Here is a 404,785-nt window from a genome sequence, read left to right on the forward strand (position 1 = left end):
TTGTTCTCTATATCTGTGATGGCTTTTACTTTTATGTGCATCTCATTTGAATTCTCCCAGTATCAGGAAGTAGTACTATTAGCCCATCTTGTAGATAAGAAAAATGAAGCACAAAGAAGTTAGGGAATATGACCAACCAAGGTTATGCAACAGCTACGCCTGAATAAAAACCTCTGTCTGCAGCTCGAAAGCTCATGTCCTTTCCGCTCTTTTCAGAAAACGGCTCCCAGAATTCCACAGTCTTAATACCACAGCACCATTACTTTGTTTATGCAGAATTTAAGTCGTTGCGTGCCTGCGTTTTCAGCCTCTCTTTGTTCATGTTGCTACAGACTCTCTTCAGAATTGGTAATGGTTACATGAAATTCCACCTAGTGGATTTTCATAGTGTACTTTTACTCTTCCCTCCGTTAGAAGTACCTTTAGGTTGTCCAGTGTTGTTATTTTCCTAATATAAAAACCGAGATGAACACCTTGGGACGTACAGGTCATTTCATATTTTACGGTTTTTTGTTTTTTTTTTTCCTTAGCATAAGTACCCAGGCAGGATTAATAGGCACAAGGAAGGAACCCTTTGTGATTTTCGAATATTGAATATCCAGTGGTTTTCAGAAAGAGTTAAACCAGTTTACACAGTCACTGAAACATTTGGGACTGCCACGTTCTCACCAGCAGAAGGCATTACCATAGGTTTTTAATAGCGTTATCTGTTTTGGTAAAAGTAAACATTTGGAAGGCAACTCAAAAGACAGAGAAAATGTAGAGAGCACAGAAAAAATTACCAGCACTCCTTCATGTTAAACTTTTGGTGAAGAACTCTGTAAACCGCTTTCATTCGTTCATTCATTCAACAAACATTATTGCACAGCTGCAAAGTACCAGGCACAGTTTGAGGCACTGGGAACACAGCAGTGAAGAACACGAAGGCCTTGTCCTCGGGGGAAACTTACATTCTACAGACACTTAGCTTCACTGAAACTCACCTAGATATATATTAATAGGATCATTCTAAACTTGTACCTTATAAACTGCTTTGTTCGCCCCGCCATGTACGGTAGATGTCTTTCCATGCCGGTAAATACGGATTGACATCATCACTTCTAACGACCACACAGGATTCCATTATTTTTATGTACCAACTTTTCCCCTTTCAATCCTTAATTGATATCAATTTGAATCATCTTCATTTTCTCACTCTCGTAAACACCCTAGTATTGACCATCTACATGCATATATTTTCACACTTGAGTAATTATTTCTTACCCCAAATCCCTAGAAGTGTAATTGCTGAATAAGAGGGCTGAACGTTTTATATTTTGACATAGTATATAAGGATTAGATAAATTGTTTTTCTAAAAATTACACACCAACTCACATTGCCACCAACATTAAACAGAAGGCCTGTCTCCCCCTTTGCCAAGACATTTTTATCACCCATTTTAATCTTTGGCAACAGAAACAGTGTTGCTTTCCCATTACATTTATTAGTATGACGCTGAATTTCTTTTCACAACTGTACTGACTATATATTTCCTCTTTGATGAAATGCCTATCTTGCTTTATCAATTCCTCTACGAAATCTTCCTTATTGATCTGTGAGCACTCTTCATATCTTAAGGATACTAACTGGTTGTCAATTGTTGCAAAATTTCCTCTAGTTATTTTTCTACATTTTTATGGCAGTTTTTTCAACATAAAAGTTTACAGTGTTTATGGAGTTAAATTTGTCATTCTTCTCCTTATGGTCTCTGTTCTCATTGTCAAACCTTTCCAACACCATGGATTGAAAAATATTCATCCATGTTTTCCTCTGATATATTTATGCTCTTCTGTCTTTCCTCCCTTCCTTCCTTCCTCCCTTCCTTTGTCTCTCTTTCTCTTTCTTCACTTAAATCTTTGATCCACCTGGAAGGTACATCTAAAGAGAAAGGTATATCATATTTAAAATATTTTTACAATTTACTAGGGAAAAAATATATATATTTATAATATATATTTAAACTATACATATATAAATATATATATTTTTTAATATATATATTACATATATCTATAAAACCGTATTTTCTAGCCCAGAATCTATTACTTGACATAAGATTTGACAGCAAAGAATATTTGCAATTAGCTCTATCTTAGTGACATAAGCCTGTTCCCAAATGCCTACCCTCCTGCTTTTGGGACTCTCAGGAGTGGCAGCTCTGGTGTCATGTGACTCAAAGCTGATCAGATGAGTGAAGCTGAGGGAAACTGATTCATTGGCTGGTTAGCAATTCATGACCAATTTGGCTTGTCTCAACTAGATGAACTGGTTGGGCAGATTCTGTTTTCTTCTGGAGAATCCAAACTAGGAACCTCCCTGACGGTGTTCAGACAGAAGCCATCAGGAGAGCCGCCATCTGAGTAAGAGTTCCAGAAAGAGAGAACAGAGAAAACTAAGAAGAGGGACACTCTAGAGCTGAACGACACCACATTTCTAGTTTGAAAGAATCCACCAAGTACCCAGCAATAGGGATTTTTTTTAAAGTCGCCCCATTGTGAAAACTCAGAACAGTGGGCACAACAAGAAAATTCCAAAGGTTGTTAAAGAGAAGAAAAAACAAAGTCACTTAGAAAGGAATGAGAATCAGAATGACTCATATCTTCTGAAATGGGACACTGGGGACCATGGAACAGGGCCTTCAGAGATCAAGGTAAAATGATTTCCAGCCTAGAATCCCATGCTCAGCCTTTATTGTGGAATGAATATGGGCATTTGAAGACCTACAAAAATCTCAAACATACCTCCCATCTACCCATTCTCAGGAAGGAAGCCGCAGAGGATGAACTCTACCTAGAAAATGGGGAATCCAACCCAAGGGAAGAGGAATCCCTGGGATGGTATAAAGAGAGAGCTCAGGGAATGGACAAACAACAAGGTGCTACACACAGTGAACTGTATTCAGTATCTTCTGATAAACCATAATGGAGAAGAAAATTTTTTAAAATGTATATATATTAATAACTGAATCACTTTGCCGTACAGCAGAAATTGACACATTGTAAATCAACTATATTTCAATTAAAAAAAAAGTCTGGCAAAGCATACATCAAAATGTTACCAGTAGTTATCTTTGGGTGGCAGAATTATGTGCAATTTTACCTTTTTTTTTTTAATGAAGTTTCTGCTTTTTTCCAATGAAGAAAAAAAGAGAGAGATCTCAGGATGACAACCTTGTCGATGACCTCGAAAGCTCCGGAAAGACTGGAGCAGGAAGTGGGTTCCCCGTGATACCTCTTTTTCTTTCTCCCTTTCTCTCCTCTTCACATTCACTTCCCTAGGAAATCATACTCACCGTAACTTCAAAATCTACCCAGAGTCTGGCCGCTTTCCACCATTTCTCCTGCTAACACCTGGTCCAGTCCGCCACTCTCTGCCTCCTGGATCTTGGTCTCCTAACTGGTCTCCCTGCGTCGCCCCTGGTGCTCTTCTTGACAGAGCAATCACCATGGTGTGATCCTTTTCAAGTTCAAGTTCCCCTTTACAGTGGCCCACAAGGCCCTGCGAGAGGCCGCCTCCCAATGTCTCTGTGTTGTCCTCTTTGACCGTTCTCCCCTCACTCATCCGCTGCAGCTCCCGTCTCCTAGCTATGGCCTGAACACATTAGGCACATTCTCACATCAGAGCCTTTGCCATGACCATTCCCTCTGCCTGGAATGCGCTCCCCCCGTGACCCGCTCATCCCTTCGAGGCTGCTCAAATGTCACCTCTCCCAACTCCTCTATTTATAATATCATTAGGCCCCCCCTTCCTGCACTCCCAATCCATCTTGCCAAGCTCACTTTTTTTCCCATACAATGTACCATCATCTAAAATAATATGTTTTATTAGGCTTATTGCTTATTTCCATCTCCTCCAACTCCAATGTAAACTCCAGGAGGGCAAGAATCCTATCTTTCATGCACATTCAGTGCCTAGAAGATGGCCTGGCACCTAGTAGACACCCACAAACACTTCTTGAATCAATGAATGAATGAATAAATAGAGCGGAGGCTTCTAGAAGGGAATCTCCAAGAAGAAGAAACAGATCAAATACATGATGAGTTTGAAACTACTGGGAATGTATTTATACTCCTGCCTGAGAGTCTAGGTCTGAGATAGGAACTTAGAAAACTATGCCCAAAACCACAAGACAATTATTAACCCCAATTGCACCCAGGTTGTACAGGAAAGAAAATATAACTCTGAAATAACTCATGGCTCAATTGTGAATAACACTTACGTCGTTATAACAATGTAAATAGAAGCAAAGCTAGGATAAAAACAGATTGAGAAGATGGAGAGCAGGCGTGGAATTAATGAGAGTAGGATGGGAAGTCCATGGAAATGACAGGCCCAGCAATTCAGAATGGGGCCCAGATCACTGTGCTCTCAATCAGCACAAATTCTTCTGCGTTCATGTCCTACTTTTTTTTTTTTTTTTTCAGCCAGGACTGAAACTTTTTCAGAGGATCTGAGAAAATGTGTGTCTGCATGGAGCTTTACTTTTCATGGTGGGCAGTTAAAAGTTAATATCTAAAACTGGAAAAGAAGCAAAAGCAGCACAAGCCCGTTGTTTAGAAATACAGGGGTCGGGGCTTCCCTGGTGGCGCAGTGGTTGAGAATCTGCCTGCCAATGCAGGGGACACAGGTTCGAGCCCTGGTCTGGGAAGATCCCACATGCCGTGGAGCAACTAGGCCCGTGAGCCACAATTACTGAGCCTGTGCGTCTGGAGCCTGTGCTCCGCAACAAGAGAGGCTGCGACAGTGAGAGGCCCGCGCACCGCGATGAAGAGTGTCCCCCACTTGCCACAACTAGAGAAAGCCCTCGCACAGAAACGAAGACCCAACACAGCCATAAATAAATAAATTAATTAATTAATTAAAAAAAAAAAAGAAATACAGGGGTCAAACGCCCAAGACAAGGTTAAAAGTGGTGGCCTTTGGATGTGGGATACAATTGGGGAAGGTGCTGGAAGCCAGGCACTGTGGTTTTTTCAAAACAAACCTTTAAAAACCATATACTACTTGAATAATTTGAAGAATACATTTAAATATTTGAGAAAAGCAGTCAAGACTCTGCATTTTTGTTTGAAGGCTCTGCTTTTGAATTTATGATTGTGAAGGTTTGGAATCTGCAAATCTCTTTGCCTCCTTAAACAATACTTCTTCCTGGATACATGATGGGTGTTTTTTCTTAAACGTGTTACTCATTGTGGACACTTCTGGAAACCCGTATCTCTGGTGGAGATTTTCCACTTGAGGAATTACTTTAACCCCACAGACAAGAGGGTGAACTCTTGACGGCAATGAGCATTCTTGGATGAAAACAACAGACTGATTACAATGAACGCAGGAGAAATTTTGACTTTTATACTTGGGATGCTTTTAGTTGTCATTTATTCTTTTTTTCACCTCACTTTTCACATTTTTATGTGAAGATAAATCTCCCAGGGAATTATGTGAAAATCCTCACTTCTGTCGTTTGATTTATGATTTCAGGTGAAGCCCAGCTTTAAACAAAATCCAGTATAAATATTAGCCAATGTTTTGAAACTTGGAGCTAAGACATGAAGTATTTCAATTCAAAGAAGGGGGAAGATAAATTCAAGTCCGTCAGCAAAGAACTAAAGAATCCTCCCAACACCCCAAAAATGATCATCAGAGACTCAGATTTTTGATAAGGAGTGGATATATGATCAAAAACTCATTATGAAGTTTAAGGGAAAACCTGTATACATAGTCATTAATGCAGAGAGGGCCGTTTAAATTATATACGACTCGTATTTTCTGGTTTCCAATTCTTCCTACTGTAGATTCATAACCAAACTTCAACTGCAATTGTCCAGAGACCTAAATCACAGGGGATTCTGGGACTTATCGCCAGGTGCCAACGCTCTCTGGGGCCACGTGCCCAGCTCCTGCTGTCAGGCTCTCTGCTCGGCACAGAGGAGACACATTTCTAGTCAGCTCTGTCTTCGTCTTTGCTTTTTAGCACCGTGCCCACTAACTGCAGAGAAATCAATGGAACCCTGAACTGTTGCCGTGATTGGCTTGATCAAAGGAGTTCTTTGCCCCATATTGACAGCTCATTATTGAACAGTAAATTGCCCATTCCATCAACCTCTCCGTAGCCATTAACTCCATTTGACTGGATTAACTAGTTTCACAAAGACCCTGCTAGAGAAGCCTGAAGTCTGGGGTCTTTGTTGCCTCTTGGAGAAAAAATAAACATGTCTCTTCTTTGTAGAATCCAGCCCCCTAGAAATTAAAACGTTGACTTGACATGGGCTATGGTGAGCTCAGGGCAGGGATGTCTTCTTTATCAGCTCTGCTTCTAGGGTTTATTTTAAAATCAGACTTTCTTCATTTATGATGAGTGTTACAAGCTCTTTTCTATTGGAGCCTGGTTTTATTTAGAAACCCGATCAAGCGGGCCCTCCTCCTTCTTCTCAGCCTTTGTACTTTCCCTTTATGTGAGAGCATTTGGCTCTGAAAAGGATGCTCTGTTTCAGGGAACTGGATTCTTTCATTCTGAGCAGAACGTAGTCAGTTTGCTGTACCAGGCCCCGCAGGCTGTTAATGCGGATGACGACCATGCCCACTGCATGAAAAAATGGTCCTCTTAGTGTATAATTAACTTCATCTGCTTGGCTGTGGCGATGCTCACTTTTAATTACACGCACTTTCAGCTTTTTTACTGAATTTCAAAGACTTGATATGAGAGGCCGATTACAGCTTCCCCGCTTACGTCCGAGATGGGTTGAAGCAGGCGCAGTTATCTCTACCACTGCCAGCGTCCTTCCTTGGAGGCAGCTACTGATGACACCTCAGAGGGTGCCGACTTAGACCATCTGCTCCGAACACACCAAGCTCCGGTGTTATGGCAGCATAATGATCGATCCACGTAGCACGCTCATTTCGCCCTCGCTAAAAGATACCTCTGCAAAGAAGCATTTTGGAGGAAGAAGAGTACTTAGAAAATGCTCTTGTTCCTGGATTTGGTTATCGAGCTGGAATAATTGATGTAAACAATATCAGTTTAATTTTTGATTACTAAAAGCCACTTGCACACAGCAGGAAGTGTCAAATGTGTCACACGGTATGACACTTTTCACACAGCCTCACCGTCAGTATATTGATTTGCTGAACAAATATTTATAAGCTCCTACTGTGTGCCGAGCACTGTTCTGGGTGCCGTGGGTATAGGACAGACCGGTAGCCACTAAGTTCGTGGAGCTTATGTTCTGGTGGGGAAGGAATGGGGAAAGGCAAACAAACAACAAACCACTAAGTAAATTATTCAGACAGTGGCCAGAATAGCGAGGTTGTAAACACATTCATGGGATAGAGATGGTAAGGAGAGGCTTTTTTGACGAGGGGACATTTAGGGTAAGATACAAATGATGGATTTGGTCTAGGATCACTTTTTAAGGAAGTTACCTTGTACCAACTTTCTCAGTTCCGTTAGTAATTACCTCCCTCCATATACAAAACAAGTGATGAAACACGTGATACCTTTCCCCACCCCCACCCTTGACAGTTTAAAAACAAGAGCGTGATAGGAAAGACCACGGATTTACAACTGGCCTTGCGCAACCATTGAGAACATAACAGGTAAAGTCATAAGCGGCGCGGCCAAGCTCCCATTTCTGGTGAATTGCTCAATTATATAAATATCAATCCTGTTACCTGCCATAGCTCCAGTGCCACCCATTAGCCCCTCTGGAGAGGCTGCCCTAGGGGGACACATGATACACTGTGTAAGCTGCAGGTGGCCTAGGAGACGCCCTGGCATGACCAGTTCTGTCCCAAAGGGAAGTACGGGGCACGGAGACTCTTACTTATCAGAATCTGAATTAGAAACTGTGGTGAGATTCCCCAGTTAGTAGCGGACATACAAAGCACAGCATGAAATAGGCGGTGCAGTGAGAGCGGCCACGATCAGATCAGAAAGTGAAGCGTGAGCTGAAACCATGGCAAGAAAGAGCAGGAGGAAGGGATGGATGTCACAGAGCCAAGGACGCAGGTGGTGGTGTTAGGAAGAGCAGCCAGTCAAGAGTGGTGTCGCAAACAGGGACAGGCATACCAGAATGGATATTCATCAACCCAGGCTGTGCAGGGACCAAGGTCAGCCTTGCGGCCAGAACCAGCCAAGCCGCAGATCCGTCTCTACGAGCTGAGTCGTGCTACTGTTCCTAATTGTCCCAAGAGGTCTAGTGCACGCCTCCCCCTCCTCGCCAACCAGACTATTTTCCTGAGTCCTCATGAGATGTGACCACAAGGCTAAAATTCCATGTGGTCCTCCCTCCTTCCCTCCCTCCCTCCCTCCTTCCCTCTCTCCCTCTCCCTTTCTTTTCTTCCTCTCTTTCTTTTCTTTGTCTCTCTCTCTCTCCCTCTCTCTCTCTTTCTTTCATCACAAGTATCCTCACAATAAATGCTAGTCACTAACACTCTCAGAGTGAGCCTCTGCCCCTAGTAAGTCTGGTAAAATTGAACAAAACTACATGTGCACTCACCTTTTCATGCAAGAATCCCACTTCTAATCACCTACCCTGAAGATACACCTCCAGTCATACAAAAATACACATGCACATGCTTATTCATGGCAGCATTATGTGAAGTTGTACAATATTAGAAACAATTTACATGCCCAAATATAGGAAAGTGGTCGAATAAACTACAGCACGTAACACACGATGAAGCATTAGGCTGAGCTACAAAAGAATAAAGAAAATCCTTATGAACTGATATGGAGTGATTTCCAGAAATCAAAGGTTATCATTTAACAACAAAAATGATCAAGGGGCGTAAGGCAAAAGGCACTACAAAAGGTATAAATTCAAAGCTAACCACTAGGCCGTAAATATTGAAAGAGGAAAAAAAGGGTGAGTCTCTGATTTTTGTCATCAGGAGTCTAAGACACAACCACAGAGCACTGCTGAACATTGTGTGACCGGTCCAGAACACACGGCACCTACATTCCAATTTCTTCTTAAGATAGACTTGAAAAAACTACACTGGACACATCGAAACGGCACTGTATCCAGCCAATTCAACGAAGCAGAGGCGTGGGAAAGTGAACTTTGGGAAAAAATTAAATAGTGAACATTTAAAGAAGAGCTGTGGTCTAATGGTGGGAAAAATCAGAACTGTGTCAGACTTCCTACTGCTCATGTCTACCACTTAGTAGTGCTTTGATTTTGAACTTTTTTTTTGCAGGGCGCGGGGGGCGGGTGAGGGAGGTTTCGGAGGTACTCACAGGTTCAGCCCCTTTCCTCCGAGAAGCCCAGGTGAAGGGAACGGAGAGCGGTGTTTCGCGCGGTTACCAGCAGAGGGCAGCAGCGCCCACCGAGTCTCTCAGAGTCCAGCCTGTAGAGGAGCCCAGCTCCCGGGGGCCCCAGGTCCGCCTGGCGATCAGGAATTCCAGGGGCGGTGGGCAAGGTGGCGTGCAGCTGGTCCAGGGGTAAGGGTACACCGCACGGAGGCACTTGGTATTAAGCACAGCCAATCTGGGCGTCTTCTAAATTTCCCGGGAGAAAAATCAAAGAAAAACCCTCTCATTTAAAAGCTGAATATGACCTTCAAAACAGTGCCCCTGATTTTAGTTACAAGTGAAGCAAAAGATCCTTAGAAACCCGTATTCCTAATTTCAGACGTGGATAAAGATAATTTATTATTTCCTTCATTTAGTCAACCACATGGTGATTCAGCCCCTACTATGTGCTCAACTCAATATTACACGTTGTAGGCAAAAAAAAACAACAAAAAAAACCCCAAAAAAACAAAAATAAACAAATTTTAAAAAACGTAGACCCCAGACATAGAAACAATCTAAAACTCTATTACAAAGAGTCCAAGTCAATGAATTTTTAAAAGTGAGTTATGATGATACTAATTATGTATTTTAAAATTGACTTTTAACCAAAAAATGAATAATTAGCATTGACGTGGAGGCCAGTATTCTTGGTTAACTCAAACCATTGAGCCGGGTACTTCTTTAACCACTCAACGAATGCTAAATCATTTAATCTGTGTATAACAACCCAGTGAGATAGATACTCTTATGACTCCTTATTACAGAGGTTCATAGAGGTTAAGTAGCTTGACCAAGCCCACACAGCTAGTACATGACAGAGTAGGATTTGAACTCAAGAAGTCTGGATCCAGACTCCAGGCTCCTAGCCATGATATCACACTTACCACTGCCAAGCACTGACCATAGCAGAGTCCTCCACGAGGACTGGTCTTCCACGTAGAATTAATTCACACTCCCTCCCTGAATTGTTACTTTCCATCACTCTAGAGTGATTGATCACCCATCCTTCCTACCTCTTTCCTTTCCTATGAAGTGCCATGTCACATGAACCATGATGTTTAAGATAGAATTCTTTTGTTCTTTAATTTGGGTTTATCCTAAAAGAACATCACACCTCATTCTGACCTTTTCCTTGTAATGTGTTGATAATTTAAGTAACTGTTTTCTTGACTACTTAATAGAATGTCTCATTTAAGTGTAGCTTAAAAATTAATCACCCAAGTTACCCAGACTCAAAACATCTGTTATCCTCCCTCCCCTTATCCCCAAGGTAATTTTGCCAGGTCATGTAGTGGCTTCCTCCTGTATTTTCCCTAAAATGTCTCCTAAATCTTCTTTTCCATTTCAGTAGCAGCTCCTAATGCTCCGTACCCCCAGCCTGGGGCTTTATAACAGCCTCTCAACTGGTCTCCAGACCCCGATCCATTCCACAAACCTCTTCCAGATGAAGCTACGAAAGCTACGTATAGATCAAGTCGTATTTCTTGCTCTGAAACTTTGTATGGCTTCACTTGTCTACCAAATTAAGTACTGAATCCACCAAGAATTAGTCTTTTCTAATTGGGTCATGTGTAGAGATGTGGATGGACCTAGAGACTGTCATACAGAGTGAAGTAAGTCAGAAAGAGAAAAACAAATATCGTATATTAACGCATATATGTGGAATCTAGAAACATGGTACAGATGAACCAGTTTGCAGGGCAGAAAAGGAGACACGGATGTAGAGAACAAACGTATGGACACCAAGGGGGGAAAGCGGGGGCGGTGGTGGTGGTGGAATGAATTGGGAGACTGGGATTGACATATATACACTAATATGTATAAAATAGATAACTAATAAGAACCTGCTGTGTAAAAAAATAAATAAAATTAAAAAAAATAAAAAAAAAAGAATCAGTCTTTTCACCCAAGCTCCAACTTAGTTTTATAGCTCCCTGGTTCACAAAAGTACTTCATTCCATAGGCAAATTCATAAAGACAGAAACTAGAAAAGACGTTACCAAAGACTGGGGGGAGAGGAGAGTTAGGCTTAATGGTTACAAAGTTTCTCTTTGAGGAGATGAAAACATTTTAGAAATCATAGTGAAGGTTATTCAACACTGAATGTAATTCATGCCACAGAATGATACACATAAAAATGGTTACAATGTCAAATTTTATGTTGTATATATTTTCCCACAATAAAAACATTCACAAAAAGTATACTTCATTCTAGCACAACTAGACCAATTGCTTCTTCCGCTCTGAACCACAGTCCCCCGATTAATTTTTACCTTTCCACAAGGCAGAAAAAAAATGGTCTGTCCATATCGTCTATGATTTCTCGAACCTTGTGAGGCTTCCGGCTTCCTCCTTCTGATCAGTGAAATATTAGAATAAAAATTTCAGACTGTCTCTAGTGGCTTTTATTGCTTTTCTGTCCCGTTTATAGGAACATTCTTTTCTTTCTTCTCAGTGAGACCTTCTAATAAATGCCTACAGAAATAGCAAAACAAGTTTATGTCATGGACGCCGCTTTCTAACCAGATAGATGGTCTCTCGTGGAGTACTTTCTCCAAGGAGGTCATGAGTGCTCCGGACCATCACGCCATGCACTGTGGTCTTACCTTTCCCATTTCAAAAGCAAGCTGGCTGGGAGATTTCCTAGACCATATATAACCGCCAAATGCCTGAAAATTTTAACATCCCTCCTTTTTTTTTTTTTTAGTGGAGAACACTGATGCCACACTTTAAGCTTTATTTTAGGGAAAAATAATTGAACGCCTACTTTGTTTAAAAGGATGCTACAGTTACTGAACAGCAGCTTTACTGTCACTGTGGGATGTCTAACATTGAAGAGTTCATACGTCTGCAGGAAGAGTCTTAAGCAAGCTTTACTCCAAGAACCTTGCACTCAAAACAGCAAGGTCCTACTGCAGAGCATGGGGAACTACATTCAATATCCTGGGATAAACCATAATGGAAAAGAATCTGAAAAAGAATAGATAGATATAGGACTGAATCACTTTGCTGTACACCTGAAACTGACACAACATTGTACATCAACTCTACTTCAATTTTTAAACATCAATAAAAAAATCAATCAATCAAAAGAACTCTACACTCAGAGAGGATGAGGAGGGATTCTGGGACTATGGCACCAAGAAAGCAACCTCCTTTGCCTCCATGCTCACCTCCATTGATCTGCTTCTCATGGGGTCCTCTTGCAGAAGCCTAAGGACAGTGGGGTCCAGGTGAGGCCGTCACCTTTGTGGGGTGGAGAAAACCACCAGAAGTATTTTTCCACTTGGGCTGGGGAAGTACCTGGAGCCCAGGCTTGGGAAGACCAAGGATGAGGACAAGTTAGTGGCAGATGCTGGAAAGAGGTGGGCCCGCAGTCACCGGTGATTCTTGTGATGAAAGTTGACATGGATGGTGCCTCTTGGCACTGGGCAAGGTGACAGCCCTGATTGATATTGTTCTCCCAACACCCTCAAACTGCAGCCACCCCCCATCAACACGCACACAGAAAAACTCAGCAGAATAGCCTGAGACTTCTCACCTGCTACTCTGACATAGTGGAGTAGCATCTAAGAGAGAAGGGCTGCAATCTAAGAATCCTACATTCACCCAAAAGCTTCCAACAGTCAGGAAGATATTTGAAGGTAAGCAAATAGCCAGAAACTATGATACTCAAATACCCCTTTCCAAGGAAATAATTAAGATTCAAAACCAACCACAGAGGAACCGGAAGAGAGGTCTCAAGATGGAAGAAGATGAATAGGAGAGGTCCAAACCACTCAGCCCCTCAAGGATATGTAGGGCCTTTTTATAAACACAAAGCTGACTTTTGTTAAAGCAGTATAACAGACACAGCATTTATGCACCAAACTCTACAAGTTAAAAGCACAAAGCAAAAAAGATGACAAATTCAAGAACTATTTGATAAAATTACTATTAGAGTCAGAGTCTTCTAGATATCTTCCTTAGACAGCATATCCAGCAGGAAAAAAATAAGCAAGAACATAGAGGAATTGAAAAATACAATCAATAAGCTTGATATAACTGGTACTTATATATAGAACCTTACATCCATTGAATAGGGAATGTACATTATTTTCAAAGGTCCAAGAATATCTATTAAAAGTTATCATAAAGAAGTGACACAAGTCCACAATTAAAACCTTAAACATTCAAAAGCATTGAGATTTTAAACATCCCAATTTTTCAGTTCATAATCAACTAAAATTAGATACAAGCAACTCACAGACATAGAAAACAAACTTATGGCTACGAAAGGGGGGCAGGGGAGAGGGATAAATTAGGAGTTTGGGATTAAAATATACACGCTACTATATATAAAATAGATAACCAACAAGAACCTACTGCATAACACAGGAAACTATACTCAATATCTTGTAATAACCTATAATGGAAGAGAATGTAAAAAAAAAAGGATATATATATATTTCTATATATGTATAATTGAATCACTTTACTGTACACCTGAAACTAACACAACATTGTAAACTATATTTCAATAAAAATTTTTTAAAAAGATATAAGTAACAAAAATGACCAGAAATCTTATCCATTTGGAAACTAAAAAGGAGCTGTTGATAATCTGTGGATTAAAAAGGAACCCCAGAAGAAAAATTACCAGCTATCTAGAAAGCAACAAAAAGCAGTGCACAGCATACAAAACCTGTAAGACACAGTGAGACCCATCCTCAGAGTTCATGGTCTTGAATGCATCTATGGCTAAAGAAAAAAGACCAAGAGGTGCTAAGAATTCACTTTTATAATTTCCTAAAGAGAACAACAAAAGAAACCCAAAGAAACTAGGAAGACAGATAAAATAAAGATAAAACCCCAAAGTAATAAGGTACCATAAGACGATAGCAGAGGATAAATTAAATCCAAATGTTGCTTTTCTTGGCCAAGACTTATGAACTAGATAAACCCCTTAAGATCCTGATTAAGGGAAGAGACAGCAAGAGAGATAAAGAGAGTGTGAGCAAATATCAGTAAGAGTAGAAAGGAGAAATAACCACAGAGACAGAAGTGATTAAAATAATTTAGGAGAACAGAATAATCAATTCTACAGCAACAGTTTTCACAATTAGAAAGGATGAATTCCTAGCAACATGACAAAGTGTGAAAATCGACTCAGCAAAAAAGTTAAACATTTTGAAATATCAAAGAAAAGCTAGAGATATTGAGAAAAGACCTTCATAAATGTCTTTAAAAGCTATAAATATTTGGGAGGCATTAGAGATATGTGACTACGGACTGTATATTAAATAATATTTGGGATTATCACTAATTTTCATTGCTGTTGCAAGTTAACTATGACAATGCCCTCATTCTTAAAACTTTCATGCTAAGAAATTTAGGGATGAGATTCCATGATGTCATGCACACACACACACAACACACACAAATATGGCACTATCACTGTAAACTACAGTAATCAAAACAGTATAGTATTGGTATAAAGACAGACAAAGTTAATCAGGGGAACAGCCTAGACAGTTCATGAATAAAGCCACACCCATATAGACAACTGATTTTTTTTTTTAACATCTTTATTGGAGTATAATTGCTTTACAATGGTGTGTTAGTTTCTGCTGTATAACAAAGTGAATCAGCTATACATATACATATATCCCCATATCCCCTCCCTCTTGCGTCTGCCTCCCGCCCTCCCTATCCCACCCCTCTAGGTGGTCACGAGCTGATCTCCCTGTGCTATGCGGCTGCTTCCCACTAGCTATCTATTTTACATTTGGTAGTGTATATATGTCCATGCCACTCTCTCACTTCGTGCCAGCTTCCCCTTCCCCCTGCCCATTAGACAACTGATTTTTGACAGAGGCACAAAGGCAACACAACCAATGGTGACTTTTCAACAAATGATGCTGGAAAAGTTGGATTTCCATATGCAAAAAAAGTGAACTTGAATCCCTGCCTCTCGACACAAAACCCAATCCTATAAAACTTCTAGAAGAAAACATTGAAGAAAATCTTGTTGACCTTAGGTTAGACAAAGATTTATTATCCAAATCCATAAAAGAATGAATTTATACGTCAGACTTCATGAAAATGTAAAATCTCTGGCCTTCAGAAGACATTGATAAGAGAATGAAAAGACGAACCACAGATTAGGAGAAACTCACTGGAAAGTGTATATCTGATAGAAGACTTGTATGTAGATTATACCAAGAACTCTCAAAACTCAACAAAAAGAAAGCCAGCCACCCAACGCAAAATGGGCAAAAGATGTTAAACAGATAGTCACCAAAGAAGATATATCTAGAAGGCAAATAAGCATAGGAAGAAATGCTCCACACCATTAATTAAGGAAATGCTAATTAAAACCTCAGGAGAACCCTGTTACAATGGCTACAATTACAAGTGGTGGAAGGATGTAGAGGAACCGGAACTCTAATCCACTGCTGGTAGGGATGTAATATGTTACAATACTGAGGCAAGTAGCTTGGCATGTTCTTAAAAGTTAAACATATTATCTGGCAATTCTACTTTTACATATTTACTGGAGAGAATAGACATGCATTCAAAAACATGGATACAACTATTCATAGAAGCTTTATTTGTAATAGCCCAAAACTGGAAATGGCCCAAATGTTCATCAACAGATGAACAGATGAACAAATTTCGGTATATACATACAATGGAATACAATTCGACAATAAAAAGGAATTTGCATGCAAAAGCATGGATGATTATTCTGAGTGAAAAGAAGCCAATCACAAAAGACCACATATTATACGAGGCCATTTATGTGATATGTCCAGAACATGCAAACCTACAGAAACAAAAAATAGATTAGTGGTGCTTAGGGCTGGGGTGATGGGGAAGTTGGGGGTGATAGCTAAAAGGTATGAGGTTTCTTTTGAGGTGATGAAAATGTTTTAAAATTGACTGTGGTGTTGAGTGCACAACCCTGTGACTATACTAAAAGTGCTTGTATGGTACTTTGAATGTGGGTGAATTGTATAGTATTTGAATTGTATCTCAATAAAACTGTTATGAAAATAACAGCTATTTTCAGGCAATTTCTACTTAAGGTTCTGAGTACAAACCTCTCTGGTCACTGTGTTCATTTCCTAGGGCTGCCATAGCAAAGTACCACAGACTGGGTGTCTTAAGCAACAGAAATTTATTTCCTGATCGTTCTGGAGGCTGGAAGTCTGAGATCAAAGTGTTGGCAAGGTTGATTTCTTCTGAGTCCTTTCTACTTGGCCTGTAGATGGCTTGCCTTCTTTCTGTGTCTTCATATGGTCTTATCTGTGCCTGTGTCCTAATCTCATAAGGACAACAGTCATTGTTTTAGGGTCCACCATATGACCTCATCTTACCTTACGTCTTTAAAGGCCTATCACCAAATACAATCACGTTCTGAAGTACTGGGAGTTAGGATTTCAACATATCAATTTGGCGGGGGGAGGGGGGCAGGGGGTGCCCATCATTCAACCCATAACACAATGGAAACACACAGGGAGAACTTTCTTGGACCAGGGGAGGAAGAGGTATGGTGACAACAACACAAGTTAATATGCCTCAGTGAATTAGCCAGGTATGTTCTGTGATTGGGCCAGCAGTCACCTAACTTGTGAACTCTGCTTCGTCCTTGTTTTGCTTTTCTGCATTAGTAGCTGAGTCAGGGAATGGCAAATGTGTCTGATGTGTTTGATGCTTGTGTGTTGTGAAATCAGAGGAAGGTGGGAGCAGGGGAGTTAAGCCTGGGTTGTGTTACTAACCAACTACAATCTTTATGCCCTAAAGATTCACAGAAACCATTTGCAGGTTGGTTCTAAGCCCCATTCACTTATTCAACCGGGGAACTCGAGTACACTTGGGTTAGGGTCCTGCTTTGTGGAGTTCTGCTTGCATCTGAATCCTGGTTCTGCTGCTTATGGACTGTGTAGCCTTGGGAAAATTTACCTCCTGATGCTTCCGATTTCCTGTCTACAAACTGGGTAATAATAGTACTGTCTGATCCGTAGTGATATCAACATGAAATGTGCTTAGAACAGGGTCTGGTCTATACTAAGTGCCCAAGAAACATCAGCTATTATTTATTATGTGACAGCCAAGAAATTTAAAAATCGTACCTTAAAAATTTATCATCACCTGATGACTTGAGGGAGCTGTTTTATGCTCAAAGTTGATATTAAAAACAGAAATAAATATGTCCGCAGCTCTCTGAATGCCAGATCTGTGAAGACCTAATCCATTTAAAATGACAGCAGTGCTGGGAGCAGCCGAGGGAGAAGTCACAAAGCCTGGGACTTTATAATGCACACTGGTCTGTGGACCATCACTTTGCCCCTAGAGACTCTTCCTTTACATACATTTCTAGCCGCCTTGCCTCTTGGGTTTTCCAGAAGCAGCAAATTAGAAAGTAAAGGAGGAAAATGCTTAGAAGCAGGAGCACTGACAGTATCGAGAAGTGACAGGGGACAGTTTGTCAGCTAAGGAAGCAGCAAGAAAATTAAAAAGCCGACCGAAGTCCCACGTAACTCAATAACCTCCCGAGGGCTTCCCCGCACGCCACAATGACTGATGTTCTTAAGGATGACCCGAAGCCCTGCATTCCTCGCCATGGAAATGGCCTCTCCATCCGCTCTGCTGCCCCAGCTTGAGAAATCAACTCTCTCCTGGCTCCTTCCCTCTACAGCTATCTAGTTGGTCACCAAGTCCTATCAATTCCCTCTTTTTTTTTTTTTTTTTAATTTTTATTTATTTATTTATTTTTAATTTATGGCTGTGTTGGGTCTTCGTTTCTGTGCGAGGGCTTTCTCCAGTTGTGGCAAGTGGGGGCCACTCTTCATCGCTGTGCGCGGGCCTCTCACTATCGCGGCCTCTCTTGTTGCGGAGCACAGGCTCCAGACACGCAGGCTCAGCAATTGTGGCTCACGGGCCCAGCTGCTCCGCGGCATGTGGGATCTTCCCAGACCAGGGCCCGAACCCGTGTCCCCTGCATTAGCAGGCAGACTCTCAACCACTGCGCCACCAGGGAAGCCCCTCAATTCCCTCTTAAATGGATCTTGAGGCTCTGGTGCCTGACAAAAATGGGTGGACATCCTGAAATATTAACCCACGGTTCCCGAAGCGCTACCTTATTATTGTCTGCTGGACATGAGAGACTTCTACCCGGCCTCCCGGCCTCCAGCCTCATTGTCTAAGGACAGTATAATCAGGGTGGGGTGGGGGACACACTCGTAGCTGGTGAGTGCCTATCAGGTGTCAGGCAGCATATGCTCACCATTCTGTTCCAATCAAAAAATGACACCTCTTAACAGAGACACAAAGTTGCTATTTTAAGTTATTTTAGAAAATCTAAGTAGATGTCTTTAGAGTGAATTAGAGAAAGTGAGGTCATCAGCTTGATAATTCAGACCCCAAGCACCACTTTCACTTCAATTATACAGATAATTGAGAGAAAACTGAGAGAGAGTAGGTAGCTTACAGCAGCCCTGAATTCGTCACTGTGAACAGACCAAGGTTTGGTTTTCCTTCTGTTTCCGTATTTCACTTTGTTCTTCTCTTCTTATGCCACCACAAACTTGAGGAAACATTAACGTGGTGGGTTTTCATAATATCTCTAGAGTAGCTCCCTTTTGATCCATCTCAAGTTCTCTGCCACGGCTCTAACGCAGGGCAGGGCCATGTGCCGTGCTGGGTGTTGGCTGCGTGAGCTGCTTTTGCCGGTGACAACAAGCTTAGATGGGACTGGCTTATGTGGCAGCAATTACTGAGTTCTCTGTGCAGGAGGATCCAGTGTCCACACTCACATCTGGGTTATTCTCCACTCACTTTACCCAAGGCTGAACTCCAAAAGACCCATTAACACAAACGCCACAAAGAACTTAAGATTTGTATCTTAAGAAAATTCTCATTATTTTCACTTTAACTCTGAAGTGAATGCAAATGTGCCTGGCGTCTTTAATGCAGGCATTTCTAATAATCAGCGTCCTCCTGATCATTAGGTCGATAAAGTGCTTTCCAATTACGAGTCTTAAATGGAGCATTTTGCCTGCAGTGAAGCAATTTGCTTTTTAGCTTGAAAACCTTTGAATAAGAATATGAGCTGACTTCATTTAGGTATGTACTTGTTCTGGTTGTTCTAGGGAGCGCCCTTTATCAACAACTGCCAGTCACTGACAAAATATGGCTATTCACGCACTGTCATCACCTCTATTGCCTGTACACAGCCTGCTGTCCTGGCTTTTCCTCTCTGGTGTGTGTTGATATGAGAATCTCACCCATCTCGGCAGTGCCACGTCCTTAGATCAACAGCGCTCAGTGCTTTGTTCAGACGAATCTCTCAGTCACCAAGCAGCACCTCGGATGGCCAGGTCACACTGCCTGGAGACAGACTGCCCTTACACTGACATTTTCTCTGCCACATCTCTGAGCTTTGCAGTGCATGTCACGGAATGTCACAAAGTCATGTGAGAGCACTGCTTCCCCACCAAAGCGAAGCAGAGGGTGGGCACAAATCCACAGACAATTCAGCAACCAAGGAGATTTTATTCTTAATATCTACTCACCCACCACCCACTCTCAACCATCCCTTGATTTCCTAGGATAATGCCTATTGAAACTCCAATCTTCTTCTGTTTTATTTCAATCTATGATGTGCTCACATTCTGAGCAAAAGAGAGAAAGAGCACAAGAATGCTTCTGGTTTTGTTCTGTTTTTTAAACATTTTGGGCCAATTTTACATTTTGGGCCAATTTTACATTATATGGAGTAGAAATTGATGCAGATAAAAAATTTGGTTAGAATTGTCGGCATTTGGGTTTTTTTAAAGTGTGGCTTTTGACCTAAGTTGGTCAAATAATTGCATAGATCCAGCTTAAATCACTTTCAAGCTTTTCAGACATTTATAAGACAACCAGTTTTTTCATGACTCCATGAGCAATTCTTTTTTATCCTGTCTCTTCCCTCTTTTTGCTGAGTTTTCTCTTCTGATCCCTTTATAAACAATCTAGAACACATGTAAGTGATGCCAGAGAAATATGCACTCCACCTCCTCCGAATGCCTGGGAGCACAAAGAAAAGTTTTTTTCTATAATTTCTTTAAAAAGATACTTAACAAAATAACATTTAATTTTTCTTCTAATTAGATGTCTTACTATTACCCAAGAGAAGAAAATTTAAATTGTCTGTAGTTCTTCCTTTCAGAGATCATCACTGTTACCATGTTAGTGTGTATGACCACCTAGTCTCTCTTTTATTATTATTATTATTTTTTTTTTGGCTGCATCGGGTCTTAGTTGCGGCACGCGGGATCTTTTGTTGCGGCGCACGGTCTCTTCGTTGTGGTGCGCGGGCTTCTCTCTAGCTGTGGCGTGCGGGTTTTTTCTCTCTCTCTAGTTGTGGCGCACAGGCTCTCTCGTTGAGGCACGCAAGCTCAGTAGTTGTGGCACGTGGGCTTAGTTGCCCCGCGGCATGTGGGGTCTTAGTTCCCCAACCAGGGATCGAACCCACGTCCCCTGCGGTGGAATGCGGATTCTTTACCACTGGACCACCAGGGAAGTCCCAGCCACCTAGTCTCTCATAAACACAGAGAATGTGGTAAAAGCTTTCCACAAATTTTTGAAGTCAAATTTAATGGTAAAAATGAAGTCAAGATTTGGTAGCAAATTGAAATAATTCCAACAGTCAAATAAAAATTACTTTACAATGAACTTATTCCTAAAAAGCTGGGGCCAATTCTGATGGAGCTGTCTGGGAAGATTAGCTAAAATACACAATTCCAAGCTTCTCATAGTGGTATTTATGCTAAGTGTTCTTTAATGAAGGTGGAAAAGCTTAACCCCAAAAGAGTAACAAGCTTAGAAACCTGCAAGAAGACTGGATTTGTGTAACAGCAGCAGAAATTGACATCCTAAGAGAAATGGTCCAATAGGGAATTCTTTTTAAGGATCCTACTTCCATGTATTACCATAATGTAATTTCTTTTATATTTTTGATCAATGCTTTTCTTAAAATTATGATCTCGTATTGGGAAGGGCACATGCACCACCTTTCCACTGGAAAACTAAAGAATGCCAACTTTCCTGTCTTTGTACAATTAAAACAGCGATTTGAAAATATGAACACTTGGCTAAAATTAGATAGGAATAGCTAGTCCTTTTACATTTGAGGGAGCCAAAGTATTGGATATATTCCCTATGACAGGGGGCTTTTCCAAGGATGGACAGAGGTTTCATAAGAGGTTCACTGACGAAAGACCTTACCAGTAGCCCAGTCTGGAAAAGAATGCTGGTATTTTACGTAAATTTTCTATTTCAGATAACATTTCAACCATTAATTTATAGAAACAGAGGCAAGGATATATCATTGCTCTGGTCTTACCCTCCAAAATAATTTGCTCTTTGGGTCGGTCTCTAGGTAAAGATTGTAACTAATGATTGGTTCCATTTGGGAAACCCATACTAATACAAAGAAAATTTTAAGAGGCCTGTGGGCTCTTTTGAACTGCACCCATGCCTAATTATTTCACACATTTATAGACGTCAACGTTGCTGCTTCTGTATAGCAGCTGCTCTCTTACTTGGGGCTGCCGTGTGCTATAGTGAAGCATCACTCACTGTCCCACAGAACAAGAGCAGCCATGGATTTGGGTGTTAACCCAAACGACCAGCCGGAGCAGAATATAACCCGAATACAAGTGGGATCCCACAGCGCTGGGGCTACAGGCCATGCCTACTCAAAAAACAGGAGAAAATGCACATCAAACGCCACTGAAATCTTTACTCAGTCTCACAAGAAAACACTTAATAGACAACATTTTTGTGCAAACCTAATTTCCCTTAAAAAGCCTCTCTTCATGATGCTCCACGTTTAAACTCGTTTACCCTCTAGCCAGTGACTTCTATTAAGACATTGTCTTCTCTCACTCCTCTTCCAAGGGACCTTCTGCCCACATCCAGACCTAAAAGGCTCCTCCACCTCTGCTGTCCCTGTCTTCACTCCCTGCCTTTATTTCTTTATCATCTGGATCCACTTATCCTCTCTTGCTTCTTTGTCTTTTGTTTTTCAGTTCTCCCTAAATAGGAATCCGTACAACAAAGCAGTCTGAAAGCTGACCAAGCAATCCAAAATCAAGAACCCAAGAGACCTTCCCTCTTGATGGAACTAATAGGGACAAAATTGTCAGCTTGTGGAATCACAGGCATGCCTGTTTCCTACAAATGTTTGAAAAGCATTTTCAGAAAGCATCTTTCCACCTGTCTCCTTGCTCCAAAGACTGTCTTCCCCACGAGAAATGCTCTGTGTCTTTGAAGAAGGCCATTGCTTTATATCCATCCAACTTCTTCTATGTTCCATCTAATTTATTCAATAAACATTTCGTGCTGGGTTACCAGGATGAACAATTCCTATGATAAAATGGTAACACATTCAAATGGCCGTGAGAATCTGTACTGTGTTCTTTTATCTTTATACTTGTACTCAGAGAACATGGGTAAAATATTGTGTAAATTACTCAGAGGTGGGAAGGCATCTTGCAAAAGGAGGAATCTGAGTTAGAACAAGTAAAACGTGACCGGGAAAAGTGTTCTGGATAGAAGAAAGAGCATTTGCAAAAAATCTCTCCTCTACAATACAAGGAAGAAAAGCAAAGAGGGGCATGATACTTCTCTTCAGATGTTTGGAGGGTTCCAATGTGGAAGGCAGACCAGGCTTGCTCTGAGTTATTTCAGGGGCTGAGAAATGGTAAAAAGAGGCAGGAGTAAAAGAAGCCAAATGGGGGCTTCCCTGGTGGCGCAGTGGTTAAGAATCTGCCTGCCGATGCAGGGGACACGGGTTCGAGCCCTGGTCTGGGAGGATCCCACATGCCGCGGAGCACCTGGGCCCGTGAGCCACAACTACTGAGCCTGCGCGTCTGGAGCCTGTGCTCCGCAACAAGAGAGGTCGCAACAGTGAGAGGCCCGTGCACAGCGATGAAGAGTGGCCCCCACTTGCCACAACTAGAGAAAGCCCTCGCACAGAAATGAAGACCCAACACAGCCAAAAATAAATAAATAAATAAAAATAAAACAACTTAAAAAAAGAATAGGCATTACTTAGTAATAAATATTTAGAATACAAAAAAAAAAAAAAAAGCCAAATGTACTCAATCTGAAAAAGAACTTTCTAATACATGGAACAACCTGATAATAGTGATAATAATAGAAAATATTTATGCTTGTTATTATAGACCAAGCACTGTTCTTAATGACATATATCCTTTATGGATAAAGAAAAAAATATATCAAATTAATCCTCATGATAACCCTCTACTATCACCATCCCCAATTAATAGATACAGAAATTGAGGCACAGATATGCTAGGGAACATACCTAAGGCGCCACAACCAGTGACTGGTGGTCCCTGGATTTGAACCCAGGCAGTCTGGCTCTAGTATTTGTGTTCTCAAGTAGTCTGCCATACCTGCCAACGCAAGAGCATATTTCCTATCACCGAAGGCTTCCAAGTAAAGGTTGGGTGGCCCTTCCGCTGGAATGCCCTAGAAGAGTTTCCTGCGTTGAATGGGAGGCTGAGCTCTATCACTTCAAAGGCTCCTTTCACCTCTCAACCGGTGAGGCTGGTAACTCATCTCAAATCTTCCTGACAGGTTCATAACTCATCACCACATATCAAAGTCTCCTTTCTTTCCTCCACAATTCAAGAGCCACGGATTCACAAAACCATGAAACTCCCTCAGTCCCAGCGGCGCGATGTTCCCTTCACACTGTCTTCTTATTCTCTCCCAAACTGTGGTTCTGTAGATCGACTCAGCCTTTCTGAAAAAACTCTTTCCACCTTCCCCTCCTGCCTATCGGTTTCATGCATTTGTATGCTCTCCCTGTCCACAACTGCATCACCAAGGTCCAGAAATCAGTCTGGCGAAGACACGGTTTACCTCTGAGATTCTGAGGGAGAAGACAGGAGGGACATGGCTGGTCATGCACAGATTAACAGGGCCCTTTCCAGGGCAGGATCTCTCTGCAGATGTATTACTATTGTGACGAAGAGCTCCTCAGGTTTTGAGGGCAGAGTGAGAGGACAGAGGAAGAGGAAAACGTGAGCTGTGTGTGTCAAGCTTGGCCACTCAGGCCTAGAGAGCTTTCTGCGGAAGGGGCTCTCGGCCTTGGCTTGCAAATGGGGAGTCACCTCCCCATATCCACAGAACCAGAAGAGACTTCAGACATTTCTGTGCGTCTTAGGAACAGCTGGTGGCTCCTAGATGAATCTAATTAAGCATCTTCCTGGATGCAAGCAGTTCTAATTTTAAGATTAAGAACGTTGCCCAAACGACTGGCTTCAGACGTTTTATCCCAGACACGCCATTTTGTGGCACAGGCTAAACTGCATTACAGAAATTACTCCACCCTGAAGCTCAGCCAAGTCAATTATATTGATGGATGAACCCAGGATGTCAACCGTCGGAATACAATGCTTCAGACCAGGCTCACTGTCCTTTAACCCTGTCATATTTGTGGCTAATATCCCTTCCCCTGACAGCCCCTCCTCAAATAATAAATGTCAGAGCAGATGAAAACTGACTGCCTTTGCTTCAGTCAAATGAAGCAAGATGCAGCTGCGTTTCGGAATGGAGTCTAGGCTGGACTCAGGGCTGTCACTGGAACTTGGGCAGGTTTGGTCGGTCCCTTCCGGCTCTCCTTAACAAGCACTTACCGTCTGGTCTGTCTCACTTGCTGAGACCGGCAGCAGGACACATGCAGCAAAAGGGACCTGCCAATAGCAGGATGCCTGATTTGGGGATGCAAAAGCCAGAATCAAAGAAAGACAATTACTGGGACTGAAATTCCAGGGCTCCTGTTGATTCTGCCTTTCTGCTCGAAAATAGATACCTAAATCAAGAGGTCCCTCTAGAACTCCAAATGAGTCCTCATCTCTCCGCTATCATCATCATTAAAGGGTGTCATCAAGTGAGACCCTCTCCCCACCCCCCTAAAAGGGAGCAGACATCAAAGCCAGAGAGGTTGCCACTTACCAACAAGTTTCACTACCTCAAAAAAATAAATAAATAAAATAGTAATCAGGAGCCATATAGTAAAATACAATGTTTTTTCTCCCTAAAAAGAAAGAGATAGAGAAGAAGTTCAATGAAGTCAGAGTGGAAGGCTACACATTAGGGGTCCTCTGTTCATCTAAACAGAATGCTGGGGGGAGGGGTGCGACTAGCACAGAGAAAAGAAAGCAGAATAAGGGCACAGAGCCAGACTACAAGAAAGGGGGAAATAGTAAAAGAGCCTGAAATTCTTCTTTAAGAATTCTTTCTTTTCAGCTGAGTGGAGCCAGGATTTCCTGTAATTATCCAGCCGTGCGCTGGCGTGGATATTAAGTGGGGCTTCTCTTCAGAAAAGGGAGACAGGGACAAGGGTGTTGGGCCCCGGTCGGGTTCTGTCTCAACAGCAACATCAAAGTCACCAGATCTCACTCGGCAGCTCACCGAAGCCACAGGACAGGCTGGCCTCAGAGGCAAAGCTTAGGCATCCTCGACAATCGCCAGAAGACTTTTTGGAGGGCAAAACCATTTTCCAGGACCCTGCTAGCCCATACACCAGAGAGATGACTGTGCAATGCTGAAAAGTCAGCTCTGCCTTCGGTTGACATGGCAACGCAGCCTTGGTTTCCTTCTGTCTTCCAAGTTTCTAGTCTTGTCTGTGAAAAGGAGCCGCCCTCAAAGACAGAAGAAAGTGAAAGACTGAGAAAACCTTTCTTTGGGTATAATGGAAATAGGGTCAAAGAGTAGGAGAGAGATAAACAAAAAGGGGCCAAAGAATGGGAGATCTAAATAAAACCCAGGGCCCAGCAAGGCCACTTCACAAAGAGGAAGAGACACAAACAGTGATAGAAAGGAAGGTGACGACACTGAAAACTAAAGCAAAGAGCAATCATGGAGAGAAATTAGCTGGGGCTGCTGTAATAATCATTCTTGATATTCTGTAATTGACAGTTCGGCACCTTGAAATCGTGGGCCAAACAAACAGGCAAAGTGGTTTACATCCATACTCTCCCTGGGTCTCGTGAGCACACAGAACTCACGTTACAGACCCTTCAACCACAAGTCCCAACATCTCTGTTTCTGTTTCGTTTCCTGCCCAATAAGGGACGTCCCCACCCAACCACATTCCTCCACTTTAATAACAAAGGCTTCTGTCATGCTTTCCCTCATTCTTGCCGCCTCATGACCACCCTGGTGCTTCTCCAAGCGGCCCTGAATGGCATGGTGTGTCCCCTCCTCTTGGGAAGAGCGAGTAACAAACCCTGCTTTCAAAGGCAGTTGTCTGTGTCTGCCATTGTAGCACAACTGATTTTAAAAACCCTGGGTACATTTTAAAACAGCTACAACACATCATTCTGGATCTTCAGGAGCGTGTGCACTTCTAAATTGTGTTAGCATAGCAGTGAGACAGACTTTGTGCTCACAGCCTACGTGATTTTGAAGGAGGCGTTCACAAACCGGCTACTGATGACAAGAGCTAACCCCGTCTGACGACTTACAAACAACGAGTCCTTCTCATGACTAAACTCATTTCATCCTCACCCCAGCTCTACGAGGTAGGTGACATCATCATGCCCATTTCACATATGAAGAAACAGACTCAGAGAGGGTGAGTAAGGAGCTTGTGGTGACTCAGTGGGAGGGCAACAGAACTCAGAGGCAGTCTGGCTCCCGTAGCTGGGTTTTTAATGCTATATTTATGTTTATTCTTACCTCAAATCCACTTGCTACACGCTAGTTCTTTCTCATTGTGACCGTCATAGACCCATGAGCATCAGCAAACATTTAGTGAGGGTCAAAGGCATGCACTGCATTGTCCTAGGCACCAGGAGTACCTGTCTAGGAGAAAAGTGAGCCCTACTCTTAAGGGATTCAATGAAAACATAACAGTCACTAAGTTCTTCTGCTGAGAACTGCCTGATAGACAGCAGGTGCTCTTGAAGATAAAAGGGAAGAGGAACCACAGGCTTCAGGATAGCTGGAAAAAGTGCGTGCCTCTGTGTGTGTGTGTGTGTGAGAGAGAGAGAGAGAGAGAGAGAGAGGGAGAAGGAGAGAGAGAGAGAGAGAGAGGGAGAGAAGGGGCAGGGGGCGATTAACCTGGACCTTAAAGGAAAGAGAGGGGTCACAAAATGGAGAGCCGAGGTAAGGGTATGGAGGGGAGGTGAGGTGAAGAAAGGCAGGAGAGGAAGATTGCACATGGCCTGTCTGCAGTTCAGCTGCAGTGACCCTATTCTGATTTGAGTGAGGGGTTAGGCTGAAATTGAAGAGGTTGGTGCAAGACGATGAAGGGTCTTACATGGCGATGCTAAGGAACCTGGTGCATTGAGGGAGGCCTGTAAGTAGCCAGGAGGAGGGGAGGACACAAAGAGAGGAGTGGGAGGTGGGGGGTCCGGAAGAGAAGACCATGGGGTTCACTGAACGAAGGCCCATGCAGGCAGCAGAGAAGATGGGGGAAGGCTGTGGCGACACAGCCCTTTGTTCCCACTTTGTTCTCTGATCTCTGGGATCAGAGTCCCAGAACAGGTAGAGAATGATCTGCACTTAGATTACTGGGGTGAGAGGAAATGGAATAAAAATGAAGGGCATTCCCTGGGGGTCCAGTGGTTAGGACACTGTGCTTCCATTGCAGGGGGTACGGGTTCGACCCCTGGTCGGGGAACTGAGATCCTCCAGGCCTCACTGCACGGCCAAACAATGACAACAACAACAAAACACAATAATGAAGCTCTTGCCCTCCTTCTCTATTCCAAGTCCCATAGACGCATGTTAAAAGCTGGCATGGAGTGGGTTTTTGATGACTTGGATCACTAACATTATGGGCTAGTGTTGTTTTTGTCAGTAAAGCTTTTGCTTTAAGCAATTTTCTTTCAATTTTTAATGTTTTATTAGATAAATAAAAAGCTATTGAAGAAAATACAAAGTATAGGTATTAAAAAGGAATATTCCAAATGACATATAGTCCTACCAGCTAGAGATAATGACAGTAATTTTTTTTTATTAGCTAACCTTCCAGACATTATGTTTACATACATGTGTGTATATACTTATAAGTGTATTTATATAAGTATACTTATATAAATATACTCATACTGTGTATAGTTCATTCATCAACATACTATTACTGTATTTCTATGCCAATAATTTTTTTTTAAGATTTATTTTATTTTTTATTTTATTTTTTGGCCATGCCATGCGGCATGTGGAATCTTACTTCCCCGACCAGAGATCAAACCAGGGGCCCCTGCAGTGGAAGCGTGGAGTCTTAACCACTGGACCACCAGGGAAGTCCCTCTATGCCAGTAATTTTATACATACAATTTTACAAAATGTTTCTGACTTAATAGTTATATGAATGTACCATGAGTTATTTGTATATTCTACTTGCTTTCTGTTAAGTATTATAAGCAATACAGCAATAAATATTGTTGCACATATTTCTGTTTACTTGTCTGACTATTCAGGTAATTTTCAAAAATGGATGAAAAATGTTACTTCTCAGACTTTTTTTCCTTTGTTGCTTTCAATACGTCCTCTTCATCTCTACACATCTGTCTACCATAATTTTCTCTTTGGTCAATTTTCCTCTGCTTTGCATAGTCTCACTTGTAAAACAACTACATACATCTCCCATGAAGAAGAATTCCAAATGATTTCTGAACCTACTCTGCCTGCGACGAGGGGAGGAGAACTCCCCAGCCCTTAGGTGTGGGCTGTGCACAATGACTTGCCCCCACAGTATGGTATGGAGAGCGGGGGACAGAGGAACTTTATAGTGGAGAAACCTGACCAACTACCCAAGCCAGGGGATCAAGGTCAACACCAGCAGTCACAATCACGCTGACATCATGTCCCCTTCAAAAGAGGGGATGAAATGGCACTTTACCCCCGTGGTCTTCCTCCCAGTAACCCACCACCCCACTCTTAGGATGAGAAACACAGCAGAAACACTCCAATTGTCAGCCATCCTACAAAATACCTGGCCAGACTCTTCTAAACTGTCCAGATCATAAGAAACAAGCAAAGTCTGAGAAACTCTCACAGCCAAGAGGGGCCTAAGGAGACACGGCAACTAAATGTAAGGTGGTATCCTGGGGCGTTAGGTAAAAACTAAGGCCATCTGAATGAAGTATAGACAGTAGGTTTACCAAAAAAGAGGCATCAGGTAAAAACTAAGGCAATTTGAATAAAGTATGGATTTTAATACATTTTAATAATAGTGTCCCTAGGGACTTCCCTGGAGGTCCAGTGGTTAAGATTCCGTGCTTCCACTACAGGGGGCGTGGGTTCGATCCCTGGTCGGGGAACTAAGAGCCCATATGCTGTGAGGGGTGGCCAAAAAATAATAATAATAATAGTAGTGCCTCAACATTGGTTCATTAATTGTCACAAAGGTACCATACTAATGCAAGATGTGAAGAGTAGGGCAACTTGGCACCTAGAATATTAGAACCTTCTGTACTAGCTACTCAATTTATCTGTAAATATAAAGCTATTCTATAAAATAAAGTCTATTAAAAACAAGCATAAGAGCACCTTACTTGTGGTTAGGGACCAATGTTCCCTCCTCAGAGCCGTCTAAACGTGCAAATGCACAGGTGTGGAGGGAGCTTCAGGCCACTGTATGTAGGCCCTCGTCAGGGCCTTCCCTGAGCGGTGGGGTGGGAGGAGGAACAGTGAACAGGGTACTGAGTGTGGTACCTGCTTAGTGAAGAGGAGCCACTGTTACCAATTCTTCTTTCTTACGTCACTTCAGCCATTATTACCCTTTTCTGAGCCCAGATTTCCTTAAGGTTAAAGGTATGTGTTTAACTTCTGAGGTACTAATACAAAACGGTAGAAACACTCCCCACCATGACCATCACCATCTTCAACTACCACTTACCTTGATTTCAAAAGAAGTAGCTCCACCAGCCCACCATCCTCCTTCTTATAGTTCTGAAATTCCCACCCTGCTTGAATATGTGTATCCAGGTTAGAAACTCCACACTCCCTTTCCTGCTGCTACACCAACAAGGAAAAGGAGACTTTTCACAGTAGAGTAAAACTCCACCACCAGGACCACCACCAATAATGACAAAAAGTGACCACAACTGAAACAGCTTTCTCCGCATGGATTTAATTTGCTCTCTGACAAGCTGAAGGCTTTAAGGGGAGAGATATCCACCTGATTGGCTAATTCTTCATGAGAAGACCCTGGGTCGGAGAATGTGGCAGTAGAGGGCCACCAATGAGTCACACTCTCCAATAAGACCAAACCACAGGAATAATGCTATCATGTTGTAAAACACACTAATAACTTAAAAGTTTCTTGTTTGCTGGTGACTCAATTTTTTAAAATATGGGTAATTTGGACTACTTCTAATAAAAATAGCTAACATTTACTGAACACTTACTATGTGCCAGGCTGTTTTCGGACCTACATATTTCTTAACTTATTTAATCATCACCCTACTCTATGAGGTAATTGCTATTATTGGCCCCATTTTACAGACAAGAAAACTGAGATGCAGAGAGGTCAAGTAACTTAAAGTCACATGGCGGGAGAATTCACATCATGACAGTTTGATTCTACAACCCATACTCTTAACCTCTATGCCATAAAAATACACATGTATCCTTGCATACATATATGTGTACCTATGCACATATACATGTAAGTGTATATGTGCGCATATGCTTGTGTGAATACACATAAACACATATCTTTACTATAAAACATTCTAAAATTAATACTGTTTAATTTTTCATGACAAGCTCTGTTTCAACTGAAGCTCAAAATAGAAAATCACTGACTTATTAAAGGCTCATGACAACCTTTGTAGATGACACTGTATACAGATGACACAGCAAAAGTAATGGTTTGGTACTTAAAGATGAATTCTTAAGTAAAATCCAATTTTCAAACCAGTTTTAGCAGACAGAAGACTTTGAAGATTATTTGAATGTTATATAGAAGGAAGAAGCTCTCCCTTAGAACAACTATTACTAGAGATACAATATTTCAGTACAATTGGAAAATTTGAAGTCCCTTTGGAGTTGGAGGGAAGTGGATTTCTCTAATGAATGCTATTTCCAATTCTCCTAAGAAAAATAATAAAGGCCAGATAGATTATCTTTTGGAGTGACTGAGTAGGCACTTCTTAAAACTCCCCACAGGTAGCTGACCTCTGACTTGGTATTTTGAGTCTGTAGGTCACAGACATGTCATTTTCATGAGTGAGTAAGTACATAGATAACCTGAGAAATGAATTCTCCTGGCATTTTGAAGACTGTTTTTTTCAGCTATTTTTAATGATATATAAGTTCAAATATCTTTAAAGCATAGCAGAATTGTTTAAGTTATCTCTGCACCAATGTCACCTAAGTGGGGAAAGGCCCCATTTACAGTAGCCCAAAGACCCTTAGAGGGAAGCTTTTTTCAGCACCAAGGACCAGGATGAGAGCTGGAGAACTGTGGTCCTAGGAGAAGGCTGACTGAAATAGCAGATATGAGAAAGATTAGCAGCAGTCAAACATAAACAGAGCCCATGAAGTTATTTGAGCATCATATGCTGTAATGGTCCATATGATGGCTGAAATCTCCCCACGGCTGTGTATCACAAAACCGCAGGTTTTCTCTGATTAGGAGTACTGCTTCTGCTCATGTTACCATGGTGATACCAAGACCCATTAAAAGGGAGTTCTCTAAAGTATTGTGTTCCATGTCTGTGTATTCCTCTGTGTGTGTAAATGAGGGGTGATGCACACACCCACCAATGCTCACACGCGGGCACACAGGCACACACAAGCCAAATGAACTTCCTGATTCTTATGTTAGGGAGGAATTTGATTCCAGTACCAACTTATTTTCAATCTTCTTATAAGTGGGTCATCAGGTGGAGGTAGGAAGATTCACTGTTACACAGGAATTTTCATTGTAACTATGGGCCTTCCTGAGGCAAAGTTCTCCCTTCTCAAGATCAGTGGTGAAATATAGGGTAGAGAGAGGTGCCAGATGAAATGTAAACATGAGGACTGTTTTAAGTCTTTTCTTTCCTTTTTTCGGCAGGGGTGGGTGAAGTCCATTGGAACTTTCTCGGGCAAGTCAGGGGCAGCTTTCATTGTGTATATGGCTGTTATGAATTCCTAAAAGGAGATAAAACAAATTTATCCCCTCTTATTTATTACTTTGGTTAAAGGAGTCACCTGGTTGCCCAAGCTGACATCCTCAGTTACCCCAGCCCTTGCCCTCTCTTCTATCTCCAGCATCACCAGTCACCCAGATGCTCAAATAAGCCTCAGTGGTCCTTGCCTTCTATCCTTGCCCACCACATTCACTCTGTCTCCAAATCCAGTGCAGTTTCTTTTCCCAGCCTCTTAAATCAAAGGTCTTCTCTCAATCCCCACAGTCACAGCATTAATTCAAGCCCTCATCATCTTTACTAGGACTACTGCAGTAGCCTCTTAGTGAACTTTCCTAGTCCTGCTGTCCCCTAAGCCATCACCCACATTGCCAAAGATCTTTCTAAAACAGATACAGTGTTGTCACTGCTTTATTCAACAACACCCTTGACAGAGCATTCAAGACCCTTCACCATCACATTCCCAGGCATTTCTCCCAGTTAAAATCAAGAGGCCAGCATGCCCCTTGAGACTTAGCCCAAAGTTCAGCTTAAGGCCTTATCCTGGGTTCTGAGGAAAATTTACCATTCTCCCCAAGAGTTTTCCTAATTTCTATGGTTTACATTTGTGGGTCTAGATGCTCTAAAGTTGATTTGTGAGATTAATGTACTGTATTGAGGGCTTACTATATAGGAGGCACTATGGTAAATGTTGTACACACGTTATTTCATTTAACATCTCCCAAGTCACAAAGAGGTTACAACCGCTATTCATTCTGCTTTAGGATAAGAGGAAACTGAGGCTTAGGGAGAACCAAGCCCCAAGATACCCAGACAGTGAGTGGAAAGCAAGTGGGCAGTCAGGTGTATCACACTCTACCCTACCTCTATGCTACCACCCTTCCTCCTTCTTCATTTCTTGATCGTTTATTTATTATTCACTATGAACGAGTGCCTCTGGGTGTCAGGTACTGTGCTATGAATGGGGGCAGATAGTGGGAAGAATAAGAAATGATGCCTGCTCCTAAAAGGAAAGTGTTCAGCCGGTCATGATGGCATCTCAAGAGCAAAGGTAAACCTGACCACAAAGTGCTCTGGGCCACCATGACCCTAAGGCTCTTCACTGCTCACCTGGCATCCAAGATCCTCTGTCACTTCCCTCTTCCCTCCACCTTCATCTACCCTTCTATTCCGAGAGACCAGCCTCTGTCCTCTACTCTAGACAGGCCAGTTTTCTCTACAAATATGCCAGATCATTCCCACTTCTCTGGCTGTAATCACTTTGATGTTTCCCTGCCTAGATTATTTTCTGCCCCCCTCAGTCCTGTCTACCCTTCAGCACCCATCTCAAGCCCCACCTCCTCAAAGAAGCATCTCCAGCTGACCCCTGGTGACAATGCTCTCTTCTCTTCAAGTATTTACATAATACATTGTTTTAATCAATTTGGCCCTCTGTCATTTTCTGTTTGATCCCCAATCTGCTTTATTTTGTTTAATTAATTTTTATTGGAGTATAGTTGTTTTACAATGTTCTGTTCATTTCTGCTGTACAGCAAAGTGAATCAGCTATACGTATACATATATGCCCTCCTTTCTGAATTTCCTTCCCATTTAGGTCACCACAGAGCATTGAGTAGAGTTCCCTGCGCTATACAGTAGGTTCTCATTAGTTATCTATTTTATACATAGTAGTGTATATATGTCAATCCCAATCTCCCAATTCATCCCACCCTCCCTCCCCAACCCCCATATCCATACGTCCGTTCTCTACGTCTTTGTTTCTATTTCTCCTTTGCAAATAAGTTCATCTATCGTTTTTCTAGATTCCACATATAAGCAATATTATACCATATTTGTTTTTCTGACTTACTTCACTTTGTATGATGGTCTCTAGGTCTATCCATGTCTCTGCAGATGGCACAATTTTGTTCCTTTTTATGCCCAGTCCATTGCTTTATTATCAAGTCTTTTATGCCTCCTTCGGATCCTTTGCAAAATTTCACACATTTTCAGTAGGAAGGTAGCTCAGCATAGCACTTAACAGTGTAGGCTGTTCAGCTGAACAACCCCTAAAATGAATTCTCTTCCCCCCGTTTGTTAGCTGTGTGCCTTGGGACATTTAGGTACCTTCACTGAGTCTCAGTTTCTTCATCTGTAAAATGTTGATAGGAATAGGGTTTACCTCATAGAATTGTCACGTAGATTCAAGTGTGTTACACTTTAGAAAAAACCAAGAAACACACATACGCCCCCCACACAGAGGCAAGGGGGAGTCCTGTTTTAGATGATATTCACTAGGTATATGTTGTAGATGAACTCATGAAAAAATAAAGTTTAGGTAACATCACAATCTAGAGGGATAGAACTCTGAACACACAAATGCAGGAAAATACATGAGTATGAACAAAACTCCATACTGAGGATTTATAATCATTTGGAAGGCTAAAATGAACTATGCACATAATACAGATGTTAGTTGAGTCATTATGTTTGAACCAGACCTGCTTTTTGATAGAGTTTGAGAAGTCCAATGCCATTCTCAAGATTTCTCTAAATTCCTTGGGGGGTTTAGGTATTTGTGAATCACCATGGCCCTGAGCTCCTAGTTCTGCTGAATTAATCCTCAAGGTTCCCACACCTTGTCAGTTCTTTCTTCTTAATTTCTATTAAATGAATCTCTCACACAACCACAACATCTTACTGAAAGTCTAGGGAAGATTTATGTAGGATTTCTACTGAAGAAATTCAAACCGCTAAAAATCAATGCTATACAGTCCTGTTCTTAAAACACCCATGGTCATTTCCATGGTTGAGTTGCAGCCTCCCTCTTGGTTACCTGGTGTTTTACTTCTTCCCACCACCACTTCCACTGTTATATGGAATTCTTTCTAACACACAGATATGTAACCAACTGTCATCTTTACTCCTGCAAAATCTGTGCTCTTAGGGCCTTCTCTTTTCCCTTAGAAACTCATCAGGTATTTTTCCAGAGACCATTATCTTCCTAAGAGGGACTCTGGCCCCTGCTACTAATTCATTTTTTAAATCCATCATATCTAAATTATGAAAGTTATCCAAGCTGATTGGAACACTGGTGTCCCCGCCACTAAATGTGTCATCTGTGGCACAACTAGGCCACTTTTGACATATCTACAGAATGAGATGATCAAAATTATTGTTACTGTCTACCAAACCATATGTGACAATTGTACAACTAAAAGATGTAAAAATAATTATATCTGTCCAAAAGCAGTTAGGGAACATAGCTCTGCCTCAGGTATATGAACACGAGGGTACACAAATCTTCACAGTAAATCACAACACAAGCCCATGATTTAAACTTGTTACCAATGTGCCCAAGAGGAATGTACTATTATCTAGCCTTCAAGAAGAAGGTGAAGAACTAACTGCTAAGTTATCAACAAGTTATCTAGTCATGAGATCAACAAACATTTTTGATGTCACACCCTTTCTTAGGAAGAGGAGTGGCTGAGCTGGGTAGTTGTAGCTCACAGTCTCTCCTGATGATGCAGCAATCTGTTGGTTGGGACTACACTCATCTGAAGGCTTGACTGGGGCTGGATCTATTGGTAATAGATCTCAGTCCTTTGCAGGCTCTTGGGAGAAGTTCCTCACCACACAGGCTTCTCCACAGGACTGCTTGAGCAGCCTCACAATGTGGCTATTGGCTTCTCTGAGACTAAAGTGATGAGGAGAGAGAGAACCATGACTTTTATGACTTAGTTTCAGAAGTCTCACGCTGTCACTTCTGCCATATTTTATTAGTTAGGAGTGAGTCATTAAGTCCAACCCACACTCAAGGGAGTGGGAATTAGGCTCCATTTTTTAAAGCAAACGTCAGAGAGTGTGGGCATATTTAAAACCACGGTGAGAACACCTTTAATCTCATAAGACCACCTATAGGTGAACTTCAGGTGAAAACTAAATCAAATATTGCAAAATTTAGGGAGGACTCACTTTCTCCTCCCCTCACTCACAGTCCTTGCGGAAATCCTGTCCCTGTTCTACAGGGAAAATCGGACAGAGATGGATAAGAGACAGGATGGAGGGGAAGAACATGAATGTGGGGCATGCCAATTTTTAATATTCTACGCCATCCAGAATTATGTCAGAAGCAGAGTAAGATTAATTGGGGAATTAAATTTCCTCTTTTCTTATTCTACTCCTTCCCCTCCCAAACTCTTATTCTTAGCCATGGAGGTTATCAAACGACACGCAGGGTTTTTTCCTTCATTATTCTTAGCTCTAAGGACCCATTAAGCAGCATCGATGCTTCCAAGGATCAAACAATCAATCACTTCTTTCTCTGAAACGGTGCCAGAGTGATCACACATTTTGCTCTGCTTGATACAGGCTACGGCCGAGGAGCTAGCACACACATGATAAAAATACTTTCCAACTGATATGCAGCTATTATTAGAGCTGGTATTTACTCAAATGGTTTATGTCACCATATTGCATTTACTGTACTGTGTCAAAGAAGGAATGTTGAGCTCCATAAACAGATTTCTTTCTTTGATGCTGGTAAGCTGCTCTGATTTACATATATAGTTTACAGTCACTATTTCCTCCTTCTAGAAAAAGCACCACTCCCTATTTAAAAAAAAAATAAAAGTTTTCTTTAAAGCAAAGAATTCTGGTTTTAAGTTAAGTCCTAATTCGGAACTCTTTATATGTATTTAAAAAATGATCTGGCATAATATTAATTCTTAGGTTTGCCAAAGACCTTTCCTGTGAGTCTTTAATGAAACAAGGTCTCAAATTAGATGCAGCTGGCCAAAGGAATTTTTTTTAAAGCAAGGATGGCGATACAAGATTCAGTCACAGTTTCAACGATGAACAAAGAGATAGATGAGTCAGAATCAGGAAGGTAAGGCTGACGTTCCTAGGTGAATTCCTTCTTCAGGTTTCCCTCTCTCACCTCCAGCCTCCTGCGTTTGATACCCTTTTAAAATGGAGTTGAGGGTGGCTTGCTAAGTCAAAGGATCATCATGTTGTCCCAGATGTGAAATCTCATTCATAGTAATCGGGACTGACCCCATAAAAACAGCTCCAGCTGTGAAGCATATTGAAAAAAAGAAAGAAAAAAAATATGGACCCCTTTGATGAAACGTGGCCCCTGAGACAAGCGTCTGGAAGGGAGATGGGGGCTGACTAGGGTCCCAGGGTTCTCCAAGGAAAGGAGATCATCTGAGGATGAGAACTTGCTTCAAATAGCAACATCATGATATGATATCTGGCACAGAGTGGAGGCTCATTATATATTTTGTAAGTGAAATAACTTAAATCAGTTTGGGAGGAATGAGGGCATTTTTGAGCTAGATCTTGAAAGACGGATACATTATTCCCTGAGTATAAATTAGGTATCTTGGAGAAATCTCAACTATTCCAGGAATGAGGGGGATATGTCATTACTATAGGAATAATAATAACATTTTGGAGTTTAATAGAATTAGCCCCCCCCCATCAAATTTCCACTCTTTAAAAACATCTATTTTTTAAGGTTAAAAATTCTGTTCAACTCCTTAGAGAGAATATGAAAAATACATAAACATATAAAGACAAAAAACAACCATAATGCCTTTGCCTAGGAACAGACACTATAAACATTTTCGCCATTTCTCCCCAGTAATTATTTTTAATTATTTTATTGAAGTATAGTTGATTTCCCCAGTAATTTAAGCACATTGTTACATACCAAGGATAATACTGTAAGTAAAGCTTTGCGTCCTGCTTTTCAGAATCTAAAAAATAACGTTTAGTCTGACTAAAAGCAAGTACATGTCTCTGTAGAAAATCTGAGACAAACTAGAAAGTATAAAGAAGAAATGAAAAATTGCTAGTAATCTTGTTGCTTCACATAAGCATTGTTAATATTTGGTGACCTCCCCTTCTAGGTTTTTTTTTTTTTCTGGTCCTTAACAAAACTGTAAATTCACTCGAGAGAGTTAGGGGCCATTCCTTAATTTTCCAATTACCATTTAACCAAAATTTGAGTTAAACACCCCTGGAAAATCAAGTCGTTTAATAAAAATCTAGTGGATTTCTTTTCCCAGTTGACATTTTTAAATTGTGACCTTGGTTGTGGAGGGGAAGTACAGTATTATCTGGAAACAAAAATGCTTCTGGAGTTGTAACCTATCTACTCCTCCTGGGTGGGAGCCCGCATGTCTCCACTTTGAGAGAAGGGCTGGACCAAAGTAAGGACAACGGGAGACAGCAGACAATGATGTATGAAGGAACATTTTGGGGCTAAGAGGTAGCTTGAAATGCCATGAGGGCTGCAGTCACCAACTCTCACCCAAAATGACTCTGCTACCCAGATTTCTATCCAGCTCATACAATTTATATCGAACGACAGCAAAAATTACATTAACCAATGGTCCCTGTTTTCCTCCCAGGGGACTGCCCTCATTTCTCTAAACTAAGATTGTGACGATTACTGCAAAGAAAAATTAAACTAAAAGCTCTCGCAAAAGGAGAAATAGAAACCAAATGATAATCATTCTGGATCTTAAGTTTCACCTAAATACAATTGTATTAAGCTAGTTTCCAGGAGGCAGTGTGGCATAGAAAAGGTACAAATGCAGCTCTGCCACATATTGTACGGGATCATGGGCAAGTCACTTACTCCTTCTGAGTTCTGGATTTATCATCTGTAGAACCAGGGCTAATTATGCCTTCTCTGTATAGATAGTGAAAGGCTCAAACTGGCTGACAAGGGGAAAGGGCCCTGCACATACAAAGGAGTCAATGTTTGTTCCTTTCTTGTTTTAAATTCATGGACTGCCTCTCACAAGGTGGGGCAGTGGTCACGTGCGTCTGTGTCACTGTGGATTAATTTTACCATGGAGGGTAAATATATTCTTTTTGCTTATTGCAGGTCTGCAGAATTGGAAATAGAGGGGGGAAAGAGATTTAATGGAGGGAGAATGTTTCAGTCATTTATCTTTAGTAAAAGGAAACTTGATTATAAATGTAATATATCTTTGTCATTAAACACTCAAACAATACATAAGTACATTAAATAGCTAAGGCACCTCCGCCATCACATGCACCTTCACAGAAGTGACTGCTGTTACCAGTTGTGTGAGCATGCTTCCAGAACTCTTTCTATTCATCACACATATATAAATACACACACTTGTATTTTCACAGTATGTTGTGGCTAATCCCCTGTGTTAGTGCACCATGGTGGCATCTCATTTTGGTAAACAGCTGCAATAACGTTCCATAAATTGGATGAACAATAATGCAACTGACCAATCTGAGAATAGAGAGTTGTAAATGCTAGTTCTTCACATTGTATTGGAGCAACTTCCAGCAAACAGTAAATATATCAAGTTCTTGTAAAGCTTAATACCTTATCTGTAAAATGGGCGAAACAATACCAGCACCCCCCCCGGCATTGCATTATTGTGAAGATCCAGTGAGTGTTACAAACTGTGAAGCAAAACATGGTGCTGCCTTTTCCCTAGCCCTGTATGAGGCAGACAGACAGACCAGAGACGAAGCTGGGCAGGCACATTTTAAACTGTTTATGTGCCACATGTTAATCTTGAATGCCAAAGCTCGGGGCAATTCATCAATGAAAAAATCATGACACACTGGTCAGAATGGCCGTCATCAAAATGTCTACAAACAATAAGTGCTGGAGAGGGTGTGTTGAAAAGGGAACCCTCCCACACTGTTGGTGAGAATGTAAATTGGTACAACCACTATGGAGACCAGTATGGAGATTCCTTAAAAAACTAAGTATAGAACTACCATATGATCCAGCAATCCCACTCCTGCCCATATATCTGGAGAAAACCATAATTCGAAAAGATACATGCACCCTAATGTTCAATGCAGCACTATTTACAATAGCCAAGACACGGAAGCAACCTAAATGTCCATCAACAGAGATGGCATAAAGAAGATGTGGTACATATACACAATGGAATACTACTCATCCTTAAAAAAAGAACAAAATAATGCCATTTGCACCAACATGGATGGACCTGGAGATTATGCTAAGTGAATTAAGACAGACAGAGAAACACAAATATCATATGATATCACTAATATGTGGAATCTAATAAAAATTGATAAAAATGAACTTATTTACAAAACAGAAAGAGACTCAGATCTTGAAATCAAAGGGGAAATATGGGGGGGAGGGATAAATTAGGAGTTTGGGATTAACATGTACATACTACTATATATAAAATAGATAAACAACAAGGTCCTACTGTATAGCACAGGGAACTGTACTCAATATTCTGTAATAACCTATATGGGAAAAGAATCTGAAAAAGAATGGACATATATATATGTATAACTGATTCACTTTGCTGTACACCTGAAACTAACACAACATTGTAAATCAACTGTACTCCAATAAAAAATTTTGAATATAATAAATAATGCAATGATAAAAAAAATGACAACATGTTTTATACCAAAGCTAACTGCTTTAGTTATTTCAATTTTAGTCAGTTCTGTATTGACAGAACTCCAAAGAGCCTTGCTCTCCTCTTGTATAGGGTGGTCCTTGTTCACGTAGACTGAAACCACTGGATCTTCTTTACTAATCAAGATGAAATGGCAAAAGGCTATTTTCCTGTCTGCCCTAGAAGATAAAACAGAAATGAAGCTGGGGTCTTTTCCAGTGCCCTTCAGAGAAGTGGGCTGGCAGTGCATCTGGATGAAATAATAAATGGTTCACACCAGTGAGATGTGGAAGATAAGAGCCTGAAGGGACAGTCACAAAGAGGTCAGATTAATAAGGGCCCTTTCTGTTCCCTCTCTCTCTCTCTCTCTCTCTCTCTCGCTCTCTCGCTCTCTCGCTCTCTCGCTCTCTCGCAAGCGATACTGTGGCATCTCATTTCTTATTAGGCCTGCAGAATGGCCTGCAGCTCTGTCTCCAGGTCATTGGCTCATTTGCACATGACATCAGCCAACGTTTCCTTCATCTTTATTCTTGAATTTGGCATAAAAAAGACCATGACCAAAATCAAGGCCTTTGGGTTTTAGGAGGGAGGAAAGGAAGTAGGGTGGCTCTATTCTTCCAAGTTCCTAAGGAAATATATCCCACATCCCACCAGACTGTTGAAGTTCCAATGTTACAAAAAGCAATATTTACTGCGGCTGAGCTGGATACACTGTAAGACTATAGAATCACAGGATCCACAGCCACCCTCCAGGGACCTCAAATGCAGGCCAAACTCAGGTCACGTTCAAGTGCACCTTGAGCTGAGCAGAGGAAATTGGTCATCAGACAGATTTCTGGTCAATGAGATCAGCTAATTAAGAATTAATTAAGAATTCTTTCAACTTCTTTGATTCTACCCTGGGTTATCAATCTCATCATATAATAATTTATTGGCTTTTAATCAAAATACTACAGATCATCAAAATTGCTGAAGTGAAGACCCAAACTTGAAGCCCCTTTTTTTTTCTCCACTCTGGATGGCTAATGAGTATTTCTACTTCTTACCAATTGCTGAGACTCGTGAAATACTTTGACAAATATAGTTTTGGGGCTTTCCATTGGGAAAATGTTTCTATGAGCAAAAGGCAGACCTTCCTCTTTTGTCAGGAACAAAAATCCATGCCCCAGAGTATTCTGCTGGCAGTGATGATATTCTCCTGTTGCCTGTGGGCCTGGCTCTATTCCACGCTATATTTTTTTAGACCGGGAAAGTTTTCCTTAACTGCAGAAGTACACTCCTATCACGGATTTCAAGACACTCCTCTGCTTTCACTCTCAGGTATGGTATTGTTTGTGCTGCTGGCTCGGAAGTGACTTTCAAACCCATTGTTCAAGTGTCCCCAGAATGAAGAAGACAAAGCATCCCATCAACAGAACAATAATTTCCACTTAGGGGAAAAAATACATCTTGCCAATTTCAGTTCACATTGTCCCCAACACATCTGCAAAACTCTCTGCCCTGAATAATCTGTGATGCATAAAGTAAAAACCCCTCACATGGAATGACTAATAAAGGCAAAGGCGAAACAGCTAACAATGAAAGCAAACACAAAAATAAAACAGCATGTGTCAAGGGCCTTGTCAATCATAAGAGAATGGTTTTCACATCTAATCAGCAAAGATTAAAGGCTGGATATTTAAGGAATGGAAAAGAGGGTGCCCTTTAACAAACAATTTATGTAAGGTGAGAAGGCAGTGCAATAGGTATGAGAAAAAAGAAGTTTGGAGTCAGACTTGCGTTCAAGTACCATCTCCTCTACTATGAGTTAATTGGGCCTGAGGAGGTCACCTAACTAGCTTCTCAGCCTCATTTCCTTTTTTTTTTTTTAAATTAATTTATTCATTTATTTTTGGCTGCACTGGGTCTTTGCTGCTGCACACGGCCTTTCTCTAGTTGCGGCGAGTGGGGGCTACTCTTCGTTGCGTTGTGCGGGCTTCTCATTGCGGTGGTTTCTCTTGTTGCCGAGCACAGGCTCTAGGCGCGCGGGTTTCAGTAGTTGCAGCATGCGGGCTCAGTAGTTGTGGCTCACGGGCTTAGCTGCTCCGCGGCATGTGGGATCTTCCTGGACCAGGGCTTGAACCCGTGTCCCCTGCATTGGCAGGCAGATTCTTTTCTTTTTTTTTTTTTTTTTTTTGTTTATTTATTTTTGGCTGTGTTGGCTCTTCGTTTCTGTGCGAGGGCTTTCACTAGTTGCAGCGAGTGGGGGCCACTCTTCATCGCGGTGCGCGGGCCTCTCACTGTCGCGGCCTCTCTTGTTGCGGAGCACAGGCACCAGACGTGCAGGCTCAGTAGTTGTGGCTCACGGGCCCAGTTGCTCTGCGGCATGTGGGATCTTCCCAGACCAGGGCTCGAACCCGTGTCCCCTGCATTGGCAGGCAGATTCTTAACCACTGCGCCACCAGGGAAGTCCCAGCTACTGATATTTTGAGCTGGGGGATTTTTTGCTGCGGGGTGTCTATCCTGTGCATTGTAGGATGTTGGCAGCACTCCTGGCCTCTACTCACTAGATACCAGTAGCGCCCCCTCTCTGCCCCCAGCTTTGAGGACCAAAAATGTCTCCAGACATTGCCAAATATCCCCTGGGGACCTATATTACACCTGACTGAGAATCACTGATTTCAGGGAAAGTAAAGAAAGGTTGGAATTCTTGAGTTTGTGGACACAGATTCTTATGAGCGACATGTACCTACATCAACTCTATTCATCATGCTGCCAGAGGCCAACAAGACATTGAGCTTCTCCCAGAATTGCCTCCCTGACAAATGTTTTGCTTGGGCTAATTATTAAACATTAGCTTTCATTCTCTGAACAACCTGTCAACAAGCGGATAACATCCAGAAATGGAAGGACATGCATCTTAATCATACCTACGGTGGTTAATGGGTCAGTGAGGCGTTCGGAGTACTCTGATCCCTTACTGACCTTTCCCAAGTTGGGGCCTGTCAGCTCTGTGGCTGTGCCAGACAGCAGCGGATGCCAGTTCTGGAAACCCCGGCTGCCCTTCAGGGCCTTTTCATTTCACACTAATAAGCCTGATTTAGGTTTTGCATTACAGAGCAGCAACCAAATGTTATTGCCAGCAAGGGCAAATTGCTGATGTCCAAGGTCTTTTCCAGACAAGCAAATGAATGGGATGCTTTCTCCACCTCCTCTCTTCTCACTGAGGAGATGATTCTTGGAGATAATCCACTTGGTTATCTACGGAGGCGAACATAATTTGGAGACAGCAGTCATGCCAGATGGCCAGCTGAAGCTGGGAGCCCTGAGTGGATTTCTGAGCCAAATTTTTCACTCCCTGGAGGAGCAGAGGAGAGGGTGTGTATGGATGGGGAAGGCTAAGCTTTGCATTTCTGAAAGGGAGGGAAGACTGGGAGAGGCTGGCATGAATGGCCACTGTCCTTGCCAAATATGCACAGCATGACTTAGGTGAGCGGTTGAGAAAAATCTCCTGAGTGCTGGTGTGGACACATCCTGGAAACAGGATGCCTAGGGCAACTGTGGAATGCCTTTCCCTGGAGGCTGGGGCTGCCTGGGTGGTTCTGACTCTCCTGCCTGACTCAGCCAGCCCAGACGTTCAGGGTGATCTCTCAAGGTGTGTCCTAACTCAGTGACCCTTAGATCTGTGTGGGGTCTGGGGGGCGAGGGCGGGATGGGCGTGACAGGAGACCAGTAAAGTCCAGCTATGGTGGGTTGATAGCTTCAATGAGCACACGAGGAACTCTGGCGAAACTCAGCTATTTGAACGTGCATCAGAGCTCACTGGAAGAAAAGCCCTAGACTGAGAAGGAAAGAGAAGCAAAGAGGGAGTGGGAGGAAAAGGGAACCAAACGAGTGGGAGAATATTTAGAAAGAAATCAAACAAAAGACAAATGAAAGGCCATCAAGACTTGGACAGTGACATTTAGATTTAACATAATGGAAAGGAAGAAAATGAGGTTTCAGGATGATGAAATATGCCTATTTCATCATATCAATTTTTAAAATACATATTTCTTTTTGATTGCTAATTCATTACTGAAATACATCAGATTGTCATCTTTTGTCTTGCAAACTACGTCCTGGGGGGGGGGGGAAATCCTCTTGGCTTTGGTTTTAAGAGTCATGGTTCTGACACTTAGTATGTGACTTTGGGCAAGTCTTATTTTCTCTTTGAGCCTCAGTTTTCTGATATTTAAAATTAATATAGACAATACCTGACTCCTGAAGTGTTATGAAAGCCAAATGAAAAAAAATGTGTGTACAAACTCATAAACTATATACAAACTGGTAATTATACTTGTTTACAACAAAACTACAGTCTTTTCCAATTCATTCTTCACCCAGCTTTCAAAGCAAAAGTCTGAAAACATACCTGGTTTAAGGAATTCATGTCTAAAATGTTCCTTGGTTCCCCATGGTTTTCCAGGAAATGTTCACACCTCACAGCTTAGCTCACACAGCCTCCCCAGTCTGGCTTCTGTGTACCCTCCTGCCCTCATCTCTCACCGGTCCAAGCCCAAACTCAACAAGGTAGCATCCTAATTTATCTGCGTTGCATTCTCCTAATGCAATTAACACTTGGTTTCCACCACTTGCCTTCAGAGAGTCTCAGTCTAGGGAGCCTTGCATGGGTCTTGCTGGCAGGGAGCCTTGGTCCAGGCCTGCAGACTGAAGTACCCACTGGGCCAAGCAGGGAACATCAGCAGTGAGTGAGTCAAGAGACATAGTAAGTTACTACTTGGACTCAGTTAACTGTCTTGCTTTGCAGAAACAGGGTGCCAATCTTGTTAGCTCTTCAAGAGAATCCCCTCAAATCCAGATTTTTACATGAAATCTCCTAAATTTTAAAGCTTGACAAGAAATTTTAAAAACTTGAAACCAAGTGCTGTTCAAATAGAATATGTCACAGGGCTGCATATGACCATGAGCTACCATTTTCAACCCCTGGCCTTATCTTTCATGTATACTGAAATGACAACAAAACTAAACATACAAAAACAACAGGAAATGTTAATTGCTGCCCTGATGTTTCTTTACTTGATCAAATCATTCTGGTCCTCCAAAATGCTGTATAATCATCACCTCTTATGGGAAGCCTTTCACTTCCCACTCCCCCATCACTCCATCCCCTCTGCCACCTCCTTGGGCCAACTCTGATTACTGCATAATCCAAGATGGCTGCTGAAGCTCCAGCCATCACATCTGTACCCCAGGCAGGAGGATGGGGGAAGGAGGTGAAGTGCCAAAGGGCCTTCTCCCAGATGAATCAGGCCCTCTCAAAGGATTTTCAGAAGCCTTACCCCAAAATTTCACTTTCATCTCATTGTCCAGTCCTAGCTGCAAGGGGTTAGGGAGATGTAGTGTTATTACCAACTAGAATAAAATCAGGATTTTTTTTAAAAAAGGAAAAATGATTATTAACTGAGCAATTAGCACTCTCTTCCATACTTACTGACTTGTTTCCCTGTTTCTACTATTGTCGCTACAATTTATTCTCCAAACAACCATTGATCCTAAATTGGATTAGAACATCCTCCCCGATTTAAGCAATTTTAAGAGCTTCCATTGTTCTTATGACAAGAACATAAGCTTCAGTAAGGCTCGAAATACCTGTGGGACTGGCATTGCCCACCTCTTCCCTCACTCCAGGTTTCATCCTCTACCCTCTGACTCTCATTCTCTGCTCCACCTGTACTTGCACTATTTCAGTTCCTTGAATGTGCCAGGCTCTTTCCCACCTTTGCACAAGATGTTGTCCCTGCCTTGAACTCTCTGCCTCCAACTGATGGATGCCTCCAAGAATCAACCAAAATGTCACAGCCTCAGGGAGGCCATCCTCACCACCTCAGTCAGTGCGGCTCCCCATCCCCATTCTTCTTGGGTCTACATTCTCACTCTTGACCTCCCCGCGGTTCAGGACACCGTGCTGATGTCTGTGCTCATCTCTGATGGCCAGTCTTCCTGACGAGACTCTACCTGTAGTCAGGACAAGGGAACATGTTGGGCCTGCTCCCTTCTGCATGCCTTCCAGTGCCTGATAGATTAGAGGCGCTCGGTAAATATTTATTTGCCTGAATACGAACATAAATCAGTGTGTTTGTTTGGCCCTACTGGACTTACATAGGTAAAAGGTATGTGAGACTCAGCCAGATGTTTACAAGTCACCCTGTCTCCCCAAACCTGTCTCATCACAAAAAGTGATGAATCTAGGATGATCTCAGACCTTGCCCAAGTAGCCACTTAATGCTCAAAGCACGCACCCCCCTTTTCCTTCCTTCTTATACAGAATAGCCTTTCGAAGCTTTCCCAGCTCAGTTGTTCTATGGGTGATGAATGTCAAGTGGCTGCTCCCACATCCCCAATTCAGTGAAATGTATTCATCAGACACCAGGAATTAAGCATTTGCAGGGAGAAGATACCCATTTGTTTACATTTCGGGAAACCAGCTCGAATTGCTTCAACCTAAAACAAAAACTAACCCTCAAAATAAACAAACACAACTTCATGAAACTATTTTCCTTTAAAGCTGTGCCTCATAAAGGAACAGAACAAAACAAAAACTAGGAAGGAATTCTCAAGAAATGTATCATGCAACATTATCTGAGGGTGCAAACCGAAGGTGAATGGGGGATACATAAACCAAAGAGCTGGCAGCTGAGGCAGGGAGAGGCCTATCAATTATTGATACTTTTCCTTCTATAGACACGTGTGATGCATTCCATACTGGCTCTAACGTATACAGAGGGAAAGAGGAGAGAAGACTTAAGATTCTCTTACTGGCCCAGAGTGCTGACATTTCTTTTTTGCTCCAGTTGCAGGGGGACCTTGAGAGTTTAGGGTGATGCCCTCTGACCAGATGAACTTTGGCAAAGCGCTGGAGGATGGGAAGCCCAGCAGATGTCAACACTAGGATGGTCCAAATGAATGCAAGTTTATGCCTTTCCTTCTCCACGGGAGACCCTGGGAGATAGTATCTCACAGCCTCATACCAGATGCTAATCAGATTATATCCAGATGCTCTATGAACATGTGTCAGCAGTTGAAAAGACCTATTCTAATTGGGACAAAATTACTTTTTCCAATGCTGTAGGTAAAATGCACAAGTAAAAACATAACTCTGGGGTTATTTAAATATACCCTAAGGTGCTTTATTTTTCTTTAGTACAAAGAAAGTCCAGGTTGAGCACATAGTGTATGTGCTTGCAATAAGTCTATGTGAAGGAAAAGAGGAGAGAAAGGAATTGGGCAGCTTCTCTAGCTCCCTTTGCTTACAGATGATACTTCTCATGGGTTTAAGATTCCGTCCCCTGATTTGAAGGCTATCTAGGTTTTAGTAAATCCTCTTTCTTTCTGGTTGACTGGGGGGCTCCTAACGTTAACAAGCATAACCGAGTTTCATACGAAGAATAACCCGAAGTATTTTCTTGTCCATTTAGTGCAGAATTTATGTTTTTCAGCAGATGCTTCAACCTCTGTTTGTTGAGTGCCTACCTTATGCACGGGGCAGCGGGGAGACATCAGGGAACAGTGGCGTAGACAGCTGTGACCTTCTAAGGAACTCAGAGTGTGGTAGCAGAGACAGACAAACAGGAAATTACAACACATGTGGAAACACTGTGATAGAGGGAGATTAAGATGCTAGGGTCCTCCAGCTTCAGCCTGGCGAGGGGGATGGTCTGAGAAAGTCTCCAGGGTGAAGCCATGGGGTGAAGGAGCCGGGGAAAGTAGAGGTGAGAGAACGGTGTCCTTCAGGTAGAGGAAACATGCCCTGTACTATGTCGGTAGCTGTAAATCACACAAATTCCGATTAGGAGATAAATCACTAAAACTGGGTAAAAGTAGACTGGGCTTGGCCAGAAAGCAGCAAGTTCCATACAATTAGACATATGCAGAGACTGGATTAAAATTTCAGGGAATTATAAAAAGAGATTTCTAGACTAGATAGGAGACTGTACTGGGTCTATGGCCCCAACCCCAGAGCCAACCCAAATACCCAAAGGTAGAGTTCAGGAATGTGGATCTGTTTGAAAGCTCCCTAGTTAGGCTTTAGGCAAATAAATCAAAACCACAGTAAGATACCATTTCACATGCATTAGGTATACGAAGCCATTAGGATGTGGAAGTCATGGAATGTTCTGTATTGTAGGTAAGAAAAATGATACAGCTGCTGTGGAAAACTGCATGATGCTCCCTGAACAGTTAAACATACACTTACTATATGATCCAGCAATTATACTTCGAGGTATATACCCAAAGAAAGTGAAAGCAGAGACTCAAACAGACATTTGTACACCCTTGTTCCTAGCAGCATTATTCACAATAGCCAAAAGGTGGCATCAACACACGAATGGATTAACAAAATGTGGTATATACATACAGTGGAATATTATTCAGCCGAAAAAGGGAATGCAGTTCTGACACAAGCCACAACATGAATCAACCCTGAAGACATTATCCTCAGTGAAATGAACCAGACACAAAAGGACAAATAATATATGATTCCACTTAGATGAAATATTTAGACTGGACAACAGAAATCAGACCAGAAGTTACCAGGGGCCAGGAATGGGGAAGTATTGCTTAATGGTTACAGAGTTTCTGTTTGGGGTCAGGAAAAATGTTTGGAAATAGTAGTGATGGTTGTACAACAGTGTGAATGTACTTTAAGGTCACCGAATTGTGAAATTAAAAATGGTTAAAATGGTAAATTTTATGTCATTTATATGTTACTGCGATTGAAAAATAAAAAGCTTCCTTGCTGATTTTGAAAAAGGCCGTCCATAGAGCAGTTTTGGAGAACCACTGGACTAGCTTATCATACAGGTCTAGGAGTTTCAGAGGCTAAAAAAGCCAAAGCATTTGCACTGCATTAAACTAGAACAAACTGTAGGGTCTTCCTATGGGATATAGCTAGCTTGTGAGCACAGATGAACTCCAAGCCTTTTTGGGATCTGCCCGGGCCAATAATGGGCCTCCCTCTGATGAAAACAGTCAATGAAATCCAAGGTCTTTCTCCAGGGAGGGTAGAAGGTTGGAGGTAGTTCACCTTTTTTGCCCACTTCCATGAATCACCCATGGGGAAATCCCATTTCTTTGTGTCAAAGCTACCCAATAGAAGCCAACAAACATCCACCTTCCCTTCAGCAGACACCCCAAATTTCATATGCACACACACACTTTGAGTCTTTGAACTTGCATCAATCTCCAAAAGGTGGGAAAGGAAGAAGGAGGGTATAGGTAAGTGTCTTAGCCTGGGTTCCCTAAAAAGCAGAACCTGAGCCAAAGGCTTGAGTGCAGGTAGGTTTCTTTGGGAAATGGTCCCAGGGAGCAGGAGTGAAGGATGGAGGGTTAACACAGAAGAAATGAAAAGTCTATATTGAGAATTGTTATTTAGTTGGACACCTATATGGGCAAGAAATAATCCCACAGGACACTTTGAGAAGCCATGTGAAAGAGAAGCCAGGACTGTCCACCTAGGAATTGAAAAAGGGAAATGTTTATCCATTGACTCAGTTCCTTAGCATCAAGAACGACCTCATGAGCACTAACTTCTTGCACTATGCACGTTGGGTTGCGTGTGCAAGGAATGAGAGAAGACCCAGGGCAGGAAGCAAGAGGCAAGTGGCCCAGAACAAGGACCCAAGGAGAGGCAGTGGCAGGCTGTGTCTGCATGAAGTTGTTGACGCCTGGGTTGACCTCACTGGCAGAGCAGCAGGTGCAGTAAGAGGCTGGACCAAGAGGGGTGAAGTGGTGTACAAGACGGGTCCAGTGTAATACAAAATCACCCTGCAGTTCTAACCAAGTTTACGACTGCTGCATGGATTCATGATCTCTCCAGGGACTTCAAATGGGTTGCCTACTAAGCACCAGATCAGTCCGTAGACTCATCTACACTCGGAGGAAGACAGCAAAGATCGACTGGGAAAAGAGGCAATATTGCTCATAACAGAATAGCTTTTGTTTCTTTGATTTATAACTTTGAGCCACTGTAAACCACAGGAAATAAAAAAAACCACATTTTATTCTTTCCATCATTCTTCCCAAGTGGGATGCTTTCCCCTAAATTCCCACTAGTTTCTAAATTTAGAAGCACTCCCTTGCAGAGTCACGGGGGTGGGAGCTGGGGAGTGGCGTGTAACTTTAACTCAGTGGTTCTCAAAGTGGGGTTCCAAACTAGCAGCAGCAGCACTTGGCAACTTGTCAGCAATTCAAATCCTTAGGCCCCATCCCAGACTGCCTGGATCAGAACCCCTGGGGTGGGGCCCAGCAATCCATTTTAATGGTCCTTCCAGGGCATTCTGATGTGCGTTCAAGTTTAAGAACTGTTGCCTCGGGCTTCCCTGGTGGCGCAGTGGTTAAGAATCCGCCTGCCAGTGCAGGGGACATGGGTTCGAGCCCTGGTCCGGGAAGATCCCACATGCCGCGGAGCAACTAAGCCCATGTACCACAACTACTGAGCCTGCGCTCTAGAGCCCGCGAGCCACAACTACTGAGCCCATATGCCACAACTACTGAAGCCCACGCGCCTAGAGCCCGTGCTCCGCAACAGCAGAAGCCACCGCAATGAGAAACCCAAGCACCGCAACAAAGAGGAGCCCACGCTCGCCACAACTAGAGAAAGCCTGCACGCAGCAACAAGAACCCAACACAGACAAAAATGAATAAATAAAATAAATAAATTAAAAAAAAAAAGTGTTACCCTTGTAGCTCTATTACACTAGGAAAGAACTCAAACATATCAACTGCATAAGACAAGTGTTAGGGCCCACAATCCAAAACTTACAAAACTGTCTGCAGTGTATAGCACAGTTTTAGAATTAAAAAAACAAACAAACAACTGTTGCCTCAGAACAGCACTTAATGAATCCGTCACATGCTTTAGACCAGGTTTTGAGAATCTCCCTTTAACGAAAGGGGCATGAAATTATGACTGAGTTTTCACTTGATACCAGCAAACACTGAATATGCTTTTGCATTAGTTTCCTGGGGCCACCGTGACAAATCACAACAAAGCAAGCAAATGAGAACATCAGAAAGTTTCCCTCTCACAGTCTGGAGGCCAGATGCCCCAAATCAAGGTGCTGGCAGGGCCATCCTCCCTCTGGAGCCTCTAAAGGAGGATCCTTCCTTACCTCTTCCAGCTGCTGGCGGCTCCTGGCGTTCCTTGCCTTGTGGCCACCTTATTCCAGTCTCTGCCTCATCTTCATAGGGCTTTCTCCATCTGTGTGTCTCAGTGTGTGTGTGTCTCTCTCCTTTCTGCTGTCAGAATACCAGTCACCGGATTTAGGGCTTGTCCTAAATCTCAGGTGATGTCATCTGGAGATCCTCAATTATATCTGCAAAGACCTCTGTTGAGAAGGTCACATTTACAGGTACTGGAGGTAAGACTTGGGCAGATCTTTTTGGGGGGTCAAAATTCAACCCACTACAATTTCCAACAAACTAGAATTTACCATCTTCATAAAGCTCACCAGTTGTTTTTTTTTTTTTAAAGAACAGTTAAACACATCTAAAATCCACACCCGGGACCTCCCTGGTGGTGCAGTGGATAAGACTCTGCACTCCCAATGCAAGGGGCCTGGGTTCGATCCCTGGTCAGGGAACTAGATCCCACAATGCATGCCGCAACTAAGAGTTCGCATGCCACAACTAAGGAGCCCATCTGCCGCAACTAAGACCCCATGCAACCAAATAAGTAAACAAATACTGAAAAAAAAAAAAAAAAATAAAATAAAATCCACGACCATTTGATCACCTTTTCCTTCCACAGGCAACGAGCCAACAGAATCACATGTAACTGGGACGTCCATTCCCCATTGTGTGCAAATGTTATCACCCCACACAGATGCTCCAAAATACAATCATGCCTTGCACCTGGCTGATCATCTAAGCCCGTCTCCCTCCTTCACCCCAGATGTCCAGGAAGCACGTTAATTAATCACAGTCAGATGCCTGGTTGCTCACAGGTGATTACTGTCCTATGAAGCTGAAGGACACAATTACTGCCCCAAACACTCATTGCCCAGGAATCCTCCTGTCACCTCTGCTCCAAACAAGAGCTCGCTACGTGCTGACCGTGTATCCCATGGGCCACTCCTGCTGCTGGCCCCAGTGCCCTGCTCTCTGTCTTTCCCCCAGTCTGACCACAGCAATAGGAGAAAGATGGTTTCTTCTCTACCACATCACCCCAAGCATGGTTACAGGCCTCTTGACTTAGGCACAAACCCAAGCCCATCCCAGGCCTCCTGCTGAGCCAGTTCCTATCTCTGTCTGGCATGGGACCATCTTGTTGCACATTTCTCCAGGGCACAATTCACATTCTATTCCTTAAGAATGGTGCCCTCATGGGCCATGCACGATCACTGCCCTGACACAGCCAGACGGCACATCCACTCCTGGGACCTCTCCATGCCTCAGAATCTTGGCCCAGGTCCCCTCCAGCCTGACTGTGAAGGAAGTCCTCTCTTCCCCACAAAGTCACTGGCAATGGAGTCATCCATTCTCTCCAGGGGAGGTACCTCCCCAGCCTCACCCTCAGGGATGTGGTCTGACCCCACGGCCCAGGAAGATACTTCCCCAAAGCTCTGACATTCTAACAGGTCCCCAACTAGATGCAACTTCAATCATACCCATGCTATCCTCGTTACAAGTGTAATTATTAAAAGACATTAAAGGCATTAGACATTATCGCAACAGAAACACAGATTTTAAGAAAGGAAAGTAAACTTTCTCATATACTTGCCAAGGATCAGTCAAAAGCTCCCATTCTGGAAATGGTGTAAATATGGTCTGGCCCCCAGCACTAGCTAACTTTGAAACTCTCTGCGGCTCACAGATGGGATGCCATATGGATCAGATCCAAAGGCTTGATTACTTACTTGGTCCTCGTCCTTTCCTAGATCAGCCCTGTTGGAAAAGAATGAGGGGAAGCAATGTGGTGTTCCACTGGGAGAGTAAATGGAGCCGTGTTCTGTCTGGAGTTCAACCAGCATGTCAAAGGGACCTCCTGTTCTCAGTTGACGTCTCATAACTTTCCCCAGCAGAGCTGGCTCCTAGGCTTGGAAGCTGCGTGATGAATTTTACCTGAAAAAGAAGGATCTTGATGGGGGTGAGGCAGGAAGGAGAAGTAATCAGAGTCAACCAAGTTGAGCCATTTCATCTCTTTTCTTGGCTTCCCCTACTTGGGGTTCATTTGTTCATTTATATACTTGGGTTTCATTTCACCTCTTAGCAAAGGAGAACTTCTCTTTGCCTCTCACATGTTGTATCTTTTTTTTCTATCTGGGACATAGAGAGAGCAACACACATGCCCAAGGGCACACAGCTGGCAAAGCGCAGAGCCAAGATATAAAATGTGAGCAGTCTGAACCTGCGCCTGGTTCCCTTTTAAAGGATCCCAGGTCCCCAGAGGCACCTGAATAGTACCAGTCAAATACTTTATCTTCTGGTTGGTTCCAGATAGATTTTCCTACTGTCTTTTTCTGTCTGACTTATTTCACTAAGCATAATACCCTCCAGCTCCATCCATGTTGTTGCAAATGGCAAAATTTCATTCTTTAATGGCTGAGTAATATTCCATTGTGTGTGTGTGTTTGTGTACGTATATATATACACACACACATCCAAACCACATCTTTTTTTTTTTTATCTGTTCATATGTTGATGGACACTTAGGTTGCCTCTATATCTTGGCTACTGTAAATAATGCTGCTATGAACGTTAGCGTTGGCCTCAGTCTTTAAAAAACAAAAACAAAAAAGATTCATTTACAGGACTGTGTGAGTGGCATCACTTTGCAAGGGCAAAGAACTGGGAGGAGGAGGAGGAGGACTGCCCTAATGATGTGAGAGAGACTCCTTTCAGGGGAACATGTGTTTCTGGGTATCATTTATCTTATGTGTGACGTTGGATCTACTCAAAATACTGGCCTAGCAGTTGAGAGGCTACAGAAGGTAGAAAGGCAGGACTGGATGCCGGAGAAGTTCCCCCCATCCCAGACCCTTGAGGGTGGTCAGCTATGTATTTACAGCTGTTTGGTGATGGGTCGGGGCAAGGGGTAAGGGGGTGGGAAGCAGTGGCAGGAGATGGGGTCATTAGCAGCTGTGCAGTGGCGCTGCTGCCCTTCTGAGCCCAGAGCACTGCTCAGATTCTACTCTGTGTGGTCCCAGGAGATACTCTGAGGACCAGATGGAGGAAGCAAACTTTTTTCTTGAGTCATTGGGCCAGTTCAGTGCAGACTTCAGTTTAGACACTTGGGAGCATTTCTCTGGAGATTCAGTGACCCTTTTGAAAGCACTCATAGCTCTGACCTTGGCTGGAGATATTTAACACGGGGAAGGCTAGCAAGCCATCCCTAAAACCACTGGTAAAAAACCGGTAAAAACAAAAAGTGCAGGATGCTGACCCAGGAGGAGATCAAGAGAAAACTCATAAAATGAAACAGCTTTTCTGAAGAATGAGATTGGGCAAGGGAGGAAGGTAAGGGTCATCTCCTCAGTTCAAGTTAAGAAATAGGAAGGTGGGAATCTCCAGGTGAAGCCCCAGAAATGATGGTGAAGCAAGGCAGACTGGTTAGTAGTCAAGGGCTCCAGGGAAGTGAAGGTTGCAGAGTTAACATATTGGGGGTTACTTGAGCCTTCTGCCGTGCCTTACACTTTACACTAGATAACTCAGATAACTAGATAATTGGAAAGTTTTCTTTTTGCAGGCCAAACTTTGGCTTGAAAAGAGAGACATAAGAAAAGCAAAGTAGAGCTTCATGAGAGCAGGAAGGCTGTCTGACTTATTCATTGTTTTATCCCCAATCCTAGAATAATGCACACAGTAGGTACTCAATAAATAACTGAGGAATGAGTATGTTGTCCAGTGAATTCAGCTCAGTGGTTTTCTTCCACAGCCTCTGCCTCTGTATGAAGGGGGAGGTCTCTTCCAGTTTTTCGAGGGCAGCATTTTGGGTGATGGGGTGCTTCATGCAACCTGGATAATCTTTGCGTGAGTCTTAAATTGTTAAATTAGTTCTTTTATTCTTTTCGTTCAGTAGATCTCTGGGGGGCACTTACTCTGTGCAGGCACTGAGCTTAGCACGTGTGAAGACAATGGTGAGCAAAACAGTTGTGCACTGGCTTGGAGCTCACCGTCTCATAGACTGTAGCTCTCCAAGGCCATTGTCGTGGATGGAGGCTTTAACTAACCAAACAATGTAACCAAACCAAAACAAGCAAGTCAAAAAAGAAGCTACATCCAAAGCACTGGCCCTATGGCCTTCAGAACTTCTCATGGCCGTCGAATAACTCACATGACTAGATGGTCTAGGCAAGGAGGAACCTTGAGAGGTTTAGATTGGTCCCCATGTATTAGTCACAGGAGGCTGAGTTATGCTGTAGCAACAAATTAGCACTGAAATCTCTACAGTTTAATACAACAAAGGTGTTCAGCTGACCCTTGAACAACACGGGTTTGGACTGTGAGGATACACTTACATGTGGATTTTTTTCCACAGTAAATACTACAGTACTACAGCATCCGAGGTTGAATCTATGGATGCGGAATCTCAGATACAAAAAAGCTTGGATATGGAGAAACCATGCATTCCGGGGCCAACTATAAATTATATTCAGATTTTCAACTGGGTGAAAGGTTGGAGCCCTGAGTTGTTCAAGGGCCAACTATATTCCTTATTGAAACAAAGCTTGTTATGGATGACTTCTTCCATGCAGTGACTCAGGGATCTGGTCTGCTTCCATCCAATGATTCAGCATCCCAGTCTGTGCATCCTGGTCACCAGGGCTTGGGATGGGAGACTGCAGACAAAGGCCTAGGGTTGACACCTCACTTTCCCTCAGTTCTTTGGCCAGTACCAGTCACATGACCCCACCCACCGCAGAGGGGCAGGGAAGTGGGAGGGAACACATGGATATTCAGCGAGCATTACATGTCTCAACCACACCCATTCTTTACACAAAACGCCCCCTGAATCATCATTCTGCAGAACTGAAAAACAACTTTGAAACAGTTGATAGATGAAATTTAGAGGATAGATTTTGCAAATAAATGAGCCAATGTCTTTCCTGGACTCTTTATCTGGGAATACTTTGGAAGTGAAAGGAATATAGTTAGTCCCCCCTGTTTCTAGGTCAGAGGAATTCATTAGTGACTTCCATGGATATTCCTAGCCCTTTGCTCTCTCTTACAGGCCAGGAAAATTTCCTCTTCACCTCCATATTTTCAGGTGGGAAGGTCTGTTCTTCCACCCTGGTAAAGAGAGATGAGGGAAAACCCTAGATTGTAGATAAGTAAATTGGTTGCAATACCTCTAAAAATTTTAGGGCAGTAGCATTACCTACCTTTTAAATGTATGTCTTTGCAAACCTTTGTCCACTGGGCTCCTGTTTACAATAAGCATAGTTGATTGTACCTGAAAAATTAGAATAACATTTGCTTTTGCTAGATTCACTTTTTGCTACTGGATAGAAAGCATCAACTTCCTTCTTTGTGTTTCTTCTGCCACTGGGGCTTTTATTAAGGACTGTACCATCTCATTTATTTCTAATCCGGTTGCAGATTTCTATTACCTACTAAATGTGCCCCGGTTCTGTCCTGGCTTGTTCAGGCATATTTTCTAATAAATAACAGCCATGTATTTAGCACTAGACCCATGAAAGAAGAATAATGAGATATGATAATTTATTCCATTTGCTAATATAAGCTTATTCCTGGGTAATGCTTTCCAGATCAACATGGATTTGCCTATTCTTAAACCTTCACTTCCTAGTGATGGTTCTTTCATTAGATCATAAATTATCTGATTATAATTCAGTGGTGTGAACTCTTGACTTTGGTTTTTGCATTTAGAGCTGATAGCACTTGAAAAGCTGGTAGCTGAGGGACTTCCCTGGTGGCACAGTGGTTAAGAATCCGCCTGCCAAAGCAGAGTGCACGGGTTCAATCCCTGGTCAGGGAAACTGCAAGTTGCAGGATGCAGCCAAAAAAAAAAAAAAAAAAAAAGTTAATAAAAGTTGGTAGCTTCATTATGGAGTCCAAGGGCACTATTACTCCTTGAAATTGGAAAACACTATGCTTAGCTAGAGTTAAAAAAACAAAAACAATTTGGGGGAAATTCAGTAATGCAAACCTGATCATAGCCACAGGCACTAATAGGAAGCTCTGAGTGAAATTTTGCCCTGCAGCAACTCGGCATCCAGAAGAAAAAAGCCTTAGTCTCGGAAGGAACATGGAGCATTGGAGGGAATGCAAACATTCAAGGTGTAGAAGGCTGAGCTCGTGCTTTCCCTTTGCCCTTTTAATTTACTGAACCAGGATTTTTAGGACATTCCTTCAAAATATGTTTTGAGGCTCTACTATGTGTTAGGCCCCAGAGGAACAGGCTGAAAAGACAGCCAGCAGGCCTGTGCCCTTGAGGAGTACAGGCTGTAATGGGGGAGAAGCTAAACTCACAAGTACATCATGGAGATCGGGGATATGCAGAGTCCCCTGGAAGCCTGAGGCAGAGGTATCTATTTCCAAGGGGCTTGGACCATCCTGGAGGAAGCAGATCTAAGCTGAGCCCTGAAGAATGAGGAGTAGTCTGTCAGGGGAAGGATAGATAGAAGAGGGAAGGTAGGGATGTGAGGGTTTTCAGTGGATGGAACAGCAGGTACAAAAGGCTGGGTGCAAGGCACAGACCACGAGGAGACCTGGAAAGATCAGTTTGGTTGGACTTTCACGCTGTTTTTTCATCATATGCACGTCATGCAGTGCTTTCCAGCACCGGTGGCTTGTGTGTTCACGTCTGGACACCTCTCTGAGGCAGAATGAGCTGAAAACAGAGAGAAGGTGCCAGACATGAGACCCTGCCTGACCATAAGGGTTTCCTAGGTTATGGGTCTTGACCATGAGAACAGATACAACAACTTTCACAGAGTCATCCTCTTACCTGGCTTGAGGCCTCCAGCCGGATGGAATTCACATAGCCGATGAAGTTAGACAAAAAGACCTCTGTGGTTCCTGAAGTTTTGGAGAAAAAAAATTCAACTAGTATCAGAAACTGCATAGCATGGAGGGAGTCTGGGTATTGAGTAAAACAGAGGGAAAAAACGATATAGGACAGAGTGGCTGATTGATTTACATAATAAAGAGCAGGTGAGGGAGAAGGGAACATGGGATGGAAAAAAGATCTGTGCACAGGGTATGTTTCAGGGTGGAAGAGAGAATCTGGGGGGAAAGCTGGCATCCATGTACAGAATAGTAAGAGGAGCAGCGATGCAGAGAGAGAATTTTAAGATGCTTGCTATGCTTTAAGAATTCACCTCTCCTTTGGCATTTCCCTGACAGTATAGATTTGAAATAATGAGTAGAGATTTATAATATTTTTTGATTCCTGAATTGCACTTCTTTGAATGCAACACGTGGCTGAGACTGGGCCAGTTGGAGTCACAGGGTTTGGAGGATTGTAGAAACTTTCCCTTGAGATGGTAGCTCCAACTCAATAAGTACAGTGCACACGACTGTTTGGAAATACATCCAATAGGTGATAATCCTGGTTCTTCCCGTTGGGATAGTTGTTACAGGAGGTACATTTTGGTGTGTCTGCCCAGCCCATGACTTTCTCTATCTGAAAACTCTTTCCTCACCCCCAAGAACTAGCACCCCACCAGCATGCTGGCACCTAGGGATCACCCCCTCTCCTCCAACAGGTGATTAGACCAGGAATGAGCACCTGACCCAAGTTGGGCCAATCAGAGTTTCTTTCCTGAGCATAAGGGGTTAAATGTGGGAGCTGTGGAGAGCCACCTATGTCCATGAGCTCCCCAAAGCTGCCAAAGCAGATCAACAAAGGGAGATTAAGCAGACAGCTGAAGGGAAACAGAGATTTAAAAACTGGGATAGAATTTTTCTGAGCTCTTGGTGGTTTTCTTCTTCCTGGTTCCAAGTTCTCATGAACGGGCTGTCCTTTGATTCTTGCAAGATACATAGTCTCCTTCAAACAAATTCTCTCTCTCTTTTTTCCTTTATGCTCAAGTTTGTTTGAAGTATGTTTTAACCACCTAAAATCCAAAGAATGTGGCCTGAGACAGTTGCCTTTTATGGCCCAAATTCCTCAAGTTATTGGGCTCACTTTCTGGTACTTCTGGTCTCATGTGTTTGCTAACTAGTGTGTTAATGGTACAAAGCTCCCCAACAACCCACATGATCTGTTTTATCTCTAGGATCAGCCCGCCTATCAGGGAAACCAGTATCTGCTAGTATTTTGCTGAGAAAGCTGTTCTCCTGCTGGGTACAATTGTGTCATTTAATGTCTTGACCATTTCCCACTAAACTTCAGCCTGTGTTTGTCTTCGATTATTTACCTATTGCATCTTCTGGTAAGGTTTCCTTCTTGGAGTCTTGTCTGGACATCTCTCTCGGACAAAACTAGCTGTAGTTAGAAGTGACACGGGCATTGGTTTTCCAAAGAGGTTGATGTTTCTCATTCTGGGTCACTAGGAAACCAGTGTACTTTACACATATGGTAGACGAACACTTGAGAAGCAGACCCTTCCAGACTGAAGCTCTATAACACAAGCTGGATGCATTTAGCACATAAGGGCTCCTAGAATATGAAGGATTTCCCATGATGAGAGAGGCTCAGAGCGGTTTTTTCCCAAAGGGTCTTCTCAGATCCCAAGATGTTTATGAAAAATGCAGTTTACCAGGTTTTGCCGAATCAGACTTTCTAGGGATGGGGCCAGGGACTCTGGATTTTAAATAATCTACCTAGGTAATTCTGACGTGTGAAATCCATTGGCTACACGCACCAAAAGTAGCAATTCTCAAATTCACACGTAATTGTTAGACTGTATTTCACAATAAGCTTGAAATGGAGCAGGACCCTAAGGTCCTTCTCCATCCCTCTCCCCGCCCCCATGTCCTCCGCCTGCCTTTTGTCTGTAGACAAACTTTAGTCAAAGAATACATTTAATTAGAGAAGTGAGGAAATGCAGAAACAAAGGAAAACAGTCAAACAAGACAAAATAATAATAGTTTAGTGATTAAGCAAAGTCAAGGACCTTTAGTTCCTCCTCAATGGCTACAGATAAGATTCTGAGCCATATCCTTTGAGCTGGTTTGTAGATACAGAAACACCCCCCCCCCAAGGTGGAAGAAGTTAACTACATGATGACCAGACTGTAGCCATGACAGAAGCTGCCACAATTCCGAGAACAGGCCTCAAAGAAATGGGAACAAACTGACCCTGGAAATGAAGATTAACTGTACTTGAAACAATCAAGATGACGTGGATCAGAGCACCGCATGACCAATTTCAAGATGACTCTCAGAGTGACTGTGCCGTTTCTGCATGTAACCCTCTCCCTCCACCTATACACCCGTGAAACTCCCCTTTAAGGCTCCTGCCCACTGATTGTCAGTGGGGGAAGTCAGCCTTTGGACACGAGTCTGCCCTCTCCCGCCGGTTGCCAGCCTCTGAAATGACCAAACTTTCCTTTCCGCCAACCTAGGGTCTCGAGTGTTGGCTTTCGAGCGGCGGGCAGCCAGACCCCACTTTCAGCAACAAGCTCACCTTCTTCCTCCATGCTATGCTTCTCTTCTACGTATCTCTTTAATATACAGTGATACGTATCTCTCAGAAAAATTAAAGTCAGTTACATTTCTTTTTTTGAAGACTGTCACTTCTAGGCGAGTGTGAATATACCTGAGATCCTCCAAAGTTGGATTATGAACCCCAGGCTCGTCTCTCTCCATCCTGACCAGAGGGCTTGTTATCAGCTTCTCCAGAAATGGGTGGGGCTGGAAGACCTGTTTTTTGTTTGTTTTGCCCAGATACTTGGAAGAAAACAAACAAATGCTGAGGCAGAATTTCTTAACGTGTGGTCCTCAAACCAGCTAGATCAGACTGACATGGAGAGCCTTGTTAAAAACACAGATACTGGGGTTCTACCCCAGATGCACTGAATTAGAACCTCTGTGGGAGATGTGCATCATTTAATTAGCTCTGCAGGCATTTTTAAAATATGGTAAAGATTCAGGCCTTTCTGGGATGTCTCAAAATCCTATTTAATGCTTACATTAGAAGAAAAGACAATGAATACTCTCAGACAAGATACTAACGGTATCTAGTTCCTGCCACCCTTTCTCTTTGGGTGGGATAGTAGTAGTAATAACATCGACATCAACAACAACTAACGTATTTTAAGCTCTTACAATGGCAGACTCAGTGCTAAGAACCTCATGTTCGTTATTCCAGTAAATACAAACAACAATGCCACTATACTCACATTTGTTAGCTAAGAACCGAGACTCAGAGAAGATGTGGACATTTCCCAAGATGACACAACTAGCAAGTGGTTGAGACGGAATTTGAAATGCTACAGGGGAGTGGGGCAAAATAAAAGGTGTGGAAACTGGCGTTCAGAATTCATCCTTCATGTCTGAATCAGGGTTGCAATGAACACTTCAGTGTGACTAGGAGCTTGTGTAGATATGTAATGAAACGATACATAACACAACAGGGAGGGACCAAAGTCTTACAGTAATCCTGGAGGAGCATCTCCAAGGCAGGAACTGGAATCTGTGTGGAGGTGAGGGAGTCATGGGGACCAGCTCCGCTGGGTACGTCACATCTCTGTGCTCACATCCATCTTTGCTCTTGGACGCGCTCTCAGCCCGAGCTTCTGCTTTCCCAGCCTTCATCTTATCATGATGCTGTGGGCCTGACTCCACCCGCCAGCTCTCCCTATACATCCTCTTAGCTTTAACTTCCACTGTCTCATTCTCTCGGAATTTTTTTTTTAAATTTATTTTACTGAAGTATAGTTGATTTACAATGTTGTGTTAGTTTCTGCTGTACAGCAAAGTGATTCAGTTATACATATATCAATACATTCTTTTTCATATTCCTTTTCCATTATGGTTTATTACAGGGTACTGAATATACTTCCCTGTTCTTTACAGTAGGACCTTCTTAGTTATTCATTCTATATATAATAGTTTTCACCTGCTAATCGCAAACTCCCATCCCACCCCTCCCCCCGCCCCTCCCACTGGCAACCACAAGTCTGTTCTCTGTGTCTGTGAGTCTGTTTCGTAGATAAATTCATTTGTGCCATATTTTAGATTCCACATGTAAGTGATATTATATGGTATTTGTCTTTCTCTTTCTGACTTACTTCACTTACAATGATAATCTCTAGGTCCATCCATGTTGCTGCAAATGGCATTATTTCACTCTCTTTTAATGGCTGAGTAATATTCCATTGTACATATGTACCGCATCTTCTTTATCCATTCATCTGCTGATGGACATTTAGGTTGCTTTCATGTCCTGGCTATTGTAAATAGTGCTGCAGTGAACACTGGGGTGCATGTATCTTTTCAAATTATAATTTTCTCCAGATATATGCCCAGGAGTGGGATTGCAGGATCATATGGCAACTCTATTTTTAGTTTTTTTTGAGAAACCTCCATACTGTTCTCCATAGTGGCTGCACCAATTTACACGGACTTTCTTAATTTACATTCTTAAGAGAGATAATCTGATTGGTCCACTTTATCATGTCTTGCCAGGTCACTTACAGATTACTGGTTTGCTGCTGTTCTTGACCCCAATCATTTTGCAGAGGAGGAGGAAGAGGGGGGGTCATGGAGTGAAACCATGGCTACCTGACGGCCATGCTCCCCAGGAGGGTCTGTGAGCAGAACCGGCACAGTCATTGCCATTTCTAAAAGCTTCATCCAAAGGCTCTCAGAGGGCTTAGAATGAAATAACTCTCACCTGCAACTTGCAAGTCCTCAGGCTTAAGGGCGGGTGAGGCTGTTCCAGACTTCTCGCCTAGCAGAAAGTCAAATTGGCAAACTCCTTTAGGGTAGGGGTTTTTGTTGTTTGTTTTGTATACTGCTGTATTCCAAGCACCTAGAACAGTGCCTGGCACAGAGCAGGCTCTCAATAACCGTTTGTTGAATGAATGAATAAACGATATTGCAGTATCCAACAGGTCCCAAATGCTGTGGATCAGACACGGGGAAATCTAATTTACATGCTGCTTTGGTCTTGGCTCCCAGACAACACTAATACCATCCTAACCAGAACACAGCCATGCGTATAAAGTGCCACACAACCCACTTATTATCTGCTTAAAAGCAAATACAAATATTTTGGGTCCTCTGCTGGTTTCAATTCTTGCTAATAAGTGAAAATTAACCGTATGGCCCGGGGTAGGAGTCAGCTTCGAGAACCCTCAAGGAACGGAGATGCCAAGAAGGCAAAAGCATTTTAACTGGTGGCTCTCAACCGGCAGTGATTTTGTCCTCAGGGGACACTCAGCTAAGGAGGCATTTTAAGAAATTCTGGTAAAATAAAGGTAACACAAAATTTGCATTTTTAAGTGTACAGTTCAGTAGTTAAGTACATCTACATTGTTGTGCAACAGATCTCCAGAATTCTCATCTTGAAACACAAACTCTATATTAAACAACATCCCACTCGCTCTCTCCCCAGCCCCAGGCACCACGCTTCCACTTTGTGTCTGTGAATTTGACTACCCTAGGTAGCTCATATAAGTAGAATTATACAACATTTGTCTTTTTGTGACTGACTTATTTCACTCAGCAATGTCCTCAAGTGTCATTCACGTTGCAGCGTGTGTCATAATTTCCTTCCTTTTAAAGGATGAATAATAGCTCATTGTATGTCTGGATGACATTTTGCTTATCCACTCATCCATCAACGGATATTTCGCTTGCTTCTGCCTTTTAGCTACTGTGAATAATGCTATCAATACGGCTGTACAAATATCTCTTTGAGGCCCGGCTTTCAATTCTTTTGGGTATATACCCAGAAGTAGAATTGCTGGATCATATGGTAGTTCTATTTTTAATTTTTTGAGGAACTGCCGTACTGTTTTCCACAGAGGATGCACCATTTTACATTCCCACCAATAGCGCACAAGTTTTCCAATTTCTCCACATCCACGCTCACTTGTTATTTTCCTTTTTTTTTTTTTTTTTAATAGTAGCTATCCTAATGTGACAACATTTTTGGTTGTCACATCTCAGGGGGAGGGGTGCTACTGGCAATGGGTAGAGGTCAGCAGTACTGTTAAACATCCTACAATGCCCAGGACGGTCCTCTGCCACAAAGAATGGACTGGAACAAAATGTGGATAGTGCCCAGGTTGAGAAATCCTGAGTTAAACAATCAGGTTCATCTTTCGTAGCAAATTTCACCCCCCTGACACGTGCAGCCTCTCTCTTCTTTTGCTGAGATCCTCAAAGTCAAAGATTTCCAAAAACCTGGAGAGCAAGGGAAGACTGAGAAGAATGGCAACATTTCTTTTATTCAAATTTTATTGGAAGTTTACAAATGTATTACAGACATCAGTAAAACATCATATCCATTTTACAGGGCACGGATCTCAAGCAAAGTGTTCACGACAGTCTCTGGCAGAGCCCACACCAAAGGTCTACTGCAGACCTTCTTAACAAATAGCTTGACACCCGACACACAACACAGACTCTGGCGTGCCTTACCTTCTCAGGCCCTTTGAGGTTTTGTTTACGTACTCGGAATTAAAGCAGGAGATGGACAAAGTGATCCTGTACAGGAAAGAATGTGTTTAGGAGCGGGAAAACTGCCAAAGTCTTAATTTACTATGGAATAAGGAGGACCCATAGGTCTTAGAATGTGAAGTCAGGGTCCATGATAGAACCAAAATGCTTTATGGAAAAACATGGGACATTAACTAGAGAGGTTTGAGTAACTCTCTCTGAAAAATTTAGAAAAGCTTGGTCAGCGACCTATGGCACATCAATGGCCAAATACTCAGTAGGGTGAGGGATGTCTCAGAAAACTCTCAGGCTAGAACAAGGCTTTTTTTTTTTTTCTTCTACAGAGTCATCGTATCTAAATCACAGAAATGTTTTCTAACACTACGTGACTTCCCCCCCGCCTCTTTATTCCTGTTGGGGAAAGCTAGTTTTGTCAGCAGGAAGTAGGCTTATAAAACAGTATAGCTCCCAACAGTACATTATATTTTATGGGAGGCTTGGGTTGAAGGGGCTCCTACTATGAGAAAATGGAAAAAGATTGAAATCCTTTTTTGATCCTAACCTTGATGACTGCTTCCGAGGGGTCAGACGAACAGGCTCTGGTGTCTGCTGAGGCCCCAGAGGGACCGGCCACTGGAGGCTAGGCAAAACTCTCTTCATTTCCACTTCTCTTGCGCTTTAAGAAACGCACCTCAAAAGGCGGCCATCTGGAACTGCCTTCCAAATATGCAGAGGAGACTTGGCTGTGTCCTGTACCTGGAATGCTGTCGCAGAGCCCTTTTCAAAGCCCTGAAGGTGCTAAACAGTGCTAATAGCAGCCCTTCTGGCATGAAATCCTCAGATGACTGATGCCATCGTTCACGTTCCTTTGTCATAGATTCTCCTTCTTATGCATTAGCATCTGGTTTCTGTTAGAGAGAAATACGCAAAGAGCACTTCTCCTTGGAATTTAAATTTTTGTGTTCTTTCTTGTTAGAAGGTGGGATTAGACAAAGAATAGGATGAACTCTTATCTGACCTCTGATAGGACCAAGAACAGGAGAATGGAAAAGGAGGCCAAAGAGAGTTGTCTTCATTTAGCCTAAAGAAGTCAGCCTCCTTTAGCATCTGCAATACGGGGGCATAGAAACTGGAGTCTCACAATTATTTATGGATGATGCTTCCTAAATGGCTGGTGTACTGTTTTGGGCCAATGGCAAAAGAGCCCAAGGTAGAAAGACAAATAAGAATCAGTTCACAAATCAGATTTGTTATCAGACAAATAAAATCAGTTCTGATCAACTAGTCCTGGATGGTTGGAGTGTTGCAAAGATTTCTGAGGCTGCATCCATGCTCTCTGGGAAAGCATACAGTGGTACCTTGGTTATATCTGCCCACGTTGCAGGGATGGCAGAACACATGCTACATATGTGGTATTACTGGCCCCAGCTGAACTCAACAATGGCTGGTGGTACCCAAGGAGCAGAGAGCTGCCGCAGGAGAGAGAAAATTGAAGAAACATCCTACAGAGTGGGAAAGGAGGATGAGAAAGAGCTGTCCTCAGGTCGCATATGAGAAACGCAAAATTGCTTGTTCACGGGGCTGGCTGAGGGTGGAAAGGAAGGACTAGAGAACAGAAGGTGAATATGAAAAGAGGGGGTCAAACAACCAACACTAAATAATTTCCCCCCTTGAACACTTGCAAAACGGGAAGTACGGTTCTGGTTTCCCTGACCTCATTTACCATCACACTTGGTAGAAATTCCAGAACTCTATGACAGATGGAAGAGTACCTGAATGCCACCAGCCTGCTAAGAAACTTGCTCATAATATCAAGGGTGATAAGCATTGGCAGGGCCGTTCAGGAAACTGTCACTGACTTCTGCTTGGGAAAGGGCCAGTTCTGTTGCCACTGAATTGAGCAGCAACAGGAAATGAACACTAAAGTGGGGTTTTATCCAAAAGATAAGAAGATCAATATGAGGAGAGGTAGGAAAACAAAACAAAACAAAACAAAACAAAACCCAAGGCATTAGAAAAGAAAATAAACTGTTTTACTTTTCTAAAAACAGCCTATTAAAGATGAAATGATGATCTAAGAAGAGGTGAGTGCGAGTCTTACCCACAGGTGAAACTTGACCAAGAAGAGCTCCTGGTGATGATCAGGTAAGGAACCTCAGATCGTGCCTCGGAAACGAAATGCACTGAATTCTGGGGAATGGGATTCTGGGATGTTACGTGTAAGTTATCACGAACAGATGGAACTCCCAATACAATGATATCCTGCTCTCTCTAAGGCATATACTTGGGAGGTTCCATCCTTATTGTGAGGATTTACCTGTCCTCCATCGGCATTCTCCATGAAGTGTGGGGTGGGGAGGAGACATTGGCAGTGATGGGACTAGATGGAGGTGATCTTGCCTCTAGACCGTGTGACCCTGAGGCTTGCATCTCAACACACCTCCAGCTCTGACCGGTTCAGCTGATGGATGCTCCCTGGGCAGCTAGATCTGAAACTGCTTATTCCTCTCCCCCTTTGGGTACTAATTAGCTGTCAGTTTCTAGGCCACCTTCTTCTTTCTGCTGACGGTGGTTAAAGCCTCATCTGGGAAATGTAAGAGGTACTCTAAAAAGGAAAGAGTTAGAAAGCAACATTCACTAGGAGAATTTCTTTCCTTGGATTCCAGGCCACAGAGGACAGACATTATTTTCAGTTATTTACTAAGTTAAAGGATCTACTTTTTTCTCTCTCTTCTTTTTCCAAAATGCCTTTCTACTCTCGTCAATCCAGCAACTTAGAACTCCAAATTGGACTCGCCCAATTTCTACCAGAAACCTGCCACGTTGGTAGCGTGGTGGTGTACATTATTTCTTAATCAGTTTGCCAAGCAGTTTACAAACTCACTATACAAACGTAATAGAGTTAATTCTCCAGAGGCTTGGATAATTAATGAAGCATTTAGATATGAAGAAAGCATGCGGAAAACAGCCACAACCAACATTTGCATTGCTTTTTTTAAAACATCAGTGACAATGACAAATGTCTTATTAATACCTGAAAAGCAAATTATTTTAATACATCCTGAATGGAGTGCCACTTCCACGTCCTTTACAGCCTTCCTTCCCCCAGACCCATCTGGGATGGTGTCTAAAAAGCCACTTTTCACATTCTCTCCATAAAAAAATACTAGAAAATATTAACTACTATACTGAAGAGAGACCACACTCGCCTCACCATGGGAGATGGCCACTGAGATACACTGTGTACTACATCGACAGTACACCTCACTAAAGGCGGGGCTTCCTATGGATTATTTCAACTGCCACAATCCACGAAGGGGACGAGGAGAATGGAAGTAAAAGCAAGCGCTTCACTTTTAACTGAAGCAAGATAGGAGGTTTTATTTTACTATAAACAACACAACCGTTAAATGTCTTCTTTAAGCAAACTCACTTTTGAGCCCATCTTCTATCTGACTGACGGTCCCCAAAGTTCAAAATGGAAACCCCCCTTTCAGCAACATTTATTTCTCGAAACCATAACACGGAAATCTCCTGAGCAGCTCAATCTTTCTGGGTAACCCAGATACTCTGGTTACGGAGCACATTAAACTGGATTTTTTTCCCACAAGCACTGGGGGCTATTCAAGGTGGTTGTCAACTCTCCTCTACTTCATTTCGAGAAGTTCTTCTTTGCTCTGACCTTCCTTCATATTCCCCTTCAGTCTCTACCCTTGACCTGTTCCTTCTCCACGTATGACCTACGACCTAGAACACACCATCACTCCCAGAGTCCCTCGGAACCTTTCTGGCCCAAAATTCCCAAAGCTGAAGTTCATTTGCGCTGAGGACAACCGGTTGTCAGGCTAAGGCAGCTGTCTGCCTTGGTAAAGGAAAGCGGATAATACGATCCAGGAAACGAGCACCAGGAAATAATGCCACATTCAAAACAATGTCATGCTGACATCACACAGACCGCACCACTCACAGTCACTTTATTTTCCCCAAGGGATAGATCAATGGTAAGCAACTTCAATGTTCCCAGCCGGGATGGCGTTTCTCACGGAACCTGACTGACACTGGTTGGTTTTTCTAATTGGCAAAAGTTACGCTGGCAATTATAAATAAAAAAAAGTTACTATCACTTTGTAGAGAAGAGATTCTACTGAGGGTGGGAGCGGACTTAAGGATGGCTCCAGTAAGACAGATGGAGCATCAAATGCTTTGGGGGTAACAGGTAATTTTTTTGTTCAGCCACAAAAAGCCAAATTGAATAAACTCCTTTGAAAAAGGTCTCACTGACATGTAACAAATTTGTATAGAAAAAAGAAAAAAAAATAAAGTGGTCCTGGACCACCTCGGAGTACTACTCAAAGACAACGCTGGACGTGCATGCAAGGCTCCACTGAGTCCTACGATATAGAAATTCCTTTGATATTACAAAATACAAAAATATTTTATCAGAACTCTCATTTACATCGCATTTACAATGGACATGTAAATAACTTAGTCTTGGGTCCTGGCTAATAAACAAATTACGTACTGGAAAAAGGGTCCTAAAAGGAAGAGAACCAGAGAGGCTATATATATAAGCGAGCGGGAAACGATTTTGCCATCTTGCCAGTGGCAGCTCAACACAGACGGACGGGAAGGAGGTGACCAACCCTGGCCTCCGTAGAGTCTATAGCGTTTCCAAAGTGAAATGTGCAAATAATATTCAACATGCCAAGAACTGTGACTACCTATCGAGTCAGTCGGTGACCTTGCCGCCATCAACACAGAGCTCTTCTCATCTCTCCCTGGAACCACCAAAGCAAAGAGCTTTAAAATTTTAAACAGTGCAAGTTTCTGAATTGACATTCTTACCTCCCCATCTTCCCCTATCCCCTGACCCCCATCGGATTAGGAAATGATACAGTTTTTGCTCTTTTGTCTTTTCCTGCTGTGCAACTGTCCCCTGCCACCTAGCGTGGAAGACTTGGGGAGGCCGTACGAGCTGTATTTGTGCAGTAACTCATCACTCGTGACGTATCGCAGGTGGGCGGGCTGGGGGATGGGTTCTCCTAGGAAATAGCCCTCGTTGTCAGACTCCGAGGAGGAGGAGCAGGTGGAACACCAATCGTACTCGGTGAAGTAGGGTCCCCATCGCTCCCCAAAGGCGTTCTGCAGAGCCAGGTCCGACACAGTCCGGGGGCACCGGCCGTACAGGTCCCTCCGGGACCCCTGGCCCAGGCTCTCCTGGAAGCTCCGCTGGCGCATGAACTGATCATAATCCTCCCTGGCTCTCAGGGGGGGCCTTTCTTTTAACTGAGAGATGGCCTCGCGCTCGCTGGCCAGGTGGAGGGCGTTGTCTGAGCGAGAGCGTCGGGATCGCCGGGACCGGTGAGGTCGGAAGCGGCGGTTGTCTTCGCGGGAAGTGGCTCTCCGCCGCGTGCGCTCGCTCATGGGCTGCATCCTCACGCCCTCCGGCCCCGGCAGCTTGCTGCCCGCCATCCCCCCATCGAAATCAAAGCTCTGATGCATCCTTCCGTGGGCCTGCAGGTCTCTGTACCTGATGGGGTTGCTGAGAGGGTGGAGGTTTCCCTCCATCTCCTGGTACTGCTGGGCGGAGAGCAGGCTGCGAACGGACTCGGCGCTGCGGAATTGCATGGACGAGTTCAGCGTGCCCATGTTGCTCAGCTTCTCGGACACGTTCATCCCAGAGTCTTTGCTGAGATCGGGCATGGAAAACCGGGAGAGGTGCTCCTGGCGCTTGGCACCACCATCCGCAGAGAGGCCTGGGGGAGAGAGAGGAAAGGTTCACAGAGGTTAATGCAAACGTGCAGCCATGGGAGTCCCGTCGCTGTGGTTCACCTGAACCGTTATCTATCCAGGGTCGCTGCATACAGTTGCACAGTTGTACACTGCACAAAGGCTTGCTCAGAAAGTATGCAGCAGGGCTCTCCCCATTCCACAGTGGGCCAGTGTCCGCTTAGAGGGGACACCTGGTTAAAACGCATCCACGAGATGTTTTTTTAATAGTCATGAATTCCTCCAAAGGTTCAACAAAATTACTTAAGAGCCCATCATGTGTCTTATAAGTGATGTTTCTTCTGTTCAGAATTTCACTTTAAAAAGTGCTCAATCACCTCTCTGGTTCTAATGATGAACTATAAGATCCACAGGAGAGATATTTTGGACCAAGAACCTTCAAGTTATAGAGGCCAGGCCACACCCAAGCAGTTCCTAGCAACACTGAGCCTAGAGTCTAGTCCCATGATACTGAACCAGTTCACTTCCATGTTTACCTCCAGCAATTTCCTGCTCTGCCTGCTGTCCCTCGGCCTCTATCCCAGAGGTCTTGAAAACTAAGTGGCTCCCTGGGTGTCGACAGAAGGATATTTACTCTCTCAGGGTGTTTAGTAAATGACTGTTCCAGGGTTCCAAATGGGCCCCTAGCAGTCAGAAGATGTGAGTGGGACTCTGGGGGGCATTCCTCCTTCTCCTGGGGAGACACTTTTTAAAACAAAGCAGTGACCCGAATGCTCTCTAACAGCAGGAGCCCCTAGCAATGAGCCTGCATTCCCTACATGCTGTCACTGCCATCACTGAGATGAAAACCATGTTGAAGGTAGCAGGAGATTCTTGACTTCAGAAACTTCCATTTTGCCCATCTTAAAGCAGCACTCTCTAAAACAGCAGTTTAAGAATGGACCAGGTGGCAAAATCTCAGCATTTCCCACTCATCATCAATGGAAAAGATGAGCAACTTTGCCATTTCTGGTCACAGACAACATGTCTTTGGACTGCACTGGCCCATTAGAACACCTGCCACCGATTACCCCACCTAATGGGGCCAACGACTTTCGCTCCCCTCACAAAACTGTTATGAGCACTTTGAAACACTACTTAGCAATACCCACTAAAGCTAAATATACATATATATGTGTGTGTGTATATATATATGTGTGTGTGTGTATGTGTATATATATGTATGTGTGTGTGTATATATATACATACATGAATTATGAACAAAGTTGCTTTGAATACCTGTGTTCACTTTTTTGGTGGACTTAATGTACTCATTTCTGTTGGGTATATAACCAGAGTGGAGATCCTGTGTCCTTCTTTTTATTTATTTATGTATGTATGCATGTATGTTATTTTTTAAATTGTAATACAGTTGATTTACAATGATTCAGGTATGCAGCAAAGTGATTCAGTTTACATATATATACAGATATAAATTCTTTCTATATATACACACTATATATAAATTCTTTCTACATATATATAAATATATATATATTTTTTCTTTTTCAGATTCTTTTCCAATATAGGTTACTACAAGATACTGAATATAATTCCCTGTGCTATACAGTAGTCCTTGTTGTTCTGTTCTGTGACTTTCCATTGCCACTCTTAGTTATATACCCAACAGAAATCAGTTTATGGATCCAAAATATGTACAAGGGTATTCAGAGAAGCTTTCTTTATAATAGTCCAGAACGAGAAACAATTCAAATGTCAATTAACAGGAGAAAGGATAAATAAATTGTGGTATTTTCTAGCATTCCCCATTAAAAGGAATCAGGCAAGACTTTTTGGAGAAATGGCTAATTCCAGGATAGGAGGAGGGAAGGTAAAAGATGAGCCTGGAACATCTTGTTATGCCAAAAAGTAAGGAAGTGTTAAAAATAAAAAACGAAGTGGGGCTTGTGAGAACACCAGAATCACAACTACCCGCTGGACAATCATCGACAGAAAGACACTGGAACTCACCAAAAAAGATACCCCACATCCAAAGACAAAGGAGAAGCCACAATTAGATGGTAGGAGGGGCGCAATCACAGTAAAATCAAATCCCATAACTGCTGGTTGGGTGACGCACAGACTGAAGAACACTTATACCACAGAAGTCCACCCACTGGAGTGAAGGTTCTGAGCCCTACGTCAGGCTTCCCAACCTGGGGGTCTGGCAATGTGAGGAGGAATTCCTAGAGAATCAGACTTTGAAGGCTAGTGGGATTTGATTGCAGGACTTCGACAGGACTGGGGGAAACAGAGACTCCACCCTTGGAGGACACACACAAAGTAGTGTGTGCATAGGGACCCAGGAGAAGGAGCAGTGACCCCAGGGGAGACTGAACCAGACCTACCTGCTAGTGTTGGAGGGTCTCCTGCAGAGGCAGGGGTGGCTGTGGCTCACCATGGGGACAAGGACACTGGCAGCAGAAGTTCTGGGAAGTATTTCTTGCCATGAGCCCTCCCAGAGTCTGCCATCTGCCCCACCAAACAGCCCAGGTAGGCTCCAGTGTTGGGTTGCCTCAGGCAAAACAACCAAGAGGGAGGGAACCCAGCCCCACCCATCAGCAGACAAGCGGATTAAAGTTTTACTGAGCTCTGCCCACCACAGCAACAGTCAGCTCTACCCACCACAAGTGCCTCCCATCAGGAGACTTGCACAAGCCTCTTAGATAGCCTCATCCACTAGAGGGCAGACAGCAGAAGCAAGAAGAACTACAATCCTGCAGCCTGTGGAACAAAAACCACATTCACAGAAAGATAGACAAGATAAAAAGGCAGAGGGCTATGTACCAGATGAAGGAACAAAATAAAACCCCAGAAAAACAACTAAATGAAGCGGAGATAGGCAACCTTCCAGAAAAAGAATTCAGAATAATGATAGTGAAGATGATCCAGGACCTTGGAAAAAGAATGGAGGCAAAGATCAAGAATATGCAAGAAATGTTTAACAAAGACTTAGAAGAATTAAAGAACAAACAAACAGAGATGAACAATACAATTACTGAAATGAAAACTACACTAGAAGGAATCAATAGCAGAATAACTGAGGCAGAAGAACGGATAAGTGACCTGGAAGACAGAATGGTGGAATTCACTGCTGCGGAACAGAATAAAGAAAAAAGAATGAAAAGAAATGAAGACAGCCTAAGAGACCTCTGGGACAACATTAAACGCAACAACATTCGCATTATAGGGGTCCCAGAAGGAGAAGAGAGAGAGAAAGGACCAGAGAAAGTATTTGAAGAGATTATAATTGAAAACTTCCCTAACATGGGAAAGGAAGTAGCCACCCAAGTCCAGGAAGCGCAGAGAGTTCCATGCAGGATAAACCCAAGGAGAAGCATGCCGAGACACATAGTAATCAAACTGGCAAAAATTAAAGACAAAGAAAAATTATTGAAAGCAGCAAGGGAAAAATGACAACATACAAGGGAACTCCCATAAGGTTAACAGCTGATTTCTCAGCAGAAACTCTACAAGCCAGAAGGGAGTGGCATGATATACTTAAAGTGATGAAAGGGAAGAACCTACAACCAAGATTACTCTACCCAGCAAGGATCTCATTCAGATTCGATGGAGAAATCAAAAGCTTTACAGACAAGCAAAAGTTAAGAGAATTCAGCACCACAAAACCAGATCTACAACAAATGCTAAAGGAACTTCTCTAAGTGGGAAACACAAGAGAAGAAAAGGACCTACAAAAACAAACCCAAAACAATTAAGAAAATGGTCATAGGAACATACATATTGATAATTACCTTAAACGTGAATGGATTAAATGCTCCAACCAAAAGACACAGGCCTGCTGAATAGATACAAAAACAAGACCCATATATATATGCTGTCTACAAGAGACCCGCTTCAGACCTAGGGACACATACAGACTGAAAGTGAGGGGATAGAAAAAGATATTCCATGCAAATGAAAACCAAAAGAAAGCTGGAGTAGCAATACCCTCGGACAAAACAGACTTTAAAATAAAGAATGTTACAAGAGACAAGGAAGGACACTACATAATGATCAAGGGATCAATCCAAGAAGAAGATATAACAATTATAAATATATATGCACTCAACATAGGAGCACCTCAATACATAAGGCAACTGCTAACAGCTATAAAAGAGGAAATCGACAGTAACACAATAATAGTGGGGGACTTTAACACCTCACTTACACCAATGGACAGATCATCCAAAATGAAAATAAATAAGGAAACACAAGCTTTAAATGACACAATAGACCAGATAGATTTAATTGATATTTATGGGACATTCCATCCAAAAACAGCAGATGACACTTTCTTCTCAAGTGTGCACGGAACATTCTCCAGGATAGATCACATCTTGGGTCACAAATCAAGCCTCAGTAAATTTAAGAAAATTGAAATCATATCAAGCATCTTTTCTGACCACAACGCTATGAGATTAGAAATGAATTACAGGGAAAAAAACGTAAAAACACAAACACATGGAGGATAAACAACACGTTACTAAATAACCAAGAGATCACTGAAGAAATCAAAGAGGAAATCAGAAAATACCTAGAGACAAATGACAATGAAAACACGATGATCCAAAACCTATGGGATGCAGCAAAAGCACTTCTAAGAGGGAAGTTTATAGCTATACAAGCCTACCTCAAGAAACAAGAAAAATCTCAAATAAACAATCTAACCTTACAACTAAAGGAATTAGAGAAAGAAAAACAAACAAAACCCGAAGTTAGCAGAAGGAAAGAAATCATAAAGATCAGAGCGGAAATAAATGAAATAGAAACAAAGAAAACAATAGCAAAGAACAATAAAACTAAAAGCTGGTTCTTTGAGAAGATAAACAAAATTGATAAGCCATTAGCCAGACTCATCAAGAAAAAGAGGGAGAGGACTCAAATCAATAAAATTAGAAATGAAAAAGGAGAAGTTACAACAGACACCACAGAAATACAAAGCATCCTAAGAGACTACTACAAGCAACTGTATGCCAATAAAATGGACAACCTGGAAGAAATGGACAAATTCTTACAAAGGTATAACCTTCCAAGACTGAACCAGGAAGAAATAGAAAATATGAACAGACCAATCACAAGTTAATGAAATTGAAACTGTGATTAAAAATCTTCCAACAAACAAAAGTCCAGGACCAGATGGCTTCACAGGTGAATTCTATCAAACATTTAGAGAAGGGCTAACATCCATCCTTCTCAAACTCTTCCAAAAAATTGCAGAGGAAGGAACACTCCCAAACTCATTCTATGAGACCACCATCACCCTGATACCAAAACCAGACAAAGACACTACAAAAAAAGAAAATTACAGACCAACATCACTGATGAATATAGATGCAAAAATCCTCAACAAAATACTAGCAAACAGAATCCAACAACACATTAAAAGGATCATACACCATGATCAAGTGGGATTTATCCCAGGGATGCAAGGATTCTTCAATATACACAAATCAATTAATGTGATATACCATATTAACAAATTGAAGAATAAAAACCATATGATCATCTCAATAGATGCAGAAAAAGGTTTTGACAAAATTCAACACCCATTTATGATAAAAACTCTCCAGAAAGTGGGCATAGAGGGAACCTACCTCAACATAATAAAGGCCATATACAACAAACCCACAGCAAACATCATTCTCAATGGTGAAAAACTGAAAGCATTTCCTCTAAGATCAGGAACAAGAGAAGGATGTCCACTCTCACCACTATTATTCAACATAGTTTTGGAAGTCCTAGCCACGGCAATCAGAGAAGAAAAAGAAATAAAAGGAATACAAATTGGAAAAGAAGAAATAAAACTGTCACTGTTTGCAGATGACATGATACTATACATAGAGAACCCTAAAGATGTCACCAGAAAACTACTAGAGCTGATCAATGAATTTGGTAAAGTTGCAGGATACAAAATTAATGCACAGAAATCTCTTGCATTCCTACACACTAATGATGAAAAATCTGAAAGAGAAATTAAGGAAACACTTCCATTTACCACTGCAACAAAAAGAATAAAATACCTAGGAATAAATCTTATCAAGGAGACAAAAGATCTGTATGCAGAAAACTATAAGACACTGATGAAAGATGATATCAACAGATGGAGAGAGACACCATGTTCTTGGATTAGAAGAATCAATATTGTGAAAATGACTATACTACCCAAAGCAATCTACAGATTCAACGCAATCCCTATCAAATTACCAATGGCATTTTTTACGGAACTAGAACAAAAAGTCTTAAAATTTGTATGGAGACACAAAAGACCCCGAATAGCCAAAGAAGTCTTGAGGGGAAAAAACGGAGCTGGAGGAATCAGACTCCCTGACTTCAGACTATACTACAAAGCTACAGTAATCAAGACAATATGGTACTGGCACAAAAACAGAAACATAGATCAATGGAACAAGATAGAAAGCCCAGAGATAAACCCATGCACCTATGGTCAACTAATCTATGACAAAGGAGGCAAGGATATACAATGGAGAAAAGACAGCCTCTTCAATAAGTGGTGCTGGGAAAACTGGACAGCTACATGTAAAAGAATGAAATTAGAACACTCCCTAACACCATACACAAAAATAAACTCAAAATGGATTCGAGACCTAAATGTAAGACTGGACACTATAAAACTCTTAGAGGAAAACATAGGAAGAACACTCTTTGACATAAATCACAGCAAGATCTTTTTTGATCCACCTCCTAGAGTAATGGAAATAAAAACAAAAATAAACAAATGGGATCTAATGAAACTTCAAAGCTTTTGCACCACAAAAGAAACCATAAACAAGACGAAAAGACAACCCTCAGAATGGGAGAAAATATTTGCAAATGAATCAACGGACAAAGGATTAATCTCCAAAATATATAAACAGCTCATGCAGCTCAATATTAAAGAAACAAACAACCCAATCCAAAAATGGGCAGGAGACCTAAATAGACATTTCTCCAAAGAAGACATACAGATGGCCAAGAAGTACGTGAAAAGCTGCTCAACATTACTAATTATTAGAGAAATGCAAATCAAACTACAATGAGGTATCACCTCACACCAGTTACAATAGGCATCATCAGAAAATCTACAAATAACAAATGCTGGAGAAGGTGTGGAGAAAAGGGAACCCTCTTGCACTGTTGGTGGGAATGTAAATTGATACAGCCACTATGGAGAACATTATGGAGGCTCCTGAAAAAACTAAAAATAGAATTACCATATGACCCAGCAATTCCACTACTGGGCATATACCCAGAGAAAAACCATAATTCAAAAAGACACATGCACCGCCCCCAATGTTCATTGCTGCACTCTTTACAATAGCCAGGTCATGGAAGCAACCTAAATGCCCATCGACAGACGAATGGATAAAGAAGATGTGGTACACATATACAATGGAATATTACTCAGCCATAAAAAGGAACGATATTGGGTCATTTGTTGAGACGTGGATGGATCTAGAGACTGTCATACAGAGTGAAGTAAGTCAGAAAGAGAAAAACAAATATCGTATATTATCGCATATATGTGGAATCTAGAAAAATGGTACAGATGAACCGGTGTGCAGGGCAGAAATAGAGACACAGATGTAGAGAACAAACATATGGACATCAAGGGGGGAAAGCGGCGGGGGGTGGGGGCTGGTGGTGGGATGAAATGGGCAATTGCGATTGACATGTATACACTGATGTGTATAAAACTGATGACTAATAAGAATCTGCTGTATAAAAAAATTAAATAAAATACAAAAAAAAAGATGTTAAAAAAATAATAAATTAATAAATAAATGCCCCTGGTAACAATTAAAAACAAAACAAAAACAAAAACGAAGGGGGGTTGGTTTTCAGAAGAATACAGGACCCAACTTCAAAGGCATCCCACCAGCAAAAGCTGAGCAATTTGAGCATTCAAACAGTAATGATTTATAAGCCACTGTGAAAATCAGAATTCATGAATCCATACTGATAACAGATAAAAATACCAATAAATAAATGTGGGGGAAGAGTGGGCTCTTGTACATAATAGGCTGGAGTGTGCATGCAGAAGGAGCGCTGGATTTGGAAGATCATCATCTTGTAACCATTGTAGGTAAAGACTGGCTCATGCAAGACACGAAATATGCTAAATTTAGGGGGTAAAATTCGATTGGGGAGCAAGATATCTGCATGGTGTTAAGCGTTTCCCCACATATCGCTTATTATCTGTAAGAGAAAATTTAGTAACTATACAGTGGAGAAATCAGACAACACTCGGACCACCTCCGTCACTGATGAGGTGCCACTGACAGCATGTCCCTCCAGATGGGATGCCCTAAGCAGGAGACACTACCACTTACGGAGTCCTTCAGTCAAAAACACATACCCTGAATGGATTCAGGAGGAAAGACTAGACGAACCCCAAATGAGGAATATTTTATTAAGAAGAAAAGGGATTGTATTTTTAAAAAGAAATTCAGTATCATAAAAGACAAAGACTGAGGAAATGTTCTAGACTAAAGGATATTAAGGAACCACAGCAACTATATACAATACCTGATCCTGGACTGGAATCTGCACTGTAATGAAAATAAATGCTACGAAGGATAATTTTTCCTCAAATGCAAAAATTGGGACATGGGCTAACTCATAAATGTATTATGCTAAATTTACTGCGGTTAACTGATAGTTAGGATAATGTTAGAGAAGATCCTTATTCTTGGGAAATACACACGGAAGTATATGGTAGTAAATGGCCAAGATGGACGCAACTCGCTCTCAAATGGTTCAGAAGTACACTGCGCGCACGTGTGTGTGCGTGCGTGCGTGTGCGCACAAGAGAGAGCAAATGATAAACCAAACGGGTAAAATGTTAACAATAGGTGAATCTAGGTAAATACTTTATGGGTATTGTTTGTTCCATTTCTGCAACTTTTCAATAAGTTTGAAGTTTTTTTCCAAATAAAAAGTTTCTTAAAAATTGTAGTATAGTTATGTGATGCAATGGTTTTCAATTCCAGGGGAAATTACTGGGGGTAATTCCAACTAGTAGTTAGTAGATTAGTAGATTCTAACTACTAGTGTCTAGTGTGTAGAGACCAGAGAGATGCTGCTGAACACGCTATAATGCACAGGACAGTCCCCACAACAAAGCATTATCCAGCCCCAAATGTCAATAATACCCCAGTTGAGAAACCATGCTCTACTGGAATACTACACAACGAGAATGAATAACTACACGGACAACATGGATGAATCTCACAGAAAACGCTGAGAGACACAAAAGAGTACAGGCAGTACGATTCCATTTATATGAAGTTCAAGAACGGGCTAAGGCTGTCTGTGGTGACAGAGATCAGAAGGGTGGGAGGGGCACAGGGAAATGTCCAGGGCGCAGGAAATGTTCTCTACCTAGAGCTGGGTGATGATTATAAAAGGATGCACATGTAAAAATCCCTTGAGGTGCAGTTTAACTATTTGTTTGCTTTACCTCATGTAGGTTGTAACTCAATAAAACGGTGTAAAAATAATGCAGTGTTCTCATTAAAGAGCCCAATTTAAACGTTGGATGTGCCTACAAAGAAACTATTCTGCCAAACATCATACTTTCCAGTCACTTCTTCTTTTTTTAAAATTTCATTACTGGGATAACTGGCAGGGTAAGAGGAGTGGAGTTCTCCGACTCCTGCTTTCCGAGCTGCCTATCTGTGACATACACATCATAAAAGCTGATTTACAACAGCTAATCACTTCCAGAACCTCCCCAAGCTGAAGGCAGAGCGGAGAGGACAGCAACGCAAGATGATGAACGACTAGCCTGAGCAGATAAACTCTAGTAAGGAAGGACAAAAAATCCTTCAAAAATCACACCGAGAAACAAGCCACACGGGTGGGCGCGATGATCTTTGCGGGGCTTCTGGAATTAGGGTCGGGGTAAGTAATCTAGCAAATACTGTACATTCCCAAACATGCTGTTTTCCTGAACCTGTCTTTTATAAGCCCCAAAGTCATGCATTTCTGAGAATGTCCTGTGTGTGAATACATTCATATTCAACGAGGAAGTGAACGTGAGGAAGGATAGCTTCCACTCTTCTGGGAGGTGATGATGCCCTATTGAACTGTACTTCTGCCTCCTGGGAAACCTCAGGATACCCTTAAGCGTCTCCAATCCCCACAAAAGAAAAGTCCTCTGGCAAGAACTAGAGAGCCCTGTTGCTCGATCTAAGAGTCCACTATCCACTAAGTTTTACTTAAACGTAAGCTGGGAGATGTGTGGGTGGGATTGGAAATGCCACCAGCTCACTCCAGACAGAAGAAATGTGTATGTTCTCATTTATTAACTCAGATTCCTCTTTAGGGGCTTCTTACACGCAGGGCATGCACAAAATGGCCAGTGCTGCCCAGCGATGAGCAATAATTGTGTGCCTGCCTCTAAACAGAGCGGCTCTGTGGTTAATTTCACTACTGGTCAAATCCAGAAACCTTATGCAGATGTCAAAGTCTCTCCAAGATCGTGGACTAAATGCTCCTCCCTGGCTGACTCTGCTTTAGTCGCGCTTACACACACCAGCAAGCTCATATCAGCCCCTTATGGAAAACTCTCCCCTTTGCATGGCTGCCTTCTTTTGATCACTAAGGCCCTCATGTAAATATCACCTCTTCCGTGGTGCCTGCCCTGATTGTTCTTTCTCAAGGAGTAAAGTTGTCCCCCACCCCCAAACAGTCACTCTGTAGCACTTGACCCTTGTTTCAAGTCCCCACTCTGACTTAAAATTTTCTTAAATTTATGTTTAAGTTGGTAGCCAAATGGATGCCCTCTGGGAGCAGGGAACTTGCCCCCGCTGTTTACCACACTGGAACTAGCAGTGCCGGGCATCCTGCTGGTGGAGTTAAGGTAAATGAATCCTCACGCTGCCCACAGCTAGGAAAAAGCAACCACCCTCTGACCTGGAGCAGGCCAGGACTTAAAGATTAACCGATTGTAATTTGGATGAGTGGCATGCCAACCATCAGGAACCAAAAAACCCACGGTCACACGAATCAATCTCATTGTCTCTGGCGTTTCATTACACGGCCCACCATCTGGGGCTTCTCCAATATTAGAGGAACGTGTGGTTTATAGTCAGCCCCTCAAACTGCAAAAATATTTTGTCTTATTGATCACACTGCTGGAGATCTGTTTAAATCAGCAGCTTCCATGTCCCCAAGATGGACCTGTACTATCCCAGCTCACACCTCACCCTGAGAAACACTCCTTCCCTCTCTAACTCACTCTGAGCAGAACTGAAAGGTGACTTGGGGCAACTTCTGAACCTCTTGAGAGATGCATGTGTAAAATGGGCCTAACAACAGTACCTGAGTTCAAAAGCCTTAGTGATGATTGGGTGAGAAAATACATACCTTTCGTTTTTATTTCATTTATTATTTTGGCCGTGCTGCGCGGCATGCAGGATCTTAGTTCCCTGAGCAGGGACCGAACCTGTGCCCCTTGCAGTGGAAGCACAGAGTCTTAACCACTGGACCGCCAGGGAAGTCCCACCTTACGTTTTTAAGCCTCATCAAAACTACCATAAATCTGTGTCGTTTTGATTTCCTCTCCATCTCCTTGGCGAGCCTATAAGCTCCAAGAGGGCAGGGGCTGGCTCCTGTTTGCTAGCCCTGATCTCAGTAGCTGGTATTCGATACATGGGAAGAAAGTAAGCAAGGCCTAAGAGTCCCCAATGAAAGAGCGCATGCTCCAAGAAATTTACACCCAGCCAACTGTAAAGACAAACAAATACTTGCTGAAGGCGTGATTATATGAATGAACGAACCCGAGACGACCCACACAGGACCAGACACATCATGATGTTCACTGAAGATGAGCCACTAAAATGATAATAAAAATGATTTGTGCCTCCAAACTGCAGCTGGGGCTGACTTCTCTACTCAGAGGAAATGTAACTCTCTGTTCCACTTGTCTGTGCAGCATGAGACTCAGTGTCAAAACACTGCAAATCAATACAGTCCAACCAAATGGGGTTCTCAACGCCACTCTGCTCTTCTGCAATGAATGAACTTTACTTTTCTTGCTGCCCAAGCCATAACTCTGTGTGTGTGTGAACGAGCACAGCTGTGGTATGGGAGGTGGAAACTGCACACTTAGTTCTCCAGAGAGCTCTGGCGGAAGCCCATCGTCTGACCCCGCACTTAACGCTGGCATCTTCAGGGCCCCAACACATTCTGGAGAGCCTGGCAGAAGATCCCACCGGGCAGCACGAGACACAGACGCCAGGTCGCTTTCCTCTCCAGTGACACTCCGTCTTATTAATAGACAGAGAGGGTTTTCTCCTCTTCTAATAAAGCAGGCTTTGTGAGAGGCACTGGATGGTGACCGTGGAGTTAAATGCCTTGATTTATCCTTATCCCTGGGGTCAGCGTGGCCAGGAGCAACAGAAATGTCCACACGCCGCAGGGGCTGGGGGTTTCCCTCAGGTGCCACAGGACGTGCCCCAACAAGGAGACGTCAGTATCGAATTTCGCCTGCGGTTCCCTGTGGTTAAACTGTCAACCCGAAAATGCAGCCAGGGCGCTTTAAACAACACTCAAGCGTTTCTGTCCAAGCAATGCCTCCTCACTGCAAATCGGAGGTCTCAACAGAAGCCAGTGACAGTGAGAAAAATCACTGCCTTCAAAGAACGCTCTGGGTCTGATGGAAGAGAAGGGCAATCTTTGCGGTGCTCCCTCCCTCTATTTATTCTAAGAGCAGGAGGTATTCGCTCAAGCCAGAGAGAAGAAAATGCAGACTCAAATGTACTGGCAGTTCTTTTGGTACCTCTTTCTGTTCCTCCTTTATTGCCCTTTCTAGCCCTACTCCACCCCTGTGAAAACAAACAAACAAAAACAAACCAAAACAAAAAAAACACAACTACAGAGAACTGTGTTTCTGCCAACTTGAAAGATGCAATTCAGTAAAAGAAAGACTATCTACTCACTTTTTGCCCTCTATACATTTACAACCCATACTGATGATTTAGTAAGGTTTTCCCGATATTTTTTTTTCTGAAGCAGAGACATGAAGGAAAAGGAATTGTTTAGAATAAGGGTTTGCAAACTATGGCCCATGGGCCGAATCCAGCTCACTATGTACTTGTTTTTGTAAATAAAGTTTTATTGGAACACAACTACATCTATTTGTATGCTGTCTATGGCTGCTTCCTTGCTATAATGGGAGAAGTGAGTCACTGTGACACAGACTGCATGACTCGCAAAGCGTATAATATTTACTATCTGGCACTTTTTAGAGACAGTTTCAACCTCTGGTTTAGAACGTGAATGTGAATGTGAAGCTGTGTCAAGTCTGAGCATCACCAAAGTCAAGGGCTCTACCCAGGCTAACTGTCTGAGACCATAAAAAATATCTTCGGGGTACCAGCTGACTTAAGTGCATGTGGGTAGTCTGCTCAGGTCCCTTGGGATCTTTTTTCCCCCCAACTAAGTCGACTGATTTCATCAACACCCTGAACTTCAAGTTGGCAACAGCTGCAGAGAACCTGTCATCTAGGCAGTGGAGTTTAACCACCACCACATGTTCCCTGGTGACAGGGCACAGACTGGTTCGCACAGAGTACAACAGGGAAGGCTGGGGGAGTGGGGATGGAGAGAAGGGGAGAGGGAGAAGGAAAGGAGGGGGGAGATTATGAACAAACTCAATCCCTTGCTCTTCAAAGCGTGACCTGTGGACCAGGGGCGACGGCAGCCGATCCGGACTTGCAGAATCTGAATCTGCATTGGCACAAGATCCTCCGGTGATTCACGCATGCTCGAGGATTAGAGGAACCCTGCCTGACTTGTGACAGAGCTTCAAGGGCAACCTTCTTTGCAACTAAAGGTGCTTGCACTCCAGGAAAGCCCGTACCCTCAGAGACACTAATCCAGGGTCTTCAACCTTGGTAGCATCTGCATCTTGGGCAGGATAATTCTTTGTGCTGGCAGCTGTCCTGTGCATTGCAGGAGGTTAAGCGTCATCCCTGGCCTCTCCCCACTAGATGCCAGCAACACCCTCCCCCTCCCATTTGTGACAACTCAAACCGCCTGCAGACACCGCCAAACATCCCCTGGGGGACAAAGTCAGCCTGATGGAGAACCACTGCTCTAACAGTTTCAATCCTGGAGCTGCTGTTGACCGTAGACTAAGGAGAACTTGTTCCTGACCCTCCAAGGGCAACAGTGGTTAAGCCTACCCCTAGCCAGGGCAGACGCACCCTCTTCCTAGAGAAGAATGAATGTGTTCCCCTAGGCCGGGTGTGGCAAGTCTCCCAAATCGGGGGAACTGCAAAGTTGTTTTCTCTCTAAACACTTCTCAACAAACCCGCTCCCGACACCCTGTCCTTCCTTCAGTGGGTTTCAGAAGTTCCCTGGGCTTAAGTCTTTTGCTGTCTTACTTCCCTCCCCCATTTGAAGCTTCTGAGATCTCGAGCCCTTGATGCATCTTTCTTCCTTCCTTCCTCTGGTCACCAGCCTGTCTAGTGCGTCCCAAGTGACCAGCAGGTCGTAAGTGCTCGCAGGCACGCGTCTGCCACCTGCTCCTGTGGTACCAGGGAGAGTGGTGCCAGACGCGTGAAACAATTTCCTTCATCAGCTGCTATGGGGGAGGGGAGGTGGGAGCGGGCACTTCTGACTACCCCCTTAACCCCACCTCGGCCTGCCAGCCCCCTTCAGGGAAGGGCCACTTCCTCATCCCTGACACACCGTGAGACTGGCCCAAATTGAAGACCAGCTGGTTGCAGAGAGGGCCACGACTGATTCTGGTTTCCCCGACGGCAGAGGTTTTGTTTTTTTCACAGCACTGTCGTAGGAAGGTGTCTCTGAACCGGTGTGGTTGGGAAGTGACAAGCATTACAACAGGACTAAAGGTGCATCGCTGACAAACCTCACAGACTTGGTACAGTCACAAGAACGAGCCTGATCAAGATCAAAACTCGTGTTCGGACTGGAGGTCTCTTACCTTCTACCTGCTGACTTGCTCATTAACTTCCTGATAAACTTACCCCAGTAAGAGATGGATGTGTAAAAGGTAGCAAAGAAGGAAACCAGGAAGCAGCATTTTTGGAAACACGTGGGGTCAGTTTTCACTATGCCTCAGCTCCCTGGGGGATTGTGGCTGTGTTATCACCAAGCCCATTGCTAACTGAAAGGACACGCAAAAAATTCAAACCGCCTGAAGACGATTTGCTGGCGTCTGCTCTGCGCTCACACTGACCCTGAGCTGCTTTCCAGGACCTGTTAGCCCAGGTCAACAAGCAGATCACACTGGAGTATTTGCTCAGGAAACACTTGATTCCATGGGACGGAAGTGAAACGGCTCCCCCATGGTAGAGAGCGGGCACCCAGGGACCAGAGACCCACTTGGTTTCTTCAAAAGGGCTTTTGATGAAGCCCTGCCATTGCCAGGCACTGTGAGTACAAGTGTGACCAAGGCCCTGTCAGGCAGTGCCTCACAAGGATATTCCACCGTACAGGGAGAACAGATGACTGACTCACACCATGACAGCTATTATACAGTCATCAGGAGGCAGGGAAGAAACACGATGCTAAGATGGAGACTACAGTAAGTCCCTTACGTACGAACCTTCAAGTTGCGAACTTTCAAAGATGCGAACGTGCACTCACATGTCCAACCGTGTGAGTTAGTTCACGTGTCTGGCGTACGTGGTCATGTGCGTGCACCCTCTACAAGTGGTTGTGCTTTTGTGTACTTTACTGTACAGTACTGTATAGAGTACAGTAGTACAGTATCTTTATTTCAAGCCCAGGATGTCCAGAAGCAAGCGTAAAAGCAGCGGTATATGCCCCATTGTGTTACTTGGGTACCGAGGCTAACTTTGTTGGACTTATGGACAGACTCGACTTACAAACGCGCCCTCAGAACTGAACTCGTTCGTATGTAGGGGACATACTGTAAAAAAGACTGGCGCTCCCTAGACAGACAGAGTGTTGGCGAAGAACCCTGTTTTGGTGACAATTAGGCTGAGACACAGAGGATGCGAAGGAGCCAGTCAAGCCAAGAGGGTGGGGAGGAAGTATTCTTCTAGGCAGAGGGAATGAGAACATTTTGTACCAGAGAACGTTCCAGGTGCTCTAAGAAGTGACAGAGGTGCAGTGTGACTGGAGCACAGTGAGCAAGAGGAGAGCAGCAGGGGTGAGGCCAGGGAGTGAACAGAGGAGCCAGAGGGAGCTTCATCTAGGTCCACAGGGGTTTGAGGCCATCCTGCCCGTGCTTGTAGGCAGCACTGATAAAGCACCTGCGAGGACCACAGGGCAGCGGAGGAGAGCACTGGCTTTCGCCATCACCTTCCAGTTCTACCCCTTACAGCTGTGCCTCCTCAGGAGAGACCTTGGACAGCTCTGTGCCTCAGTTCCCTCAGCTGTAAAATGGGAATGATAGTAGAATCTACCTCCTTAGTGCGAAGGTGAGTATTAAGTGTGTTAATACACAAAGCACTTAGAACAGTGCTGGTGCAGAGAAATCAGATGGTATGTTTTCATTGTCTTCCACCCCATATTTGTCACTTTTAAAGCATTTTTCTGCGTATTGTCATAGAGCAAGTTGCTAAGAATTGTTATGCAATTTTTTAAGTGGGTAACAGAGAGATGGAATGATTTGCCTACGATCAGAGAGCAGCTACTTCAGAACTCTTCTCCGACCTCTTGCCTTTTATTTCTGTGAGTAAAAGGAATATGTCAGGAGTGTTCTTAGACATAGGAGGGACACGGGCACAGAGAAGTAAAGATCCATCGACACATCCAAACTTTGAACCAGCAGCAGCAATTCAAAGAAATCCTTTTCATTAATGGGTAGTTTTCTACAGTATAAATATGAATTACTGCTACTTGCAACGGCACGGATGGATCTCATAAAGTAAAAGATGCCAGACCCAAAAGAATACACATAGTATGATTCCATTTATAGAAAATTAAAAACTATCCCAAACTCACCCAAGCTGCTGTTAAGTCAGGACAGTGCTTACTTTGGAGAGGAGGGAGGGGTGGCGGGTGGGAGGAGGCTAAGGGAGTTTCTGCGGCATTGGTCATGGGCTGTAGCTTGACCCGGGAAGTTGTGCCCTGAGTGTGATGATTCACTGAGCTGCAACTGATGATGTATGCACATTTCTGTTTGTTACACATCTATTAAAAATTTATCAAAGAGTACCACCAAGAGAGGCAAGCATGTACTCAAGACAATTTAAAAGGTGAATACGTGTAATTCATCCCCTTCATCACGAGCCTGTCTAGTACACTAGACTTATATGGCTAGTACACATGGGTCAAACTGGTGGCTAATACTAGGCTTTGTTGGGTCTGAAGGGTTAAATTTTCTTCTTTCTTTTTTATTTTCCCTTTTTAACTGGAAGGCACAGGGAACTTCAACACCTTCATCCCTAGGCAAACGCACACATTTATGAAACCTGCCTATTCACAATCCTCTCTTCCCCGCTAAGCATATGCATTTCCCACCAGTGTTGGCCAGCTTGATAAGGGAGTGTAGGAGTTTGGATGAAAGTGGTTTATAGATTTAAGAGACAGTATACAATGTACCCTTTTAAACTTGGCATTCTTGCTTCTCAAGTCCCCTAGCTGGGGGTTGATAAAGTACCATTCTTGGCAAAGAAGTTCATGATACCATGTATGACACAGCCAATTACTGAACTGACTGCTAGGTGGATGAAAGGATACAATGAAGAACAGGTAGATGGGGTGGCTTTTAAATGGATGGGCAGATGGTATGAAGGATGGATAAAAGCGTGGGGATGGAAAAATGGATGAATAAATCAATGAATGGATGCAAAATGACGCATGTATAGAAAAAGAGACATGGTTTTGGGTTCTTAAAATCCAAGGTCTTATAAATTCATGCTAAAGAATAAAGTTCTTAGGTAAGAATTAACAAGTAATTATTATTGCTCCATTAATAATTTCGATTTAAGTCAGTTTCCATTGGCACCTTCATCTTTAGAGAGGAAGGCAATGGTACCTGAAGATGAGGAACTGAAAACGGAAAAAAAGATGAGCAACTTGCCCAAAGTCGGGGATAACGATGGGAGTTAGTGATGAAGGCAGGGACTGAATGAGGTCTCCAGACATTCAAAGGCGGCTTCTTCTCAAACTTTAGCAGGCATGCAAGCCACCCAGGGATCATCTTAAAATGAAAATTTGGATCTACTGCATTTGGAGTTACGTCCAAGATTCTGAATGTCTAACAAGGAGATGCTGATGTGGTTGGTCCACAGAACACTCTTGGAACAGCAAAGGTCTGGGGTGCTTTCTATCATCTCATGATTTTAGAAAGAAAGCCTGGCATCCCTTGTTTCTCATTAACACATCCAGGAAGGTTTGTGTCAAACAGACCTGTATCTGAGCACGTAAGGCCCCCAGAGCTCTGGCCAGGGAGCCAGGGGACCCATAGAAAGAGGGAGAGGAAGCACGCCTTGCTCTATCTGGTCCCTCCTTCTCTTCTCATCAACAAAAACAAAGCTGGCACCAATCTATTGCCCTGATTCTTAGAAGTGAGCCACTAAAGCCAGGAGTGGGTTGGAAAGCATAAAGACATTGAACCCGGCCATGGGTACTTCCTTTCTTGTTCTGCATCTCCAATTCCTGTCTCAGCCAGTCTGTGCCCTTCACCCGACTTCCTGAGGGAACTTGGGCTGGACCTGGCTCGCCCTCCACACAGATGGAAAAAGTAGCTGTTTACCTGGGAGGAGCTGAGAATCCAGACTCCTCCCAGGCCCTCAAATCTCTCCCCTCCCACCTTGCCGACCTGACACGGAGCCATCCTGAGAATCAAGGAAGTTTTTCCAAAGTATCCTCTCTGGATTATGCTGAAGAATATTCTGTGGGCAAATAAACTTGGGAATTTCTGAAGGTCTTCTCAAAACCTTTAACTGGCTTAAGTGCAGTAGGAATTTTCAGAAAGAAGATGGAAAAATGCATTGTTTTCCATACTTAGACAATAGAACACCTTGCCAACCTGGCTCCACCCTGACTCAAAAGGACACGTTCTGGGAAATACTGGCTTACCAACACTGATTCCTGTGAAAATCCAAACATATCTGCTTAAAATTTCTACTCCTGCACTGAACAGTGCCATGCCCAGCAAAACTGGAGCCTGAGGCAAAAGGAAAAAGTCAGTAAAACTGACCTTATCTTTATTTACAAATTTTATATTTTGTTAATCATGAATCTTTGCATGAATTTTGATTCTTAAAATACTGCACTAGGGCTTCCCTGGTGGCGCAGTGGTTGAGAATCTGCCTGCCAATGCGGGAGACACGGGTTCGGGCCCTGGTCTGGGAAGATCCCACATGCCGCGGAGCAACTAAGCCCGTGAGCCACTATTACTGATAAATAAATTAAAAAAAAAAAAAAAAAAACTGCACTAAAATATTGCTTATCTTGATTACTGAGCTTTTAGCACTCCTTCTGATTTGCCTCACCCGAGTCTTGGCCCTGCAGACAGGCCACTCTCCTTTCACCTTTCAGTCAAATCTTTAATTTTCATTTGTGAAATTCCATGGATTGTATATTTATTATGAACTGTGTTTACTAGGGCAAAGGAAAAAGTCACTCTGGAAAGCAAAGGAACTGGAGTCCAGTCCCAACTCTGCTGCAAAGACCAGAAGGATCCTGAATAAATCCCTTCTCCTCTCGGAACCTCAGCTCTTCTTCTGAACCTCCACCAGAGATTCACCAAGCTTCTCCCAGCTGAGACTCTGTGATTTATTTTCTGAGCTGGTTCAAAAGGTTGTTTTTTTTTTAATTGAGACACAATTGCCAGGGATCGTTAGTTTCAGGTGTACAACATAATGGTTCAATATTTGTGTACATTGCGAAATGATCACCACAATAAGTCTAGTTAACATTCATCATCATACATAGTAACTTTCTTTTTCCTTGTGATGAGAACTCTTAAGATCTACTCTCTTAGCAACTTGCAAATACACAATACAGTGTTATTAACTAGAGTCACCATGCTGTACATTACAACCCCATCACTTATTTTCTTTCTAACTGGAAGTTTGTACCTTTTGATCCCCTTCACCCATTTCTGTGAGAGTCTGTGATTTTGATTCCATGATCCGAGAGAGATACTGCCCATGATCAGATCAGTACGGATTATTGGATAGGTGCCACAGCAGCACCGGATCCCCAAGGGAATGGTGCCTAGGAGAGGTAAGTTCTGAACAAGAGGGTAAAAGGGAAGCAAGAAGAGTTATTGGGGTGCTGCCAGAGAGGTAAGAATTGAAAATACTTAGGTGGTTCCTAAACAGTCAGGAAACATTTAGGGGTGTAGCTTTTTGGTAGAAAGAAAAGAAAATGAGAGAAAGAGAAACCTAAATCTAAGATTTGTGTATTTTGTCATCTTTCATTAGTCTAAACCTACTACCAGTCCTCAAATGGATCATGTGGTACCTGTTAGCCTGGCCCTGCCCCCAGAAAGTCCTAACTGAGCAGACAAGGCTCCCTTTAAAATAGAGTGTGGGCCTGGCACCACCTGCGTAAGAATCATCCGGGGGGCTTCTCCCAGATCTACTGCATCAGAACTTCTAAGAGCGAGGCTCAAGAATCTGCATTTTCAACAAGTTCTTCAGTTAATTTGGATGCCTTTAAAATTAAAAAAAAAACACCGTTCTGAAGTCATGTGAGTGTGAATAAATAAACAACAGGTCCCCAGCACCAGCTCCCCTCACTTGCCAGCAACCTTGGAATTCAGAGTCTGAAAAGCTGCCTGTTACGTCACTCTGCCTCACCAGCACCAAGCAAGGTGCAAGGATTCTCTGATCCGCCAAGCCCTGGGCCACTGTCAGATGCAGAATTTCCAGGACAAGTTGTGTTACCTTTCCCGCCAGATCTTGGCTGCTGGTGACTGATGACTTAATTCCCCAACCCTTGACACTAAGTGCGGTCCTTGTGCCAACCCAGCCAGGGTAGATGGCAACTCAGCTCCCCTGGAAACTGTTCAGATGGCTGGTACCCGAGAAACCCATCAGGATGCTGGAGACTGGTAGAGAGGGAGGGATTTTACTTGGTCTGACTCCAACTCTTGGGCCATCAAAGCAGTTCTCTGTTCTCTGAGCACTGAAAACCTGCAAGTATCAGAGCAAGTGGGTGACCACACTGGGCATGATGTACAGCCCCTGTCCTCACTCATGCAGGATTTGGTCCTACCAAGTGACCATCTCAGAGCCCCTAGTCCTTTGATGGAAGTGCAAAGTTATACAACCGAAAGAGGGCAATTTGGTAGCATCCACAGAACTTGCAATGTGCATATTCCTCGATCCAGAAATCCCACTTCTGGGAATTTATGCTCTGGGAAAACTTGAACAAGCACACGAATGTAAGTAAAAAGATATTCACCAGAACACAAATTGTAACAATAAAAAAAACTGTGAAAAATCCAAGTGTCCAGCAATAGGGGATGTGTTAAAAGGATGATGGTATAATCATACAATGAAATATTATATAGGTTCAGATGAGTTAGAGCTACAAAGACCAACAGGGAAAGATGAACAAGGTATACTGTTAGGTAAAACAACAACAACAAATTGCAAAACAGTACGATGACTTTTTTGTTTGTAATTAAATATCTGTCAGTGTATGCCCAGAGATAAATACCAAAGGAGTATTCACCTAATGGTGGTGGGGAGTAGAACTTACGGGACAATTTCAACTTATATCATGCACATTTCTGTAGTTTTATAGTTTTGAAAAAACGACTTTTGTTTGTAATTAGAGAAGCTAATAAAATTACATGGAAAAAACTTGGAAGCCTACCCCCTTTCACCTTAGCCTACCTCCCAGGACAGCTAGAAGCCAGGCTCTTTCTCTGGGGCTGAAACAAAGCTGGGGACAAGGATATTACACACAAGCCTATCATTTCTGGGACACTGTGAGAAGTGACAAGAAAATAAGTTCCTCCCCGAATCTTGGGCTAAGTTATTCACAGCTGTTTGCAACTGAAAATATCTGGAGCTCATAAGTGAGGCATGAGAAACCAGGGTCGGTGGTTTCAGATGTCCAACCATCCCATCTCCACCCACACCTCGACCTCAAAGTTCTGAACCCAAGCAAAGGACGTTCTGCCTTTGTAGCTGGTTTTAGGTATGAGCCCCAAGGACACTTACCTGTGGTCATCGCTACTGGCCAAACAATGCTGGATGAGGCAGGCTGCTCACAAAGGCTGTGGACTCTGGCTGCCTCTCATGAGCCACGGGATCTTGGGGAAATCTCTTAATCTCTCTAAGCCTCTGTTTTCTCATCTGTAAAATGGAAGCTCATTCATGCAGCATCGTATTTCACGAACGCCTACTGTGGGTCAGATTTACCAAATGCCTGCTGTGTCAGACGCTGCTTCAGCTGCTGAGGCAACAGCAGCAAAACCAAACCATATGAAGTCTCCGCCTTCATGCAGCTTCCATTTCACTAGCGGAGGATGACAGTGAACAAACTAAGCAATAAAATATATACTATGTCAAATGGTGCTACGTGCTACAGAGAAAAACAAGGCAGGGGAGAGGGGAGAGGAGCGCTTTTGTGGAGGACGCACCAGGGAATAAGAACAGACCCTGCCCTTACACAGTGAGTTAACGCATATGATGCTCTAGGCATAGCCCTCGTTTCACAGAAACTACTCAATGATTAATGCCATTACTACCACCGCTACTATTCCCACCACCACTGTCCACATGACCTCCCTGCCCCACCTCTGTGGCCTGTCCTCCGTCAGTTTTTCTCCATTGAGTATTTCACATGAGGTGCCCTTCTGGATATGCACCATGAGCAAGGCATGGTGCTCCGCAACTGTACGTAGCCAAGCTCATTCATTTCTCATCAACCCCCTAAGAGTGCGTATGGTTATTTTCATTCTTCAGAAGAGGAATCTGAGGCTCACAGAAGTTGGCGGGGGCCGGGCTCAGTCACCCAGAGCACACAGGGAGCACTCAAACCCGGGTTAGCCTGACTGAAGGCTTAAGCTCTCAACCGCGGATGTCTTCTGCTTCCCAATCCCGAAAGCCAGATCCTACCTGCCCAGCTCAGCACAGGCAATGCCCTCCCTTCCTGAGGCCCTGGCAGCAGTGCCCACGTGCCCTGTGGTGCTGTCCGAGTCACATCAAGGCCAGGATGCTGAAGATAACCAGACACTGCAAACCTGGAATCCTGACCTGCTTTCTCTCTCTCTTGGTCCCGTTTCGTGCTTTGGGGTCTCCCAATCAGACTCAGAATGAGGGCCGCAGACACCATTTGAAATGGAACCTCAACAAAGAAGAGAGGTGTTGGTGGTGGAAGATGATGAGGAGACACAAGAGAAAGGGGAGCAGGAAGGGCTGGCGTGGTCTGAGACCACCCACCTGCTCTCTCCACGTCTGGAGCCACTGAGTTCCTGAAGCTGGTCCAGCACATAGACGAACTCCTCCACAGGCGAAAAGAGACTTAGGAAGACAGATGCAAACCTCTGCTGCTAACATGGTGAAGTGATTTTGACAAAGTCAGACCCGGGGATTATCAAGGTGGGGAGCGGAGGGGCTGTGCTTTCCCCAACCAGGGGAGAGTTAGAGGGTGAGGGAGGGGCATGGGCGCTTTAAAAAGCATATTCAATATTCTAACACCAGATTAACCATTATTTTCATAGGACAAACTAAGGAGAGGTAGCTTAGCAGTTCAGGGCTACGGCAGAGATTCTCAACCTTGGCGCTTCTGACACTGGGGGTCAGGGGATTCTCTCCTGCGGGGGTGAGGCTGTGCCCTGTGGCATGTTTAGCAGCAATCCCACCCTCTCCTCTGACAACTCAAAACGGGTCCAGACACTGACAAATGTCCCCGCCGAGAACCATGGGATTATGGTTCAAAGTACAGGACGCAAGTGTCGGGACCCTGGTTCAAGCCACTTGCTGCTTTATGGTCCTGAACACGTGACTCCACACGTGCGAGTCTTGGATTCCTTATCTGTGACACAGAGATGACACGACACGTATGCTTCACAGCGTTATCACAAAGATTAACCAAGAAACGTCTAAATGAGTAGTTAACATAGTGTCCCCACCTAAAAGGCTTCCCAGATGTTAGCTCTATTTATGACAGTAGATCTTGGTTGCCTTGGGGATGTACAGAGGATAGTCTCTGAACGAGAGAGAAGGAGTGCAAAGAATCAGAAACCGGGGTGAGGTGGGGTGTAAAAGTCTCACGTTTATTTTGTTAAAAAGAGGGCATGCCTCATTTAAAACAAAACATGAGATACACTGGTCTGAACCACTGTTACTGAAAGCAAGTTGCAGAGGACTGTGGTTCTACCACAGCAAAGAGAAGCAGTGAGCAGGAAGAAGAGGGGGGACCCACCCGGCTCAGCTGGTCACCCTGATCTTGCAACAGCAGCTGCCGAGGTTGTTTGGGCTGAGCCAGGGCTGGCGCCCTGGCTGCGGTGAGGTAGCATATGGGCTAGATAGCTGTGAGGAAGGGAAGCAAACGATGAAAGGGCAAGGAAGATGATTTTTCGAGGTGCCTGTGGCAATCGGGGGACCCTGCCCACTGGCTGATGTCTCTCTGGAGAACCCTTCCCATCAGAGAAAAACCTGAGCTTTGGGTCAACTCCCTTTTCTCAGCCAAGATTAAGGGCTGATGTCAGTCACCATGAGTCCCCTCTTCTTTCTAGAGCTTTTATTTTATGGAGAGAAATATATGAAATGGTGGTGAAAAGTATAGCCTGGGAAACCTGCTCTAATCCCCACTCATCTAGTCACTGGCAATGTGACCTTGAACTCTCTGATCTTTAGCTTCCTCATCTCCAAGACCGGGATCATAGCTAGAATTGTTGTTGTTGTTTATCGGGGTTCACTTGGCTTTCCCAGGTCAGTCCTTAGCTATTACAGAGTCAAAATGCACAAGTCCTGGGAATCTTTCACATCTCTGCTGATGAAAACCACAAACATTTTTGAGTGTTTACTATGATCTAGGAAGTGTACTAAGGGCTTTTTCATTTAATCCTCTGAAAGGGTTGTTATAGGTGAGGAAATTCAGACTCAAAGAGTTTAGGTAATTTGTCCAAGGTTACAGAACTTTTAACAGTCCAAGCTGAGAACTCAATAGGGGCCTATCTGACCCTTGAGACCATCACCTAATGGCAATTTCTAGATGCTTTTGGGTTAGATTTGGCAGAGCAAAGATGTTACCAGAGAGCATTCTGTACGCTCAGAAATGAGCGCGCTCTCCCTTAGGATGTGCGCTACTTCACAGACAGAGAGAAAACAGACCAGACGGGGGCGCTAGAAGCAGAACCACCCATAAATCATCCCAGAAGCTGGAAATATACGCACCTGCTGAAAAATGTGGATTTGCCTTAATACACTGCTTCTCAAGCTTGTCTGCCTGATAGAATTACAGGGAGTCTTAAAACATCCCCTCGCCCAGGGCAAACCCCAGACCAGTTAAACTGACATCTTGTGGTGGGGCCAGGCATCTGTATTCCTTTATATTCCCCAGACGATTTCCTGTGTGGTGAAGATTGAGAACAAGTGTCCGAGGAGTTTCGTGTCTACTGTGAAATAAAATTCATATTTTATGGCCAGACAAGTAAAATCTGAACATAAATAATTTTTCTCTGCTAGTTGGCCTCCTCTCCCCTCCACGGTGCATCGTGTATCTGCATTAGGCATCGACCACACCTCCCCCACTGGCCAAAATACCTCCCCAACCATACAGAGCATCGTTCTCCTACCACCAAGACAGCTCCTTAAAAGGTAGCATTCCTTCTTAATATTGTAAGGAGTCATGATGGCCCACTGCTTTGTACTTACAGATCTGGATTGTGCAAACTGTCAATAATATGTCATTAAATGTACAGCCCTCTGTCTCAAAAACTTGTAATAACTGTGCTTTGACCTCTGATGGGCGCAACAGTTCTTGGAGCTTTCTGAGAGGCTGTGCCCAGGTTATAATCCTCAACTTGGCTCAAATAAAATTTTCCATTTCTTTCTTAGATCGCTGATTACTTTTTTGTTGACACTACCTTACATCTTTCCAATAGGTGCCCAACTAAACTCTCTCTTAAAAGAGATGGAGAAGACACGGTGACCATTCTCTTTAGAATAAGTGTTAAGTATTCACTTTATACCTTTTGAGTTTGAGGTAGGAATTCCCATGAGATATTGGCTCCCTTTTCGTTGTTAACAAGAACCACGCTAATGGCCGCCAAGGACCTCACACATGTGATGGCTCTTGAGATTTGTGAGGATGAGCCTTGGTCACCAGTCACTGAATTTGTCCTAAACTGTGAACCCACTTGGTCTCATCTCTTGTCTTACCACAATGCTGAGATTCTACAAGGACAATGTCACATGATGATTTCCCCCCAACAATGTAAAATCTTGTTGAACTCTTGCACCTTCACTTTAGGAAGGAATTTTGAGGAAAGGTGGAAGGATTCAGATCCTTGAAGGCTGGGTGAAAGCCTTCTGTAACTATGGCAAGAGCCACCCAGGAAACATCTACCTTTCTTCTTGAGGACCAATGGATCTGTCCCAAGAGCCCTGGAGTCTGTTTGCTATGGCCCAAACTGGCTAAATTGTGCAATAAAAAAAGGAAGGAGATTTGTGAATCATATGTTTAGCCATATGTTTTCAGGGCTTACTGTTTACTTAAGGAAAGGCTTTGCTTTAATCAGATTTATATATTAGTGGCTTGGCTAAATAAGCTAGGATACCCGGGGTGAAATTCAAGTGTACCATGTATGTGAAATCCAGGAGACGACCAACCAGAAATCAGCACTGAAAGGAAAAAGAAAAAGCTATAGCAACACAAAGATCAACAGAAAGGGTTCACAGATTTTTTTTTTCCAAAAAACAGTTTTGTTTTCAAATAAGTTCTCCCCCCACACTCCCCAACACACATGATATTTCTGACCTAGTGTTTCTGTGTACTCTTGCCTTTGCTTTCCCAACCTACTCTGCAAGTCACCTTTTTCTACTTTAAGACACCCCACTAAAAAGGGACCAGGACAGTGTCCTCAGAGGGATGCCAGGAGGCTGACTCTGAGTCAGCAACAAAATGTGAGTGCTTCACAGCTCTAAGTATAGCTCTCCCCCTTGACAACTACACTCTTAGCACACTGGCCTGTTTTCAGTTACTATTAGAACTGTAAAGTTCTCTCTTGCCTCAGGGCCTTTGCATATGCTATTCCTTAAGCTTTTAATCTTCTTCCTCTCCTCCTCCCTTCCTTTGCAAGTCAAGTCCTTATCTAATTCTTAGCTTAAACATCACTTCAGACAGCTTCCTTGACCATCCTTTTAATGTTGTTAATCCTCAATACTCTCTCATGTCTTTACCTTGCTCATGTTTTTCATATCACATACCATAATCTGTCCTTAGTGTGTGCTTGTATATCCCCCGCTACAGTTATAACCATCTCCACCCTGTTCTCCCAGAAAGCTGCACCAATGGCTGGCTCTCTTACCCTTGGGCTTCTGGTTAGGGTTGACTCCCAGGAGGAAACCAGAGGGCAGAAAGTGAGAGGGGTCAGGGTGTTTATGGCCTGGCTCCCTCCCTCAGGCTGCAGGTTGGCTGAGGTTCTCTGCCTAAGGCCTCAGTTACTACCCACTGGCCTCCTTCATTAGGCTTCCTTTAATTACCCTTTCCTGTGCCATCTGTTTCCTGCTGGGGCTCTGATGCACACAGGGATTGGGTGTGATTTATTCACCAACGTATACGTGGCAATGAGCAGAGTGCCTGGCACATGGGAGACGCCCAATAAATATTTGTTGAATAAATGAATATAAAACAACTCAGAACCAAGATGTTTTAAATGCCTTTCTCTTCCCCATTCTTTTTGTTTCAAAAAAAAAAAAAATCTTGTATCAAACTCTGGTATAGAAGATAAAACAGGATTGTTGGGATTGTGAGTGGGTGAGGGAGACACACGAGCATGGCTCCCTTTTAAATGGCAACTCTAAAAAATATATAAATTTTTTTTAAATAAATAAAAAAAATGGCAAGTCTAGAAACCCAGCACCTTAGAGATGTATTTTGGGGGGATACCATAAAGGATGATGGGGCATCTTATGCAGTTTTTGCCACTGCGGTTCACAATATTAGGGGCTGGGTTGCAAGTGAATGATATTTACATCTCAATGCTCCCAGGAGGGCTTTGGGTTCAGCTGCTGGATGACGGGGGAAGGGGGGATGGCACTTCTGAAAACCCACTAAGAATGCTTACAATTCTCCTTTTGCAGCAGTCCTGGGGCTCAGAGAAGAGCTAGAATAAAAATGTCCTCCAATCTGCTGTGTTCCATCCAATATTGCCAGATAAAGGTGTGCCACCCACATGCCCTGACTACAAAGTCCCCAAAATAAACAGCTTCAGAGGGCAGAAGAAGACAGAGGAAGCTATCTGCTTCCCGGACTGCCCTCATCCTGAGCAGGAAGAGCCACAAAGGACAATGCTCAGGTGACAGAAAGCCCACTCATCCACGGTTGACTCAAGAACGGTGAGATCTGGGAACCATATTTAATATCCTGTGATAAACCACAATGGAAAAGAATATGAAAAAGAATATATATAACTGAATCACTCTGCTGTACAGCAGAAATGAACACAACACTGTAAATCAACTGTACTTCAATTCAAAAAAAAAAAAAAATGGTGAGATCTGGGTTGCTTTCGGGAGACCTTTATGAGCACCTCAGGCCAGGCTGGAATTCCTCTCCCTGCCGAGGGGCCTGAACTTGAAACAGATCTGCAGATAACAGCCGGGCCTGTCTCTGAGACTGATAATGATCTCAGTGGAAAATTTCCATTGTTGGACACCCCCCCACTGTCTTCCTAGCTCATGGCCCAGAACTGGGCCTGTTTCTCATCCACAGATTCCAAGAACAAATTAACTCCTCTAAGCTGTGGCAAATGGGAATTGTCTGAGAAGTTAATTGACACTGGAGGGAGGGGATCAGCAGAAGAGAGGCTGTGGTCTGGGAGGTGACATCCTGGCTTCCTTACATGGGGAGGCCGGGCTCCCTCAGTGCTAATAGGTGTTACGTTAGCGCTAATAGGTGTTATGCGGGCATAATTAGGCCACAGATTCTGGTAGCCTCTTTCAGCTCAGACAAGGTGGGAAATTGAGACTCAGGGAGAAAGGGGCTCATCTTTCCAGTTGCAAACATTCCTGAAAATCCAAGCCATAAAGCTCCCCAGCTGTGGGCGCCAGCATGGTCTGGGCCTGTGACATCTACAGAACCGCCAGACCTCAGGCTCCTCTATTGATCCTGGCCCTCTCCTTCCATCTCTGTCTATGATAATGATGTCTGAGTTCCATTCAATCCCCCTTCTCCCTGGCAAATGAGCAATGGGCTGAGACAGAATTAAAAGGAAAGAGACAGGAGGTCAGTGCGCTGGGGCACCTAATAATAAGAGTAATAATAACCCTCAAATATTGAGTTTGCCAAGTGCCGGGCATGCAGTTAAGTGCTTTCTGCATATTACCTCCTGTTCCATGACAGCCCCGTGTGGCAGAAATTTGAGGGACTGAGAGATTTAAGCCACTTGTCCGAGGTCACGCAGCTAGAGTGGTGATGGGATTTCAACCAGGCTGGTTTGATCCTTGAACCGTAAGACTCACTGTGCGCTGTGGCTGGGGTCAGACCAAGAAGCAGAAAAGGGTTCTTTCAGCTGCAGAGAGGGCTTCTGAAATGCCAGGCCAGGCAGACCCACCCCTTCATGTGACATCGCGACCTCCTCAGATGTGGTTCTCAGTGGCTTTGATGGGGGCTGATGCTTTCTAATCGAATTCCCTGTGTCTAGACCAGGCTTTCTCAACTCGGGCTCCACTGGCTCATGAGGCAGGATAATTCTGTGCCGGGAGGGAAGGCGCTGTTCTATGCAGTGGAAGATGTTTCGCAGTGCCTTCCCGGACCTCTACCCACTAGAAGCCAGGGGCACCCCCTGCACCCCAAGCTGTGACAACCCAAAACGTCTCCAAACACTGCCAAATGTCCCCGGGGTGGCAAAATCCCCACCCTCCCCGCCTCCACCCGCCCCTACTGAGAGTCACTCATCCGGACCATCACGCTCACCCTGGGGCAGTGTCTGTACCTGAATGTGCATCTCAGGCAAAGGGAATTTCCCCCTGATCTTTTCACCCAGGACCCAGTACCCAAAGAAATACAAAGGACGAGTTATTCTAGGCTGTTCTCTCCTCCTCTCACTGCCCTTTCAGCTCTGAGCTCAATCTGCTCCCAAGGAAAAGACACATGTAAAGCCTGGAACGGACTTTTCTGCCCTTTTAAATCAGCAAGTCCGTTTTGAAAGGCGGCCATCGGAAGTCTGCTCCAGCCGGGATGAGAAACCCTGGCGAGGTCCAGACTGCTTGCTGCTGGGAAGTTATAGAATCCTTGCTGTGGATGCTCTCACAATGTCAGAATCGAAAGTACGTCCCCACAGGTGTCCTTGGACTGAACACTCTCAGGGACGCAGACGTGACTGGGCAGGACGGTTGAGCCCAAGAAACAAGCATCCCTCAGACCCGGCACAGCTGAGAGTCAAGGATCTGCTCCAAGGAAAGGTCCAGAGAATGGAAATGCACAGAAGGACGGTTTCTACTCCTCTGTGCAAGGAGCAAAATGAGCTCGTTTTTTTGCCTCCACTCCTTGTACATGGGGAACAAAACAGAGAAAGGAGAAGACGGGGGCTGGATGGTCTGCAAACTGGAACGCCAAAACCCTGGGTAGCTGAGAGTTGAGAAACATGATTTTCCAGAACAGAGGGAAAAAAAAAAAAAAAAAGGAAGAAATATGCCCTAAATCTTTAGCTAAGTGGATGGGTAATTCAGCATGACGTTTTTAAGCTGTTAAAAGTTTTTGTACCAAAGAAAACACTAGGTTTTTTCTTAGTAATTTTGTGTTGGGACACAGAGACTTTATCTTCTAGACGGTGCCCCGCCTGTTTGCTCAGCCTGATTTGTGACAGCTGCCTTGCAGAAACATGTCAGGGTCTGGTTTTGATTTGGGAAGGGCAGGCTGGAGGAGCCGCCTAGCAGAACAGAGCTCAGAAAAAACACACACACACATACACACACGCACATACACGCACACAGACAGCTACCTGGGTGCTCTCAAGATGATGCTGGTAAAAAACTGGAGGGCTGGTGAAAGTTATTCTTATGAAACTTTGGTTTCACGGCCTTTTCATTTTCACATTGATTTAGAACTGAAGCTGGCCCTATTTGAAGAGTGTTTTATTGTCCACTTTTTCTGCTGTATCCTGTGAAAATAACAAAACCACTTGGCAAGTATTACCTTCTTTCCTATTTAATCCATACTATGTAATCAAGGAATATCCCACCCATATGTTTCAGATCATGTGCTCTTAACTCATTAGAATGCTACTTACTGGACCAAGAGCGATTTGTTATCAGGGACATCTTCAGAGCTTTTCAGAACAAGCATGATCTACTTTTTCTTTTGTTTACACAGGAGGCTGGACTCAGGGCTAAGAGGAGATGCAAAGGGCACTGTAGGATAGATGAACGTTCCAGCCATAGACGAGATGGTAAGTACGGTTGATCACTCAGGTGATGAGGTGAGGAATCTGGGTATCTCTAGCTCAGTGGTCCTTCCTCAAACTTAGTGGGCCTGAGAGTCCTCCGGGAGCACGTGTTAGAAAACCCTGAGTCCAGGGTTGAGCCCTGAGAGATTCTGTTTGTGAGTCTGCGGTGGGGTCCAAGAATTTGCGTTATTGGCAAGCATCCCAAAGGAATATAATGTAGGTGGTCCCTGGATGGCTCTAATTGATGGAGTGGATGGTTGACTTTACATGGAGAAATATATTCCTAAAAGCTGGCTCCCTATGGCTCATACTAGCAAGTGGGGTTTCAATCACCTTAATTTTCCAGTGCTCTGGGACACACTTCATGTATGGGTTGAAGAGGGTTAAGACAGGTGATGGTCGGCACAGTATTGCTGATAGACCTCATGCTGCCACCAGAAAACTCTGTGGAGGAGATGCTAAAATGCTTTCCCAAGTGGCCAAGCTGAGAAGGTCAAGGATCTGGTGAGCCACTGAGCCAAAATATTTAGGTTTATGTTGATAAGAAAAGGGAAGGTCAAAAAAGTACATTTTGTTGATGGAAATCAAAGGAAATCAAGATTTGAATAAAAATCAGTTTGGAAACTGCCTAAGTGTCCAATTCCAGAGACGTAGCAACAGTCATTCTACTGAATATTAATGCAGTTATCAAAAATGATGGTTTACAAAAGCTCTGAACATAAGCTGATAATAGAATGCAAATGAAGAAATTGAGGACACAAAATATTCAGTATGCCTACAACTCAGAAGAAAATGATATACCGGTATACAGGGAAAAACTGGAAAATTTACCAAAATATTAGCACTAGTCAAGTGGTAGGCACCGGGATATTTTTTTCCCTATTTCTATCATTTTTCTCAATTTTTCTCTTTTACGTTTTCCTGTCAATATTTAAAAAAATAAATCCTAAAGATCTGCATTTCAAAGCCATTTTTCAAGTGGACAAGAGCTAGCTCATTGCCCAGGTGAGATTCCCAAATTCAAAGGTTCCAAGAGTAATGTATGCTCATTCTTTAAAAATCCACTCTGTAAAATCCTGTACCAGTCGGAAAAGCCCATCACCCCCTGGCCTCCACCCTAGACCCATTTTTCCAGCGTTGCATTTTCAGTAATAAAATGAATAAAATCAGCCATCTTTTCTCTCCTGTCAGCAACCATGGTTCCTTACTCTCAGCATAGCTGACTACTCACGCCCAAGGAGGTTATAAATAAGCCTCCTGAATGGTTATTAAAAACCAGGACACTGGGGACTTCCCTGGTGGCACAGTGGTTAAGAATCCGCCTGCCAATGCAGCGGACACGGGTTCGAGCCCTGGTCCGGGAAGATCCCACATGCCGCGGAGCAACTAAGCCCATGTGCCACAACTACTGAAGCCCACGTGCCCAGAGCCTGTGCTCTGCAACAAGAGAAGCCACCGCAATGAGAAGCCCGCGCACCGCAATGAAGAATAGCCCCCGCTCGCCACAACTAGAGAAAGCCCACGGGCAGCAATGAAGACCCAAAGCAGCCATAAATAAATAAATAAATTATAAAAAAAATAAAAAACAACCAGGACACTGGAAAAGTTTCTCTGGACCCAGAAAATGTCAGTGAGACCACGACAGGGAGCAGGGGGGCACCAGCCACCGTGGACTGGGCTCTGCCCCGTCTGTCCATTGCTCCCCATCTGTCTCTCCTGGCTCTGACAATGTCCTCTATTTCCCCACACACCAAAACACTGACTCAGAAAGAACTAGAGAACAAAAAGACTCTCCTATGACATTCACTCTGCTGGTTTTCATCTGGTCCCTGGTCTGTGAGCCTGGTTCAGAGCTCAGAAATGCCAACAAGAGGGCATGGCTTCCTCGAGAAGCACAGACGCAGTCACTCCATGAGACCAGTCAGAAAGCATTCCTGAATCACATCCTCAACACGGAGCGAGAGGGTACCATCCAACCCGTCCCTCAAACCATCTGGAACCTCCACATTAAAGTCACCACAGGGACATGCCCCAAAGAGCAGAGCTGTGTCTCCACAAAAACATGGCTGACATACGTAATGGACGTTTGATGTCAAGTTTAAATGGTGGCGCTTTTGGAGGAAGGAACCAGATCAAGGGGTGGGGGTGGGGTGTGGCCAGCCCCAGATGGGTGGGATACTTGTGGTCTAGAAGTAGACACCTGTGGCTTTTACCTTCTTGCAGCACAATCCCTCTTCCTTTGAAAAGGCTACTTGGATTTCCCTTGGGGAAGCTCCCCATTTCCATTCTCAATCCCTACAGCTCTGATGACCTTGACCCCATTGCCTAGTTCCTGGGATAGACATGTGACTCGGGCTTGGCCAAAAAGCATTCATTCCACCACCACCCCCGCCCCGAGGGTGGCCCAAGTTAGGCAAATGCGACTCATTTCTGGGACTTTCAGTGACACTATTAAAACAGATCAGTTCCCATTCCCCTTGACCTGATGTTAACGGACGTTAGCCTAGAGCTGCTGAGAGCTCTGCTTGCTGCCCCTGGGAAGAGCTGCCTGAGAATAAAGCCAGTGTGGAGGAAACAAGAACTGAGAGAGGAAAGAGGCTGAGTCCTGATGACATCATTTGTGCACATGGATCCAGCTGTACCTGGAACAAAAATCTGGGAACTTTGTAGTTACTTGATTAAAAACAAAACCTTATTCTTTACACCCTTTCGAGTTGGGATTCTGATTCTTGCAAACAAAAGAGTTCTCTAATTCCAGTGAACAAAGACAATCCCTATGCATTTCCCAAGTAGATCCTGGGCTGGCTCTGGGGCCAACTGACAGAATTCAAGGTGAGTTCTAGGTTTTCAAATCTGTAATTCCAGACCGGGCTGCACATCTTCCCCAATGGAAGAAATGATCAGGAAGATCTGGGCCGTGTGATTTATGAGCACGTCTGAGGGGAAGCCCTCAAGTAATGGGTGCCAGCTGGTTAGGAGGTTTTACCCAACAATTTTAATAGAGAAATCGGGTTAGAGGATGGATATCTAAGTTATGCAGAAGAACGGGAGAAACGTTCCTGCCTCAAATTAAATATAAAAATGTTTCGCATTACAAGGATTTAAAAACATCGCAGACATTCTTGGTAAGGTGGGCTGTTCCAGTTGTTACTTCAGAGCCTCACACTGATGTTTTCTCCTCCTTTTCCGGTTGGCCAGAAATGCTGAAAAATTACCCCATTACCCCCTAGCAATCAATACGCCCCGGTATTATGCAACCAAGCTTCCCTTGTCAAGGTACGTAGGTGATGCATGTTAAAGGCATGGACACATACTATGTATAAAACAGGTAAGCAAAAAGGGTGTGTAGTACAGCACAGGGAAATATAGCCATTATTTTCTATAATAACTTTAAATGGGGCATCGTTTAGAAAAATACTGAATCACTATGTTGTACACCTGAACTAATGTAATACTGTAAATCAACTATATTTCAATTTAAAAAAATAATAAGGGTGTGGACATGCCACAACAGTGCAACACTGATCAACGACAGCAGGAAGCCTCTCTGCTCCTACTGTGTGTCTGCATATCCAGGCCAGTGACACGTGTACTTTCTGCTGATGCTGGCCTGGGTCAAAAATCACAGAGCTGGCAAACTTTGATCCATTTTTATGCTTTCAAATCGATCCTCTTCTGTCTCCTGAGACCGTTCCCCCAGGGCACTGAAAGCTCTGCCAGTGTCCTCTCCTAGGTCACCATCACTTGCATCCTCTTATTTCAGTCTTTGCTCTGTCTACACCTTGGGGGCTGCCACCTTTACCTCCTCTCCTGGCTGCACGGTCCTGGATGGCCTCCTAATGGGTCTCACTGTATCAGCACTTGCCCTCCTCCAATCAATTCCCCACACAGCAGCTGGAGCCATCTTTTCAAAATGCAAATCTGATCATGTCACTTCCCCTCTCTGTTGGCCTGAAACTTCAAGGGCTTTCCATTGTCCTTAGTGGAAAGGCCCAAACCCTTAAAATATCTGAAATGGTTCTGCACCATCCCCCTGTGCCTTCTTTGCCAGCCTTACTACTCTCTGTGCTTCACCCAGCCACAGGGCCTTCTTTCAGCTCTTTATACTTGCCATACACTCCTACCACAGGACCGCTGCACATGCTGTTCCTGCTACCCGGAATGCTCCTTCCCCTTTACCCCTTAAGCATCACTTTTTCCGGATGCCCTCTCTGACCTCCCTAACTTAGCTATAGCCCTCGTTATATACCCTCCTAGCCCCACATTTACCACTGATGCAAATTTATATGGTACAATTAGATGGCTACTATGTATTAAACACCATTAGACTGTGATGTGCAGGAGGGGAAGGCCCATGTCCACTTTAGCTCAGCACTGCATCCCCGGCACCTTGAACAGGCCATGGCACCTACTAAGAATAATCTCTAATAGTAACTTAGAGGGTGTCAGGCATTGTCCTAAATTCTTTGTAGGAATTAACTCATTTAATTCCCACAACAACTCTACAAGGCACTGTTGGCATTCCATTTTAAAGATGAGGACAGTGAGGGAGTTCCCTGGTGGTCTAGTGCTTAGGATTTGGCACTTTCACTGCTGTGGCCTGCAGTTCAATCGCCGGTTGGGGAACTGCGATTCCGCAAGCTGCGCAGCGCGGCCAAAAAAAAAAAAAAAGATGAGGACGGTGCAGCACAGAAGAGATAAGCCAGTTCTGCCTACAGGGTAACATAGATATTGAACCACAAAGTCCAATTTCCAACTGGCCAACTGGTCTACAGCCCATGCTCTCCTTCATTCTGCTGTAACTCACAGAGGTAGGCACTCAAGTCACATTTGCAGGCTGAATGAATGAATGAATGAACAGAAACCACATTTCCCTTTCCCTCACTCCCATCCACATCTGCAGTTCCTTCCTACAGGTTCCAGTTCTCTCTGACCCAACCACTCCTTATAGAATCTGGTTGATCCTCAAGAAATAGCCCTATTCGCAGCCTCACTGCTGTCCATAGGGCCCGTTTTTGGGGACAAGCTGACAGTCTCCAGCTGTCCTCTGGTGTGCCCTCTGCCTGAGGCAACCACTCTCAATTCCACCTCTATTCACCTGCCCCAGTGTGACCTGAACCCAGACCCCAACCTGCACTAGAGCCGCGGTCTCCTCCCCATCAGTGCCTCCTGCCCAGATGCCAACCTCCAGATGGTCTGCACTGGTCTCCTTTGTCTTTCCTGCGTCTGACCCAGGCACGTCACCTCGGACAGCCACCTTTGCCTCTGCTGTTCAGCTCTCATTTGAGAGCTTCCCTCTAGCCCTGCCCGAGCCTCACAGACATATCAACAAACTGGCTGCAACAGGGAAAGGAATCCTTGCCCCTTCAGCGAAGAGTCGCCGTGCCAACCTCCTGACTGTGAAGACGACCCTTCCTGTGAGGACGCAGATCAGAGAGGTTAAGAGCAAGGACTTTGCAGACTATCACACCCGGGTTCAAGGTCCTGGCCATCAGTGGTGACTGTAGGGAGGTCATGACATCTATGAACTTTAGTGTACTCAACTGTAAAATGGGTATAATCATCAGACTTATCTCACAGAACTGTCATGAAGATTTGAAGAGTTGTTGTAGATGAAGTCTTTACCATGTCACATCATAGTCAGTGGTCTATTACGATCATCACCACTGACCATCAACATCACCATCATCCACTTCTGCCATGGCACAGTGGTCAAGGGCACAGGCTCTGGAGCTAGGATGCCCAAATTTGAATCCTGCTCCTCCAGTTTCAAGCTGTGTGGCCTTGGGCTACTTAGCCTCTCTGTGTCTCACTTAATGGAAATAACTGTATCTACCTCGCAGGGATGTTGTGAGTTAGTTCCTGCAAAGTGCTTAGAACTGTACCTAGTACATGATAAACCCCTGGCAATGTTAGTTGTTGTTGATTTTGTTATTCCTATTTCTAATACTATGATCACCCAGGTTGCAAGCGGCTTCAGAGGCATGTTTAGGCAATGTCAGGGTTAAAGAGCTTCTGCAAGACTCCACGTGGTGGGGATGCAAACGGTGACCGTGCCCGCCTGATGCACTCTGTGTGAGCAGAATGGATGGACTGTGTTTGCCAAGGAGGAGGGAGGGACAGTACACTCCCACTTCTAAACCAAACCGGAGGTGTCAAAGGCCAGATCTGAGGCTGGCCAGCCACTGGGGCTACCTGTTTTTCTAGGATCTGTTCTAAGGAAAAATGCTGCCCACAAAAAGATCATGCTTCGTGCCAGATTACACACTGCAGACTTAGTTAATAACAAGTTACTGGCCATAAAAGAGAAAAAAAATCCATTATTCTGAAATCTAGCTTTCGCTGCCGAATCAAGGTGTTTTGACTAAGACTTCTGTGACACGTACCTCCACTCACAGACTGGGATTCTAGGGTTTGAAGATACACAGATAGTTCAGAACACTGCCTTCTCAAAAGACTACTGAATTTTCTAGCAAACTTTGAGTGCAACAGTGAGGGTCAGCAGCAAAAGGACCGATTACCAAGCCTAGTCAACACCACGTCCTTGGTGATGTGTGTCCGGCATAGGATGTGAAAGGCTATTTAGGGTGTGCTCCAGTGATGAACAATGAAGCACTGCTACGAATATTAGCTACTATCTCCCTTCCACACTGATGCGTCTGACAGATCCACGGAAACACAGGGGCACAAAATGGCTTTCTTTAGTCCCATTTCTCATGCTCTTGTCAGGCTGGTTAGGAAAAAGAGGACCCACGGGAGCAGTTTCAAACCTAAAAATGCGAACCTGCACAGCTGCTGGATGCTGGGAGGTACCAGACTCCAAAACATTCCTAGAGGCCAAAACCATGCACCAGTATGTTTGGGATGAGAGAGAAATAATAATAATAAAAAGTAGCAGATAACCATTAGAGAGAGTCATGTGTGTCAAAGATTATATTCACGAGTTTAAGTGTATTATCATTTCCTTCTACAAAAACCCTACAAAGGAAGTACTATCATTCACCAGATTCCATAGATGAGGACACTGAACCTTACGGAATTTAAGCAACTTGCTCAAGGCCACACAGCTCCTACATGATGAGGGCTAGATGTGAACCTAGGGAGTGTAACTCCAGAATTGGTACTCCAAACCGTTAGGTTAGAATTTGAAAAACCAGAGCTCATGAGAGAACTTCCAAAGAGACTAATAATGGGGTTGAAATTGTGCCCGTCCTAACAGCTCACTTCCTTCATCTGTGCTGTCCATAGGGTAGCCTCTAGCTTAGCTACACGTGGCTATTGAAAGTGAAATGGATTAAAATGAAAATAAATTTAAAATTCAGTTCATGGCTAGTGACCACTTGAAATGTGGCTCGTGCAGCTGAGGGCCTAAAAATTTTCATTTTCTTTCATTTCAATTAACTCAAATTTCAATAGTCACATGTGGCTTGTGGCTACCGTATCAGACAGTGCTGATCTGAGCAACTTTTCTCAGCTCTATCAGACAGGGTTCAGGGCTGCTTTCCAAAAACCTCAGTGACAGAGGGGCATTTGTTGCTTTGCCCAAGGATCTGTAGAAAATCTCAAGGATAAACAACCCGGCCTCTTCCTTAGGATCGGAGACTGCGTGTTCTTCAAACGTACCCGTGTAGCCTTTCCAACATTCTCCAAGCCCTAGATCTCCTCCTAAGTTACAGCGTGAGGACAATAAAATCAGAACAAACCCAGGAACAACTGCTCTCAGACAGTGGTCGCACCAGCACCAGCAGGGAGCTGGTAAAAATGCAGGTTCCTGGACCCCACCTCTATTGGGTCTGATACACCGGGCCTGGGGAGGAGGCCCTGGAGTCCATGTTTCAATCAAGCAGCCAATGATTCTCAGGCAGGTGGTCTAGCTTTGAGAAACTCTGCTTCAACGTCTGAGCTACACATTTATCCCTTGGCCTCTTAAATAATTATAGAATATAAATCTTCCGAGAATAGCACAAACTGGGCTGGAAGCCAGGTGGTCGTCACTCTGCACTAAGTGCTCACTTCTATGACAGCAGGCAAAGTGCTTAGTCACCAAGGCCTCATTTTTGTCATCTGAAACATGGGGGTAAGGATATCTGCTATCTGTCCTCCAGGACAAAAGAGAACCCAGCTGTGAAAGCATCGGAGGGGGATGAAAATTAAAAACGCACCGCATAGATATCCTACAACTCAGAGACACGTTTTGCTTGTCCAGCAGAGAGTTCCAATAGGTTTCACATTTTAAAAAAATCCACATTTTTAAGTTCTTTGGAAAAACTGGAAGATTTGACAGCATGGGGCTCAGGTTAGGTTGGTACCCTGGTGTGATTAAGAGCACTGCTCTGGGGTCACATGCAGAAGTTCAAATCCCTGTTTAAAAGCTGGGTGACTTAGGGCAAGTCCTTCAACCTCTCTGTGCCTCAGTTTCTTCAACTCTGAAGTGAGAATTTTAAGAGTACCTTTCAAAGGGTTGTGATGATTTAATTAAGTGAGTGAATATTTATCAAGTGCTTGGAACAATGTTTGGCACGTGGCAAGAGCTCTATCACTCTTAGTTGAATAAATAAACATCCCTGCAAATGGCAACAACCAGCTGGAGCTGAGTGGTGGCCGTCCCTCCATCCAGGGCTGATGTGCATCAGGTTGTCACAATCTCCACTCAGACAGACACATTAGACTCTGGGAATCTCTACTGTAAGGGAAAGAAGTGCATCTCCCTCCTCGGTGTCCTGCCAACAAGGGGCAGAGACACTTAGTGCATCTTAGAGCAGCATTTCCCAAGCTATCTGTAGTGAAGGACCAGTTTTTTAATTTTCAGTCCATTGTGGCGGCCTGATATGTGACCCACCTGAGCAGGACTGATACCCAGCACTTGCCACAGACAACTCGCCTGTGGGTCTGCAACACCCTGAGTGGTCTGCACCTGGACCCATAAGACGAGCCCACTGGATGTGAACTTGGATGTCACAGCAATGTCAGACTGCTCTAAGAGTTTCTAAACACTCTCAACTTCAGTACGTATCTCGGGGTGCACTGCGGACAGCCCTGATCCTCAGATTACACTCTGAGTAGTGCCATCTTAGAGGACACTGACATTGTCTTCACATGTACGGAAAACAGCTGGAAAATTTGGTTGGCCAGAACAGTCAATGGAGTGTCTGTTTGTCTGTCTCTCCCAACACTTCTGTCCTTCTCAGTCTGCCTGCCTTCTCCTTGTCCATCCCCACTTCTTTCATCTTTATCTACACATTAAAACCAGCTACCTAATGAGATACTGGGGTTCAGAACAGCCGTGGAAGCTGTCATGGATGCTTTGATGACCCAGGCAGCACCCCGTTTCATGAGTACCCCCTCCAGCTCACAGCCACCCCTTCTCCTCAATGTTGCCTTTGGCTGACGGGAGCTGTCTTGCCCCCATGCCCACATCCACATCCTTATCTCCAGGTCACTCTCCAGCAGCCCAGGGCCAATGACTGACACGGTGATGCAAAACGTCAGCCCCTTTGTCCCAAGAAGGAACCAACCGTATGGTACAACTCATCCTCCAGAGCCCCCTGTGGGCTCAGGCTGAAGCTAGACTCCAGCCCAGACATCATTCTTCACTTGGCTCCTCTCCCCGCCCTACCCTGTTTCCCTCACTCCCCTTCCTTGGGAGCATGTCCTCAACACATCACAGGCACCCTAATCCCTGCCTCAGGCTCTGCTTAAAGGGAATCCAGTCAAAGACAGAAGCCATCGACACTTGGGTTCACCTGCCTCAACGACCCGGCGGATGAGAGCACATGGCGGGCACAACGCGAAAATCTTGAGGACTGGCATCAGGTCACCCCGAGAGTCCGCTCGCCGTGTTCCAGGTAAACAGAACTTACCTGTTGTGTTAGACAGGGCCAGCGATTCCATGGAGCCCCGCGGGGTCTGCTCTGTGGGCGTCATGTCCTCGGTATACTTCAGTGAACTGATCGGATGACGGGTCCGACACTGCTGAGTGGACATGCCCCCTTCCTCTTCCTCCTCCTCCTCATATTTGGGGACTTGGACGCTGCCTCGGGTTTCGCTGAAGCTCTGGCTGGACATGTCACTGTAGCTCTCCTGGGACCTCAGCCTCCCCGGGTAGTAGTCTTCTCGGCATTCCTTGATGAAGCTGCCACCGTGCCCCTTCATGGCCAGCGACGAGCTCCTTTTGGGGTTGCTGAAGTGCTTGGCCCACATGTCGGGCTGGGCCCCGGCCCCTTGCCCTCCCGGACTGTAGGAAGTTCTGATGTTGCACTGGCTGAGGAGCTGCAAGGGGCTCTGCGACTGGCTCTGCTCCATCTTGTTCCCGTAATGGTACGGCTCGTCCCGGCTCCTCCAGATGGGGTCCCGGTTGAGGCTGGGTGTCTGGCTGGACAGGCTGAGCAGGTCCATCTGCAGCGACAGGGGGTCCACGTCAGCCGACAGCCGGTTGGAACTCACCTGCAGCTGGCTGTGCTGGTTCAGCATGGGCTCTTCTGTCTTGCCCTTGTTCTTGCCGATTTTGGCGCTGCGCCGGGACTCCTTGGCCCGGGCGTTCTGGAAGGCTGAATCAGAAGAGTCAGAGCCATTGGGGTCCTCCCCGGCACTGCAGGCCCGTGAGCAGAAGATCTGGCCTTGCTTGGGGAGGAATGGCCGCCCCAGGAGGGACTTCTTGCAGTGAGCACAGCAGAAACAGGTCTCAGTGGCATGCCAGTGTTGGCCGTCATAGGTCATTTGACCTTGGTCGATTCCTGGGGAAAGAAGAGACATGGAAGAGGCTGACGAGCTGCTCAGAGTATTACGTTACGACGTAAAACACACAGCACCTTGGTTTGGCTCAGGCTTCCAGATACAACAGAATAAAATGTCAATAAATCAACAATCAGGCCCCCGTGTAAATAGTAGTCATGTCCTATTATGACAGCCCCCTTGTTCTACCCAGTCAGGTCCTTCTTAACTCATTTGCTCTGAGGGCAGAGAAACTAAATCCAAATGGCCTGTCCATGAATCCTTCTGCCTGGGGCACATTCCTCCAGATAAACAGCAATAATGATACTAGGGTATGAGAAGCACTGCTTTAAATGCTTTTGCGTATATGTAAACTCACTTAACCTCTCAACTGTATGAGGTAGGTTTCTAATATTACATCCATTTTTCAGAGGAGAAAACAGAGGCAGAGAAGGTTAAATAACTTGCCTAATGTAAGGAAGCTAGGAATCATAGATGAGATCTATACCCAGGAAGTCTTGTTCCTAACCATGACCTCGATGATCACCTCTTTTGGTCTACTTAGGGGTCTGCTCAAATAGCAGCTCCATGGAGAAGTCTTCCTGTTCACCCTAAAAGCTACCCTCCACCACTCTCCACCCTTACCTGCTGTATTTTCTTCACAGTATGAATACTGCTTGACATTGAGCCACTACATATGTGCATGTGTTAATTACTAAAAGTGAAGTTGTACGATGAAGTTTCTGGGGTATCTCCAGGAACATGGCCTGGTACATCATAGGGGCTCTTCATGTGTGGAATGGATGAATGAATTGAATTCCATCACCAGTGTCTGGCATTCCAAAGGGTAATTACTTTAGCAGTTTAGTGGAAAGGAAAAACGTGGACTTCAGCTCATAGTAAGGAAAAACCTGGATGTAGTCTGTCAAAGACATCACCTCACCATAAGCATGCATATCCTTTGCGTAACTTCTGCCCCGTGCCCGGGCTGTGCCTCGTTTACATAATATTGTTACACCTGCTTCTGGGAACCTCCCATAGCCCCTCTTGTGTCTCAGAGTCTCTTCTGCCCTCCTCTGGTTACAGGACTTAACTTCCCTGTGGGATACCATCTCCCTGCCACCCTTGGGCCACGAGCTTTGGGTGTGGCTAAAGCCACGCCTGGACCAGCACTGGCCAGTAAAAACACCATATCTCCCAGCCCAGTTACTAGTTCAAGGGTGGGCACGTGACCTGCGCCAGGCCAAAGGGAGAGTCACCTGGGACTGTTGCTAAGAGAGCCACACAGGGAGACTCTCTTTTGACAGCAGTTGCTAAACGGGCAGAATGGGAGCCGGGAGCTGTGGGTCCCACCTCCCAACCTCCCGTAGGGAGAGCCTGCTGAAAATGCAGACCCAGCATGACTGTGGGATGGGAAGGGACCTCTGCAAGAACCCTGACGTCTAGCGATCAACGTCTCTCCCGAAAGGCAGTACCAATGTGAACTTTCACCTTTGGTGGCTGAGAGTCCTGAGTCTGAACTTTCCAAGAGTAGCCTCTAGATAATTGTCCGGAGAGGCTGTGAACAAGAAGCAGGGGAGAGGAGAAGGGCAAGAACAAAAGGCAAATGGCACAGCAGCCTCTCCGGGCCGTCCCTGTGTACCCCTCACTTCTCTTTATGTCCCTGGAGCCCAGGGAGAGAGAAGCATAAGGTAAATTCTTCTCCTAGGAGCTCCTCCCTGAAACTAAGGGGTCTCTGTTTATTCAGGAGTCAGGCCCTAGGAGCCAAGAGGGGATTTTTAGCAGGACAGGAGCAACCACAAGGGTCACTCCAAGATCAGAGGGACACTGAATCGACTCCCTTTCAGCACCGCATTCCCAGGAGGAGTGAGAACTGGCAGGGGAGGGGCTAGAGACAGCAGGCCCAAAGCTGGGGCTCCAAAAACATTCCCTCCTCCGTCAGGCTGCCGGGGGAAACAGGGGCAGGCAGCACAGGCAGGCCGAACTCCCTGGCAGTTAAGAGTGAGGCATCAGGACTCAGACAAACGCAGGTTCAAATCGCAGCTCCATGCCATGCCAGCTGGTTGTAAACATGCTGAAGCCCGTCAGCTTGGTTCCAATCTTGGCTGGGCCGCTGTTGGGCTGTGTGACCCTAGGCAAGTGTCTTCATGTCTCTGTGCCTGAGTCTTCTCCACAACAGGGATAATAATAGTACTTACTTCAGAGGGTTGCTTGAGAACTAACTGAGTTAAGATGCAGTGAGTGCTCTGCTACCTCTTCCCAGCCCTCTTCTTGAGTTTTTATTAGGTCTCAATGCCTGGCTCCCTCTCTGCTCTGAGGGCCGCTACCTGGATGCTGTCCAAGAAAGAACTCTGAGGCTGGCTTGGTCCTCCCTCCCCTCTCCCCTGTTCCCTCTCCTCCAGAGAGCTTCCACTGACATCCCAGCTGCCCTGGGTCCTCACTGTGAGCTCCAACTCAGCCCAGCATCCCAAGCAGCTGCAGCCTTATCCACTGCCTGTCAGAGGCGTGCAGCAAGTCCAGTTCCTACGGGCTGTTCCTCCACCAGCTGCCTCTCTGTGCTTCTGCGAGGAAACATACTCAGATGCGGCAGCGGGGGGCCTAGTTCTGGGGATGGGGGCCTCACAGAAGGCCGGGCCGCGGTAGGGAGAGTGGAGGGGGAGGCATGTTCCAAAGCGGCCCAGCAGGCAGTGGAACGTGGTCCCTGATAAACATCAACGATGTCAGATGATGCTCTGAACTGCTCCTGAACTCTAAACATCTGGAAAAGGGCTCGGCCATTCCACATCTAAGCGTTCCTTTTTTATTCCCTCCCTAAGCCCTTTAAGTACTTCTCTGAGGGTGTATGTGTCTACTGCTGCTACAGCCTCGGTATGTTTATAGGACTGTTTACTCTGCTGTGAGCAGGCAAAAGTACCGTTGCCCTGGCAACGGCTTCCTGCTGTAGGGTCCGCACTGAGTGGCTGTATAAATAGGGAATATTTGGATAATACGGTCAGAGCAAAGCACCCAGACACTGCGGTACGTGTGATATACAGAGCATACCCTTTCTCTGTTGCAAGAAAAGTATGCTGTACAGAAAAGTGGATTTAGGAAAAGGAAAATCAGGGACAGCATTTTAACCACAGCAGTGATAATACTCCAGGCCACAGTGGTCCCCTTTTCCGATAAAGCATTGATGCCTTTTTATGGCTTTCAGAGGGAAGGAGAAGGGAATGCCAATCAAAGCTAAAAAGAAGACAGAAACAGAAGAAAACGGGGAACTTCTGAGGTGTACGTGCTGCGGTGACATATTTTCTCTCGTCCAAGCTACTGAGCAAAAATCCTAAGTGGCAGTTTCTGGAGAGGCTTTTAAGCCTCAATGGAAAGGGACAGAAGAAATAGAAATACTAACAAGCAGGGGGTATGGTTGCCACAGGTAAGTTGTCTGTATACTCAGCCTCTCTCAGCTGAGCAGGCACCTCCCTGCAGACCCAGAAGCCACAGTGAGCAGTGCTGGGTCAGCACCTCACACCATTTCCCCTGATCGGGTCCCACCCCTCGCCCTTCCTCACCTGCCCCACCACCTGTCCAAATCAAGCTCATTTCGTAGCGCTTAGGATAAAGGGAAGTATGTCTGTTTAACCTCTTTGACCTTGTGAGAAATGCATCAGAAATGCATTTTCGCAACACCCCAGCCCCCAGAAGGGAACGCTGCTGGACCAAGGTCGGCACAGCAAGGCTCCACCCTGGGCCCGGCAGGGACTCCAGCGCAGAAGGGCTCCGCAGAAGTGGGCCTGAGTCCACGGGGTGGCCTCAACGACAAAGGACCACTAAGCACACAGCAGATGCCTCCAAGCGGGGCACAACAGGCCCTCAAACTGATGATCTCCGTATCTCCCAACTACAGGTAAGAAGTTGGCAGCCTCCGAGCAGATTTCTTGGAACTGCACAAGCCACAGGGCGGTCAGGCTGCTGGTCTCAAAGACATTCACCCGCTGCCAACTTTTTATCTTCTTTCTAAAGGGCAGCTCATTCTCAAGGTGCCAGAACAGGAAAGCCGAGTAAGAAGCTACAGATGCAGCATGATCGGGAAGAGCGTTGAAGGGCTGAACGAATCAGTTACTTGAAAAGGGAAAATGATTTCCACCATCTCAGATCTGCCACTTCTTTGGGGAGTTTATAGCTTCCGAGCTATTTGAGGTTCTCTCACTTTGGTTTTGGCTGGGTCAGCTTTTGCTGATTTTTTTCAAAGACATGCATGCCAGAAACCATTTGGTTTCCTTGACTATCTCTTCCTACCAAGAGGACTGCTTTGTTTCCTCCCTCTGCTGACCCCCGAGGTTTTCCGAGGAGGCTGTGGAAGACATCTGTTTATATTTTCCCCTCATATTTTCCTCTGAGACCTCTCCTCCTCCCTTTGGTAGTGGGACTGTATACCTTGGGGGGTGGGTCTATGATTCAGGCAGACCAACGGGAACTCCCTATTCTTTTCTTTCCAGGGTGGAAGAGATGACCAAATGAGGGGCTACAGCATTCCTATTTGGAGGACCTGACTTGGATATTGGAAAAGACACGATCCCATCCTTTTAGAGAATACCAGTGCTAAGACTAAATATAGCTGGGGGGTCATCTTGGCCACCTTGCGAAGGCAGCTTGCTTCCAAATGATGCCAAGAGAAAGCAAGCTGAGCTGAGACACAGAGGGGGAAAAAAAGAACCAGACTTTGAATCCTTGAACCATCCTTACCTGAAACCAACTTCCTTCTTGGCTTTTCTGGTACTGTGAGCCAAGAAATTTCCTTTGTCACTTAAGGTAGTATCAGTTGGGTTTCTATCACTTGCGACCAAAGGGATTCTAACTATACCAGACACAAAGCAGATCCAGTCAGGGTAGGACCAAGCTGAGCACCAACAGTTGCCTCACCTATGTGCTGGGCACAGGTGTCGCAGTATTCTGCGTACAAGGACTCGAAGCAGTGGCAGCAGTAGGGCCTTCCCTCCTTCATGATGTAGCGCTGGCCGCCCAGCACTGTCTCGCATTCGAAGCAGCAGAAGTGTTTCATGTGCCAGTGTCGCCCCTCAGCTTCTGTGCATTCGTCTGCAAAGATGATCTGGAGATGGAGAAGCCAAATGGTCAGTGGATAAGAGCCAGCCATGAGAATGTACTTGAAAGGAGGAAAGCTATGAGGGCCCCAAACTGGAAGGGTAGGAAAATAGGTCCTGTCCACCAATTATTAAACAGAAAATCTATATGTATATGTTTATTCTCTATCTATATCAGTTCCCACGTGTGGATTTGCCTAAAGCACAATTACACAGTTTCTGGCCTGGCCGGTGATTACTTTAACCACACTGTATAAAGACAAAGAACATTCTACCCTAAAGAATATAAAGCAGGACTAAACACTGACAGCTCATGGGCCCTTTGGCCACATCGATTTAATCTGGCTTATATACAATATTTTTTTAAAATGAGAAATGTCATATAAACACCTGGAATCCTGGTTTCTCTTTTGAAAATACAATGTTTGGCAATGTGTGCTACACATTCTTGCATGGCAACAATAAGAGGGGTTGCTGCTTTCAGATGAGTGATGAGTTCTGTAGCTTGTCATTTTTTTTCACCACTCACTGTTACCTTAAAATGAGTCACCTTCATTTACGATAACTGTCTAGCCCTCAGAAGCATTTGTGTTTTGACCCCTAAGACAGAGTTTTTTACCATTTCAAAGCACAGATTTAAGAGCTTACTGCAGACTACAGTAATCAAGGCAGAAATAAGCTCAAGCATTTATGGCCAGTTGATTACTGACAAGGGTGACAAGGACATTCGATGGAAGAAAGAATAGTCTCTTCAACAAATCTGTCTGGGACCACTGAATAGCCACATGCAAAAGGATGAATTTGAACCCCTACCTCACACCACATATAAAAATTAACTCAAAAGGGATCAAAGACCTAAATGTAAGAGGAAAAAAACTATAAAATGTTTAGAAGAAAACAGAGGTGTAAATTTTCATGAACTTGGATCAGGCAATTAGGCAATGGTTTCTTAGCTATGACTACTAAAAGCATAGACAACAAAAGAAAAAATAGAAGTTGGATTTCACTGAAATAAAAAACTTTCATGCTTCAAAGGACATCATCAAGAAAGTGAAAATATAACTACAGAATGGGAGAAAATACTTGCAATTCACATATCTGATAAGGGACTAGTATCCAGAATATATAAACAACCCTTACAAAGCCACAAGAAAAAGAAAAATCACCCAAGTGAAAAAATAGGCAAAAGATTTGACTAGACATTTCTCCCAAAAAGAAGATATGCAAATAGCCAATAAATACATTTAAAAAAATGCTCAAAGTTATAAGCCATTAAGGAAAAGCCAATCAAAACCACCACATGATGTCACTTCATACCAACTAAGGTGACCATAATGAAAAAGACAGACAAGAATTGAGGAGAATGTGAGAAACTGGAATCTTCATTCATTGATAGTGGGAATGTAAAATGGTGTAGCTCCTCTTGACAACAGTTTAGATTCCCTCAAAAAGTTAAACATAGAACTACCATATGACCCATCAATTCCACTCCTAGGTATATACTCGAGAGAACAGAAAATACATGTCCACACAAAAACCTGTATATCAATATTCATAGCAGCATTGTGCATAATAGTCAAAAAGTGAAAACAATGTAAATGTCTATCAATTAATAAATGGCTAGACAAAATGTGATATATACACACAACTGGTTATTATTTAGGCATGAAAAGCAAAGTATTGATACATGCTAGAACTCGGGTTAACCGCAAAAACACTGAGCTAAGTGAACAAAGCCAGACACAAAAGGTCATATGCTGCATTAATCCACTTATATGAAATGTCCGGGATATGTAAATTCATGGGGACAGAGACTAGATTAGTGGTTGCCAGGGGCTACAGGGAGGGGAAAAGGGGAGTGACTGCTAATGCATCTGGTGTTTCTTTTTCAATGATGAAAATGATCTGGAATCAGGCAGTAGTGATGGTTGTCCAACTCTGTGAATATACTACAAACCACTGAATTGTACACGTTAAAAGGGTAAATCTTATGCTGTATGAATAAGACCTCAATAAGCAAAAATTTCAAAACACTTTAATCATCCTATTCTATTTGCCATTAGATAATATTAAGTATCATGAGCACCCATTTCCAGATGTGGAAACTGAGGCAGACAGGTAAAGGGACTGCCCAGAATCACTAGAACTGGACCAACTACCTGCCCAGAGGGTCTCTTTTGAATATCACTGGTAGCATTAGAATCCAGGTTAGATAAGGCCAATTGACTTCCTCCTAGAAGAGTGAGTCTCTGATCGGCAGCTTTTAAGGAAGACATGCCCATGGTAATAGCGGACTCTGGATGAAAAAGAGTGTTATTTTCAGGGTCCCACATTGCTGGTTATAGGGTCAGAAAGAACCAAAAACCTACTTTATGCAGGAAGAAACCCCCTGTCCAAGATCTTTCCCCTAATTTGTCCCATAAAATCGGTCAGGTTTAGAACATTCTCCTTTCTGCCCCCAACTTTTAAGCTAAACCAGGTTTTCTATCTTTCAGCTCCCAGATCACACCTAGGTGTGCTTCTGCTGGGAGAAAACACCAGGTATGAACCTTGTGTCCGGACCGCTTTCTGACTCGGAAAAGCAAATTCAAGTACCTCTTAGAGTGTGGGGCAGAGGTATCCAGACGGAGTAGCGATCGGCCCCCTGAATCCTCATCAGACCTTTTGTAAATTGTGGGAGAATCAAATCATGCTACCCATTTTCTTGTCTTCTCAAACCAATCTGTCCCATCGAATCTCAGGAAACCCAAGATTTTAAGATAAATGACACACTATTACTGATGATGATTACTTCCTGGGATTTGGGCTGAAATCTCAAGTTGCATAAAGCCTTTTTTTTTTTTTTAGAGTTCTGAACTGACCTAGTGCCCCTGGGAATGTCCTCAGCCCTAGAAACTGTCTTCCCACCTAGCGGCCATGAGACTGTCACAGTCAGTAAAGCAGGTCACAGTCCTGGACATTCCAGCAACGAGGGATGGTGGGGCTTCATTTTTGAAAGGGTTAATATAAGAGGGTGGGGGGGAGTGGCCTATGGTTTTCTTCCATGCAGGAAGCACAGGACAACGTGCTGGCTATGGTGTAACCCAGGGAGCGGAGCGGAGTCTGACCTCGTCGCAGGCTGCGCAGCGCGGCTTCAGGCACTCGGCGTGGTGCCTGCCACAGTATATCTTCCCATCTTGGTAAAAGTAGATCAAATCCACCAGGAGCTCGTTGCAGACAGTGCAGATGAAGCAGGGTGGGTGCCAGCAGACACCGTGGCCGGCGCGCGACGCAAACACAGCAATGTCCCCGCCGTTGATCTGGCCTCCGCACTGCGAGGCGAACAGAAACGTCAGTAGGAGGAACACCGGCGCCCCGTCTCTCAGCGCCACGCGGGAAGGATACACGACCACCGCCGGCATCACCAGCTGGTGACTGAGCACTTACTTTCCAATGAGTTACTGTGCTACCTGCTCTACACACAGGCAGGCAGCGTTTTCTTGTCCTTCCCCCACTGCCCCTCCTGGGGCCAACACGAGGAAGATCCTGTCATTGAGAAAATAAGCAGTCCCAAAGATGGGAGAGAAAGGAAAAGTCTGCCAGCAGGAGGTCTCATTATCTTTTAGATACTGCCAACTCCCTCCAGAGGCCCAGCCAGGACTACTGCTAGAAGTAGACTGTGTGGGGTTTGGGTGATGGGTGAGTGGGGAGGGGGTTTGGAGGGCCCCTGGGAGGACGTGGAGGTCTGCACTTTGGATGGTAGGGGAGTGGGTTCATAAAAATATGCCCATCTTTAACCGTCTTCTCTAGAAGCCTTTCAGGTATGCTTTTGGCCTGCTTCCCCTACCATCTTTTTACATAGTCCTGATTGAAAAGGTACCATTCCTAAAGCCAGACTATGGAAGGGGCTTCTTCTTTCTCCCCTTCCTAAGCTTCTCGCTCATTTCCAAAGTTCCTTCCCCTACCCAGAAAGGAACAAGGCAGAGTCCCTGATGACCCACGCTTCCAGTTGCGCTTGGGATACAATGAATACGGTGCAGCCTTTGAGGGAGGAGTCAAGTGTGAGGCAACAGGTCCAGCGGGAGGCTCTCTGCTGACCACGGTGTTGGCCTGAGGTTCCCAGCCTGAGGGTCCAGCACTACGGCTCCACATGAGTGGCTGAGCTCTGGGGGTAACGTCCAAGGAGGAGAAAAGTGACCTCCAAACCTTTCCCACACCTTGGCCATCAGAAGGGTTGTGATGCTTCATAGAAAATAAAGTCAAGGTCTCATGGAATAGTCTCTGGGGCCTCATTCATGCAAGTGACCAGACATAAGAAAAGACATTACGTTATGGAAAATGCTACCCCTGCCTTTTGTGCTGACGTTGGTAGAGCTGAGGTATGCATACTGCTAAAAGAGAAACGGAGGCACACTCAAGTTTTCTGGTTTATTTGCTCCAACACTGATTCGAATTGGGCTGCAAGCATCAAACTAAAGGTGGTTGGGGGCACTCCAAGGACAGGAACCCGGGGAGAGATTTTTATAGAGAAGACATGGAAGCAAAGTGAGGAAAGTATTTCAGGGACTAGAGATAAAGCAGTCCCCTTATTTGGGAAAGCCTGGTTGGCTGCTTGCGATTGGTTGTTCAGTTTCTTTTTCTTGGATTCCACTACCCTGACTGGTTTAGGTTTTGGTCTGCTGATACAGGCTACTGAAGCATTAGAGCCACCCCAGTCCAATGGCCTCCTTGTCGAATTACTTTAACAACACAGAATCCCATTGAATCCTCACCATGATTCTATGACCTAGGCATTTGTTATCCCCATTTTGCAGCAAAACCATTAGGAAAAGTAACATGGTCACTGCCATCTGGCAGAAACACGAGTCAATCTTATGTCTTTCTGCCTCCAGGCTCTTGTCACTCGTCCATGCCACTCTTGACACCTGCCCATGAAACACCCAACCTTCCCATTGTCTTAGGGAAGTCCACCTGGACTGGTCAAGAATGACCCGAGAGTGGCAGAGGCCCTGAACTGAGCACACAGAATCTCACATCTTAACCTCTGACCACCTGCATCTCAGGGGCAGGTGTCAAGGATGAAGACCCCATCCCACTGCCAAATCTGTGGTCCTTTGGCTCCCCTGATAAGTAGCATCTCCATTCCATCCACCTGCGCCTTCCCACACTATCCCTCTGAAATCCCCAAAAAGGGCCCCCAAATGGTATCCCCTCCGCTCAGGTAGTATCTTGCCTTCTCTTCACCAATCCAGTTCGCATATTTTCAGTACGTGAATGGGTCCCCAAAGCGCTTAAGGAGTTAGATGGGGCCACTCTCTTCGCAGCAGGGCTAAGAGACGTGTCCAAAATATGACCATCAGCACCAGAAGGCTTTTGGAGGTCAAGAGGTGGGGCAGGGTGAACCCAGGCAGGCTGGATTCCCACCCTGCTTTCTTGAAAACCCTCCTCCACCATGCCCAGAGAACTCCACAGGAGAGTCAAAGAAAAAACAAATCCAGACTTCCGACTCAGTGAGGTCCTAGAAAGAATGCAGGGGGCTTCATGCACTGTGCTAAAGAACCCTCAAACCCAAGGAGATGACCATTTACCACCTGTTTAAATGGCACTGGTCCTGGGATGACCCTGGGAAAGAGGCTGACCCATGGTCCAGGCAAATTCCACTTTCTAAAGGACTCATTTTGAGATGTAATTCCATCATGTCATTCCTTTGCTCAAATCCTTCCAGTGGCTCCCTACCTCCTTCCAGTGGCTTACCCAACCCTCTGTGAAACCTGACTTCATCTACTCATTCTCTTCTTTATCCCCTCTGCCCTGCCACACTTGCCAACCTGCTGTTCCTCAAACAGCACAGAAACGGCTCCTGCCGCAGAGCCTTTGAACTTGTTGTTCCCTTAGCCACCCCCGCCCTCATTCCACCATCTGCATGACTCACTCCCCCTCAGTTCCTGCATGTCTTTGTGGGGCCTTCCCAGTCACTTTACTGTGAAAATTGCAACCACTGCACACTCCCAACACTAACCCCCTTCCCCACTGAATTTTTTCTATCTTATTTATGTTACTGTCTGACTTCTGCTCTAGAACGGAACTCCTTACAAGGGCAAGATCAAGCTTTCAAATCTTTTGTTCACGGCTGTATCCCCCAGGCCTACAAAGTAGGTTCTCGGTAAAATAACTGTTGAATGAATGAGTGAAAGGATGCCAGAGCAATCCCCTCGGCACGCCTCGGAATCCACGCTCACCTGTTCACAGATCGCTCCTGTCATGGTGACCGGGAAGGGCCTGACATTGCCACGACCCAGGTTTTCACGTTTCCGCTGGTTGCTGAAGAGCTTCAGCTCCCTCTTCTCTTCCTCATCCAGGGAGTTGCAATAGCGAACCTGGACAGACACAGAGGATGGCATGGAGGGGTCACCCTTGCTCCTGAGGGTTCCTGAAGCCCAGGCCTCAGACTGTGCTCATTAAACACACTCCCATTTGGTTTCACAGTCCTTGTGGGCACTTGAACACCACCAGGCTGGGGGCTATTTAAGTGAGTCTCTACCTGAGATTGCTGACCATCAAAAGAGCTTCCTAGAGGCTCCGAACTCCAGAGCCCCATTCTTGGGCAGGCCAATGGTCTGTAACTGTTCCTCATCCTCTGTCCCACTCTGCTCACCACACTAAGAGCCATACCATCTGGGATAGCTTTGCTGCTAGTCAAGATCTGGGACTTTCTCCTTCTTTCAAAGTGATCTGGATCTTCAAATTGATCGTGATACTTTCACCTCCATGTGCCCATGGAAATGATCCTTGACACCAAAGAATGGCTCCGGGCCAACGAGCCAGAATAGTGGTCAACGTGCTCACAGCTTCTGTTTCCCAAAATGAGATGGGAACCAAAGGCGTGATTCTGAGGAGTTGGTCCAGAGCTATCTGTGTTACTTCACGCAAGTCCCTGCATGTTTATCTGTGTGTAGGAGGGAGAGGACTGCCCGCTGGGTTCTGGTTAATGCATCAACTTGCATAAGATATTTTCCTTCTTGTCCGACACAGAAACTCACAGAATTAAGGGAGGGACATTAAAGATATTCAAATCTGCTATTTCCCATTCTCTCTTTTATTTATGCACACCTTGGGAATTTTGCTATAATCTTGAACTATTGTTTACTTAATACTGTTTTAAAAACTGACTCACTTTTTTTTACTTGAATACATTTACTTGAAAAGAAAGTATATTATGACTAAAAATAGAAAAGCAATATCACTTGTGAAAAACAGAGCGACCATAAAACTAAATACGAGACTGAAAACAAAACCACATTGCTGGATTCTAGCTGGCTACTTTTGCTTGTCGGAGATTCTGAAACGGAGGTTCTTAATGCTGTTACTTAAAAATGGAGACTAGCAGGTGTGAGATACCTGCTCCCCCCAGACTAAAATTCCCCCCTTGACAACTCAGTCACAAGGAATGAAATGCAATTGAAAAGGTAGTGAGTCTCGCATTATGTGGTTCAATATTATTTATTGCCATGGCCATGTACCAACCAAAGTCATGGATCTGCTACACTTCGGGAAACATGGTTCTAATCCCACCCCATCTTACTTTAGAATAAACTGAGCATCAGCAAGTTTAACTGACTTGCCCCGATGATTTGTCCTACAGATGGTTAAAGGGAAACCTTTGAACCAGGACTAGTTTGAAAACCACTGCAGCTGTATACATCAAAATTGTCTAATCTGGGTGAAAAAGAGAATGATCAAATATTTACTTTAGATTCACCCTCTGTCCTTAAAAAGGCCATGTCAAATGGGCAAATCTGTCTACTGGGTCACATGTAAGCAATTCTCACCAACAGGAAGACAAAATGTGAAGGGTCTCTTTTCATGAAACCACAGTTAACCATAAACAGAATTAATCATTAAAAAGCAGAAAAGAACAGATCACTTCCCTCTATCAAGTAAAAAAAGGTTAAAAAAAAAAAAAAGTCTTCATGTGGAGAAAGAACTGCAATGACCTGAACAGCCCAGAATATATGGTTACACCACTGACAATTTATGGACATGCTTTGAAAGAAAGGCACACCCCTCCTGCTTGTAAAAACCCACATTTTCAATTCCAAATTAGTTAACTGGTCATCAGGTTACAATGCTTGCTCTCTTCTTTAAAGGAGAAAGCATTATTTAAATGTGTTTTATGAAACCTGAAATAAACAATAGGAAAGGGAATTGTGACTGTCTTTCTAGGGAGTTGCTTCAGTTTTTAAGAAGCTTTTGCTCTACTTATTCAAATTCACTTTTGAGGCTCTTGATTTATTCCTTTTATTCAAATGTGGGAAGATAAAGACTAAAAAAGTACTCACTCATTTCCTCAGGGACTGAGCTTATGGGTGGGGGCAGTTGGTAAAAAGCTGGGGTCCAGCTCTCTAAAGGGGTTTTAAATTTCTCCTTTCAACTTAAAGTTATGTTTTTCTTTAAATCACAATCAGAGTTAAGCAGACAATGTGATTCTGTAGATCACTATTTTTAAAAACCAGATACTTGAAAATTAATTTCTAGTTTGCAAATCTAAACCTGCCAAGCATGATGATCTTTTAAAAGCGTATTTACAAATTTCCCTTTAGGATCAATTTGAGTTCAAAGACGATGAATGCCTGCTTACACTGCCCTGTGTCTGGGTTCAGAAAAAAGGACAGCCTGAGAGTCATACTTTCAAGAGTATAAAGGGTGGCCTTGGCAAGTTGGATTGGAAACGACAAAAACACAAATGTTCACAGCTGCAAATCTGGACATGTAACTTCTCCTGCAGTGTAAGATGGAAAACTTACATACTCATTTACTAAGAAATGATGCTGAAAATTCAAGAGAGTCTCAAAGTTTGTGCCGGACTTGAACTGCCCAGGGAATCTCAATCATCTTACAGGCTCAGGCAACCAGCATCGTATGTCCTTCAACTAACAAAACCTGGACTTGAACTTTTAAATTTTAGTGCTCCCCAGTTACCTCAAATAGCTAGTAGTGCCAGGCACAGAGGCGAATCCACTCCATAATGAGATTCTGCTTTTCGGTAACCCTCTCCAGAAGGTGTCCGACAGTTCCTTTTAGTTCTAATTAAGGAAGCTAAAACCTAAACTAAACTGCCAGAGTTTTTCGTTGGGGATCTCACTGATTGCAGCATTCTGATTATGAAAAAGGTAACGGTTCACAGAAAGTTCTAAGAAAAGTCTTCCGAAGGCCCCTCTAGCCCCTTACCTCATTGTCATGTGGCGGCAGCTGGTGTAATAGCTGCTTGATTCGAAGTTTCTCTCCAGGACTGTTGACATAGGGCACTTTCTCTTCTGGGAGACAGCTATAGTACTGGTGAACCTGAAGGATGGAAAGCACACAGATACAACTCACCCATTACTCAAACCACCTGCCCACTCCCACGTCCCGGGGAGATGATTCCCACAACAGGACACGTCTGCTTCCCGCTGCCCTCGTCCTTCGTGAAACTCAACCGCACATGAGTTTCTCACTGCAAGCAGAGAAATTCATCCTTGAAGAAAGAGTCCCACAGATCACCCATGTCTTGGGGCTTTTCCTCTCTCTGTAAGGGAAAAATAAAGCTAGCAAACTTTTCCTAGAAAAAGAGATTCTGGCAAACATGCTGGTGAACCCGGAGGGTAGGGCTTTCTCGGCAGGCTCCCCCAAGAGCTGGCTTTACCATTTTCTCTGTGAGTCTCCAGCATGTAACCTGCCTTCCTAGCCAAAGCGATGTGTCAGCGCCTGCCTTGGCGCTGGAGTCAACGCCAGTCTTTGGCGCGCGGAGAACTCTTGGGTCCCTCAGCCTCCACCTACATTAAAAGCCCTCTAGGTTTTAAGCTTTTGGTAAGGACAGGAAGCAGCTCAGATCTGTCAAAAAAAAAAAAAGAGAGTCACTGAATTCGGGATACAGAGCGTGTAATTAAAAATTGTCATTAACGTGACTTTTTTTGTACATCCTAGAATGCTCCTGTTTACAGATGTTAGGACATATTCTTACAATTTCTGAGGCTCATTCAACCCTAACAACTACTTGGGAAAGCACCAAACATCTAATTTTGCCTGAGAAAAGAAAACAGACATCCTAGCATCCAGCTGTATGTAAAACTAGGGGACAAAACTGGCCAAAACAGAAGGTATGCTTTATATAGGAGAGGCCAAAAAAAAAAATCCCACAAGCTGAGATGACATCATGGAAAATACTTTTCAACTGTCTCTCAGCATCATGACCAACTCTTGTGAAACACGGCATTCATTCAACAAAACGGAGAAGACAGAAGACTTGGGGCTCTACATTCAGCATATTGGCTACGCTCCACAAACGTGGTCACATTCCCTTGAGTTTGGGGAGCCTTGGATATGACCACACGTTCTGGGAATGCTGGGGTGAAGAGTTGCGAAAGCTCTGTCTACTTTGATCTCCAGAAACGAAATCATAATGGTTAGAAGAGAGAGGAAGAAGGTTTTGTGATAACAAAGCCTTAAAAAAAGATGGGTAAGCTATCCTTATTTTCATAACAAATGATCGTAACCATTCACCATCACGTGTGTATCATCCTCTTAATCAAATCCCAAAGGTAAACATAAACAGACTTCTTGCTGTAGACTAGCCGGCTTTGGGGACCCAGGGCCCTGCAACCCCTCCCTAGAGGCACCTGGCAGGAAGCCAAGTCTCAGGATGGGAAGCAATGGTTCCGGGTTTTGAAGGCAGCCCACAGGTTACTGGCACTCTCTCTGAGAAGAAACACAAGCCCAGATCATGAGTTAGTTTGGGGTTAGAAGCTGGCGATGAGCCCATCAGAGACTGGCACACCATTATGTGCTCGTTAGATTCGTGCCCCATATGCCTCACCAGGTAAGAGCCAGGTATATAAAGAAGCAGGCCCCGTCCCTGTGTCTTGGGGAATGGGCTTTGCCTCCCAGGTCAAAAAATGACTGGTGGAAAAGCCTTGTGGAAACATCACTTTGTCATTCTCACAGCTCCCATTATGGTTATAGAACATTAGGGACAAATGCTAATATAAAATGAATCGCTATGTGGATAAACAACAAGGTCCTACTGTACAGCACAGGAAACTATATCCTGCGATAAACCATGATGGAAAAGAATGTGAAAAAGAATGGATATATATGTAAAACCGAATCACTGTGCTGTACAGTAGAAATTAACACAACACTGTAAATCAACCGTACTTCAATAAAATAAATTTAAAAAAATAAAATGAATCACTGTGGATGCTTGATCACAAAGAGTCTGATTTGAGCTCCACTGACGTTCCTCTCAATCACCCCTCATCACTCACACACCTCTCTCTTCACTGCCCAGAGCAGTCATCTTCTGAACTGGTACCTTGAACAAGGAAGGTCTCTCTGCTACCGTCCAAGGCTGACCCAGGCTGGAGTTTTCCCTGTACCTTCTCTGCAGCATGGCCAGGTAGATCTGAACCCCCAGTCATGGCTCTGTCCTTTCCCATCCCCGTGTTCCTGAGCAAGTTAACAAAACCTCTCAGAATCCTCATCATATGACTGTGGTAAGTAAACGAGAGTGGAGACAGAGCATTTGGTCCTCAATAACAATAAATAATATGAATACACAGCAATAAGTATATTGTCCAGCCTGGTATACTCCAAATGGAACAATCCAGATCTTCCTGGCCTTCCTTCCATTTTAAGAGGTAGGGTAACACTGTCGGCTTGTAGAGTGAGACCAACCCTGGGGAGCCCCCCACTTATAATTGGTCTAAGAAAGAAGGCTGCAAGGGATAAAATGTGATTTAAGCTAGCTTGGTTTCAGGGGGAAAAAAGGTAAATTATTATAAAGATGTAGTGTTTTCTCAAAAAACCCAGCAGTATGGTAGGGCCTCTTGAGGAAATGGAAACTTCCAATGGAAGGTGATTAGTAACGGATTTCCCATCTCCCTAAGCCTGGTGTCCTTCTACCTTTGCTCTATTCTTTCCTCTCTGCAGATCTGTTCCCCACAGGACTTCAGTTTACACAAGCCCTGTTCAAGAGTCCACCCTAGACTGACTAGCTTTGCTCAATTCCACTTCCTTACAGAAGGCTCCTGCCTACCCCATCTTGGGCAAGGGCCACACCTGGAGATTGGAATGTAGAGGTTCCATGCCATTTTAAGACTGGAGGATAAAGGAGTCCCAACACATGATTGGACTAAGGGGGAGGCAGTGATGGAGAGCTCTAGAGATATTTAGGTGGTAAATAAATACCTCAGTATGCTGACATCCATCTTAAAGACTGAATTCTTAAGTCAACAGAGGCAGTGACTACTCTTGTGGAACACCTTTCCTGGCTGGACATCTTGTGTTGCCTTTTTTTAAAAGAAATTTTTATTTATTTTTATTTATTCATTATTTTTGGCTGCGTTGGGTCTTCGTTGCTGCGCGCAGGCTTTGTCTAGTTGCAGCAAGCGGGGGCTACTCTTTGTTGCGGTGCTCAGGGGCTACTCTTTGTTGCGGTGTGCAGGCTTCTCATTGCGGTGGCTTCTCTAGTTGCGTTGCACGGGCTCTAGGTACGCAGGCTTCAGTAGATGCAGCACGTGGGCTCAGTAGTTGTGGCTCACAGGCTCTAGAGCGCAGGCTCAGGAGTTGTGGCGCACGGGCTTAGGTGCTCCGCGGCATGTGGGATCTTCCCAGACCAGGGCTCAAACCCGTGTCCCCTGCATTGGCAGGCAGATTCTCAACCACTGCGCCACCAGGGAAGTCCCAACATCTTGTGTTGCCTTCTATAATTGCAGCCTACTCATCACCACCACCGAAAACGCATCTTTTCTACCAGTATTCCCATAACTCCTTCAATATAAAATGTGCTAACATAATTTCTCACAAGGCAACCAATAATTTGGCAGATGACTTAAAAACTTACCTGCTAAAATACTCCATTTATCAAACCAAATCAGCTAATTATTAATTAACAACCTACCAAATCACCCCCATATCACATGGTAGGTGATCTGACTTGCTGTGAGGCAGGAGAGTGAGTTGGTCCTTTACCACGTCCAGTTCTCTTTAAAGCCTGTTCAAGTCCAGGAGTAAAAATAACCCCCCTTCATGGTGGCTTCTGTGTCTCCTCCTGGTGTTTAGAAGCTGGACTTTGCAAGCTCTTCATTGAGCAAAGGGGATTAGCAGACAGATGGGAATGAGGGAGAAACGGCTCTCTTTCCCAATCTGTCTCTGGCTGAACATGGAAATGCCACATGCACGGAAATGTTTTGGCATCTTCCATAATAAAACTACTGTATAGCTCAGAACAAACACCAATCATACCAATAGTAAGGGGAAAATATTTAGTATACTTTCTGGCACTACAAAAGTGAAAATTGGCACCACCCATGAAAACCCTGCAGATTGCTCATTTTAGCCCAAACATGTTTCACTTCTTAATTTTTACAAGTAAATAGTCAAATCCAATAGAACTTTGTCAGTGATGATCATTACCCAGCTATTATCCGGCAGGTCGATAACTTGATTTTTCTTCCTGTGTATACTGAGTATATTTCTCCAAACGCAGGTCTGTGGACCGTGCTAGGAACTTCGCTCCATTTACAGATTCCCAGGTAGAGATGCCCTGTGATTGTGCGCTGGGTGTAGCCACAAGAGGTACATCTCCTCCAAACAAAAGCATCCTGAACACAATAAACTGGCTTAGGAAAACAAAATAACTGAAGGCCTTTATTTAAAGTGTTACTCCCAACAGCGAGGTTTGGCAATAACGTCAGTCTGTGTCAGACGGATTGTAAGAGCTTTAGTCAGTGTGCAAATAAAGTCTGCAAAGCAAGACCTCACCCAGCTGGAAAGACTGGGTTTGTCAGAAGGAACTGCACATTTGGCAGCACTTCTGCCTGAGCAGAGATGGAAGCCAGGGAGTCAATGGCTCCTCGTTGGAGAGAAACGTGCTTTACTTAGAGCGGTGGTTCTCAAATGTTAGCTCCCACCAGAACCACCTGGAAGGCTTGTTAAAATACACATTTCTAATTCAGGGGGCCTTGGGGGGCGAGGGCGATCATTTCCATTTCTAACCAATTCTCAGGGGATGCCCCTGCTGTTGGTTCAAGGGAGCCCATTTGAAGAGTTTTAGAGTCACCCAAGTGTTTTCCTTCAACAGCCAACCCATGGGATTGCCAGGCACCCCAGGAGATCCAGAGGAGGCAAAAGAACTTGTTCAATTTCACTCAGTTTTGTACATGTCTCCTTCTACACCTACACATACACTTAAGCAGGGGGATTCCACCAGTTCCTACAACAATGAGAAATCCTAATGGCAAAGTGCTCAGATTTTGGGGTGGTACATTTTCCATATCAAAAGCATTCCTATTTTCTTAGAGCGGGAACCCAACAACGAAGTCAGAATTTTGGGGCTGAATTTAGAACCAACTGTCCTTCACTGTCCAAATGAAGGAAGGGATCAAGGAACGTATTTTTTTATTGAGTTGCTCTTATGCCTGAAGTGTTTTTATATACAGTGTCTTGTGAACCCTCCCCACAGCCTGGAGGTGGTACATTACACTCATCAGATTGAGAGTCACACAGCTAAAACATGGTAGGGCCACTTCTGAACTTGGCTTCCTCATCCTCTCCCTCTGTTTTACATGGATTCTTGGGCTTCTTTATCAAGGGGAAAAAAAAAAAAAAAAAAAAGACTAGCAGATGGATGGAAAAGAAGACAAAAAGATATAGTAAATTCCTAATATGTCTGCATGATTGACCACAGAAACGAAAAACATGTTTTCCTTTGGTGTTCTCCATAACATAACCAACATATGGTTCAAAATGAACTGACAGTAAGTAAAATGATGTGCTCCAAATTAAACAGTCTTTCCACACCACCATGGTACGACGGTGTAAGGGAGTTCTGGCAGAGATGGCTGCCCAATATCATATCCATTTTCTTTTCTTCCTTAATTAGAATACTATCATTTTACTTAGAGCATCAATATGCCCAGCTAAGGACAATATTTCTGTACCTCTGGAGTGGCTACATGTGGCCACCTGAATAAATTCTGGCCGATGACATGTAAAGATGTGACTTCTGGGAGAGCTCTTTTAAAGGAGGCCAAGAGGGTGACAAAGGTCTTTTTGCCCAATTTCCCCTTCCTTCCTGCTTCCTGGCTGCAATGTACACACAACAGCAGGAGGTCCAGCAGCCATCTTATACCATGAAGTAACCTTAAGAATGGGAGTTTCTGAATATACCACAGAGCCATCATACTAGCCCTGGGTTGCCTATCACTGAACTTCTTTAGGCAATAAGAGAAATAAACTAGTTCTTTATTTACATTTCAGTTACTTGGAAGTGAATGCAATTCCTAATGATAGAGCAATAGTTCTCAAATGTTAGCATACTACAGAATCATTTAGGGCCCTTATTGAACATTATTCCTATTTTTATCCCTCTGGGTCTGAAATAGAGCCCAGAATTCTGCATTCTTAATAAAAACCTCACACCCAACCAGGAGAAACACTGCTTTAAGGGGAAAGCAAATGTGAGTTTACAAGGTAAAGGTAAAAACTCCCGGAGTGTAATCACTAATGTGGGCTGACACATTAGGAAGGTTTTTTTTTTTTTTTTTAAATTATTATTTATTTATTTATTTATTTTTGGCTGTGTTGGGTCTTTGTTTCTGTGCGAGGGCTTTCTCCAGTTGCGGCAAGCGGGGGCCACTCTTCATCGCGGTGCGCGGGCCTCTCACTATCGTGGCCTCTCGTTGCGGAGCACAGGCTCCAGACGCGCAGGCTCAGTAGCTGTGGCTCACGGGCCCAGCCGCTCCGCGGCATGTGGGATCTTCCCAGACCAGGGCTCGAACCCGTGTCCCCTGCATTAGCAGGCAGATTTTCAACCACTGCGCCACCCGGGAAGCCCTAGGAAGGTTTTATAAAAGCCCATCTTAACTCAGAGACTAACTAGAAGATTGAGCCTTTATTTCACATTCTGCCTCTCTCACAGAAGCTTGGAACCTTGGTTAATCTACCTCAATCCGGGGAGGCAATATCTAGCATACGCCTGAGGTCTCAGAAGGCAGGTGCTACAGAGAAGGGAGAGATGTTGCGTGAATTGGAGGCACATGGTGGTTTTTATGAAAACTGCACACTAGTTCCCAAATGGGGACCTGGAGAATAATCAGGTAGCATTATACCTATGAGCACGGGGTGACAGGCTGCTTCTGAGGGCCCGTTTGTTCATTTGGCTCCCACCTGCCCGAATTTCATTACCCAAGCAATAGGAGAAAAGTGTTGTTAAGCAGCGTCTAAGAGGTAAATCATACCGAGTTTGGCTCCTTCCCTTTTCTCCTGGAGACGCGCATTATAATTTTAATTGGTTTACTCAGGAAGTAATTTAGGAAATAACAGTCTAAAACCTAATGCGTAACCAATGTCTGCATCGCGCTTAAACTCCCATAGGATTAGGATCAAAAATCAAGAATAAAAGCTCATCTGGGGTATTTTCAAAGAAGAATATTTCAAAGACCCCTTCTTTTCTTTTTTGCTCACAGCCGATGTCTGATTCAACAGCAAACCATGTCAGATTTAGGTTCAAAATATACCCAGAATCCAGTCACTTTCCCCCATCCCCTCACAACCAGTCCAGCCCTGACTAAGTGCTCACTGGAATTATTGCCACGGCTGCTTCTGGACCCTGGCTTTCACCTTTGTGCCCTTTGCAGGTGATTATTCAGCAAGAACAACCCCATGTGAAGATAAACCAGGTCACATCACTCACTGCTCTTCTCAAAACCCTTCATGACTTCCCATCACCCTCTGATTCAAAGCCGAAGCCCTCACTATAGGATCATGATCTGGCTTCCGGAAGAGCTGGCTGATCGTATCACTTGCTACACTCTTCCCGTTCAGTCCTGCTCACAAGGGCCTCCTTGCTGTGCCTCTCACCTCAGTGCCTTTGCACTAGCCATTCTCTGCTGCAAACGTTCTTCCCCCAGAATTTACAGGATGCCTATTCTCACTTCTTCCAGTCTTGGCTCAAAAGTCACCTTAAAAGACAGGTAGGTCTTCCCTGATCCCAATATATCAGTACCTCCCCCTCTTACTCTTTAGACCAACGCTTCTCAACTGGGGCTAATGTTGACCCCCAAGGGATATTCGGCAATGTCTGGAGACATTTTCGGTTGTCACAACTGGGGTGTGTGTGTGTGTGTGCGCGCGTGTGTGCACAGAAAGTGCACAGAAGTGTGACAGAAAGTGGGTCAAGGCCAGGGATGCTGCTAAAGCTCCTACAATGCATAGGGTGGTTTCCACAGTAAAGAATGATCTGGATCAAAATGTCACTAGTGCTGACAATGGTAAACCCTTAACCTGCTTTTCTACAAATAATTTACCAGTTGCTGATACATAATCTACTTGTTCATTGTCTCTCTTTTCCCTCTGGAATGTGAATGCCTGGGGCTTTGTGCACCATCTATCCCCAGAAAAAGGTGTCACACACAGTAGGCGCTCAACAAATGTTTGCTGAATGAATGCGTGCTGTGTTCAGATCTCATCTCTCTGCCTTTCTGGTTTATCAATGGATGTGAACAGGCACAGGCAGCAACAGAACACACAGGTGAGGTTTCAGGAGGAACCAGAGTAAAGCTCACAGAGCTTCCCTTTCACGCCACCCAAGCCCTTGCTTCTTCACCAGAGATCACTGATGTGGGATGCATGATGGAGACGCTAAGAAAAGGATGAATAAAATAACTGTCAATGTACTGTTTCTTTAAGAGGAAGGGACAAAAGCAACACCCCTTTTGATTTGAAGCCAGAGAACTTCTTTCAAGTTGAGTCAACTCTGTTCAAAGAAATTAAAGAAAATAATCACATTACGTCCTAAGCAGGTACTGGGATTCAAAATCAGGTGAGTTGTTCTGCAGCTATGGCTGTCTGCGCTCACATGCTCGCTCCCTTTCCAATCCTTGTCGTTAAAATTGCAGCTCTATTTACAATAGCCAGGACATGGAAGCAACCTAAGTGTCCATCATCGGATGAATGGATAAAGAAGATGTGGCACATATATTCAATGGAATATTACTCCGCCATAAAAACAAACGAAATTGAGTTATTTGTCCATTTGGATGGACCTAGAGTCTGTCGTACAGAGTGAAGTAAGTCAGAAAGAGAAAAACAAATACCGTATGCTAACACATATATATGGAATCTAAGAAAAAAAAAAAAAAAGGTCATAAAGAACCTAGGGGCAAGACGGAAATAAAGACATAGACCTACTAGAGAATGGACTTGAGGATATGGGGAGGGGGAAGGGTAAGCTGTGACAAAGTGAGAGAGTGGCATGGACATATATACACTACCAAACGTAAAACAGATAGCCAGTGGGAAGCAACCGCCTAGCACAGGGAGAGCAGCTCGGTGCTTTGTGACCAGCTAGAGGGGTGGGATAGGAAGGGTGGGAGGGAGGGAGATGCAAGAGGGAAGACATATGGGGATATATGTATATGTATAACTGATTCACTTTGTTATACAGCAGAAACTAACACACCATTGTAAAGCAATTATACTCCAATAAAGATGTTAAAAAAAATTTTTTTTAATTTAGAGTATTAAACTTCAATGTCTAGTTAGAAAATACTTTCCATTTAGTTTGGAGCATTATCTGACAGTTATTTATTTTATCCTGTCTTAAAGAAGAGGTCTTAGAAACGGAAGAACTGGGAATTTCAATACTCTCCCTTTAAGGTGCAATTACAAGACTGCCCCACCTCAATTTTACCAAAACACTTTGCAGAATGTCTACACATTTGCATATATGCTACTAAAAATTCCCCAACAGTTGCTTACTTTTTGGATAACAGTTTCAATATTGCCTTTAGACAAAATACACACGTACATGTGTATGAAAAAGCAGGGTAGCAGTTTCTTAGAGTGGCTAAGTGTTTGGACTCTGGAGTCACACTGTTTGGGTCTGAATAATGGACTGAACACTTCCCATGTGTACACAGTTGGGCAAATTTTTTATCTCTTATAGAGTCAATGTTCCTATCTGTAAAATGGGGATAATAATATTTACTTTGAAATATTGCTATGAGGCTCAAATGTTATACAGGCACACATCATTTTAGTGAGCTTTGCTTTACTGTGCTTTGCAGATATGGTGTTTTCTACAAATTGAAGGTTTGTGGCAATCCTGCGACAGGCAAGTCCATCAGCACCATTTTTCCAATAGCATTCTCTCACTTTGTGCCTCTGTGTCACATTCTCTGGTAATTCTCCCAATATTCCTAACTTTTTCACTGTTATTTTATTAGTTATAATAATCTGTGATCAGTGATTTTTTTTTTCCAAGAAAGCAAATCGAGGATTTATTAAGTGATAGTATGCTCTCAGGGGAGAATGGGCATATTCGGGTGAGTAGCTGCTGTGATCAGTTACTACTGTAATTGCTTTGGGACACCACGAAGCACGCACATTTATCGAACTTAATTGATAAATGTTGTGTGTGTTCTGACTGTTCCACCAACCAACCATTCCCCCATCTCTCCCTTTCTGCTTGGGCTTCCCTATTCCCTGAAACACAACAATATTGTCATTAGGCCAATTAACAATCCTACGATGGCCTCTAAGTGTTCAAGTGAAAGGAAGAGTTGCACATCTCTCACTTTAAATCAGAAGCTAGAAATGATTAAACTTCGTGAAAAAGGCGTGTCGAAAGCTGAGATAGGCTGAAATCTAGGCCCCTTTCTCCGAACAGTTAGCCAAGTTGTGAATGCAAAGAAAAAATTCTTGAAGGAAATTAAAAGTGCTGCTCCAGTGAATACACAAATGATAAGAAAGCAAAACAGCCTTATTGCTGATATGGAGAAAGTGTTAGTGGTCTGGATAGAAGATCAAACCAGCCACAACATTCCCTTAAGCCAAAGCCTAATCCAGAGCAAGATCCTAACTCTCTTCTATTCTGTGAAGGCTGAGAGAGGTGAGGAAGCTACAGAAGAAAAGCTTGAAGCTATCAGAGTTGGTTGATGAGGTTTAAGGAAAGAAGCCTTCTCCATAACATAAAAGTGCAAGGAGAAGCAGCAAGAGGTGATGTAGAAGCTGCAGCAAGTTATCCAGAAGATCTAGCTAAGATGATTCATGAAGGTGGCTATGCTAAACAACAGATTTTCAATGTAGACAAAACAGCCACACATTGGTAGAAGATGCCATCTAGGACTTTCATAGCTACAGAAGAGAAGTCAGTGCCTGGCTTCAAAGCTTCAAAGGACAGGCTGACTCTCTTGTTAGGGGCTAAAGCAGCTGGTGACCTTAAGCTGAAGTCAATGTTCATTTACCATTCCGAAATCCTACGGCCCTTAAGAAGTATGCTAAATCTACTCTGCTTGTGCTCTATAAAGGGAACAACAAAGCCTGGATGTCAGCACATCTGTTTATGACACGGTTTACTGAATATTTTAAGCCACTGTTGAGACCTACTGCTCAGAAAAAAAGATTCCTTTTAAAGTATTACCGCTCACTGACGGTGCACCTGGTCACCCAAGAGCTCTGATGAAGATGTACAATGAGATTCATATTGTTTTCATGCCTGTTAACACAGACCCATTCTGCAGCCCACAGATCAAGGAGCCATTCTGACTTTCAACTCTTATTATTTAAGAAATACATTTCAGAAGGCTATAGCTGGGAAAGAAAGTGATTCCTCTGATGGATCTGGGCAAAGTCAATTGAAAACCTTCTGGGAAGGATTCACCATTCTAGATGCCAGGAAGAACATCCATGATTCATGAGAAGACGTCAAAATATCAACATTCACAGGAGTTTGGAAGAAGTTAATTCCAACCCTCATGGATGACTTTGAGGGGTTCACGACTTCAGTGGCGGAAGTAACTGCACGTGTGGTGGAAATAACAAGGGAACTAGAATTAGGAGTGGAGCCTGAAGATGACAATGATTCGCTGCAATCCCATGATAGAATTTTAACAGATGAGCCCTTGCTTCTTATAGATAAGCAAAGAAAGTGGTTTCTCGAGATATAACCTACTCCTGATGAAGGTGCTGTGAAGACTCTTGACATGACAACAAAGGATTTAGAATAGTACGTAAACTCACTTGATAAAGCACTGGCGGGGTTTGAGAAGACTGACTCCAATTTTCAAAGAAGTTCTGCTGTGGGGAAAATGCCATCAAACAGCATTGCCATGCTAGAGAGAAACTGTTCGTGAAAGGAAGAGTCAATCTGTGCAGCGAACTTCATTGTTGTTTAATTTTAAGAAACTGCCACAGCCGCCCCAACTTCAGGAACGACCACCCTGATCAGTCAGCAGCCTCACTGTCAAGGCAAGACCCTCCAGCAAAAACATTACAGCTTGTTGAGGGCTCAGATGATGGTTAGCATTTTTAAGCAGTAACGTGGTTTTTAATTAAGGTATGTACATTTTTTTTGACATAATGCTGTTGCACACTTAATAGACTACAGCATAGTATAAATATAACTTTTACATGCACTGGGAAACCACAAAATTTGTGACTTTATTGCAATACTTGCTTTACTGTGGTGGTCTGGAACTGATCCTGCAAATCTCTGAGGTCTGCCTGTAATGTAACTAGCAAAAAGACAGGCACACAGTGAAGGATCTATATTTCTTAGCTTCAAAGCAATCTAATCCATAAGTCATAAATGTCTATATTATGGACCGAACTGTGCTGCCCGCCTCCCCATTCACACGCTGAAACCGTAAGCCCTAATGTGATTGTATTTGGAGAAAGAGCCTTTCAGGAGGTATTAAGGTTAAATGAGGTGACAAGATTGGGGCTGTAATCAGAAAGGACTGATATCCTTCTAAGAAGAGGAAGAGACACTAGGAGTGCTCATGCACAGAGAAAAGGCCATGTGAAGACACAGCAAGAAGGCAGCCGAATGCAAGGCAAGAGAGGTCTCACCAGAAGCCAACCCTGCCCGCACCTTGACCTTGGACCTCCAGCCTCCAAAACTGTGAAGAAAAAAATTTCTGTTGTTGAAGCCACCCAGTCTGTGGTATTCTGTTAAGGCAGCCTGAGCAGGCTAACAGTCTACTGCATGCAAGGAACCCTGGAGTACTTGTGTGGAAAGGACACACACACACATAAGAAACTACCCCTGGTTGAAGGAAGTTATATTTCAATAGAGTGTATAAGACAAGTAGGCAAATGACTATAATGCAGAAGCCATTAGAGGCAGAGAAAAACACTTCAGAGTTTCAAAAAACAATAAATCAATCCTACATCTGTAGCATTTGCCCATTTCCATGGTATAAATAATCCTACTAGGGCTGACTTCAAGCTACCAATGTGACATCACTGCATGTGGGATTGGGAAGAGATGCATACAATTATACAATATTTCTACTGTATGGATCTAATAAACGAAATAACCTCAAGAGCACAGATAATAGTAAAATATGGGAAAGTAATCATGAAGTGATGAGGTCTGAGTATTTATTACCTTTGTTTTTAATATAGTTTAATTATAAGTTTATATAATTAAGTTTTAAGAATGGCTGAATTTAACTGGCTTACAAAATACCTGAAAACGGACCAATTGGATCTTGTGATACTGTATAAGCCAGTCCCAGTATATCATTGTTGGAAACTTATAAGTCCGCTTCTTGGGCAAACTCTCTTTAAAAAGGTAAGAAGACAAGAACAGTAGAGAGCTGTAAACATAATTAGTCCACATTCCACCCTCCCCCCACTATTATTACTAAGTATAGATTCACAATGTCATGTGGAGCCATTTTGAAAAAAAGTTTAGAGAGCAGCAACTGAAGATATCCTAGGACAAATTCAACTTTTAAACTAAGAAGTGACGCGTAACGACATGCTGTAATTCCAAGAAAAATTCATTCTTACATAGACTGGAGTTTGCTTTCACAGAACACTGTTGGAAAGCCATTTTAAAATACAGGTGATCTTTGTTTGGAATCAGTTCATTTTAAGGCAGTTTCATTTCTGCACATTAAAATAACAAGGTTGTGAACCCACGGAAAAATATGAAAACTAAGGAGCTCATTTATACATTATGAAGTAGGTATTTCTGACCTCCAAGGCTACTTTCAGCCTCAGTTACGCTGCTTGCCTCATTAAGTTTCAAACGTATCTGTGGATACAATTGTAAGAATTTAGTCTTCCCTGTTCTGAGAAACCAAATGATCAGCGAAGGTAAAACGCTGGCCTACAGGTTCAAGGTTAGATAATGTTCATAAAACTCTAAATGTCCTATATTATGCCATTTTAGAGGAACAGGGAGGAAGGAAAGTTTGGTTAGGATGAGCTAGATATGCCACAGTAACAAACACCACCAAAATATCACTGGCTTTGCGCCAAAGTTGATTTTTAATTAAGAAATTAAAAAATTTTTTTCTTACTGTGGTAAAACATATATAACATAAGATTTGTTATTTTAACCATTTTAAAGTATACAATTCCGTGGCATTAATTATAATCACAAAGTTGTACAACCATTTCCACGATCTATTTTCCAAAACTTTTTCATCATACGAAACAGAAACTCTCTACCTATTTAAACAATAATTCCCCATTTCTCCCTCCTCGCAGCCCCTGGTAGCCTCTAATCTGCTTTCTGTCTCTGTGAATTCACCGAGTCTGGCTATTTCATCCAAGTGGAAGCATACAATGTTTTTCTTTTTGTGTCTGGCTTATTTCACTTAGCAAAAGGTTTTCAAGGTTCATTCATGTGGTAGCATCTATCAGAACTTCATGACATTTTATGGCTAAATAATATTCAAAATTTTTACCCCCCTGAAGGAAACCATCAATTAAACAAAAAAACAACCTACCGAATGGGAGAAAATATTTGCAAATGATGTGACTGGCAAGGGGTTAATATCCAAAACATACAAACTGCCTACACAACTCAATACTGAAAAAACAACCCAATCAAAAAGTTGGCAATAGACCTAAACAGACATTTTCCAAAGAAGACATACAGATGGCCAACAGGTACACGAAAAGATGCTCAACATCACTAATTAACAGGGAAACGCAAATCAAAACCACAATGAGGGATCAACTCACACTGGTCAGAACGTCCATCGTCAAAAAGTCTATAATAATAAATGCTAGAGAGGATGTGGAGAAAAGGGAACCTTCCTACACTCTTGGTGAGAATGTAAATTGGGGCAGCCACTATGGAAAACAGTATAGAGGTTCCTTAAAAAACTAAAAGCAGAGCTACCATGTGATCCAGCAATCCCACTCCTGGGAAAAGATGAAAACTCTACTTCAAAAATGATACATGCACCCCGATGTTCATAGCAGCACTATTTATAATAGCCAAGACATAGAAACAACCCAAATGCCCATCAACAGACAGCTGGCTTGTGTGAAAAGATGTGGTATACCTATACAATAGAACATTACTCAGCCATAAAAAAGAATGAAATATTGCCATCTGCAGCAGTGTGGATGGACCTAGAGAATATTATACTTAGTGAAGTCAGACAGAGAAAGACAAATACTATGTGACATCACTTATATGTGGAATCTAAAAAATAATATAAATGAATCTATATACAAAACAGAAACAGACTCACAGACACAGAAAACAAACTTATGGTTACCAAAGGGGAGAAGAGAAGGGAGGAGGGACAAATTAGGAGTGTGGGATTAACAGATGTACACTATCATACTTGATGAGCAACAAGGATTTACTGTATAGCACAGGGAGTTATTCAATATCTTGTAATAATCTATAATGGAATGTAATCTGAAAAAATATATAACTGAATCACTTCGCTGTACACCTGAAACTAACACAATACTGTAAGTCAACTATACTTCAGCTTAAAAAAATTTTGCCCCCTGCACCTGTCTGGGAATGACTGTGAAAGTGACACGAATATTGATTTTGGCGTTACAAACAAATTTTGAGAGAGAGGTGAATGTGCAGATACCTAATCCATGAATAATGAGGATGGACTAGATTACGACCTATCTGACCTGCTCAGGAGAAAGGGGCTGAGCCAGGATTTAAATTTAGGTCTTACTTCAAAGCTCATTTTCTTTCCGCTTCACCCCACTGTCTCCCTAAACCAGTCACAGGATCACACTCTGCCCTGAGCAACTGATGACTCCATACCCAGTGCAGACACAGTTCATCCTCCAAGCCTGTGGTTCCTGTTAAAACCTAGAATAATAAACAGACTAGAGAGGCTGCTTCATCATGAAAGCCACATGAACCAAGTGGAATTCCAAAGACGATGGAGATCAACAGTGCTATCTGCTAATGTGTCTGCTTTGAATATTATGTGCATAATGTTATGTAGTAAAGGTCATGTGAAGTGACTCAAGCTTGACAAACTTTTTCTCTTTGAGGTCTATGCAAGAGAAATGTTAATATGCCCACGTCCATCCCCGACAAAGGCCTGTGGTCCTTGAAGTGAGTGCTCTGACTCCCCAGACTATATTGTTAAATTTTATTATTTTATTTCATGTATTTATTCATTTTGTGGTAAAATACACATAACACAAAATTTACCACTTTAACCATTTTTAAGTGGCATTAAGTACACTGTTGGGCAACCATTGCCACCAACCATTTCCAGAACGTTTTCATCTTCCCAAACTAAACCTCTGTACCCATTAAGTACTAACTCCCCACTTCCCCTCCCTCAACCACTGGCAACCACCATTCTCCTTTCCATCTCTATGAGTGTGACTAGGGTTCAGAGTGATTTTTATTACATGTTGGTGCCAAATGTTCTTTTGCAGTAACACTTCTCTGATATTATGGTGAAAATCAGTGGGGAAATAAAATGAATCAGGCAATGTATCGACACTTACATTTAAGTCCTTTTATAAGCAACTTTCCTTCTGTTTTTAATAAAACAATTAAAGAGAGCAGGGGAAACTTTGGCCTCACCCATCAGAATCTATAACAAATGAGAGTATCGTACTGTGTTTCCACTGAGAAGACCCATTAAATAAATCACTACTAATACCTGGGGAAGTAATTTCTCCTGAATTTTCAGCCTTGGGACATTGACTCAATATTTTACAGATCACAGAATTCCCATTACACAGCACCTCTTTCTAGCTCATGACAGTCTTCTGATTGCTCTTGGAGCGGCATGAGAAGCAACCAATGCTAGTCAATAATTGCAAGAGAAGAGAACTCAACATCAACTAGGCTTAGACCCAAATAAGCAGTTCCAGCAGGCATTCTTCAGCATTCTGACATCCCTGACACCTGGTCTAAAACAATGCTCATCCACGTGCTATCTTAGTCTCTTCCAAAATAAACAGATATTGTTTTGTGGTTAGCCAATGACAGTGCCCAGTTGTAGAAGCAAACTTCAGTCTTGGTCTCTGTTATAATTATCTCCTTTCCCCCTGTTGCCTATAGGATTCTTTACCGTTGTTTTAGTTATTCTACTGATAGTTCATCTAAACCATTTTTGGAAACAGGAAATGAATCAAAAAGAAAGAAGGCCTAATTTTAAACATCCATTTTTTTTTAGGAAGTAGAGTTTCAGGATCGGTTCTTACCTATGTTAAATGAAAGAAGTAAAGCTGTAAACAACAGACATAAAATGATCTTAAAATTGTTAGTATAAAATTACCAGTATTCAACACCCATTTATGATAAAAATTATCCAGAAAGTGGGCATAGAGGGAACATACCTCAACCTAACAAAGGCCATATATGACAAACCCACAGCTACCTTCATACTCAGTGGTGAAAAGCTAAGCATTTCCTCTAAGATCAGGAACAAGACAAGGATGCCCACTCTCACCACTTTTATTCAACATCGTTTTGGAAGTCCTAGCCACGGCAATCGGAGAAGAAAAAGAAATAAAAAGAATGCAAATTGGAAAGGAAGAAGTAAAACTAACACTGTTTGAAGATGACATGTTATTATACATAGCCCTAAAGATGCCACCAGAAAACTCCTAGAGCTAATCAATGAATGTGGTAAAGTTGCAGGATACTAAATTAATATACAGAAATCTGTTGCATCTCTATACACTAACAACAAAGTACCAGAAAGAGAAACTGAGGAAACCATACCATTTACCACTGCATCAAAAGAATAAAATACCTAGGAATAAACCTACTTAGGGAGGCAAAAGACCTGGACTCCAAAAACTGGAAGACACTGATAAAAGAAACTGAAGACAACACAAACAGATGGAAAGATATACAGTATATACTGTGTACTTGGATTGGAAGAATCAATATTGTCAAAATGACGATACTATCCAAGACAATCTACAGATTCAATGCAATCTCTATCAAAATACTAACAGCATTTTTCACAGAACTAGAACAAATAATTTTAAAATTTGTATGGAAACACAAAAGACTTCAAATAGCCAAAACAATCTTGAGAAAGAAGTACAGAGCTGGAGGAATCATGCTCCCTGACTTCAGACTATACTACAAAACTACAGTAATCAAAATAGTGTGGTACTGGCACAAAAACAGACCCATAGATCAATGGAACAGGAGAGAAAGTCCAGAAATAAACCCACACACTTATGGTCAATTAATCTATGACAAAGGAGGCAAGAACATACAATGGAGCAAAGACAGTCTCTTCAGTAAGTGGTACTGGGGAAACTGGACAGCTACTTGCAAAAAAAAATGAAATTAGAACATTCTCTAACACCATATACAAAAATAAACTCAAATGGCTTAAAGACTTAAATATTTAAGTCTTTAAAGACATGACACCATAAAACTCCTACAAGAGAACATAGGCAAAACATTCTCTGACATAAATTGTATCAATGTTTTCTTAGGTCAGTCTCCCAAGGCAACAGAAATAAAAGCAAAAATAAACAAATGGGACCTAATTAAACTTAAAAGCTTTTGCATAGCAAAGGAAACCATCAACAAAACAAAAAGACAACCTACTGAATGGGAGATGATATTTGCAAATGATATGACTGATAAGTGATTAATATCCAACATATATAAACAGTTCAGACAACTCAACATCAAAAAAACAAACAACCCAATTAAGAAATGGGCAGAAGAACTCAAAAGACATTTTTCCAAGGAGGAAATCCATATGGCCAACAGGCACATGAAAAGATGCTCAGCATTGCTAATCATCAGGGAAATGCAAATCAAAACCACAGTGAACTATCACCTCACATCTGTCAGAATGGCTATCATCAAAAAGAACACAAATAACAAATACTGGCAGGGATGTGAAGAAAAGGGAACCCTTGTACACTGTTGGTGGGAATGTAAATTGGTGGAAAACAGTATGGAGGTTCCTCAAAAAATTAAAAACAGAACTACCATATGACTCAGCAATTCCACTTCTGGGTATATATGCAAAAAAAAAAAATTCCCGAACACTCATTCGAAAAGATATATGCACCCCAATGTTCATAGCAGCATTATTTAAAATTCCCAAGATATGGAAGCAACCTAAGTGTCCATCTACAGATGAATGAATACAGAAGATGTGGTATATATACACAATGCAATACTACTTAGCCATAAAAAGAATGAAATTTTGCCATTTGCAGCAACATGGATGGACTTGGAGGGCATTATGCTAAGTGAAGTAAACCAGACAGAGAAAGACAAATATTGTATGATATCACTTGTATGTGGAATGTGAAAAATACAACAAACTAGTGCATATAACAAAAAAAGAAGCACACTGACAGGTATACAGAGCAAGCTAGTGGTTACCAGTGGGGAGGGGCAATGTAGGGGCTGGGGAGGAGGGAGGTACAAACTACTGGGTGTAAGATAGGCTCAAGGATGTACTGTAAAACAAGGGGAACAGAGCCAATATTTTGTAACAACTGTAAATAGAAAGTAACATTGAAAAACTGTACAAAGAATTTTTTAAAATTTAAAAAAAAAGATTAGTGAAAAATGAAAAAATTACTAGTATTGATATGATTTTGGTTTAAGAGAAACTATCCAAAAATTTCCTTAAGCTTGAGCAAATATGAATTCAAGGTCAGGTAACGTAGCTCTGAAATACACTGAGACACAGGCTACTCATAGGGAAGGAAAAATCTTTCATAAGCAATCTAAGAAATGGTACTAAAATGTACATTATGTAAGGTCCCTGTTAAAGTTAGAAGGAAGTGATAAAGACTGATACTTGTTAAAAATGAATGAAGTGGAATGTGGAGAGGCTGTGGAGAAAAGGGAACCCTCCTACACTGTTGGTGGGAATGTAACTTGGTACAGTCACTATGGAAAACAGTAAGGAGGTTCCTCAGAAAACTAAACTAGAATTACCATATGATCCAGCAATCCCACTCCTAGGAATATACCCTAACAAAACTATAATTCAAAAGATACATGCACTCCTATGTTCATAGCAGCACTGTTCACAATAGCCAAAACACGGAAACAACCTAAATGTCCATGGACAGATGAGTGGATAAAGAAGATGTGGTACATATATATATAATGGAATATTACTCAGCCATAAAAAAGAATGAAATAATGACATTTGCAGCCACATGTATGCAACTAGAGATTATCATACTAAGTGAAGTAAGTCAGAAAGAGAAAGACAAATACCATATGATATCACTTATATGTGGAATCTAAAATATGGCACAAATGAACTTATCTACAAAATAGAAACAGACTCATAGACACAGAGAACAGACTTGTCGTTGCCAAGGGGGACGGGGGGAGAGAGAGGGATGGACTGGTAGTTTGGGGTTGGTAGATGCAAACTATTGATATTACATTTAGAATGGATAAACAACAAGGTCCTAATGTATAGCACAGGGAACTATACTCAATATCCTGTGATCAACCATACTGGAAAAGAATATAAAAAAAGAATGCATACATGTGTATAACTGAGTCACTTTGCTGTACAGCAGAGACTGGCACAACATTGTAAATCAACTATACTTCAATTAAAAAAAAAATGAATGAGGTGGGAAAGCAATGCATTAAATACAGCAAGTGAGAATGCCCTGAGGCTGGAGGAAGCTCAGGGTACTTGAAGACTGGCAAGAGATCCAGTGTGGCTGGGTGTTAAGAAATGGCAAGTGGCCACCAGAAAATAGCAATGTTTTTTTTTTTCACATCTTTATTGGAGTATAATTGCTTTACAATGTTGTGTTAGTTTCTGCTGTACAACAAAGTGAATCAGCTATATGTACACATATGTCCCCATATCCCCTCCCTCTTGTGTCTCCCTCCCACCCTCCCTGTCCCACCCCTCTAGGTGGTCACAAAGCATCGAGTTGATCTCCCTGTGCTATGTGGCTGCTTCCCACTAGCTAGCTGTTTTACATTTGGTAGTGTATATATGTCCATGCCACTCTCTCACTTTGTCCCAGCTTACCCTTCCCCCGCTGTGTCCTCAAATCCATTCTCTACGTCTGTGTCTTTATTCCTGCCCTGCCAGTAGGTTCATCAGTACCGTTTTTTTAGATTCCATATATATATGCATTAGCATACGGTATTTGGTTTTCCCTTACAGATGTATTCTATAATTTTCCAACAAGTAAAGGAAAATGAAGGAAACAGGGAAAATATTAAAAAAATAGAATTCAAGAAAATAGAAAAAAGCAGAGGAAAAACACACAGCAAACAGAAAACAACAAAAAAAAGTGGGAGTAGTAATTATCTCAGTTATCACAATAAATGTAAATATATCCATCAATCAGAAGATTATCAGTTTGGATTAAAAAGAAAAAAACAATATCCATGATATGCTGCCTACTTGAATCCGTAAGAAAAGGTTGAAATAAAAGAATGAAAAAGTACAGTCTTGCAATTATTCCCCTTAAAAAAGCCAGTATGCAATATTAATACTGAAGAAAACTTATATTTAAGTAAGTATAATTAGGATGGATTAAAAGTGATGTTACAATTGATTAATAGCTCCTTGGTCATTTCAAAATTATTAGTGACACAAATTTGTTGATTGAGCTATCACTTCCCTACTTATATTCCTGGAAAATATTATTAATGCATCTGTTCATAAATTTTTTAAGAACCATAAAAATGATTTTCATGTTAAAATAAATTAAATGCAAAAAATTTTTAAGATGTTATAAAATAATAAAAGGAAAAAATCTATAAAAGTTGGAGTGTATTCATAAACTTTTAGGCACCCAAAAATATAGCTTCAAAATATAAGCAAAACAGAAATACAAGAAGAAACAAATCTATAAACAATGCAAGAGATTTTAAAATATGTCTCTTAGCATCGATAGACCAAATAGACAAAAAATTATGAAGGCTATACAGTATATTATAACAACAGTAATTATTGTTCATTAATTCTAACACCTTTCTTCTAACAATTTGGAAACATTATTTTGTTTATTCTTACTCTAGAGTGGGAAGGAAAGATTTCACATCCTTATTTTCCAAATGGGGAACAGAAGTTAGAAGGTGCTAAGAAACTTGGTGAAGGTCACTTAGGTAACCACGGTCTGAAACTGAACTTTTCTGATTCATGACTCTTTCCTGAACTTGAATGCTTCCTTTTCTGTACATCTGCCTGTTCTACGGTCCCTAGGTATTTCTCCCTGGTATTGTAAGGGGAAGAGTGGTGAAATAAATTAACTCAGCTCTCTAAATTCTGGCTCTATATGACAATGTGCAAGTCATATACTTTCTCTGAGATTGTTTTCTTAAATATCACTTACAAGGTTTAGGTTTAATAATCTTTGAAGCCTTATTTCTATGGGTCTTGTCTCCTCCAACCCCGCTCCCTCCAATCTCTGGACAAGAGCTTCAGACTTAGTTCTCAATTTTTTTTCTTCTTCAGATGGGCTTTTCCAAGAAAAGTGTTTTCATACTAATTGGCCTTTCCAATCAGTAATTATATGTGGGTTTCCCTGGTGGCGCAGTGGTTAAGAATCCGCCTGCTAATGCAGGGGACACAGGTTCGAGCCCTGGTCCTGCAAGATCTCACATGCTGTGGAGCAACTAAGCCCGTGTGCCACAACTACTGAGCCTGCGCTCTAGAGCCCGCGAGCCACAACTACTGAGCCCGTGTGCCACAACTACTGAAGCCCGCATGCCTAGAGCCCATGCTCTGCAACAAGAAAAGCCACCATAATGAGAAGCCCGCTCAAGGAACAGTAGCCCCTGCTTGCCGCAGCTAGAGAAAGCCTGCACACAGCAACGAAGACCCAATGCAGCCAAAGAGAAATAAATAAAATAAATAAATTTATTTTTAAAAAAAAGTAATTATATGTAATACTGGGTTCTTGAAATACCAGGTTCTGGAACAGTTTCCCTATAAGGCAGGAACTGTTACTATCTTCATTTTATAGATGAAGAAAAATGACTTCACGAAGTTAAATAACCTGTTCCAATCATAAATACAGCCAGAGAGTAGCAGAGCTGGATCAGGTTCCATAGGTATCTGATACCACAGTCATGGCTTTTAATCACTATGCTTGGGAAAGACCACCCACTGACCATATTTCAGCAGAGCTATTTCTCATGTCATAGTCACCATCCAGATGAATTCTTGATTTCCACACAGCAATGGGGTCCAGGAGAGGATGGGTGCTTCAAAACCATGCACAAGTCCAACCTCAAATTTACTTTTATAGTTTGACTTGACCCTCTCCCTCAAACAATATGAACAGAGTTGCCAAGTGGCTGACAAAATTAGTTGGTTGGCATTTCAGCTCCTTTCTCTACCTGTGTCTCTGTCCAAGGTTATGACGCTTGCAATGATTTGCAAAACGACGGAAGAGGAGGGAGAGAACAAAAAAGGGGTTTAAGTGTTCAAAATCTTAACCATCAAAACTCGGGAAATCATAACCTACCTCCTCCTCTCCACCGAACACTCAATGCCAGTGAACATGAGGATATCACCTCTTATTCCTAATACCCTTTGGCAAGAATCAGAAAGGAGGTTTCCTAGGACCCCAGGATGGCAGGGCAAGAATGAAAAGTCATCACTGAGCTAGGCTAGTTAATGTTTACAGTCCCTCCTAGGTTGCTGCTAGACTTTTTGGTACCTTAATGGAAATTAGAAAAAGACACCCCCCTCCACCCCAACTACAAATGACGAAAAGCAAGCTCCCAGTCTCAGAAGAGAGAGTCCTGTACCACACCCAGGTAAACTGCAAGGTGTCCTAGGTTAAATAAAATGTCCTACTCTGGTTGGTAGTCACCAGAGCTCAGGTGAATATCAACCTTTAATCAACCCTTTGGCCAGGCACCTTTGTGCAGTATACAAACTGTACAACTGTACGCGGCAGCCCTGATCCCCTACCAAGCTGAGAGGTTATGAATTTATCCTTTTGGTTCAGGAAGTATAGGTTCAGAAATTACCTGAATAATTATCTTCCCTCAGCAAGATACGATCACTGAGTTTTTACCAGTCTTTCTAACTGCCATAGCAATAACAACCACCGCTACTTACCGAGTGCCAACTACATGTTAGGCACCATCCTAGAGCATTTACAGAGATGATGAAATAAGCCAGTCTGTGGAACTGATTTTTTAGTGCCATCCATCTAGATGTTGATGAATTTCTGTCCCAAATCTCCGTTTTTACTGCGCATAATTAATATTGAGCAATTCTTTCTGACAGTACTTGGTCAGAGGGCTCAGTTACTTCCTAAGGCAACCATGATACCTTAGGAAGACTCCAGCACTGGCATGCAAAGATGCTTGCCTTTCTGTTTGCTAAAGAGCAACTTCATTCATTCGCTTTACTGAGGTATTTGAAATATAATAAGCTTCACATATTTGAGGTATACAACTTGGTAAGTTTTGACATATACATATACCCACAAAACCATCAGCATAATCAAGATACCGAAATACCTATTACCTTCAAAAGTTTCCTCTGCCCTTCTGTCATTCCTCCCTCCCACTCTCTCCCCATCCACCTCCCTATCCCCAAGTAACCACTGATCTGCTTTCTGTCACTACAGATTAGTTCAAATTTTCTAGTTTTATATAAATAGAATCAAACAGTATGTACTTTTATGGTCTGGCTTCTTTCATTCAGAATAATGATTTTGAGATTCATGAATATTGTTGTATATATCAAGAGTTCATTCCTTTTTATTATAGAGTAGCATTCTACTCTATGATACAACACAATCTGTTTATCCATTCATCTGTTGATGGACATTTGGGTTGTTTCAATTTTGGGCTGTTAAAAAGAAAGCTAAAAGCTGCTATTTTTAAAGCTCCACCGTTAAGGCATGGTCTCATTTAATTCTCACAGCCATGCTACAGTTGCATAATGACATTCTTATTTTTCCGATGATGACATGAAAGCTCATGGAAGTGGATGAACTTGGCCAATGTTTGTGAGCAACAAAGCTAGGATGTGAACACAGAATTAGTCAGTGTCAAAGCTTATACTCTTGAACACTACGAGCTCTGAGGGATAGGTACTTACAAGGTAGAAGCCATGGGACACCAGCACAAAGCCTGAAGTCTGTGTGGGTCTTCCTCAAAGAGGGACTTTCTACACCTGCCTGTGAATAACCGCATGCTACACAAAGCACAACATCAAGACAGGGCCTGGGAAGCTCCAGTTCTACACTGGACCTGGAAAAGAGCCACAGTGAAATCACACCTAGACTAAGGGCTTGCACTTAACGGGCACTTAATAAATAACTGCTGAATGAATCCATGGCTGAATGCCCTAGTGAATGAATGAACGGATGGACAAATAGATGGAGACAGGTGGAGGAAGGTAGTCACTAGTTGCTTTGATGGTAGATTCATCCAACCATCCCATGAAACTGCTCAAAATGTCTCATGAGTCAGAAGGCAGAGGGGATCATCTTGATAGTAAATCAACTGTCGCAGCGGCCCACAGCGTAGGCTGCTCAGTCAGCAGAAAGGGTGTGCAGCTGTGAACGCCTACAGGCTGTCGAAGTCCTGAGGCTCACTCCTCATCTCCAGGATCCCGGAACACATTTACTATAAAGGTCGGAGCCATCTGCCTTGAAAGCTGGGAACTCCAATGGCAGGTCTCCCCTCCCGCGTCTGCAAACGGGCCTTGGCTTCTCCAGGCCTTGCACTCTGCAAACGAGCCTTGACAGGGCCCTGCTGGTGGCACCTGGCCACCCTGCTGCCGACTTCGTCGGGCAGAGGCCCTCCAGTCTACACCCCAATTCTGGTCCCATCTCTGACAGCTCTCTTGCAAACGAGTTCATTAACAGGCAATTTTATTGAAGGCTGCACAGACAGGCACATTTCCCACTGCCATCCGATGACGTCAGTGCATTTCTGGAGCCAAGATCAACAGAGCACCGTTCATGTGACTGGTTTCCTGAGAACTGGAGGAGACCGCGTGCATTCAGGCTTCCTCCTAGCTTCCTTCTCACCTCCCCTCCCCACTCACTCCCCACCCAGCACTGAGAACACGGGGGTGAGTGACAGTGAAAACTAACACAAGAGAGGCAGCTTAGAAGAAATTTAATCCAATCCACTTGGAGAGCCACGTGTCTCACCGCAGCCATGAAACTCCATTTTGAGCTCAGCATGTGCTGATGGAGCAATGAAATGAAGATGACACAGCAAATGGCTGGCGAGTCTAATGATGGTTTTTGTGGAGCTCTTAGAGGGGTTATTAGATTCCCTCCCTATGAACCAAAACGACCCAGCAGGCCTAGAGAGATGGACTACTTCGTCGTTCTTCTCTCCCTGCACCCACACCTGCCAGCCTCTGTCCCTCTTGGTACAAATAGCTTCTTACATAAAAAGAACAAACTGTCAATAGCCTGAAAGTGAATGGTAAAGCTGAGTGCCTGGCACTGCGGCCCCAACCCAGTGGTGAGTCACAGATGTAGAATTCATGATTCTGCAACAGCAGGGACTAGAGCATCTTCTGGGCTAACAGGCCAAGGAGAGAGCTGAAGAAGCAGGACCAGTCAAAGAATTTTAAGAGTATCTTGAATTCTCCTTTAACAAACAGCCTTGTGTTCAGGCCATATTCAGGGTATGTCAGTCAGGGGCAACAAGCTGGGGATGAAAGACGTCTTGCTCACGGGGAAGATGCTGGGGCTCATCCTCTATTACTACCCACAGGCAAATCTGCATCAGTGTCTCGAAGACCCAGCCAGTGAGGCCGGTGATGACTGCAGCTACCATTTTATGAGGACCTACGATGTGTCAGCCTAGATCTCCTAGGCTCTTTAGACAGTTAATTCATTTAGCCTTCATAGCTACTTTAGACTTTGGCATAAAAGTCTCTTCATTTTACAGACAAAACAACTGAAGCTTAGGGCATCCAAGGTTATAGAGCTAATACGTGGTAGAGCCAAGATTTGGCTCCATGTATTTCCAACACTGCTGGTTTTCCGTAACCCACGAGCAGCGGTTCTCAAGCTTTGGCCTATATCAGAAACACCTGAAGGCCCTGTTGAAAGAGAATGCTGGGCCCACCTCCAGAGCTCTGGTTCAGTAGGTCTGGGACAGAGCCTGAGAATCTGTATTTTTTAGTAATTTCCCAGATGATAGATACTCATATTGCAGGCATGGGAACCAGATTTCAAAAACCACTGGAATAGGCTGAATCTGAGTAATCTAACCATCATTCCAAGTAACAACTCAGCTCAGATGTCACTTCCTCAGACAGGCTTTCTTTGCCCCCTGATTCTCCAAATCAGGGACCAGCAAACTACAGCCTGTGGGTCAAATCAGGCCCACTGCCTGTTTTTGTAAATAAAGTTTTATTGTCACATGGCCATGCCCATTCATTATGTGTTGTGTATGACTGCTTCTCCATGACAACGTCAGAGTGGGGTATCTGCGAGAGAGACTGTATGTCCCACAAAGCCTAAAATATTTACTATCTGCCTCTTTACAGTAAAATTTTGCCAACCCTGGCTCTAAATCACATCACCCTTTCTTTACTGCTTTCCCAGCACACATCACTCTCTGAAAGTGTATTGTTCATTCAATGGTCTGTATTCTCCACTAGAGTGTCAGCTCCCTAAGGGCAAGGATACTTGTTTGTTTGTTCATGGCCGTTCCCGCAGTAGCTGGAATATAGTTATCACTTGATAAATATCTGCTCAATGAATATCACTGTTGAGTGCCCAGGTATGTGACACAGTACTAGGAACATGACGGCCACGGGAGGAAGAAGATGAAATGTGGTTGTCACCAAGCGGGTTCCCAGCCAGGATGAGAGATTGAGAAGAGCCAGAGATAAAGAGATTGCTGATGGGGAAACAAGCCTTTGAAAGTAGGACCATGCTACTTCCTGCAGCGATGGGGAAACTGGAGGCGGGGAAAGAGGAATTCCTTAGTCACCAGGGTCAACCAGAGATGAGGAGCCATCTCCCTCCCCTGAGAATGAAAGAGCCTAGTGTGACGCATGCCGCTCCCTCCTCCAACACATGCCAAGTTGGCTTCCTCGGATCTGATATCCTGGGTGGATCACCATGGAAGGCGGGGGCGGGGGGCGGGGTGGGTGTGGAGGAAGAGGAGCCCAAATATGGCTGGTGTGAATCCTGGCTCTGCCCATTACTAGCTGTGACATCCTGGTCAAGCTTGATTTTCTCTGAGCTGCAGGGTATTCAGTGGGAAAGTGGAGGATTTTATACAAGGATTAAATGGGACTGTTTATTCATATAACATCTGTTTATTGAATAATGCATCAGACATTATTTTAGGCACTGAGTATGCAGCGGTGAGCAAGACACTGTCTGCCTCCCTCCAACAGGCTCACATTTTAGAAGGTAGGGCATATGACAAAAGGGGTAGACATAAACGTATGTAAAGTATGCATTATGCACCTGGCATGGGGAAGGTTCCTTGTTCCCTCTCTAGTCAGCTCTGAATGGGGCATCTCTGTTGCCTTACCTCTGCCCGCAGGCAGAAACATCAAGGTGACGGGTGATGGGGGCTCCTTCGATTTCCCAGGGGGAGGGACAGCAGTGGGACTACCCAGCCCTCGTGTCGGTGGCTACCTTGGCAAGAGCTCGACACTGCATGGACCCTATTCATTTCTCCCCAAACAATAAAACAACACTCTCTCCCAATTTTTTGTGCAGATACAAAGTTGGTACGGATTTCGTCTTACTTCTGAGCTTCACGTAAATCCCTGAACTTCTGCAACAAGCCAGATCTTTGCAGGGCGGGCTTCCTTATGTCATTCAGTAGCAGCTCAAACACCACCTCCCCACAGAGTCTGCTCCTGACCGATCAATCTAAATTAGCTAATCCCCGCCGTCCCCAACACTCCGGCCCACAGCCATGATCACAGAGGCTACTGTATTTCCTTCATAGTATACATGAAACGAGACAAAGCACTAGGATAACTCCCAAAGCACCTAGGATAGTGCCTGGCACATGCAAGAGTTCGTTAAACGTTTATAGCACTATTATTAGCATCATTTAAAAAATCACAATGTTGAATTATCTTAGTCACTTGTTTTCTAATGTATAGGTCTCCAACACCTCCACTTAGAGCTACAGTGCAGCAGAAACCTCAGTGATCTTGGTTACTGTTTTACCCCCAGTGCCTAGAACGGTGCCTGACACAGAGTACGTGCACAGGAGATAAGGGAAGGAAGGAACGGAAAGAGCCCCATCGCTATTGCTTTGTCACGACGTTCTCCAGCGTACGCTCTGACTCATTCTTCCACTCTGACTAGGGGGGTACAATGCAGTGGAGGGCTTCCATGAAGCCCACCCATTGGAGATGGCTGCTAAAGAGACTGTGAGAGGCAAAGTAAGAGAGGCAGAGCAAGGAGCTACGCTTCCGGCTGACCTGCAGATCCTCAATATAGGCCATTCTCCTTTGTGGGGAGGTTCTCTTTGCACTCTGAGCAGCCTACAGAAAACGCCCCGGGGACTCACTCACTCCTCCCAGGCCCAGGGACTGTGATGATACAGGTGACCCCAGGCACCGAGGAAGGGGGTGGCAGACCTCATTTCTACAGCAGACAGCCCCCGAAGCCCGCTTGGGACACTGGATTTTTCAGAGTCAGGTGGCTCCGTCTGGTCCCCTGTCCAAGCTGCTCTGGCTCAGTGGAGCCAGAACTTCATTAGAAAGAAGCTGCACCTTTACGACAATCCCACAGCAGAGAACCTGGAGAACAGAAAGGCTCCTGGAGCAGCACAATCAAAATGATTTGATTAAAAGCCTTTGAACAGGCTGAGAAGGAATCCTGGATTCTGGTTAACCCAGAATGTTTAATGTCCCTCTTCCACATGACAGAAGCTTCTTCTGTCCTGGACGGTCTTATGTTCCTTCCCCGCTTCTTCCTGCCTGCTCAGGGCAGTAGTAATCAGCAACACTTACTATAGCTTCACAAGAAGAGTGATAAGGAAACAATCATTTTATTGAGCATCTACGATGTGTACACACTGCCCTGGGAACTTTCTACACACTCCCTCACTCGGGGCCAGATCAGCCCTGGGCTCTTGAGGTCTAAGAGTATCAGCTCCTGGCTCAGGGTATCTGAGATTGAATCCCTCTCTGCTACTCCTTAGCTGTGTGACCTCAGGCAAGTTATTCCACTTCTCTGAGCCTTGCTTTACTCACTTCTAAAACATAGACAGGAATGATAATTACCAAATAAGGTTGTTATAAGAATTAAATACAGTAATGCACACAAAGTTGAAAATGGTGGTGGGCACATAACAAGTGTTCGATGAAAGTTTAAGAATTTTCTTCATATTATCATCATCATCAGGAGGAAACTGAGGCTCCTGGAAGCTGAACAACTTTCCTGAGGTCGGAAAGGGATGGAGCAGTAGTCAGATTTACTGGACTCCGGAAGTGAGGCTCTTTCCCACTGGGCTATGCTGCTTCCCCTTCACCTGTGCCTCCCAATGGGTTCTCCAAATTTTACTGTGACACAAATGGTCCTCTGGTTTGGAAACACAGAGGGCTTCTGCCAGACCCTTGGTTCCTCACACTATGTTCCAGACCCTGAGCCTTGGAGCTGGCAGCGCTGCCACAGGTTTGTGCTGCTGCATAGTCCTTCCCAAGATGTCACCCATCTCCTGCCCCTTTGCAACCTAAGACATCTCTGAAGCAGCTGGGATTATTAGGGGAATGTGCTTAGAATACATACTTTTAAGAGAAATAGAGGGAGCAGGAATAATGGATACAGACTAATTCTTCATGTAGAAAAACATTTAAAAGATCTGTATCTTTTCACTGGGTGATGCAATCCTGAACATCTCTGCTTCTGCAGAGGATTCTGGTGACCTGCCTGCCTCTTAACAAATAGTGGTGGGGTGCCTGCCACATGTCAGGTGCTGTGCTAGGTGCTGGAAAATTCCCGAAGAACAAAGCAGACAAGATCTCTGCCCTCCTGGATCTTAAAGCAAAGTGGGGGAGCCAAATATTAAACAAAAAATTACGCTGCTAAGTAATTACAAGTTTGAGAGGCACTAAAAAGGAAAACTGTGGGGACTGTCAGAAAGCGTGGGACTGGAGACCTAGTCTTGTATTGGGAGAGCGGGGTGGCCAGAGAGACTCCTTGAGGAGACACAGTTAATCTGACATCTGATGGATGAGTAATAGTCATTAAATTAAAATGTAAAGCCAAATAAAGAATTTTAGGTACCCTCAGCAGAGAGATTTTAGAGTTTCACAGGGCTCAAAACCAGCTAATTCACCCCCATCTTTAGGTAGTACTGGAGGGTCTATTTTGCCACATACGGAAGAATGCTTTGAAAGCCCAAAATTGGGCAATTACTTCTAGTATCCACTCTTCATCCTTCCTGCAATAGTTTGAAGTGAACGTTGAGAGTTCCAGACAAATAACCCAATGGCTATTCTTTACGTGCAAAAATACGGTTAAGGTCAAGGTAAAATGACTAACATTTGGTGACATCCACATTTGAGAACTCTCAATGGATACCTGGAGTATCTGAAACATCAATGAAAAGGACACTCAACCCAGGAGAAGCAATCTGATGGTCTCTTCAGATTTTCAAGGATCAGGAGTAGAAGCACTAATAAAAAAAACATATCCTCATGTACCCAATGAAGTCTATCCACCCAGAGGACGCACCGGTTACATTTCTGGAGGGCAGTTTGGCACAATGAATCAAAAGTCTTAAAGAGGTTTACACGTGACCTATCCACCTCTAGGAATCGTCCTGAAGGCGAGGAGCAAGCAAGTGTACAGAAAGGTTGGCTGCTACTGTTTACTTAATATAGAGAAAAGCTACGAAGGATGCACACGTTCAAAAATAGATTTTCAGTTCAGGGTTGTTCAATGGTGGTACTCTTGGCATTTGGGAGGGGTCAATTCTCCTTAGAGCAGGATCGTCTGATACTTTTCAGGCTGTTTAGCATCCCAAGCCCCCACCCACTAAAATACTAGTGGAGTTTCGTAGTCATTTTGACAGTAACTACCCACTTCTGAGATTTTTTTTTTTTTTGATGTGGACCATCTTTAAAGTCTTTATTGAATCTGTTACAATACTGCTTCTGTTTTATGTTTTGGTCTTCTGGCCTCGAGGCATGTGGGATCTTAGCTCCCTGACCAGCGATCGAACCCGCATCCCCTGCACTGGAAGGCGAAGTCTTAACCTCTGGACCGCCAGGGAAGTTCCTCCACCCCCCAACCCCCGCTTCTAAACATACATTTCCAAGCGCCCCCTAGTGGTGGGTGGTGCCACTACAGGTTAGTAACTACCAGTGGAGAACTACACAGCCACTCCCAAAGATAATCTGGCTCTAAATATAGAAAAAATAGAGAAAAAAAGTTCACAATACATGAACTGAAAAAAATTTCAGGATAAATGGATACCATCATCACATTTTTGTCCAAAACAAAACAGAAATGTACCCCATATATATAGATACTTGTTACACACATGCAAAAAAGGTTGGAAAACAATTTTCCTTGGTTGGTAGAATTATGAGTAATTTTTATCTCCTTTCTTTCTTCTTATCTTTCGCTTTTTTTCAATGGGCAAGTCTTCCCATTATAAAAGGAGAAAGCTATTCCTGTTTTGGAGGACAAATGGTGACCCACCTGTCACCTGTTCCTCACACCATTTCACTTCTTGTTTTGACTTATCGGGAGGATGGCAGGATCCACCTCGGAGAGCACTGGCCTCTGCTTGAGCAGCGTGGGATCACCTTTTTCACTCTGCCAAACACTCAGCCTCCTTTCAAGGCAGCAGCTATAACACCAGGGCTAGGACCTGGTAGGTGCTCAAATAAAGGTTTGCTGAATTGAGTCATCCTTTTCTTGTCCTGATTGGGCCAGGCTTGTGCTGACACGTCCTCCAGGTTCTACCATTACTTTTACCCAGTGGTTCTCAACTGGGGTGCCCAGCTCATCCCCCAGGGGCAATGGGCAATATCTGGATACATGTCTGGTCATCCCAATGTTGCGGGGAGAGGGTGGTGAGTGCTACTGACATCTAGTCGGTGGGGGCCAGGGATGCTGCCAATCATCCTACAATGGACAGGACACCAAGAATTATTCAGCTTAAAATGTCAATAGCACTGAGATTGAGAAACCCTGCTCACCGTTTTCCTTTCTTAAAGCTTGTTAAATAATTTCCAAATTCTTCCTAAAGTATTATCTACTGTAAATGTATCACCATAGCATCTCTAGGAGACAGGGCACATACAGTAAATTGCTTAAGCCTGAAGAGAAATTGGAGCCTTACAGATGAATTCAGATGGTCAGTCAGGGAAGACTCCAGTTCTCTGCTCTGCCTACGCAGGGCTCTCTGGATAATACTAAACACCTCATTTGTAGTGAGCAGAGGCAAAGGATCTGGGCAACTTCTCTGATCAGTTTTCAGTCCAGCCATTAAAAAATACAAGATAGAAGCCTTTCTTTTCCAGCATCGACTGTCATATTTATCATTTTCCACACTATTTTAAGGTTGCGTTTTGCAGCTAATGGATTTTTATAAAATTAAGTGCCCGTGTTCAAGAACACCTCCCTAAAACGGAGGTAACTTTCGTTCACATTATATTGAACTGAAGGTATTTCTCAGAAGAAATAGAATAATAAAGAGTGTCACCTGAAGGCATATTACCAACCCCACGACCAGGGAATAAAATGAAAGGTTTCTAACAAGAATGAAAACACATTACTTGGAACCCTAACTGGTCTTGACTATTTCTCCTCCAGCACAAAGCATTTTAATGTTCACTGTAATTTCTCTTGATAGAAAAACGGTTTTTCTCAAACCAGAGACAACTAACATCGTATTAAACATCAGAATTTTTATTAGTAAAAGGCATTTAGGGTCTCAAATTTTTCTAAAAGCTACTAGGCAGCTTTTAAAAAAATCTTTAAACCTATAATCAGTTCCATTAATAATAGACTTTAAAAGATCTCATAATTAAAAAATTTGAAGACCATTTTTTTCATGCAACATGATCCCCTGAAACACCTTTAATACAGATCCATATTTTATTAGGCAAACATAGAGCCCTTCAAATGGCTTAAAGAGACAGTCTCTCTCTGGAGAACAATTTCCTTTCTAATCAATCATCTGTATCATATAGGTTAGAGTAAGTGTAGGGAATAGAGAAAACCATTTAAAGAAAAATACAGTTATAAGAGATGGGAATATCCTGCCACCTGACATAATTCAAACCACTTGTTTAATAGCATTAATCATTTTTTTAAAAATTTATTATTTATTTATTAAAAAATTTTTTTTGGCTGTGTTGGGTCTTCATTGCTGCGCGCGGGCTTTCTCTAGTTGCAGCGAGCAGGGCCTACTCTTCATCGCGGTGCATGGGCTTCTCTTGTTGCGGAGCACAGGCTCTAGAGCGCAGGCTCAGTAGTTGTGGCACATGGGCTTAGTTGCTCCCTGGCATGTGGGATCTTCCCGGACCAGGGATCGAACCCGGGATCGAACCCGTGTCCCCTGCAGTGGCAGGCGGATTCTTAACCACTGCGCCCACAGGGAAGCCCTAGCATTAAACATTTTCTTTCAAAACAAATCAAAGAAAGTCATTTTATGTTTTCCAAAGACGTTCACTTTGGATGAGGCAAGTGGCCTTCAAAAATACATAAGCACTTACTTTTGGAATTGGTGAATGTAACCAAGATCTTTAGCTTCTGCAACTGTCTGTTCTCTTGGGGCAGTAGAAAATGTTCTCTGAATATGAATATCATAGAATGATATTTAATGGCCTTAGAAAAGAATCTACCTAAGCAGGGAACTGAAAATAGCTTAACTTTGGAATTCCAGGGCCCAACTCAGCAGGAAGCAATGTGAATAAAAGAAGGGTGGGTCTCTTAGAAGCTGCTGGAAATGAGGTTAGCAAGAAAACGAAACAAGCTCACAGCTGTATCAAAACAAGTTCACAGCTGTATCGAGGTGTGAAAACTCACTGCTCAAGTACTGCCAGTAGAATCGCGACGTCAAACACAGATATTCAGTCACCCACCACCTCATATGAGTTTCCAGACAAACTCAATCAAATACTCTCATTCTTCTTCAACTTATTCTTTAATAATACAGTCTTTACTGGAACAGAAGAAAATCAAGATATAACCTTAACCTACAAACTAAGAGAGAACACACTTCTTTTTTTCCGCTGATAACCCAACACAGAAGTCCCTTCAATTCTCATGGAGATTATTTTCTGTGAATGTTTCTATTCTAAGACATTTTCTTCCTAGTAAGAATCAGAGTAGAGATCACAAACCGGAAGTGCCTGTAGGGCGTAGGAAGATTAACACAAAAGGATGAAATGGGCTTAGTGGACACTAGGGTGACTTGGAGAGTCATTCCTTCTAAACACTTCCTGGAAAGAAGTACTAGTGCTCAACTCAATGGCCTGCACACAAATAAATCCCTGAACAGTAAGATTTTAAACTTTAAAATTAAAATTTCCTAATTTTTAAGTGTTAGTAATTTTTAAGTATTAGTGACTAATTCAAAATTTAAACAATCCTTTGCTGGCTAAACAAATCCTGCCTGTGTGCTTGATTTCATCTGTTCATTTACAACCTCAGAAGGAAAGAAAGAAGAATAAGAAATGGCTAACGAAAGACGAGATTGGGTGCATTCAGGGTGGTATGACCATAGACAAGAAATGGCTAACCAAAGAGATGTTATCAGGGTCCCATCCTTAAGTTCTTCGTGAATTCTTAGGTCTTCCCTAACCATAAAGAACCTTTTCTAAAAGCATCACCACATCTAAAGTTCCTGACTTCACATTTTAGGGTTTTTAAGCTTCAAAACATTGTCAAGACATAGAGAAGATCTCCAGAGAAAGAAACTTCTTGTGTCAGAGGAAGGGTATAGTGGTCGAACACTTAAGATTCTGATAAACCTGTCTCTCAAAGACGCACTGGGAAGATCATGACAATATCCAGCTTACAGGAGGGGCTTCTAAACCAACATGAGGCTTGTGGAGGAGAAAATTCCAAGGACCAAGAAATGCAAAGCAGAAGCTGTATATCACTGAGAGAAATGCAGTGAAACGAAAGAAACCAAGTTCATCTAACCAAGCTTATAATATTTACAGCCTGTGGGCAGTGCCAAAATATTTCAGGAAATGTCAATGTCGTTCTTTGTAAAGCCAGGCCAAACTTTTGAACACAGCATTAGATCACTGGGAAGAATAAGGTAAGTCCTTATTTCCTTATTCTCCTTTACAAAGAATCTTAACATTAAGATTGATGGCCAATGTAGAACGTCCCTTCCCTCTCCAAAAATGAAGTTTCACTATCTAATGTTTCTAGACGTTTCTAGACAATCTTTTGGTAACAGTTAAAAATGGCAATACTGAATGAATTAGCCATGGCCCACCCAAGGCTCAGTTTCATTTCTCTTCCTGGTTTCCCACTGGGGCCCCAGACATCTTCATCCCATGTAGCCCCACTTGTCTGAATCAGCAAAGTCAACTCTCCCTTCTGAACTGGAATGAGGAAGGACGGCATAAGACAAAGGTAAAAGGCAACCCCATAACTGCCCTCCCGTCAAGAACGGTACCTGTTCAGGCTTCAGCCCCGGCGGGACCCAGGCGTACTCCTCCAAGGCACAGCCTGAGTCGTCATCCGAGGTCGAGTTCCTCTGGAAGTCAAACATGAGTTTGCTGACGGTCTTCTCCATCGCCAGGGGCATCACCGTTACCATGTGCTCCTCTTGAGGGCACTTGCAGTGCAGGCAGATCTTCCTGCAAGCAGCAAAGGCGGGAGGTGAGAAGGAAGGCAAAAGAAACCATTTTTTTCACTTGGCCTGCCACTCACCAGCCCGTGGATCCCAAACCATAAACACGTTCCTTGGCAACCGGCTTCGGGCATCTGAAGGAGAGTTCGATAGCACGCCTGTCTTTGTAGAAGGCGTGGCACTGCGTACCTGGAAACGTCCTGAGCCATCAGAGGCCACCAGGTAAGCACGCCAAGGGTATTTAAACGTGGACCGCAACCTTTTCTTCTAAATCAGTATCCCAAGAGGAATGTCAAAATACTTTTTATTTTACTAGGTAGAACACTAGATATGGACCATGACCACAATTTCCTTGACTGGAATAGTAATTAAATATACACAATACATATGCAGACCAGAAATATTACCAGTAGGTTTAACAAACAGTGACAACATTCCGTTTTTATAAAAGGTTTCTAGACCTTAGGAAAAGGAAGTGGTTATAAAAATAACTGCAGGTGAGATTTTAAGAAGAGCAAAAATATTTTTGCCCATTAAACAACGCTGATCCTAAGATCTCATGGGAAACACATTTTCACCTCCACTAAAGATACTTGTAGGCTTGAAATTCTAATTAGAAACCCCAAATTACCCCACATTGGTAGCTTTTTTTTTAATACACAAGAGGATCATGCATGGGAATTATTTCCAAAGATAGCAGCCAAAGACACAATTCTCTCTCCCAAATAAAACATTTCTCTTTTAAGATTACCATCTGTTCCCTTTTCCATGGCTACAAAAATGATGAAGCAATAAAAATGCTGATGTCAGCAACACAAGAGCATTTCTAGCTTCTACCAGTAAAATAAAAAGAAAGGAAAAAAATAAAGGAGGAAAAAATTTTAAGAAAATAAGCTGTTGTACCTGTACTCTGACCTTCAGAATTAGTTTCAGTAGCACCTTATGAAACTGATGAAACAGCCCAGAATTCTAATCCCCATGTGCCTGAATTTTTTTGACAACAGCTTTGTGAAGATATAATCCACACACCATAAAATTCACCATTTAAAAGTCTACAATTCATTGGTTTTTAGTATATTCTCAGAGATGTGAAAGCATCACCACTAATTTTAGAACATTTTCTTCACCCTCAAAAGAAACTCCATGTGCATTAGCAGTAACTTCCCACCTTCCCCTCCCCGCAGGCCCTGACAACCACTAATCTATTTCCTGTCTCTAAGGTTTTACCTGTACTGGAAATTTCATATAAATGGAATCTTACTATATGCAGTCTTTTGAAACTGGCTTCTTTCACACAGCATGATGTTTTCAAGGTAAATCCATGTTGAAGCATGTGTCAATCTTTCATTTCCTTTAATTGCATTATAATATTCCATTACATGGATATACTAAATTTTGTTTATCCATTTATCAACTGGTAGACATTTGGATTGTTTCCACTTTTTAGTTTTTTTGAATAATGGTGCTTTGTTTATGTACACGTTTTTTGGTATGGATATATGTTTTCAGGTCTCTTGGGTATTTACCTAGGAATGGAATTTCTGGGTCATACAGTAACTTTATGTTTAACATTTTGAGGAACTATCAAACTGTTTTCCAAAATATCTGCTCTTTTTTACATTCCCACCTGTTAATGAACGAGTGCTCCATTTTCTCCACATTCTTGCTACACTTGACCTTGTCTTTCTTTTTGATTGTTGCCTAGTGGGTATGAAGTGGTATCTTACAATGGTTTTGATTTGTACTTCCTTAATGACTAATGATGTTAAGCATCTTTTTATGTGCTTATTATATATCTTCTTTGGAGAAATGGTTATTCAAATCTTTAGTTCATTTAAAACTGTCTTTTTATTGTTGAACTAAAAGCATTCCTTATATACTTTCTGGATACAAGTCCTTATCAGACATATGCTTTGTAAAAATTTTCTCTCATTTGGTGGGCTGTCTTCCCTTTCTTGATGATGTCCTTTGAAACACCTAAGTTTTTGGTTTTGAGGAAGTTCATTTTTTTTGTTGTTCCTTATGCTTTGGGTATCATATTTAAGAAACCGTTGCTTGACCCAAGGTCATTAAGATTTACTCTTGTATTTTCATCTAAGAGGTTTATGGTTTTAGCTCTTATACTTGAGTCTATGACCCATTCTGAGTTGTGTTTTGTATATGGCATGAAGTAGGAGTCCAACTTCATCCTCATGTGGCTATCTAACTGTCCCAGCACCATTCAATTGCATTGACCTTTGTCAAAAATCAATTGATCATAAATGTAAGGGTTTATTCTGGACTGTCAATTCTATTCCATTGATCTACATGTGTATCCTTATGCTAGTACCATACTGTCTTGATTACTGTAGTTTTGTAGTAAGTTTTGAGATTGTGAAGTGTGAGTCCTCCAACTCTGTTCTTCTTTTAAAAAATTATTTTGGCTCTTTTGGGCTGCTGACATCTGAATTATCAATATAAATTTTAGGGTTAGCTTGCCAATTTCTGCAAAAAATCAAGCTAGGATTTTGACAGGGATCGCACTGAATCTTTAATTTGGAGAGTATTGCTATCGTAATAATATTAAGTCTTCCAATCCATGAGCAAAGAACGTCTTTCCATTTATTTCAGTTTACTCGAATTTCTTTCAATGATATTTTGTGGTTTTCAGGTACAAGTTTTGCACTTCTTTTGTTAAGTTCATTCCCAAGTATTTTATTCTTTTTGACATTATTGTAAATGGAATTGTTTGCATAATTACATTTTCAGATTGTAGCGTATAGAAACACAAATGATTTTTGTACCTTGATCTTGTATCTTACAATTTTGCTGAACTGGTTTATTAGTTCAAATAGTGTGAGTGGGTGTTTGTGTGTGTGTGTGTGTGTATTCCTTAGGATTTCCTATATACAAGATCACATCATCTGTGAATAGAGACAGTTGCATTCCTTCCTTTCCAATCTAATGCTGATTTTTTCTTTATCTTGCCTTATTGCCCTGGCTAGGTCCTCCAGTGAACAGAAGTGGCAAGTGTGGAGCTCTCTGTCTTTTTCCTGACCTTAAGGGAAAGTATCCAATCCTTCACCATCAAGTATTATATAATCGTGGGTTTTTGGGTAACTTTCCTTTTTTAAGTTGAAGAAGCTTCCTTCTATGCTAGTCATTGAGTGTTTTTATCAACAAAGGGTGTTGGATTTTGTCAGATGCTTTTTTGCATCTATTGAGATGATCAGTCGGTTTCTGTCCCTATTCTTTTAATGTCTTGGCCTGAATTTTGACACCAAAATGCATTTAAAGAAACAAAATCAGTTTTGTCCAGCCAAGTGAGGCTTGTCAGATTCTCCCACTTCCTGCCTTTCATCCGACTGAAGATATACCCAGACAGAATGCACACTTGGATCTGGTTTGCATCTCCCACCTCAGAGAAGTTTCATCCAAACCCTGGCTATTGCTTTTAAAAATAGTCTGAGCTCATTTTAACAGTAACTCTTTAATTAATTAGCTACTGCAAAGAAGTCAGGGGTCTTGGGAAGCAGTCAGGGTTTTGTTTTGTTTTTTTCCCTCCAAAACTTTTTATGTCAGTTTATTACCTAAGGGAAGAAAAAAGTTTCAGTGTGTTTAAGCAAGTTTAGGAAGCTCTTTGGTGACTAATGGTTTTTTACTAGAAAGTCATACTTTTAGAACAAAATGTAGAGATCTTTTTTCTAAATGCAGTCTCCAGAATATTCATCAATGAAACTCATTTATTCAGCAAGGCAGGGAACAGCACACTTTTTAATGCTGGATGGACATAATCTAATGAACTTCGAAGCTCCAGAAGAAGGAACAAAGACAAGACGAAAGCAAAACACAGAATTAAAGAACCAGATCCATAATGAGTCTCACTGAGTAGAAGCCTGAAGAGAAGGGAGAAAGGGGTGAGGGCTTCGGGCCCTCTTTAGTCATTCAGCAAATAACCACCAAGTACCTACCATCTGCCAGGCACTGCTCTAGGCACTACTGATACCCAACCAAAACAAATAAAGATCCCTCCCCTCATAGAACCTATATTCTCAGAGGGGAAGAAACAAACAATAAGCAGCAAACATAACAAATCATTCGATCATATACAATAGCACATTAAAGATGCTAAGTGCAATGCAAAACAAGAATGGTGAAGCAGGATAAGGGCGAGCACGATTAGCGCGGAGGCACACAGGAGCAGAACGCACAGCACCTGACTTGCTTACACCTGACACGCACGAGCCCAGATTCGCACACCAGTCGTCCGAGAAAGGAAATATCACTCCCACTTTGCAGAGAACAAAGGCTCAGAGAGTTTAAGCAACATGTTCAAAGTACACCTGAAATAGCCAGCAGAACAGAGATTCAGAGTAGGATCAATCTGACCCCCGAACCCTAATAATAACCTACAGAGGGCATACCTGACTCCAACCAGAGAATCGCCTTTCACTCCTGAACAACAAACACATTCAGAAAAATCAAAACCAAAGAGGAAACAAGAAAAAGGAAAAAGAAAAAAAGGTAAATCAAAACCACAAGGACCTTACGTATTTTCCCTGCTAGCTGCCTGCCTTCCATTCCTCATTTATAATTAACAGGTACTTCTGTGGCAAGGCATTATTATTTGCAGAGAATTTTTAACCTTTGAGTGCTTCCATGACAGCCTTTGGAGAGACTAATGTAACAACTTCTGTTTACAAATGAGGAACGCAAGGCCCAGATGCTGAGAAAGGTGTGGAGGGTCAGAGGTAAAGCCAAGAGCATTTCTCTTGGTCCTCACTTCTTTCTCTCCCTCTTGGCAAAATGCACACAGCAACACCCAACAGCTCTCTGTTTCGACACACTGATTAAAGCTTTTCAGGAGTGCGTGGGGAAATATATGATTTGGCTTTTTTTTTTTTTTAAATAGACATTTATGAAAATAGAACCTGCTAGTAAAGCAGGATTTCATTTAAAAACCCAATCATACAAAGCTTGCATTGGTTTCATTCTGTCAGAGGTGACATTCTACCTGTACATAATTGGGTTTGTGAATGACAGGTTTCCAAGGAATAAGGCATGATTCAGAGAGCAGACATCCTGCATCCTCCTTCTCCCCTCCCTCTACCCAGCAACAACCCTTGCCACCCCCCCCCCACCCGAAACCTGCAGCTGTAAATTCATTCGCTTCCGTATTCAGAAGCCACAATTGGCTCTTCCATGAAATACACAATACCGGCAGGTGAAGGCTCTCTTTTGAACCGTCTCAAAGTACTCTGGTCATCTGCACCAGTGACCACACCATTTGCAAAATGACTAACAATTTATACCAATTAACTCACCTACCGTGATTCCGAAGGATTCATTATAAATAGATTGGGGGGCGGTGTGTCTGTTGGGGGGAGTGTCTCATCTTTGAGATGTTGACAGGTTATTTATAACACTGAATCCTGAACCACAATGTCTTGTTTTGTGTGAGAAGCGATAGGATGAAGGCAAGAAAGGAGTCTTCCGTTGTCACACGATGCTGACAGTTCAAGTCATAAACTGCAGGATTCTAGATTGGGATAGGATTGGAAACATCATCAAGTCCTCCCCCTCCCCGCTTTCCTTCTTTCTCTCTTTCATCCCTCTTCTTCTCCTTCTTCTTTTTTTTTTAATGAGAGGAAAATATTTTTTGAACTCCCATGTGGAAACTCAATATATAAAACAGAGCTGCCCAAGTTGATGTGACAGAAGGAGGCCCGGAGCCCAACTTCTCTCAAGCTCAACCTTCTCCCAATATCCAGGCATTTTCATGGTCCTAACCTCCCAAGGGTTCCAAAAACACAAGTCTGGAAACCAGCATACTTCCCAGGACAGTTCAAGGTCATTTCTAGTATTATCAAAATATGAAGTAGGTGCCCAATAATTTGATAGATGGAAGAAAGACAAAAAGAAAAACAGAGGCTATTGATGGCTTTTAAAGAGACACACAATTCCTAATCATCAAACTCTGCAGATAATGATGATTCTAGTCATAGGAAATTGTATACCCGGTTTCTAAGACATTACATGGAGATGACTGGGGAGCGCTGATGTGCCCCAGTGACTTTGATTTGATAGGACTGAGACAGGGCCCCGGAAGTGCATGTCCACCAGCATTCCAGGTGATTCTGACATGCACTTGCAGGACATTTTTCTATAGCCAGCCTCCCAGTTAGAAGGGGAGCACGTGAGTCAGAGTATAGTCTGAAAACTGGCGTGTTCTACCAACATTACCGGATGGTCTCTGGACAATGTACATTTTTAAAACTGTTCCAGGGGATCTATTCCAACCCCTCCTGACTACCATGTATTAAACTCGTATCACTAAGCCCACCTGTCACTCAGCCAGGTACCTCTGGGGCATGTGTGTGAAGAGATGCTGGTGAGAAGCAGGACAACATCAGCCACCAGAACAGTGTCTCTCGTTGCCAGCCTGCTTTCGGTCCTGCCTTCTACCTCCCCTGTGGTATGGGCTTCTGTGTCCCAAGTCCATGGTCAGATCAGGTTCAGGCCACTTTTATGCACAGGGTCAAAGGACAGACTGCTTGAAGAGTGGCTCAGTCCCAACACAAATCAAGTGATAAATGAGGAATGCATAGTTCTGGGCTCAATATGGCAACGCCTCAGGCAGCTGAGATCAGGTGTGGGAAAAGACACTTTTGTTAAAGACAGAGGGCTAAAAGAACCCAAAAGCCTCCATAGCTTTTTGCTAAATAATAGATGTGTCCTAGGTATTTAAATTCTTCCATGACTTGAGTTCACTGAAGGCAAAAGAATTAACTCCTTTTATTCTTAATAAGAGGAAAAGAGGAAGCCTTTTTCTCCTATGGTAATTTAAAGTTACTACCTCCTTATCCTAAAAAGAAAAGCAGTATACAATGTATGTAGAAAAGAATCAGGAATTACAGATAAGCAAGAAGAAGAAAAATAATTCAAACACTCACAATCCCAGAGATAATCACTGTTAAACAGAAACAGCTGCTGGTCCCCTTTTTCCCTCATGTTAAGAAACTAGAGACCAGATTTCATTCTATGTGCACGCCATCAGCGAGGACCAAGGGACGAGACTCTGGCCTGAAACAGAAAGACATGAGCCAGAGCTACCCACACACGTACACACAACATTCTCGGCAAGGAGATGTGCATTCTTCAATGCAGATAAGTCGGTTTGTTCTGATCTGGTGCCCTGTAGCAGGATCAGAGAATTTATTTATGTAGCGTGGAAGACGCCAAAAACGTGGGAATTGCAATAGACACTTACGGGTATCACAGAGTTAAGTTAGGTTCCTCAGATAAAAAAACATCTGAAAACCAGATTTCTACAGCTATCAACTTTCAATTTTCTGTGCAAGTAGGGAGAGATGGGGCATGGATAATTTAAAACCACTAAGCCCTGGCTCTGAATTGTGTCTTTGTACATCGGTCACAGACTCTCAGAGGTGTGATAACGTATGTCACTGCCAACCACCTAAAGGATCTGTCCTGGGCAGGAACCAGCCTTCCCCAGTCTGCTCTGCTGCCCAATTTCCTCAAACTTCCAATGAGAACTTATTGGAAACGTATCACACACATGCAGAGCACCAGCCTAAAATGAGCCAAAAATTATTCTCAGTTTACTGCACTCTGGAATAGCCTTCCCACTTTACCTGTTTTTTTTTTTTTTTTACTAAAAAACAGGTAAATACGTGTTTTGAGTGAAGAGAGATTGTACTGGGCTGCAGGCTGCCTGGATCTAACTGAATAAAGAAACACTGGGTATTCTTAGCCAAAAAAGGCATCACCGTGCTGAGTAAGTGAGCCGGTAAGAATTGGAAGTGGGGTCCCCCTGTTTTAAGATATCGCTGAGATACTCCCGTGAGGAATAAGTCAGAATTGTCAAAACTGAACTATCACAAAGAACACTACCTGTTCCCCTCCAAAATCGCATGCGTCACATGATCACATGACCCAGGCACAGGGCTTCAGCTCCTACCTTCCACATGCCTCACAAAAACACAACCGGAGGATGAGAAGACAGGAAGGCAGGCAGGCGGGATATATACTTGAGGAGGCTGGCTTGAAACGAAATGAGATGAGGATGCTGCAAGAGGCGGAAGTCTGTCCCCAAAGGGTCAGGGACTCCACACCACAGGTCTGAGCCCCAGGGCCCTGACTCCAGTACGTACTTTGCTACTGGAGGATGGCCGGTAAGGGTGAACGCGGCGGCTGTATTTCTAATATTAATATTATTTCTTACATTTACAGAAGGTTTATAATAGTCATTTTGTTTCACAGTTTACCTCCTTTATTCATTCTCAGCAGCCCTATAAAGTTGGCATTTTTATCCATTTCACGCATATGAACTATGTGTTCTACAAACTCATACGCAACTTGAATGAAGTTATACAGATTAGAACCTACGCCGTCTGACTCCAAGACCAATGTTCTTCCCACCACCTTGTTTTAAGGAGAGTGGCCAAATCTTCCTTCTTCTCTTCTGTGCATCTTTCCATCCTTCCCTGCATCTTTCCAACCATCCTTCCATCCACATCCATCCAACCATCCAGGCAGACAACAGTGACTGAGCATGTACTGTGTACTAGGCGCTGTGTGAAGATGCTGGTCATACAGCAGTGATTCAGACAGTATCTCTAACCTCATGGGGCTTCAAGTCAAGTGAGGAAGACAGACAACAGTCAGGTAAACACATAGATAAACTTGCCATTTATAGGCTGTGATCAGTGTCATGATGGAAACAAGCAAGGAGATGAGAGAGGGGCCGAGGGTGGATCAGGACAGGCCTCCCCACTGAAGTGACATGTGAGTTGTGACTAGAAGACGAAGTAGGAAGCAGCTCTGAGAAACACCGGGGAGAGAGTTTTCCCGGCAGAGGGAAAGCAAGCAGAGGCTCTGAGGTGGGGAAGAGCGTGGCATGAGTCATTCTCAGGAGGTGGTGTGTGGCCTCCCCTCCCCCATCACGGTCGGCGTGGATGACAGGGACCGAACTGGCTGAGCCACTGCCTGTCCCAAAGCCCAAGCAGCGATGTGAGATTCAGGGGACGGTGCCATCTTAGTGGGTGTAGGAAAGCTCTTCCTTTCTCCTTAATCCCCTTCCCCTTGGAATTCCTATATTCCTCTGTCTTGATACCCAGACGCTGGCATATCCTGTTATTTGCAGCCTCACTGGCTCCTTAACCCCCTCCCCCCAGCCACAATACTGTGTTTTTCCCCTTTTTTGGCAAACACTCCGTCTGAATGAGGGACCCAGGCATGAACCTTGACACTTGCCATGTCTGGAAGCAAGATTTCTATCTCTGTGAGAAAGGAAAACCGGTTTCCTAAAAAACACAGAAGCTCAAGGGCGGAGACTGTGACAGGGCCAGCTGGGTACGAGGCTGGTGCGAGCACAGAGCCAAAACCCGCTGCCGGGCCCATCCAACTCCCTGCCCTCCGCCCGGGCTCCAGGGGCTCTGGCCATCTGCACCAAGAGGAGGGTGTCTCTCCCAGGCACTGCCAAAGTTGCTATAGGATCATTTTTAGTGGCAGTTGTTTCCTCTCTTAATGTGTCAATTCATATTTCCATGAAGAAACATACACAGTGCCCTACTTCAAACTAATTTATCTTGGAATTTTTAAGCAGTGGAAACACATTTCCTTTAAAAAAAAAAATAAGCCTGTTGGGTGACTTTTCATATTCTGAGTAGCTCTTACCAGACTCTGATTTCCAGGTCTGATGTCTCAGCAATTGAGGAATGATGTCTTGGATTGGGTTTCCCCAGAATCAGATCCTCGGAAGGCATCTGAACATAAAGAAGTTTGGGAGGTGATCCCAAAAAGGCCTGAGAGGGAACTGGAGAAGGGAATCAGGGCAGGGAAGGATGCTAACACAGGGAGAGGTAATGGGCAGCTGAAGCTCTGGGCAACTGAGACTCGTTTCAGTTGAGGAGCTTCGGGAGACGGTCTAGAACATTCCTCAGAGATGTCCCACTGCAGAATCAAGGAGGCAGGAGTACTTATCCCCCAATTCCCAGCAGTCACTGGGTGAAGACCACACCTGGGCCCCCGTGGCCCACCCCACATACGAGACAGGCAGGCTAGAGCAGAGAGTTACAGCTGCTACCGAACGAGGAACCATGGGTCAGGGTACCCTGGAAAGGCGAGTGCCAAGGGGGAAGAGGGTACTACCGCAAGTGTTCACTGCAGGCAACTTCATTTATTAAACAATAATTCGCTGAACATCTACTATGTACTATGCATTCTGGTGGTGGTTGCGAGGGATTAAAACAAAAAACAGTAAGGAGCCCCTGTCTGACTGGGACACAGAGATCTAGGCCACAAGGAGCTAGAGCATAAATTTCAAAGTCAAGAGTACTTGTGGGGTTAGTTAAAAGAGTGTCCTTGTTCCTAGGAGAGAGATGCTGAAATATACACAGGTAAAGGATTATGCTTGTCATTTATTTTCAAAGGGTTGAGCCAAAACAATAATCCATGTGTACGCATCGCGGGCACATGCAAAAAAGAGAGGGAGGAAGGGAACTAGCAGCACCAAAGTGCCAAATGTCAGCCACAGACATTTCTAGAAGGGTGTCTGGGAGTTCATTATGCTATTCTTGTAAACTGTATATAACACTGCAAGTTTTCAAATTAAGTTTTGAAACAAAGAAACAAAGTGAACAGTCCTGTGACTTTGTTGTTAGGTCAGTTATTAGTAGAAAACCTACCAAGGGCTGGGCACTGCATACAACTTGCTGAGTAGGAGGTTGCTAGGTAAAAAGAGAAGGAAGGAGTATTCCTGACAGTTGAATAAAGGCACGAGGTGAGAGAGAACAAGGTGTCATCAAGATACTGAGAGGAGTCTAAGACGGTGACAAGCTAGCAGCTGGAGGACGACACATGCAACCCAGGTGAAGGAGTTTTAACTTTATTGTAAACATGTTCACAGGCTAGTGAGGAATCTGCCTACCAAACACGCAGCTAGCTAATTGAGCATCGTAATGAGTGGAAAGAGTGAGCCCTCAAAGGAAAAGAACTTGGCTACTGATGGTGTCTCCATGGCAACACTGCTACCTCCATCACTGCATCCGTAGGAAAGGCTGTGGGTACCTAGAGAAGCTCTGATTTCCTGAGCTGCTGTCAGACCAACCGCCTCCCTAAGAGGAAACCAAGGTAGATGGAATGGTTATGCCTGGATCAATTCCTCCATTTCTCTTTGTCCATATGTTAACCGTGATTTTATGGCATGTATGCTTTTGCTTCATTGGACGTTGAACAGATCACGTTCCAAGAGCTCCTCCTTTCCAGATGAGTCCTTCAGGGGAACAGTTTCTGAGGAAATGACTGCACACTGAATTCTAACACTCCTCACCTCCCAACTTCAAGAATTGGAAGACTCCACAAAATATCTATTTGTTTGCCTTTCTCTTCCATGCCACCTGCCCAAGTACTTGTTCAGTCTCTACCTCCTGTGTGTAAGAAGTTGGCTAAGCCCATGTAGACCAAATCTGAAGCATTAAATATCCCCTAAGTACTTAAAAACAGTATATAGTGCAGTGGATTAAGATATTAGATCTTGGAGGCACAGTGCCTTGGGTTCAAATCCTAACTGCCACTTCACTGAGCTGCTATTAGGATTAAATAACTGAATATCCACAGCACGCTGAGTATAGTGAAATCTGACTCTGTGCCAGCTTGCTAGGCCCTATGCTCTGGGTAGGGACAAAAAGTAAAACAAGTCAATAAAAATAGTCATGGTTCTGGTTCTCTAGAAGTCAATCTAACCCCTACTAATATATTCTAGTTGGGATGGAAACAGATCAATGGAAAACAGATGGGTGGCAAACAGGTCATTTCTACAAGTCTTTATGAAATACCTAGTATATACTTTAAGGTGTGCTGGACTGAGAAAGGTAATTTGATTATTATCTTTACTGAAGGATTACTTACCCTTTACCATCCTTTTTAATATTTCAAGGTCACAGAAACGACCTTGGTTTCTTACCGAGATACAATAAGGCAGACAGGTTTGGATATTAAATTAATGACCCTGGGACTGATCAAGTACTTCAGAGCTGCCCACGCACTTGCAATTCAGGGAATTCTCTGAATTGCCAAAAATCTCTACAAAGTTAGTCAGAGGAACAGGGGTTATTATTGCCATTTTATAGAAGGAGAAGGGGGAGCTCAAAGAAGCCAAGCGCTGTGGTTGCTACTATTAAATGTGGTGTGTCTAGAACGCCACATCTACTTTTTCTCACCCTGAACCAGGAAAAGTCAAGTCAGTTTGGTTCTACCTCTAGGGTATGCTTTTTCCAACTTTCCTTTCGAAGAAGACATTTTCAGAGTGTACACCGGGCTTCTGTGCTAAACACTTTCCACGCATTCCTTATTTAATCCTCACAGCACAGTTAAGAGATGGAAATTATTAATATCACCCTCATTTTACAGATGGGAAAACCAAGGCTCAAAGTGTTTCTGAAACGTACTCAAGCTCCCACAGCTGGGAAATGATGAAAATGGAAACGCAGACCTAGATCTGCTAGATTCCAGAGCCCTTCACCAAACACCTGAATGCCTTTCTGAGGCCCCGTCAGACTGACTGCACTGGTCCCTTAATCCATGTAAAACAAGTTGTGCTTTTCTCCCTGTTCACATAGAGGCCCCCAAATCACTGGCAAGTCATAGGAAATTCTTAAGTGGCTGCTTATTAATAACATTTTCAGTTTATATTAGGCTGCCTTTCATCCAGGGGAACTCAGCCAGCTCCATACACAGAGAACCACTGAAATCCAGCCATCTCTGGTGTGGATGTGGGCCAGCTGGCGAGAGCATCCCTCAGGGGCTCGGCTTGTGGGGATTCTGGCAATGGTCACACCCTTCAAAACTTGACAGGGGCCCTTTAATACTCGTGCTGAAGGGCTGGAGGTAGAGACTTCCCAGAAATCCATGATCCTCAGTGAATGAGGCCAAGGCTCAAGATGACCCCAGCGGACTGGGGAAACAAGAGTGTCAAGAAACTGGGTGTTTACCAAATACCGAGGCTGGAAGTAAGGCCCCACAATTGAGACTGAGTTAGACACAACAGGGAGAGATGTTATTTTCAGGAGAGACCTGGCTTCAGTCAAGTCCAGGGAAAAACACAAAACCCATTTCTCAAGGTTTCCCAGAGGGGGGTACAGGCAAAAAAGGCAAGATGCTGATTTCCCCGCTTCAAGCCCGATCCATGGAAAGGTTTTTGTGGTTTTGTACTGAGCCACGACTAGTCTCTTCATGCTGCAGCAGTGAGAGGATGGAGGCAAGTACAGAGAAAGAAAATAACGTTTCCTGGTTTCATGTTTTATTGGAAAGAAGCCCTGGATGAATTGAATTCACATGGTCTACAGAAGTGAGACATTGAAAATAGTTAAGAGTTTGTTATATTCAGATTTGACAAGGTGACGGTTGAAGGATGTATGTCCCCTAGATGCACCTCCTACCCCCAAACCTGGGGATGTAGCAAGGCCCACGTGCTTTTGGCTGAGCTGAACAACAGCCCAGACTGTGGACTCCCTTGGTGCATGGGATGAGTGACCTCTACTCACCCTTCTAGTCCAATTCACCATCACCTCCTGCCTGGGCTATGGCAACAGCTTACTTATTCTTCCCTGTATCCACGCATTCCTTTCTAGAATCTATTTTCTACTAACTGTTTTGTTTTTTAAAACAATGGCGATAACACTCAACTCCCCTGCTTAAAAAGCTCCACTGGCTTCCCACTACAATTAGAATAAAGTACACACTCCCTAACCTTGGCCTCCGAGATACAATTTAATCTGGCCCTTTCCTGTCTCTCCAACTTCATTTTGTCCCACTCCCTACCTTCTCTACCATGTTTCGGCCCCAATGACCTTTTTTTTTTTTTTTTTTTTGAGCCCAATGACCTTTTTGTTTGTCCTTTGTGCTTGTGTGTGTGCAAAGGCCATCCCTCTCTTAGGATCTTTGCAGTGGCTGTTTTACTGCTTGGAGCATCCTACCCTGAGCTCTTTATGAGCTGGTCTATTTTTCATTATCCATGTAATCACTCAAAGGCACCTCCACCAAGAACCCTAAAAAAATTGCCCACCTTCCCTTCTCATTCACTCTCCATTCTATTATCCTTTAATTTTTTTCTTAACATTTGTCACTGTCAGAAACTATTTTACCTGTTGCTGTATCTATTAAATGTTTTTCCCACGATAATATAACTTCCAAAAGCTCAAGGAGGTTACCTTGTACCTAGAACAATAAGCATTCAGTAGGTAGTTCTTTAAAATTTTGAATCTCTAATACCCAGCCCAGAATCTAGCTTGGCAGTTCTCAACTAGAGGCTGAACACTTCATGGGCACACAAAGAAGACAGAACAATATGTAAAATTTTCACTTCTTAATATTTATTTTATGGAATTACTAAAAATGTATATTGTTAAAATGATGCCAAATGTACAGTGTGATTTAACTATGTGATCAGTAGTACATCATCAAAACCACACCAAAGAAAGACTGTCGTCTTCCGGGATTAAACAAGACAAAGGAAAGTTAGGACAGAGAAGAATATATTTATGTTGAGAACAACCGAGAACTGTATACCATAACTGCAGTGTAACTTAATTCCACTAAGTGTATTGCAAAATGTCCAATATTTGAAAGAATGCCTTGAATATAGAAAGACTGAAAACCCCCAGTTTAACCTAAAGTAAATGTTCAAAAAAACCTGTTGAACTGTTAAGTGAATAATAAAAAGTATCTGAAACAGAGAAGAAAGAAGTACTCTTGTGGCTTTGGCATCTGAGACTACAGCCCTCAATTTACCCATCTATAAAATGGAAGAGAACCAGGTAATTCTCCTTCCAACTCCACAGAGCTTCATCTTATTTCCTGGGTAGCTTTGCAGAACAGTGATGTATTTCTATAGGGCCAAAGGATAGTGTCTTCCAGTCCCAAGTTAACCTTAGGAGAGTTTCCTGGATGAGTTTACAACCATCTACCATCCAATCTAGCACTTCTTATTAACCTTTCAGGTGACTTTACATGTTTAAGAATCTGATGAAAGGCGGGATCCTCTCCCTTAAAAAGGTGAACATACATACATTCATAGAAAATTCTGCGTTTAATTTCAAAAAGTTCGTCAATCTTTGCTGGTCCTTTGGTGCTTGTGGATCCTGAGTTAAAAATACCTGGTTTAGAGAACTGGCTAAGTGTAAAAGGTCTTCTCTGCTATTCCTCACAGGCCCAGAGACAGTGCCTTATATCTTCCAGATGTTCTATTTCTCACTCTTTGCACTGTTTTCTTTTAAAAATTCAAAATGGCACATGATATCATCACAACCACTTAGGATGCTGAATCTTAGAAATTCAATGATACAGGATTGAAAACAATTTTTAAGCATGGCAAGGGCAAACCACACTGGTGTTTACGCAGCCCAATTGACAAGGTGAACGGAAGGCAGGATTCAAGCTAGTCTGATCAAAATCAAGCCCAGCGATTAGGTTGCTATTTGCCTTTCAGAAGCCATTCAAGCAAGAACTCAAGCTCCTGCTGTTGAGACAGGCACATGTGAATTCTTTGCTCTGCATTTTCACCCTGCTTCCTAATGAGGCAGGTGTTTCGAAGTGGTGGCCCAACCTGCACAGGAAGCAGGGGAGGAGCTTAGGGTAGGGGATTCATTGTCCCAATTGGTGGCAAGCTTCTAGTCCTTACAGGCTCTCCAGGTGACTTCTGAGATGATGACCTCAAATGCAAGTAGGAGACTTAGGCAGTAATTTAAATGAACTCTTGAATCTTGATAGATAAGCTGTCAGGAGAGGGCTTTAGCTGAGGGCATCACGGCTGTGAGCCAAGAGCAGCCACTGCATATGCACTGGCCACCTAGCCAATGGCTGAGCTGCCCAGAGGATGCCTACAGGAAACAGTTCATTGTAAAGCAGGTATTCCTCTGGAAGCATCAGAGCAGGGAAGCTGGATAAAGACCCTACATCGCTGGTAATGAAAAGTGACGGGAACCTTAAGAATGGTCACCATATTAATCAGAACAACAGGATGTAGATCCCAGAGAAAGAAAAAAAAAAATTTGAAAACCTTAACTAAAAATTCGCTAACTAAAACTTTCAAAAAGCTTGCAAGTCATCCACTTTGGGGAGGAAGAATAAATGCAGAGTAAGTGGAAAACAGAATTTCTTTTCAGCATGCCTAAGCAATTAATAGGTGTTTGATATATATTTACTAAATTGAAAGGAGAACAGGACTTCCCTGGCAGTCCAGCGGTTAAGACTCCACGCTTCCACTGAGGGGCGCAGGTCTGATCCCTGGTCGGGGAACGAAGGTCCCGCATGCTGCACAGCATGGCCAAAAAAAAAAGAGAATCAACTTCCAGGGAGTGTCCAAGGGTAGACATGACATGTAAGTCAAATCTCTTAGGGTAACTACAACTGATGCATACAGGCTACCTGGAGTGCTGTGTTGAGTAGGATTCTGAAGTGGTGCTGGAGCTTGACAAAAAGAGTGTGGTGTGTCATCAGTGAGGTCCACAATGTACGAGGGAGATGGGGGCCTGGCGATGCAGGTGCTAGGTATCTGCCATACTCCTACTAAGATTGGGACATTTCTAAGAATGGGGTTCAAGCATGGGTACACATGCAAATAAGAATACTTTTCCCCACTGAAGATTTCCTCTGTCATTCAAATAGAAGCTTCTAGAGGAATAACAAGGAGGGGTGAGGGAAGAAAGCAGACATCTGTTTATCCTGCCAGATCACAGCCTGGGGTCCAGTGAGCGGTGAGATATCAAACTCAGATGATGCTCACAATCAACCCACAATCAATCCACTTGCAGGAAAGTCGTGTTCAGGGTAATAATTTACATGGCTGCCATATCCTCAATCACAAGACACAGTCAGTCGGGTAACTGTGCTTTTCTGTAAGGCAGAAAAGTGATTGCATATATTGTCCAAATTTGCAAAAACAAGATTGAAAACAAAATGGGATTTAATTCTAAACAGCCAGAAATTCAGTTAATCAGAACCTCCCATTCCTCTTAGCTGACACTTTATTTCCTAGCTGAACAACCCAAGACAAGAGCGCAAACACCTGTGCTCTTAGAAACTTCACAAAGCATTTGACTTTAGTTAATACAAATTGGAATATTTTTTTCCCTTAAAAACAATACCATCCCATCTGGGAAACACCAGCTTCTTATAATTTCAGGTGTGCTAAACATTTATAAATAATACATATCATATAAATAAATGCATTTATTTATATGGTATGCTTGTATAACACACATAAGTTCCAAGATTGTTCACATCTATCATTTCTACAAGTTGTGCAAGCTTCAGAGTCAAATGATGTGAATTCAAATTCCAGCTTGGCCATTTACTAGCTGTGCGACCTTGGGCAAGTTGTTCAACCTCTCTGTGTTTAGCTTCTATAGAATGCAGCTGATAAGAGAACCTACCTCATAAGGTTATTATGAGAATTAGTTAAGAGAAAGCACATAAAAAAATAGTGAGCATGGTGCCAGGCACACAGTAAGCAGTCATTAACTGTTAGTTATTAATTACTTTCATTACTCCGCAGAAGGAGAAACTGAGTCACAGAGCAGCTAAGAGATCTATTTGAGGTTTACTCCGATAAGGAATGACACAACTGGGACTCGAACCTGGGCCTTGTGAATTTAGTCAAACTTCCTTCCCTGTGCAGCCCTCAGTGCTTATTACAAGGCTGGCTGAGAAGCAGCTGTACCAGCATCACCAGGGAGCTTGCTAAAATTGCAGAGTCTGCATTTCATCAACACCCCCAGGTGTACACCCATTAAACTGGAGAGGTCTTGGTCTCAGGTGCTCTGCAGGATGCTCGCAAACGTGACACAGCCCGGAGGGCTTCTGAGAGTGAATGAGCGGCACCGACACACTGAGGGATGCAGACACCCGCCTCTGCACTAGTCTGAAATATCCAAAGGTCAGAGGTTTTTGCAGGAAGCTCCGAGTCACTCTCTGGAGGGCTACCGCTTCTCATATTCCAGCGCATATTCACAACACACAGAGGTCAGGTCCAGATATAAAACCTGACCTTTCAGTTCTCCGCCCAAGAGCAGCCGATGGTACAAATCACACGCCTCCACCGACAAGGCTGAATTCCTTCTGAAAGTTCATACTCATCCAGGTCAGTGCTGGAAGAGAACTTACAGACCATCTAATTCAGGACCTACATTTTAGGGAGGAAAGAACTGAGGCTCAGAAAGGGGAAGCACATACCTTCTAGTTAGCGCCTGATGTGCATGCAACGGGCAATCAAAAGCCAAGAAGCCTGGCCCCCTCTCTAGATCCCACTAGCCTCGCAGCAGAATCACCCAGTTCCCTCTAGTCCAGCAAAAGGGCTGCTTCCATTCGCCCGGAGCTTTTACTGCTCATCAGAGTGTGTCTTAACTGACTTTCCAACAAACCTCACACTGCCATTCTAAAAGCCACATTCAAAGCTGGAGGTGAACAAGCTACTCGGTCCTGTTTTGTACCTGATACAGTCTCTTGGCTGTTGCCAATTTTACCAAAAGATCCAGCAAAAGGATTTTAAATCAGTGGCTACATAATGAGGCATTTCTCCCATGAGGGTTCCACAGAGAAGATCTAGAAGGCAAAGAAAAAACATTCAAAATACATTACAGTAAAAAGTGTAAGGAGGCCCAGAATGGTGGACATCATTCAAGCTTTGGAGGATGATTATCCTGGGTTTGAATTCCAGCTTTACTCTTTCTTATCTGTGTAACGTCAGGCAAGTTACTTAACTTCTAGGAGTCTTGGTTTCTCCATTACTAAATAGAGTTAATAATATCTAGCTGTGTAATTGCTATAAGAATTAACAAGGCAGGGGCTTCCCTGGTAGCGCAGTGGTTAAGAATCCGCCTGCCAATGGAGGGCACACGGGTTCGAGCCCTGGTCCGGGAAGTTCCCACATGCCACGGAGCAACTAAGCCCGTGCGCCACAACTACTGAGCCTGCGCTCTAGAGCCTGTGAGCCACAACTACTGAAGCCCGCATGCATAGAGCCCGTGCTCCGCAGCAAGAGACGCCACCGCAATGAGAAGCCCATGCACTGCAACGGAGGGTAGCCCCCGCTCGCTGCAACCAGAGAAAGCCCGCGCCCAGCAACGAAGACCCAACGCAGCCAAAAATAAATAAATAAAATAAATAAATTTATAAAAAATAAAAATAAAAAGAATTAACAAGGCAAGGTATGTCAAGCACCCTTCACATCAACTAGAACATGGTAAGTGTTTAACCTATGCTACTTATTACCTGTTCTACATATTCACACAAGCACTAACACAAAAACTATTTCAGACACATAGATACCCAGAACATACACTGACATATACACTAACAGCTATCCTGAAAAATATCTGACCCTGTGACCACAGAAAGTATAGCTGTTTCTCAGTTGAGTCCTGGAACTTTCATGAACAAGCATCTCTGAGGACTCATACTGATGAATGGATGGCAAGAAAAGAGCTGGAAAAATGGCATCCTGCCCAGCTGAAATGAAATGCTAAGAATTCCCGTCCCAGTTACTTTTAACCCTGGATGGGGCTGGATCCTACGTGTAAGGTTTGATTTTTAAAAACCAAGGAGGGATGGGGGAGCTGAGGCCAACGGTACTCCCAATGTGAGGCAAATGGAGGTAACTCAAGTCACCGTCTATTGTGAGACAGACACAGCGCTGGCCTGTAAAAGGTACCAACCTGGACTCCATCTCTATCCCACATCCCGGGGGAAAAATGGTGCCTGCAATCCCTCCAGCGCCCCAGGATGGTTTATGCACAATTGCCAGGACCAGGAAGAAGGGGGTATCAGAAATCACCATTATTCCTTCTTCCTAAAGGATCACGCTACTGTCCTGAGTGAGCAAGACTCTGGTCACACTTTCTCAAACGAGGCCTGACTCCCTTGATGCTTCCACTTCCAACCAGTGATGCCTCTGGATTCTGTGCTCTCGACAGTGTTGTGTCTCCTCTATGTCAGCTCTCATAAAATTTGAGTCTCCAGTTCGGCCGATTTGATCCTTATGGACTTTACAGCCAAATGCGTGCCAGAAGTGTACCCTACACACCCACCAAGGAAAGGCAGGCTCATACTGTACTTGAAGATGTGCTCTTTTGAATAAATGCATTTTTAAAAATAGGCCATGGTGCTGTGGTGGAAAATTCTTGCTGTGTTTAGCCCCATGTAGGGTTTTAGAATTTAAAATGGCTGCACTATGGGTTCTGTAGGACAGATGGGTAGAGGTATTTCTAGCTGAAGTACAGCCACAGTGCTTGTCTTCTGAGTTGTGACTTCACCCAAAGGGAACTTCAGCTTTGCACTTTCATGGTGGTTTGGAGATTGCTCTGATATTCTCCCAGCTGCTTCCCACCCCCCTCTCCTCCTAACTCCTCCATCCAATCTCTCCGCTTCTCTCTCTCCACATCTCCCCCCTCCACTGCCTCTCCCCCGCATGCCCGCTTCTTTCTGCCTCTGCCTTGTCCCCAGGGAAATAATGGAAGAAGCAGGCCTCTGGATTTCAGACTCTGAACAAAGAACTGCTCAAACAACATGCCAAAAAAAAAAAAAAAGAAAGAAAGAAAGCCAAGTCTCCGAAATCAGTGTCCAGGTCCCCAGTGGAGACTGCGGAGACTCATGATGCTGGAAACTCGGTGTGATCTTATCCAACATTTTCTCCCCTGCTCCATTCAAACACACTCCCTCTACCCACACACATTCCACACACACATGGACAAGATATAAAAACGAGAACATTTCATTAAAAACCTTTTCAGGTTGGGACAAGAGCAAAGTGCCAAGTGTCAGCCCAGAGCATTAATGAGGAAAACAGATTTTGCCAATGCCTAGCCCTCAAGCTTCTTAGCCCGCAATAGTTCATGGTCACCAGCAATGACCCGATTATAAGCACGACAATCAGGGAGGGAGTGAAGAGAGAAAAGTTTTAGTAGATCGTCAAGCACAAAAGAAAAGTCCTCACCCAAATGCCACCCAAAATTCCTGTCTGATGGACAGAGCATTTTGATTCTTGGGTGTTTGAAAACAACAGAGAAGAGAGAAGACCATGCCTTTGGCTTCTGAGGTTTCTGCTAATTCAAGGCGAGCAATACAGAAGGGAGGGGTTAAGAGCCCTGTTCAAACCTGGAGCGTTTGCAATCCATGTGTAGTAGGAGAAGCACTAAACTGGGTACCAGGATTTGTCACCAGCTGTGTCATTTAGGGTGAGTTACGTTCTCTCTTTGGCCTTCAGTTTCCTCTGTTGAATGAATATGAAAACTACTGCCCCCTGTGGTTCACAGGTTGGGATCCAATGGGAAATACCAAAATCATCAGCAGCAGAAGGAAGGAAAGTCCAACACCTAGTACGAGCCAGGAACTGGGCAAGGGCGGTGGAGCCACCATTCCCCAGCAAGCCCATGAGTCCCACAAGTCCAGGGAAATTTATTTCTAATATATTTTAAAATATTTTTTTAAATTTTAGGCTGTGCCATGCGGCAGGTGGGATCTTAGTTCCCCAAGCAGGGATTGAACCCATGTCCCCTGCATTGGGAGTGCAGAGTCTTAACCACTGGACCGTCAGGGAAGTCCCTATTTCTAATATTTATATGGGGAAACCAAAGTTCAGAGAGCTTAGGCTCTAAGGTCACGTATACGATCAGGAGGCAATGCGGGTGGGCTATTATCAAGGGATAATTATGGTTCTCCATGCAAAACACTACTTTACTAAAGACCATGGCAATCTGGAGTGATCAACTCCCAATTCTGAGTTTCTGGAGAAAGAACTTCATGCCAGACTCCTCTGGTTCCTTTAACTCACTTCTAATTTGTCCTTCAGACCTCTGCAGTGGAGTTCCAGTTCGTCTAAATTTAAAATAAAGACGTTGAAAGGAAAGGGATAAACAGCTGTCAAACGGCATGACTGAAGTATGCTCACTGGCAAGAGAGGAAGGGCGAAAGCCTAGCAAGGATGGGTCTTGTCTGTGGACAGAAATCAAGGGCAGAGGGCTGGGTCACAGGCAGGGGAGCAAGGGAGGCCCATTCTTTTCCTTTAACAGCCGATCCATAAGCTAAAGTCACCCATACGGTGGCATAAATGAAGCCTGGGAACTTCCGAGGAGCCATCCAGCAGGTGAAGCCATATTTAAAGGCCTCCGTGAAGGAGAAAATGCTTAGTGTCCACACTGCACAGAAAGTGGAAAGAAAAGGCAGGCCTCTCACACATGCAGCGTTGGATCAGAGGAGAAACGTGTACAGAAATCCAGAAATGCATTGATTCCAATTTGGAGCCCGCAGCTTTCTACAGGAGACTTGTCAGCTGCCAAACAGGAGACCTTCTTTAAGGGTGCCTGAGGGGCTTCCCTGGTGGCGCAGTGGTTAAGAATCTGCCTGCCAATGCAAGGAACACAGGTTCGAGCCCTGGCCCAGGAAGATCCCACATGCCACAGGGCAACTGAGCCCCTGCGCCACAACTACTGAGCCTGTGCTCTAGAGCCCACAAGCCACAACTACTGAGCCCATGTGCTACAACTACTGAAGCCTGCACGTCTAGAGCCTGTGCCCTGCAATGAGAAGCCACGACAAAGAGAAGCCTGTGCACTGCAACGAAGAGTAGCCCCCGCTCACCGCAACTAGAGAAAGCCCATGCGCAGTAACGAAGACCCAACACAGACAAAAATAAAAAATAATAATAATAATAAATAAATTTATTAAAAAAAAAAAAAAAAGGGTGCCTGAACCCCAGCTAATGCTAGATGATTTTCATTCTACCATCCCGACACTTTTAGTTTAGCAAAATACAGTAGCCCGGACAATACACTTTATTCTGTCAACTCAGTCCATAGAGTTGAAATAGTGGAAAGTTCCTTTGAGTGGGAATGGTTTGGGACCTTGCAGTGACTGAAGATGGCACCTTTGCTGCTGGCTAAACCTCTCTGCACACAAACGGATGTGAGGATATTGCCTTTTCAGTGGACTGTCTTATTTTTTAGCAACGACGCTTAGAATAAAGATGATAAAAAGGTAACAATCACAACCACCACCACAGGAATAGTTAACCTCTATGGAACATTTATTATGTGCCTAGCACTGTGCTAGGTGCTTTTTGTATGTCATCTCACCGAATCCTTACACCCTGCCTATTGGTTCTATTGCTCTTCTCATGATATACACAGGAAACAATACCCAGAAAGGCAGCTCGAAGTATTTTCAGCTCTTTCTGAATCCAGAGTCTGAGCCCTTGATGATAAACATCATCCCCTACTGCCTAACCTCTAAATTCCCTGTTTGTTCCTTAAGCTTCCATGAATGCACCTTCCTTCCAATTTTTTTCCCCTACATTGCATGGTGAACCTTTACAAACCTGCCATTTCAAACAATGCTGTTTTACAATTTCTGGCGGTCCCACGATTGTTTACAGACTGTAATGCCTGATGGAGCCAACATGTTTTAATTTTCACATTAAAAAAAGAATTTCCAAGGGGAAAGAGCATTTGATGGAAAGGCAAAACCTTTACAAGCACTCAAGGAGGCATTAAAATCCAAATTTCCAAAATACAGTAATTCCGTTAAAGTTGTGACTTACTCTGGAGCCCAAGGGGACACTCATCCTGACCAATCTGTGAAAGCCATCAGCAGCCAGTAAGCCTTCTGGGAAGCAGGATTAGAGCAGCCAATTCAGCCTCCGGCAAGGAGACCAGGCTGCTTCATTTAGTTTAAGTCTCACTGAGATGGTTTAAAACACTCTCTGGGAAGAGATACTTGAGCAAAGCAAACTGCAGCCTTGCAAGCTGCAGCTCTGGTACCTGACAGTCCCCGTCTACAGCGTCACAGCACACTGGAGCCCTCCCCTGACTGTGGCCATGGATGCAATGAATAGAAGCAGAACTCTCTCGCTGGGGAAATCACATACGTGCCGAAGTTATACAAGAGCCACGCCTGGACCAGCGGACGGCATCACAGCTGGTACAGATCACTTAGCCCAGTGTGATTTGGCCAAGCTCGGATTATTTATGGTTCATAAAACTCCCATGAGACCCCAGCATATTCTAAGACCACATAACAAAAAAATAATGGGATTAAAAATCTGTATTTCATCGCAAGACCTCCATGGCAGATTAGTAATGCTGTGATTGGCTTTGGAGAAACCAAGAGCAAGGAGAGCTAACTGTGAACACTCTTCCAAGAAACCCAATGCAGAGAACGCACTGAGTCATGTGTTTCAGCCAGGCTGTGCAGTCATATTCTGGAGCTCTGTCACCATTTCTAATCTGAAAGCACTGGCTAAAATTCAACCTAAATAATTCCAGCGCCATTTCTTCACCTGGAAGTCTCAGCTAAGTCTTCATTTCCCAGAGCCTCTAATGGTTTCTGACATCCTGAGCCGAAATGCAAGAACACAGCCAGGTGCGTGGTTTGTTTTTAAGCCCTCTCCCCTTTTAGTATGATTATTTTTTAAGGATAGCTACACTTCTTTTAGAGAAAAGCTGCTTCTAAAGCACCAAGACGTAAGTGTTTCTTCAGGACTTCCTAGAGCTGTGAAATGTCACTTTGCAATTGAGCTTTCGAATAAGCATAAAAAGGGAAGAGGTGCCAGAGGGCCATGGAAAACAGCCACCTGGCAAGATAACGGAGCCCCCATGTCCTGCCCCCACCCCATGCAAAGCTTCTAGATCTAGCTGTCTCATCCTTCCTAGAAAATACGCTGTTGTTCTATTTGTGAATTCGAATAAATTTCTCACCTACCTCAAGGGAGGGTGAAGTTCCCAGTCTGGATGGAAGCTTCCGCCAGACCCTCTGAGCTTGTCAATTGCCCCAGTTCACTTTTCCCCTGGGTCTGGCTTCTAAGAATGCAAGCAGGACTGCAGGCAGCCAAAGCATCTTTTTCTGGAAACCCTTCTCCAAATCTGGACCCTTCCTGAAGCCAGCAGCAGCAGGCTCAAGCCAGGGCTGCTCTGCATTCGCTCACGGAAACAACACTGCTGGATCGAGCCCCTCTTGGGATCCACCAGGCAGGGGAAAAAGTGTGACTTCTTCCCTCCCTTCGGATCCGATCGCCTTCCTGAGAACCCCAGTTTTGTCTTAACTCCCCTTCTTCACGACAATCTGCAGGAAGTCACAGAACGAAGCTTCAGCGTCACCAACTGATCCTGAGCCAGACCCCGGGGAGACCAGTCAGCTGGTCGCGGAGCCCAAGATACTGAACCAGGAAACGTGCAGCTCCGCCAAAAAATAATAATAACAGTCGGCGGAGCTGCTGGTGGTGCCGAAGTCGCTGTTGCAGTGCTCGCATCCTCCGCATGCTAATGAAGCCGTGACGTCAGCAAGTCAGTCGAGGCATCTGGATGTCCCGTCCCCTCTGCCCAGCGCTGAGATTTATTTACATGTAAATTAGCCTCACCTTCCAACTCAATAATCCCCAAGCCAGGAAGAGGGGAAGAAAGCCTTTGCTGGATGCAAAGGCCCTAGCGACACAACCTCCAAAGGGGTACAAAAATATCACATAAGAGAAGAGATGCTTTAAAGATACACGCCTTTTTTTTTTCTCTCTTTTAAAGGCTGTGCTCTTATGTGCCAGGGATCAGACCTGGGCACAGTTATAAACCTGAGCACCTGTTTCAGATTATATGCTACACCAACCCAGGCGTGGAATCAGAGCTTTTTTTTTCCCCCCCTCCAAATGCCTCTACTTTCTTTTTCTTTCTTTTCTCTCTCCAACTTTCATTTCAGGGTATTTGCTGGCTTGGGACTATGTTAACCTTGAATTTTTTTGCACCTCTGAGATAAAACACAAATGACTGCTTTCCTCACGTGCTTGGGTGTTGAATTAGCCCCCTCTGTCAACCCCTGACCCCAGCTCCAAGTAAGCATGAGAGATGACAAAGCATAAACCTGCCCAGGGGCTTCTGAGGACCCTTGGACCCTTAGAACATACTGCTTCCATCTCTCCATTTTACAGATTAGGAAACTGAGGTTCTGAGTGGAGAAGAGGCTTTTCCAAGGCCACACAGGGATTTCAGCAACGGTGGGCCAGAACTCACATTTCCTGGACCTCAGTCCATGACTTTGTTAAAGACCTTTGGGTCTCCAATCTCCATCTTTCTGTACCAACAAAGAGGCCTATCCAAGCAATCAGGAAGAAAGAACTCTATAGTATTGGGTAGCCCTGGGTTTGAATCCTGGCTTTGTTGGCTGCTAGAGATGTGACCTTGGACAAGTCACTTTAACACTTGGTGTCTTCAGTTTCTTCATCTGTACCATCCCTTCATTCAATAAATACTTTCTGAGCACCTAACTCTGTGCCATGAGCTGTTCTAGGGACTGCGTATAGGTACAGTGTTTGCTCTGAGCTTTAGTGCAATGAAGTAAAGATACTGAGTGGAACTGCGGTAAGGATGGATACAATACCAGTAACAGTAAATAATAGTTATTTCTGGTATTTTCGATGAAGTCAGAAAAATTCACTAAGGTTTTCCTTCCACTAGGATAGCCATTGTATCTCTCCTCTGAGTGTTTCTGTGGTCATCTTTTATTGTTTAAAATCAACTGTTCTTTCAATGCTGCCTATGCAGTATGCTGGGCCAGGGGAGAGGCAAGAGCAAGCCAATTCTCTGGACTCTGTGCCTGTGATAAGGAAACGCTGTGGGGTCCTCAGGTGGAAGGTGAGTGAAAAGCTGGGGAGGCTGGGAGAGAGGTGTATCCCATCATGTGCAGAAGTGTCCCCGAGGACAAAGCAGCCAGCACGGCTCCGTGCCCATACTCCCCACTTCCCCGCCTGAAGAACCCATCCCATGAGCTCTGCCCTTCCAGCTAGAGCTCCTGAAGCTTCAAATGAATTTCTTTGTTGGGTGTGGGGAAGTTAAATTACGTCCTTTGCTATGCATAATTGTATTAATAATGCTTAATAACTTCTTTCAAACTGCTTCTCTCTGGTTCACAGAAGACCTTTCATGGTGAAAATCACGGGACCTGGAATAACTTTTTACTAATAGAAACTGAATACAAGCGAGTGAGTTATACTCTGCTATACGTCTCCATCACATGGAACTCAGAGCACGTGGGGAAGCAGATGGTTCCCCCGGACCACAGTATCCTTCAATAAGAAGATTACCAAATATACCAGTTTAGGGCCACCAACGGCCAAGGGAAAGCAGTGACACCCTACTCCGGTGTGGCCATGGACAAGTCACTTCAACTTTCTATGCCCCAGTTTCTTCATCTGAAGATGAGCCTCTCTGATGTACTTATTATCGGTGTGATCATACGAGAAGTATGAGAAGCAATTCACAAGTGACGGACAGGGAAGCAATGAAGAGGAAAGCAGAGCAGAGAGTGAAAAGAGATTCATCTTCACCTGGAGTAGATCTGCCACGTGACCGTCCATTTCATAAGAGGGGATGATATGACATGGGGTCTGGAATGGAGTGCCTGCGGTCAGACCTTGGCTCTGACATTTGCTAACTCTCTGATTGGGGGCCTGAGGTTCTTATCTATAACAGGAGGGACAATAATAGGGCCTACACTTGCAGGGCTGTTTTGAGGATCAAATGATCCTCAGTGTGAAGTCCTTAGCACTGAACCCAGAACACAGCAAATTTTAGCCACTGGTAGTGGAAGTGATGACTTTTTACTATTCACTTTGGCACTAACTAGTTAAGGACTAAAGTTCAAAAGTCAGCAGGAAGTGGGTAAACAGAAGACTGCCAAATCTTCCCCATTCCTAGGGCATGACTCAAAAAGTTCACCTAATGTAGGTGAGCTGCTGACACACTCTTTCTCCATGAAGCAACACAGATACTTTTCAATGGCTATGAAACTGGGAAGCAAGAGAAATGACCAAGAAGCCTCAGGGGTCTCTCCTTCTGAATCTGCACAAAAGAGCAAAATAACTGTGTTTCTGGGAAGCATGGGTCCTTCACCCATTCATTCATGTAACCATTTACTCATTAAATGAGCTCCTATGTGTCAGTCAGTGTGTTAGCCCTTAGGGACATCATGGTGACCAAAAAAGACATGGGGCCTGCCTAAAAAAGCTTAGAAATGAGAGGGGAAGAGGGGAAGACAATTACGTAAGCAATTAGAGTGTGATGCATATTATGATAGGTGCACGTGCAGAGTTCTCGAAGGTCTGATTGCAGTCAGGAGGGGGAGGGTGCAAAATCACTTTGCCAACGTCCTTTTGACAGCATGTGCTCTGTGAGTGCAGCTTAGAGGTGGGGGAGCTGGTGATCTGTGCACCACTCTTGCACAAGATGACTGAAATCACAAAATCCAGAGATCGATAATTCCTTGTGACAATTATTTTCATCCTGGAGAATATTCTATTCCAGATTTTTGGAAAATACGCTGTTAGGAATCAGACAAGGTGAGGCAACAACTACTTTGGAAATTTCAGAGATCTGGTAAATAGGGGCAAAGCTCGCCCTGTTTTTACACAACAGAGTGAAATTGCACATTCATGACAGCAAACTTCTTGGGGGTGGGGGAGGGGAGAACAGGCTATGCCTATGAGACCTTCAGAACCTTCTATTGATATAGCACAATACGATATTTACATAAATGACCATAATTGCATACAGTATATAGGAAGAGAGACAAGGAAGACAAGATTGGTTGAGGCTGCAGTGATCAGAAATCAGGAAGAGTGTGATGTGAATCACGTTGAACGTCAAAAAAAATGTGGGGGGGAGGGGAATGTAAAAACAAGGCTATGGGGGGAAGGCCTTACTAAGCATGGCACAAAATCCAGAAGCCGTAAATGAAAAGCGTGCTAAACGTGCCGAGGTCAAATTTTAGCTGGTAGAGAGGGTGCTGCAGACACAGCAGGAAGGGTACAAATATGAGAGAAACATGTTAGCACAAGTGCAGAATTAACAAAACTCCTCTGCACGAGCACAAGATGGCAGAGCAGGACCAACAGGACAGTGGCAGGTAATGACAAAGAGGCCGCTTCATACATGCGAGAAAATCACATCATCTTTCCATTCCAGCCAGCATTAGTCGAAATCTTGTTAGAGGATTATGGGGAAAGGGTAATCGAATCACCGCTGGTTAGCTTACAGAAGAGAAGGGTAAGTGATGACAAGGACTGTGGCCTCCCAAATGAAGGGCTTTAATGAGGACGGTCATAATGAACCATTTTTTATCTCCATCTCCATAGGTGTAAAATAAGAAGGAATGGATTTTCAAGGAGCTAAAGAGGGATTTCACTGGAACCTAAGGAAGACGTTTGAATCCGGAGATGATAAGAAATGGCCTGGGTCACTCAGAGTAGTGGCAGCACCTTTGTTCTTAGGAGCACTTTACGAAGAAAAAGACAGCACCAGTCCTGGCTGGTTTAGACTAGCACCTTCTGGCTCTGCTATTGCGAAATCGTAACTACCATATTACCAAAGTTTCAAACCACTTATCTAATAGTAAGGGGCTTAAGTTCATTTAAGTTTATATTTATTTTAGAAAAGGTAAGGATGTGTAATTAATATATATATACACACACACCATATACTGTAAGTATATATTTTACATATATATATTTTTAAAGAATATATTCTTTAAAACATATAACTTATGTTATAAATATATTATATAACTTATAAACATATTCTAAACTTCTTTATATATATGAACTTATTAGTATGTAATATATATTATATATTTTATATTATATATTATATAGTTTTAAAGAATATATTCTTTAAACTTATAAACTTATGTTATAAATTAATTATCATAAACTTATAAAACATATTATAAAACTTCTTTATATTATGGAACTTTTAGTATGTAATATATATTATATATTTTATATTATATATTACATATTTTTTAAGAATATATTCTTTAAAACTTACAAACTTATGTTATAAATTATTATATAACTTATAAAACATATTATAAAACTTCTTTAGATTATGAACTTTTAGTATGTAATATATATTATATATTTTATATTATATATTATATATTTTTAAAGAATATATTCTTTAAAACTTTATAGTATGTATGTGTGTGTATATATACATATATACATACATACACATGTATATACACACACATATTGATACATAATATAAAGAGAGAGAGAAAGGGAGAGATTGATTTATACAGTTTTAAATAATCTACTCAAGAGTAGTTCTCTGACATTCTGATTTCAAAATCCAGCAAATGTTTCAAAATGAGGGAGAGGAGGCTGACAAAGAACTGTTGTATTAGTTGGGATGGGCTAGGCTATTATGCAGTAACAATCATAGATCTCAGTGATTTAACACAAAGAAAATTGATTTCTCACTCATGCAAAGTTGGCTGGAGGCCCAGAACCTCTCCAGGCACCTCCATTCCAAGCAGTGACTCAGGGATCTAGTCTGCTTCTTTCTTGTGTATCTGTGATCTTAACACATCATTTCCAGGTTACAGCAACAGAAGAAGAGAGAACTGGAGAGGCTTTTAGGTGCCTCAGCTTACAGGTGAGTGACATCACTTCTGTTGGTTAAACTAGTCCCATGGCCTCGCCCAGCTGCAAGGGGGCTGGGAACTGTACACCCAGAAATAAGAGGAAAAACAGATCATGAGGAGCCCTGGTAATGCCTATCACAGCTGCCCATTTTTATTTTTGCCATGTAAATTCATTTGTAAAAAATAACACAATGTTCTAAACCCATAATGTCTTAAAACAAAGGTATGTTTAACATCAAAGAAATGATAATCGTCCTCAATGAATACTAGAGATCAAAGTTGCATCTGTTTTGCCCCAAAAGGAAGTAAACAAAATATTCTCGATTTTTATTAACTTCCAAGCAACAACATCTAATCCATGTAAGCAGAAAATAAATGAAAACTTGTGAAGCTTCTATGCTGCAGGTAAAGATAAACAAGGCACCTGAAGGTGGAGCTGCCTTCATAAGATAGAAGTGCTCAAAACAGATCCTCCTCAAGCGATTCTAACCACTTTTCCAGTTCAAGCCTATAATAATCTGTCTCCTGCAGCAGGCAGGGCATTGTCCTGGAAAGAGCCCAACAAAAAGACCTGCACTGAAATCCAGCTCTATTACCTCCTAGCTGTATGATCTTGCTAATTAACAGCCCATCACCACCTTTTCTAAGCCTCAGTGTCTCTATCTGTAGAATGGAGACATCTATCTACCAAAGTTTAGGCAGGATTAGATGAGTCACTTTCTATACAGTGCTTTGTAGAGTACCTCGCATGTAACAGGATATACACTACAGTAGCATATACTATTACTCCTCACTTGGTTTTCAGAGAAGGGAGCAAGAATGAGAGATGCAACCATAAATGATGAAATTGTTCATGCTAAACATAAGGATGACCCCCTCACCACAGCACCCCCTTCTTTCACATCCATTTATATAAGATTCCATCATCATAAGTGCTTCTCAGACCATGGACACATTTCTCTATCTTGTGAAAAATAAACTGACACACTTTACATCCAAAAAAGAGGCCTTCCTTTTCTTTTTTTCCACCATCTTAGGAATCAGCCACATTTCATACATTTTAATTATTCTTGATCCCAATAATCTAATGCACAAAATTTTAACATAGCCTTTTAATCCTCTTTTAATTACATTAATTCAAAGGAGAAATACAGACAAGCAAGTGTGGGCAAATCAAAATGAAAGACTGCTCCCTTCCCCCAAAAGATTAAAAACTGCATCAATGATTTGAACATGTTTTGAACACATTTCCATGAAAATATTGTTAAAGTGACATGATGTGCTAGCAAACATTACTTTTGTTTTAGGTAAAGAACGCTGCACTTCATTACAGCAGCTTTTTGTAACTACTAATTTTCATTAAACATCAGAATAAAAAGCTGAATTTTCTCTATGTAAAGGACCAGAAGAACAGGCACGGATTGTACAGGGAAGCTTTGGTTTTCCAGCACTTTCTAAATGCAGGCATTCAAGCCCCTGCATGCTTCTTTTGGGAGAGAATGCTGGAAAAAACGGAGGATGCCCTGGAGAAAGACTGAAAAAAAGACTCTGCCTCATAAAATAGCAAACTGGCAACAGAGATCCGTCTCAGGAAAATTATCCTGGAACACAGAGTGTCACAGATGTACCAACTGACATACTATCTTTCTCAAAGACTGGGAAGGACTTATATCCCAGGTGTTTTGCACACTTTATCTCATTTGGTCCTCACCATAATCCCAAACCGTAGCTCTGATTATCCCACACTGATAGATGAGGTTCAAAGGGGATAAAAGAATGACACAAGGACCCACAGCTGAGATTTGGTCCTGGGTCTGATTACCAAGTCCATATTTCTTCCTCGAATTCAAAGGTTCTCAGCCATCCCCACAAAAACCAGGTGTGTCCCAAACAGGATGCGATATGTTGGAATTAACTTATTATTAAAAAACAGAGAAAAAACGCAGAAGGTTCCCTGGTCCCCCAGATTAGATGCATTCCTTTGTACAAAACTCAATAGTACTGCTGTCTTAGATGTGGGTCCTTTCCTTTAGAACTTGTGTCCTGTTTCACGGTTTCTACAACCTTGCTTAGCAGTTCTGCTCCATCCATGTTCAGTGTTAATGATTACCTGATGAACATCTCTCTCTAACCAGACTGTGCATCTCTGAGGGCACGGACATGCCTTTTCTGGCTCACCATTCTATTCCAAGCACCTAGCAGAGTACCCGGTGACCTGACAGCTAATGAATATTTGCTGAATGAATAAAAAGTTTGACAATGACTTTTCCTGCCTGGAAGTTAGAGGGAATTCAGGATTATTCCTGTAAGAACATCTCTCCGCTCACGTGCATTGCAACATGATTGTGTGAGTGGGAAAGGAAAGGACGGAGTAAACCTCTCCGACTTTCTTCGTCTAGCTTCCAGGATGTCACATTCTCCTGGTTTCCCTCCTACCCTCTGGCTGTTCTTCCTCATCCCCCTGACAGCTAAACACTGGAATACCTCAGGGCTCAGTCCTGGAACCTCTACTCTTCCCTCTCTACCTTCACTTCTTTGATCCAGTCCAGGGTCTTAAACACCATGTCCATGGCCAGACTTATTCCATGAACTCAAGGCTTTACAGATCCGTCTGCCTATGTCACGTCTACATCTGGATGTCTGAAAGGCTTCTCAAATTTAACAAGTCCAGACCTCAATTCTTAAAACCCACCCCCCTCCCCCCCAAATGTGCTCCATCTGCAGCATTCACTATCTCAGTTAATGGCAACTCCATCTTTCCTGGTTAAGAACAAACACCTTCGAGTCACCCTTCACTCTATTCTTCCTCTTGCCCTTGACAGCTAATCCAGAAGTTGGCAAACCACATCCGACCAGCCAAATCCAGTCTGCTTCATCTTTTTGCAAATACCATTTGATTGGAACACAATCTTGCCCATTCATTTATTTATCGTCTACAGCTACATTCATGCTTGGACAGAACTGAGTAGTTGCCACAGAGACGGGTATGGCCACAGTTACTATCTGACCCCTTACACTGAGTATTTTGTGACCCTTGACTAGTCCTGTTGGCTCTACCATCAAAATGTACGCAGAATCTAACATCACTCCATCACCTCCCCTATTCTCACCCTGCTCCAAGCCGCCAGCATCTTTCTCCTGGATGGAGATGCAAGCCACCATCAAATCTCGCCTCTACTTTTGCCCCCCTTCAGTCTATTCATAAAACTACAACCATAGTGATTCTCTGAAAACAAACATTAGAGCATGTCACACTTCCCCTCAAAACCTATCAACGCTGCCCATCTCAGAGCAAGGCCCTTGAGATCTAGGCCCCATGATTTCTCTGACAGCATCTCCTGCTACTCTCCACCCTGCTGTCACTCAAACACTGGTCCCCAAACACACCAGGCACATGCCTGCCTCCCGATCTTTACACTTGCTCTTCCCTCTGCCTGAAGTATTCCTCCTGCAGATGGTAGCCTGGCTCACTCTCTGATCTTTTCAAGTCTTAAAAATGTCACCTCCGTGAGGGCTCCCCATCCTATCTGAGACTGTCCTCCCTCCTATCTTCTTAATACTGTCAAACCTTTTCCTTACTTTATGTTTCTCCTTAGCACTTAGCAACCTTAAAATCAAATTTTTATTGAGATAATTCATAAACCACACGGTTCACCCATTCAATAGGTTTTACTATATTCATAGAGTTGTGCAACCCTTATCAGAATCTAATTTTAGAACACTTTCACTAACCCCCAAAAGAAACCCCTTAGCAAGTAGTAATCGTTCCCCATTTGCCCCACTGTTCTAGCACTAGGCAAACACTAGTCTACCTTCTGTCTCTAGAAATTTATTCTGAACATTTCATATGAATGGAATCATATAATATGTGACCTTGTGTAACTGGCTTCTTTGGTTTAGTATAATATTTTCAAGGTTCATCCATGTTGCAGCTTAGACGAGAGCTTCATTCCTTTTCCATGGCTGAATAATATTCCACTGTATGGATATATATTTTATTTATCCATTCATCAACTGATGGACATTTGGGATGTTTCTACTTTTTGACTAGTATCAATAATGCTACCATGAACATTTGTGTCCAAGTTTTTGTGATGTATGTTTTCATTTTTCTTGGGTATATATTTAGGAATGGAATTGCTGGGTCATGTGGTAACTCTGTTTAACACTTTAAGGAACTATCAATGTCTTTGTCAAGACTGCAAAACCAGTCATTAACCCTATTAGGGTTCCCTTATATGCGATTGGTTGTTTTTTCTTACTACTGCTTTCAAGATTTTCTCTTTGCCTTTCAACATTTTTACTATGATGTGTCTCAGTGTGGCTCTCTTTTCATGTATTTACTCGGAGTGCGTTAGCTTATTGGATGTATAGACTAATATCTTGCATCAGATTTGGGAAGTTTTCCACCATTACTTCTTCAAATATTTTTTTCTCTTTTTTCTTTTTTTTTCTTTCCCCTCCTTTAGTTGGTCCCATTATGCATATGTCGTATGCTTAATGGTATCTCACATTTCTCAAAGGTTCTGCTTTTTTTTTCCTCATTCTTTTTTTCTTTTTCTCCCTACTCTTCAGACAGAATAATCTTTTACTGGTTCACCTTCAAGTCTGCAGACTCTTTCTTTCTCCAGATTAAATCTACTAGTAAATTCTTCATTTCAGTTATTATACTCTTTAACTCTAAAATTTCCATTTTTAAATAATTCTTAAAAAGAATAATTTCTCTTTATTGATATCCTCTATTTGATGAGACACTGTTATCATGCTTTCCTTTAGTTCTTTAGATAGTTTCCTATAGTTCTTTGAATATATTTATAATAGCTGCTTCGAAGGCTCTGGTAAATCTGACATTTAGGTCCCCTCACAGACAGTTTCTTTTGCCTACTTTTTTCTCATGTGTATGGATCACACTTTGTTTCTTTGCATGACTCATGATATGTTTTTGAGAACTGAACATTTTAGATAATACACTGTAGCAATTCTGCACACTGCCTCCCTCTTCCCTTTCCCAGGAGTTTGCGGCTGTTTGCTTATTTGCTTCGTGACTGGCTAGTCAAGCTGAGTGAAGTCTGTCTCCCCTGCAGTGTGCAGACTCTGACGTTGCTCCTCAGAGGACAGGAGCACCGTCTCCCTGAGCACCCGGCTGGTCTATTATTTATCGGATTCACACCCAGCTATTAGCCTCCACTAACTGCTAGCTGATTATTCTACTTACTGTTTCCAACCAGACCCTGAAGCATAAATTGCTCCACCGTCTCATCTGACTGAAGTAGGGCTCCTCTGCAGAGGCAGGGTGTTGCCAGTCTTTGAGGTTGTCCCTCCCAGGGGGAAACCATAGCCCTAGACTGAGATCTAGGGAGAGATGGAGCCCCCCCCCTTCTTGGCTGCATACTTCCAGAGTAGAATTTCCATCACACCAATCTGTGTTGGGGGAGAACAGGGGAGATGAGCGGGTCATGGCTCAAATGCCATACCCTCTCTGTTCTTACCAAGATTTAATAGATTTTCTTGAATAGCAGTTTCTCCATTTGTTGCATACACTTGGGACAATTTTTCGAAACCATAAATGCTTGTTTTTTTTTAATAAATAATTTACAGCAGTCAAACAACTGTTTCCCTGGTTAATTTAAAGGGTGTGCCATGCTTCTCACACTGCCATTTTGAAGTTAATGTCCAGCACTTCACACTCTTAAATCACTATATGATTTACTTGTTTATGTTGCTTTATGCTCTGATTCCCTACAGAGCCCTAGAATGTACACCCCATGCCGTGGTGAGCGGGGGGGGGGGCACAGAGTTTTGTCAGTTTCAGTCAGCACCCTAACTAACCTCAAAGTCTGGAACAATGCCTGGTACATAGTAGGTCTTCAATAAATACGGGTTGAACGAATGGAATACCCATGAACAGCAGCCTATCTTATGTAAGCCAAGGCTGACCATAAATCGCCATGGCTGCTGATTCATTCATGAGACAGTTATGGATAACTGCAGTCCTATATTTCCACAGAACATTTTTTTTGCAGTTCCCTCAGAAGCTGATCACAGCCCTGGGAGACTGTCACACCCGTGACTGTTGTCAGGCAGATGACTGATGGAGAAGAAAGAGTGAGAAGTATAGCTATGGCATACATATCCCTCAACCCCTCAACCCTCTGTGCTGGATTCCACCTCTGCTCTTTTTCATCTTAAATATTCTTTAACATCTATAAATAGCTTGCTCTAAAGGGCGTCTAATTTATCCTGGTTTGAAAAAAAGTCCTGCTATAATGGAACTAGTCCTGGAAATGGAATCAGGAAGCCTGTGTCTGATTCTGGGCTCTGGCTCTTGTGGTCTGGGTGCCACTGGGCAAGTTACTTAAACTCTCCATTCTTCAGAAGCCTCCTCTGAAAAACGTGAATAATGGTGAGAACTGATTGTAATATCTTTTCTTGTCGTATGAGGTCAAACAACCTTTGCAAGGCATTTTGCACAGTGTCACACACACCCAGAGCACTCAATAAGTGTTAGGTACTATTATGATTATCTGTAAAACAGAAATCAGAGACCTGCTCAGCCATCACACTGGGGTGATCCGTGAATTTAATGAGAGAGTGGCTAGGAAGGTAGATTGTTCATGTGGATGTATCATGCAAAATTACCTTCTTAGAGCTACAGAACGAAGTCTTTCTGACCTGCTGGGCTGAGAAAAAGCCTCACCAGTGTTTGCTTCTGTTCTAATCCATCACGCTACTCCTCCAGGCCTGTGCTCCCATGACTCAAGCCCCAGGCTCAACGAGGCCCTGGAGGAGAAGTGGAAATCCTGTCTGAAGACCCTCACCTTCCCTCAGGGAGGAAGTTCCTGGAACAAGGCTATCATTTTGAACTCCGTCTTCCAGCCACCATCTTGCTCAACAGAGGACCAGGCGAAGGCAGAGTCCAAACTACAAAAAACATATCTGAACTTGAACTTCCAGACAAAAGGAGCGGTGGAAGAGGTTTACTTATCCACCATAACCTGCTTCCCTTCAGAGAAGCGGGTCGTGTTTGACCTAACATGAGTCTGAACCACCAGGAGAGCCAGTGTCTGGCGGAGACAGAAACGTTTCCAATGGCCAGGGGCCTCTGGGTATCAGGCAGGACGTGTCCAAGGTCAAATCCTGACTCTGCCCCTTATTATTAGCGGTGTGAAATGGGACAAGTCACTTTTTCTCATGAGCCTCATCCAACAATCTCTGCCTCATGGACTTTCTGGACTATATGAAATAATACAGGCAAAGTTACCAAGCACATAGCAGGTTCTTAAAAAGCGTTAATGCAGTCTGAGTGTAAACGTACCACAGTCAGGACGGTGAGGCACCATCCCAAGCCCTCCGACTGGAGCGGCGATCGGCACCCGCGGATCAGTCCCCCGCCCCCCGCCTGTATTCTTCCCTGACTCTGAGGCCTGCGGAGCCCCTGACAGCCGGGGCGGTTTCCCTCTTGCCTTGTTTATGCTGCCTGCTCTCCACGACACCAGTGCAAGCAGGAACCCTGCTGGTGTGTCTTCGGGGTCACCAGGGGACAGGCCCAGATGGATGTCAGAGCAGGCTGCTGTGGTGAATTATTTAGCACCCCTGCTCCGAGGTAGCAGCCCCTGACTCATCAGGCAGGAGCCACATTCCTCTTCCCTTAAATGGCACATGCAGAGCCCTGCTAGGGGGTGGGGCTGGCACAGTCTTCACTGCTCAACTCCTCACAGCTGGGGCGGCTGTGGAAGGAAGGGATGTAGGAGCCCAGCCAAAAAGAAGATACACAGAAGAGGAGGTGCAGCTAGCTCCAAGGAGGAGAGCCACATTACTGGCAACCAGAAACACCAAGAATGAAAGAAGGTCAGGGTCAGCCAGTGACCGGAGACAGCTGCCCCGAGAAAACAGGGATGTTTCTTGGAGGGATCCTTTGGCAGAGATGAGAATCATCAAGTGCTACCCATGGACACTCCAAAGGCCTCTAGTCCTTTGGGAGCTCCAAGGTGACTGCTCTCAGGAGCGCCTAGCCACAGGGACATTAGCGGAGAGAAGATTTATAAGCCAGGTTTGTAAGTAGCATTTACTGTACACACAACATCTCACTGAACCCTCCTGACAACCCTTCAAGGTTATATCAATAGTCCTTTATCACAGATAAAGAAACTGAGATTTGGAGAAGTCAAAATCGCCGTAACTGCAAGCATTCATCTAATTACTGAACCTATTTCCTTTTTCTCCTATTTATGGCTGTTCTTGAAACTTCCATTTAGCCAGCTGAATCTGCCCTTCCCATTCCATCCATCCTAGGTTCGGGTTCATCTGGATATAAGGGACGCTTGAGTGGGGCCAGTTATGGGGGGGTCAAGGAGAGCAGTTGGAAAAACAAGGTACCCCAGGGCTAATGGGCAAGTTCCCGTGCTCGTCATGAATGCCATGAATGCAGGGTTAGGCAGTTACAGCCCCTCTTCATGGAGTTGTGGGACGCGGGAAATACAGGCACACCTTGGCGATACTGCAGGTTCAGGTCCAGACCACCTCAATAAAGTGAATGTCGCAACAAAGTGAGTCACATGAATTTTTTGGTTTCCCAATGCATGTAAAAGTTATGTTTACACTACACTGTAGTCTATTTTTTAAAAATATTTATCTTTTATTTTTGGCTCCGCTGGGTCTCAGCTGCGGCATGCGGGATCTTTCATTGCGGCGCACGGGCTCAGTTGCCCCGTGGCATGTGGGATCTTAGTTCCCCGACCAGGGAACAAACCCGTGTCCCCTGCGTTGGAAGGCGGATTCTTTACCACTGGACCACCAGGGAAGTCCCATGTAGTCTGTTAAGTGTGTATTATCTCTAAAAAAAAAAAATGTACATATCTTAATTTTAAAATACCTGTTGCTAAAAAATGTTCATCATCTGAGCGTTCAGTGAGTCATAATCTTTTTGCAATAGTTTAACACCAAAGATCGCTGATCACAGATCACCATAACAGACGTAATAATAATGAAGAAGTTTGAAATACTGCGAGAATTACCAAAATGTGACACACAGAGACCTGAAGTGAGCAAATGCTCTTGGAAAAATAACACCGACAGACCTGCTGGAGGCAAGGTAGCTACAAAACTTCACTTTGTAAAAAAAACACAATATCTGCAAAGTCCAACAAAGTGAAGTGCAATCAAATGAGGTCTGCCTGTACTGAACACTCTCGATACAGTGAGAGCGTCTTTTCAAGCTAAGGGAGTAGGGCCTGGATGCCCTTCTAATTGAGGAAACAGAGCAGCTCTGTAGGACTCTGAGGATCCAGAGAGTCCTTCACGTCCCTGTGTGGGCCATGCAATGCCTCAGTGAGTCTGTCCTACGGGTTCTATGGACTTCATTCCTCTCCCCTGGCCAACTCAGCCACCTGCCTGATAGAGTGGGTATACTGAGGCCGCCCACACAGCATGGCGCATCTGAGTTCTTGGTTCTCAAAGTGTGACCCCGACTAGCAGTATCAGCTTCCCCAGGGAACCTGTGGACCAGGCAGAGTCTCAGGCTCCGCCCAGACCTACTGAATCTGGAGGTGGAGCTTGGTCATCCCAGTTTTTACAAGCCCTCCAGGGGATTCTGCAAGTAGGCTTAAGTATAAGAGCCAGAGGTCTAAGTAATCACCAGGAACTGCTGTTGGGAGCCAAAAAAGAAGAAGGGATGAACAAGGGCATGAGACAGGAGGGGCTTCTGAGGGTCCCAGATGGCAAGCTGAAGGCCTGGAGACAGAATCTGGCCCACATAAGGGTTTTACTGAGTCTACACCAGAGGTCAGGAAACTGTAAAGGGCCAAGTAATATATATGTTAGGCTTGTGTTCTGTGACTCTGGCACAGCTATTCAACGCTGCTGCTGTAGCCTGAAAGCTAACAACCTGTAAGCAGATGGGCGTGGCTATGTCCCAATAAAACTTTATCAAAACAGGTGCTGGGCTGAATTTGGCCTGCCGGTTGTGGTTAGCCAACCCTACATCTGGAACAACAGCTTCTCTTAAAAAGTAAAAATAAAAACACAAAAGCACTCAGAAGATCTGGCCATTCTGAGCTCAAGTCCCCAAAAGGCAGCAATCAGCTAGAGCTGAATGGGCAGCCCTCTTCCCTGGGGACACTGTCTCTAGTTTTCCACAGTCCCCACAGATCTTCTCCTAAATACCAGGGCAGAGCCAGTTCACATTATTATCCTGCTCGTTTTCTCCTTTATCTACTTATACTGACATAAATGTGCATTTGTACATACACATGTGTATGTACATATGTATGTATGTGTGTGTGTGTGTGTGTGTGTGTGTGTGTGTGTGTATTTTAACACCCACAGGCTTTCAGTGCTTTATTTTTACAGAGACGCCCGTACATCTCAGTTTTTTCCAAGGGCTTTAATACCACAATAGTATGAAGCCTGGTTTAGAATTTGGGGATGGGGGCTCCAGCCCTAGAACTGACCTTGCAGCTATAACTTGAGCCAGACTGTGGCCCGCTCGGAGGATCCTCCTGTGTTCAAGTGCAGAAATCATCCTTCCCTTCCTTCCCTCTCAGGGCTGCTGTGTGAACAAGCCAGCAGTACCACCCGGGAAAGCAGCAAAAAACAGCCTAATGGTCAGCAGTCCGAATCACGCCTTCAGGATTGGCCAAGCAGGGGAATAGATCGTTTTTATTTTTGTTTTGTGTTCCTCCTACATCAGGTATCTAAACACCTCCCTAAATCAAAATGGATAATACTCCACAGCATTGGTCCTCTCATTACTCGCCGCACATCCTATGAATGACAGACCCTGGAAAGAAATCCCTCCACATACGTTATTTTGCTCAGATCAGCTAAAGATTCTTTGGGAAGCTCAGAATAACAGGTGTGCCTTCTACTCCTCTGTTCTCTTTCCTGTAGGCAGTATAAGGGATCAGAGGTCTTATTTGGAACCTTCTACCCTCACTCAGTTTTCCTTCCTCCTCTTCCCATCCTCACACTAACCCCAATAAATAAACAATGTGCACAGGACGATAATGATCTTTTCTCAAAGAAGGAAAAGGGCATATTTAATGTCACCCTCTCAGCAGTCTACCTGGAACCTTGCATTTTAATTTTAACTCAAGTTACATGAACACAGTACTGTGTTCTTCTAACTATGCATTTTCCTCAGGGGCCTTTCCATCAAGGAAATTCCTCCACTTAACCGCCCCTCCCCCTTTCTTCAACTTGTATCCCTTTCCCCACCCTGTCTACTCCAGAAAAGGTCTCTTGAAAGAAAATACATAAATCTTCACCTTATCGGAGTGGAATGTTTGCACAAAGAATCACAGAGATTTCTTTGATTGGTTACACAAGTTAATTTTCCATTTACATTATAGAGCAACAATTTATTCTACAATAAAACTAGCCAACCCTAAGAGTCCACTTCAGTCGACACCTTGGCAGGGGGCCAAGATTCCTGGACTCTTTCCCTCCCACCGCTCCGCCTCCCTCGATCCCACAGGGCCAGGCCACCGCTACTCTACAGCTGCTTCTCTCTTTGGGTGCGTTTCGCCTACTCCATCTCCTGTGTGTTTAAGACAGTGAGCGCCAGTCTGTGAATGACAGTCGGTGGGTCCTGCCAGCATTAACGGTGGAGCCAGGAGCATACCTGGCCATCTGTAAAAGCACTGGTTGACTGAGGTGTTTATAAAAGGCAAGAGACAATGATGAGAGATGGCTGGGATGATTAACCAAGCACTTACTGTGTCCCAGTCATCCCGAGATAGGGAAGGAATATTTCCATTTGAGGGATGAGAAACATGAGGCGTAAGAGTGTAAATGATGGCCCTGAAGAAGAACAGAAAGCGACAGAACAGGGTTTGGAACTTGGGTCTGTCTTGTACCAAAGCCAGTGACTCTTAAATGCAGACATGTATTGAGATGCACTTGTGTACACAACTCTAAAAATAGGGATACCGACCGTTGAGCATAGGCACTTTTTATTTACCTTCTGTGAAAGGTGGGAAAGAGGACGCTCCTAGGCTGGGTCCAGTGTGTTCCAGATAATTCTTTGCTGTGAGGGTCTGTGCTCCATACGGTACAGTGTTTGTCAGCATCCCTGATTTCTATCCACCAGATGCCAGTAGCACTCCTCTTCCCAGTGGTGATAACTAAAAATGCCTCCAGACGTTGCCAAATGTCCTCTGGGGGCCCCTTAGGGAACCACTGGTCTAGTAGTTTAGAGACCCTACCTTGCAACAAGTCACTACTGCCTCTTTGGAGGACATAGAAGGTAGAGCTTAAGAGCACAAATTCAGGTATCAAACATGCCTGAGTCAGAATCTCAGCTCTGCCACTTACTAGTTCTGTGAACTAAGAAGTATTCCACCTGTTTGAACCTTTCCGTGTAAAATGGGGGCAGATACTAGTATTCTGAGGATTAACTGACAAAATGTAGGTGAAGCCCTTAGCTCAGTGCCTGACACAGTAATAGTGCAATGATGTCAGCTGTTAGTATTGCGATTAAGAAAAACAGATGGGGCACACCAGTCAGAATGGCCATCATCAAAAAATCTACAAACAATAAATGCTGGAGAGGGTGTGGAGAAAAGGGAACCCTCCTACACTGTTGGTGGGAATGTAAATAGGTACAACCACTATGGAGAACAGTATGGAGGTTCCTTAAAAAACTAAAAACAAAACTACCATAAGATCCGGCAATCCCACTCCTGGGCATATATCCATAGAAGACCATAATTAGAAAAGATACATGCACCCCAGTGTTCACTGCAGCACTATTTTACAATAGCCAAGATGTGGAAGCAACCTAAATATCCATTGACAGAAGAATGGATAAAGAAGATGTGGTACATATATACAATGGAATATTACTCAGCCATAAAAAAGAATGAAATAATGCCATTTACAGCAGTAATGGATGGATCTAGAGATTATCGTACTAAGTGAAGTCAGACAGAGAAAGACAAATATCATATGATATCACTCGTATGTAGAATCTAATTTTAAACAATGATACAAATGAATGTTTTACAAAATAGAAACAGACTCACAGATCTCGAAATCAAACTTATGGTTACCAAAGGGGAAATGTGAGGGGAAGGGATAAATCAGGAGCTTGGGATGAACGTACACAGACTACTACATATAAAATAGACAACCAACAAGGACCTCCTATATAGCACAGGGAACTCTACTCAATATTCTGTGATAACCTACATGAGAAAACAATCTGAAAAAGAATGAATATATGTATACGTATAACTCACTTTGCTGTACATGTGAAACTAATACAACATTGTAAATCAACTATAATCCAATAAAGTTAAAAAAGAAAAGAAAAACAGATGTCAGAAGGTGTCAAACTGAGTCAGCTCAGCTCATAGGTGAGTAAACTGAGGCTCCAAAATCGGAGGTATTAATTGTGATCAGGACCTAGTCCACTTCTTCAAAAATTACGCATTGTTGGCCATGGCACCGGTTGGGTTGTACCCCACAAGTCTGCAAGCCCTGTGCTGGCTCAGCCTCATGACCGAAGAAAGAGCCTGCAGTAAGCGACAGAGAGATTAATGGTTTAACGGATGGGGGGATCTTACACGTCAGGCCCTAGAGCGACACCCCAGTGTGTGTGGCAGACAGCAGGCAGGACGTGGCAGGAGGTTACCAGTTACAGGGGGAATTGACAAGTATGTGTTAGGATCTGTGATTAAGAGGGAAGGTCAGGCAGCTGAGTAGGGTATAGGTGAGGCAGGGACTGGTAGAGCAGGGGACGTACACAGAGCAAGAGAGCAGCCACCTTGGATGGCCTGATCATACAGCACACAATACCTTTAATCGTTCCTGCCCCATACAATTGTATCTTTGAGCCCCCTAGTACATTCCTTCTGAATTACCCATGTTCTTTCATCTTATAATTGTTAGTATTCCCACTTGTGGCAGCCAAATAATGGAATGGGACGAGTTAAGTCTTTTAGGAAAGTACCTACCATCCATTAGATGGAGCAATCGAAGACAAAAGAAAAACAAACAGGAGAAAAAGAAGTGCTAAATGCATGAAATCCCAACAGTGGCTCACAGAGACCCTTCCAACATTTTGGAAGTTACAGTATCTTGGCCTTGATATTTTGCTGAAATCAACCCCGGTCGTGGAATACCTCATGCTGTTTGATTTTGCTCAGTGAAAATGTTTGTTCCACCACTTGGTAACCACAGCTAGAAACTGTGGGATCTCAGTTCAAGTGGAAAAACACCATCTCAATATGCTCCAATTTGTATACTTATTTGTGCCTTGTCTTTTTAAGGGAAGTTATGAGATGAGCTAGCTGGCAGAGGGAGTCATGTAGTAGGTCAGGCAATAATTAGTCTCTCACTTGAAAAAGTTGGGGAAAATTATCTAGTCATATTTAGAAGGGAGCTTTCTCTGGCCGGGGTTGACATTTAATTACCCTGGATTTAGTGGATCTGTGCTGGACATTTTGATGTTGGCCACTAGGTGATGACGATGAAAGAAAAAACAGTGATAAGCCCAGAGGAAAAAGAGTGAATGGGTGGTGTGTGTGTTTGTGTGTGTGTGTGTGTGTGTGTGTGTGTGTGTGAGAGAGAGAGAGAGAGAGAGAATGAGTATACTCACACATGCCTTCAACAAACCACAATTTCGCATAATCTATGCCTCATTTGGTCACCAGGATTACAGGAAGAATAAGGCACAGTCCTTGACTCAGAGACCACAGATCGATAGATAGAAAATAGAAAGATTTAACTGCATACGTAATACACATATATGAGTACATTGAGGTTGTCCGTAGACCAATGGTTCTCAACTAGTATGTTAGAGCATACAACAGTATACACTGAATCCTTCCAAATTGGGCTGTCAAATTTTGATCAATGAGTATAAATTATTTTTGTACTCAATAATGTATGCTACAACATTGAAATTTAACCTAAAGAATGTGGAATTAAGCTATTTAGCCATTTAGATTCAATGGATGAATTATTACTAATATGGGGTAAGAAGCATAGGACAATTTCAAGCCAAGTTTTCTGAAAGGAAAATTGTGTGTTCACTGGACAGATGACATTGGAAAATTTTCTTTCAATTTTCCAAAGCTCGCTTTAAAAAAAAAAAAAAAGGTTCAATTCTAATCCCTTAAAATGTCCTGCCAAAAATTCTAGTATTTTCAAGTGTTTCATAACAAAAAGGATTAAATGGGTAGATGAGGAAGAACAGCAAAGCTGCCTCTGGGGGTATACGGGGTTTCTCAATCTGGGAAAACTGGGAAATAATGGATCAGAAATCTTTGTAGTCAAGGCTATATAAATGCTAAAGGCTCTCAGGTCTTCCCACCATCTTTCCACTTAAAAAATTTTTTTTTTATTGAAGTATGGTTGATTTACAACTATACTTCAAAAATTTCTGCACAGCAAAGTGATTCAATTACACATATAATTTTTTCACATTATTTTCCATTATGGTTTATTACAGGATATTAAATATAGTTCCCTTTGCTATACAGTAGGATCTTGTTGTTATCCATTCTATACATAATTGTCTGCATCCAAAGTACTCAGTGCATTCAAAGTACTTAGAAACTCAGGTTTTACATGTTGACTGCTGCTTCTGTTTGCAATGAGGGTTCACATTCACAACAACAGAAGATCTTAAAAGAAAACTGAGAACCATGAAGGCGTGCTATGTGTCCAGGTAGACTTCAGGAGGATGCACTGAGCCCTTCCAGGGTTTTCGAGAAGGTCATATAACTGTTCCTTCAACTAGGCCAATCATTTAAATCCAGGGAGGCGTGGAGGAGATCCCTCTTTGGGTTCCAATGGATGATTCCTAAAAAGGTTCAAATTCACTATAACTGACAGCTAAGCATTCTCCAGCCAAAGATTCTATGGTTTGAAATCCAAATGTGGCCTCAGAGAGTTCTCAGGCACAGAAGAAAGCAGGGGTGAAAGGACCAGGTATCTGAATAACCATGTGTTCTCATTTTGCCAATAAACCTGGTACTTCTGCAAAGATGAGTTTCTCTCTTTTAAGTGATAGTTTACTGGGACTTTTCCTATTGGTCTGCGTTCTCCTGAATATCATTAGAGAACAAAATCCCTCCTACATTGTTGGTGGGAATGTAAATTGGTACAGCCGCTAAGGAGAACAGTATGAAGGTTTGTTAAAAAACTAAAAATAGAATTACCATGTGATCCAGCAATCCCACTCCTGGGCATATATCCAGAAAAGACCAATGCTCTAATTAGAAAAGATACACGCACCCCAATGTTCATAGCGGCACTACTGTTAATAGCCAAGATATGGAAGCAACCTAAATGTCCATCAACAGATGAATGGATAACGAAGATGTGGTACACACACACACACACGAATATTACTCAGCCATAAAAAAGATGAAATAATGCCATTTGCAGCAACATGGATGGACCTAAAGATTATCATACTAAGTGAAGTCAGTCAAAGACAAATATTATATCACTTACATGTGGAATCTAAAAAAAAATGATACAAATGAACTCATTTACAAAACAGAAATAGACTCACAGACACAGAAAACAAACTTATGGTTACCAACGGGGAAAAGGAAATTAATTCCTAATTAAATTAGGAATTTGGGATTAACAGATACATACTACTGTATATAAAATAGATAAACAACAAGGACCTACTGTAGAGCACAGGGAACTACATTCAATATCTTTTAATAACCTACAATGGAAAACCATCTGGAAAAGAATATGTATATATAGGTGAATCCCTCTGCTGTACACCTGAAACACCGTAAATCAACTATACTTCAATAAAAAAAAAAAAAAAAAAATCCCTCCTGTGTACACGCCTTTTCCTTGGAAAACCTCATTGCTATAACGGTCATTCTAAAACTTTATCTGAGGGATCTTAGCGATGCTATTAAAAACAGAGCTCTGGTGTTGGACAAGACTTTAGTTATCTCAGGTAACTCTGACCCAACCTACAGCCCCTACACGTCCACCATTTAACGTTAGAATAAAATTCTCTTTTCTCCCTTACTGATCTTCTGGTTTCTCCACTTGATAAGGCCTGTGGTCTGGGTTCAACTTATATCATTGGTTCTAAAATTTTAATGTGCAACAGAATCACCTAGCAGCCTTGTTAAATAGAGACTGCTAGGCCCCCAACCCCAGAGTTTCTGCTTGTCAGTGGGTCTGGGGTAGGCAGAGCCTGAGAATTTGCATTGCTAGGGAGTTCCCAGGTGCCAGTAAAGCTGATACTACTGATCTGGGGACCACACTTTGAGGACCACTCAATTAGATCCTTAAACACGAGAGGCAAAGGCATTCCTAGAGAGTTCAGCCCAGTTCACAGCCAGAGGTCTCAATCTCCCATGCTATGCCCCTGCCTTCATTTCAATAAAGTTCCAGATCGAAAGTGTCTTCATAGACTTCTCAGGTTTCCCTGCCCCTTAAGACAGTGAGGAATTCCAGAGAAGGAGCGGGGAAGATCCGTCCACATGGTTCATTCATAGCTTGTCAATACTTATTCACAGGAAGGTCTTCACGGCTCAATCAGAAGTCCATTTTTTAAAAAAATCATATATTCGAGATCACATATTTGAACTTCTCATTTTGTAGATGAAAATTCTGAAAGCAGATCATGAGACTAGTCTAAAGCCAGAGTGCTAGCTCCTAGTAACTGGCAGAGTTGCACCTAGAATCTAGGATTCTTCATTGGTCAGTTTCCAGTACAGAATCCTTCTCTGGCAGGCCAGGCTCCCCGATTAGATGATATATTTTAATTATCTATATCATATTTTTTTCTCATTTGAACAGAACGCTCCTAAAATACAGTTTAATAATTGCAGCTATTACTATGCATGCATTTTAACGTGCATAAGATACAAGTGAGGTGTTTTTTTTTTGAAGTGGCACCATCCTATTTATATTACCTTGCCATGTGATTTATAGGCTACAGATTACCTTTAAGCATTCTGATTTAAAAAGAGCAACGCTCTAAAATTACTATTATCTTCAGGGAATAAAGACATTTTATTTTACAATCTTTTTGTCTTGCATCGTATATAATCTTCTGTAACTTACTGAGTCAGGCTTTAATTGCAGGTGGATCCTTCTCATTCCATTGTTTAGCTGTGCAAAATTTTGCAGCAATTAGAAGCAAGACACAAAGTTCTTTCCCCTTACTTAATAAGACACCATTTCAGACTTCCCTGGTGGTGCAGTGGTTAAGAATCCGCCTGCCAATGCAGGGGACACGGATTCGAGCCCTGGTCCGGGAAGATCCCACATGCTGTGGAGCAATTAAGCCCGTGAGCCACAACTACTGAACCTGTGCTCTAGAGCCCGCGAACCACAAGTACTGTGGCCTGCATGCCACAACTACTGAAGCCCAAGCGCCTAGAGCCTGTGCTCCGCAACAAGAGAAGCCACTGCAATGAGAAGCCCCTGCTCACCGCAACTAGAGAAAGCCCGAGCACAGCAATGGAGACCCAACGCAGCCAAAAATAAATTAAAAAAAAAAAAAGACACCATTTCAAATTTAAGTTATTTAAATTTAATATATTAAATTTATTTTAATTTAAGTTAAGTTTCACAATTTAAGTTACCTGGGCCATAAGCATGACATAGGATAAAATGAACTACTTTCTCCCTAAACTTCCTTTAGCAATGTATTGAACTACAAAGACTTCACATGAGATAGGCCTTCTGGTGTGGGATACCACTGGGCTGACAACTCCAACTGATTCTTAACGAAGACAATTAATTTGATTAGGAGTTACACCATGGAATTTCATTTTCTAATGGGCCTCAAACACAAGTGGCTGTGTAAAATCATTTTGAGATCAAAGTGACTTTGGGTCTGGACTGGTTTTCACCGGCCTGTCACCAACTGAGAAATCAGCTCCTCGTTCCTTAGTTGGGTCAGGAAAACTGACAGCCTTCCCAGGGTCTGCACACCCCAATCCTTAAAATTTGAAAACCCAACCATCCTCTATAAAACTTATGTAACTGGAACTTTACTCACTGAAAAATTTAGCAACAGAAAGCTATGCACATAATACTTCTTTTTAAAAAAAGGCAGCCCACCCTCTCACCAGATGAAAATTAAAATTCACCTTAGAAATAATTCATGCAACATCAGTTAATTTTCATGAGTCATTCCCACTAACTTCTTGCTAATGATCTGTCCTGGCAGAACACTGTTTCACCTAACTCCTCTTCCATCTTCCTTATTCATTTCAATGAAAGCATTTAATAATAGCCAAATAGCAAATAATAAGGCAAAAAAGAAAAAAAAAACTTGCCAGTCAACTCCAAAGGAAAATTGCCTCTCTTCTCCAATAAGTTTCCAATCAGAAAGGACCAGGAAGATGTTAATTAAACTGCAACCAGCATGGGGGTGTGGGGACACCCACACGTTCAGGCTCATAATTAAAGTCTGCTTCACATAAACAGCAGAAGGTCAGCCTCTCTGGCTGTCAGGCCAGTGGTGACTTGAACCACAGATCAATCACCATTCACATCAAAGGAGCGAGAGGTGAAGCCAATGAGACAAATCCAGCTGGAAAATCTCGTCCCTTCACCGGGATAATGCATCACTCCTTTAAAACAAAAGCAAAAACAAAAACAAAAACAAACATTACCCCCTCCCACTATTCCATACTGCAAAATGTGGCAAATCTTTTATCCTGCTAGGCTCTCTTAACGAAACAGAACCAAACAATAATAGCAGACTCTACAGACACCATGATAACACACGCAAGTTATACAGTAAATGCCTTGAAGACTACACAGCCCTTTCCTTGAACCCCGCAGCTCATCCACTCTGTTCCTCTCCTAGAACAGAGTTGTACAGATCTGAATCCCACCTCCCTCCTTTCGAGGAGATTTTTGCAGTCTTGTACTAAATATATTACTATCACCCAAATTATAATGGATGCTCCTTGAGGGCAGAGACTGTTTTGTGCAGCACTGATGGTAGCAAGCCCCCCTGCACACCACAGGTTCTTTACTAGAATGAACAACTCGTGACATGGAGCTCTGACTTCAACCTTCCCAGCGCCTGGGTGAGATGGGTTTTTCCCTACCTGTTTTCCTGAAGAGAAAACAGAAGCTTAATGACTTACTCAAAGCCCGAAGACTTTTAAAAAGCAAAGGTAGAAAGGAACCCAGGCTTTCAAATGCCAGGGTTCGATTCTGCTTCCCTTCCCTTTGCCACCAAAGCAAACACTGCTTTTACCTCCCAACCATGGTGTCACCAATCATCAAGTACTACGGAAGGCCACAAGAGCCAGACCACTACCGCGTCTGCAATACACTTCGCCTTATGGAACTATATTCTCATGGGGATACTTTGGTTTCTCAACGACTGATATTTTGGGCCGGATAATTCTTTGTCGCGGGGTGGTCCTGTGTCCTGCAGGGTATGTGGCAGTATCCCCGGCATCCACCCATTAGGTGCCAGGGGCATCCCTCCTCCAAACTGTGAAAATCAGAAATGTGTAAGGCTTTGACTAACGTCCCCTGAGTGAGGAAGAGAGTGTCACACTGCTTGAGAATCACTGGGCTATGGAGAGGCCAAGTTTACCTTGTCTGTAGGGGGCATGTGACCTAGACTGACCAACCAGAGCAGCCCACACTGCCCTCCGTCTCTCGATTAGTCCATGAGCATGAATGTCATCAAGCCAAGGGCTAATCAGTATTTTGGCTGTTTTGGCGGGGAGGATGCTGATAGAGACACTGCAGAAGTGAGAAAGCCTCGCTCCTGAGATAACTGCTTTCTTGGTTCTGGAGCTGACAATGGTCATCTCTGGCAGCAGGTAGGAAGAATGAAGCCAATACACAGGAGTGCAGCTATGAAGAGGAGAGAGAGCCACCACAATGCAGTGTGAGAACATTCATCCAGTGGTGCCTGAAACAAGCACCACCCCTCAGAATTCCCAGTTCCATGGGCCAATCAACTCCCTCTTGGCTTGTACTTGAGATTCTGAACTTTGCAACCCAGAGAGGCCTGATTTATCGTAGAGTGTGAGGCCCAATATGGGCTGCCCTTGTAGCACAGAGCGAAAGCCCACGTCCCTTCCCAGGTCAGCGAGGTCTGACATGCTCTGGCATCTCCCCTTCCCTGGCTCATCCACCCCTGCTCCAGCCCCACGGTCCCCCTCCTCCTCCTTGGAGTTCCCTGACACGCCAGGCACACTCTGTGTATGCTGGTCCCTCTGCCTGGGATGCTCCCCCAGTATCAGCATTCCTTACTTCCTCCAAGTCTATATTCAGCACTCCTCCTCTAGCGGGAGAAAAGCAGCCGTAAGATCCCCTTAACATTTCTGTCAAGAGGCAGAGAGTCTGTTTTGCACGCAGGGCAGAATACAAGGAGCCATCAGAGATGGGGACTTGCTTGCATCTCGGTGTCTGTTACCCGTTGCCGCTAATCCTGATTGGCAAGTCTGAAGTTTTCCATTTCCGGGTCTGCATCTGGGCCCCTTCACCCAGGTTAGGCTTTCCTTTGCTGCACAGGAACCCGGTTACATTTGGTGAATTTTTTTTTTTTAATTAATTTTTACTGGAGTATAGTTGCTTTACAATGTTGTGTTCATTTGGTGATTCTAACTAATAACATTTCACATCTGGAAGTCTAGTTTTTCCAACACTCCACAAGTACTTTCTAAGCTCCTAATTCATGCCAGGCTCTGTTCTAGGCTTTGGGGACACACTGCCAAGCACGACAGGCGTACTCCTCTGCCTTGTTGTACTGTCTAAGGATGGGGGTCTCTTGCCACTTTGCACACAGATGTGATTTATTGCCTGTCTGGTCAGACCTTCCTATGGGTGAACTCACATTTTAATAGAACACACTGAAGACATTATAGCAAAGAGTTTAAGAATGCATGAGTCAATCCAAGATGGTCTCAATAATAATAATAACAACAGGCATAGCCTGTACTCAAGCCAACATTCTTCCCTCACTGCCAATATGTGCCTTCCTTTCTTTGGAATCCGGCAGATCTCAATCAGGCCTGGCTCCACCACTGACCCTGTGACCTTGAACAAATTATTAATCACTCTGAGCTTCCACTTCCTCCTCTGTAAAAGGACGGTATCAATAGTTTCCTACCTCATAAGGCTGCTGGGGGGATTAAGTGAAGTGCTTCATGCAGGAAACTTAACAAAATGAAAAATCTAAGGCAATCAGCCTGGGGAGATACTCTGAAACAAAAAAGCCTCCAAAAGTTGCCTCTTCCACCAGCTTTCTCTCCCAGGAAGCTTCATGCCTGGTCACCATCAACTATGCCTCACCCACTTCAACCACAGCCTGGAGGCGTCAGTGGGAAGTACGCCCCCTCCCCACCCACTGGTTGCTTGGTTGGAGAAAACTGAGCATGAGATTGGAACCCCTTCAGCTGATACAGTAACAGAGGGTGGGTGCCATCCTGCATCTTCCTAGTCGATCCTTTACCTCTAAGAAGTTGTTTCCTCCATGACAGAATTGGTCTACTTGCTGGTCATGTGCACTTTTGCAATAGTTTTCAGGTGGCACGAGCTTTTCTCCGTGCTTCGCCTAACCCTTCCATACCAAGCCAGAAGGCAGCCTGCATAATGCAGAGGAGCACTGGCACGGGAGTCAGGGCATTTACTTACATTAGAGAGTTGGCTGTTTATCTCTTTGCCCTCCTCTGGGACTTGGTTTCCTCAGGGGTAACAACCTCAGTGGATTAGATCAGGGGTCAACAACTTTTTAAGGAAAGGGTCAGAGAGAAAATATTTTAGGCTTTGAGGGCCACGTAGTCCACAGAGTCTCTGTCACAACTATTCAACTCTGTCCCTGCAGCGTGACAAGAGCCACAGGCAATACATACATGAATGGGCACGGATGTGTTCCAATAAAACTTTATTTACAAAAAAAGCTGCAGGCTGGATTTGGCCAGAGGGCCATAGTTTGCAAACTCCTGGATTAGATGATCTCTTTTTGGTACCTTCTAGGTCTGAATTTCCATAATTTAATTATTCAAGATTCATCTCCCATCTGGCCTTATAGAAAGTTCAAAGGCTAGGAAGTTCTAGGTTGAAGTTAAAAGTTCAAGAAATAAGAATAACAGCTACCAATTATTAAATGATTGCTATGTACCAAGTATTCTGCTAATGGCTTTATGTGCATCATCTCATTTTGTTCTCCCAGCCATTTGTTGAGGTAGATACTATAATTAATCCACTTTATAGGTAAAGACATTGAGATTTCAGCAGTCTAAGTAACCCACTGAACATCATAAAAATGGGAAGTGGCAGAGCTGGGATCTGAACTGTTGTTTGACTCCAAAGTCCTTGCTTCACACTACTGACTTATGGGATTATCGCAAAGTTATTCAGAGACCCACCCCCACTGGTTGCTTCACCCCCTACCCTAGTTATTCTTCCATGAACCCTCCAGAAGTTCACGGGAGAAATCCTGTCCTTGCATGCCACATAAATTAAAAGACTGGCCTAAAAATAACACAAGAGTTCACAACACTAGATGACAAATTGCTTTTTAATGCATAATAATTGACTCCTTGATCAGCTCAAGACCTCGCGGCAGCGGCGGCTGGAGTACCTACAGCATGCCTTATTTGGAAGGCGATCACAGGGCAAATGCTGGACCTGCTGATGCGGTCTGCAGTCTCTCACCCAGCAGGACACAGCCCTGTTTAAAGAATTCTTTCAACTAAGTAGGAGGAGAGAAGAGAAGCAGCAAGGACCTACATCTTACCATGGTTTATCACAAGTAAACTAACTATACTCAGTATCTTGTAATAACCTAACTGATAAGGGAAAATAATCTGACAAAGAATATATATAGATATATATACGTGTGTATAACTGAATCACTGTGCTGTGCACCTGAAACTAACATGACATTGTAAATCAACTATACTCCAATAAAATAAAAAATAAATAAATAAAAACTCATCATAAACAAAACTCTCAAGAAACAGTGGCCTTGGGAAAAAATCAAAGGGCAACTCAGAATGTGCATCAGTGAGGCTGGCTGGTCTCATGGGAGGCGTTTCAAGGTGGAGCACCTGCTGAACAGCTCCTGGGCTTCTCACTCTCTGCACCTTCAACAGAGTCTCCTTGAGCAACTGACAATTATTAATACCATCTCTTTAGGACCAAGATGGACGGAGGTTCGCGATCACAGGGGTGTAGGCTTTGGTGCGGCCGCCGTTCCCTTCCCTGGCTTGACATTAGACAACTGCACTCTCCAGAGAGTTCTAGTGTCCAAAGCAGCCACGGTGAGAATGTTAATGCAACAATTCAATAAATATTTAATGGTCTCTCCTGAGCTTGCTGATGCGATTAAGCAGGAGCCTCATTACTAAAACCTATTTCCACCTCCTCTTTAATTGATGAGCGGTATTCCTTTACGCTAACACACAGCGGGTTTAGAGACACTGGAGTCATGAATACAGTAGGGACAGGAACAAACCATTCCATACCAGACCATCAAAACTCAGCGCAAGTCATCTTCTGGCGAGAGGCTTTGCCCTAGTCCCCTAGTGTGAGAGACAAGCCTGAAACACAGTGAGACAAGAAGCCACCTCAGGAATATGCATCAGCTATTCCTAGGGTGATGGTAAAATGCAGAGGAAGGTGCACAGGAAGGGCCCTGAATCCATTTCTCACCTCCTAACCAACCACGGCTAGTTATTATTACTGTGGTAGATTATATAGTATCTTTGGCCAACAATAATTTTTCTCAATGGACTTCATCCTTCCCACCCACATGGCCCTAGTCATTCTTTGAACCCAGATCAAATGTCACCACCCGTGGGAAGCTTTCCCTATCCCTCCCAAGTCAAAATGAATCATTCCTTCCCTCGTAATCCCATGTGCTTTGTTGAAAATGCTCTTACAGCGTTTATCTCACCGGATGACTTCAGTATTACAGTCAGGAACAGCACAGTTGAAAGTGAAATCTCAAGTCCAAATGCCTAGGTTACCAGCTGTGTGGTCTTGGGCAAATTACTTAAGCTCTCAACACTGTGTTTACTTATCTTTAAAATGGAGATGATGAAGGTACCCCAAAGGACTACTGTGACATTAGGTGAGAGAAATGATTGGGTACTTGGCAAGCACTCAACTGTTCTCTAATAGCTAGATACCCATATCTGTAACCATATCCATATCTATGCATCACACGTATGTGCATATACACATATTTGCATATGTATACATACACATATATACAGACACAAAAATATGAGGTTTCAGATTCCTTCTACATGTATATGTAGAAATATGTAGTGTAGTTCAAGTAGTATATGGAAAGAATCTGAAACTTCATACCTAGCTTCTCACTCAGCATAAAAGATTGTGAACCTGGTTGGCTAAATTCTAAGCCATAGGAGTGAGGAGGGTCACTTTAAAAGGCCACATACCCAGGCACTGTTTCCTTGCTCCCATGTCCTTCCTTTCTTGCAGTTTGGTAGGTCAGTGAGCTTACGACAAGGCCTGCCCCCTTCCTCTCTGCGTGCGTGCCTGAGCTGGCTGGTCACTGCTCTTGTTACCTGTTCTCTGCAACTGGAGAGAAGGTTTGGTAGCATCTTAAAATATGTACTCAGGTTTAGGGGGAGGTAGGAGGCCCGATTTTGGCTTCAACCACAGCCACGGGCCCTGGTCCAGCCTTCACAGGGCTCTCCACTGAAGGATGATGGGCATAATCCTTCCTTATAGGTACCCTGGGAACATCTTCTGAAGGAACAAGGGTAAAAATTACCCGTCACCTCATTTCTACTATTGTGCACGTGTACCTCCCCACAAGGCTTGAGGGCAGATGCAGGGAGAGGGAGAAGAGACCTTGGGGCTGGGCAGACCCGGTTCATACCCAAGTCTGCTCCCACAAGGCCTTGGGGAAGATGCTCATCTCTCCAATGCTCACTTTCTGCCCTTGTTACATATGGCAGAGAACTCTAGGTACTCATCCCGACCTCTCTCCTGCCCCCTCAGGAGCAGGATTCCAGCTGTTCTCTAAGCACATTAACAGCTGGAAGAGATACTAAATTTCCAAGCCTCTTCTGCAGAGCTGTGTGGTCATGTGACCAAGTTCTGGCCAAGAAGATGGTAGTGGGATTGGGTGGGACTTGGAGAAGTCTCCTTAAAAAAGAGTAGATGGGTAGGGAAGGATAAATTAGGAGTCTGGGATTAACATATACACACTACTATATATAAAATAGATAGCCAGGGCTTCCCTGGTGGCGCAGTGGTTGAGAATCTGCCTGCCAATGCAGGGGACACGGGTTCGAGCCCTGGTCTGGGAAGATCCCACATGCCGCGGAGCGGCTAGGCCCGTGAGCCGCAATTACTGAGCCTGCGCGTCTGGAGCCTGTGCTCTGCAACAAGAGAGGCCACGATAGTGAGAGGCCCGCGCACCGCGATGAAGAGTGGCCCCCGCTTGCCACAACTAGAGAAAGCCCTCGCACAGAAACGAAGACCCAACAGCTAAAAATAAATAAATAAATAAATAAATAAATAAATTTATAAAAAACAAAAAAAAAATAGATAGCCAATAAGGATCTACGGTATAGCCCAGGGAACTATACTCACATCTTGTAATAACCTATGATGGAAAAGAATCTGAAAAAGAATATATATATACACACACACACGTGTGTGTGTGTGTGTGTGTATAACTAAATCACTTTGCTGTACAATTGAAACTAACACATTATAAATTAACTATACTTCCAAAAAAAATCCCCAAAAGATTAAAAAAAAAAAAAAAAGAGATGTGCTCTGCTTCTCCCTTTTTGTCTTGCTGCCTGGAATACAGATGTGGTGGCAACAGCTGGGACCACGCAACAACCCTGAGGAAGGGAAAACTTACCCTGAGGTTGGCAGGGCTGGAAGAAAGAAACCTGGGTCACATATGACTTAGTGAAGCTGCCAGACCAGCCCTATACAGCCACCTCTAAACTTCTTTCACAGGGAGAGAAATAAATGCCCAACTCATTTATGCCACTGGTGAGTTTTTCTCTGTCCTGGGCAGCGCAGCCTATTTGTTACTGATAAATAAAGCTCAGCAATAATGTAAATAAAACCACAGCCTGCAGCCCACCACCTGAGATGACCATTTTTCATCAATGTGATGATAGGAAATGACAGCTCTAAACCCCACCACCTCAAAAAGGAATTCCATTCTTCTCATCAGTAGACCTGTATTATGAAAAAGTTACACTCAATTATTATTATATTTCGAATTTTTTCAATAAAAATGTTGTAGAAATCTGTTTTTTCACTACATCAGTACCTACATACTGTCCTCGATTTTGCCTCGTCTTTTGCAAAATCTAAAATATTTACTGTCTGGCTCTTTACAGAAAACATCTGTTGACCTATGGTATAGAAAAGTCCCAAATACACTGCTAGTCATATAGAAAATGCTCAATAAATGACAGCTACTAGTATAATTAAATCTCCAAAAAAGCTTGGCACTGAAGTTACTCAATTATTTCTTCCTCTTTGCGAGATACTATAATCCTACAGAAAAGTCTGGCTTCATTCTTTGCTGACTTGAACAGATTAAAAAAAAATCTTCCAGTCAACCTCACCCTTCCCAAGCATCTTCACTTTCTTTCCTACTTCTTGGTCACCAGGCAATAAAAAATAAACACGAGAGCCTAACAAAGACACTTACAGTGTACTGTTTCCCATGCCTCCCTCCCCACTCCACCTGTCATAGACACATATCTTTAAGATCACCTAGCCAAAAAAGGGACGAAATGGGTAAGACAAAGCAACAAGTCTAATTTCATTTAGATTCCTCTGGAATGTCTTTGTAACTGGGCCTACTATCCTTCCTACATTTCCCCAGCTAACTCCAGACTTGACAGGTGTAAATTGCCCACCTGACACAAATGAACGGAGCCCTGGGCAAAGCCACATATATGACTCCACCATTCACCACATGGCACTAATGTTTCAGCCATGACCAAACTCAATCTGGGCATCTAGAAAGAGCTTCTCGTGGATGTAACACCAGGAGCAGTAGAAACATGAGTTCCAACCTTCTCCAACAAAAGGAAAATTATATGGTTAAATCGCCAGTTCCCAAGCTTTCTGGGCAACAGTGCCAAGTGTTTGGCTCATGCCCATGTCGCTCTGCCAGTCTGTGCCAGCTCCCTCCTCCATCCTTCTGCCCCCAACCTTCAGTTGGACACACTCTGATCTGTAAAAGAGTTTGGGCTGTTACAAACACCAGGCTTGGGGTTATGAAATGGGGGTGCAGGATGAGTGCAGTGGAGGCCCCCGATGGAGAAAGAAGGGGACTCTTGTGGGCATCAGGTCTCTCCTGAAGGCAGTCAGGGAAGCAACGGCTGCGCCCTGGCACAGGGGCGTGAGTAAATGAATGAGGTGGCACCAAGTGGGACTCTGGGAGGCGGAGCTGTGTCTCTGGCTGGGTGTCGACTCCTTCAGATTACTACATCCGGACTCAGCCCACCAGAAGGCAGGTCAAGGGCAAAGTATTCTGGCAAGTGCAGAGGCTCAAAAGATTTCAACACATCAAGGAAAGGGAGCCTTGGCCAATGGCTTAGGAGGGTGGTGGGTAGGCCAGGGAAGGGATCAGTTCCTTTAGATCAGCCAAGACCCTTGGTTATGAGTTCTTCATGTTGCAAAGAATCTGAAGCAGGCAACTGGGATGGCAGGTGGGGGAGAGAGTTCTTGATTAAAAGTATCATGTATTTTGTCTCAGCGTTAAATGTTCCCCAGGAGGATGTATCAGAATGTCTGTTACAGCATTCTCTGTAATAGCCGCTAACTAAAAACTAACCAAATGCCCACAGAAAATTGAATGGGCACGTTGGGATTTATTTAACAATGGAATACTATACAACAATTAAAATGAATGATCTACAACCGCATACAACAAAATGACTGAACCTCACAAACAGAATGCTGAGTGAAAAAACCCAGGTACAAAAGGAGTATGATTCCATTTATGTCAAGTATAAAAACAGGCAAAACCTATCACGCTAGAAGTAAGGGTAGTGATCAGTGGTAAGGGGGGGCAGAAGGGCCGCTGGGGCACTGGTGACATTTTATTCTTAATCTGTATGCTGGGAACATGTGTGTGTTCACTTTATAAGCATCAGATATGTTCACTTGAAAAGATTCAAAAAATATAACTTGGCCTTTGACAGATGGGGAACCATAGTTTGCCAGTCTTGAAAGGAGCCCTGGATATTCTGGGGTTGAGGCACCGATATAACTTCATTTGACGATAAGGTTCAAAGAGAAGGGACATGATAATAGTGGTAGTAGCTGTAACAATAGTAAAAATATATAATTATAGTAATAAGCTAATATATATTCAGTGCTCACCTGTGGTAAGCACTTTGCAAGTATTATTGCATTTAATTTCTACAATAATCCTATGAAGTATGGGCAATGACATCCCATTTTATAGTTGAGGAAACTGAGGTTCTGAGGGGTAAAGACATGCGCCCTGACCCGATTTAAGCATGTGGCTGGCGTGCTGGTTGGGGAGAGCTCTTGGCAAAGTGAGAACTTGATCCAGGCCTCCTGACTTTTGAGTCAATATGCCTCTGGGTGGTTGAAAAATGTCCCCCTAAAGATATGTCAATGTCTTAAGTCCTGGAACCTGTGAATACTACCTTATTTGGGAAAAGGCTCCTTGCAGATATAATTAAATTAGGATTTTGAAAGGAGAAAATTATCCTGACTTACCCAAGTGGGTCCTAAGTGTCATTGTGTAAGTGTCCTCACTAGAGAAAGGCAGAGAGAGAGAGAGATGTGACACACGCACAGATGAGAAGACAATGTGAAGATGGAGGCAGATATTACAGTGATGTGGCCACAAACCAAGGAACACCAAGGATTGCTGGCGGCCACCAGAAACTGGAAGAGGCAAGGCATGAATTCTCTCTGAGCCTCTGGAGGAAGTATGGCCCTGCCAACACCTTGGTCTTCAAACTTCTGGCCTCCAGAACTGTGAGAGGATAAATTTCTGTTGCTTTAAGCCATCCAGTTTACGGCAATTTGGTAAAGCAGCCACAGGAAACAAATACACTCTCCATCATCTAAACATCGTACAGCATCATGTAAACAATGTTCTACAAGACGGCCACACGAGTGTCCCTGAGAAGCATCCTGGGATCACACAGGTTTGGGAACTAATGTTAGACAGTTTCCTTTACAGTTGGACTTCTCGGAACCTTTTATGTGTTTACTGTGTCTTATGTGTCTTTGAGAAGGCGGTATGGTAACACAGAATTTCCCAAACTTAACTGGAAGATCCCACTGGCCAGTCCAGGGAAGTGCTGCAGTATGCCACGCTGAAAACACTGATGAGACCCAGGAGGGGACAAAGGTCTAAAAATTTAAGAGGTGTTACTTTGCCAAGCTCATGGTTATTTTTTAAAGCCCCCCCCCAAACACAGCAGAGTAGTTATCAGATCAAGAGTTAGACTGGATGATCTCCGTGGGGCCTTTGAAATCTAACAATTTCTAATTCTTTATGTATAACACCAGAGATGGTTCTTGCCCATGGCAGACATTGCTAATCAATCACAGCACAGTCCCCTGAGCTCTGAAAGGGCCCCCTAGTCCTCCTTAACCAGAGCTCCAGGCAAATAAAACCTATGTACTATTCCTGTCCTAGTAACTCAATAGACAGTTCAAATAAATAAACCGTGGCTTGTGGGATTTCAGAAATGCCTGTGTTATTTTCTTCCTGCCCAGGAAGGACAACCTCATCCCCACCAACATTTGTTGATTTTCTTCCCATTTCTAGAACGTACAATCCTTTGCTCTGATTTTTAAAAGAGAACTCCAGCAATGATACTGGATGAGAGCCTTTGGGAGCAGGGAGGGGAGGGTTTGGGGCACTCTACACAGTCTAACCTTTGTTCTCTTGGCAGAATTTTCTCCAACAAATTAAAATATATATGTGTTTACTGCCTTCTGAGCTCCAAAGCCATTCATGGAAGTTGCAGTTGATCTTAAAAATCTTTGCATCCAAAGTCAAATCCCAGAGCAGCAGCTGCATCTGATTAGACTTTCCTGGCAGGAAAGTTCAGAAGCTCAGGGTCTTCAAAGAAAACCATTACTTGGGGGGTGTAATTTTAAAAGGTGAGGAACCATGAATGCCTCACTCCTACTGCAAGAACACCTTCCGCCGAGGGGTGTACAAACCTCTGCAAGGGGCAACTATCACTGACCTTGTTTTATAATTAAAAAAAAACAACTGAAGGTCAGAAACATTAAGTACGTGGATTTAGTGAGGCTATGAAGCATTTCAGTCGTTCCATCCCCCCAAAAGGAAGAGGGAGTTGAGAAAAGGAGGAGAGTAATAAAAATAATTTAAAAATTTATATTAAGTAACAATTTTCTTGCAGTTGCTATGTCAGACACTGAGCTAGGTCACGGTCAGTCAGCTCAGTCAGCCCCTACTAGGTGGCAGGAACTGTACACTGAGGATGGGAGTTGAATAACATAGTTCCTGCCCTTCAGGGACTAGGAGGGAGTGGCAGACACTTGTCACATTGAAAAAAAATATATTTTATATCTTGAGAAATGCTCTGGACAAAAAGTAACATGGTGTGTGGGGAGGGGGGCGGGGCTTGGTGACACAAAGCCGGGCAGGAAGTCCTCTTGGCAGAATGACATTTAAGCTAAGGATATCAATGATGAGAAGCTGCCAGCCGGGCAAAGTTCTAGGAGGAGCGCATTCCAAGCAGAAAGAAGAGCAAGTGCAAAGGCCCAGAGGCAGGCAGGAACTTGGGTGTGAGGGGCCACTGTGGCTGGAGCATGTGGACAAGTGTTTGGGGAAGGAGACGTCCTTGCAGAGCAGACAAGGGGCAGCTCTGTTAAGGTGGCGGGGAGGGGGCCATCCCGCAGTTCATGGTGAAGTGTTTGGATTTTGCTCGTATTCCAATGGGAAGCTGCTGGAAGATATTACATAGGGGAGGGGTATGATCTGATTTAAGCTTTAAAAACACTCGGTACTGGGGAAGGTTACTGAGTAATCAAGGCGAGAAACGATGGTCACACACACTAAAGTTGTGCCTGTAGAGATGACGAGCAGCGCTCCGTTTGGGATAAACCTCTTTTCTATCATATTGTTTACTGAGGTGTAATTTACATACAGCAAAATGCATATCTTATGTGTAGAGCCTGATCAATTTTGACAGATGCCTGTACCCATGAAACCCACACTCTACCGAGAATGTAAAGCATTTTTTGTACCCAGGGAAATGACTTCAAGCCCCTTTCCCGTCAGTCTTCCCTCCCCCTCCCCCATGTTCAGTGTGGGATATATTTTTGAGGTAGAGCTGAAAAGACTCACTTCCATGGGATTGGACATGGCAGTGTGTGGAAAAGAGAAAGATCAAATATGCCAAAAGTCTGTAGCTCAAACAACAGGGTGCCTGGAGGTGCCATTGCCTGATGCGGTAAAGGCTCGGGGAGGAGAATAAATCTCCAGTTGTGCTCTGACACATCAGGTTTGAGAAGCTCAATGAACACCTAAAGAAGACGCTGAGAAAAGAGTTCAGTCTGTAAGTCTGGAGCTCAGGAGCGAGGTCCAGGCTGAAGATGGAAATCTGTTAGTCACCGCGTGAAGCCATGGACTGGATGATGTCAGCAAGGGAGCGAATAAAGATGAAAAGGAGACGGATGAGGAGAAAGAGGACGAGAGCAGTCCAAGGAGAAAGAGCAGCAAAGGAGACTGAGGCAAGAGGAAGGTGCGGCAATGGGATACACCTAAGCCTGCCAAAGCAAGAGTAAAACCACAGCAAGGCGGGAACGATGCACTCACACAAATGTTCCTGGCAGGTGGAAGGCAACCTCCGCATCTCTTAATTTAACCATCCCCCTAACTCTGTAGGGTAGGTCTCATTATCATTCCCATTTCACAGAGAAGGAAATGAGGTTCAGGGAGGTACTGACTTGTCTAAAGGCTAATAAACAGAAGAGCTGACATCTTGACGCGTAGCCACTTTCCCCCAAGCGGGTACTGCAGCACGTCAACAAGTCAGGCTGCAAAAGGGTTCTGGGGTCATATTAGCATGGAAGACGCAAGCTCATAGTTAAACAGGTTTCCCCACTCAAGGGCTCAAAGATTTTAATAGGCTAGTATGAACTGTGATTCCTCCAAAGAGAGATGTAGGGTATCGCATGTTTCAAATATACATGGCACCACGTTTATGCTTTCTTGTTTGGAAGAGCCATTCGCCCAACAGGTGTTTCCTAGAACACCGTAGGGGAACCATTCGTTGCTAGAAGGCAACAGGATCACGTCTTCAAAATGTGTTTGAACAAAGTCCAAAGTGTTTCCACAGACATTATGTCACTTGTACTCAAAGGAGAAAGGGTTGACATGAACATTCCATTTAGCTGATAATGGAGGCAAAGTGCATGAGGTTAAGTGGTTTGTCCTGTATCACAGTCCTGCAGCAATTAAGCAAGAGAAATCAGCCCCGGTTCATAAGCCCAGGGGCAAGAGAAATCAGGTCAGGCCAAGGGGGAATCAAGCCGGAGGCATGAATGAGGCTCCTCCTCGCCTCTGCCCCTTTCTTTACAACTCTCCCTTGGTATTGGCTTTCGGCAGGAATCTACCTGGGGGGAGGGTGTTAGTTTACGCAGAAGATGGAGGAAAAAGATGGGCTCCAGGTGGGCTCAGGTCACAGGCATGAGGAAAAGGCTTCAGCCCTGTTAGGTGTGTGAACTGGGAAGGGTCTTGTGGGAGGAGCCTGAGGGAAGTGTCTGGAGAGGAGGAAAGAGGTGACACTGGGGACTGTGGAAGGACCCACTGAAGGACACAGACCTGCCTTAAGGATTCCAAAAGCTGGGGGACTCAAAAGCGCCTCACAAGTAAATCAATCTGACCTTGAGTCGTCTTGGTTCAGCAGTTAGAGAACTGAAGGCAAATTAGTCAGATGCTTCTCCAGTATGAACATGAACCCCTACACCCCCATGCAGCCCTCCCGCAGCCTGCCACAAGGGGCCCTCGTGGACCGCAGCTGCGTACTGCATGCCAACGTCACAGGGAAGGGTTCAGCAGAGAGAGTTGTGGGGAGGGGTGACTAGGTCCAAACTGTAAAGGGAAGACCACACAACCACCAGGAGCATAAGCGTGAGCTCCACGGATACTGAGGTTGGACAGTCACAGGTTCCAGTCCCCCGCATGGCCACTTAGTAGCTGTGTGACCCAGAAGAGTTACGGAACCTCTCTGAGCCTACCCTTCCTCATCTGTGAAACAGGGGTGATAACAGCACCTACTCCGCAGGATTACTGTGAGGATTTTAAGCGATCAGAAGGGAAAAGCCAAGTGTGTCTCAAGGTAGAGTCCAAGGTCTCACTTGAGATGCTTCTTAAAATGCAGATTTCTAGGTCTTACCACAACATACCCCCTGAAACAGACTCTCTGAAGAATATTCTTATGTGCAGGAAAGTCTAAGAAAGATTGATAAGACACGTAGTCTGTACCTGGCAAAGACTCAGTAAGTTAATAGCTATCATTCTATTTATTGCTATCATGAAGTATAACATGCTAATATGAGACCTTTTCTCCGGGCTAGACAGTCCGACGGCTCAAAATTAGAATTCATCCGAAATCCAGCTCAATAGATATTCACTTATCCTCAAAAGCCTAAACAAAGCCTCAACCACTGGAAAAATTAAAGGTTTTGTAATTACAGCAGCCTAGGTGAATGCAAAGGAATCTTCTGTTAATGTTACCAAGAAATCAAGTAGTCAACTTTTTTTTTTTTTTTTTAAAGAAAAAGTAGTACAAGGCAAACTTTCAAAGACGTGATAAGCCATGTCACGTACACACTCTGATGTTTGGCATCTTGCCTGGGAAGGTGCTTTGGGAGGAGGAAGACCCTCGAGATGGGTACGATGATTTCTATACACAAGCTGGCTGGTAAAAGTCAAACATGAAGCAATTCTCAAAGGCCTCTGGGCTATACTTGCAGGGAAATCATTCATGAGTTTTCCCAGACACTGAGTCCCACAGTACCTGCGTCCGTCTGTTCCCTCCAGCGCCCCTCTATCTTCCATATCTTCTGGAAGACATCCAGATACAATCTTTGCAAAAACGAGTCTTCCTCTGCTTGTCACACAGAGCAGCAGGATATGAAAAAAGAACATCACTCCAAAAAACAAACAAACAAAAAACTGCACAGTAATCAAATGCTAAGTATCCTGGGAAAGAATCCCTTGCCACTTAGTTTCTGAGAAAAAAAATTAAAAAAAAAAAAAAAAAGCAAAGGAACTTTTTTGGAACATTACATTTAAACTCTCCATACAATTTCCATCAAGTTTCATTATATTCAACTAGGATTGCCATTCCGTGTTTTGGTAGCTGAAAAAAAATTATTCCCTCTGCTTCCTCTCACTGACTCGGAATATCACGCTGAGTTTATATGCACCCAGAGCTCTCCTATTTGATTACACAGCTAGGAGGTGCTTCACGTGACCAGGTACCTTTCAGGAAAGATTCAGAAAACTAGCTTGGGGTGCAGAGCGTCTCTAAGATTTGGTTTTCCAAAATTATTAAAAACGGCAGATCTCTGTAAGCACTACACAAAGCAGGGCACTGGACCCCCTGGTTGTCCCTGGCTGCCTTTTAATTGCCCGATCTTCACGTTTGGGGTAAACGCAGCACAGAATCACTCTGCCTTCTCTGCAAACAGTTCTGCAAAGACCATAAATGTCACCACCAAATTGGTGAGTGCTAGTTCAAACCTTTGCCTCTCATTCCTTGATACATCTGTGTCCCTACGGATAACAATCCAGGCTTAAAGGAAATCTTGGGAAAAGGAGCCAAGAGCTTTTCCTGCTAAGGCTAGTGGGAGGAGGCCAATGGGGAAGTGGGCTCGATAAAACTGTCTCAAAAATAAGTTCCATCTTAAAAAGCTCATGAAGGGACTGAGAGAGTTATTTCAGTTTCTCAAATGGAAGCCCAACCCCAAAAATAAAAAAAGAAAAGGCTTGTTGAGGGAGAAGCTTGAAAGGCTGGGAGAGGTTGAGGGTATCACTGCAGAAAGATTGCCTGGTAACAGAGCTTTCTTGTATTACACCCAAAGCTGTGTACCATCTGAGGCTGATTCAGGAAAATACTCAAATCTCCTGGTAATTTCCTGCAGACAAGACATTTAATCATCTCCAAGCCTCCACCGCAAGAGAGAGAAAAAAAGCAAAAAACCTAAACCAAATGATTCACACTCTTAAAAATGAATCTGCCTTCGGAACAAGAACTGTTTTCTGCTCTTGAAAAGCAGCCACGATTTGTTATTCTAACAAAGTGTTCCCTTCCTCCAAGCAGAAATAAAAGTCGCTCAAGGAGGGCCTGTACTGATTTCTGTTCAGCATTTCTTGAAACTTCCATCCAGTCAACAGTTTCTCCTGGCAGGTTCTCAGAAATCCAGGGAGAGCTGGGTAGTCAGTGACTAAGAACACAGGATTATTTTTATAAGCTTTCCCCACACCCCCACTTTTTGGCCCCATGGGAAGATGTTTTATTGTAGGATGAGCAGAATTAGCTGTACATATAAATTCTTCACTGCTCATCTCCCTTGACACCTTTATCTGAATTGCCTAACGGCTGGGAAGATTTGGCAATTGATGATTTGAAAAAGGAAAGGCCCAAATCCTCCCCAAGTGGTATTTGTTCTGTCTGTACATACAGGGCTGTGTCCATCTCTCTAATTACTCAGCTAGCTGCACAGATAAAAACATCTGTTTGCAGAAAGCAGGGAACCCAAAGTATACAAATGAGTCACACAACACCCAAACAACCGCAAATAAAGGTAATCCAGCAAGATGAGGGCTGTTACAAGCCAAAATAATTTAATATGGGCGGAAATGGACTTTGGCAATCCATGCATCAGACTTTGCTCCAATTTTGGAAGGCTTTTCTTCCAGCAGCCCAGCAGCCTCATCTTCAAAAGCAACAACAACAAAACCCAAAGAACAAACAAACAAAAACGACCAACCCGCTGGCCCTCTACATTAGGCTTCCAAGTTCTTCCTTAGGTACACATGAGCAAACAGATTGGGGAGAGGGAGGAAGCTGAAAAGGCATCTTTTAAATAAACCTTACCCCTCCCCCAGCCCAATCCCTATAGATTATTTTGGTTTTAAAATTTCCCAGGATACAGCTGCCTAGGCACTCCAGATTTGCATGATCTCAGGTAAGTCGCCCAACAGCCAAGAGGGTACATTTGCAGTCCTGGGAGAGCAGGGTTCCAATGAACTCCCCCCAACAGCTTTCCCCATCCCACAGACTCTTTTCTCAGAGCTACGAAGGCCAGGAGAGGGGGGCCTCTCCCCTACTTCCACCCCCAATTCAGAGAGAATAAAGGAACACATTTCAGAGCTGCTTAATTACAGATATCCACCAAGGAGAAAAGCAAGGAATTTTTAAAGTTCTAGGATAACGAGCAATGAGGAATGTGGGGAGAAACACATAATCTTTTAAAGTAGACCTTCCTGGAGACATGAAACATTTTTTGAGAGTGTAAGGGAAATAAGTAAGTAGGTCATTAACAATACATACATTTTAAGTACTTGAGGGAAATGAACTGTAAAAGAATAAAGGCTGTTTAAAAAGCAAGTTCAGGGACGTTTAAATGTTTCCCTCGAAGAAGTCCTAATACAGTAACAACATGATCCCTGTCTCGTGATACTGTTACTATTATTGGTTAATCAAGTGCGCAAAAGCTGGGAGACGCTCAGATCAAAAGGACCCCAAGGTCCCCTCCCTATACCTCATGACCTCCCCAGTGTCTGTGTGGCAAGGCGCATCTCTCCCAGAGGTTACTGTCCCAGTTTAAGGCCCCCTTTCCTAGAGAGGGTGGTGAGAACCAGGAGCCCCCGCGCCCCAGTGACCCCTCCGTGCGCCCTGGCCCTGGGGGGCCACTTACCCGGCTCAGCCTTGCATCGCTCGCCGCTGCGGCGCCTCCACCGCCGGGAACTAAGGGGCTGGGGGGAAGGGGCCGCAGACCCAGGGGCAGGGGATGCGGCTGCGGCTAAGAAGACCGGCGGGGCGTCGGCCGCCAACTGCCCGGAGCCAGAGGGGGCCCTGCAGGGGCTCCGCGCAAGGGAGGTGACATTCCCGGGGCGCGGTGGTGGCAGCTGCTTCCCTGCGCAGCTCTGGATCCAGGAAAATCGCTCAGGTCCCCAGGAGGGACGCTTCCAGCTCTCCAGGCTGCCTCCCAGCTGCTTAAAGGGACGCCTCCCCACCTACCGCTGCGCTTATTGGTGAAAATTCCAAGCTCCAGGCCAATCCTAGGCCTGTTCCCAAATTGAGATTTCAATCAAGGGAGCTACTGCTTTAAAATTAGAAAAGGCTGATGGCGGTGGGGGGTGGGGGTGGGGGTGGGGTTCAGCCACCTTTCCTCAGAAGCAGAAGGACACAGGCCCTCTGGCCCTTGCACGTGGAGGTCCCCAGAGCTGGCAGTGGCTGCAAAAGCAAAATTATGGTGTACAGCAGAATACACGAGGAAGGCCGGGAACCCCTTCCATCTGACTCGTCCTTCAAGGCTCATCCAACTTATCACAGATTTGGAGACCCTCTATTGCTGGGAAGAACCCCCCAGCTAGGTGCTTCTAAATTCTCCCCATTATTACCCCCTTCTGGGGCACTCATCACAATTTCACTTGTATTTTTTTTTTTTTTTTTTGCTTTATCTGTCTCTCCCTTTACACTGTAAATTCCACCACAGTTGGGATGTTTCCATTCCTCATCACACTGTTATTACTTCCTGCCTGGAACACTGTGAGCTCTCAGTAAATATTTGTGGATGGAATAAATGAATGAATAAACAAAGGAATGAACAATGATACATCCTATGTTAGCTGTGACAAGTGTTAATTAAAAGGCAGTATTCAAGAGGCCAGGTGTTTCAGTGATAGCCTCCGCCTCTTACTAGTTATGTAACCTGTGCCTTAGTTTCCTTGTCTGTAAAGCATGATCATGAAATCTCCCATCTCACAAGGTTGTTGTAAAGATGGTATTAGCTCATATCTGGACCACATGCTGTGCCCACTCAATAGCTGCAGACTATTGGATAGTCAAGAGCTAGTGTTATTAATGAAATCAAAATACATTTCCTGGGACTTCCCTGGTGGCGCAGTGGTTAAGAATCCGCCTCCCAATTCAGGGGACCCAGGTTCGAGCCCTGCTCTGGGAAAATCCCACATGCCGCGGAGCAACTAAGCCCGTGCGCCACAACTACTGAGCCTGCGCTCTAGAGCCCACGAGCCACAAATACTGAAGCCTGCACGCCTAGAACCTGTGCTCCGCAACAAGAGAAGCCACCACAATGAGAAGCCCTTGCACCGCAACAAAGAGTAGCCCCCGCTCGCCACAACTAGAGAAAGCCCGTGCGCAGCAACAAAGACCCAAGCAGCCAAATTAATTAATTAATTAAATTTAAAAAAATATATTTCCTGGGGGGTTGGGATGGTCTGACTGCTGGTTTGGCTTCTTGGTATTAGTCATTCACGAAACAGATGTGAATTCAGTGCCGACTCCGTGTCAGGTCCCATGCAAGGTGCTGAGGTCACCAACTCCTAGTGAGTGGGAGTGTGCATTAGGGTTTCCCAGAGATACAGAACCAGTAGGATATATAGAGAGATATGTGGAGATTTATTATAGGAATTGGCACCCATGGTTATGGAGATAGAAGAGTCCCATGGTCTGTAGTCTCCAAGTTGGAGAACCAAGAAAGCTGGTGTTATAATGCAGTCTGAGTACAAAGGCCTGAGAACTGCGTGCCAGTGGTGCACGTCCTGGTCCCAGTCCAAAGGCCTGAGAACCAAGAGTGCCAATGTCTGAAGGCAGGAGAATATGGAAGTCACAGCTCAAGCAGAGAGAGCAAATTGATCCTTCCTCTGCCTTTTTGCTCTCTTCACACCCTCAACAGATTGGACGATGCCCACCCACATTGGTCAGGAGGACTCTTCTGTAGGAAGTCCACTGATTCAAATGCTAATCTCTTCTGGACACTCCCTCACAGACACACTCAAAAATAATGTTACCAGGGGCTTCCCTGGTGGCCCAGTGGTTGAGAATCCGCCTGCCAATGCAGGGGCCAGTGGTTCGAGCTCTGGTCTGGGAAGATCCCATGTGCTGCAGAGCAACTAAGCCCATGTGCCACAACTAATGAGCCTGTGCTCTAGAGCCCGCGTGCCACAGCTACTGAGCCTGCATGCTGCAACTACTGAAGCCCACGCACCTAGAGCCCGTGCTCCGCAACAAGAGAAGCCACCGCAATGAGAAGTCCGCACACCACAACTAGAGAAAGCCCACGCGCAGGAACGAAATCCCAATGCAGCCAAAAATGAATAAAATAAATTTAAAAAAATAAAATAAAATAATGTTACCAGCTATCTGGATATCCCCTAGCCCAGTCAAGTTGACACATAAAATTAACCAGGGTGGGGGAGAGGAGAGAGAAAGAGACAAAGAGAATTACATTAAATGATAGTCAGCAAAGACATATGATCAGGAATGTTTATTGTAGGATAGTTTATAATATCACAATAACTGAAGACGATCATCCAATAAAAATAGAGGAAATGGTAAAATTATGGTACATGTATTTCATGGAATACTATACCGTTATGAGAAAAAAGAGGCAGAGTTAAATGCACTAATAAACAATGAACTCCAAAATACATTAGTAAGTACAGTGCAGAAGGTAAAATATATCCCTGCTTGAATAAATAAATCTCCATGTATTGTATATACATATGTATGCTCTATGTGCATAAAATGCTTCTAGAACTATGCCGAAGAAAATGATAAAGGTTATTATACCTGGCAAGGTGGTTTGAGAACTAAGCAGGTCGAAGATGGAAAGGAGAGTAATATTTCATCATATACTCTTGTGTCTTATTTGATTATTTTACTATGAGCTTGTAATAAGCTCCTATTTCTGGCAAGATGGCAAATGATAACAGCCTGAAAATTCCAACCCTTCAAAGACCCTAGATATGCTAGGTAAAATATAACAAAAATTATTTTAAGGGCTTAGAGCTGACTCACAATTAAGAAAGGAGAGAACCCAGGTGGTAGAAATAAAGAGGTAACTACAAACAAGAATGATCAGCATGCAAACTCACGCTGGGGCTATGAGGTAGAAGGGCAGGTGGCTGGCAACAGGGGAATGGTTTGTCTTAGTTCCCTAGGGGCTAGGATTTGAATGCCCAAGCAGGACAGAATAGGAGGCCTTGGAACAAGGAGAAGCAGCAAGTTGTTAGTAGACCCCTACAGAAAACCAGGAACACTCCCAGAGGACTGCACCCTCAGTGAACAAACAGATTAGAAAAACTGTCAACCAACCCAAGGAAACTTGTCTTTCTATCTGTGTTCTGAGCAGGAGGGAAACGTTTAAGTTGAGAATTAGAAACACTAGGCCTATGCCTTTCTTGAGAGTGGAGTATGAATAACCAAAGGCAGAATCAGAAAACTCCAAATGAACAGTTAATATAAAATTTGGTCCTGTTCATGATATGCCAAGAATTCCCCCACAGAAGCAAATGAAAAATTGCCCTGGAGAGTCAGTCCTGTAACCTGGGCTAAAACTGGCCCTGCGAAGCATGAGCTCCCAATAGTAAATTACAAAACACAGAGTCAAAGGTCACAAGTCAACAAGCATGAGGATCAGAGGCTCAAGAGTTAGAGGTCGTAAAACAACATTTTGGAAAAGAACATTAATAAAGTTTAAAATGGTTAAACACAGTAACGCTAGAAATGAAACTCTTAAAAAAAAAAAAAAAAAAGACATGACGCCTCTCTCTCCCCACAGAGTCATTAAAATTTCAAACTCAATGGAGAGGTGAAACACAAGGCTAAATACTGCTGAAGAGAGAAATACAGATCTCAGTACATTACACAAGATGAAACACAAAGGGATAAAGAGGTGAAAACTATGAAAATGAGGTTAAGAGATACGGAGGATAGACTGAGAAGGGCCAACATATGTCTAATAGGTGTCCCGTTGGGAGAGAATAGACATGCAGAAGAGGCATAATGGCTAAGAATTTTCTAGAATTTATAAAACTCATGAATCTTCAGAATCAAGAAGCACAAGGCAGGATAAACATAAGAACATCTGCAAGTATTAATCACTCATAAAAGTACAGTTAATAAAAGACTGAACTGAGGAAAAGTGAAACAGTTTGATATTGCAATGACAGAGTTAAGCAGAAGGCACTTAGTAGTATTAAAGAGAGGCAACTCTGCCATTCCACATTTAGAGGTGGACTATATTTCCCTAGATCTTTTATCCCCAAATATAATGAATTCTGAACTATAGAAGGTTCTTACAGGCCTAGCTGTATATTAATATGGCTCCTATGTACCAAGGTGAAGTGGCAGAGAACTCCTGGGAAAGCTGTATTCATTCAGCCATTAAACAAAAGTGGCAGAAAAAAACAAAAAAACAAACCAACAGAAACACAAAGCCCCTGTCCTCAGGAATCTTACTCTGGTGGTAGAGGAAGCAGATAAACAGATCGAGAGTGTCATCATAAGGGAGCATAAACGACTATAGAAACACAGAGGAAGAACATCTCAACCAGCCTTGCAGAAAAGTGGTACCTGATGGAAGGCTTCCTGGAGGGGGTAACATCTACACTGAGGGAGTTGGTACCCTTCGGAGGAAACACTTTAGAGTTAGGCTTGGCTTTAAATCCCAGTACTGCCACCTATCACCTAGTGACTTTGGCCAAGTTATGTAACTTCTCCAAGCTTCATTCATCTCATCTGTAAAACGGAATTCACAGCACTAGTCCTGGGGTTGTTTTGAGGTTTAGGGATAATAAATGTAAAGCATTTAGCAGAATGCTTGGCCTAAAATTGGTATTTACTAAATGGGTAGCTGGTGTTATTATTAGATGAAATTCAGTGCCTGGGTGGGAAAAAAATGCCTTCTGTTTTAAAAGGTGATTTTCTTCTGAAAGCTGAAGAAGACAGAGGCTTCAGCCTATTTTCATGAAACTATCTTGAAGACCACTGAATATTTACTGAATCTACCCTGCAAAAGTAACATTATCATGCTATCAAAATTTAAAGACTTATCCAATCTGGTCCTTTTAATAAAGAAACTTAAAATATAGTTACCCCAAAATAATTGATGAAGGCTGCATATGTTAAGTGTCAAATATGTGATTCTCTTCTGTGATAAATCCCAAAACCGTGACAGAATTCTTCTCTTTATCATGAAACCTTCAGATTCCCAACCACAAATCAAGTTGAAAGAATTCAGAGTCCAGCAGGGAAAGACTGGACCCTCCTCAGTATTACTCAACAAGTTTATGAATGACCTGGACAATGGATGGAGAGGGAACTTGTAAAGTCCAACCAACGATGCCGAGTTGCTGGGCCCTGCCAGTGCTCGGCAGGTAAGAACACAGAGCGATCTAGCCAAGCTGTAGCAATGGCCTGAATTAAAGTAGAGAAATTCAATAATGGCAAGGGTTGCGCCTGCCCTTTGGAAGAAGCACTGAACTGTGCAGTCTTAGAGAGGGAAGAATTGGCCAAGGCCAAGCTTTCCACCATTCATTTCTTCATGCATCATTTAACAAACATGTATCTAATGTCTACTAAGAGAAAGGGTTTGCCTTATAGGCTGGGTAAACAAGGAAAAACATGAATAAAACACGATGCCTGCCTTCAAAGAGCATAAACGTAGTGAACTGAAATCTTCTTCACTTGAAACTGCCCATGCCCTCCAACATCTTCCTGCTACCATGCAGTGGTGATCTGACATTCATAAACCATCTTAAGTTTGCACTAGAGACTAAACCCCATCATGTTTCACAATGGCAAATAGATTTCATCTCTTGGGCTAACACTGATTGATTAGTAGTGGATTCCTGGAGTGCGATTTGATAAGAAGTCTGAGGCTACATATGGCAGGAAAGCATGCTGTGATTGATTAGTGATGTCTGTCATGTAGATGGAGAAGGAGTGACAGCACTAGTGCTATAAATCTGACATCTCCCATCTAGTCCAACCCCCTCAATTCCACAGATGAGAAAACAGAACAGATCTTTCTTTCTTCCTTTTTAAATTCAGCAACACTAGCAGGGGCAACCGAGGAGAACCTCCATATCTGAAATGTTGCTGAGAGAGAAAAAAAAATCTAGAGCTTGGAATATTTCTGATGAGCTTTTAAGATATGCACTCAAATCCTTTAGCAGCCTTTGTATTCTGCAGCAAACAGACTAAATGGAGAAAGCTACATACTTTGATCTCCTGGTTAGCTACAAAGAGCATCCCTCCCACCCCACTAGACACACAAAGACTACATAAAATATATATACTTTGAGTATGCTTGAGGATTTAAAATGCATTGGGGGACAGAAATGTCTATAAAATGAATATATTTCAGAAATACCAAGTGAATAAATACCGAGAACAGCAATTAACATGTTATTTAAGAAAGAACAAAGATTTTTATCATTTTATTCTGTTAAATGGTACCGATATCATCAGCCAAAGGAAGGAAAAGAAAAGCTCTTATTTATTTTCATAAGACACTTTATATCCTGGGGACTCTGTAACACTAACTAAGGAGATAGGGTCTGTCCCTGTTAAGCATTTCCACACCCAATCTATCAACACTCACAACCATCACCCAGTCCTATCACAAAGAATCCTGGCTCATTCCCTGCGAAGGACAGAATGGTATAAAGGGACAACTGATAAGCAGGAAGCCCAACCCCAGCCTGATTCAGATACAAAGAACAAATTGTAGCATTTGATTAATATGCCAGCTCTTCTGTCATGCTAACTGCAAAGTGAATTCTATGGAAAACCAACTCCTTGAGAAATAGGTCTAATTAATTCAGTTACATAAACTCCAGTGAAATATTTGGGGGAGGAGATGGGGAAGGGGGGAAGGGAGGAAGGGAGGGAGGAAGGGAGAGAGAATATCAGAATGAGAATGAGGAGAAGGACAAGGAGGGCAAGAGGGAGGGAGGAAGGGAAGGAAGGAGGAGGGAGGGAGGGAGGGAGGAAATGAACGAATGAAAATAAATGATTGAGAGAATATGAAGAGAATGCTCTGGAGATCACTGGGTTTACCTGGAGGCCCCCAAAGATATGTTCTGACTTAAGGTGATAGGAAACCTATTTATATTTCAATCAAACACTTTGTTGAAGGTTTGGGTAAGATATTAAAAGATGAACAACTGGGAATTCCCTGGTGGTCCAGTGGTTAGGACTCCACACTCTCACTGCCAAGGGCCCAGGTTCAATCCCTGGTCGGGGAACTAACATCCCACAAGCTGTGCAGAGCAGCCAAAAAAAAAAAAAAAAAAAAAAGATGAACAACCACCAACAACCCTCTAATGCATACGTTGGTCAGATGGTCAGATTAGTTTTTCCCCCCAAGACTCACTCATTTGCATACCACCTTCAGGATTTCTGCTAAATCTGCTTTTACTAAATACCATGTTCATGATTTGTCATATTGAATGTGCCTTATATTATTATTTATATTGAATAAACAAGTTGTGGGACATCCAGACCATGGAATACGACCCAGTGAGTAAAAGGACCAAACATAAGCAACAAGATGGATGAATCACAAACACGCAGTGCTAAGAGAAAGATGGCAGACTGAAAAGGCTGCCTATTGTATGATTCCCTCATGTAACATTCCAGAAGAGGCAAAATTATAGGCACAGAAAGCCAAGGGTTGGAGATGGGAGGTGGGATTGAGAAAAATTTAGAAGGTGATAGAGAACTGGTCTGTATCTTGGATGGGGCACTGGTTACATGACTGGATGTATTTGTAAAAACTCACGAAACGGGCTTCCCTGGTGGCGCAGTGGTTGAGAATCTGCCTGCTAATGCAGGGGACACGGGTTCGAGCCCTGGTCTGGGAAGATCCCACACGCCGCGGAGCGGCTGGGCCCGTGAGCCACAACTACTGAGCATGCGCGTCTGGAGCCTGTGCCCCGCAACGGGAGGGGCCGCGATGGTGAGAGGCCCGCGCACCGCGATGAAGAGCGGTCCCCGCACCGCGATGAACAGTGGTCCCCACTTGCCGCAACTAGAGAAAGCCCTCGCACGAACCGAAGACCCAACACAGCCAAAAATAAATAAATAAATAAAGTAGCTATAAAAAAAAAAAAATTATAAAAAAAAAAAAAAACTCACGAAACGGTAAACCTAAGAGTAAATTTTAATGTATGCAAATCTAAAGAGTGAAAAACAAATACAGACAAAAACCCAAAAGTTAAAAACATCCCTTGTATCACTCTGGCTTTTATTATTCCTGTATTAAGCATTTTCCTATTCTTCTGTTTTTGTAAAGATGTTTAACAAATTACTCAAAAAATAGTTACTGAGGAACTGTGGCATGCCAAAGGCTATGACCACGACGTTGTTCTTTCTCAACTAAAAAGGGAGATGATCAAGTTTTAGAGAAGTGCCAACTCTAGCACCCAAATGAGATCTCCTTGTTGATGTACTTACGAAGTTTAGAACACTGAAAAGAAAACTGTTTTTAACCGTGTAACTCAATGTTAGTTAATTAATGGATTCTGGACCACCCCAAACCATGTCACATTGTGGGAAACAGTGCTAGAGACTGGAAGCTCCATGAGGGAAGGGACTGCATCTGTCTTATTCTGCACAGCGATCCTCAGCACCTAACACAGCAGACACTTGATAACTATTCACAAAATGAATGAAAGAAACCATTCAATTGTATCTCATGCTCCACCCCTGCAGGAGAGAAAACTCCTGAGGCAGTTCAGTTCATCAGTAGACAGCTGGCTCCTGGATTAAGTTCTTGCTTACAGTAAGCTGGCAGCCGATACGCCACCAATGTGGATCCCAGAGAGCCAGGCCAGCCAACCCTTCCACTCAGTGTCTTTCAAAAACCTGAGTCTTTATCGTCTATCAACCTCCTTCTATGCACTGTTCCTCATGGGACACGGCTTCAAACCAACCCTTTTGCATCCCTGCCACTTAAAACTGTGCCACCCCAATTAAATGAGAATGAGGAATTATTGTCAGTGCTGTTCGGTGAGATACAGTCCCGTAAGAAAATATCCATGCTTTTTAGAGAAACCTGTTTAGGTACGTAAGGCTAAAATAACATGATGTCCGAGATTTGCTTTCGAATACTTAGGAAGGAGAATAGTAAAGGAGAGGGGGAAGGAGGGAGGAACCATAAGCAAAAGGAAAAAGGGATCGATGAAGGAAATGTAGCAAAATTTTGATAACTGTTAAATCTATTACATAGGGATTCACTGTACTATCCTTTCTACTTCTGATTATGTTTTAAAATGTTCTTAATAACGAAAAACTTTCAAGCATGATTTGACCAGGGCAGAACAGGGTGGGTTTATGCCCTTCTCGTTCCCGATTCAGTGATTCTAAGATCATATTAATTTGATTCACACTGAGCTGTTGACCAAAACCTGTATAAATGTAGACTGTTTGTTTGTCTTTTCCCTTCATGTGTCTCTCACTAGAATCTATCTACTTTATTCTACACCTGGGTAGCTGGGTTTCTGGCTCCAAGTGCAGGTCTGTTCTTTTTTTATTTTTTAATTCAGCCCGTCATCCCTGTTCATGCCGGAATTTGGGACTCTCAATCTGCTTCCTAATGCCAAGTATCACCAAGTACATTAGTTTCCAAATGCCAGACTATGTGTATGTAAGGACCATCTGCGATTTTGTCAATTCTGCAGATTCCTGGACCCCGACCCTGGAAATTTAAATTCATTATGTTTGGGACAGGGCCCAGAACTTGTATTTTTAAAGCTTTCTTAAAACCAAACTAATATATTCATTACTTCTCCATTATTTCATCAAGTACGTTAGAAAAATTGATGAATGATACCTAAAGATTGAACAGAATCTCTTGATTATTACATTTGGGGGAGGGAAGAAATGGAAATATTTATATTATCTTTGATTACTATTCCTAAATTGAAAAGGCAAACTTTCCAGTTCGCAGGGGAAACTGATGCTTCTCAAGCTCTTAAGAGCATTTCTAACAGAAGTAATCTGTATGGGTATGAGGTCTAGGTATCAGCATTTTCATTTTCTGGGCCTAAATCTTGACATCTCTTTCCTTGGTGGTTATGGGGACATTCTGGCCCTGCATGTTCAGGTATATTACTTTGGAGGTGTATGCCACATTCAGCCCTGCTCACCTGCATCCACTGTTGTTTTTTTTTTGGCGGGGGGGGGGGGGGGGGGGGGGGTCATTCCTTCGGCATTTGGAAAACAAGGAAGCATTATGCAAATGAATACCCCTCCCATTTTCTCCCACTCTCTGACTATAAAGGAACTCTCTCACTGAATCCTTGCAACAGACCTTCGAAACAGCAACTATGAAGATCCCCATTTTTCAAAGGAGGAAACTGAGGCACAGAAAAGTTAAGTGACCTACCTCTAGTATACACAGCTTGTAAGCGGCTGGGATGGGAAACTGAGAACTAACGGCAGTTCACTGCTACGAACTTTTCAGGCGCTCAGACATTTTATCCATCCACCTGTCTACCTTACACTTACTGAGTGCCTACTATACAAAAGCCATTATAGTAATGAGCTCTGAGTACACAGATATAAAAGAACACAACTCACACTCAAGAGGAACTCAGTCTGTGGGAGAGAGACAGATCTGTCATACATACACTGATAAAACAAAGCATGGAGCGATGTACCCTGGGTATGAAAAAGTACTGTGGAGTGAGTGACCTGGACCAACACAAGAAGGTGATGGTAGCAGCAAGTCTCAAAGAATGAGGAGGAATCCTTGAGGTCGAAAAGGGGAGAAACACATTCAGGCAGATGAAATTCAAGAGAAGCACATTCAGGCTTGAAAGAGACCCGAGAGTGGCAGGAAGGAGACACTTTGTAGAGCTGATCAACCTTGGCAGTACTGACACTGGGGGCTGGAAAATTCTTTGTTATGGAGGCTGTCCTGTGCATGTAGGATGTTGAGCAGCAGCCTTGGCCTCTACCCACTAGACGCCACTAGTATCCCTGATAGTTACGATGGCCCCAAATATCTCCAGATACCACCAAATGCCCCTAAGCAGCAGATGTACCCCATGGAGAACCCGGACTCCTGGGAAAGCCTGCCTGTATGCGTGAAAAGAAAGGAGGGCGAGAAAGGAGAGTTTGCCAGTGACTGAAAAAAGGGAGAGGGAGGTAGTTTGGGCCTAGATCATGAAACAAGCCAGCCAATCAGGCCCCTCCAATTCTACATCACCATCTGGCCACTCTGAAGTTCATTTCCTTTAAAAGGGCCTCCTCCCAATTCCAGGCTGTGCGTGCAATCCACATTAGAAGATATAATTTTGATAATTACTTTGGTTTCCAGCTTGGACACTTAATGCCTACTATCTAACCATGGAGGAGGCAGAATTCTGAGATGGCCCCCAAGACTCCTGCCCTGGAGAATACACATGCCTTCTCTCAATTTTTCAAACACTAACCTAGGTGCTGCTGCGAAGGAATTTTGCAACTGTAATTTGAGGTCCCAAATCAGTTGACCTTAAATTAAGGAGATTATCCTCAAGGAGCCTGACCTAATCCTATCACCCCTTGAAAGAGACTGGGATCTTCCTGGACACACAGATTGAAAGGGTGAGGGGCATTTGATGTAACAGAGATTCTTAGTCATTGGCTTTGAAGATGGAGGGGGCCACATGGCAAGGACCTAAAAGTTGCCGTTAAAAGCTCTTGGTAGAGCCACTATGGAGAACAGTACGGAGGTTCCTTAAAAAACTAAAACTAGAACTACCATATGGCCCAGCAATCCCACTCCTACACATATACCTGAAGAAAATCAGATTTCAAAAAGATACATGCACCCCAATGTTGATTGCTGCACTATTTACAATAGCCAGGACATAGAAGCAACCTACATGCCCATCAACAGAGGAATGGATAAAGAAGATGTGGTACATACATACAATGGACTATTACTCAGCCATAAAAAAGAATGAAATAATGCCATTTGCAGCAACATGGATGGACCTAGAGATTGTCATACTGAGTGAAGTAAGTCAGACACAGAAAGACAAATATCATATGATATCGCTTATGTGTGGAATCTAAAAAAGGGTACAAATGAACTTATTTACAAAACAGAAATAGAGTCACAGATGTAGAAAACAAACTTATGGTTGCCAGAGGATAAGGTCGGGGAGGGATAAACTGGGAGATTGGGATTGACATATCCACACTATTATATATAAAATAGGTAACTAATAAGGACCTACTGTACAGCACAGGGAACTCTACCCAATATTCTGTAATGGCCTATATGGGAAAAGAATCTAAAAAAGAGTGGATACATGTATATGTATAACTGAGTCACTTTGCTGTACACCTGAAGCTAACACAACATTGTAAATCAACTATACTCCAATAAAAATTAAAAGGAAAAAAAAAAAGCTCTTCGGTGACGGCTGGGAAAGAGGGACCTCAGTCCCACCGCAAGGAACTGAGTCCTGCCAACAGCTCGATGAGCTCGGAAGATGAGCAGATGAGAATGCAGATGAAAACATCTTGATTTCAGCTTTTTGAGAATCTGAGCCGAGAAGACAACCACACCCTGCCCCACGGCACTGCGAGATAATACATACAGGTATTGTCCGAGGCCACTAAATTAGTGGTAATCCGCTGTGCGGCCACAGAAAATGTGACCTAGATCCCTCAGTCCTCCAAGGTCCCGCTTCAATCCTTGCTTCTCCATGAGGCCTCTCCCCACTCTGCGCTGAGGGCAAGCCAGGCCACTGCAAGTTTCCCCACATCACCACTCTCGTTCTCATGCTGATCCTGCTGCCCCAAACACTTGATGTGACATCTCACATGGATAAACGACTGCTCTGCCTACCACTGAACATGTCCTGAACTGTTGCATGTTGTGTTTGTTTGCCCCTCTCCTTCCCTCCCCTTCCACAGAAATCAGCATTGGGAAGATAGCAGTCCTCTCTTGAAGGATCTTCTGAATTTCTCACATATGCCTATCAGAGCCCATTGCAGACACTTATTAAATCATTACTGATTGATGGTCGGGGTCCCCACCCCTTACCCCACACATAAGGGGATGAGAGGTATTTGTAAACCACTGTCAAATTCACATTATAACTGAACTGACTTGGAGTAATACGTTAGCATTCAAAAGAACCATTTGTATTTCAATAATGACTTAAATGAGATCACTCTCATTGGTGATCATTATTGGCAAGTCAAGGTGACCTCTCATGGGTCACTTAACTCTCAGGGTCAAGCAATTAATCAGTTACTATGGGCTGCCCAAGAAAAAGTCTCAAGGCTCCTTGCATTTTACACTCTCTTGCTGATCATCCCCTCTAGATGTAAGTAAAGCTTGATATTTCTGGTCACTGGGCTTGATGTTTAGTCTCCTTGTTAGAAGACCCAAATTAGGAGTTTTCCAAAGGAAGCCTTCCATTACCACTGGCCACTGAATATCCTACCCTCCTCTGGAGGGGCAACAAGAGCATTTCAAGAATCACCTTTCTCTAGGAAAATGATGAGCACAAAGGAGTATGCAGACATTATTAACTAAAATAAGTTAAATCAGAAGGCATCACTTATCTTTACTGACCCAATCGTTCTTCACCATGGAATTGAAAATTTGAAATAATTGAACGCTTAAAGTCTATTTGTACTATGAAGCTTTCACCTTCAGCTTTCTTTCCAGGATAATTTCAGGAATTAGAGCTCCTGGGACCTCAATTTACCAGCTAACCTATGTGTACATTCTTTTCATTTCTGCAATTATCAGCAGGTCAATTCACATGACTCTGATAATTGCAATACTTGGGGCTGATTATGTCTCAAAATTATGTATGCTAAAGAACTAATAATTATGGACAGAACTGGGAGCTCGAACTTATAAGCTATGGAGTCGCCGCTTCCTTGGGTAGCATAAAAATGATCAGGCTGTAAAAAGTCAACCTTCACTCTGGCCTCATTCAACTCCCCAGTGAGTTATGCTAATGAGACCAAACAGAGGCCCTCAAGTTACCAAGCAGAGTTACCAGGGAATGAGGAAGGCAGGATTTGCATTTGGTAAATGCATAGCGTGAGAGATGAAATATAAGTGTTCCTGGAAAATTATTACTCATAGTAACGGATTCTCTAGAGGAGGGTAGAGAATGTCTGTCAGCTATGTTACTGCCCACGTACAGCTTCCACAGCAAATACCACTAACTGATCACTAAAGCACTCCTTCCAGCTGGGCCTGGAGCCAGCCCCAGACTCTTTCTCAACACAACTCTCCCGGGAAGAAAAAGCTCCTCCCAAATGATCCCAACTGGCCCACAAGATAAAGTCAATTTGCCTCTTGTTGAATTAAATGTACTGATGGTTCTCCCTCTTCACCTAGAGCCATGCTTGCATTTGGCTGATTTTTTTTTTTTTTTTTTTTTAATGCAGGAAAGGAAAAAGAACACACAAAAAAAGAACAAAGAAACTGAAGCACGTCACCTACTCGGCTCTACCCTGCCCACCGTTTCCAGAAATCATCAGGTGCCCAAGAGCCACTCTCTTTAAGTACTTGGAAGTTCTAAACATTTTGCCATTCGAGCTTTGGAGCAAAGTGATCTTCTCCGGTTTCTTTGAAGGCTCCTCCTTCTCTGTGCCTCCTTTTAGTGGAGTCCTTGGAGGTTCTCCCCTGGGCTCTCTTCTTGTACAGCTCTGAAGGTGAGCTGATCAAATCCCCTTCTCTCCAGTGGCACCTGTCACCCTCTGTTGGCTGACTGATGTGTTCAGGGCCGGGCCCTGCTCTAGGTGCTGGGGATGCGGCAGTGAGCAAAACAGACACAGTCACTGTGGAACTTATATTCTATTGCAGTGGAGAAAGACAATCAGCAAATAAGATGAGAAGTGCTAAGGGGCAAAAGAAAGTCAAATGAGGGGAAAGAAGGATGGGCAGAGTGCAGAGGCGCTAGCTTAGAGAGTGCTGATGACCACAGATCTCCTTTTTATCCCAGAGATCTTTCCTAAGGTTCAGACTCACGCATCCTAACTACCTTCTGGGTATCTGTGCCTGGAGGTCCCACAGACACAAAATTCACCACACCTGCCACGGATCACCACCATCTTCCAAGTTTTCTTCCTCAGTAGAACCATCTACCCAGACTCCTAGGTCAGACACCTGATGGCATCCTTAACTCCTCCATTCCCTCTACTTCCAAACAGCTTCTAAATGCCCCTCCACCGCCCATGCCCTGGTCCAGGCACCATTCTCTCTTTCCTGGGCTGCTGCATCAGCCTTACTCATGGCCAGAGATCTTGCCTCTCCTCCCATCCCATCCCAATCCCACTTTACACAGTGTGTCTGGAATGATCTCGTTCAACGATACATCTGAGCACGTCACTCTCTGCTCAAAACTCCTCGGATCAAGGACCCCGACTCACAGAGACCTTCAGGATCTGACCCTGACTTACAGTGCTAAGTTTCTTTATCAAAACTGTCCCCCAACTCTAGCTAAACTGCCCTGTTTGTAGGTACTCTGGTTTCTTGCTCTTACAGCTCTTGCTACCTGAAACCCAGCTCAGTCCTTTCCCCTGAAGTAATACCCACTCATCCTCCACACATCTTTGACCTCTGGAAAGCCTTCCTGGACCTCAGAAGACCCTCTCAGGTGCCCTGCCTGTTGACCAACACAGCAATCAGCATGCTGTCGAACACACAATAGGCACACATTCAATACTCCTTAAATAAATGAGTATGTCAATGTACACATGTACAATGTACAGATCAATTTGCCTAACTGTAACCAAATTCTTACAGGTTTCAGGTATCCTGATTCATGTGTCCTTAGTGATCCAAGCGTCTGAAGGCAGGAATTCCCAGGCTTGGGGCAAGTCATTTATTCTCTCTGAGCCTCAGTTTCTTCACTGATAAAAAGAGAATAATAATTCCTACTCTGGGGAGGTGTCATGATGAGAAAGTGAAACAGTGCCTTAAAAGACCTAGCACGTGACTGGTACAATATGGATTTGCAAATGGTAGCTCTTATTATTGAAAAAAATTTTTTTCTGCCTGCAAGTCGGGCAGAGAACAGAAGTGCTTTCTGAGATGGTGTCATTTCCCGGAGGTTATCAGACCTAGGGGAAAATGATGAGGAAAAACGCATCCTCTTTATCAAACGCCCTCCTTTCCTTTTGAAGATGTCTCCAGCACTTTGGTCTTGCTATTCTGTTTTTATTCAGAGTTCATTTAGCTTTAAGCTCACAGTCTTTATTTTAATACACACTGCATTTTAACAAGTAGGTCAAAGCCATTTTATACTTGCAATATGATTACCATAGTAATCGCTGTATTTTATAACCTGCAAAATGCTCCCAGGGAGACCAGTAGGGACAGCTACAGTTTGTAACAAAAACAATAATTTCAGCCCTGCAGAATAAGCTCCTCTTAAAAACTCTCTTGTTGCAAGTATTAATTTTTGAGGCTCCCACAATATTTGGAAATGGCAAGTGCTAATGACTAACTGAAGATACAGTCAAGAGCTTTTCTTGAGTATGTCTTTACTTTTAGTAGCTTTATGTTGGAGAGTTAATATTAATACGAATAAAAATAGTAATAGTAGCAGCTAATACTTATACAGTGCTTGAAGTAGACTGTCTGCAAAAATGGTCTGAATAATTTCTCTGCCAGTACTCTCCCATACTGGCTATGGGTTTGGTTTGGTTTGGTTATAGGACGTGCTTGGACCAATGAAATATTAGTCAATGTAACTGAAGCAGAGGCTTGAAAAGCAACTGTACATTTGGCCTTTGCTCTTTTGCTGCTGTTGGGAAACCTGTGACCACAACCATGTGAACAAGCCCAGCTCCTGTTGTCACAGATGCCATCACACTAAACACGTAAGTGAAGCATCCAGTAGTCCAATCCAGCCCCAGACAACGAGGCTCAGACCAGAAGACCTACCCAGCTTGCCTGAATTGTAAGAAATAATAAAGAACTGTTGTTCTAATCTACTAAATTTTGGGGTGGTTTGTTATGCAGCATGAGAACACTGATACAATGTTTTACATAAACAAAGTGCTTTACATAATGAATGCTTCAAAATGCTTTCCATAAATAAACTCATTTACTCCCTACAACAACCCTTTGGGGACAGTACTAGTATGTATTTCACAGATGAGGAAGTTAAAGCACACACAGAGATCTGGTAACTACATTAAGTCACATAGCTAGAATACAATGGAGTCAGAATTTGAAACCAGTCCCTCTGGCTCCAGAGTATCTGCTCCTAAACTACACAATACTGATGATAAACTTTTCTAACTTTTCTCCTACAGAAATATTTATTTTATACATTATGAAAAGTATTGTTTAATGTGAACAATTACATCAGTGATCAAGATCACCAAATACTATTGTGCTGTAAGGCAGTACCACAGGAAGACATTTTGGATCCTGAAAGCAGGAGATCAAAAGTACCCCCGGTCATTAATGCACCAAATTCCATTAAAAAAAATCTGACTGATACAATATAACTTTTAGAATGAATTTTGAAAATATAAAGCAAATAATAAACTTCAATCAGACTTTATTATTTTAAATTTTTTAGGTTGTATGCTTCCTTAATTCTTTATACATTTTAGTCTAGTAATTAATCACAAAAGCAAAACAAGCTTTTTAAATATCAAGTATATAAACTAAAAGTGAGTCCCTCCCTCCCTTGCTCTCACCCTCCAAATTCACCTTCTAACGTAACAACTATTAATAATTTAATGTGCCTCTTTTATACTTTTCCTTTAATTATGCAAACATAGTTATTAAAGGCTTAACCAAGTTACTGTTCTTTAAAATTAAAAATAAAAAAATCTGTTGACTATAAAGAGCATATTTTAAAAGCCTCATCATTCAAAGAAATCTTATTAAAGCCTCAGTTCATTATAATCAAGTATCTACAAAAGTGACAACTATTCCTTCACTTTACACAACCAGCAGAAAGGCTAGCTTCTATAACACATATACAGAAAGCCAGTTTTCTGGTCTTTTGGTCTACAATAGAATTCTTATCTGAAAAGCCCTACCACACCTTTCAGAACTGAAGTCAAACTCTCAGAACGGCCATGCTAGATGGCAGGCCAGGAGACCTAAAACAAGTCTTTAAAATCGCACACGCACACCAAAAAAAACCAAAAACAAAAAAACAAAAAAACAAGCCTAGCAAATGCATAAACACAAAAATGAGAGGCCATCCCAGCCTAAAATAAGAGTAAAGCTGAATAGAATAAATTCTCCTGGAAGGTAAGAGTGTCAATATATACTGCAAGTTGTTAAGAACCATGGGAAGTCAGTTTCTATCAAGTGACAGAATCCTAGCAAAGCAATTCACCTTCCATTAAACCCAAAAATGTCTGTGATTTCTTTTTTAAAAATCCAACTTAAAATATTTTATTTGGATCAAAAGCTTTTGTCCCAATGACAAATGACCCTTGTATAGAATATATAAAAAATGAAGAAAAAAAAAATGAACACTAACATAGGAAACATTATCTTTGCATCCACTTTGCCGTGTTTTCCTTCTTCACAATATGCTATTCTAGATAAGATGTGGATGAAGAATGTGATCAGATGGGGGTAGTTAAAATTCACTTTAGGGCTTCCCTGGTGGCAGAGTGGTTGAGAATCTGCCTGCCAGTGCAGGGTACACGGGTTCGAGCCCTGGTCTGGGAAGATCCCACATGCTGCGGAGCAATGACGCCCGTGCGCCACAACTACTGAGCCTGCGCTCTAGAGCCCGTGAGCCACAACTACTGAAGCCCATGGGCCTAGAGCCCGTGCTCCGCAACAAGAGAAGCCACCACAATGAGAAGCCCACTCACCACAACTAGAGAAAGCCCGAGCGCAGCAACAAAGACCCAACGCAGCCACAGATAAATTAACTAACTAATTTTAAAAAAATTCACTTCAGATTTCATAAGGGCAACCTACTGAAATTCTCAGAAAGGGAGGTACTCCTGACGCTTCTACTTGGTAAGATAAACATGAAGGACTGTCCCATTATTTTCATAAAGTAATATATTCTACATATTTAAGGGCACTAAAACCCCACTTAATTCAGAACAGTGCTGGTGAGCACTGTATATATATATACATACATAGTATGTACATTACAGATATTGAAAGCTTTTTCTTTAACTTATAATTAAACCATGAGTCTGTAATTTGGATGCGTAAATAAGGGATGATGATGAGAGGAGCATTACTTAATACAGGAGCCACTACTGAGATCTTTGCTTTTACTTGTTCATCCACTCAAGACATCCTTATTGAGCATCTACATATGCCAGGTCATGGGACAGGTCCCAGGAATGTAAGGGAGAACAAGATGAACAGTGAGATGGAAGATACACCCCAAAGGAGTGGATGAGAAGACGGTAAGCATAAAAAAGATTGTACCGCTGCTAAGTCTTCCTCCTTCTGACAAGTCTAATTAAACCCCCCAAACAGTAAATAAGTTACTATGCAATTTTTTAAACATCTTTATTGGAGTATGCTTTACAATGGTGTGTTAGCTTCTGCTGTATAACAAAGTGAATCAGCTATATGTATACATATATCCCCGTATCTCCTCCCTCTTGTGTCTCCCTCCCACCCTCCCTATCCCACCCCTCTAGGTGGTCACAAAGCACCGAGCTGATCTCCCTGTGCTATGTGGCTGCTTCCCACTAGCTATCTATTTTACATTTGGTAGTGTACATATGTCCATGCCACTCTCTCACTTCATCCCAGCTTACCCGTCCTCGTCCTCGTGTCCTCAAGTCCATTCTCTACGGGTACTATGCAATTTTTTAATAACTGAATTAGGATCAGGAGATTTCACTAATTCATTCATGTGTTGAACGTCCCTATGTGCCAGGCACCCTGACAAGTACTGGAAATATAAAGGGAACAAGACATGGCTCTTGCCTGCATGGTGTTCTTTCATAAACAGGCAAATACCAGTAAGAACAAGGTGGGATGGAGTCACGTAGAAAGAACACCTAACCTGGTTTTAGGGAGGAGGTCTCCCCAGAAAAGTTATATCCAAGTTAATACCTCAAGGATGAGGTTCTCTTTGGGCTTTTAAAATGGAATTCCATTTAAAACATTTAATTTCTAGCCAATAATTCAAAAGCTTCTTCTTGCTTTGAGTGAGTGAGAACCTGCATCAGGCCCCCAACACAATAATTCTCCAATTTTAACGTGCATCCAAATCACCTGGGATCTTGTTTCAATGCCGACTCTGACCAACGGGACTGAGGTGGAGCTGAAATTCTGTATTTCTATCCAGCTCGCAGGAGACGCTGAGGCTGCTCCTTGGGGGACCACACTTGGAGCAGCCAGACCCCGGCATAAAAGGGCCCCTGGCCCACAGATGCGTCGTGTTTGGCTGGTGCAGTGCTCCCGGAAGTCTCCGTTAGCTGGCAACTTGTAAAAATCCGGAGATTTTATATAAAAAGCAGGATCTCCAACTTCTTTTGAAAAGTTTACATCAGACAAAGTTGGCCCTAAATTTCCTCAAGGCGGCAGTCAGCCAGAGGTAGGGAGAGGCCTGGGACCTTGGGTTCTCCACAGTGACCTTGATCCCGCAAGAGCTCTTCCCACCACTGACTGACTCTACATGCCCTCCGCCCCCTTAGGTGTCTAGCAGGTGGAAAGTGTTAACAACCCACCCAACCCATCCAACATTCTTCCGGAAGCAGCCTGCACACCTGGAAGGAAGTGGTGCCTTTAACTGATAATAAGAAAGGACCAAACAGCCTTTTATGGAAACAGCACAGGTTTCTGTTGCCAAATTCATCTGGCTTGGCCAAGTGCCTGATCTGCTCCGAGGTGGCCTTTCAGTTTACCCCATCACGGAGATAACGGGGCATCCACGGGGGGATGTGCATGGACCGGACGACTGCAGGGCTGCCAGGCTTAAATGCCAGTCTGGGGTGCAGCCCAGGAAATACTCAGTTGGCTGAGAATCCTGAGAGCCCACCCTTATCCTTTAAGATGTCAGCACCTGAACGCATCTGGAAACACTTCTCAGACTCAAGCCTTGTCCAGAAGTGGGGGAGGGTCTCCACCTGGAGAGAACGTGCGTGTTGGCAAGCGAGTGAGTGCGGGCAGGCCAACAGACCACAGGTCTTCTCATCATGGAATATTAATCTGCACACTGGCGCTTGGCTATTTTGACGTTTGAATGATGTCTCTTCATTTGGATGAGACAGAGATGTTCCGCTTCGTGGCTCAGGCTCCTAAGATCACGAAAGCCCTCCCGAGACATCCCTGCCATCTATGTATTAACAGACAGAGTGAAAAGGACTGATAAAATCTTTAGTATCAATTGATGAAAACTATACCAGGAATCACTTATTCTCTGGTGCTTCCAATGGCTGGTGTGTCTGTCATTTCCTATGATGAGAAAGATCTATTAATACTGTGGTAGGAGCGGAATTAGGGCTTGTGAAAAATAAAAGTGGCTAAGTCATTTCTGTTTGTGGTTGCCATCATGCATCTTGTTCCTCATTACTCTTCTTTACTAGGGTCATATTTTTGATTTGGACCTATCTTTACCTGTCACTTTGAATTGTTAGACCAAAACTTTGCATTTTCATAGAATCAGTGGTATGAGACGGAGTAGAAATTTAAAATAAAATTATTGACAAGGAATAAATGTTTAAAACAACCGGAGGAAAAAATGGAGCTTAGAGCTCATGCATATTAATGCACACACATGATCATGCCACACACAGTCATATTAATGTTGTGATAGCAATAAGAAGGATCTGGGAGAACCCATATCCTTTTGACACACACATACTGGGGAATATTAGGATGACCCAGTTTTTCTGCTTGTTTGCTTGTAGTATTTAAATCTGAATTTTTAAAGCTTTCCAGATAATGGACTTTGGCATAAATACCAAACACATAAGAAGCTGCTCTAAAAAGCACATTGTCCAACACTACAGGGCAACCTAAGTTGAACTAAGTGGATCCAGAAGTTCCTCTCCAATTACTACCCACAATTCTTAATCATGCAGCCTCTGAGTGAATGACGCTGTGTTAAACACAATGCACAGTTGTATTCACTCACCATGACTGTGACTAAATGATCATATGATCATCTGTTCCATGTTGGTCTTCCATTCAAGAACATAAAAGTACAAGATAGCAAGGCCCACATTTATCCATGATGATAATCCCAGATTCCCATAGCTCTTGGTACACAGTAGGCACTTAAATATTTATTGACTCATTGAATGAACAGAGATTAAATGAGTGAATAAAACTGGACTAGGAAAGTTACTGCCCTTAAGAAAGTTGAACTCAAAATGGGAACTCACTCAGGGAAACACAGACTCCTTATGCCTACTTTTAAGGAAGGCATGGATACACTGACACTTAGCATTGAAAAGAGCTAGGAGCAAACAGATCAGGTAGGATTTTAAGAGAAACTAGTTAATCAGGAAAATTCTTCTAGTCTGGGAGAGAAGAACTAGAGTCAGATTCTAATTATCATCACTGTGCTTTTCAAGCACCAAATGCAAACTTGGGAACTTGAATGATGAACTCAAGTCAAAATGAAGAGGTTGACATTTTTCAAGATTCAGTAAATCATCTCTCTTGTTTTTTCAACTGCACTTCAATAGTTTTTCAAAGCACCCAAAACTACAGAGCATTCAAATATTCTGAGCAGCAATAACTATGACTACATCTGGAATGTTAATGAAAATCTTAAAGGTTGACTTGACTCTCAAGTCCTTCCATAACAACAACAACAACAATGGGGCCCAAGTGAGAGCTCCAGAAGGGAGTGTGCTACTACCAAATGTAAAACAGATAGCTAGTGGGAAGCAGCCGCATAGCACAGGGAGATCAGCTCGGTGCTTTGTGACCACCTAGAGGAGTGGGACAGGGAGGGTGGGAGGGAGATGCAAGAGGGAGGGGATATGGGAATATATGTATATGTATAGCTGATTCACTTTGTTATACAGCAGAAACTAACACACCATTGTAAAGCAACTATACTCCAATAAAGATGTTAAAAAAAAAAGCAATTCAGATGCAAGGTGGATGGGTCCCAGAGAAAGGAGGAAAGTCACGTGTCTCTTGGTGTGCTGTGAAAATTTACAACAGGCACAAAAAAACGGGATGGTTATCAACTCCGCGTATTATCATTTCAAAGAATCTTTCATTGCTCAAGATTATCAAATGTGGGCAAATGTATTTCAAGAAGAGATAAAGAGATTGGCTCAAGCACAACAATTTTAATCCGAATCACGAGCAGGAAGGTAATGTTTAATTTCTTAATGCCTTTCAAGGGCGTAGGATCACATTTAATACCTATAACACCACTGATGGGTTTAACTTCTGGGGCCCCCAAGCATAAATGGCCAAAAATGTTCTTTTACCCTTAACTACAAAATAAAGCCGTATCCAACAGAGAAGGTCGGAGATGCCTGGGTATGAATTCGACACAAAATTCTGCTTGCCTTTAGCTTGCTGAGAATGGCCCTCCTTAGGTGAAAAGTCAGGCAAGATATATCAGAGTACTCTCTTCCTGGAAAATTTTAGCTCCTAAAATTTTATACCTATGAAGGAAACTGTTTTAATAACAAAAAATAAACTTTGCAGTGTGCACCTAAAGTTCAAACCAATCCCAGAAAAGACTGTTCTGGTGGAAGCATCTAAATCAAGTACCCAAAGCAGCCATGTATCAAATGGCCAAAGCTGGATAATAATATCTTTTAAATGAAGGCCTTTCAAATGAATTATGATAATATAATCCAAGACCAACTCACATTTTCAAATAATGAAATGAAGGCAAAAATTAATCGTCTAGAGCCATTTGTCTCATACCAATTATGATAAGCTTCAATGAAAAGTTTGATTATGAAAAGAGGGGGGATGTCGACAGCACTGCTCTCCCAAGCAAGACTCAGCAACCTAGTTTATCTATCATACAGCCAGGTGTATCTCAGGCCTTCTCTGACTGAATCTGAACTTGAATCTTCCCCTTGAACATCTGTCCTTTCTCCTCCTTAAAGTAAAAAGAGTTGGACTACACAATCTAGGCAGCATAACCAACTGTTAACTGTAATATATACCCCTATCATTAGGCTACCCAAAGACACCACATGGAGAATATTTAAGTGTCCTGATCATCTTTAATATCAAAGGGGTTTAATGACTCAGGCCAACCCAACTAGCAGAATGACCTTAGAAGTTGTGACCACATGTCAGTCAAGATGTGCAAAACAAAACAGGTTTTCATTTTAATATCTAGAAAAGTTACGGCCCTATGAGATAGAAAGTTCTTGAAAAGATGCCATTTTCCAACAAGTTCAAGAGTCATCAGAGTTGGCTGGCAAGATATTTACATTCCTCAAGAGACAAAGAAATGCAGTATTCAAGCAGGAGGCTTGGCGCAGCTTGGAAGAGTATTCCACACTTCTGTAACATTTAACTTGCATCTAAGGGCTATGGGCTATCTGACCACTTAGGTATTCATTTATGAAGTCGATGACACAGGAATTATAAACAGGACTCAGGGTCTCCCAGCAGCATTACAAACAAGAATCCAACCCACATCCCACCTGAAATTTCCCATCATCATGCAATCTCAAGGTAACTGACAAGGTTTCCCCACAAATTGTTTAGGATGACAAATGTTTCCTTAGTGGGTAAGCATTAACCCTGGTAAGATTTATAATGACATTCAGAAACATCTAAAAGAACCAAACCTGTAAACTTTATATACTTTATGTTACGGAATCTGCACATATTTGGTACTTAAATCATTTTAACATTTGAAAGAATTTGCCCTATTGAAATAAACAGGTTGCTCTTGTAGCTCCAATTCAAAATGTCAGAGTAATTGATATAGATTTATGATATTAAACTAAAATCTTAATGAAATTTACATAAAGTTTTAGGATACTTAAGTCAACTTAATGTTTACCATAATTATAAGTTTAATTTGTGAGAATTATAAGACTTATTAAAAGGGAAGGGAAAGGGAGTTTTCCTTGGGGAAGAAGGGAGTCAAGTCAGATGACTTAAAAAGAAGCTGAATATTTTCTATTTATGAATGCATTTTAAAATATAAGGAATTTATTTAAGTTTGTAAACAGGGACCAAAGATTTCTAAACATGATAGAAGAGTAAGATCCGAATGCTGAACTTCAAGAATTAGGTTTTTAAATTAATTGAACATTAAGTTTCAAAACCAAAGCATTCTCTCAATAATCATTTCTTCGAAACAAGAGTCACAACAAAACCTGCCAACCGGGGGCTTCAAAAAACGCACGTAAGACCCCTGCCACTAAGGTGATTTCAAGGGTTGATTTGAAGGCCACAGTAGGGACTGTGCCTGACTCCTACGTAACACGCCTCAGGGTGTGCCCATGTATCAGCAGCTAATAAGCACTGAATCCATACTATAGGCCATGCCCTGTGCCAAGCACGTTATAGACACTACCTGTCTGTTGCACAGAGCAGTGATCCAAAGCTTAAGGACATGAGGTACCTGACCAAGATGATGAGGTGATAAATGCTAAGAATGAGACTTGAACCCTATGCTCTGCACCACCAAGCATCCTGCCTCCCACAAGAACAATATCCATGAAGCCAATGAATTTCTAGAACCTTGCTACTCCAAGTACCGGCCATGGACCATCAGGATTGGTATCACTTGGGAGCCTGTTATAAATGCAGATGGTCAGACCTACTGAATCAGAATCTTCAAGTGTGATTCTGAGGTGCATTAGGGTTTCAGAAGCATTCTTCTAGAGCCGGGGGCCGGGTGGGGGGGTTGGCAAACTTTTTTCTGTAAAAGGCCAGATAGAAAGTAACTTGGGCTTTGCCGGCCACACGGTCTCTGTTGCAGTCACTCAACTGTGTCACGGAATCAGCTATAGACAATACACACATGACCAAGCATGGCTGTGTCCCCGAAATCTTTACTTCCCAAAATGGCCATGGGCCACAGCTTACCAAGCCCTGCTCCAGAGTACAGTGGCTACACCACTAAGATGGATCCATTCTCTGATTTGCTGGAAGACAACTGAACCCGTTCTCCATCATGGGAGGGAGACTCCCCACCCATCGGTAGCAAGCAGCAGATTCCTAGTGATACGATTTTCCAACCTCATCAAATACTCCCTTTTTCTTGAGGTCAGATGGTTATGCGTCAACCTCAGCATCATTTTACAGAGGGCCTGGTGCTTAAGAGGCCAGTGGGAAATTTCCCAAAATGCTTTGCCTGCTTGGTACCAAGAAGTCAAATTAAAAGTGTTTAAATGAGTTCTTTGGGGAGTTAGAAAAAATTGGCCTTACTTTCCAGTCAATACGGTTGCGTGAATACAACGGGCTTTTGCACATTAACAGACTAGGATGGCTCAAATTCTGAACAGCTTCTGAGCCGATTACTACATGATGATTAAATGTGTTGGACAGCAGTTCTGCAAGTAGACAATTATGGGCTGGAGACGTGCTCAGTCTCACATTAGGGAGCCCTGGATCTATTGCTCAACTGTGGGTAAAGGCTGAGTGTTCCATTGCCAAATCTCAACTTTTCCATCAGATGTTCCCACAAGAGTCTGAAGACTACAGTGAAAACGACAATGACGGCATTATCTTCTTCACCTTCATTTTTCCTGTCACAAACAAGAAGGAGGCTACTCACACGGGGCAAACTCAGCAAAGGAGGTAGAGGAAGATGCTGTGAAGGTTCTGTGAAGGTGCTGGAGCCAAGCAGTTTTTTGCCTCCTGCTCGTTCAAGAAGATAAAAATCATGTCAACCGGGCAACTGAAGGCAAGGGTGTTTACGATGGGCTTTTGTTGAGTGATTATTGTGTGCAAGACGTGCTCAAATTTTCACCAGGATTATCTCCCTTCATCTCACCACAGGGTTGTGAAGGGAGAACCAAATATTAAGATGAAGAACCTGAAGCACAGTGAGGTCAAATGTCACGCAGCTAGTAGAGTGTGGATTTGAACCCTTGGACACCAGAGCCCACAGTCTTAATTCTTTCACTTAAATTAATTTGAATTAAACAGAACTCAAGGACTGTTCCAGTGGGTTTACACTGCCCTCTCCGAACTTTGCTAAAAGAAGCTTCCACTGTCTCTTCCTCACACAAACAAGGCTGGGTTTCATACGCTGCACTGCCTTAACACCCTGCACTTGACCTCATCACGCTGCTGTATATACTGCACTGCTTGCTCCTCTGTCTTCCCATCTAAAGTATAAATCAGGGTTCTCAACTTCCACAATTTGGGGCCAAAGAGTTCTTTGCTGCAGGGGCCGTCCTGTGAGCTGTGGGATGTTCAGCAGCTTCCCTGGCTGCCAACCACTAGATGCCAGTGGCAAACTCCACCCCTGCCCCAGCCCCTGGGGTGGACGGTGGAGCAAAATTGCTCCTGGTTGAGAACCACTGTTATCAAACCCTCTGAGGACAGGAGTTCCGTCCATGACATTGTTTACCTACTGCCTGACAAACGGCTAGGCACACACTAGGTGTTCAACAAATACTCAAGTCACTGCAGGATGTCTTTCTCCAGCTATATAGCTAAGAACATAGCTACTATTGGCTAGATGGCTCCAGGGCCCCCAGAACGAAATCTGAGTCTAAAACTCCTATGCTCCATTTCATTCAGATGTTTGGCTTATATGACAGCTGGAGTCGTCTCTACGCAGCCATGGTAAGTTGCTGATTTTATCCCCTAAATATTCCTCAGATCTGTCTATCCTCCTCATTCCACTGCCACCATCTGAGCCCAACCAGGCTGCCTCCACTGTTTTTCTGGACTACAGGATGAGTCCCCTGACTGATGTCCCTATACCCTTTCTGGTGACCCTCTCATCTGTTCTGCCCAAGACACCAGAGAGATCTGTTTCAAAACCCAAATCTATTTATTCCACTCTCCTGCTGAAGGCTCTTCAATGGCTTTCCATTGCTTATAAGATAAGACTCCTGAACATGACCTATGGAGTCCTCAGTGGTCTGCCCTGGCCAACTCTGCAGCCACCTCCTCTCACCACCAGGGCTGCAGTTCCAGAAGAAGGCCATGATTCCACCTGCCCCCTGGCCTTCGCATACGCTGTTCCACGTGTGTTCCCCTTGCCTGTCCTCCCTGTAGACCTCAGCCTCAGTGTTACTTTTTCTTTGTCTGGAGCAGGTACCTTCATCAAAGGTCACTGTGGAACCAAATTTTGTTCTTTCCTAGTGTTCATCTGCATGACCATTGATCACAAAAGAGTACAAGCGCCTTGACTACTTTGCTTCACTGTTATAATCCCAGTGCCTGGCCCACGATGGGTGCTGGATGAATGTTTGGTGAATATACTTGCATAATCAATCACTTAATAGACACCTACTCTTTGAAAACACAGAGATTTTGCAGATGAGATGCACTGAAGGAAAGTGGTTAAGTGTATGAATTATGGAGTTAAATTGCCTAGGTTCAAATTCTAGCTCTGCCTCTTAATAGCTATGGGACCTTGGATAAAATACTTAACCTCCCTACACCTCAGTTTCCTCATTTGCAAAGTGGGGAAAAGAGTATCTATCCTCACGGTATCATGGTCTATAAATTATATGAGAATTTAAAGTCTTCAAACAGTGCCTGGGACATAAAAAGTGCTATATAAGAATTTACTACTATCATCATTAGTAGTAGTACTCATAATAGCAGTAGTATTTTTATTTCTGTATGATGGCTGAGGTAATGGGGTGATTTTTTTCTGATCTCAGCACAGGTGACGCCAGCAGTCAGAACTGAATTCTTCAATATCTTGGGTGAAGAGATCTAGTTCTTCATTCTACAGACCCCCACGTCATCCCCAAGGTCCTGTTCAGGTGGGCTGAAAGCAGCTTTGCAAATGGTACCTGGTCAGGTTTCACAGAACCATCCTCCTTCATCAACTCTGCACCTCTGGAGCTGGCCAGAAGATGCTAAGGGGCCACCCTCCTCAGCCAGCGGGCTAATAAAAGACTGGACCTGTTTGCAGTGTAACTAAAATCCAGCCTGCCTGGAAAGCCTACTTCCCTCTGTGGACCTTTTCCTCTCAGAGGCTATAGAAACACAAGCCAAAGTTGTTTCTAGTCTCTTCCTCATTCAACAGGTATTTCCTGAAAGCAATTTAAATGCCAGGCACTGCACTGGGGACAGAGATTGGCAGGATCCAATTGTGATAGGAGCCTGAGCTGTGGATCACATCCTAATGAGCGGCTTCTACTAATCTCCTGTAGACTTAGGAGAATTCATCATGTTATTATAGGGTATCTCTGGTTCGCTGATAGCATACTTCAGGGAGAAGAAAAATGAGGCCCTTTATTCCTTGCATTCGTGTGTAGAATCACCATTCCCAAAGCACAACTCTGATTCCAAACATAACCACAGGTCAAATTCCATTACCAAAAACTCCTAATGCATATTTAGGGCTAGGGTTTTGTTGTCTGCAATGAGCAGGCCACTGTTGGTCTGAGATTTAGAAATCCTGTTGTCATATAAAGATTCTGTTGTGTTGAATTTGTGTTGGGATTTGTTGTAATGGGATCTGGCCTATAACGTAACTGAGATTTAGCAGAGGGCCACTTTCATGTCCTGAATCCTAGTGCCAGTGGGTACTTGCAAAAGAACCAGCTTTCTCCTAATAAGGTAATTAATACCTCAGCGTGGTCTGCCTAAAACACATTTTAATGCTTTGCTCATCAGAAGGTAGGATGAGTAATAAAATGTCAAAAGGCAGCCAGGTAAACAATAAAGGAGTGAAAGGCTGTCAACAGTGATCATTTTCATTCTCCCTTTACGTAATGAAAGAGGACAGATCACAACTCAAGACACTTTTGAAAAAAAAGTGTTATAAACAGCCAGGTTCTTCTTCTACTGCATTACTTTCAATCATGTTCTAATCTCACCCAGCTAGAAGAGCATGTATGTTATAATTTAAGATGCTGAGTCGTTTGGGTAACAAATCCAGAAAGGTGACTCATCCTGCTACAACTCACTTGAAAGAGAAAAATATTCAAAAGGAGCAACTGAAAAACTAGCTTTTCAAATACCAAGAAAGTTTTTAGCCATTCAGGTTGTTTCCAGGTATAGACATTATAAGTCAAGATGAAATAAAACATCTACTTGCCAATCTACAGGGTGTCAAAAAAGTTCACTACCCACTTGCCAATCCACAGGGTGTCAAAAATTTCACTATCCACTCTTCAGATTAACAATTGGCCTCAATGCTTTAAATTTAGAGGTATTTCATCTAAAAAGATGTCAGGAGGGTACAGAAAAATATATTTGAAAATACAGTTAACATATAACTTACAATCATTTACCTTGTTTCCCAATGTTTCAGACATTCTGTACATATTTAGAACTCTTCAAAATACAGGACAAAAAATGAACCATAAAGAAAAAAATACTCCCAATACTAGTGTGAGTAATAAAATATAGACTCTAAAGATTTTTAAATGCATGTTACCCTAGCTGTCAAGATTTTAAACACATATACTTTTTGAGCTAGTAGTTCACTTCGGTGGATTTATCTGGCCAAATGACTTATATACACAAAGGTACGTGCCTGATAATATGCCCTATACCATTATTTGTAGTAGCGAAAGCTTGGGAAAAAAACCTAAACGTTGATCAGCAAAAAATCAGGACACATCCATATACAAGAAACATTATCCAGTCATGAATATTTAACTCACAAAAAATGTTTCTTAAATCATTTGTAGCACATACTGGCTACAAATGTCCTCTTGATGGTCTTGAACTAGTAGGAAGTTAAATCATTCCTTGAGTTTTCCTGCACAAATGACTTACAATCCTATAGACTTCCACTTTCATTCATAACTAGGTCTTCAGAGTGCTTATGAAGGATTTTTTAAAATTTGTGTTCATAAATTAAAACAGGATTGCCTAAAGAAGAAATTCCAGAATGACAGAGTAAGGACCTCCAAAAATCCATTCCTCCATAAAAGCAGTAAGAACACTGACAAAAAATTGTCAAAATAAACTTTTTCAGGACTTTGGAAATTAACCAAAGGTGTGCAACAACCAGAAGAGACTTTATATGAAAAAACAAACAAACGAAAACCTCCCAGCAGAATCTTGGTAAGAACAACAAGCTTTGTAGCATTTTAAATGGTACTCTTCCCATCCTCCTGTCTTCATTTCTGCAGTAGCCCTGAGAACCAGCAGTCTTACAATAATAACAGCTTAAAAAACAGTAACCTGGCAGCCACTGTAGGGGTGGCAAAATGGGCTTGGAGCCCCCAAAATGTCCTATCCCAAGAAACTTGTCACTATTTGGAAAGTCTGGAAAGTTCCCTGCAAAGCCCCCAAGCAGGCCTCATTTTCAGTTGACCTGAATCAAAGCTGGCTTAGTGGTAAAAGCCCTATCCCTGGGTGTGTGCTGAAAATAGTTAGCGGGAATTATTTAACATTGCAGGTGCCTGAAGCAATAATACAACTTGGGGGAAACAAAAGGCTGGCCAAAAATCTTAAAAGGAAAATCTAGATAATTAGATGAATATAGGGGGCTTGGAAAAGCTCCAGCATATTCCTGAGGCTCTAGAAAGTCACAGGCATCCGAAAGACTTTGTACATGTCCACGAAAGACCTAAGAGGGCTCTCTCACCTTTAGTTGACCTTGATGTTTTAAACAAGTGGGAACTGAAAGCTAACATGGAAATATCAGCTGTCAATGTTGATGATGTACACCAACATATACACACAGTCTGCTGGCAAAGGGGAGACTTACTTGTCATATGTATTTAAGAGTATCTTTGTCCAATTATTAGCTGGCTATTAAGGTAACTGAACAGAGACCTCAGTGGGTGGACACACATGACAAAGAATACAGATGTTAAAGAATTCATCCAAGAAAGTTACTAAACAGACAACAACAGTACAGCAACAAACTCTGGGGGTGGGAGGGAGACAGATATGGTTTCCAGAGGTGTAATATATCATTTCAAATGTCCAGATTCCATTTCAAAGTATGAGACATGAAAAGAAACAGGAAAGTATGGCCCATACATAGGAAAAAAAAAGATGTGGCACATATATACAATGGAATATGACTCAGCCATAAAAAGAAACGAAATTGAGTTATCTGTAGTGAGGTGGATGGACCTAGAGTCTGTCATACAGAGTGAAGAAAGTCAGAAAGAGAAAAACAAATACTGTACGCTAACACATATACATGGAATCTAAAAAAAAAAATAGGTTCTGAAGAACCTAGGGGCAAGACAGGAATAAAGACGCAGATGTAGAGAATGGACTTGAGGACACGGGGAGGGGGAAGGGTAAGCTGGGACGAAGTGAGAGAGTGGCATGGACATATATACACTACCAAATGTAAAACAGAGAGCTAGTGGGAAACAGCCGCATAGCACAGGGAGATCAGCTAGGTGTTTTGTGACCACCTAGAGGGGTGGGATAGGGAGGGTGGGAGGGAGACGCAAGAGGGAAGGGATATGGGTATATATGTATACGTATAGCTGATTCACTCTGTTATACAGCAGAAACTAACACAATATTGTAAAGCAATTATACTCCAATAAAGATGTTAAAAAAAAAGAAATTAAAAAAAATACTTTATTGCTAAAAATTGCTAACCATCATTGAGCCTTCAGTGAGTTATGGTAGTATCATCAAAGATCAATGATCGGGCTTCCCTGGTGGCGCAGTGGCTGAGAGTCTGCCTGCCAATGCAGGGGACACGGGTTCGAGCCCTGGTCTGGGAAGATCCCACATGCCGCGGAGCAACTAGGCCCGTGAGCCACAACTACTGAGCCTGCGTGTCTGGAGCCCGTGCTCCGCAACAAGAGAGGCCGCGACCGTGAGAGGTCCGCGCACTGCGATGAAGAGTGGCCCCCACTCGCCGAAACTAGAGAAAGCCCTCGCACAGAAACGAAGACCCAACACAGCCAAAAATAAATAAATAAATAAATAAAAATTTTTTTTAAAAAAAAGATCAATGATCATGTATCACCTTAATAAACATAACAATCATGAAAAAGTCTGAAATACTGTGAGAAATAACCAAAATGTGACAGGGGGGCATGAAGTGGGTAAACGCTGTTGGAAAAATGGCACTGACAGATTTGCTCAATGCAGAATTGCCACAGACTTTCAATTTGTAAAAAATGCACTATCTGTAAAGCACAATAACATGAAGTATGTCTGTAAAGAACTCTTACAACTCAACAATAAAAAGACAAACAATCCAATTTTAAAATGGCCAAGGATTTCAAGAGATATTTCTTCCAAGATGATATACAAATGGCCAATAAACATGTGAAAAAATGCTCAACATCATGAGTTATGAGAAAAATACACACTGAGACATCACTTCACATATACTAGGACGTCTATGATACAAAAAAGACAAGTGTTCTTAGGGGTGTAGAAACAATGGAATCCTCATACATTCTTGATGGGATTATAAAATGGTCCAGCTGCTTTGGAAAACAGCTCGGTAGTTCCTCAGAATGTTAAACACAGAATTGTATGACACAGCAATTCCATTCCTAAGCATATACTCAAGAGACATGAAAATCTATGTACACACAAAAACTTGTACACGAGTACTCAGAGCAGCACATTCATAATAGCCCAAAAGTGGAAGTAACCCAAACATCTATGAGCTGACAAATGGAAGAACAAAATGTGGTAAATTTGTACAATAGAATATTATTCAGCAATAAAAAGAAGCAAAATACTGATTCATGCTACAACATAGCTGAAACTTGAAAACATTAAGCTAAGTGAAAGAAGCCAGTCATTAAAAAGACACAGATTGCATGATTCTATTTACATGAAATGTCCAGAACAGGCAAATCAAGAGGCAGGAAGTAGATTAGTGATTAGCAGGGGCTAGGGGCAGGGGGTAATGAGCAATGACTGCTAATGAGTACTAGATTTTGGGGGTATTTTGGAGTTAGACATTGGTATTGGTTGCACAATTCTGTGATTATAGTAAAACTCACTAAATTGTTAATTTTAAAAAGGAGAATTTTGGATAGACAACAAGGTCCTAGTGTAGAGCACAGGGAACTACAGTCAGTATCTTGTGATAACCCATAATGGAAAAGAATCTGAAAAACAATGTATATATATGTATAACTGAGTCAGTTTGCTGTACAGCAGAAATTAACACATTGCCAATCAACTATACTTCAATAAATTAAATTAAAAAATAAAAAATAAAAAGGAGAGTTTTATGATATGTGAATCATAGTGCAATAAAGCTGGTTTTGTTTTAAGCTGATAGGAATAAAGAAAAAAAATAGATTGCCAGGATTCTGGAGTCAGACTACTAGGTTAAATCTCAGCTCTGACACTTCCTAACTGTGTGACCTTTGCAAATTACTTAATCTCTCTTTGCCCTCAGTATCCACATCTGTAAAATAGGCATAATGATAGTACCTACCTAAAGGGGTTGTTGTGAGGATTAAATGATTTAGCTATTGTTAGTATTTGGTGGGGGGGGGCAGTTTTCAGGCTTTCTCTAACCTTCTGAGGAAGAAAAGAGGGAAAGAGGGATGATGGAGCAGGTATGTCTAGAATTGGAGGAGAATTAAGTTGAAGATATAAACCCATGAGTGGCTTTATTTCTTTGTGCCGAGGGAAGTCGGGGGTGGACGGGAAAAAAGGATCCCTTTGAAGTTACCATGGCAAAGCTAACAAGGAGAAGAGAAGACCAGCTGAAGTAGGAAGCCACACATGTTTAGGGATGTCACCTGCGTGGCTGTAGGGCTTACAAAACCATGGCACCCCAGAATCGATGACAGAAAACGGAATGGAAAACTTTTCCAGGGCTATTGGTTAGGGCTGTGGGCAAAGAAAAATGAAGCGAGGGGAAAGGAGTACGCTCAGCAATGTCACTGAGGAAGTGACGATGGGGTTTCAGTCAAGAAGACAGGACCGATGTGCTCCTAAAAGAGCCAAGAATGAAACAATTCCCTGAAAGTTCTCAAAAGAGATGGTCAGTCTGAAACAAAGTTTACTGCACTGTTGGAAGAAAGGAACTAGAGTTCTTTAACCTAGAAAGAAGACAAATCAATGATGACATGTGTTAATTGTTTCACTGATTTTTATTTCTTTCAACATTTTCTCCTAAACTTTTTCTCCCATACCTTACCACTGCCAGGTTCTCTTGCTGGCAACTGATTTTACTACTCAGGCTCATAAGGTAACGTAAATTTTAGTGGAGGTGACTTGTTTGAAAGAGCACATTGAAGAGAAGTACTTAATAATTAAAAAAAAAAACCACCATGAATTTAGTTAGCACTTTGCTCCAAAACCCCATGTATTTTAACATAATTTATCCTATAAATTCCCTAGGACAGCATTTGCTGCACCATCACGTGTAGGTCTAATATGCCTTGAAAAAAAGCATTCTCTAGTTAAAATGGTTTTTTTTAATTACTACAAACTGTTCCTCTTTTCCATATTTACAATGAATATTAGCATATTAAAGGCTCTGAAAAGTCCTGCAGTGAGGAAAACTATTCTATTTGTAAACCTAAAGTTTCCCAAATTCATTTGATCATAGAATCGTCTTTCCAGAGAAGCTTTTACATCACGACTCAGTGGGATCCTGTGAAGCACACTTTGAGACATATTACTCTGTGAAAAGACAACATTCTCCATAACAAACAGATGGGCAACTACAATCCCAAAGAGGGGAAGCAACTTCTTATGGCTGAGTAAGGAAAAGACTCCGTTGAGACATCCTGTTCTGTTCCCTTTCGTCCTCCCAATTAAGTGAATTTCCCCAGGCACTGCTCATGGGAAATGTATTCCTGACAGCTAACCACCAGACAAGGGATCTACAAAGGCATTTTCCTTGAGGACATCAAAGCAGGCATATGTAACAGATTACCAAGGCATCTGGGCACAGCGAGGTATAAACATGAGATGGCATCACTTTACCAGTCTCAGTGTTCTACAACCTTTTCCTGTTGCGTGGAAGCCTCCCTCAACAAACATCTCAATCCAACTCTGCAATTTTTCAGCAACATTCAATTATTGGAAGTGTCTCATTCTGGTTTCCTAAGACTAAGCCTTGTTCTTTGTAAACCTTTTGTCTTTAGATCAGCATCCTTTCCCTCATCCAAGAACAGGAGCCTCCAAAGCTTGTGGTGGAGAAGAGTATGGACTGACCGCACAAAGATGTCCTCTTTGCTGAGCTTTTTGTTCTGGTCTAAGGGACAAGGAAGATGATAGGAAAGATGAGATGTGCCTCTTTCTTGGCCCCTGTGGCAGATGAAATGATGGTTCAAAAACATTCACCCTCTCCAATATACTGTACCTTCTGAGGGAGAGTATCTTCCTCTGCCTCATTGACGTTGGGCTTGGTCATGTGACTCACTTTGGCCAACAGGATGTTAGCAGGCATGACATAAGTGCTTGCTCTCTTGCATTTCAGTCACTGCCATGAGGAAAAATTTCCCCAGGTAGCTGCTGCCCCTTGAGCGTGGATACCAGATTAAACACGTGGGAGCAGATCTGAGGCCAATCACAGGCTCACAAACATGGTCCAGCTCACACCCTGAAGTATGACACCAACCCATCCTAGAGAAGCTGACATGATCAAGAAGAAATGACTGTTGTTATAGGTCACTTCGGTTAGGGGTGGACTGCTATACAGTACTGCTGTAGGAAAAGCTAACCGATAAGGTTGGATCACACGTAGAACGTGTATGTCTAATCCGGGTCCTTCATGTGTATTTGCTGTGATCTAGGGGCACCAAGCTGCCCTAGTCATTGATGGTCCTCTTGTGAGAATTTAGCCACTCCTCCTGGTTGACTCCCAGTTGGTGGTCTCGGACCCCATTCCTCCTATGTACGTGCCACCTACCCTAAGCAGCGTTGCCCCACGACTCTAAAGCCTCCATCCCATCTACTCTGTCCTCCGACTCCAGCACCTGCAGACACAACGTGGGGGAAAACATCTGTATCTCTGCAGAAGTAGAGGATACCCTGGGCCCATTTGGGCCTAGCCATCCCGGTGGTCACACTTTTCCTGTCTCCACAACCTGCAGACTAGAGATCACCAGGTCCTGACTTGACTGGAGGGTAGAAAGGGGATAACTGGCAGCTAGGACATGTCTAGACTTTACAAACAGCTCTCCTGGAACATCACTCTGTTGACCTTGAGAAGAGGCCATACTATGTGACTGTAATTTATTTTTCATTTATTTATTTTTTAAATTTATTGATTTTATTTATTTTTATTTTTGGCTGTGTTGGGTCTTCGTTGCTGTGCGCGGGCTCTCTCTGGTTGCGGCGAGCAGGGGCTACTCTTCGTTGCGCTGCATGGGCTTCTCTTGTTGTGGAGCACAGGCTCTAGGGACACGGGTTTCAGTAGTTGTGGCTCGCGGGCTCTAGAGCACAGGCTCAGTAGTTGTGCGCCCGGGCTTAGTTGCTCTGCGGAGTGTGGGATCTTCCTGGACCAGGGCTCAAACCCATGTCCCCTGCATTGGCAGGTGGATTCTTAACCACTGTGCCACCAGGGAAGCCTTGTAATTTACTTTAAATTATCTGCATAATCAGGGTGATATCTTATATGTGCCAGGTAGTTTAGCCTTAATTTTAGGGGTTGTCTGTTAACACACTACCGAGAATACACAGACTTGGGGAGACCAGTTACACCGCCCTGGAAAGGGCCGTAATCCATGGCCAGCTACCATATGCACATTTCTTTCAGCTGAGCTTAAGCAACAACCAGCATTTATTAGTCGGCATCAGGGATGCCAAAACAGATTCTTACTGGTGAAACTAAAGACCTGTTAATTAGCATGATGGATGATAGAAACAGGGTCTCACTGATGAAATACAAGGTATCTAAGATGCTTGAAGTGGCCAAAATAGTCTGAACACACTTTCCACCTCTACAGGAACTGGGAATAAGAATCCATTCGGGCCTGTACCCTGCACCCCTTATGATAACACCCCTGACGTAATCCTCAACTGTAGATTCAGCCGTTGATTTAGGAGATTTTCTAATCGAAGAGTCCTAACTAGAGAAGACAGAATCCTGTCTCTGTGCTGTTGCTGGGTTGGTCTCAAATAATTTCATACAGGGTATGGTGGGAGCATCTAAAACACTGGTTCTCGACCTTGGCTGAACTCTGACGTTGCATGGGGAGCTTCTAGAATCCCAAGAGCCAGGGCTCACCCAGGCCAACAGTGTAGGAATCTCTGGAGGGAGGATCAGTATCAGTGCCTTTTTAAAGCTCCCTTGAGGATTCCACCCCGTAGCCAGGGATGAGCATCGCTCTTGTACGCGGCAGCATTCTGGAACAGCACTGGGCTTGCAGAAAGGGTTTATGAGCTGTTTTGAGCCTGCTCTGCTAATGAATATTCATTTAGTAAATGTCTCTTATGTGTGGGAGAATTTGGACTGAGACCTGCTTTCATTAAAACTGGAGCAAGGTTACAGAAGAGTGGCCAACACTCACTAACTCTAACCTCTTTGGCCACTTCCAAAGAATCTACAGGGATCAGATTAGCTTTGGTCAGCTCACAACAAGGGGACAACTCCCCACTTCCCTTAGAGGAAGGGAAGGAAGATAAAGCTTTTGGTAAATACTATTCTCACTAAAAAGACAACCTTTTTTTCCTTTCCATTTTGCCTCTGGGTTGGGGGTAAGGCAGTCAAGGCCTGTCCTAGTGAAATGGAGCCTGTTGGCAAGCCCTGGAGGGCTACAACTTCTGAACTTGGAATATGGGGTACCTGCACCCTCTGTCCCCACTCTGCGTCTCGGCCACAGTTCTGGAATAACGGGATAACATGTACCAGGCCCCAAACATCATTCTACTATAAATACATAAACAAGTGGGCACACACAATTATAGAGTCAGGGGCCAAAGCCAATCATCTCAGAAAATGCCTTGACACGTTTAAATTCCATGGTAAAACGATGGAACAAAGCTGAAAGTGCTACCCCGGGTCTTTACTCCCCAGTCTCCTGACAAGTCTAGATTGCTGAACACAGGGCTAATCTCCACACTAAGCAAACCTCCTCGCTCTGGGAAATCGCCTCTGTTATTACCCCTTCAGAGCTCCATCCACTTTAATAACAGGCATCCATCAGAAGATGGCCCTGAAATAAACAGGCAGTAACAAATAGGACAGGCTACATTCACAGGAAAAGAGAACAAGAAGAGATGAGATTAAATTTTCTGTGCCTTTCATCTTGCATGTCACTCTCACCAGCTGAAATAGTTTACTGTGTCCTTTTTCCACCCACAGTATGCTTGCTGAGTTCTCCTAGCAGAGATCGTGGTCGACAAGAACACCGTGTGAATTAGAAACACAAAGAAGACTTTCATCTTATCCTTCTTGAAAGAAAAACAAAAAACAAAAATGATTGTTATGGACTGAATTGTGTTCCCTCCACCACCTCTAAGTTCATATATTGAAGCCCTACCCCCACTGTATTTGGAGTTACGGCCTACAAGGAAGTAATAAAGGTTAAGTGAGGTTATAAGGGTGGGCCTGAATTCCATAGGACTCATGCCCTTATAAGAAGAGGAAGAGACACCAGAGATCTCTCTCTACATGTACAGAGGAAAGGCCAGGTGGAGTCATAGCAAGAAGGCAGCTGTCAGCAAGCCAAGAAGAGAGGCCTCACCAGAAATGAACCCTGCTGGCACCTTGATCTCAAACTTCCAGCCTCTAGAACTGTGAGAGAATAAATTTGTTTTAAGTCACCCAGTCTGTAGTATTTTGTTATGGCAGCCAAAGCTGACAATATAATGATATTGAATATGCTTCGAAGTTATGAGAAGAAATGGGTCTCCATTTTATCAAGTGGAGTTCTACTAACTAGAGTGGAGAGACTTTTCTCTACCAAAATGGAGGAGCAGGTAGAAACTGCAAAGAAAAACTAATGCCTCACTATGTGCCATCAAAAAGCAAGTTGTGAATGAAAGGGGCAAGCTAGTTTGCTCTTTTCGCTGACCATTCAGGACTCAGAGTGAAAGTGGAGTTCAGGCCAGTGCATGTAGCACAGTTTTAAGCATCAAACCAAAAAACCTGGAGATAAAAGCTTCCAACTGGTCGTAGAAATGCCAATTTCTTCCATTTTTTGCACTGGATCAAGTTAGCATTACAATGCCTGAGCAAGAAATTTCGATCTATGCATGTTTGGATTGGAAACAGGAGCTTTGGAGAAAACAATCCCTAAAAATTTCAAAACAAAATCTTCAAGTGAAGACTAATGCAGAGCGGTTGTTTTTGACTCTCGAAATAAATGTAAAAATATTTGAATTCCTGAAGCTAGGTTAACAGCTAAACAGGCTTCACTAAATACAAGCTACATTTTTCCTTCTCTCTTTAAACAAATGCATCAATCACAGCAGTTAATAACAATGCTCAGTCACAATGTATGAAGTGCTGGAAGTATTTTTTTAAATACCCTTTAGGGACTTCCCTGGTGGCGTGGTGGTTAAGAATTCACCTGCCAATGCAGGGGACACGAGTTTGAGCCCTGGTCTGGGAAGATCCCACATGCCGCGGAGCAACTAAGCCCGCGTGTCACAACTACTGAGGCCCGTGTGCCTAGAGCCCATGCTCCGCAACAAGAGAAACCACCGCAATGAGAAGCCCGTGCACCGCAACGAAGAGTAGTCCCGGCTCACGCAACTAGAGAAAGCCCGCGTGCAGCAACGAAGACCCAACACAGCCAAAAATAAATAAATTTATAAAAAAATAAAATAAAATACCCTTTAAACAGAAATCTTAAGTTGCTAAGTAATATCTTGGGTAAATAAGAGTTTTCTTTTAACTTTGCATTTCTTACAATTTACCTATCTGATCACAAAGTTGAGGCCCTGGTAGTTTATCAGTACATGGACTGTTGAGCTCTCTGATTTCAACAATCAACCACTCACTCTTCTGAATTATACCTCTTTCCAGTGAAAATAACCATCACTCCAAAAAACTGTTTCTCTCTGTCCCTCATCAGGGCACAGGACTGAATAGTTACCTGGATACCCGTGAGGGCAGCAAAATGCTAAGAAAAGGGATGGCGTGCTTCTTAGATTCTACTTGTATATGAAAACTTTGGCCAGAAAGCAAATACCAGCACTGGTGGTGAGGAAAGGAGGAAGGGATCTAGATTTTGTGCAGTCTCTGACTTTCAACTCATATTCTTTCAACTTCAACACACTGTCTCTCAGGAAGAGAGAAAAAGACTTCAGAACGCTTCTGCAGAAGAAAGTCCACAGTGTGTCTATTACCGTATAATATATACCACAAAGATGTTGCTCTGTGCCAAATCTGTGTCTGTTGTGATCCTCTACATAATCCCTTGGCTCACAGACATTTAACCTGTACTAGGATTTCATTTCCATATGCTAATTTGTTGCTTAGTAACTGTTTTTAGAGCATTTTGTGTGTATGTCTGATTTGTCTCCAGGACAGCACTGTAAATTCCTTAAGAGCAGGGCCCAAAGAACATTATGACATGATCACAGCATCCCATAAAAACACCCTGTAGAATGAGAAAAGCGGGGGTGGGGTGGAAATCAAGGAGTTCTATTTGTGATGTAAGCTAAAATGGTATACATGAGAAAAATGGGATCCACTGTAGACATCTTTTGAGTTTTGCCCGCCCAGAATCCCTCAACCCATTTTTCTGGTACAAGCATCCCAGTTCTCATTTGGGAACTACCCCTCCACCAACCTCAGAGGAAGTAACTGAGGCCAACATAGGAGTAGGTGGGTTTGACCCTATTACTCCCTTAGGCTCCAGGGACTGGCACATGGTCCCAGCCCTGGCCAACTGCAGTCCTCCACCTCCTTGGCCCAGGGACTGGTTTCGGGACAGACTCTTGTCCCAAGTGGACCAATGAGAGTCAGCCACAAGACTACTGCTGAAACTTTGGGGAAAGATTCTTTTTTTTTTTGCAGGAGTCGTCAAGCTGATTAGATAAAGCTTAGGTTTGCTAGGATCAAATCCTGCCTGAGACTGCTGCTAACTGAGAGGGAAGCCAAACCCAAGACATGATAAAAGAAAATCCAAAGTCTGATGTTGTTAGCTGAACACCTACATCCAGTTATGCCTGAAGTCCACCTACCACTTGCTTTTGCTGACCATACATTTCCTTTTTTTGGTTGAAACAAGTTTGAATTGGACTTCTGTCACTAACAACCCAGAGTCCTGATTAACACAGGTCCCTCACTCATAGTGGTCTACATTAAAATAAAGTGTGTCAATTACTTACAGGGAAAATGGCAGCATGAGCAAGAGACTTGAGAATCAGATGACACGGGTTCAAATCCTAGGTCTGCTGGTGTCTCTGAGCAAGACTCAATCTTTCAGCCTCACTGTTCTTAACTATAAAATAGATATTTAAAATATTTATCCCTCAGGCCAATTACATGAATTAAATTAGAAACAGTTGGTGAAATTAGGCTGCCAACTGTGCCAGACATCTCTGTATTTCAGTTGGTGGTTCAGAAAGAGCGCCTAATACCTCTTCCCTTCCTTGTTCTAACTAGATCATAAACTTTTTACCTGAAAAGCAGGGAAGGGTAGACAGTAGTTCTCCAAGTGTGGTCTGGAAACTCCCAGGGACCCCCAAAATCTTTCCAGGGGGTCTGGGAGGTAAAAATATTTTCGTGATAACACTAAGATGTTATTTGTCATTTTTGCTCGAGTTCTCTAATGAATGTTAAATGGAGTTTTTGAGAGGCTAAATAATTTGTGACGTCACAACAAATTGAATACAGAAGCAGATATGATTACCCAGCTGTCTTCTGTTAAGTTAGACATTAAGATTTTGAAAAAAAATGCCATTGTGCACACTAATTTTTTTGTTGTTTGGAAAACATGACATTTATGTTAACATATAATAAGTTTTTTATTTTTATATTTTAAATAAATTAGTAAGTGAATATTTTTAAAGTTCCCAGTTTGAATTCTGATTATGGTAAATATTTACAGATATAACCCACATAAACTAAAGCTCTTTTAAGATACTAAAGGGATCTTGAGAACAAAAACTATAAAAACTCATGAAGTTAAAAGCATGGACTTTGGAGCCAGACTAGATGAGTTCATATTTTTGCTACTTACTGACTTAAAGAGGGACTTAAATTCTCTTTATTGGTCTTAGTTTTCTCATTTGTAAAATAGGCATAATTATAGTACCTATGTTCCTAGTGTAAAGCTGAAATGAGTTAATACATGTAAAATGCTTAGCTCAATGCAGTACACAGTGAATGCTCAAAAAAAAAAAAAAACTTAGTTGCTCTAATTATTACTATTAAAGTTGAAAATATAGAATAGGAAAAAAGAATTATACAAAGCTCTACAATATGTACACTGTTTTTGCTGTAGCCATTCCTTTCAGCATATTATTTATGAATACTTATCTAAACTCTGTACATTCAAAAATTAAAATTAATAGATTGTGCCCTTACGGAACTTACAATTTACTAATTGGAAGAATAATTACTTAGCTTATACTTTGTACCAGGCACTGTTCCTTGACTGTTCAATTTAATCCACTGAGATATGTAGTGTTGATTTCAGCATTTTACAGTTGCTGTAACTGAGGCTGACACAGATGTAGGAACTTTCCCCAAATCATACAGTTAGTGAATAGGCATATATCAACTCAAACCTACATGTGCCAGACAATAAAGCCCTTGCTCTTTACCAGGACCCTGCAGAATCCATATTGGAGTGGCCGAATCCTGAGAAGCTTTGAATCAAAGTTTACCTCCAAAGGAAAATGGAAGTACATCCTCACTCCAAAAAGGCCTAGAGAAATCCCAATACACCCACATTTATGGTCCTCCTCTTAATATTGAAGGCTTTAGGGACATGAAGAATGTAATGACTCCTGTTATGGCTTGGGGTACAGAACAGTATTGTAAATCTGAGAAGTAAGGTCTCATTAATCCCATTCTTTAGAAAACACAGAAATGAGTCATATTATACATCTTTACAGAAGGGAGGTACCTGATTATGAGGGGTATTACCTGCTTTCAAGTGATGCCTATGAAGGAAAAAGCTCTTCTCAGACAACAATAGAGAGAAGAACCACCAAATAAGACCCAGAAACGTCGCACACAATTTGTAGCCTAAATTATAAACTGTTCTCCCTTGCTGTACAATCTTTCAGAAAAAAATCAAATGTGCCCCAGGGGAATGAATAATAGCTAAAGACAACCAAAAATATGGTCTTTAGGAAGAGAAGCAATAAAGCATCTATTACTTTTAGTAATTTCTCGTTGTTTGTCTTCGGAGGGTGCTTTTTTCTTTTTTTCCCTTCTTTTTCTCAAAAGATTCATTTTCAGATTAGTCAAAGAGGGCTGGAAAATGCTGGGAAGTTGAAGGTACTTCTGAATCGTTTTCTGGGGCAACGCTGCAAAGCTTTTCAGGGAAAATGATGCCACCCTAGCCTAGGAATCTGTGTGAGCTACAGAGTTTAAACAAGACAGAGAGCAGAGACCTTGGTGTAACTGACCCCTGCCATTTAGTTGAACTTGGAATAGACTTTCTCTGTAATAGAGGAAGGAAAACCTGATATAAATTAAGTTCTATGGGACCATAAATGGATGTAGGAAAATAAAGGAATACATTTTAAAAATAAAGGAAAAAATGTTCATTAGAATATGTTTCAACCGCAGCAGAAAAAAAAAATTAGTCCTTATAAAAGTGGTGAATACAGGTTTACAAATGAGATTATATTATTGTGGTATTATGGATTAAAAGGAGCTCCCTCGGGCTTCCCTGGTGGTGCAGTGGTTGAGAATCTGCCTGCCAATGCAGGGCACACGGGTTCGAGCCCTGGTCTCGGAAGATCCCACATGCCGCGGAGCAACTAGGCCCGTGAGCCACAATTACTGAGCCTGCGCGTCTGGAGCCTGTGCTCCACAACAAGAGAGGCCGCGATAGTGAGAAGCCCGCGCACCGCGATGAAGAGTGGTCCCCGCTCGCCACAACTAGAGAAAGCCCTCGCACAGAAACGAAGACCCAACACAGCCATAAATAAATAAATAAAATTTAAAAAAAAATTCTATATAAAAAGGAGCTCCCTCTCTGCAAAATGGTGCAATTACTGTGGAAAACAGTATGGAGGTTCCTCAAAAAATTAAGCATGGAATTACCATATGATTCAGCCACTCCACTTCTGGGTAAACACCCAAAAGAACGGAAAACAGAGACATTTGTACACCCATGTTCATAGTAGCATTATTTACCACAGCCAAAAGGTAGAAGCAACCCAAGTGTCCACCGGAGGACGAATGGTATATACCTACAAAGGAATATATTAAGCCTTAAAAAGAAAGAAAATTCGGACATATGCTACAGCATGGATGAGCATTGGGGACATTATGCTAAGTAAATTAAGCCAGTCACAAATATTGTACCATTCCATGCAAATGACGTATCTAAATAGGTTACACCTGGAGCAGTCAAATTAATAGAGACAGAAAGTAGAATGGTGGTTATCAGGGGCTGGGGGGAGGAGGAGAGGAACAGGGAATTACTGTTCAGTGAGGACAAAATTTCCGTTTAGGGAGATTAAAAAGGGTCTGGAGATGGATGGTGGTGATGGCCGCACAACAATGTGAATATCTTAATGCCACTGAACGGTTCACTGAATGTTTCAGCAGGGTTAAAATGGTAAACTTTATATACGTTTTGCCACAATAAAAAAAGGAAACTGAAAAAAAAAGCACACAAAGCACAAAAGCAGCCCCCTCCCCCATCTGCTCTTTTTCCGGACAATGTCAGGGTGCTGCTCCTCCGACCAAGAGGCAGAATCTCCTTGCCCAGCCCTGCAGTCTGGGCTGGCTCTGGGACTGGCTCTTACCGCAGAATGCGGTGGAAGTGACATTCTGCGATGTTGGACCTGAGGCCCGGAGAGGCCTAGGAGCTTCCACCGTCCACTCTGGGGACTCAGCCACCACGTAAGGAAGTCCAGACCATCTGGCTGGAGAGAGAAGCCACATGGAGAGAAAGGCCCTGCAAGATGGGAGGCCGGGGGCGGGAAAGAGGCCACATGAGGAAAACGAAGGCATCCCACTCAACCGCCAGCACCCAGTCACGTGAATGAGGCCATCCTGAATTCTCTAGAACCAGCTGAGCTGCCTCAGCCAGCGCCATGAGAAACAGAGACACTCATGCAAGCTGAGCCCTCCCCAAGGCCCTGATCCATAGAATGGTAGCCAATGGGTGGGTTTTCCTACGCCACTGCATTTTGAGGTGGCTTGTTTCACAGCAACAGATAATTGAAACCATCCGGCAAACATATGTTGCACTTTTAGAGAATTTCCTCTTGTGTAATCCTACTTCTACTACTATTTATTATATTCATCCACTCATTCAACAAATATTTGAGTATCTGCTCTGCAGCAAGACTCTTCCCAGCATTTGAGATCTATCGCAGAATGAAACAAAGGCCCCTGCTCTCAGGGAGCTTATGTTTTAAAAGGACGCAATGACAGTCAATAAATGCAATCAATAATAAATTAATGAGTATATTAGAAGGTAAGGTGTGACAGAAAAGGAAAACGTAGAACAGAGTGCTGGGAGTTGGCATCAGAGAGGGTAGGGATATAGGCATTTCTTCTTAGTGGGCCTGCACAAATCTTTTCTGTGAAAAGATAACTCATCTTTTCTATCCTGCGTTTGTTGTTATCTGACCTTTTCTGATGATGCTTAGTTTTAATTATATGTAATCACAGTGCTAATGGAAATAAATACAGGCAACTCAGTTCATCATCTTGATTACAGAAAAAAGTATATGTTCTCTCATACTGCTTTTACTATTAAAAAAAAAATTCATCTGCAGGCAAAACCTTGAGGAAAGACATGGAGATCCAAAAATTGCCAAATTCCCACCCCAAATCTAGAAGGGCACCTGTGGATTTTCTACAGCCTTTATGCCAAACTTGCACACAAGAGTGACAATTCATGATGCTGAATGCTGAATAGTATAGCTTGCTCTGAAAAGGATTTTTACTGCTCACATTCTATCAGCTTCACATAAATTCGTGGTTAAGACAATATGCTTTGGTGCCAGGCACACCTTGGTTCAAATACAAGTTCCACCACTTACAACCTGGTTGACCTGCTCCCTAAACCTCAGTCTCCTGGTCTATAAAATGGGGATAATTATACTGCACCTCACAGAAGGAAGGATTAACGAGACCAAATACAACTTAAAGTATTCAGTCAGTGGCTATAAAATGGTAAGCAATAAATAATGTTATCTATTATCATGTGATTATTTTTAGAAAGTATTCTCAGGTATAAAATACGCAGGAGAAGAATGACAGTCAACGCCTGACTGTATAACCATGGAATGAGTCATCATTGGATCGTTCACAGGTCCTCCACATCTTTTAGAAGCGTGAAGGCCAAAGAGCCCTGGGACTAGATTCAAAGAAAGCTCATGCTTACGGGTGCCTCCCTGCTCTAACCACATTCTGAGGCTAGACATAAGTGACCTTTTAATCATGCGTGACCCTGGTACAGAATCGGTCAGAAGGGGTCAAGTTGAAAGCCAATGTCAAATGGACAGAAAGATACTCTCCTCTATATCTGAATATTGAAGGCCCCATGAACCACCCCTCCTACCTGAATCAACCTGAGACTGAACCCTAGGGCTTCCCCTGCCTTCTTGAAACGGTATTTCTGACTTTGGATCAGCACGTAATGATGAATAGAAGGGATTTTTGTCTTTTGGGGGTAGGAGGTGCAAGGGGACTGTCTGGCGTCTAAACTCCTTACTACGGTTGGAGAATCCCTGCCTTCTAAGTGGAAGATAGAGCCTATCTCTCAGCAGAGAAGGTGAAAAATCCAAACCTCACTCCCGGCTCTCCCGGCAGCTAGGGGAAGGCCTGAGCAGTGTGTGGCCTTGTCCAGAGTCTAAAATCTGGATCTACTGACACAAAGGAGCAGGGATGGGGGGTGATGCTGGTCTGTCAACCAGCTGCAACATGCGCAGAGGCGACAGCACACTAAGGTATGAGCCGTAGCCACCACCGTGTGCTGCAGTGGCAGCCGTGTCCAGGTGGACCCCTCTTGGACATGCTTCTGGTTGTCTGACTCAACAGAGTGCTTCCCTTTGATGTGTCTGTGCTCAGAGCCTGGCTCTCCTGCCTTCCGGGAGGTTTAGTGAACTTCCTGATAACCTCTGAATAACAGTCTTCCTGCTCCAATCAGCCCAAGCTCATGGCTGTAACTTACAACTAAGAAGCCTGATGGATGTAGTAATTCTAAAACATCTACCACTGGGCGAATCTGACCAGGTGCCAGGCATGGGGCTCTGGATATTAAGTATGTTATTATCTCAATTTATTCTCACCACCACACTGCAAAGAAATCACTCTTATCTCCCTATTTGAGATAAGGAAATTGTTAAGTGGTGGAAATGGAATTTGACTTCAGGCCCCTATAATATGAAAACACATTTTAACCATTAGAATATACTTAACTCCTACCCCTTGTTATTTAGATCTTTAATTGAAAAAATGTTATTAAGCACCTACTACATGCCAGGCATTGTTCTAGACACTGAAGAGAGAATAGTGATTAAAATAAGCAAAAATCTGTGCCCTAACAGAATTTACATTCTAGATCTTTGCTACAGACTGAATAGTTGTATATCACTAAAATTCATATGTTGAAACACTAATTCCTAGTGTGATGGTATTACGAGGCGAGGACTTTGGGAGGTGACTTGGTCATGAGGCTAGAGCCCTCAGGGATGGGATTAGCACCCTTATAAAAAAGACTCTAGAATGCCCCCTTGCCCCTTCCATCATGTGAAGACACAGCAAGAAGACAGCTGACTATGAATCAGGAAGCACGCCCTCATCACTGAATCTGCCAGCGCTTTGATCTTGGCCTTCCCAGCCTCCAGAACTGTGACAAGAAATAAATGTTTGCTATTTATAAGCCATCCAGTCTGGGACTTCCCTGGCCGTCCAGTGGTTAAGACTCTGCGCTTTCAATGCAGGGGAGCGGGTTCGATCCCTGATCCAGGAACTAAGATCCCACATGCTGCATGGTGCAACCAAAAAAACCCAAAAAACAAAAAAAGCCATCCAGTCTGTATTTCTGTCATAGCAGCCTGAATGAACTAAGACAGTCTTGTATTCTTGATTCTTATTCTGCTGGCTAGTTTTCTTGAATGATGCTGTGTTCTCTGTTCTGACCCCAGCCTAAAAATTTAACTCCATCTAACCCCACCATTCTATCTAGTTCAGCAGAAAGAGCCCAGATCAGGGATGGCACATGTGCAGCAAACTCTCAGCTGCTGCTAATCCATCACAGAGCCTGCGAGCCGTCTCAGAGCCTCCCCGACACAGCTCTGCAGGCGGACACCGCCCCACGAGCCAGTCCGCCTGGAGAGGGGAATCCTATTTATTCACCATCCGTATGAGGTCGCTATCGCTGCCCTAACAAATCACTGCAGACCTAGCAGCTGAAAACACCACTCTTTCATGACCTCACGGTTCTGGAGGTCAGAAGCCCATGGGGGCTTTATTAGGTTCTCTGCTTTAGGTGTCACAAAGCTACAACCAGGTCTTGGTGACTTAGCCTCTTATCTATATGCTCTGGGCAAAGAATCTGCTTTAAGCTCCTTCAGGTGGGTGGCAGAATTTACTTCTTTTTAGTTGTAAACCCAGATGACCTCCTTTTTGCCTTTTGCCATATAACATAACACAATCATGGGAGTAACATCAGGGGCAAAGGTCGTGGAAGCTGTCTGACAATTTCTGCCTATCACACTGCCCTTAACTGGGTCTCTTGTATAGTTATCATTTCAAACAGTCTGGGCAGTCTCACTGGGAGGGTGACAAGACGGACATCAACAAACAGGCTCCATGGATGTCTTGGGGACCAGCATACCAGGCTCTATAAGTGCAAAGTCCTGAGGAAGGAGCTCAGCTAAGATCAGAGTGGAGACCAGATGGCTGGGGCAGTGTGAGCAAAGTGGAGGGCAGGAGGAGATGAGGTCCTGAAGGGGCTCTGAATCAGATTTTGATGTGAGTAATTACATAGGTTGGAAGCATCCCTCTGGCTATTGTGTTGAGAAGAAAGAGACTGCAGAGAGGCCTGGGCAGCCGAGGGACCAGTTGTGGGGCTGTTGCAATAATCCGGGCAAGATATTCTAGAACAACAACAACAAAAATAGGCAAGTAACAATACCGCCCTCAGAGCGGATGTGAAGATTAAATTATTAATTATTAAATTACATTAATAAATTATTAAATATTAAATTATTAAATTATGCATGTAAAGCATTAGAATCTGCCTATCACATAGTAAGTGCTCAATAAATATTAACTGCTACAAAATAAAATTTAAAAAAATAAAATAAAAAAGTGAATTTATTGTATGTGAAGTATGTGGAGCTCAATAACGCTGACCTAAAAAGTGTAATCATCATCATCATCATCTGGGCAAGAAACGACAGAGGCTCAGATTGGAGGGGCTGGGGGTAACAGAGGGTCTATTTCCTCTGGAGCGGTCAGATTCTACATACATTTTGAAGGTGAAGCCCACAAGATGAGAGAAAGACAAAAATGAAAAAGGCTGGCTTTAGCATTTGCAAGCTGTGTGTCTTTGGGCAAACCCTGGAAAACAACCACGCGTAGTTTATTAGGTAGTAAAATAAAATGGGACAGTTCTCGTATACCTTGCAGGGTTTTTGTGAGAATTAAATATGGTAATGTGTCCTGAAATCTAGCAGGTGCTCAGAAACTGTCAGCTTTGCTTTCCTAATTGCTTGCTATTAAATGCCAGGTTCCTCCTCGTCCCAGTGAGACTTCCTCTTCCTTCTTAGCCCGGCTCTTAAGTAAATACATTAAACCAAACTCAGTTTTCAGTTAAAAATGGGGAGGGAAGGGCCAAAGTCTGTTCCATTCTACAGTTTTGATCAAGGAGTTAAACAAGAGTTTGAGAGGCTTAAAGCAACCCTCAAATAGGAGAAATGGCTAAGAGCTTCTGGCTATGGGTATAAAATGGGATTAAGAAGGTGATTTTCCTAGTGGGGCTCCCCTTTGGGCTAAAAGGGTACTTGTCCAGCATAGGGAAACAACTCAACATACAGTTAAATGAAAATATGTATAAATCAACTATACTCCAGTAAAATTCTTTTTAAAAAAGAAAATATGAATAAATACTTGAAACTCCTATGTGGTGCTTTGGTATGGGGTCCTCCTACCTATGGGATGAAGGACCCCCACTAATATTGCACGAGGCAGGAATATTTGTCAGGCAGCTGTTATTTACATGGCAGAAGTGCTAAGGTTTTTATTCTTATCCTTTCCTTACCACTTCCTAGCTGTGCCTCCCGGGACAATTAACCCAAGCCCCAGTTTTGCCATCTGCATTTCCTCCTTCAGTTACTGACTAGATTCATGATATATGTAACAAGCCCAGTAACAGTGCCTCGTACCTCATAAGTAATCAATAAATGGTTAACTGTTATTATTATCAACTTTCCTATTAATAAAAATAGCTTCTGGGTGTGGGAACCAGGAGCTTCACAGTCAGCCTCGCTCTGATGCACAGTTCTATTTTTTTCCTCCTTTCTCTCTCTCTGACATAGGAAGAGTCAAATTTAGTACACAGATCCAAGAAAGAACTCGAGACGATATTACAGAAGGCCATTTAATACCACTGCTGCCCTCAAGTTTGACTTCTTTCTTTCTGGTGCTAAATATGCAATTCCTTTCTGTCCCTTCTCACCGCCACCCAACAAGCCGACTCTCCATTGACCCATCTGAGTGACTCACACAGTTTGCTGTGATGCATCTGGAGTTTCTCACAATCCTGCTTTCTCCCAAACCTACGCAGATTTGTGTCATCAGCAAATTTCACCAACTTGCCAGTGAGAGAGTTGACATTTACATATCCACAGCTCCGGGCAGCAGTGACCAAGACAGTGAATTTCTAATGAGAAAGGTGCTGGTCCCCGGAAACAAATATTTGACAGTTGGAAATTTCCAGAAGGGAGTTAATCATTTTAACCCATTCTCAGCCATTTTCCTTCTTTGTCTATTTCACTCTTCCTTTCTGCATTCCCCGCCACCCCCCCACCACCCCCCCACCCCCGGCCCACGAGATGTAATTGACTACCAGGATTTCTAGAGGACCACCCAAGGTGAAGGAAGATAAAGGGGCAGGTAATCCTTCAGGTAATCCTTTGTTTGTCTGGATCACCAGACAAAGTTTGCTCTAAGATCAGTGGCTGTATTTGGAGGAAAAATGGCAGAATGCCTTGCTCTCCAAAGTACTGGGCATCACAGATGATTTATAAAGATTCATGGGTGCTGCTTGATCGAGGGCAGTGCTATTTATGTCTGTCCAATCTCTTCTGCCTCTTCTTTGGGGAAAAGCAGCCCAAGTTTCCCTTGGTAACATGCTCCTGCCCTAATTTTGGTGAGAATGTCAATCAAATTCCAGCCCCCCACATCCAGCCCTTACCAGGCACATGACCTCAATCAAGCCCATTTAGTTTCTCTCTAGCATGATTGAGAATTTTCAGCAGAGAGGCACAAGATGGAAGAAGTTGGACCAACAGACATGGGTTCCTGCTGCCTTGATCCTTAGGTCCTATTCTTCTGAGGTCTGCTTTTTCTGCTTTGCCTTAGAACCCGTGAGGCACTCTGTAACCTTCCTTTTCATTGACATTAGCAAAATCAGTTTTTGTTGCTTGCCATCAAAGAATCCAAACTGATACAAGCTCTAAATTTAGCCTTCCCAAGGAAAAAGCACCAGTTCAAAAAAGCAATAAACTGACATGCTTTTATTTACCAGGTGTGCACTGCTATTTATTGCAAACAAGGAGCCGTTTTCAAGACAGCAATAAAATTGGCACTTTTGGCTATCTTAGGGTTAATAATTCCCATTTCTTCTGCCCCCTACTGGGGAAAAGGGGGAGGCGGAAAAGCACGAATGTAACTGATAGACCAGCGCTCTAATGGGATTCATTAAGCAAGGCTAGTGGGTTTCATCAGCATATGAAAAAGAAAAAAGTCTGAAAGGAAAGAGATGTATGTCAAAACTACATAGAGATGGGTTTGCAAGAGTAGGATAATAGAGACTCAGTCAGAGGTTAGGCTCTGAAATCATCATATAAGGCAAAAATGATATAGTCACAATTAACTTATCTCTTGAATTACCAATGAGGTATGATATAACTGATAACCTCACACAGGGAAATTACTAATATAAATTTATTACATAGACTAAAAGATACAGTGTGTAATAAGAGTACCTATGCAAAGTGTAATTTTATGTTGTTAATTACATAAGAAAAAATCTAAACGTGAAATTACGTTTGAGAACGTATGTGTGAGAAGTCCCCACTCAAGAAGCAAGAGAGTTCTGTAAAAGCAGAGGCACATCTCCTGTCTCACTCATGAGCTGGGCACAAACCTTATGAACAGAATGGCAAGCAGAATTGCCTGTAGGATTTTAAGTGTTATTTTTATTTTGGAAGGAGGTTGGTGGCCAAGTACGTAGTCAATGCAAATTAAAAGCGTAACTAATACTATGCCTGTGACCTGAAGAGGCCGTGTACTTTATCAGAGGACCTGGCTGCAATTAGGTAGGTGCTACCACTTCCAACAGCATCGGAAACTTCCTCACGCCTACAGAGATGGATTTCTCCTAGGCCCTGAACACTAAGAGATACAGATTATCCTAAAATGCTTTACTTGTTCTGGCTTCCTTCAATAAAAAACAAATACAAGTCTATAAAAACATTTTAACAAAATACTAAGATAACATGAGCAAATAAATGGAATTTAGAGGCAGAGATAAATATAAAAATGCAGGTACAAGGATGTGCCTTAGAATCTCATAGAATCACAAAATAATTTAGGCCTGAACGAAAACTCAAAGACAGTCTAATTTAATTTTTTAAGCTATGAGGCTTAAAGTGCACAGTAGGAACTCAAAAATACTTGTTGAGAGGACAAACAATTTAATTTTTTAAATTAGGAAATGACAGTGATTAAAATGACTCTCAAGTTCATGGTGATATTTTTGTTTTTAAGAAAAAAAAAAATGAGCGACGGGAGGGAGGGAAATCTTTTAGAAGTATGAGAAAATAAAAGGTAAAGCTCTTTTAGACAGAAGAATTCCAGCTGAAAAATGGTGAATGAATAATAGCATTAAAAAATCAACATCTTGTAACTCCCAGTATAATAACTGACTCAAGCAAGGCTCATCAATGGATGCCACAGTCAGGTGAAAGGCTCTGGGGAACAAGAGATTTACACAGATTAATTATTAACTATAATGGGAAAAGTTACCTTTATAATAGAGAGATCTGGCAGACACCGCCTTGATCAAATGATCAAACTAAGCATCGCCAGTTTCAGGACAAACTGACATCATGTACCTCCAGAAGTGATGCAAGGGAAGGACACAGCATCACCCATGCAATATTCTTCCCCCAAAAAAGTCTATTCTAATTCCAATCTTAAGGGAACAATCAGAAAAATCCAGAATGTGGATCATTCTATAAGATAATTAGCCTGAACTCTTCCAAAAATATCAATGTCACAAAAAACAAAAAAGGGGGAAATTTTTCTAGTATTTAGGGGACAGGACAACCACACATAACAGGTGAACCTTGAATGGACCTTAGACTTGTTTTTTTTTAAGGCAGGGAAGGACATTTGCGGGAATACTGGGGAAATATGAATATGGATTATATATTTGGGATTATTGAATTAATCTGACATTTCTTCGACACGATAAAGGTATGGTGGTTATGTAGGAGCATAACCTGGTTCACAGCCTAAACGTGCTAAAGACCTTTGAGGTGATGGGTCCTTATGTTCGCAAATTACTTTCAAAGGATTCAGCCCCGAAAAATTATACCTGCCCCCCCCACCACCACACATAACACACACAGAAGAAGCAAGCAAATGTGGCAAAAGATTAACACCTGATGAATCTAGCAGAAGGTATAGGGATTTGTCTTGTGCTGTTCTTTCAGTAATTTTGACATTAAAAAAAAAAAAATTGAGAAACCAGGCTGAGAGACAACTTTAAATGACAATGCAAATCACTGGCAATATTATCCATGACAGCTTAGTCTATCCTTTGGTTTTCCCCAGGCTTGAATAAAAGATATTCTCACTAACCCAGAAGCTGTTAAAAGTCAAGGCCTCATAGGAATTCAAGAGCCTACATCAAAAATACTTGTAGCCAGAACATATAGAGAACATTTACAACTCAATAATAATAAAAAAAAAATCCAATTAAAAAACAGGTAAAAGGTATTTCCTCATAGAAGATATACAAATGACCCGTAAGCATATAAAAGGATGCCCAATATCATTAGCCACTAGGGAAATGCCTAACAAAACCACGAGGCACCACTTCCCACCCACTAGAATGACTATAATCAAAAAGACAGACAATAGCAAGTGTTGACAAGGTTATACATTGCTGGTGGGAATGCAAAATGGTGCAGCTGCTCTGGAAAGTTCTTCAAAGTTAAGTATAGAGTTACCCTATGACGCAGCAATTCCACTCCTCTCCTATGTATATACCCAAGAGGAATGAAAATACATATACACACAAAAACTTATACAAATGTTCGTAGCAGGATTATTTACAAAGGTCAAAAAGTGGAAGCAACCCAAATGTCCATCAGCTATGGTATATCCATACAATGGAAGATTATGTGGCAGTAAAAAGGAATGACATGCAACAATATGTATGAAACTTGAAAACATTACGCTAAGTGCAAGAAACCAGTTACAAAAGACTACAGATTGTATGATTCCATTTATATTAAACGTTTAGAATATGCAAATCTGTGGGGTCAGAAAGTAGATTAATGGTTGCCAGGGGCTCAGAGGAAGAGGGGAATGAATAGTGACTGCTAATAGGTATGGGGTTATCTTTCAGGGATGATAAAAATGTTTTAAATTAGATTTTAGTGATGGTTTGACAACCCTGCAAATATGCTTTAAAAAACCTGTGTGCTTTCAATGAGTGAATTGTAAGGTATGTGAATTATATCTTGATAAAGCTGCCTTAAAATATATATACACAATTATGACCAAAAACAAAAAAGTGTTTGCAGGCAGCTTTGCCCCTAATGTTTGATCCTTCTAGCATGAGATTTCTTCCAGTCTGCTACAACTCAGAGATAAGTTCCTAGTATGCATTCTAAAGTCCTTCCCTCAGATCTCTGGCTAATGGACAAAGAAAAGATACAGGAGGCATAACTTGCCTTCTTGCCAGCATCAGTTAGTATTAAGTCACTCTGAGCCATCCTCCCACACCAGGAACATAAGCACTGACTGATCAGCTGGTACCAAATTGTCCCTGGGCGATGATCACACGTACAGAATCAGGCTCAAAACTGCTCTCTGAGGCAGCCTGCTTCTGAAGCATCTGCTTTCTTAGACGAATTGGGAGTTTCAAAATTAGCAAAGTAAGAACCAGGTTTTTAAAGGGATAGAAAGTGATTTAGGCATGCATGAGAATAAAGAGGGAAAGGTGGGCAATGGGACAGGCAGGGAAGAGAAAAGAGCTGTGTGTGTGAGGCTACGTAGTCACGTGATGTTTCAGCCCTTCCAGCAACCTGTCCTCCTCCTTCTGGAAACAACTGATTCCCATGGGGAATCGCTCTTTCTCTGTACTACAGCCCACTTGGTTTGGGTGGTGCCGAAGCTCAGCTCCAGGGTAGGCCTCATGACCTGGTCTAAGCCAACCGGTGCATTCATTCCCATTGCTGCAGTGACTGGTTCAGGGGCGGGCACGTGGCACAGCTGGGCCAATGAGATGCAGGCGTAAGATATGCGCTGAAAGTCCTGAGAAGAAAAAGACTCTGAAGATTTTAAGCCAAGAGCAGGTGGCAGCTATCTAGCCACCACAAGGGGAACCCTTGCATGAGAGTGGGACAAAACGGGGGGAAGGGCCTCATATCATAGGAGACCCTGATCTAGAAGCCAGAACTCCTGGCAGTTTGAGCCACTGAGTCAGTCACACCTACCCACTCCTATTTTTCTTAAACTAGTTTGTATTAAAATGCATTCTGGGGCTTCCCTGGTGGCGCAGTGGTTGAGAATCTGCCTGCCAATCAATGCAGGGGACATGGGTTCGAGCCCTGGTCTGGGAGGATCCCACATGCCGCGGAGCAACTAGGCCCGTGAGCCACAACTACTAAGCCTGCACTCCGCAACTAGAGAGGCCGCGATAGTGAGAGGCCCGTGCACCGCGATGAAGAGTGGCCCCCACTTGCCGCAACTAGAGAAAGCCCTCGCACAGAAACGAAGACCCAACACAGCCATAAATAAATAAATAAATAAATATTTTTTTAAAAAAAATGCATTCTGCCTGTTGCGATACAAAGAACTCTGCTTGACGTGGAAAGAAATCAACAGAGCTCCACCAGTGATTCCCCCAGTGACCACCGGATCACGGGAACACGATCGCGATGGTTAATTTTATGTGTCAAGTTGGCGAGGTTACAGTACCCAGATATTTGGTCAAACATGCTTCTATGTGTTTCTGTAAAGGTATTGTTAAAGGTCAGGTGAACATTTAAATCAGTAAACCGTGAGTGAAGTAGACTGCCCTCCATAATGTAGGTGGGTCTCATCCCATCAGTTCAAGGACTTAGCAGGAAAGCTGACCTTCCTGGAAGAAGAGGGAATTCTGCCAGCAGAGGACCTCTGGATTCTAACTGCAGCTCCTTCCTGGGTCTCCAGCCTGCCAGCCTACCCTGCACACTGTGGACATGGCAGCCTCCACAACTGTGTGAATCAATTCCTTAAAAGAAATCTCTCTCTCCTCACCCTCCACCCCACTTCTCTCCCTCTCTTTCTCCCTCTGTTCTTCCCCTCTTCCCTCTCTCTCTCTGTATACACACATACACACACACAGTTTAACCATGGACAACATGGGGGTGAGGGGCACCGACCCCCAGGTGGTCGAAAATCCACCTATAACTTTACAGCTGGCTCCCATATCCATGGTTCCACATCTGCAGACTCAACCAATCACAGACTGTGCAGTACTGCAGTGCACAGTTACTGAAAAAGTCTGCCTGTCCGTGGACACACAGAGTTCAAACCCATGTTCTTCAAGGGCCAACTGTGTATCCTACTGGTTCTGTTTGCCTGGGGGACCCTAATTTGTACATGATAAAGCGATCCCAGGCCAAAAAGTTGGCGCTCGGAGTTTTAGGTGGGAAGAACATAGTATCAGCACCGCTCACCCAGCACTACCTCCCTCTTCAACAACACCCCCTCCCCCCACCTGCACACCAGGTTCTTGGCGACATCCTTTGTTTGCGTCATCTTACTGAATATGCCACGCCCGTTTCGCAGATGACAAGAGCTTAAAGGACTTGCCCCAGGTCCAAATGCTGGTAATGAGACACCCAGGAATTCACTTCAGATCTCCCGTGATCCATCCCAAAGACCTCAATCACTGGGCAAGCTGCCCATTTTCTAGGAGGAAATTCCAGAGGATGCCCTTTTCTTTCTCAAAGAGTTGGGGGAGCAGATTGAAAGTCACGAGAAGGAGCCAGACCACACCTACGCTCCACACCCCCTCTGCCCTTCCCCCAGCAGTGCTTCTAGGTCAGGATCCCTTTGTCAATTTACACACCTACTTGTGGGTGTCGCTGGTGTCAGGTGAGTCACCAAGTCACACAGCCATGGCCTCTGCCCCTGGAGGGGAGGAGCCCAGCTCCACTTCCCAAAACACTGACGTGGCCCCGCGCCTGAGTTAATAGACTCACACCCTCTCTACCTGTCCTCCGTCAGGGCCTGATTTTCTACCAGGCCGCTGCTGCCAACTAAAGCTTTAGGGTAACGTGGACGGCAAGCTGCCAGAGAGGAGAAAGAAGAAAACGGCCACAGATCCCCTCCGAGGTCCAAGCAGAGGCCTTAAGGATCAGTCTGGGCGGAATGGCAGGCATGGGTGTCCTCCCTCTGCCATACGATAGCAGGAGCAGTTGTTTCCAGGTGCTCGTCATGTATATTCTACTTCCATGACATATGGCGAGTCCATAGACTACCTGTACTATGAGTGATTCAGCATCGTTTATAAAAATGTTTTAAATTTTGTATACAATTTTTAAAGGTTACACTCCATGTACAGTTATTACAAAATACTGGCTATATTCCCCATGTTGTACAATACATCCTTATAGCCTATCTTACACCCAATAGTTTATACCTTTCACTCCCCTACCCCTATATTGCATGGTGTTAACCAGCTCCTCGTTTCATTAAAAATAAATACTTGAAAAGGGAGTTTTATACAGTTATGACATATGAAAACTTTTTACTTGCCATAAATAGAAAATAACTTTTAAAAATAATTATTAAAAGCATACTGAATTTCACTAGACACACTTGTCCATCAAAGGCTCTGTGCCTGTGGATCACTCTCATTTTGTTTAAGAAAAAAGGGGTATTACAAGTAACAGATTACTATTAGCTAGTGACCTTGAATCACTAAGATCAGACTAAATGATATGTCACTTGAAAAGGCAGGGAGGGGCACGAAGCACTTTAGTTCAGCAAACCTTCACAGGACACCTACTTTGGGTCAGAACCTGCACTGATTATCCTTGACAAACCATTTTAGTAAGAGTTCCATCAGAAATGGTTAAATAAAAACATGTGGCATTTAATTCAATTATGTTTCAATATAGACAGAAACACATTTCCAGACACTCCTATTTTTTAAGTGCCAATAAAAGGACAGAATTTCCTTTCTTAATTTGTTGATGCAGGCTTCAAAATACACCTTCAATTAATGCCACTAAAACATATAATCTTAAAGATTATTAAACTGGAATTTCATTTAAAAGTTAACACACCTACTAGCACCAGTTCAGACTTTCCCCTCAGGTTTGTGGAATAATTAGAAATGCATTAACTTTTTCACTATGCACTTTGTTTTTTTAATGCAGAATTTGCACACCAACTAAAACCATCTTCCTCACCACCTAAAAACACCTCAATGCCATACAAAATCATCTGTAAGCTACCGTGGCACGTGACTCATTTTTGAAGAGAAAACAAAACAGACTTTGAAGTTCACTACCTGGCTTGGATTCCTACTCTGCCACTTACCAGCTGTGTGGCTTGAGGCAGATTACTTAACCTCTCTGAATTGTTATTTCTTCATCTAAAAGGTGAGCATAACAATATTGACTTTGTAAGGCTGTTGGGAAATAGAAGAGGCTAAAACAACCCAAGAGCCTAGCTTAGGGCTTGGAACCCAGTAAGGCACACAATAGGTGCATGTTACCACTCTGATGGGAGGGTGTGGGGATCACTGCTGACAATCAGAAGGTTGCTTTATGTCAGAACGACAGCCTGAATGCCCACAGGGGCCAAGCACGTCACATGAAGGAGGGACGCCTGTTGGGTGGTGTCCTACTCAAGCAGAGATCCAGCTAAGGTTGCATCTAAAAGAGGCAGCTGCGTGTTCAGTGTCCGCTGACTACAGCCAAGTTAACAGCCAGTAACATTTCTTAAGCGATGACTCTAAGGGTCTAAGGACTCTGCATATACTAACTCATTTCATCCTTCTAACCCTAGGAGGAAGGTCCTATTATCATCCACATGTTATAAATGAGCAGACTGAGGCACAGTGAGATTAGCTAACTTGTCTAACCCCATCCAGCTAGGGAGTAGCAAAGCCAGACTTTTAAGCCAGGCATTCTGTTGTCAAAGCCAGTCATTCTGTAACCTCTAGGGGCAGTGAGTAGTTCTCATGCTTTACAGTGCAAGGAATCACCTAGAGAGGCTTGTTAAAATAAAAACCGCGAAGTGACTCAGCAGGTCAGGAGACCGGGAAGGATGGAGAATTTGCATTTCTAACAAGTTCCCAGGTGATCCTGGTGCTGCTGATCTGAGGACCACACTTTGAGAACCACTGTTTTAGGCCCTACTTCCTCTCCTAAGGCTGGTCCGGTATTCCAGATCTTCTGGTAGAAGTTCAAGAAAAGCCAGAAATGAGGTCTTCTGCATGAAGGCTCATTGTATTTACACACTGGCCACTAACTCAGTATTTTTAACAATACCGTGCAAACCAACAGGCCAAATTTGGCCTCTGGGCTGTTGGGTTTCTGATTTCTGCTTTCTGTGTCCAAGGCAATTTTTTTTTCTTTTCTTTTTTTTTTTTTTGGCCATGACGCATGGCATGTGGGATCCTAGTTCCCCAACCAGGGATCGAACCCGTGCCCCCTGCAGCGGAAGCACAGAGTCTCAGTCACTGGACCACCAGGGAAGTCCCTGTCCAGGGCATTTTTAACAGTTACACAACCAATGTTTATTGAGCATCTGCTACTCGCTCCCAGCATGGGAGCCAAGCATAGAAAATGAGCAAGATGGATGAGAAGGTCTCTCTTTGTGGAGGTTACAGTTGTGGTGAGGGAGTGGAGGAGACAAAAAAATAACTGAAGAAATCAAAACGATCTTTCCAGCTATGGTAAGTGCTCTGAGGACAAAAACAACAACAAAAAAACAAAGCCAGCAGGGTGATAGGCTAGGTGATTTCCTTGGTGATTTACAACTCTACAAGGAGGAAGGGAAAGTGTAACATGACTCTATCACAGAGGAGAAGTAGACAAAAAATAGTTGGATTATGCGCTGCATCCAACGTCCCCCAGGCCGTGGAGGTCAGCCGAGCAGCACACCACTGCGGGGCTGCCCTGCCAATACCAATCCCATGCCATCACTCCACCTCCCACAGAGTATTTACCTCATCCCGAAGTGTGGAAGGTCAAACCGACGGTATTTTGCAGCCTGCCTCTGCAGGTGAAATTTAGCGTTAATTATCTAATTGCTACTCTGGCAACGGCTGCCACAGATTCATTTGAGAACTCAGGCACAGGTGCGCTCTGTGGCTGATGTTCCATTTTCAAGGACGAAAGGAAGGAATTAGGGAACCTGATGTCTTCTGCTTGAAGAGTTAAGATGAAGTTATTTTCCCCCCCAATCGACTCCTGTTATCTCATTTCAATTTTCCAGAGTGTCTTCTCATCAGAAATTAAACTGGGTTGCCAAATCCCAGAGCAACAGAAATGGAAAGGTAGTTGGGAGGGAGAGGAGAAAAAGTTTTGGAGCTTATTAAAGAAAAATGTTTGTGTCCTTGAAGTACAGGCATTATATAAAGGGGCTGAATGTGATAATAATGAAAATGGCGAGGATGACGATGAAGATAATGATGCTGATGATGATAATAAAATAACAATAATAATGATGATAATAAAATAACAATAATAATGATGATAATAAAATAACAATAATAATGAAGACGCTGCTGCTCACCCTGTCTGGCCCTTACCAAATATTCACTAATTAAAGCCACGGGATTATTCTACTCTGAGGTAGGTAAGCAGCCCTAGGCCTATTTTACATATTAAAAAACAGATTAAAAAAAAAAGTCTAAGTGAATTACTTAAAATAGTTACTGCGTTCTTGATTCCAGCAGTTGATTCAATTTCAACAAGACACCCATTTTTTAAAAAAGCACTTGGAGGACAGATATGCTGACTTTACATGTGCCTTAATTATTTTCAAGTCAGCACTAAGGAGATGAGCCGGGGGTATGTGCTTTTACAAACTTGATGTGTAATGGAAAGAAAAAAGCCAAGGCAGATCAAGTTGACAAAGAGAATGCCAATAAGTAAATTCCAGGGCCCCCTACTACATCACGGCCCATTTCAGAAGCCAGCACGGGTCGCACCTTGTCCCTGGAAACAAAGCATGCAAAGGAATGGGGTGTGAGAGAAGCAATCTATCAAAACTCCCAGGTACACACCTGGCCATTAGTGACCAAGCTTTGTGTTCTCTGATTGTTTCATGGGTAGAAGGAGGCAGCACGAGCAGACTTCAGAGTCTGAGTATTAGTTGCAATGATCAAGTCAGAGGCTCTCAATTTCCTTGCCTGTGGAACGGAGGTGATGATGTAAATCGTAGCTGCCCTATCTACCCTCAGGCTGCCACGAAGATAAAATATAATACTACCGTGGGAACTGTTAAGTGACAATCAAACAAAAGCAAGGGTATTATTATCACTAGCTTCTCCCCAACTGGACTTGTAAGCTACTTGTGTATAAAGAAGACGTCATCTTATATTTCTTTGTGCCTCTTACACATACTCTTTGTACCTCTGTACCTCTACCCACGTTATTACCACATAATAATGTCAAAGGCAGAGCAGAGGCTTTGTGGGAGTTGCCAATTTTCAAAAATCTTTGTCTGTCTACAAAAGGGTTCACCTAAGGTTTTCTTCAGTCAACGCAGTTAATGCATTTGAAATATGACCTGATCGCCCCCAGAATAGAAAAACAGTATGTCAGTTCTAGAATAGAAATCATATCCCTTTTATTAAGTTCTTTGCATTTCTTTTCTCATATAATCTTCCCAAGAGCTCTTCAAAACTGATATAACTAGACTCATTTTTGGATGAGGAAACTGAGACTCAGAGAGTTTAAGTAAATTATCCAATTTCACATAACTAATAAGCAGCAGAGGCAAAAATTGACCTTGGATCTGTCCAATTCCAAAACTCCTGCATTGCCAAGTCGTGCTAAGCTTGGCTGGCAGATGGATATAGCCATGGATCTAAATGCCCACTAAACTTCAAGTAACTTCTCAACATACTTGGATATATTATGAATAACTCAGTACTGTCTACAAATATTTCTTAGGAAAGGATTCCTCTTACCAAAGAGCAACAGTCATTCTTTTGGACCAGTATTCAAAATGGACATATCAATCTTATAAAACCGCTAGAAATCTTTCCCATTTACTATTCAAATTCTAGAACTTTGTGTACAGGGGCAGGCAGGGTGGAAGATTATTGCACAATGGCAGCTTAAGCCAGGACAATGATTCTCCAACTTTAGCTTGCCTTAATGAGCATATAGCAAAGGGAGCTTGTTTAAAATACAGACTGCCAGCCTCCATGTCATCCCATTATAATTCAAAGCACTTAGGGTAGAGCCCAGGAATCTGAGTTTTAATAAACTCCCCAGCTATTCAGATGCAGGTGGGTCTCAGACTATACTGTGCATTATACAGGTCAAGGAAAAGGGCTGGGAAATTGGGGACCAAGACTAGCTCTGAGGCACATTTGGTGAGAGGCCTTCAACAACTCAACCAGCCTCTTTGGGATTCTGTGTCTGGAAATCAACTCTGTCTGTCTTGGGTATCCCTGGCCCTCATCCTTTGTGGGCCGACTGGGTCTTGTTTGCTTCGCTTCAGAACCTCTTGATGGGCAACACTATCCTTTGGTGTTTGATCACCATATCAGCTGTTATCCATTGGGATGTCCGGTAAATGCTTTCGTTTCTAACTGTAGAACAAGCTTCAGAGGGAAGGCTAAGGCTGAACACTGTGAAGAATCCTAGGCCCATTCCAGCATTTGTAGGACTCTACTAAAACCACAGAATCATCCTCAGAGGGCAGAGCCACCAGCAGTGACTTCATGCTCAGATAACTTTCTTCTACTGGTGTTTAAATGTCTACAAGAGGTACCCTCCTTGGCAAATACCGTCACTAACAAGACAGTACAACAGCTGCTTGCCAGAGGGTGTGCCTCAATACCTATACAAAAATGAATGGATGGACGGATGAATAAATATATAAGTAAGTAAATAAATAAAGCAAGCTAGTGTCCTTCAAGACTGGCAGTGGAGGGAAGACCTTCTCCTTGAAGGTATAGTTTCCCACCCTATCTGTGCATTAGAAACAACTGTGGGCTGTAAAACGATATAGGCATTCTTGGGCCCCCATCCAGAAACTTTTATTAAAAGGGTCTCAGGTGGGACCTCCAGCATGGATGCTTTTCAAAGTTCCCCAGGTGAATCTATTAGTGCAGAAAGTCTTGAGGACACTGTCTTCAAGGACCTTGAAGTGCCAATCACCATGCTGGCAGCAGAGAAAACCTGAGCCCTTCCCCCTTCCGAAGGACCCTTCTCGTAGCGGGAGCACAACTCAAGTACAACCAGAATGTTCAGGCTAGTAGTCTCCACAGTGGATCAAGTGACAATATTAGAGTTTATCCTTAAATTGATTTTTACCTAAAATTTAGGGCATTAAACTTATAGATATTTCATGTATGGCTTGACACTGGGACCCTCACTTGATTTTGCTGTCAGATGGTCATGTGATACACTTCCTATGTGGCACTGACAGCACCCTGAGAAAAGGCGGGGAGAGCCACAGTTTGGGACAGTTGACAGTGAGGATACTGATTGCCAGATTAAATGGGTTTATGGGATGTGGATATCTGGTATTACCTGAACTAAAATTTACAATGGACCTAAACAGATTACTACAAAAAAAATCCAGAGTATAATTCTCTAATGCAAGCACAAGAAAATGAGAAAAATGGCAGAGTTAGTGCATGTCCTGCCCTAGTATGGGTTCCTTTGATGCCAAAGTATAAAATAAAAACAATAACAAGGAGAACTAACCATAATCTGGTAAAAAAAATAAAAATGATCAACATGGCTCTTTGAAATACGAATTTTGCATACTATGATTATGAATCTTGATTCATGTATATATCATGATTTGGAAAACAGTCTTTAGTTTGCACAATTCCTTATGCACAAATTTCAGTTACTCCAGTTTTGTCAAAGAGAACTGGCCGGGACTTCCCTGGTGGCGTAGTGGTTAAGAATCCGCCTGCCAATGCAGGGGACACGGGTTCGAGCCCTGGTCCGGGAAGATCCCACATGCCACAGAGCAACTAAGCCCGTGCGCCACAACTACTGAGCCTGCACTCTAGAGCCCATGTGCCACAACTACTGAAGCCCGCCTGCCTAGAGCCCGTGCTCCGCAACAAGAGAAGCCACCGCAATGAGAAGCCCGTGCACCGCAAAGGAGAGTAGCCCCCGCTCGCCCCAACTAGAGAAAGCCCGCGCGCAGCAACGAAGACCCAACGCAGCCAAATACAAATAAATAAAATAAATTTATAAAAAAAAAAAAAAAGAGAACTGTCCTCCCATCATGATTCAAATTTCAGTTTCTATAGTATATTAACTGTGAGTGATTTGCATAAAGCATAAACATCACTGCTTCAGTCCACAAACCACTATGTAAATAACAGGTGTACATTATGATCAGTGACCAATCGTGTTACTCCTTTCAAAGTCTGCCAGTGACTTGTCACTGAGCATCTGTTATTCAGTTCATGCACAGACAGCAACGCATGTAGTTGTGCTGCCTTCTTGTCTCCCAGCGATACCTATGTGATACCAAGGAATTCTGAATATGGAGCCAGAGTAATTTAATGAAGGTGAACTTAACGACATAAAGAAAAATGGTTGTGAAAAAAAAGGATGAAGATGTATGTTCCAGAGGAAGTGACACAGGACAAAAAAGTAAGGAGCTCTCAGTGATATCTCATGAAACCACAAAGCATAAAATGGAAACTGATACAAACTTAGAAAGGAGTATGACAATTTGCCATGTTCTAGAAAAGATGCTTCATCTGTATCATAAGACAAAGACAAGCACTCTTCAAACTACTCTTGATAAGTTTGCCCAAAGAAATAAAGCATTTTAATTCTCAGTGTTTCTAGTGCTTTAAGTTGCAGTGTACTAAACAAATACTAGTTTTATTAGTTTTCTTATTTCCCTATGCACTTATAACCAACAGTAAGAGAGTTTTTATTGTTTTGAAAAAAAATTTTAAAGGTCACAGTACAATTGTAATTTTTCCCATTGCTTATTAAGATCTCTCTGCAAAGTTTCAGCTTGCATGGTTATTTTTACAGTCCCATACCGCCATGCAAAGCAAGCATTGCCTGTTTTAGCTAATCATAGGAGTATGTGTGTGTAATTTATTGGTAAGTAAATACACACAGTTTGGCAGTCTGTGATCAAACATTTTCTAGTGAGAGAGTGTGCAATTAAAAGAGTTTGGATACCTCTGGCTCAGACAATGCTTACCGGAGAATGTGGCATAGCAAAAGGTGAATGACCACAGTTAACAACGAACTAGATAATCCAAGTCTCACAGTGTAGTTTTCTCAGCTTACACTTGATGGAAGCCTTTTCTATTAACCTCTAGTCTGCCCCCAAGTGTCAGAGATGATCTTGAACACCTCTTACCTGGGTGTGCCCTATAGCAGGGGTCCCCAACCCCCGGGTTGTGGACCGGCACTGGTCCGCAGCCTGTTAGGAACCAGGCCACACAGCAGGAGGTGGTTGAGCGAGCAAAGCTTCATCTGCCGCCCCCGTCGCTTGCATTATTGCCTGAACCATCCCCCCCAACCCCCCAGTCCATGGAAAAATTGTCTTCCATGAAACCGGTCCCTGGTGCCAAAAAGGTTGGGGACTACTGCCCTATAGGACCTCGACCACCCTACTCCTCAAAGGGTGGTTCTCAAAGACATCACCCAAGAGTTTGTTAGAAATGCAGGATCTGAGACCCCGCCCCAAAACTACTGAATCAAAATCTGCATTTTAATAGGATCCCCAAGTGATTCTTATACTCTAACGTTTGAGAAGCGCTACTCTAGACTTCACACATGAGCCCAAAAGGCAACTGAAGGGCCACGCAGAGATAGGGATTCCCTATGTCATTTATCGAAGGACTTAAGTCTATATATTACTGAAGTCTATATTTTGTTTAAGGACTCACTGCTTCCCTAGGTGACTGATATCACTCAGGAAGCAATAGCAATAATAGTAACTGCAACAACAGCTAACATTTATCAAGCACTCACTCTACGCCAGACAGTGTGATAAACCACCTATGTATCATCTCACGTGAGACTCATATGATCTGTAAAATGGGAATAATGATACTACTCTCAACACACATACAGTAGCAGAGCTGCACAGGACCTAGGTGATGGTGGAGGTAAATGAGAATTTGGAGTTACCTGTATATGTGAGCCTCAGAAGTGTGTGTGTGTGTGTGTGTGTGTGTGTGTGTGTGTGTGTGTGTGTGTGTGTGTGTGTGTGTGTGTGTGTGTGTGTGTGTGTGTGTGTGTGTGTGTGTGTGTGTGTGTGTGTGTGTTTTAATTGTAGCAGGAAAAGTCAGCTGCTTATCTGGAACGCCCTCCCGCCTCCCCCTATTTTTTAGGCTCTCTCTGTACTACCTCTCTGAGTTACTGCCTACAGCCAGTAAATTGAGGATCCACTCAAATTTGGGGCGTAGTTTAAAATTCCAACTGGCTATTTTGCAGAAATTGACGCATTTCATATGGAAATTCAAGGGATCCAGAATAGCTAAGACAACCTTGAAACAGAAGAGCAAAGTTGGAAGACTCACATTTCCCCATTTCAAAACCTAGTATAAAGTGCAATAATCAAGATAGTCTGGAACTGACATTAAGGATAAACATATAGACTAGTGGAACAGAATGGAGAGCCCAGAAATAAACACAAGTATCTACTGTCAACTGATTTTTGAAAAGGGTGCCAAGACAATTCAATGGGGGAAATAACAGTCTTTTTAACAAACAGTTCTGGACAACTGGATACCCACATGCAAAATAATTTGAACCCCTTCCTCACATCATACACAAAAACTAGCACAAAATGGATCACAGACCTAAATATAAGAGCTACAACTATAAAATTCCTAGAAGGAAAACACGAGAGTAAATCTTCATAACCTTGGGATAGGCAATGGTTTCTTAGATCTGACCCCAATCACAAGTGACAAAAGAAAAATATAGATATCTTGGCTTTTATTATATTAAAGATGTTTGTGCTTCAAGGGATACCACCCAGAAAGTGAAAAGACAATTCACAGAATGAGAAAAAAATCTTTGCAAAGCCTATATCTGATATGGGACTTGTATCTAGAATATAGAAAGAATCCTTAACATTCAACCCTAAAAATATAACTCAATTAAAAGTGGGCAAAATATCTGAACAGACATTTCTCTGAAGAAGATACAATGACCAATAAGCATGTGAAAAGATGCTCAACATTATGAACCATCACAGAAAAAGAACTCAAAACCACAATGAAACACCACTTCACACCCACTGGGATGGTTATAATCAAAAGACAGGAAATAACAAGTATTGGTGAGGATGTGGAGCGATGGTTCCTCTCATACATTGCTGATGGGAATGTAAAATGGTGTATACACTTTGGTACAGTTTGACCATTTCTCAGAATGTTGTTGATGGATTTAATCTCTGACCCAGAAATTCCATTCGTAGGTATAACACCCAAGAGAAAAGAAAACGTATGTCCATGCAAAACCCTGTACATGAATGGTTATAGCAACATTATTCACAGTAGCTACAAAAATGCAAACAACCCAAAAGTCCATCAACATTTGAAAAAAAACAAAATGTGGTATATCCATACAACGGAAGATTATTCAGCAAGAAAAAGATGTGAGGTACTGAGACTTGCTATAACATAGAGGAAACTTGAAAACATTAAGCTAAATCAAAGAAGCCAGTCACAAAAGGCCATATATTGTATGATTCCATTTACATGAAATGTCCAGAATAAACAAATCCATTGACAGAAACTAGATCACGGATGACGAGGGCTGGGGGAGAAGTAGTGATTATGTTAATGGGTATGTTTTTTTTTTTTCCTTCAGATGAAGGAAATGTTTTGGAATTAGACAGTGCTGATAGTTGCACAACTCTGTGAATACGCTAACGATCACCGAATTGTACGGTTTATATAGACGAGTTGTATGGTATGTAAATTATATTTCAATAAACCTGCTGAAAAAATTGGGGGCCTAGAGCCACTCCCATAATTTCCCTACCCTAAGGGCAGCTTTAATGATTCAGGTCAGAGGCTGAAGCTCAGCTACTCCCTTAAACCTGGCTCACGCTTACATGTGGAATCTAAAAAACTGATACAAATGAACTTATTTACAAAACAGAAACAGGGTCACAGATGTAGAAAACAAACTTATGGTTACCAGGGGGAAGGGAGGGATAAACTGGGAGGCTGGGATTGACACTACTATATATAAAATAGGTAACTAATAAGGACCTACTGTATAGCACAGGGAACTCTACTCAATACTCTGTAATGGCCTATGTGGGAAAAGAATCTAAAAGAGAGTAGATATATGCATAACTGATTCACTTTGCTGTATACCTGAAACTAACACAACACTGTTAAACAACTATACTCCAATAAAAATCAAAAAAAAAAAAAAGACCTGGTTCAGTCCTACTTCTATATTTGCCTGCTGTTAAAAAGAGAAAGATTTTTATTCTTGAGGAATAATGAACGTGGTGATGGGTAGCCAGGCAATGAGGTCCCTCCAGGCCCAGGATTATAATGAACACAGTTGCCAACTCACAAGCCAGTCCTCCTTGGCAGTTTTCAATACTCTCCATGGAAGCTTCTAGGTTGGGAGCCCTTTCAGAGGAAACAGGGAGGCCAGCAAGGGAACTGAGTTCAAGTCTTGGTCTCTAAATAAGGATAACAGAGCCAAGGGAAGATGTTTGGGGGGTGTGACCATTAACGTGGTACGAGTGTGATGCTAAAACTCTCTCCTTCTCTTCGACTGATTAGATTTTCATTTTACTTAGGCTGACTCCATGTGTCATCCCTTTTCCAATCCACATACTAGCAGAACAGGAGACTGTACCCCAATCCAAACTTTCTACCCAGCCACATTTGAGCAGCAAAGAATTTAGAGAAGTTGGAATTAGAAAGGGGCTTATTTGTATAATTCATAAGTCAATTAGCAGAGATATTACGGGCAATCTACATGCCAATGATGACATTCCCCCCTGCCTGAGTTAACCCAGGAGAGGAGCACTTCAGAAAAAAACACTCGAAATGACGTTTCCACATACCCCTGAGGTTCCAGGGACATCAACTCACCAGGAAAAGCCAGACAGAAATCGAAATGCATGACTCAAAGTGCTCAGTTCCCATTGGTAGTTACTCATGTTGCTTCAGAGGAAAGAAGACTCTCGAATACCGAGTTTAACATAAATACGTCTGTTCCCTAAGTACTTTCCAAACTTTAAATCCTTCAAGTTCTTTCCAAACTTCTAGTTAAAAGGAAAAAAAAAAAAAGATTAATTGTTCCGACCCCCTAAAAAGACCAGTGCAGACTAGCAAATATGTTCACACGCAAACATGCCCACAAAGAGCACCTCGCTCTAATTTTTTTGAGTAGTTCGTATTTCTCATCAAGAATCTGGCAAGCTCGCCTGCCGGCTCCTGTAGTCATTTCCAACCTCATAGCCTTCCCCTTCTCATACTTTCAGTCCGTATGTAATTTAGACCTACGTGAATTTCAAGTGCAGTGGCCAATTTGTAACTAGCCAGGGCTGGGGAGAGGGTCACTGGTATGAACCCTGGGGACATTTCTCATAAACTCTGAAATAAAGGGCTATCGTTTGTTATACAATATGCTTTCCTTTTTAAAGGGATAGCTCTAACTTCCATGGTCCTTAAGAGGTAAATGTAGTAAAGACCTTAAAATGAGGCCTAAAGGAAAAAGAGGAATACCCTCTCCCTCCTCCAGCTCCAGTTGGAGTTCCGAATCAACTTCCTAAGCCTGCTGTTTCTGGGCTAAGCACCCGCACCCTGCTCTATTCCCTTCCTAAAAACCAACTGCATCTCAGCCTGTTCCCTCTTGGCTCTGCCAGAAGGGAGCCTTCCTGCCTGCCTGGGACCACCCACAGACTCCTGGCTCTGTTTGGACAGGAGGACCCAACTGCAAAAGGGAACATCTTGCCTGTTTCCAAAAGGGGGGTGAGTCACCTTGGTTGAAGCAGTCAGATCGCAGTAACAATTACACCCCCCCCCCCACCTCGACTGCCTAATGTGGCCAGAGCTTGGATGGCATTGAGAATAGCGGTGTCCAAGCAGCAGTTGATGGACCAATGCTTGGTTGGCCAGAACATTACTACATAGAGAGGTTTATAAAATATACAGACTTCCAAGGCCCATCCTCAGAAATTCTGATTTAGTAGGTCCTGGCATAGTAACCGAGGATCTGCACTTTTTTATGCTTCCTAGGTAGTATAGATGGATAGCCAGGTTTGAGAACCTCTGCTCTAGAGCCAGGATACTAAAGATAAGGCCTCTCAAGGAAGTGAGCTGAGGAGGAAATATGGGGAAAAAAGTGTGTTTCTTCATACCAACACCACAGGATTCTTTCTGGCTGCCTTTTGAAAGAGGAACCACCCACATCCTGCTGTCCATGGAGTTGGTTAGAAGAATAGGGTTTAAAAACAAAGTGAAAACTTTGGAAGTTAACAGACTTGGCTTCTGTTAGTGCCACCTCTGAGACTGACAGACACGAGGTCCGGTACCTGTGATTTCCAGGAGCTGGGAAATCTTAGACAACAGAGTCTCAGTTTCCTCAGATGATCAGTGAGGATGGTGAGGCCAAGGATGATAACTAATCACTAACAATTATATTGTGTGCACTTTGCACTGGCCACCATTCTAACATTACAGATGCTAAGTCCCGGGGGGAGCTGTACGATGTAAGACATTTCACATAATGTACTTAGCATACTGCCTTACACGTTGTTAAAGACTGGCTACTCTTAAGGTTTTCTGGCCTTATCTGACCAGAAAGATAACTGCCCTACTGTCTCTTTAAACAGGACCAAAAAAAAGAGAAAAAAGTTCCACTTGCCTCTCTTCAACAACTTCCTGGTCACCACCCCTCCCCCTCCCCACTCTTTCCTCTGTTTCTAATGTTCCCCCATGACATGACCGTTAGGTTCTGGCATGGAAGGCCCTGATTAAAATAAAACTATTCTCATGGAGCAAAACACTTTCCTGTTAGAGACATTCATACTTCTCATGCAATTTACTTTTCAGACTAATTATTTAGCAGGATCCTACAGGGAAAAACAAGTTAAGGGAGTACAGACGTCAAGCCTGTAAATGAGGTAAGATCTGCATATCCTCTCAAGTTAGGGACCTTTATCTTAGGATCACAGACACCTTGGAAAAATTATTATAATCCATGCACTTTCTCTCCAGAAAATCCTATGTGGGCATGCACACACATAAAATATTCTGCACGTTATTCCAGGGCGTTTGTTCCACAGAAGACCATGAATGGACACCCTTGGAAAATTGTGGCCTCTATGTTAAAAATCCATCAAAGGTTGGGAAACTTGTTCTGTAAAGAGCCAGAGAGTCGGTATTTTCAGCTTTGCAGGTCGCGTGGTCTCTGTCACAGTTACTCACCTCTGCCACTGTGGAGGGAAAGCAGCCACAGATGGTAACTAGACAAATCTCATGACTGGGTCTCAATAAAACTTTATTTATATAAACAGGCAATGAGCCAGATGTGGGTTGCAAATTGCCGACCTTTGCTTTAGAGTTCTGCTATGTGACTGTGGGTCAAAACTCACTTGGGGAACGTGTAGCTCTGTAGCCTGCTGTGGAATGCGGTCTGACAGTTGGGCATGCCTTCCACCCTGCAAGTCCCCTCAGTCCTGGCTGAACACCTTCTCAATGCATTAGTCCGTGTTTCTAGGACCACAGCAGTTCCAAGGAGGCGATGCCTACTTCTCATCCAGCTCTGGACCCCAGACCTCAAGCACTACATCCCCTGAGCTGTTGGTATTTAAAATCCCCTTCTAACATACAGATGGCCAAGAGGCACATGAGAAGCTGCTCAACATCACTAATTATTAGAGAAATGCATATCAAAACTACGATGAGGGGTTAGGGCATCATCAGAAAATCTACAAACAATAAATGCTGGAGAGGGTGTGGAGAAAAGGGAACCCTCTTGCACCGTTGGTGGGAATGTAAATTGATACAGCCACTATGGAGAACAGTATGGAGGTTCCTTAAAAAACTAAAAAACAGAATTACCATATGACCCAGCAATCCCACTACTGGGCATATACTCAGAGAAAACCATAATTCAAAAAGACACATGCACCACAATGTTCATTGCAGCACTATTTGCAATAGCCAGGTCAAGGAAGCAACCTAAATGCCCATTGACAGACAAATGGATAAAGAAGATGTGATACATATATACAATGGAATATTACTCAGCTATAAAAAAGGAACGAAATTTGGTCCTTTGTAGAGACGTGGATGGACCTAGAGACTGTCATACAGGGTGAAGTAAGTCAGAAAGAGAAAAACAAATATCGTATATTAACACATATTTGTGGAATCCAGAAAAGTAGTACAGATGAACTGGTTTGCAAGGCAGAAATAGAGACACAGATGTAGAGAACAAATGTATGGACACCAAGGGGGGAAAGCGTGGGTGGGATGAACTGGGAGATTGGAATTAACATATATACACTAATATGTATAAGATAGATAACTAATGAGAACCTGCTGTGTAGCGCAGGGAACTCCACTTTGCTGTACAGTAGAAACTAACACAACATTGTAAAACAACTATACCCCAATAAAAAAAAAATTTTTTTTAATAAAATAAAAACCGACTTCTATGTAAATGAACCTAACTACCCGAACAGTGATCATTTTCATCCCTGGAAAATGCAGCTCCACATACATTGGCAGGATTTGAATTAAAGTGATGAACATAGTGACAAGGTTCATCCCAAGTAGGTCTTAAAGGGGAGAGACCAGTAAGAATAACACAGCCTAAAAACACAGAGCAGGTTTCCCTGGTGGCGCAGTGGTTGAGAATCTGCCTGCCAATGCAGGGGACACGGGTTCGAGCCCTGGTCTGGGAAGATCCCACATGCCGCGGAGCAACTAGGCCCGTGCGCCACAACTACTGAGCCTGCGCGTCTGGAGCCTGTGCTCCACAACAAGAGAGGCCGCGATAGTGAGAGGCCCGCGCACCACGATGAAGAGTGGCCCCCGCTTGCCGCAACTGGAGAAAGCCCTCGCACAGAAATGAAGACCCAACACAGCCAAAAATAAATAAATACATAATAATTTAAAAAAAAACAAAAAACACAGAGCAGGCCTGGGTTGTCCGGAGTAATTACAAGAGTTACTTAAGTGCTGTTGCCACAGGATACAAAATTGCCTTACTAGTTTTGACAAATTTCACCAGAATACATGCATCTTTACGTGCGCCATGATTAAAACATGATCCACAGACAGCAGGAAGAGAAAGCCACTCGATTTTCCCCTGTGGTCATGTTTTTTTTAAAGAGGCTTTTAAATAATATACACGACTGTAATCAGATGCTAGCCAAAGAGAGCTATGACATCGTGAACCACGGAGAAGCGCCTGTTTCTCATCCCTCCTCTACTGGGATTGTCTCATCCAACACGCAGGATATACATCTGGGCTGATCATTAAACAATGTTCAGGGTAGCTTTTCTACTGACTGTGTGGTCGCAGACTATCTTCTGCATCCTGAACTTGGACTTACTCTCAGGTAAGTGTGTAAGGGAGGGAGTGTGGGTGAAGTGACCCCGACAACCAGACAGCAAGGCAAAAAATCACCCAACTCAGGAACCACTTGGAAGTTTGCAGCCCAGCTTCCCATTCCCTTTCTTCATTTCCCAAGAAATCTTTTCTTAATGTAAAATATCTTCCTGCTGACGAGAGTGGGGGGTTGGGATGGGGGGGAACGGGTAGAGGGAAGGCTGGTTTTCACTCAGAGAAAACTGCAAGCTCAAGAACAATACCTTCAAGTAAAGGAATCTGGACCCCCAAACCACGCATCACACCGTGAGTACATTTGGTATCCGTTTAGTCTGCAAGCCTCATGGCTTCATCATAAAAGTTTAAAACCCTGCCCTGATCTAACAACTGTAAATTCTTGAGTTCACTCAATTTAAAAACATTCTAAGGAACATTACCACAGAAAAGCTTCGGAATAAACGAAGGGGTATCTCCATGGTGCTACGCACCCTCACCCCCGGCACGTAGAACGTCAGAGCAATGTATCCTTCGTGGGGTAGGTAATTCAGACCATCATCTACCTCACCAGCTGAGGAGACATATTTGTCTGTTCTCCAAGCACTGACAGTTACTTGCTGACATTGCCAAAAAGAATGTCCGATGAAGCAAGTCTTTTACTAGATAAACATTTGGTTTTGATAAGGGAAGTTCTTTTCTTCTAATGGAAACAAACCAAAAATGCCAGTATTACACTCTTTCACAGGAGGCTAGTCTAAGAGATATACCCCGGTGCTACAGGCTCGGGGACTTAACACAGGGGAAGTCAGGTCCTGCCCTGCACAGGGAAGCCATGTTTGGGTTTGTTCTTAGAGATCTGTCTGAGTTTCCTAATTAGGAAGACGCCTGGAGAACATCAAGAGGTCAAATATTTATTTGTGGAGAAGAGGCCAGACGCGTCTAATGTGCTCTCCCAATGAGGTGAGTCACTTCCAAAGGCAGCCAGGATCACAAGCTGCTGAGTTCATACATGGCTGCCAACCTCAGCAGTGAGGGCCTCCTTCCCTGAACTGTAGCATTCCGGCTCGCCAAGCCGCCTGGGGGCTCCTCATGGCACCACGGCAGGACCCCCAGTCCTTGGGAGGTCAGCTCCAGTCCCTGCCATTTCAGAAAGCCTAGGAATGTTTCTCTTCCCAAGAAATGAGGCATGAGACCAGTTGGCCTGAAAAGGTTATTACCTTGAAGAATAGTGGGAGTCGAGTAGATAGATAGCTGAGCCTCATGATGCTAAACCCTGTTTCCTGGGTGCCAGAATTATATTCCATCACCCACAGTCGGCTCCTTTTCTGCTCTCTGCCTCTCTTCTCCTCTTCCTCCCCACCCCACCCCTACACCTTCGCATCAACCCTCTAAGTGCTTTTGAAGAAAGCAACACCATTTTCCCCTCTTGGTCTTTAATCTGTCACTAATTGGGATCAGTATTTTCCAGTTACATAAAGAGAGCCTATGTGGCTTTATAACATATGCTGACAAATCATTTGGCAAACACTTTCTTTTGTTGCAGCAAACTGCACTATGGAGAACCGTAGCACTGGCAACCAAATATGTACATTCTTAATGAAGCCACGGAGATAAGAAATCCATCTCAGTGCTGACTGCAGGCTCTGGGGAGGCAGAGACCAATGCAAAAGGAAAATAGTGATCTATTATGTAGGATAGATGTTTGCTGGAATGGTTTCCAGATGGATCCAGGAGGCTCCAGAAGAGAGGGTTACTGAAGAATTATGCAAGGTTCATGTAGAGGGTGCCGTTATGTCACAATTTTATTCTGAAGGAATCTGCCCCAGCTTTATCAGTGTAGTTAAGACTTTATAGACGGGCTCCTGAAGTAGGACAGCGCGTCAGATCAAATGACGGTAAGAGATGAGGCGCACTCTGGAGAAGAGACAGTGCTTCATCTGTTAACTCAACAATGATGATGGAGAATCCACAATATGGCAGGCACTGTTCTAGGCCCTTGGGCTTAGAGAATAAAACAAAGATCCTTGCCCTTACATTTGCTGCAGGGTGGGAGGGGGTAGACAGACAAAACATAGGCCAAAAAAAAAAAAAAAAAAAGCATTGTGTTAGAAAGTGGTTAAGTGCTTTGCATAAAAGAAAAACAGTATGCTAGAGAGATGGGGAATCCCAGAGAGGAATGTGCTCATTTGAAATAGATTGTCCAAGGAGACCAAACAAAGACTGGGAAGTAAACGCGTTCCAGGCAAAAGGGACATGCGATGCAAAGGTCCTGAGGCAGGAGCAGACACAGCATGTTCAAGGAAGAGAAACGGCCCAATGTGGCTGGAGGGGTAAGCCTGAGAGTGCAGTGGTTTATGAGACTCGTAAGGACTGAGAGGAACTAACGGCGGGGGCAAAGGGCTGCTGATGACGTGCTGACATGAGGCCACTGAAGAACTTTGGGTTTTAGACTGAGGGTGATGGGACAGCCCACCTGGAAGGTTTTCCAAAGATCCCTGGAGGCTAGGATGGAAGTGACGCTATCACTGGAAGGCAGGCAAGAGCTGAGAGTGGCCAGAATTGGGATGGTGGTGGGAAAAGATCAGAGTCTGCCTACTGTGAAGGCAAGCCTCCAGCACTTCCCTGGTGGGCTGAGTGGGAGAGGTAAGAAAAGAGTCAAAGGTGACTCGAAGCTTTTGGTCTGAGAAGTTGGATGAATGGAACTGGCATCAACGGAGGTGGCAAAAGCTGCAGCTGGAACGGGAAGAAGACCAGAAATTCACCTTTGGACATGTCAACTCAAGACGTCTACTAGTCATCCAAGAAGAGAGAGACATTGAGAGGGTCCCTGAATACACAAGTCTGTGTCCTGGGAGAAGTCTGGACTAGAGACTCAAGGCTCCATGTTTGGGGCAGACTGAGTACATGGAGCCACAGGAAGGGTGAGCTCACCACCATAGCTGCCATGGTACATCCAAAGCCCCCAAGACCCAGAAAGAATTTCTTATTCTCCTCCCTGTCCAGATCTGCGTCAGAACACCCTGTACACAAACACCACAACAGACAGAAGTGGAGAAGCAGCAAGCTCCTGTCCCCCCCCCAAATCACAAATCGGCTGAGAATCAATGAAACAGAGTTAGGAGAAAGCGTGTGTGAACCTTTCAGACAGAACAGGGTGGATGCCTCCTGATTATTTTGCAAATTATATGGTGCTTCTAGAGAAGGAAGATAGTGAGAAAAAACAGCATGAGATCCAGAGCTCCAGTGTGCAGTCAAAACAGGCAAAATAACCAGTTACCTGCATTAAATCCTCCCTTTACTAATCTCAACTGAAGTCACATTTCCTGCGCCTACTAAGTAAGTGTTCAGGTCTCCCCTTGAGAAAGCTCTCAGCCCTCCGCCCCGCTCTCTGGAGCTTACAGAAGTCACCTGGGAAATATCTACCTTTCTAATGCCAGAAGCACTTCATTTATACTTCTCATAAAGCTCTTCTCGTCACATTTTTATAGATTGATGGGTGTCTAATTTGTCTTGTTTCAGGGAGATGTTAAGGCAGCTTATGAGGATACATCAAATACAAGATGACATAAATTAAAAATAGGAGCAAAAGGAAAAGAAAAATGAGGACGGGGACATGAAATGGATCCAAGAATGAGGCGAAACTGCATACCAAGAAGACGTATGGGCCACAAATTTGGCTCTAAATTTGTAGCAGCTGATGTGGAAAAGGAAAAATCATATAATTACACAACTCGCTGTGTCCAAAAAGTAAAATCAGTCCAAGTGCTCTGGAAAAATTAAAACATTCCCATGGGTCCTAGATTACATCCCTCTATCTTCTTCTCTTCAGATACCCAGCTTGTCCTGGCTACAGGAGCTATTCAACACATGTCTGTGGCCATGTGACACAGGCAACTAAAGTCATTCACCCATTCACTCATCATTCATTCATTCTCTCATCCCACCAGTATTTCCTGAGCACCATCTATGTGGTAAGCACTGAACTATACAACCTGTCTCTAGAAAGAGACAGGTTGGTGAATAAAAGAAACACAGTTGCTTCCCCTATGGTTCTTACATTATAGTGAAAGGATGTGAGAAAACACAAGTAAACCAATAAACAAAATGACAGACTGTCTCATGCTAGGAAGAGAACGGACAGGAGGCTGAGATTAAAATAATGGGGAGTAAGTACAGATGTTGAATGGGTGTGGTCAGGTAAAACCTACCTAAAGAGGTGATGATGGCTGAGACGTGAAGTAAGAAGGAGGTAGCTATGTGGAGAGTCGTCAGGAGCTTCAGAAGGAGCCTGTGCAAAGGTCCTGAGGTAGAAAAGAACTCAGCTTTGGCTGTACAACCGAAGTACAGCCAAATGCGGTCAGAGATCACGGTGGCTCAAACACCGTAGACAAGGCAGGAAGTGGCATGAGGCGATGCCTGGTGGATCAGACCAGGCAGGCCGTGTAAAGCGAGGGGAGAAGTTGGTTTTATACTAAATGCGATGAAGGGTTTGAATCCAGGGAAGGATACCCCATGTACATTTGAAAGATCACTCTGGCTGCACCTTAGTGAACAGACAAGAAGGCAGGAAGCAGGAAGGTCAGTGAAGAGTCTGCTTGTTGTCTAGGCAAGGCATGAACTAGAGGAGAAAAACAGAAGAAAGTGGGGAGGGGAAGGTTGCAAACAGCCTTAAGAGGATCTGGACTTATCAGGATTTGGCAAGTAGATAATTAGGAAGGAAATTCACAAAGGGAGGAATCAAAACCGGCCCAAGGTTTCCAGGGCAGAAGTGGTGATGACGACGACGATCACAGTGGCAACGACGTCAGCTAACGGAAACTGAGGCCTCGTCTCTGCTGGGCTCTGTGCTAAGCACTTGGTTTGAATTATCTACGCCATCCTCTCAACAACTCTGCGTGGTCGGCACTATTATTAACCCCACTTTACACATGAGAAGAAACACAGATAATGAAACGCCCAAGATCCAAGGTTCATGCTTTGAAGAATTAAGATCGTGATGAGAATGGTGTGTATGTGTGTTTAACACAGTTGTCTGGCACCCCCCAAACTTCCTGAATTAGAACCCAGAGGTGGGGCCCAAGCATTCGTCTTTTTCAGAAGCTGCAGGGATCACTCAGTCAGTAGTAACTTGGGCACGCTCTGGCTGTTGAAGAACCACAGAACCACGGCATGCTGTCTGCCCAAGTTTCCAGCAGCAAAAAGTTATATTCGAAGTACAGTTAATTGCTGACAAACTGGGACTAATTATTCCTTGTTTTTGTTTTTTGCCTTCATCAAGGTCTTAAGTGCTAAAATTCAGCCAACTGCTTTCTCGAGTTCTTTTAGCTGCGTGGTGAGGGGGGTGGTGGGAAGGAAGGGGCCAGAACCGCGGGGAAGAAAGATGAAACACTCGGCCAATTGTTCCAGAATCTCTCTTAGAAGCTCAGAACAGAAGTGGAGCTTGCAGCATACACAAGGGTAAACTTGCAAGGTGAAGACTGTTTCCCAAATTTAGAAGTCATACTTCAGACGGTTCCAGATCAGTGGCTTTCTAGGTTTCAATAGTCTCCAAGAGAGGCAGTTCTATCACCTGCTCCGGCAATGAACCTCTGTCTGATACCTTTGTCTGACAGTTCCCTGTCATATCTAACTTAAATCCCAAGAGCTGTTATTTAAACTCATTTCCTTTTCAACTGTTAGTGGATATTCAAAAGAGTTGGCCTTGATCTTCTTTGAACAATCCCTCACGTGGAATAAAATTTTTAAAAAAACTTTTCTGGGTTAGTTAGAGTACATAAACTCAGCAAAAAAAAGAAAAAAAGGAAAAGGAAAATAATTACTCTCAACTTTCATTCCCAAGAGTTGTCTTCCAGAGAAATATAAATTGATTTATCACATACATATGTTAGCATCTGGAGGGAAACTAAGAACTATAATTATGATTAGAATTGTTGAATTTTGGAGCTTGGGAAGAAGAGAACAGTCCCCAAAAAAGGCATATATATTAACCATCCACTACAATTTAATTAGGTTTTCTCATTTCAGAGTCCCAGTCATCCTACAGGAAGGGATCAACATGCCCTTCTGCAAACAGACGAGAGAATCAAAGGTGAGAACGTTTTTAAGACATAGTCACAATAACCTACTGAGCAAGTGACAGAACTCAAATTCCAAGACAGATCTAGTGGGAATTTAGAGCCGCAGTTCTCCACCAGGGGGCAATTTTGCTCCCCAGGGACATTAGGAAAAGGGATGTCTGGAGACATTTTTGGTCATGCTACTGGGAAGAGGGGGGGTTGCTGCTGGCTTCTAGAGGGTCATCTATAAACCTGCTAAACATCCCACAATGCACAGGACAGGCTCCACAGCAAAGAACTTTCTGACCCAAAATGTCAACAGGGCTAAGGTTGAGAAACTCAGCCTTGGAGAATTCTCCAGTGAAATCCTTCACTCCTGACAGACTGAAAAATGAAAGCACAAAGATTCAGGTGCAGAAAAATGTTTATACTTCTCAACTTAATAACTCGTTTGATTATCATCTTGAGCTACCCAGAGAGAGCTTACCTTCCTACAAAACAAAAAATCTGATTCAGTTTGTTTGACATTTCATAGATCCAGTGAAAGTTCTTTCTAAAACTGTTCAAAGAATAAGTATGATTCATTTCCTTCCAAGGCCAGAGTGAAACCTTGCTTTGAACGTGCTCAACTATTACTGTCTAGTTCTTAAAGGAACAGGCTAGATTCAATTATGAAAATGTCAAGTGTTGCTACCTGGGAAATTCTTCACCCGGTGCCATTAAGAGCCAGCGGTCCAGAACCAGATGGTCTGCAACTGAATCCCAGCTCCACCATTTATTAATTGCATAACCTTGAGCAACTTACTTTAAACTCCTTGTGCCTCATTTTCCTAGTCTGAAAAATGGGGATGATAAAAGATCGAACTTCATAGGGTTTATTGTGAGGATTAAAGGAGTAAAATGCTTAGTACAATGCCTGGTGTTGAGTATTTGTTGTCATTATTGTGATGATTACTGGTATTATTCTTATTCCCTTGGCGAAAGAAGAGAAGGGCAGGAAGTTTTGAATTTGAGAAAGATTTTACGAATAAACAGAAATTTAAAAAGACATAAATTGTTCCCAAATTCAACTTTGGGTATTACAGGTTCTTAAACTTAGAAAGCAAAAAACCCTCAGATGGATCACAGATACAACAGGCCCTCTGCACCTCCTCCAAGGGCTAAATGTGCCAACAAATGTCTAAATAAACAAATGAACTCCTTGAGCACTTACTGTGCTCCGAGTACCACGCGATGCCTCACATCACGACACCTCAGTTATTGTTTCTAACGCCACGAAGTAGGTGCTTTTTTATATCTTCCTTTTACCAATGGGGAAAGCAAAATTTACCAAGATTAAGGCCCAGGCCCAAGGGGACTCAGCCAGTCTACAGCAGCACCTGGACTTGAATGCAGGTGCATTTGACTCTAATCTGAGTGTTTAACCCTTGAGCCATATCACCTCTGCCTGTCTTTTAACCTGGGAACAAAAGCACAGTGGGACCTGAGGATGCACAACGGTGAATCAGTTTCCCTCTAATGGACTTGAGCAACATACACCATTCTTGAATTTTTTTTTTTTTTTTTTGGCTGCCGCATTTTCTATCTAGGCTGTCCCCTAAGTGCTATAGCTTGAGGAAGCCTAAATAAAGCACATGCATCCAAGGACACCTGCTGAGATGCCTTCTGGAGAGCATTTGGTCTGCCTGGGCCCTGGAGAACAAAGGCACATCCATCTTGGAGGCTCCAGAATAACATCGCTCATACAAACGGTGGCTCCTGGGAGACTGAGGAGGCTGCCTGCACGGGAGTGCTTAGCCCGTGGCCAAGAGAGATGGCTCGGATAACCTGCACCCCTTCTCCCAAGTCCAGGTGTTTCCACCAGTGGGGAATTCTGCTCCCCACAGGAAAGCCCACACCACCACCCCTTTTCAGCTCTCCCGGTGACACCTCTATGGATGAACATCTTTAAAGCCAAGGTTGTAGGGACTTGGCAGTCCTGGCCCGGAATCCTAGAAGGACACTCTTAAAAAGCAGAACTGGCCTTGGGGCACTTTCACAAGTTGGAACTGGTGTGTCTTCCAGCCACTGCTGAGTACACAGGTCACAAAGCATCTGCGAATTCCGTGGGGTTCTAAGAAACTCACAAATTCTAAGTACAATTTCCAAAGCACATAGCTGATGCCAGGCTCAGATGCCAAGACTGAAAAAGTATGGAAAGAACAGGGTATTTCTGTTTCCAGATGGCACATAAAACAGTGGAATGGGGTTTGAAGGAGACATTCTCTGGCACACAACCTTTTCTGTCTTTTCAGCACAACACAGGATGAGGGCTCGAGAGGCCCCAAACATTGTTAAATGGGTTATTGCTCCCTCTATCTTATACTGTATTCTTATTATTTTATTGTTTTGAAATAACTACTCTAATTATATGCTCAATGCCTAAAACTCAAAAAGAAAATACCCAAAGGCACAGATTCATATAACATAAAAATCATGCATAATCCCACCGCCAGGATCACCCCTCTTAATATTTCAGTTTATATTTATTTCTAGTAATTTTTCCAGGAACACATTAAAACAAACAAATGGTTTAAATGACACCTTCTGTAATGTAGGCTTTCCCCATTTAAGGGCACATCACAGACTCTTATTCTTTTTAATATATTGTCATACATATAGTTTCTTTAGGTATTTAAAATAATCCTCTGACCTGCACAGATTAGAACACCGAGACCAAGTAGTAATAAGGCAACCTGGCCAAGCAGCCACAGATAACACTTAAACAAATGGGTGTGGCTCTGCTGGAACAAAACTTTATGGGTACTGAAATTTGACATAATTTTCAGGTGCCACAAAATATTATCCTTGTTTTTATTTTTTCTAGCCATTAACAAACATAAAAACCATCCTTAACTTACAGATGTTACAAAAAGAGGTACTGGGCCAGATTTGGTCCTTAAATCGTTGGTTCTGACCCCTGACCAAGAATACTGATATATCTGTTTTTGTTCCTAAATGCATCTTTCTTTATAATCCTTTTGTTGTTCTTTCTTGAACTATGGAACAAATTGGCCGATGCCAGTGATACTTTCATGTCTTAATGGAATGATAGCAAATGACTGAAGAGAGTTTAAAAAATTAGCCAGATATTGGGGCCAACAACCGAAAAAATAAGAGCTGAGGAGACGTAATTCCACAAGCTAATGCTGGCTGAACATTTACCATGTGCCAGGTGCCAAGCTAAGGGCTAAAGATTTAATCCACATATTAGTAAGGTTAGGAGAGGTCATGCCATGACAATAAATGATCCCAGGAGCTCATTGCTTATGATCCCACAGGTTGAGTAGCCCCTCGTGGTGCATGGTCACTGGCTGTGGCTCTGCCCCATGGTTTCCATTCCTGAATGCAGGCTGATGGAGAAGCTTTTATCAGGAGTATTGCCAGTATTATGGCAAAGGGTAAGGAAAACATGGCAAACCAGGCTGGAAAGTGACACATGTCCTTTAACTCAAAATCCACTAGCTGAAGCACATTAAATGGTCATGCTGGAGATCAATAGGACAGATATATAAATTCCTCTGGGGGTGTAGGGGAGGCAAATACTTGTGAAAATAATAGAGTCTACAACAGTAACTTACTGTATCCTCATAACAATCTCTTGAGACATAAATTATTTCCCCCATATTACAGATGTAGAAGCTGAGACCCAGAGAGTTAAGTTTGCTAAGGTCACATAGCTAATATACAGAACTGGCATGTGACCCCAGATGGTCTAACTTCAGAATTTATACTCAAATCTCTAGACTCGCCTTCTTTCTGCAAACACCAGACAGATGTACTAACGCGAAAGTCATCTACCAATAGCTATTTACCCAGATAGGTAACTATTCCATTGACCAAAATGAGGGGACCATGACCCCAATATGTTAGACATCATGACAAAGGTTATCTAAGCTATGCCTACCAGACACTGAGGAAGATAGGCTCCTTCCTGGAGGTAAAGGTAGTTAACTGACCCAAACAGATAAGACTTGGAATACCATCATTTCATAAACAAAATCAATGAAATAGAACCCAAATGCATCTGGAGTAATTTTGTTTTAAAACAACAATGCCCTAACTTTTACAATGAAAGGACATTGGCATATCCAAAGAAATATATAACAAATTCACTATTTATTGTGATGGCATTTTGGGGAGCTCTGCATGAACCAAATATTGGACAAACGAAGAACAAGGAGCAGAGAGAAACACACCACAGGCCTCCTGCACCTGGGTGATACATGCCTCCATCTATCATAACAAAGAATGCCTGATGATTCGTCATTAGGACCAACACCCCAAACCTTACAGACATCTAATGATCTCATGTGGTCGTACAGGAAACATCTCATTGTTTTTGCACATTTTTGTTTTCAGACATGGCGTTCAGTTACTTCTAAAGTAACTTCTAAAGGGGGAGGCATTTACATCTGTGGCTCTTTGAATTCTATCACTGCTGTGGCTGAACTATAATCATTCAGGAACTGGCTGTCCCGTTTGTGCATTATCCAAAAGGTTGAATTTTTCTCTCAGCCAGAGAGCTAATGTAAGGAAGGGAGGCAGGTCAGACGGGACAAGGAGCGAACCACACAGCAACGCCCCACCTGAAGGGGGCCTCGCTTACTGAGTGACAACCAGCCTCGCAATGCTGTGAGCCCAAAGCAAAACCGCCAATTTGTGAACATTAGCAACTGATCCCATTCTTAAAGAAAACCTATCGAGGCCCACAAACACATCGAGGCAATGCTGTTCATGGCCACCATTTTGTACCATTGTTTTGGGTTACCTGAGGCTTGGGATGTTTTGTGAATTTCACTGATTCTGGTAGTAAAAGAACTGAAAGAACACGCATGAGAGTTAAGAGCACAAATCTTCAAGTCAGCTAGATCTAGACTCTACGCTTGACCCTGACACTTACCAGCTAGGTGACTTTCCACGATCCCTTAGCCTCTCTAGACCTCTGTAAAATGGGTATAATCCGTATCAGCACCTCTCAGGGGAACCATGAGGATTAAGTGTGACAAGGCAGGGCACGTCATAGGACAGACAATTTTATCAATACACTTATTTTCACCTCTAACTATTTATGGAGCTATCAAAACCTCTTCCTACATCTCCGAAAAGATCCTCATGAGGTGACGTGATCAGGTACACAACCACAACTCATGGAAGCCTTAGCTATGGCCAAGAGAAGCATGCTAACCCAAGGGATACCAGCAGAACAAGAATTGGTTCCTTCTCGTTGAAAGTTCAGAAGATCTCCAGATAACTCATAGTGGGCCACAAAATCAATGGAATTAAGGGACTTCGGAGACCACTTTTCTTTGTTTCTTTGTCTTTTGTTGTTTTCTTCCAGTTTTATTGAGGTGTAACTGACATACAGCACTGTATAAGTCTATGGTGTACAGCACAATGATGGGACGTACGTATATCATGAAACGATGATCAGAATAAGTTTGGTGAACATCCACCATCTCATAGAGATACAAAATTAAAGAGGCAGAAAAAAATGTTTTCCTTGTGATGAGAACTCTTACGATTCACTCTCTTAACTTTCATGTGTGACATGCAGCAGGGTTAACTATCTTTATCACGCTGTGCATTACATCTCTAGGACTTACTTATATTATAACTGGAGCTGGGGCTTCCCTGGTGGCGCAGTGGCTGAGAATCTGCCTGCCAATGCAGGGGACACGGGTTCGAGCCCTGGTCTGGGAAGATCCCACATGCTGCGGAGCAAATGGGCCCGTGAGCCACAACTACTGAGCCTGCGCGTCTGGAGCCTGTGCTCTGCAACAAGAGAAGCCGCGACAGTGAGAGGCCCGCACACCGCGATGAAGAGTGGCCCCCGCTTGCTGCAACTAGAGAAAGCCCTCGCACAGACACGAAGACCCAACACACCCAAAAATAAATAAATAAATTTATTAAAAAATAATAATAATAAAATACTTAGAAAATCTGCATAAACTATTAAATTAAAATTAAAAAAAAAAAAGTAACTGGAGCTTTGCACCTTTTGACCCCCTTCGTCGCATTCCCCCTCCTAGCACCCCACCTAACCCCCGCCACTGGGAACCACAAATCTGATCACTGGAGATGATTCTTCAAACCCCTAACTTATGGATGAGGAAACTGAGTGAGGCCCAAGCAGTTGAGGGTCATCCAAGTTAGAGCAAGACCCACAGGCCAGATGAACATTTCACAGTAACAAGCTGTTTTGATCTGACACAACAACTTCCCCTCCGTACTACCAGGTACCACCTAGGTGACATCTACAGTCTGCACTGAGAACTAAAATCACGGACCCACCTAACTCTCGGTTTCAAAACCACACTTGTCCGGCATGTTCAAGACAATCACCTGAAACGAAGGTGTGACACAAAGAGTTCACTGGGACAACTTTCCCTCCCTTCCTTCCTTATTTTAAAAATACATCCCACTCCCAAAATAAAAAAGTCACTCTGTGTAGCTCCTGCATTTTTAATATCCATTGTTTGTAGATTTCCCTTGGCATGTTCATGGCATCTCTAGCACCATTTCATACAGTCCTTTTCAAGGTATCGTGAGTCCATAGTGTTCATGAGACCATGAAATCATGACAGGAGGAGGAGGAGGATTTCTCCATCTTTCTCCTTCTGCTCAGCAAGTTTAAATTGTGGGAAGCACAGCTGGGCTCATGAGTCCTCATTGGTAGAAACTCACACTCCACTGACAGCCCGGAGAAAGCAGCTCTCGATACTGTCATCAACTGATGTATATGTAAAAATAAAAATACTTCTAAGACAAATACAACTGTAGTAAGTCAGTGCTGCTATATAATTGGCACTTAATATTAATTGGTTAAATAAATGCTGAACAGAGCAGAATTAAACAGGCTAAGTATACATAGAAGTTTTGTTTTTTAAAAAAGGTAAAGAAAATCCACTACCCAGACATAATAATCATTAACATTTTGATATAAATCCTTTGTCTTTTTTTCTTACGTGTATGTATTATTTGAAAAAATGAGAAGCAAACTGAACACACAACTTTTACTTATCAATATATCATAAGCATTTCCCATATCATAAAAATCTTAGTAAACATCAGTTTTAAAGGATACTATTTCAACAGAGTAATATTCCAGCCCATTGCTAGAATGTCCCATAACCTTACTACTAGATATTTATTTCCAATTTGCATTTATGAAAATAAACATTGTTATAAATACCCAAGTGATACACTTTCTTCTTTTGTTTTTTTAAAAAAATTATTATTTCCTTAGTAAAAACTCCTGGAATTTCACTGAGTCAAAGGGCATGAATATTTTTCAGGCTTTTCATAATATCTTGCCAGAGATTTTGAACCAAAGTGTATTCCCAAGAGCAGTATATGAAAGTGCCTATCACCCAGCACCCTTCAACATTAAGAACTGGAATCTCAAAAAAAGGCTTTGTTACTTAATTGGTAAAATGCTAACTCATTTTTGTTTTAATTTCTACTGCTTATTGCAGATGAGCTGAACTTCTAAAATCTCCATTCGCCACATGCATTCAGCTTCTCTGCACTTTCTGTTCATATCATTTGCCCATCTGGAAGGTACTTTAAAAGTGAACAGTCATAATCTGTGAAAAATAGAACAGGGTCTGCCCCTGCCCTTTATTTTTTTTTTTTTTTCCTTTACTTCATCTTCTTACTGCTGACCTAACACTAATAAGTGAACATTAATGGCAGAGAATCCATTCCCACCTAGAGAAGAAAGACCTGCTTCTTCCTTCCCAGTGAGGACACAATTACTGCTGGACTGCTTGCCCTCTGCTGTCCTTCCCCTCACCCCTTAGTAACCAGAGTCCACAGATGCCAGTGGAAGGAAGCTACAAGAGCTCCGAGAGGGACGGAAGCTGAATTCCTGCAAGAGGCACCACTAAGAACCACCTCCAATAACAGCTTTCAATTAGAAGAAACATTAGAGATCTGTCAAAACCGATTTCAGCACCCATCACTTCCCCTAATCTGCTTCTCAAGAGGCATGGAAACTGCTGCTGCAAGTTGCTGGCACACACCATGCTGATATGCCCACTGAGCAAGACACCTCAGGAAGCTTCTCATGCAACATGACAGCAACTGAGCGCGGAGAAGGTCGCTGGTGTGAGGAGGAAAGGACCACCCTGCAACAGAGCTGGGCATTAATCTTTGGAAACATTTCTGTTTGGGGGAAATTAACTAGGCACAGAGTGAGTACTTGAGTACTTGAGCTCGGCAAAATCACAGAAACGTGGTGTTCCAGAGGCAGTAGAATAAAGAATCCAAAGTTCAACATGCAAGATTAAATTAGAGACCTGCACTAGCATTTATAAAATCCATCTAGCAACACCCCTCAAAACAAACATCTTCACTGTGAATGATAAACAAGAAGGGACTGTTTTTCGCAGCATGGCTGGGATGAACTGGACAAGCTCTGCAACAACTGAATCTAAGCTAATTTGCCTTGAAGGGTCCACTGTTCTCTGGAGTGAAAATCAGCAGGGACTTTGCTTCACTTTGGTGTGAATGTTATTAACAAAAGCCTATTTATCCTATTTGATTTTTTAAATTCATAAACCTAATACCACAAAACATTAATTGAGCTTACCTTACCTTGCAGGCACTGTGTCATAAAGAGACAGGTAAGTACTGGATAAGGGCCACCAATCACCATGCTGCTACAGTCCCTCTGTACCCAGATGTCACCAGCCAATGTGGTGGGCATTTGGCTGAGAGTGAAATGAAACAGAATTTCCCTTGTACCTTCTGCACTTGGATACTTACAGAGCTGCCCAAAGATCAGCCTTTAGGAGAAGTAATCAAATCCAGTGATCAAGCTAACTGGTATCGGCAGTCAGGCAGACAGGACTGGATTTAATCCCCAGCTCTGTGCTGATGGGTTGTATGACAACAGGCAAGTTACTTATCCACTCTTCGAGCAAATAAGCTGTTAGCAAATGAGTTCAAATTAGACTATCTGAATAGCATCTGGGACATGGAAAGGATTGAATCAATTATTATTATTACATTTTCTCAATTTTATAATAAACACTTAATGTCCATCAACAGATGAATGGATAAAGAAGATGTGCTATATATACACAGGGAATACTACTCAGCCATAAAAAAGAATGAAATAATGCCATTTGCAGCAACATGGATGGACATAGAGATTATTATACTAAGGGAAGTAAGTCAGACAGAGAAAGACAAATATTATATGATATCACTTATATGTGGAATCTAATTCAAAAAATAGTACAAATGAGCTTATTTACAAAACAGAAACAGACTCACATAGAAAACAAACATATGGTTACCGAAGGGGAAGGGGAGGGAGGGATAAATTAGGTGTATGGGATTAACAGATACACACTACCATATATAAAATAAATTAAACAACAAGGATTTACTGTATGGCTCAGGGAACTATATTCAATACCTATAATGGAAAAGAATCGGAAAATAAAGAATACAGATATATACGTATACATGTAGAACTGAATCACTGCTGTACAGTTGAAATTAACACAATATTGTAAATCAGCTATATGTCAATAAGATAAATAAATAAATAAAATAAACACTTATTCAAACTCAAGCTACCCCTTGAAGGTTCAATTGTGAAGATTAAATAAAACTTGTATAACGTTCATCACGGTACCTGGCCAAGAGTAAGTGCTCAATAATGGCAGCTATTACTTTTAATTAATGAAAACCTTCAGAATTAAAAAAAAACTGTATATAGTATTAACTGCATTTCGTATTCTGTAAAGAGAACTGTATATATATTAAAAAGCTTCCGAATTTAAAAAGAACTGGATATAGAACGGTTCTAATCCTGAATTTACTATCACTCACCCTGCGACTTTATTTCAACTTTCATTTGAGAATCTGGCATTTTGTGAGCAAGTGCTCAGGATGTCACACAGGTCATTTAAAACTATGGTGTCAGTTGTTTAAAATAAAGTCAAAACCACATTTTAAAAGAAATAAGAAGGAAAACAAACAACAGAACTGGTAAGGAAACCTACCATATGCTGCGATGGCTACAGCAAAAGTGGCCAGTTCCCAATGAGAAGAGGAGGTTGACACCATTCCATGCATTGTATCAAACCCAGTCTTGGAGAACCATCATCATGATGGCTCCATGACCTTAAACCCATCCCAGGAGAAACATTATCATGGTGGTTTCTTAACCCAAGAACTTAACAATACTCATAAGCCTGAAAGCTCTTTTCAGAGGGCAGGGGATACAAATTCTGCGTTGCAATTATTGCCAAATTGCGCTCTGAAATGGCTGCAGTAAAGTTTTGCATAAGGAGTCTGAATTTCAACTCTTTATCCCCAAGACCCTAGGAGGGAGACACTAATATATTGCCATTTTCTAGATGAAAAAAACAAAAGCACAGGGAGGTCATATAACTTACCTTTCTCACATAAGCAGGAAGTGGTAATACTGTGAAGCAATATTAGGCTGCCTACATGTGTGAAAGCATCTGAATGTGAATGTTTGTGTGCTTTAGGTCAAGTGGAGAGGAGACTACACAAGCTTCTGTGGTCAACAGGAAGCAATAAATGCATGGATTCTTTATGTACAAGAAAACATATACCACACAAGCCACAGGAGCTTCTAGACCAGTGGTTCTCAACCTCTGCTATATACTAGAATCTGTGGAGACCTCTGAAAAATCCCCATGCCCAGGCCACAGTCACACTCTCTGGAGGGAGGTGGGATCCAGGCATCAGTATTTCTTAAAACTCCCTGGGTGATTCCAGTGTGCAGCCAAGTTTCAGAAACACTGAGCATGAAGGTATTATTAATGCATCTGCTATTAAATTTGAAACAACCTAAACATCCAATACCCCCCATAATATGTGGGATATTACGCAGGTATTTAAAATGGTAACTGGTAATACTGGAAGCATGTAGAAATCTTGATGATACAACATCAAGTGAAATGGGCCAGGTTGAATTTTGACTCCAGTGGGCAATCAAAAGCAGAATGTTGTCTTTTCTGTGGGTCCTGCATGACCTCAGAGTTCCGATCTCAATTCTCCAGCCTACTATCAATTCTACAAGTCAGTGATAATGCTTTCAAAAAATTCTTTCCGTGTTCTTTTTTAAAAATGAAGTATTTATCAAATTTTCCATGAACTATTATTATAAGTGGGTAAAAATATGCATGTGAATAGACACAGGAAAAGAAAATGGGAATATATATACTACTATGGCATGTCACCATATAACATGACATCTCAGTAAGAGCACTTAAGAGAATATATTTACTAAATTTTAGTCAAGCTCATTAGGCAAATGCATCCGTAATAATTGTTGCAAGCAAATATCATCAACTGAAGCTAAAATTGGCAGGCAAGAGAACAATGACAAACAGAATACGTGCATCCTCTCAAAGTGTCTCCCCATAAGACATGCATTATTTACAAAGGGAAAAATAGTAACTTTACAGTGGAGAAACCAGGCAGACAGTACCTTAAACAAGTGGTCAAAACTAGCATCAACGATACTAAGACATGTTGATATCATGTACTTCCTGATAAGATGCACTGAAAAGAACGCAGCATCACTTTAGTGGTCTTCTAGTCAAAAAAAGCAGACCTCAATCTAACCATGCAAAAATATCAGACAAACCCAAATTGAGGGATACTCAAATAAATGACCAGTTCCATTCAAATATGTCAAAGTCATGAAATATAAAGACTGACGAATTGTCACAGATTAGGGCTGTAGACAATAAGACATGGAAACCAAATGCAACGTGAGATCGTGGAAAGGATCCAGGACCAGGAAGCAAGGACATTAGTGGGAAAGCTGGTGAATTTTGAATAAGGTCTGTGGTTGAGTTAATAATATTGTGTCAATGTTAATTTCCTGGTTGTGATGATTGTACAATGATTTTTTTAAGGTATTAGCCTTAGGGGAAACTGGGAGAGGGGTACACAAGGACTCTTTGTACTAATTCTGCAACTTTCTATAACTTTAGATTATTTCAAAAGAAAAAGCTTTCAAATATTAGTGAAGTTCAGTTGTTTAAAAATAAATATTATTACGAGTGTTAATATTTTCTTCCCTCCCCCACTCAACCCCCATGTGTGTATACTTCGGAGATTAAAGAATGGTGTCAAGGAAGGCCGAGGAAGATTATTAAGACCCTTCTGGGTAGAGGAGGTGAGCTGAGCCTTGAACCTGGGCAGTTTAATTCTTACGCCTGCCCTGAGAGGCATATAAAGAAATGCAAGGACCCAGGCAGTGTGTCTGCCCCCAGCGGGAGTCAGGGTAGGTGGGCAACACCTGAACCAGCTTTTGTGACCCCAGGGAGAGCTGCAGCCACCCCCTGCCTCCCCAGGGGACCCTCCAAGACCAGCAGAAATAACTAACCAGAGACTCATGGCCCAATAATGTTCTAACCGCAAGCAAGATGTGATGGAAGTTTGGTGCCAATGATCGTGATAATCATCTCCGAAAATAGAAGACTACCCTCTTCCCAGCATGCATCCCCTTCCTCTTTTTCCTGTATTATCTCTGAGCAAAGCCTGGGGAGTCAGGAGTTGGTTCTTAGGGACGTGAGTCCACCTTCTCCCCAGGACTGTCGGCATCCTCAATAAAGCTATCTTTCCTCCTAGTCTCCCCTACCCCCAAAAAAGAAAATGTAAACCTTCAATAACAGAATGACTTCTGGGCAACTAATTATGTGTAGTCAAAACATCCCTGGGTTTTGAGGCAAAGGTATGGACACAAATGCACATGCGTTGGCACCAATACAATATAACTTTGTGATCTTGAGTCAATCACTTACTATCTGTAAAAATGGAGACAAACTTTTTTATTGCACATGATTTTTGGGAGGATAAAGTGAGCAGATGTGCCTGAAAGCATGCAGTAAATAGTAAAGTCCTGTTATAAAATGGTTATTAAAATTACCAAGAGTAACAATAGTATCTACCTAGCCAAGATAATTCTGGCGTTTTCACTCCCAAACCACAACCACAGCATCCTAGCATCTAATGGTACTCATCCCATATGGAAGCAAATCTGTCTTGTCTTCTGCCTGAACTTGGAGACTGGGGCCACCAGTCTTCATGTGTGGTCAGTATTAAGCACCATCTGTCCTGAGTTAATATAACTCCTCCTTAGTTTTAACAATGAACACAGGCTGCACTAGTGAAAGCATAAATAGATACAATATGAAGGAAGACTATGCCATTCTGTTTATTACTTCGGAGGGTGGCATTCACCTCCTAGCTGTTTAGACATCTAAATTGTGTGATAAAATGTCTTTTGAACACTTTTTACAAGCAATTAGATGCAATCAGGTTCTCTTCTTGCTTAATTCTCCTCAGCAAACAAGATACTAAAAAACCAAGAAGAAGCTGGGCTTTGTTTCAAATCTTTTTTTCCTGCTGCACATATATTCCCTGAAGTCACTCTACCCCTTCCCTCCATAAAAAAGCCCTAACAATTGCTATGCTCATTATCTCTGGTGGAGGTCATTTTTCTTATTGCTCATCAGTGTGAGAATATGAGGTGGATAGGAAGCAATTTGTTGTGGGCATCTGGGTTTTAGCCTCCTCCAGATCCATTCCCACTTCTGGTAATAGCACCTAGGTTTTCTTCTGAAGAACCACCCTTCCCCCACTCCCAGTTTATGAGGCTTGAGTAGGCTAGGCAGCTCCCATCCCAGTACCAAGAAGCCAGGATTGGCCAATCAGTAGAGCCCATTGACTTGGCCAGAGTTCAGAGATGGGCATGTGCCCCACCTCAGTACAAGGAAAGCTGATCATGTGACTCTTGCAGGAAGGACTGGAAAAAGAGAACTCCCTTTCCCTGGCGTACTGTTAACAGGATGTACGGCTGGGGCTGCCTGGAGCCCTCCTGCCACCACAAGAACAGGGTTTGCCTGGACAAAAAGGAAAGCAGAGAGAAAGACAGACAGAGTGACTCCCGCTGCAATCATCACACCCCCTCCCCACTTATTAATCAGTTACATGAGCCAATATTCTTCTTTGTCTCACTCACTTTAAGTTAGGTTTCTGTTCACTGCAACCCAGAGTGATGTGATTTTGAGAAAGTGGGAAAATAAACACTGAACACTTCCCCTTGTGAACTAAGATGCTGCCAGCATGGGTCCTCAGTTTTTCAGGGGACAGAGATGCTTGCCGAGGATCAGCCACAACAATCTCACCCACCTCCCCCTGTAGTCATGGGAGGGATCATTTACAAACCAACTTGCAGGTGTCAAGAGGCATCTGCAACAAGAGAATGGAGATTTTCTGTGTAGGGCTAGCTTGTAGCACACACAGCCCCTAAATAACCAGTCCAGCCTCATCTTCTACCTTCTATTTCCCATGTCTCTGACATTCCAGGCACACAGACCAGCTTTCTCTTCCCTAATTCACAGCACGCTGCTTCATGCTGCCACACTAACGCACTCCCACTCCTCCTCTTGTAATAGGAAAGAACAAATGTGACCCCATATTGCATCTGTTTCTTTTACTTTAACCTTTGTATTCCACTGCTTTTGCTTCCAGCGAAGAATGCTGCCTATAGCCCGAAATATACAGGGTAGCCCATTTTCAAGGCTCTGACCTTTCAGGGTATAACACTTTTCCATTTATACAGAGATTCAAAGTTGCAGAACAGAGAAGAACATTTGTCTTGCTGGAGGTTTTTATAGGAACATCATGACCTGACCTACACGGTCAGCTGCAAGAACAAAGGATTCCTACACCAAGAAGTCTGCAACAATCAACCACACCCCTCCCTCACCTTGCCTTTAAAAACGCTTTGCTGAAACCCTTCGAGGAGTCTGGGGTTTTCTGGGCATGAGCCACCCATCTCCTTGCACGGCCCTGCAATGAACTTTTCTCTGCTCTGAACTCCGACATCTCGGTTTGTTTGGCCTCACTCTGCGTTGGGCACATGAGCTTGCATGTGGTTAACACACTCTAAGACCCAGCTCAGAGACCTGCCTTCCAGGCAGCGACTGTGGCCCTAATCGTGCATTCCCATAGTAAGGACACGTTGCAGCAGTAGGTACAGGGTACCACGTGATTTACACTGATGCACACATGTTTTTAGCCTTCCTCCCTCTACGGATGTAGGTTCTGGCTTCCTCAACCTGGTTTTCCATCTCTACCTTATACCCTCCCTGCCCCCCATCTGAGGTCTGGGGTCTGAAGACAGAAGACAGTTTGCGTTATTTCTCCAGGAGACTAATGCAGGCCTTTGTGAAGCTGAATTGAGAGAAAGTGGGGGAAGGAGAAACTGAAAAGATGTAGGGGAGGCGGCCAGGGCAAGAGTGTTTGTGAGGAATTTCTAAGGTGTCTGGAAGAGAAAGATGGAGGGCAAGTAACAACGCATGACGTAAGTGGATGCGTGGGAAAAATAGGTTTTTTAAAGGACTGTTTTCAAGTACCTTTTCACGATGTTTGAGAGAAGCAAGGAAAGAATGGATGCTTTTTTGAAACTACCTTCAGCTGTCAAAGGGTGTTTCTCTGATGACAACACCTCTCCTAAACACATGGGCTCTGCAGGCTCGCACACACACCCTTCACACGTACACATTCACACAGAATTGTGCACAGCCCATTTCAGGTCCATTTCCCTCCTTAGACTGTAAGTTCACCACGATCCGGGAGCACTTCTTGGACTATTACAACGTAGCTCCTAGAGCTCAGCACAGAGCAGCTCCATACACATTCTTTTTCTGGCCAGTGTTTCACCTGCTCCTTGCCACAAGTCTGTGAGGAGAAGGATGTTATAGACGAGGGAAGGACCGTTCCATCAAAGAGAATAAGGACCTGGAAAAGGCCAGAGAGCCAGTAAGTAGCAGAGACTACCTGTAACAAGGAAGAAGAAAGCTGACTCCATATTGGATCTATTCCTTTAGCTCTAACCTTTGGGCTCTGTTGCCTGTGCTTAGTCACGCTGGCTCAGCACCTTTGTGAAAGAATGTTGCCGACAGCCTAAAATATACATTATAGCCCATTATCAAGGCTCTGACCTTTAAAGTATAACACTTACCCATTCATATAAAGATAAAAAGTTGCAGAAAAGAAAATAACAATTGTCTTACTGGAGGTTTATAGGAACACTGTGACCTGACCGCAGACAGCTGCAAGAACAAAGGATTCCGGCACCAAGAAGTCTGCACCAACCAGCCACGCCCCCTCCCTTTTTAGTATAAAGAAAGTCTGAATTCTAACTTGGTTAAGATGGTTCTTTGGGACACCAGTCTCGCTTTCCTAATAAAGTCGCTATCCTAATAAAGCTGCCCCAGCAACTTGATTTTATTGGCCTGTGGTGCGGTGAGCAGTATAAGCTTGGACTCGGTAAAACATACCTACAGTTCTACATCAACTTTCCAGTAAACCAGATGGTGACCTTCTACAAATATTCTAGAACCCAGAGAGTACTAAATACCAACATGTGGACCACTGCTGAGTCTCCATCCAAGACTTTCTCAGGCACCATATCTGGGCAGTCTTTCATAGGTTAACCAAGGACGTGGCTAACAGTTGTTTTCTTCTTTTCCTTTTCTTTTTTTGGTTTCAGAATAGAACCTTGTACCAATTTTCAACTTGAGGATAGGTTCTCTTTATTTGTTCCTTCCTTCAGGCAGCAAGAGTGCAAGCACATTGAAGAGTTCTGACCAACAGGAGCCCCGAAGTCCGACATAATTCCTGGCACACGGTATGTGTTCAGTAAAGCCTGGATCATTCCAATGTGGACCTAAGTTCCCATGTGTTCTGTGTAAGAAGTCTCCACTCTTCCAAGGGTTTTCCCGAGAAATGACTTTCCTGCCCATTCCCACAAACCATGGCAAAAACTGAAACAGGAGAAAAGAGCCATAGCTTCCCCAGCACAAAGATGGAAAACTGAGTTGTGACACTAGTGGGATGAGAACCAGACCTCATCTGGGGACTGGCTGTCATTTTCATGTGGTTTCTGGCCAGCCCTTAATAAAAGTCAGAGCTGCACTTGATCACCACTGGTGTGTCTTCTTTCAAAACACACGCTTGGACTGAAGGCCAAAGAAGGGTGGTTGGGTTTCAGAGAGGCCTCTGTCTTCGCCCATGATTCAGTTGGGTCCTTCACTGCACAAGAAGTGGCCAGTGGGCTGGGCTGCCTTTCTCAGACCACCACCCAGAGTCAGGCTTCGAGGCCTGCCTAGCCACCCACAGTGCACTGGGGCCGACACTGTGCACGGAGCAGATCCAGGACCCTCACGGTTTCTGCCTAACTCCCCCCCGCCCCACCCTAATATATGCCATAACAACCAGGCCCAACAGGGTCGGCCCAGCATACACATGGTTAACAGTGGCACACCTGTGAACGGTAGGCCAGAAAATGATTTCTACAGTGAAAGGACTTAAAAAAATGAAAGCAACCAATATATTTCAATTTACCTTATGTGTCAGTCAGGGGTCTCCAGAGAAGCAGAACCAGTAGAGTATCTATGTATCTAGAGAGAGAGATGTATTTTAAGGAATTGGCTTACACAAATGTAGGGGCTGGCAAGTCTGAAATTCATAGGGCAAGCTGACAATTCAGATGAGGGTCAATATTGCCGTCTTGAGTCTGAAATCTGTAGGGCAGGCCAGGAGCCTGGGCGCTTGGGTGGCTTTCTACGTGGCAGTCTGGACGCATAAATTTTTCCTTCTCAGTCTTTTCTCTTAAGGCCTTCAAATGACTGCATAAGGCCCAGGCACATCAGAGAGGACAATCTGCTTTACTTAAAGTCAAGTGATTGTAAATGTCAATCAGATCTAAAAAATACCATCAGAGCACCATCTACTCTAGTCTTTGACCAAACAACTAGGTAGGCACCAGAGCCTAGCCGAGTTGAAACAATTAAGTTAACCATTACATCTTAATTCAACATGTATAATTTAGTGGCTTTTAATGTTCTTTGGACTATGGGGACCCTTCCCCTTTTTAGGTGTTTGAGGTATATCATAAAATTCATCCGTTTCAGGCATACAAATCAAAGATTTTTAGTAAGTTTATCAAGTTACCATAATCCAGTTTTAGGAGACTTTCATCATTCCAATAAGATCACTCGTATATGGGGGTCCTTTTGAAAATCTGATAACTCTAGCCAGAACAAACATGATCCACAGGTTGTTTATGCCTAGCATCCAAGACTTACCACAGGAAGTATTTTTAATAACAACTTGCCTATATGCACACTTTGGGATAGAATTCCAGGCATCATATATTCCTGGTAAGCTTAATTTAGGTATGTCCAGGTTGAGGCCCCTCAACTAAATAATCTCCAGTCTGGCACTTTCATTCTCAGTCTAACCACTGCAGCATCTAGACCCCCATGACCTAGAAAAATGGATGCTTCTCACTTATAAAACTGCATCCTCCTTCCAACACATCTCTCTGTCTCTGAATGTGTCTACTGCGCAACCATCCTCCAACCCCAGGCCAGAGGAAACTTCTAAAATGCAAACTGGCCGTGCTTAGAGCATTTCCAAGGTTCTCCTCATCACATCTGGTATCAAAATCCAGAGGCTGGTCCTAAGATTCTCAATAATTTATACCCAGCCCTCTCTGCTATGGCTCCTGGCTCTTTTTCTGGCTCTATCTCTGTCTGCTCTGCCTGGTACGTCTCACTTTATCAGCCCAAACTGCACATTCTCCCTGCTCTTCATATGGCTAATTCTATGGAAACACCTGACGCTCAGGTGGGGGTTAGGTAGGTGCAGCTTCCCTCCGTCCTAGATATTCAGCACATTTCTATTATGGAACTTGCCATGTCATATTATAACACCAAGCTTCCATCCCTCTTTACCCAACTGCATTGCTCCTTGGAAGCTGCAGGCAGCCGGCCAGCCAACTAGCATTTACTAATCCAGGAAGCAGAGAATCAGGTTAAACCCTTAATCACAGCAACTATATTCTTTCCAAGTCTGATTGTCTGTGGCCATGGAATTTTCCTGAAATGTCCTTTGTGGTAAGGAGTAAACACCACTCTAGGAATTATCCTAAAGAAATAACAAGTTCAAAAAGACATGAGTACAAACACATCCAGAGCTATGGTTTGGAATCATGAAAGAAGAACCGCAGCAACCTTATTCTTTCATCTGGAAGGGAGGGACCAGTGAGCGTCCAGTTATAGGGATTTGGTTAAATAAATCATGATACACAGGATGCATAGAAGACTATGCTGTTATTAAAATGATTGTAGATATGTACTGATATGGGAAGTTATTACAATTTGCCACTTTTTCAACAAATACTAACACTTACACAGAGGTACACACATTTGTTATTTTATATAAACAGACATACAAATATACACCCATACGAATATGCACACCCACACATAGTTTAGAAAGCAAAAATTCAACAGCGGTTAGTAGACTTATGAGTGGGTAGGTAGCATTATGAGTGATCTACAGGTACATTGTGAAATATCTTTTCTCTTATCCTTGTGTTCTAACTACTTACAATGAACACGTGATGCTTGTGAAGAGAGTGCACAGTGGTTAAGAGACAGGGCCATGTGCGAGCCTAGACTCAGCTACTTCCTAACTACACGACACCGGTAAATAGAATCTCTTCCAGCATCAATTTCCGCAACGGAAGAAAAGGGACCTGCACCCCCAAATCGTGCCTCTCTCAAAGCACTGTGGTGACGTTTATGTGAGGTGCTTCATCCAGATGCTGGTACAGTCAGCTCTCAAGTAAATCTGCACCTTTTAAACATAAGTAGAGTTAAAGAAAGAAATAAATGTGCAAATCATGTTCTTTTGGAAGATGTCACCAGAACGCACATTCAAAGCATTGCTCTTTCGCATGTGAAGTGTGAGACAGCCCTGTTGGGTTGGGTAAATGGGTGGGAATGGGTAGCCAACTGTCAAAACACCCGCCTTCCTGCGTGATTCCAAACAGCACTAAGGTTCTGTTCCGGAGGCTTCTGTAACACTGCAGGTGAGCCTGTGCTCTGACAAGCAGGTAACACAGAAGCCATCACTGTCCTCACTCCCCACCAAGAAGATTTTCTCATTAATGTGCCCCAGCAGCTGGATGTCCAGCAGGTCCAAGGCCCTGTGCGGCTTTAGACCACAAGATGCTCATTCCTACCAGCTAGGGAGGGAGACAGGGAGGGGGAGGGATGCTGGAGCGAGGAGAGAACTGAGCGCCCACTACCAGTCTGAAAAAGACAGAAATCAACTGGGTACTTCAAGAATCGATGCTGTCCCTCTGCCCTGTGCCAGCAATGGAGGGGCAAGGAATCTGGTGTAAGGGCCATCACAGTATCTATTTTTCATGCCAAAATAATGAAACCATATTCATCTTCTCTAATAGATTCATTCATTTATTTTGATCACCCAAACTATAGTTGGTTTCCTGCAATGGTTATCTCTCTTACCAAAACCATATTTTTGCCATATTTTCCTCCACAGTATTTATTACAATAAGCAATTAATAATAAATAAATATATATAATTATTAGGTTACTTCTTTATTGCTATCTCCAATGACCCAGGGAAACTAGAAATAGAACATGTATCCAGGGACATGCATATTCCAGGAAGGATGTTCTTTTTCCTTAAATGACCATGGCATTCAAGGCACCAAATTTTTCATTATAATCCTTCCCACTGTTCCCGTGACACGTCTACTAACTGGTTGAGAAGGGATAACACTGTCCATCCACTTGTCTTCATTCTGCCAAAGGAGAACTATGGTTTCCTATATCCTGGCATGAAACTAATCCTCTGATGGCTTTTTTAAAATGTGTGTTGCATTAAGTCTCTTATTTTATTTTTTTAATTAATTTTTATTGGAGTATAGTTGATTTACAATGTTGTGTTAGTTTCTGCAGTACAGCAAAGTGAATCAGTTATACATATAGCCACTCTTTTTTAGATTTCCTTCCCATTTAGGTCACCACAGAGCATTGAGCAGAGTTCCCTGTGATATAGTAGGTTCTCATTAGTTATCTCTGATGGCCTTTAAACCGGTTCTAGTTGCCTGCATCAATAGCTGTTGTCATCCTGTCTGCCTTCTTCCTCATGACAAGTTGGATCGGGGGACAGCTGGGGGAGAGGTAACACTGAAATTCAGAATACAAGGCTTTTAAAATTGTACGGTAGCCTCTCTAGCATAAGACTTACTCTAAAACTTCATGTCCCACTACTTAGGAAACTCTGAATTTGAACTCCAAGTTGTACACTGAAATTCAACAGATATTTAAGGAGTACTGATTGTGTGCCAGGCACCGAAAGAGGAGGTGGCCATTTGATCTTGGATAAGGCAGATAAGGAGGCTGCCTTCATGGAGCTCACATTCTAGTGGGGGTGATAGACAAGAGACAAGGAGACAAGTAAATGAACAAAACAATTTCACGGGGAGGCAAGTGCAATGATGGAAAGAAACACAGTGAGATGACAGAGCATCTAAAGCAGAGGAGGAGACATTAAGGAGAGACCTGGAAGTTAACAAGGAGTGACCACATGAAGGGCTGGGAGAAAGGCGGGCTGGGCAGGGGGACCACCAAGTACAAAGGCTCTGAGGCAGGACCAAAGTTGATGTGTTCAAGAAACAGAGAAGCGGCCAGTGTGGCAATTAAATGCAATTAGGCCAGATATCAGAGATCATTCTAGATGGGCCCAAAGAGTCAAATTCTCCACTGCCTCCGAAAATGAGGGAAAACAACAACAGTAACAACACCAGTAATGGCAGGTGAGTTCAGTCTGTGCCAAGCACCATGCGAAGCACTGCACATGCACTGTGTCATCTGACCCACAAAAATCCTGCGAGGTAGCTGTTATCGTGCCCATTTTTCAGATGAAGCAACCTAAACCTGGAAGGGTTAATAACTTGTAACTTTCACATAGCTACTGAGTGGTGGTAGAGCTGGGATTAGAACCCAGACAGTCTGAGTCCCGGGTCCTCCTCTCCCCCCATGAGCTCCACCCTAAACGATGCCTTCTCCTTGGACACACACAGAGGCTAGCTTAGGTCTCACAGTAACAGTAACTTGCCTTCACTCATCCATAATCTGGGCAAAAATCAAAACATTTTAGATCAACAAGGCAAAAAGACAAAAGCCATTAGTTCTGATTTTTCTAGCAGCTCTGTGCAAGATTCTGCTCGCCACCCACGTACTCCTTTATTAAGCTATAATAAGCCTCGGATGAACACTGTTGCCATAGGTGAAGCTTACGTTAACATATGGTTGATCCAACCAAAGAAAAACGTGAAAAATGCATTTTAAAAATCCCAATTTACTTGCACAATGGTTTTGTTAAAAAAAACACTGATCGTGTTTCTGGTCTGCTGATGCATTCCACATGTTGGGGTATGGAAACATGTCTAAGGGTCATTTGCTGAACTGACAACAATGGCACTCAGCCCCCACGGAATTTTGCTTTCAGTGTTTGGTTTGATGCAATTTGCAAAAACATAAAGAGGTAACCTGTGGTTTTGTCAACTTGGTTAAGGGCGATGTGTTTCTAACTTGAAAGCTAGCTGGGATGTTTCAGCGGGAGGACGCAGCTACTCAAATACCCTCAAATTGCAGGCTTTTTTCCTCACTCTTAGAGCAGGGGTACTCTTCTAGTAAAGCTTCTCTGCTGGGACAGGCAAAGCAGCAGGGGCAGAGACAAAGTAACAAGGAAGTGATCCAGTTGGGGCAGGGTGAGGGATAGGGAGAACTCAGAGCTTCCTCGTGGCTATGACTGAAATTGACCAGCAATGAACGCCTGCTTAATGAGCGCTTGGTCTGTGTCAGGCAGTGTCAAGTGGTGGGTGCTCTCTGATGACATGGACGTGTGGGCCTCGTGGGCACTTAGGCTCCCTCTGTTCTAGTCCAAAGATGAAGTGTTTCCCTTGACCAGTCTAGTCCAAGGACATCCATCAGCCACGATTCCCAAACGCTGGCCGTATGCATTCCGCTGTGAGGATATCTGCCTATTTCCAGCCCACAACCAACCACCATTGCAATTTTTACCTTTATGTACACACCATTTATTCTATTTAATATTGTTTAAGCTTATTAATTTATTTTAGTAAGTTTACTCTAACAGGAAACTTTATATTTCCATAGGAAAACCAATACACATTGCTGGAAATGTAAGCTAATCATTTCTTTAAAAACATACTGAAATGTCCAGAATAGGCAAACCTGTAGTGATAGGAAATACTTAGATTAGTGGTTGCCAGGGGCTGGAGTGAAGGGGAATTGGGGGGATCATGGCGAAGGGGTATGGGGTTTCCTTTTGAAGTAATAAAAATATCTGAAAATTGACTGTGATGTTGGATGCCCAACTCTGTGAATATACTAAAAGCCACTGAATTATACACTTTATTTTTATTTATTTATCTATTCTTTATTTTTTGGCTGCGTTGGGTGGTAGTTGTGGTGCGCGGGCTTCTCTCTAGTTGCAGCGTGAGGGTTTTCTCTCTCTAGTTGCGGCGCACGGGCTTCTCTCTAGTTGTGGTGCTCAGGGCTCTCTCGTTGAGGTGTGAGAGCTCAGTAGTTGTGGCGCGTAGGCTTAGTTGCCCAGCGGCATGTCGGATCTTAGTTCCCTCACCAGGGATCGAACCCACGTCCCCTGCACTGGAAGGCAGGTTCTTTACCACTGGACCACCAGGGACATCCCCTGAATTATACACTTTAAATGGGTGAATTGTGAGGGATGTAAACTATTTCTCAGTAAAGATGTTTTTTTAAAAAGTCAATATAATGCCCTCACTTTAAAAAAGAAGTAAAAGGAAAGCGGTATGTTATCTAAAAAAAAAAATAAATGTCAAACAAGGTTATGAAATTCTACTTAACCCTGTAGTCTCCCTGCTGACAGCCTTGAGGACCTACATTTTCTGTTAAAAAGGGAAACACAAAAGTGAATTCACTTTTACCCCACTAGGAGGGCTAATAAAAAAGAGTGACAATAATAAGTGTTGACAAGGATGTGGATAAACGGGAATCCTGCTACACTGCTGGTGAGACTGTAAGATAGTGCAGCCGCTTTGGAAAACAGTTTGGTGCTTCCTTAAAATGTTAAGCAATCTTAGGATCCTAGGTGAAATTCTCCTCCTTGGTATATACCCAAGGGAATTGATAACATTTGTCCACACAAAGACTTACATACAAATGTTCATAGCAGCATTATTCATTATAGCTAAAAAGGATAAACAACCACTTTTTTGGGTCCATCAAACACTAAATGAATAAATAAAATGTGTTATATCCATGCAATGCAGTATTATTCAATCATAAAAAGGAATGGAGTACTCATTCATGCTACAACATGAAGAATCTTAAAAAGATCATGCTAAAGTAAAAGAAGTCAGACACAAAAGGCCACATATTGTATGATTCCATTTGTATGATTCCATTTATATGAAATGACAGGGATAGGCAAATCCATAGCAACAAAAAGTAGATTAATGGTTGTCTAGAGCTAGGGGAGGTGAGGGGGGAAGGAGAAGGGAAATGATTGCTAATGTATATGAAGTTTCTTTGGGATTGCTGAAAACATTCTAAAATTGATTGTGGTGATGTTTCCACAACTCTGTGAATATGCTAAAAAATACTGAATTATATAATTTAAATTGCTGAATTGTACACTATGTGAATTGTATCACTGAAAGGAAACCATCCACAAAACAAAAAGACAACCTACTGAATGGGAGAAAGTATCTGCAAATGATATGACTGATAAGAAATTAATATCCAACATATATAAACAGCTCATACAACTCAACATCAAAAAAAAACAAACAATCTGATTTAAAAAATGGGCAGAAGAACTCAAAAGGCATTTTTCCAAACAGGAAATGCAGATGGCCAACAGGCACATGAAAAGATGTCCAACATTCCTAGTAATCAGGGAAATGCAAATCAAAACCACAATGAGATATCACCTCACACCTGTCAGAATGGCTATCATCAAAAAGAACACAAATAACAAATGTTGGCAAGGATGTGGAGAAAAGGGAACTCTACTACACTGTAGGTGGAATGTAAATTGGTACAGCCACTCTCAAAAAACTAAAAATAGAACTATCACATGACCCAGCAATTCCACTCCTGAGTATATTTCCGGAAAAAAAAAAAACAAAAACCCACTAATTCAAAAAGATACATGCACCTCAATGTTCATAGCGGCATTATTTTCAATTGCCAAGATATGGAAGCAACCTAAGTGTCCATCAACAGATGAATGGATAAAGAAGATGTGGTATATATACACAATAGAATAGTACTCAGCCATATAAGTGAATGAAATTTTGCCATTTGCAGAAACATGGATGGACTTGGAGGGCATTATGCTAAGTGAAATAAGTCAAACAGAGTAAGACAAATACTGTATGGTATATTTTATATGTGGAATCTAAAAAATACAACAATCTAGTGAATATAACAAAACAAGAGGCAGACTCACAGATATAGAGAAACTAGTGGTTACCAGTGGGGATGGGGGAGAGGCAATTTAGGGGTGGGGAAGCTGGCGTCACAAACTACTGGGTGTAAGACAGGCTCAAGGATGTACTGCACAACACGGGGAAGAGCCAATATTTTCTAATGACTCTAAATGGAAAGCAACCTTTAAAAGTTGTACTAAAAATAAAAAATAAAATAAAATGAAAAAAATTTAAATTCCATTGCCCCCCCGCAAAAAAGTAAATTCACATTGTGATTCAACAGTAATATCCACAAACCATCTAAAACATCTTGCTTGTCACCAACACCAAGGAACACATAGTCACACAAACATTATATTAGGCCTGCAAGGGTTGGAATTTTGGTTGAGAAATTGCAATGAGTTACAAACTAGAATTTCTTAGAACAAATAAAGTCTTTAGCTTTTCTCACCAGAGTCAAGGGTGTAATTCATCTCCCTAAAGCTCAGTTTCCCCATAAGAGGAAAATATAAGTCTTAAGGTCATATATATATTTTTATACAAGCTTATCATTTGTACATTCCTTCAACCAATATTTATGGTGCCTCTATTATGGGCCAGGCACTGTACTAGACCATGAGTACACAGAGGTGAAATACTCAGAGCTGGTCCCTGTCCTTATGAAGTTGATGTTCTACAGAGGAAAATTCCCTATAGATATAGTGGATTATAACACTTTATAAAAGGATGACAGAGCATTAAGTGCTATGAAGAAAAATACATCAGGTTAATGGGATGGAGGGCAAGTGACAGATGGCGGGGAGGGGTGCTGTTTAATAGAGGATTCTCAGAGGAGTCCTTTCTGAGAAAGTTGAGTCTCCACAGAGCCCTAGATGTATTAAGGGGACAAGACATGCAAAGCCCTGGTGGGGAGCAGGCTGGGGGATTTGGTGTATTCAACGATTCAGAAGAAGGGTGGTGGCTAGAGCAGAGTAAGCACCAAGGAGAAAGGCCAGTGAGAAGGGCATTTGGGGCCTAAATGCTCATAATGTCTTGGATTTTACTTTCCGTGTGAAGGGAAGCCATGAGAAGGTTCTGAGGAGGGAAGGAGTTAGGATTTTAGAGGGCCCCCTGCCTGCAGTGTGAATGCATTGTAAGAGGTAAGAATGAAATCTGGGAGCCCAGGAAGAAGCCTCTGGCAGCAAGGCAGTGAAAGTTGGTAGCAAAGGGGACAGCCAGAGAGGCGAAAGAGAGATGGGTTTTGAAGGTAGAGCTGATCAAAACTTGCCAATAGTTTGATGGCGTGTATGAGAAAAAGGAACAAACAAGGAAGATTTCTAGGTTTCTGGCCTAAACAAGGAAACAGATGTCAGATATAATTGTTTAGAACAGGGTCTGGCACTGAGAAAGTACTCAAAAAATATTAACCTCATCAATCTCGTTATAACCAACATCATTATTACAACTTCCATCATCCCCACCACCATGATCATTACAACTACTACCATCACTACCATCACCACCATCAAGAGCAGGGGGTACATAGCAGGAAGAGCAGAGGAGACCACACAAGAACAAGCACAGGTCAAAGAAACCTGCATCCAAATCAGGACACCCTTTCTGGACACAGGAAACATTTACCTGTCCTGGCGTGTTACCCAAGTTGTAGGGTCTAATGCATTTCTACCACTCTCTCCCCATCCCATCCCATCCACGTATTTATATAAGCTTCTTTTCATGTTACAGCTTCTTCGGGACTCCTGCCTTTACTCTCAGGCTTTCGCCTGGCCCCGTCCTAGTCCAGCCTGTCTGTGGAGCACGCCTCCCCTCCCCCCCATGCCAAATGGCCTGATGTGTCTTCCAAAACTCCTGACATGTGCATATGGGACATTCACTTCTCAAATTAGTATCTCAGTGTCTACAAAATGCAGCAACGTGCTCAACACCAGCACTGACCTACAGCTGGTCCATTCTATAAATGGAATCTAAAAAAAAAAAAAAAAAGCATTAATTGCATTTGCAAATTGCTAACCCCTAAGTAACCTTATGCCCAAAATACATCCAAGACTCTTGGTCTTTAGTGTCACTTAGCTTTCTATCAGCTGACTTTTGAGAGAACACCTCTCTAGGGTCAAGGAAAAGCATCTCCACTTAGGTACATATCAGCATGAAGGTCAGTAAACAGATGGGACAACCAGTTCAAGGAGAGAGAAGCAGGCACGAGAAGCCTCCTCATTCTGTGGGTGAGCCCTGATGGTACCCAAAGGTGTAATGGGAGATACAACTATTTCCATTCTAGCAAACCCGAAATGCATGTTAAACAGATTGTCAGCTCTTGGAAACTCATGGTTTAGCATTTCCTCTCCAAACACTGCAATGTTACATAATGTGATTGATCTCAGAATCCGAACATAAAATCCTAGAACAGGAGAATTCCAGAGCCGGGGTCCACTCTTCTACTTCCAGACAAGAAAGAGTATGCCTACCTCATGGGAGGTGAGGTCAGGAGCATCTTTCTTTGAACTTCACTTGAAAAACACTAATTTGTTACTGCTAAATGCTCATGACCGTTTCCAAAGTAGAATATGAGCTGGCAGATGCTATTTCATCAAGTCTCTGGCCAGTCTTAATTGCTTTCTTTCCTGTGTGAGCTGGTCAGTGCACTAAAACCAGTTTGCTAAAGAGAGCAAATCCTTTCATCCAGGACCAAACCCATGGCAGTATTTTGGGGACCTGTATGAGCGTGGGGAGGAACGAGAAATGATGACTTTTATCCAGTGAACAAAACTCCTTATAATTAGGTTGGTGGTTTCTATGGTAACGAGGAGCTGACTCTTTTTATTTGAAATAAAAAATAGCAACACTCCAGCTGTCCTTGCCGTCCGGACGCTCCAAAGCAAATGAGAGATTTGATTTCACATTTGCAATGACTGCTGAGGACTTTAAACCGTGTATTTTACTTGTTGTTAAGTTTTGGTGAGAAAAAGTCCCATTCCCCTGAGAAAACAGGTGTGAAAAACAAAAGCAAAAAACAACCAAAGCAAAATTATGTTCTCCCTCTGCAACTGACATGCTTTTGTTTCCTTCTTCCCAACTGTCCTAAGAAACCATCAAACCAGTTCCCTGAGGAAAACTGTTGTTGATGGTTCTTCTTGAAAAACCACTGGAGACCTCCAAAATATATTTTCACATTTATAATAACAGCAACCATTATTATTGGGGACTTTATTAGGTGCCAAGCACTGTGCCAAGGGTTTTCCCTACAACATCCCATAAAATGCTCATAGCAACCCTATGAGACAAGTCTTCTCATCATGTCTGTTTTAGTGATAAGGAGGTTTAAGAGGTTAAGTACCTTGCTCATCGCCAACAAGACCTAAAAGTCTATCCCTATGGAGAAAGCCTATGCATCCTTATACTATTCTGCCTTTACTGCCATTTTATAACCTACATCAGGAAACACCATTCACCAGGTGGAGACACTGTTCAAAGTATCCCACAGAGGACTGTCAACCTTAAAGGACTTGCTAGCTCATCTCTGGGAAGGACCTTTTCCTTCCCTCCCACCATTCCATACAGTGCCAGCCTGCCTGGGAATAAAGGAAATCATGACTTCCTCTTTTTAAATTTTATTTATCAAAAAAAATTTTTTTGGAGTATAGTTGATTCACAATCTTGTTAGTTTCAGGTGTACAGCAAAGTGAATCAGTTATACATATACATATATCCACTCTTTTTTAGATTCTTTTCCCACATAGGTCATTACAGAGTATTGAGGAGAGTTCCCTGTGCTATCCAGTAGGTCCCTATTAGTTATTTATTTTACATATACGAGTGTGTATATGTCGTTCCCAATCTCTCAGTTTATCCCCTTTCCTCGCTGGTATTAGGAGGACCAGCCCGTAGTCTACACACGACAGTTAGGAAGGCTGAGAAGATGCTGACAGTCACATCATGAGAGGGTTAGGAGTGTAAGGGGGGCGTGCACTGGGTTCTGGGGGAACCAGGAAGAAAAGAGAGGTATCCACTGAGGCCAAGAGGCTGGGAAGGCCTATCATAGAAGGTAACACTTGAATTAAGTCTTAAAGAGAAAGTAGATAGAGAGAGCCTTTAGGGCAGAGAAAATAACTGCATGGAAAGTTCAAGGTCAGAGAGGACATGGCCCCTGAATTCACGGAGTCTTGGCAGTAGGGCATGACTGGGTTGGGGCACGAAGTGCCAGCAAGGCCCATGACATGAAGGCACTTGCCTGTCTCGGCGGGCTGAGGTCAGTCAGTGGAAGAGGAAAAGAGGGAATGACACATCTTGGCAGGCATGTGCTCCCCCTTCATGATATTCTAGAAATCTGAATTAGTTTGAAATTCCTTTTGGTTGTACACAGCTCTGGGGATGGAACCACATGGACCATGGAATTATAATCATTACCTTTGATTATCTGTTTACACGACTGCCTCTACCAAGAAACCACAGATTCCCCTAGAACAGGAATTGTATTCATTTTTGTCTTTACATTGAGTCTAGTAAAGGACCTAGCATACAGCAAAAATTTAGCAGATGCTGACTGAATGAATAGAAATGGTCAGCAAACACCTGTTCTTTGAAATATACAAATATTAATATTACTATATTAATTACCATGTATCAGCCGTCACTATGTGCCAGCTGCTGTGCAAAAAGCACTTCACATGTATCCTCTCATTTAATCACCACACTGGCTCTGTGTGGAGGGACTATATTAGCCTCATTTTATAAACACAGAAGGTGAGGCCTAGAGGGGCAGGTGACTTGCTAGGCAATGGCAGGGTCAGATTTAGAGCCACGTTGCACCATCGCACAGCCCTCCTGCAGCAGGCTGTGGGATAAAAACCGCTTTGACTGACTACTGCAATAACAGACATTCATTGATGTAAGAGTGCTGGGCACACAGTAGGTGCACCATGAAATTCTATCTACTGGAGCAGTGATTAAACACCTGCTGTGTGCAGCGTGCTGGGGTATTTTCAAAGATCAATATGGAGCGTTCTTTGCCCTGAGGAGCTCCCAGCCTGCTGATGACTTGGGAACTCCTGCAACCATGACTTTGGAAGTGGGGGGAGGGCTGTGGTTTCTGTAGCGAGAGTCAATCTCATCTAGAAAGAGAAAAACTGATTCCTTTGGAGGTTTTTATAGCGGTCCTTTGAGTTATTTTGCCAACTTCACACATCTTTTCCTCTTTTCAGCAATAAATTGACCTTGAATTAGCTTTGGGGTGCCACGCCCTTCTTCTCTCTCTGCTCAAGCACTTTGGGTGAGGCTGACCTTACACCCTGATTCTGGGTATGTGACCCAGATCCGGCAAATCCGGGCATTTCATCTGCATGGCCACAGTTCCAGGGGAGGTACACCTTCCAACCAGAGCCAATCCCAAGAATTTTTCCTGGAGCTACCCAGAGAGCCAGGGTCTTGGGGGAGTGGGGCAGTATGAGAAGTGGTTTAACAATGGACTACCATCTGATCCACAAGGGTGGAGACGGTCGGACAGTAGAGCCAAGTGACAGAGAGACTCGTGTCCTAATAATATTCCTTGAGACTCTACACGCAGCCTTGCCTGGGTATTTCAATATGCTCAACTTACAAATTCTCGGTTTTGTGCATAAACCAAGCGACTGGTCTCTGTCACTTGCAACCCAGAGTCCAGACAAATATAGCTCCACTCTAAGGAAGAGATGGAGAATGGGGAATAGTTACATGTGTTGGATGAAGAGGAGTTGAGGAAAATAGGGAGGGAAAGGTTATGCTCAATTACTCATGAGGGTTCTTTTTATTTGTTGCATCCAGGCACATTCTACAGCACGGCATTAAAACCCCCATTTGAGTCCTCCATATGGAGCGTTTACTTAATTACTGCTTCTGTGCACTCCAGATTCACATCCTAGGTGACCAGGAGGACTTCGTGCAGCTGGAAAGGAAGATGAACAGGACAGAAATTCATTCATTTAATAAATATTTATGGAGCACCATCATCTCTGCACAGCACTGAAGTTGACATTTGCTGAAAAATTATCTCATTTGCTTCAAAGGGGACTTCAGATATCTTTCAAGTTCATTTTCACTGATCCATAAGGCAGTTAAGACAATAAGGGCACTTCCTGCCGTCTATGCACTCGAAAGATTTTTTTTTTTGGATTGCTAAGAGTGGTCAATATCTATTTGGAAGTAAAGTATGTGAAAAGGAAGTGTGTGAAAAGGAAGGAGAAAGGGAAACTGACTGGATGACTGAGGAATGCTTTCTGGAAAGAGCAAAGATATCCTTAAGACAGAGTGGGAGAGAGACCATGTTAATACCCAAGTTAGAATGGAGAGGTGGGGCTGAGGGGGGTTGTTAGAAATAATACAACTGATGTGCTTGGTCCAGAGGAGCTAAACCAGATGCCCCAGGGATTAGCCCCCAGGAATGTGCATCCTCTCCCGGTCACCAGGTGGTTCTTCTGCAAACTAAAGTCTCAGGGCCATGACGTGAGACCCTAGGGCCCAGAGAACCATTCTGCATCCGGACTTTGAGGAAGAGGCAGCAGAGCTCTGAACTTGGCAAACACAGGCAGTCCTATCAATATTCAACGCTGAAATGAACACCTAAGCCCTATTTAGAGTCCGATGAAGTCATCTCAAGGCAGCTGCTCTGAAAGACAGGCCCCGCTGTTTACAAACCTCTTGGAATATAAATTAATGCTACAGCCTAAAGAATTTACATGCCTGCAGAGATGGCAGAGACAAAGGTAAAAAAATTCCTTAACGATCTACAGGCTAAAAGTCTTAAGCTCCTAAAATTTTCTTTCTTTCTTTCTTGGTGAATTTTACTTGCTCCAGCAACAGTAAACAAACGATTTAAAACAAACACACCAACCTCTTGCCTCAAAATGCAACAGCTGAGAGGCAGTATTTCATAGCAGCACTGTGCAACAGAAATAAATTCCAGTCACATATGTGATTTTAAATTTTCTACTAGCCACATTAAAAAATAAAAACAAGAGAAATTAATTTTAACAATATATTTTATTTAAACTAGCAGATCCGGAATATCATTGTCATAGGTAATCAATATAAAAATTATTAATGGGATAGCTTACTTCTGTTGATCACACTGAGTCTTCAAATTCCCACGTGACTTTGCACTGAGAGCACATCTCAATTAATATGAATCACATTTCAAGTGGTCAATAACCATATGTGGTGAGCACTTACCATACTGGTCAACACGGGTCTATGGAATGGGGATGGTAAAATTTCAAGTCAAGATCTAACTTTCCACAGGACTTCCCTGGTGGTCCAGTGGGTAGGACTCCGCACTCCCAATGCAGGGGGCCTGGGTTCGATCCCTGGCCGGGGAACTAGATCCCGTACGCATGCCGCAACTAAGAGTCCAAATGCCGCAACTAACAAGTCCACATGCTGCAACTAAAAAAGGATCCTGCATGCTACAATGAAGATCCTGCCTGCCGCAGCTAAGACCCGTTGCAGCCAAAATAAATAAATAAAAATAAATCTTTAAAAAAATCCCCAAAAACCTAAATTTCCTAACAAGAATTCTGAGATGAATGTATTTGAGGAAAAAGAAAATGAAAGCAATGAAACTACGTAGCAACATCACTGAAGAACCAACTAGTATTCACACAGATATTTTCTATATTACATGTTTTTAAAAGGCTATAAAAATCATGTCCATCGTAAGTGGAAAGAAACTAGACTAACACCCATCTCCCTCTTTCCACGTGTTAACAGAATCAAAGTCTTCCACACACTTTCCTCATATCTTATATTTCAGGTTCCACTTGAATTTGATGCATTATCTCCTGGGCAGAAGTCAAGTCGTCTTGGAAATGGAAATGAAAATGGAAAACTTCAAGTCATTGAACAGGTAAAACAGAATCAAGCCTCATGGAACAGGGTGAAAAATGTTCTGTCCCTCAAACACAGAAGATCAGAAGAGAATCAGAGGCTGACATGGTGGGGCTAGAATCCTGCCTTAGCCTTTTGTGGCTAAGTGATGATTTCAGGCAAGTCACTTAATTTCTTAGTGCCTCAGTTTCCTCACTTCTAGAATCAGGACAATCACTGTACCTACTTCAGGCCGATTTCATGAGTTACTGCTTGTAAACATTTCCAATGATGCACGGGGGTTCACGTGCATGACATCCACATGCCATGAGGCACAGGGTAAGTACTTAATACAGGGTAAATGACATTATCAACATTTCATTAAAAGCGCTCATGGAGAACTTATTACCAGGGCCGGGACCGAGTGAGGCACTCCCTTGGATGCAAAATTTAAGAGGGTACCACAAAACTCGGCGATGCAGAAAAATTATGTTTCAATGCAATGTTTGTAAGAATCACATTTAATGCAAAACAGTGGAGAAGGAACAAAGCACCTACATTTTATTGGGTTGGCCAAAAAGTTCGTTCAGGTTTCCTGAATAAAATAAAAACAAGGTCAGTGGCCCTGATTTGTTTTCCCCTTTTGTCTCAGGCTAAAGCATGGCTCTGCACAGCGCTATTAATGTTCAGTCTTTATTGATAATTAATTGAATTTATCCCAAATTTTGATATTTTCTTCATGGGCCAGGAGGGTGGAGGGAGATCCCCAACCCTGGGTCCTTGAACTCAGGGGGCGAGCCCTTGGTCACCTAGTGCCTCACGTCACCATGGGGCATGACAAGGAGAGCAGAGTCCCAGGACAAGAGTCTATAGAACTGAATCTAGGGTCCAGCTGCCTGGAAACAATAAATGTTGTATATTTCACATGATAAGGACCTTCCTGAAGGCGCATCCATCCATCAACCTCCAAAAAGAGTGAGAGGCACCAGGCAAAGGCTTGAGTGAGCAGTCAAGCCTACCTTGTCATGAGGAATTTTATTTTCTCCCCTTCTTCCCTGGAGGCCTCCTTACACAATAGGCCTGTCTGAAGAGACCTGCCTTCCCTTCCCTTTCCTTTTTTAACAACAGCAGAGATCAGATGCGGCAGAACCTGAATCGCCTCCAGACAGAGACGATTTAAATGCCAAATAAATACAGTATGTGGGAGTAATCAAAATCAGCAAGACGCAAGCCCCACTTCGAGCCCGGATTATTTTAAAGCATGAGCAGAATTGTCAATGAACTGTACAAGAAAGATGGGTGCAAAAAGCAAAGACAAAACCCCACCACCAGCCTGGCATCGTGAGGATGCAAAGATATTTTACATTCTTTCTCACCGGAGCTGAATCTTTGACCGGCAGTGAGACCTTGCCTCCATGGCCCTCGACTCGGTCTTAAGTTTCAGCAACATAACTTTGCTACACTCATGCTTCCGAGGTTGAATGTCATCAGAAAGCTGCTAAATACATACATAAATGTATTGTTTCCACAGATCTGGGCCTTTTACAGTTCATTCCAGAAGGCTGCATTTTCTCTTTCAGTGTTGGGAAAATGTCTTTTTCCTACTGGCTCTACATCTGATACTTCAAAGGAAAATAAAGGCAAATCCACACAACATCCAAGGATGTGTTTCAGCAATATGGTTGCCTCACTCTGTCTGCTGTCTAATTTGGTCCAGGCTCGTTTGACCTACGGAATTCTGGGAGGTGTGATGTTTTCTTCTTTGACTATACAAACTCTCCTTGGTCTAATTACTGCATGCTAGTTGTTTCCCATGTGGGCTTAAGTGTCACCATGAGCCCTACACCCGAAGAACAAAACCACAGTTTGTGAGGACTCCAGCTCAGAATCCAGCTCTTAATCCAAGTAAGGTGACCAGCTTCCATCTGCGGCCTTTCAATGAAGTCAGTACGAGCTCATCAGGATCCGATCATCTCAATCACCTTTTAAACACGCTCATTTCAACTTCCCAAGCATGAAGAAAAACAATTGATTTCAATAGTTTAGATTATTTAACTCTTAGGCACTGAAAGAAAACTCAAATTCCCTCTTGTATGGGGCCACTATTAAAGAATGACATATTAACACTTTTCTGTATGAAATGCCCTTCATATCAGTTTAGTGTCCAGAATGAAATGTTTTAATTTTCATTTAACTATTCACAATAACGTATCTTTGTAACATAGTAGAAGAGACACACACATTCCAAGCTATAGAGGAAAAACTTTGGCGGAGAGAAGTGAAATTTTACCCCGAATTATGAAGAGTTGGGAGTGCAACTAAATAGGGCACCTCGATCGTTTCCCTTCTAGTCATACCTTCTACACTTTCATCCATGCTTCTCGGAAGGGGCTTCATGTATATTTTTTGAGAAGTTAATAGAGGGAAGGGAAGGGGAGGGGAGGGGAGGGAAGGGGAGGGGAGGGGAGGGGAGGGGAGGGGAGGGGAGGGGAGGGGAGGGGAGGGGAGGGGAGGGGAGGGGAGGGGAGGGGAGAAGGGGAAGAGTGGATCTATGGCCAAGTAGGTTTAGCAAAGTGTACTACATCCCCCTCTAGAAAATATGTGACACCTGTTGCTATACTAAAAGTTCTGAGTCTTGCAATAAAAAATTAAAACAAATTGATAAATTCTGACCTCTCTGACATAGTGTAATTCGAGACTGTCCGAGTAGTGGAAGCCTTTCCACTTTCACATTTATGCCATCTCTGTCACATCCCGATTGGAATTTTCCCCCGGAGGTGATCTCAAATAGGCTCCTACAGGTGCGTCGTGTAAAAAGAAAACCATCTACAGCAAGCCCCCTTTCCCAATGGAACAATTACTTCTCACTTTTGAGTCTCTAAGCCTCAGTTTCCTCAACAGGAAAATGAGGATAATCAATTTCTTTCTCCTAAGGATGCTGTGAGGGTTAGAGGGGACAATCCAATCAAAACACTTGGCATGTTATATGGCAGACAGGTGGCCCTCAGTAAAAATTAGCTGCTGGTCACAGGGAACTCTACTCAATATTCTGTAATGACCTATATGGGAAAAGAATCTAAAAAAGAGTGGATATATGTATATGTATAACTGATTTGTTTTTCTGTACACCTGAAACTAACACGACATTGTAAATTAACTACTGCCCAAGAAAAAATTTTTTTTAAATTATCTGCTGTTGCTGCTACTATTACTGCCAAGATATTCTGAACTCTCACCCAGGTTCATCGTAACAACAAAAGCATGTGTCTGGCCGGACGTACACTGTGCTCTGAGCTGTCCCCAGAGATCCAGCCAGGCATAGGACTGGCCCTTGTCTCTCTGTCTACCTTCCCTTCCCTATCAGTCCACCCTCCCTTCTCCACCCTGAGTTGCATCTCCTTTCCTATCCAATACCACTTCCTGTGTACAAACCTCCCAGCGACCCCTATTTCCCTCTGGTCCTCCAAAGCCTTCTGTAGGGACTTTGGAAAGAGAGCTCAAGACATGGCTTAGAACCACATGAGAACAGGAGGAAAGGATCCAGAATGAGCCTCTCCCAGTTTCAAAAGAGGAACAAATTGAGGGATATTATATTTCAAAGGGAGTACTCTCCATTCTGCTCACCAACACTTTCCTTTTTACTGAGGCTTTGATTTGTGACTAAATAATTATCTGTTTAAAAACTCTTCCTGGGCAGAGTTTCAACCCTACAAGTCAATAAAGATCTGATTTGACTAAAATTACCAAGTCTTACAGGCACAAATTTCTCTTCCTCCGTAAGGCAGTTGACAAATTAGGTTTTTTCACCTAAAGCCATGAACAAAGATGACTGAATGCCTTACAACTCAACAAATGTTTGCTACACAGTCCATTTTGCTGTTCTGTTGTCTCAGACACATTTTTCTTTCAAATGCTAATACCTCTTTAGGGGTTATGATTGGGATAAATACCCCTTTTCAGGTTCTTATTTGGGTTGTTGATGATTATCCAGTGGATTCAAAGGCATCCATTTCCACCATGTTGTACTCGAAAGCCATCTTAAAATAAACCAGTGAACAGGAATCAGACACATTTATACATGTATAGCATCCTTTGTGCAAACACAGAGCACTGTGCAAAAACATTCTTACCAAGTTGGAGGTAACAAGAACAGATATCAAAGCAATTATTAGACACACAAAAGCCAGCAGACATCTGAGGCTGCCAGGTTCTCAAGACCAAAAAGTAATTTTGCCAAAGAAAACCAAAGGAAAATCTCAAAAGGTAGCAATTTGGAAAACAAGGATGTCAATCAACCTCAGTAAGCTCTGTGCATGCATGTCCATGACCACAGAATGCCACGTCAGACAAATGTCAGAGGTTTGTCTTGAAACCACAGAAACAAAAATACTAAGCATCAGGGCTGGGAGGAGATTCCCAGAGAGCCAGCCCGGTGTAAGTGATCTGGTTCAAAGGAGAGTGGAACCACCTTTAAAAAGACACCACGTGAGCTTGTAGTTGTATAAAAGCAGAAAGAGCATAACTGGTATTGATGGAGGGAAAAAAACCACTTTATGTTTTGGCTTCAAAACTTATTACATCCTTATTAAATGTGTTTATAAGGTTTGCCTTGGGGTAAATGGATATACTTTTTCTAAAAGCAGTTAGGTCCAACCTGTGTGCCTCTAAAAGTGTTTAATGAGGACACATAATTGACCGGGAGAAAATGGCAAGGTACATGGGGGGAGGGGAGACTTGGCACAGGGCTTAGAATTTGGTGACTTGGGCAGTCTTCTCCTGCCTGGAAAAGGAGGGTCACAAGGACTGACACATAAGGCTGCCTCTGGGTAGTAAGCACGAACCACCATACCTATCGTTAAAATATTGAAATACGTGGCAAAGAGCCACTTCTCCAGCAACTTCCCTGAGGCAGTCCAACCAACAACAAAGGGTTAATTCATAGCACCAGAGCGGGGGGGGGGGGGGGGGGGGGGGGGCGGGGGGGGTGGCCCAAAGGCCCATTGCCAATGCTACGGCCAGTACTGGTTGTGAAGTCTGGCTATCTGTGCCATAGCATTTATTAAATATTGTGAATATCTTTTCTGTTCACATGACATTTCTCTACTTTATTCTACGTGTGAAAAGAAATTAAACCCATCATCTGGGTCCTAAAGGGGTAAATACTGGTTTACAAGATCCCAGGTAAATGAGATAAAGGTCTACTCCCTCTAGAGCAAGATGGAAGGGGAATTCCCTGCCCAGGCTTCTGCTGCCTGATGCTTTGCAGCCAGAGGTGTTTCTACACCCTGGTAGGTCTACAAATGTTAGCGTCTGAAGGGCAAGAACTGCATCTTATTCCTCACTGTGCTTCTAGCCCAGTCCCTGGCCCAGTGGAATTGCTGGGTCTAAGCTAAAGGAAACAGTTCAGGGGTGCTACCCGTCAGGCTTAAAGAAAGGCAAGGATTACGTTGAGTCCCAAGCTAAATGTTCATTGATTATTTTTATTAAGAAGGCTTTTCTACTTTAAATTTGACTCTGCAATGTGCTTATAAAACACTGTTAATGTTTCTGTTTGGCTAATCACATCGTGGTTCTCCAGCAAGGACATGATCGCTGTAACTCTCCACTACCACCCTCCCACCAGGACATCCAGCAATGGGTGGGGGCATTTCTGGTGCCATGTGCATTTAGTAGGTGAAGGGCAAGGATGCTGTATGTGTAATTCAGTCCTACACCATGAAGAATCGACCCAACCCAAGATGCCTAGAGCTCCCAAGTGGAGAAACACAGATTCACTAATGAACCTTATTTTTCTAGAAAGCGGCTATTTGAAGTGACACTGTCCCCAATTCCCTCACTCTGTTACCTGTATCTGTACATCTCTGCCATCTGATCATCACCGTCCTGGTGTTGCCAGTCTCTAAATTATAGTCCTCGTGGACAGGCATTGATAAGTCACCTCCTAATCATTTGTCCTGCAAATCCATGCCTGTAAAGACGGCGTCCAGGAGTGATCATCAAAATATTGAGTCACCAGTACCAGCCAATCGAACTAGAGGTTGGCATGAATTAAGGGGCCAGGCCCTTCTCTTGAGTGCTGGGTATCAGCTCTGTGCATGGTCACCACTTGGTGAAAGGCAAGATGTAAAGTGTGGAGCTACTTGACAGTCGTAGGTGAGGGCTCAGGGAAATAACACGCTCAAAGGAGATTTCTAGAAGGCTTTTACATGGTACATGATGGTAACCATGGGAAGATCCCTCAGCTAAAGAGTGAGGTTGCTGGGCCATACAGTAATGCTGCATCACTTAGAACTTTTGGGTCTAACCTGGTTTATCATTAGGGTCTGAGGGAGGGTGAAAAGAGTCCTTTGTACTTCAGTGGCAGAAGGAATAAAAATTGAATGATGGTGGTCACCATCATTTATTAAGAACCCTTAGCATATTATTACCTTAAGTGACCTTTTCATGAACCTTCTGAAGTAGGAATTATTTTCCCATTTTACAGATGAGAAAATCAAGACCCACAGAAAGACAAAGACAAATACCATATGATATCAATTATATGTGGAATCTAAAATATGTCACAAATGAACTTATCCATGAAACAGACACCGACTCACAGACATAGAGAACAGACTTGTGGTTGCCGCGGGGGAGGGGGAGTGGAGGAGGGATGGGTTGGGAGTTTGGGATTAGCAGATGCAGACTATTATATACAGAATGGATAAACAACAAGATCCTACTGTATAGCACAGGGAACTATAGTCAATATCTTGTGATAAACCATAATGGGCTAGAATAAGAAAAAGAATGTATATATATATGTATAACTGAGTCACTTTACTGTACAGCAGAAATTAACACATTATAAATCAACTCTACTTCAATAAACTAAATTTTAAAAAAAGAAAATCAAGACCCAGAAAGCAACACACCTTTCCTAAAACCACACTATAAATAAGCAGCAGCATCTGAAATTAGAACCCAGACGTGTTCAAATCTACAGTTTATGACCTTTTGTGAAGAAGAAACATGGAAGAAACAAAGGTAGGACTAGGAAGAGACAGCAGGAGAAGGAGCTGAGGATGTCCTCTGCAACACAAGTTATATATTCCAAATATAGGAGTAAAATTTCAACAGGTGCAAGAAATAAAGTAAGGCTTTCTCCTCTATATTCATTCCCAAGTAAATTCCGACCTTTTTTTGTGCAAAGCCCAAAGGAAGGGACACTTTCCTCGCCAACCTCTTCCAGAACCACACACCCAGACATAGGTGTAACTTCTCAGAGTTCCTTAAAGACCCAAAGTCTCTGTCACATAAACTATCACTGTCAACATCTCACCCATCCTTCAAAAGCCACCTTCTCCTAGAGTCCCTCCTTAGATCTTCTCTGCTCTGCCCACGCTGTGCCTTTGTACGGCCCTCAGCCTTTCCCAGCGGCAGCGGTACTCTGGTTAGTTAGCTGTGTCCTTGCCTTGACTTCCACGGGGACTGCAACTTTCTCATAAACTCTCCATTCGAGTATTTTCATACAGATTCTCTTTCGGAGACTCATGTCTGCATGTATAATTTATACTATTAAAGTATAAATTTCAGCATCAGCATTACCACCATCACTCACATACTACTAGCCGGGGACAGTATGCCAGGTGCAGTGCTAAATCCTTTAGGTTTCATCGAATAATTCTCATCCCGAAGCAGGTTGTTGTTTTTTTTTTTTAATTGCCCTCTACACATGTGAAAACTGAAGCCTCCCTCAAAAGATAACATAACTTATCCAGTATCATACATGCCTTCTTTCTCTTTTTGCAGTCTCTGAAGTATAGACGTCCATCAAGGAAAAAATTCAGCACCTTGTAAACACTTCATGGTACACCATTCATGCATTCATTCATTCAATCAATCATTTATTCATTCACTCCTGGGGTCCTACCACATGCCAGACAGTTCATAAACAAAAAGAATAGGGCCCACTTGCTGCCCTCAGAAGAATCACAGGCTGGCGGGAGAACCCCTTTTCCCTCTCAAACAGGCCCCCAGGATATAACGAGGGAAGTGCAATCATGGTGGAAGGTCTGGGTTCCTAAACAGCTCAGGGAAGAGGCATCAGAGGCAGGTGGACCCTGGTGGTCTCGAGTGTCTGCCCCTGCCAGAGTCCCTGGCAATGGAGCCCCAGGAGCACTGCCCCACCAGCCACCACGACCTCTGAGGTCTCGCACAGTGGTGACCTGAGGACTGGGGTCTCATTATTCTGAGTACTTATCAGCAGAGTGTGGCAAGGAAACAAAGTCCCCTTCCCTCCCCCTTCCTCATTTGTACAGATGATTGTTCGTGGCACTTACAAGCAGCTTCAAATGAGTACACAGGTTTTATTTCCCAACAGGCGTTAAAAAACGACATCCTGCCATGAGCTGAAAATCTGGTTGGCACTCCTGAGGACGTGTCAGCTTGCAGCGACATTCTCTTTCTAACATCAAGTCTATTTGGAACATAAAAATTTAAGAAGACAAAAATCCCAACATTTTCCTCATGGAAAAATCGACCACCAGAAAAGAGCGTTTCCTGCCTGCCTGGGTGTATCAGTTATCTACTGGCCTCTCTTCCCCAGGCGTCTGTGGAAGCCAACCTAAACTGGGCTCCCTGGCGCATCTGGGGGGGGGGGCTGATTTAGGACGAGTGTGTCTGGTCGACCCCGCTCTACTTTATGTGCTTCTCCTTCGTTTCCTGGACCAGGCAGCTAAGCAGGTGCATCTTTCTCGGGAAGACGACAGAGCAGAGCAAGAGCAAAAACACGCTTGCACTTTTTTAAGCCTCTGTTTGCCCCAGGGTTGCCGACATCCCATTGGCCACAGCAGTCCCACGGCTGAGCGCAGGGTGTGAGGAGGAGAGCACCACAAACAGCAGGGAGGTAAGACGGAGGCAAGAATTAGAGCCACTGATGTAATCAATGACCACACTGGCCCTGGTCGCTCAGACAGACAGGAGTAACATTTTCTGAGCCCCAAGTGAGAACACATCCTGGGAAGAGTGGCCCAAATGGCAAAAGCTGGACATTTTGCAGACATTTTTGATGGTGTGTTCCAGGTAATTCATGAATCACCTGGGAGACTATTTATAAACTGTTCTGAAAACCAGGAGGGATAGTCACCAACAAATAGAGATACCAAAGCACTCTGAACAAAGGCTGGATGTTTCTGGCAGACCTAGAACCAAGCGTATTATTTACTGCCTAGAACAAACAGTAATTGCAATAATGGCGAACACTCATTCAGCGATTACCATGTCTTGGGCTCTCTGCTAAGCACTTTCTATGAATTATTCTTCTTAATTTTTAAAGTAAACCATGCAATGGATAGTATGAGGATGCCTATTTTACAGATGTGGAAACTGAGGCCAGCAGTTTCACAACTGGGCTAAGAGTCCACAAAGAGTAAAAGGAAAAGCCAGGACTTGATCCCAGGTCTGTGTGGTCCCACAGATCACATTTTTTACCCCTACCGTGTACCATCCCTCTCTTTATTCAGGTGAGCCTCAATGGCCTTGTCATATGCCCGATTTATAAATAACCCTCAGAGCTTCTGAGTCTTCTTTTGTTCCTGACAGGAAGACTATTCTGTCTAAAAACGCCTACATTTTACTCAATGCCTGGCTAGTCTAATTTAGTGTTTCTTCCATTTGTATATTAACTAAGACAGTTTCTAGGGAGAACATAGGATAAGAGACAATATGCAAGGTCTGATTGGCTACTACCAATCTCTGAATCTAGACTGTGCAGGGAGGAAATCAATAAATCTCCAAGGAGCAGAGGGGAAGGGCAAAAAGCCCAGCACTTGGCTTGGTTCCTTTTCTGTAAAGTGAGACTATTCGGTGATTATATTAAAAATACTAAACTTATTCTAAATTGATATAACAATGCACACCGAAATTCCAAACTGCATTTCCTTTTTTTCTCTCCATAACATATGTGTGCATAAAAGTGAACGGCTGGTCAGAAATTGCTAAATAATATAGGCTGTACCATGTACTGTGTTTCAAATTGTTCTAAAATTTTCCAAATCATTTGTTGATTTTCAGGTTCGTTGGCACACTCTTTTGTTCGATGCACTCGCCAGAAGTAAACGATGCCTGCATCTGATCCATCGATGACACAGGGAACCACATTAAGGTCTTTCAAGGACATTCTCATGACAGTAATAGTCATGAGGGCCCCCTGTTGGCTCCCAGCACCTTGTTGTAGCCAGAGGGAGGCCCAGATGCTGCTGGTTCACCTTGGCCAGTGAATGGGTGTCAGCTCTTCCCACATACCCTGGACCTAGAGACCTTGAACTTGGCCTCTGCTGACAATGCCACCAGTACCCACCCCTGCCTCCTTCTGTGAAGCCTGGCCAGTGCTGGAGCAGGTGCCACAAGGGTCCCACCTTGGTCCATTCAGCTGCCCCCAGAACCTGGCACCACTCCTGGCCTCCTTCACCACCATACTGGTTTGGTGCCAATGTCAATCAACAGTGTAACCACAGCCCAGCTATTCTGGTACCTAATGACTAAATTTCGGTCCTGAGAAACACTTGGTTTTGCACCCTCTATGGATTCCTGTGATGTTTAAACGAGCTACTCTATGAGAAGATGGCTTCCAAAACGAAGAGTATATATTGCTTAAAAAATGCCTTAGGGTACCTTTTCCTCCACTGAATGTACACTTGCTAAAGTAAAGTAAGTCCGAATATTAGTCCTTCATTCTCTTGCTTTCTGTTCACTAATTCCAGAAAGCAATCTGTAAGCATGTAGAAGAATCCAAGAAGGCTGCTTGTCAGCAGATTGCTGTGCTGGGCAGAACTCAAATAATTAATACAATGGGGTGAAAACAGCCCTTCCTGGCCAATAGGCATCCTATAACCACCTAATAATGGCAGCGGTCCCAGCATGGGGGTCTGTGTAATAAACCTTCACTGGATGTAGACAGTGCTAAGACCTCCACCCTTGTTCATGCTGTCCCAGAACAAATGGGGATCTCCACAGTACAACAGTCAGATTTCAGCTGGCTAGGCCTTTGAAGTTCATGTGGATAAAGAGACAGATATAGAATGGTGGCAGGGACTTCCCTGGTGGTCCAGTGGGTAAGACTCCATGCTCCCAATGCAGGGGGCCCGGGTTCGATCCCTGGTCAGGGAACTAGATCCCGCATGCATGCTGCAACTAAGAATCTGCAGGCCACAACTGAGAGTCCGCATGCCGCAAGGAAGATGTGGCGCAGCCAAAATAAATAAATAAATATATACTTTTAAAAAGCATTAGAATAGTGGTAAATAGTGGTAACTGTTTTAGAAACAGACCAATAGGCATATATACAGAGAGGTGGGCGGGGGAGAAGGAAAGGTGGGGGAGGGAGGGAGAGAGGGAGAGAGGGAGAGAGGGAGAGAGGGAGAGAGGGAGAGAGGGAGAGAGGGAGAGAGAGGGAGAGGGAGGGGGGAGGGGGGAGGGAGAGAGAGAGAGAGAGAGAGAGAGAGAGAGAGAGAGAGAGAGAGAGAGGGAGAGAGAGGGAGAGAGAGAGATTGATTGACTGATTACAGATTACAGGCATAACTCAGGGATACTGCAGGTTCAGTTCCAGACCACTGCAATAAAGTGAATATCACAACAAAGTGAGTGGCACAGATTTTTTGGTTTCCCAGTGCATAATAAAAGTTATGTTTACACTATCTGTAGTCTATTAAGTGTGCAACAGCATTATGTCTAAAAAAAATGTACGTACCTTAATTAAAGAATATGTAGTTGCTAAGGTGCTAACCATCATGTGAGCCTTCCCCCAGTTATACTCTTTTTGCTGGTGGAGGGTTTGAAATATTCGGAGACTTACCAAAATATGACACACAGACATGAAGTGAGCAAATGCTGTTGGAAAAATGGTCCCAACAGACTTGCTCAACACAGGGTTGCCACAAACCTTCCATTTGTGCAAAATGTAATATCTGAGAAGCACAGTAAAATGAAGTATGCCTATATAAGGAACTGGCTCACACAATTATGGAAGCTGAGAAGTTCAAAATCTGCAGGGTGGACCAGTGGAGCAGGACCCAGGGAGGGCCCATGTTCAGTTTGAAGGTTGCCAGGCAGAAAGAGCTGAGCTGATGTTGCAGATGCAATCCGAAGGTAGTCAGCTGGAGCGTTCTCTCTTACTTAAGGAAGGATTGGTCTTTTTGTTCTCTACAGGCCTTCGGCTGATTAGATGAGGCCCACCCACATTAGGGAGAGCAATCTGCTTTATTCAAGTCTGATTTAAATGTTAATCTCAACCAAAAACATCCTTGCAGAAACACCCAGAATAATGTTTAACCAACTTTCTGGGCACCCCATGGCCCCATCCAGTTGACACATAAGATCAACCATCACAAGTATGTATGCAGTGGAGTTAACCAAATTTCATGCACAGTTTAACAGCCACTGACTCTGTACTGGCCTAGAAGTTCTCAGGTTCCATGAGTCAAGAAAAGTCCAGAAGGTTTGAGAATCCTGGATATTTTCCAGAGATAGATTTTTCTAGCACATGGAAAACTCCACTAAAAGGGGGTAGGGGGTTGTGAGAATAAAGAAAAGCCACAGGGGGAAACCATTAACAGATAATGAATCATCATCTCAGCTTAGCAGCTCCTGCTGTTTCCTCTGACAAAATAGCATCTTGGCCAGGCAAGGTTATTTGGGAGGGGAGAATTCACTTGTAAAAAGCTGGAACCAGGACTTTTAGCAGTGCTTCTGTACATATGTGTGCACGCATGTGTGTGTGTGTTAAACTCTGCTAACAGAATATTTATCTAAGGACACATTTTCCCCTTCTCTAATTCCTTCCCTGACTTCTCTTCCCTTATAAATCCTCTAAACACTGCAAAGCCTCAAGCCTTGGGTAAGCCCTCTGCACTACATCCATTCTCTCCTTAACTGATCTCAATCACAGATTTAAATACCATCAAGATGCTGATAACTCCTGAATTTATTTTTTCCCAGCCCAGACCTTCCCTGCCAGTTTCTTACAGTAAAGCTTAATATATCCACCAATAAAAAGCATCTCACTGGTACCTATAAGTTTTTTCTCCCTTTAAAATGATTCTTTCTAGTCACACGATTTGTAACCACCCCCCCCCCCAGAAAACATTAAATGAATCACCCCTGCCTTTTATAACATGCACAGCCCAGTTCAGATGCAACCAAGGTATACCCACTCTTACTTAAGAACCACTTAGTGTGACTTTTTCTCTCTTATCTCCACCCCACCCCTCCTAAGTAGCACCCAGCATCCAGGGCCTGGTTAGAGGTTAGGTATGAAGCTAACTCAGTTAGAGGTATGAAAGAATATAAAACCATTAGAAGAGACTCAAAGTAAGACTTCTGACAGTTGGCTGATGCTTCAGAGAATGAAACTTCCATCTAAGAAGATCGGCCCCTGAAAGTTCTATCTGTTTCCTTTTTGATAATTTTTTTTAGGAAGAAGGGCAAGTCAGGTTTTTTTTGCTAAATTTTTGTCAGGAAAAAAAAAATGAGAGTCACCTCTTTTGCATAATTCAATATGCTAACACTTTGCTTCTGCATTTCATGGAGGAGCCAAAGCAGATGCTAAGTGGCCAAGCTTTCAGAACCTCTCATGCAGTTCCCATTTTAACATTACCCAGGAACTAAGGCAGGTTATTGCTAAAATTGGACCAGGCTCAGCATTTCAACATTTATGGTTTTTAAACTAAACCGATGCTGGGTTCCCAACGCGCCATAGGCTCAGCTTAGGAAATGTTAAACAAATGGCAAAAGCACAGCCCTAGTTCCTTGTCAATTATAATAACACCCCTGCCCCCGCACAATAAAGATTTCCCACTTTCATGATAAGTCTTGCTTCAGTGCTTTTGATTTGATTTTTGTCTGGAACCTAGAGGAAATAGGGCTCTTGGAAGCTATTTACTCTAATGCCTTTGTTTCAGAGAAGAGCAAGGTAAAGCCCGGAGGAATCCAGTGACTTGCTCAAGGTCACCCAGCAATTCCCTGCATCTCAGCATCTCCATCTCCCTACCCAGAAAATGGCAATAACAAACCTATCTGCCTTATGGGGTTTTGTGACTATTAAATGAAATACTGCATAAGACAGACTCAGCAGAGTGAGTGCCCGGCACATGAAAGAAAAACAGATGTTTGGCATTAATAATCCTCTCCAGGCTAATCCTTTGAACAGGGGGCTGTTAAGATAGTCTGATAAATCAGCAAGGCCGGCTGCACTGTGTTCAAATGTCCCTACCACTTTGTATATTTGATTTAAAAAAAATAATAACAAAACAAAAAAAAATAAACAAAACCCAGAAAGGCTACTCTAAAATTAACCCCCTTCTGTCGTTGAACTTCACAAATCAGACCCAATGCTGTGAGGGGGTGGGGTAAGGGGAAGAGGGAAATCACCCCTTCAAGAAAATCAGCCTTCCTGCACATAAAAGATGGCCTCTAGGAGAACAAGGGATTTTTCTCTCCTTTATGAAGCCAGCCTAATTAAAGAAACTTTTCTATGGGTTTTTCAATTTAATAGACATCACCACAAAGGCAGCCTTGATTATGCATGAGACTGCCCTCTGCTGTGCGTTTTCATTAGTGCACTAATTGTCAGTGTTTTGGAGATCCCGGGTCCGGCAGGGGGGCTGAAGTCCAGCAATCCTGAAGGTCCTGTGAGAGTGGAGGACACTGACTTCTTCAACTTCTGACTCCCCCAAAATGGAAAGAGCAACCTACAGGGCTCTCAGCCAAATGAAGAATTCTAGGGGAGAGGCTGGAATTGGGGGATGGGGAGAGGATGCTGCTACAAAATGATACGCTCACATCCCTGATTACTCAACCTTGGGTCCAGACAGGGCCCAAAATTAAAGGCTAGTTAACTTCGGAAGCATCCCTATGTTTCAGATGGACAGAAAATTATTACAAAATTCCAGATTAGTGAGTTTAAGGAATCAGCGATAGACAGATGGAAGGTAAGTCTGTTCCTCTTTCTATACTTAAAATGCTTGGAAACTCAAGATCACTGTGCTGATTGGATGTCTCCTATCATGACCGGGAAAAGGATTTTACACTGACATAAGGAAGGATGATCCAGTGGTCATACCTGACAATGATGGTGACTTTCCAACTCTGGAGGTAATCCAACAGAGTCTGGATGAGTCCTTAGGGACGGGGAGAAATCTCAAGATTCCAGCTTCAGATGGGCAGTTGGTCCACATCACTCTTTCTCAGAGTCTGAGATTTCACACGCCAGAAAAAAATACCCAAAATAATTCTGGGGAACTACACAGGGTTTAAAGACATTTATAAATACTACTACAGGTTTCCTCAGCTATCTGAGAGTAGAGTTTTCCTATGAAATCTTTCACAAGCTGAAATGGTGTAAGGTGAAGAAGCAATTTTCTTTTTCGTAAATGCAAAAAAAAATCTTTGGATTTCTTTCAGTTAGTGAAAACAGGTACTAATGTAGGTCTTTCATAAAAGCAAAGTGGCATACAGAGAACTATCATGGAGCAGGGGATACCTGTGTTTAATATCACCATGACTTCCTTAAAAGAGGAATCATTTAAAACAAATCTGAAAATCAAAGAGGCAAGAATTCGACTAAACTTTTGAAAAAGAGTTAACACCTATCCTTCTCAAACTATTCCAAAAATTGCAGAGAACAGAACACTTCCGATCTCATTCTATGAGGCCACCATCACCCTGATACCAAAACCAAAGATACCACAAAAAAAGAAAATTAGAGGTCAATATTACTGATGAACATAGATGCAAAATCCTCAACAAAATATCAGCAAAACAATACATTAAAAGGATCATAGACCATTATCAAGTGGGATGTATCCCAGGAATGCAAGGATTCTTCAATATACGCAAATCAATCAGTGTGATACCCACATTAACAAATTGAAGAATAAAAACCATATGATCTCAATAGATGCAAAAAAAGTTTTTGATAAAATTCAACATCCATTTATGATAAAAAAACTTTCCAAAAAGTGGACATAGAGGGAACACACCTCAACATAATAAAGGCCATATATGACAAACCCACAGCTAACATCATACTCAGTGGTGAGAAGCTGAAAGCATTTCCTCTAAGACCAGGAACAAGACAAGGATGTTCACTCTCACCACTTTTATTCAACACAGTTTTAGAAGTCCTAGCCATGGCAATCAGAAGAAAAAGTGGTAAAAGGAAACCAAATTGGAACAGAAAAAGTAAAACCATCACTGTTTGCAGATGACATGATACTATACATAGAAAATCCTAAGGGTGCTACCAGAAAACTACTAGAGCTCATCAAAGAATTTGGTAAAGTTGCAGGATACAAAATTAATACACAGAAAACTCTTGCATTCCTATACACTAACAATGAAAGATCAGAAAGAGAAATTAAGGAAACAATCCCATTTATCATCTCATCAAAAAGAATAAAATACCTAGGAATAAACCTACCCAAGGAGGAAAAAGACGTGTACTCCAGAAACTATAAGACACTGATAAAAGAAATCGAAGATGACACAAACAGATGGCGAGATATACCATGTTCTTGGATTAGAAGAATCAATACTGTCAAAATGACTACACTACCCAAGGCAATCTACAGATTCAATGCAATCCCTATCAACTTAACAATGGCATTTTTCACAGAACTATAATAAAAAATTTAAAAATTTGTATGGAAACACAAGAGACACCGAATAGCCAAAGCAATCTTGAGAAAGAAAAACGGAGCTGGAAGAATCAGGCTCCCTGACTTCAGATGATACTACAAAGCGATAGTAATCAAAACATATGGTACTAGCACAAAAACAGAAATATAGATCAATGGAGCATGACAGAAAGCCCAGAAATAAACCCACGTACCTATGGTCGATTAATCTACAACAAAGGAGGCAAGAATATACAATGGAGAAAAGACAGTCTCTTCAATAAGTGATGCTGGGAAAACTGGACAGCTACATGTAAATGAATGAAATTAGAATACTCACGAACACCACACACAAAAATAAACTCAAAATGGATTAAAGATCTAAATTTAAGACCGGATACTATAAAACCCCTAGAGGAAAACATAGGCAGAACACTCTTTGACATAAATCGCAACAACATATTTTTGGATCCATCTCCTAGAGTAATGGAAATAAAAATAAACAAATGGGACCTAATAAACGTAGAAGTTTTTGCACAGCAAAAGAAACCATAAACAAAAAGACAGCCTACGGATTGGGAGAAAAATATTTGCAAAAATTGCAACTAACATGGGATTAATCTCCAAAATATACAAACAGCTCATACAGCTCAACATAAAAAAAACAAACAACCCAATCAAAAAATGGGCAGAAGATCTAAATAGACATTTGCCCAAAGAAGACATACACAGAGGGCCAAAGGCACAGGAAAAGATGCTTAACATCACTAATTAGTAGAGAAATGCAAATCAAAACTACAATGAGGTATCACCTCACATCTGTCAGAGTGGCCATTATCAAAAATCTACAAATAATAGGGACTTCCCTGGTGGTCCAGTGGTTAAGACTCCATACTTCCACTGCAGGGGGTGTGGGTTTGATCCCTGGTCAGGGAACTAAGATCCCGCATGCCACATGATTCGGCGCAAAAAAAAAAAAAAAAAAAGTCTACAAATAATAAATGCTGGAGAGGGTATGGAGAAAAGAGAGCCCTCTTACACTGTCTGTGGAAATGTAAATTGGTACAGCCACATGGAGAACAGTACAGAGTTTCCTTAAAAAACTAAAAACAGAGTTACCATATGATCCTGCAATCCCACTCCTGGGCATAAGTCTGAAGAAAACCATAATTTGAAAAGATACATGCACCCCAATGTTCATTGCAGCACTATTTACAACAGCCAAGACAACCTAAAATGTCCATCAACAGATGAGTGGATAAAGAAGGTGTGGTATACATATATTGCACAATGGAATATTACTCAGTCATAATAAAGAATGAAATAATGCCATTTGCAGCAGCACGGATGGAACTAGAGATTATCATACTAAGTGAAGCAAGCCAGATAGAGAAAGACAAATATCATATGACATTGCTTACATGTGGAATCTAAAAAAACGCGATACAAATGAACTTATATACAAAACAAAAATAGACCCATAGGCATAGAAAACAAATTTATGGTTATGAAAGGGGAAAGGTGGGGGAGGGATAAATTAGGAGTTTGGGATTAACAGATACACACTACTATACATAAAATAAACAATAAGGTCCTACTGTATAGCACAGGAAACTATGCACAACATTTTGAAATAACCTATAAGGGAAAAGAATCTGAAAAGGAATATATATAAAACTGAATCATTTTGCTGTACACCTGAAACTAACACAACACTGTAAATCAACTAAACTTCAATAAAAATTTAAAAAAATAACACCTTGCTGCAAGTACAAGAAATTTAACTGAGCAAGCACCTCAAAAAACAAAAACAGACAAGAAAATCAAAGTGAAACATCAGAAAAAAAGAGAAATATTCTTTAAACTGATTGAATTTAGTTTAATATACGTCACCCCCCCCCATTCTTCACCTTTTTCTGTGAATTAATGAAAATATTATCATAGAACAACACTTGTTCAGCCATTAGCTTTGGAGAAAATTTTCATAATCAAAAAAGATTGATAAAGCTATTTTAATATAGAAAAACTGAAAAAATACCCTATGTAATACTCAGTGTTTGCATTTATGAACGTTTGAGCATCTGGGACCAGCAGAACAGAAGGTGTTAGAACGGCAGGGGCAGGCACCAAGCTCTCTCACTCCTTTACCTGGAGGAAAGAGGGCACCACCCAGGGCAATGCCTCCCTACACTTACTTATGTGAACTTGGAGCTTGTGATTGAACTTGAGAGATCTCCTGAAAACTGAAAGCCAAATTACGAGTGTATTGGTATTCTCCTGGACAGCATGTTCAGAACTTTTCTTATGTTCAAAAAAGGGCCCATAAATTCAAAAATGTAAAGCCACTGATTTAAAAGGAGCAATTCCAAAACATGTTCTATTGCAACCCGTAGTCAGTTGAAATATCAGCCCCAACTTTCACCTCTCCCTGCATCCACACTTTTGCTCATCATGGAATGTATTTCCCCACTCCTCACCTTTGACTTAGTCACATGACTTGTTTTGGCCAATGGCAAGTGAGTGGAAATGACACTGTGCCAGTTCCAGACTTGAGCCTTAAGACGGCTTGTGTTTTTCAGCTTGTTCTGTTGTACCTCTGCCCCTGCCATGAGCGGAGAATGGCCAGAGCTGGTCACTGGGCCCAGGAAGAGGATGAAAGACAGGAGGAGCAGAGCCACTCCAGCAAACCCAGAAAACTCACAGGTAGGGAAAAAAAGTGCTTAGTGTTGCATGCCACTGAAATTCTGAGGTTATTTGTTACACATCATTACTGTGGCAATAAGCTAACTGATAGAGGACCTAAATTTCGCATTTTCCTACAGTATAAAAGAATAACCTTATGCCATTAGGGCTGAGTGGAAGAGGTAATATGAGGCACAGTACGGCTTTTAATCTCACTTCCACCCAGCTTCCTATCTAAGTTCTGGACCCCTTTCCTTTCCCCTGGTTCTAAAAGAAAGTGGACTCTTCTGCTCAAGCAAAGAAAAATTATCTGGGACCAAGATGGGTCACCGCATTCTGCTACTTTAGCCGCTTAACTTCAATGGACTGCGTATTTTTCAAATATATGCAGATTATCTTTATAGAAGCTCCAACTTTAACAAATTCACTTGCAGCTGTTCCAAATCATTTACTGACTTGCCACCCTTAGCAAGAAGAGCGCAGAGCCCACAGTTTTAACCATTCTATAGAAAAGCAGCCTGGAGCATAGGCTACAGAAATAAAGCTGAACTCTATAACTTAACTTTGGACTTTGCGCCAGACACTTAAGCTCTCTGAGGCTGTTTTCTCATCTGTAAAATCTCCTACTTACTTCAGAGGACTGTAGAGAGGTTTAATTAAGTCATGTATACAGTACATGGCTACGGAAGGTGCTTGGAAAAAAATGCCTGATTCTCCCATGTTGATGCCTTGGTCAGTATAAACTTCAACAAGACTATGCGGAGGCCACCTGGGGCAGAGGCAACGGTCCAGTGTCAGAGTAAGAACTGGATTCTCGTCCTGGCTCTGTCACCCACCAGCTATGTGGAACAAGCCACTTCACCCTTCTGAGTCTTGGTTTCATCACCTGAAAATGGTGATCATAAAAAACAGAAACAATGAAATAATCCCAGGATGCTGGTATCATGAGATAATCTATGCAAAAGGGTTTTTAAAAACTGTAAAGAGCAATGCAAATATAAATTATTCTCATTCATGGACAGAAGCACAGTGATGTTTTCACGGAGCACTCTTGTTTTAATGGCACTTAAGTTGAACTTCACTTAATAATGAATACATAATAGTTAAATACTACTGAAGACTATTTATGAAAAACCACAGGAACTTATATTAAGATCTATTTATTGGGCTTCCCTGGTGGCGCAGTGGTTGAGAATCTGCCTGCCAATGCAGGGGACACGGGTTCGAGCCCTGGTCTGGGAAGATCCCACATGCCGCGGAGCAACTAAGTCCGTGCGCCACAATTACTGAGCCTGCGCGTCTGGAGCCTGTGCCCCGCAACAAGAGAGGCCGCGATAGTGAGAGGCCCGCGCACCGCGATGAAGAGTGGCCCCCACTTGCCGCAACTAGAGAAAGCCCTTGCACAGACACGAAGACCCAACACAGCCAAAAATAAATAAATAAATAAGCCTACACCTTTAAAAAAAAAAAAAATCTATTTATTGAGGACTAGCCAATCAAAAATGAAAATGTGATTTATGGGGTTTCCAAAGAGGGTGGAAAACCGTAGAGTTCTATAAGCTCCAATGTTACGATTAATGGTCCTTTTGGTCTGAGGAGGTGATGCTCACACAACCGTATCCCACAACCTAGAAGAGTGAATGTGGGATTCGAAGCTTCCTCATTTTCTGGGTCACAGAGTGGGAGGACAGTGTGCCATACAGGGAAGCTAGCTTAGTAAATCCACATTCTGAGAAAACAGTGGGGAAAAAAAAAAAAAAAAGGACAAACAACCTACGTGAAGCTTTTATGCGGCTTGTAACCGAACCCGACTTTGGTTCACATACTGCGATACATTAAACATATGGGTCATCTTTCCAAAAGAATGTTCAACTTTATTATGTTTGCATAGTTCCAAGCTGATACTGCAGTCCCTCCAACTGGGCAATGACAGAGGTGGGATTCCAAAACATCTTTACAGCATGGGCTCTGGCGTCCTCGTGCAGGAACTGGGCCCTGGGATGAATGTCACAATTAGTTCCATGTGTGAGGAAGGGTGAGCTCTTTTGCATCTCTGCACTGTTCCTGCAAGATTTCTTGTTATTTTCATTGTCATGTAGTTTTAAATAGAACATTTGTGCCCCTGCTGTGGGACTCAGATTCCCAAGGATAAATGAAGGGGCTAGAAACAAAATATGTTGATATGCTGGGTCTATCATGACACTGGTAAATAAATAGCCTAACATCAGAAGATTCATCTGAATATGGTCACTGGAGACTTCAGGGGGAAAAAAAGGTAACACCCAACTAACACACATCTTTTCCTATTGGTAACAGTAGTTTGATTCAGTCACGCGAAGAGATTAGCCGAGAAAAAAAAAAAAAAGGGAAAATAATTAAGCCGGACATTTTCAATAACGTGTTCATATTACAGGGAAGTTGAGGGGGCCTTCTTTGTTAGCATGGACTCAAGTCCAAAAATAGAAATCAGCTGCTGATCTTAAAGGTAATCATAGTTTTCAGCTATTGCCAAACACTGTGTTAAAGGCTTTCCGTATACTATACATCACTTAATCTTCTCAAGAACTTCATGAAAGAAATATTATGAACTTTTTCATACTGAGGGAGAAATGGGAGCTTCACAAGTTTTAGCGTTTGCTCACAAATTTAGGTGTTGGAAGTGCACCCCGTTGCCTAAATTCAAAACCTCCCCCAAATAACATCCACAAAGAGATTTAAAACACCGATCTTCTGATCTTCTAGAATCAGATGTCTTTAACACAAAATCAGTTTTTGTTAGAGAGACTTTAAAAGGAGGAAGGTCTCATGTAGCCTCCTTACCCCCATACCCCTCCCACCCCCATCTGCCAATCTCCATACAGCAGGGCTTAGCTTGAGAGCAAAAACAAGTTAAGCAACACACACTTATGCAATTAACATGATTATCAGTTATGCATTATCCATTGCAAAATAGAAGTTTTATACTTATAACTAGTAATTTTTAGATAAATACTAGAAAACCATTTTTAAAATTTTCACAGTATTTATAGACCTTACTTTGGAAACCACCACATTAGACCCAGATTCTGGCCTTGGCTCTGCCACCAAATACACTGGCTTAAGAAGAGTCAATTCCTCTCCCTGTCAATCAGTTTTCTCAACTGGGTATACCAGGCACTCTCCGAGAGAGGCTTCCTAGGTCTAAGATTCTACAAGTCAAAGAAACGAAAGGTAGTTTACTCTGAGATTATGTAAGTAAAATTTGTTTATCAAGAATTGAGCAATAGGGTCTTTGAGGAAAAAAGGCTTGCATCTAGAAATTTCTCAAAGTATTCTTGAAAGATGCATGCATACTGAAAAAATTTTCAGTGAGCCAAATCATAGTCTGAAGGACACAGAGGCACTGCACTTGCTATTTAATGCCTAATGACTTTCTAACAGGAAAAACATGTTAATGGGCAGCGTTTGGTAGTAAGTTTCTTAAGCATGGGCACCAGCATCTTAGGTGGTAACCAACCAATCTTGGCAGCCTGAAAGAGGCCACAGCACGCTAGCAAGGTGAGCTGTCAAGTTCTTCGCTCTAGAGACTGTTCTGAGAAAAAGATTGCTTTCAGACTAGCCAGTCTTGACTTCAAGCAAGAGACTCAAGGCACTGTCACCATTCCAGGCCTCTGATTGGATGACAGGCCACTCGCTCCATGTTGACAATATCTCAATATGCCCACCCTCGATGTGATTCAGTCAAACAGACCCAATTGTCTTCTCTTAAGATCACCCTTATAAAAGTTTAATGAGACGAGAACTGACATTTATGGAGCATATACTAGGCCAGCTGCATAGATCATCTTATTTAATTTTTACAAGTGTACTCTAATAAGGCCCATGAATGTCAACGCGAAAACTCTGGAAGGCCAGGCCAGGCCAAGCTCTTGAACAAGGGTAACTCTCTTAAAGTCCTGCATCATGATTGTGACTAACTGATTGCCAGGTCCTGAGTGCCTTGTTTGAAAACATAAACCTCAAAGTCCAACAACAGATGATAAGTCCAGCCCAACAATAGTCGTGATTTCTCTTTATACAGTGAGTTCCGGAGGTAAAAGGAAGCCTCCCTGTTAGGATAAGAATGTTGCATAAAGGAAATCCCCCCTGTTTTCTATCATACATGCTGAGAACTTGGAGAAGTTGCCCTGTTATCTGTGGTGACCCAGGAAAGCTATGAGCATAAAAGTTGCCGGCAGCTGGTTTAACTTATGCAATGCATTTCTCGACATGGTTTTCAAACATTTTGGAAATGAGAATACACATAACGAACTTGCCTGAACTTCGTATTTCCTTTCTCAGCTTTCCTCCTGAGCCTCTCCCAGTGGCCTGGCCAAAGTCCAGAAGCAAACACTATACTCATATGTTCCAGTCTCCTTATTAACTTTTACAGCAATAACTTCTGATTCACTGTCATGCCTTCATTTCATTAAAATCAGTTCATCAAGAGAAACACTGACCCGCCCGTTTCTACCCTGTGCCCACCCACCCAAAAAAAGAGGCACCAGACCAGAGATTCAGCCCAAAACATGCCCTGATTTTTATGAAAGAACTTCTCCAAACGGGAATCATGGGTTTCTGGAAGAATTCTGAGCACCTCTCTGAAGTGACAAAGAGATGGCTTGTTACCAAAAGCCCATGAGAATATAATGGAAGGGAAACTGATGAAAACCACTTTCAAGAGTCTAAGGGAAAAAAAAAAAAGGTTTGCTTGTGATAGCTCTCAGGGAAGATGTAGTTGGTCCTATCATGCTTCCTGGGAGAAAAGAAGCAAGAGGAAGAGAAACTGATCTCATCATCTTAAATCAACATTCCACTTGAGTTCTTCTAGCTTGTGAACAAATGAAGGTATCCTAGCGGCTTCATCTTTTCTCCCTCACCCCCAATAGGCCATCCTTTGATTCTCAAGCTATGATAAGATGTATGTGGAAGTGAAAGGAAGACTCTCATCTACATGGATTTTGACAAAAAGAAGAACACCAAAATGCGAGCCCTCATTTCCAGCCAACCAGTAAATAGAGTGGAGTGGAATATAGGAACGGGAGCTATTTTGAAGGTTTCCCATGGTTACAGCTGCTATGGAAATCATTTTCTTCTCTGGGGTTTTCAGATACGTGAGCCTAGCTTCAATCACAGTCTAACGAAGGACAACAAAGGGAGAAAACGACCAGAAATGGCTTCTTTTATTTAAAGTTTTAAAAGCTTCCAAACTGGGGTGATTGGAGGATGGGTGCCGGCACCAGCGCTCATGGTAACCTCAAAAGATTCCATCAGAGTTGTGCGGCATGGAACAAAATCAACCCCTTATGGTCTGGAGAGAAAACTGTGCTTTCTGGACCTACACAGAGACAGACTGATCTTTTAAAGCACAAATCGAATCTTAACTCCTCCGTGTAAAATCATTCAACAGCTTCCCACCATACTTAAGATAAAATCCTAAATTCCCAAGAAGGTCTGGTCCAGGCATTCTTCCACTTCATCTCTCTGATTCTCTGCCTTATTTTCTGCACATCAACTGTCCTGGTTTTCAGTCCATCAAATGTGTTACATTCCTTCCTGCCTCAGGGCCTCTGCATATGTGGTTCCCTCTGCCCAGGATACTCCTCCCCCCTCCCCCTCCTATCACTTGGTTATCTTTCAGATTGAATGACTAAATCTCACTCTCTTCAGTCCCCGAAGCTTGGTCAGCTCATCCTGTCATTCCCTGTAGAGAACTTGCTGCAATCATATCAAATCTGTAATGTGATGCTTCATAAGCATGAAGGGGTACAGCAGAAGCTTCATGAGGGCAGGAACTACATGTATGCTTTGCCCTGCTGTACACAGGCTTTGGTTCAGTGCCTTGCATGTAGTTGGCACTCAAAATCTAATGGATAAAAGATTTAACGGCACGTTACAGGTAGGTTCTAATTGGCTCTACCCAATGTTAAGGCATGGTATTTCTCTAAGCCCCAAACATCCCATCTCTGGCAGCTTTACAGGAGTTTCATAAACATGAACAGGAAATATTATGTATCAAATGTACCTCAATAAAGCTAGAAAAAAAATGTGGACTGGAGTTACATCTTCGGCAGGGCTTAGGTTTTGAGGTCAGTACACAAGGTCAGATCAAGTAGAACAGGGGTTCTCGACTGGGGGTGATTTGCTCCCAGGGCACACGTGGCAATGTCCAAAGATACTTTTGGTTGTCACATCTAGCATCTAAGAGGTAGACATCAGGATGTTGCTAAATAGCCTATAATGCAGAAGGCAGCCCCACACAAAGAAGAACTATTCAGTCCAAAATGTCAATAGTGCCGAAGTTGAGCAGCACTGATGTAGAGAAACTACTCTTCACAACACATTTGAGAAAGGTACCGTCTTGGAAAATGATAACCATCTTTCCTGGTTTATCTCAGCCAGCCAGCTTTCCCCTAGTATTGACAGAGGACACTGGTGCTTCATTTGAGCGCCAGAGGAAGTCACAAGCTTGCACCAAAGGGCCATAGTGCATTAAAAATATGTATCTTGGGACTTCCCTGGCAGTCTAGTGGTTAAGACTCTGCATTTCCAATGCAGGGGGGACAGGTTCGAACCCTAGTCAGGGAACTAAGATCCCACATGCTTCGTGGCACAGCCAAAAAAAAAAAGTATCTTTAAACACTAGTGTCCTACCTACATGGCAAAAAGCCCACACCACCAGAGGCACTGGGAAGCTGAAACCAACAAGAACCAGGAGACTCACGTCCTTCCTCTCCTGCTCACACTGGGGCTAGGTACCATGAGTAGAATGACAGGCAAAATGTCCACACTTATCTAAATTATTTCCTTCTCTTTCACTCATCTTTCCCATAAGGATTAGTTGGTCCAACAGGAACACACCTGCCACAATCTTGCCAACAGGGTCAGCTTTCTATCCACTGGAATCCCCCTACCCACATCCCCCAAATGCTTCCCACTTGCACCCAGATGAAATTTCTACTCTTGAGGATGCATTCTTTTGGATCCGCCACTTTCTCATACAAAATGACCCTATTAAAATGTAAATTCTTGTAAAAAATGTAAATCCTAGGTAAATTTTTAAAAGGTAAGCAGTACCTTAAGTAGGGAGGAATTTATTTTAACTTATGAAATGAACTGGTATAAAAGAACTGGGCACCAAAAGGTAAGGGACTTCACAGAAGGTAGGATCTGGGTTGAGTATAGGGGGCCAAAAAAGTAGTAGAGAGCACTGAAAATAGTATCACTGGCTGTGTGACACCAGGCAATTGACTTAACCTCTCTGTGCCTCAGTTTCTTTACCTGTAAAATGGACATAACAGCACCAGCCTCAGAGGGTTTTAGGTGAAGACCAAATGCAATAATGGAAGTCAAGCACTAGACCAGTCCTTGACCATACAGTTTTACCCAGGGTGGGACATGACCCAATTGGAAGAAGATTGTAAAGAGAAGAAAGCCACTTGAAGAAGAATTCTTACGTATTTTGCACACAGTCGGCATTCAATAAATATTTGCTCAGTGTTTCGTTCATTAATTTAATCTTTCCTTGGTCTTAGTGCCCTGCTAACAGAACATCAATATACTCAAGATGGCAATGAATCTAGTTCAACAACTACATTTTCTAACTCCTCTTGTAGGTAGGGATGGTCATGGGACCATGTTCAGGCCAAAGAGATGTGCACAGAAGTCATGAGTGGATGGATCTTCCATGAAAGGAAGATAAGTAAATTGAATCAATGTTTTCCCTCCTCCCCTCCCCTTTCTTCCTGCCCTAAATATAGTGAATGTGCAGGGGGGCGATATGGGGGTGGGGTGAGCAAGAAAAGCTATTGTGTTCTCTGGAGGACAAGAGTATATGCTAAGGATGGAAGAGCTGGAAGAGAGAAGCATGGGTCTCAGGTGACAGCACTGAGCTGGCATCCCACCCCTGAAGACCCAAACTCAATATTCCTCATTACATATTAAAAATAAAAACTCCTAATTTATTGAAGCTAACTTTTGTTTTGGGGAGGAGAGGATCTATGTTACTTGCGGCCACATGCAATTCTTTACCAATAACATACTTTTCTTACCTTACAGAATAGCATCTATACTTTCTCCTGGTCATGTTGCTTTCAAGGTTTTAACTACCCACCCTCAACTACCTAAACACGAATGACTAATAATACCTTTATCTGAAGCCCCAACCATATTCTTAAGCCTGAATCTAGGAGAAGCCTCCGGAACATCTCCATCAGAATGTCCTCCCGGGGCTTCCCTGGTGGCGCAGTGGTTGAGAATCTGCCTGCCAATGCAGGGGGCACGGGTTCGAGCCCTGGTCTGGGAAGATCCCACATGCTGCGGAGCAACTAGGCCCGTGAGCCACAACTACTGAGCCTGCGCGTCTGGAGCTTGTGCTCCGCAACGGGAGGGGCCGCGGCAGTGAGAGGCCCGCGCACCGCGATGAAGAGTGGTCCCCGCTCTCCGCAACTGGAGAAAGCCCTCGCACAGAGACGAAGACCCAACACAGCCAAAAATAAATAAATAAATTAAAAAAAAAAAAAAAGAATGTCCTCCCAGCCACTCAACCCCATCTTATCCGAAACTCCTCCTTTTCTCCCCAAATCTCTTCTCTTCCTCTTCCTGGCTTCGGGTATTCAGCATCATCCAGCCTCCCAATGCAGAAACCTTTCCTTTCTTTCAATTCCACAATTTCAAGTCAGCCACTGAGTCTGAAGGATTGGCTCACAGGTTCAAGCCCGTAGCGTCCTGGTTCGGGCTACAAGAGGGGGGAAGGGGTCAGGAGAAAAGGGCAGATGCTCACAAAGGCCTTTTTAATGCTTTATCTTCCACCAAGAGCTCCAGTATCCTCATTTCCTGGAGCTGATGCAGTGCCACAGGCAGGACTTTCAATGAGAAGCAACATAACCGCCATATTTCACAACACTCACCCTCTACGGTTAAAGCAAGGGAGGTAATCGGGACAGTTACCGGCTCAGTTATCCATTGAGCCTGGTCTGTCTTTCTATTCTGAATTCCTTGTACCTGATGGTAGCATTGAGGTGCATGCATGTGTTACGGGGTGTATTTTGGAGGCACTTATTTACCCCCCGACCCCCATGAGAAGCAACTGGCAAATGACTTCTGTAGTTTGGGGGTACAGGTTTCTGTTTACTGATTCATACTCCACCCCGCCAGGATGAAATAAAAATTCAACAGGCTTATTAAAGGTCCATCAGGGCTAACCATCAAGAGAACCACTAATGGTGCAGTTTCTTAGGCCACGAGGAGGGGCAGGCAAGATCGCTCCCACCACCACCTTTCCTGCAACACCAGCCAGCTCCTGGCACTAGACTTGCATTTGGGAATGACATCAATTCATCTTAGCTGATGTCCTCTGTGATAACTTCATGACTATTTATGGGAAGCTTTAAAGGCTAAGAAATGCTAAATAAACAAGGAGATAAGTTGCCGAAATGTTAAACATCTGCCCTGGCTGCCCTCACAAGGTTTTGCTGGGGGAATTCTTGTTAACTCCACATAGAATTATCACTGGAAACCAAATGCGGTGATAATATCTTCCAAGAAAAAGAAAATCATCCTAGGCCAGACAGATGAAGCCTATAAGCCAACACAAGATTATTTTTAGAATGTCAGCTATTGAGAAGTAAAAAAAGAACGTGATTATAAAGTGAGAAAAATTAAAACTTGGATCTCTCTTCAGAAACTATCTTGACCTTTTCCATCCTAGCCTGAAAAATTGGGGAGTTAAAAAAAATCTAATTAAAAAGTACTGCTGATATTTCAGTTAAAGTCAAGGTAATACGCCTTTAAATTTTTTAGATGAACACTACATTTTTCAGAGATAATCCTTCATAATAGTCTAAATTGGATGTCTTACAGTGAGTTTTTCCCTTTTCTTTTTAATTGGAGGATGTTAAAATGATTTTCTGAAATACATTTTTTTTCCTTTAAATTTTAAGTAGCTAGGTGTGAATACCAGGCCAAGAAAAAAAAAAAAATTTGTTCTTTAAGAAACAAAATAGGCAGGCTTCTTTTCACAGATGATCTACTGTGGCAGACAACAAAAACTGAAAGTGAACTAATTGTGCAGGGAAAGAGTCAACCGGTTAAAAAGAGGTTCCACTTTTTTAAATAAATTTATTTTTATTTTATTTATTTTTGGCTGCATTGGGTCTTCGTTGCTGTGCGTGGGTTTTCCCTAGCTGTGGCGAGCAGGGGCTACTCTTCATTGTGGTGCGCGGGCTTCTCATTACAGTGGCTTCTTGTTGTTGCAGAGCACAGGCTTTAGGCGTGTGGGCTCAGTAGTTGTGGCTCACGGGCTCTAGAGCACAGGCTCAGTAGCTGTGGCACACGGGCTTAGTTGCTCCGCGGCATGTGGGATCGTCCCAGATCAGGGCTCGAACCCATGTCGCCTGTGTTGGCAGGCGGATTCTTAACCACTGCACCACCAGGGAAGCCCAGAGCTTCCACTTTTATTAGGCATCACCATTAAAAAGCTTTCCCTGGGCAATTAGATGTTTTGCTCCAAGGAGAGCTTGTTATTTGTTACCAGATAACATTAAAGACATGCACTCAATACTGAGCACAAACAAATAGTTCTGAGGCTAGAGGCTTAACGACAACAGCAACAGTTAACATTTATTAAATACCTCTATTAGCCAGGTGTGGTAATTAGCATTTATGGATGAATGTAATTTAATATGTGCCAGGCACTTTTCTAAGCTTATTAATGTATGATCTCCTTTAATCCTCACAAAACTCCATAAACCTCACAGGATTCCTCTTGGTTAAATCCCGTAACAATTTTTTGAGGTACGTATCACTGTCCTCATGTACAGGTGGAACAGTAGAAATCAGTAAGGTTAAGGAACTTGCCCTTGTTTTTCAGACCAGACAGGCCTGGATTTGAACGCTGGTTCTCACAGTAACCAGCAGCGCGAGCTGTAATAAGAGCTGAACTCTGAGACTCAGTTGTACCCTCTGTAAAATGGAGACCTACCTTGCAAGGTTGTTGCCAGGGCTGAAGGGACAGCGTATATTAAGCATCTAACACAGCAGCTGCCACAAAGCAGAGACCCAGCAAACACTGATTTCCTTCCCTCTCTTCTATATTTGGCTCTTTACGTTCCCTTCTTTGCCTCGTGGGGAAGTGTGGGGCATATAACTAGTCACCTGTCCTCACCAATCACCAAACACAATCGGGAAACAATCTATGCAGCCCACCTTGTTGTTAGGATGTACACCCAAGCCTGTGACTCCAGTATGAACAGGAAGACCCCACTGGGGTCCCGACCCAATTTACTCTTCTGAGTGCCTCTCAGAGGATGGCATACATATCGTTGGTGGGAGCACAGAGTGTAGAAAGGGTGGTAATGTATCTTCACCTGAGTCTTGAGTGCTCAGTTCAGGGAAAATTTTCAGATTATATGCTTTTATCTATGCATGTCATGCCTCAATAAAAAGCTGTTAAAAAGAATTTCCATGCTTGCACATCCCTTGGACGAGTCTGACCTTTGGGTACCCCATACCCCGATCCACATTCCATGCCTTAAACCACTGCCCCCGCCCCCAGTCTCAGCCCAGCCCTTTGCCTCCCCCAGTGCCCCCTGCCTTCAGCCTCCATCTCGTCTCCCACTGTCACCACCTCTCCTCCCACCAGCCCTCATCCTGGCACCCCGACCAGTCTCACCAGCTGCTTCTCCTCCCTTCTCTAATCCACAACCCAACTTGACCTTCCCTAGCCTTAGATCTGGATCACTGTGGATGGACAGACGTCCAAGGTCCTGCCAGCCCTCCTGTTCCCACCACCTCCTTTGCAGCGAGGCACCTGGCTCACCACTCCCCCGGCCCCCCTCTCTACCTGGCTCCAGAATTTCCACTCCCTGCCCTTGGAGCTCAGCCTTTTCTCCCCAAAACCCTGGTCCTTCCTATTTTACACTTGTTCCCACTGCCCCTCTCCTGTTATCTACTGGTTTCCTTTCTAAATTAAATTCCTTTTTGATTTTTAAAAGGCAATTTTAAGAAAAATATTAAGGCGACAATCACTAATTTTCATAGCCGACTCCTACTGAGTGCTTATTACGTGTCACACATTGCTCTTAGGACTTTACAAGTATTAACTTATTTAATTTTTCTAGAGATCCTGTAAGGTACATACTATCCCAATTCCCATTTATAGATAAAGAAACTGACACTGAGGCTTAGAGAGGTCAAGTAACTTGCCCAAAGTGGTGGGGCTGCTATAGGAGCCCAAGGCCAGGCTTGTAAGCAGACCCACTACACAAAATTGCCTCTCAGCAGAGGGAAGGTCCCTAGATGTGGCAAAATTCACAGAGGGGGCACATGAACGACTGGCTTTGGGAAGCTCTGTTCGAAGCCATACTGCCTGGGAGACAAAGAAGGAGCTGCCAGGCCTGGGCCCTTTGCAAGTGAACGGATCAAGACACATGGCAGCTTCCTAATATGTTCTGGGTGGGGCCTGGTGACGTCCTGGTTTTGCCTTCTCCCCTCATCAAACGCTCATCAGGAGGAGGGCTGGGGAGAAAGCATTCATCATGCAGTGAAGGGAAGAAGGAGGGAAGCTGTAAAGCGTGTGTGTGTGTGTGTGTGTGTGTGTGTGTGTGTGCGCGCGCGCACGCACACGTGTGTGTGTGTGTGTGTCGTGACTACCGGTGAACAGGAGGGACCGCAGAAAGCTCCGATTCACCTCTGGGGATTCTCCTTTCCACCCCGTCCTCAGGGAATCAGAGAAGAACACGCTTCACTACACGCTTAAGTGAGGGGGACAAGTCTCCGAACAGCAAAATGCTTCTCTTTGTGAAAAGCAAAGTATGACTGAAAAATAGAGACTACTCAACGGTGTGGTTAAGAAAAGCCAAGTTCGGGCTTCCCTGGTGGCACAGATGGTTGAGAATCTGCCTGCCAATGCAGGGGACACGGGTTCAAGCCCTGGTCTGGGAAGATCCCACATGCCACGTAGCAACTAGGCCCGTGAGCCACAACTACTGAGCCTGCACGTCTGGAGCCTGTGCTCCGCAACAAGAGAGGCCGCGATAGTGAGAGGCCCGCGCACCGCGATGAAGAGTGGCCCCCACTTGCCGCAACTAGAGAAAGCCCTCGCACAGAAACAGAGACCCAACACAGCCAAAAATAAATAAATAAATAAATAAATAAAATTTAAAAAAAAAAAAAAAAGCCAAGTTCACCTCCAAACCATCAATTCTGCTATATTCACAGACCTCCCAAGAGAGACAACAACTAAAATACCCGAGGCGGCATCCTCCTCCTCCTTCCTCTCCTCTCTCCTCTCTCTAGAACAAGCAGCAACCTTCTTAATCTTTTCTGTGCCTTATACTCCCTTTGGGCATCTGGTGATGCCCATGAACCTGTTTCCATAGTATAATGAGCAAAATAAAATACATCAGATTATAAAGGAAACCAAGTATGTTAAAATACAGTTATTAAAATATTTTTAAAATTTGATGTAGCAATTTATGTCTTTATATATAAGTGCTATGATATAGATTATATAATTAGTATACAGCATATAAGTTATATAGCTATATACGCTATAGTTCTAAATATAAGTTATAATATATAAATTATATATATAAGCTATAATTTAGGTAACTTAGTATATATGGTAGTAATATTTATTAAACTATGCTATACAAAGATCCAGCAGTAAATCTACTAACTGCCATAACTTCTAAGCAATGATGAGCATAAATGGTATTTCAAGATGACTTCCACGACTGTTACGTGACATGAAAGCATCTGGGATTTTTATTGGTGATAAAGCCACAGGTATTGCTAATGCAATTACTGTGGTCTTTTGCCTTCACGCATAATTAAGGGAAATGCTAAAGTTCAAGCAGGGGTTAGTAGAAACAAAAGATGTCAATTTTTTTCCATACTGGTTTAGGGGTGCTCTGAACTTTATCTAGGGGAGGCCAGGTTGAGAAACACTGTTCTGGAAAGATGTCAGGAAAAGGTCAGGGTTGAAGTGGGGAGGTCCGTCAGCCATGGGGCAACAAGCAGGCTTGGAGGGGATTTTGCTGCTTTGCTGGGCCACTAATGATCAGCAGTCGGCCACAGACTTAGAGAGGTTCTCACATGTTAACACACGAGCAAGGGCCACAGAGAGTCCCTCCGAGCCTCGTTCCCCCGGGGACTTGCAACCTGGGGGCTGATGCTCTGATAGTTCTGCCTACCCTTCTCAACTTCCTGCTTCATTTTTAACAATCTTCAAAGTCATTTGTACCTACAGGCTATTGCCAATTGCTCAGTCTTAATCCTCCCATTTTAAATCATAAGTGACTAAGAATGTATTGAAGCATAAAAGAAAGACTTGTGAAAACTTTAAAAAAATAAGAGTAGCTCCTTCACAGAAAGAGTTTAATTAAGAGAGGCTTAAGATATCTGAGCTGTTCTGAGAGAGAAGTGGGTCCAAAGAACACTGGCCAAAAGTCCCTAGATCTGAATTCTGGGCCCAGTTTCAACTACATACTCCAGTATGTCAACCTCCTTTGGGTAGCTCTTGCTCCATCATATATAAATTAAGGATAATAATTCTTTAAAAGAAAATATTCCAAGCACTTCCCATTTGTCAGACACTGTGCCAAATGTTTTATCTTTATCATATCGCTTTTCCCTCAATGGAAACTTGTTAGAGAAGTACTGATATTCCCATTTTACAGATGAGGAAACTGAGGTTCAGAGAGCCTAAGTGACATGTCCAAATTGACAGAGCCGGTCAATGAGCAGCAGAGATTCCAGCCTGAGCCTATGATCACCTCCCTGTGTGGCATCCCCGCTTCTGGGATTTCACAGGAATACTGAGCACCAATCAATTGCCTCCCATTTCAAGTTGATCAGATTATGAATGAGAAAGTGCTTTGCTGGCTATAAATGATTCCATGTCATGGATTTCATTCTTTGTGGATATCAGTCCGGGGACATCTTTGTGTTAATTTTCAACAATGGCATGCCACCTCCACCCAGTCTGCACAGTATTGCAGCTGCCCTGCCCAGCTTTGAGCAGGCTGAGTTCAGAGGCAACGTGCTACCGCTAAGGACTGAAAGAATACAATTCCCATGAGTGAAGGCAAAAACTCCAAAACACCCACAGGCAGTTCAGATGTCCACACTAGGCATCTGAGCTCTGGAATAAAACATCCCCAGGTCTCGCATCTGGGATCACTTACTTCTTTGTCCCACTTAAGACTGGCTGGAATATCGGTTAATTCTGCACCCCAGAAGCACTGCTACTCACTTTCCTACTTTGGAGACAAGCAGGTCTACAACTCCCGCTCATTTATGCTCAATTTATTCATTTATTGCAATACACACATCATTTTTCGTGTCTGCTGTTGGAAATGTTCTGCTCCACCGGAGTAGCTGAGTACTGACACCCCTTCAGAGGTCTTCTGAAACCACCTCCATCATGAAACTGCCTTGAAGCCAGAGCCACACATGGAGTGGGTTCCCTTGAACTTTCTCATATCTTTATTTCATTTCATGGGACAAGAGGACTTCAGACTGGAAAGGACCTGACTGGCTCAGCCACTTACTCATTCCACCAACTATTTATTGAGCACCTACCAGTAAATCGTTGTGCTATTTACATACAATGATGAACCAAACAGACACAGGTCCTGCCCTTCTAGTCATGGGGAAAGGGGGGCTTATGGTCAGAAAAATGTTCTGAGAAGGTGACATTTAAACTGAGAATGGGAGGATGTGAAGAGAAGCAGCCAATTCTGGGATAGATGGGGAAAGGGCGTTCTAGGCAGAGGAAGCCACATGTACAAAGGACTAAGGGAAGATCTCACAAAACCAAGCGTGGCCGAAGATGAGAACAAGCAGAACCTTACCTGCTGACGGGAGTATAAACTCTTTGGAAAACAGTGTATCTGTATCTAGTGAAGTCCCAGGTACACGCCCATGACCTGGCAAGGCCACTCCTGGGTACCTGCTCCAGACAAACTCTTACACACGTATCCCCAAAGGACAACTGCAGAAGCAAAGACTTCTGGCGAGACACACTTATGGCAAAACTATTAAGCAAAGCAAGGATGGTGATAAATTCATAACTCAGGGTAATGGTTACCTCTGAGAGGGGGAAGAGGATGGAATCACAAGAGATAATAACAAGGTTCTTTTTCCTAAAACCAGGCGGCAGGCTCACAGGTGTCCATCACATCACTGTTGTTTATGCCTTATACATATTTCATTAATATTTTTTATCTGCTCAATATTTCATAAGAACTACTTCTTTGTATCTGAGTGCTGGGTGGAAAATGGATTAGAGTGGTGAAAAGGCAGAAGTGGGGAGATCTGTTAGGAGGCCAGGGCAGCGTTGAGGCAAGAAATAATAGTGGTTTGGAACAGAGCGTGATACAGAGGAGACGGAGAGAAGGAAATGCTTCTGGGCACAGTGTACCTGTGATTTTCAAACTGGGATCAAGGTTTAGTTTAAGAAACACTGCCAGAGAGTGTGATGGGAGCAATGAGGGAGAGGGGCTTTCTTCCCTAATTTACTTAACCCCTTGATTTTTACAGATCTGTAAATCAAGACTCAGATGAGATGAAAAAAAATTAGGGGCAAAACAGTACCCAAATCATTAACACCCAGCCCTCTGCCTTCTTCCACCCATTCTTGCGGCTGAACACAAACTCTCATCCTGATACACCAAAATTCAGTACCCTGTGCATTATCAGTAGCTGAATGTTGACAGCATATTTATTGATCCTTGTCTACAGTAAGGATGGTCTGTCATATTCCCATAGAGACTCCATCAGGATAAAATTATTTAAAAGCTGCTATCTCAGTACAAGGAGGTTAAATCCAATGTAGTGGTTTTGCAAAAACTTCAGGGTGGCATATCAACATAATGAATCAAAATGGCATTCCAGCTATGAATATCTTGCCACAATAAAAAATAAAATTTTTAAATAGCATTCCAAAAAGTTTCTTCAAGATAAATCCTTGGCCATTTAAATTTAATCTTTTACCTCATACACATTGATAGACCTAAACATCTTTGGAAACAATTTTTTTCTATTTAGCAATATTCAACTAATTAATTTGCACATACCCTTTGATTCGGTGATTCTATGTCTAGGAATTTATCCTGCAGGTACTGTCACATGTAAAGGCAACAACGAGCTACAAATAAGAATGTCTGCTGAAGCACCATTGCATTAACTAGAAATTTTAAACATCCTAAATGATCATCAGTGGAGAACTGGTAAAAAAAAAAAATTACGACACAGCTATATAATGGGGTATTACATGGTCTTTTTTCTGTAAGAATATTTATATATACTGATATTAAAAGCCCACCAAGATCTATTGTTATGTGACAAAAAGGAGGTATCTATGCTATGCCACCATTTACGTTAAAAAACAAAACATATGTACATATATACACATATACACACATACATATTCATACTGACCTATGTATGACATATGTGCATACCTATATGTATACATATGTGTCAAAGGACATCTAACTAATTTAAAATATATACATTTATGATATCAGTTTTACTGTATTTTATGGCATGTGAAGCCATAGTACACACACAATAAACTTTCTTGAATAAATTCCCTCTAAGCTTTTCATAAATCCATTTCCCAGTGCGTTCCTCTTCCTTTCGAAAATTTGACCCCAAAATGTCATCCAATTTTTTCTCAGACATTTTTTATTACCAATTTAACACTCTTCTCAGATAATTTGAGAAAACTGGTCAGGAATAACCATCAGAAAGCGAATTCCAGCTTAAAGACTTTCACAGAAAACTAACCTGGGATACAACCAACAGGGCAGACTTTCCAGAAAGAAATGTTTTTGGATGGTGATTATTTAATTAAGAGGTTAAAAAGGCACATGCCGTTTTGTGCTCACACAAAGGCGATAGGGTTTCACTCCTCACTCACACAGTAGCGCTGTGGCATACTTCTCCATGGATGTAATGTGAACCCAAGCCCTCTGCTTAGTCTGCTGGTAAAATGATAGGGACCATCAAAGGGATTAATCGTATTCCTTCACCCTGTACCCTTTAATCCTAAAATAAGCAGTTCTAAACGCATCCCAAAACAGGATATGCACTTTTTTAGGGGGTGAAATCAGTGCTACGTGATGACATTCCTGAAATGTTCCAGGTTATTCCTCGATAGATAATGGCGCATATTCACAGAGCAGCTGAATAATAGGAAAAAATACTCTCTCTTTACTACCTATTATAATATAACCACAAGTCATTCACTCTAAGAACTTATGAAATGCCAAGGTTTCGGATGAAGACATCCCTGCCTCAGAACAGTATATTCTGGAAAAGCACACCTGCCCTTAGCAGGTATTCCTAAAATTAAAAGAACGGTTTTGGATTTTCAACCATTGAGAACACAATGTGTATCCTATTGCTATAGTCCAGCTGGGTTGAAATTTGGCTACAGGTGACTGAAAATCCAAAATAATAATGGCTTAAACAAGATGAAAATTGGACTTACCTGGTGACGCAGTGGTTAAGAATCTGCCTGCCAATACAGGGGACACGGGTTCAAGCCCTGGTACGGGAAGATCCCACATGCCACGAAGCAACTAAGCCCGTGAGCCACAACTACTGAGCCTGTGCTCTAGAGCCCGTGAGCCACAACTACTGAGCCCGCGTGCCACAACTACTGAAGCCCGCGCGCCTAGAGCCCATGCTCCACAACAAGAGAAACCACTGCAACGAGAAGCCCGTGCACCACAACGAAGTGTAGCCCCCACTCACCGCAACTAGAGAAAGCCCACACACAGCAACAGACCCAACGCAGCCAAAAATAAAAAAATAAATTTATAAAAAAAACAAGATGAAAATTAATTTCTCTCTCATGGAAATACAGTCTGGAGTTATACAGTCCAAGGCTATGATGTGTCTCTATGGTCATCAGGAACCCAGGCACTGCTTGTCTTATTCTGCTTTTCTCAACAGAGGGTTTGTACCTCATGGTGCAATTTAGTTCCTTGAGCTCCAACTATCACATCTACATTCCAGTGGGCAAGAAGTCGGGGGAAAAAAGGTACATGCTTTCCCTTCAAGAGCGCATCCCAGAAGTTGTACTTACTATTTTTACTTATATGCCTTTGGCTAGAGTTTAGTCAAATGGCAATCTCTAGGAGCAAGGACAGCTAGGAAACATTGCCTTAACTGGCTATGTGCCAGACATTATTTTGAAGGTAATATTTCTAAGGAAGAAGTACACAATGTATATGAGGACAACCAGCAGTGTCTATCACACTGAGGAATCACAAAAGAATGATACATACATATCTTATTTTTTTCTTGAAATACATAACCATACGTTCATTTATAGTGGGCGAGAGAATTTTGCTTATGGGTTTACAGACAGAGTACCTTACACTTCACCCATAGAACACACCTATAATGCATCTTCTTCAATTTCCAGTTCAGATATTTTGTTTATGGGTGTTTTTTGGTTTGTTTTTGTTTTTTTTAGAGTACTGTCAGAACTTAAAGATACTGTCAGAAAAAAAAAAAACACCTAAGTCCTTTTACAGTTTCTGCCTCTTTCCCAATCTTTTATAATTGTTTTAGGTCATTTCCAAGCATTCAGCTTAATTTTCATAGAAATAACAGCTCCTTTTTCTTCTCACATTCGTATTTCATGGGTTTATGTAGGTAACTTACCTAACTATAGTAGCAAGTATAACTGGCATAAGTAGTGTCAGCAACAAACAAATTCACCCTTGGTAAATATACAAGTCTACAACACAACTAGAGAGACCAGAAGAGTGAGAACATCCTGAAAAGGATGGCTTATCCAGCAAAGGGACTGACTTAAAACATTTCTGTTCTCCTAAATTTCTTCTTGCCCAAATCTCCTCAGTTGGCTATTTGAGCAGGAATAGTAATATTATTACTATTTGTAGTAATAATATTCCCTAGTAATACTATCACCATGTATTAATGAATATGGGGCCTTTCCCATTCTATAATCTCTCTCACTCAATCTATAGATGAGGGAAACTGAGGTCCAGAGAAGTTAATTAAGTTTCCAAACATCAGAGGTGTACTAAGCACTTCCCAAAGGCACTTGTTGCTTACTACACTTTCCAATGCTTCTCACTGCAGGAGAATGGCACTGGCATTCAGGATAGGATCACCTTCATTGTGATGGAACCATCTCACAGACCACAGAAGAGTTAACATCCTGGTCTCCAGCCTACTAAATGCCACTAGCAACACTCCCAAGTCATCATGACAAGAAAACAGAAATGTATCCATGAGTGGCCAAACGCCCACATCCCTAGATGTAGAAGTGATTTTTTGATGTTGTAGGTAGCATAGTCTTTTATTTGTTGTTTTCCTGTCATTTCTTGGATCACACTAGCACAGCTATGGGTCTTGTTTACACCCATGGACAACTCCAAATCCTAAGGAATCTTAAAAGTCTTTAATCTTCTTCACAGAAGCCAACAAAGCTTAGCCCAAACATGAGTATGCATACTATTTTAACATTTCCTAGGAAAAGAGATGCTATAGTTCATTGAACACAGACATCACAATTCTACCCAAACATATTTTCTAACAGCTATTCATACTGGACTCACAAATAAACGGAAACATTAGAAATGGTAACATTACTAAGAAAACAAATGATACCTTGTCATACACCTGCCTGATGAGATCCTTTGCCCAATTTTCTAATGAGTCATTTCATGATTTTATTAGAGCCGTTTTCACATCTTAAAAAATCAGGCCTCTATCAAATCTGTTCCAATTGTTTTTTCAATTTTCTTTTGACAATTTTCAAATTATTTCATCTCAAAATAAGCCATCTTCCTTTATGACATCTGGGTTTCCTATCATCCATTCATTTATTCATTCATTCAACAAATTCTGGTGGGTATTTTGCTATGCACTAGATATTTTTCTGGGTATTGGAGAATTTAACAAAAGAAACATGGAACAAAATATCCTCGTGCAGTTTAAATTCTTGTGTAGGCTAAAGTAACTACATCGAGGCTGAGAAGGAAAGTCAGATAATCCATTACAAATATGTCAGGTATTGGTAAATGTTCTGGGGGAAAAAAAAAAGAAGTCAGAGGAAGGGAAAAGGGAGTGACCTGAGTACTATTTTAGGATGGTCAAGGAACAATGCTTTAAGGAAACAGCATTGGAGGAGAGATCTGGAAGGAAGCGAGGGAACAAAACTGATGGGTATCTGGGGGGCTGGTCCTGGGGGAGGTCCCAGCAAGCGCAGAGGCCCCAAGGTGAGAATACGTCTGCTGTGTTTGGGAACCAGTAAGGTGGCCAGTGCAGCAAGAGGCGACTAAGAGAAAAAGGAAGAGCAAATACTTGAACTTGGATAGGCTTTTTACTCTCTAAACTTGTAAAAGCATTTGTCCATAATCAGGTTTTAATGTTTTGTTTTTTGGGTTTTTTTTTTTTGGCTGCGTTGGGTCTTCGTTGCTGCGTGCAGGCTTTCTCTAGTTGCGGTGCGCGGGCTTCTCATTGCGGTGGCTTCTCTTTGTTGTGGAGCATAGGCTCTAGGCTCTCAGGCTTCAGTAGTTGTGGCTCGCGGGCTCTAGAGCGCAGGCTCAGTAGTTGTGGCGCACGGGCTTAGTTGCTCCGCGGCATGTGGGATCCTCCCGGACCAGGGCTCGAACCTGTGTCCCCTGCCTTGGCAGGCGGATTCCCAATCACTGCGCCACCAGGGAAGCCCCTCAAATTTTAATGTTCTTTAAAAGTTTCGGATTAATCTCTTTTTATTCCAAATGGGAAGCTGCTTGTCCTAGCACCATTTATTGAATCTTTCCCCACTGCTTTTATATGTCACCTTTACCATAGACCACTGTCCCACAATACTTGGGTCGATTTTTGGAGATTTTCTAGTCTGTCACAGGAATCTATTCCTGCTCCAATACCATACTATTTTCATTTCTGTAGCCTTATAATGTATTTTACTATCGGGTGGGGCTAGAACCTTTCATTAATCTCTAGTCATCTTCACAGATACGAGACCTTGGCTGGTTCTACTTTCCAGCTGATGAAAGAGCTTAAAAACCACTTTATTAAATTCCATGGTGATAGGAAAGAGGAAGAAGCCAAGAATCTACTAAAGCTTAAGTGAGAGGTGGGGACCTTCTTTCCAATCTAAACTCCTAGCCCTCAACATCAATACCAACCACGTAAGAGTAACCTACACTACTTTGTGATAAGAAGGCGTATGGACTGCTACACTGGACAGTCAGCGAAATCATGTTTATCTGGTCTGATAAACTGATGTGACTCTGTAAGTCCTGGAGGGCTGGGCTATGGTGTTGACTGATGGTTCTCAAACTGTGTTCCCTGGGCCAGAAGCAGCAACAGCAGCGCCTAATTTATTAGATGTAAATTCTAAGCACCAACCGAGATCTAATGAATGGGAAACTGAGAGGGGAGGGGAGCAGCCCTCCAGGTGATTCTGATGAATACGGAAGTGTGAAAACTATGGTTTAGAATCTGTAAGAATCCTCTGGAGCCAGGCACATAATATGGTGTTTAAGAGCCCAAACAACAGTCAGGGTTGTCAGATTTAACCTTGGTTTGAGTACTAACTAGCTGCGTGACCTTGGGAAAGTAACTCACTTGCAGGCTCTCAGTTTCCTCATGAAACCAACGTGGATGATGGTGTTTCTCTCATAACAGGTTTCAAGAATTAAATAAGAATACAAGAAACACGCTTAGAATATAATGTCCCTAGCACACTGTAAATGTTCAATTCATGATAGCTAACATGATGATAAAAAAATCATAATTTGCTTTCATTTTATTTCACATAATTTATTCTGAAAAGCCTAGATCCATTCATGCTGGATTTAACAGAAATCGGGGAATGAGGAAGTACAATTAATGTTATACTTCTTCTGACTGTGTTTACGGAGAAGTGGCAGGGGGCAAGGGGGATAAGGATGGGGAAGGGATAGAGTGAGTCAGCTCCGGCAGGATTTTGTGGGACCTATTTCTAGGATGATGAAGAATTTCCTTTTCTAAGGAAGCCCACTTTTTTTCCCTTTGAAAGCGAATCGGTTATACAGCCTAGAGATTAATTAAAAGGCCCTAGGGCGAGAAGCTCTTCCCACAAATAACTGTCTACACACTACCACTTCATTTCCTATACATCTCCCTGGCAAGGCCCAACAAAAGCTCAAAGACGATGGATGGACTTCATAGGGTGACCCAGGGGTCAACTGATTCAGACAGCTGAATTCGTCAATATGGGCAGCAAATTCCATCTCAGAGTTCCCTCTGCTAAGAGCAGCTTGTACAATCCTGTCCTGTTGCAAACATTTAACTGGCCCAGAAAAGACAAGTAAGTTGTATTTCCCACAAAGGTGCCCCAGAGTCAAGGCCAAGCCCTCCCACACCACTGTACTTTCACAAATAACACGTTTAGAAAGTCCAAATTGGGCACACTGCTTACAAATATGAAACTGTGTATATATATTTACATATATATGTGTATATATATATACATGCTTTACTTCCAGAATTATTATAATGGGTTGAATAGTGGTCCCTTCAAAGATCCACCTGGAATCTCTAAATGTGATCTCATTTAGAGAAGAGCCTTTGTAGATATAATTAAGTTGATGAAATCATCCTAGATTAGGGTAGGCCCAAATCCAATGACAAGCCCTTCGAAGAGAAGAGAAAGGGACAGAAACCCAGAGGAAGAACACTATGTGGTGACAGATGCAGAGAACAGAGTGACACATCTGTAAGCCACGAAGGCCAAGCACTGCCAAGAGTCCCCAGAAGCTAAGACAGGCAAGGGATGGATTCTCCCTCAGAGCCAAAAGAGGGAACGAACCCTGCCGACACCTTGATTTTAGACTTCCAGCCTTCAGAACTGTAACAGGATCCATTTTGTTGTCTGAACCCACACAGTTTGTAGTAATTTGTTTCAGCAGCTCTAGAAAACTAGTACAACTACATAAAACTCTACCATAAAGAAACTAGACTAGAAGGAAATCACACCCTAAAGCTAAGAGGTCTATACTCCTTCCTCATCATGTGATGGAGTTAACGCTCTTTTTTTTTTTAAATAAATCATTTGACATTGCTGAATTTTCCAAATTGTCTACACTGCACACTTATGCAAAAACTGGATCAAAATGAATGTAAAGTAAGAAATAAAACTGCCTTAAAACGCTGTTATCATCAAGGATTTTGAAGTTTAAAAAAAATTATCCAAAATCCCTAGCAGGTGGACACATCTATTAAATGCTTTTGTCTGCCAGAGCAGAAGAAAACATATGTATGTGTCCTTCCCTGTGGCTCCAAATATTCCAGACCAAAGGTGATGGAGACTCTCCCAGATATCTATTGTCTCCAAATCTGGGGCTTCATAAAGATGAAAGAAGCCTGTCGTTAAGATTTCCAAACAACTCACTAAGTCGCTGGAGAAGCTCCAAAGGCCCAGTCATCAGGGATGCAAATGACAGGTGCGCTCCTGGGTGCCTGATTGCGGAACAAAAGACTTTGAGAAATTATATTATTAGAGTCATTTCATAGTGTCGTTGAAGAAAGAAAACACCTGCATTCTTTTAATAAGTCCCCGGGAGGCCTAATTCCTCAGCACGCAAACTTGGAGGACCCGCTCTGGGTGTTACACGTACACATAATGAGTCAGTTTTAAAGAATTGTGAAAGCAGTTTCTGCACCACCAAGTAGTTTACCAAACATAAAATCAAATAATGTTCTCATTAAATGCCTTCTGACAGTCAAATGTGCTTGGGTCTGTTTTGCAACATGGTGTCAGAATTGGTAAAGCAATGGGGAGCAGAAGTTCAAAAACAGGTCCAAAGACTGGATAATGACCATTTTCTTTATCTTTACCTTGTTTTGACCTCAAATTGGCTGCTGAAGGGATGCACTGTAAACTCCCTCCCTTGACTGATCCCTTTGGTGGATGTTTCCTCTAGGAAACATGCAAATGGCATTTCTGAAGAATGCCCCCCACCTGCCTGCTTTCACAAACTCCCCAGAGCCCCCAATTTAACACCAAAGCTATAAACAAGCGGAATGGAGCCTCCTTTAATGTATGCAGATCTGATTAGAAAATTACAAGTAGCCTTTTACTGGAAATTGCATTATATTTAATTCAATTTCTCACCTTTCAGATACCCCAATAAGCTCAACACCACACCCTCTAATTTTATAGGAGTTTCACCTTTAAGACTCCAGCCTCAAGTAAGCCAACTAGCCTAGGGTTCTTCAGATATCTGACAACAGTTAGATCTCATCCCCTAGGCCGGTGAGAATATAAGATTCTGTTTTTGCCAAGGTACTGTTTTATATTTAGACCAGGCGAGTCAAAATGACAAAGCTTAAGAGTCTCTCTTGGTTAAAGAATTTGTGATCTCAAGCCCTCAAGACCTGGTTTTGAATCCTGACTCTACTACTTATTATTTGCATGACCGAGGGCATGTTACCTAACTTCCCTGGGCTTCAGTTTCTTCAGATTTAGAAAGGAGAAGGTAAAATACATGCCTCAGAAAATTGTTCTGAGGATGACAAGAGGTGATGCATGAAAGAAGCCAAGCACACAGCAGGTCCTCAATCATATCCGCTCCATCCCAAGAGCCTCTCCAGGACAGGGAGGATCTAGCTGCTTGGATGTTTTGCTTATTAGCACAGCTATTCCCACCAAGTGGCACCTTTATTCCAATCTGCCATTCTTATCATCCTTCCAATAGTACATATTCCCTCACTCACTTCTTCAAATCAGCAGTCACAACATCAGACGACTATAGCAGCCAGCCAGGAATGTAAATGGGTGAGGCAGGTCAGGTAAACAATAGGGAATGGTGGGGATTGTGGAAAAAGCCAAACACATGTGTTCTATCTAAAACAATGGAAGGAATACGAATTGCCCGAAATTTTCATAATTTTTTCATTATTCCAGAGAAAACCTTAAATCTGAATTTTTACCCAAAATATCACAGGTTGGCAACTAATCAAAATTTTAAATCCTGTACAATGTCAACAAAATGTAGGTACAGTCCAGATCTTATCTCAGGAGTTTCCAGGGTATGACCTTGGGTTCAAATATTGTATAAATATCCTTGTTTCTCAAGGCTTACAAAAGGAAGCTTCTGCTTAAGTACTGGTGACTGTGTAAATGGAAGTGTTTAGCATGGCACACTAGGCGCCACAAAAATTCATACCTATTAAGCAGGCTTGGGTAAAATGAATTAAGTATTGCCTTGAGGATGTGTGGTTTTCACCTTGGACATGAGTTTTCATGGGTGCCAGGCACAAAAAAGCCCCTTTTTATATACTGACCCCAAGGGCAGCGTCTAACTGTCGTCTTCCTGTTATAGGTTGCAAATTGTTTTTACAAACATCATATGCATATTTCACTTAAGCAAAGAGACTGTGAGGGTATAAGGGCCAATTCTTCTAAACTCCATTTCGTCTAAAGTGTACCTGTCCCCAGGTGTGTCTGTGATGAGCCATATAAATCTGCTATTCCATCAGGAAGTCTCGTTCCTTTAGACCCTAAATCCTCACATCAGGGGGAACTCGACTCTATCTCTTCTGAGTTAAGGCCCTAAGACAAGAATCATCACCCCCATTTTTAGCAAATGAAGGGCTGTGCCTCATGGTGGGGAAGTGACTTGTTCTCTGTCACATAACCTACAATGTCAGGGCCGTGAACCCAGGTGTTCTTGCTCCTTATCTAATTCTGTTTCCATTAACCCTTCTTCCAACCACAAACGTATATGGAGCCCACGTTACGCATCATGCCCAATGAGGCACAATGCACACATTAGCCCATTTAACTCTCACAATAACCACGTAAGATAGCCTCATGGTAATAAGTAATATTATTCCCACATTGCAGATGAGAAAACCAAGATAGGTTTTCAGGCGAGAAAACCAAGGAAGGCTCAGAAAGGTTAAGTCACTTTCCTAAAGATACTCAGCCTGTAAGAGGCAGAACCAAGACCACAGTTCCAGCAAAGTATCTTCAACGCCTGTCCCTTTAACCACACAGCTAGAACGCTCCCCCAGCAGCCCTTACAAGCTTCATAGAAATTTTTATGACACTGCCTAGAAATACACATTTCTTCCCAGAGTTCAACCCCCATGGCTCTCTCATATACAATGCAGGTAGAATCCTTTTGATTTCAAAATGCTCAATGACCTAGGAATCATTCCCTTTAGGGAATGCTCCCTCAGTTCACAGGAAATTCCCTCTGGGATACTCATTAATCGCAGAGTTAAAGGAGAATCTTCCAGCTTTTTGAGACCACAAAATAACAAATTCATTAGATTCCCCTCATCCCACCAACCTTAAACAACAGAAGCATAAGGATGAATGACAACCTTGCAACAGAATGTGGATATCACTTTGGGAATTAAAGACAAATAAAATGTGTTTTGAAAAAAAAGATGACTGACATCAGTGCTCTGTGTTTTCTCACTATTCATCAGGTACAAATTGTCACTCAGGGTGATTAAACAAGGATTAATTGCCAGGTTGCTCCACAAGCTGAGATGTTTCAAAGTTTCAGCCCAAAGAAAACACACAAATACACTCCAATTTTTTAAGGAATGGGGGTGGAAGTTGGCAACATCTCTTTGGAGGACAATTTGACAAGAGCTCCACATCAGCATGTCATAGCATAAGAAAAGCTATTGTCATATGGTGTATAATGAGGAACAAGGGAAAACAGCCAAAGCAGCCATGAATCAAAACTATTTAATTCAATGATAACCCATATACTGGATTCTAAAAACTAATAAATATATTAGATCTTTATGTCCTTTATACAATGACATATAAAGATGTCCAAAAAGTATTTCTAAGTATGAAGAAAGTAAGCTATAAAAGACCATATGTGGGGCTTCCCTGGTGGCGCAGTGGTTGAGAATCTGCCTGCCAATGCAGGGGACACGGGTTCGAGCCCTGGTCGGGGAAGATCCCACATGCCGCGGAGCAACTAGGCCCGTGAGCCACAACTACTGAGCCTGCGCGTCTGGAGCCTGTGCTCCGCAACAAGAGAGGCCGCGATAGTGAGAGGCCCGCGCATTGCGATTAAGAGTGGTCCCCGCTTGCTGCAACTAGAGAAAGCCCTCGCATAGAAACGAAGACCCAACACAGCCAAAAATAAATAAATAATAAATAAATTTTTTAAAAAAAGACCATATGTGGAATGTGTATTTTCTATAAAATCTTGTTAATAAATAATTCGAATGAATCTGAAGAAATAAATCCCAAGCCATAAACAACATGTATCTCTAGCTGTGGAGGTGAATAAACTGTTTCTGTACAGGGCCAGCTAGTAAATACTTTCTTTTGTGGACCATGAAGGCTGTCTCAACTACTCAATTCTGCTACTGTAAAAGCAGCCGTAGATGATGCTAAATGAATAGGCATGGCTGTGTTCCATTCAAACTTTATTTATGGACTTAAAATTGAAATTTCGTGCAATTTTTTTTTTTTTTTTTTAATTTTTGGCTGTGTTGGGTCTTCGTTGCTGTGTGCAGGCTTTCTCTAGTTGCCGGAGCAGGGGCTGCTCTTCGTTGCAGTGCGCGGGCTTCTCCTTGCGGTGGCTTCTCTTGTTGCGGAGCACGGGTTCTAGACGCGTGAGCTTCGGTAGTTGCGGCACGCAGGCTCAGTAGTTGTGGCTCACGGGCTCTAGAGTGCAGGCTCAGCAGTTGTGGCGCACGGGCTTAGCTGCTCTGCAGCATGAGGGATCTTCCCGGACCAGGGCTTGAACCCGTGTCCCCTGCATTGGCAGGCAGATTCTTAACCACTGCGCCACCAGGGAAGCCCGTGATTTTTAAATCTTTCATAACAGCCATGTCTTATTTCAAAATCAGAGATAATACAGATACTTTGGGATGAACATACATATTTCCTCAAAAGAAAAACCTCTATTTAGGTGCTTCAGCTTCTACCAGGCATATTATCAAATGCTAATGACATAAGGAAGGTGAGCTAACCAGCATTTCTTAGCTGCTAAGCATCTTTCCCTACCTAGAGGATTCCAAGAATTTCTTAGGCGCATGCACGTGGACACACACACGCACACACACCCCACCTCCTTTTTTTCCCCTTTTCTTGGCACACCAGTTGACTGAGACAGAGTGGTTTTTCCTACCCAAGCAAAAAAAATCAGTGGGAACCCATTTCTTAGCCAAATTACAACCACTAAAGGAAACCAGGCCGGCATCTCCCCAAATTACCACCCCAGTCGTCAATCAACACAATTACCAGGGCAACTAAGGAAAGATGCTTTTCAAGGCGCAGTCCTGGCTGACCCAGTGAGCGCTGCTTGGGGAACAGCCGCTCTGAGTCCAAGCATCCTGCCTGGAAAGGCTGCCATGTCCCCAGACTCACCACTCTGCATAATTAAAATGACTTCACAAGGCTACCATTGCTCTGGGCTTTCCATATCAGCCGCTCATCAAAGTGCAACTCCGGGAGGCTTGTTCTGAAAGCCAGCCTTTTAATGCAAGAGTCAAATCTACATTTATCAGCAAAGCTGAAACGTTAAAGGGATTACAAGGAGCTTAGAATCCACCGGCGGTTCATTGATCTGGTCTTGCCAGCCTCATCTCCACATGCCCTTTAGAAATGGCTTTAGTCTGTTCCCTGGTTCTTTGGTTGCTTTTGATTTTAGCACCATTCTCATCCAGGTTGGAGGGGATGTTTCCTTTAGCTCTGAACCTCCCCAAAGGTTCTCAGATTCCTTTCTTCTAAAACTAAGAGAAGCTACTTGCATATTCCCCTACTAGTGGTACAGACCCGGAGTCGGCAAACATTTTCTGTAAATGGACAGAGAGCAAATGTTTTTGGCTTTGTAATCTGTACATTATCTGTTTCAAGTACTCAACTCTACTGCTGTAGGTCAAAAACAGCCACGGACAATATGTAAGTAAGTGGGAGCGACTTTGTTCAGATAACAATTTATGGGCACTAAAATTTGAATTTCATAGACTGCATATGTCATGAAATATTATTCTTCTTTTGATTTTTTTTCCAACCATTAAAAAATGTTAAAACCATGCATGGCTTATGAATCATACAAAACAGGTGAAGGGTCTGATTTGGCCAGCAGGACCTAGTCTGCCAACTCCTATTCAAAGTATGTCCCTGCACCAGAAGCCGCCGCATCACCTGGGAGCTTGTTAAAAAAGGCAGCATCTTAGTCCTCTGCCCTCAAGCCTGTTGAATCAGAATCTGCATTTGAACGAGATCCCCTGGTGATGCATATGCCAGCCAAGTTTGAGAATTTCTGGTCCAGAACACAGAATTGTGAAGTCAGACAGGGTTGGAAGTCAGACAGCCCCACTGACTAAGGGGCTGCAGAACCTTAGGCAAGTTATTTAACCTGAGACTCACTTTCCTTAACTATCAGAAGGGGTGTAAATAATTGCACCAACTCCAAGGACTGTTGCAAGTGAAAGATTGGAAGGACGTGAGACACTCACCTGGCATTGTCAATGCTTTAAACATGGCAGCTAATATGACAGAAGATATTACTATTTTTTTTAATATGATTTTTGGAGAGATGAGAATACTCATTTAGGGTTCACAATTTCCAATCACTTCCAGGACCTGACAGGTCACCTAAGTGTTCGAAGAGATCCCCAAATGCGACTGGAATGTTGGTGACTAGGGTGAGTCAAGGTCACACCCATCTAAAGGGAGACCTCTTGTGTGCTGCCACTTACTGCCACATAGGAAAGTCGGCCCCACGTTACCACATCTTTGGATTCTTCAAGAGAAGCTGGAAACCTGGATTTTAATGTTAGAAAAAGCCCCTCATTTAATGCACTGTGCAGACCAAACGAAACCCATCCACAGGCTGGATGTGAGCCGAGGGCCTCTAGTCTGTGACCTCTGCCTTAGAATAGAGAAGTCACAAGAGGCAGGGAGTCACAGGGAAACCAGCCTGGGTTTTAGAGCCAAATCCCAGCTTCATTCTCAGTAGCCAGGAGACCTTGGGCCACTGTTTGAACAACTGTGAGCTTCAGTTTCTCATCAGGAAAATCGCCACCTCTGCCTCATAGGTTTTGGTGAGGATGCAACAGAAATGTACGTATCAATAAAAAGGTGGGGAGACAGCTCTGGACAGAGTAAGTACACAGCCTTGTCACTGCTGATGCTGCTTTGGTATCATTATTATCATCTTTATTCCTCAGTGCCTAGGCATTCAAAGGGCAAATCGTCACTGTTAAAATGGCTATTTCCCCCTCCCTGCTCAAACTGGGTACAAACAAGCAAGTCCAATTAACCCCCACTCAGAAAGCTGTCTCGTGGCAGAGTACACGAAGTGCCTAGTTATTAATGATTTTCTTCTGGCCACAGTCCACAAAGATGCCTTAATCTTCCTCTTAACGAGAATTCCCTCAGCAGCCTGGCCACTGCGGGATTTGTCCTGGGCTGCCTTGAGGGGCTGCTTTTTTGGGGCCAGGTCACCTGTAGGGAGCAGTGCCCATCTTTGCTCCCCAGCTGCCCTACATCAGGTGGAGGAGAGCGCTTTGGCTGATGATTATGAGCCCTCTCCAACGCATGGAAACTCCTGTGGGTTTTGTTTTTTTGTGTGTGTTTTTGTTTTTTAGAAATCCTAAAAATCCCCACATTTGCCACCTAAAGGTGTGGGTGACAATATAAATGGGGAAGGAGAATGAGCCCTCAGGAAAATCTCCATAAAAGATAACAGCCCTCCACAGAACCTTAGGCATCTTTGGTCACACACAGAAGCCCCGGAGGGCAGAGAGCCAGCTGGCTGAAGCAGTGCCAGGTGTTGTAACTCAGCTTTCCTCAATCTTTGCCCTGCACATGAATCAGCTGGGGATCTTGTTAAGGCCTAAAGTCAGATTCAGCAAGTCCAAGGCAGGGCCTGAGACTTCACATTTCTAACAGGCTCCCATGAGCCGGTGATTCTGCTGGTTCCTGCCTCAGGTTTGAGTCAACAGGACCCTCCTCCCTGGCTTCATCTAAGTCGCTGTGCAAATGCCACCTCCTCAGAGAGTCCTCCCTGGACCACCTTATCTAAATTGTAATTATTTGTTGAATGAGGGCAGGAATCCTGTCTATTTTGTTCTTTGCCGTATCCCCGGCACAGCGCAGCACCTGGCACAAGCAGACCCTCAAATATTTGTTCAGTGGAGAGATCCCAGCGTGACGGCTGAGGAAAATGCAACTCAGGGAGCCTGAGTCTTTCGCCCAAGGTCACACAGCTTGGCAAAACCAGAGCAAGACCACAGAGCAAGTCCCTCTGGACTTCAAAGCCCCAGCTCTCTCCAGCACACCAGAAAGGGAAGCAAAGTTTGTTTACAACCCGCTTCCTCCCAAGAACTTCAGTACCTTCGTGCTGCAGGCAGGAACACAATTCCGTTCTGCTTTTAGGAGCTGCCTGCTGTGTGGACAATGGTTTGGAGGGGGAGCATGTGGAAGCAGAGAGACAAGCTGACACCCACGAGCGGTACTATTTAGGGTGCCTTGGTGCCTGGGGGCAAGGGAAATTCACTCTCCTTGAAACGGACCAAAGGCAGCCTTTCCGCCTGTGCCAGGCTAGCCTTCCCTCCTATCCGGATACAACTGTCTCTCCCAGGGGCTCAGAGTGCCCCCCCCCCCAGTCAGAGGAGTGCAAACGGAGCATACTGTGGATTTCAAACTGCCAAAAAGAATATTGTGCCGTAACCCAGAAACGGTTGTCCCCCTTCTCTAAAAGGTCACCCAAAAGCATGCCCGTGAGGGAAAAGGAGGGGGCAAAAAGCAAGGATCTGCTTCCTTTCCAGCAATGGGTGGAAACACCATAAAAACCGCATTCATGGAGGCTTTTCTGCTGCTAGTGAAGAAACTGCTTCTGCATGAAAACCCATCTCAGCCTCATGAAAGGCTCTTTCCGAAAGAAAGGCTCCATAATGGGCTGAAAATCAAACGCTCGTTTTCCCCTCACAAAACCAGCTGGGTTAAAACGGCTTAAGGGTCTCTAAGAAGCTGTGGTCATGACAGTCTAAAGTGACCAGGGACACCCAGCAGCCTCAAGCGAGCTAGTTATGGTTCCTGCAGGGCAACAGCTGAGAGGAAGCTAAAAATAATTGACAAAAGTAGCTAATGTTTATTGTGTGCCTGGTATGGAGCAAACCATGTGTTTTCAATATCTCATTTTATCCCTACAATAAAGCTGAGAGGTTAAGTACCATAACTATTCCCACTTAACGGAATGGGGAAACTGAGAACTAGGGAGAGTGACTGGCTGGAGGTCAGAGGTCACAGAGACCGAAAGGAGGGGAGCCTGGGTACACACCCACACTGTACCATTGCCCCATAGGCCTCTGGTCAGAAGTTGACCCAAAGGCTCCAGAGTAGGGGAGGAGCCGGAAATCACTCTCCTGTTCATCACTCTGCCTTTCCCACCCCCATTAGAGCACAAGATGGATCAAACAGGATCCAACAGCAGCACCGTCACCCAGGATTTGGTTGAAAAAAATGACGCTTCTGCACCTATTCCCATGTATCGCCACTTTCACACTGGGGACGCTCCAGGGGCCAGTCCAGAGCACACCTATTTGGGCTACAACATCGGCAGGACTGATGGATGCCTATGTCTGCGCATTATATATTTATAAGGTCGCCCGGCCTTGCCTCTGCCACAGAAGTTATTAAATGCTAGGGAGCCATAAGGGCTGCACTCAGTGTCCTGAAACAAAGGCAAAGAGGCTGCCAGACCCATCAGAGGCAGGAACAAAAGCATTTAATTTCTGAAGGAGCCGGTTGGGAGTTTCCTTATAACTGGGTGCCCAGCACACATGACCAATTGGGAGAAAGGAGAGAAGCACACACAGAGGGGAAAAAAAACCAAACCAAACCAAATCAAAGCAGGCCTTTCTCCCCAGTATCCAGAAACAGCATTCTTCAAAGGGACATGGGGGGTGGGGGGGAGGAAGACGCATTAAGCAAGGACAGAACGGGTTACAATGTTGCAGAATTTTCTCCTGTGACTGCTTTTGCCTTTTCATGAAGTTGCCAGGAAGGATCCATCTCTTCTCTTTATATCACCAAACAGAGGGCCTGGAAGCCTGCACCCTAACTTTTCCCAGCCAGAGCCCCAGCAGCCAGATGTACTGGGAGGGCACCCAGATCCCTTGTCCCCCAAACATAATCATTCCAATCCAGGCTGGGGCTGCCTGGAAGTCAACATTCACGGCACATTAATAAGAAACATCTGGCCACCGAAGAGGGTTGACACAGCACAGGCAGGCAGTGGTGGATTTGTGGTTGGGACCCAGAGTTACAGAGGCTGAATTAAAAACACAACTGGAAAACACCAGCTAGTCCCAAGAATCCTACACATGCTGTACTGCGGCACTTGGAAAAACTGTCGTGCCTAAGTTGAATCGCTTGGGACAGAGTGACTTAGATACACAGAGGGTGGGTTCAAGAGACCCAAAACTCTCACATCAGGGAAATGCAGCCTGAGCCCGGCTCTCCTGCATTCTCAGTGTCTGGTCACCACTTCCACCTTCAATATTTGTAGCAGATGTAGTCCCACTCTTAAAAGAACAGCCTTTGCATTCTTTCCATGTGACTTACGCGTGAATTTAAAAGGCGAAAAATGTGCTTGTGTGCATACATACACATATATGGCATACATGTATAGGTTTCCCCCCTGCAGTGGTGTGTCTTTAGGAATCCCATGTAAGGGGTCCTACCTCCATTTATGCAAGGCGAACCCTGGGCACTGGTCACCACAGGCGTTACATGGCTGGCCTCTCTCGATCCGCCCCAGTCCGGTCAACTTCAAAACAAAAAGACAACACAAGCATGTTTCCGCCACCGGGGCTCCCTCCAAAGCCCCACTGTGCCCCAGGCGGGACGGCCTGCCTCTCCCACCCCACCTCCTCTGATTTGACTTCGAAGCTCCTCTCCGAGGTAAGGGATTTGGGGTGGGGCGCTGCCGGTGCCCCTGGGGTGGTCTCTCGCCTGGGGAAGTCTAGGCGGGCTGTCTCTGGCGTGGGCACTAAGCCACCAAGAAACGGCCCTGCCTGGGGCTTTGTCTCCCCCAGACACCTTGGTCACGGGTTTCTAAGAAACAAAAGCAAGACCTTTCTGCTCCCCGGAATCCCTAAGAAGCGACCACCGCGCGCTCGCCTCGGACCAGGCTGGGGCTTCCGGGAAGGGGGCAGCACAGGACACCCCCAAAAACAGCCCCAAAGTCAAGTCCGCGGCCAGAGCTCCAAGAAGCTGGAAGCTGGAGCTTGGGTGCTGGGAATGCGACCTGCCTTAGGGGAAGGGGCAAAGGAGGGGGCTTCCCGGGACGCCCCCGGACCGTGACATTCAGGGTCACGGTTCCCGGTCTGGCTCTCCCCGGGACTCGGGACCCGGACTTAACCCCTTCTGCCCCTACGAGCGCGCCCGGGCCACACCCCCGCCCGCGGGGCCGGCTTACCTGGGGCCACAGGTGCGCGGCCGCCGGGCGTAAGGAGTCTGGGCAGGGGCGCTCGCGGAGGGCCGGGGTACCGGGGGATTGACCCCGCTCGGGCGGGGCACACTCACCGAGCGGCTGGAGAGTCTTTTCCGGGAGCTCCGGCTGAACATGGCCGGGCGCCTCCTGCAAGCAGCGCCGTCCGTCGGTCCGTCCGCACCACGGCCGCGAGGGCGGGTCGCCTGGGCGGACACCTTCGGCGGGCACCTTCGGCGGCCGGTGGGCTGTCTCCGCCTCGCAGCCCCAGGCTGGCTCCGGAGCACACGCCTCCCCCTCCTCCCTCGCCTGTGCCTCTCGCCCTCCCGCCCGCAGGTCCCTCCCTCTCTCCCGGCATCCCCCCGCCCTCCCCGGGCTCGCCCCGCGGTCCACGGGCCCTTCCCGTCCCTCCCCGGGGGGCGCCCAGCTGTGCCTAGTTTCTCTCTTTCCCTGCTTCCCGGCCGGCCCACCGGGGCTTACTCCCTTCCCTCACCTGGGCCCGCCCCCGAAGTCTCGTCCCTCACCCTCGCCGCGGAAGTTACGGGCAGGGACCACTTCAAGGCCCTTGCTGCTGTAGCTGGGATAGGGGGTGGAGATGGAGGGTTGGGCGTGGAGATTTTTTTTTTTAATTAAAATATAATTCACCTACAGTAAAAATCACCCATTTTAGTGCACAGTTCTGCCAGTTTTGACTAATTCATACAGACCTGTAACCAGCAGCACCATCAAGATACCGAAGTTCCATCACCACCAAAGTGGACTCTTTTAAAAGTCTGCACCATGCGTGGAATCTATTTAGTATTTCCTAAGTGTTGCTAAATGAGGAGAAGGAGGATGAAAAATGGCCCTGTATCTACTTCTGCAGGAGATGCTCATTAAGTACTCACTGACGGCAAGCTTTGAATCCCCCGTGACGACGTGCCCATTCTTTTTCCACCACTTGCTAGCTAGTAATCTTCCCAAATTAACTGACTTCTTTTTGCTTCTGTCTCCTTATCAATACCAGTTTTAAGAGATATAACAAGAGTCCTAACCTCACAGCATTGTTGAGAAAGATGAGTTGGGACACCTAATAGTTGTTATACATGTTATAACAGGCACAAACTAAGGGCTCATTAAAATCAGCTGTCAAAAAAAAAAATTGCAAGTCACGGTGTCCACTTAACGTTGATGTTTCAGCCCAAATACCACCTCCCCTGAGAGAACTTTCCTGATCCCCTATTGTAACATCTCTCACACATGCACTCCCTCATATGGCATGTAGCATACATTGAAATGATCTTCTTTACTTATTTGTCAAAAGAAGACATTCTTGTCTGTGTCAAAAAGATAATTCTCCCAGTTTAGTGTTTTTCCAGATGAGACACTGAACTTGAGTGAAGAAAAGCAGCTTGCCTGGGGTAATGCAGCAAATTAGTGGCAAGGCCAGTCTACCTATACCCCAAATCCAAAACAAGAGGATGACACAGCTTCGATACCGCCCCCCTCCTCAGTGTGAGTATGTATTAGTTGATGACCTTCAGTGCCCCAAGGGCAAGGTTTGGTTTGAGTTCAACTTTGGTGAAGGGAGTGAGGTCTTGGCCTCAGGAGCAAAATTTACAGGGGTGCCCACAAACTCAGTAATCAAGATTTTTAGGCAATAAATTAAAGAATCAAAATGAATGCAAAAAAAGTCCATGATGAACAGAATATCGTTTTAAAGATAAGATCCTATCCTACACGTACACATCTCTGCCTAACTCACCTCACCCTAATCCTAGCCCTGGGGAAAATGCTCCAAAACTCAGTCACCTAAAGGATAGATTCCCCCTATATTGCATTTTTCCATTTACCCACCGCCCGCCATCACCAGTGGAGGGTATGCTTGCAGACGGTAAACGCCATGGCCCATTCATCTCTTCATTTGCCCAGGCCTAGCGCAGGGTCTGGCTCATTGCAAACGCTCCACGTTTGTTCAATGACTAAATAGAAGGCAGTAGGTTTGGCAGGGCTGGGGGGCAGGGAGTGTTAGCAATTCAAACCCCAGTCATAATCAGTACCAGCCCAGGATGCGCACCTGGTCTTCTCAGCAGGGCTACCACACAGCCAGCTCTGCACCACACTGCACATGGCCTTGTAACTGGCAGGAACAGGTTGGGAGGGCAGTGTTCACAATGCAGTTATTGCCTATTTGTATTTTAATTATAAAGATGTTTAGCAAAGGTCAGTAACAAAACCGGTGCATTACAAGTTGCTAACAGATGGAGGGAATGATCTCC

General features: G+C 43.1%; 1 protein-coding gene across 3 annotated transcripts; it reads right to left on the reverse strand.

The window, feature by feature from the left end:
- Positions 1 to 65,268: 65,268 nt before the first annotated feature.
- On the reverse strand, positions 65,269 to 402,812 carry PRICKLE2 (prickle planar cell polarity protein 2). 3 transcript variants are annotated; one of them, XM_036870260.1, is made up of 9 exons: positions 402,623 to 402,812; positions 401,779 to 401,864; positions 164,417 to 164,600; positions 127,789 to 127,902; positions 124,800 to 124,937; positions 121,689 to 121,892; positions 118,403 to 118,589; positions 112,651 to 113,523; positions 65,269 to 71,243 (listed from the first exon to the last, which is right to left on the reverse strand). In XM_036870260.1, the coding sequence occupies exons 1-9, from the start codon at positions 402,662 to 402,664 to the stop codon at positions 70,369 to 70,371; spliced, it is 2,703 nt and encodes a 900-aa protein (XP_036726155.1). In that variant the 5' UTR covers positions 402,665 to 402,812; the 3' UTR covers positions 65,269 to 70,368. The 3 variants fall into 3 exon arrangements, with proteins under 3 accessions (XP_036726155.1, XP_036726156.1, XP_036726157.1); XM_036870261.1 differs by lacking the exons at positions 401,779 to 401,864; positions 402,623 to 402,812 and adding an exon at positions 232,952 to 233,250; XM_036870262.1 differs by lacking the exons at positions 401,779 to 401,864; positions 402,623 to 402,812 and adding an exon at positions 189,344 to 189,631.
- Between the last annotated feature and the right edge of the window lie 1,973 nt (positions 402,813 to 404,785).

Source organism: Balaenoptera musculus, chromosome 11 (genome assembly GCF_009873245.2).
Source record: "Balaenoptera musculus isolate JJ_BM4_2016_0621 chromosome 11, mBalMus1.pri.v3, whole genome shotgun sequence".
NCBI classification, from domain to species: Eukaryota; Metazoa; Chordata; class Mammalia; order Artiodactyla; family Balaenopteridae; genus Balaenoptera; species Balaenoptera musculus.

Excerpts from the sequence above, each read along its gene's own strand:
- PRICKLE2 (XM_036870260.1), bottom strand. The coding sequence starts at position 402,664 with ATGTTCAGCCGGAGCTCCCGGAAAAGACTCTCCAGCCGCTCG. Across the intron at positions 401,865-402,622 it reads AAAGACTCTCCAGCCGCTCG|TTGACCGGACTGGGGCGGAT; the intron begins GTGAGTGTGCCC and ends TTTGTTTTGAAG. Across the intron at positions 124,938-127,788 it reads TGCCGCCACATGACAATGAG|GTTCGCTATTGCAACTCCCT; the intron begins GTAAGGGGCTAG and ends GTGTCTGTCCAG.